Source organism: Panthera onca, chromosome A1 (genome assembly GCF_046562875.1).
Source record: "Panthera onca isolate mPanOnc1 chromosome A1, mPanOnc1 haplotype 2, whole genome shotgun sequence".
Lineage (NCBI taxonomy): Eukaryota > Metazoa > Chordata > Mammalia > Carnivora > Felidae > Panthera > Panthera onca.
In genome coordinates, this window is record NC_138339.1 from 127,867,868 (window position 1) to 128,438,713 (window position 570,846).

At 43.5% G+C, this 570,846-nt stretch overlaps 10 protein-coding genes and 2 long non-coding RNA genes across 41 annotated transcripts; 7 read left to right on the top strand and 5 right to left on the bottom strand.

Moving 5' to 3' along the window:
* Nucleotides 1-760: 760 nt before the first annotated feature.
* SEC24A (SEC24 homolog A, COPII component) lies at nt 761-69,809 on the bottom strand. 2 transcript variants are annotated; one of them, XM_078450920.1, is made up of 23 exons: nt 69,346-69,809; nt 48,429-48,917; nt 42,725-42,895; nt 40,990-41,067; nt 40,250-40,410; nt 39,769-39,941; nt 38,318-38,420; nt 36,957-37,083; nt 35,227-35,336; nt 31,025-31,137; nt 28,195-28,313; nt 23,037-23,092; nt 21,732-21,938; nt 20,298-20,418; nt 19,822-19,980; nt 17,220-17,393; nt 15,673-15,783; nt 11,698-11,873; nt 8,769-8,906; nt 5,792-5,896; nt 5,143-5,235; nt 1,669-1,772; nt 761-1,224 (listed from the first exon to the last, which is right to left on the bottom strand). In XM_078450920.1, the coding sequence occupies exons 1-23, from the start codon at nt 69,440-69,442 to the stop codon at nt 1,110-1,112; spliced, it is 3,300 nt and encodes a 1,099-aa protein (XP_078307046.1). In that variant the 5' UTR covers nt 69,443-69,809; the 3' UTR covers nt 761-1,109. The 2 variants fall into 2 exon arrangements, with proteins under 2 accessions (XP_078307046.1, XP_078307051.1); XM_078450925.1 differs by lacking the exon at nt 42,725-42,895.
* LOC144617128 (uncharacterized) lies at nt 69,805-78,062 on the top strand. The gene is made up of 2 exons (XM_078450935.1): nt 69,805-70,048; nt 77,898-78,062. The coding sequence occupies exons 1-2, from the start codon at nt 69,818-69,820 to the stop codon at nt 78,060-78,062; spliced, it is 396 nt and encodes a 131-aa protein (XP_078307061.1). The 5' UTR covers nt 69,805-69,817.
* Nucleotides 78,063-78,071: 9 nt separating this feature from the next.
* On the top strand, nt 78,072-101,854 carry SAR1B (secretion associated Ras related GTPase 1B). Its single transcript, XM_060636112.3, has 7 exons — nt 78,072-78,187; nt 88,822-88,898; nt 92,724-92,843; nt 97,116-97,181; nt 98,679-98,782; nt 99,971-100,102; nt 101,217-101,854. The coding sequence occupies exons 2-7, from the start codon at nt 88,841-88,843 to the stop codon at nt 101,331-101,333; spliced, it is 597 nt and encodes a 198-aa protein (XP_060492095.1). The 5' UTR covers nt 78,072-78,187; nt 88,822-88,840; the 3' UTR covers nt 101,334-101,854.
* Nucleotides 101,855-118,669: 16,815 nt separating this feature from the next.
* On the bottom strand, nt 118,670-172,662 carry JADE2 (jade family PHD finger 2). 9 transcript variants are annotated; one of them, XM_060636117.3, is made up of 13 exons: nt 172,558-172,662; nt 167,025-167,208; nt 162,096-162,153; nt 159,968-160,056; nt 147,043-147,200; nt 142,375-142,535; nt 141,503-141,714; nt 140,140-140,307; nt 138,606-138,722; nt 136,896-137,360; nt 128,270-128,387; nt 124,715-124,843; nt 118,670-123,406 (listed from the first exon to the last, which is right to left on the bottom strand). In XM_060636117.3, the coding sequence occupies exons 3-13, from the start codon at nt 162,151-162,153 to the stop codon at nt 122,598-122,600; spliced, it is 2,484 nt and encodes an 827-aa protein (XP_060492100.1). In that variant the 5' UTR covers nt 167,025-167,208; nt 172,558-172,662; the 3' UTR covers nt 118,670-122,597. The 9 variants fall into 9 exon arrangements, with proteins under 9 accessions (XP_060492100.1, XP_060492097.1, XP_060492098.1 ...); XM_060636114.3 differs by lacking the exon at nt 172,558-172,662 and adding an exon at nt 170,971-171,321; XM_060636115.3 differs by lacking the exon at nt 172,558-172,662 and adding an exon at nt 170,683-170,793.
* LOC132681544 (uncharacterized) lies at nt 171,465-225,047 on the top strand. 3 transcript variants are annotated; one of them, XR_013557202.1, is made up of 4 exons: nt 171,465-171,521; nt 175,635-175,720; nt 179,853-180,083; nt 224,773-225,047. It is a non-coding gene; the product is annotated as an uncharacterized LOC132681544 (long non-coding RNA). The 3 variants fall into 3 exon arrangements; XR_013557204.1 differs by lacking the exon at nt 179,853-180,083 and adding an exon at nt 202,288-202,355; XR_013557203.1 differs by lacking the exons at nt 179,853-180,083; nt 224,773-225,047 and adding exons at nt 202,288-202,355; nt 222,172-222,263.
* Nucleotides 172,957-252,872, bottom strand: LOC132681547 (uncharacterized). 4 transcript variants are annotated; one of them, XR_013557206.1, is made up of 3 exons: nt 252,704-252,871; nt 233,463-233,743; nt 172,957-173,063 (listed from the first exon to the last, which is right to left on the bottom strand). It is a non-coding gene; the product is annotated as an uncharacterized LOC132681547 (long non-coding RNA). The 4 variants fall into 4 exon arrangements; XR_009611112.2 differs by lacking the exon at nt 172,957-173,063 and adding an exon at nt 195,913-196,156 and having other exon boundaries at nt 252,704-252,872; XR_009611111.2 differs by lacking the exon at nt 172,957-173,063 and adding an exon at nt 199,341-200,232 and having other exon boundaries at nt 252,704-252,872.
* Nucleotides 252,873-252,896: 24 nt separating this feature from the next.
* Nucleotides 252,897-260,798, top strand: XTBD1 (XRN2 binding domain containing 1). Its single transcript, XM_060636125.2, has 3 exons — nt 252,897-253,197; nt 254,487-254,586; nt 260,095-260,798. The coding sequence occupies exons 1-3, from the start codon at nt 252,959-252,961 to the stop codon at nt 260,104-260,106; spliced, it is 351 nt and encodes a 116-aa protein (XP_060492108.1). The 5' UTR covers nt 252,897-252,958; the 3' UTR covers nt 260,107-260,798.
* Nucleotides 260,799-268,225: 7,427 nt separating this feature from the next.
* On the bottom strand, nt 268,226-283,399 carry UBE2B (ubiquitin conjugating enzyme E2 B). Its single transcript, XM_060636124.2, has 6 exons — nt 283,223-283,399; nt 281,066-281,146; nt 279,774-279,799; nt 274,526-274,615; nt 270,514-270,602; nt 268,226-269,557 (listed from the first exon to the last, which is right to left on the bottom strand). Exons 1-6 carry the CDS (start codon nt 283,264-283,266, stop codon nt 269,429-269,431), a joined length of 459 nt encoding a protein of 152 aa, XP_060492107.1. The 5' UTR covers nt 283,267-283,399; the 3' UTR covers nt 268,226-269,428.
* A 2,131-nt stretch (nt 283,400-285,530) lies between these two features.
* Nucleotides 285,531-384,812, top strand: CDKL3 (cyclin dependent kinase like 3). 10 transcript variants are annotated; one of them, XR_009611119.2, is made up of 13 exons: nt 286,309-286,406; nt 286,945-287,127; nt 291,435-291,629; nt 304,632-304,810; nt 311,971-312,083; nt 313,912-314,051; nt 319,840-319,928; nt 322,151-322,304; nt 322,419-322,742; nt 325,578-325,740; nt 329,692-329,746; nt 379,187-379,352; nt 384,681-384,812. XR_009611119.2 is itself a non-coding variant. In XM_060636128.2 (11 exons), exons 2-11 carry the CDS (start codon nt 286,963-286,965, stop codon nt 384,710-384,712), a joined length of 1,554 nt encoding a protein of 517 aa, XP_060492111.2. In that variant the 5' UTR covers nt 286,309-286,406; nt 286,945-286,962; the 3' UTR covers nt 384,713-384,812. The 10 variants fall into 10 exon arrangements, 2 of the variants coding, with proteins under 2 accessions (XP_060492111.2, XP_060492112.2); XR_009611118.2 differs by lacking the exon at nt 329,692-329,746 and adding an exon at nt 376,994-377,102; XR_009611115.3 differs by lacking the exons at nt 286,309-286,406; nt 329,692-329,746 and adding an exon at nt 285,531-286,196.
* Nucleotides 384,813-392,289: 7,477 nt separating this feature from the next.
* Nucleotides 392,290-416,900, top strand: PPP2CA (protein phosphatase 2 catalytic subunit alpha). 2 transcript variants are annotated; one of them, XM_060636130.2, is made up of 7 exons: nt 392,290-392,649; nt 407,701-407,910; nt 411,637-411,810; nt 412,614-412,703; nt 413,221-413,382; nt 414,449-414,567; nt 415,330-416,900. In XM_060636130.2, exons 1-7 carry the CDS (start codon nt 392,548-392,550, stop codon nt 415,400-415,402), a joined length of 930 nt encoding a protein of 309 aa, XP_060492113.1. In that variant the 5' UTR covers nt 392,290-392,547; the 3' UTR covers nt 415,403-416,900. The 2 variants fall into 2 exon arrangements, with proteins under 2 accessions (XP_060492113.1, XP_060492114.1); XM_060636131.2 differs by lacking the exon at nt 392,290-392,649 and adding an exon at nt 392,953-392,977.
* Nucleotides 416,901-429,783: 12,883 nt separating this feature from the next.
* SKP1 (S-phase kinase associated protein 1) lies at nt 429,784-445,857 on the top strand. Its single transcript, XM_060636139.2, has 6 exons — nt 429,784-429,947; nt 432,846-432,942; nt 438,623-438,696; nt 442,517-442,660; nt 444,133-444,273; nt 444,970-445,857. The coding sequence occupies exons 2-6, from the start codon at nt 432,846-432,848 to the stop codon at nt 445,003-445,005; spliced, it is 492 nt and encodes a 163-aa protein (XP_060492122.1). The 5' UTR covers nt 429,784-429,947; the 3' UTR covers nt 445,006-445,857.
* A 6,309-nt stretch (nt 445,858-452,166) lies between these two features.
* On the bottom strand, nt 452,167-484,397 carry TCF7 (transcription factor 7). 6 transcript variants are annotated; one of them, XM_060636132.3, is made up of 12 exons: nt 483,943-484,396; nt 483,702-483,768; nt 483,072-483,196; nt 461,254-461,365; nt 460,320-460,410; nt 458,789-458,881; nt 457,376-457,495; nt 456,608-456,770; nt 456,402-456,509; nt 455,828-455,876; nt 454,960-455,032; nt 452,167-453,851 (listed from the first exon to the last, which is right to left on the bottom strand). In XM_060636132.3, exons 1-12 carry the CDS (start codon nt 484,390-484,392, stop codon nt 453,401-453,403), a joined length of 1,902 nt encoding a protein of 633 aa, XP_060492115.1. In that variant the 5' UTR covers nt 484,393-484,396; the 3' UTR covers nt 452,167-453,400. The 6 variants fall into 6 exon arrangements, with proteins under 6 accessions (XP_060492115.1, XP_060492117.1, XP_060492118.1 ...); XM_060636136.2 differs by having other exon boundaries at nt 453,737-453,874; nt 483,943-484,397; XM_060636134.3 differs by lacking the exon at nt 458,789-458,881.
* Nucleotides 484,398-570,846: the final 86,449 nt, after the last annotated feature.

Here is a 570,846-nt window from a genome sequence, read left to right on the forward strand (position 1 = left end):
TACATCAGAGCAGAAATGTACCAAACAAAGCCTACTTAAAGGATCAAGACAACCAAAGTTTCTCATCTCCCTATTATCATTGTCAGTTTCAGTGTATTTATGAAGACAGCTGATTCTTTTCACTGCAGAATAGGATAGTGTGTCCACCCAAGTCTTCTGCAGTCAAATCGGAAAACCACTTAATTATAGATTTCACTTCAAAGTGACTTTGTTCTTCAAGCATAGAGAATACTGACAGATTTTAAAGCCTGACTGTATTATTTCATATTTTTTTCTCAAACTAGACTGGAGTTAGTTCACTCTAGTTTTACTTAACATGATGATCCTTTTTCTTCCTTTAAAAAAAAACAAAACAAAACAGGTGTGGGGATGGGTTCTAGTTCTATGTAGTATTTACTTCTGAAAAATTTTTTTGATGTTAAAAAGATCATTATCGGGGCGCCTGGGTGGCGCAGTCGGTTAAGCGTCCGACTTCAGCCAGGTCACGATCTCGCGGTCCGTGAGTTCGAGCCCAGCGTCAGGCTCTGGGCTGATGGCTCGGAGCCTGGAGCCTGTTTCCAATTCTGTGTCTCCCTCTCTCTCTGCCCCTCCCCCGTTCATGCTCTGTCTCTCTCTGTCCCAAAAATAAATAAAAAACGTTGAAAAAAAAAAAAAAATTTAAAAAGATCATTATCAATGGATTTATAATGTCCCTGCAACACTTAGTCTTGTGAAATTTTAAATGTAGCAGCCAAAATTTCAGGAAAAAATGAGAAAAATGTATTTGAAACACAGAAGTCTTTATTTTACAAAATTTACTTTACCTCTGCAATATTGTCTCATCTTATTTCAATCCACAACAACTCAAACATTATTGGCAGCAAAGGAAAAAAGTATCCAATCAAATATACGTAGATATATTTTGATTTGAAAAATACAGTATTTCAGAGTTGCATGTTTGATTCTCTGCTGTGGTCCTTTATTTTGCTATAGTTGGTTGAAATCACAGTGAGAACATATAATCATCACATTAGTCCACAAACCTAATAGAAAAGGAAGGTATTACACATTCTCAGGTGTTCGGCATTATCATGAATTTCCTTAAAAATAAGTCAAATATCTTCATTTGTTCATTTATTTACTTGTTGTTGTATATGCAAGAGGAATTCATAATATGATAATGCAGATTCTGTTCTGTCTTCTACCATGTTTTGAAGGAAGTTTGCTTTCATTGGACTCTCATCCCTTAGGAATAAAAGACAAAAATATATACGTTAGATAAAATGTAATAGTAAAATAAACAGTGGATTTGTCGTGAGGCTTTTAACATACTTTTTAAAAAATATATATTTATTTTAAAGAGTGAGAGCACGAGTGGGGGAGGGGCAGAGAGCCCAATGTGGGGCTCGAATGCACGAGCCTGAGCTCAGGATTCAGGTCCTAAGATCGTGACCTGAGCTGAAGTCAGACACTTAACCAACTTAACCAACTGAAACACCCAGGTGCCTCTTAACATACTTTTACTAGTAACTGGATATAAAGCATAATTTAGTAATATTTATTGAAAATTCTTTTTCTTTTCTAAAGGGTTTGCATAAGCAATAGGTCACATTTAACTATGATTCAAGACAGGTCCTTGCAAAGCTAAACACATTGTTTCACTATTAGTAAATGAAAAATTCAACTTACCTTATCACATAAAGTATGGGGAAAAATGGTCTCTGCTCTCTAAGCCAAGAGATGAATGCTATTATTCTGGCAGATTCTGGTGTATCAAGCTCCGGAAGGTCTGTCTATTAAACAAATATCAGCAATATACAGTTTACTTGAGTCATATATCTAATGCATCTCAAAGTTTATCATGTATATGAATCACCTGTGCTGAACGGCACATATTGATTTAGGAAGTCTCAGGGAAGGGGTCTGGGAGTGTGTATACCACAATTTTCTAGTAGGAGCTAGGCAAACTTCTTTTTTTTTTTTTGTATTCTCATTTATTTTTTTAAAATTTACATCCAAGTGAGTTAGCATATAGTGCAACAATGATTTCAGGAGTAGATTCCTTAATGCCCCTTATCCATTTAGCCCATCCCCCCTCCCACAACCCCTCCAGTAGCCCTCTGTTTGTTCTCCATATTTAAGAATCTTTTATGTTTTGTCCCCCTCCCTGTTTTTATATTATTTTTGCTTCCCTTCCCTTATGTTCATCTGTTTTGTCTCTTAAAGTCTTCATATGAGTGAAGTCATATGATAGTTGTCTTTCTCTAATTTTGCTTAGCATAATACCCTCTAGTTCCATCCACGTAGTTGCAAATGGCAAGATTTCATTCTTTTTGATTGCCGAGTAATACTCCATTGTATAGATATACCACATCTTCTTTATCCATTCATCCATCCATGGACATTTGGGCTCTTTCCATACTTTGGCTATTGTCGATAGTACTGCTATAAACCTTGGGGTGCATGTGCCCCTTCGAAACAGCATACCTGTATCTCTTGGATACATACCTAGTAGTGCAATTGCTAGGTTGTAGGGTAGTTCTAATTTTAATTTTTTGAGGAACCTCCATATTGTTTTCCAGAGTGGCTGCATCGGCTTGCATTGCCACCAACAATGCAAAGAGATCCTCTTTCTCCTCATCCTCGCCAACATCTGTTGTTGCCTGAGTTGTTGATGTTAGCCATTCTGACAGGTGTGAGGTGGTATCTCATTGTGGTTTTGATTTGTATTTCCCTGATGATGAGTGATGTTGAGCATTTTTTCACGTGTCAGTTGGCCATCTGGATGTCTTCTTTGGAGAAGTGTCTATTCATGTCTTTTGCCCATTTCTTCACTCGATTATTTGTTTTTTGGGTGTTGAGTTTGAGAAGTTCTTTACGGATGTTGGATACTAACCCTTTATCTAATAATGTTGTTTGCAAATATCTTTTCCCATTCCGTCGATTGCCTTTTCGTTTTGCTGATTGTTTCCTTTGTGGTGTAGGAGCTTTTTATTTTGATGAGGTCCCAATAGTTCATGTTTGCTTTTGTTTCCCTTGCCTCCAGAGATGTGTTGAGTAAGAAGTTGCTGAGGCCGAGGTCAAAGAGGTTTTTGCCTGCTTTCTCCTCGAGGATTTTGATGGCTTCCTGCCTTACATTTAGTTCTTTCATCCATTTTGAGTTTATTTTTGTGTATGGTGTAAGGAAATGGCCCAGGTTCATTTTTCTGCATGTCGCTGTCCAGTTTTCCCAGCACCACTTGCTGAAGAGACTGTCTTTATTCCATTGGATATTCTTTCCTGCTTTGTCAAAGATGAGTTGGCCATACGTTTGTGGGTCCATTTCTGGGTTCTCTATTCTGTTCCATTGATCTGAGGGTCTGTTTTTGTGCCAGTACCATACTGTCTTGATGATTACAGCTTTCTAATACAGCTTGAAGTCCGGGATTGTGATGCTTCCTGCTTTGGTTTTCTTTTCGAAGATTGCTGTTGCTATTTGGGGTCTTTTCTGATTCCGCAAACTTTTTTTAATGTTTGTTTATTTTTTGAGAGAGAGAGACAGAGTCTAAACTGGGGAGGGGCAGAGAGAGAGGTACACACAGAATCCAAAGCAGGCTCCAGGTTCTGAGCTGTCAGCACAGAGTCTGATGTGGGGCTTTAACTCACAAACCGTGAGATCATGACCTGAGCTGAATTGGATGCTTAACTGACTGAGCACCCAGGCTCCCCTAGGGGTACACAAACTTCTTAAAGGGTCAGACAATAAATACTTTTGGCTTGCAGGTCATTTGGTCTCTTTTGCAATACACAACCCTACCAATGTTCCACTAAGTAGCCACAGACCATACATAAGTGAATGGACATAGCTATGTTCCAGTAAAACAAGAACAGGTGGCAGGCCCTCTTCGGCACACTTTATTGAGCCCTGATCCAGAAGAACATCCTACCTCCTCTCTTCATTTTATTATGGCATCTAGAATTAATTGATTCATTCAGGAGTTATTACAAATATGAAAATTTCTTTTTTTGTCAATGTTTTTTCTTTTTTTTTTTAATTGTGCCACCCAGGTGCCCCAATTTCTTATCTCTTCATTACCTAAAATGCCTAATCAACCAGAACAGTAATTTTATTTAAAGCCTGAAAGCTAGAGCTTATCCCAGCATTAATTCTGAGAGATATTATCTTTTATTTTTTTTAATGTTTATTTATTTTTGAGAGAGAGTGCATCAGGGGAGGGGCAGAGAGAAAGGGGGGCAGAAGATTTGAAGCAGGCTCCGTGCTATCAGCACAGAACCCAATGTGGCGCTCAAATTCTCAAACCTCAAGATCATGACCTGAGCCGACGTCAGACACTTAACTGACTGAGCCACCTAGGCGCCCCAGATAGGTCTTTTAAAATACATGAATCTCCCGATGACTTCTGTGAATGGAGTTAAACCCATAAATATGAAAAAGCACTGACATAAAACACATATTCCAAAGTTGGGACAAACAGATAGTAGGGTCTGAAAAATATGACACTAAATAATACCATGTTATAATTAATTCTAACTTTAAAACTGAAACTTATCCAAATGCTTTATAGCTTAACAAATGCTGTCTCACGGATCATTTCAGTTACTCCTCTATAGGCAACAATATTCTTACTTTACAGATAAGGCTGTTAGTGACTTGTCCAAGGTGACAGAGCTATTGACAGAGTTTATTGTTATTTTCTTCAATAGTAAATATTAATCCAACTGACACTGATCACAAGTTATTTGCTTGTGTGGCAATTAGATCAGTTCTTACTCTAAAGCAGCAGTTAAAAGGACCTTGTCATAGATCAATGAAATCACTTGCCAAAAACACAAAAACACAAAAACTACAACATTAACACTAATTCTAGAAAACTATTTCTTTTTTTTTGGGGGGGGGGGGCATTAACTAAATTCATTACTTTCTTCCTAAAATAGTCTATTGTCATAGACACATAAGAACAACTAAGTCATTGATGCAAAATAATCCAAAGAATGCCTTTAAAACATAAAATGACTATTTTATGTTCCCAATTAGAAGGGAAACATAATCTGTGGCAGCATTTTATTTTCTGGAAAAACTTTGATTTAAAATGGGATGTTCATGATTTTGCCACATTTGAAATGCCCTTTAAGTCTACTATAATCACTCTAATAAATTCTTACCATAGTTTGTGGAATTAATGCATAGTTTTGAACTCCTAGAACTCGGCTGAGAAAATTTTGTCCACAATTTTTTCCAACCCAAAGCATCAATACCTGGGGACAGGAAGAAAATTATTTTGAGATGTGCATTTTAACAGTCTGCTGCTGACTAACCTTTACCACTGAGTATAATTTTGTGTTTTTTTTAAGTTTATTTATATATTTTGAGAGCAAGAGAGCATGAGCAGGGGAGGGACAGAGAGAGAGGGAGACAGAGAATCCTAAGCAGACTCTGTAGTCAGCACAGAGCCAGATGTGGGGCTGGAACTCAGGGAACTGTGAGATCATGACCTGAGCCAAAACCAAGCGTTGGAGGCTCAACCGACTGAGCCACCCAGGCACTCCCAGCACTGAGTATGATTTAAAAGATCAAAATAATAAATATGGTTAGTGAAATTGTACTGACTTCAAATGAACTAATAATAATCAGTTTTAAGCATGATGAGACATTTTATGCTTGGCATGAAAAGAGGCTATGAAGGGAGAATGTGGCTCACACAAAAATAGAGATTAAATAGCATATAATCTGCCCCCAAAAAGAAGATATTACAGGGAATGAATGTGTACTAGTACATGGAGGGAATGATCCAGATCAGTCAGACTAACTCACAGAGCCTGCATCCATGAGGAAAGCTCCATCCCTGCTCAGCTTCTCCACGGAAAGCTGAAGAATAGGCGGCTGAGGTATGGTGCGATCATTGATGTTGAGTGCTCCCTGAGAAATTAGACAGAAAAGTTAAAGCTTTTATTTTTTATTATTTAAAAGACTATTTTTTTACCATTTATTTATTTTTGAAAGAGAGAGAGAGAGAGAACGAGCAGAGGAGGGGCAGAGAAAGAGACACAGAATCCCAAGCAGGCTCCAGGCTCTGAGCTGGCAGCACAGAGCCCCATACGGGGCTTGAACTCTAGAGCCATGAGATCATGATCTGAGCCGAAGTCAGATGCTTAACCAAATGAGCACCCCAGGTGCCCCCAAAAGTTAAAGCTTTTACTAGATAATAATTGAGAACAAAATACCCCAATAATTAGACAACGGCTAACAGACAAGATGGGTTCCTTCATGTCAAAGGAGAATAGCTAAAATTTTATTTTGTTTTATTAAAGTTTATTTATTTTGAGGGAGAGAGAGCACACAAAACCAAGAATCAGACACTTAACCGAATGAGCCACCCAAGCATCCCAGAAAAGCTAAAATTTTTATCAGGCCAAATGATCATTGAGGAACAAAACTAGTCAACACAGCCTGAGTTGACAAGCCCACATAAAATTCAGGAAAATTTGCTGACCCTGCCACAAATCTTATCACACCCTCCAGCAGCTGCCATATCCTGAAGCTGCTACCAGAAACACTAAATTGTATCCTGCTTGTCAACCTGCTCCTGAAGTCGCAGTTTGGGACCTCAGTCTGACCAACTCCTAATAAGAACCCAGAACTTGCAGTTTGTGCCTACGTAACCCTGAGCTGAAATCCTTCCTCCTTCAGAGTGTACTTCTGTTTGGAAGGCTGCATCTCCTGGTTTGTAAAGTGTTTAACACTAAAGCTTTCCCTGGCCTCTGACCAAACCTTTGAATTCCAAAAATTTTTGTTGACATGGTAATCTGGAGTCACAATTAAAATTTTAATTCCAATGTTAATTCCAAGACTTTGAAACTTACTTAGGTAAATCAGTTATTCGTATTTAAATATGAAGAAGATGAAGAAATATTTATCACTTATCTAAAAAAACCCCATTGTGAATTCCAATAAAACCAAATTAACTTCTGATTTTAACTATTATAAAATACAATAAATGCAACTAATATCTATGTATAATTAGTTAATAATAATGGCTGATTGTGTGGCTTAAGTCATGTGTACATAATGAGGGAGGATTAAAAGCCCAATGCAAATGATATCTTAATGGTTCTTTTCAGTTTGACATATCTTTTATTTATTAAGGCCAGAAATGGAAGTTTCTCATTTCTAATAGACATACTGTTATCTGAAAACACAAACACACCTTTAAATATTCATAACTTAATTTTTGACCCAAAAATTTTTAACCATTTAATCTAGGTACTTGATTAAACCTTAGAAGGAGGAAGTAAATAAAATACTGACCTATCAAGAGGTATTTCCCCTCTAGCCATGAGGCTTTAATTCTAACAGGGACTATTAACCATATTACCTTAAGACTTCTTGCCTTAGGGCATGTGAAAAGCAGGAGAAAGACCATGCACTGCCTCAATACAGCTATTTAGAAATTTCTAGAGGTTTTCAAATATGAAAGAAAAAAATAATCTTGACTTTTTTCTGGTGGGAAAGAAAAGAAGCTATCAGTGGCTCTGTTTTCTAGTCTTCTAAGTAAAGGCCCATATGAAAGAATGAGGCAATGCAAAGACTCCTCAAATTTCATATGCAATTTGTCCTTTATATATGCAAGATCGTAAATTCTTTAAGCTTTGAAAGGTTTTTAACCAAAATATTGCTTCCTATACACACACACACACACATATACATATATATATACATATATATATACATGTATATACATATATATATGTGTGTGTGTGTGTGTACATATATATATCCTAACTTGATCACAATTTTATTTATTTTTTTTTTTTAATTTTTTTTTTCAACGTTTTTTATTTATTTTTGGGACAGAGAGAGACAGAGCATGAACGGGGGAGGGGCAGAGAGAGAGGGAGACACAGAATCGGAAACAGGCTCCAGGCTCCGAGCCATCAGCCCAGAGCCTGACGCGGGGCTCGAACTCACAGACCGCGAGATCGTGACCTGGCTGAAGTCGGACGCTTAACCGACTGCGCCACCCAGGCGCCCCTATCACAATTTTAGAAAGAAAGATTATGATTTGATATTTTCATGCATCTGACTTTAACTCAGGTAAATAATAATATCTCAGTGGGAACTTCAAAAGAAAGAAAGGGGAAAAAAAAGGACAAATAATGTTACAACTTAAATATTTTTTAAATCAATAATATTGCTGCACTAAACACTGACCTGGGGTTTTCAGATATAATTTCGCCCTCAGGACACTCCCTTCAGATCAATTTGTTTAAATAAGTAAATTAGATAGGCTTTACATTTAGGAGATTCGCTTTAGAGATTTGTCTTTTTTTTTTTTTTTTAATTTTTAATGTTTATTTATTTTTGAGAGATAGAGCGGGAGGTGGAGAGGGGGGAGGGGGAGACAGCGAACAGAGAGAGAGGGAGACACAGACACAGAATCTGAAGCACACTCCAGGCTTCAAACTGTCAGCACAGAGCCCGACATGGGACTCGAAGTAAGGAACCGCAAGATCCTGACCTGAGCTGAAGTTTGACACTTAACCGACTTGAGCCACCCTGATGCCCCTTTACAGATTTGTCTTAAACAAACTTAAGGAAATTTATTACTTCAATATCTTAAATAATAATTTAGTAAGAAAAGAGATACTATCTCATGAGCTTCCCCAAACCAAAATTTCCTTACAAAGACTTAGCGAAGGAATAAAAACTTTCCTCATTTCTACAATGGACTCAATATAATTAGGCTTATAAACCTCCAAGAAAAAGCCACTAAAAAAGCAATCAATCTTACCTCATCTGAAAGATTGTCAACTCTATACAAACTGGGATGAGTTGTGAGCATAAGGTAGACCAATGGCTGATTTTTCACTTGACACATGGCAAAAATGCGTTCATCTAGACGTGCGTTTGTCCCAGTCTGAAACGATTTCTATAACAAGAAACCACCCCCCATCCAAAAAATGGGTATTTAACAACAAATATAAACAAAGCTTTCCAACTCAGATGTTAAAAGAGTATCTTCAGACAGAATTAGCAAATTTACTGTTAATTATTCTTTTAAAAGTATCTTTTTTAATTTTTTTTTTTAACGTTTATTTATTTTTGAGACAGAGAGAGACAGAGTATGAACGGGGGAGGGGCAGAGAGAGCGGGAGACACAGAATCGGAAGCAGGCTCCAGGCTCTGAGCCATCAGCCCAGAGCCCAATGCGGGGCTCGAACTCACGGACTCACAGACCGTGAGATCGTGACCTGAGCTGAAGTCGGACGCTTAACCGACTGAGCCACCCTGTCGCCCCTAAAAGTATCTTTTAAGAAGTCACACAAATCTATTAAATTGTGGTTATAGCCCCACCTGGAAGAAATTAATTACCTGACCATGGCAAAGTCACTGGATCTCTCTGTTTCCTAATCAGTGAAATGGATCTAAACACTCTACCATAGAATGATGGTGACATAAAAATCTAAATAATACCATGAGAAGGGTAAGGTTATATTGCAGATGAAAAAATGAAAACACAAATGAAGGACCAAAGACCTGTGTTTTATAAATGCTGGGTGATGACTAATGGTGGTTAACTATCCTTGTTTCTCCTTCAGTTATATAAACAATACAATAAAGCTTACAAATCAGTTAGGAAAAATAATAATACAATAATGCAAATGAGGACAGTTACTTAGCAAAATAAAGTTAATAAGTAATGAGTTTTAACTGTTTTTTGTTTTTGTTTTTTCCCACAGGTGATTTTATTAAAGCACGGGGACATGATCCGTGGGCAGGAAGAACTGCTGAGTTGTAACTGGTTTTTACTGTAGTGAATTGTAACTGATCTATTAGCTTCATAGAGAATACTAAAAGTTTCGAGGTAAAGTTTTAAGCATTCCTGGGGTACCTGGCTGACTCAGTCAGTAGGAGCATGCAACTCTTGATCTCAGGATTCTAATTTCAAGCCCCAAATTGGGTGTAGCCATTACTTAAAAAAAATAAAATGTTTAAAAAAAAAAAAAGGTTTTAAGCATTCCTATTGATGGAAAGTAGTAGAAAGAGGCAGAGAGCTAGGAGCAATGAGATTATGCCTTAAAACAAGTGTACTAACTATAAACAAAGGAAGCTGAAGATCAGAAAGGCTCTTAAGGCTTTTTGTTGTTGTTGTTGTTTAAGTAATCTCTACACCCAAAGTGTGTCTTCAACTCACAACCCCAAGATCAAAAGTCACATGCTCTACTGATCGAGCCAGCCTAGGCACTCCAAGGCTCTTAAGATTTTTTAAAGTAAGCTCTGTGCCCACTGTGGGGCTCATATCCATGAGACCAAGAGTTGCATACTCCGCCAACTAAGCCAGCCAGGCGCCTCAAGATTTTTTAAATTAGTATGTTGATAGTCACTAAGAAAGAAAAAAGAATATTATGGGAAATGGAAGAAGGAAATTTCATTTATTGATTCAACAACTACTGAGAGCCTGTTATGTACTAAGAACTGTTGTTCTAAGTGCTGAAACAAAGTGGTAAACTTTTCAAAAAAGATAAAAATCCCTGTCCTTATAACTAAAAAATCCTAGTAAGAGAAGAGTAAATAATAAATAAGCAAAATACTGATATGTCAGTGTTAAATGCTTTAGAGGAAAAATAAGGGAGGGAAGACAGATAAAGAATGTAGGTTAGAATGGTAACAGAGTGTTGCACACTAAATGGGGAGGTAAGGGAAGGCAGGCCTCAGCGAAAGGACAGCATTAAGGAAAGACCTGAAGAGGGAAAAGCTCAGATTTTTAAATGTTAAAATTTAAGTATTTATGTAATTTCTATGTATTTACATTATATTCAGAAGTAGAAATGCATAATTTGAGTTAAAGAAACTAGAAGCTGATCCAAAAGCCATCCTATTAGGGTAAGTGGGTTACCCTTCTCACCTAAGAAGAGATGACATACACCAGACAGGTAGATCCTGGAGTTCAGAAAAGTATACAAATTGACAAGATCCAGAGTAGTTTTGATCAGTTTTGAAATCTGGGATGTAACCCTAAGTGATTTATTAACATGAGCTTTTTAATAAAACTTACAAGGGAAAGTTACAGGAAGTACATAAGCTTGGACATTGGATTTTGTACTCTGGAAAAATAAGTCTCCTCCACCAGCCCAGAGTTTCCTTTCTTTTTTGGAGAGCGGGGCAGGGGGAGCCGGTGGTATGGGTAAAGGGCAGGCAGGGGAGATCATTAAATAACAATATCAAATGAAAAACTCTACAGGACCATAGAAGGAAAGGCAACTGCTAGAGAGATAACATTTGAGCTCAAACACAGTAAGAGGAAAGTGCAATGCAGCCCATGGCACAGGTATGAGAAGGCATAGCTAAGATTTAGTAGTATGTGGCTGAGATACTGTAGGGAGCAAGAAAAAGCCAAAAGAAGAGTTTCATGTGTGACTTCTTGCTCTAGCAATAAAAGATTGTTTCGGAAAACTGATCATTACTTACATCACTTACATCTTTGATAACTTAAGTGAATACCTTGTGAACATCTCTTACAAATAAGGCACACCCTTTAAATCAGTATTTTTAAACTTTTTTGGGTTACAAATTTTTTCAAGGTTCCAATAAAAGCCAGGATCCCTGTGCTTAGAAAACTTAACTGGCTTAAAGTTATACATACAATGTTTAGTGGTTCACAGGATAAAAACTTGGGCTAATGACATTATTGTGTTAGTTTCTGGGTTTAACTCTCTTACCTGTTTAAGGAGAGCCAACACAAAGAGTGGGAAAAGCCGCAAAGAAAAAGGAACCATGAGTCCAGGCTGCTGGTTACTTAGGACTGAAGAACGATAAGCTGAAAGAGAGTCTATGACGGCATTCACTAGGGCATCCCGAGCATCACTCAGACTGGCAGTCACAGACCTGTCAACAGCTAACAGATGGAAGGCAGGAACAAACAAGAGAGAAGATAGAAGTTTAGCTATCCCACTTCTATCCCACTGTTACAGATAGAAGAGATGTTTTTTTTTTTATTATACAAATTCCCTCTCCAATGTATCACATACACAAGGAGACAAGCATAGTAGCTCAAAGCACATCGTCTGAAGAGTCAAATCAAAGTTGGCTGAAATGCTTCTCTATTTCCTAACTGTAAGACAAAATGGCAAAGAATCTAACCCTCATGAGTATGTTTCCTTACCTGTAAGATGGCAAAACTGTTCTTTGTTCAATCTAAGATGTTATTTTGAAATATTCTTTCTAAATAAGTTCTACTCCCAATGTGGGGCTTGAACTCATAACCTGGAGATCAAGGGTTACAAACTCAACCAAGTGAGCCACCCAGGTACCCCAAATCTAAGATGTTATTAGTAGTAATCCACCATTTTATTTACATACTACAGAAAAAGAAAAAAGTCTGCAACTAAAGCACATGCTTTCTTCACAGAGAATTTTACCCTATATTTATTGCAAGAGCTCTTAGCTACTTAGATGCCTCTCATCACCTGTCATGCCACTCTGTTTACATGCATTTCAGCATACTGGAAAAAAAATTTTTCCCCTGAAGGAAAATTTAAACACTAAAAGCACATAATTGTTTTAGAGAGTTCTTAAACTACAACTAAACTAAATTCATGGGGCACCTGGGTGGCTCAGTCAGTTAAATATCCGACTTCGGCTCAGGTCATGATCTCACGGCTGTGAGTTTGAGCCCTGCATCAGGCTCTGTGCTGACAGCTTGAAGTATGCTTCAGAATCTGGGCCTCCCTCTCTCTCTCTCTGCCCCTCCCCTGCTCATGTTCTGGCTCTCTCTCTCTCTCTCTGTCTCAAAAATAAACATTAAAAAAAGTTAAGGGGCATGTGGGTGGCTCAGTCGGTTGAGCGTCCAACTTCAGCTCAAGTCATGATCTTGTGGTCCCTGTGTCTGAAACCTGCATGAGGTTCTGTGCTGTTAGCTTGGGGCCTGGAGCCTGCTTTGGATTCTGTGTTTCCCTTTTTCTCTGCCCTTACCCTACTTACACTCTGTCTCTCTCAAAATTAAGTAAATAAACATTAAAAAATAATAAATTAATTAACTAACTAACTAAATTTATGTTGGGGCACCTGGGTGGATCAGTCGGTTAAGCATCTGACTCCTGATTTCGGCTTATGTCATGATCTCACGGTTCTTAAGATTGAGCCCTGCGTGGGGCTCTGTGCTGATGGCATGGAGCCTGCTTGGGATCCTCTCTTTCCCTCTCTCTCTCTCCCCCTACTCCTTGAGCTCTCTCTCCCTCAAAATAAATAAGCTTAAAAAAAAAAACACCTCAATTCATGTGATATCAAAAATACAATCAATACTGGGGTGTCTGGGTGGCTCAATTGGTTAAGCGTCCAACTTTGGCTCAGATCATGATCTCACGGTTCGTGGGTTCAAGCCCCACATCGGGCTCTGCCCTGACAGCAGAGAGCCTGCTTGGGATTCTTTCTCTACCTCTCTCTCTCTCTCTCTGCCCCTCCCCACTCCTGGCCTCTCTCCCTCTCTCTCAAAAATAAACATTAAAATACAATCAATAAAGTGATGTTATTAACTGCTATAACCAAATTTGTATATAGCCAAGAAAGAATAAAGACCACTGTCACCTGATCAACAGTTAACTCTTAAGACTTCAATTGAAGACATCCTGATTTTAAAGATTTTGATAAAATCTTTATCAAATGTGAAAAAAATTTATAAATTTTTTAAAAAAAATTTATAAAATGTGAAAAAATGTCCATAATGCTATCAACCAAATTTAGTAACAAAACCAATACTTTTTGTGAAGCAAACCATTGTGCAGATTTTTTCAAACCTACAAATACCACCTAATATATAGTTCTTGCTGATGATAATAAAGATAATATTGGTCATACTGTTAGTAAAAAGTATTAGTTGAACAAAATATAAAGGCAATGACCCTCAAATTTCTTAGGTCACAATCTTTTAACTTTTTTTTTTTTTTTTTTTTTAACGTTTATTTATTTTTGAGACAGAGAGAGACAGAGCATGAACGGGGGAGGGGCAGAGAGGGAGGGAGACACAGAATCGGAAGCAGGCTCCAGGCTCCGAGCCATCAGCCCAGAACCCGACGCGGGGCTCCAACTCATGGACCGCGAGATCATGACCTGAGCTGAAGTCGGACGCCCAAACCGAATGAGCCACCCAGGCGCCCCCACAATCTTTAACTTTCAACAGCATATGAGACTAACTAAAATGGGGTTGGCCTTCATCAGGCTTTGTTAAAGAAAAAATTTGCTGGGGCACCTGGGTGGCTCAATCAGTTAAGCATACAATTCTTGATTTTGGCTCAGGTCATGATCTCACGGTTCATGAGCTAGAACCGTAAGATGGGCTCCTTGATAATGGTGTGGAGCCTGCTTGGGATTCTCTCTCCCTCTCTCTCTGCCCTTCCCTTGCTCATGCGTGCTCACTCTCTCTCTCTCAAAATAAACTTAAAAAAAAAAAAAAAAAAAGAATTTACCAATAGGAAATTAAAAAAAAAAGTAATCACCCTTATCATAGACAGATTTGAGTTTGAAGTAAATGGACCAAACGACATCTTTCCTCAAGGAGAAAAAAAGCAAAAACAACAACAAAAAATCAAGGAGGCAACTAAACTATGTCTGAGACAGAAGTAAAGAACTGAAGGTATGAATAAATAAATTCTAGCTCAGGTGATCTGGCCAAGAATGCAAACTTATGTGTGAAAAGTAAACTGGTTTTCAATCTCAAATTCCATGACTCCAAGAATAATGATCTTTACATAACTTCACTGTCTCTTGCAATCCAAGTTACAGACCTCATAAGAAAGCTATTAACCTTTAGTATTGAACATTTAGTAAAATATGGTTATTTAAATTCACCACAAGCAGATTATAAAACAGGAAGCAGTTTAGTAGTTGCCTAAAGCTGGTGAGGGATAAAAAGAGGAAGTGGGCAGTTACTGCTGATGGGCATGAGGTTCTTTTTGGGATGATAAAAATGTTCTAAAATTAGATTGAGGTGATGGCCATACAATTCAGTAAATATATCATAGATAATAGAGTTGCAGACTTAAAATAGGTTAAGTGATATGGCACATAAATTATATCTTAATAAAGCTGCTTAAATAAAAGAAAAAAAAAGTTCCTTTCATTCAAGTAGTTACTTAGGAGGCATACACAGAATCCAAAACAATGAAACCTTTAAAGTTAAGTATTTATTTTTTAATGTTTATTTATTTTTGAGAGAGAGACAAAGAGCATGAGCAGGGAAGGGGCAGAAAGAGAGGGAGGCACAGAATCCCAAGCAGGCTCCAGACTCTAAGTTGTCAGCACAGAGCCTGACGCAGGGCTTGAAGTCACTAGGCAGGAGATCATGACCTGAGCCGAAGTCGGACACTTAACTGACTGAGCCACACAGATGCCCCTAAAGCTAATTATTTCAAGAAAAATAAGGGGTGCCTGGGTGGCTTAGTCGGTTCAGCATCTGAATGCTGATTTTGACTCAAGTCATGACCCCAGGGTCATGAGATGAGCGCTGCACAGGGCTCCCTGCTGACTGTGGGGCCTGCTTGGGATTCTCTCTCTCTCCCTCTGTCACTCTCCACCACTTACGCTCACTCTCTCTCTCTAAAGGTAAATTTAAGAAAAAATTTAAAGCAAAATAAAACTCTCCAGATTTTTCTAATGTTATTATCTGTGAAGTATTTACAATAGGTGATAACAATTCTTACCCATATTGGCCAATAACCCTGCAATTGCTTGAACATCAGCTCCAAGAAAGACTTCATTCAGAGTTGAAACTACAGGCAAACACAAAGTATGAACACGAATTCTTCTTTCACCTTTGGGGAAAACATATAAATGACAGTAAGGGACAACTTATATTTAAAAACTTGTATGCAAGTCTCTTGGAAAAATCACTTCTTTTCAATTTAGAACCAAAAAGATTATTTAATAAGCAGAAATAGTTTCAAAGCCTTAATGAGTAAAAACTCTATTAACTTTTATTTCTTTCATTTTTTGACTATAAAATTCTTTTTGTTCAAGTTATTACTGAAAAGGAACCATAAATTATGGTAACATGTTCGCTTCTTAAAAATTTCTTTTCTAAACCTTTTGGTTACTTTCTTTCTTTTTTTTTTTTTAAGTTTATTTATTTTGAGAGAGAGAGCACAAGTGGGGAAGGGGCAGAGAGAGAGAGAGAGAGAGAGAGAGAATCCCAAGCAGGTTCCTCTCTGCCAGTGCAGAGCCCACTTCAGATTCTCTGTCCCCCCTTCATTTTCGCTCATGCTCTCTCTCTCTCCCAAAAATAAACTTAAAAAACACTACCTTCCACATGTATTCTAGAGTCTGTTTTGATATTTAAAGCCTAGAGAAATCTTATACTTTCCTCTTTAACCACAGAAAAAAATTTAAAAGAAATCGACTAATATATTTTTTTTGGTAATTATTACCCACAATAATAAAAATCAATAAATACAGAAATAAAAATGAAAACCTTTTGGGAAGCATCAAATATCAAGCTAATTTTTAAAAATTTTCTAATCAGCAAGATCTGGAACACTAAAGTAAAAGAACAAATAAAAAAACTAGAGATGATATCCATATTACAACCTATATGGACACATGAAGACCAATGAACAGGTACATATAAGGAGCTCATACAAATTACTTTTAGAAAGAAGAACTATCTGCAATAAAGGGTAACACTGTTTAGATTTTCTATTCTAGACCAGAATAATGATAGCCAAAAGAAAACATATAATGTTTAGCCTATCATATCAGCAACAATAACTAAACACACACACACCACACACACACACAAAGGCTAAAATGAAAAGGGCACTTGGTAAGACCACAGATTGGTAACATCTTTCTGAAAAGCAACGTGGAAATACCAAGATTTTTTCTAAAGAGTAAGCCTTACACTAAGTAGACTCTCAATAAGTATCTGTTAAATACGATTGGTTAAGGAAAATAAAAATCACACATCTTGGCTTTACCAAGGATAGCAACAAATCTCTTAAGATCAGAAATATATTCTTTTGGTTTAAGAGAAATGAGTACCTCCAAAAGTAAGGGAGATTATTCTAAGCCAATGAATACGTGACCAAATTTTAAAAATTTCCCTTTGCTGTAACACATTGTATTTATAGTTAACAATACTGGATTGTAGACCTAAAAATCTCTTAAAACATAGATCTCATGTTATATGCCTTTGCCACAAAAACAACAACAACAATCCACACCTCCCCCCACTCAAAACACCCCACCTTACCTTTGCTGGATGTATACAAGAGTGCAGACTGAAAGGAAACCAACTGAGTGTCAGTAAGACTCTCTTCCACTGACATCTGTACTGCATACCCAGCATCTGGGTTTACATTAGGCAAAGACAGTAAGTCTGTTGACCGAACAAAGAAGTTCCCATGGAAGGTATGAATGGAAAGACCTAGAAGAGAAAACTTTATCAAAATCGTTTATATATTTTCATTTTATCCCTGTCACTTATCAGACTGGCAGAGAGTAAATCTAAAGGTTTAGATGTGATACTGTGATTTATGATAAGAATATATACTTGATCTTTACCCATTTCTGGCAGAGAGCTCCTAAACTCTTAGAATTTCCTAAGTGGTGAGAGTCACAAAGGTGTCTCTTGCTATGTTGATGGAGTGACTTTTGGCAAGAACCTAGGTAACCTAAGGATGGGGGCTGGTTACCAGAGGATCCAACCATGTGATTAGAAGGCTGGAACTTTAAGTTCAACCCCTACCCCACCAACATCCTTCAGGGAGGGGAGAGGACCTAAAGGACGATACAGTCACCAACCGCCAATAAGCTAAGCAATCATGACTATGTAAATAAGCCTTCATAAAAACTCAAAAGGATGGGGTCCTTCGGAGAGCATCTGGATTGGTGCCCACATGGAGATCTGGGAGGAGTGGAACACTCAGAACATGGAAGCTGCAGAAGCTTCATGCCCTTTGCCTTCTCCATACCTTGCCCTGCACATCTCTTCCATTTGGCTGTTCCTGAGTTATATCCTTTTATAAAAAACCAGCAATCAAGTAAATAAAATGTTTCTCTGAGTTCTGTAAGCTGCTCTGTAGCAAATAAATTGAACCCAAAGAGAGGGTTTTAGGAACCTCCAATCTATAGCCAGCCAATCAGAGCACAAAAATAAACAGAAACCCAAAGAAGCTACTGTGGTAACTAACTGGTTATGAGTGACACTAATAGCTGAGTTGTTTGAAGACGTGTCAGCCTTATACAAGTGTTATTTGATACTTTACTTAAGATGTTACATATGTTTTATTACCAGTTGTTTCACTCAATCATTTTTTCTTTTTATTACAATGATAATAGAGAACTCCATTTGGCAAATGGTTTGACCAACAGATTTCAGTATCTATCTAGTGGACAGGTTGTGGATCTTTATCTTTTGATATCTTTTTTTTTTTCTTTTTGGCTACATATTTCATATAATCTTTCCACTGCAAAAAAAAAAAAAAAAAAAAAAAAGATTGAGTCCAGGGTGACTCAGTCAGTTAAGCGTCTGACTCTGGTTCAGGTCATGATCAGGCTCTGTGCTGACAGCTCAGAGGCGGGAACCCGGTTTGGATTCTGTGTTTCTCTCTCTGCACCTCCCCCACTCACACTCTGTCTCTCTCTCTCAAAAATAAATAAACATTAAAAAAAATAAGTTAAAAAAATGATTGCTTCACACCTCTTAAAGAACAACATTATTTTAAAATTTGAATGAAAGATTAGAACCAGGTTGATAATGTGAAGGAATAAAATATCTGGAATTATTTCCCATTTTCCTAAGAGAATAGTTATTATCATTTAGCAGTCACAGGCATTTATCCTGAAAAATACACTGGATTAAAGCATTCTGAAACTTTCAGACTATTTCCAAAGCAACACTGAGGCAAGGTTAGTAGCAGTGCAGATAGAGAAGAGCACAAATAAAAAGATCTCCTATTTGTAAGATCAATGGTGGGGATGGTGGCACAATAATGAAAATGTACTTCAAAACAAAACAAAACAAAACAAAACAAAACAACAAAAAAAGAAAATGTACTTAATGCCATTCAACTGTATACTTTTAAATGGTTAAATAATAAATTTTGTTATGAATATTTACTGTAATTAAAAAAATAATTGTTTTATTAAAAAAAACACCTTTCACTACTACTGTTTCTGTTCAAGACATGGAATAAAAATCCATGCCTATTTTTGGTGGGGCGTGGGGGAGAGGAGGGATATGATTTTTAAAAATTAGATATAATTCACATACCATAAAAATTACACATAGGGGTGCCTGGATGGCTTAAGATGGTTAAACCTCTAACTTCAGCTCATGTCATGATCTCACGCATTGTGAGTTTGAGCCCCACCTTGGGCTCTGTGCTAACAGCTCAGAGCCTGGAGCATGCTTCAGATTCTGTGTCTCCCTCTCTCTCTGCCCCTCTCCTACTCACAATCTCTCCCTCTCTCTCTCCCTCCCTCCCTGTCTCTCTCTCTCTCAAACACAAACACTAAAAAATTTATAAAAATTACACATAAAGTGTACAATTCAGTGGCTTTTGGTATATTCAAAAGAGTCTCCATTTTATAATGTTTCTTCTCCATTCTTTTTTTTTTCACCTAGGCTCCACATCCAATGTTGGCTTGAATTCACAACCATGAGATCAAGAGTCCCATGGTCTACCAACTGAACAAGCAAGGCACCCCTTATCTGTTATTAACTGCATATTCCATCAGTGTAAGTAAAATATCTTAGAAGAGCAAACATGAAATAAGACTAGCTGAAAATGTGTATTTACTGGTATCAAAAGCAACATTTCTATGCATATGTTAAAAAATAAAAGTCCCACCTTTCGTGCACCGAATCCTCATGACTGCCTCAAAGCCAATCTTTCGAGTGAGGTATCTCTGTAGTTCCTTCTGTAATTTCTGTACTTGTACTGGGTTCTGCTGATGGTGGTAAGAGGGATAGTAATAGACACTACCTGCTGAATACCGAGAAATACAACCTGGAAGAGAACACACACTTTTAAAAAATCCTGCCATTAAGTGCTACGATTGCACCAAAAAAACTACTGGTATTTGAATCAATTCTTCCTTAGCCTTCCAAAGTATTATCAGAAAAGAAAATTTCATTCTTTTAAATAGTATAAAAACGTCTCTATTATAAATATTTAGAGTAGAAGACCAAAAGGTTTATAGTAGACTGATTAACTCTCCCAAAGGAATAAAAATCCCTTCACTTTGTCCTCTATTTGGAATATCATCATATAAATACCATTTTCACATTCATTTGAAAAAAAAATAGTCATGAGGAAGAACTTACCCAGAGAAGCCAAATCAGAATACTGTCCACTAAGAAGGAATAAGTCAACGGCTACCTGCTGACCAGAACAATCCAAGGCTAATTTCTTATAGAAGTCAGTGGATGGTGTCAAGTGAATTTCCTATTAATAATAAATTATATAAAGAAAAATTTTAAATTAAATTGTCATAAAATTTTTATGTTTTTTAAAACTTTATTTATTCATTTATTTTGAAAGGGAGAGCTCAAGGGAGCAGGGGAGGGGCAGAGAGAGAGGGACAGAGAATTCCAAGCAGGCTGCACAAGGTCAGCACAGAACCCAATGTGGGGCTTGAACCCACGCACAAACTGTGAGATCATGACCTAAGCTGAAATCAAGAGTAGGACACTTAACTGAATGAGCCACTCAGGTGCCTCTAAATTGTCATAAAATTTTAAAATCTATCTATATATACCAAGATGTTAACAGGTAGCCTTGGGGGTAGTCTAAAAAAATCCTTTATTTTTGTAATACTTTTTCACTTTTTCAGTAAAAAAACATATACTGCTTAACTATTTTCTATTTTGTTTTACCTTTATTTTTTATCTTTTGAGAGAGAGCAAGTAAGCGAGCGAAAGTGAGCTGGGGAGGGGCAGAAAGAGAGGAGAGAGAAGATGGAAGTGGGCTCTGTGCTGATAACGGAGAGCCCAACGCAGAGCTCGAACTCATAAACTATGAGATCATGACAGAGCTGAAGTCAGAAGCTTAACTGAGCCACCCAGGTGCCCCTATTTTGTTTTACTTTTAAAAAGAAATATACCTATTATGCTAATTTCGGTAATCGATTTAATGTTTACTATGCTGGAAACTGTTCTAAACAATTCATGTGTATTATCCATTCAGCCTTTTGAACTACTATAAGAAGCAGGTAACTACCATTATTTTCAATTTATAAATAAACATAAGGAAAGAGAAGGGCAAAGAAATTAACTACTCAAGTTCATACATCTAAAAAGCAGAATTTAGGGAGACAGACTCCAGGACTGACACCATAATTGTAGCACATGGCAACTCTCATCATCTTTTGAAAAATACTCATCTCAAATTAAGTTTATACATACAAGGTGTTAAAAGCAATTCTATGGCAATCAGTATACCAAACTATGACTACATTTTAGTGTTTATCCATGTTCTACTTTGTCCCTAGAAGGCATATTCCTTAGCTGCCAGACTTTCTCATCAAAGGCAGGCTGCATTGTGAGTAGCATGCTAAAGACCCAACAGTAAAGTAAGAGTCAATCAGGTAGAAAATGTAATAAAATGGAAATTATGACATAAAAGAGAAATGCTTTATCTATTTCCTTATACTCCCTACTCTCCACAACTGAAAAGTAAATGAGAAACAAGCTTTGTGGTCAAAGGGACAGAGCAGAACACCACCATGTACAGTAACATACATGTGATGACACCCTCACCTTAGCAGAAGACCTTTGGTTGGGCTCCTCTCGCGGTCTCAGGGCTCCCACTCCAAGAGTAGGAAGTTGTGTTTGAAAGACAGACATTCGACCACCAGTTGGGGACATCAGCTTAAAGGCAGCCTGAAGTGCAGGACCCAAGGCACTCTGCGTTTCCAGGGTCTTGGTGAACATTTGTGGCAAAGTTTTCAGTAAATCTTGAACAAGCTTGTAAAATAAAGCAAGAAAACTCAAAGGTGTTACAAGTAAAATTTTTTTTCACAAAAAATCAGTAACTAATACAGTAGACAAGACACCGAGTTGTGATGATGGTCAGAGAATCTACAGACAGTACAGTAAACAATGAAGTTGGTCAAATGACAAGAAAGCCATTTTAAGTCAACATTATAAATTGGCAAGCAAGACAAATCAAAATTGGGGCCTTACAGTTCTTGCACATGCAGTAGTCCAGCAAGACTATAAGTCCAAAATGTATCCAAAAGAACCATCACAGGTTAGAGATTTGTTTTATTTTAATGCCATGAAACATGGCCTTCTCAATCACCTCTACACACATTATTCTTTGCAGTTCCAAAGCAAGTTTAACTCTTCCCTATTGAAAAGTCTAAGATAGCCAGTAAATTTGCCAACTAGTAATACCACTACAAAAGAAAAACAAAATGAAAAACAACTACCTATTCAGGTTTATTGTACAAATAAGGAGAGTCAAAGGGAAAAAATGTACTTCACACTATGGTGAAGTCACTGTTGCCAACAGCTAAGACCATAGACTTGCTAGTTAAAATGTTACCCCTACGGCATATATGCATGTACAGGGTAGACAACATCCCCCCTTCAGACACATTCTGTTCACCTCTCACTGTATTATGTCATGGCAATTTCCAGGCAGGTAATAAGTTTCTTCTGAACTGACCCCAATGACACTCTGTGAATCAGAAAAGCAAAGGGCACTGAAAGCAGCCTAGCTAAAGTGCTTCTATGTAGTGACCAGAAGCTTATCTGAGCAACCCTCCCAATTTCCCAAATGGCTGGCAAGGCAGGTTTCCTTCAGGTTTTCCTCCTATATGCAATAGGCTTATCTTCTACCCTATTACAAGCATCTTGCTATATTAGACTTAAAAGCCATCAGTTCAAGGGTAAACTCAAGAGCTGTTCATCTGATGAATTTTAACTAACAGCAAATATAAAATGTTACACGTCTTAAAAATACCTCAGAAACAAACAAAACTTTACTTAAAGTTCATTTTGAAAATATAATCCTTCAATATTATAATTAAGTATGTCAGATAGGAAAATGTGCCTTACCTCTTTACTTTCATTTAAATTTACTAATAAGTTCTCTGGCATAGGTATAAAAACATCTGAAAAATAAATAAATATTTCTTTTAAACAAAACTTAATTGTTAAAGATGTTCCAAATACTTAACACTGATACAATTAACTGTCCCCATATTTAAAGAAAAGCCACCTTCTCTACTATTACATATACAGCAGTGTCTACCCATGTTCAAAAAGCCACCAAAGTAGCATTTATTTAGGTATTTACTGCAACTTATCTGTTACCATGTATAAGGTAAATAGCCTCCTAGAAAATATTAGATCATATTAGATCATATTAGAAAATATTGATCTATAAGCACTCAGTAAGGGTTTGCAGAAGTGCTCTGCTTCTTAGGTTAAAGACACAGTTTAGAATGCTACTTTACATTCTTGCTTAGACCTGGAAGCCAGCATTCTTATCATTAAAAAAAAAAAAAAATGTTGAATAAGATGACATACAAGAAAGCTGTCTTTACAAAGAAGTAACATAGCCCACCAACTGCTCTGTCATTCAAAAAGGAGATACTCTCATAAATGAGGCCCCCACCAGTGCCTATACTTCTGAAACTACAAAATCAATTACATCAGAAGATAGGCTAACTGACCACATCAGATGAGCTCCTCAGGATTGAAATTTATTGTTACTTAGGAATTAAATTCTCTTCCTTAAAAATGGAGCAAATGGGGAAGGGAAATGTCGGTGGTGGTGACGGATTATGAGAAGTCTCACTTTCTACATTTTGGTACTGTTTGTGATTTTTTAAAAAAAGGCTCATTACAATCTTTGTAAAAAGTAATACCAAAAAAATAATGTGAAACATTATTTACTTGACCTGTCACATAAAAATTCTGTTTAGATTTCTTCTTTTTTCTTTAGAACTAAAAAACGTTTAATAAAAATTTTACAGAGATACAATTCACAAAACATGGGGGCGCCTGGGTGGCTCTGTTGGTTGAGTGTGCAACTTTGGCTCAGGTCATGATCTCACAGTTCGTGAGTGTGAGCCCCGCGTCGGGCTCTGTGCTGACAGCTCAGAGCCTGGAGCCTTCTTCAGATTCTGTGTCTGCCTCTCTCTGCCCCTCCCCCCACTTGCGCTATGTCTCTCTCTGCCTCTCAAAAATAAAGAAATGTAATATAAAAAAAAAAAAACAATTCATAAAACATAGAATTCACCCTCGTAGAAGATACAATTCAGTAATTTTTTAATATGTTCACAAAATTACACAACCACCACCAGTAATTCTGGATCCTTCCCATCATCCCGAAAAGAAATGCCACATGAATTAGCCGCCATTCTTCATGAACCTGACAACTCTCACAGCACTAGGCAGCTGCCAGTCTGTCTCTGGATGTGCGTACGCTGGACACATCGTACTAACAAAGTCACACTATGAGGTCCTTTGTGACTGGCTTCTTACACAACAAAATGTTTTCAAGGCTCGCCCATGTGGTAGCATCTATCAGTACTTTATTCTCTTTCATTGACAAATATTTCATTGTATAGATACATTTTTTTGTTTACACATTCATCAACTAATGGGTATTAGGGTTGTTTCTCCTTTTTTGGCTATGTTGCTATGAACATTCACATGCACATAGTCTTAATTTTCTTGAGTATATAAATATTGAGTAGAATTGCTGGATCATATGGTAACTCTATGTTTAACTTCTGGAGGAAGTGACAGACTGTTTTCTGTAGTGGCTGCAACATTTTCCGTTCCAAACAGCAGTATATGAGAGTTGTAATTTCTCCACTTTCTTGAAAATACTTTGTTACTGTCTTTTTTTAAATCCCTGCTATGTGACATAGAGCAAGGGACATCCCATCTATCAGCTTATGTATAAAATTGAGAGGCTGGACCACATCACTGAATTCACAATTTGGCCCATCATCAGAATCACCTGTTCAGCGAACAATGAAGTAAGTATCTGGGTAAACAGGTTAGGAAATAAAGCTGATTTTTTGTGAGATTTAAAATAACCAAGACAGAAGGGAGCTCTCCTCAACTACTACCTTTTAAAGATGTACAGTGAATCCTCACTATTCGTGGATTCTATATTTGCCAATTTGCCTACTCAGTAAAATTTATTTGTAACCACAAAACCAATACTCATGATGCTTCTATGGACATTCATAGACATGCTAACAGCAGCAAAAAAAAATTGAGTTCTGAATGTCCTAGTCAGTGTAAGGTAGCATTTCATTGTGGTTTTCATTTGTATTTCCTTGATAATTTAGGATATGGAGCATCTTTTCAAGTGCTTATTGGCCATTGAACACTGTGTATTGAATAGAGACAGGTCTATTCAAATATTTTGCTCACTTTTTAATCAAGATGTCCTTTACAGGTTATGTTGTAGGGCTTCTTTACATAATCTCGATATAAATTCCTGATCAGACATACGATTTGCAAATATTTTCTCATATTGTGGACAGTCTTTTCACTTTCTTGATGGTATCCTTTGAAACACAAAGTTTCTGAAGAAATCAAATTTATCCTTTTCTCTCTTTTTTCAAACTAATCTCTACATCCAATGTGAGGCTCAAACTCATGACCCTGAGATCAAGAGTTGAATGCTCTACCGACTGAGCCAGCCAGCCTATTTTTTCTATTTTTCTATTTTTTGTTGTTTGTGCTTTTGGTGTTATATCTAGGAAATCAACCAATCCAAAGTCACAAAGATTTACTTCTGTTTTCTTCTATTTTAATCTCATACTCAAAGGGCGCCTAGGTGGCCCAGTCAGTTAAGCATCTGACTTCTGCTCAGGTCATGATCTCACAGTTCATGAGTTCAAGTCCCACGTCGGGCTCTGTGCTGACAGCTCAGAGCCTGGAGCCTGCTTCAGATTCTGTGTCTCCCTCTCTGTCTGCTCCTCCCCGCTCATGCCCTCTGTCTCTCAAAAATAAATAAACATTAAAAAAAAAATTTAATCTCACACTCCAGTCTATGAGTTTTGAGTTAATTTTTCTTAACTGTGGTTATGAAATATACACAATATGTGGGATCAAGAGTCACATGCCCTACCAAGTGAGCCGGCCAAGCATCCTTCACCTTAACCATGTTTAAGTGTACAATTTTTAAGTGTACATACATTCGCAATGTTGTATAGCCATCACCATTATGTATTTTCAGAATGTTTTCATCATCGCAAACTCTGTACTCACTGAATAGTAACTCCTTAACCCCTGGTAACCTGTATTCTACTTTCTATCTCCATGAATGTGCCTATTCTCAGTATCTCATATAAGCAGAATCATACGATCCTTGTGCTTTTGCATCTAACTTATTTTACTTCGCATGTTTTCAAAGTTCATCCGTGTTATAGCATGCAAAAGAATTTCATTCTTGAGTATATGTATATACCACACTGTTTATCCATTCATCTGTTGATGGATACTTGAATTCTTTACATATTTGGCTACTGTGAATAATGTTGCTATGAACCTTGGTATGAGTATTGGTTTGAGCCTGCTTTCAATTATTTTAGGTATATACTGGGAGTAGAACTGCTAGATCATAATGACAACTATGTGTTTAACTTTTTTGAGGAATTGCCAAACTGTTTTCCATAGCACTGTACCATTTTACATTCCCATCAGTAATGCATGACAGTTCCAGTGTTTCCACATCTTTGTCAAAACTTATCATGTCCTATTTTTTTGATAATAGCCACTGTAATGGATGTGAAATTGTATCTCACTGTGGTTGTGATTCGTGTTTTTTTTTTTCCTTTTGGTTTTGAGAGGTTTGTTTGTTTATTTATTTAATTTTACTTGGTTAACACAGTGCGATATTGGTTTTAGGAGAATTTATTGACTTGTCACTTTACATACAACACCTAGTGCTCATCACAACAGGTGCCCTCCTCAGTACCCATCACCCACCTAGCCAATCACCCACCCACTTCCCTCTGTCAACCCATAGTTTGTATTCTGTCATTAAGAGAAGGTTTGTCTCCCTCTCTTCTCTTCCCCCCATTCCCGTATGTTCATCTGTTTTGTTTCTAAATTCCCACGAGTGAAATCATAAGGTATTTGTCTTTCTCTGATTTATTTTGCTTAGCATCACACATTCTAGCTCCATTCATGTCATTGCAAATGGAAAGATTTCATTCTTTTTGATGGATAATAATATTCCACTGTATATACATTGCACATCTTCCTTATCCATTTAGCAGTCAATGGACATTTGGGCTCTCTGTAGTTTGGCTATTGCTGAGAAGCATATCTCTAATGACTAATGATGTTGAGTATTTTTCTTTTCATGTGCTTATTGACCATTCATGTATCTTCTTTGGGGAAATGTCCATTTAAGTCCTTTGCCCATTTTTGAATTGTGCCATTTTTTTTAATCATTGAGTTGAGGAGTTCTTTACATGTTCTAGATATTGATCCTGCATCATTCGTATGATCTGCATATATTTTTGCCAATTTTGTGAGTCATTTTTTCACTCTTTTGAAAATGTTCTTTGATGTACAAAAGGTCTTAGTGTTCATGAAGTCCAATTTATTGTTACCTCTGCTTTTGATGTATACCCAGGTAATCACTACCAAACCCAATGTTATAAAGATTTTCCTCTGTTTTCTTTTAAGGGTTTTATAGTTTTAGCCCTTGAGTTTAGATCTTTGATCCTTTTTTTTTATATGTTTTAAGTAAGGGTCCAACTTCATTCTTTTGCATGCTCATTTTCCTCCGAATCATTTGTTGAAAAGACAGTTTTTTCCCCATTGAATGGCCTTGGTTTCCATGTCAAAAATCGATTCACCATATATGTGAGGGTTTATTCCTGGGCCCTCTATTCTATTCCATCACTCTTATATGTTTATTCTCAAATACTTTTTGAATGAACGAATGAATGAATGAATGAGGGAAAAAGAAACCTACATTTAATCTGAGTTTGAACATTAACTTGTTTTTGTTGCCTTGTCCAGAATTCACTTTACCTCTATTACTGTTTCCTCTTCTGTAAATAAGGGATTAGACTGAAGGACTCTTACAATTCCAACAAGCTTATCATTTTATACTCCAGGTCTTTTCCCTCAATATAATAGAGTCATATCGTATACACTATATAACATGATATTTCTAAAACTGAAAATTCCTAAGACATTTCAATAATTTAAAGTGTATAATATATACCTTCAATATCTGAAACTATTAGCATCTGAGGTTGAGAGAGACCTTCTTGAAGACTGTAGAAGTGGATTGTACTATCAAACGTAATGAAGCCAATTTTTGTCCTAGTATTGCCAGGAAGCCTATAAACAAATTCAGAAGAGGATTTCATCAAGTTTTCCCATATAAATATATATATATATATATAATATCTGTGAAGAGTTAACATGCAAATAACTACTTTGGTATTATGGGAAGTGTCCCAACATAAATGTTCAACCCATTCAATGTTTAATTAGCATGAAAACATACCCTGCACAAAGTGAAAACACTGCAGAAGCCAAACAATCAACAAAACCAAGCAATAATAAAGCAATCCAAAACTCATTACACCTATATGAAGCTAAATAAGTCACACAGGAAATGGCAGATAAAAAATACTTGAAAGTGTATACAAAACTTTTCATGTTCCTGTAGTGAAAACTTTGTAGATGATTTTAATTTATCAAAAATAATTTTAAAAAATTACCATAAATGGTAATTCCAAAATATAAATTAAGTAGTGCACTTCTTTTAAAAGTTTACCCAAGGACTCTTGGGTGGCTCAGCTGGTTAAGCGTCCGACTTTAGCTCAGGTCATGATCTCACAGCTCATGAGTTCAAGCCCCACGTCAGGCTCTGGGCTGACAGCTCAGAGCCTGGACCCTGCTTCATATTCTGTGTCTCCCTCTCTCTCTGCCTGTCCCCCACTTGCACTCTGTCTCTCTCTCTCAAAAATAATAAAAACACTAAAAAAAATTTTTAAAGGTTACCTAAATCTCTTCTTATGTTGTTTGTCTTAAGAAGAGCAGTAAGGAGCACCTCACTAGCTCAGTCTGTTGAGTGTCTGACTTCAGCTAAGGTCATGATCTCACGGTTCTTGAGTTCAAGCCCTGCATCAGGCTTGCTGCTGTAGGCACCGAGCCCACTTCAGATTCTCTATCCCCTACTCTCTCTGTCCCTCCCCTGTTCACTCTCTCTCAAAAGTAAATAAACCTTGGGGCGCCTGGGTGGCTCAGTCGGTTAAGCGTCTGACTTCAGCTCAGGTCACGATCTCGTGGTCCGTGAGTTCGAGCCCCGCGTCGAGCCTGGAGCCTGCTTCCAATTCTGTGTCTCCCTCTCTCTCTGCCCCTCCCCCGTTCATGCTCTGTCTCTCTCTGTCTCAAAAATAAATAAAACCTTAAAAAAAATTAAAAAAAAAAAAAAAGTAAATAAACCTCAAAAAAAAAAAAGAGCAACAGGAGGATTTGTCTTAAAGAACTTAAATGTGTTGACCTATAGTTTCTTTTTTTTTTTTTTTTTTTTTTTTTTAATTTTTTTTTTTAACATTTATTTATTTTTGGGACAGAGAGAGACAGAGCATGAACGGGGGAGGGGCAGAGAGAGAGGGAGACACAGAATCAGAAGCAGGCTCCAGGCTCTGAGCCATCAGCCCAGAGCCTGACGCGGGGCTCGAACTCACGGGCTGTGAGATCGTGACCTGAGCTGAAGTCGGTCGCTCAACCGACTGAGCCACCCAGGTGCCCCTGACCTATAGTTTCTTAAGGAGAGGGACAAACTAGTTTTCATTCTTGTTGCTCATGCTTAGATGAGTCAGTGGAGTTTCACATCAACAGACAATCCCCATATACAATCTAAATTAAAAATATAAATACTGGGTATACGGGGTGGCTCAGTCAGTTAAGCATTCAACTCTCGATTTCAGCTCCAGTCATGATCCCAGGGTCATGGGATCAGGCCCCACATGGGGCTCTGGGCTGACAGCCAAGAGCCTGCTTGAGATTCTCTCGCTCCTTCTCTGTGTGCCCCTTCTGCACATGCTCCTGCACACACTCTCTCTCTCAAAACAAGTAAATAAACTTAAAAAAAAAAAAAAAATTCCAGAAAGAACAAGGAGGCTCCTTTCACCAAGGTGAAGGACTTACTAGTCCACTTCTGATATGATTTGGTACTTCACATTCTTCCACACAACACAAGAGCACTATGTTTCATTACACTGAAAAGTCATACTAGCTTTTATGGGTTACACTAAGTATCTAAGGAACCATTTAACATACAGATATTTTAAGAGACTTAAGAGATAGGATAATGAAATGCCACTTGTACACACTGTTTGTATTCTTATTTCAACAAACTTACAGTAAAAAGACATTTCTGAGACAACCAAAACCAAAACTAGAACCAGGTATTAAATCACATTATGGAACTATTGCTAATTTTGTGTAGTGTAATACTTGAATCTTAGGGTTAAAAATAATTCTAAGTACTTATAGTTAAAAGGATATGCTGACTATGGTTTGAGTAAAAATACTCAAGGGGAAAAAAGTGTTTATGTATGGGAGGAATTAGATGAAGCAACAACAGATGAACGCTAAAAATATTGAAGGTGAGGGATAAGTACCTGGAAGTTCACTACATTCTTTCTATTTACTACATGTTTGAAATTTTTTCATTTAAAAAAAGTAAGGGGCACCTGGGTGGCTCAGTCGGTTGAGGGTTTGACTTCAGCTCAGGTCGTGATCTCATGATTTGTGGGTTTCAGCCACACACCAGGCTTGCTGCTGTCAGCGCAGAACCAGCTTTGGGTCCTCTGTCCCCTCTCTCTCTCCCCCTCCCCCACTCACACTCTCTCTCAAAATGAATAAATTTTTTTTTTTAAGTTAAAATAAATTTATGTTTCTCAGAGAAAGTGAGATCTAAAGTTAACGAATCAATTTTATGGAGTTTTAGAACACAATTATATAGCATTTTTTCTATTTTCACACTACTTATTCATTTTGCTAGTTTCAAATTTAAGATGAATTAAGATACTTACAAATCCAGATTGTCTAACAAACTCTGGCAAACTGTATTCAAGTATCCAGTTTCAACGGCATTGTGAGATACATCAAACACAAAGAGATACACTGGAGGTTGAGGTGGTCGTAACTGAAGAAAAGAAAGATCTCAATAAATCATTTCAAAAGATTAAATCTAAACTTATCTGTCTGGCCCACTTACAGCAAAACAACAAACATTATCTATAGATTAAGACAATTATAAACAATAATGGATTGAGAAAACAATAAAAAAATAACAAGAATTTTAAAAACAGGCAAAACTTTATTTTTTTGAGACACATACTTAGAAAACACAAAATGAAGATGTGATTGCCCTTAGTCAGAAGAGTTTTTCTCTAGGACAGGAAGAAAAGAAAATGTGATCAAAAGGCATTCTGGGAGTACTGGCAATGCTCAATTCTGACTTAGGTGGTACTAACACAGGTGTTTATTATTTGGTAAACTACACACTTATGTTTTACAGACTTTTCCATATGTACACAATATTTCACAATATAGGGAAATTATAGCTGTGACTTGATTTCTCAAGGTAGCCTGAGCTGGTTCCTTAACCAATGCATTTCAGCTAAAATCCATAAAAAAGTAGAACTATATTTTGAAATTCCAAATTTAAGGGTGCCTGAGTGGCACAGTTGGTTAAACATCTGACTCTTGATTTTAGCTCAGGTCATGATCTCACAGTGAGATCAAGCACCGCTTGAAATTCTCTCTCTCCCTCTCTCTGTGCCCCTCTCCTGCTCGTGTGTGCCATCTCTCAAAAATAAACAAACATTTAAAATAGAATAGAATAGAATAAAATAAAAAATTCCAAAGTTAAAGATTTGTTTTCAATTCACTAAAAAGCATCAAAAAACCACAATGAGAACTGGGCATGTGGTATACTAACTTTTATATTTTTATGCAAAGATCACTTGCCAAATTCATATGCTAGCATCTCTCACCTATGAGATAAGTGACGAAGGAGCAAAACATCTTACAATAAGCAAGTTTACAAATTTAAAGGAAGCCACTTTTGTAAAACCTGGGAGATAAAAGAGCCCTAGGGAGGGCAATTCAAAAGAACAGAGGCTTCTGATTTTTTGGCTTTAATTCAACAGACACAGCTACACTACAGAAAACTATTACCATTTATTTTTTATTTCTTAATTTTTTTAGTGTTTATTTTATTTTTGAGAGAGAGACAGAGCATGAGCAGGGGAGGGGCAGAGACAGAGAGAGAGAGAGAGAGAGAGAGAGAGAGAGAATCTGAAGCAGGTTTCAGGCTCCTAGCTGTCAGCACAGAGCCCAAAGCAGGGCTCGAATTCACAAACCGCAAGATGATGACCTGAGCCAAAGTTGGTGTTCCACCAAGTGAGCCACCTAGGCACCCCATTACCGACCATTTAAATGTCACAAAACTGTCTTCTACACTGAACTTTTCTGTGATGAAAAGAAAATGCACCCTCATAATTTCTATACCAAAATGGCGTCCACTGCCCAAATAGAGGGAGATTACCCTACAAAAATATAACAAGGTAAAATAAAATACTAAAAGTTCATGTTAAGTCTTATCTTCATATTCCCTTTATTTAGAGAAAATTATGGCATGGTGAAATAGTAACCAAATCAAAGCCATGGATTTTTATGCAAGCTCTCCCACTTACTTAAATGATATTTAGCAAGTCACTTAACTGAACTTTGTTTTCCTACCTTACAGACAGCAACAACATTCACCTAGCTTATTTCAGACTGTTGTTTGTGATGATCAAAAATACCTAAGTGCTGGGGCGCCTGGGTGGCTCAGTTGGTTAAGCGACCGACTTTGGCTCAGGCCATGATCTCGCGGTTTGTGAATTCGGGCCCCGCATCAGGCTCTGCGCTGACAGCTCAGAGCCTGGAGCCTGCTTCAGATTCTGTGTCTCCCCCTCTCTCTACCCTTCCCCTGCTCACACTCTGTGTCTCTCTGTCTCTCAATAATAAATAAACGATAAAAAAATTTTTTTAAATGTGTAAGCGCTAAGGCGCCTGGATGGCTGAGTCCACTGGACGTCCAACTACGGCTCAGGTCATGATCTCACTGTTTGTGGGTTCGAGCCCTGCTTCAGGCTCTGTGCTGACAGCTCAGAGCCTGGAGCCAGCTTCAGATTCTGTTTCCCTTTCTTTCTGCCCCTCCCCTGCTAGCACTCTGTCTCTTTTAAAAATAAATAAAACACTAAAGAAATTGTTTTTAAATGTAAGTATTTTGTAAAATGTAAAGTGCTAATTTAACCTTGGGCATAATTATTATTTTAAAAATGCAAGACCTTAGATATTCATACAAATGTATAATAGTACTTGCGAAAGAGTGTTTATCATGGCATTATTAGAAAAAAGTTGGAAGTGACTTAAAAGTAAACACGATCCCAATATTATATTGTAAATTTCTGGATTGATGCACAAGAAATATAAGTGAAACTTTACACTTTTACTTTTCAAATTTACCCCTGTATACTTAACTACATTTATAATGAACAAGTATAACATATAAAATTTAAAAGCATACAATTTTGGTAAAAGATGACACAGTGTTTTATTTAAAATCTAGTACTAAGTAATATACTATATAAAAATATATTATTTATATAATTTTATACAATAACATATAAAAAATGAAAGCAGGGTTGGGAATGCAAGCTGGTGCAGCCACTCTGGAAAACAATATGGAGGTTCCTCAAAAAACTAAAAATAGAACTACTCTACGACCCAGTAATTGCACTACTAGGCATTTACCCAAGGGATACAGGTGTGCTGTTTCGAAGGGACACATGCCCCACAATGTTTACAGCAGCACTATCGACAATAGCCAAAGTATGGAAAGAGCCCCAAATGTCCATCGATGGATGAATGGGTAAAGAAGATGTGGTATGTATATATGTGTGTGTGTGTGTGTGTGTGTGGGTGTATATATATATGTTATATATATATATATATATATATATATATATAATATAATATATATATATAATATATATATATAATAGAGTATTACTTGGCAATCAAAAAGAATGAAATCTTGCCATTTGCAACTATATAGATGGAACTGGAGGGTATTATGCTAAGTGAAATTAGTCAGTCAGAGAAAGACAAAAATCATGACTTCACTCATATGAGGACTTTAAGAGACAAAACAGATGAACATAAGGGAAACAAAAACAATATAAAAAGAGGGAGGGGGACAAAACAGAAGAGACTCATAAATACAGAGAGGGGCGCCTGGGTGGCTCACTCGGTTAAGTATCCGACTTCGGCTCAGGTCATGATCTCACGGTCCGTGAGTTCAAGCCCCGTGTCAGGCTCTGTGCTGACAACTCAGAGCCTGGAGCCTGTTTCAGATTCTGTGTCTCCCTCTCTCTCTGACCCTCCCCCGTTCATGCTGTCTCTCCCTGTCTCAAAAATAAATAAACGTTAAAAAAAAAAAAAATTTTTTTTAAATACAGAAAACAGGGGCGCCTGGGTGGCTCAGTCGGTTAAGCGGCCGACTTCACCTCATGTCATGATCTCGCGCTCCGTGAGTTCGAGCCCCCATCGGGCTCTGTGCTGACAGCTCAGAGCCTGGAGCCTGTTTCAGATTCTGTGTCTCCCTCTCTCTGACCCTCCCCCGTTCATGCTCTGTCTCTCTCTGTCTCAAAAATAAATAAATGTTAAAAAATAATAATAATAATAAATAAATAAATAAATAAATAAATAAATAAATAAATAAATAAAATAAAATAAAATAAAATAAAATAAAATACAGAGAACAAACTGAGGGTTACTGTAGGGGTTGTGGGAGGGGGGATGGGCTAAATGGGTAAGAGGCACTAAGGAATCTACTCCTGAAATCATTGTTGCACTAGATGCTAACTAATTTGGATATAAATTTTAAAAAATAAAAAATAAAATTAAAAAAAAAACCCTGCAAAGTTAAAAAAAAAAAAAAATGAAAGCGGGGTGCCTGGGCGGCTCAGTTGGTTAAGCGTCCTACTCTTGGTTTTGGCTCAGGTCATGATCTCATGGTTTGTGAGATCAAGCCCCACGTTGGGCTCTGCACTGACAGTGTGGAGTCTGCTTGGGATTCTCTCTCCCTCTCTCTCTGTCCCTCCCACCGTGTGCGCAATAGCTTTCTCTCTCTCAAAAAATAAGAAAGGAAGGAAGCAAGCAAGCAAGCAAGCTAGCTTACCATGTATTCTGAAGGAGCCATAAACTCAATAGTAGCATTCTGAACTTCAGGTCTTCTGTGAGGTTCTCCATAGACTCTGGTCAAAGGGTTGTACATGAATTCTTCAGGAACTATGTAAGTTAACAACATACAATGATAGAACTGAAAGGATTAAGGTCAATTTACCTTGTATTTAGCTGTTTTCTTATTTTGAAGATTTATAAATAAGCCAATATGGACTAAAAATTAAAGGATAAATACACTTTGTTTTTGACTTCTATTCAAGTTTCCCCCATACTTAATAGTACTAAGTATGATTTTACAACTACTATCACTGTGATTTTTCTTTTCCTACCTTCTAATTTACACTTTGTCTCAATTCTCGCTAAAGCTGCTTTCCTAAAACAGCTTAAAAGAATGATAAAAATTCAATGAATACTAATTATTATCTTACATGTGAGACAAAATCTTGTGTTAAATTTCATAACCATATGCGAGTATTAACACTGACATGAAATGTACAGCCTCTGGCTGCCCCATAGCTTTCAGCTGCCCCTTGAAAACTATGGCACAAATACCTGAGAGGCTAAAGCTAAATGAAGGCTAACAGTTCGGTCATTTCCATTAATTAATGAGGCCTTTATGGAACATCAGTTGCCTATACACTAGGGCTCAAAGAATATTTTCTAAATTATCATTGCACCTGTCTTCCCATTAACTGTTTAGAAACTCAAATTCCTACATATGTTAAAGGGTAAGCCATAGTTCATGAAATGGTCTGGGCTGCATACTAAAGTAACTTCTACCGTTATTATAATTTTATTTCACATAATGAAGCCCATATACATAAGATTTTAAAGACATACTAAACACTATAAATACATTTTCTGAATTATTAGAGAATAAAAATAACGTTCTTACACTATCCTCCCTTTACTCTTAAATAATATAAACAATAAAAATGGTTTTAAAAAATCTCTTAAATTCTCCATTTGCCAATACTTAATGAAATTTCCTTCCAGAGACCTAATTTTCTTTTTTTTACTTTTAATTTTTTTTTTTTTTTTTGAGTAAGCTCTATGCCCAACATGGGGCTTGTACTCACGACTCTGAGATCAAGAGTCACATGCTCTACTGACTCAGCCAGCCAGGTACACCAGAGACCTAATTTTCAATGTGGATAGCAGCATACCCTTTTTCTTCTCTAATCCTAATAAAATGTTACTGGTTAGATGAAATTCCTTAAATATAAACTGTAAACAGCTTCTGAAAGAGATCTCCTCTTCCTCAATTACTGAAAAAACTACATTCAACTAACCTTCTAGCACTGCCCACCTCCCTCCTGACTGCAGTGAATGAAGCTAATGGCAGCTATTCTGTGGACTTATTTCTTTCACCCTAGAGAAAAGGCATGGGACAGTTTCTAAATAAAAATATTTCTTAAATTATAGGCTTAAAATACCATGAAATATGCCATTTATTATATACCCAATATAATAAATGTAAAAAAAAAAGGTATCAGAATATTATCACACTTTTTGTTCAAAAAGTATACAATTTTTTATATATAAGTATAAATGCACAGAAAAAAGTTAATGGAAGTTATCTCTGAGTGGAAGGATTACAGATAAGTAAGAAGGGTTTGGGGTTGTGTTTTTGGTTTTTTTTAACTTTACATTTGTCTTATTGGCTTTCCCTACAATGCAAGGAGAAATTTGAAAAAGTTTCAAAAAAAAAAAACCAGAACATACCATCATTGACTCGGTAACATAAGTTACACTTCCATCTCCTTTGATCAAGAAAGCTGACAAAAGGGTTGATGTACGTCCTGCATGAGCGGCATCTCACAATTGTACTGGAGGTAACCACAGGCAATTGCTAGAAAAACAAAACAAATTTTTTAAAGGGAGTGATCATTACGTCTAAAGGCCAAACATTAATCCATACCTTCCAGGTAACTTCTGGAATACTATAATTTTGGAGAAAAAAACAAAGGTAAAAAGAAGTATTCAAACTGCCACACAAAAATTATGTAGATGAAATGTACTAATTTTAAAAACTACTGTTTTGCTCCAGCAGCATTCTCATTAAATTCTGCCTTTAACAAGTATTTATTTTGGGGTGTCTGGATGGCTCAGTCAGTTAAGCATCATCAGGTCATAATGTCACAGGTGGTGAGTTTAAGCCCCATGTCAGGCTCTGTGCTGACAGCTCAGAGCCTGAAGTCTGGAGCCTGCATCAGATTCTGTGTCTCCTGTTCTCCCTCTGCCCCTCCCCTGCTCGCTCTCTGTCTCTCTCTCTCTCAAAAATATATAAACATTAAAAAAATTTTTAAGTATTTATTTTCTCATTAGGTATTTATATTATAAATCAAACATAGTAAATACCCAGTGTATTTTTCATATGGATGGTAAAGCAAGGATCAACATTCTAAGATCAATGAAATGACCAAGGAAATTATTAGGATTTCTTCATATTACATTAAGAGGCTTACCAAGTTCTCATAAAATTACTGTGACAAAGTAAGGTAAGAGTAAATTATATTTAAATACTCAAACTCTCCAATTATGCTCCTATTTAAAGTTTATCCTACATATTAAAAGTTCTAAAGCCTGAATATAAGTTTGTTTTGGGAAAGTTACTTCACTTATGTATTAATCCTCTGAAAAACGTCAAGGTCCATATGTCAAGGTCTCAGAGCCTTAGGATAAAAGTGGACATCTTCTTTGTTTTTCCCTTTTAGCAGAGGGAACAGCTTCCTCAAGTAACAAATTTACTCCCAGAATGGCAGAACTGAAAGACTGGGTAAAGTATTTTAAATGGGCAAATAATTTACAACTTTTTAAAATAGCATGGTTGATTTATTTATTTTCTTTTAGTACTTCTATTCAGTTCCTCTTGAATTTTTTTAAAATTCAACTTATTTTACCTCATTTTCAAGTGTTTGGTAATAAAAGTGCTGGTTGAATTACAAATAAAAGAACCTGTCAGTGGTCAAATTCCTAAAGATAGCTCAAATAAATTCTACAAGTGATTCTTGCATTACTGTAGAAAATTCCTCACCATCAAGTTAATTTCCCATAAAACATTTACTTTCACTAGTGAAACATACCACTAGGTCTTTGAAAGGATGAAGCAGCAGTCCCAAAGGAAGTTTGGCTTTATTCAATAAGGCCTGAGTCTGAGGAATGCTAGTCAGCGTGCATCGAAATAACCTGTATCAAAGTAAAAATCATGTCAGTTGTTGTTATGATTATTTTTGGACAAAAAAAAACAACTCCAAAAGGTACATTTAATACTGGATCAAATTACAAAAAACACTTCAATAGGTCCTCTCAAATGTTGTCCCATTTAAATATTTAAGTCCTATTCAGAAAGAGAGGGTAGAAAATTACAACTATTATATAACTAAAATAAAGTCTCTTTTTGGCTTGGCTTGTGCATAAGACAGTTCAGACTAACAGATGACTTATTTTCCTTTATATAAATCTATATTACACTGGAATTACAAGGTGATGACCCAAATATGCAAATGCAAACTTAAATTTATTACTGAAAAGACCTGTTTTGTTGAACGTTCTAAAAAGACTATTTAAAAATAACAAAATTTGGGGCGCCTGGGTGGCTCAGTCGGTTAAGCCTCTGACTTCAGCTGGGGTCATGATCTCTCGGTTCGTGGGTTCGAGCCCCGCATTGGGCTCTGTGCTCATAGCTCAGAGCCTGGAGCCTGCTTCGGATTCTGTGTCTCCCTCTCTCTCTGCCCCTCCCCCACTTGTGCTCTGTCTCTCAAACGTGAATAAATTAAAAAAAAAAAAAAAAATTCGTGGGGTGCCTGGGTGGCTCAGTCGATTACACGTCTAACTTCGCTCAGGTCGTGCTCTCACAGTCTGTGGATTTGAGCCCAGAACCAGGCTCTGTGCTGACAACTCAGGGCCTGGAGCCTGCTTTGGATTCTGTGTCTCCCTCTCTCTCTGCCCCTCCCGTGTGTGTGCACGCATGCACTCTCTTACTCTCTCTCAAAAATAAATACATTAAAAAAATTTTTTTAATATGACAAAATTCGGCAGCTCTTTCTATCCATGAGTCCCGGCCCTAGGCTTTAATAAAAACACCTTAAGTAAAAAAAATAATAGAAATAACAAAATTCAATTTATCAGAAAATTGTTACCATATACATTTAAACTAATGATCCATTTGAAGGGAGAAAAGAGTATCATAATTCTGTTTGCTATAAAAAAACAATTTAAGATGAGAGCAAATGAAGGATTATGTAGAATCAAATCCCCATACTTTGGACTTGTTCACCACAATGATAATGAGTATCAGAGTCCCAGTAGAGCAGATAAGAGCAGTAATCAGCTTGTAAGTTACAACTCCATTTCTTGAGTTAGAACATTTCAGATACCAATTAAAGTAAGCAATTTCCTAAGGTTTTTTCTGTATGCAAAACTATTTTCAAAAATTAACATTTATACAATGTTTATAATACATGAAACTCCAAAAAAATCTTAAACTTCTAGAATAAATGTCATATTTAATAAGAAATGCTATCTGAAGCCTTACTCTGGGTTACAATTGAGTTTCTGGATATCTTCATGCAAATTTGGAACAGGAGGCTGCAAAGGTGTTGATGGAAGCATGTTTCTTTCTTGAAGAAGATTGATAACTCTTAGCCCTTCTGGATGGAGACTTAATCCACTCATGCTTGTAGTTAAATGATTAGCACCTAAGGGAGTCTAAAGATAATATAATTTCAAAGTAAACAGCCTTTATAATGTCTTCAGTTGAAAACAGAAGTGTATAAGGACTTGGTTACTTAATTTCACTCTAAATAACAAAACTATAATCTAGATTTCCTGGTCAATATTTTGGTTCTGGAAATATATAATATAACATGAGTCTTATGAAATATCCATTATTCCAATTGGTTAAAATATTCATTACACCTTCCTAAAACTTTTTTATGTCTACACAATTTAAATCAAAAGATGGAAAAATGGTAAAAACAAAAACAAAAGCAAAAACAAAACACCAAAAAGTTTACCTGATTAAAGCCCTGTGGCCCACTTGGGTAATTCAAGGAAGAAGGTGGCATTGCAGTTGTACTAGGTGGTACTGTGTTCTGATAACCAGGTGGTAAGGAGGGATATGAATACCCAACACTTCGGTTCATTGTGGGATTCTTATTAGTATGCTGTGGTGTTGCTAGAAACAAGGTAACTTTTAAGTTCTGTTTTATATTCCAGAATACTTTAAATACACACATCCACCCACTGAATTATAACTCTAAAATCCACTGGGTAATTTAATACTTTCATCCATCAATTTTGCAAAGTAAGACAAATAAACATTGCTAACAAACACTGCTAACAAAGCAACTGCAATGATTAAAATCAAGTTAATGTAGACTATATAAGCTTGGTATGATTAATTTACTTCCGTATCATTTCCAAAACTTTATATTCAGACTAAAATTCTAATTCAAAACAATTTCAATGAAAAGATATTAAATGTTAAACTGGTTAAATACATTTGAGTAGATCTAATTGATACAAATACTCTATAGCTGTAACATAATAATAAAGCCCATGATCCCAATTCTGAAAGGAAAAAAAAAACTAACAAAAAATCTAAAGGTATGGAGACCAAAAATGCTAACATGAGGTACTGTTGTGTGACATGATTATCAAGTTTTCTCCACTGTTTCCTATAATGAACACATACTAAAATAAAAAAAACAAAGCAAAGGAAAACAAAACAAAAACAACTTTCATAGCATCTCACCTGAAAAGCCACCGCCTTCAATTTCATCATAACTATTGTGAACCACCATAGATCCATTATTGGTATTTGGTGTAATACCTAAAAAAGGAAGTTTATTAATAATATTCAAACTAGAACAATCATTACAATTTCTGAAAAATTTGAGCTGATATCTGAAATTTAAGGTAACTTTCCAAATACTTTAATCCACAGCCCAGGAAAAATGTCAAATGTTGAAATAAAAATTTCATATAATGCAAGTTTTTAAATATACAGAACACATCTAAGTTTCAAATACTTTTATGAACTTCTAAAATGAATGGTCCTTTGTGCACGTTATAAAATTATATACTATCTGAGATTTCAGAAGTCAAGAGCAGCATTAAAAACCTCTAAAGAGCAGTACACACGAAAAAAAAATCACCCAAATCAATACTATTTAAAGAAAATTTAAATTATGAGGATAAAAAACCTTTTTTTTTTCAAAGTATGGAACAAAATGGAATCTAGAATTAATTTCAAGGTGACATAAATTAATTTAAAGAATGAATGCTTTAGTCTAGAGAACAATCACTAAAATAAAATAAAAATCTTAGTTTGTCCCTCCCCGCCCCCCAGTTTAAAGACTTAAAAGATAAATGCCAGGGACATCTGCTTATGAAGAATTAAAATCTATTTCTAGGTGCCTCTGCTATTTATGAACTCTAACTCAGGTATAGAAGAAGCTAAAATTAATGAATAGTATCAACCTCTAGCTTCTAAGTACAAAGGTGCTAACTTTAATAATCATTTTAACACCAGATAGGTAAGTTTAATAGTTTCAATAAAATTAGTTAACTTCTTTCCAGTTCTGAAGGCCACCATGAGTTTAGCCATGAGTTGATACTGAAAACCTTGGGAAAAGTGTTTGTAAAAATAAACAAAAACATTTGGCATATTTTTAGTTGGTTAAAATTTTAAATATTTATTGTAGCTCAATTTTAAAAGTTATAATGAGGCAAACAGTGGGACATTATCATTTTGTTACTCATTGTTAACACTAGTCTTTTCAAAATATTCACAGGTCAGTCTTTTCCCTACCTATAGTAATAAAAAAGGAAATGCTACAAGAAAAAACAAAAATGATAACATTAATTGTATTCAGTAGTCGGGTATAGTCAACAATTATTCCCCTCTTCTTGTTTTCCCATTTCCACATGTTGCTATTAATGGTTAGGTTATTGCTAAAATCAATTTTCTTACTTGCCAAAATATATTGTTTAAACTAATAACTGAAAATAATGCTTTAAAACACTTTACTATTTATATAAAACTTCAAAATGCTTGCATATTTTACTTTTTATTTAGGTTCATAAATATTTGTTAATACTTAATAGCAGAAATCAAAATATTGCTTCCATGGAAAAAAGCCAATATATTAAAAGAATCATTCTAACACCATGCCCAGAAAAGTGAAAGTTCTCTTCTCGCCTTCCTCTTCCAAAAGGCACCTAACTTTTTAGCCATGATTATTAAAATCTGCATGGCAACAAAAAGGTTAACAGCAGTGGTTCTCAAATGCTAGGCAACAGCCCAGCACAGGGTAGTAGAATTCTAAGGAGCCCTTTTTAAACCCTAAATTCCTGAAGGCCGTCCCTAACCAAAACAACTAGATTTTCTGGAAAAAGTATTATCTGAATGCACAGAATTCAAAAAAACATTCACCCTTCCAACCTAAGTCAAAACTTTAGGACTTGACTTGGTTTGCCTTGCTTACCTTCTTGGGTGACAGCTGAATTAAATGAGGGCTGGGGTACACCTCTATGTGATGATTTCTGAGGAGTGAGCACCCTCAATGGAGGTGGTCCTCCAGTTGGAGGGGGCCCAAGAGGAGCTCCTGGTTGAAAAGTGGTAGGCAGAGGTGGATTCACTAAGGGGGGTGCAGAACCTATAGAAATATTGTTTTTCCACAAGTCACTTACGTACTTAAGACAAAGGGCAAAACAGCCTTTTACCAAATTTGAGTAACTTCTAAATTTACATTTTAATTAAAATCAGTACCAAATTACCAGAAATAGGTTACCTGCTCAGGCTTATGAATTCTTAATTTATATGCATGCTTTACACATTTCCAAGTCTCTTTCACATGCTTCTTAATTTATCAATTATTAAAGTAGTATAAATATAAAATAAGCATCAAATCACTTCAATGTCCTGTTTAATTTTTTATAACCTGGTCATAGAGCTTCAACAAGGTCATGTCAAACATTCTGATAGAAATTAACATGAATAAAATTTTATTAATAACCTATTAATATAGGCCATTCAGTTAATTCAATTAGGTTGACAGCTTTCTAAAACTATAAACTATTGTGGTTATTCTAAATTCTGCAAGTTTTATTTCATTTTGCTTCATTTTAATTGGGCCATAACCTTTCAGAATGGGATTACAAATTTGTACCTTGTTCAATGTTTAGCTAATAATAATAAAAAGTAGTTTGCTTTTGGGGCACCCGGGTGGCTCAGTCAGTTGAGCGTCTGACTCTTGATTCTGGCTAAGGTAATGATCTCACAGTTCACTCGGATCGAGTCCCACACTGACAGCATGGAGACTGCTTAGGATTCTCTCTTTCCTTCTCTCTAACTCTTCTCTGCTCTTTCTCTCCCTCTTTCTCTCAAAATAAATATATATTTTTAAAAAAGTAGTTTAGTTTCAATGATGGTTGAAATATACTGTATTAAGAACATTCCCTAGGCTTAAAAATCAGGAAACGATACAAAGTTTATGTATATGCTTTATAAAACACTAATATCCAAGAGGTTTAAAAGTACTCATCAAACTAGGGCCACCTGGGTGCCTCAGTCAGTTAAGTGTCCAGCTTCAGCTCAGGTCATGATCTCACAGTTTGTGAGTTCCAGCCCCATGTCAGGCTCTGTGCTGACAGCTTGGAGCCTGAAGCCTGCTTCGGATTCTGTGTCTCCCTCTCACTCTGTCCCTCACCCATCCAGGTTCTGTCTCTCTCTGTCTCAAAAATAAATAAAAACATTAAAAAAAAGAAAAAAAGTACTCATCAAACAAAACTAAGAATAACATGGTATTTGTTCTTGTATCTCCTTGTATCTCCCTGCCTTGATTTTACCAGTTTTCTATCAGGACAGTAAGTTTTGATAAGTGTAAAAACACTGTCAGTTACTTTTGGGGAAACTCTTCTCCATGATATCAAAACTTCCATGGGGCGCCTGGGTGGCTCAGTTGGTTAAGCGTCCAACTTCAGCTCAGGTCATGATCTCGCGGTCCGTGAGTTCGAGCCCCGGGTCAGGCTATGTTGCTGACAGCTCAGAGCCTGGAGCCTGTTTCAGATTCTGTGTCTCCCTCTCTCTCTGACCCTCCCCTGTTCATGTTCTGTCTCTCTCTGTCTCAAAAATAAATAAACGTTAAAAAAAATTTTGTTTTTAAAGTTCCAAAACTCATACCACCTGTTCATTCAAGTCAACAACATTGTTCCCACCTGCTCATTTACCAGAGGAGGAACAAAGTCTACAAAGAAGATGAAATATGGCTGGTAAGAATATGATTTAATTTTTTCATTCTAGGACTTTTTTTAATCCTCTGAATTTGTAAGTGAAATAGGTAATAAATTTTTGCTAATATTCTACCTGTATTTTGTAAAACCTTGTATTTTTTAACAAGAATAAAGATACCCAGATATGAAAATTTTCTTTGTATTCTTTTTTTTAATTATTTTGAACATGTATTCATTTTTGAGAAACAGAGACAGAGAGAGAGCACAAGCAGGGAAGGGGCAGAGAGAGAGAGAAAGACACAGAATCCGAAGCAGGCTCCAGGCTCTCAGCTGTCAGCACAGAGCCCAATGAGGGGCTTGAACCCACAAATGTGAGATCATGACCTGAGCCAAAGTCGGACACGTAACTGATTGAGCCACCCAGGCGCCCCCAAATATGAAAATTTTCAACGGTTCTTCAATATTGTTCAAATCTTCAGAGCCAAATGAAAAATGATCGTATTATTGAACCTTGTAGCCCCAACAAGATGAATCAGTGCCCTGCTGACAAGGGAAGACAAAGATTACTGCCATATAACTCCCTTATCAAAGCAACACTGACACATATCCAAGGCAATACAGACAAGTCAAAGGAACAAAAGGACAAGGTACACTACCAACTCAGCATGAGCAAGAATGTATGATATATCTGACCACAAAGAGGTAACAAACTAATGTTTAACAAAATACTAGTAAGCGTAGAGATTTTTCATACCTTTAAGGAAAAAAAATTGAAACCACAATATGCTACATTTCATAAAACAGATATTTTGTCAAGCTGAATAATTTTTTAAAGATTTTAAGCAATCTCTAAACCCAATATGGGGCTCAAACTCAGAAACCTGAGATAAGAGTTGCATACTCCACTGATTGAGCCAGCCAGGCGCCCTTAAAACTGAGTAATTATTTTTTTCTTTTAAAGTTTATTCATTTATTTTGACACTGGGGAGGGGAGAGGGAGACAGAACCCCAAGCAGGCCCCACACTGTGAGCACAAAGCCTAATGTGGTGCTTGAATCCACAAACCATGAGATCATGATCTGACCCAAAACCAAGGGTCGGACACTCAAATGACTGAGCTATCCAGGTGCCTGACAAACTGAATAATTCTTATTTGTAACACTAATAGCTAGAGTTTTAAAACCTGCCCTTTGAGATCCCTAAAGTTAATGTAAGGATGTTAAAACATAGCCTATTGGAAAAAAAAAAGTCAGAGAAATTTAGTATGTGGGCTAGAAACAATATAACCTAGCCAGAGTTTTGAGATCAGATAATCAGGCACCTATTGCCAATGATGTGTTGAAAAAACAAAGGTAAAAAATGAGGAATTCTTTAGAAATATCTTAAAAAAAAAAAAAAGAGTAGTAATACATTTAAGGTTAATATTCTTAGCTTATATATCCTTCTTTCATTTTATATATATATTTATTTAATTTTATGTTTATTTATCTATTATTACTGATTTTTTTAAGTTTATTTATTTTTGAGAGACAGAGACAGAGCATGAGCATGGGAGGAGGAGAGCGAGAGGGAGACAAAGAATCTCAGCACAGAGTCCAACATGGGGCTCGAACTCACGAGCCGTGAGATCATGACCTGAGCTAAAGCCGGATTATTAACCAAACTGAGCCACCCTGGCACCCCATAAAGTTTATTTATTATTTTGTGAGAAAGACAGCACATGGGAACAGGGAACACGGGCAGAGAGAACAGGGAAGGGGCAGAGAGAGAGAGAATTTCAAGCAGGCTCCAAGTTATCAGTGCAGAGCCCCATGCAGGGTTCGAATTCATGAACTGTAAGATCATGACCTGAGCCAAAATCAGAAGTCAGACATTTAACTGACTGAGCCACTCAGACACCCATTTTCCTTCTCTTATATGGGAACCTTCATAAGTTTTGACACTTGCTTATGTCTCCTTCACCACATCTGTGGTGTAGCCCCTCTACCTGAGGACTTCTGTTATAGACAAAAAAATTTCAGATTATTGATGATGTCCTTTTTAATGAAAAGCTACACGTACTCTTAAATAGTTATCTTTTTTTTTAATTTTTAAAAATGTATTTATTAATTTTGAGAGCAAGAGTGCAAGTGGGGAAGGGGCAAAGAGAGGAGAGAGAACCCCAAGCCGGCTCCACACAGTCAGTACAGAGCCTGACAGGGGTCTCAAACTCATGATCTGCAAGATCATGACCTGAGCCGAAGTCAGAAGGTTAACCGACTGAGCCACCCAGGTGCCCCTTTAACAGGTTTTAAACAATATCCCTTCCCAAACTATTTTCTTGTGGCTTTGGGCAAAGTATGCAAGCCTCACATTTCTTATCTGTAAAAGAGACTGTGTGAAGATTAAATAAGATACCACATATAAAAGTTTGGTAAAGTGCTGGAAAATAATAAATATTCAATAAATGTTTTTAGAATTACCAATAAGGTGAAAATTCATTAATTTCAAGTGACTGACCCTCACTTATGGTGCCAAATGAGTAAGAATAAAAGCAACCAGAAAGATTTGAGTTTTAACAGCAGATCAGATTTCTACAAAGAAACTAATTTCCTAGAAGCAGCTTTCACCTTGATAGGCCAAAATGCAAAATGAGTTCATTGGGGCTGATGACTGACGAGAGGCTAAGAAAAATATTTCCAGGAGCCTGATGAAATGTATGTAGTATACAGACCCAGAAATACATATACAAGGTAATTATTGATATCCCTATCAAAAATCCAGCTGTCTTTTTTGCAAAAATTGACAAGCTAATACTAAAACTCTTATGGAAATGCCAAGGGACGCAGAACAGCCAAAACAGTCTTTAAAAAAAAAAAAAAAAAAACAAAGTTAGAGGAGTCATACCTGCCAAATTCAAGGCTTACTATAAAACTATAGTAATCAAATTGATACTGGTATAAAGATAGACATAGATCAACAGAATAGAAATCAGAGTCTAGAAATAAATCTTTACATTTATGATCAATTGATTTTCAATAAGGGGGCCAACAACATTCATTGGAAGAAACAACATTCCTTCCATCAAATAGACCTGGGTTAAATGCAAACCCAGAGGCACAAGAATGAAGTTGAATCCCTACCTAACACCATACACAAAAATTAACTACCAAATTGATCAAAGACCTAAATATAAGGACTAAAACTATAAAACTTTTACAAGAAAACATAGATATAAATCTCTGCCCACTGATTTCTAAAACTGCAGTTCTGCTCAATAATACTCCTCACTAGAAAAGCTACTGTCTGTTCTCACCTACCCCTACAGGATACTACAGTTTCTGGGGACCAAAACTATCTAAGCTACAACAAAAAGATAATCCAAGCTTCTTCAGATCAAGACCAAAGACAGATCAGAGGGATTGAGCTTCCTACACTACAAGATGGAACCCAGTTAATAAAAGTAATGGCAATGGAGTGCCTGGGTGGCTCAGTCAGTTAAGTGTCCGACTTTGGCTCAGGTTATGATCTCACGGCTCGTGAGTTTCAAGTTCCACATTGGGCTCTGTGCTGACAGCTAAGAGCCTGGAGCCTGCTTCAAGCTCTGGGTCTCCCTCCTTCTCTCTCTCTGCCCCTTCCCTGCTCACACTCTGTCTCTCTCTCTCTCTCAAAAATAAATAAAAACATTTAAAAAAAAAGTAATGGCAAGTCCTTAAGAAAGTGGTTCTGTATGCATATCTGATTCCCTGAAATATCATGGCTGAAAGAAACACAGAGCATACTTTCAAAGGAAGGAAGCAAATCCATGATTTTAAGTTAACTCAAAGTTTAGAAAAGTAATTTCTTTAAAGATTAACAATGATTTAAAAAACCAATAGTTCTCCATATGGTTTCAGGGCTTGAAATGTTAATTAAAACATCTAAACAAGCAAAATTTTCCCATTTCTACATATGAAGCACTCCTATTAAGAACTTTACCTGATTTTATGAAGCTGTTTTGAAGTGAAGGATCCCCAGAAGAAACATATTGATGAGTTGTCAAATTTGTATTCCCAGACATAGATTGGGATGATGCACGAGGACAATGGTCTGTCTGGGATCCTGTGGATGGATAGTTATATTGCCAATTTGAAGGTGGTTGTACACTGGCTCCAGGAAGAAAGCTACCAGAAGGCATTGATGTAGCAGCTGCGTTCTGAGAAGTAGGTAGTGGCATTCGGGGAACAGAACCACTGTGGAGTGAAGTTGTCACTGGATTAGAAGCCACAAGTGGTCTATAAAGAGTCTGCCCAGGTCCCTGATAATTACTTAAGGGAGAAACAGTCTGAGAACCACCATAGTTAGACTGTCCAGAGACGGGATTCAGAGTCTTTGCTGGTATTAGATGAGGGTAGGATCCTGGAAGCTGAGAATTATATCCTTGGCTCACTGATACTTGTGAAGACATCAGTGTATTTTGGACAGGACCTTCCAATAAGAAGAGAAAAAAATTAGTTTTGCAAACAAAGCAATAAAAATACTTCTAAAAATACAGTGCAACATGTGGTACTCGTACAATTCAACAATAAAAAGACATACAACTCAATTAAAAATGAGCAAAGGATTTAGACATTCAAATATATTTCTAAAGAGATATACAAATGGCCAGTAAGTACATGCAAAAAACACTCAACATTATTAGTCACTAGCGAAATAGAAATCAAAACCACAACAGGATGGCACTGACACCAAGTAAGATGACTAAAATGAAAAGACAGTAAACATTTTAGTGTTAACAAGAATGCAGAGAAACTGGAAGCCTCATACATTGCTAGTGGAAGTGTAAAATGGTGCAACTACAGCAGAAAACATCTTGGCAGTTCCTCAAAGTATTAAACAGTTAATGTATAATCCAGCAATTCCACTCCTACCCTGCATAAAAACTCATACACAAATGTTCATAACACCATTATTCACAATTGCCAAAAAGTAGAAACAACCCAAATGTTCAGCAACTGATGAACAGATAAACAAAAGGGGTGTATCTATACAATGGAATATTATTTGATCATAAAAGGAATGAAATATTGATGACATTTTTTAACACAGATAAACCTTGAAAACATTAGCTAAGTGAAAGATGCTGGTCACAAAAGGGCTTACATACAATGTATGATTCATTTGCATGACATGTCCAGAATAGGAGAATTCACAGACACAGAGACAGATTTGCGGTTCCCCTGGCTGGGTGGAGGGGGGAATGGGGAATAACTGCTAATGGGAATAAAGTTTCTTTTGAGAATTATAAAATATATTATAAAACTGATAGTACTGATGGAAGCAAAACTCTGTGAATACACTAAAAACCATTGAACTGTACACTTTAAGGATGTTATATTAAAAAAAAATCCTGAGAATTATTTCTCCTACCCAGGAATAAACTGTTATTTCTATCCCTAAAATTAGACAATAAAAGGAAATAAGAAAGTTGGCTGCCATGCTGCTTTTCTGCCTGAGCTGTGGGAATGGGATGATCACGGAGGAGGGACAGCGCTGCTAGCACTTTGCCTGCAACACCTGCTGCTACATGTGCAACATCACTCACAAGGTAACAAATCCGAAGTTACTGAGTTCGAGTCCCTCATCGGGCTCTGTGCTGATAGCACGGAGCCTGTTTGGGTTTCTCCCTTTCTCTCTCTCTCTGCCCCTCCTTTGCTCACCTGCTCTCTCTCTCTCTCTCAAAATAAAGAAATAGACTTAAAAAAAAATTTAAGTTTAAAAAAGAATATTAAGAGAAAAAGGAAGTTATAAAAAAAAAGGTAAGATACCTTCTTATAAACCTTTTTATTATGAAAATTTTCAAACATACACAAAAATGTAACACCCTTTATGCAGATTCCTACAAATACAAAATAAAATGACTAGAATCACATTTGATGTATGTATTAGTTTTAGATAGCTTGATATTGTTATGATAGAAAGTTTTTCCATTTACAAACATGGTATATCTCTACATTTATTCAAACATGTATCTTCCAACTATATTTCATGTTTTTTTCATAAAGATGTTGTAACTTATTTAAACTAAACCTAGTTAGGGGCACCTGGGTGGTTCAGTTAGTTAAGCATTGGACTCTTGATTTCAGCTCATTCATGATCTCACTGTCATGAGATCGAGCCCTGCATCACCTCCACACTGAGCATGGAGCCTGCTTAAGAGTCTCTCTCTCTCCCTCTGTCCCTCCCCCATGTGCACACGCACGCACTCTATCTCCACTCCCAAAAAAAGAGGAAAAAAAAAGAAACTAAATTTAGCTAATTTGCTACTAAATATTTTTTACCTCGTAAATAGTTATGATAGAATATTTAATTTTCTTATTAGTTAAAATGCTATTGATTTTTCAAAGTACCATAAACACCCAATTATAAGGTGAGATTTTTCCTTAAAACTTATTTCTCAAAACAGAAGTCATCTTATATGAGTCTCTACAAAGGTTCTCATTGTACAAAAATGTTTTATCCTAATGGATTAATACTATTTATCAAACTGTGAGTAGCAATATATTAAATGACTTATAAAATCAAAGAGTTACAAACTATCCTTTTTGTCATCAAACAGAAGACATTAGTTAAGAATGGCAAATATAGGGGCGCCTGGGTGGCTTAGTCAGTTGAGCATCTGACTCTTGGTTTCAGCTCGGGTCATGATCTCACAGTTTCACGAGTTCAGACCCCATATCAAGCTCTGTGCTGGCAGCTGGGAGCCTGCTGGAATTCTCCCTTTCCCTTTCCCTCTCTCTCTGTCTCTCCCCCACTCACGCTGTCTCTGTCTCTCTCAAAATAAATAAATAAACTTAAAAAAAAAAAGAATGGCAAACATCACAGTACATTACATGTAATTAAAGACAAATATTGTGGTTTCATTTATATATATATATATATATATATATATATATATATACGTATATATATATATATATATATACACGTATATATATATGGTCACTACTTAAAATGTATTTTTTTATTGCAGATCACAGTTAAAGTCTGAAAAGCACTTGACCAACTGATACTTTTGCAGCAACGCTTATCCCTCTATAATTTATTCCCTGCACATCGTATTACCTTTTTAAAACATGGATCGTATCAACTTCCCTGCTCAAAACTTCCAAAGTCCTTATCTTAGCTTGTTGGACCTTCTATGTCCCTGGCTTCCTTTCTGGTCTCATTTCCTATTTCCTTTTTTAAAAAATACTGGAGATTGATTTTATTTTAATAAAACACTGCCAGGATAATACATATGTTCTTTCTGATCTGGAAGTAAAGTATCCTGTATCCCTTTGATTCTGTTTGTTTCTTACTTGCTCTCTAAGCAAATTTTAACATAAAGTTCAATTTTTCTGTAAGGTTAGGTTTAACATAAAGTATGCCAACTCAGACAAGAAAGTCTTGAGCCACAGACAAGTGGCTTGAGCCACAGATTCACTACATCCATATTTGTTATGTTAATCAAGTATGGTTCTTCTCTCATTAAGGCCCTTCCACTCCCAAATTGATTTTACTATTAGTTAATAATATTTGTTTATCTATATAGGCCAAGGAGTCTTTTTATCTGATATCTCTAACTCAGAAGAGGTGGCTATGTATGTTGTTCTTAACAACTTGGAGCAGATTAGCGGTTGCAAACATATGCCTTTACAATTCTACCTTGTAACAGTTTACCATACAATATAAAATGGCTTAATGAATAATTTTCAGTAAAGACTGAAAGTTCCTCTTTAAATATGCATTTACAATGAAAATCCTCATCTTTGAGTCTAATAAATGCATATGGTAAAGTCACTCTGTCAGCTGACTTCAATTAACACATTTAATAGCCAAAGACCATTAGTCTCAAAATAATAAATATTTTAAATAAATAAACAAACAAATAAACCGTACATATGCAGAGCACCCGGCTGGCTCAGTCAGTAGAGCATGTGACTCTTGATCTCAGGATCGTGAGTTTGTGTTCCACACTGGGCACAGAGATTATTTTAAAAATAAATAAATAAACTGTGCATATGTGTTTTATATAAAGTGTAAGTGTGTTTCACAATAAGCATTTTAAAATCAAAAAGTGCATTAAAGGGGTGCCTGGGTGACTCAGTTGGTTGAGCATCCAACACTTGATTTTGGCTCGGCTCATGATCCAAGGGTCATGTGATCAAGCCCCTCATTGAGCTCCGTGCTGAGCAGGGAGCGTGCTTGAGATTCTCTCTCTCTCTCTCTCTCTCTCTCTCTCTCTCTGCTCCTCTCACCCACTCATGCTCTCTTTCTAAAATAAACAAACAAAAAAAGCCTTTAAAAAAAGTGCATTAAAGATTTTAAATAAAATGATTTCATAAGTATAGAAGGAAAAAATCAATGTTTCTAATATATAGTATTTAAATTTTTTCCTTACATATATCTTTTTTTAATGTTTATTTACGAGAGTGCGCATGCACATGTGTGCAAGAGTGGGGGAGGGGCAGAGAGAGAGGGAGATAGAGGATCAGAGTCCCAATATGGGGCTTGAATCCACAAACCATGAAATCATGACCTGAGCCAAAGTCAGATAGATGCTGAACAGACTGAGCCACCCAGGTGCCCCTCCTTACATATACAGTAAAACCATAATTCATTCCAGAAACATGCTTGTAATCCAAAGCACTTGTATATCAAAGCAAATTTCCTCATAAGAAATCATGGAAACTCACATGAATTGTTCCACAACCCAAAAATATTCACATAAAAATGATTACAATACTGTAATATGATACAAAATAATAAATTCAAAATATAAAGAAAAATAAACAAATTAACCTGCACTTACCTTTGAAAACCTTCGTGGCTGGTGTGAGGGAGACAAGAGAGAGGAGGAGGGTTATTGTGTAGGATGACTTTCACTATCACTAATGGAATCACTGCTGTCTACTGGTAATTCAATGTAATCTTTTTCATTTTGTGCAACTTTAACAAGGAACCTATCCAATGACATTTGCTTTTGCCTCCTTTTGAGAATTTTATGGAAATGTGACATTGCATCGATGATCATCCACTCCCACAGCAAGAGAGATAGAGAGGGGGAACCATTGGCTCAGTTGTGATCATGTGACATTTGGTGTCTTGTACCACTAGTATTGCAAGACATCACTCGTTTATCAAGTTATAATTTATCAGAAATGTTTGCTCATCTTGTGGAACGCTCGCTCACAGAACAAGCTACTCGCAATCCAAGGTTTTACTGTATATCTTTTAAATACAAAGTTTAAAGATGCATATGTTAATAAAACACCAAATACCACAAATAGTCATTTGTTTATTTCATACATACCCCTAGAATTTCATACTTCAAAGTGAGCTGAAGAAAAATGAAGAGGGGAAAATTTTCTCATTGGGAAAATGGAGAATTGCCTTTTCGGAGGATCACTTTATATTTAAGCATATATATAACATTTCATACCATAGGATACCAAATAGATTAAATTTTATTGTCAAAATATCATCTTAACTTCTTTGAACACAAAACTAAATCTGTCACCCTGCACAGTGTGGCACCATTCTGACTCAAATATGTGATTTGGTTCCCTTTTACTTAACTGCTAAATTACAAGGTAGGGGATTTAGGAGATCAGAAAATCCAAAACCATCACAATCATAGTCATCTTTCCAAATAAGAAAACAAAACAAAAGAAACAAAAACACTGGGACCAGAAGGAACAGTTAAACCAATCCATTTAGTCCTGGCTCTTATCAGGGCACTGTCTCCAATAAGAACATTTCTGGTTAATTTCTGGACCTTTCTATTTACATTTAGGGTTTTTGTTTTGTTTTTTTTACTGATCTCTATATTAAGACCCCAAAGAAAGCAACAGATTTATAAATGTGCATATGCCATGGTAATCCAATGCAAAAGTACTTAAAGTATTCAAATGGTGACCTTTTAGGCCTGGAATCATTTTAAGATAAGACAAAAAAAAAAAATTGGCCATAGGGGAAAGGCCACGGTTCAATGGTACCACCAATGAGAAGTCACCAATGGGAATGCTAAATATATTCATGAAAAGCAGCTAAATATGTTACTTATCTGATTATTTACACAGGTTTTAAAAGGTTTCATTTTCCTGAATTTTATCCCCTTAATGTTTATAGAACCCATTTATATAGCCATCTTGAATGCTTCTTGAACAACACATGAGGTAAGGGAAGAGTGAAAAGTATAAATAAGCAACTTATCTCTGGCTGATCTCTGAAACATCAAAACAGAGAAATATGTTGTGGGAAATTAACTAGTTTGATTTCTAAGAATACTATGCTTATATATACATGATTTATCAAACACTAATAAATGAATTACAGAATGTACATATTCCATTTTAAAAATATTTACTTACTTACATATTTAATTATTTATTTACTTACTTACTTACTTATGTAATCTCTACACCCAACGTGGGACTGGAACTCATGATCCTGAGATCAAGAGTCACATGTTCTCCAGACTGAGCCAGCCCCTCCTTTTTAACTATTTATTTTAGGGGGCACCTGAGTGGCTCAGTTCAGCTGAATGTCTGACTCTTGATTTCAGCTCTGTTCATGATCCCAGGGTCCTGGGATCAAGTCCCACATTGGGCTCCGCACTGAGCATAGAGCCTGCTTAGGATTCTCTCTCTCTCTCTGCCTGCCTCTCCCCCACCTCAAATAATTAAATAAATAAAAGTTATTTATTTTAGAACGTGCATATTCCAAAGGACTCTCAAGATTCTGGACCCTGAAAAACTTCGGGCTAAGAGCAGCAAAGTAACCTGTCCCAAATCACACCAAAAGTCCACACAGTTCACTGAAGCCCTAGTCATTTTCTATATAGTCTAACTCCACAGTGTAGTGCATATTCAATCTCTAAGATATAAAAAACTATCTAAAAAAATGTTATAACTCCTACACAATCAACTTCCTGATAGTACAAGGTCACTCTATATGAAATGTATATGGAAAGAGGCATTATAAAGTAGTAATTAAGAGCACAAACTGGGAAAAAATGTCCAAGAGTAAATTCTGGCCTTGACTTTTACTAAGTGTCCTTGAGCAAGATATTTTTTTTTTTTAACGTTTATTTATTTTTGAGACAGAGAGAGACAGAGCATGAACAGGGGAGGAGCAGACAGAGAGGGAGACACAGGATCTGAAACAGGCTCCAGGCTCTGAGCTGTCAGCACAGAGCCCGACGCGGGGCTCGAACTCACAGACCGCATGATCATGACCTGAGCCAAAGTCGGACGCTTAACTGACCAAGCCACCCAGGCGCCCCGCAAGATATTTATTTAACCTTTCTAGACTTACTTTCCTCATCTATAAAACAGGAAGAGTAAAAGCAGCTAAATTATAGCATTCATGTGTATAGTAGGAAGAAAAATGACCCCCCAAATATGTCTATATCATAATCCCTAGGATGTGTAAATAGGTTACATGCCAAAAAACAATTTAAGATAGGAGACAGAATTAAGGTTGCTAAGCAGCGGCTGGGTGGCTCAGCTGGTGAAGCATCAGACTCTGGGTTTTACCTCAGGTCATCATGATCTCATGGTTCATGAGTTTGAACCCGGCATCTCGCTCTATGCTGACAGTGTGGAGACTGCTTGGGGTTCTCTCTCTCTCTCCCTTCCTCTCTGTCCCCCCCCTGCTCATGTGCTCCCCGTATCTCTCTCAAAATAAATAAATAAACTTTAAAGAAAAGAAAAGAACTAAGGCTGCTGATCAAGTGACCTTGAGATAGGAAGATTATTTGAGACTATTTGGGTGGCCCCAATGTAATCACAAGGGTGAAAGAGGAAGGCAGGAGTCAGGGTCAGAATGATACTATATGGAGAAAGACTTGACAGGGCATCAGTGGCTTTAAAGATGGTAGGGGGCATGAGTCAAGGATCAAGGACAGCCTCCAGAAGTTGGAAAAGACAAAACATTTTCTGATAAGGAATGCAGCCCTGATGTACTACTTCAGGTTTCTGACCTTCACAACTATGACAATTTTGTGTTGTTTTAAGCCACCAAATTTGTGGTAATGTTACAGCAACAATAAAATTTAATACAATGTAAGAATGAGATTTCTATGAAACATTTATGATGTTTCTCATACAATTAGTATAAAATAAATGCTTGCTCTTTTCATTTAAGAAACATGTATTTGTGTCCTTAACGCTGCAGCACTCACCTTAAGTCTGTTACCAATAAACCAAATAGTTTCATCTAAACTAATCTTGTTTTTCCAGTCTTTCATTTAAAGACTGATGCTATACTTAGGCTAATTATTCATTTTATGTCAAATGGTTAACAATATTCTATTAATTCCCTCATTGAAAAGACATATTTTACCAAATATCTTTGGAGGAAACAAAGGTAAGGTCCACTCCAACCCTGCCCTCAAGGAGCTCACCATCCACATTGGAAGACAAAGAACCAGGCAAGGGCAACAGAAAATGATGTGATAGTGGCAACTTCAGGACACTATGAGAGCACAAGGAAGCAGCGCTTGGGCTAAACTGAAGGCAGAAAGGTAACAAAGATGGTTTCCTGAGGAAGTCAAGTTTCAGCTAAGATCTTTTTTTTTTTTTTTTAATTTTTTTTAACATTTATTTATTATTGAGAGACAGAGAGAGAGCATGAGCATGGGAGGAGCAGAGAGGAGACACAGAATACAAAGCAGGCTCCAGGCTCTGAGCTGTCAGCACAGAGCCCGATGCAGGGCTTGAACTCACAAACTGTGAGATCATGACCTGAGTCTTAGTCGGACGTTTAACCAACTGAGCCACCCAGGCGCCCCTCAGCTAAGATCTTAAGAGATCATCGAAGTTAGTTCCAGGAAAAAGAGTGCCAAGAGTGTTTCCAGAGGGACTCCTGGGTGGCTCAGTAGGTGAAGCATCCAACTTTAGCTCAGGTCATGATCTCATGGTTCATGAGTTTGAGCCCTGTGTCAGGCTCTGCGCTGACACTGCAGAGCCTGCTAAGGATTCTTTCTCTCTCCCTCTCCCTGCCCCTCTCGTCACTCCTCCCCGCCCCCCGCCTTCTCAATAATTAATCAACTAAGTAAATAAATAAATAAAAAAAATAATTTTTAGAAAATAGTGTTTCCAGAAAAGGGAGCAACATGTGTAACAGCCTGTGGTCATGAAAGGGCATTGTGAAAGAAGTTCAGTCTGCCAGAACAAAAGTCAAGTGACTGAGTCAAATGTCTAAAGTGAAACAGGAGTTTAAACTACACCCTCAGAGAGTTTGGATTTGAGCCTAAAGGCAATGGGGAGCTTTGGAAAGGCTACCAGTGGGACAGTATAAATGTGCACATAAAAGAACCTCTTGGAGATTAGAGGAGAAATAAGAGATTGAAAGGAGTCTACAGCTGTAGTCCAGGCAAGAAATGATTGACTAAACAGCAGCAGTGGGAATACAGAGATGTTTGACTCAATAAAAAACATTTGTAAAAAGTTAATTCATAAGCACATTGTGGGTCATGCGAATAGAAACAGACATCTCACAGCCTAGTCTTATCACAAGATTTCATGGCCCACTTCATATTTTTATTTACTGTTTTATCATCGGCTAATGTTGAAAGGCCTTTAAGGCAAGTAAAAGCCATGCATCATCAAAATGCACAAAATAAGGGGGGCCTGGGTGGCTCAGTTAGAAGAGCATGTGACTTTTGATCTTGGGGTTGTGAGTTCAAGCCCCCCTCTGGGCCTAGAGCTTACTTAAAAGGATTTAAGCCAGTTAAGCATCTGACTTCCACTCAGGTCATGATCTCACGGGTTAGTGAGTTCAAGTCCCGCATCGAGTGAGCTCCTGCCCACTTAAGGTGAGCCCCACTTCTCTCTCTGCCTCTCATGAGATTCTCTCTCCATCCATGCTCACTTGTGCCCTCTCCTCAATTAAAAAAAAAAAGGATTTTAATATTTTAATTCTGAAGTCATTAATAAACTAAGTAACCCATCAAAATAATAGATTAGGGATTATGAATGGGTCCAGAACACCCCACTGTGGCATACAAGTTATTTTGAGCAAAGGGCATGAGTTGCTGAAATCTTTTTTTTAATGTTTTTAAAAAAATTTTTTTAATATTTGTTTTAGTTTTCAGAGAAAGAGCACAAGCGGGGGAGGGGCACAGAGAGAAGGAGACACAGAATCCAAAGCAGACTCCAGGCTCTATACTGTCAGCACAAAACCTGACACGGGGCTTAAACCCACAAACTCCGAAATCATGACCTGAAGTCAGATGCTCAACAGAGTCACCCAGGTGCCCCAATGTTTGCTTATTTTTGAGAAAGATAGAATATGAATGAGGAAGGGGCAGAGAGAGAGGGAGACAGAGATTCTGAACTGGGCTCTGTGCTGACAGCAGAGAGCCGGACTCAAGACTGGAACTTGCGGCAAGATCATGACCTGAGCTGAAGCTGGATGTTTAACCGAGTGAGCCACCCAGGCGCCCCTTCCTGAAATCTCTTATTCACCTAAATGCAGAGTCTCCCAAAAGAACTCTAAGGAATTCAATTATCATAAATCTCCAACCCAGGAACAACCAGAAATGATGGACTCTTATCACATGATGAGAAGTCTCCACACCACCCCTAAACATGCATTGTCACAGAACTACCAAATTTCCCATGTATTCTACTAAGGTCCCATTTATCTTTCCTAAAATCATTTGTTTTCCCATAAGCACCCTTCTCTCTCTCCCCTTCCCCTATTAAGATGATACATAAGTCCTAAAGTCTATTTATTTGCCTCCTTGAGTCACATTTTTGTAAACTCTCATGATACATATGAAAATTATGTCTCTTCTCTTGTTGATCTGTCTCTTGCCACTTCAATTCACAGGCCCCCAAACACCAAAACTAACAGGGTAGAAAGAAAATTCTTCCTCACTGACAAGTGAAAATAAGTCTCATCTTTAAAAAGAAAAAACAGGGGTGCCTGGGTGGCTCAGTCAGTTAAGTGTCTGACTTCAGCTCAGGTCATGATTTCATGGTTTGTGGGTTAGAAGTGCATGGGGCTCTGGGCTCACAGCTCAAAGCCTGGACCTTGCTTCGGATTGTGTCTCCCTCTCTCTCTGCCCCTTCCCCACTCGTGCTCTCTCTCTCTCAAAAATAAATAAACCTTAAAAACATTAAAAAACAAAAAGTAAATGAAAGAAAAGAGAAAAACAGTGACTATGATAATCATGCAAATGATGTTCCAACATGTTCAAAATAAAAACAATCCAATCAATTTTGGCTTCAGTCAAACATAACCCATCACATTACTTAATGTTTTAACTTTGAACTGTACTGCTTTTGTAGATGTTTTTATTTTAATTTGTTTAGGTTTTACATTGCACTCCAGCTATTAACATATGAAATTTATGGCTAGTTTTGTGTTTGCATATACATTTTATAAAAAATAATTTAACATTTGGGCTACAAAGAAATGTTTAATACCTGTACATTACTTAAGTTTTAAAAAACTGAAGAAATAGAACTGATAGGATTTGACGTGGAACTGAATATGTGAACTGATGTGAACTGAAAAGGGGAATTAATCAAGGTTAACTCTCCAGATTCTAACCTGAACAACTCCGTGGATGACAGTGCCATTCACTGGATAGAAGGAGAAGAAAAGAATTGGAGAAGGCAGAGAATAGCAAAAGGAAGAGGGGCTGGAAAATTAAACATACTTGCTGAGAATGCAAGCTGGTGCAGCCACTCTGGAAAACAATATGGAGGTTCCTCAAAAAATTAAAAATAGAAGTACCCTATGACCCAGCAATTGCACTACTAGGTATTTATCCAAGGGATACAGGTGTGCTGTTTCGAAGGGACACATGCACCCCAATGTTTATAGCAGCACTATCAACAATAGCCAAAGTATGGAAAGAACCCCAACTGTCCATTGATGGCTGAACGGATAAAGAAGATGTGGTGTATCTATACAATGGGGTATTACTCGGCAATAAAAAGGAATGAAATCTTGCCATTTGCAACTACGTGAATGGAACTGGAGGGTATTATGCTAAGTGAAATTAGTCAGAGAAAGACAAATATCAATGACTTCACTCATGAGCACTTTCAAAGACAAAACAAGTGAACACAAGGAAAGGGAAACAAAAATAATATAAAAACAGGGAGGGGGACAAAGCATAAGAGACTCTTAAATATGGAGAACAAACAGAGGGTTACTGGAGGGGGTTGGTATGGGGGATGGGCTAAATGGGTAAGGGGCATAATCCATGAAATCCATGAAATCATTGTTGCACTATATGCTAACTAATTTGGATATAAATTTAAAAAAAAAATTAAAAAAAATAATAAATAAATAAAAACATACTTTCAATTGGTACCAAGAAATCCAAGCACAGAGGTACAACAGAAAGACAGCTATTTGCAGCCAAAGAGATGGGTTTCAGCTTATGATATAACTTTGGTAATCACTGGCATATGCATAACATTTGATACCATGGGAATTAATGATATCCAGAGAGTATATATAGAGTAAGGAAAGAAGAAACCCAGTCACAGAAATTATGTGAAATAATATTTGTTATTTTCTTGAAGACTTTAAGTTCATTTATTTACTTTTTTAGCATAATCTCTACACTGAACGTAGGGCTCAAACTCAAAACTCTGAGATCAAAAGTCACATGCTGTACTGAATCACCCAGGCACCCTTATTGTTATATATTTTTAAAAAGCAAGAAAGAAAAAGAAGAGAATCAGGTCAGAACCCTGAGGAACACCAACATTTAAGAAAGAGAAGAGGGGCACCTGAGTGGTTCAGGTGGTTAGGCATCTGACTCCTGATTTTAGCTCAGATCATGCTCTCATGGTTCTTGAGATGAGCCCCTCAACAACTCGCTGACAGCACGGAGCCTACTTTGCATTCTCTCTCCTCTCTGCCCCTCCCCACCCACATGTGTGCTTTCTCTCTCTCAAAATATGTAAACTTAAAAAATTTAAAAAAAAAAGAGAGACCGAAGGAAAAGGCAATCAAAAAAGGTGGAAATATTGAGAATATTACTGTTAAAAAAGTAGCAAACAAACCAGAAGGGTCTGAAATGAAAACAAGTAGTGGTAAAGGTTATCAGTTGCTGCTTGAAAAATACAATGAGAATTGAAAAAACATTTTTTGTACTTAGTAACCAAAAAGTCCTTTGTGGCCTTGTTTAGGGTTGTTTTGGGATGCGTGTGGAAGTAGAAGCCAAATTCAGAGAGGGTAAACAGGCAAAGAACCAAACAAGAGATTAAAACAAAACCAGATGAGGGGCGCCTGGGTGGCTCAGTCGGTTAAGCGTCCAGCTTCAGCTCAGGTCATGATCTTGCAGTCCATGCGTTCGAGCCCCACGTCAGGCCCTGTGCTGACAGCTTGGAGCCTGAAGCCTGCTTCGGATTCTGTGTCTCCTCTCTCTGTCCCTCCCCCACTCAGGCTCTGTCTCTATCTCAAAAATAAATAAAAACATTAAAAAAAAAAGTACTCATCAAACAAAACTAAGAATAACATGGTATTTGTTCTTGTATCTCCCAGTATCTCCCTGCCCTGATTTTACCAGTTTTCTATCAGGACACTAAGTTTTGATAAGTGTAAAAACACTGTCAGTTACTTTTGGGGAAACTCTTCTCCATGATATCAAAAGTTCCATGGGGTGCCTGGGTGGCTCAGTTGGTTAAGCATCCAACTTCGGCTCAGGTTATGATCTCGCGGTCCGTGAGTTCGAGCCCCGTGTCGGGCTCTGTGGTGACAGATCAGAGCCTGAAGCCTGTTTCAGATTTTGTGTCTCCCTCTCTCTCTGTCCCTCCCCCACTCATGCTCTGTCTCTCTCACTCTCAAAAATGAATAAATGTTAAAAAAAAAAAAAAGAATAAAATAAAAGCAAATGACCACTTCTCAATTACCCAAACAGCAGCTTCAGAATCAAAGTGATCATAGGTTCCACCTTTATAAATTCCTAGTGTACTCAATGGGATCCCAGAATCTGCATTAGTAAAACTTCCATGTAGTCATGGTTCTCAGGTACTTCAGAATGAAACTTTATAAAGTTTAAAAACCACTGATTTGAAAAATTATTGATACATGATTATTCGTGAAATCTAGCATGCAAAAACTGAGATACTTCTGCATACTATCCCAATGAATGCTAAGCAAATTATGATTTTAAAAGTTTCTTCAAGAAAGCCTACTCAACAGTCACAAAAGCACACTGAATAAACTACCCCTTTCATGCAAATTTAATAGTAAGAGGAAGAGATGTAGTCCGGCATGGTTTCCCCTCAAATTTCAGGTAAGAAAAAGACTTACGATCTTTGTATTCTTAAGCAATTCATTCATTAATCCATTCAGTAAATACATATGGAGCTAATATTTACCAAGGACAGTTTATACTTTCCACCTATCATACATGAATCCAACTTAATGACCAATTCAAATTATTTCATGTAAGTATAAAAAAAAGAGAAAAGTAACCAAGTATTCAAAAATATCACATTTTAGTGGGGCCTGAATAGCTCAGTCAATTGAGCGTCCAACTCCTGATTTCAGCTCAGGTCATGATCCCAGGGTCGTGGAATTGAGCCTTGCCTTGGGCTCTGTACTGAGCATGGAGCCTTAAGATTCTCATTCTCTCTCCCTCTCTCTCTGTGTCCCGCTCCGGCACTCACTCTCACTTGCATCTCTAAAATTAAAAAAAAGAGGGGGTGTCTGAGTGGCTCAGTCGGTTAAGCGTCTGACTTTGGCTCAGGTCATGATCTCATGGTTTGTGGGTTCAAGCCCCGCATTGGGCTCTGTGCCGATAGCTTTGGATTCTGTGTCTCCCTCTCTCTCTGCCCCTCCCCCACTCACACTGTCTCTCTCTTGCTCTCTCTCTCTCAATGTTAAAAAAAAAAAAATTTAAACAAAAAATAAAACTAAATTTTAAAAATCATTAAAAAAATCACATTTTAGATAGCAATACATTTCTTAAACCTTGAAAAGTTCCTTTTTTGTGTGTATGTGTTTTTTTTTTTTAGACTATATTTATCTATTTTGAGAAAGAGAGTGCACAAGCAGGGGGAGGAACAGAGAAAGAGGGAGAGAGAATCACAAGCAGTCTCGGCCCTGTTGGCACAGAGTTTGATGCAGGGCTTGAACTCACGAATAGCGATATCACGACCCGAGCCATAATCAAGAGTCAAATGCTTAACTAAATGAGCCACCCAGGTGTCCCAGGTGTATATGCTTTTAAATACAACAGGTTTGAAGGGAAAATTTTTTTGATTCATCACGTCACCCCACACATCAGAATATATTCTGATCACTTAAAGAGCTGACCAACTGAAACTACAAGTGCAACAAATGGATGCCATTGAATGAATACAACTTGTGGGTCAGTCACTAAAAATAAGGGCTTTAAGGAAACAATGGAAAGAGAAAAGCAAATGCAAGGAATTTAAGCGGGGGGAGGCTCAATTTCAGGATCTAGAAGACATTTATGAAATGTGATGCTGAAATAGTCAAAGAAATTGACTATATACTAACAAAAGGTAAGGGTCAGGTCATATATTAATTATAATCCAAAAGAAAATAAACTAGGTGGAAGGTTTAAAAAATATCAGCAAATACTTACTACAATTATATGCATCCACCTACACCAAGAAATACAAGAAAATGTTCTGATCCTTGATTGAGAATCTAATTCAAGATGCTAGGTCCTGGGATTCAGAGATAACAAACCAGATAAACTGAGTAACAGTAATTAAATGAGACCTCCTAGGTTTGAAGCTAGGATCCACAATTTATTATCTGTGTGACTTTGAACTAGTTCCTTGCCCACTCATTACAGTTTCCTCGTCAGTACATAACAGTTCTTACTCCATAGGGCTGTTGTGAGGATTAAATGAGATGATGCAGATAATGCAACCTAGCACTGGGCATGGAGTAAGTAAACAATAAATGTTAATTCTTATGGTTACAATTGTCTTTCAGGAACTTCCAGTCCATCAGCAGAGAAAAACAAGAAGTTCAACACCTTAAGTTTTCATAGACATATACAAAGACTTTATGGAAGTCCAAAGTTACTGCCCCCCACTGAAAACATGAAAGGGCCACAACAATCATTGCTACAGACCACATACCAATTTTATTCATAGCATGGTTTAATCATGACTAAAGACTTCTTATATCAAGTACACAGGCATGAACATGGTTTACATCATAGTGAAACTAAAAAACATCTACATTTCCATCATGCCTACAATACAGATAGGAGCACAAGTCTTAGCATTTAAATTGATGACCAAACAATACCAGCCCCGCCCCAGCAAAATTCTATTATTTTAACTGCTAATGTTGTAAAAAAAAAAAAAAAAAAAAAAAAAAAAAAAAAAAAAAAAAAATCCATGGAAAAATTCACCAGAAAAGGAGTTGGAATTAAGCTCTAATCTTATACTAAGTGAATACGGATTTAGTGACTTAAATTGCAAAATACCCAATTCTAAAACTTTCATTCAATAAAACTGGTTAATTTCTAATATGCTAGACACCATGTGGAGAGCTAGAGAAAGGATGATGTGCAAAAGCAGATAAATATCCTTGTTATCACAGGATTCACAGTCTAGCAGGCAGACAGATGTTATTTTATAAAATAACAATACAACAGGAAAATCTGGGTGGGACAGAGAAGGGCAAATACCCTTCTCACCTTTAATCTACATGGGAAAAAGTGATTATTACATAAATATTGCAACACATAAAATTAATAAAACTGCATAAAATTAATAAAACTTGCTTGCCTTAGCAAGCTGACCCAAATAGTCAATTAAACTGCTAATTAAAAGTGGGAGTCAGGGGCGCCTAAGTGCATCAGTGAGTTAAGCGTTGGACTCTTGGTTTTGGCTCAGGTCATGATCTCACAGTTTGTGAGTTAGAGCCCCACATCCGGTTTCAAGCTGACAGTGCAGAGCCTGCTTGGGATTCTCTCCCCCATCTCTCTCCTCTTCCCCAGCTTGCACGCGTGCACACGCACTCTCTAAATAAATAAACAAACAAACAAACAAACTAAAAAAAAAGTGGGGGTGCCTGGGTGGCTCAGTCGGTTGAGCGTCCATGATCTCACAGTTCCTGAGTTCGAGCCCCACATAGGGCTTGCTGCTGTCAGCATGGAGCCTGCTTTAAATCCTGTCTACCTCCGTACCCCCCGCACCTCCCCAGCTAGTGCTGTCTCTCTCAAAAATAAACATTAAAAACAAAAAAAGTAGGAGTCATGAGGAGCACCTGTCTGCCTTAGTCCATGGAGCATGTAACCCTTGATCTCAGGGTTGCGAGTTCAAGCCTCACACTGGATACAGACATTACTTAAAAAAAATATATATATATATATATATTTTTTTTTAATTTTTTTAATGTTTATTTTTGAGAGACACAGAGACAGAGACAAAGACAAAGACAGAGACAGAGACAGAGCATGGATGGAGGAGGGGCAGACAGACAGAGGGAGACACAGAATCTGAAGCAGGCTCCAGGCTCTGAGCTGTCAACATAGAGCCTGAAACAGGGCTCGAACCCACGAAATGCAAGCTCATGACCTGGACCAAAGTTGGACACTTAACCGACTGAGCCACCCAGGTACCCCCAAAAATATTATCTTAAAAAAAAAAAAAAGGTGGGAGGCATGATTTGCCTTTAGCCTTATTACATACTAATGAGATGAAGATATGCCAGTTCAAATAGTCTTACAGTTTCACTGTCAATTTTTGCAAAGGAAATATGTGTACACAAATCTATACAGGCTCAAAAAACCTGTCTAGACAACCTTTAGATTCATGTAACAATCCACTACAGAAAAAAAATGTCTTGTGTGTGAGGAATTATGTAATATAATGACACCATAGGGGTGCCTGCATGGCTCAGTCAGTTAAGCATCTGACTCTTGATTTTGGCTCTTGATGGCACAGTTATGGGATCAAGCCCCAGGCAGGGCTCCATGCTGAGTGTGGGGCCTGCTTAAGATTCTCTCTCTCCCCCTGCCCCTCTCCCCCAAGTTTAATCTCTCTAAAATAAAAAATAATAATAATAATGGGGCACCTGGATGGCTCAGTTAAGCATCTGACTTCGGCTTAGGTCATGATCTCACAGCTCATGGGTTTGAGCCCCACACCAGGCTCTGTGCTGACAGATCAGCTTCAAGTTCTGTGTCTCAGTCTCTCTCTGCTCCTCCCCTACTAGCACTCTCTCACACTCTCTCTTTCAAAAATGAACATTTAAAAAAAAATTTAATAAAAAAATAATGACACTATAAAATATGATACGAAGTTACAGAAAAATGAAAAACTATTCAGTCTTTTGACTATCTAAAAAATATCTGAATATTCAACTGAACTGTAATATGTAATTTAAGAAAGCTACCTTAGGAGGTACAGGCTTTCATCTATGGAATAAGCTATGGTGATCAAAGGTACAGCATAGAAAATACAGTCAGTGGTGTTGTAATAGGGTTGTATGGTGAGAGATGGTAGCTATACTGGTGGTGAGAGCAGCCTGAGACATAGAAAAGTCCAATCAGAATGTTGCACACCTCAAACTAATGTAACATTATGTGTCAACCACGGTTTTAAAAAGTTACATTAAATCTAAAGCATAAAAATATTCAAAAGAGGGGCGCCTGGGTGGCTCAGTCGGTTGGGCGGCCGACTTCGGCTCAGGTCATGATCTCGCGGTCTGTGAGTTCGAGCCCCGCGACAGGCTCTGTGCTGACAGCTCTGAGCCTGGAGCCTGTTTCAGATTCTGTGTCTCCCTCTCTCTGACCCTCTCCCGTTCATGCTCTGTCTCTCTCTGTCTCAAAAAATAAATAAACGTTAAAAATATATATATATATTCAAAAGAATATTTAAGCACCAATAACTGCCTTGAAAGAGTTAACCAATAAAATTAGATTCCAGCACTGAACTTTTTTCTTTCACCTTCTAGAGAAAAGCCTTCTCCAATTCTCTATCACATCCCTACTGACTTTATTATTAGTGGGATGAACAAAGAAACCCAATACAGGTCATTAGCCACTTTACTAGATTAATTCTACAAAAAAATTTTAGAAATGGAGATTATAAAGGCTTTCAAAATTGTATCTTTAAAAAGTGTATGTATTTGCAGTCCTATGATTTCCTTTCCTAAGTGAATCCCTAATTGGTCCTGGGCAACCTGTGTACAGGGACTGTTTTCTTATTCTCTTTTATAGTCCCAAGGACAGAACTTAAGAGATGTGTAACAAATGTCCGTGGATAGGAATAAATCATCATAGTGACAACATCTTTTATACTACACATTGCAGTGGCTAAATTCCTTTAATGTTTCAAAATTATCACAATTACATATAAACTTACACGCATATTTGCAGGATTTGCCATTTAAAACTCATGTAAAATTGCAATTTATGGATTGTAAGAAAAAGCCACAGCCACAGGACATTTTGCTTAAGTTTTTTTTTTTTTACCTTAAAGTGAAAGTCTTAAAATGATTTCATCCCCACCGTAAATGTTACTAAGTAGCCTAGAATAAAACGTAGTTTACTTAATCTGTTACCACAAATATGAGAAAGAACAATTCATTCAATTTAACACCATTACAGTACTTATACTTATTCCTGCTTCTGCCTAAAAACCTGCCTACTCATAGACATTTTTAAAAGTCTTTTAGAGCCTTCTTTGTAAAGAAAACAGTAGTCTTCTCTAAACATAATGTAAATTAGCTAATATAATCACTGGCTATTTTCCAGAACTTCACAACAATCTTAGTTAACAATGAGCAATTTATTTTAGTTTTATTCTATTAGTTTTCTTTCCACAAGTCAAAGATTTATAAGTAAATCAGTAATTTGGCAAAATCAGATGTTGGCAAAAAAATCTTTCTTTCTCTACTATAATTATAGTAAGCTTAGCAAATCACAATGTAGGACAATGTAAAGAATCTCAGAAGAAGCATAAAACTATACAACTCTCACACCAAATGACAAATTGTAGTGCCACATTGTACGCTGTGGAAGGGAGGTTCAGAGGTGTATCTAACCACTTTTTTCAAGTGAGGTAAAGACCTCTGTAAATCAAACTAGAGATTTAATATTTCATTCCTCCAAAACTGGAAACTGAACACGTGGCCTATGTACAATTTGGGTAAAATTTTGGAAGAGATGAGCAGGCCTTAAAAGAGGACTCCCAAGGGGTGCCTGGGTGGCTCAGTCGGTTAAGCGTCCGACTTTGGCTCAGGTCATGATCTCACGGTTGATGAGTTCGAACCCCATGTCAGGCTCTGTGCTGACAGCTCAGAGCCCGGAGCCTGCTTCGGATTCTGTGTCTCCTTCTCTCTCTGCCCCTCCCCTGATCATGCTCTCTCTTTCTGTCTCAAAAATAAATAAAAACATTAATAGAGAGAGAGACAGGAATCCCCAAAACACCATCATTCATTCATCTCCTCCAATTCCGCCTAAGACCCCCACCCCACTGTAGGCACTGCGGAATTGAAAAGAATCAGCCCCCGATCTCTGCTCTCTGGAAGACAGGGTGAAGTGGCATGGAGGAAGAAAGCACATAAACAGGCACTATGAGTCTTGTATGCGAGTTCTGAGGTATGCATCGAATCTGTATTTTTCACCTATGTATACGCAGGGTGTTACATACAGCAAGTGGTCATTAATTGTTCAGCGAACGAATGAATAAACATGAAACATCAACAAGAGCCCCGGGTTGCGGCTGCATATTCACCGCCGTCTCCTTGGCCTAGCCGCCCACCATCACCCGCTCATTCCCCCGGCCGGGAGGTTACCCTCTCCTCCGGTTGCCACAGGCAGCTGCAGTAACCAAAGGTCAGCTTGAACTCGGACCCAGGCTGCGCCAGCCGCCCGCCCCAGGGCTGTACTTACCGTTGGTGTAGAGAGACCCCGAGGCCGAGGCGGCCCCGTTCTGGGCCTGGAGGCCGGCTGGGGCGCCGCCGGAAATCGGTATCCCTGGCTGGGACATGACGACGGTGCGTATCGGGGTTGGAAGGGGTTGGAAGGGGCTGGTCGGGGTCTGCGACAGCGCCAAACCAAAGAGGTGAAAGACCACTTCTGGAAGCGGAGGGAAGGCGCTAACGACTCGACTGTAGCGAGGAGGAGAAAGGGCGGTGCATCAAGTGTTTAGGTACAGCACGGCATTCTTCCCAGCCCGCCAGCGGCCACGGCTTGGCCTGGGAGCTGAGGCTTGGGAGTCAGACCGGAGAAGCCGAGAACACCCGGCTGAAAGGCGGCAGCCTAACGAGAAGAGGCCCCGGCCGGAAGTGGCTGTCAGCCGGGAGCCGCGCAGGCGCAATAGGGACACGTGGCACTTCCGGCTCCGGGCTCGCAGTTGCTGCTGATGTCGGTGCGCAGTCTTCTCCCCTCGGGGCTGCCCAGAAGCCACCTGACAGCTCCGGGTGTCCCAGTCCGAAGTACCGTGCTAGACTTCGCCAGCCACGTCACTGAGTCTCACCGTCGGCCGGAAGTGGCGTGTGTCACCTCTACGGAAATCCCCGCCGTGGTAAACGTCATCTCGCCCGCAGTGCCGGGATCTGAGAGCAGTCAGGGCTTCAGTAGCTGCTTTCCAGGGGTAGGACTGACACTGCCTCTCCTCTTGCTTTTGTGAAAATTACCAGAGACGACAGACGTCAAAGTCCTCTGTTGAGACAATACCTCTGGTACCGAACCGACTAATATTCATTGCAGTATTTCATTTCACATTTCATCATCATATTACAGGTGTAAATTTAAAGGAGTGTTTTTTTCTTAAGGGAGTAGCTAATTATGTACGTGTGTTAAAAATGTAATCAAATCGGTAGCAGGGGTAGCTGAGTGGGCTCAGGTCATGATCTCGCTGTCCTGAAATGGAGCCTGTAGGGGCCTCTGCACTGACAGTGTGTGGAGCCTGTTTGGGTTTCTCTCTTTCCCTTTCTCTCTGCCCCTCCCCCTGCTCTCGCTCGCTCGCGTTTTCTCTCTCTCTCTCTCAAAATAAAAAAAAAATAAAAAGATTTGTGTCCTTTAAAAAAAAAGTATAATCAGGGCGACTGGGTGGCTTGGCTCAAGTCATCATCATCTGCTGGTTTATGAGTTGCAGCGCTGCATCAGGCTCTGTGCTGACAGCTCAGAGCCTGGAGCCTGCTTCAGTTTCTGCCTCCCTCTCTCTCTGCCCCTCCCCCGCTCAAGCTCTGTCTCTTTCTCTCTCTCTCAAAAATAAACATTTAAAAAAGTGTAATCAAATCAAGGAGGAAGCCTTTGTTTTTTGACTAGAGGACACCAACTAATTTTAATTTTGAAACTGATTCATAGCAGAGTCATGCGAAAGTTCATTAACAGCACATTTAAATGGCAGTTTTATTTCCTCTTCTAGGAGTTTACAGTAAGGTAAAACATTCAAACTCCCTTTTGTGGCAAGTAGACTTTTTTTTTTTTTTTTTTTTTTTAACTTTTGAGGCCAAAGGGAGGTAGAAACCGGAGTGACTGGATAATACAGTTAATTGATGATCTTGGTAATCATTTTAGCTGCCTTCATTCTAGTTAGATTTTTCCTGCTCTGAGCTGATGATAAAGCTCTTCTTTAAATTATAGATTTGTACTGTTGATTAAAATGTCATGCCAAGGGTTTTGCAATCCGTGAAGGGAGAAGTACATCTTATTTAATTCATTTAATATTAAATGCCTGCTCTGAAATACACTTACATTGTATAATGTTAAATTACATACAAAATAAGCAAGAGTTAAACCACTGTGTCAGGCCTGGAAAGTAAACCGTAAGAATTCAAATAATAAAGCGTTAAATTTATCCTAACCCTGTTTTTATCATTTGCCTCAGTACCTGGCTAAAAATGTTACTTCCTATGTGTGAAATTAAACAAGATACAAACAAGTACAAAGATTTCTTTCAGATGAAGATGAAACTTTTGGTCAAACTGTATTGCTTTGTCTTCAAAGGGACAAATGCTTAGCCCTGGTCTCAAACTTGCAGTAGTTTGAGCCTGGTGGCTCAGTTGCTTAAGTGTCCGACTTCAGCTCAGGTCATGATCTCAGGGTTCGTGAGTTTGAGCTGCACATCAGGCCCTGTGCTGACAGCCTGGAGCCTGCCTCAGATTCTGTGCCTCCCTCTCTGCCCCTACACCATTCTGCCCCCCTGACATTCTGCTCCCCTCTCTCTCTCAAAAATAAGTAAACATTTAAAAAAACACTTGCAGTAGTTTAATTTTTTTCTTTTTTTTTTAATGCAACTTCTTAAATGGTTTATTGACCTTGGCACAGGAGTTTGATTTGGTTAAATCAAGCTTTCTTTGGACTTTGTTCTGTTTAAGCAATATCTTTGTGTTCAGAGGGGGGGCGGAAACGGTAGAGAGGATTAACCATTTTAAGATATAAATCATGGCTGGTTAAATCAGGTTAAACGCACATAATATGTTAGTGCGTTTTCTAAAATTTGTTCCACCTGTGTTGTTATTCTACAAAAAACTGGTTAAGTCTTTCAAATGTTTTTTACATGTTCAATGTAGTCAATTTTAAAATACTGAGAAGAAAAGCAACATTTGTCATCCGCCTACCCTCAGGGACAATAGGAAGTTAAGTTTAAGGAATTGAGGTAAGAGAGCATAACTTAAAAAGTTAAGTAAATCATCCACACATTGTCAGATCATTCTCTGTTTTTTTTCTCTCTGACTTCTTAAAGCGTAGGTACATAAACATGAAGCAAAAATTATTAGTGCTATTACCAGTTGTTAAGGTTATTGTTTTTATTTTGTTTTGGTCAACTACCTGTACCTACCCTACAGTACTGTATGTTTTTCTAAACTGATGTCAGTAACATATTCTACCTCTTTATCCTTGTTTTCCAGAACAACAGGACCCTTCTGCCACGTATATACCATTCATATGTATATGAATCAGATTTTCTGCACATAATTTTCAAAGCCTTCAACCCTACTTTAGATTATAAACAAAAAAATAAGTGACACTAAAGAGTCTCAGCAAGGAGACAGAACTATACAAAGAATATTCCATTAAAGTTGATTATTTATTTAGACCCAAAAGAGGTAGACAGCATTCCTAATAAAATTTGCAAGCATGCAGAAGTGGACTCCAGCTCACAAACTAGGGCCCCTTTGCCTGCCTGCTCATCACTGTTGAATTGTCAGCTGATAAATAGGAACAATTCTGTTTACTTTTCAGAATAGGGAGAATTCTTTTAGGTCCTTTAATTATTTAAAAATTGGTCCTATTTCAAACAAACAAAAAATGGTTTCAATTACAAACAACAGGTTTGTTCTGAAACTCTCTTGTGACTCCATTTTAAGAACAGTTCCTTTACCCTCATTTGCCTATGACAGGACATCTGTTTGTCTCTAAAGTCAGTAGCTCTGAAGCTACATCACAAGAACACTCATCTCATCCTATACCAAGCCAGCAAATCCCATTGATTTCTTTAAAAACTTTTCATCTTTATGTGGTTCTTGCCATTCTCACTGCCCACAGATTAATTTTCATCATCTTGCACTGGAACTATTAGGATAGCTTTTCCAGTTTCCCTCCCTGCAATCCATCCTACATGTTGAATTGAGCTCCTCAATACTGATTCTGTCTTTATTTTCCTGTACCCCAATGCCTGTAATGCTCCCTGTGCCTGTTCCATCAAGTTTCTCTGCATGGCTTTTCTCATCTTGCACTCAGTAAAATCCAAAGTCCGACTCAGCCTTCAGGGTCTCACATGACCTGGCCCTGCTAACTCTCTGTCTTCTTCCACATCCTCTCTCACTCACTCCATTGCAAACACCCTTGCTATTTCTCTAGCTACTCGAGCACAAGCCTTCCTTTTATACTTATTTCCATTACTTTGGGTGGTCTTGCCCAAGATACACATTGTGGCTCAACTTCTCACCCTTTCAGCCTTTATTCAAATGTTACCTTATTGTTCAGCCCTTCTCTGAGCACCTCAGCATACCCTTCCCGCTCACTCTATCCCACCCTACTTTTTTTTTTTTTTCATTGCACTTCTCTCCTCAGTGTTAAATACTTGGGTCTATGTTTGTCTTTCTTCAGTGGAATAAAACTCTGTACATATCTTGCCCATTCTAACGTAATTTTGATTTCATATCTGTCTTCTTGTTTAGAGTGTCAGAGGGACCAAAGACTGTGTCCTTTTCACCTCTGTATTCTCAGCACTTCGCTTGGGGCCTCACCCTAAACAGGTGTCCATTAAATGTTTTTGAATGAATAAATTTAAAGTGTCATTTTTTCCCATCTTATGACTGTTTTGCCCCTCATTAATTCAGTACAAGTTCATATTTCACATATTGCCTAAACCACATTACTAGCACTTGTTTCTAAATTATGTGGTCTTTAATTCTTTTAAGTTATAACTTAAATTCTTAAATTCTTTTTTAAAGAATATTTTTAAGTTCATTTATTTTGAGAGAGAGAGAACAAGCAGGGGAGAGGCAGAGAGATAGAAAGAGAGAGAGAGAGAGAGAGAGAGAGAGAGAGAGAGAGAGAGAATCCGAAGCAAGCTCCACACTGTCATCACGGAGTTCAATGTGGGCTTGAACTCATGAACTGCGAGATCATGACCTGAGCCGAGACCAAGAGTATGACTGTTAACTGACTGAGCCACTTAGGTACCCCTAATTCTTTTAGGTTCTTAACTATTATACTACATTGTGCCCCATCTAATACAGTCTTAATAGTATAACTGGTCAGGCCCCATCTTCCCAGGCAACACTGGAAGTACAATATCAAATCCCAATTTTTCCTTTTCTAACTCCAAATACATCCCTCTGTCCCTACACCCTCTACAATACCCTCACACCACAGTATCAGAGATCTGAAATGCAACTTGCCCTCTAAAACCGATCTTTTCATCATACTTTCTGCTAAATGACCTCACCAGCTCCTTCATTCATTGCTTAATTAATTCATTCAACAAATATTGATTAAATGTCTTCCATATGCCAGGCACTTGCTAAGCACCAAGCAAAAACAGAACAGGACAGACAAGGTCTCTTCCTACTGTAAATTTTACAATGGAGGAAACAGAAAAGAAAAATGTATATAAATATATGTTTTTAAGAGTACAATTTGGTGAGTGCTATTCAGATATCGATACTGAGACAGAGAATAACAACTAGAAGCCTGATTTGGATAGGAGGTGACATTTAAGATGTGATCTAAAGGATGAGAAATCTAGCTATGCAAAGAGAAAATGGGAAGAAGAAGGGCTCTGGCAAAAGGGAAGAGCACCTACAAAAGCACAGAGGCAGGAATGAGCTTGCTGTGGTGAGCAAGGCAGAATGGCAAGAGACAAGATTAGAGGAGTAGAAGGGGCCAGAGCCACAAGCAACTTATAAGGCATTGTAAGGAATTTATTGGCTTTGGGAAGCAGTTGAAGAATTGTAAACAGGGGAGTAATTTGATCCAATTCATGCTTTCAAAAGAATGCATTAAAAAGAAAATCCAGGGCACCTGGCTGGCTCATTTGGTGGAATATTGACTCTTGATCTGGAGGTGGTGAATTTGAGCCCCACATTGGACCTAAAGATTACTTTAAAAAAAATCCAGGGGTGCCTGGGTGGCTCAGTTAAGCATCTGACTTTGATTTTGGCTCAGGTCATGATCTCAGGATTTATGAGACGGAGCCCCACATCGGGCTCTGAGCTGAGCATGAAGCCTGCTTGGGATTCTCTCTCTCTCCTTCTCTTTCTGCCCCTCCCCTGCACATACACACATACTCTCCCTCTCTCTCTCTGAAATAAGTAAATATTTAAAAGTTAAAAAAAAATCCAACAGCTGTGATGATAATTGATTTTAGGGAAAAGAATGTAGTTTTTGCAGTAAATCAGGCCAGGGATGCTGGCTGTCTCAGTGAGGTAGTTATAGAGGAAAGAGAAGTAATCTATGTTAAAATTTTGGACTTTTATATCTCCGCACTTTTTGCTACTAACATGCAATCAATACCGAAATCTTATAGGTTCCAACCTTTACAGATTCTCACACACAATTCCCTATTTCTCTGTTCCCACTGACCAACCCAGGCTTTTGTTACCTTTCACCCGCATGATTGTAGCAATCTCATTACTGATCTCAGTTTTCAGTCAACCCGTTCCAATACAACACACACACTACTGCCAGAGCAAACTTTCAACAACAGCTCTGACCATGTTCCTTCTGTACTCAAAACCCTCAAAAGGCTCTATAGTTTGGGAGCCAAGGTCCCCAATAGTCCAGCCCAAATCTACCCAGTCAGATCAAAATACTTGCCTGATGCTTTTCCCATTTGTCTTCCTTTTTGTATGTTATTCTCTCTCATATCATCTCTTCTGGATATTAATCCCCATTTTATATATACATGAACTTTATTGGCTAGTGATGTTAGAAGCTAGAGGTTGTGCTCTTTTATACTCTATTATACTCTATTAAAATGCATCCATTGGGGTGCCTGGGTGGCTCAGTCGGTTGAGTGTCCAGTCTTGGTTTCAGCTCAGGTCATGATCTCACTGTCATGAGATGGAGCCCTGCGGGGGCTCTGCACTGACAGTGTGGAGCCTGCTTGGGATTCTCCCTTTCCCTCCATCTGTACCCCTCCCCCACTCACACTGTCTCTCTCAAAATACACTGTAAAAATGTTTTTTAATTAAAAAAAAATAAAGTCAATTATCCTACCAGAAAAAAAAGAAAAGATCGGGGCACCTAGGTGGCTCAGTCAGTTGAGCATCCAACTTCGGCTCAGGTCATGATCTCACTGTTCATGGATTCAAGCCCCACGTCGGGCTCTGTGCTGACAGCTCAGAGCCTGGGGCCTGCTTCAGATTCTGTGTCTCCCTCTCTTTCTGCCCCTCCCCCACTCATTCTCTGTCTCTCTCAGAAATACAACATTAAATAAAAGAAAGAAAGAAAAAAAGAATTTATTCTGGAATAGCAGAGAATTTCATTTCCAGACACAACCTAGGGCTTTGCAAGTCTAGAGAACAAAGGAGGACCCTTCTTTAGAGAAGAATGGCAAAGTCGAGAGGTGGCTGTTATAAACAAAAAGCCCATTGGAATAAACTGGGAGTTCTAACTGTAGTGGCTTTTCATTGGCTGAGTTGTGACAGTCTCTCATTGGCTGGACTATTGCTGAACAAAGAAAAATTCTTCCCCCCTCCAGCTGTGGTAGTAAAATATATGCTTTTTCCTGTTGGGAATGCAAGGTAAGTCTCTTCCTGCAACTGAGGAAAAGTGGTAGGGTATGAGAGCTCTCCCTTCTGGCCTCCTGATTCCATTTTAAATGGGGTTTCCTTTTCTTAATTTTCACAAATCAAACTGAATTCAAGAGTAGATAAGTGGAAAGGAGAGTAGCCTGGAACAACAGTTTTCTCTAGCTCACATCAATGGACTTTAGGGAAAATTTTCAATCTCTTGAGGATAAAAATGTACCTAGAATCCTTCATGTTATGAATGAATCACTAACTCATATGAATTGAGTACCTATTGTATGCCAGGCCCTGAAAATAGGTTCAAGAGAGGAAAAGGCAGATATGAGGAAAAGCTCAGGAAGCTTACAGAATGTCTGTTGGGGAGACTTTTCAAAAATAATCATGCATATTTACTTGTACAATTATAAGGTAACTTGAATGTAAGGCGAATTGTACAGTTGCTGGGGAAACCTGTTAAGAGAGAGATTAACCAAGTCTGTGAGGGAGGTTCTGACCAGAGAGGGCTAAAGATTGTAAATAACGCAGCTAGGTGGGAAGGAGAAGTTTGGACAATTTGTTCTGACAGAAGAAATGACAAATATGAAGGAAAAACACATGGGCTGAGCCATTTCCTGAGGCTGTATCAGAAAGGGGGACATCCAGTTATAGATTTTGTTGGGAATTTATCGAATAACCCATTCTTTAACCGCCATCTCCTGTTCCCCTCTCCTAGAATCCTGGCTCAAGAGCAATCTTGAGAGCATCACACTTCCGTTCAAGGCACGCAAGTATTTTTATTTAAACATATTTAAGGGTGGTAACGTTAACCCATTAGTGAAGAACAGCCGAGTCAAGACAGTCTTACTTAAAGCTCAATACCTAGCATCTAGCACATTATCTGATACATAATAAGCTTTGTAAATTACTTGTGAATTCAAGAAACTCGTGTACTTTTTTTTTTTTTTAATGTTTATTTTTGAGACAAAGCGCCCCCGCGAGAGCAGGGGAGGAGCAGAGAGAGAGAGAGAGAGAGAGAGAGAGAGAGAGAGGAGACAGAGAACCCCAAACTGGCTCCGAGCAGTCAGCGCACAGCCCTATGCGGGCTCCAACTCACAAACTGTGAGATCAGGACTTGAGCCACCCAGGCGCCCCTAAACAGGTATACTTTAAAAAGGTACTTTAAAAGTCTATTTTTGAAAAACGATTGTCATGGATAATTTTCCCAAGCTAGAGACTCGCGTTTCTTTCTCTGCCTAGGCCCTCAGGCCTCTGAAGCCCTTTCGGGCGGAAGTGGGGAGACCAGGTTGCGGGAAGGCTGGCCCCAACCACCAGGCTCGCTCAGCTTGGGGACTGGCGGCGGAACCGCGCGAAGGCGGAACTTTGGACGGGTGGAACTGCGGTCCTGCGGACCGTCGGGAGTGAAACACCCCCCGGCCCGGAAGGACCTGACGCGAGCTGGGACTTCGGCAGCCATCGCGCTTTGCAGTTCGAACTAGGAGGGTGTGGAATCGACGCCAAGCGAGGAATTGCGATCTCTCTAGTAGCAGGTGAGTGGCTGTCTCTTCTCTCGGTAGAACCGACAGGCGGCTGGCCGCTGTGGACCCCGGGGAAAGCGCACTTTTCGGGCCTGGGCCCACTGGGGCCCCTGCTTGTGGCCAGGCAAGAAAGGGTTGCCTGTTTTCCTCTCCGGGATCTGCCGGCACTGAGGCGGAGGGGTTCCTTTGCTGCTCCGCAGGGGCCGCCCTGATGGTCCGCTGCACAGCACACCTGCTGCTGTCAAACGGTGCGTTATTTCAGGAAAGAACGAGGGGACTCTGCCGTAGGCAAGCCCTTCTTTCCCCTCCGCCTCGGTGTCCTCACCTGGTAAGGTGAAGGCTGCAGGGATCACTGACAGCTCAAAACCCTGTGACGTCGTGTGTTTTCAGTTCTCCCAATTCGTGTGGGGGCAAAGTGAAAATCCTTACGAGTGCAAGTTAACGTTTGTTCATAGTCCAAGTCCCAGTTGCGTGGGGGGAAAGATACACAGTTGGGTGAAAACTGTAATGATTTATAGATTGTTCCAAGATTTTCCAACTTAGAAATTTGTTTTGACAACAGCTAAAACCGTGACCTCGTTGGCTGAAAGAACCAAACTCATTAGGAACGTAAGGTATTTGGTACATTGGGCAAAACGAGGTGAAGGAATACTTTTAACTTTATAAATTAAACCTAATATTATTTGCATATTCATCTATCAAGCTCACTATTACCACGTGTCCTACTCTGAAGAATATCCTATGTTCACTGTTAAAATACCGGTTAAGAGTATGCCGCCCTGAAGCAAATGAAAGAGAAGGAAACATTTACTGACTTTCCTATGAATGTGGCGCTAGTCACAACAATCCACTAAGGAAGGTAATGGTAGTATCTCTGGTTTACAGATGAGGAATAAAGGAAGATTTACAATTTGTTAAAAATTAGTGGTGCTGGTATGTCAAAGCAAACTGTGTATCTAATATTGCTTTAATGATTTACATTCATCACCAAAATACTTTGAACTTTAACAACTAAGCTTATAGTTCATTGGCATTTCCTGAGTTTGCAGAAAAGGAATGTTTTGCTTTTATTTTAGAACTGTTAGACAAGCATTGTTAGTAATTAGGAGGATTAGTATTTCAAAAAAAAGTACGCTTTAACTATCTTTCCTTTCACTTCAAGCAGGAATTGAGACAAAAGATTAGGCTATCAGAAATGAAAATCACTGCCACAGTATTTGAAACTTATAAATCAGAATTCTGTAGTAATGAGTCATTATTTCTTCACCCTTTTCTTTAAGCATACTTGGCTGATACTTTAATGATTTCTCTGCAGAACATTACTAAGCAAATACCTTTAAAATCACGCTGTTGAAAAAATTTTCTTGTGTTTAGCTTTTAGAACAGTTTCAGTTAAAAGTATTTTAAGAGGGTGCCTGGCTGGCTCAGTCGGTGGGGCATGAGACTCTTGATCTTGGGGTGGTGAATTCAAGCCCCATGTTGGGCCTAGAGCTTTCTTTAAAAAAAGGATTTTAAGGACTGAATTTGTCACTAGTATCAATTTTTACTTTCTTAATTCAGTATAGGCAAGTTCAGTACTCAGACTCACAAACTTTATTTGTAATACAGTGTTCTTTCCCCCTTTTAGCACTTAAAAAAAATCCTTTTCATATTTGATACAGGTTTAACCTTTCAGTGAGTGTCATTTTTCCCTAAAGGAGACTTGAGTTTATACTTACTGTTGATTACATGAATGAAAAAGCCTAATTCCATTATTATGATTGCTATCCATTTAATCCTAAATTTTTTTGAGTTTTCTATTTATATCACTGTTTCAAAACTTTAAAGGCTATGGAAAGAAAATCTAACAGTTTTAGGGGAAAGTATTTATAGGGCAACATTGTCTTGAAACATTCAATATTGTTCCTGTCCATCCTTAATAATGCACAGAGCCTTTCTGAAATTCTTTAAAACATAGTCAAGCAGAGTTTGGCCTTCTTTATATTTCTGCTACTATCTGAATTCAAAAGAGAAGGGTGCATAATTCCTAAATTAGCTTACAGATAGTTTACTGATCTTAAGGAATTTGTACACGTTTTCATCATAAACCCGATGGAGTTGGGTAGAAATTTATGATTAATTTTTTTCTAGTAAGTATCTTTACCTAGAATTGGAGGAAATTATTCTAGTACCTTTTCTGGTTACTGTCAGTGATGTTGTCATTAATATTTAAAGTAAAATCACGGGCACCTGGGTGGCTCAGTCGGTTAAGCGACCGACTTCGGCTCAGGTCATGATCTCGCAGTCCGTGAGTTCGAGCCCCGCGTCGGGCTCTGTGCTGACAGCTCAGAGCCTGGAGCCTGTTTCAGATTCTGTGTCTCCCTCTCTCTGACCCTCCCCTGTTCATGCTCTGTCTCTCCCTGTCTCAAAAATAAATAAAACATTAAAAAAAATAATAAAAAAAATAAAGTAAAATCAGTCATTAAAAATATTAAAACTTGGGGACCTAGGCTCAGTCAGTTGAGCCTCTGACTCCTGGTTTTGGCTCAGGTCATGATCTCAGAGTTAGTGAGTTCAAGCCTCTCATGGGGACACTGTCCATGCGGATCCCTCTTGGGATTCTCTCTGCCTCTTCCTCTATGCTCCCCCCCCCCCCAATAAATAAATAAACTTAAAAAAACTGTTGGGGTGCCTGAGTGGCTCAGTCAAGTGAGTGTCCAACTTGGGCTCAGGTCATGATCTCCCAGTTCGTGGGTTTAAGCCCCACACTGGGCTCTGCACTGACAGTTCAACAGTGGGGAAGAGCCTGCTTGGGATTCTCTCTCCTTTCTCTATGCCCTTCTCCCACTAGTGTGCACTTGCTTACTTGCACTCTCTCAAAATAAACTTTATAAAAATAAAAATTAATGAATTAAAACTTTTTCAAAGTTTGTACTTTGAAAGGGTACTTGGCTGGCTCGGTTGGTAGAAAATGTTTATCTCAGGGTTGTAAGTTTGAGCCCCATGCTGGTGTAGATTACTTAAAAAAAATAAAATCTTTAAAAATAAAGTTTGCGATTTGAATTTCAATTAATTTAGTCTGAATGAGTTAATACTACCTTATATTGTGTAGTTTTCAAAATGTTTTTTGGGTACATTATCATAATTAGTCATTCTTCAAACTCTTTGAGGCAGATGGCATTCCTGTTATATATAAGAAGAAACTGGAGCTCAGAAAGATTGGCTTTCCCAGAATGAAATAATAGTATTTCAGAAGATGCATATTAAATCCAGATTTTTTAAATTCTAAGATAGGTACTCACTCTAACCATAGCTCTACCATCCTTTGCTTCCCAAAGTTATTAATGTATTATCTCTATAATCCTACGCTGGTGTTATAGTTGTCTTTTTAGACTACAGGAGCTTTCATTTTTATTTCTTTATTTTTAAAAAACTAGCTTTATTGAAAGACCATTCACATACCATAAAATTTATCCTCTTAAAGTATGCAGTTCAATGTTTTTAGTATATTCACAAGGTTATGCAACCATCACTTTATTCCAGAACATTTTCGTCACCCAAAAAGAAACCAAGTACCAGTACCTATTAGCAGTCACTCCCAGTTTCCCCTTACCTCCCCTGTCTGACAACCACTAAACTGTTCTGAGAACTTACATGTTTAGGATGTTTCATATAAATGGAATCATCCATATACGTTTAATGGGACAAGGCTTAAGAAGTTATTTGTAACCTTGAGGTTCTGCTTCATTACACTCTTTGTACTGATTTTTATGTTACTGGAGTAGATCACTTTTCTAATCTGCACAGGCCTCTTTCCTGTTTGTTGTTCATGCAATAAATAAATCTGCTGACGTGTATATGTTTCCTTATTCTTGACCTTTGCTCTTCACATGTCTTAATAGTGTGTTCGTGGTGTTGTGTAACCTGTTCTCTGGGCTCAGGTATCTGTTTGTGGCTAAATAACTTTTATTCTTAGTTGGGCATTTTTACTTCTACTTTAAAATGACTGACTCTTAGCCTGTTTTAAAGTTCTTAGAAACCCACGACTTTATGCAAATATAAATATCTCATTATCTTCTAAAGCAGAGTTTCCCCATATATGTTATTAAATTATTTCTCTAGGGACAAATTTTACAATAGCAAATTTGGACCATCCTTATTGAAAAAATCGTTTTTCCCTCAAGGTTTACCTCATTCTCCCCTGCCCCCCCCCCCCATCAATCTCAGAGCTTTCACCTCACAACAGTCATCTTGGGTGAGCTGCCCCCCCCCTTTTTTTTTAGTAATCTCTACACCCATTGTGGGGCTTGAACTCAGGACCCTGAGATAAAGAGTCGTATGCTCTACTGGGGCGCCTGGGTGGCTCAGTCGGTTAAGCGTCCGACTTCGGCTCAGGTCATGATCTCTCAGTCTGTGAGTTCGAGCCCCGCGTCGGGCTCTGTGCTGTCAGCTCAGAGCCTGGAGCCTGTTTCAGATTCTGTGTCTCCCTCTCTCTGACCCTCCCCCATTCATGCTCTGTCTCTCTCTGTCTCAAAAATAAATAAACGTTAAAAAAAAAAAAAAAAAAGAGTCGTATGCTGTACCAACTGAGTCAGCCAGGCTCCCCTTCATTGAGGGCTTTGTCACTTGATTCACAGGCTTGCTCTCTATAGCCATTCTTCTAGGTGATTGGGCAGTCAGTGTGGACTGTAGACCATATAGCTCCAGCCTGGCTTCTCACAGCTTCCACTCAGTTCTTCGCTCAGGCTTTTCAGCTCTCTATGCCAGAGCCAGGCCTTGGAACTTAACCACCACGCAGACCTGATCCTCATGAGTTTTTGAACCTTGAGCTCTCCTCCACTTTGCTGACATAATTCTGGTCCACCTTTCACTTGTCTCATACTATGACTATGTCTACATTTGCTTTTCAACCAGATATTTTCCCCCATTCTCTCTTTTCTGTGAGAAGCCTGCCTTTGCTCCCCTACTTTATCCCCATATATTAGTTGCCTTTGTACCGTTAGCCACTCAGCCTGAACTTTTGATCACACCACTTCAACCTCTCACTAGTACTCTCAAATTCCAGTTCCCCTTGTCTTTTTTCACTTCTAAGCCCTATTCATTCCGTGTTCTCTAAAGCTGACAGTCACTGGGAAGGTAGGGTGGCAGGGAGAGGGGAAAATTAGAAATCCCTGCAGATGGGCAGTGCTGTGAATGTTTTTCAGCCCCAGCAAAGCACTTGGCTCTTGTTAGCACTCTTTTAATTTGATCTTTTCCCCACAGTAGGTAGCTATCTATTCTAATCCTCACTCTGCTCCTCAGAAAATTCTCTATCAGACTTCCTCACTTTTGGATTCAGATTCCTGCTACTTCCAGTGTACATTTTCTGGCCCTCCTTACTTCTACTCTTAGAGGAGGAGATGCACTCTCATCCCTGGCTCCTCTTGAGACTTTGCCCCTTTTGGTTAATTCGTTCCTTCTCTTTTTCTTTTATCTTTAATTTCTCCCTTTCTGCTAGCTCCTTCTTATCAACATACTCGAGCCTTACCCTCCTTAAGGCTTAAGAAGAAAGAAGACTTCTTAAGAAGAAACTCCCATTTCCCTCATTCCATTTCAAACTCTTTGAAAGAGGAATCTTTCCTTACTCCCTCCACCTATTGACCCTCTATCCAATTTGTTTCTCAGTAATAACAGCAACCAGGTATTAAGTACTTATTTTGTGCATTTTATCTCATTTGATCTTTACAACACTCAGAGATTTTGCAGAAGGAACTTGTCACACAGGTCATGACTCTAGAGACCAGCTCTGGTGCTTTAAGTACTGGCCACAGGCTCTCCTGTATTTTTGTTCCATGCAGGCTCCTCATGCTCTCAGCATTTGTCTCCTTGCCACAAAGCAAGCTGTGACATCTCTGCAGCTGGACTTCTTGGGGCTAACTCCTTTCCACTTGTGCCATCACCTCTTCTAATTCTTCTCCCCTTACTGGGTTCTGTCAGTTCTTCCACCCCCATCTGTCCCTTAAAGTCCATCTCAAGTGAAAACTCATTTCTTCTGTAGCATTTGGCTCATGCTTGAGGCAGGAGATCTTTAGGCAGAGCTGGTGGGGGAAATTCTGATGTTGGGAAGGAGAATGAGCAGAAGTTTTAAGATGGTTAAGTTCAGGTCACCAGCAGTGAGTGCGAAGTGGTTTACTTTGGTTCAGGGAAAGCTATAAATGGAGGATATGTATTAAGCTTGTAAAGGTGGCCAAAAGGTTTATAGTCGAAGTTCTGGAATACTGGACTAGGAGTTTGAATCATTTTTCATCTCACAGACCTCCAATGGCTCTCTATCCACAGGTATAGGGTGACCATATAAATTTCACACCTCATCAGGATGCTTTTGAGAATGAAAGGACGCACTATTGATAATTATACCGAGATAACTTTGCTGAGACTGTCCCCAGCAAACGAGGAGTTATAGTCACCCTGACTATGCAACAAGTCAAGTCTAAGATGACATTTTCATAAAGCCACTCTGGAGGGCATGTACAGATTGGTACAGACAAAATATGAGGTTAAGATGGTAGTTCAGGAATGTGATTTAAGGTTCATCACAAAGTAGCTCCTGTAGGAATCAAAAGAATGCTGAGACTACAGAAATTGATAGAGCTTGGAAATAAGCAACTGGATGGGGGATAAGAGGGAGAGAGAGGAATTACATGTCAGAGTCATAAGGTGGAGTGATTCAAAAAATGGTACATAATCATTTAAACAAATATAAACCTTTAAAATTTTGTTACAAAGCTACTGCAATGTAGGAGAAAGGGCGTGGACCTGGAAGTCAGAAAGACCCAGGTTTGGTACTTAGATGTGCCAATCATTAAGACTTGAGTTTTAGCTATTGCAACTTCAGTTTCTTCTTCTGTAAAGTGGGGACAATAATGTATTTATTTTGGGATGCCTGGCTGGCTCACTTTGGTAGAGCATGTGACTCTTGATCTCAGGGTTGAGTTCAAGCCCCACACTGGGCACAGAGCTTAAAAAAAAAAAAAACCAGTATTGGGGCGCCTGGGTGGTTCAGTTGGTTAAGTGTCAGACGTCAGCTCAGGTCATGATCTCATAGTTCGTGAGTTCAAGCCCCGCATTGGGTTCTGTGCTAACAGCTCAGAGCCTGGAGCCTGCTTTGGATTCTAGGTCTCCTTCTCTTTCTGCCCTTCCCCTGCTCGCTTGCTCTCTCTCTCCCCCAAAAGTAAGTAGGCATTTAAAAACAAACAGTATTTATTTTGAAAGGTTGTTGGGGTGCTTAGTGGTCACATAAAGTGCCCGGTATGTTAGGTCATATAAGTAGAAGAAATAATAGTAACAGCAGCTAACATTGAATGCTTAACTCTGTGCTATATACTTTGTGTGTCGTAATTGATTTAGTCTTCACAACCATCTCAGATAGCTACTATTACCCCCATTTTACAGGTAAGGATATTAAAGTAACTTGGCTAAGGTAAATGGTAAGTGGTAAAGTCCTGGCTCCATAGCTTCTGTTTTTAACCTCTTGACAAATCATAGTGCTCATAGGGATAACTGCTATTTTTTGTTTGCTTTGCTTTATTAAATTGAAAGACCGAATAAGTATTGTTTCTTATGTCTGTATGTTATAGGTAGCAAACATGGAAGACCAAATGCCTAAATTTAGTCTCATATTTCTTTCTCATTCTGACTCCTGCCTCCCTTGTTAGCATCTGTTGAGTGACTCAGTTTGTGGCCCCCTAACCAGTCACATCATCTCACAGTACCTGACTTTTTGCTGTTCCCACTTAGTTTCACACCACTGCACACAGTATAGCCCTCATAACCACTTAGCAAACTGTTATTTAATCTTCAAGATTCAGGCTGAACATCACCCAAGAAACCTTTCCTTACCTACAACTTGTGGCCGTTGTAGAAGTGTGCAAAGAAGACTGTTTTTCTCTTTTCTTATACAGAATACAAAGTATATTTGTGAGGGTACCATACCCTTTCCTGTTGTATTGCTTATTTTTATTCTGATTTTATGTTGTTATGATCATTAATCCCCTCAGAGCTTATGATTTACAGTATGGACATTTTTTTTCTTTGTGTTTATATAAGTCTTGAAATTCTATAGAGTAAGTTGTTACCATCCTAGGTACTATCCTATTCAGTTTTAACTTTTTTCAGTTAAATTACATTTGTATAGCTAACCTACCTCTCTAGAGTATAACCTTTTCAAGAGAAGAAGCCATGTTTATCACTAGTATTTGTATTCTCTGTGGTGTCTAGCTCAGGGCCTTGGACATAATATGAATTTAGTAATCATTATTGAATTAAAATATCTCAGTAAACCATTGCTTTGATTCTTTACAGTGAAAATTATGATATATCTTAAAAATCTTCAGAAAAGATAAACCACTTGTATATATTTTTTGTGACTACAAGTTTCAATTTCTGCATAACCTAGAATAATAATAGAACAAGATGTAATTTTCAGCTTCAGTAAAATAAGAACTTGTAACAATGGATTCTTGTGTGTATATATAAGTTGCTCTTCTAGTTTTTATTCTTGTGATACTGACACATGAAACTTCGTTATTTGTGAGTCACTCTCAGTCAGGAATGGACTGGTTTCAAGAGCAAAATTCTTCTCTTGCTAGTTCAAGTAAGGAATTGAAAGAGAGGAGAGGCTATTGCCTGGATCCAGGGAATCCCCTAGTAAATACTGGCAGGCATCCTATAAACTGGAGGTAGGTTGACTCTCACTCTCAAGGCAATCTAATCTCTTACACACCTTATCCTCAAGGAATTCTGAGTTTGGTGGGCCCGTCTGGGTCACAGTTGGCAGCCCACTGGACTGAGAGGTGGTTAAAGAAAGCAGTGCTGTGTGTCACACTTTGTCTAAAGAACGTCAAAGATAGCAGAATCCTTCAAATTGTTGGGACTTTGCCCAAATTTGGGGCCTGGATTTTGTTTACTTCTAGAAAATGAACTTTGTTGATCTGAAAGTATACTTTTGTATATTCTTTCATTTCTCAAGAAGTTTTTTTTCCCCTCTTCTTTCCATATTAACTTTATTAGTTATCAAGAACATGTCAAAGAAATGCTAAATTGAACTATACTCTGTATTTTCTACTGTGATTTAAAAAAATGTTTTTTAACATTTGGTAATATTAAAATTTGAAAAATGCACTAAGATTACAAGCCCAGAAATTGGCCACCTGATATCATTTGCTACAAAAGACCAAAAATAATGGAAAAGGGGGTTTTACTCCACATAGGTATAATCAGACTTTAAAACTTACTTCATTATCATAAATTTCCTTTCCTATCTTTCTCCTTGCTTTTTCTTCCTCCACTCCAAGGTTTCAGTAAGTATTTCATAGGCCATATATACCTTAACTTACTCTTGAATATAGATTATTTCCAAAAATTTTCTTACATAACACTTTGATGCACATCTTGATACATAAAGATTGTCTATATTTAGGACATTTTCTAAAAGTAGAATTCTTGGGTCAGATGGTATGACATACAGATTACTGCCAAATTAGTTGTTAAAAAGATTTGTAACAATTTATACTGCCACTAACTGCATCTTGTACCACATCTTTTCTAGTTCCAGCTATTACAGTTCATTTTCAGGTTTGCCACTGTGGTTGGTAAAGAATGGTCTCTAGTTCATATTTCTATTTTATTTTTTTTTTATTTTTTATTTTTTTTAAATTTTTTTTTTCAACGTTTTTTATTTATTTTTGGGACAGAGAGAGACAGAGCATGAACGGGGGAGGGGCAGAGAGAGAGGGAGACACAGAATCGGAAACAGGCTCCAGGCTCCGAGCCATCAGCCCAGAGCCTGACGCGGGGCTCGAACTCACGGACCGCGAGATCATGACCTGGCTGAAGTCGGACGCTTAACCGACTGCGCCACCCAGGCGCCCCACATATTTCTATTTTAATTAAAAAATTTTTTTGTTGTTTTTTAAAAATAGAGGCCTTTTTTCCCCTTTCTTTTTAAAGTAAGCTCTACACCCAGTATGGGGCTTGATCTCATAACCCTGAGATCAAGAGTCGCATGTTCTACCAGCTGAGCCCCACTAGTTTGTATTTTAATAGCATTTTGTGTTTTATGCATCAGTAGGTATCTGATTAGATCACCTTGGATAAGAATAGCTAACTCTTGGGGCACCTGGGTGGCTCCATCAGTTAAGTGTCTAACTTTGGCTCAGATCATGAGATCACGGTTAGTGAGTTTGAGCCCTGCATTAGGCTCTCTGCTGTCAGCACAGAGCTCGCTTCAGATCCTCTGTCCCCCTCTTTCTCTGCCCCTTCCCCACTTGTGCGTTCACTCTTACATACTTTCTCTCAAATAAACATTAAAAAAAGGGGGGGAGCACCTGGGTGGCTCAGTCACTTGAGCCTCCAACTTCGGCTCAGGTCATGATCTTGTGGTTCTGTGAGTTCGAGCCCCACATTGGGCTCTCCGCTGTCTGCATGAGCCCGTTTTGGATCTTCTATCTCCCTCTCTCTGCCTTTCACCTACTGTGTGCTCTCTTTCTCAAAAATAAATAAACAACAACAAAAAAGAATGGTTAAACTCTTTATAGGAAGGTTGTTATAGGATTGTTTACTCAGAGTTCATGTTTAATGTTGTTGGTGTTTAATGTCAACTACTGAATTCAAAACACTTTCTTTTCCAGACTCTTTAAGGATTTGGATATGTCCTTCATATTTGACTGGATTTACAGTGGTTTCAGCAGTGTGCTACAGTTTTTAGGTAATGTTGGCCCTTTGTTCTCTATTGTTATCCCATTTAATCCTACTTAAATAAAAGTGCTTATTTGTCTAGAGCCTCTTTATGTATAATCCACTAGTTGTGAATGTGAATTTTGAAATCATACTAATGTGTTCAAATTACTCATTGTATATCTCTTATAAATTATGTAATCTTGGGCAAATTACTTTCTTTACCTTAGCCTTAGTCTCCTTATCTGTAAATTAACAGTAATTCCTACCTCTTTTAAGGTTGTTGATAGGAATATTATTTACAGGAGTAGCTACCTGTGATTAGCCAGTTTACCTAAAAAGTTTCTGAGTGCTTTAGATACTTTATCTCATTTAATCCTCACAGAAACTCACTGCATTATTTTTGTTATTATAAATTTATGTTCCATCAAGTGCCTTGTAAATGGCAGCATAAAATCTGCTAAATGAGACTTGTATACCCAGAAATTCTGAATAGTGATTTTCCTCTCTTTATAGATATTAAAGAGGAAAAATCATAGCATCTCATTCTCTTACTGACATTCTTAACTTCTCACGTTTTCCAGTGAAACAAGCTTTTGATTGACTTTTATGTTACCATGTATACAACTTTATTATTGTAGTAATTAATGAAGATGTTCTGATCTCCTGTTTTCGAATCTTACCCTAAGTTTAGTCTCCATGTAATCATCATCTTGAACTGGCACAAAGAGAAGCATTTCATGTAATTACAGAGTTGTCAATGTAACTCCTAACTGGCCACAACTGTACTTATGAATTGTTATCTCCTATATAAATATTTTTTCTTCCACAAACATAATCTTAACCAAGGAAATAAATTTTGTTTGGAAAATACATATCTTGTTTGACACTATATATTAAAAGGATAAAAATTTAAGATCAAATTTTATCAGTCTATTTTTATTTCTTATATGGACCTCAATATTTGCAAATTTTTAAAAACCAGTTTTCTTTTTTTTTAATTTTTATTTATTTATTTTTGAGAGAGAAAGAGAGCATGAGTCGGGGAGAAGCAGAGAGAGGGGGAGAGAGAGGATCCCAAGCAGGCTTCTCACTGTCAGCACAGAGCCCAATGTGGGGCTCAAACTCACAAACCTTGAGACCATGACCTGAGCCAAAATCAAGAGTCGGTCACTTAACCGACTAAACCACCCAGGTGCTCCTTTTTTTTTCCTTTTTAAAATAAAATCTCTCACATTATCTTATACTGTCACTCTGCTACAGGTAAAATATCAGATCTTCCATACTACCTCCTCAAGAATTCTTACATATTTTTATCAGACTGAAATATTTTGTTACATATGTACAAAAACTGGGTCAAAAGTAAATGTTTTCAACTTCATTATATTGGGATAACCTGGGTTGTGATGGGTATCTATGTCTCAGTTGATAGAAAAATGATTTAATGCGGAACTACATTGTAAAGGCAAAATAGATTGACTCATAAGCAGGAGCAAGAGGTTAATAGGGCTAACAGTAGGAGGCAGTGTAGAGAAATGGAAATGAACCAAAGCTTTTGCATCAAAGATGGGTTCTATCTCAGATCTGACCTCAGCATTTGAGCAAGTTAACTTTGAGCCTTTGTTCCCCTCTGTAAGAAAGAGAATAATGTGTACTTCAAAGAGTATTTTGAAGATTAAATGAAGTAATGTGTAATGCTTAACAGTGCTTATCACAAAATAAGGATTTAGTCCAACCCACTTTCAAGATTAAAGTTTAAATGTCCTAGGTGTTCCCTTTTGGATTCTTACCCAGTGCACTGTTACTACTTAAAAGGTAGGAAAGATTGTGATTGCACTGATTAGAAACCACCTGTGTAGAAACATTTTAAGAAATAGAAGTGTTTAAAAAATTATTAGTCACAGTTCATGATTAAATGAGAAATATAGTATCTCAGCTCAAATAAATATGGAAGACAATCTTCCCCTTAGGATCAGAACTGTTGGGCACTGAGTGATCAAAACATTAGGACTTCAAACAATTTACTTTTTAAGCATCAATGTGGAGAAAGACTTAGGTATTATTTTGGCGTGGACTTATTAAAAAATGAGTAACCTGAATTAGCATTGCCTAATGTCTTCAAAAGTTCATTTTTTTGATTGAGTAAACATATTTTTGAGTTGCTACTATGTCCCCTGTCCTCATGTAATTCCATAGGTGTTAGACAATTAAATATGGAAAATAAAATTCATTATTGCTACATACCTATAAGAGTGTCCAAAATCTGGACAATGACAACACCAAATGCTGGTGAGGATGTGGAGCAGCAAGAACTTTCATTCACTGCTTGGAATGAAAAATGGTACAGCCACTTTGGAGGACAATTTGGTGGTTTCTTACAAACCTAGACATACTCTTACCATACAATCCAACACTTGTGCTCCTTGGCATTTACCCAAAAGAGCTGAAAACTTAGGGCCACATACGAACCTGCACAAAGATTTTATAGCAGCTTCATTTATAATTGCCAAAACTTAGAAGGAACCAAAATATCCTTCAGTAGGTGAATGGATAAATAAACTGGTTTATCCAGATAATGGAATACTACTAAGCACTAAGGAATTTTGCTTAATGGAATACTACTAAGCTCAAAGAAATGAGCTATCAAGGCATGAAAAGACATGGAGGAACTTTAAATGCATATTACTAAGTGAAAGTCGTCAATCTCAATTGACTGTATGATTACAATTATGTGTCATATGCAACTATATGACATTCTGGAAAGGCAAAAATACAGAGACAATAAAAAGAGCAGTGGTGGCAGGGCGGGTTGGGTGGATGAATAGGCAGAGCATATAGGATTTTTAGGGCAGCGAAAATACTTGTATATTGTAATCATGGATATATGTCCTTATATGTTTGTCAAAATACAGAATATACTCTACTAAGAGTAAGCCCTAAGGAAACTCTGGGTGACTATGATCGATCAATGTAGGTTCACTGTTGGTTAAAAATGTACCATTTTCGTGAGTGATGTTAATAATAGGAGAGGCTATATATATGTGTGGGGACAGGGAGTATATTGGAAATCTCTGTACCATCCTGTCAGTTTTGATGTAAACCTAAAGCTGAAAAAAAGCCTTTAGAAAAAAAAAAACTCAACATGGAATTTCTCAACAAATGCCAATCTATAAACTGGTCAATGCTGTCTTTTTTCTATTACTTCATCTATCAGTACTTGGTTGATACACTTAAAAAATTACGTGCTTGGTTTTTTTGTTGTTGCTTTAGTTTTATGCAATCCTGTGAATAGTTCAACCTTATTGTCTCAGGGAAATTTGACAATGACCTAAACTTTCTATTGCAAGAACTCACTATGATTTTTATTGTCAAAACTACTTAATTTATTTTCATCCATGGATATCTCTTTAATTTCTCTTTTTGTCTCGTTTCATAAATACATGATCTCAAGCATTTTTTGTTTCTCTAGTAGTGGACATAGATATTTATTCCCAAATTGTCAAGGGAATCAGCATTTTGGCACTGCAGATAAGTTTGGATAATACACATTCATTGATTGGGACAAAGTTTAGGTTTAAAATGATCTGAATTTGCAGATCATGATAGATTTAAAATAGCTCTTCAAAACTGAAATTAGACTAGAAATCCAACTTTATTCAAGCAAATTTATAAAATCTTACAAGTTCAAAAGGTTAATAGGTGTTTCTTTATAAAACATCTAGAGTAATTAGGGAAAGTATCCAAATAACTAAACTGTAAATAATTATATTTATATTATACTTTTATTTGAAGTCATTTTACTTGAATAATATGTCAGATAGCACTTTGACTAATCATAGGTCTCATTACTCTGCAGGATTATATAAGAAAACTGGTAAATTGGTATTTCTTGGATTGGATAATGCAGGAAAAACAACATTGCTACACATGCTAAAAGATGACAGACTTGGACAGCATGTCCCGACGTTACATCCCAGTAAGTATATTCCCCCATGCAACAAACTACTTTATTAAGTGATAATAATTCATAGGCACTAACCAAAAGTTTTTTGGGTTTTGGTGGATAATTGTGATCAGGTGATTTGACCTATTAAAATAATACAGTAAATAATAGCTGACCCACTCCCAGGGTGTATATTTAGATCTTGAAATAATACTCCTATCTTCTTACCAGTTTGTACACCCTTCTCCAGATAGAGGAATTAAGGTTACTTTCTCGGGGATTATAACATGATTGAGGTCTATCCAACCAGATACTGCTTAGGCTATAAATAGTCACCATTACCTTGTTTATTTATTTATTTTGAGTAGGCTTCATGCCCATTGCAGAGCCCAGCATGGGGCTTGAACTGAGGACCGTGAGATTAAGAGTCAGATACTTAACTGACTGAGCCACCCAGGCGCCCCCACCATTATCTTGTCTAGATAACCTAATTTCTTTCACATTTTAAAACTACTATTTTAATCCTTTTTCAGTGTGGACAGATTATAGTCATATTATACTTTGTTAGTTACTCTCAACTTATTACCCAGTTATTTTTCTAGTCTGAGAAACCTCAACAGTATCTAATATAAAGACCATAGAATTATTCCAAAAAACAGGGCACATATTGATACATTTATACAAAGTTTTAAAACAGTTTAAAAAAATAATTTACTGTGGTTTCTTTAAGACAGACTACCCTGAAAGACATTAACAATGATTCTGTAAATCACTTAATACATACCATCCTTTATATAATACATACTATCCTTTATATAAAGTAAACATTAAAGTGACAAAATTATTAGAACATATGCCTTATAAATATCTGTGACCTTGCTTTTACTGTTGAAAAGTCTATGAATCAAGTCGACATAGAGTAAAATGAATTTTAATAGTTTTATTGAGTGCCTGGGTGGCTCAATTGGTTAATAGTCCAACTCTTGGTTTTAGCTCTGGTCATGATCTCACAGTTCATGAGATCAAGCCCTGTACTGGGCTCTGCACTCACCGTGTGGAGCCTGCTTGGGATTCTCTCTCTCTCCCTCTCTCACTGCCCCTCCCTGCTTACTTTGACTCACTCACTATCAAAATAAATATACTTAAAAAAATAAAAATAAAAGGGATGCCTATGTAGCTCAGTCAGTTAAGCGTCCAACTTTGGCTCAGGTCATGATCTCAGAGTTTGTGAGTTCAAGACTCACATCAGGCTCTATGCTGACACCTTGGAGCCTGGAGCCTGCTTCAGATTTTGTCTCTACCTCTCTCTCTGCCCGTCCCCCACTCATGCTTTGTCTCTCAAAAATGAATAAATGTTAAAAAATTTTGTAATAAAAATGAGAATAGAATTGAGAACTGGGCCAAAAAGTGGATAATATGATAGTTATTTAATTCAGTAAATATTCAGAGAACAAGGACAGAGAACAATGACAAAAAGTACCATTTTATCGATGAAATTGATAGTGAAGTTGGAAAAGGAAAACTTCATAAAATTTTTTTATATTGGGAAAAGAGTGGGGCTAAGATCTTATTTTTAAGTTATCTCTATACCCAATGTGGGGCTCAGACATACAGTGTACGTTCTACTGACTGAACCAGCCAGGTGCCCCCATTTTTAAATTTTTTGATATTGCTCTCATTTATTCAACAAATATTTATTGAGTACCTACTTTATGTCACACATTATTCTAAGTACCAGGACTAAAAGCAGTGGCACAAAATAGTTGCCATCTCAACTTTCCTACAGCTCACATTCATTTTATCTTACATTTTGCATTAATCAAAAGCATATGTGAAAAGGTAACATGTATCTACCCTATGATCTGACAGTTCCATTGCTAAGTGTGTATCAAGGAGAAATGAAAACATATTTTTACCAAAATCTTTGTACAACAGTGTTTATGCCAGCATTATTTGTAATATCCCCCAACTGCCCCCAACAGCTCAAATAGCCATAAAAATAAAAAATAAAAAAAGAAAAAAGAAAAAAAAAAGGATAAACAGTGAAATTCTATTCAATAAGAAAGAGGAATAAACTGTTACATATGGTGCATATTCTGCATGGAAGAAACTGGTCACAAAAAGTTACATACGTTATGGTATCATTTATATGAAATTGTAGAATATGCACAACAAACCTGTGGTGCTGGAATTATTGCTTCTGGGAGTGGACATTGACTGGGAAGGGGAAGACTTCCTGAGATATTAAGAGTTTTCTGTGTCTTAATTAAACTGGGACTTTTTATAAAGTAGGGAGTCTATTAAGGATTGTAACCATAAAGGTGGTTTCCCAGCTACATCCAAGCATTATATTTTCCTTGTGGAAAGAAACACACTTTGAACACAAACTGTATTGATTATTCATTCACTTAGGAGTCTACATAAATAATTTTTTAACAAGAAAGTACCCTGGGGCCTCAGCAGGTGTAATGAAGAGTTAAAATTACACTGAGCCTTTCATTATGATCATAGGGACTTCTGCTTTTGGCTCTGATGGAGTAAGAGTGTCTGGCATTACCCTCCACTGTAAGCAGCTAGAAAACTGGACAAAAATATATACAAGTGTTTTCAGAACTGGACAATATCTAGCAGAGGACTATGGTTCCTTAGAGATGGAAAACCTTTCTGTATCCAAGCTTTATCACAGAGATCCTTTTCAGACCATGGTGCAGGGAGAGGAAACCCAAACAAAACACAGTAGTCTTGCTGAGTTGAGGAGACAGAGACCAGAATATGGGGATGCTGAGGTGATGAGAATTTGCTTGGCATAGTACCAGAGGAAGGAGCTCTGCAGAGAAAGAAGTCCAGCAATGTTTGTGGCTAAATACCAATTTGTGTGCACAGGGTAAAACTCCCCATGGCCAGTCACAGAAAAATTTCTGGAGAAAGAATAACTGTAGCAGGGCTGTTAACCAAATAATTCTCAGAGCTCATATGGGGCCAGGAATCACTCATGTTCCCACCAGCCAGAAGGCAGAAACCTGGTTGAATACACAGGGCATTCCAAAAGAGATTTCAGAAGAATCATACCTTAGTAATGGGGCTGAAGTAGCTGTAAAGTAAAGACTACTTTAACCTAACAAAACTTAAAAAGTGATCTGCAAGCAGTTTTCCTGCCAGAATAAAGTTCACATTGCTTCAAAAGAATACAACAATGTCTAGCATCCAATAAAAAATTGCTAGACATGCAAAGAAGCAGGAAAGTGAGATCCACAACCAAGAGAAAAATTAATCAGTAGAGACAGACCCAGAAGTGACTAAGATGATGGAATTAACAGATAAGGATGTTGAAACAGCTGCGAAGAATGTGCTTAAGGATTTAAGGAAAATGTGAACAGAATGAGGAAAGAAATGGAAGATATAAGACAGAACCAAGTAGAACTTCTAGAAATGAAAACTTAATACCTGAAATGAAATTTTTACTAGACAAGGCTAATAGTAAATTAGTGCCAGTACTGCAGAAGGAAAGACTTGTGAACTTAAGTCAACACCAAACAAACTATGTAAAATGAAGCACAGAGAGAAAAATGAAAAGAAAATGAACACTCAGTGACTTGTGGGACAATACCAAACAGTCTAGCAAACTTACACTTGAAGTCCCAGAAGAAGGGAGAGAACAGAAAACAGTTTGAAGAAATAATGGTGAGAATGTTTATTAAAGTTGTGTTTATCATTAAAGACTGTCACTTGCATAATATGAGAGCTACAAGGGAAAATTATTTCCCTGGTAGCATCTAAAATGAATTACAGGAAAAATTATTAGGTTGAAACAGTTACTTGAATTCACAGCAAATAATTATCTGAATAGTTAATATTTTCAGCAGGAAAAATAGAGAAGGAAAAAACAAGTGTTGGATTTGTGGTGGGTAGTGAATACTAGATTATTACCATTACTTGTATTAAACTGTCAATATAAATTGGAGTATATCTAATTACAACAAATTCTTTTTTTTTTTATGTTTTTTTTGAGAGAGATAAAGAGAATACAAGTTGGGGAGGAACAGAGAAAGGCTGGGAGAGAGAAATCCCAAGCAGGCTCAGCACAGAGCCTAATGTGGGGCTCGAGCCCACAAACCGTGAGACCATGACCTGAGCCGAAATTGAGACACTTAACTGACTGAGCCACCAAGGCGCCCCAACAAATTATTTTATCAATTCCTAAATGTTTGATTTGAACTTATTTGCAGTTAAAATAAACCAAAGTAGCAATATATACCATGAATGGAATCTGATTTTCTTGTAAAAATATTTTGTATTATTATTTAGCTTCAGAAGAACTAACTATTGCTGGCATGACCTTTACAACTTTTGATCTGGGTGGACATGTTCAAGGTAAGATTCTATGACTCTTATAAATAACTTTATTTTATTTTAACATAATAAAAATGTAGCCATTATTTTCCTGTGCATGAAATCTCATTCTATTCAAGAAAGGCCAGAGTAGACTTAAAATTTAAAAATTATTATCCCCAGATAAGCTTTAAAGCAAAGTGTGATTTTTATGATACCCCTGGTCAATTTAAATCTGAATTGCTTTTGGTGTAAAGTGTGTAAGCAAAATTGAGGTTCTGTTCTCTGTTCCAATCCATATCTCACTGATGGTCACAATTACATTATGATGATGTTACTGCTATGCATTAAAAACCTTCAATGGCTGACCTACAAATAAAACCAAACTCCTTGACCTGGCATTGAGGATCTCTGCAATCTGATCCCACTTTATTTTTTGTCTTTATTTTCCACTGTTCCCTTTCCTATTCTCTGTACTCTAACCAAACCAAACCCCTTGGTGTTCTCTCACCTTTGTGTTTTTAATTCATGCCACCCCCATCTGCACATGAGTAACCCACCTTCAGGGCCCAGTGTAATTGTGGCTACTGCCCCTGAGAAGCCACTCTCACCTATGAGTGCTCTCAACTGTACTTCTGTGGTGTTTAGTGCATCTGTGTAAACGTCTGCAAGTTTGGAAAAGACTGTGTTGTCTCTTCTACTAAACTTTCTGGAACTAGAATCCGTTTTTTATGTCCCTCAAAAGACATGGCAGTACCCAGCACATAGTAATTCATAAATAATGAATATTACAAAGTTTGTGGGCATTGTAAAAACCTCTTATGACAAACAGTTGAAAAGATTTTAAGAGGCTGTGGCTAGTGAATGCACATTTGGAGACATAATAATTGTTTGAAATATATATATGAAGTACTTTCCAGAATATAATGGTTAGAGAGAATTGGAACCTAAGGGAGTTTGTCTGAGACTTAATGTCTGTATTGTTTTTAAGATATGTCATAAAACTGAAGTCAGAAAAAAGTTGCTTACCCATAAGGCAGCCCTAAAACTTTCCTTTAAAAACCGTCATGGAAAATATTACCTGAATGGTTTCGTTGACTTTAGTTAATTTCTGTTACACAGTTAGCTTTTGTTTTAACAAATCTGTACCCAGTACTGACTTCCTTCTGTCACTGACTACAAATTTATCAGTGGCCAAAAAAACTGATAAACTAGAAATGTCAAAAAATGAGTACCGCATATAAAAAATAGCAGTCATCCAATGAACTTAATGTGCATCATTGTCCATTGGTAGCAAATATTAATTCCACTTCTAACATGGGAAAACTGGGACAGAGTGAAGTATTTGACTTGCTCACATCAAGGAAAGCCTTCCTTGTTCTTCTGGAAAGATTTAGCAACACCAGGTTAAAGATAAACTTGAGTGAAGTAGTAGCATCTAAGGGATAATTACAATTGAAATCTTGTTGGACTCTTCCATCAAACCATCTGCTAGGTTTGACCAGCAAATAAAATCTAACTCCTGATTGTTTTTGTTAGCTCGAAGAGTGTGGAAAAACTACCTTCCTGCTATCAATGGCATTGTATTTCTGGTGGATTGTGCAGACCATGAAAGGCTGTTAGAATCAAAAGAAGAACTTGATGTAAGTTAACTAAAACTAAACATAGTTGAATTGTTCTGGTAAGCTTGAGGAAATAGGTTGGAGATCTAAGTATCAGAGTGCAGCTTTTGTGCAGCCTCTGATATAACTCCTGGCAGTTTGTGGAGCTCAGTGATTATTCTGCTAGGAATGCAGAGACAGTAGCTTAGAATAATTGTAGCTATGGAGGAAGTGCTAACACAGACTTTCTTCCCGAAGACCTAAGCTCACTCTGTGCAGCGTGCCTTGTATTTTATTTCATGTCTGCAACATACCTGGAGTGGTTTGGTCTTGAGTCCCTCATCATCCTAGGATGCCATTTTCTTCGGGAGTTGTCTGGAACCTGGAAATGGTATAACATACTATCTTTGTCACCACTTCCAGGAGTGAGCAGGTCACGTGTAGACACTTCTCCCCTCTCCCAGGTCAGCTGCTTCGTAAAGGGATTCAGAACAGCAGGGAAGGCCAGGGCTAGATCTGGGACCACAGAGAAAGAAATTGCATGATTTGACCTGACCATGTGTCTTCCTATAGCAGGCAAGTAAATAATTGTTCATGTGGAAAAGTCCAGGTAGGTTCTATGGTCATGGAACAGGGTCAGGGAATTCCTGACTACTTACTTTGTGCCAGGCACGTGTATATTAACTCATTTAATTCTCAAATCAACTCCATAAGGTAGGTGCTACTATTCTAAATTCTCTTTGAACTTCAATGAGGCTTATTTATCCAAGATCTCACAATTCATAAGCAGCAGAACTAGAATTGAAACCAGTTCTGCCCACCTTCAAGGTGTTCATTTTAGTACCTTAGTGATTCAGAGTGAGTAGAGTTGAGCATTTATAGAAGGAACTTTAGGGAAACAGAAGAATTGAGCTAATGGTTTCATTGAGCTCACTTTATTTTTGTTATTTTTTATTTTTTAAGATTTTATTTTTTTTAAGTAATTTCCACACCCAAGGTGTGGCTCGAACTCAAAATCCCGAGATCAAGAGTCACATGCTCTACTGACTGAGCCAGCCAGTCGCCTCTGAGCTTACTCAAATGTGGGAAAAGTTTGCCAAAGATAGTTTGCAAAACTGACATGATATGATAGAGTATGAGTCTTTGATACTCATTTGGGGTCTTGTCATAATGAGCCTTTTAGATGGTTTCATATCAACATCTTGTCTTTCATTTTTTGTTTTATTTCAGTCACTAATGACAGATGAAACCATTGCTAATGTGCCTATATTGATTCTTGGGAATAAGATTGACAGACCTGAAGCCATCAGTGAAGAGAGGTTGCGAGAGATGTTTGGTTTATATGGTCAGACAACAGGAAAGGTAAATAATTTTTTTGGACAAGTGTGACTATTTCATTTGACAGTATAAGTGTCTTTTAATTTAATGTTTTATTTATGTTTATCTTCTGAAATACTGTATTCTAATACTAGTGCTAATAGTAATCATGGTTATGATTAGCCCAACTGGTGGTTTGCCTTTTTGTTGTTGTTGTTGTCGGGTATAATTGACCTGTAACATTAGTTTCAAGTGTACAACCAAATGTCTTTTAAAAATTAAAAAAAAAAAAAAAAAAAAAAATTTTTTTTTTTTCCCTTAAAAACTGTCCTTTCTACATTTTGGTCTTTTTTAATGTCCGCATGGGTTATATTTCTACCACTGAATGAAACCTTTTCTTGGTGATAACAAACATATCAAAGCTCATGCTTACGGGAAACTAAATTAAAGCTTCCAGAGTTTTATTCATCATAGATTTTCAGAATTAGCCACTAAAGAATGTACTTGAACGTTTAAGTATTCTGGTCGTGTATTTAGGCCCTGAGTTCATCAGAGATCAAAATAAAATGTAAAGTTGAACACAGGAGTGTTTGGGGGATTTTGTAAACATAATACTTTATAATAAGCTTCAAGACACATTATTTTTGCATGCATTTCTACTAGTATTTTTTGGGGGGAGGGACCTTAGTATTGGAAAATCTCAGAGTTCACAAAATTTCCTTGGTTATATTTATTCTTTCAGAGTAGAGACATACTACAGTCTTTGGAAGGAGACTCCTACGTTAGGGTAGACTTTGGTCTGTTTTCTGTGTCTTCTTTTCAGTAAGTCAACTCCCCATTTTTAGGAGATGGCCTTGTTTAGTCATAAACGTACTCAGAAAATGTTTGTCTTTAATATTAGCGAAGCCAGGTTGGGTCATTTTTTTTTTTTTTTTTTCAAGTCAAAGATTATTTTCATTCTTGTGTGCCTCACAAGCTCACCTCTTCCCCACTGAGAAGAGAGAGGTTTCCTGTGTGTCTAGGGGACTTGTATGCCCAACACCCATGGCTTAGCACAGTCACCCTTTGTTCTAAGATGTATAAGCTGCAATTCTGCTGTAAAGTGGAGCTTTTATTTCCTAAAGGAGTCATCCATCATAATGTCTGTCTTCCCTTCTAGGGCAGCGTATCACTGAAAGAACTGAATGCCCGACCCTTAGAAGTTTTCATGTGCAGTGTGCTGAAAAGGCAAGGTTACGGGGAAGGTTTCCGCTGGATGGCACAGTACATTGATTAACAACAACCTGCATCAGTTCCAGGTCTCACCATTCAGGCCTACTCAGAGATTTGATCACTCAACATGCATAACTTGAATTCAATAGACTTTTGTTGGTTAGAAAACAGATGTTTTTTAGATTAATATTATATCAACTTAATTTGAGTGCAAATTTAAAACTAATTCAATGTAAGTTTGAATATCACAATGTTAGCTTTCTAATTCCATAAAAATAATTAGTTTTTACAGTTTATAATCTGACATTACCCCCAGCGCCATTTGTAAAGAACAACTTTCCAGCAGTACATTTGAAGCACTTTTTAACAACGTGAAATTACAAATGTAAACCATATTTAAAAGCTCATCATGTTAAATTTTTATGTACTATTTTGGAAATAGTTTTTAAATTTTAGATTATATGCCCACCTATCTTAAGTGTACAGTTAATAATTAGCTTATTGATGATTGCATGATGCCTTACAGTTTTCAATATTTTTTCTTATGCAAACGTCATGCAATAAAACAAACCCTAATGTTTGGCATCTTTGTTGGGCAGATGTTTCATTTTAATGTGTCGTATCTAGCTAGTATGCTCTAAACTTTTGAGTAACATCATACGTATGAGGAGGTTGTGGGGAAAGGAGAAGGCTTCAGAATTTTTAGAATAATGTTTAAGTCCCTAGAGGCTTTTGCGTTTACCAGGAGACAAGTTGTGTTCAGTTGCAGCTTATACCACATTTATCTCTGAATCGTGTATTTTTAACAGTAATGCTACCGTTAGTAGTGCTGATGGGGTCCATGTCCTTGTTGCTGTGGGATCGGCCTTCTGAAGAAAAGCACATCTTTTGGTACAACACAAGGTTAATCTGGGGTATGATAGGTTCTAAAGCTCCATTCTAGTCTAATTCTGAAGCGTTCCAAACTTATTGGTGCCCAATTTGTTAATTTGTGCCTTTTGACCAAAAGTAGTGACAGGCACCAGGCTCCCCACGTTTAGAGGTACTCCCCACTCCCTTTTACATAATGGTACTCCCAGGGTGGGGGACAAGCAGGATCTTGTGCCTAGTTTCATTGTGGAGGCCTGTATGTGTGAGGAAAAAGAAAGCCTCTTCCGCTCCAGTTGTCAGAGATGGGTGAGGATTCTGGTCCTATCTATAGCTCTTCTGCATTGTTTGGCACATTTTATTTCTTGGTAGAAATAAATGAATACTTGTATTTCATTTTCTTTTTTCTTAATTGTTCTCAGCTCTTACTTTATAGTACAAAGGCTTTTTTTTTTTTAACTAATTTTATTATTTTTTAATTTACATCCAAATTAGTTAGCATATAGTGCAACATTGATTTCAGGAGTAGATCCTTAATGCCCCTTACCCATTTAGCCCATCCCCCCTCCCACAAAGGCTTTTTTGAAAAATTTTTTTAATGTTTTATTTATTTTTGACAGAGAGAGAGAGACAGAGCATGAGCGGGGGAGGGTCAGAGAGAGAGGGAGACACAGACTCTGAAGCAGGCTCCAGGCTCTGAGCCGTCAGCACAGAGCCCAACGCGGGGCTCAAACTCACAGACCGCGAGATCCTGACCTGAGCTGAAGTCGGACACTCAACCGACTGAGCCACCCAGGCGCCCCAAGGTTTTTGTTTTAGATGTAATGCCTGTGGTGTGATAGTGTCTGCAAGCCTGATAGACTTACTAACAAAATTTTAATTTTTTAAATCACTTCAATTTTCTAAGAAACTGAGGGTTTTTTTTTTTCCCATGTCAGAGATTCTCATAATTACTCAAATAAGCTGAAAGTGCCAAATATGTATTTTTAAAGACTCTCAAACTTAAGATAGTTCTTTCTTGGTTATAAACTAAGATTTTATAGTGTATGTAACCAATTCTTTGAGAATAGATTGCTCCACTTCCATCAAGAATAATTTTAACATCAGAATTAGTGTTTTCTGTAGCTGTTTTCCAAACCATGTATTAGAGTCCTTTCTGTCATCAATGAGGTAAGATACGAGGTAGATAGATAAGGATTGATGAATATGACTGGAAGGAATTACCAGTAAGTAGCCAAACCAATAAGGTCATTTCACATTTGGTTTTAGTAATTTGGCTCTTCTATTTCACTTTAAGCTTCCTTCCAAATGAAAAATATGAGCTTCCTCCCTGCTTAGAATCCTCAGTGGCACCGTGGGACAAGTACAAAATGATGTATCAACCTCCTGGCTTATTTTGCCACCTGTGCTTAAAGTACTTCTAGGGGCGCCTGGCTGGCTCATTCAGTAGAGCATGTGACTCTTGATCTCAGGGTTGTGGGTTCAAGCCCCGTATTGGGTATAGAGCTTACTTAAATAAAGTACTCATTTCAAGTGTCCTGGCTAAACAGAACTAGGCCTTATTAAAGGTACCTGCCTCTCATTTTTGGTATCTGTCTTCAGCACCAACAAGGACACACCTTTTCTTCAACTATTTCCTTATGTTGTGATATTGAAAAGTCAGTTACCTGTATCATAAACTGGTATAATGGAAAAAGCTTACTAGTTTGTCTAAAGAGGAAAAATGCTTTCTGGTACCAAATATCTTGCTCCAGAGTTCCCATTCTAGTTCTAACACTGGGATCAAAGAAACAAAGTCACTTTGTGGACCACAGCTAAACTGTGGATATTTTTCCAGTGATGTAAGATTCTTACAGTCTGAACATCCAGAAATGACGTTGCACTTAACAGCACCTGGCTTTCCCGCAGCTCGAGAGAGATGGGCCTGCAGAGTCCCCAAGCCATTGGGCTTACCATCTTGCTCTTCCAGCTCCTCAGAGTCCATACACTGAGTCACTGCTCCCCTTGAAGAGCAGCAAATTAAGAGAATGGCAAAAAACAGTAGAAGCACACGGGGAAAACATATACTGTGTATGTGTCTGTGCAAGTAGGTCCACCTGCAGAGTATTCTGGGGATAAATGGTAGCATTGGGTACATAGGTTAATTTTGTACCTTACACTGTAAGGTGTGAAATGTAGTTGTTAACACTGCTGTATCCATATATATCAGGCACTGCTCAAAAGATGTCTTAAAATCTTAAGTCTAAAACTCTAAAAGACTAAGTCTCAGCCCACTTTTTCATTTTTAATGAAATTCTTAACCCCATGCCTGTTTCAGGGACTGCTGTTAATTATGCTTTCGGATAATTTTTTAAATTGATTCCAGTTTGTCTTTATCTCAGTTAATTTTTAGAATGGAGATCACAGCATTTTTAAAAATTGGGGCAAGACATTTTGTAAAGTATATGAAAAAATACTCTTCACCATTGGCTTGGTTGACCCAGTATGTTTGAGTGCCAAAGATGTATGAATTCAGATATTGCCTACATAGATGTCAATTTTAGTTTTGTGTGCCTATGTATATGTACAAATTTAATGTTGTTTACAATGGTGTTTGTTAGTTTCCAGCGGGCTCACACTTTATAGTGTTTTCCAGAACACCATCTACTTGTAAGTCATTAAAATAGGGTAATAGCTGTGATAATAGTGTTTATTGCCTTCCGCAAAATGATTTTATCAGCCACATTCAAAACCCATCATTTTCACAAGTTCCATCATTAAAAGAAGTAGAATTCTAGTTGGCATGATTTGAGAGTTTCAGGAGAAAGGTTTATGTGTTCTGAAACTGTATTGGTTGTGACTCACTGTGGCATTTCAGTCGTTAGTCACATGATGAAAATATGCAAGGCTTCATTGCCAAATATATTTTGACCAGAGTACAGTGAGAATAGCTAATGTAAAGTGAACTCTTTCAAGGTGTCTTGTACTCATTTTATTTAGAATATACTGTTTGGATCATTTACACCTAGGTAAAAGTTGATGAAGCTTCAAAAAATCTCCAAGAAAGCATGAAAAAATAGAGATCAGTAAGTATAAATTCCTGAATGCACAATCAATAAGGAATTAAATGTTTTCTATAAACTAATTTTTTGGCTGTAAATGTAAGTGTTTGAAGAACAGTCTATCTTCATTTAAGGTCTGAATTCTCAAAACTACATGGTGATGCTTCCATCCCTGTTCTTTTGAAATGCAAATTAGTGCTTTTTAACAAAAAAAGAAAGAGCTAACAGGTCTTAGAATATGGGACTGTGTCTCTGTGTAAAGTGATTGGGATTCTGTTAAAACCATGTTTCCACTCCTGAATCCTGGAACCATCCTCCCTCACACACCCCCACACCATACCTCGATAAAAAAGTATGAAGGGAATCTACAGAATCTATCGAAGATGCAATTCTGAACGAACTAATTTGTTCTCATAATTTAGAACATTAAATAACTAGTGCATTTTAATACCACTGATATACTGTTCAGGGCTTTGACCACATTTTTAAATAGAATCAAAAGTAATTCGAGTAAGCAAATTTATCCAAAGTAAACTTTGTTTCAGGAGTGTCCCCAACCAAATGGATTTTAGTGCAGAATTTTGAGTGATTTCACACAGAATTATTTTAGAAAAGCTGCACGAGTGGATGAATTCTTCAGCATACATCTTAATGGGGAAGGGAGGATTCAATTTAATTTCAGTTTTAAATATTTTGGGGTACAGGGGGGTGATAATCCTACAGCTTTTGACATATAAGTTGCCTTTTGAATTGTGATCGTTATCAAGTGTGAAGATTCACATCAGAACGGCCAACTTCACATGGGTTTCTCTATTCCCTGGTGCTGCTCCTAAGCTGAACTTGCAGTCAGTTGCCATGCTGAGGCGAGAGCACTCAGGGTTAATGCAGTCATGTTCCTTAAAAGTGATCAAAGTGTTTTCCATGGTGAGGCCTTCAGTATTTGACTGAATGCAGAGTTTGTTGAAGTGGTAAGTCAGTGATAAGTTTTTCATCACTAACCTTGTTTGCACTTTTGTACACCACTGCTTGCACTAGCATCTCAGTGTGAATTTTAACAATGGTTTTATAGTGTATACAGATTGTTAAGTATAATTTATATAAAGATGTTTCTGTTTACCTTTATGTATTTTACAAAGAACAGCTACAGTAGATAGTTAAATGTTCTTGAATTGTGTTTGTATGTTGTTTTGATTATGTTCTATTATCATTCACCCCCTATGAATTTGAGTGTTGGGAATAGAAAAATAAAATGCCAGCCTGGTCTTTGAAAAACTCGAGTGTCAAGTTCCATTTTTATCATCCAGCTGTAATTTTCATTTTGCTCATTAGAAATTTCTTGGACTTGAAATTATGAAGATAATAGAACATTCCCTTTATACAAAGATTCTCAAGAATCTGCTTAAGTACCAAGGCCTAATTTGCCTGAAAACAACTTCTGGGCAAACTGGAGTAGGACTGTTACAATGTTGACCCCACTGAAGTGTGAAAAATAGGGCAATCAGTTGGTTTTATCAACATCAAGGTGCCCTAGTTTATTTATTTTTTTAAGTAAACTCTGCCCCCAATGTGAGGCTCAAACCCATGACCCCAAGATCAAGAGTTCCATGCTCGGGGTGCCTGGGTGGCTCAGTCGGTTAAGCCTCTGACTCTTTGGTTCAGGTCTCGATCCCATAGTGTGAACTAGCCCTGCGTTGGGCTCTGTGCTGACAGTGGGAAGCCTGCTTGGGATTCTCTCCACCTTCCTCTCTGTCCCTCCCCAGCTCGCATGCATGCATGCATTCTCAAGCTCTCTCAAATAAACTTAAAAAAAAAAAAAAAAAGGTAAGACATTGCTTAAAAACCTGGTAACTAAAAATAAGTCCTAAAGCTGTAAAACAAAGGTCCCAAGAAAAGGCCCTGTTTCTGTGGCATCCCTTATACCAGGTTCAACTGGAATTCAGTTCATTAACCATGGTCAGGGCCTATATTTACAAAGCCTCTTACCTCAATTTAACATTAGACATCAGAGATGCCTAGGTGGCTCAGTGGGTTCAGTGCCTGACTTTTGATTTCTGCTCAGGTCATGATCTCATGGTTTGTGAGATGGATCCCCGTGTGGAGCCTGCTTGAGATTCTCTCTGCCCCTTCCCTATGTATGCACACACATGCACACTCTCGCTCTCTAAATAAACTTAAAAAAAAAAATTAGGGGTGCCTGGGTGGCTCAGTCAGTTAAGCATCCGACTTTGGCTCAGGTCATGATCTCACGGTCCGTGAGTTGCAGCCCCGTGTTGGGCCTGGAGCCTGCTTCAGATTCTGTGTCTCCCTCTCTCTCTGACCCTCCCCAATTCATGCTCTGTCTCTGTCTCAAAAATAAATAAACATTAAAAAAAAGAATTAAAAAAAAATTAGACATGAAGGGGGCACCTGGCTGGTTCAAAGAGCATGTGGTTCTTGATCTCGAGGTTGTAAGTTCAAGCCCCATGTTGTGTACAGAGATTAAACTTTAAAAAAATAAATAAAGAGGGGCACCTAGGTGGCTCAGTCGGTTAAGCAACAGGCTCTTGGTTTTGGCTCAGGTCATGATCTCAAGGTTCATGGATTTGAGCCCCATGCCAGGCTGAGCATGAAGCATGCATGGGATTCTCTCTTCCTCTCTCTCAAAATAAGTAAATTAAAAAGAAAGAAAGAAAAAATTAGACCTCAGGGATCAATAATTTTCTGGCTGTTACTTGATAAACAAAGTAACCCTTGCTTTAGAATGTGGATTTCGATGTGGGGCATCATAACAAATAACTTAAAATGTTTATTAAAGTCACTGATTTCAATGATGGCAATATGCCACTAAAAACAAGCTCTTTACATTGCAAAAAAGGAAGTGAAGGGCTTTCCTTCTTGACTGTATTGCAAGGGCTTGGGTTAATGGGTGAAACATTCCTCTAGTCAAAAACATTTCATGGCTGTAAAAGTAAAAAAGAGGAAGAAATCATTAGAGGTGAAGTACAGGAGGACAGGGAGAGAGCAAAAAAGGAACTAAAGGTGAAATCAGTAGTGGAATTATAGTCCCATTTCATCTGGGATTAGCAAAATTTCAGAAACTCCAGAGATTACAAACATTACTAAGTGACAGAACCATTTTTAGGGTTCTCCTAGCCTTTGGGTTGGGGTTGAAGTCTGTCTAGACTTATATCTTGATTGGGAAGCCATCCCAGATTGACTGCAGTTTGGAGAAAAGCAAGGTGACTTTTGTCTATTCTAGGCACTTCACTTAAAAAAAAAAAAAAAAAATTGGGGGCACCTGGGTGGCTTAGTCGGTTTAGCCTCCTACTTCGGCTCAGGTCATGATCTCAATTTATGGGTTCAAGCCCCACATCGGGCTCGCTGCTGGCAGCAAACAGCCTGCTTCTGATCCTCTGTCCCCTCTTCCTGCCCCTCCCCCACTTGCACTCTCAAAAATAAACATTTAATGAACAAAATGGAAGTACAGTTGACACAGGATGTGATATTAGTTTCAGGTGTACAAGATACTGATTTGACAATTCTATACATTCATTATGAATTCTATACATTCATTCTATACATTCATTCTATACATTCATTACTTCATGCTCCCCACAGTTTAGTCACCATCTGTCACCATACATTATTATGATATTATTTACTATATTCTCCATGCTGTACTTTTCATCTCTGTGATTTAATTATTATATAATTGGAAGTTTGTACCTCTTAATCCACTTTATGCCCCACACCTGGCCTCCCTCCGGCCTACATTCCTTTCACTTGGAGTGACACACTTGACTTATCCCAATTCTTCACCTTCAAGACCCAAATAAAATTCTGTCACCTCTGAGACACGTCTGTGACACCTCTGTAAAAATAAATTCCTGGACTCGGAAGACATTGCCTCTAGCCACCCTGTTTTGTTATAAAGATTCTCTAGACTAAGTAAATTAGTGTAATTTATAAGAAGACAGAAAACATTTAACTTCAGCTGAGGAAGCACATTTTGTTAAGACAGTTTGCACAGGAAGGGGTTTAGACATCACAGGGTAACAGGACTAGTGCCTTACTTGTGAATAACTGCATGATGAACCACGGTTAGCTTTGGGAGTGGGTCCTATGCTTCGGATTGATTGATCGAGAATAGTTGATGCACAATGTTAGGTTAGTTTCAGGTGTACAACACACTGATTCAACAACTCTATACCCACAATAGTAGCTACCATCTGATATGCTTCAGTTGTGTTGCAACAGAAAGAGGAAAGTCAAACACTTCTCCTCTCTCAATATGGGAGGAATAGAGAAAGGCCTAAATTTTATTCCTGGGATCTGAATTTTAACACCATTAATTCTCTTTTTAGCATTAACAAATGACTTAACCTTTTTAATTCCAGGTGGAGATTACAATTCCCACCTCCAGAGATTGTTAGAAGGATAAATTAAGAAAATGTACTGCAAAAATGGAGCACCTGAGGGGTTAAGCATTTGCCTTTGGCTCAGGTATCTCATGGCTCATGAGTTCTCATGGTTTGTGAGTTTGAAGGCCACCTTAGGCTCTGTGCTGACAGCTCAGAGCCTGGAGCCTACTTCAGATTCTGTGTCTCCCTCTCTCTGCCACTCCTCTACTTGGGCACTGTCTCTCAAAAGTAAATATACATTTCAAAAAATTAAGAAAATGTACTGCAAAAATGTACTAAACACTCAACAAATGGTAGCCATATATTTAATAATGTACATTTACGTACAAAATATAGCCCCTGGCTTATGCCCAAAAAGGCAAAAGTGTTCGGGGCAGGCTAGGTCTTTTTATTTTTTGATTGAGAGAGAGAGAGAGAGAGAAAGAGAGAGAAAGAGAGAGAGAGAGAGAGAGAGAGAGAGAGAGAGAGAGAGAGAGAGAAAGGGGAGGCACAGAATCTAAAGCAGGCTCTAAGCTCTGAGAGAACCGACCCGGCTTTGAACTTACTGGGAAATCATGACCTGAGGTGCGGGGCTTGAACTCACTAACTGTGAAATTATGACCTGAGCCGAAGTTGGAGCTTAACCGACTGAGCCACCCAGGCGCCTCAAGTCCTAACATGGGGTTGCTGACTTACCAGAATGAGCTGAACCTCGTGCTGAATTGTGTGGGCATATTCTTCCGCGAAAACGATAGTTTGCATCAGGGTCTCAAATAAGTTCGTGAACCAAAATAGGCGAGGAACCACTAGGGCAGTTAAGGCTTTGATTTAGGGACAAGGAATTGGGGGATGTCCTAAGAAAAGGCGTCAGGCTACCTGAGGGGACGTACAAATCTGTTCTGTGTGGGTCTCGGCCTGCTGCCCTTCCCTCTGGAGGTCTCACCAGGGAGCACACGCACGTTGGCTCTTTTCTCTGTCGCCTGGGCCCGGCGAGGCGGCCAAAAGTCCCTCTACCTAAAGAAGTCCGCGCCGTGGGCGGAAACGAGCAGCTACGAAGCGTCGCACAAAACAAGCAAGGAGGGGACGGGTGGTGTGGGTGAAGACTCTTTAAATGGACGCAGGGGCGGGACCAGTGCGCGGAGCGGGACTGTGGGGAGAGCTCCGGCCTATGAGGGAGCCGCGTTCAGGCGGCGGGGGCCGGGCACCTCGGATAGCTCTGGCCTATGAGGGAGAGGCGTTCGAGCGGCAGGGGCGGGGCGGCGGGCAGCCCTCAGAGCCTAGGAGAGAGGGACATTGGGGTGGCGGGGAGCGCGTAGGATGCGGGGACTTCACTTTCGAGAACATCTGCTAGCACGACTGGGTAAGGGGCTGAGCTGGAGAGCTCTAGCGCCAGAGAAGCAAAGTAGGTAGGATCTTGTTTGTAGGATTTTTGCACAAGGACACAGCTCTGACAGCTCCTGCAGGAAACTGCAATGATGCTTTCTTTCCTGACTGCCTGGCAGCAGATGGCAGGAGCACGAAGCTATTTAGAGAACAGCCCGAGTTTTCCTCCACCTCAGTTTCTATATGGGGCCAGGCTCAGAATCATCAGTCTTGGGGCACCTTGATGACTCAGTCTGTAAAGCATCGGACTCTTGATCTCAGCCTAGGTCCTGATCTCGGAGTTCGTGAGTTCGTGTCCCAGTGTCTGGCTCTGTGCTGACGGAGCCTACTTGGGATTCTCTCTCCCCCTTCTCTGTGTCCCTATCCCACCTGTGCTCTGTCACTCAATCAATACATACATACATACATACATACACTAACTAAAAAAAAAAAAAAAAGTATCATCAGTCCTCTGGAAGTTGGGTGGCAGTGGGGCCCCTCTTGGATTCTCTAGGGCCTCATTTTGCCACCCTCCTTGGAGAAGCAATGCTCTGACCCTTTCGATTACCTGATGATTGGACAGCCTTTGCCTACCATTCCATGTGCCAGTGCTGGGCTGGGCAAAATAGGGAGGGTCCCTACTAGGGTTCTCTCACTCTTTTTTTTTTTTTTTTTTGTCCCTCTCACACACAAAGCTTTACATATGGGAAACCATTACTTATCACCAGGCACTTGCCAAGTATTGTGCTGGTGTTAGATTGGGTGCTTAGCCCCACTTCCTGTCTGCCTTTTCTTTAGTCAGCAGGCATTTCCTGAACACCTGCCTGCTGGCACCTGGCTTCACATACATACCCAAGACATGGTGGGAAGCCAAAGGAAAAGGCCCTCAAACATTACAAAGAAGGTTTCTAGAAAGCAGGCACCACCAGAAGGAGTACAAACTGGTTAGCCAGAGGAGTGAGAGAGGATGTGCCAAGTAGGTACCCAACAAATACAAGGGCATGGCAGTAAAGGCCACATTGTAATTTTGGGGACTGGTGACCCCTGAAGGGGACTGTGTGTAGAATGTATTAGGAGAAGGCAAGAGTGGAGGGAAAGACTGGAGAGCATGAAGCCTGACCTGAGGAGGAAGCAGGAAAATAGGGCTGCCTGTTTCCCATCTTCCGACCTGTTTCTCACCTGTAATGATAAGTATGTTATTTCTAACACCAGTTCCAAAACCCAATATTGTATGATGTATGACCATGTTTTCTAACCCACAGTAGGAGCTAGTGATCCACCAGGATAGCCTGCTCTTGGGGCCATCAAATCAGGATCAGGACATGCTATTTGAAGTTGGGACCAGCTGGATAGATGTGTCCTTCTTCAAATGCCACACTGATTGTTGAACACGTGTATGGGAGTGTGTGGCACTGACAACAGGGAAGATGCTGATTTGAGGTAAAACTGAAAAACAAGCTTGAAGCTGTTAAGACAGCAGAGATTGCCAGCCTATAAAACACCTGACTGAGCCCTGGTATCAATTGCTGAGGATACTGCTGGCAGTGGGTGGGGGTGGGGGTGGGGGTGGGGTGGGGGTGGAGCTGAGACAGGATTTGTCCCATCTGACCCTTCTCTCTGCAAACCTCTGACCCGGGACTGGTTTTGCTTGAAAAGTGTGGGGATCTGGTGGCTCCATCTATCAAGCAATACAACTGTCATTGTAGGGGTAAGGAGGAGCATACCCCCCATTCTAATCCCCTGGGAAAGTACTGAACTCAAAGAAGTGTCAGATGGGCATGATAACTTAATCAAATAGCCCAAAGGGCTATCTAGTGAACACTGGACTATACCTGATCTCTGTGGCTCCAGTGCTCAGGGGGACCTGTGAATTGGAACATCAAGTTTCAAGGAGAGAATTATAGTTGAATTTAAGGAAGACTTTCTTAGCACTGATGATTTAGCACTTGGTTGCTTTTATTTTATTATTTTATTTCATTTCATTTCATTTTATTTATGAGAGAGTGTGAGTGAGGGAGGGGCAGAGTGAGGGAGAATCCCAGAGTGGGGCTCGATCTCGCCCAATATGGGGCTCAAACTCATAAACAGTAAGATCATGACCTGACCCGAAGTCAGATGTTTAGCTGACTGAGCCACCCAGGTACCCCAGCACTGGGTTGCTTTTTAAAATGACAGTCTCTCTGTCATTAAAATTCAGAGGTTTTCTACACAAGTGGTTTGTAACATGAGGTTTCACATCGCACCACTCCCAAACTCTGAGGTCCTGTCACCCAGATGCAGACTTTCAGAAGAGGGCCAAGCAGGAGCCAGGATTAATGATGCAAGTTGGTGCCAGTCCCACACCCTTTCTTGACTAGAAGAAAGTGCTCCTATGGGGGTGGGGGCAGTCCCTGAGATTTGAACATCCTTCTGATTCCTGATGCTTCTACAGGACGCATTGCTCTTCCATTGATGTTAACTCATTGTTGAGACTTAACATTGGATGAGACAGTGATTAGGCCTGCCTGAGCTCTTTCCCAAGCCTCCTAGGTTTCCTTCTGTATGCTAAGGGCATGAATGTTATGGCTGGCATGGGAAGCAAGGCTATGGATTGAAGCACCTGCCACTGGAACCAGGCAGTCACCACCCATATCCCCAAAATGGGAGTTCGGAACACCCACGGGTAAAGGTTTATTTTGCTGAGTCACTTTTCTCCCTTGGCTTCTCTTGTAAACCCCAGCTGCTCTTACAAGTTTAATAAGTTGCTCACAACATTCCAGTCCCTAGCAATAGACCATTCCTTATTTGCACAAAGGGGTGGAGGTGGGGGACAGGAGGGATGTCCTATTCACTAGTTATTGGGTTACAAGGTTTCAGGTGTACAGGATGGCTGCCAAAGAACTCAGGCCCAGGCAGCTGACTGTCACAGGTGTCACATGGGCTGCTTTTCTGATGACCACCAGATGTTTTATAACCACCCCCTATTTCAGCCCCCACCCAAAGAGTGGCACTTGGTCAGTCCCTTCCCTGACCCCAGACCACAGTTGTCCTGGCTGGGGGGTAGGGAGGTCCAGGAGAACTTGTAAACAACCAGGCTTTGCCGGCTCAGATTCCCGGAAGTGAGAGTTAGTAAACAGATCCCTCTGGCATCCTCACTTCTGGTCAGTCTGCCAACGCTACATCGGTCAGACCTCCTCTTCTCTTCTCCTTACACCTTCAGTGACTTCTCATTTTGTCCACCTGATGCCTATGCTCACTTTCACTTTTCAGACACCTTGCATGGAGGGCCCAGCCGGAACTCTCATCCTCATTAAAAAAATGAAGAAATTGAGGCCCAGAAAGGACCAAAATACAGGTTCTTAATTCTCCACTATGCCAACCCCCCAGATTCCATTTCTTCATTTGAATGCAGCTGGGATCCCCCCCCCCCATAGTATTCTCTATTTTTTTTTTTAACTGGGGCAAAAAAACACATAGCATAAAATTTGCTCTTTTAGCAATTTCTAAGTGTAAAGTACACTACTGTCAACCATATGCACACTGCCATGCACCAGACCCCCAGAACCCCCTATCCTGCCTCCACACATGTAACTCAACTCGGGGTTTGCTGCTGGGGGAGCATTAATTTGAACACAACCCAAGGAAATGTCAAAGAATTTTTAAAACTTGTCACAAGTAAGGAGACAGGGAGATAGTTGTCAAAGCACTGTCTCCTCTTAGGGTTAGTACAGGAGACTTTTATTCAGTATGCTGCAGAACGAGGGCAGGGAGCTTGATACATTAAGGAACTTACGCATATTTTGTGACTTAGACACTTCGGTTCAACTGCACATGCTTAGTATTTCCCAACATTAGTGCAGACATAGTATGTTCAAAACTGGCTGAAAAGCCCTCCACCCATAGGAAATCTTCATATTAGAATGAGTAAATGGTAAGTTTAGGGCAACTTACTGGGCTTCTCTGCAAATCCTCAGCTCCAGTTCAGCTCAAACTTGCTCCTACAATGGAGTATCCTGCGGAACACCTGGTCCTCCCATCTCCTTGGTGGGAACTGCTTGTTCTCTAAAACAGACACAATCTTTCCCTGCTTTTGTTCCTCCCCCCTTTCCTTCCTACTGACAGCTTGCAGCCCTTTGATCCAAATAACTCCCCTTTGGGTCCTAGCTAACATACCCACTGAACAACCCCCACCTCTTCTGCCCCCAGCCCTGGTGCCCACCCCTCAGCTTCTTTAGGTACCTCACAGAAGTTCTATCATGTAGTATGTGTCTTTTTGCAATCACTTATTTCACCTGGCAAAATGTGTTTCAAATTCGTATGTCAGAATTTGCTTCCTTTTCAAGACCGGATATGTTTCAGTGCATAAATCTAACACAGTTTCTTTATCCATTATCTTTTGACAGGCACATGGGTTGCTGTAGCTCTTGGCTATAGCAAATAGTATAGCAAACAATATAAACGTTTTAGATGCTGACCTGAGTCAGCAAATAAATGGTCTGTGGGCCTCAAATCCTAGCGAGCAGGATCCCTTCCAGGACACCTTGAGGTTCTGTTCAGCCTTGGGTTGGCATGTGAGATGTAAAGGGGGCTGTAGCACAGTTAGACAGGTGCAGCATGGGTTCTGGATGTCCTTGCCCGTGGCTGCATCCCCCTTTCCATTGCTTTCGAACTTGAAGGGTGAGAATTTCAGGGCTGTGGGGACAGTCTTGGATCTGCTTCAGTGTATATACACAATGGCAAATCACTCACCACACTGCTCCTCTACCTGGGATCCAGTATAATTGGAGGACAAGAGGCTCACACTAGGATTGCCAGGTAAAATACAGGATGCAATATTTAGAACATACTTGTACTTGGGGTGCCTGAGTGGCTCATGTGGTTAAACATCCGACTTCGACTCAGGTCATGATCTCACAGCTCATGAGTTCGAGCCCCGCGTCAGGCTCTGCACTGACAGCTCAGAGCCTGGAGCCTGCTTCGGATTCTGTATTTCCCTCTCTCTCTGCCCCTCCCATGCTCATGTTCTCTCTCTCTCTCTCTCTCTGTCTCAAAAATAAATAAACATTAAACATTTTTTTTATAAAGAACATATTTGTACTAAAGAATTATTCAGTATTTGTCTGAAATTCTAATTTCACTGTGTGTCCAAAACTGTTATTTGTTAAATCTGGCAACTCTATATTCTAACCCACTGAAGGTCTCCCTCACAAACCAGGACGAGGGCTTTAGCATCCCAACCCAGTTGCCTTTAGAATGGATGGCAGGGATGCTTCTGAAATCCAGACCTGGCTTGGAGCACTGGGTGTTGAGCCCCACCCCAATATACTCAGCTTGGCCCAAGTTGCCTGCTTGACTGAGCCCACCTTTTCTCCCTTTTTGACTCTTGGCAGTAAGTCTGCCTGAACCCCAGAAGGCTGCCCTAAAATCCCTATTTCATGATCTTCTCTAGAAATTTGGTGAGAACAAGGGAAATTCAGAGACCACCCCCCCCCCCCCAACTTTACACTCACAATATGGTCTCAATGAGTAATTGCACACTGCTCTGGGGTTACATGATTAAAGTCTGTCTCCCACACTGGCCTGGTCTCTCCATAGGGACATATGGTCATCCTAATGTCCTCAGGGCCCAGTAGCAGGTGCTCAGTGAGTACAGAATCAATTCAGGCAAGATGGAAGGGTAGATAAATGCCATACCCTTCCTGGGAGATACTGGGAGAGTACTGGCCCTTCACGAGGGTGTGGACAGGTTGGTCCACACTCATCCTGTCCTGTCCTTGTAGGCAGGGACAGCAGAGGCAACAGGGGCAAAGGCCTAGGGTCACCAACCAGCTGTGGGACCCCTGCTATGAAGCAGTTGTATGGACTTGAATGGGTGAAGATAGGGAGCCCAGAGGGACCTGGCTGGGAATTAAGGCCAGGTCTACTCCTCTGCTTTCCCCCATAGAAGCAACCCAGGAGAAAGCCGATGGTCTGTAGGGCTACAGTGCCAGTGGAGTAGCTACTAGCTACATAGCTATTGAACTTGAAATGTAGCTAGTCCAAGTTGAGATTTGCTAGGGGGACCTCGGTGGCTCAGTTGGTTAACTGTCTGGCTTCGGCTCAGGTCATGATTTCATGGTTTGTGAGTTCAAGTCCTGTGTCAGGCTCTGTGCTGACAGCTCAGAGCCTGGAGCCTGCTTCAGATTCTGCCTCCCTCTCTCTCTTGCCCCTTCCCTGCTCACACTCTGTCTCTCTTCATCTCAAAAATAAACATTGAAAACATTTTTAAAAAATCTTAAACGCCCCCAAAACCCCAAATTGAGATGCACTACAAGTATGAAATACATACTGAATTGCAAATACTTAGCACAAGAAAGAATGTAAAATATCTCATTATAATGGTTTTATATTAATTACATGTTTAAGTGTACATGGATCTAATAGGTTAAATACAATTATTAATTAAAATGCATTTTACCTGTTTATTTTTACTTTTAAAAAGTGTGGCTACTAGAATTACATGTGTGCTTGCACTTGATTTCTATTGAACACTGCTGCTTTAGATGCACAGGTGTCTTGACCTCTCCTGCTCCACATTTATCAGCTAGGTCAGCTTTCAGGTGTGGGTCTTGCAGCAGGCCCCCTGCAGCACTCATCTGGACCATGGTGGCCCAGTGAGCCTGGCGTCATGCTGGCGGAGGGAGGAGGGGGAAGCTGGGGTGCCGAGCCCAGGGCAGCTGGCCCAGAGAGCAGACAGCTCCAAAGGCCAGCCAGTTGGGTTGGCTCCCATGTGTTCTGCTGTGTGGAGTCACAGAACCTTGGATCTGGAGGCACCCTTGGGGACCTACTGCCCATTGCACCAGTGACAAAACAGCAAACAACCAAGTCAGTGGTCCCAGAAGCTTGAGTCCCAATTCAACCCCCTTTCCAAACTGCCTCCCCTGGGGCTCTCAGGGGAGGTTCAAGACCCCTTCCTAGTTTGCAGTTTGATGCATCTTTGCACATGCCGAGCCCTTTCAGGAACTCTGTTGTCCCTTCCTTTAATCCAGCTGCCCTTGACCAAGCAACTGTTTATTCTTCAGGTCTCCACTGCCTGGAAGCTCTAGATGGCAGGACCCTAGTGGTATACAACCCACCATACTGGCAGAACGAGGTATATGGCCGATAGATTCATTGTTGAATGGCCAAATGAATGCATGGTGTCTCTTCCTTAGGGAAACTCTTCCTGAAGGCTCCCATCCCCCAGTCAGCCCAGGCCTCCATATCTCCCAGTTCCCTCATCATCTGCATCCCTGTTGGGTCTGTGAGCTGCCCTGGGAGGCAGGGATGGTAGCTACATTCCTAACACTTTCCAGAGCCTGGCATGGAGCAGGTGCTCAGGAAATAATGAATGGAAAACACACACCTGGGCCATCATCTCCCCTGATGTAGGGACAGATGCCCAAGGTTCCTGGCGAACCTACCAACTGTCCCAGGAAGGTGGCTCACGGGAGGTGGGAAGAGTACAGCAGTCTAGCCGGTGATACTGAATTTCCTCTCTTATCAGAGGTGTGGCTTTGGGTACCTCCCTCACCGGCTCTGAATTCCGGGGGATGCCAACATCGAGAAACAAATGAAATACTGCCCTGAAATACAGTATGGGTGTTGAGCGATATGCCCATCCCTATTAGCACTCTTTACGAGGTAGCAGTAGGTTCCGAGGGACGCGCTGAGAGCACTCGCTGACTCACTTAGCCGGCTGGTGGCTGTGGACCCCCTCCTCCACTGAATGTAACAGAGCCGCACACCAGCCAGCACAGAAAACATTGCTTTATTAACTGCGTTTGCCAACACACGAGGAGTGCAAAGGGCTCCTTGAGACACAGGCCCTGGTCGGGGCCAGGGTCTGGAAACCCTCATGAGTGAGTGGGACAGGATGGGACTAGGAGCTACGCAGCAGCGGCAACACAGAATCATGCAGGGCATGGCGGGCACTGGCCACGGCAAAGCGGCCATACATTCTATTGCTCGTTAAGGGTAGCGAACATGGACAATGTACAAAAAGGAGAAATAGGTCTTTGCGTTAATGAAAAATACATTTTTTCTCTACAAAGGAATCTTTTCTAATACAAGAAAATAAATATTGCAACATAAGCCAAAAATAATTTAAAATTGCTCTTTTCAATATATTTTCAATATTTCTCTTGTATATTAACAAATGGCACATCACTTTCTTTGAAACAAGGACAGAAGGTGTCTCCTCCTGTGACATTCATATCATCCCCCCACCCCGAGCCGTTTGTGGAGCACAGAGTGTTGTGCATCTGAGGGACAAGGTGGCAGGAAGTGCCTTAAAGAACAACCAAAAGTCCCAGACTCCAGCCCTGGCTCTTTGGCCAATGTGGCCAGCTGGGCCAGGGGCATGGGAAGTGGCCTCCCCAAGGGCCTTGGTACAGGCATCCAGACCATTCTGAAGAGCTTCAGGCATGGCCAGAGGTTGGCCACATCTGGCAGTGAGCAAGGAAATGCCAAGTTCAGCTGCTGCCAATGTCTGTTAGTATCATCGGGCAGTCGATGCTCTAGAAATTGCCCCAGCAGGTCCCACGGTATGCCCAAACGCAACATGCAGACAAGCACGTACGTGGACACACGAGACGTGCCCTGGCACATACATACCTACAGACTGGCACCCACGTCCGGAAACCCGGGTGGCTTCTCTAAGGAAACCGAGACCCTGACATAGCAAATGCTCATACACTGTCACAAAGTCAGAGCTCATTTAATAAAATAAACCCTTCTACCTTTCTTCTCCTTATTGACTTTAAAATACATTTGTGATCCATAAAAATACTTTCCTTGCACCTCATCCTTCCTGGCTGTGATGAGGAGGAGGACTGTGCAGCCAGGACCAGGAGAAGGGTGGATGGCAGCCAGGAGGAGTAATAGGAGCTTCTCCCTCCTGGGAGAGGGCCAGTGAGTATGGTGGGCAGAGGTGTTCAAGCAAAAGATCTGCCTCAGCCTCTGGCCTGCAAAAGGACTTCTGTCTCGTTCCCTGCTTCCCGCCTCAACCCCAGGGTTGGCAAAGCTGTCTACACTGTGGACAGGAGATGGGAAAAAGAGTGAAAAGGGCTGTGGCTAATGGTGGGAACTAGTATCCTTGTCCTCTGTGTGGTCTTGCTGGACTTCCCAGAGGTGGACAGCTGTGGGGCAAGAACAGCTCTAGGGCCAGGTCTGGGAGTTAAGGTTCTGCCACCTCCCCCACCAGCTAGCCTAACAGATCCCTGAGCCCTGCGCAGGACACAGCCCCAGGGATAATCCAGTCCAAGGCAAGAGCCAACACAGAAGGGAATCCAGAGGCCAACTTGGGTGGAGTACCCCTGAAGGGTGCTGGCTGCCCTTCCTGACCCCAGCCAGACACGCTGCAGTATATTCCCTTCCGCGTTCTCTCCTGCCCTAGCCTCTGCCCCCAGGGAGCCCAGACTTCGCCTCCGTATGCATGAAGCGGTGGGAGGGGGACAAGCGTGGAGTCTACTGGGCAGGAGCCATTCCTGGGACCCCACCTCTCCCCCTGGCAGAGTTTGGTTGTTCTTTAAGCTCCTCACTTGGTTCCCTGTGAGGTCAGACTGGGCAATCTGGCACAGACAAGATTGTGACCCAAAGCACGGGGAAGTTAGGAGGACTGTTCAAAGGCAGTAAACAGAGAACGGGGATGGGCCGCTGGTGCGGACACTGCACTGGCCGTTACTACCAAGACGGCAGGCAGACTAAATTCCACATGGTAGCTTGTGCCATTCCAATGCCCAGAATCCTTGAAGCCTGCCCCGAGTCCACTCCAACTGGACACATTTGCCTGATCTTCTGAACTGAGTCCTAGCTTTGTTTCCCGTTTTGCTAAAATTCACATGAAACCGTGCGTCGATGACAATGCCACTGTCGTACCTTGGAAGTTCTGGAGTCAGGGGTGGGTGGTCAAGCTGCTGCCCATCCCGCCGATTTGCACGTTGAGTGTTTGTGTGGGGAGAACCACATGGTGAAGACCTTTGCCATGCTGGTTTTGCTGTCACTGTTCTTCCCCTCTGTGAGTCTCAGAGTTTAGGAAAGCTCACAGTGGGCCCAGCCCAGGACCGGAATCCCAACACCTGGTTCCCGCGTCCCAATTCCAACGGTTCAGCAGCAGAACAACATCTTCTTCCAAGAGCCTGGGCTCCTCTCCTTGGGTGTGTACAATGAACATGTCTCTCTACACTTTGTTGCTAAAGAACTCGTCAAAAAAAAAAAAAAAAAGTCCAAGCGACAAGTTGTCAGGTCCAGGCTGTGCTGTATTATGGTCAAAATATTCTTTGGCATCCACAGAATGATTCGACTGATTCACTGGACTTATGCAAGATTTCTTGTCGGAGAAGTTCTGGCTTCACCAGTGGTGGAAGTGACCCAGGAGTAATTCATAAAACAAAAAAAAACATGTTTTCACTGAATTCCTTTTATTGTTTGTTCCCTGAGCTATCACCCTGGGGCCACTCCACTGACACTCATCAGAGCAACTACCTGGGACCTAGGGGATGGGACAGAAAAGGTGGGTGGGTGGTGGTGGGTAGGGAGGGCAGAACCAGGGAAGGGGGTAACGGCTCACAGGGACAGAGGAACCAGGAACATCCAGCAAGACTTGAAACAGCCACAGCAGGCCAACACGGCCTGCCCCGGGCCCCGGGATCCCACTTGCTTGTTGGAAGGAGGAGTTTCCAAAAGGAAACTGAGGAAGAAGCTCATCTCATAGCAGGATTGGAAAATTTGAAAAGGCAAACGGTCTGGTCTGGTCAGGTCAGCTGTCTGGGAGTGGCCAGACGTCAGCCGAGACTGGCCCCAAAGGAAGGAAGGAAGTTGGAGCCCCAGAGCAATTCTCTAAGTGGGGGGAGTCTGAGCCCCACGCCCCTGTCTGGGCACTGGCCCTCCCTTGCAGCCCTCCACCGGCACTGGCGGCTGGCTGGCTGTTTGGGAGTCCCCTGAGTAAATGGCACAGCTCAAGAAGGATTCTAGGAACCCCTTCTCAGAGCCGCCGGGCTGGGCACTGGCAGGGGTGGAGCAGCAAGGGAGTGGAGGGTCGCGGGGTGGGTGGGCAGGCCTCAGATGATGTGGGTTGATCAGGAACAGCGGTGGTTCCTCTGGAACCAACGGGCCCTCTGCACCCCCTCAGTGCTTTCTTGTATAAGCTCGTTGTGCTTGTGACAGTGAGTAGACTCTGGCTGGGGATCACTTAGTATACTTCCTTGGGGATCAGTGGAGTGCAGCAGGACCCCCCAAATGGACCCCAGTAGAATTTGGGGGCAAGGCGGGGCAGGCCCTGGGCTGGCCCATCTGCCATGAAATAATGCCCAAACGACGGTCTGTGTCACCCAGTGGCAGCGGGCTGGAGTCCTGAGCTCTTCTTCGCCTCGCCTACATCTAGCCAGGAGCCCAGCAATGCCGCGTGGGCTGGGGCGGGGTGCTGCCGCGGCGGGGGTGGGGCATAGGACCTGCTAGAGCCCCTGCGGCCAGAGCCGTGGAAGGAATTCTAATGTCCTAGGCCAGCACAGAGGAAAGACAACAGTGTGGAATTCAAACTCTCTCTATATTAAAAATAAAACCACAACAGAGTGGCAGTCTCAAGGATCTGAGACACTCAGCAGAGATTGGAAATGGCAGTTGTGACTGGGCTGAGGCCTCGTGGGAGGACCAGGGCAGGGCCTGGGACAGGGTGGGGGTGACTTAGGAGGCCAGTACCCCCATGCGGACCACCTCCTCAGCCCCTGCTTCCCGGGGAGCCCGCTGCACCCCACTGTCCTCAGCTTCCACATCTGAGTCGCTCATCTCTCCATCAGAGAAGTAGCCGTCAGTCTCAGTGTCAAAGTGTAGGCTGACCTTGGGCCTCTCGGCCACAGCAGAGGGCGGTCCTGTCCCAGCATCAGGCCTGGTACCTGGCGATCTCCGGGTTCCCTTGTTTTCTCGGGGCAGCCGGAGCCGGCCCAAGGGCTTGGGGCTCACTGTAGGGCCAGGCACTTGGACATTCGAGTCGGCAGCCATTGGGGCTGCCTCGTCCAGGGTCTCGGGGGCCAGAGGAGGGGGGCTGTCGGGGGCTGCTGGGATGGGACAGTCCCCAGCTGTGGGACTAGACGGCAGGTGGGAAGGTGTTCGCCGCGTTGGTTTCCGGGCCACTAGGCCCTGCCCACCCTTGCCGCTGGCTGCATCCTGGCCCCAGGGCTTCTTGGGGGATTTGTCCGGAGTCGTCCGTGAGCCAGGCCCGTCCTGCGGCAGCTTCTTCTTGGCAGGCAGGCGGGTGCGGCCACGGGCCTTCCTGGCAGGGTCCCCAGGTCGCAGTGAGGGGTCCCGCATGAAGCTCAGCAGTGTCTCCTCGTCTTGCAGCAGCTCCTCTGACAGTAGCCCCGGGGCGGGGTCTTCGCGGTGCCCATTGTTTAGTGACCACTCGCTCATGGCCATGTTCTCTGCTGTGATCTGCACTGACTGCGCCAGCCAGCTGTTGAAGAAGGTGCCATCGATGGGGAATGAGGTGGACAGGCCTGGCCAAGGGGAGAGAGGAAGCAAGTGAGACGCTCGTAGGTGTGTATCCCACCCTTTCAGGACGCCCTCCTGGACCCTCCCCAGCAGGCCACTGTGCACCTCCCTCCCTCTCTTCCTCTTGCCAGACCCAATTAAGCCATCTTGTTTGCTGATCCCTCCTGTCAACACCACCAAAGAGGGACCATATGGGTCCACACCATATACCCCTCTCCCCAGGACAACCTACTCCCAGAACTGGCTTCATGATTTGGAACCCAGAATGTAAAGTGAAAATGCGAGCTCCCTGTTCAAAAATTATTAAGGTATTTCAAGGTGACAACAGTAGAGCATTAAACCAAGCAAGAGCCCTTTGAGACTGCACAGGTACACACACCCATGAAGCCGGCTCTGCACCTCTCCCATCCCGGGGACGCAGAGGATGAAGGAATGAAGGAAAACGCCTCAGGCCACCAGGGGGCGCTGTTTTTTTGTGAGAATTATTTCTGAAGCAGAGAAGTTGGATAGGGTAGCCAAGTGCATCTGTGTAGAAGGTCCCTCTTGGATGTCAGGGCCAACAGGTGAAACTGGGCCTTCCTTGTGATACCCAAGTGGTCAAGTGGTCCCATTCTTGAGAATGAGGGACATACAAGATGACATGAGGCTTCCCTGCTGGAGACAGGTCTGGATAATTCCACTGTCATCCCTGAGGAAGTGTTCTAGGGGAAGCATGTGATACCCTGGGAGAGAAAGCCCAAAGCTGGGGGTGGGGGGTAGAGGGCTCAAGGGCTGTTCTGCTTAATGTAGGAGCACTAAGGAGTCTGTGACTGACCATGTACTGGGCCAATACCTGTGGCCACTCCTTTGGGTCTCTCTGGGTGGCTCCAGGAAGGTTCCCTAGTGCTGAAGGGAGGGCTCATTTGAGAAATTCCAGCAGAGCGGGACCAGGATGGAGAATTCTGGCTGACCCTCATTTCCCAGCATAGGGCTACACTTTGTAAGGGCACAGAGGGCCCACATGTCCCCTGGGGCCTCTAGGAGTCTGGCTAAGAGAATGTGAGGGCAGCTCCTGAGACCCTGGCCCAGCGTCCAGATGTACAAAAGGGGAATTTCTTGGGATGCCAGATGGGACAGAGACCCTATCCTACTTTCCTTTATGGTTAAAAGGTATGAGCACCTGGGCATGGAAGGGCCTGGCTAGCCCTCTTGGGCTTCCTACTCTGTGCAACAGAAGTGCTGGTGGACCTTGCTGGCCTTAGGTTCGGGGCTGCAAGTGGAGTGATGGTGTAAGCCTGGCCATGTCCGCCAGGCCAGTGTGGCCACTCACTCACCCAGCTGCCCCAGGACTGAGTCGGGCCCCGCCTTCACTTTCTCTTTCTTCTCGGGGCTGCCCTTCGGGCCCTCACGGCCTTTCCTTTTCGAGTCGCTCTTCTTGCCCTTTGCTCTCTTCCCAGACTCCTCTGCCAGGGAAAGAGAGAGCAGGAGGGAGGCGGTTAACCCGAGCAGCTCAGTCAAAACCAAGATCACTATGGGCCATCCATATGATAGTCCTCTATCATCTGTGCCTCAACTTCCAGGTCACTTTGCCCTGCTAATGTGTCCTAGGCTCAGAGCCCCAGGACCTGGGATAAATGGGGCTCCTGTGAGTCAGGGACAGCTGGTGGGGAACAGAAGGTAAGTGCCTACTTCTGCCCTTGAGTGGCTTGGGGAGGGCACAGGGCCACAAAGTGAGTGGAGGACCCTCCTCCAGGACCTGGAATGCAGTCTGACATCTACATGGCCTATAGATGTCGGGGCGGGGTGGGAGTCCTGGTGGGTGCAAAGGGTAACTACAGGTGAGTGGCCAGGTCAGGGCCTTCAATGCTAGGCCGAGCGGCCAGACATGGATGTGGAGAGAAGTCTGAGGACTATCTGAGGAGTCAAGAGATGTGGGTTCTAGTCCAGCCATAGTGGTCAGTCCCATGAGCAAGTCTCCTGCCTTGGCTTCTTGGTCTGCTCTCGAGGTCACACAGCAGATAGCAGACTCGGGGTGCACACCTGGCCCTTATATCCTTTCGGTCCGTGACCACATAGGTTTAGGGAGCCACAGAGAACACTGGAGCAGGAGAGGGACATCTGCAAGGGGAGGCCCAGCTGCCAGAAATCTTCTCCTAAGGTTTTCAGCAGGAGTCTGGAGCGCTTCTCAGATAAAGGTTTACAAGAAATTTGAGGGATATGGACTCTCCCTAGCTGTGCTGCTAATCCCCTGTGCAACCTCAGAATCCTCATCTCTGACATGACACTCCTGCCTACATGCTCTGGAGGGAGATTTCTAAGGTTTCCCAGTGCCCTCAGGAAAGTCTGAGCTCCTTCTGAGGCTACAAGACCTTGCACATCTGATCCTAGCAAGACCCCAACCTCACTTGAGATGTGGTCCTTTTGCCCAAGTTGCTGCTATGCCAGCCTCCTTCCAGTTTCTCTAAAAAGACAAGCTCCAGCCTCTAGGATTCCAAATTGTACTGCTCTTCAACTGGTTCATGGCCTAAGTATAACTGCCACAGGAAGGCTTCTCCAGTGCTCCGGCCAGACAGGCCTCGACGATATGCTTGTAGCCATATGCCCATCCCAGGGGTCATCAGTTTCGGGCAGAGGCAAACCAGTCTTCTCCCCACATGTCTCGCTCTGAACAAAAGGATGCCTGATGCTACCACTCAGCTCCAGGAGCTGCAAACGTCCCCAGATTCAGTGTGGGGATGCAGACCTGGCTCTTGACCTCATTTCTGGAATCCTGTGCCTGAGGGTACTACAGGCCTTGCCACGTTCTGTTACCCTGATTGTGGGCCTCTCCTTCTGCAGCTGGACCTCTCACCACAGTGAGGTCCTAAGAAGCCAGACACATAGCTCCAGGATCACCACTGCTGTGAAGCCATCTCTGGCACTTCTGCACCTGCACTGGTGCCAACTGCAGCCCCTTGGGCACCACTTTCCTTTATCTTTGCAGATGGTGAGCTCCACAAAGACAGGAAGCCTATCCGTTCCGCCCATGGCAGCGTGCCCTGCAGTACCCGGCACAGGGCCTGGCATCCTATCTACACTCAGTTTTAATACTCGCTGAAAAAATCAACAGAGGAGAAGGAGCCTGGAGAGCTCTGGCAGCCAGGAAGCTGCCAGTCTTGGGGATGCATGGTAAGCTCTGACCTTTGCATGGACACGACCCGGCCTCACCCAGGACTTGTTTTTGGCACGGCTGGTTTCTTGGGCCAGAGTAGGTGGTGATCCCAAAGTGCAAATGAGGCAGCTTGCCTCAGGCAAGGGTGGGGCGGTACCAGGTCCTCAGTCATTCGTTCTGGGGGTGGCCCAACAGCTCTGGTTCCTCTCCACTGCAGGCCTAGCCTGACCAGAGGCTGAACTAGCAGCGGCAGCTCCTGGCTCAAAATATCTTGCCACCAAGCTGCATGTAATTCTACATTAGAGGACCTTTTTTGAGTAAAGCATTGCTCTTCTGAACATGTAAACACTCTGGGAAGGGCCCTGTGTCTGGCAATATCCACACAACTAGCAGAAAACAGCGACACTGGAGCTTCTTTGGCCTTAGATTTGCAGATCTCTTAAATACATGTCACGGGAAGAGTTTAAGAAGAAAGCAGACAATCAACATCACTTATCATCAGGGAAATACAAATCAAAGCCACAATGAGATACTACCTAACACCTGTCAGAATGGCTAACGTTAACAACTCAGGCAACAACACACGTTGGCGAGGATGTGGAGAAAGAGGATCTCTTTTGCATTGTTGGTGGCAATGCGAGTTGGTGCAGCCACTCTGGAAAACAGTATGGAGTTCGTCAAAAAATTAAAAATAGGACTACCCTACGACCCAGTAATTGCACTACTAGGCATTTATCCACGGGATACAGGTGTGCTGTTTCAAAGGGACACATGCTCCCCCTTGTTTATAGCAGCACTAACAACAATAGTAAAAGTATGGAAAGAGCCCAAATGTCCATCGATGGATGAATGGATAAAGAAGATGTGGTATATCTATACAATGGAGTATTACTTGGTAATCAAAAGAAAGACATCTTGCCATTTGCAACTATGTGGAACTGGAGGGTATTATGTTAAGTGAAATTAGTCAGTCAGAGAAAGACAAAGATCATATGACTTCACTCATATGAGGACTTTAAGAGACAAAACAGATGAACATAAGGGAAGGGAAGCAAATATAGTATAAAAACAGGGAGGGAGACAAAACAGAAGAGACTCATAAATATGGAGAACAAACTGAGGGTTACTGGAGGGGTTGTGGGAGGGGGGATGGGCTAAATGGGTAAGGGGCACTAAGGAATCTACTTCTGAAATCACTGTTGTAAATGTTAAAAAATAAAAGATAAAATTAAAAAAAAAAGAAGAAAACAGACAAAAAGAACTGCTAGTAGGCATCCAAATTTTATCAGATGAGGTCAGAGAGAAAGAACACAGAGGTCCTCTTCCATCTCTGGAGCAGCTGCCTGATTCAGGATCAACATGAAGCCACACAGGGGTTCAGGGAAGCTCTCTAGCTTCTGGCCCCTTCCTGTCCCAACACCAGCTTAGAGCTACTGTGCACGTGCAATCTACTCCTGCACCACTATGGCCCTGGAACTACCTACGTATCCCCAGTGGACGAGAAAGCCTCCTCAGGAGAGGCCTGATGCCCACATTCCCATCTCTGGCTCCTTGCCAACCAACATACAACTGAGGCCCTAGTAGGTCCCATCTTGGCCTACTTAATTGGTTCTGGAAGGTCTGTGTATGGGCCAGTGGCCCCCACTAGGACCTGAATACACAAACCCTCCTTGGGACCTGGCCCATTGAGAGTGTGCATGCTGAGCGGTGGCTGGCGGGGGGCAGGGAAGATGCCTACCTCGACACAGGTCCTGTTCAATCAGTTTCATCTGCAGGTGGAATATCTGTTCCTGGAGTTTGCAGATGGTGTGTTTCGTTCTCTCACGCCTTGTTACCATGTAGCACAGATTTCTAACCTGAGGAGACAAGAGAGAGGTTTTCCACTTTACTCATGGGCAGCCACACCTGACCTCCCAGCCCTGGGGCGAGGGTTGGGGGGGGCACTGCTGCCTAACCTGCCTGGGACATCTAGGAATCAATTCCCAAGCCCTGAGTGTGTCCTCAGCCCTGAGCCACAGTTCTCTGGTCCAAAACACAGGCCAAGCACAGCCTTGATCCTGCGGCTCCCACTGGGCCTGGGCCAGAGCAGGCAGGGAGAGCATCCAGTTAGCTCAGGCTGGTGACTCTACCTGCCTTCTCTAGGCATGAACTTCCTGGCTCACTCTGCCATGCTGCCCCTGTGGCTGCCCTCCCCCTACCTACACAGTGCCCCAAGGCTCAGTGGGGCCTTGTAAGGTTACCAATTCCATCCCTCTGCCTCCTGTCCAAGGACTCTTGTCCATCAAAGATATTCCTCAGCCAAAAACACCATGACAAGGCAAACTTCTATCCTGAGACACAAATGGCCATGGTGCAGAGAAGAGAGAACTCCAGCAGAGCAGCTTTGAGTATTCAGGCAGTCTCTGACCCCTGGGGCTGAGTGTGCCATGTCCACTTGCTGCACTAAGACCTGAGCCAAGCCCATGTCTGCTCTGGCCAAGGCCCCTCCACATGGCTATGTTCACTCAGCCTGAGACAGAAGTTCTCAGGGGGAAAGGCAGGGGCCTCTCTGACTGCTTAAGGGCAGCTAGGAAGAGAGTCTAGTCCCTTGGAGACCGGTTTGCTTAAGCTCACTCTGCAGCTGTTCTGGAAGCACCTGAAGGATGGGTCATGTTGCTCCCCATCCACCTGGTGCCTTTCCCCAGTGTGCCATCCCCTCACAGCTGCTCTCAGAGTATATCACACTTCTGGGGCCCTCCCTCAAGACATTTCCTTGTTCCACCATGGTCTTTAGCTCAGGTTGAAGCCTCCAAAGCAGGGACAGATGGACAGAAGCTGTGCGCTGGAATTCTGGGTCCCACCAGGGTCTGTGCAGCTGAGGCCAGTACTTCCGTCTGCAGATGGGTTCCATCTTCAAAGCTGAGTTCAGGCTGCATGACCTTGAGTTGCCTGGGGGAGACCTATGGGTTCCAGAGCCTCTGCCTGTTATCATGACTTCCATTTCTCTTGGCCTGGGGGTAGCTGTGATCACACCTCTCTGTGGACATGGATGTCCTCCCTTCTTTCCTGAGCTCAGTGGTGAAGGATATCTCAGAATGTTGGCTCCAGGCTCTGTACGGACTCTAAGGAGCATTCCACCCTTAGAATGTGTGTACCCAGCCTAGACCATGGACATGGCCATTCAAGGCGAACACCTCCCCAAAGGGGCAGCTGCCTGGCCCCAGCCTAAGAGCCCTTGCTTCCTCTCAAATCCTGGACTTCCTCAGGAGGTCCTCATAATCACACATCTCTAAGCACCAGCTTCAGCTCTGGGAACTCACATGGTGTTCACCCTGGCTCAGCAGTGGGCAATGCCATCAGGTCCCTTTTTTCTGAGGGCTTGCTGCCCAGCAGGGCAGAGAGATGCAGAGCAAGTACTGACAGGAGCAGGCAGCCCTGACCCAGACCTGGGGGTGGCGAGAAGGCTTCCTGGACAAAGGGACAGGATGAGTGGATGTTGATCACACAGAAGTGCATCAGCTGGGGATGAAGATCCAGAGTAAGGCCAGGCAGGGGAGAGGCAGAGCAAGTCCCTGTGTCTACAATGCTAGGCCAAGGGCAGCTGGGGGTAAGGTGGGGTGAGGCAGAAATGCTGAGACCCTGGCATCACCCTTCAGGATCCAGCTCTTCCTCAATCACCCCCAGAGCCACCCCATCAGTCCCTGATGAACATAACTCTTTCCCATCAGCTCCCTCCATTTCCTGGTCACCTGCATTGGCTCCATCTGGACAAGTAGGCATTCTGGCCTCTCTGCTATCCCAGATCATCTTCTTGAAATGTAAATCCTCCCCCTGTTAACACTTCCACTGGTTTCCCTCCTGGGTTGAACAGTGCCTCCTGCCAAATTTTGTCTACCTGGAACCTCAGATATAATCAATTATGATGAGGTCATACCACATATTAATGAGCCCTAAATCCAATGACTGGTGTCCTCATAAAAGGCCATGTGAAGACACATATAGAGAGAATGGTATGTAACAACAGAGACAGAGATGGAATCATGGGTCTACAAGTCAAGAAATGCTAAGGGTTGCTGGCAATCAGAAGCCAGGAGAGAGGCTTGGAACAGATCCTCCCTCAGAGTCTCTAGACAGAATCAACATTGCCAACATCTTGATCTTGGATTTCTGGTCTCTAGAACTGTAAGAAAACATATTTTATGGCACCTGGGTGGCTCAGTAGGTTAAGCATCCGACTTCGGCTCAGGTCTGATCTCACCATTCGTGAGTTCAAGCCCTGTGTCAGGCTCTGTGCTGACAGCTCTGAGCCTGGAGCCTGCCTCAAATTCTGTGTCTGCCTCTCTCTCTGCCCCTCCCCTGCTAGCACTCTGTCTCTCTCTCTCTCTCTCTCTCTCTCTCTCCCCAAAAAAAATTAAAAAAAAAAAAAAGGAACCTCCAGAAGGCCTTCCCTGTCCACTGCATCCAAGCAGCTCAGCATTATTCTCCCTGAAACCTGGTCTGCTTCCCTCCTAGGAGTCACATGGCTTCGTGTGCATGGGGACCATGGAGGTGAAGAGAGGTAGACAGACTCATGACTTTGAAGGCCTCAAAACAAACCAGTCAATATATCAAACCTAAAAACAGTTCAAAGTCCAGCTTTTTTTTTTCAAAGTCCAGCTTTTAAAAAATTTCCCAAACATTCCACCATCGAACTTACTCTAACGTTAATCCTTAACAATGACATGAGCTTTAGAGGTGCAGACGTCCCCTTCAAAGAAACCACTACTTACTTCATCACTTTCTATTAAAATACAGATTTTTATTTTATTTATTTTTTGTTCTTTCATCTGAAACTTTACAAAAAGGTTTCTCACGGCAAACCCAAATGAATTACTGGCATCAAGATCCCTTGGGTGGCTGGTTAGAAACACAAATTTCCAGGCTTGGGGGAGTGTGAAAGTCTCTGGTGGTTGTGTCCTCAAACAGATTTTATACAGCACTATATAATCTGAGAATTACTGCCCTAGGCCAGGGGCCTCCAAAGCGAGCTGCATAGGCTACTGACTTAGATAGTTCATTACGGCACAGGAAGGAAATATTAAAGCAAGTACTGGTATATTTTTTGATCCAATTAGAAATTTTGACTATGTTTGTTTCATGATATACAGTTGTAGATATGAATGAGGCATGAAAAGTACAATATATTGCAGGTAAATGCTCCATGTTTTTCCTGATAAGATGCATGACACAATCAGTACCATCTGGAGATTCCTGCTAGGGAAGACAGGAATGCTTCTTTCTGTGAGAATCCCAACAATACCCACCTTCTGTGGTTGGTACACTGGTCATGATGTGACCCCTTGGTTCCAGGGTGAGGTGGGAACATCGATGACTTCTCTAATTTCTCTCAAGACTGTTGGTTACATAGCTACATGTTACTGAATGTTGTGGAGTTCCACTTCTGTGATGGCTTTTGGGGACGAAGTATTAATATCACCTTAGAAGTTCATCCAGGCTATTAGGTTCCTGACACTTGTCATTATTGTTTTTTCTGATTATAAACATAGGAAGTTCTCTTTAAAAAAATCAGAGTGGGGTGCCAGGGGGCTCAGTTGGTTGAGCGTCCGACTTCAGCTCAGGTCATGACCTCATGGTTTGTAGTTTGGGCCTCACATCCGGCTCTGTGCTAACAGCTCAGAGACCACTTGAGATCCTCTGTCCCTTTCTCTCTCTGCCCCCTCTTGCACATGTGCTCTCTGTCTCTCAAAAATAACTAAACATTAAAAAAAAATCAGAGTAAAAAAAGATGAATCAAGTAGCAAAGTCCCCCCAAACTACAGATTGGTAATAAAAGCAGGCTTTACATTTTGAGGAAATTGTTTTGTTATCAGTAAGTTTTACAGAGTGAGCCTGAATGTGGGTGAGGAGGGTGGAGGGCCAGGGAGTGCTCCCAGCCAGTTATCCTGAGCTAGACTGGACTAGTGTTGGGCATTTGTGGAGACTAGGGAGATTGTGGGGGGCAGGCTTGGACCTATGGGCCTGTTGGGCACGAGAGGCTGGAGTTCAGAAGGGAGTGTGGGCTGGACCAGCCTCCTGATGGGGAGCAGAGCTGTGGAGCAGACCACTGAGAGGTCAGACTGAGTGTGGTGAACTGATGATCACCGGGGACAGGGAGCACTCAGAGAGCAGAGAACGGGAGGGTATTAAGGGGGGTTCTGGTCAAAGCATCCACACAAAACATATTTCAATACCAAAGGCATGTCTGACTGTGGTAACCACTGCTGAGAAGGGAGAGGATGAGGATGGAGAAGTGGCCACTGGATGTAGGTGATGGGAAGCTGTTGGTGGCCCTAGTAGATGGTGGTGGCAGGAGCCTGGCCGGAGTGGGAAGCAGTGAGGGAAGACAGGAAGGGACAGATGGGGGTTAGGGCAGAGGGTCCCATGCCTGGAAGGACACATGAAAGGAGGATGTGCTTTTGGAGATGGCAGAAGGTGAAACAGATTCAAATCTGGGAGACTGAGCAGGCATGAAGGGAAGGCCGACTCCCTTGCTACAGGGTGTGTGTTGGGGGAAGGGGGAATGGGGGAAAAAGGGCAGAAAATCGATAGGGAGGGCTTTACAGGTGAGAAGCTGGAGGGGTCTGGTCTGATGAACAGGAGGTAAGACTGAGGGCCCAGAAGGGGGAGCCTTGAGGGAGGTGGAGCCAGGGTGCAGACAGGTGATAGGCTGGGGAGTCTAGAATGTCCCAGAACAAGGCTGGCTGACAGGAACCTTGGTGGGGTTTATCCACTCACCACTATAGGATTCCTACCAGGTAAGGCTCTGCCAGGTATGTGGTCTTCACACAGGGATAAGGGCACAGGCAGTGAGCTAATAATGCCACATGGGGTGGGGGTGAAGAAAACAGGGACAGTGAAGAGTGGGGAGCCTGGAGGTGGTACTGAGCAGGGAAACAGAAGGCTGAGTAGGAAGGGGGATTTGAGGATACAGGGTTACTGATGAGGGAGCACTCTGAGGTGGTGACTAGGTTTCAGTGAGATGCAGACACTAATGGGTTGGAAACATTCTAGATATGGGAGCTATGGGGGCTGAGGAGCCAGAATTCTGGAAGCCAAGGCTGCCTTGGACAAGGTAGGCTTTGGTGGGAGGCCAAGAAGAACATGATCTGGGCACTGAGGACAGAGTAAATGGGGTATGACCAACCTGACAAGGAAGCAGGTGGGTGGCAAGTATGGGGAGGGCAAGGTCTTCTCCTTGGTAGAAGAAATAGGGCCTTGAGAAGATCCCACATGTCCCTCCTCAGGGAGGGGGGCAGATGTCTGAGAGCTGCCCCCACCCTCCCAGGCCGGGTCATGCTCTTGAGTAAACTCCTAGTAACTGGATCCAGAGCCACAGGCACAGAGGCCCTGCACAGCCCGAACTGCCAGCACGGTTGCTAGGGGACACCAGTCGGCGTTTGACAGGCTGCTCATCGGCACCGCAATTTTTTTGTCAGCTGTGAATAACTCTGGGAGACAGCAGTGGCCATGCCTTCCTGAGCTGCCTGCTGGGGCCAAGGCCGGCGGCTGAAGTTTAAGGAAAACACATAAAGGCTGACCATAAAGTGGGACTTCAGGCTAGTGGCAGCAGAGTGGCCCTGCCTTCTGCTCTCTCAGCAAACCTCTTGCCTGGCCTCGGGGGGACACGTCGATCAGGGAAGATACCGTTTCATTCCCAGGTCCTAGCACTGGGCTCACGCTTTCAGTCCTCCACGGAGCCCCTCTATGCAAGCAGCCCACTCTTCTAAGAGCCAGAACAGCAACAATAACCACGATGAACAGCAGAGGTCACTGTGCTCCCACCACCATTGTGACTCCAAGGTCAGCTGGCTCCTTATTCCCATTTTACAGAAAGGAAACTGAAACTCAGAAGGCACAGAGCCGGGAAATGCTGGAACTGAATGCAAACCCACAACTGCCCAAGGCATCAGTCTCAACCCCGACTTTGACTCCCTGATGAATCCAGCCCAAGCTGGCCTGGTGCCCAGTCAGAGGCTGGATACTCTTGGCCGTTGGCACTGGGCCACGACCAGGCCACCAACAGTCATGGGTCTCTGCAGAAAGCCTCCCCTGTGGCAGAGCTCTCAGCCCTGTTCACTCAAGCAAGCCACCAACGCGGCTCTGAAAGGCCCTGAGGCTAGACCTGGAGGGGATCAAGCTGGCACAGGGCTCTCTGACTCTCCACAGCTTACCAGGGCTGCACACGCCCTTGCCTCACTCTCAGCTGGCACCCCTTCAAAGTCGGCCCTGTCTCCTCTTCCTGGAGGAAGAGTGGGTTGGTTCACACCTGACTGTGGAGAGTCCCACCAGAGGCCTCTCTGCATGTCAGCTCTGGTTGCCTGGGAAGTTGCTGGCATCCTAGCCCTTGACCTTGGCCCCTTAGCCACATTTGTACCAGCTGACAATGAAGGCAAGAGGGTGGGGGATGCTTTTGCTCAGGAAATGTACAGAATAGGAGGTTAAGCCAACATCTCTCCTGGTGACAAACCCCATCCCCCATCCAAGCCCAAATTCAACTCAAACCCTAGAAAACACACATTCCTCTAATATTTCTGTCATTCATTTTCGAGAGCCCTAGTTTCTTCATCTGCTCATTAGGGCCAGGAGAATCTACTTTGCCTCTACTTTCAAGATAATGATTAAATAAGTAACCCTGCCCCCTGGCCTCCCTGCATTGTCCAGGCGGAGCCAGTGGGCTGACCAGCAGGACCGGGTAGGTCAGACTTGAGGGGTCTTTTGGAGAACAGCAGGAGTAAAAGCAGGGTGTTTGCACTGGAGGCCTGGAGCCTGCAGACTCAGAGGTGCCCTGAGGACAACTCTGGATGCAGCTTTGGTCTCTGAAAGTACTCGATGTCCAAATGTACCTGATGCCACTGCCACATGACACAGGAGGCTGGGCTGCCCAGGAAGTAGAGGCTGCAATGTAGATGGCCTTGTTCTCTGCCCTGGCTGGAGCCAGGGACATCTGGTGTCCCCACTCTCCACCTCCCCCTTCTGATCTGGTGGCAGGCTGGCTGCCAGGCGGTAAGGTTCCCTCTCAGGCCATCGGGGTCACTTCCCCCTGACCAGGCCTCAGGGCAGAGGAGTAAGGCTGAAGGAGATTGGGGAAGCCAGGTCCAGTTTCAGAGGCTTCACCTCAGGTTCCCTTCAACACGGCACAACATCTGCGAAGTTGTTCTACCCATTTTACAGACTTGCCAACGAGATGGACATAAGAAAAACAGCTGCCTCGGGTCATACAAATCCCCCTCAAAGCTTTCACTCAGGATTGTTTCCTTACAAGGACTGGGGAAAGGACAGACATGTGTCTGTGCTCATGCATGAAAGACATTATGACATGATCCCATGTGCTCTCGAACCCCAGAACTGAATGTCCCTAAAACAGCACCTGGGGTTCAGAGAATATCTGGTTTCATCTTTAGATTGCCTCCAACTTGGTGGTAGTACTTTATGCGTTGGAGTAAACACAGTGGGAAAGTAAAGTCAAGTTCAAGCGTATTCTCCGTGGAAGGTGTAATCTCCTCATCTTTTCTTCTGGGGTAGTAGGAGGGAATGGAACCTTTTGGGGGCTCCCATGCTCCAGGCAGAAAGCAACTCTCACTATCCCTTAACCACCACAGCTCACCCCAAAGCCATGGGGTCTCCTCATCTTACTCTGCTCCCAGAACTACCACCTTGGACCAAGCCAAGACCACCGATCTCCTTAGTACACAGCTGGGGGTAGTTTCAGCCAACCCATCCACCGTAGACCCAGTGACTGGAAGTTGCAGCCAGAGGGACAGTCCCTGCTTAAAACATCCTGCAGCTTCCACACACACTTTGGTCCACCCACTCAGCTTCATCCTTCTACTCCACACAGGCTGACTGTGTCTCCAGCCCACCCATATGCCCCCACGCCCCACGTTAATACCTGTTTTCCTTGCCCTGGTCCAGAACATGCCTGGTGGGCTGATACAACTTGCTGCAATTCCCAGTTTCTCCCCTGCCTGATTCCAGGCTGAAGTTCATGTGTTGGGAACAGGCTACAAATGGGGACAGAGACCAACAGAAGCTCGAAGCCTGGGTTGTGCCCCAGGTCTGATGCCCTAGAGCCTCAGGAACACAGCAGGGCCCCTACCATTCAGGCCCATAAAAGGGTTGGGACAAGAAGGGCTCAGAGATCCAAGGGCTAGAGGCTTCCCTGTTCTGCATAGTATAAGTTACCCCCACCTTGTCAGGGAACTGGAAGCCCTCAGCCACTTGGCCAGACATCACCATTTGGAGTTGGAGAGCCATGGCTGCTGTAGGGCAGTGTACATGGGGTGGAAAGACCTCCTAGGATGCCCACCAGACAGGCCAGAAGGTGGAAAAGTGACAGGGGGACTCACCCTCTCCAAGTCCTGTCGTAGGTGTGTGAAGAGCTTCAGGCGGCGGTATAGGACGTCCTGCTCCTGCTGGGCCAGGTTGTCCACCTCGTCAGTCTTGGGGGTCAGCAGTGGCTGATTGGCGTTGGCTTTCCTCTTCAGTTTCCAGTACTGGTAGATAAAGTCAACCAGTGCCTCAGCTAGCTCCAGCCGCTCAGCCACCTCAGCGGGCTCCACCAGCTCGTAGAAGTCTTCCTCTAGCTGCTGCAGCCGCTGTTTGCGTAGGGTCACCTTCTCCAGGTCCTCACCAGCTGAGCTGGGCTCCGCGGGATCAGAAGTGGGCTCACCCCGAGGGCCCCCGTCACTGTGCTCCTGGCAGAATGACTTGAACTTGACCTCGTCATTGTCCGCTAATATAGTCCGCATTTCCAGGCCATGGTCAAAGGCGCATGTGACGTGAAATGCTGTGACACAGGAAGGCATGGAGCACTAGAGGGAGAGGAGGGGAAATGTCAGGCATGAGGGGAGCCCTGGTAGGAAGGAAGAAGGATGTAGGCCACTCTCCAGGGTTCCACTGAGAACCCAGGATGCTGGTGAGACCCTATATAAAATGGCATGGACCCCCAACATCCTGTGGGTATGGAAGGAGCTGTGGTATGTGGGAAGGGGGAACTCTGGGGGAGCTTGAGAGGAAATGGGTTTCAGCACCATATATCCTGGGGAAATGGTCAGGTGATTTGACAATCCTTTGGGGATTAAGCTGCATAACTATGTGGGCAAAATGACTTTGGAACAAGAGGCATCAAAAGAAAGGCTGGTGGCGGGTCACTGCCTCCTTTCTGCAACATCATCTAAGATGGGGAGTCATGTCCCTCCTTTGTCCTCTGGGAAGAGGTGCTGGACAGGAACCCCTTCCTTCTCTTGTCTAGGCAGCTAGGGCCGACTCAGGGACTGCTCCTCCCTCACAGCCTTGGATGATGGCTGTGATCAACTGATAAATGTTTCAGGAATACCCCACCCAACTATTAACGACCACTTATGTCGCACTCACAAGTCATTTTGAAGCACATCTAGTGTTTGCAATGACAACTGTTGCTAGAGAAAGAAGGACAAAAGATGACCCCCACTTTCCAATCTATAGACCAGCAGCATCGGGTCACCTGGGAACTTGCTGGAAAAGCAAATTCTCAGCCCATTCTTGATCTATTGAAACAGGACCTCTGGGGATAGGCCCAGAAATGCGTGTTTTAACAAGCTCTCCAGGTATTACTGACGCACACCAGAATGTGGGAACCAATGCTGTGGAAAGACTGGTGCAGCCCTGTCCTGTTTGGGGAGAGCCTATTAGCTCAGCTGGACGAAAAGTGTTTCCTACCCCTCCCACATGTTTGATGTCAGATGTGAGGTCATTGTATTTATTAACCCCAAAGACAGTCGCTCTTGGGGAAAGCCAGAATCCTTCGGCAATGCAGTGATGTGGTGAGCCTTTGCTTCTGCACTCTACCCCATGCCCAGAGGGACTGGGGATGGAGGAATGCCTCTCAGGTGAGGTTCTGAGTCTGGCTCCAGTCCCAGGCCTCCATGGCCTATCAGTGGTTCTGTCTATAGCACTATGGGAGTAGGGTGGGGGTGGTGGCAGCTGTGTGTTTTCCAGAGGGTCCCAGAAGCACCCCTCTACGCAGATGGTATATGCAGGAGACCTCCTGGGCGACAGCAGGTGAACGGGCCACGTACCTGGATGCAGGTGCCTGTGCACTCCTTGCAAAGGCTGCACGACAGAGCCCAGCGACTGGCTGGGATATGTGAGATCTTGGTGATGGGCTCCATCTTCTCAGGGCACCCGATGCTGACCTAGGCAGGACACAGGGAGCTCCATCAGGCCTCTCATCCCCAGCCTGCCTCTAGGGATCCCCCAAATGGGAGGTGTCTGCTGAAACCAGGGAGTGTGTGCACAGGGCAATGGGAGAGCCCCTGAATCACAAGACCTTCATGACTATCCCAGGCTGACCACTGAGTGTGTTGGTGTTTCCTCACCTGTGACTAGTCTTAAACTGTGACTGTGTATGAGAGTGCACAGCAGTCTGTGTAACTGTGTATGTGTGTGTGCGTGCACAAAGATTACTTATTATAACATGTATTTATTTAATTTATGTTTCTGGGCAACAAGTAAATACCCCAAAGCAGCATTTCTTCTTGGGGGCTTCCAGAGCTCTCCTGGCCAATAGGGATGTGCCTTTATTTAGCTCTTCCTATCCCTCCTATGGGGAGAAACCAACAACCACGCCTAAGTCTTCTGGGCACAGCCCACCTCTTAGACCCAGAGGGTGCATTGGCCTCCCTACTGCCCATGTCTGAAGATAGAGGAAGGGCTCCTGTCCAGAGGTCCTAAACCAAAGGGCCCCCACGGTGGGGAGAAATCCTTGTTGGTTCTGCCTGTCTCCGCTGTGCCCAGCCCAGGGTACACTCAGAGGTAGTCCCAGCTTTCAAGATGTTGATCTGGGAGAAAGATACCACTGTCAACACAACCACTATCACCACAGAAGCCCACAATGTGGGTCCCTGCAAGAACATTCAGACCAGAAGCCCGCGAAGGGGAGAGGCATCTGCTGACAGGGCCACCTGGCTTGCTTCCAGGCAAAGGCAGCATCAGAGTGGGGCTTCAGTCTGAGTCCGGGGACACAGCAGGGCTGGGTCAGAAACTCTGGTGAATGTCAGCATTTCATATTTCAAATAAAACAGCATGACCTTCCAGGAGCCCAGGGCTTCTAACTCAGAGTGGGCAAAGCCTGTTGCCCACAGTCCCCCTCCACCCAGACTCAGACCCAGGCTGACCCCTCCATCCCAGCCAGTTAGCTATCCACTTCTAATAAGCTCTCTGCCTGATTGCCTGATTTCCTTTTAGGTCAGCTGGCTTATTTTTGTTTTAAACAGGGGGTATGACACTGGTTGGAACCACTGCCTGGATTTGGAAGGACCCACAACATGCTTTCACCTCTACTCCGTGGTCCGGCATCTGCCCAGCTCTCAGACCTACCACCTGGATCCCCCAGTGTCCATAATCCCATTTACCCATAGAAACTACCACCTGAGTTCTGTCCAAGTCCACAGGCAAAGCTCTCTGTGGGTCGCTGCCCCAGTTCTTCTCAGGTGCCACGTGAGATATCCCTTTTTTATGCAAACCTGTGGCCTTCTTTCCCAGTGCTCTGCTACCAGAGTTCTGGTAGCAGACCCTCTTATCCAGGGCTGCCCCATCCCCCTGTCTGCTCACCTCAGGAATCCACAGAGCGCAGCTGACATGCACCCACTTGGTCCCGCTCCTGGTGGGCTTCAAGGCTCCTCCTCGCTTGGGGCAGAGCAGGCACTTTGGCTGGACACCCAGGGCACATGTCCGGCACAGCCAGCTGCCCGTGGGCACCTTGAGGATCCCGTAGCATGCCTGGGAAGAGAGCAGAGTGGTCACAAGTTAGATGCAATGGCCATCTGCGTCTGGTCAGGGTTCAGCTGCAAATGGTCTCAGCCCCAGCCCGAGCTAGAAGCTACAGGGCCACACTGCTAGTAGGCTCTGGTAAGGAGGCCTCCAGAAGGATTCTAAGGCAAAGATGCCAGTCCTCTGTGGAAGGGCTCAGCTCTGCCCTCTGTTGGGAGGAAAGTCACTTTGGCCAGAGATTCATAGTGAGTGATGGATTTCAGAAGTGTCTATGAACTCCTGCAAGTTGAACATACATTTGGGTATGTTATGATACCTGAGGACAAGGCCCAGAGCTTTCTACTTTTTTTCATAGAGATTTGTGAAGGGGGCTCCTCCTGGTCATGCCTAGGGCTTATGGATCTAAGAGCTACTGGGTATAAGGATAAGAATGAATGGGGGGTACACAGACAAGTGATGAAGCCCCTCTGAGCTCCCTAGGAAATATTTCAGAACCGGTGGATAAGGAGATGTGTGTGTGCGTGTGTGTGTGTACGTGTGTGTGCTAGAGTGGATCCACTGGGTTCCAGTCAAGTCTTCTATAAACAAAGCCCAGAAACACCCCACACCTGGGAGCTTTGGGGCCCAAGATCAAGAGGGGGGCATGTCAGGCAACTCCTGATTTATAACATCAATAATGATAAATACTTATAGCTCGTACTATACTGTTCTCAGCAAATAGCTCGTTAGAAGTATCTTAGTCATCACAAGAAATTACTTTTATCTGTAGCTGAGAAAATAGAGGTCCAGAGAGATTAAGAAATTACCCAAAGTCACATAGTTTGTAAAGGGCAGAGCCACAATTTGAAATCAGGAACCCTGGCTGCAGGCTTTGCTCTCCATCACTGCACGGTGCTGCCTGTTTAGAAGTTCAGGACGGTGAGGAGCAGAGGAAGAGGGGCACAGAGGCAGGGGGTAGGGTGTTCAGTGAGGGGATTTGATGGAGGCCCACAGGAAAAGGATGGAAAGAGAACCCAGTGGACATTCACTCCAGTCTGGCTGACAGGACTGAGCCATGGGGCACTCATTCCGTTCCCTTCTCCTCCCTTGCCCTTCTCAGGGGCCTACGCCCACAGTGCTACTGCATTCCTACAGCGAGAATGACCAGTTCCAGGCAGCAGCCTGGCCAAGCAGCATGGGGGAGAACGATTGAGAGGATGCCCACCTGGTGCACACAGACATTGCATTTGTCACAGAAGACCATCTCGTTGCCATCTTCGCCCTCAGGAGAACGGCACACATCACAGACGACGTCCTCATCATACTCAATGCCCAACCCCTCCTGTGTCTCAATGGCCCGTGCCATATTCTGGTGGCACTGGGTTTCCAACTCTTCCAGCACACGCTCTAGCGTCAGCTCATCCAGCTCTGGCCTCTCTGTGAGGACAGCAGGGGAGGGTGTTAGGAGCCTGGTCTATCAGGGCAGACGTGTGGATGGGTCTCCACCCACTTACTGTGTGACTTGGGAAAATGCACCCACTGTCGTGGGCTCCAACATCTGGAAACAGAATGGGCTGGACCATTCAATCTCAAAGACCCCTGGGGCTGGTTATGGTGTTCTGACTTTAGACACCCTGCTTGTGACCACATACACGTGTACATGCAGATAACACAGAAGTATCTCTGGGGTACAGCTGTGTGCATGCGGAATCCACTGCTTGAATTGTGTGTATGGCAGGGGGCTCAGGGAAACCTTCCTAGGAGATAGTAGTGGCCCATATCAAGTGTCCTCAGCCTCATTTATCATCCTAGACTCATTAATGTGTTCACTTACTCTTCGTATAATAGTCAGGCTTACTAACAATATTCTCAACAACTCTGGAAATTGCATGCTATTAGTGCACTCACCTGACAGCTACAGAAAATGAGGCACAGACACACCAAATAACTTCTCCAATCAGTAATACAGCGGGGACTTTCTCCTGTCTATGCAGTGCCAAAGCCCAGTTGTGCCCACTACCTTTCTGAGGGTGGCATTCAGAAGAAAACTCTGCCTGACCTGCCCCGATCCCACTCTTAGCCTGGCAGGTCACCTACCCATCTCCTTGAGCTCCGAGTTGATAAGCTCCAGCCAATAGGCATCAATCTCGTCCAGGTCATAGCGGCTGCCCCCAGGCCAATCAGGCTGGGAGCCCTCGCCAAGTTCAGAGCTGCTAGGGGACACCTGGGTAGGGGGGCCTTCCAGCGGCGGGAGAATCCTAGGAAATCAAGAGAGGGTATTATGAGGGGAGGGATCCTCAGCCTGCCAGCCTTACTGGGTCTGGCAGCCTCCAGTGAGTCGACCAGCCCAGATGAGGAGCTGCTGGACAAGTGTGATTTTTTGATGCTACTTCCTTATACTACCTCTTCTTGCCTGCCCACCCTGCAGAGACTCAAAGCACTACGGGTAAGCAGGAGAGCAGACCAAAGGGCAGAGTGTGGGTGGGGAGTGGGTGCTGACCTATTGTCCTGCACATCCCATAAACATCCATTCTGCCCAGAGCACTCTACTGGTCCTCTCATGAAGGCATCTGGGCCTTAGCTAAAGCTCCATAATCTAGATCTGCCCCGCCTGGGCCTATAGGAGTCAGCCTATGTGCTCTCACTGGGCAATGCCCAGTGCTGGCCACTGTGGGACAAGGGGTAAAGAGCGAGTGGGGCTTCAGGTCCTTCAGCATACCCCTCAAGGCTAGGGAGAGGCCAAGATTATCCCCATGTCCCCACAGGGGAAAGTGAGGCCGGGTCTCCTCTAGGGTGAGAAGGAGCCTTACCTGGGTACACTGCTGTAGCTCATGGTGGCCCTTTCCACATAAAGGGTCTACACTCCCAGAAGACAGTGTCTCCCACATACCTTATCATTCTCTCAAATATGACATAACCTGAGCAGTCAGTCTCTCACCATGGTATCCCCTCCCCCACTGCGAGATGGAGGCCTCCTCCCCTGGATATAAGTAAGGATGGGCCTACTACAGTCCCAGAATCATACTCCAGGGCAGCCCTCCCTTGGGTCATGGCTCTCCCTGAGGCAGCTACATTTGAAGGGTCCTGGCTGCAAAATGTGGACCCAAAGTCCTGATACACTATGTTTTTTAAGTAAACTCTACCCCCAACGTGGGGCTAGAACTCACAACCCTAAGATCAAGAGTCGCATGCTCTACCGACTGAGCCAGCCAGGAGCCCCCCGATCTACCACTTACTGTGTAATCTGGGCAAGCTGCCCAACCTGTCTGTGACCAGTGACCTCATCCAAAAAAATAAGCTAATAATAACAGTACTCTACTTTCTATGGTTGATAAGAACTAAATGGATGAATATGTGGAAAGCTCTTAAAACAGTGCCTGACACACAGTAAGCACTACAGGTGTGTGAGTGTGTATTTTAAGACCTCTAGATATCACTTTGCTCCTTCTGAGATGGAACTGGAGGGCTTTTTATCTGGGGAGGGCATAGTTCCCCCTCTTGGCTCAGCTGTGTGCTGCCCCTCAGTTCCTGATGCCAGTTCAAAATGCCAGCTCTTCCCACCCTCCACGGGTTGCCATGGTTATTGCTGTGGAGCCTGGCTTCCATCTGGCCAGCCCTCCCAGGGGCTGAGAGGCCCTTACTTGCCCAAGGAGCCTCCTGGGGTCGAAGGCAGGGCTGCCAGGGGTTGTACTCAGCGCAGACATGGGAAGGGAGGGCAGGATGGCACAGGGACATGGCTGAGCTATGGGGAGGATTCCTGGGCTCCAGGACATGCCCCAGGTGTCAGCCAGAGGGGCAGGAAGGATGAAGGAGACAGGCGAAAATGGCCTCCAGACCTGGAAGGAGGCTCAGAGAAGGTTGAGGGGAGTAAGGAGAAAGGGAAAGTGCTTGGTGCCACCTTTTCCCACACGAGAGGCCCATATTAAGGAAGGCCTCAGGTAATGACTAATGGTGACTCCATCCAGCCCCCCCTGTAAAATAGGTCATTCCAAATAGATGTAATACTGATACTCTTAGTACTATAAAATCCCGCTTTTCCTCACAAAGATCTTACTGGAATTAATACTTTTTAAAAACATAGACTAATTTTGTCTTGATGCTACTTTGTGTCCCCAGCGTATGCTCAATGAGGTTTTGGATATAACCTTAGAGTGCCCTACTACCTACTGGTGTAACTACCGACACCTGTGTTCTCAGTCAGAAAGTTCCTTTCTTTCTCTGAGAATCTAGGGTTAAGGGGCTCACACCAGAAAAGGCATTTCCTGTGTTTCCTGGGGATCTCATCCTCAAGTGTTACACCTCTTCTGGCTCTGGCTATGGAAGAAGCTATCTCTACCAGCTGGGGATCACCTGACCCTAAGCCAAGGTCTCAGTCTCGACTGTTAGCTAGCAGGACACAGATCAGCTGAAGAAGGCAGATGGCCTGGGCTGGAATCTGGGGGAGGGTCTCTACTTCAAAAGCCTATACCTACACCAGAGGCTGGTTTTGCCCTAGGTTGAATCTTCTGGACACAATGAGGGAGCAGCACAGGCCATCACTCAATTCATGATCAGGGGCTGAGACAGGTTCTCATTACCCACATAAATTTCAGACCATGAGGTAGGCAGACCTGCCAAAGGGCCAGGGAAGAATGGACAAAAAGGGAGACAGAGGGGGCTGGGGTAGCAGTGGGGAAAGAGCAATGAAAGCCAGCATGACAGCGTGATGGGGGCACAGCCTCTCTCTGGGCCTCACAGGGGCAACCCAGTGCTTGTTCCCTTGGCTTGTGACTTCCTGGCCCAGCCCACTAGGCCCTGGCGGTCATACAGGGAATTCCCCAGAATTTCCCAACTTCCTCATCTATTAAATGGGGACAGTAAGATGTACTTTATAGGGCTGATATGGTAATTAAATGAGAAGATGAACATAGCAGGCTCAGCACAGTGAATCCTCAGGAAGCACTGCTGTTAATAGTTCTGACCATGGTGGTTGCTGTGCTGGCTTCCAGATAAGGGCCTTGCAATGGGAGGTGCCCTGGAAGATGGCGGGACTGGGCTGGAGGGAGATAGGGAAGACTTTGCAAAGGAAACAGCCCCTCCCTACCTCTAGTCTATCCTCTCCAAAGAGCACAGACAGGAGGGGAGTGCCTGGCTCCTGTCAGCTTAGAGCAGCTGAGCATATGCAGGGAATGCACCTAGAAAAGCCAGAGCAGTCTGAACACGTGCTCTCCTCTTGATGTCAACAGATAAAGCACCATGCAGGCAGACAGAAGCCAAGCTACTGGTATGGAAGCATCTGCAATTAATTACCCAGGCCATTGGATGTTTCTGGAACCACCTGACATTGACATCGAGGAGGGAGGACAGACAGCTGGGCCAAGCCTAATCAGGAATCCCCTCTCGGCCCAGCTGGTGGCCTGCCCCTCCCCTTTACTGCCCTGGGCCCTTGCCATGTGTATTCTCATTTCATCCCTGCCACACCATTAGGCAGCTACTGTTATCGGGCCCATTTTACAGAGGAGAAAACTAGTTCAAATAGGTTAGTGGTAGTTCTTCAGTCTGCACAGTCTGCAGATGTAAAGGTGTCAAACTGGCTAGGAGCTTAATCCACATTTCTGGCCCTGGGGAGGGGATGTGGAGAATACATTTCCTCTCCAAATCCCACATATTCTCCCTTCCAGAGAATACTAGAGCTCCCCTGACTGTCAGAGGGCCCAGCACTCAGCCCTCAGCAGCCACAGGATGAGCCCTGCCCAGCCCCCAGTCCTCACAGAGCACATAAGCAGCGTTCAGAGTCTTATCTGCCTCTGTAATTCCATGTCCAGCACAGGTCTGGCACCAGGCTGGCACTCAGAGGTGTGGCTACTGGAAAGCAACAGTGCCAATGTCAAGGGAGGTCAGGGCTGGAATCTTTGCCCCAGGCCTGGTCAAAATGGGCCTAAGTGAGAGCCATGGGGCTGCCAAGGCCAAGAGTGCTGGTGGGCCGGGGAGGTCAGGACATCAGGTCCCTCTACCCAGAGACATGACTTAGAGGGTTTTGTAGCATGCAGAAAGCATCACTTGGCTGACCTCTGTTGCTGGAGGCAAGGCCACAGTCATGAGGCACCACAGGTCTCTGTGATCCACAGACCTGAAGGCTACAAAGCCTGGAGAGGATATACCCTGACCTAGCTCCTACCTTGCCCTGGCAGGGAATCCTCCTGGGATTCCGGAAGTAACTGCTTCCGGAGCATCTGCTGTGTGTCAGCATTCAACTCCCTCCCACTTAGAACTCTCAAAAAGGAGTTAACAAGTCAAGAGCATGGCTTATTCCTGACTTAAAGACTATTTAAAAGCCTGGAGATTTCCCAGATAAGACCTGCTTGTGGGACCCAGTTGGGACTGATGTGAAGACAACTCATGGCCTGTTTTTACTGAGTGCTTGTGTGAGCCAGGTCCCATGCCAAATGTCTTCCAGGTGTCGTTTCCCTATGTCATCTCAACCACCATAGGGGGTAGATGTACCATCGGCATTCCCATTTCACAGACAAGGAGACCAAGGCCCAGGGAGGTTATGTTTCTGTCCCAATGTCAGACTGAATGTGAGTGGCAATTTGAACCTAAGCCATCTGGCTCCAGAGCTGAGCCCAAGTCCGGGCCCTCAGCCTCAAAGGCAAACTTCCAGTATTTCTGGAAATTTTCAATGGTTTGTGGGACCAAAGAATCTAAGAACAGAGACAGGCTACAAAGGTCCCTTGTCCCAGCCTCCCCTGTCTAGGGTCTCCCAGCCTGGGCTGCCCAACTTACCTCACCACAGGCTCTGGAATGGCCTCTGCTCCAGCCGGCACCTGCACACCCTTCTCCCATTCTTGTCGCCATGGGTCGGCCAGGATGTAGTAGTCATCCGGGCTGAGCTGGCAGGAATCTGGAATCTTCATGGCTGTGATCAAGTCTGTCCGGAACACCTGTCAGGAGCAGGAGTGGAAAGAGTGCCTCAGGGTGGTCTGCTCCACAGCCAGGGCAGGAAAAGGCAAATGCAACTCCAGTGGGCTTTCTGTCCGCGCCGCACTGCCCCACTTTACTTCAAAGTAAGAAGCCAACACAAAAGCAATAATTACATTAACACACCTTCCCTGAACTCAGCACAGGGCTCTGCACAGAGATGTTCAATAAATGTGCTGAACGGAATTCACCTGTGTTCTGATCTGTTAAAGAACAGAGTTTGAATGATGGATGGGAGTGGAACTCAGGAAAGAGGAAAAACTTGCTGAGAAAGGCCAAAAACCTAAGGGAAAAATCAGATGGTAGGAAGGCTTCTGTGAATGCAATACTGCCATTAAGTGACTGCTTGGGGAATTTCTACTGGAGGTTTAAAATTACGCTCCATTGCTCATGTCCTCAATCTCTAAATAAATAAATAAATAAATGGGTGCCTGGGTGCCTCAGTTAAGCGGCCGACTTCAGCTCTGGTCATGATCTCATGATTTGTGAATTCAAACCCCGTGTCAGGCTCTGTGCTGACAGCTAGAGCCTGGAACCTGTTTGAGTTTCTGTGTCTCCCTTTCTCTCTGGCCCTCCCCTGCTCTGTCCCTCTCTCTCAAAAGTAATAAACATTAAAAAAAAATTTTTTTAATAAATAAATAAAAACTTAAAAAAGCTGGGGGTGGAGGCACGCCTGGGTGGCTCAGTCAGTTAGGTGTCTGACCATGATCTCATGGTACTGAGTACAAGACCCTGAACTGACGGCATGGAACCTGCTTGGGATTCTCTCTCTTTGCCCTTCCCCTGGTCATGTCCTCAATCTCTCTCTCTCTCTCTCTCTCAAAATCAATAAATAAAAACTTAAAATTATGTTAGTACTGCAACCACAGGCTCAAATGGAGGTGTGAAGAAGTACAGGGCACCAACCCCAGGCAAATATCAGAATCTTACATAAGTAGCTGAGGGAGAGGCCAATCCCCAGGGGCAGCTCAGAGAATAGCTTCCCATGAGCCAGGGACTCCAACGTCCCTCAAGAACAAGGACACTGCGTTTCCTGCTCAGCCGGGGCAACAAAGTACCATCCTCTGTGTGTGACAGAGTAAGAAGAAGAGAAGGTTGCATTCCTTCTTAGTCAAGCCCATCCAAAACTTCTCAGGACCAGGCCATGAATGTCTGCACCCTCATGCTCTGGTTTTCTTCTGGGCTACAGGGAACTCAGGGGGAATCCGCTTTTCCCAACGTTCTGTCTGTTGCCCACCCACCCAACTCCGATTCCCTGCCTTCCACCCTGGAACAATCTCCAAGCCCAGCCCCAGCTGACACCAGCAATGCCTCTCTTGTCCAGTTGCCTGACCTCACTGTGGCCTCCCACAAAGGGATATTGCAGGACCTGGTGGCAGCTCCAGACACTATGTGACTTGCTTAGGCACCAACTTTCCCAGTGATTATCAAATCAGAATCACAAATTGAGAAACCACTTCAATGAGTTTTCTAGGCCTCTGACCAAATTCCAAACCAAACACTCCCCAGAAAAACCAGCATCACTGGCCTTCCAGGGGTTCATGACCAACCCGTTCAGTGGCAACCTCTGCCTGCCAGGGGCCCAAATCACTTGGCTGTGTGTGTCTCATTTGAATCTAGGGCCACAACAGCAAGAAAACAACTGAAATGGGTGCACCAAGGGGGCTCGAGGCAACATCGTCCAGAAATCTAATTAACATTTGCATCTAGCTAGAGAGCGCCCTGGCTTGAAAAAGGTCAAGTTTCTTGAAGACTCTATTTGCCAATATAATTTAATTGTTAAGACTAACACCCTAACATTTAATTAGGGTGCCAGTGTGAAAAAATTAAAACGAGATTACGATTAAATGCTAATTAAGCAGAAGATGAAATGTGGGGAAGATTTCACAGCCCTGATAATTTGCATATCTTATTAGCAAGCAGTAAGGCAGCTGATACAAGAACACAAACTCAGGCAGTGGGTGCTTCTGTGCTGTCTGTCCTTCACAAGTCCCCCTTTGCTGGCTTGGGTCTTTCCCAGCTAAGGCCTCTTACGAGCCCAGCAGGGCTGGAGCTGGGCTATTCCCCTCTGGGCCCCAGGACAGGACCTGGTGGGGTGAATGGAATCCATAGTCAGCTCGTCACTGCCTCCAAATTCTCCTGATCCAGGTAAGCCAAGTGGTATAGGTCGAAGCCCTGTCACTCCAATGCCATGGGGAGCCTCCCACCCAGAGGGCGTATCACCTTGCTCCAGAAATCAACCCTTCACTACAGTCACTAAGTGCCCCTCCAAAAAGGCACGGGTAAGCCTGAAACCTTTTGCAGTTCTCTCATCCTGTGCTATAGTATAAGCATCATCTCTTTCAGGATTCCTTTCCCTGATAACCTTGACTCAGGGAGCACCAACTGCCCCACAGAGCCATGTTCCACCCTGTTATCCTGCCTCTTGTCCCAGCACTTAACACCCCCACAATTAACTGGTGTGCTCCTGTGGTTTGTTTGTTGCCATCTCCCCTGCCAAAGCAGTCCTGTGTTCTGCTATGTTCTCAGTGCCTGGCATAAAGACTGCCACCTAGCAGGTGTTTAGTAAATAGTGATGAAATGAATGAATGAAAGAATGAATGAATGGCCCTCTCTGGGGAATTATCTGAGGAGTCTGAGACCCCCAGCTGGCTCCTTGGCAGAGCTTTTTTTTTTTTTTTAACGTTTTTTATTTTTGAGACAGAGAGAGACAGAGCACGAACGGGGGAGGGGCAGAGAGAGAGAGGGAGACACAGAATCAGAAGCAGGCTCCAGGCTCTGAGCCATCAGCCCAGAGCCCTACGTGGGGCTCGAACTCACGGACCGCAAGATCGTGACCTGAGCTGAAGTCGGACGCATAACCGACTGAGCCACCCAGGCGCCCCTTGGCAGAGCTTTTTGAACACGCACTAACAGGGTGAGATACCTCACGGATATATGCAGAGTTGAAATCCCCAAGCAGGGCTCAAAGCCTAAGGACCAGCACACTACCCAAGCTGGAGTCTGGGAAGCCAGAATGTCAAGCCACACCAGCAGGGGAGAGGTGGCCCTGAGGTAGGAACAGGAGTGGCACTGGAACTCTGCAGGAAGGGATCCCAGGCTCGACTGGATCAGAGATTCAGGAGGGAGGGAGAAAGGGGGAGAGAGAGAGAGAGAGAGAGAAAGAGAGAGGGACTAGCCCCAAGACAGTTCCAAGTTTCATCCTAGGTCACTTAGGTAGCAGGTGGCAGACTGGACACAGTGGTCCTTTTGGGCAGGGGACTGATGGAAATTCAGGCAGGGGAGCAATATCCTAATAGTAGCAGCCAGCACTTAAGGAGCACTGGGTATTCAGCACCAGTCTAAAGGCAGTTCTTCAATTAATTTGAGTCCTTACACTAACTCTGTGAGGTAGATGCTACCATCATCCCTATTCTGAAACTAAAGTTAGTTAAATAACCTACACAAGGTCCTATATGCTGCAAGTGGCACAGGATCCTAGCCCATGAGCCACCCAACACTCCCCCCACAGCCCCTCTGCCCCTTCTGGCCACTTGCTCATTGCCTGCACAGAAGCCAAATCAGATAGCTTCCCCAAACGCTGGACTATGTAAATTAGATGGTGGCCTTTGCAAACTCCAAGCCCTTGAATGGCCTTCCACTGTTCCCTCAGGCTGAGCTGTAGGGCCTACCAGGCCCTGTGGCCACACAAATACACTTCAGTCTCCTGAGCACTTTTCACTCTTGGCACATGGGAGGACCCTGCTGGGACGCTCTTGTCTCTTGCCAAAGTGGGGCTGGCCTGTTTCATCTTGGAGGTCTCAGACGGGTCCACATGTGCTCTGGGAAACCTTCCCGGATCCCAGGCTGGGTTCTGGGCTTCCTGTGAACTCCCACAGGTCCTGTATTGGAATCCCCTGGTTTCCTACTCCATAGCCCCCACATGAAGGAAGTGAGTTCAGTGAGGTCCAGCTGGGTCACAGGCTGGGGCCCAACAGTGTACATAGGGCCTAGCACATGTGAGGTGCCAACAAAGGCTGAATGACTCAAAAGCCTTTCACGAATCTACCACCACTTTCTTGGGTTACTGCCCAAGGCTACATATAAGCTGGGCACCTTGGTACTCTGTACCTTCCAAAGGAGCCTCTGTGCATTTATATAAAACCTGCCCACAAATATGGCAACCCAACTATCACCCAAACATCCTTTTTGTTCTAAACAGGATTGAAAGAAGCTCAATTACTCTCCTAAAATGCCTTTGAATTATTTATGAAAACTAAATAAAGAATAAAATGGACGCTGATGAACTGGAGGCCTTGTCATGGCGAGAAAGTTGGAAGTTGGAAAACAGCAATTTTCCAAGAATGTGAATGTTTACTATTTTTTCTCTTATGGCAGAAAATGACAAATTGTCTTTAAAGGTCTGCTGCCTAGCAACCAAGTTCTGAGCTGCCTGGGAGATGTTAATTGTAGCTTCTTCAAACAGTATGAAGAATGGTTAAAGGTCTAAAACTTCAAACAGTATGAAGAATGTTTAATAACCAGTCTGAATGCCAAAGTGCCAACATGGCTCTGGAGGGAGCCGAAGACCGTGTTCTCCCCAGATCTTGCAACAATGCACATGGCCTTGAACTCCATTTCCTTTTCCTGAGACTGAAGACTACAGCCACTGAGCCATCTGTCTGGTTTTCCACACCTACTTCCCCAGGAAGAACCCCAAACAGACTCTGCCAGAAACCATCAGTGGAGTCTGGTACGACCTCCTGAAGCAAAGACAGTGACAACAGGCAACTTTCACTATGCTATGCACAGAGCTCTCGTATTTCGTATGTGATCACAAGACTTGTGGATGTTATTTGAATATTTCATCCTGGGACCTTGGCCTGTTTCCTTTTCTCAAGGGGGAATTATTGTATCAGAGAGTATTTCAGACCAAGAGACACCAAGAGGAAGTTCAGTTACTTAAGGAAAGGTTCCAGCACTTGTCATAATTATAATATATGATTATTTGTGTAATAATTTGTTTAATGTCCATCTCCTCTAGTAATTAAGCTGAGAAAAGCAGAGACTGCATGTGTCTGGTTTATCATGGTGCCTCTCTACGGCACAGTGCCTGGCATGCACCAGGTACTCAAGAAATGGGGTACAACAGGGCACCTGGATGGCTCAGCCAGTTAAGCATCTGACTTTGGCTCAGGACATGAAATCACAGTTTGCAAGCTCAAGCCCTGCACTGGGTGAGCCCCACTTCTCTCTCTCTCTCTCACTCCACCCTCACTCATTTGCCCCCTCTCTCTCTCAAAAAAAAAAAAACAAGAAAAAGAAAATGAAAAAGAAATGGTTTACAACAAATGAATGAATGAATGAATGAACCCCAGGATTTGTCTAAGTATGATTAAACTCTGAAGCTTCCTGTCCTGCCTAGTAGGGAGAGTGGAGGCAGGGGGCTGAACTGAAAGGTCCCTCCAGGTAGACTTTAGGAACTGGTCTTGGTCACTGTCCCAAAGCCAATGAAAACAGCTTTGGCCAAGAGTGCCTGCCTCTCCTTGACCTCTGCCCACATTAGGAGTAAAGGTAGGAGTGGCACCCTCCTCCTAATCTCCCCCAAAATGGAGGGTCTGTCTTGAAAAAGCCAAGTGAAATTACCACCAAATACCTCGTTTTGTCTGTTTATTTATTTAATGTTTGTTTATTTGAGGGGGAGAGAGAGAGAGAGAGAGAGAGAGAGAGAGAGAGAGAGAGAGAATGCAAGCAGGGGAAGGACAGAGAGAGAGGGAGACAGAATCCAAAGCAGGCTCCAGGCTCTGAACTGTCAGCACAGAGCCTGACACAGGGTTCAAACTCATGGACTGCGAGATCATGACCTGAGGTGAAGTTGGATGCTTAACTGACTGAGCCACCCAGGCACCCTCCAAATACCTCATTTTAAATCACAATTGCTTTTTCTGAGCACTTCATCTCTTTAGAAACAATAGCTTATGTTGAAAAGTCATTGTCCTGTTAAAACAAGGTGCATGCTAAATGCTTTTTGTACGTGATATATACATACACATACACACACACACACACACACACACACACACACACACACACACACACATGCTTAACCTCACCTAATTCATATTACCCCCATTTTACAGACAGAGAAAACTGAGACTCAAAGAAGTAAACCACTCATTTGAGGCCTGCATTGTACTTTAATCACTGCAATACTGCCAAGGAACCAGCCAGATATTTCTTCTTTTAAGAACTTTTTCTTTGGGAATGCAAGCTGGTGCAGCCACTCTGGAAAACAGTGTGGAGGTTCCTCAAAAAACTAAAAATAGAAGTACCCTATGACCCAGCAATTGCACTACTAGGCATTTATCCACGGGATACAGGTGTGCTGTGTCGAAGGGACACATGCACCCCCATGTTTATAGCAGCACTATCAACAATAGCCAAAGTATGGAAAGAGCCCAAATGTCCATCGATGCATGAATGGATAAAGAAGATGTGATATATATATACAATGGAGTATTACTCGGCAATCAAAAAGAACGACATCTTGCCATCTGCAACTACGTGGATGGAACTAGAGGGTATTATGCTAAGTGAAATTAGTCAGAGAAAGACAAAAATCATATGACTTCACTCATATGAGGACTTTAAGAGACAAAACAGATGAACATAAGGGAAGGGAAGCAAAAATAGTATAAAAACAGGGAGGGGGACAAAACAGAAGAGACTCATAAATATGGAGAACAAACTGAGGGTTACTGGTTGGGTTGTGGGAGGGGGGATGGGCTAAATGGGTAACAGGCATTAAGGAATCCACCCCTGAAATCATTGTTGCACTATATGCTAACTAATTTGGATGTAAATTTTAAAAAATAAAATTAAAAATAATTAATTAATTAAAAAAAAAAAAAGAAAATGCTCTAAGAAAAGAGAGGCCAGGGCCTAGAGTCAGAAAGAAGACCAGTTCATAGGCTGAGGGGATTGTTAAGACTCTTTGGGTCAGTTTATTTGATCAGAACCCTTTGCTTATAAACCTGAAGTTCCTAATAATACAGATAATACTTTGATATTGAAGAAGCATATGCATGTGTTTTGATCTTCAATAACTTTTCTTCTTGTGCTAGACTAGATGATATAAAATGTAGTCAAGTGGTAATTAGTGATAATACTGATAATAGTAGGTAACGTTATATGAGGTTTTTGCAATGAAAATTTTTTAGACTACTTTTACAGTGAAGTTTTGAGATTAATTGATGAGGGTATTTCCTTGGCCTTACTACTTTTTTGGGAATTTTTGTTTGAATTTTTATCAATTAAATATTTTTATTAGTGTGTAGTTTAATTCCTTTATAGTTGTCATTGAGATAAATAGGATACTTATATATGAGAAAAAAAAAGAACTCTTTCTTGGGCTGGAACACGATAAAAATATCTCAAGCCAAGAACAAACTTAAATTAGGCATAAAACATCAGAGAAGCACTCTGAGCGTAGCCACACTCTGCCCAGTCCCATCCAAGCTACCACTAGGTTAATTTGGTCAGACACTTCTCCCCCCTCCTCTCTCTCTGTCTCTGTCTCTCTCACACACACCCTCTTTCTCTTTCACAAGGATAACAGCACTTCCTGCTCTTTAAAGAATTTATTACACACATTTCTTTTGCAAGAGAAGCCCCAGAGGCCAGGAGGAATTTCCAGCTGGTGGGAGCAGTGGTGTTTCCAACTATACTAGCAGTGGATTCTGCCCCCCACCCCAGAGGAAGGCGGTGAGAGTCTCAGAAAGTAGGCACTTAACCCAGTGGAAGGGCTCCCCTTTATCGCCCGCCTGGCTGCCTTACTGCCTCATGGGGCGGCAGAGGAGCCGCTGGCTATAAACATAGCTTAAGACCACAGGGCAAACATGAAACCTTTTTCGATTTCTCCTGTTTGACCTCTCAAGATTATGGGCATTTTGTTACAATATATGCCATCACTGTTTTAATATAAAATCTGTCATTTCAAACACCTGCATAGCACCTGTACTCTAGGAAAACATCTTATTTATCCTGTGGTTTTGCATCTCAGCAACACATTCTGGCTACCCGTGCCTTCACCCAAGGTAGAAGGGTCCCATTTTTAGAAACAACAGGTCAAGCCAATAAGCTTCATCCTTGCTCTTCACTTGCTGCTTTTTCGGAAGGGGTGGGGGAGACTTCTATAGGAACTTTCACGGACGCTGGTTCTGGCAGACACCTCAGTGGTGACAGAAACTGTTCACAAGAATCACTTTTTTCTGGCATGCCCCTTCTTCCCCTAGGGCAAGAAGCTGAGCATTGGTGAAGGGCCCCTGTGGAACCCGCAGAGAGGCCCTATTCTCTCCTCTAGGGATATACTGATTTGTCACCAGGGCCTGCAAAGGAAGCTGACGGTCAGGTCCCAATTCCTACCTACCCTGTTCTGGGACCATCAAGGCTTTGACCCCAGGGAGGCCAGTTTTACCTCCAGTTATTTCTGGGATCTCCTCCACCTTCAGGCTTCAGAGGCCTCAGCAAAGGACAGTCCTATCTACTGAACAGAAACTCCATGACAGGGCTCTACAGATAACGACTTGCAGGCTCAGGGAGATAGAGTCACTTGCCCAAAGTCACAGAGCTCCTCAGTGGCAAAGTTGGCTGCACCTCCCATAACGGACACTTTCCTGTGTAGCACCTGCATCCTGCTGCCAGTCAAAGGACCAGTTCCCCGGGGACAGGGCCTGCATTTTCTGTACCCCTAGCACTCAGCTGGGCCTATCAGGCGTTCTCAAGTGCTTGCTGAGTTTAATCATTATCAGTAGCTCTTGGGTCCTGGAGACCCATGTCCCTGCCCACTGGCTGATTTCCGGGGACTCAGACTTCCTGAAAACCCTGTCTGGGGGGGAAACCCCACCACTCGGCCTGCCCTTCCTTCTACCTTTCTGCCCAGGCCTGAGGAAGACACAGCCTCAAACAGCAGCCTCCAACCCAGGGGGCTGGCCTCATTTCTCCTCCAGAACTCCTTCACAGCTCGGCCAGGGTGATGGAAACCTGTCTGTCCCCCTGGCCACTATGTGAGTAGGGGTCAGCTGGGGGCCTGCCCTCAACCACACTCCCTGCTTTTGCTTAGTTCACTGAAACAGGCTGGAAAGCCTCCTCTTCCTCCTTTAACCTCAGGGTCCTTCCAGGAAGGATCAAGCCAGGACCTCCTGTCTTAGTAAATTAAGGAGAAAGGTCTGTGGCAGTAGACCAACAAAAGGGCTTTAAAAAAGAACAGATACTTGGGACTACACTCCAGGCCATTTAAGTCAGAATTCCTGGGGGTGAGGTGGGATGGGGGCCCGGTATTAGTATTTAAAAGAATAATCTTTGGGATTCCATCAGATTCTCAGAAATAGGTCCCACAAAGTGTTAAGCACCAATAATGGTTATACCATCTGGTCAGACAAGCCAGGCCAGAAATCCAAGGCCTCAGCATGGTTTATACACTAGTACCACCTTCCCAGGGCAGGCTAATCCCTTCTACTCCTTCAGGACTTAAGCCTTAAGCGACAAATCTCAGCTTTGTTGGGATCCTATAGGCAGGCAGAACAGAGGAAGAGGGCAGCCTGTGTCCTTGGAGTCAACACTACCTTTTCCTTCTACTACCAAAGGGGCCAACTTCAGACTTGGTTCACTTTCACCAAAAATCCAGCCTCTCAAGAATCCCGGGGCCTGTCCCTTCAGCTCCAGTACTGAGACCTGTACTTCCCCCCCCCACCCCCCACTCTGGCTGAGGGAGGCCACCCACTGGTTACAGGCCAGAGGGGAAGCTGGGTCTCAAGGCCTCAGCCCTGTCCAGGGTCCTGACTCCTGATCCGAACACTTTTTTCTGCCCTACAGCACCTTACTCCAGTGTAGATGGGGCTCTGAGATTTATACCTTCGGGTGCACTGGGAAGTGCAGCCCCTGGAAGGTCATCACAGGGCCAGTCGTCCATCTGGCATAAACCCAAGCCCAGCCCTTTCTGTGGCTTTTGGCTTAACTAGGTGTTGGTACTGCTGCTATGCTATATACTCCTGGCCCTCAAATCCCCCATGCCATCACTGTCCACATTCAGAGATGAAGAGACAAAGGGAACCAAGGGTTCCCCACCAGGGAGGGGAATGTACCATGCACATCAATTTGCAAACACTGTAGCTGGGACCGTGGGCCAGACTGACAACTACGCCACAGGTGTCTTACTTTAGAGTACTGGAGAGTTGGGACTCCCAGATCCCCTTTCACCAGGGCAACCAAAGCCCTTGGTCCCCAGGCCCAGCAGACTCTAAGGCCCGCCTGTCCAACCCATTCACAGAAAGAGAGGGGAACAGCCCAGAGAGGAGATTTAGTGTTAACGTTATCTGCCGCCAAATCGTTGCTTTTCATCTCTGCCTTCTCATGAGCCAAATAATTTGGAAGCTTTCATTGATGGTTTCCTCTCGGCCCCACGATCACTTGGAATTTATGCCGGCTATGGCTCAGCCTCCTCACTTAGGGGACAAGGGAAACCTCACAGGCTGCACTCCAGCCTGCTGTGGGAGGAAAAGCTTGTCCTTGGCGACAGTTCAAGGCAGTGAGGACTTCCTCAGCCCTCCTGGAGCCCAGGACTTGAGGGCCTCCTGGAGCCCAGGACTTGAGGGCAGGTGATGCCAGTCAGGCCTCAGAGCTGCCTGCAGAGGCCCCTGGGCTCGAACCCAGAGCCATGCACAACCAGTAGCCAGCAAGGCCTGCTGGCATCAACGGCCTTTTGATGATTTAACTCTATTTTTAGGTGGAGAAAGGTTCAAAGGCTCTGTGCTGGAAAACCCAAGAGGGAGGGGAATTTTCAACCCCATGCAAATCACTCTTTCCCCTCGGCCTTTGCAGACACCTGTTTCCTCCCAGCCCCTGGCCTATCCAGGATAGAGATGGCAGTCCTGCCCCTGGGATTTCTACCCTGAGAAATGGCCCCACCTCCTCCTGGAGCTTGGAGGAAGCAGGGTAGGCAGAGTCTGGGGAACCAGCCAGCCCCAGGAGCTCCCCAGAACTGCCCATCTCTTCTCCAACATTGAAAGCAGGGGCAGGCAAAATCCTCATCTCCAAAATGGGAAGAGAATTCCTGTTTCCTAGGTACTTGGAAGGCACATATAGGTGGCTATTGTTTTACTAATTCAACCATAGCCACTGGGGAGCCCCTGTGGCTCTAAGAAGAGGGTGGGAGGACAGGTGGGGAATAAGGGTGGAGGAGCAGAAAGGCAGCCCCAGAGGCTCCCAGGGCTCTAGAGCACACTCTGCCTCTTATGTCCCAGTGCCCTTGAGCACATCCCATATAGCCACTGAGCAGGGCTAGTCCATGAGGGCACTAAGAATCTCAAAACAGCATCCTCCTGCCCACCTCTTGTTCCAGTCCTCACGGCATTCCTAGAGGTATCTCCTTCCATCTCCACCCCTCTCCCACAGGGCCAAAAGAAGACACTAAGTTAAAGGATGGGGATGGGAGACATCGGGTCTCAACTACCTGCCCTCCCCCGCCAAACATACAAAAGTCCTAGGCTAGGCCAGCTCCAGGACCTGGGGAGTTATTTTTCATATGCAAGGTTCTACAAAAGATGCCTCCACTGCATCCTAGGGGCTGGCTAACTACTGCTGCTCAGGATTGGCCCCCATAGTCATGAATGCCCCTGTGGTTAGTGGGGAGAGAGGACTCCAGACTCAGAACAAAGATACCCTCCCCCACTCCAAGTCAGGAGCTCTGCCTCAAGACTCTAGGCCCTTCTACCCTTGGCACTACTGGCCTCAAGAACGTCAAGTCCTGGCTATGCAGATCCTCAATTTCTTTACTGTAAGAGGAGGATTGAGAACCCTAAGTTACTTTTAAGGATTAAAAAAGTCAAGTGTTCAGCCCAGCTCCTGGCTACTCTGTAGGCTACAGAACAACGTCTCTCTTAAGGCCCAGATTCAAACCCCCTGCTTCTTGGGTGTTCAATGCTCTTTCAATTGCGTCTGGGCCAAGGGCATCTGCTGTCCCCAGTGCAATGCACTGAAGACCTGAAAGAGAGTGATGTGGCCCTAGGATGTGATTTGTCAGTGGCCACAAGAAGCAGGATCACGATGGCCCCGCGTGTCCAGCACTACCCACCCCTGACACACTTCTCCACAGTTCAAGAAGTCAAACACCTCTACCTGCCACAAGAAACATCCCAGGTCAGAGTAAGGAAGACTTAGAATGCAGGTGAAACAGGAAGAATAAGGAGCAGATGACCTAACTGGATAGGTGATCCCGAGGACCACAGCCGTCACCCCTGTATCAGCACATCCCATCACCCTTGGCTTAGCCACCAGAACTCCCAAATCCTACTGCTTCTTTCTCCACTGCTACTACTCAGCTCTCAGCCACCACTGCTTTTCTTCTGGACAAGTGCAAAAGAGTCCTCCTTTCTCCTCACAGCAGTCAGTGGGGCCTTTTATGAAAACATCAGGCTATGTCATTACCCTGCTTATGATCCTTGAAAGGCTTCTCTTCTTGCTCAGCTCACTTGGAACATTTTTACAACATCCTACAAAGCTTGGCATCCACACCCCCTCCTCCCATTCATTCCACTCAACCACTCTGGCCTCGCTCTGGTGACTGGACCCTCTGCCAGGAACGCTCTCTCCCATACATCTGCAGAGTTTTATTCCCTTAACCGTCCACAGGTCTCTTCTCCTGTGGCTTCTCCACCACTGCTTCATCTTTCTCTGGACACCTGTCACTACCCACCTCGGAGGGCTTCTTTTCGTTCTGCCGGGGCCAGCCCGACTTGGTGCTGCTGGGCAGTTTGGAGCATCTTGATGCAGATGTAGCGTGACCTGCAGAGAGAGCACAGCCCATTAGGGGCCCCTGGAAGGCAGGGAACACCACCCACCCACCCACATCCAAGGATAGGAAGCCTGTAAGGAAGGGTCTGGCTTGAATGTTCAGCAGGTGGAAACCTCTGTGAGCACCTGTCCCTGCTCTGGACTTCATCAATGATGAATGCGGACATGAATACTTCCTCCACTCACCAAGCATAAGGGACTTAGGAAATAAAAGGCAGTGGCCAGGACTCAGTATTAGTTTACTGTATGACCCGTGACAAGTTCCTTGCCCTCTTTGGTCCTCTGCTTCCTCCTTGGTGAAGGAGGACCAGAATAAGCCTTCTGTGGCCACTCTTCATTCCTGCCCCAGATTTAGATACTCTGGGATGATGCCCAGTGGATATAAAGAGGGACAAAAGGGAGGTGGGAAGAACGCTACGCTACAAGTAGACCCATTTCCTAACTTGTCACCCTGAGTAAATGACTTACCCTCTTGGAGTCTCAGTTTGCCCTTCTCTAAAATGGGGGCAAAAGGTTGTTGGGAGGATGAAATAGTATTATGCCTGTAAAGTGTCAGTACAGTCCCTGGCACAGACCACTGCCTCCATAAATATTAGCGATTATCATTAGGGTCTAAGACCCTTACTGGACTCAAAGACTGTGACCTCCACCCCAAGGGTCAAAGGAGCAACAGCCATGGGGGTGTACAGTGGTGGGGGCTGGTGGGAAGGGAGTACCCTTGCCCAACTGTGATGCAGCTGCCCAGACAGCCACTCTTGCAGGTGCCTGGCCTTCAAGAGTTCCTTCGTCTGCAATGGAGTTAGAAGCGGAGGATGCGGTTCTTCTTGGCTCTACTGAGACAAGCCACAGGCAATGTGGTTGTGGCCACAGAGGGCCGGATGCTGTGATCTCCTGCTGCAGGGAAGAAGGGCTGGCCAGGTTAGACACCAGAGCCAAGCTGAGCAAACAGACCCCAAAGGACAGTGAACGAGACCTGGAGGCAGGGAAGGGGCTGGGATGGACTGGCCATCTTGGGTGCATCTATCTTCAGGCTGTTGGGGGGCTGTGAAACTCCAGGAGCTCCAAGGGGCCTTGGAGATCTCCCAAATCCCAGTTGCTCACCACATATGAACAGACTGAGGTTTAGAGCTACAGGGCTCCGGGCCCAGCCTCCCTGGCAGTTAGTTCAGCCTCTTCCTCAGCCTGGGCTCCCACCAGCATGCACTGTTGGTGGGATCTGCCTGGCAGCGTACCTCTCCTACATAGGGCAGAACAGAACTCCTTACTTGGCTATTTCATGCAGGCCCAGGTTCCTGCAGCATCTGGGAAGAGCTGCCTTTTGGTACCAGAGAAAAGCTCTCTCCCTATACAAACCTCCCTTACCTCCCCCAAATTTGAGAAGAGGCTCCCTAAGCTCCCTTTTCTCTTTGACCCCTTTTTCTTTGAGGCTCCCTTGACCCCAGGACATCCAGCTTCCACACCCAGCCCATACACAAGTCTACCTCTGAGATTCTACTGCCAAGATGCCTCATTAACTCCCTCGAAAAGCATTTATTTAACACCTATTATGTGCTGGATCAAGCTGGGGATACAGCAGTGAGCCAAACATAACCCCTCTCATCAAGGAGCTTATGGCTCGTTAGGACATGATATTCATATCGGGTAATTATAATAAAAAGAAACAGGTTTTCTGTCCGTTGTGTAGAGACTTCCTACAGGGCCCTGATTTAACAGAAGGGCCAGAGGGAACGGGAAGTGTTCTGAGGAGCCAGGTGCAGCATATGCAAACACCCAGAGGGGATTTGATCTTTTCCAACCAGATCAAAACACATGGGACTGAGACCTAGGGGATAAAAGGGTACAGGGTGAATAGAACACCAGGCTCTGGAGGCCACAGGGTGTGGAGACTTTCGTAGGAGCACAAGGACCTGGCCTGATTTATGCTTTCGTCAACATGGAGACCATGGGGCAGCCTCCCCCAATCTGGGCCTGTGGGCCTGTTAATTATTTAAATGCTTTCCTTGTAGGAGCCCCAAGCAGGAAGGCCTTACTGTCAGTGGTGTCAGAGTTGTCGCTGCTGATGGAGTATTTTCGCCTCTTCTCTTCCATCTGCAACAAAAGGCAGGCCCCATTACATTTACAGGAGGCACAGGAAATCCTCAATCTCTCAGAAAATTGCCTGATCACCTACCTCCCCATACTCCCCCCTGCTGCAGTGAAGAATGAGAATAGGTGCTGCCGTAGCCTTCTCCCCAGCCATCCTCGCCCTCTCCCCACCCACCCACAGGACTCCTGGGGGTGGGGCAGGGGGCTGCATCTCCCACTTCCTGAGCTCAGAGCCTCAGATGAGCAGGAGTCTGGCCAAAGACGACAGAGGGAGGAGGGCAAGAGGGTCAGCAGCCCCAGAACAATGATTAGGGCCTGCCCAGCCCCAGCTTCCACTCAAGGCAACTCAGGCCTTCCAGAGAATCCACTCCCATCGAGTTATAACTGGTGTTCTGCAGGGTGCCGAGGAGGGGCAGGAAGAGGAAACAAGATTCTTCCAGAGGGACCATTGCCATGTGAGTTTAGAGACAAGCCAGCTCACACAGCACTAAGGGCACATCCTGAAAGTGGTGGCCAGAGGGGTGTGGAAAAGGGGTAGGGGCAGAATGGCTCCAAGTTGGGTCCCTGAGACACACCAGGCCCAGGGTGACTGGTCCTAGGCTGGGCTGCCCTCCCTCCCCCAATGTCCTTCTCCACATTAGAGTTCAAACCAACTTTATCTCAACTATAGTATTTGACTTCAAAGTAAGAAGGGAAGCTCTCCATACTGAGCTCTTTCCTCTACCAACACTACCTCAGCTCGTGTTCCTAACAACCCGGAAGTTGCGAGCTATTGGCTCCCCTTTCTGGAGTGGTGCAGGACCTTGTTGTGCTAGTAACTGGCTGAACTGGGATTTGAATCCACGTGGTCTGATCCCTGAGCCCACACTGAGCTGCCTTTGTGCCCTGTGAGCTCCTGCCTGTTGGGAGTGCTTTCCCACCCACCATTTCCTCGAATCCCGCAGAACCCAGAGTGGCAGAGCTTGCTTTTGACTCCTCTTGGAGGGGAGCACACCAAGTGGCTGGTTCACCTGCCTTGGGTCTCACAGCTAGTCAGTGGCTGGAGTCCTAATGTGAGAAGAGATCTGGGATTCAGGACCCAAAGCATTTTCCACCACATCCCTCTTAGTCTGGAACCTGGGCTGCCTCACTGCCCACAGTAAAGGGCAAGGAGCCAGTGTCAGTAGAGAGAAAACCCCTGCTGCCCAGCCCGGCTGCAGGCCAACCAGGTTCCCCACCTTCCCATGGGCTGCCTGCCACTGCCAACCCCTCCAAGTCTGTTCCTGCCGAGCCCTGGGTTTCCCTTTATCTTACTGTGGCCCTGCAGAGACAAGGGAACATTAGCTCTCCAGGGCAGGGGCATGACTGTCCAGACCTCCGAGCCAGCCAGGACGCTCCTGCCTCAGACCTGACCTTAGTCAGGAGCTTCTCCCCACTCCAGTGTCCAACAGTAGGATCAGGATGACAAAAACATTCACTGGGGCTGCTTGCTGCCAGCTCCAAAGGTGCAGGCAACATGCTCTCCAGAGGGTGCAGAGGTGCAGGGGGGAGGTCTGAGGACACGGGCGGCATGGGTGCCAGGGAGGTTAAATAGCTCAACACTCATTGTGGCAGAAAAAGGGGGATGCCCTGCTACACAGGGACCTCACGAAACCCTCAGAACAGCCCTTCTGTGCCAGTGGGCATGATGACTGCTTCCCTTTTGCAGATGAGGAAAAGGAAGCACAGAGGTTAAGTGACTTTCCTAAGACTGTAAAGCTTGTGAGCACGTGCCCTTGACCTTTAGACTTCAGCCCCATGGCCTGGGTCATGGACTGAATGGGGCAATAATGCTCTGCCACCCACAGCTGTCATCTTTACAGTCCTCCAGGTTCTGAGTGTGACAAGATGACTTCGATAGGGCCCTGACTCTAGCCTGCATCTTGCCAGCCCAGTGCTCTCACAGGTGGGGCAGGGCGAGGAGAAGTGCTATAAACGCAAGCCACCGGTTTTCTCCTGAAGTCTTGCCCATGTCTCTCCACTTCCAGTAAAGAGGGCACTTCCAAGACAGCGTTTCCCAAAGCAGAAAAGCAGAAGCTCTGGATTCAGGGGTGCTGAGTTCAAATCCTAGTTTTACCCCTCAAGAGACCAGAGACCTTGGAAAAGACATACCTCCCAAAGGATAAGGTTCTATCTGGATTTTTACAGAAGTCTCTTGAACTTCAAATGTTGGCAACTGATTCAGAATTTTTAAAAACACTTTGAGACGGCCAAACTAAACACATCCGTGGGCCAGAATCGGCTGGTGAGGATAAATGAGAGCAGCGTAAAACCTTAAGCACAGTGGCTGGCTCTCCATATAAGTGCTAGTCATATCGTGAGAACCCTGGGCCAGGTAAGGGGTCCTCCTACCAATGCCCTGAGGGGCTCCTGTACAGCAAGGAAGGACTCCTATAACAGGACTCTTCGATTGCCAACACCCTTCTCGTGATGCTGTTTCCTGTTGCCCAAGGACCAACAGGTAACCTGCCAGCTTTCAGACCTACACCCCACCCTCAGCCTGCTCCCAGTCCAACCTTCCCTCCATGAAAACACCCCAGAATTCTTCTGGGTAGGGTGTTATTAAGGGAGATTTTGTGTGGCTTAATTGGAATAATAACTAGGCTTCAGAGGGAAGCTACTTTTTTTGTTAGCGAAGTTCCTTTCCTTTGAACCAAGTCTGTTCCAAAGGCCTCCCTGCCTCAGGTGAACCTCCACTGTTAGTGGCTAATGAAGCTCCAAATGAGGCTTGGGTTTCCCTGTGGGACAGCCTTTTGTCCCTGACTCCCCACCCCCAACTCAGCTAGGAGACAGGGAGGACTCCTTCCCCAAAGCTGAAATCCAGGTGGGGTGTGTGGGGGGCTGCTGACACTTTGGTCTTGGCCTCTGGTTTTCTCTCTCCACTGGCCCCTCCCATCTTTCCCAAAGCAAGGTGGGCTCTGGAAAAACACCCCAGTGTCACAAGGCGTTTGCTTTGGGGGATAAAGGTGACCCCCAGAAAAGGGTCCCCTTTTCCTTCCCTTTGCACCTCCCACACCATCCCCAGCCTGGAGACAGAGAGCAGAAGCTCTCCTTCGGGAGCGTGGGTGTCCTAGAGTTTCCAGAGCCTCTCTGTGCAATCTCTGCCCCCACAGTAGTCCCCTGGCAAGTCCAGGGGGCTCTCTGTCCAGAACATACTGTGAATCCATCCACTTTTCCCCATCTCTGCTGCTACCACACTGGTCCAAACCAGTCTCATCTCTTGCCTGGACTCCTCATTCATCTCCCACCTTCCACTGTTGCTCCCCTCCACCCCTCAATCTAGAATCCACACAGCAGCCAAAATGACCTTTAAAGAAACATAAATCAGATCATGTCATACCCCTATTTAAAATCTTTCAAAGGCTTCCTGCTGATCAAAGGGCAAAATTCAAGCTCTTTACCACAATATCCTACATGATCTGGCCCCTCCCTACCTCAACAAGTTCACATGGACCACTATCCCCTTCCTCACCACTTTCTAGCCACACTGGTCTCCTTTCATTTCCTGAAACAAGCCAAATATTCCATGCTTCAGGACGAGTGCACAAGCTGCGCTCTCTGCTGTAAGGTTCTAGTAGTCTATGCATGTCTGACTTTCTATCCTTCACATTTCAACTTAAAGGTCAAGGAGGTTTATGCCAGTTACCTTATCTAAAGAAAATCCACAACCTGGTTATTCAACATCTTCAGAGCATCCACCATGATTAGTGTCTGTTGAGCTACTTGTTCAATGTCCTCTTTGGAGAAGAGAGGAAGGAGCATGTCTGTCTGGATCTCTGCTGGAGCTCCAGTGCCCGCTCGTGTTATGTCCAGCACACAATAGGGGTTTGATACACAGGGATGCTGAGTGCATTCTTGTCCCCTCCCTGTAGAAGTGTGGGGTGCACAGAGCCCAGCTGGCTGGCCTGCAGCTTGCAGGAACATACACCCCAGGCCAAGATTTCGTCCTGTTTTCACAGCCTGCCTTCCCCATCTTAACCTCACACATTTTCCAGGAGGCTTTATTTGGTTGGGCTCCTGGCTAATGATCAATGTCAACTCAGTAATAGGGCAGCAATTTGGTGGCAGATGTTTTCTTGGCAGCACTAGCCATTGGTCTTAGTGGGGGCCTCGGGTCTGGACTTGAAACACCAATGCCCAATGCCAGCCCCCTTTAAAGACCTCTCCACAAATAAACTCAAATAAACACCCTGGGCCTCCATTAACGCCCTTCCAGCTGACCCTGGGAACAGTGGGCCTTTCAGGCCTGCTAGTGCAGCCGCTCCCTGGGCAGTTAAAACACCCCAACCTGGCCTCCGGCCTCTCCTCTCTGGGGGCCACCAGGCCTGCCCTGCCCGCCACCACACACAGCAGGACTTCTTCTTCCTCCTTAAAAAGGGGGGGAAAACGGCTTTCAAGCAGGCAATTTACCATTCCAGACACAATCTTTCAAAGAGAAACAAAAAGTCTCCCTGTCTGAGGCAGACCGCTTAGGCGTGTGTGTAATAAGATGCTAATACAATTTAATGATATTTCGGCTGGAAAACCTGTCCTCAGAGCCTCCTTGTGTCGGGAAGGCCAGACATTCAGAAAACAAGAGCTGCACACTCTTAAACCAGCTTTAAACGGGGGTCAGAGCCCCAGTCTTTCCTATCTCTCATTAACTTTAATGCCTTCTGAGGGACAGTAATTGCCATTACAAAAAATGATTTTGTACACACAGATCCTCAAACTTGCTTCTCCAAGCAGAGGGGAGCCTGAACCCTCCTCCAACGCTCATCACTGCCCACTTGCAATTCCAAGTGTCCCTGAGGGCACCCAGCTCCCTGGAACACGCTGCCCACACCGACCCTCCAAACCCAGTTCTGGGGACATACCTAGGGGATCCTGGAAGAATGAAAAGGGGCTTTGTCTACTTTGTCCTTCGGCACCTTCTCACCCTACCCTCCACCTCAGAGGGCAATGCTCAGTCCACTTGCTCCCACAGATGGCTGCCCATTGGCAACTGCAGGGTCCTTCTCATCCCTTCTTCAGAGAAGGGAGCTGGCTCTCTGGCCTAGCCTAAAGGGGAGAGATCAAAGGTCAAAGCTGCATTTGGGCCCTCTCCAGATCATTAATAATAATAGTAAAAATGGCTAATGCTAATCAAGTGCTTACCACATGCCTGGCTTTGGGTTTAATCTTCTTTATGCAATATATTGCTTAATCCATACACCAATCATGGGATACAGACTGTTACTAACCCTACTTACAGATGAAGAAAGTGAGGCACAGAGCACTGTTACAGTTGGTGACTGCATAGCTAGCATTCGAACCCAGGCTTTCTGACTCCAGGTGGTATACCATGCGCCCCCCCCCCCCCCCCCCGGGGCTAACCTGCACAGGCCTACAACCCCAGAGTGTGGCTGACGTACTCCAGATTCCTATGGGTTATTTGAGAACCTTCCTGGGTTCCTAAACTTTAAGCCACACGGTCAGGATCCTATGTGGATCTGCACAAAGCAGGCCAGGAATACTTCCTCACAACCTGGTCTTTCCTTGGAGCACCTAAACACAGAACTAACTGTAAGGCCTACAAAGAGCCTGGTGGATGAGTTGTCAAGAATTTGGACTGGAAGTCACTGAACTGGGTCTTGGGTGTAAGACAACTACCTTCCTGTTACCTGGAACCCCGGTTAACTAGAGCACCCTGCTCCCCGCTGTCCCCCCACCCCCGCCCAGGATGTGGTAGTCAGTGTCGGAGGTCTACCCTCAAGACTCCAGGGTACATCTGGGGGCTGGGACCAGCAATCCCACCTCACCTGTCAATGAAAGGCAAGTGGAAGCTCTCTTGGAATAATGTTACTGGCCATTTAGCCATGAAATTTAGGGAAAGAAAAAGCACGTTGGATGGGAAATGTTCTGGAAACATTTGCTGCATCCTGAGTCCAAACAACTTTGTCCTTAAACACTTCATCTCCAAAAGTGCTGGAGAGACCTTTGGCCAAACAGTTTCAAAACCAATATTCACTGCAAGTCCTGCTGCCTGGGGCGAGGACTTCCCTCTGCGAGGCATTTGCTGTAGAACCAAATGCTTTTCCACTCCAAACAACAGCCAACAGCACTTGGGACAACTGAGAGGGCTCCAGATCAAACAAACATCCCTTTTTTTTCCCCTACCATGCAAACTTTCTCAATAAATTATTCGCCCACTTCGGATCAAAGCCTGTTTTGCAGCCTGTGACCTAAAAAGCAAATAGCATCTCTTAAACATGAAAGCCCTCCTCCCTGCCTGGGTCGGCTTTATTACTCATTCCTTCCCCTTACAGTTATTCTGTTGTTATTTTCCTCCTCTGCTTGTTAGATCGCTTTGCAAGTCCCAACCCGCCTGAGGAAGAAGAGATGGGAGGGATGGTGCGTTCACTTGGGGCCCTAAGGTGAGAGAGGAAGTCAGGGTAGGGGAGAAGCCAGCACCCTGGGAACCCAGGAAACAGGGCCAGGCCCGGTTGGCAGCTCCTTGCATGGCCCTTTTGCCAAATGTCCTACTGGGAATTTTACCAGTGAAGGGAGGGAGTCAATGCCACCGTGAGAGGAGGGACCAGGCGGCGGACCCGGGACCCTGATTCAGTTTGCAAACATAAACGTTAAGGGGACATCCTGACAGCTAGTTTAGGCTCAAAACTCAGGGCTCCTCCCCCTTCCAACAAAGGCAAGGCGGCAAGCCAGCCGTGCCCTCTTAGTCTCTCCCCAACTCCCTTTAGCGCCACTCTGAGCAAAAACAAGATGCCTCCTGATGACCCCTGCAAACTCAGCCTCTGGGTAAAACTTTATGTCCCGCAGTAGATGAGCGAGGGTTGCTAAAAGCGGGAGCAAGGTTTGGAAATCTGCAGAGACCACAGTCGCCGGGTGCACCGTGCCCTTGGCTCAGGGCAAGGGGAAACACTGCCCTTCCCGCCCCCACCAACCCTGGCATAAGACCTGCAGCCAAGGTGGTTTGAAAGAAAAAAAAAAAAAAAAAAAAAAAAAAAGCGTCCCGGCCCGCGGCGATGGCCACGGGGATTGGGAGGGGGTGGCGCGCGCCTCCAGCCTGCCCCTGGAGGCAGTCCGCGGGACAGCAGGCTGGAGGCGCGCCGGCGTGATTCCGACCGCGGGAGCCGGGAGGAGGAGCCGGAGGTGGCTGCGGGGGGCTCTGGCCCAGGCAAAGGAAGGGCAAGGGGCGGTTCGGGCCGGGGACTGCGGACTTGACGTCCAGGGCGGGGGAGAGGTCTTTAGGTGAAGCGGGTAAGAGGAGCCGAGCCTCTTAGGAAGTGTGCAGCTCTGGGGGGGGGGGGGGGGGGGGGGGGGAGACTGGGTGTGTGTGTCGGGGGGGGGGGTGTCCTGGGCCTCTGGAAGCCACCGCGAAGCCTTCCTCCCTGTTTCGCAGACATCCCCACCTTCTGATGTAACAGCTACGAATCGCGAGGCTGACCTCTCATCCTTTGGCCTGGAGATGAGAGTGTCTCAGGCCCAGTGATAGGCGGGAAGGGACCGGAGGAAGCCACAAGTCTGCACCCAGGCGGGGAGGAAGCGGGCGGGAGCCGCTCCGCAGGCGCAGGCGAGTGGGTGGGAAGGAGGGAGGGAGAGAGGGAGAGAGGGAGGAAGGAGGTGAGGCCGGGAAGATGCCACTGCCGGGGGCGGGGCGGGGCCCGGGATCCGGGAGAGGGACTGCAGCGGTGTTTGGTGGGGGCTGGGGCTGCAATGTCACTTATTTGAGGGTCAGGTGTGTATGTCCCAGGCTGGGACTGCCACTTGCTTACATCTTCCCAGTACCACCCAGGGCGCAGGGACCGAGGCGAAGGGCAGGGGACTGCAGTACCGTCCCCGAAGCGGGACGCGAACCGGCCGAGTTGGGAGAAGGTAAACAAGGGCCACGCCCCCTGCCGTCGCCCCGCGGGCGCGCACCCGCCGCTCCGGCCGCAGCCGGTACATTTCCACTCTCCCAGCGCTTCTCCCCCGCCGGACTCCCGCGCAGCCCCGGAGGGGGGACTGCCCCCGACCCCAGCCCGCGCCCCGTACGCCGGAACTGCACACCCGGCATACTCACCTGGAAAGGGTGTCCCCCGCCCCTCCAAAACACTGTTTAATTTGTGCAGAGCCTCCGCGCCGGGGAGCTGAGCATGCTGCCCCCGCGTGCAGCGCCCGCGTGCACCCAGCCCGGAGAGGGGGCGACAGGGCGGAGGCGGTGGCCCCCGGAAGGTGTCTGGGACCGGACCGGCTGCACGTGAGCCCAGCGCGGAGTCATGTGCACCGGCTCAGCCCGGTTCGGCGGCCGGACGTGCTGCGTATCAACAAAATGAAACTCAGGGCGACAGGAGGGCAGATAGCTCTGGGTCCTCCGAACCCCCGTCTCCGGCAGAACGACCTCCCCTCCGCTGCGGTCTCCCGCCGCAGCCCCTCCGCGCGGCCGGAGCCCGCGGGGCAAGTTGCAGCCCTGGCGCGCCCCCGCCCGCCCGCGCCCCCTCACCGGCCCGGGGGCGCTTTGCCGCAGTCATTAATAAAGAAGGTCGCCAAGCTCACCCTTCCAAAAGTTGTTGTTGCATGCGCCCCTCTCAGCCTCCCCGCAATGTACTCTTTAAAACACGACTGACCAACATGCGCAATCTCTCTCCCCGGTGCTGTGCATCCCCCCCCCACCCCCCCGCGCCCTGGCTTCCTAGAACAGGCAGCCAGCAGGAGAGAGAGGGAGCGAGCGAGCAAGAGACAGAGCGCGAGCGAGGGAGCGAGGAGCGCTGGCAGATCTGTTGCAAAAACATAAAATAACGCCGTGGAGATGTGCAGGGCCCATCGCTGGGGGCAGGATCTTACCTTCCTCCGCGGTGCCCTTCTGAGGGGCGCTGCCCTGGACTACGCGCCGCGGCGGGGGCCGGCGCTGGAAGGATGCTCCCGAAACCCGGAGCTCCTGGGGCCGGCGCGGGCGGGCGGGGGGCGCGCATCCATCCGGGGTCGCGGCGAGGGAGGCTGCCGGGCCCTCGGCGTCCCCGGCCCCGCACCCCTGCTGGGGACGGTCAGCCAGCTGGACGTAAGCCCTTGCCGCTAGGAATGGGCACAAAGTAACTCCATGGACGCTACTCACCCCCCTCCCCAAAAAATAGCCTCCAACTGCGATGGCCGCGGTCGGCACCATTCACCAATCCCCCTGTGTATGTTTCTGTTTCTTTTTAAACCAAGACTTCCTTGTGATCTCTTTAGAAAAAAAATGTGTTGGGGTGGGGGTGGGGGTGGGGGCGGGCGGGAGGAGCGAGGGAGGGGGAGTAGCCACTTTTTTCTTATTCACTCGGATCTCCACTCCTGACACCCCCCCCCCCATCGCCCGCCCCACCCCCCGCCCGGTTGTTTGGCTCCGGCAGCGGGTCCAGGTAGGGTTGCAGGCCTCGGGGGGGGAGGGGGGGGCGGGGAAGGTGCTCTGCCCGGCTGCCCGTCTGCCTGCACCTCGGGCCCAGACTCCCCATGGGCTCTGGGGCGCCCCCAGCCCGCCCTGTCCCCAGGGCCGGGCCCGAGCGGCGGCTGCGCCCGTGCAAGTCCCATCAGGTCTGCTCACACTTCACACACTCACACACATACCCCGCCCCTCCACTCTCTCACACTTTCTGCTCACACCCCGCCCCCTTCGAGCCCCAGACCCGGGCGGCGCCCCCCGCAACCTTAAAAAAAAAAAAAAAGCAAGCTTATACTTAAAAAAATCTTTTGGCGCCATATTAATGACGTACTTAAAATTTGCCATTTCTCCCTGCGTCAAAAAGACGTTTCTTTGCAAATAACAGCCTGAAGGCGACACTCGCGGAGGGAACGAGGTTTGCACCGAGCACCCCGCCTCCCGGGGCTCCAGCGCTGGAAGACCCTCGCCCTAGGCCCTGCTCCCGAATCGCTGGTTTAAAAATGCGAACCGAATAAATCGCGTGGCGCTCTGCAGCGCCAGAAGTGAGCAGAAAGTGCTGGCAGGAGCGGAGGGGAGGGGCACGCGCGCGAGTCTGGGGGAGGGGGCGCGTCCCTTCTCCCCCACCCACAGTAGATGGAAACTAACATCCCGGGCGGGGGAAACTTGAAATTGCCGGCGACCTCAGGAAGGAGGGGCCGTCCGTGGAGAGGGTCCCTCTCGGGTTCGTTGCCCCCCTCCCCCGTTCGGGTGCCTACAGTCTCCCAGCTCTGCCCCGCATTTCCGGGGGGTGGGGAACGCAGTGTTGGGTGGGTGGGTAGCTGCAAGTCTTGGCCCCAGTAGGAGTTTGCCCCGAGGTGTTCCCTTCCCCCCTAGCTCGTCCTTCCCATTCCCCCTAAAGGGTTAAAAACCGAGGGGGCTACTTCCAAGGGCTGGCACTTGGCGAGGAAGCGGGGCGCCCCTCTCCCCACCCTTCGCCTCCTCGCCCCTCCTCCTCCGGCTCCACTTCCCGACTTGACCTTGTGGTGCACAAACAGTGCGCTCGGATCCTCGCAGTTTCTGGAAGAAGCGCTTGCGCTCGCCAGGCAGGCGGGCTGTCGGGCGGCTCGCGGGCGGTGGCGGGGCCTTGGGTCGGTTCCCAGAGCCGCGGGCCACACCCACCCAACCCGCTGCGTCCGCGGTGCTCACCTTCTCTCGAGGAAGGAGCTGCGCTAGCCTCCTGGATGGGGAGGTGTCAGGGGCAAGCTGCAGCCTTCTCCCAATGCTCCCAATTGGGGAGAGGGTGGTCTGGTCTCAGGCGGGGTTTGTTGGGGAGACCTGGGAACCTGGTTCAACATCCCCAAAGCATCGTTGCCAACTTTTCCTTCCCCCTCCCTTTTGGCTGCCCCTCAAAGATGATCCAATAATTTTTGCAACTCACCTTTGGCTTTGAAGGCACATGGGTGAGTTGTGAACTGGGACAGGAACCGCCTTCCCTCTCCGAGACTGAAGGTTGTTTATCCTTCCTTTCTTTCCCTTCCACCCCCTTCTATGGAAAGACAAATACTCAATTTACATAAGATGACATTTATGTGACACTTAAAAAGATTCCCCCATGGAATGTTGTGAACACATTTGCTTATAGGAGAAATAAATCTAATAATAAACAAACTTCTAACAGCACAAATCCTCTGACGGGTTAAATGGTCTACACAACAAAGAGGAAGATAGTGAATGTGGAAATAAGCCCTTTCTGCAACTAGAAAGAAATATGAGCTCAAAGGGAGTCCCAGCAGCGTTTCTCTTCCTTGGCCTTCATTCACAAAGTCTGGGAAGGCTTGTTTGGCAAGACTGAGGAACTGGGGTACCACCTCCAGACCTGACTCTAGCTCTGAGTTGGTAGGATTTTCCCAAGCCTAAACTCAGTGCCAGAAAACAGATGTCACAAGCTGTTAGCATGTAACAAAAATGGTCAAATACCTGGATTCAAATCCTGGCTTTGCAGTTGAGAAGCTACTTGATGTGGGCAAGCGCATTCATCTCTCTGGGTCTCTTTCTTCTATAGAATAGGATGGTTGGAGGGTTCCTGAAGCCGTGTGTATATATACATATATGCATATATGTTTGCATACATTCTATATGTGTAAAGCAGGGGCCTGGCTCAGAGTGCACAGTGCACATTAGCACTTTCCCTGGTGTTTGTGTTTTGGAAAGGTGAATATGCTCCCTGAAAGCTCTTAACACTGGAAATACTGGAGAACAATGATTTCTATCTTGTCCTCTATGATGACATATACAAGATCTCCCAGTTAGGGCAAAAAGAGGTAGAAGAGAAAAAACTGTGCTAGATGGTAGGCTTCATGGTCAAGGTCCAGATGGCAGTCTTAACCACACATCTGAAGTGGGAATGGAGGCACCAATTTACAGTGGCACAGTCCAAAGGAAGCACTCTGGGTCTAGATATAGCGGGTTTACATACAGGAAAGGACTGGACAGGCTCCTCCTCTTAGCCATCAAGATCCTGTGAGCCTTGGCAGGCAGTTATAAAATGACCTAGAGAGATGGAAAAGGGCGAAGATGACCATCTCCTGTGCTGTGCACTATGCCAGCCATCCCATTTCATCCTCATAAAAATCCCATTTTATCTATTCAGAAAGGTTTCGTGACTCACCAACAATCACACGAGCTAGGAAGTGGTGGCAGAGTTGGCACCTGGTTTGGATGCCCCCAAGATTATGTGTTGTCCATTTTACCATGCTGCCAGAATTAAAAGGTATGAGAATTATTGGTTTGATTGGGGATGGGGGCCTGACTGCTGTAACAGCAAGAAAGAATTTTATGGGTAGCACTTTGCCTCTAAGGTGGTTCCCTGAATTTGGGTGAGACACAGGTCCCCTAAGGAGTCCTTGGAAGGTACTTCTTGTTTAGGACTGGAAGCTCCATCAGAATCCTTGCATTCCTGCTGCTCTCTGCTACTGTTTAAGGTTAACCTTGATAATGTTAACAGAATAATAGGAAAGGAGATAATTATAACTCTTTAATATTTAGTAAAAGTCTCACAAATCATGAACTTACTGCAGAAAAAAAAAGTTCTAGGAGATGTAATTATTCATTTTTTTTTCAACAAATATTTACTGAGTGCCACCTGTATACCAGGTACCATTCTTGGGGCTGAGGACACAGCACAAAAGTGGCAGACAAAAATGCCTACTCCCATGGAATTCACTTTCTAGTGGAAGGAGATGCACAATTTTTTTAAGTGAAATATTATATTTGAAGGTGAGTAAGTGCTGTTCAGAAAAATTAAGTAGGAAAGGGGGATAGGGAACGTGGGCATGCAATTTAAATAGAGTCCTCAGGGAAGAGCTGACTGAGAAGGTGGCTTTTGAATTAAAGGAGGTGAAGGAATGAGCTGTGAGGGCTTATGGGAGAAGACCATTCTAAGGCAGGGGTTCTTAACATGGAGTCTGCAGACACTCTCCTCCAGAGATCTGTGTATAGAATTCACAGAGTCTTGACTTCAGATAGGGAAAAAATGTTATCTTTATTTTCACGAATTAACATTTGGCATGTTCTTCAATTATGAATGCAGACAGCAAATCACAGTGCTATTAGCAGCACCTGTGATGTTGTTGCTAGTAGAAATCAGATATTTTCATAGCACATTATAGTTGCTGCAAATATCTTAAAATATCATTACAGTTATCACTACTTCATAATTATGCTGCTAGCTCTTGTAATTTAATGAATTAATAAGAAACACATATATTACTCTATTACACATTTTAAAAATATTTTGAGAGTTGTATTTCAGCATAATTGGTTTTCTTTAAAATTTATGAAACTTATTTTATGGATTTAAAGATACTGTACTCAGAAGGAATCCATGGGCATTACTAACTGCCACAGGGGTCCCTGGCACAAAGTAAAAGAAACCACTGTCTCCACCATTTGCAGTCTCCAGCAAATGCAGAGGTCCTGAGGTAGGAAGATGCTTATTGTGTACATGTAGAAGAAAGAAATGATATAGGCCGTTGTTAGGAATTTGGCTTTTGCTAGGAGTACTAAAGATGGTTTTGAGCTGAGGAGTCACATAATCTGACACTGGATTTTACAGGTTACTTTGCTGTCATATGGAGGACAGACTGAAAGCGGAAAGGCTGAAGCTGGAAGACAGGTGAGGAGGTCACTGAAATAAACCAGGTAAGAGATGATGTTAAAGTACACTAGAGTGGTAGCAGGGGAAGTGGTCAAAGTCAATATATTTTATGAAGATAGCTTTGGCAGGATTTGTTGACGAGGCATGAGAAAACAAGAATTCAAGGATGACTAGAGTTTTGTCTTGAACCAGTGGAAAAACAGAATTGCCATTAAAAGATATGTGAAGACTATGGAAGGAGTAGATTCGGGGGAGGATAAGGAGCTCAGCATTAAGACATAGTAAGCTTAAGATACCTATTAGATGTCCAAGTGCAGCCGTCCTGTAGGCAGTTAGAAATGGTAGCCTCAGCTCAGAGGTAAGTTCGGGGCTGAAGGTATCTTTTGAGAAGGGTCAGCAGGTTGCTGGTATTTAAAGCTATAAGACTGTTTGAAATCACTAAGGAATTGAGTGTAGAAAGAGAAGTCCAAGGACGATGTCCTTGGCCACTACAGGGTTAAGAGGTCTGGAAGATGAAAAGGAATCAGTAAGATGTTGTTAAAAAAGAAATATTCAGACATTTCTCCAAAGAAGAAATATAAATGGCCAATAAGCACATGAAAAGATGCTCAATGTTGCTCACCATTAGGGAAATACAGATCAAAGGTGCAGTACGGTACCACCTCACATCCAATAGGATGGGTACTATTTAAAAAAAAAAAAAAAACAAAATAACAAGGGTTGGCAAGGATGTGGAGAAATTAGAACACTTGTGCACTATCATTGAGAATATAAAATAGTACAGCTACTGTGGAAAACAGTATGGCCATTCCTCAGAAAATTAAAAATAGAATTACCATATGATCCAGCAATTCCATTTCTGGATATATATTCAAAAGAATTGAAAACAGGGTCTTGAAGAGATATTTGTGTACTTGTGTTCATAGTAGCATCATCCACGATAACTAAAATGTGGAAGCAACCCAAGTGTCTGTTAATGGATGAATGGGTAAAGCAAAATGTGGTATATACATAGAATAGAATATTATTCAGCCTTAAAAAGGAAGGAAATTCTGCAACATGCTACAACATGGATGCACCTTTAGGTCCTTATGCTAAGTGAAATAAGCCAGTCACAAAAAGACAAATACTGTATGATTCTACTTGTGCGAGATACCTAGAGTGATGAAATTCATAGAGACAGAAAGAACAGTGTTTGCCAGGGGCTGGAGCAAGGAGGGCAGATGGGGACTCATAGTTCAACAGGTACAGTTTCAGTTTTGCAAGATGAAAGAGTTCTGGAGATGGAGGGTGGTGACAGTTGCACAACAGTGTGAATGTACTTAATATCATTGAACTGTACACTTAAAAATGTTTAAGATAGTAAAATTTATGTTATGTGTATTTTATCACAATAAAAAAATTGGGGGAGGGGTGCCTGGCTGGCTCAGTCAGTGGAGCATGGGACTCTTGTGTGTTTGAGCTCTACTGTTGGGTGTAGAGATTCCTTAAAAATAAAATATTTAAAAATAATAAAAATGTATTTTTTTTAATTGGGGGAAAAAAGTAAAAAGAAAGCAGTGGCATCCAGAGAGATAGGAGGAATGTCTTAGAAGACAAGATAAGAGTATTTCAGGAGGGAGGAAAGCTCTATGTGCAAAGCTACCAAGAGGAATGAGGTTAGATACAGACTGACAATTGATCATTAGTTTCAGCCACGTTGAAGTCACTGGTGATACTGATAAGAGCCACATCAACACACTGGCATAAGTGAAAGTTTGACTGAGTGGGTTCAAGAGAGAGTGGGAAAGTCTATAGTTGTTATACCTTGTTCCAAGATTCTACTTGAAAATGAGAAGTCCTCTGTATATGTATGTTTATAGAAATAGATAATCATGTATCTGTAGGAGTTCAATTCAAATGATTTTTATTGAGGGTCTTCCAGGTACTAGGCATGTTTAATGGATTCTACAGATAAGTGAGAGAAAGAAAACACATTAACTGCCTTCCAGTATTTCACAAGAGTTCATAATCTAACAAACTTTGTGGACACAAAGTGATGTATATGGCTAAATATGCACAGTCAGACCCAGCATCAATTTTTTCAGTGTATGGCTAAAACTGTGGATTCCACATTCATATGGTCTTAGGATAGAGTCCTGTCCCCACCATTCACCAGCTCTGTGACTTTGTACAACCTCTGTGTGCCTAAGTTTCCTCCTCTGTAATTAGGGATGCAATAATTTCCAAACTTCAGTGTGCCTGGTATGCTTGTTAAAAATGGAGATTTCTGGGAGTGCCTGGCTGGCTCAGTCAGAAGAGTTTGTGACTCTGGATCTCAGGGTCATGAGTTCAAGTCCCATGTTGGGTGTAGAGATTACTTAAAGAAATAAAACTTAAATTTCTTTAAAGTTTTATTTATTTTATTTTTGAGACGGGCAGGGGGTGGGGCAGAGAGAGAGGGAGAGAGAGAATTCCAAGCAGGCTCTGTGGAACCTGACGCAGGGCTTCATCTCACAAACCATGAGATCATGACCTGAGCAGAAATCAAGAGTCTAACGCTCAACCGACTGAGCCACCCAGGAGCCACTCCCCGCCAACCCTCAAATTTTTTTTAAATGTGGATTTCCAGGCGCCTGGGTGTCTCAGTTGGTTAAGTGTCAGACTTTGGCTCAGGTCATGATCTCTCAGTTCATGAGTTTGAGCCCTGCATCTGGCTCTCCGCTGTCAGTGTGGAGCCTGCTTTGGATCTTCTGTCCCCCTCTCTCTCTGCCCCTCTCCTGCTTGTGCTGTCTCTCTCTCTCTCTCTCTCTCTCTCGGTCTCAAAAATAAATAAACATAAATAAATAAAATAAAATAAAATAAAATAAAATAAAATAAAATAAAATCTCTCTCTCTCGGTCTCAAAAATAAATAAACATAAACAAAATAAAATAAAATAAAATAAAATAAAATAACATAAAATAAAATAATAAAATAAAAATAAAACGTGGATTTCTAGGCTTTATCCCTAAAGGTTCTCAACGGGCAGGTCTGGGGCAAGACCCAAGGATATGCATTTTTTAATAAGTACCTGGTCATGCTTGATGCCCTTGGCCTTGAACCACACTTTGTAAGCATTGGCCTGGCACTCAGTAATTGCTCATCAGACAATAGCTGTTCTTCCAGGGGTCCCTACTGGGAACAAAAGTTCTAATCCCTTGTGATTTATATCCAGAACCAGAGGTCCAGCATACCCTAAGCACCCTAAATGTAGAAAAGAGCATGAGAATCATTCTACATTTATTTATTGAATGCTTACTCTGTTCTAACAGTGTTCAAGGGCTGGAGAGACAAACAATATATGACTCAATAATTTGTTTGAGTCATCAGGATAGGCAGAAGCCCCACATGAAGTTAGCCACACTCTCCAGCAGCCAAACTGTATCAGGTGAGAAGTCCTATGTTCACTCACTAGCTGCTTAAGGCAGTACTTGTACAACAATAACATGAACATGAATCACCTGGGTTCCTGTTTACATGAAGGTTCTGATTCATTAGGTTTGGGGCAGGGCCTGAGAATCTGCATTTCTAACGGGCTGCTAGATGATTTGGATGGTGCCAGTCCATAGATGATACTTGATGTAGTAGAGTTAGGAAAACTGGATCACAATACTTGTCCTAACATTAGAGTTCCTAGAGACTTTCTGCAAATCCTAAAGGGACAAAATGAAATCTGGGAAGATCACACATGTGAGCTTTGCTCACCCTTTCATCCATCTCCTCTGTTTCTGGAATCTGATCCTCACCCTCCCAAATATAGTCAGTGCTACTAGGTGACCTCCTCTAAGGGAGGGTGAACATTCATTCTCTTGGTCATTCAGTAAATATTTCCTGGCTGCCTACTCTGTGCCAAGCCCTATGCAAAGCGCATAATTTGGCATTCAAGAGAGGACAGATCCAGCAGCTCTGCCTCCTAGGCTCCAGGCAGGGGCTGCAGGTGGGGTTTGAGCAGATAGGAAAGCTGCCCAGGGCTGCATCTGCGGCTTAAGACACTGCCCTGGCAAGAGCCAGCCTTGCTACTTTCTGTGGTGCTACAAACACATGCCTGGGAGAAGCACCCCTCTGGAGCCTTTGCCAGCTGGTTTAGAGATGGTACTGACCAGCCGTAGGAGATGTCTGGATGATGTGCCAGCCTGGCCACCTGTCTCTTCTCAGACTCTCAGACTCAGCCCAGTGGCCACAGATGGCAGAAGGCAAAGAAGATCCCTGGGGCTTCTAAACACTTCCCCAGAAACTGGCAGCAGGCAGTAACTCCGGCCAAGTCAGGGGCCAGCTTGACCAGACACTCATCAAAGTGTGAGACGCCCCGCGTGGAGCTGAGGGACCCGGCTCTGTCCAAGAACCATCAAGAACCAAAGGTGCTGGCTCCAAGTCAAGTTGAACAGGGTAAGCAAAACCCTTTCCTTTTCCCCTAGGGTTTCTTTCTTTCTTTCTTTCTTTCTTTCTTTCTTTCTTTCTTTCTTTCTTTCTTTCTTTTTATGTTTATTTATTTTTGAGAGAGAGAGAGAGACAGACAGACAGCACAAGCTGGGGAGGAGCAGACAGAGAGGGAGACACAGAATCTGAAGCAGTTTCCAGGCTCTGAGGTGTCAGCACAGAGCCCGACATGGGGCTCAAACACACGAACTGCTAGATCATGACCTGAGCTGAAGTCTGACACTTAACCGACTAAACCACCCAGGTTCCCCTTCCATAGGGTTTCTGATAAATGAAGCAAGTCTCCCTTCATCTGGCAGTCTTACAAAGACCCTTCCCATGGATTTACTGATGAATTCGTAGCCATGCTGGAGGTAACCTGGTTTTATTAGAAATAGCATGCATTTAACAAGCACCTATACAAACAAGGCTTTATCTTAGGGCAGTGAGTTCCAGGTTCAGACCCTATTTTAGAGGGGTTTTGGCCCATTTAGGAAGACAAATCCTTAAGTATATGCAGGATGGGCAAGCTATCTGGGGAGCCTGTGGGGTGGAATAATACAGAAAGGTTGAGAAGGGTCTGGAGATGGACCTGCATATAGATAAAAATTTTGATGAGTTGGGGGGGCGGGGAGAATGATACAGAGAGATGAAATGTGTCTGTCTGGTGCACAGCAGTGCAGTGGGGGCATAGAACATGATGCTAATAACTGGTTCTAGGCAGAGAGAGAGAGAGAGAGAACTGCCTTCTGAGAGAGAACTGCCCTTTGTACAGGAAAATATACTAGTAAGCTGGTTGAAGATGAAAGGTGAGAACCACCAGTTGCCCCAAGTTAGAAGTAGGAGATGAGAACATGCAGTCTACTTCTAGGAATCTACCCCAGAGAGACCCTCTGATGTGGGCACAAGAAGATCTGTTTAAGATATCATTAGAGGGGTGCCTGGCTGGCTCCGTCAGTAGAGCATGAGACTCTTGATCTCAGGGTCATGATTTCAAGCCCCACATTGGGTGTAGAGGTTACTTAAAAAAAATAAATAAAATAAATCTTTGGGATGCCTGGGTGGCTCAGTCAGTTGGTCATCCGACTTCAGCTCATGTCATGATCTTATGGTTCATGGGTTCGAGCCCCGCGTCATGCTCTGTGCTGACAGCTCGGAGCCTGGAGCCTGCTTCGGATTCTGAGACTACCTCTTTCTCTGCCCCTCCCCCACTCACGCTCTGTCTCTCTCTCAAAAGTGAATAAACACTAAAAATTTTTTTTAATAAAATAAAATATAGTATTTATTTTATTATTATTTTTCTAATGTTTATTTATTTTTGAGAGACAGAGTATGAGCAGGGGAGGGGGAGAGAGGGAGAGGGAGACACAGAATCCAAAATAGGCCCCAGGCTCTGAGCTGTGAGCACAGAGCCCGACATGGGGCTCAAACCGATAAGCCATGAGATCGTGACCCGAGCTGAAGTTGGATGCCCAACCGACCAAGCCACCCAGGCGCCCCTAAAATACAATCTTTATAAAGAAAAAAGAAAAACTGGAAATGGCTTGAATGTCCATCACTAGAGCACTGGCTAAATAAACCACAGTCAAAAAGAAGGCAGTGGGGCACCTGGGTGGCTTAGCTGGTTAAGCATCTGACTCCTGATTTCTGCTCAGGTCATGATCTTGCAGTTCATGGGTTGGAGCTCTGAGTCAGCCTCTGCACTGATAGTGTGGATCCTGCTTGGGATTTCTCTCTCTGCCCTTCCCTGCTAGTGCACTCTCTCTCTCTCTCTCTCAAAAATAAATAAAAACATTAAAAAAAAAAAAAAGAAGGCAGCAAAGAAAGAAGCATTGTGTGGTTTTGTGTGTTTGATGTGGAAAAAGTTCTAATAAAAGTGTTAAGTGAAAAGCAAGTTTCAGGATATACAAATATCAGATCATTATGCTGTACACGTGAAAACAAAAAGCAAGTTTCGGGGTAATATGTATAATAAGATTTTATCTGTATTAAAAAACACCTTAAAAAGCCTACATTTTTATCTGAACATAGACACACAGATATACATAATTTCATAGAGAAAACAAAGCATCTGAAAGATACTCATCAAATTGTTGATGAGTTGCCTGTGTTGTAGTGTAAGAAGTGAAGTTGGGAAGAGGTGAAGGGTTAACGTAGGAGTTGTGAAGATGAAGAGGAAGAGTCAACCCCATGGTTGTTGAGGAAGCCCTAAGAAGCCCTTTGCATTTACCATAGGTGCTTAGAATTCTCCAGAGACAAAAGCATCATGGGGGTGGCAGGACATGTTTCCCCAGCCCAACCATGGACTGCATTGTCCAGGAAGCCTGCCCTCTGGTCTAGCCCTCTGGTCTAGCCCCAGTGCTGACTCCTGGTGGCCTGGGGCCTGTTTGGCCCCCTTTGGGCCCCAGCATTAGGGTCTCTCTGGGATTCTAAGTTCATTCCAGAGCCTTCTCATAGAGACTGAGCTCCAGCAGGGGCATGGAAAAGCTCCACTTGGCCTTTGGCCTGCTGGGACTTAAACATGGGCCAGGCTGCGACTGGGAATCAGTGTGAGAAAGGAGGTTTCTGAGCATCACGGCCTCCTGGAGGAGCTCCCTCCTCTGACAGATGGACTACCATTTCTTCCCAGAACATTTGGCTTGAGGATACCTGGCCCAGCTTGGTTCCTCAGGAAACAAATGTGGGGATTATTCATTACGTGTTGGGCTCTAAACAGTTAATGAAACCCACTGAGTGAGGGCTCTGGACTGGGAGGCAGAAGTGGAGACTGCTTCAGGCTAGGACTTGGGCTCTGGGCCCACAGGATGTTGGTGTGAGCTGTGCACAGGTGCAGATACAATTCCTACGGTTGGTCTAGGCTAGCTTCAGTTTACAGAGATGTGTTAGATGAAGTCCCTGTCCTGAGGATACCACAGGATGGAGGAGGGGCATTAATTGGATTTGGATGGGGTCAAGTATGTGGACAGAATCTAGCCTCAGCGTGGAACCAGAAGCAGCAAGGGCAGCTGGCCCTGAGATGCCTCACTCCAGTCAAGGCTTCGTTAATGGTGTCCTGGCCTTGACCAGCTTCCCACTGCTGGGAAGTGCTCCAGAGTCCAAGGTGGTTGCCTTGGGAGCCTCCTGCAGGCACTAGTGAGCAAGCTGTTCCTCCCTTATGGCTGTGGACAAAGTGACTTGTGAGCCTGGGGTGGCCTTAGCCACTGTAACTGGTGGACATCCAGGACCTGCAGCTCTGGCAGGTGGCAACCTCCTTCAAAATGTACTAGATCTCCAGCCAGGGCCCTGGGGAGAGACTTGGACAGGAATTGGCCCTGGATGCCTGTGCAATGGACATGCTTGGAAACAAGGGAATTCTTGTCAAGCTGATCCCCAGCTAGGCCAGCTCCAGGAAGATCATCCACCTAATACAGTTCCTCTAGGCTCTAGGAAAGTTCTACAGAAGAAGGAAAGCCTGTAGACACTGGCATCCAGCTGGGGCAAGAGAGGCAGATTCCTAAGGGGCAGAAGGGACTTCCCTGAAGACCCTCTGTCATTGGGCATCTAGCTGCTTACTTTTCTGATCCCCAGCTGCCCTTAGAATTCAAGGAAAGGCACACAGCTCTTAAGTGTCTAGTCTGCTGGCTGTCCAGGCTGGGAGGGCATGCCCAAGGAACGGCAAGTACCATTCTTGCTCTGGAAAACCTCACAGCTCAGGTGGGGAGGTGAGATTCCTAGATTGGAAACAAGATGGGTTAGGGCATGAATCAGTGTTCAAGTGTCCACTTTGGCCATGTGTGTGCACATACACACAAGGTGTGAATGAGCCAGGAAGGATTCACTATGTGGGAGCAGAAGAAAGACTGTGTGCATGTGTGCATTTGTGTGTACCCATGCTCATGTGTATGTGTGTGTTGCGTGTCTGCATGTGTCCAGATACACCTAATGTAGCCTGTCTAGAGTCCCCATCCTCTGTGCTATTTGCCTAGACAACCTAAAAATAATTTCCATTTAACTTTAGGATTTGTTATTCGAGGCATAAGATGCTTGCCCAGCAGATACAGTTTTCTACCTGCACTTTATCTGAGATCAAGTTAAAATGGGTCTGCATTATTTATACACAGGATGGCTAGTGAGCAAAAGGCAGACTAGAACAGCCTGGATTTGGCTGGTAAGTCCATATAAAAACGATCCCTACATGGATAACAAAACTGGACAGTGTGCATAGGTTGGCAGTGATGGCATCGACAGTGATGATGACAATGATGAAAAAGGGCCCAATATGGTTACCAGGGGTATGAACAACCCTGTATCTCACCCACACATGACATAGAATTGGGCACATGGCAAGCAGTCATGAATATTTATTCAATTTATTTGTAGGTGTTTAGAAGGAATGTCCACATATGTGACACATATAAAAATATGGAGCTAGATGACTGATAATTCATCACGTACAGAGGACTATCAAATGATAGATTGAGTTTAAAAATTAGTTTATTGGACCAATGGCTGGGGGATCATACAATTATCAGATTGAATGATGAAAGCCATGGAGGAATGATAGGTTGGTAAATAACTTGTTGATACTTGATAAAGGGGTAAGAAGGGAGATAATTTGTGGCCAGGTGACAAAGTTAGTAGATCCATGGTCAAATCCAAATAGGTAGATAGATAGGTGAACAGAAATGTAGCAATGGAGTGAGAGGCAGATAAGAGGATGAGCGAGATACTGCAGTGGGCAGAATAATGCCCTCCCAAAATGTTTATGGTGTGCTTTCCATAACCTGGAATATGTTACCTTACATGGCAAAAGGGACTTTGCAAACATGATTAAATCAAGGGCCTTGAGATGGAGACATTACCCTGTATTACCCAGATGACCTCAGTCTAATCATATGTCCTACCCATGACCTCTCTTTCAGCATGCCCCAGCCTCCTCTGCCTTCTTTTCAGTTCTTGATCACTCCTACCTCAGGGCCTTTGAACTCACTGTTGCCTCTGTCTGCTGCTTTTTGCCTCTCAGATCTCAGCTCAAATGAGTGTTGCCTCCCTGCTTCCAGATTTTTGTCCTGAAGCCTTGAGCACACTCCGTTCCTGGGGACTGGGCTGGTGCAATGGGATGTCCCAGCTCTTAGCCTGCCCTGGCTGGCACTATCCCCAGCCCTGGGTCCCGCCCAAGGCTGCGGGATGGAGCAGTGTGCATGAGTCATCGAGCCACAGACACAGTCCCCTTGTTGGAGGGACCTGAGAAGTTATGTTGTGGCAAACTCTTAGAGCCAATGGTCAGATTGAAAGGGAAGGTTAGGAATTTCCCCAAATTATTCAGGCTCACACAAGGCTGGGAGGGGGCTGGACGGTAGAAGAGCTGGGAGTGGCCTGTGGGGATGATGCTGTAACCTCTCTGTGGACTGCCCTGTTCCCACCCAAGCTAGAACAGGCTGTAGAGGAGTAGATGACATGCCCCAGTCTGAAAGGCACTCATTACCCCTCAACTATTCCTTCAGTCACCTCTCTGTGACTGAGCACCCACAGTGTACCAGGAACTGTGCTGCCCTACTCCAGGCCAGGCCCTGCCCTGAAGGAACTTACAGTCTAGTCGGGAAGGCAGGCTGGCATGCAGACCTTACCGATTGACTGGACAAGGGCTCGCTGTCAGGGCTCACAGAGAAGCCACCCTCGGCTGCCTGTATGACGGCAGTGACCAGACTAGCTAGAAGGGCATTCCAGGCAGTAGAATCAGCCTGGTGTGTTAGTTTTCTAGAGCTGCCATAACAAAGCAGCACATGCTGAATGGCTTAAAACAACAGAAAATTGTTCTTTCACAACTCTGGAGGCTGGAAGTCCAAAATGAGGGTGTTGACAGGGCCAGGCTCCCTCCCAAGCCTCAAGGGGGAGGATACTTCATTGCCTCTTCTAGCTTCTGGTAGCTCCAGGCATTCCTTGGCTTGTGGCTGCATCCTTCTGATCTCTGCCTTCATCTTTACATGGTCTCTTCCTTCTGTGTCTGTGTGTCTCCACATGTGCCTGTGACTGTGTCCCAATTCCCCTCTTCTTACAAGGACATCAGTCATATTGGCTTTGGGCCCACCCTAATGACTCATCTGAACTGGATTATATCTGCAAATAGCCTATTTCTAAATAAGGACATACTCACAGGTACTAGGGATTAGGACATTTTTGGTGGGACACAATTCAACCCGTAACAGTCAGTGAAGACTTGCAAGGGCCTGGAGCTCAGGACCAGAGCACTCTGCTGCTTGCTGTTTCATCACAAGCTTTGTACACGTTTCCCCCGGGGGCAGCTCACTGGTCCATACACCTGTTAGCATGTCTCCACCTACAGACTTGCTCCCAGCTCCCCCCATCTCGACAGCTTTTCCATCTCATGCGGCAGACTTGTCTCTGTAGGAAATCTTTCTCTGATTTCTGAGATTCTCAGTCTGTCCTCTTCAGCTTCCTCCCCACCCCATGCCAAGCCTAGCATCAGGAAGCCAGAGGCTTTGAGTGTAGCCCTTCGGCTATTTCCATATTCCCCTCAACACCATCTCTGCCCAGGCTTCTGACCGAGCCTGGGTGTCCCTGTGATGGGGGAGGCAGAGCTCTGACTTCTGCACCAATGGCCCTAGCTGTTGAATTGTCCCCTTTGCTCTGGCCACACTGCATCTGCTAGGAGCTCCCTGAGAGTTCTGAGGTGTCCCCACTTCCAACACTGGGGGACCTATGAAGGCCACTTGGCCCCTACAGTGAACAGGGCTGTAGCGGAGCACTGCCTAGCTGACTCAATTTGAGGGGCTCACAAAGGGCTCTCTGACCCAAAGATCTCTCTCACCTAACTGCCCAGGCTCAGAAATTCCACCATGGGCAAGTCTGACAGCATCCACCCCTAATGAGGACAAGTATCCCTTCCCGGGGAGTGGGGTGGGCAGAGCAGGGAGACTCTCTGATGGGAGTGGCTTAGGCAGGGACTTGCCTCCGGAACCTGGAAATCTGGTGATATTTCACTCAAGTCCTACAGGAGACTTGCCACCCAGGAGCAGGAGGGGCCAAAGAAGACAGGCTATGATGCAGAGCTTTGTCCAGAGCCTGCAGGCTGTACAGTGGGGGGCAGCTGAGGGCAGCTCCAAGCCCAGCCTGACCCAGGCAGAGATGCATTCAGGCCCTAGGATATGAACTAAGCCCAGCCTCTTCCTTCTCTCCTGCCCATCCTCCTTTGTCCTGAACCTCCCCGCCTGAAGACCCAGCCTCTTCGACATACTCCCAGCCACTGGGCTGTTAGTGGCCTTTGGACTGGAGAAGGATTGGGGCCTCCCTCTTGGGCTCCACACCCCTGCTGGCAATCATCAGGAGCAGGGAGAGGCCCAGAACTGTCACTCCCTGGGCACAGTCCCACAGTGTCCTCAACCGGCCAGTCCTATTCTGCCCTTTCTCCCATGGGGAGGAGCTGGGGGCAGGGCCCAGACCTGGACAGAGGCACTGTGTTGCCAGGGGCCCTTAGTCCCACGTGTGCCCATGGAGCCCACACTGTGTGCGAAAGCTCTGGATGAGGCCGGGCTGCCTGGACTGTTCTTCCTTACCTGCCAGAGGGACTGAAGGATAGGATGGTGTGGGCTGGGGGGTGGGCGGGGGGATGGGGGGTGTTTTGCTCACTACAAGACCCCAAGTCTTCCAGAAAGGTTTCTTTGGAAGGGTGAGCCAGCCATGTCTAATAATGAGCTATTTCAGTTTTGACACAATCAAGTCTAGCTTTAGGCTGCCTAAAATAGCCGGGTATAGAAGCCAAAAATCTGCAAGGATGGTTTGGCTCCTAAGGCCTGGGGTCCAGTGCAGGCCCAGGTTGGGGTCAGGAGGGTGGCCTCAACCCCTGCATCCAAATTCCAGGCCTCAATCTCCACCCCAAGGTACCAGTCCAAGCCTAGCCCATACCAGATCCTGAGCTAATGAATCCTCTCAAATTCCCACTCTTACCTGTCCAGTTAGTACCCACATGGCAAACATTAATAGAGCACTTTCTAGATTAAGAGCTGTGTGGAGAATTTCATGGTGCCCCAGAGAGGGTAAGGAATGGTCAAGTGTATAGCTGTCTGGCTTTGAACCTGCTGCTCATGGGAGAGAAGGCATCTCCAGGCCAGACCTGAGCCTATGTTGGGGGGTCCAGTCAGTAGCCTGGGCAGCTGGGCTGGCCTCTTTGCCCAGAATTATCTACCTGCTGGGTTACCAAGGACAGCCAAGTTGGGGAAACAGCCCCTGTCAATGGCCTTACTGGCCCCTCTTGGGCTTGCTGAATTCTTTGTTCCCTCTCTCACAGAGAAGGAGGGAAACCAAGCAGTGTGTGTTATGGGCCGCAAGGCTCTGAACCTTTAGCATAGCACCATGCTAAGACGGGGGACAGCATAGAGACACTCAGGGGGCACCTTTGGAGCAGAGCCGGCTGCCTTGGCTCAGGAAATAAATGCTCAGCTCCCTCTTAGCAGCAAAATCCTGCTGTGTGTCCTATTTCCTCACCAGGCCCTCAGAGACCATCTGGGGAATCCGTGAGAGCATGATCTGCCTCCGCCAGTGGTACAATCCCCAAGGTCATCAGCCACCAGACTTCTGTGTGTTCTCTGGAGGTCTTTGCGCAGCACCGGGAAGAATAGTTTCTCCCTCACCTGATCCTTGACTTCTCTGGGAAGCTCATCCCTCCCTAATGCCCCCTGTGGGCTTCCTGAGTCCCAGAACCTCAAAAGTACAGTCTAACAAAGCTGTTAATGGCCGTTCCACCACTTGGTAGCTATTTGTGAGCAAGATAATCTCTCTGAGCTTCATTTGCCTCACTTATAAAGTAGAAATAATGACAGTCTTTATCTGAAAGGGTCATTGTGAGGATCAAGTAAGATCATCTAGGGGCTGGCACATAGTGACTGTCTAATAAACAAGTGGTATGATTATCATCATTATCTGTGGGTAACCTTCTTTAATCTGCTTCTCTTCCTTTGCTCCTCCCCTTTAGCCCCCTAAATCCATAATTGTCACCTTCCTAGAAGCTTCTCCAGTTTGAAAGGGGTTAGCTGGTCAGGTCCTGCTCCCGGGTGAGTGGGAAACAGGGATGTGTGCCTGAGCATTCTGATTGTAGAGCCTAGAATGGGTTGTCCACTGACCCAGAACGCTCTCGCTTAGGTCACCATCCACATTCTTAATTCAAGGGGATTTCAAGAATGAGCATTTCTGTGGTAGAAGACAAAGCCAAGAAACGGAGAGGGTGAGGGAGTCACTGAAGGCTACACAGAAAGCTTAGGCCAGAGCTGGGCTAGAGCCCCAGGGGACCTGCCATCCAGCTCTCCTCACTGTCTGACTCAACAGCTCTCATTTCTTCAGAAGTCTCACTGGAAACCTTATTCTGGAGCTTTCCTGTTCAGAGAAAGCAGCAAAGTATAGAGCCAGCCCCCTGGGCCTAGAGCCCTGAACTCCCTGGGCAGACCCACAGGCTGACAGAGACGTTACCGGAGCTGATGATTCAACTTCCTGCCTTTTGAGAGCACCCAGACCACAGAGGTTTTCTTTCTTGGAGGAGGGGGGCATCTCCTTGCCTTGGGCCAGGCAGAGTGGGTCAAGTCTCCACCACAAACCACAGGGACTAGGTGGTGCGTGGGGCAGCCCCTAGGGGGCCATGCTAGAATCCTGGCTGGTGCTTCCTTAAGCCTGTCTCCTCTTTGGGTTAATGATTACCACGTAGGGTGACAAACTATCCTTTTTTTTTTTTTTTTTTTTTTAAATCTGCCCTGGTGTTAGCACCAAAAACTCCACATCCTGGGAAACCCCTCAGCCCTGGGCAAACCAGAACGGTTGGTTACTTTATTACTACCTGCATTTCAGGAGGACACGACTTCCCACCTCAGTGACGCTGGGAGCATGGGCCCCAGGACAGCACATTCTAGAACAGAGAATTAGCAAACTATGGTCTGAGGACCTGATCTGGCCCTATGCCTATTTTTGAACAGCCCATGAGCTAAGAATAGTTTTTATGTTTTTTAATGGTTGAAAACAAAATTAAAGAAGAATAATATTTCATGACACGTGGAAGTTACATGAAAGTCAAATTTCCATGTTCATAAATCAAGGAACACAGCCATGTCCATTCACTTATATATCGTCTCTGGTTGTTTTCTTATTACAAAGCAGAGTTGAAGAGCTGTGACATAGACTGTATGGACACACAGACCACCTCAAAGTCTCAAGTATTTACTGTTTGACCCTTGACACAAACAGTTTGTTGACCCCTGTTCCAGAGACAGACAGAAGGTGGGAATGCTTGAGGTGCACCAGGTGTAGGTGTGTGTTGAGGGGGCAGTGATGCTTCTGTGAAGAAACTCAGAGCTAGAGGAGAGAGAGAATAGAGGAGGCTTCATAGCACAGCACTAATCCAGGATTTATTGGGTTAGCTGTGAGGTGGGGACAAGGTACCGAGTTTCTCTAAGACTCAGTTTGCCCCTTTGCACTGTGGGGTGAAGGTAGGTAGGCTCTGCATCTCTCTGACTTCAGTGCCTAGTCCTCTAAGCTGACACAGTCCTCTCCAATGACTCAGGCACTCCAGGACTTCTGTGTGGCCTAGAGCAGAGCAGGTCCTGCTCCCTCTGGGCCAAGCCCACAGCCTATTTGGCTTTAAGCCACAAATAGCCCACAGCCTGTTTGGCTTTAAGGCAGACCCAGATCCTGTTCCCAGGACTGGAAACTCCATCCTAACTAACTAATGTTTCAACAAAGCTTAGGAAGCACCTACTATGTGAAAGGTACTTTTAGGGCCTCCTAATACTGGAATGGTCCAAGGAGCCTCTCTTTCCCTTTCTTCCAGTCATTTGAGGTGGGGAGCTCTCCTCCCCAAGAGAAGGTGCAATAGAGCAATTGACTCCACGACCCCTCTTCTTAGATGAACACACTAGAAACCTCTCAAGTGCCAGGTCATGTACTATGTGCTATTAAGCTGAGCCAGCAGGCAGTTGACAATCTGGGAGAGTTTGAACAATGTGGACTCGAGTGAAATTGGACCCAATGCCAAGTCTAAAGTGGGCACCAACTTGACCCCTCTGCCCCTTCCCTGCCTTAGCCCTACAACAAGATGTACTCCCTTTTTCTCTTTCAGAGGGCTGGGAAAGGAATTTATCTGGTTCATAGAAGGCTTGCGGGGGGCTGACCTCAGTGTGGACCTTCGTGAGCCCCGGCTAAGCACCTACAGTGGTCTGTCTGGTCTTTTCTGGAGACCTTTGTGCCCTCGGAGCACAAAGCCACCTTCTTCTTCTTTGCCCCTGTCCCCACAGCTCTGGTGGCTGACCTTAATGCATAGGACATCTGAGAACCCAAAAAACTAAGGATCAGAGGAAGGTACTACAGAAACAGATGCTCAATTTCCAGGCTCTCTGAAATTTCTGCTGGGATTGATTGGGTCAGAGGGGTTATTTATCTTTTTTAAATAAACATTTTAATTGAAATCTAATATTCTTGGAGAAAAGCGCTCAGCTCATAAGTTCACAGCTTCTGTGAACACACCTCTGTAACTATTACCTATGTGACCAAAAACAGCAATACCAGCCCCCCAAACCTCTAGTGCCCTCTGTAAGTTACTGACCCCAGGGATAACCACTATGGTATCCTCTGTCACCATAGATTAGTTTTGCCTATTTTTGAAAACTTATATAAATGGAATCATATAGTATGTGCTATTTTTATGTCTGGTTTCTCTTGCTCAGTGAGATTCACCCATGTTATTGACTATGAAATAGTTTGCTCAGTTTCATTGCTATTCTCTGTTTTATGAATGTACCACCACTGATTTGTTGATATCATTGTTGATGGAAATTTGGGTTGTTTCCAGCAATAGTACATGTCTTTTGGGACATGTATGTACCCTTGCTGAGTATATGTACTTAGAAGTGGAATTGTTGGGATATCAGACATGCTTATGTTTAGCTTTAAAACATACCTACTTGCTGATAGTTTTCAAAGGATTTTTTAAAAGCTCAGGCTAAAACTTCAGATAGATATTTCTAGAACTACTTACATTTCTGGGGACAGGTAATGTCCCAACCCATTTCTCAGGCTGCAAACACTTGCCAGCCCGATTCCAAAACTGGTTCACAAATGATGCCCATACACCCATGGGATGTACCCTCCGCCTGCTAACAATTGTGCTTCATGGGCTTATGGGGGACACTGGGGCCTGCAGGACACATGCAATACCAGATCCTTGGCCTATAGGTCACAGAGTCCTGTTTAGGCATCCATGGGACCTGTAGTTTCAGGACCTCAAATCAAAACTTGGGGTCTGACAACTAGGAGGCATATTTGAAGCTGGGACCATCTTATGAAACCCACTTTTCTGACCATGGACAAAAGCAGTAAGGATCCATGTAGGTTCAGGCATCCCAATGTTGTCACACAGTGCCATAAGTACAGCAGAGGCCCCATGTGCCTGAGCAGGTCTCTCCACTTGTACCAGGGCCAATCTACCTGTGTAACTGACTTAGCAGCTCAGGGCTGCAGCAGCACTGGCAGGCTGTTCCCAGAGCCTGGTACGGAAGGTCCTCATCTGATTCCTTTCTGAGCAGCTTCTAGTTCATGGGACCCTGATTCCTTCCCACTGGCAACACCTGCAAGGAGAGTTTCTCAGAGGTGGAATATGCCCTCATGTTGCTCTCCCTGGCCCAGATTTTCAATCCTTAGAAGGAACAGAGCTCATTGCATTGCATCTCTGCAAGAAACCTCCCTCCATGTCTTACTTGGGAAAGACAGTGGCTTCCTTAAGGCTTGAGCAATGCTCTCCATCACTTTGAAGGACTCATCATTAAGAGCAAACACCATGGTTAGCTTACTAAACATTGTAGGAAATAATGAAGGCAGTACTCACAGCTCCCTTGGGGGAGGCAGGTTGTGAGGAAGTGTGAGAGAGAGCCCTAGAGATATCCTGGAGAAGACCTGGGCCAGTTTGGTTATTACCCTGACGCCAGGAAGAATTTTGTCATGGACCTAGGCTGGGTTTGTTAGCTCTACATGGACAACGGGTGTGCTTGACTAAATATCCTACCAACTACTCCATCAGCCATGTGATCAGGTTGTTTCCAGGCCATACTTCCCATACTGACTTCTGTGGACTTATTGCTGAGATAAGGAGAGGTTGGAGATGGTACTAGAGTCCCCTCATTCAGAGACCTGGGCTCTAGGTCAATCCTGAGTCCCCCAGGCTGTTGCTCAGTTGTGCCCCTGTGTTCCCATATACAAAATGGGATAATTTTGTCCATTACGAGGGGGCTGTAAAGAACAATACCAGAGAGAAGGCCCCCTGGTGATTTCATCGTGGACATTCCACAGGAATTGGTTCCAGGCTGATGCTGAGGCAGGGTGTATGTGGGAGAACCAATTAGAATTCTTTCAGTTTCAAGTTATATGAAACTAATCCAAATTGGCTTAAGCAAAAGAGAACTATTTGTTTGTTTGGTTGGTTGTTTTACATAATGGAAAAATTCAGGGGCTTCAGGCACACCTTGACCCAGGGGCTCAACTATGTCATCCAGACCAGGGCATTCTTCATTTCTGCTTCCTTAAGGATTGGCCCTTTTCTTAAAGTGTGGTGACAAGACAGCTGCCAGCAGCTCCAAGCTGACACCCTCACATCTCTAAGTCCAGATGAAAGGACAACATCTTTTCCTAGAATACTCAAATACTTAGTATTGGCTCTGATTGGACCTCATGGCTCAGCTTACATCCCATGCTCAGCCCTAAACCAGCCATTGTGCAACCCTGCAAAGGGCCTAATGCACTATGCAACTCTGATTGTCCAGGCCTGATTCACTTGTGACTCTCAAGCCAGGGAGTTACTCCACCTGAAGCACATGAGCTGAAAATGATAAGAGGAGTACTTTCTTGGATGAAAATTGGTTTGCTATTTCCAGAAAAGGAGGGACAGTTACTAAGCAGGGAAACGACAACAGTTCTCAACAGGGGCGTCCCCTGCCTAGAACAGGAGTCCTTTGGCCCGTGCCTTTTACTCCCTGATTGTGCTGTGCTTTGAGGGCAGGAATCATAACTATCTTCCCTCTGTATCTGCAGAAATATTAATAGAATTAATAATAATCTTGGGTAGGTATGTTGAGCTTGATACCTTTTCAAACCTCTTTTAACATCTACCCTATTATTTGATTCTTTGTTCTTCTTTTTGGCTACCCAGGATCTGAACCCTCTTCCTGTGATGGGGAATTCCCCTCATTCTGAGGCAGAGCCCACTTCCCACTACAGAGGCTAAAAGTACCATGTGCATACTTTTCCCAGCCTCCCCGTGGCTGGGTGAAGGCCCATGACTGAGGCTCTGCCATTCAGGCACAAAGGCTCCAGACAGTGACCCAGGAACTAGTGACCCAAAGAAGCAGGGATCACAGAGGGTTCTCCTTGGTGGTTACTGTGGGTGCAGCCGGCCACCCACAGTGGTGGTGGAGATGGTGACAGCACAGAACCTGGGCAGGATACAGCAGCCCAGCCTATAGGGTCTAGTGCACGATGGTGGTGGCAACAGTGAGAACAATGAGGTCCTGACTGAGCCAGTTTTCAGTATGATTGTCTTTTCACGTCATCTGCAGGGCTGCTTTTCTGCTTTGCCAAGAGATTCTCTGAGCTGCTCAATATTATTTTTCTGCTTAAATCAATTTAGCTTAAGTCAGTTAAGTCAATTTGCCTAAGTTAAAGGTCAATTTCTGTTGCTTGTATTTAGAAACTCTGACTGTTACAATCCTGGAGACAAACCCATTGGATAATTTCCCTTTTTCGGATGGATAAAATAAGGCTTAGCAACCGGCCCAAGTTCATTCAATGTGACAGTCTGTGAGTTGAGACCAGAACCTTGGACTAGGTGGGACAGTCCTACAGCTGGCAGGTGGGAGCCCAGGCAAGGAAGAACTTTCTCACAAGTAGAGCTGCCTTACCAGATAAAAGCCCCTTGTTACTGGAGGTGTGCAAGCAGATCTCTGGAGACTTAAGGGAGAGACCAAGCAAGGGAACTCCAGTTCACTTCTTCCTCATGGATTGCACATGTTATCATCTGTCCAACCTAGAGTGAGTGCTCTTTGTGAACACAAGGGTGTTAAAGGGGAAAACACAGTTCCTGATGCTACAACTCCAAATGCCCACCCTCTCTTGTGAGTCAGCCTAGCCCTGGCCCAAAACATAACTGCCACTAGTCCTGTGTCCCAGAGCAAAGTCATGGTGTTTACTGGCCTCCGTCACTTTAATGAAAAAGCCCCTACACCAAACAAATACAAGCACAGACATTTGCAACTAATTACGGTAGTGCTGATCAGTCAAATTTCATTGCAAATTGCATGTTGAAATTGATAGTGGGCGAGTCAAGAATAAACTGGTTGTCTGGAAAAGTGACACGGGCACACAGGACTAGATTAATAATTCAATTTAGACGCAGTCAGACATTCTGAAGAAGAGGAAAAAGCAGATTAGCATTGCCCCAAGATTGCTTGTTTACCCAGTACTTCTTGCCAATGTGCCTGGCTTCTAAGGGAAGTTGATCCTCCTTTAGAGTCCTCCCACTTCGGGAGACCACAGGGCGTTGAGTATTCCAGCCTTTAATTCCTGGTTTGCAAAATTGCAGCCCTGAGTGGTATGGGGAGGGGTAAACTGCCCTTCATCCTAGCTGCTGCTGAGAAGCCTACTCAGGCAGCTTCTTGGGGGACAGACACCTCCTGCTGCAGTGAACCACACTCTTGGTCTCTCATTTGTGGGTACTGGGCTCGGGGGAGGTAATCCACCTTGAGAGTCCAGGTGGATTTCCCAGGTCAGGTATGGCTCGGGGGAGGTAATCCACCTTGAGAGTCCAGGTGGATTTCCCAGGTCAGGTATGGCTCCAGAGAAGTGAGCCCTGAGAAGGTGGGAAAGAAACCAGAAGGGCCTCACAGAGCTCCCCAGTTGGGTTGGTCCCCATGGGATCCCAGAGAGCTATGAAGTCCAGAGTCCCAGCTTGGATGGAGGCCATAAGATGGATGGGCAGTGTCCTCAGGATCGGGCCTTCTGGGAAGGTCACTGTGTCCTTGCACCTGGAGAGGAAGGTAGGAAGGAGACACAGAGCAGGCAAAATGTACAGGTGTGTGTGTGGGGGGGGAGTGGGGGTGGTTAGGTACCTGTATGCCCATGAGATGCCACCTTGAGTGGCCACCCTGAACTAGCCAGGAGTGCTTCACACTGAGCTGCTCACCAGCCCAAAATGGATTGAGAATCAAGCAGCCTGCAATGTGCACAGAGCCACTGGCCCCCACTCCAACTGCCCTCACTCCACAGGCCTGTGCAAAGGAAAGTCTTAATCTTCATCCTCTAGATCTGGGTTCAAAACTCAAAATCTACAGGGAAGTGGGCCAGCTATGGGATGGGGGAGAGCTAGTGAGCTTGAAACTGATTGGCGGGGGGCGGCCGTGATTCAGCTTCAGGAGTCTGCCTAGAGACAATATAAGTTGGAATTCAGAAAAAAGCTTAGGCCAGGGATATAAATTTGCAAGTTGTCAGCAACGGAATGTTATTTAAAGCCAGGACACTGGAGGAGATTATCAAGGGACTGCAAGAAGATAAGAGATTAAAAGAGGTCCAAGGACTGAGCCTTGGAGATGAGGAAGTGCCAGCAAAGGAGACAGAAGATGAGCGCCCAGAGAGGTAGGAGGGAAACCACGAGAGGGTGGTGATGATCCAGGTGCCAAGGAGGGAGAGATGAACTCTTACATGCTACTGAGAAGCAAGCAAGGTGAAGCCTGATATTTGAGAACATGGAGAGCCCTTGACAGAGGTAGCTTTGCTGTAGTGGTGGGGGCTAAAGCCTGATGGGAGAAAGGAAGCAGGGAGAGGACTTGAGACAGCAAGAAGAGTCCATTCCTTCTAGGAGTTGGGCCATAAAAAGGATCAGAGAAATTGGGTGAGAGTTTGAGGGGGATATAAGGCCAAGACATGATTTTTCTTTAAGATGGAAAAATCACAGTATTTTTGTGTACTGATGGGAATAATCCTGGAGAGAGGGAATTTTGATGATGTAGGTGAGAAAAGGGATAAATGTTGGAGTGAAGTCCTTGAGTAGACAGGTGGAGATAGCATCTGGTGTACAAAAAAGGGGACTGTCCTTAAATAGGAGCATGGACAGTTCACCCATATTAGCAAAATGAAAACCAGAGTTGATGAGCACAGATGCAAGTGGGTGGGGGAAGTAGTGGTGGAGCCCGTGGAACTTCTCTGGTGAGGGCTTCTATTTTCTTAGCAAGCTAGGAACAGGTTGTCAGCTGAGAGTGAGGTGGAAGAGGAGGTGTGAGGCAGTCGGCTGAGAGAGAGAGTGTAAGTGCCCTTGGAGGTGTAGTACGATTTCTGGGCAGCCTATAGGTCTCACTGAGGGAGGCTTGGGTTCATTAATTCAAAGTGAGACTGGTCAGCCCATTGTGGGTTTTTATTTGTCCCAGGCAGTCTGTGGATGCAGGTGTAGGGTAGATAGAGGGCTGAGTTTAACCAAGGCTGTGGTTTTGCCAGATGACCATTCTACAGGGAGGGGAGAGGGAGAGAGTATGGCATCAGACCATGGAATGTGAGCTGGGTAAGAAGGGAAGGGGGACTGAGGAGGCAAGGGAACATGAATATTTGCTTGGATCAGTAGGCTCCAAGACGAGCTGTTGGATTGGGGGCACAAGAAGGAGTGAGGTGGAGAGAGAGGTACTGTTTACTGAGAGGGGACACAGATCACCCAGTCAATGAAGGTACTGTACTGACAGATAACCACCAGTTGGAGGTCTGGCTGCTGGAGCAAGAGGCTGAGGTACTACGGAAGCCAAGATTGTGAAGAGGGGGCCAAGGGGCTGAAAGAGCTGGTTCATTTACATGAATGGAGAAACTAAAAACTAAGGCAGGAGTGCCCCTGGAGAGGAAAGGTGGGGAACTAGGATGGGCCAGGAGTTAAAATCTTCAAAGAACAAGGGGGAGAGACCAAGGGGGCCTGTCAATGGCTGTCAAAAGTGGAGGAATGGGTGGTCTTGTCTGATGACATGGCTTCCAGACATGGGTATTTCCAAGGAGGAGGGCAAACTGTGACACTGAGGAGCAAAATGGTCATTCCCGATCCCACCAGGGACACAAGGACCACAGTAGGGGAAAGAGCCACCACTTGAGAGGCTGAAGGGAAAGCGGAGTCCTTACAGGAGAGGCAGTTTTCCATTAGAGCAAGAAAGCAAAGATGACATTCTGAAATGAGGTTGAGGATATGGGGAAATTCACTGATGCCAGACCATGAGTTTCAGAGACCAGTGAAAGGATTTCTAGACATGGGGTAGGGTAGTCGATGAGGTCAGAAAAGGGTAATGCAGAGGCACATGGGGCTTAGAGTCCTGGAGTGAAGGATACCTTTGGAATTCTGGACTTCATGTGGGACTGGTATGAACAGGGATAAAGGGGCTGTTGAGAGCAGTCCCGAGGAGCCCAAGGCAGAGGGTGGTGGCCAGGCTGGGTTTGTTGGGAGGGGAGAGGAGAGAGCACCTGTCGGGAGCCCTCTTCACTCCTCTGATGGTGGTCTGGAGGTTTGAGGAAGAGCAGTATTCCCAGAGCAGGTAGAGGCCTGCGCTCCCTCTTTACTCCCACATAGAAATATTACTCAAAACTCTCTTCATAGAACCGAAAAATAAAACTACAGACACATCAATGAAAGAGAGTTATCCAGAAATAGAGTCTTACATATGGCATAATAAATCTCTATAAAATAAAGTTTGCCCTCAAAACAGTAGAGATAAAAAGCATGATTCCCCCTGCCCCAGGGACAAGTCACTATTTGAGAAAAAATAAATCCAGATCTTTACCTTAAATCTTACACTAAATGAATTCAAGTGATCTAAAAAGCTAGTGTAAAAAATGTAATATTAGTATAAAGATTGAAATAGACCCACACATACATGATCAACTGATTTTTAACAAATAGTACCAAGGTTGGGGCGCCTGGGTGGCTCAGTCATTTGAGCAACCGACTCTTGATCTCGACTCAGTTGATGATCTCACAGTTCATGAGTTCAAGGCTTGTGCCAGGCTCTGTGCTAATGGCACGGAGCCTGCTTGAGATCCTCTCTTTCTCTCTGCCCCTCCCCCCACTTGTGTTCTTTCTCTCTCTCTCCCTCTCAAAGTAAATAAATAAACTTAGGGGGAAAAAAACACAAAAAAACCAAAACAGTATCAAGGCAACTCAATGGGGAGCAAACAATCTTTCCAGCAAATGGTCCTGGGACTATTGGATAGGCATATGTCAAATTCATACCACATACATATATCATTTATACTATATATAAAAATTATATGATATGGATTAGAGGCCTATATGTATGACCCATATCCAAATTATATATACAAATTTTATACAAAAATTATATTCAACACAATTTAAAAACAGGCAAAAGACTTGAATTTTAGAAGACTTTACCAAAGAAGTTATTTAGGTAACAGATAAACAACATGAGATGCTCAACATCTTTTGTCATTAGGAAAATATAAATGAAAACTATGAACCCACTAGAAGGATCAGAATTTAACAAGACCGACCAAATCAAGTACTGGCAAGGATGGGAACTGTGGTTGCCCTGGGACGGATGGAACACAAAAGTGCCATGTGGAAACACGGGGAAATTATGGGTATGTTGTATGAGCAAAGCAGAGTTTAACCTTCATTTGCTCAGTTGATAGACATTTCAGTTGTTGCCGGTTTGGGCTTGTGGCTGACGCAAAGATGTGTCACCCAGATCCTTCCTCAAGGAAGGATTTGCTGTCCAGTTGCAGAGAGTGTGATAAGCAGAAACCTGCAGCTAGTAGTTTATTCAGGGTCTGCCTGAGCTGCAGAGGGCTGCCTTGCCCCTTTTCAGAGCAGCTGGCATCCAGTGACTGAACAAAGCAGGGATATAGAGGCTGGGCCATTTTAATCCAATCTGGGACAATCCAGATGCACAATATTTGCTCCAGAGTTCCCTGCCAACTTGGCTTAGACGTCAATGAATGTGCATCACAGTTGGACTTCTTCTGCTCAATCCTGCTTCCTCTCCCTTCCTTTCATTGATGTTGATTCCTAATGTCCATCATAAATATCTTGTGCTCCAAACTCCATCTCAGCATCTGTTTCCTGGGAACCAGATTTATGACAGGGCTATGACAAACCAAGCTCCTATGACCATTCTTGTCCATGTTTCCTGTCCTATTAACACTCTTTTCTGTAGGATATTTGCCTAGGAATTGAATTGCTGGCTCGTAGTGTATGTTACTTTCAGCTTACTTGGATAATGCTGAACTGTTTTCCAAAATGTTTGTACATCTTTATGTAAATTTATATAGATGAATGTTTTTGCTTATTCAATTTGGTAAGTATGTAGTGATATCTTACTGTGATTTTAATTGACATTTGCCTGATGACCAAAAAATTTGAACAGTTTTATGTTACTGGCCTTTGTGTTTCTTTTTTTCAAAGTGCCTATCTTTTGCCCATTTTTCTTTTTCCCAAGTTATTCTATTTTTTGTATTATTTACTCATTTATTTTAAAACCACTTTATTAAAGTATGATTGACATACAGAAACCTATACATATTTAATGTATATAGCTTGATGAATTTGGAATGCACATTCTTCTACTGGGTTGTCTTCTGTTATTATTTCTCATGAGTCCTGTATATATTCTGGATAAAAGCCTTTGATAGTTTAAAAAAAATTTTTTTTAATGTTTTATTTATTTTTGAAAGAGAGAAATAGCGCATGAGCAGGAGAAAGGCAGAGAGAGGGAGACACAGAATCGGAGGCAGGCTCCAGGCCTCGAGCTGTCAGCTCAGAGCCTGATGTGGGGCTTGAACTCACAAACCATGATATCATGACCCGAGCCGAAGTTGGACGCTTAACCGACTGAGCCACCCAGGCACCCCATAGCCTTTGATAGTTTTATCTGTTATTATTATCTTCTGCTACTCTGTAGATTGCCTTTTCACTCTCTTAATGTTGTCTTTTGATGAATATAAATTCTTCATTTTATCCGTCTTTCCTTTGTAATATTGCTTTTTGTGTTTTGTTTAAGACCATTTCCCTACCCAAGATCATGAAGATGTTCTTCTACATTGTTATTTTTCTACATTATTATTATTATTAATGTTTATTTATTTTGTGAGAGAGAGAGAGAGAGTGCATGCACACATGTGTGGGGGAGGGACAAAGGGAGAGAGAGGATCCCAAGCAGGGTCCATGATGTCAGTGCAGAGCCCAATGTGGGCCTTGATCTCAAAACGTGAAATCATGACCTGAGCCAAAATCAAGAGTTGGATGCTTAACCCACTGAGCCATGCAGGTGCCCCTCTACATTATTATTTTAAAACTTTACAATTTTGGCTTTTCTATTTAGGTCCATATACACATGAAGTTGATTTTGGTGTATGGTGTAAAGTAGGGGTTCAATTTCATTCTTTTCCTATATAGATCCTCAGTTGTTCCAGCCAAGTTTATTAAGAATCTTTCTGCCAATGCTGTACCATGCCACTTCTGTCAAAAACCAAGCATCTAGATATGTGCAGCTCTGTTTCTGTAATCTCATCTCTATTCTATTGAACTGCCTATCCCCCAAATCCAGGCCCTCTCCTAATTACTATAGCTTTATAGTAATCTGATACAGTAATAGCAATTCCTCTAACCTCGTTCTTCCTCTAGAGTGACTTAGCTATTCTTGGCCTTGTGCATGTCCACATAAATTTTGGAATCATCTTGTCCAGTCCCACAAAAAATCCTCATGAGACTTTATAGAAATAAAATTGAATCTATAGATCACTTTGGGAAGAACTGATGATCTTTGTAATATTTTAGTCTTCCAATCCATGAACACTATAGCTTCATTTATTAAGATCTTTAATTTCTGTCTATAATGCTGTAAATTTTTCTGCATTGGAGACTTATTCAAATTTTATTGCTTTATTCCTAGTGATTTGATATTTTAAAATGATATTCTAAGTGCTATCCTTTTAAAATATCATTTCCTTTTTGTTGCTGTTAAATACATTGATTTGTATATATTTACTTTTTTTAAATCCAAGAAAGTTGCTGGACTTTGTTAATAATTCTAATTACCTGTAGAGCATTTTAAAAATTTCCTCTGTATACTATCAAAACATCTATAAATAAAGGAAATTTTGTTTCTTCCTTTTCCAGTCCTTATTCCTCTTCTTTCTTCACTGTGTTGGCCAAGATCTCCAGTATGATGTTGAATAAAAGTGGTGGTAATGGATATCTTTGTTTTGTTCCAATTTTCAAAGGGAAAATTTCCAATGTTTTACCACTAAGTATGATGCTTGCATTAGTTATTTTTTAAAAGACAGCCTTTTTAAAATTAAGGAAGTTTCTTTCCAGTTCCAGTTTGGCTCAAGGTTGTTTTTTTCCCCCACTATTTATCCATTTGATTCAATGGATGTTGCATTTTATAAAATGCTTTTTCTGCATCCACTGAGGTAACTATAGGATTTTTCTTCTTTAATCTATTAATGTGATAAATTACATTGACTGGTTTTTGAAAGTTAAACAAAGCTTAAATTTCTAGGATAATTATAACTTGGTCATATGAACTATCTTTTTTATTATATGATGATAAATTTTGTTTATTTTATTATTTAAAAAATGTTTTTTTTTTAACATTTATTTATTGTTAAGAGACAGAGTGAGAGCAGGGAGGACTACAGAGAGAGGGAGACACAGAATGTGAAGCAGGCTCCAGGCTCTGAGCTGTCAGCACAGAGCCCAACATGGGACTCAAACCCACAAACTGAGATCATGACCTGAGCTGAAGTCAGATGCTCAACCGACTGAGCTAAATTTTGTTTAATTTAAAGTTTATTTATTGAGGGAGAGAGAGAGAGGGAGGGAGGGAGAGAGAATGAGTAGGGGAGGGGCAGAGACAGAGAATCCCAAGCAGGCTCCACACTGTCAGCACAGAGCCCAACAGGGGGCTCCAACTCACTAACCCCAAGATCATGACCTGAACTACAATCAAGAGTCTGATGCTTAACCAACCGAGCCACCCAGGTGCCCCAATAAATTTTAATAATACTTTGTTTAGGGTTTTTATATGCATGTTCATAAACAAGACTGGCCTTCAATTTTCCTATATTGACCCTGTTAGATTTGGGGGTCAGGGACATATTAGATCCATGAAATGAGTTAGAAGGATAACTTTAGTCTTTGGGAGTAGAAACTTCTAAACTTGTGGAAGTTTGTATATGAATGGTATTTTCTATCTGGGAAAAGAAATCTTTGTGGAAAGATTTTAAATTACTGATACAATCTCTTTAATAAAATATACAATACAAAATATTTAGGAATAAATAGAATCAAGTACAAATATAAAATATAAAACATAAAGTATAAAACATAAAATATTTAGGAATAAATATAATCAAGCAAATATAGGACTTATATACTGAAAATTATAATGCATTTTTGAGAGAAATTAAGGGGAAAAAAGAAATTAAAGAAGACCTAAATAAATGGAATAGATACCCTATGTTCATGAATCAAAAGACAGTATTGTTCAGATGGTAACCTACAGATTCAATGCAATCCCCATTCCAATGAGTTTCTTTGCAGAAACTACCAAGCTGATCCTATATCATGTAGAAAATGCAAGGGACTCAGGACAATGAAAACAATCTGGGTAAAAACCAAAAAGTTGGAGGACTCACATGTCCTGCTTTCAAAACTTACTGCAAAGCTACAGAAATCAAGACTATGTGATATTGGCATAACGAATAAACACACAGATAATAGAATAAAAGTGAAAATTCAGAAATAAACTCTTACATTCAAGGTCAACTGATTTTCAACAAGGGCACAAGACAATTTAATGGGCTAAAAGAAAAAACAGTGCTGGAACAACTGAATATTCACGTACAGAAGAATGCAGTTGGATCCCTACCTCACATCATACCTAAAAATTAACTCAAACCAAATCAAAGATCCAAATGTAAGAAATAAAACTCAAACCATTAAAAGAAAACATAGATGACAATCATTTCTTAGCCATGAAACCAAAAGCACAGGCAACCAAAGAAACATATAAACTTGGACTTCATCAAAATTAAAAATTTTATGCTACAGAGAGCAACATTAAGAAAGTATAAAGACAATCTAGATGATGGTAGAAAATTTTTACAAATCATATATCTGACAAAGGGCTTTTATCTAGAAAATATAAAGAACTCTTACAACTCAAAAGTAGAAAGACAAATGCTCAATTTAAAAATGGGCAGGGGTGCCTGGGTGGCTCAGTCGGTTAAGCGTCCGACTTCAGCTCAGGTCACGATCTTGCGGTCCGTGAGTTCGAGCCCCGCGTCAGGCTCTGGGCTGATGGCTCAGAGCCTGGAGCTTGCTCCCGATTCTGTGTCTCCCTCTCTCTCTGCCCCTCCCCTGTTCATGCTGTGTCTCTCTCTGTCTCAAAAATAAATAAACGTTAAAAAAAAAATAAAAATGGGCAAAGGATCTGAATATACATTGCTTCAAAGAATATATACAAATTGCCAATAAGCACATGAAAAAATACTCATTATTAGTCATCAGGGAAAAGCAAATGAAATCATACTCTGATACTACATCATACATACCACTAGAATGACTACAATTAAAAGAACAGATAATAACAAATGTTGGCAAGGATGTGGAGAAATTAGAACTCTCATACACTACTGGTAGAAATGTAAAATAGTGCAACTGCTTTGGAAAACAATCTGACAGTTCCCCTAAAGATTAAATATAGAGTTACCATATTATCCAGAAATTCTACTCCTAGGGATATAGGAAAGGAAAACATATATCTATAGAAAAACTTATACATAAATGTCCATAGCAGCATTATTCATAGTATTCCAAAAGTAGAAACAACCCAAGAGTCATGAACTGATAAACGGATAAACCAAATAAATGGAATATTATCCAGCCATAAAAAGGAAAGAAATTCTAATACATGCTACCACATGGATAAACCATGAAAACATTACATAAGTAAAGAAGCTAGTGACAAAAGACCACATATTGTGTGATTCCACTTAAATGAAATATCCAGAATAGGCAAATCCATAAAGAGAAAATAGGGGTACCTGGCTGGCTCAGTAGATGGAGCATGTGACTCTTGATCTTGGGGTTGTGAGTTCGAGCCCCATGTTGGGCGTAGAGTTTACTTAATAATAATAAAAAAAGGGCAGCAAGTAGATTAGTGGTTATCTAATGCCCTGGAGGTAGGGTATAGGGGGAAAAGTGAAATGACTCCTAATGGGTATGATTTTTTGAGGAGAAGGGTGATGAAATGCCCTAAAAGTGATTGCAGTGATCATTGCACATCTTTGTGAATATACTAAAAACTACTGAATTCTATACCTTAAATAGATGAATTGCATGGTATGTGAATTATATGTCAATCAAGTTATTTATTAAAAAAATATATATCAGAGGCACCTGGCTGGCTCAGTCGATGGGGCATGCAACTCTTGATCTCAGGGTTATGAGTTTGAGCCCCATGTTGGTTATAGAGATTACTTAAATAAAAAAATAAATACATTTTAATGGATCTGAGAATCAGGAGGACTCTGATGACCCTCAGCCAGCCAAAAGCATTCAGTGTCATGGTCAGGTATTGGAAATTGGCAGGATGGGGAGTGATGTGAACAAGGAAGAAAGGAAAATACAGGGGAAAGACTTGGAAGAGTTATCTGGCCATGAAGGCAGAAGTGAGACTTGATGGAAAAGAAGGCTCAGGAGTATGTATTCTTTAGAGTCACATTACATACCTCAACCTGCGATCTAGCTCATCAAAGAAGCTAGTGAAGCTGATTCTGTGGGCCTTTCCAGCCTTCTCTCCTGATGCTGGTCAGACCGGCCAGGCCAGTCCTCTCTTCCTATACCACTAAAACTTAGCCACCTGGAAAGGCTTACCACACCCCACCTCATCTTGGAGCCTTTCCCAAGAGGTGCCATCTCCCACTGACCTCTCCCTTCTCAGCCTGCTTTCACACTGCATACAAGATGTCATCACTATATTGTTATCTTACATGACCAGGTATTCCAGATTCACCAATGCTGTCCTGGTGACCTGATTTGGGGAGTAGGATATTGTCTAGAGCCTGGGACCCAGAACCTTCAGCCTGCCAAACTCATTAATAAAACATTCTCTTATGACCATCACCCATGCCTGGCTTCTATAGGCTGGCCCCTCTTTGAGGATATGGTCATTGAATGTGGGTTTCTAGGAAGCCATGGTTTCTAGGAAAGCCTACATGTGCCCACCCATTCCATGTGGGCCAGAGTCAGCAAGAAAGACATACTTATTAAGCCTTGGGCCCCAGTATTTTCAGAAGAGCACAAGCCCCATGAGGCTGGCCTTAAGGTGTGCGGAGGACTTCTCTATACCCTCCCCACTCTTGGAAAAGAAAAATGCTGTTAATTGTCATATGAAATAAAGGCTTTGATAAAGCCCAGTAAATGGTGCTTAGCTTTTTTGAACACAGTGTTTCCCAAAAATATTTGTCCTTGGGACCTTTTGTCCACCCCATCCACTATCATCCAGGAACACATCACCCCAACAAAAAAGTCTAGAACCTGTAACTGGCACTTGTGGGCCAGCCTACAAATTTCAATGGCCAACCTCTCCTCCTCCACCAGGACCCTTCTCTGTATCTTACATATTCTCCTCTAAGGCATAGCCCACAGCTATCTCCACCTGCTGGGGTGCCAGTATCTCTGAGTCACCTGTTCCCTTAAACACACAGAGACCCCTCTCCCCACCTCATACCCACAGCTGGCTATTGCTTCCAACATTGAATATCCTTGAGTATGCCTGTCCTTTCCCTATCCCCCTTTCCAGGTCATTCCTTACAGCTCTCTGGGTTGCCCCTGTGAGGCCATGGGCATGAGACACCACATTTGGCAACAAGCCAAGGCGGCAGCACTGGGCTTTGAAGTATTCTCAGAACCTGAGTCCCCTCTCTCAGCTTCTCTACCCCATAGGGATTCTGCCCCAGATAGCAGAAGAGCAGGGTATAGGGCAGGATCAGAGGTGGAAATGGGCATGGGGCCACAATCCAGTAGCAGCTTTTCCCATGGGCAGGGATCAGAGGACCGTCCCTATGCCTAAGTTTGGCATTTGGTGAATGATCATTGACAGTTCTTAGAAGCCCCCACTCCTCCAGACCCTAGTGGGGGCACATTCTCCACGAGGGAACTGGACACTTCCCAAAACTCGACACATCCTGGCTGGAGCTGGCTGTGGGCTGGGCACCCCCGGGCTAGCCGGGCAGGGCGGGGTGTCCTGGAGAGCCGCGGATGGGCCTCACACCCAGGCTGGGCCAGGACACCCCGTCCTTGGCCGAGGCCCAAACCGGCTCTGTTTACAGAATCTGTCAGCTCTGTTCCCCCTCCCCCACCCGGCACTTCCCCTAGAGTCCTGGGGGCTGGGAGAGGGGCAGGCGGAGCCTGAGGGAGACTAGGAGGCAGCCAAATCCCAGTCTGGTCCCTCAATCCTCCTCCCCTTCTTGGCGCCTAGGGTCTATCTCCGCCGGTTCTCCAATCTTCTGGTTTCCCTTTCAAAAGCATTGGGTGGGAATGCGCCTTTTAAAAGAGAAATCTGCAAAAGACAACGCTTACTCCCAAGGAAAGTTTAGCTAATGGTGGAAAGATAAGACACTGAGCCGGCAGGCGCAGGGAGAGTTTTCTAGGCAAGGGGTTCCTGGATACCTCCAGACAGCCCGGAAGGAGGCTCTCTCTTTCCTTGGGACCCCAAACTCATGGGCCCCTGGGAATTTTTCCAAGAACTACCAGAGGGACTTGGCGCAAATTAGATGTAACCCGTCGGGCAGGCTGGGGGCTTTCGGGGGGCAGCGACGTCTCGAGATAAGGCCAACGGCCGGACAGGCCACCGTGACTCAGCTGCCTTGGGCTGCAGGGAAGCTCCACGGGCGCCCCCAGGAGCCGGAGGGGGAAGGCGGGACCCGGACTGCGTTGCTCCGCCCCTACCCCGCCCCCTGGCTCCGGGAAAGCCTGCCCACCACCCCCAGCTTCCCAGAGGCGCCCGGATTTCCCACGGGTTTCCCCACCTGCTGCAAATAGTAACAAAGGCTGGCGTTTGCAGAGCGCTCACGCTGTGCTAGGTACTTAGCAGGAATCGTGTCTTTTGTGACCTTCAGCAAGGCTCTGAAGAGGGCACCACTTTTGCTGCTAGAGAAAGAAACCGAGGCTCAAAGAGGTCAAGCTACTTATTGAAGGTCACACAGCTACTGAGTGGTAGGGGCCAGAGTTTACAAAACCTGATACTTCTTACCCCTTAGGGTACCATGTCCTGACCTTCCTGTTGCTAGCGGGTCCTCTGGGCCTTTCTAAGGAACCAGGACATCCCCTGGGTTGGGGGCTAACACATTACAAATATTTATCTTGGGGCAAATTCAGTGATATTGATTACGTGTGTCCTGAACTCCCAGCCTGGTTTCACATGGTGGCAAAATTCCCCAGCCTTAAGTTTCCCTTTGACCCCCACTCTGACGGAAACTCCTGGGCACAGGGCTGGGCCCCCAGGGAACACTGCCACGCCAACGCTTAGCCCTGCCCTCTGGAGAGATGCAGTCTCCAGAAAGCCCCTATCTTGCTTACAGATTAGTCCCCCAACCCTGGGACCTTGCCAAGAGAGAAGCAGCAGGTGCACACCACCCCCCTGCTGCTGGCTGGGCCCTGACCATATGCGGTCAAGGACAGGACAGTGCCACAGAAAGCCAAGTCTGAGCCACAGAAGAGGTCAAGGAGCAAAGGGCAATCTGTACCCTAGGGCTGTCCTGGGAGCTAGTGAGCTCCATGTTATGTGGTGTGGAAGAAATGATTCAAAAATAGGGTGGGATGAGATGACCTCTGAAACCCCAAATTCCTCTCTCCTGTGAGTCAGGCAGTGTCCAAGTGAATAGCCTGTTGTGACAGCCACTCACATAGAAACTTTCCCAGACTCTCTCATTTTCTTCCCCTTTGGCCTTTTTCTTTGGGGACCTGGGACCTTTCTCCTGGAGACTCGGGAAGTATTGGGAAGGAGATCACTGCCACATGTCCCTGCCTCAGTTTGCTACTCTGTCTCAGCGGCCATTATGTAGGCTCTGGGAGGGCTCTGACTTGTGGGGAGTAAGGAAGGAAGCAAAGAAGGAAGGAAGGAAGGACCACGAGAGGGAGAAATCTTGAGACCAGGGACTGCTTCTGTGGCTGAGTTGGTTTGACCTTTGGCCCCAGTCATAGCTCCATCCTCTTCCCCTAGATATGAGATCTTGAGCACTGTCACTTTATCTCCCAGGGCCTCTGTGAAATGAAAGAACTCTAATATCAACCTCCCTTGTTGGGAGGGTTGTCGGTAGCAACAGTGAGTGACTGCTGGGGGTAAGGTCATCTGAAACACAATTCTGTGCCTGTGCCCAGTGGGCAGTCCAGCTCTACAAGCAGACATCATTCGTCATGGTTCTGTCTGAGGAAATAAGTCCCCAAAGACAGGCCAGTTTGGATGGGAGAGGAGGGAGAAAGGGACGTGACTAGGGGCTGCAGGGGATGGGTCTCCTGCAGCAGGAAGAGCTATGGTCTGGGGTCAGTGGACCTGTGTCCTAAAGATACTAAGTACTGCCTCTGTGGTCCAGCATGGTGCTAGGTGCTTCACAAACATTGTCATATTTAGTTCTATCTACAAGGCAGGTAGTGTTGCCATCCCCATTTTATAGTTAGCAAAAGCAAGGCTTAGAGAAGTTAGGTGAGCTGTCATCGGAGGGGCACGGAGTCATAGCCAGGCAAGCTGGCTCTGGAGCCCTGTCCTACCCAACTCCTGACTCAGGTCCCTCCTCAACTGCCCCCACAGTTGTCTTAGGGGCTGGTACCCGGTGGCCCAGCAGATTGTGCCCAGTTCCCCAAGGTCCGTGCCCTTGCCTGGCACCCTCTCTCTGCCAGTTGCCTTGTCCACCCAGAACAGTGCTGGTCAACCTGAGTCTGGCATCATGACAGTGTTATACCTTGTACCTTGTACCTTGTACAGAGAGACAGGGACTAGGATCAAAGCCCCAAATGACAGGAGACAGGGTATGGGGGAGAGGTCTTGCCTGGTGCTCAGCTTTGCACAGCAAAGGAAGAAAAGAAGACTGGGAGGCAAGGAGCCACCCCTACCCACCCTGAATTCAGAACTAAGAAGTGACCTTAGGCACCTTGTTACCAGACCAGCTATGGTTCCATAAGCGTTAGTTTTAGCGAAGGTTTTAGATGGTCATCAAGTGAAGGTTTTAGATGGTCATCAAGGAAGCTGTAAGACTGAGGCTGCCCTAACTAAGAGGTAATACTGGAGGACCTCAAGTCCCCCACACCTAATTTTCCTGTCAGAATCATGACCTAGCCTAGGGCATTCCCTGATCAAAGCCCTGTATCACCAGGAGGTCTGGAAAACCTCTGTCCAGTGGCTCTGAGCCCCACATGGGTTCCCTGCCTTTAGTTAGAAGAGCCCCCTCTTTGCCCTCACACCTCCACTCCCAAGGAACTCTTCCTCTGTCCTTGGAAACAAACTGCTCCCAACTTCAAAGCATTATAATCCCCCCCAAAGAGCAATCTTGAGAATGTCAAGGGGAAATTATTGAATTATCCTGGTTGGCAGAAAAATCTAATTTATAGCAAAGCACTTCTCCTGAAGTTTTAATAGATTTTTTTCCTCCGATGGATTTTAATGTGCAATTGTTTCCCGGGCTCGGAAATTTAGTTGGAAGCACTGACATCGCTTTTCAATGCTTGATTTATTGCCAGCTCTCTGCTTTTGAGCCTGATAGCAAACCCAACATTCTATTTTCCTAAACTGAGAGACTGCACTTTCTTTTTATCCTGCTAGACCAGACATCTGATGGCACTGCCATCTCATTAAGGGTGTAAGGAGGACTGGCGATCTGGCTGAAACTTTCATGCCCTCCCTACCTGGCTCCCAAGGACAAGTCCCCTCCTTGAGGACTTTGCTGGATGGAATCTTAGTACTATGTTATGAGGATACTGTTGATCTGTGGACACCACCGGGGGCAATGGCATGGCTAACCTTCCCCTCTGCCCACTCCCTGCCTCTCAGTCCGTCAAGGTGTGTGGCACAAAATAAGGGCTCAGCCAATAGGTGTTGATTCAAAGAGAGTGGGGCAAGAGGGTGGTGTGACTGAGTGTCAGAGTCCTGCTTGGGCCAATGACAGCTTAGGCCAAGGAACATTGTGTTGACATCTTTGCCCAAGCTCCAGTCCATTGGATTGCAATCATCTGGGCATAGCACAGGGGCAGCAGGTAAGAGTGCTGTCTAGAGATTTTAATTAATGGCAGCATGACCAACTCAGGAGAAAGGGGCACAAAGGCATCAAAAAAATACACTCTACCCCCAAAGATAAGAAGCTTAGTGAGCCCCCAGCCACCTTTCAAGAGTATCTGACTAGGGCAATGCTTAACCCAAACTTGGTAAGGAGAGTGGGGCTTTTGGAATGTACAACAGGCAGAGAAGGGAGTTATTTAGGAATAAAATAGACTTCCTTTGATCCCTTGGAATGATGATACCCATTTTACAGACACAGAAAATGAGGCTCAAAGAGGGGCAGAAACTCACAAAGCTTTGGCAAACAGCCAAAGTGACACTGAGATCCAGCTGTTTGACTCCCTGAGGTCTCTTTTCACAGCAGTGTGGGAGGCTGTACCAGGCTCTTGCTAGACTGACCCTGCAGGACTCAGCAAAGTTCAGGATCCTTTGAAAGAGTGGGCATCCCTCAGGCCCCCAAAAGAGGTTGCTGACCATCTAGTTTTAGAATAGGTTGACAGGCCCATGGGTATTCCTTCCTAGGTCACCCCTGTTTTCTGGGGGTTTCTCCTAGCAATCCTGCCATCTCTGACCCCATGTACCCAAATATCCAGACCCTGTCCCCCTCAGAGATTTCAGTCTCTTTCTTCCCAGAGATCCCTGCTGTCGTGCCAAGTGAAAGGATCATTTGGCCAGAGAGGGGTGTGCACAAGGAATGAGGAGGAAAGGGTCTGTACCCTTTTGATCACTCCTTCTCTCTATACTGTGTCCTCCCCCATTTCTCCCTGACTGCCTTATCTTTTATCCTTGGGAAATTTGGGGTTCCTATCACAGGGCAGTATCAGGAACAGAGTCAAACGGCCTGGCCTCTCGGAAGCCCCAGAGGAGGTCCCTGGGGCTAGAGGGGTCACCCTGGCCAGAGTCCCTATCTGGACATGGAAGTTGGGACTTCCATGGAAGTGGCAGGAAGTTGGGAAACACTCCCAGTGTGTAGGGCTGAAGCAGACCCTGCACACTTTGTGAGACTACTCCCATCACATCCAGCCCTCTGGAGCAAATCCAGGAGCCCAGCCAGGAGAGAGTGGTTTGGGGGGGCACACAGAATTGTGAAGAGGGGGATCATGGCAGGTGTTTCTCTCTAACTTCAGGGCAGAGACAGGCCTGGGGCTGAGGATCCTAGAGACTCCACTCCTATAAGGAAGGTATCCTCACCACTCAAGCTGCAAAAGCTCTGTCATGGGGACAGAGTACATTGTCACAGGGCTATTCCCCTGGCAACCTGCCTCTTAAGGTTCCACCAGACAAGCTTCTGCTCAGGAGTGAGGGAGAGCTACTACCCTCATTAATTCACCCTGCCCCTCCAGATTTAATGACTTCCCAAATGCTATCTCTGCTGGGACAAGTCCCCAGCTGTGTCCCAGCCAGCTGGAACCCAGGTGACCTGATTCCCTTCCTGGTACTCATCTCTGTACCCCCTGGCAGACTTGTGACTGCACCAGACATGGATGTGAGCCAGGCCCAAGAGAGCTGAGTGGCAGGTGGGGGGAAGAAGAAGGAAACTTGAGCAAGCTGGTTATGCAATTCTAGCTCCTGGGGATGGGGAGTTTATGACAGGCCAAGACTGGGACACTTTTCCTGAGGGTGTTGGGAAGCAGACTTCCAGAATGCTTCCAGAAGGACAAAATGGAGATCAGGGATGAGGAAGCTGCTGAGAGGACCCCAAATACATGTTAAGTCAGTCTTCAGTAGGTCTGGGAGCTTTGAGGGTCCCAACTGGTCAGCTAGAAAGGCAGGACCAAGGAGTGCTCAACATGGTGCCCCAGTCCCCCACCTGCAGTTTGGTAAGATGAGGTGTAGGGCAGCCCAGTTCTGGAAGGAGGTATGCATGAGCAGGGCTCTGGCCCCACCCATGAAAGCTCCCCAGTGCCACAGCCCCTGCTGACCAGCCATTCTGATCAGACCATGGGGCAGGGTCCCTTGCCTAGGTTTCTGAAACCTTACCCTCTGGTGAGTAATTTCTGGGAGTTTGTGCCTGGCATCAAGATCAGAGATTTTGCTCTCCACCTCCTACCTCTGAAGGATTCACGAAGAAGGGCTTTCTTGAGGGCCCTGGGGGATGCTTCTGACCTGAGAAGGCTCCAGAGGCAGGATGAGGGGCATGTGTGGACCTGAAGCACTTGGGGCAGGAGGTTTCTGGACCAGGTCCTCCATCCCACGCACCCTGGCACAGGCTCCCTGGGTCTGAGTCTGACAGGCACCAGAGGCTGGCATGCTTGATGGTGGTCATGCAACAGGCATGTCCACCACCCAAGCCCTTGGCCCCCAGCCCATGCCTCAGTCCCACTGCCTCTCAGTGCCAAGCAGACTCAACAAGGGCAGTAGAGAATGGCCTGAGCTCAAGTTGCAGCTGGAAGTCCGGGCTAGACTTAAAGAACTTTCTGAATATAGGAGCTGTGATGTGTAACCAGCAGAGGTGTGAGAAGGTAGACTAATCACTCAACTCTCAACAACCACATGCCAGCCTTGTCCCTTCAACTTGTTTTTTCCACTGGTCAGATCTCAGGAAATGGCAATGCCAGCCACCTATCCACCCAAGCCCCCTGGGAAGTGAGCCCTTCAGCCCCATGGCCAACCCAGCATCTTTTCCTTCCAAACATCTCCAGAAACAGTCCCTAGCCCTCCACCTCCACTGCTACTACTCAGGCCAAGCCACCACCACCCCTCTTGTAGATGCCTGTAGCAACCTCTCCCTGTCTGCCTGCTCCTATCCATGCCCTTGCTGTCCATTCTCCACCCAACAGCCAGAGTGAACTCAGAATTTAAGTCAAAGGGGTCTCTCTCCTGCTGCAGACCCTCCAGGGGACTATGATCCCCTTGGGTAAAGGTCCTGCCCAGTCTGGCTCCAGGACATCTCCTGCTACCTTGACTCAACATTCAGCCACACAGTGACCTCATTCTGCATGCCCCTAGCTTCACCATGACTCTCCCATCTTCCTGGACTTTAAACTGTCACTTACTCATTTTTTAAGACCAGGAAGACTTTCTGGTCTGCCAACCCGCTCCAAGGCTCTGAGAATTCTTGCTGAACCTGAATCCATCTCCCCAATACCTATCACCTCTTGCTGTCATCTTTACTCTGAAATCTACCTACTTAAGAGTGACAGCCACAATCAAGACAACAATAGAACAGACATGTGAAATGACCACAACCCATCATCAATGATATCATCATCATCACTGCTCACTGTTACTGAGCACATTGTAGGTGCCCAGTACTACTGTAAGCATTTTATGTGGATTAAGTCATTTAATCTTTGTGAAAATCCTATGAAGTCAGATTTGCCTTAAATTCCAAGATGCCCCATAGGGAGTCAGTGTGGCCTGAGGTGGATAGGAAGGTTTTGTGGTAGAAGTAGGAATGGAACTGGGGTTCAAGGGATGAGGAATAACTGGTAGACAGGCACAGGAGAAGTAGTCCAGGCAAGTATGAAGAATACTCCTAATAGTAATAATATATTGAGCACTTACTATGGACCCTTCACTGTGCTCAAGAGCTTTATATTTATTATCTTGTTGGACACTTACAACAACCATGAGAGGTAGATATCAAGAGTCCCATTGTGCAGACAAGGACACTGAGTAACTACTGCTGGTCTCCAGCCTTGGAGGGAAAGAAACAGCCTTGGCCCAAGAGGCTTCAGTCCCCTGAGGAAAGAGCCCAGGACAAGGAGAGCAGGACTGTTGGTATAGGAGGGAGTGGACACTCAATACTTGCTCTGAGGGGGAGCAGTGAGGGCTGGAGGTCCCATCTCAGAGGAAGTGGGAGAGGACCAGAGCTGGGCTTTGAAGGATGGGCAGGAGTTAGAGAGGCAGAAATAAGGGGAGGTTGGTGATGGAGGATGGGGGCCACATAGCCCCCTTCTTCTGGCCCTCGTCACCTTCCCCACTATCTCCCAGGATCCCAAGAGTAAGCTTCCAGAGGAGAATACTTACAAATTTAAGTGCCTCATACCCATGCAACTTTTTCTTTTTTTATTATCATAAAATACACCTAACCTAAAATGTACCACTTTAACTATTTTTAAATGTATGTTCAGGGGTATTAAGTACAACCTCATCACTGTGCAACCATTACCACCATCCATCCCCAGAACTTTTTCATCATTCCAAACTGATTAATAATTCTCCATTCCCCCCTCCCCCCAGTCCACAACCACCATTCTACTTTCTGTCTCTATGAATTTGACTACTCTAGGTACCTCATACAAGTGGAATCATGCAGTATTTGTCTTTTTGTGTCCAGCTTATTTCATTCAGCATAATGTCTTCAAGGTTCATCCTGTTGTAGCATGTGCCAGAATTTCCTCCCTTTTTAAAACTGAGTAATATTCCATTGTAAATCTAGACCTCATTTTGCTTATCCATGCATCCACTGATGAGCATTTGAATTGTTACTACTTTTTGCCTATTGTGAATAATGGTGCTATGCCCTTGAGGGTACAAACATCTGTTCAAGTCCCTGCTTTCAGTTCATTTAGGCACATATCCAGAAGTGGATTTGCTGGATCATATGGTAATTCTGTGTTTAATTTGTTGAGGTGTTGTTTTCCACAGCAGTGATGCCATTTTACATGCTCATTGGCAATGCACAAGGCTTCCAGTTTCTCCACATCCTTGCCAAAACGTGTTATTTTCTGTGTAGTTTTTTTTTTTAATGATAGTCATCCAAATGGATATGATGTGGCATCTCATAGGGATTTTGATTTTAATATTCTTAATAATTACTGACGTCGAGCACCTTTTTATGTGTTTATTGGCCATCTGTATATTTTCTTTGAAGAAAGTCCTTTGCCCACTTTCAAATCTGGCTATTTGGGTTTCTTTTGTTGTTGAGTTGTAGGGGTTCTTTAGATATTCTGCACATTAGCTCTTTATCAGGTATATGATTTGCAAATATTTCTCCCACTCCGTAGGGTTCCTTTTCACTGTTGGTAGTGTCCTTTAATGTACAAAAGTTTTTCATTTTGATAAAGCCAATTCATCTATTTTGCTTTTGTTGCCTGGGCTTTTGGTGTCATATTCAATTAATCACTGCCAAATCCAATGTCATGAAGATTTTCTTTTATTTTTTCTTCTACAAGTTTCATAGTTTAGTTCTCATGTTTAGGTCTTTGATCCATTTTGTCTTAATATTTGTTGATGGTGTGAGGTGAGGACCCATCTTCATCCTTTGTGCGCAGATACCCAGTTTTCCCAGTACCACTTGTTGAAAAGACTGTCCTTTCCTCAGTGGATGGTCTTGGCACCCTTGTCTAAGAGTATTGGACCATATATGTGAGGATTTATTTCTGCGCACTTCATTCTGCTTTATTTGTCTGTCTGTCTGTCTGTCTTTATGCCAGTACCACACTGTTTTGATTACTGTAGATTTGATTACTGAAGTTTTGTATTCAGGAGATATGAGACCTCTAACTTTTTTCTTTTTAAACATTGTTTTGGTTATTCGAGATTCTGTAAGATCCCATTTGATTTGTGGTTTTTTGTTTGTTTGTTTGTTTGTTTGTTTTAAGTAATCTCTACACCCAATGTGGGGCTCAAACTCATAGCTCCAAGATAAAGAGCCCCATGCTCCACCAAGTGAACCAGCCAGGTGCCCCTGAGAAATTCCATTTGAATTTCAGGATGGGTTTTTCTTCTCTATCTAAAAAACAAAACAAAACAAAACAAAACAAAACAAAAAACCCAGGAAACAAAAAAACAACAACAAAAGACACTGTTGTAATTTTGATAGTGATTTATGGACCCTTGGAACTTTAAGGAGGGCCTGGGCCAGCTAGGGTGTCCTAAAGTAACCAGGAACCAGCAAGCACAGTGAGAATCAATAGAAATCTGAGCAGAAGGGGAAAGCACAGATTGGCACATCAAAGAGTAAGGTCAAGAGGCTACCCTTCTTTAGAATAGTGAATACTTTGGCTCTTCCCAGGGTTCCATCAAAGACTGGTCTCTATGGGAAGGAGCTCACCTATCTGTGTAATGGGCATTGCATTCCTAAGCCAATGAAAAGTCTCTTCCAGAATGAAAAACATCCTCCTTTCCCTCATTGAGTTTTCTCAGGCTTTTGATGTCCTTGTTGGTTTGCTAGGAACTGGTATTCCCTATCGTGGCTTCTAAGAGCAGTAGTGCTATTTTTTATGTGGCTGGGACTCTGTCTCACTTCAGCCCTTGGACAGGTCACCCTTTTAGTCCAGCAAACTATCCCTTCTGGGAGGGGTATGTTTCTCAAGACTGGGGTAGGGGTGATAGGAATGAGCAGCTCCTGGCCCTTTGGGAGAGGATGGCTGGACAGAAGTCCTTGGTGAAGATTATAGAGATGGTCTCTCCTTATCCTGGTACAAGTTACAGGCAGACCCAGACCCCAGTAAGTGAGGTCCACCTGTAGCAGCAAAAGCAAAGGAGGGCACAGGCAGCCTTCTCGTGTAGCCTAGACTCTTGAGGGATGACTCATTGGGCCCTATGCCAGACCTCTGGCTCTGCCTCAGAAAAACTCCTGCACTCAGTCCATTACTGAAGACAGACAGATGGACAAACAAGCAGAGCACTCTGGTCTCTTCATGGGGCACAATTCCCAGTTCTGAGCTGTGACATTCACCTATCTTACCTGCCTGGCTGTGGGGACACAGAAGAGTCTATTGTCCTAACTCTAGGAGGTGTGGCTGGGGCTTCTAGAAACTCATCCTGCCCTGGAAGATGCCATCTAAGTCCAGCTCTGACAGTGAGGACTGGGATTTCAGGCACAGCCTGAATTTCTTTTTCTTTTTTTAATTTTTTTTTTAACGTTTATTCATTTTTGAGAGTGAGAGAGACACAGCATTAGCGGGATAGGGGCAGAGAGAGAGGGAGGCACAGAATCAGAAGCAGGCTCCAGGCTCCGAGCTGTCAGCACAGGGCCCAACACAGGGCTCGAACCCATGGACTGTGAGATCATGACCTGAGCCGAAGTCGGATGTTTAACCGACTGAGACACCCAGGTGCCCCACAGCCTGAATTTCTATTTCAAGTGTCACATAAATGTGACTGGGTGTCACAATAAGGTTCTTGAGCCAAACGGGAGCCTCTACCCAAGTTGTTTTTAAAGCATTTCAAGTTTTATGAGACTGATTGGGGTCACTTTAGATATAGAAGTGAAGCAGCAAGGAGGGAACATTCTTCCTATTTCAGAGATGAAACAATAAAGGCTTAGAAAATTATATCAGTACTGGAGACAATCCTATCCAATTGAGGCTTTCTGTTTTACCAGGTGAAATCTATCCATCTGTCCATCTTTTGGTTCATTCATTCATTCATTCATTCAGTGCTTACTCCTGGACAGGTCCCTAGCTATAGGCTAGGGATACAGCAGTGAGTCAGACAAGACAGAACCTCTCTCCCATGGAAGGCAAAGTCTTGTGGGGAAGACAGATGGTAGCAAAAAACAAACAACAACAACAACAACAACAACAACAACAACAACAACAACAAAACCCTAATGAAGGGAAAGACGTAATGGAACATGGGCCTATGGGAATATTTAAGTACAGAATCTGATCTGAACCAAGAAGTCATTGAGGTTTCCCTGAGACAGCAGAGACCAGCAGGATGAGCCAAACAAAGAAGAGTATTCCAGGCAGAAAGAGAAGCATTGTGCAAAGGCCTGGGGGCTGGAGAAGGGACAGGCCCAGAGAAGAAAGGATACCTGAGGAGTTAGAGAGCAGAACTGAGGCTTTGGAATTCCTACCTATATTCTTTCCCCCAAACCCCAGCCCAATGCCCCCAACCCTGCAAGCTTCCTGGCCTCACACAACACCCCTGGCTCCTGTTGGGCCATTCATTGCACTCCCAGGTACCCAGGAGAGCTCAAAGACGAAAGAGCTCAAAGAGTGAAGAATGTCAGAATTGTGCAAAGAACATATAGGGTATATTCAACTTTGTGGGAGCTGGTGGGAGCCTCTGGCTTGAGATAGGATAAGAGGCTAAAGATTGAGGGCTGAGTGGAAAAGTTTTACCACCAAACAGAGAAACTATTCCAGCAGAGAATCTAAGGCTCAGGGTTGGGGAGGGAGAAGAAATGGAATAATGAATTATCTGTGTTCTGTTTTCAAAAAGCAAAGTTTCTGAGTGTTGCTGATTGACTGGGGATATTGGGTTTGTAGGTCAGGTGAGCAGTGGGTTGGCCGGAAGTGGTCAGCTGTGTACCTGGAACATCTGCTTCAAGATTATGGTGTCTAGCAGCCTCTGTGTGTACCTGACATGCTTGAATCAAGATCTGGGTGACCAGTCAGGTCTGCACTGATTGACTAGTCCTCTCTAAGCATCTAGAAGGCCAGACTGGGAGTATTTATTGCCTTTGATTCTTTATCTATGAAAGATTGTAGGGACACCTAGGTCCTCACACTCTTAGTCCAATCCAGTTAACAACTGTTTGCTAAATGCAACTGTCAATCTGGAACCCATATCCACAACACCTGAGCTAGAGTTTGCTTCCTGCCCCTCACCCCCATCTGCTGTGTTGAATTCTCCCTCTTCTCATATTCCACTGTGTCTGCCCAAGTCCAAACCACCATTATTGTTCACTCAAAGGGATTCACTTCTTCCAAACTTATCACCTCCTGCTCATGGTCTGTGTCTAAAATGTTACTCTCCTTCTGCAAACTTTTTTCATTGATTCCCCTTGGCCACTGGACAAAGCTCTAGGGTTTGCACACCTAGGCAATTATACAACCACAGCCAGATTTCCAGTTCAGCTCCGCCCGGGCTTGTAGTAGAAGTAGTGCTAGGCCACGAGGATTTTACAGAGGCCTGGTTGCCTTTTGCACTTGAGTTTCTGGTTCTTAGAATAGAATGGATATTCCCATATGAACAGGAAATGCTTCTCTGGGGCACTGTTCTTTGAAAGAAATCAAGGGGTCTCACAGACTGACCTTGAAAATTTTCTTTCAAAGTCAACCTGGGGCACTGGTGGCTCAGTCGGTTAAGCGTCTGACTTCGGCTTAGGTTATGACATCACATTCCGTGAGTTTGAGCCCCACCTTGGGCTCTGTGCTGACAGTTCAGAGCTTGAAGCCTGCTTCGGATTCTGTGTCTCCCTCTCTCTCTGCCCCCCTTCCCCCACTCATGCTCTGTCTCTCTTGCTCTTAAAAATAAACATTAAGGGGCACCTGGGTGGCTCAGTCGTTTAAGCGTCCGACTTCAGCTCAGGTCACGATCTCGCGGTCCGTGGGTTCGAGCCCCGCGTCAGGCTCTGGGCTGATGGCTCAGAGCCTGGAGCCTGCTTCCGATTCTGTGTCTCCCTCTCTCTCTGCCCCTCCCCTGTTCATGCTCTGTCTCTCTCTCTCAAAAATAAATAAACGTTAAAAAAATTAAAAAAAAAAAAAATAAACATTAAAAAAATCAAAGTCAACCAAAATCACCACCTCTGAAACCTTCCCTCATTTACACTCATTTCTGCCCCCACCTGCCACCATCATGTCAAGCGGTTGTGGAAGGCCTCCAAAGGCCCCTCTCCTGTTGGGTAAAATGGGTACCCAAGGGCCTGCCTGACTGTTAACTGGGACCAGTTCTAGGGAAAGGAGAGTTGGGATGACACACTCATTTTAACATGTATGCGTCTGTAATGTGGGAATGTTTTTACAAGCATGTATCACTCCTGTAATTAAAGATGCAAATCTAGTAAAAAGCTCCATCCCTTAGGCCATGGGTTCAGAGGGCAGAGGGTAAAAAGGAACATTTGATAGGTGGCACGGCACTGGAGCTGGGCCTGGTCAGGAGGTCAGCAGCAACAAGGGGGCATCTGGACCAGATAACGGCAAGATCCAGGGTGAGGAGCAAGTTAGTACTGTAGTGGGTAGGGCCTTGAACGCCAGACCAAGGAGTTTATGTAATTAAGGTGTTTTTGAGCCAGAGGGATATGATCTGAGCTAGGTCTTGACGTTGGAGCTGGCAAAGGTGAGAGAAAGGCCAGGGTTGCCAGGAGCCTATTTGTGCATCCCAGTGAGAAGAGCAATAATCAGGGGAATGAATGAGCTGGTCTGGTCTGGACCTTTGTACTGAGGGCAGGGCCCACCCTCTCCTTGTATGGAGAATTCCAAAGCCTCACTAGGCAGTGGTAGTTCTGTGCCTCAGGTTCCTGGTCCACCTGGAGCTGGAGACAGGGTAGCTAGCATCTTAGCACGGGTGTGTTTCAGTTACACTTTCCCACCTTGACCCAGAGAGGGGGTGGTGCCCACTGAACCTCTTGGGGCATCCAGTTCTTTCTGTCTTCATAGAACAACTTCAGACTAGCTATTTGGTTTTGGGTCACCTGGTGATTTATCTGCATATCACATTTTCCTGGGTCCTGGAGGAAAAGCTAGCTTGTACGCCGCAAAATAAGTGGTGAGGATGTGCCAGCATAAGCCAGATGATGCTTCCCATAGTCCAGAGCCAATTGCAAGAGGCAGGATGGGTGATTTAGCAATGCTGGGGGTTCCAAAGGATCCCAGAGAGACCTAGACACTTTGAGAGACTGGGTCTGACACCAACGAGGGAAGCCCTGTGCACCTCCCAGTCCTGCCTCCTGCCCCATCAGAAGCTACTGGGGACAGCCATGCCTAAGGGGCCATCCAAAGTTACTTGGAGACCTAACATGCAGAAGGACTGGGTTTTGGACAGGTTCTCCAAGATCAGAAAAGCTTCCTTCTTAATTATGGTACCTCCACTCTCATGACCAGATACTGAGGACTCAAAGATGAAAGAAAACCCAACAAACTCTGAAGGGAAGAAGCATCTTCTCCTGTCTCTGACTCCTTTGAGCGGCTTAGTGGAAGAGATCAAGTCCCCACTGCATCCTGAAAGGGCCCAGAAGCTTCAGAGTACTGTAAACACATCAGGCAAGGAAATTCTCTTCCTCTGCTCTAGGCAGTTTCACAGCTCAGAGCTCTGGGGTCTGCTATTCCCTCTACCTGGATGCTTTTCCTCACCTGGCCCCACTATCAGCTGAGAAACTCCTGTTCTTTCTTGCAAGTATCACCTCTTCTGTGAAGCTTTTCTTTACTGCTGTACTAGCACACTCCCCTCCACCATTATTTCTGTATCTTGTACTTGTACCCATCACTGCACATTGCACCCTCTGCTATTTTGCTTTATTTATGTGTCTGGAGTGATGTCATATGAACCTTCCTCTGCGCTGTGTCCCCAGGGGGTAGCCTAATGTCTGCTCCATTGAGCAGATGCTCAGTGATCACTGGTGCGACAGAACCATGAAGAACAGTCCCAGATTTCCCAAGCCATTTCAAGTTCACTTCAAGATGGTTTTAGCCCTCTTGCCAGCCCACCCTTAGTCTCCAGGGACCTCCCGCTCTGCCTAAGGTTGGAGCCTGATGTTGGCCATTCCTGGAGGTTATGTCTCTTGAAATGGTCCTCAAATTAGGAGGCTGTAGTGGTCCCCCAGGTTCTTGGTGAACTTGGGACTCAGGCGAAAGCAGAGTGGGGAAGGCTGGAAACTTTGGTGATCCCCTCACTGCTCTGGAAATGGACTCTTTTATAGCAGCAATACAGTTATGATTGACAGCCCAGATGCAATACAGAGCCCAAGTATGCTGCCTGGGCAGGTGTCCTGCCAACCTCACCTGGAGATGGCCAGGTGGGCACTGAGGACCCAGTATGTCATTCAGCTTGGGCCATGGGCAGAGTATGTGAGACTAGCCAGGCAGGTAGGAAACCCTTAGCCACCCTCCATGAAACAAGTACTTCTGAGTCCTCAGTCTACCTCTTTCACCCTCACGATAAGGATCTGCTGCCCAGGCAAGCTGTGAAGCAAGGAGAAATCCAGCCCCCGTTAGAAGGGCCTTAGCAGTACTAGTTGTCCTCTTGGGTGCTTCGGCCCCAGGCTTCTTGCTTCAGACTTTGCATTCCTCTAGAACGACAGTGCCCCCTGTCCCTGGCCATTTGGCCAAGTCAGTGCCTTGCCCTACTTCTACCAGGGCAGCTTTTCTGTGGACCTCTCAAGCCTTAGAATTTGCTGGCTGGCTGATGGCTCATCTTCTGCTAAGCTAGGCTCTGATGCCCAGCACCACCCTCCCTACCCCCTCACCCCAGCTTGAGTCAGCACCCAGCTGATTGCTCAAGTCCTGGCTCTGGTCTCTAAGAGGTCTCTGGGCAAATCTGCAGCTCAGCTTTAAACACGTCTGCATTTGATCTCTTCGGTTCATTGATCAGGAATCATATGATCTTTTAAAAACACAGCTGGTAGAGTGGCCCATCTGTGCTTCTGCATTTGGATCAGTAAATTGAGCTGCCTAGAATTTATTTAAACCTACAGGTCTGAGTACAGAATGTGGCTGCCCTCACGATGCCTCCTGTGATGATCTTCTCATTTTCTCATTTTCTGGATCATCTTCATTCTTGGGACGATCCTTGGCTGGGCTTCTAGCACTAGGTCTGTTTTTAACACTCATTTGTCTCCTGAGCTCTTCTAAGGACTATTTTCTCTTTACACTGAGATTCACTAATTACAGGGTAAAGCACTAATCTGCACTCTTCCCCCATGGCTGAAACACACACACACACACACACACACACACACACACACACACACACTTATTTCCCAGCCAAGCAGACAAGATGGGTCATAAGTCCTTAGTCAGGCAGTAACCCAAAATAGTGATGGTCTCTATGGTCCCCTCCCCTCCCCCTATCCTTTGAAATAAATGTGGGAACATTGCTAATGTGGCAGAGACTACCAACTTGCCCCCAATATCTGAGCACATGACCATCAAAAATAAATACTCAGGGCACCTGGCCGGCTCAGTTGGTAGAGCATGCGACTCTTGATCTTGGGGTAATGAGTTCTAGTCCCACGTTGAGTACAGAGCCTACTTAACAAATAAATACATACATAGGTACTAAAATTCCTGGCCTCCTTTCCAGCTATGTGATTAATTTTTGATCAATGAGATATAAGTATGATGGTGTATACAACCTTTGGAAAGTATCCTTAAAGGGAAAAGGCATGCTTTCTTCCTTTCTCCCTTCTTTGTGCTAGTTAAAAAGCACCTTTGGTGATGTGATAGCTGGAGTTAGAGCAGCCATCTGGGAACATGAGGGTGAAGCCACACCTTGAGGATGGCAGATGTGGTAAACTAACTTCCAAGATGGCCTCCAATGATTCTCAACTTCTGGTATTCATGTCCTTATTTACTTCCCTCCCATATTAAATAGCGCTACCTGTGTAATCAATAGGATGTTGCAGAAATGATGGTGTGGCTTCTGAAACTACATCGTAAAAGACATTGCAGCTTCTGTCTTACTTCTTTTTGAATCACTTGCTCTAGGTGTGTAGAAGCTGGCTGCCATGTTGTAAGTACACTCAAGCAACCCTATGGAGGATGACAGGTGGTAAGAAACTAAGGCTTATTGTCAACAGCCAGAACCAACTTGCCAGGGGTGTTGCAGTCTCAGTCAAGCCTTCAAATGACCACAGCTCTGTCTGACATCCTGACTGCAATCTCATGAAACAGCTCCAGCCAGAACCATGCAGCTAAGTCACTTGTGAATTCCTGATATGTCACAGAAAGTGGGAGACAGTAAATGTTTATTGTTGTTTTAAGCCACTGAGTTTTGAAGTGATTTGTTACAGAGCAATAGAAAAGCCACAAAAGGGAAGGAGGCTTGGCCTCTGAAATTGTGGAGGGCTGTAGCAACCTTGACCCTTGATCTACTGAAGACTTTTTTTTTTAAAGAGACATAAACTACTCTTACTTTCTACTATTTTGAGTTTTCTGTCATTCCTATACTACTCCTGTTTTGGCACCACTCATTTAGAAACTCTTCTGGGAATTGCTACCTGGATGTGCCGTTGGAGACCATTTCAGCCATGCCTGTGCCAACGGTATGTTGCGGCCTAAATCTTCCTAAGATGAAGGGCAGTTAATGTGCAAAAATGTCTCTAAAAGGAATTTTATAATGAGAACCACAGGACAGTGATTAGGAGATCCTGGCTCTATACCCTCCTGAGGGATCTCACTTAATATTTTGGTGACCATACTTGGCACAGAGTGACATTGTCTTCATACGGGTATCCCTGGATGTCCATGAGGTTCAAAAAGATTTATAAATAAGCACTTTGGAGAGTGCCAAGATTCTCTACCAACTGAAGATAACACTCTTGCTATAAGTTGGGCTGATTCTAGATGGCGTGAGCCTACCCCAGCATTTATAGACGTTCTGTTCATGGTCCAGCTTTCAGGTGTACATCTCATGTAGCCTACTGAGCAATTCCTAAGCAGTGATGAGATGCCCTGCTCAGGTCCAGTCAGCCATGGCAGCTGACTGGACAGAATGATGGCAGTCCTGCTAGTCTTTTCTTTTTAAGAAAGCACTCCTTCCTGGTGCCCTGGTTGTAAGACAATGGCCAGCCCTCTGGGGTAGAGGCTTCCTCTCTACCCCACATCCTGCTTTATAACAGACTATGACATTCAAGTGGACCAACGAGCCATCATAATTCCTGACCCCCAGCATCACAATTCCTGGATCTGCTTAACGTTCTTCACCTTCTCCCACTTGGCTCTTGCCACACAGTGGGATGGATTCCCTCTGAAAGCTTAGCCTCCTGAATTCTACTAGAGGACTTGACCTCCTACTTGTTAGATTTTTCCAGAACTCTCTCTACTCCCGCTCTTGGACTTTAACAAAAACCTTCTGTACCCTTAGAGGCCTCAATTATTTCCCCATCCTGGTCCCATCATAGCCATCTGAACAACCAAAAATTTTCTTAAGCCCTATATTAATTAGGGTAATGCTAAATGCTATAACAAACAAATCCCAAAACGTGTATTGCCTCAGACAATGTAGTGAATTTCTTGCTCACATAAAACCCAAATGGGTATTTCTGATCAGTAGCATCTCTCCTGTAAGTGATAAGTCATGGACAAGGAACCTCCCACCTGTGGTTCTGCTCTCTCCAACATGTGGTTTCCAAGAGGATCTCAACATGGAGGAAGGAGAAAGGCAGGGTGGAGAAGGCCTATCTGCTGCTTAACTATCTTGGGCTGGAAATGACACATGTCATCCCTGATCAACATTCTATTGCCAAGAACAAGTCACTTGACTCCTCTCAGATGCAACGGATGTGAGCCGAAGGGTGTGTGTTGGGAAATGTAGTCTGTGCTGACTCTTTCCTATCCTCAACTTTATTCTATAGAAGGGCAGAGGATGACTGTGTTTGGTGAACAGTTAGCTGCCTCTGCTCCACACTTCTTTTTTTAATGTTTATTTATTTTTGAGGGAGAGAGAGAGAGAGAGAGAGAGAGAGAATGAGCAGGGAAGAGGCAGAGAGAGAGGGAGACACAGAATCTGAGCTGTCAGCACAGAGCCCAATGTGGGACTCAAACTCACAAACCGTGAGATCATGACCTGAGTCTGTGAGCCACCCAGGCACCCCTCGGCTCCACACCTTTTATTTCCTTCTGCCACAACCTCAGCAAGACTGCAGCCCAGGTACTATAGGCCAGCCTGACTTCTTGGCTTTTAGATCCTGGAGAAAACCTTGAGGGCGACAGATCAGTGTCAAAGCAGATTCATCACCTCCAAAGGCAGTACAGTGATGTATTGCCAGGTCTGGGTCAGATTCTTTCCTATTTCCCATAACAAGGGTTCCAAACACCTCCTCTTTGCCCTTATCCCCTCCTCTCACCCTCATTCTCAGCAGGAGAGCATTTTAGGGCCAAAGGGCATGGTGCCCCCTCCACTTGTCTTGCTCTCTCCTCCCCGCCACAGTCTTAGAAGCCTCTGTGCTTGCAGTCACCCTAGCTTCCCAGCCCAAACTGCTTCCTAGGCTTCAGACCTGTGTATCCATCTTCCTCCTGGATGCTCCCACCTGGATGTGCACAGGTCTTTCATACTCACCATGTCTCAAATTGAATCCTTATCGCTCAGCCCCCTACCCCCACCCAGACCTACTTCTCCTCCTGTGGTTTCTTTCTCCTATCATGGCACCACCCTAACCACACCTGAAGGTCATTGCTGTCTCTTTTCTCTGGTTAAATGCTGGCCCAAACATTTCTTGAGTCAGTTCCCTGCACTCCTTTTCTCAGGTCATTGCTTCTTGTTTGGATGCCTGTAATCATCTCTTAATAGGTCTTATGCCTCTAGAATGTTCCCCTCCAATGTGTGTTCCGTGGGCAGCCAGAAGGACTGTTCTACAATACAAATCTGACCATAACACTCACTTTCTCAAGCACAGAATTTCCTCTGAGGCCCCCAAGTCCCCACATGACTGGCCCCACTGCCCACTTCAGCCAGCCTCTCACCTCCCTTGGCACCCCAGCAAAGACTGACTTTACTCTGTACATGCTCTGAGGGTCCCTGAAGCCACTGGGGTTTTGGGTGGGTGCCCCTCCTTGGTACTGTTAGAACACCCTCTGCCTGTGCTTATTACTCTCCTTGGTAAATCTTTTTGTATGTTGGCCTCCCAGGACCATAAAGGGAGGAACTAACTCTTTATCTTGGTATGTTAGTGCCTGGGACAGTGCTTATCAGTAGTGCTTATCAGAGCACAGTAGGTGCTCAATACACAATAGGTGCTCAGTGAATGAATGAAGATTGTGAGAAGGTACCTGTTGAAGGTATGGAAAATCTTCATTTAGATATGCTTGCCTTACCCTGAATGAACATTTCTTTTTCAGGATAGCCAAGGTGTGTGTGTGTGTGTGTGTGTGTGCGTATATATATATATATATATATATATATATATATATATTTATGAAATCTGATCCTTTGCCTAAGAGCCTCCCCATCAATTAATCATGACTGCCCATTTGCACAAAACCACTTCTCCCAAAGCACTTTACACAGAGGGACCAAGCTCTCCCATCCTGCCAGAGCTGTGGGCTCAGTTCCCACCACATGACTGGCCTTGGCAGTAAGCTCATACCCATGCCTCTCACAGGAACCTTATAGCAGCCCTGGGAGGCAAGCCAGAAAGGAGCATTGTCTCCCATTTTTAAGATAAGAAAACTTGTTCATGGGGTGTCTGGGTGCCTCAGTCAGAAAAGCATGAGACTCTTGATCTCAGGGTCATTGAGTTCGAACCCCACATTGGATTTACAGATCACTAAATAAATAAATAAACTTAAAAAGAAAACTTGTTCTTAGGAGGTGAGGTGATTGTCCAAGGGTGCAAGGTGAGTTAGATATTTGTTCTTTTCCATCGTATGATGGACCACTCTGCCCCCCGCCCTTTGGGGCTGATACAATGCTCCATGGTGCCAACACAAATGGTGGGCTCTGTGGGAAACCCTCAGACACCACCCCACGCCCCTCAGTCATAATACAGCTTGCATGTCAGCTATTCTCTTAGATAGGAAATTATTGGAATAGACACCCACCCAAGTATAAAGGAGGATTCTCACAGAATCCAAATGCAGAAAATCATCCCAGGAACTCAATGGTCATTACACAAACACTTTGTCTTTTGTGCTGGACCATAGGTCTTTTCTCTCTGCATTTCTAATCTGATCTTTTTCCACAAAACCTTAACCATTTTTTAATGTGACTACCCACACTAGGCCCAATGTGACTACCAGCCCTGAGATGGCCTGGCTCACACCTCCAAGGCCCACCACCACAGAAGCAGAGTTGGAGCCTGGGGAACACTCAGCCAGCTCCACCCAGGTGATAGCTTGTTTTCCCAGGTTCATCACCTGGAACATGGGCAAAGCCATTGGGTGAGCTGATACAAACAGGGCAGCAGAGGTGATGAGCAGAGGAAATCCTAGGATGGATGTAGGTAGGGAGCCAATTGCAAGTGGAGGGAACAACTGTGAAAGATCTTGAAATTTAGTGGGCGTCCCGAGTAACTAACCCACCTAGGTTCTCTCTGCCTTCTGTTGTCTTTGAGTAGACAGTTCTCGTCTCTAAAGATGGAAGTGAAGTTGTAGAAGTTTGAGAGTAATGTAATTCCTGTTCTCAGAAACACAGAAACACAGACTGTGGCTGGCCAAGGACCACCAACTGTTGCCTTGTGGGCACTGACTAGTTTTGCACCCATTTCTAAAATCATTTCAGCATCCCTTATCTGACAACCATGAGTGATACTTTGAGTTCTCCTTTGAATTCGTTGTGATAGGAGCACCGGGGTGGTTCAGTCAAGATCTTGCGGTTTGTGAGTTCAAGTCCCGCATCAGGCTTTCTGCTGTCAGTGCAGAGGCTGCTTCCTATCCTCTCTCCCTGCCCGTCTCCTGCTTGTGCTCTCTCTCAAAAATAATAAATAAATGTTTGGATTAGTTGTGATATTTGAGTGCTTCTCTTATTAACTGATGAATTAAGTTAAATCTTCAACACACATTCATTTTATATTTGAGGAGAGGCATTACTGCATACTTTTTAAAAATTTATTGTGAAGGAGTGCCTGGCTGGCTCAGGTGGTTAGAACATGTGACTCTTGGTCTTAAGGTCCTGAGTTCCAGTCCCACATTAAAAGAATTTCACTGGAAGGGTGCCTAGGTGGCTCAGTCGGTTAAGCATCTGACTCTGGATCTTGCCTCAGGTCATGAGCTCACAGTTCATGAGATTGAGCCCCACGTCAGACTGACATCACGGAGCCTGCTTGGGATTCTTTCTCTCCCTTTCTCTCTGCCCCTCCTCTGCTCTCCCTCTCTCTCAAAATAGATTTAAAAAGAAGAAAAAGCAAACGAAATAGGGTAAAACTACATCTGGGCATATTGCTACAAGCCAGCCAAGGGTAGCCAGAGGTGGTTATGATGCGCTGCCTGCCATCAGGGAAGAGGATAAGGTTCAGGCTCCGCCCATAGGCAAACGGGTTCCAGGCACCCACCACCATAGCCACCTGTGTCAGGAGCTGCTCAGGTAAGGAGACTTCCTCACTGTTCCACACCTGCCACTTCTCCTCCCTCCTGCCTCCCTGGTAGCACAGTTCAGGGAACAAGGATGGAAGATCATGCCAGAATGGAATTTCTTCCTCCTGCCTTTCCTCCCCTGACAACCTGAGAGGCATCTTGCCCTCGCCAGCTTACAGCTGAAAGGCGAGAATCACTGCCAAACCCCTGCTTGCAAAACAATCCCCTTCTGAGAAGGGGACACAAAATTTCTGTCCCCTGAATCCTGTTTTCCTCTTGATTTACACGATGGTCCAGATATGCTCTGGCTTCCATCATCGTGGGTGGCTCACCCATTGGTCATGGTCCCAACGCTTCATATTTTTCTGTCTTCATGAAACCATCCTTTAAACTGGTATTTATTTAAGCACAAGAGAATAAAACCTTTCTTCTAGGAAGGGCTCCATCAACCAAACTTGGATATATATCTGCTGTTTTCTAAGTGTGTATGTACGATAGGGGAGACAATACCCACAGGCAGTGGAACCATCTCTCAGCCCCAGGAGGCTCCCCTGACCTTTGGCATAAGTGTCTGCAGTCTCTTGAATTTAGCACATCAGCACACAAGCGCTTCCTTAATGAACTCTGGCCTGGAAGGACTGAGGAAAAAGGACATGGCATGAGCCCTGTATGTCCCCTTACTGACTGCACACTTAACTGGCCTGACTAGGGCTGGCCTTTCCGACACTTACCCACTAAGCATGAAGTCACAGCCACCCCTGAATCCAGGAGCCAGTGCTCCAGGTACTCCAGAAACTTTCCCAAGCATACCTACGTTATACAGAGGGAGAGTCTTACCCTTATTGCTACTACTTAGGGGTGTTTGAGCCCAGACTCCCACTGTCGTCTGACTACATCACTCTCTGCCTTAAGTCCTTCAGTGGCTCCCTTTTGCCTGCTTGATAAAGTCCAACCTCCATGGCCTGGCCTTCAGGTCCCTTGCTTTCCAATCTGGCCCCAGCTATATCTCTGGCATCATCTCCCTAAACCATGGACCTCAGTGTTTTTTGTTTTTGTTTTTTAATGTTTATTTATTCTTGAGAGAGAGAGAGAGAGAGAGACAGAGTGTGAGCCAGGGAGGGGCAGAGAGAGAAGGAGACACAGAATCTGAAGCAAGCTCCAGGCTCTAAGCTGTCAGCACAGAGCCTGACGCGGGGCTGGAACCCACGAACCGTGAGATCATGACCTGAGCCGAAGTCGGACGCTTAACTGACTAAGCCACCCAGGCACCCCTGGACCTCAGTGTTTTAACCATTCATTCATCCCATGAACACTGGAGTCCAATTTGCATATACATCTAACAGTGTTTTCCAAGCTCTTACAGATGCTCAAAATGCCTCATTTCAATGGCAGTGTCTCTCTTATTAATTGATGTCATCAGAATTGCATTACTATAGCTGCAGATGAAAGCACGCCAGTGCCTGTTTAAATGCAGGGCCTTACTCTGGTGCTCACACTACCTTCATGGCTGCACCTGGGTGAACATCACACAGACCACTTTTCAGAACAGCTCTCTCCACAGGAGCAGCTGCAGATTCCTCCCACCTCCTAAAAGCTCACTGCTGTGGAGCAGAGGCAGTTGTATTAGGACACATCGCAGCATCTCACTGCCAAAGTGACAGCTACAATTATGTTTTGGCCGACAGCTGGAGATGAGAGAATGTACAAACAACCAAGGCCACATGAGCCTTCATGAATCAGCAGTTTGTAATACATGTCCAGCTGGTAGGTGAGGTGGGCAACCTGCTGGCTACAGATCTCAAGTTAGCACCTGGGACCCTCCGGTGAAGTCCTCCACGGGACGGCCCCAACAGCCACCCAGGATGCAGAAGGGCAGAAGAGTGGGGTGGTCAAGGCTGGGTAAGGTCCAAGCCCGAGATATAGGCACCTGATTCCTAGGCAAGGGCAGGGGCAGGCAACACAAAGGGCTGAACTACTCAGTGGTGGAGTCCATCTTGCTCAACAGCCTGGTGAGTGGTATATTCATATTGGATAGAGGGTTCCTGTTGAGACCCCAGGGCACCACCTCCATGAGGAGCCTGACTGCCATAGGCATGATGTCAGGATAGGGGCCAAGACACCATAGCAAAAACAATCACAGCAGCGGCCATGATAGCGGCAGCTTCCACTAATGGAGACTTCCATATGCCAGGCACCAGGCTTGACCCCTTTACATACGTTTCTTCCTTTTGTCTATAAGACAATCCACTGAGGCAGTTTCTGTTATCATCCCTTTTTACCAGCAAGAAAACTGAGTCTTAGGGAGGAATGTGATGGAGGCCCAGTAGCTGGCAATTATGGAGATGGAATTTGAGCTCAGACAATGTGGCTCCAGAGCCTGGTTGGTTTATGGCCTCATTATCCTGGTTTGGTCCTTTCAATCTGGTCTTGGTTGCAAGAAGCTAAGAGACCCTCAGCACGTTCCTCGCATAGGGTGAGTTGTGTTGGGGCCTCCAAGTAGACTTTGGTCTGAAAGCCAAGATGTTACCAAAAGAAAATAAACAACAGCTATTTCAGATGACAGGTGCTGGGCTAGGAAATTGGGGGAAAAATGAAAAAGCTACCAGGATTTCCTCATTGTACATTTTTTGCTTGTTCAACAGAACAAGCATCATCAGGAAGCTGCTCTATTACAAGTGTTGTCCCTGAAGACAGAGGGCAGCAGCAGGAACTGTCCTTTCTCTCTGACCCTGGGTCCCTCTGGGGCCCAGCACCAAGGGTGGCCTCCTGAGCCCAGGGCTTGGCTCTTACTCAGCCTGACCTGGGTTCTGGCCAAGGCCTCTGGGAGGGGCGGGCTCAGGCTCTTGGTGTTTTTCCGAGGAGTGCTGCTTCCTTTCTCATGCCCCTTTTTGGAGCAGAATCTGTCCATCCTCACTGTCTGCCCAAACGCAAGCAGACAAGAAGGTCATAGGCTAGCAAATCTGTTCCATATGCTTCCAAAGGGGGCATCTGAAAGGCCAGTGGGGCTGGGGCACAGGAATGTTTGGATTTCAAGTGGCTGCTGCCCATGAATCACCAATTGCATTTTGTGCTCTCAGCTCTGTGAAGGCATCATTTCCAGCAGCCTCACACGGAGCTGGCGGCCAGAGCCTCTTAGTGGGGCTATAAATAGCAGATCATCAACTCACCTCTTCTGAGCTCAGCACAGGCTTCTCAGTTCACTGTGAGTCTTCCTGCTGCCTGCGTGTCAACGTCACTCAGATTTCCCAGGTGAGGCCTGGCTGAGAGATCCAGGGCTTGCTCTGAGGGACTGCATGGTTTGGGTTCCCAGAGCTGTTCAGGGTGAGAGTGAGGGCAATGGCAGACTTTTGAAGAGCTTGACATTTCAGGCGTCATAATTATAATCTCCCGTATCTGAGCTCCTCTCCAATTAAATCAGTGCCAAGGGACTGTCATTTCTTTAGGAGTCCTAGAAATAAAAGGCAAAAGAGTCACCAAAAACACACCCAGAGAAAGCCACCTGGAGCGGGTAGCAACAAGTGAAAGGTTTCATGCCTTCCTGTGGACTTGTCCCCTAACACTGAATGAAATATTTTATGGCTCGCCAGCTGCAGAAGTGAGAGACACTGAATGAAATACTTTACGACTCCCTGGCTTGAGAAGTGAGCTCACATGTTTTAGTATTACTCACTGCTACCATTTATGGAGGGTTCCCTGTGTGCCAGGCTCTGTGCCCAGCCTTCACAGGCAGCATATCATTAAGTCATCCCAATAGCCATACTGGAGTCAACTCTACCATCACTGGCTTTCTGCAGGTGAGGAGGCAGTGGCTCCCACAGTCACAGGGACAGGGCTGCTGGATTCCAGAGCCCAATTTCTGAACCACCACACTTTCTGACTCCTGCAAAAGAGGAATGTTGGGGTGTCCACGTACTTGGGTGACCAGTGGGAAGTGAACTATAGTCTCCTTTCTTCAACTCTATGCACTTCATGACTCCCAGACTCCTTTAGTACACAGAACGTCCCCTGTCACCATCTTCTTCCAAATCTGACTTTCTCCTAGCTTTCCTGTGGGAAGGCACCAGCTTCCACTTGGCACTCCAAGCTCAGAGTAATGGTCTTCCTCATATCTTCCTCCCCTGAGGCCCTGAAATAGTCAAGGATCCGGTGGGACTCCTTCCCTCTCCCTCTCCTCCTTCCCTTCTCCAGGTGGCAGCCTCCCTGTAATCTCTTTCCTCCTCTGCCTCAAAAGTTTGAGGCCTGGTCCCCTTTATTGGTTTGTCACAATAGCTTTCCAGCTCAGTGCTGCACCTGGGGAATGTTTTAAGAACACAGATTCTTGGGGACCCTGGGTGGCTCAGTTGGTTAAGTGTCTGACTTCAGCTCAGGTCAATGATCTCACAGCTCATGAATTCGAGCCCTGTGCCTGGTTCTGTGCTGACAGCCCAGAGCCTGGGTTTGCTTCAGAATCTGTGTCTCTGTCTCTCTCTCTGCCCCTCCACCACTTGCTCTCTCTCTCAAAAATTATAAACATTAAAAAAAAAAAAAAAGAACACAGATTCTTGGTTGCCTCCCTCCTTTGGTCCAGACCACCTGAAGTCAAATCTCTCAAGGTAGAGGCCAGGATCAGGATGTTTTAAACAGCTCTTCCAGTGATCTATGAAGCCAGGATTAAGTCTAACTGCCTGCCTAGACTCCAGCATCTCTCTGTTCTCAACCCTCTCAACCACAGCTATCAGTTTGATTTTCTTAAAGCATAGTTTATCTTATGTCATTCTCCTGCTAAAAATCCTTGAGTAGATCATGCTGCCTGCAGGAAAGCACAAAATTCTTAGTGTGGCGTTCAAGGCCCTCTCCATCCTGGTCCACTCATTTTCCTGCCTACCCCATGCCCCACCCTATACAGCCACCTCTCCCTGAGTCAGTCTCCTGGCCCTGCTTTCTCTCCTTTGCTTATCTGGACTTTAGGTGTCAGCGGGGCACAGCAGAACACACTGAAACAACAGTGAACCCTCCTTAAGACGCTGAGTCCTCCAATAAAAGGAATGAGGAATTATTGCTAAAATGCCCCTCTTGATTCAAGTACCTTGTGTGCAATTTTAAGTGAAGAGAGTTTTGTGTGGCCTGCAGATGAAAGGAGATCAGCCAGCAGATACAACCCAATAAGTAGTAATGTGTAAACACAGGATAGCAGGAGAGGTGGGGCTTGTGATTGATTCCAAGGACATGGCATTTCAGCATTCTCCTTGCTTTTACTCAAGTCGGAGACAGAGCAGGTCTGGTAAGCACTGGGGCCAGGGCTATGTTTCAAAATGCCTCTCATGCTTTTTTGTCCCCCAGTCCCAGACAAAAGCAGAGGACCGCATTTGGATCTTGTTCAAAAGGTCAAGAGTGTTTTACTAAAACGATTAAACAATGTGTGTGTTTGGACTTTGAAATCCTTTCCCATAAAGAAATGCCTACCCCCAAATAAAATAAAAAGTGATTGTGTTGACTGACAGCAGGCATTCTTTCAGAACGGGGTCTGGAAATTGTTCCCCTCAAGAGCTTTCAGAGTGAAAATGAACCCTAAAAGAACTTCTGGGTAAATGTGGCAGAAGAGCCTCTCATGAATCTCCATCTGCTCCCTCCCAAAACTCTACTAAAAACAACTATAAAGGAGTAAAAAGAGTTACAAATCCACAAGGTCTATGAGAACAGGCAGGGAGACAGCAGCAGACAAAGGATGGAAGCACATTTTTGGAAGGTGGGAAGCACAGGAAGGAGTGGTGAGTCACACAGCAGCCCGGCAGCCCGGGGGAGGTTGAAGGCCTGATTCCTGCAAAGGGGCTCTGAGGGGAGAGGCAGGCCTAGCTGTTTAGCTGTCGGGGACAAGGAGGACAGAGCTGCAAATGGGAGGGCTAGTGGAGGCTGTGTGAGAGCACAGTCCCCAGGGGCAAAGGGGTTGTACACCTTGCCCATTCCTGTAGGGCACCTGTGGTGCTCACTGGGGAATTTGGATCAGCACATCAAGCAGTGTGGAGGATGTGAATAAAGTGCAGAGAATACAGACAACAGCAGAAGTCTAGATACCGAAAGGTAAAATCCCAGCCCCTTTTCCTCATGCAGCCAGACACAGCACTTACTCCCAGGATGGAGACTAAAGAACCCTCTTCTATAGAAGCTGAGCAAACTCAAGGGAAACACCTACAGATACAGACATGATATGGATACAACCCTTCAATGGAAGAGCCACCTCATGACCAACTACCTCTACAGGGAAGTTTGCTGTTTGACAAGTTCCATCTAAGCATGCTGATCAAAGCATAATTCTAAGATATTATCAGATAGCTGAGATCCTCAGACATTTAAGGAAAGCTTCAGACAAGAGAGACAGGTATGTGGGGAAGGGGAGGAGAGGAAGAATGCCTAAGTTCAGGGAGAAGAAAGCTTTAAAAATGCTATAAAATCCTCAGGGAGAGAAAATAAGGTTTCTACTTCAAGGTTCATTATCCATGAAATGTCAGAACACCAGGGATAATAAAGAAAAGACCCTGAAAGGACTCAGAGAGGAAAAACAGGTCAACTGAGAGGACTGAGGATCAGAATGGCACCAGACTACTCAACAGCAACACTGGAAGCTGGGAGATAATGGAGTCAGGCCTTTAGAACTCTGAAAGAGAATTAGTTATAGCTTAGACATCTAAACCCAAACCACTAATTACGGGAAATGGTAGAATAAGAGATGTTTGCAGACCCAAAAGACCACAAATAATGTGCCTCTCACACTCCCTTTCTCAGGAAGATCTCTACCCAAATAAAAGAATAGTCCAAGAATGAGGAAGACATGCCCAGGAAAGGGCAAAGGGATGCCCATAGTGATGCTGAAGGAGAGCCTGGATGACAGTAAGGCAGAAGGCCCAGGGGCAAGAGCTCCCCTCTGAGCCAGAGGATAGAGGACTTCAGGTGAGAGATGGCCAGATTACCTGACCAGTATGCCCAAGTGGAAAATTATATTGAGGGGCTATTAGACAGTTATGAGAGTTAGCAATATGTTTATAAAAAAACTGAGTAAATAAAAAACACAGAGCTATTGCGACCTATAACAAACAAACAAACAAACCCCATGACACATAAACTGTGAAAGCAAATAAATGCTACACCAAGAAAATTTACGTAGCCACAGTAATGTAAACACAGATTATTGATTTAACCAGAGATTGTAATAAACAGCGTTGAGAAGCTGGGGGAAAGGGAAGGAGGATGCAGGTGGCAGTGGATAAAAGAAGCAAAGCCTCATCTCCCATAATTGCAAGAAAATGGATAATGTCTAAAACTGACAAATCAACAAAATAACACTATAAGCATATTATTTAGAGAAATGGAGGAGGTGGTTAAAACTGGCAGAAACAGCTGAAAGAGATTATTTATTTATTTAACTGGGTACCTCTGGGTATCAGGCTGGGGTTGGGTTTATGTGGGACAGGGAACTGCGATTTTCTTCTCCCCCCCCAAAAAAAATTTTAATGCTTTATTTATTTGAGAGAGAGAGAGAGAGAGAGAGAGAGAGAGAGAGAGAGTATAAGCTGGGCAGGGGCAGAGAGAGAGGGAGACAGAATCCACAAAGCAGGCTCCAGGCTCTGAGCTGTCAGTATAGAGCCTGACGCAGGGCTTGAACCCATGAACCACGGGATCATGACCTGAGCCGAGGTCGGCCGCCCAACCCACTGAGCCACCCAGGCGCCCCGGGGAACTGCTATTTTCCACGATACGCCTTTTAGTCCTATTTGACTTTTTGTGTGTATACATTATTTTCACAAAAAATAAAAAGTTTTTAAGAGAGAAATCAAGGGGCGCCTGGGTGGCTCAGTTGGTTAAGCCGCCGACTTCGGCTCAGGTCATGATCTCGCGGTCCATGAGTTCAAGCCCCGCGTCGGGCTCTGTGCTGACAGCTCAGAGCCTAGAGCCTGGACCCTGTTTCGGATTCTGTGTCTCCCTCTCTCTGACCCTCCCCCGTTCATGCTCTGTCTCTCTCTGTCTCAAAAATAAATAAATGTTAAAAAAAGAGAGAAATCAAAAGCTGGGCACTCCATGAGTTCGAGCCCCGCGTTGGGCTCTGTGCTGACAGCTTGGAGCTTGGAGCCTGCTTCGGATTCTGGGTCTCCCTCTGTCTCTGCCCCTCCCCTGCTCATGCTCTGTCTCTCTCTGACTCAAAAATAAATAAAAACATTAAAAAAAAATTTTTTTAAGAAAAATCAAAAGAAAATATTTTCAATGGACAAAAACATGTCAGGTATTCATTAATTACATCTCTGTGATTTTTTCTGTCCTGTTGATCTTCCTCTTCATTCATCCATGCATTCATTTATTTTCTTTCAAAGTCTTAAATATGGATGGGAAAATGTGGTGGGGTGGCCAGCAGAAAATGCATTTGGGATATGCTTACACTAAAAAAATGATTTGTTGTTTATCTGAAATTCAAATTTAGTCAGGTGTTCAGTACTTTTATTTCACTAAATCTGTCATTCTAAAATGTGGCCTCTCCTTTTGCTTATCCCACAGGCTAGGCCTAGGGCTAGACAGCGGAATGAGAAAGTTCGTCTGCAATTAATATTCACAGTGCGGGAGACAGGTATAGAAACTAACAAAACTACCTGGTCAGATGCTGAGCAGTGATTTGTTACACAGTCAAGATGTGTATGGCATGGTGCCAACACAGAGTCTGTGAGTATATTAAAGAAGTATATTAAAGAAGTGCAGTTCTTGCCCTGTGACTGGCAGCTGGGTCCCCCATGGGCCCAAAGCCTGGAACTTCTCCCTCTATTTGTCCCTCATGGCTTGGGAGCTGGGCCTAGGGCTCCTGGCGGTGGTCATCATCCCTCCCGCAGCATTTTCTCACCAGAGAGGGGGTGGGCAGTATGAGAAGTGACTTCAATTTATCTAAATTCAGGAGTGGGACCACACACTTCATCCTTCTTCCTTTTTATTAAAAAACTAGCTCTTACGGCGCCTGGCTGGCTCAGCCTCTAAAGCATCGATCTTGATCTTGGGATTGTAAGTTCAAGTCCTATGTTGGGTGTAGAGACTTAAAAATAAAACCCCAAAACAAAAACTGTCTCTTAAGCAAATTCTTACACGGATGCCTAATCTTGTCTGTAGTGTGCTTACTTAAGAGTTTCTCTCAAAGGAGGATTTTTTTTCTTGAACCATGGGCAGAGTCTCCACCACCACTGACTAATGGTAGGAAGCTAATCATTTTCTCCCTTTTGTGCTGGGGAAAGTGTTCTTTGGGGTTAACAGAAGTAACACTAAGGATATGCGAGTCCTCCTGCAGCTAAAATCATCTCTGGAATATGAAAACATAAAATTTGGAAATACATAAATGTATATAAAGAAAATCAGCTATAATCTGAGGAAGAACACAAAACATAAAGCGTTTTTGTTTTGCTATTAATTATTCCTATGTGAGTAGAGGTCAAGGGCAGCCAGGCAGGCAGCAGTTTTCAGAAATTTGTCTGGGATTAAGATTATTAGCTATAGGGTCCTATTCTACAAAACTAGCAGTGAGAATGACAAAAGAGTTCGCCTTGCTTAAGCATTTTCAATGCTTTCTAAAAACAAATAGCTGTGGCCATATATTTTTTGTTAATGGTAAAATACTTAATTATGTATCTTGGTCAATCATGAATTTTTTGTAGATGTGAGATAACTGGGAGCTCAGTTCAACCCAAGCAAGTATTTTCTACTTTTCAGACAACTATAATTGTTTAAAGTTTTTCTATTTAAAGATGAAATCTGACTTCATATAGCTCTCTCAATCTTTGGCCCTATGCCTGCCTTGAAAAGCAAAGAATGAGCTATCTTCTACAAAATAGCCCTTCAAGGATCTGAAGGCAGTCCTCACAATTGTGTCCTCTGCTGCCATATGCCACCTGGTCTCCAGCTCCCCTCCTCCATCTCCTTCCTGGTGAGCACTAGTTCATCAATGTGTGCTTGAAATGAGGCATTCAGACTGAACTCCTGGTATGGCCTGAGGCATACAAAATAGCAAGAACTGTAACTTTCTGTGATCTGAATGCTGAAAATTCATTTGGTTAGGTAAAAGCAGCCGCTAGATCGCTGTTTTAAGAACATCAACTTTATGGTCTCTGGCAGAGAGACGAGTCTAATTCAATAGAAAAAAACCTTAAGCTTACACTTACAACAGATTAAAATATTCATGCATCTAGATACAGAAACACCATCTTATATGAATATAAATAATGGATTAACAGACAAACTTTTGCACAACAGAAGCTAACCTGATTTTAATGTTACTACCTCTCAGTTACCTTTGCACAGTAACTTCCTGCAGTAGGAAGCCTTTGGGGAATGTAATTTCCACTGCCTTGTGATGTTAATTTGAGGCAATTATCATAAGTAGACTAAAAAAAGTTTTGCATATTATTTGTTCTTGTGGAAGCCCTGGGCTGTTGGCGAGTCAGGATACTGGAGAGGCCATAGGAGAGGAATATTCAGAATTTAGAAACTTCTTTAATAGCCTCGAATCATAAGGTTTCAAAGCTTTTAATGTTTCCCAGCTTTTGGGCTGGTAAAACCTTCTTTTCTGCAGATGCTGGGAAGCCAGCTTGAAGAGCTCTGAGAGCTCTCTCCACTTGATATTTTAAATGCACCTACATTTTCAGGTTTTCCAAGGTAGGATAAGCAAGAGTAAAACTGCTTCTCCAGTCCATTTGGCTACTTTAAAACAGTTTTGTCAGGTATAGAGGGGAAAATAAGTAAGCTTTTCCCCTTGACACTTCCAGAACCACTGTAAACTTGGGTTACTTGCTGAGCTTACGTGTGGTGGGAAGAAATAGAAAACCCTGGTGTCTGTAGTTCAGTGCTCTCATCTGACCACCCTCAGGAGGCCTTTTTGAGCCATTTCCAGGAGTGTTTTAACCTGTTGCATTGGTCCCCCTCTTCAAGACCAAAATCAGAATCGAAGAGTTTAAAGTGTTCTTAATAGTAAGTAACTTGCTGTTTCTCCAGATATTTGTTCCTGTGCCGGGGCCCTAGGCTGGGGGTTTTCAGCACATCAGTCATAAAGTGGGAGGCTACACAAAAAGAAGAAAGATTTTGCTCAGGAGAGTATGGAAATTCAAGAATGTGAGAGCTGTGATTGCAATAACTACGCAATGGCTTTAAAGACGAAGGAAGCCCGTGGCTGGTACAAGTTTAGGCACAAACTTTCTACTATGTACTTTGGCAAAATACAGTAAATGCTTTAAAAGTGTGCGTGTTCAAGGGGCACCTGGGTGGCTCAGTAGGTTCGGCATCTGACTTCGGCTCAGGTCATGATCTCATAGTTCAAGCCCCACGTTGAGCTCCATGCTGACAACTTGGAGACTGGAGCCTGCTTCAAATTCTGTGTCTCCCTCTGTCTCTGCTCCTCCCCTCCTTGCACTCTGTCTCTCTGTCTCTCTCTCAAAAATAAACATTAAAAAAAAAATAAGAAAAAAAATTGTGCAGGCTCTTTTGAACCAGGAACCTCACTTCTAGAAGTTTATCAGAAGGAAACACAAACAAACCTGGATATCCACAGAAGTTCAGTTGAAAGGATAAGTCATGTTGGCATTGACTAAAATTTTTTATCATAACTTAAAAGTAGGGGAACGTCCCATTTCAGAAGGAACACAGAAGTGTTTTGGCTTTGAACTGTCACCCTCAACAAGGATAATAACAAATCTGCCAACTATGTATTTGGTGAAACCTGGAGAAAAATACAACCTCCAAAGTGTTGATAAGAGTTGCCAAAGACAGGGACACATGGGTGGCTTAGTTGGGGTTAAGCACCCGACTCTTGATCTCAGCTCAGGTCTTGGTACCAGGGTCGGGAGTTCAAGATCCTCGTTGGAACCTACTTACAAAAAAAAGAAAAATGTTGCTAAAGATGAAAAAAAGCAGAATGTCTGGTCAAACTTCTTGAGTGAGGAGGGAAAATAGAGCTTCTCCAGCAAGTATTCCCTTCCAGAAGGGGAGGATCCTACTCTGAAAGGGAACTACAAGGACAAGGCCTAAGTTAAACAAAACAAGATTGCTGGGGATGATAGAAACTCTTGGAAAGCACTATGGGGGAGAGAGGTACTTTTAAAAGTACTCTTAGAAACAAAGGCTGTAAAAAATTCTGGGAGACAAATGGACAGAGAAGCTCTCCTCAACCAAACTGAAATCTAGAGGAGGTGACTTCTCACAGAAGTCATGTTTGAGATCCATCACTGTGATAACAGAGAGAGCTTCCTTGGTCCCACCTCTCCACCCCTCCACCACATTTCTAGGGTAAAAACTGCTACCAGCAACAGTGGAACAACACCAGCAAGACACTCAAAGGAAGAAAAGTATGGGCCAAGAATTCTATCCACCAAACTGATCTTCAAGTATAAAGCTTACAGATATTTTTAAAAATAATTATATATTTTTTATTTTGAAAGAGAGAGAGAGCAAGCCGGGGGGAAGGGCAGAAAGAGAGGGAGAGAGAGAATCTTTAGCAGGCTCCACACCCAGCTTGGAGCCTGACTAGGGGCTCAACCGTGAGATCATGACCTGAACTGAAATCAAGAATCAGATGCTTAACCAACTGAGCCACCCAGGTGCCCCAAGGTTAGAGAAAAACATTTTAAAACATGTAAGAAATCAGGGAATATTATTTTCATGAGCCCTTTCTGAAGAACCCACTAGAACCATAAAACAGCAGTCTTAACATCACGTGGCAAGCCTGATGAAATCAGGGTAAAAGGACCTTCCTTGAGTATGGAATGCATCTAACTATAGACATAAGAGTAAAACAAATATAGAAATCAGGGTGACAGGTCAGAATTCAAATGTTACATGCCTTAATGTAGAAATTTCTGGAGAGAAGATAGGAATAAGAATGAGCTTACAAATTGCCTCGAGTCAAGGATTCACAGGATAGTATTTAAAGTTTCTAAATCAAGTAGAAGCTCAAGCATATTTAATACAAACACTAAAATTGATAATCCTATGATTATATGATGGGGGGGGAAGGATTGGATTACAAGATAATTTTATTTTGCTCATGGTAGGGAATCAAAAGATACAGTGCCAAAAGAAAATGGATGAAGGGTATTTTACATAGATAACTTCTAGAATAAAAATACAAAACTTCCTAATAGCAAAACTACATTAAGGAAAAGGGGAAATACAAAAATGCATTATGAAAACCAACATAAAATAATGACACAATTGAGAACAAATATATCTGTCATTTCAATAACTATAAATGAGTTTAATTCATCTTTTAATTTTTTATTTTATTTTTTTAAACGTTTATGTATTTATTTTTGAGAGAGAGCACATGAGCAGATTAGGAGCAGAGAGAGGGATACAGAGGATTCCAAGCAGCCTCTGCACTGTCAGCACAGAGCTTGATGTGGGGCTCGAGCTCACCAACTGTGAGATCACGACCTGAGCCGAAATCAAGAGTCAATCGCTTAACCAACTGAGCCACCCAGCCACCCCATAACTCATTTTTTAAAAATAGTTTTCAAAATAGAATTCAAAGTTCGATCCAACTCTAAACTGTACACATCTAAGATAAAATGATTCTGAAAGGCTAATAATAAATGGATGGGCAAAGAAAGGCATACCAAAAAATTATAAACATTAAAAATCTTAATATCTGACAACATAAAATTCAGGGCAAAAAGCTTTAAGCAAGATAAAGAGAAGTAATCTTTGTAGCTAAGGACTACAATTCACTATAAAAATTTAAGTTATGAATATTTATGCATTAAGTAATATAGCAAGAACTTTCATATAATAGAAACTATAGAGATATAAGGAGATTTAGACAGAGACACACTAATAACAGAAGAACTTTTTTTTTTCTTTAAAGTTTATTTTATGTATTTTGAGAGAGGGAGAGAGAGAGCAAGGGAGGGGAGAGAGAGGGAGGAAGAGAGAGAATCCCAAGCAGGCTCTGTGCTGTTAGCCTGGAAGTTCAACTTGGGGCTTGATCGTTAGGAACCATGAGATCATGGCCTGACCTGAAATCAAGAGTCAGTCCCTTAACAAACTGAGCCACACAGGTGCCCCTAAAAGACTTTGATTTACCTTTCCCAATCCAGAACAGATCAAGTGGTCACAATTAAATGATGATCTAGAAGTCCAAGCAACACAATCAACAAGGCAGATGTTATTGATAGGGATCAAACATTGTCCTCTGAGAATAGAAAACATACTATGTTTTCGAGTGCTCTGGAATATTCATACACATACACTTAGACACACACAAAAGATTATATATTAGGCCACAAACCAGACCTCATTACCATAGTGAAAATAATGCAGATAGCATTTTATAATAATGACACAAGAATCATTGACATTTATAACATGTTCAGAAAACAAAAATCGTGCTCTTTGGATATATATGGGGGTCTATATTAAATAACTCTATAATCAAAGGGAAAATATAAATTCAAAATTGCATAATTTCTAGAAAACAACAATAATGAACATACCATATAGAAGGATCTCTGAGTACAGTTAAAGTAGTACTCAAAGAAAAATTCATTTCATTAAATAATTATATCAACATAAATGAAAGAAAAAGAAATGGATTAAACTGGCTTAAAAAACTAGAAAAATATTTTTAAAATAAGCCAAAGGAAAGCAAAAGGAAAATATAATAAAGATAAATACAGAAATTAATCAGTTAAAATAACAAAACTATAGTGGAACTTATTAATAAATAAGCTTATTCTTAGAAAAAATTCAATCATGTTAACTAACTGGAATTTAAATAAAAGCTTGAAAAAAAGAAAAAAATTCGGGGCACCTGGGCGGCTCAGTCAGTTAAGCATTAAACTTTGGCTCAGGTCATGATCTCATGTTTCATGAGTTCAAGCCCCATGTTGGCCTCTCTGCTATCAGTGCAGAGCCCACTTTGGATCCTCTGTCTCCTCTCTTTGCCCTCCTCCAACTCTCTGTCTCTCAAAAATAAATTAACATAAAAAAAGAAAAAATTCAATAAATTAGTTAAGCCACAAACTAATCTCAAAAAAAAAAAAAAAAAAAGAGAGAGAGAGAGAGAGAATGTACAAACACCAAAAATAAAAAATTACAAGGGGGAGGGAAAGATTCACACAAACATTGGAAAGTAAAAAACAAATTTAAAAAAAGCATACAAAATACCATAAGAGAATATCTTATACAGTTTTATGCAAATAAATTTAAAACATGTATGAAATGTACAATTTTATCAGAATGCTAAAAGTAGAAAACCAAAAGGGACTAATGTGCATAAAATAATTTGAATAAAAATAATATTATGGATAAATATATACGGATGTAGTATTATACAAAATATAATAAATATTAATTTCAATATAGAATTTTGTCAAAGTAATTTGGCAGTGTGGAGTGTGGAGCCTGCTTTGGATTCTCTCTCCTTCTCTCTCTCTGCCCCTCCCCCTCTCATTCTCTCTCCCTTAAAAGAAAAAAACTTAAAAAAAAGAGAAAAAGAATAAAAACTTACAATTTCTTTTCATAAAGCAAATATAAGTACACTAAAACCAAAGTATAATAACAATGAAAAAAATAGGACAGTATCATTTTCAAATATCAGTGCAAAAATCCTAAATAAAATTTTAGTAAATAGAATCTAAAAGCACTTGGGAAGAGGGCACCTGGTTAGCTCAGTCAGTTGAGCATCAGACTCTTGGTTTTAGTGGGGGTCATGATCTCTCAGTTAGTGGGTTCTAGCCCTGCATTGGCAGCACTATCAGTGCAGAGCCTGCTTGGGATTCTCAACCTCTCCCTCACTCTCTGCCCCTCCCCAACTCTCACGCTCTCTTTTTCTCTCAAAATAAACTTAAAAAAAGCATATTGGAAGAATAATATATTGTGACCAAATGGAGTTTATTCTAGAAATGGAAATGAAGTTTAATGTTAGAAAATCCACTAATAAGAGTCATTATAAATCATATCAATAGTTCTAAATATAAAATTATATGACTTTATAAGTACTGAAAATGCATTTGATAAGACTAAATATTTACTCTCAATTAAAGACAAGACATTCAGTAAAATGGAAATTAATGGATACATCCTCAAAATGGAAAGCAACAGTTTACTTAACAGGGGAACACTAGAGACTCAGATATTTAGAATATGTTAGACTTAGTAACCAATGCAGTATGGACACAAGAAATAAATTAGTGGTAAAAGAAATTGAAAAGAAACATTCTAGATCATTTTCTAGAGTATCTTCTAGAATTCTCTTAAGGTTTTCAGGGCCACAATAAAAAGAATTGGTGAGGAAGGTTCTAGAAGATAATCTGAGGAGAAGAAGGAAAGAAGAGGAGCAGAAAAAGGAGGAAGAGGAAGAAGGTGAAGAAAGAAGAGGAAAAAAAGAAGAAAAAAGAAAAGAAAGTGTAGTGGCTTAAAATACATTCACAAATTCTTTGATCCTCCATTCAAAAGATGGAGCCTAATTCTTTTGTCCTCAATTGTGTACTATACTTAGTGACTTACATCTAGTGAACAGAGTTAAGTTCTAAGTGATGGTAGGTGACCTATGAGTCTATGTCATAAAGAATATTGTGGCTTCTGCCTTGCTTTTTCTTGGTTCATAAACTCTGAAGAAAGACCCCTGCCCTGTGAGGAAGGACACACAAGCAGCCCTGTAGAGAGGTAGGTCCATGTAGTGAGAAGCGACATCTATGGCCAACAGCATTCTTGGAGGTGGCTCCTCTAGCCCCTAAACAGGCCTTCACATAAATGAAGCCCCCACCAACAAATGTACTGAAACATCATCAGAGACCCTGAGCCAGAACCACACCGCTAAAGCTACTTGTGAATTTATAGAAATTGTGAGATAACAAATGTTTATTTTTTTTGCTATTAAGGTTCAGAGAAACTTGTTATGCAGCCATATAAGGAATACAGAAGGCAAAATAAAGTCATTTTCAGATTGACAAAAAGTGAGTTTGTCACCAACAGATCTGTACTAAAGGAAATAACAAATTTTTCAGGTAGAAGAAAAATGATACCATATGGGAAGTATAGATAGAGAAGGAATGAAGAACAAATAAAGTAGTGACTATATTTATTAATCAAATGTTTGATCAGGTTTTAAAATACATAACAACAAACATACCTAAATAAATGCAGAGATACACCCTGTTTACAGATTGTAAGATTTGATATTAAGATGTTAATTTTCCCCAAATTGATGTATAGATTCAGTACAACCCCAATTAAAAACCCAGTAGCCTAGGTGTGCCTGGGTGGTCAGTCTGTTGTGTCCAGCTCTTGGTTTCAGGTCAGTTCATGATCTCACAGTTTGTGAGTTCAAGCCCCGCACTGACACCACAGAACCTGCTTAGGATTCTTTCTTTCTGCCCCTCCCCTGCTCACTGTTGCTCTCTCAAAATAAATAAATAAACTTAAAAAAATCTTTTTAAATAACCCCCCAAACCAGCAGCCTGTTTTTGTAGAAATTGACAAGCTAATGCTAAAATCTGTATTAAAAAACAATAGACTAACATAGCCAAAAGGGGTGCCTGGCTGACTGGGGCGGTAGAGCATGGGACTCTGGATCTCAGGATTGTGAATTCAAGCACCATATAAATATATATATATATATATATATATATATATATATATATACACACACACACATATACACACACACACACACATATATATATATATACACACTCACATATATATACATATATATATGCATAATATAAAGTAGCCAAAACAATTTTGGAGAAGAACACAGTTGGAGAACTGAAACAATTTGATCTTAAGACTTACTATAAGGGGCGTCCAAGTGGCTCAGTCAGTTAAGTGTCTGACTTTGGCTCAGGTCATGATCTTGCGTTGGGCTCTGTGCTAACAGCTCAGAACCTGGAGCCTGCTTTGGATTCTGTGTCTCCCTCTCTCTCTGCCCCTCCCCCATGTGCACACTATCAAAAATGAATAAACATAAAAAAAATTTTAATAAAAAAAAAGACTTACTATAAAGCTATAGCAGGAGTTGGCACATTATTGCCCATGGGCACAATTTAGCCTGCAGTCTGTTTTTGTAAGGCCTACAAGCTAAAAATGCTTTTTACATTTTTAAATAGTTGGAAAAAGAAACAAAGTAAAGTATGCAACAGGAGTTATATGCAGCCCCCCTTTACAGAATAACTTTGCTAACTCTGAGTCACACTAATCAAGACCGTATAGTATTGGTAAAAAGACAGACATAGATCAATGACACAGAATAGAGTCCAGAAATAGACTCACATAAATATGGTCAATTGATTTTTGACAAGGATATCAAGGTAATTGAATGGAAAAAAGATAGTCTTTTCAACAAATTGTACTGGACCAATTAGGTGACCACACAGCCAAAAAAAAAAAAAAAATTCTCAACCTATGTTGGGAAACAATTTCTCAGTGGGTCTCTCATGTATCTGCACATTTTAAGAGTTAGACACTAACTGCCCTTTTGTTCTAGACTGTCTTTTCAAGGATGTTTGTCCATGAAACAGCTTAGAGATAGTGTCCACCTTCAGAGTAAAGGGCAAGTTTGTTTACTGTCCAGATAAAAAAAGATAATGTATTGTTCTGGGTCAAAGGTTGGGCAGGTTTGCTTGCAGTCCTTTATAAAAGATTGCTGTTCCCTAAGCTTAGGGTTCCTCAGCTGTGACACAAACCCACTGTGCGTAATTTGTACTTTCTCCACCCGGCCCCTTGGCATAGCCCACCGTGGGACTTATGGACAAGGGAACCAACATCAACTTGAAGCCCACGCTTCTCCCTATGCTGTGAGTCATCAAGTTCTTTGTCTCTATCATAGGAGTCTTAGATCTTTTTCCAGCAGCCATTGAAAATGGGCCACAGTAACTTGTTAGCTTCCAAGTGGGGTAAAATTTTATACCCTTTATCACTCTTGACAATCCATACCTTGCATCATATGCAAAAATTAATTTGAAATGAATCATATATCTAAATGTAAAACCATAAAACTTCCAGAAGAGAACAGAAAATCTTCATGTCATTGGGTGAGTCAAAGTTTTCTTAGAAAGGACCAAAAGTGTGACTCAGAAAAAAAAAATTATATTTCATCAAAATATAAAACTCTTGCTCTTCAAAAGCCAGGATTTTTAGGGCAGCAAAACTATTCTGTGTTACTATAATGGTGGATTCACATCATTACACATTCATCAAAATCTATAGAACGTACAACACCAAAAGTGAATCCTAATGTAAACTATGGACTTTGGATGATAACGACGTGTCAGTGTAACAAATGTACCACTCTGATGCTAGATGTTGATACTGCAGGAAGCTGGAGGGAGAGGAGAAAAGGAGATGGATACTGCACTTTCTGTTCAATTTTTCTGTAAATCTAAACATGTTCTAAAATACAGTCTCTGGGGCGCCTGTGTGGCTCACTTACACGGTTAAGCATCTGACTCGGTTTCCGCTCAGATCATGATTCTCATGGTTTGTGAGTTTGAGCCCTGGTTCATGAGTTCGAGTCCCACATTGGGCTTTGTGCTCACAGTGCGAAGCCTGCTTGGGATTCTCTATCTCCCTCTATTTATGCTTCACCCCTGCTCATGCTCACATGTGGGAGCTCTCTCTCTCTCAAAATAAATAAATAAACATTAAAAATAAATAAATAAAACAAAAACCAAAAAAAAGTATCTCTCTTTTCTAAAATGGCAAGGAATGTGAGTAGACATTTCTCCAAAGATATGCAAGTGGCCAATAAGCACATGAAAGATGCTCAACATAATTAGTTCTTAGGGAAATAAAAAACCACAATGAGATCCATCTTTGTACACACTGAGATGACTGTAATAAAAGAAAGGGAAAATAGTAAGTGAAGTCATACAATGCTGGTGAGTATGGAGAATGGTGCAGACATGGTGGAGAATAATCTGTCAGCTCTTCAAAAAGTTAGACACAGCAATCCACTATATCATCAAGAAAATTGAAAATGTATGTCCACACAAAAACTTGTACATGAATGTTCATAGCAGCATTATTCATAATAGCCAAAATGTAAGAATAACCCAGATGTCCATCAAATGATGAATGGATAAAGAGAATGAGGCATATCCATATGATGTAGTGGTTTTCAGCCATAAGAAGGAATGAAGAACTGATAACATGGTACAACATGGATGAGCCTTGAAAACATTATACAAGTGAAAGCTAGTCACAAAAAATCACATATTGCATGATTCCACTTATGTTACATGTCCAGAACAGGAAATCCATAGAGACAAAAAGTAGATTTGTGGTTGGCAGGTGCTGGAGGGAGTGGGGAACAAGTGCTAATGGATATGTGGTTTCTTTTAGGGTGACAAAAATGTTCTATGTTCAGTTTGTGTTGATTAGTTGCACAAATCTGTGAATATACTAAACCATTGGATTATATACTATAAATGGGTGAAATCTTCTGGTATGTGAAATATATCTTAATAAAGATTAAAAAAAAAAGATGACGTAGGAAAATTGATCCTTGTCTATATAAGTAAGTACTCCACTCTGAGGAAATCTGAATCATAAAAACAAGTTGGAAATAATAAACTGGGGGGAAAAAAGAAATAATAAACTTGGCAATAATTTACAAGACCAAAGGGTCCTATAAAATGTTAATACCAACATTTTTAGACTACTTCACATTTTGAAAGAGTAATGTAACAATATTATGTTATTTTTATAATACCTATTTGTATACTTTTGGGTTCTTCCGATTTGCATGCATGTATGAATATATTTGTATGTAGGTATATATACATATATGTATATGACTCATTATCAAAAACGATGCTAAATAAGCTAGTTGCTGGAGGACCCCTTAGCTTTTCCCCACCCCAGTGGCCAAGTTAGCTGTGGAGCTACAGCCGCTGATAACAAAACTTGGGTTCTAATTTTTGGGCCAGCCTCTCAACTATGTATCAGGTGACCAAGAAGTTGGTTCAGAGAAGTCTGATCAATGTTTTTCAAAGTTTGCTCAGCGCCAGATGGAATCAACTACCTGGAGCCTTGATTCTGAGCATCCAGCGAGAGGCCTGGGAATCTGCTATTTCACCAAGCCCCTCAGGAGATGTGATCTGCACTCAATTTTGAGAGCCCTGGCTGTGGGCACCTATTCCTGACTGCTGTGGAGAAGCTGAGACTGTCTTGGTTTTACACCCCTGTTCACATTCTCCCTGCTTGAGGGGGTGAGAGTACTATGTCTCCCTATTGTTAACCATAATGGGAGTTCACTGAGCCTGGTACTGGGTTTGTGAACACAATGTCCTCATTAGACTGCCTGGTATTTCCATTTTGTGTGGAGGTTTCTGCCTGCTGGGGTCCTAACATCCCATCAGAAACTGCAGAAGCAGCAGACATCACAGATGGCTCTGCCTTTGGACCCTACTCTGTAGCCCTGGATCCTGGATTCTCGGCCCAGCTCTGTACCTCTGTACCAAATGATAAGGGATGATGGGGAATCCTCTTAGGTCAATAATCTCTCAAGGCTGAAGGGGGCTCAAGTGATTTCCCAAGTGCTGTGCTTGAATGCTTCCAGGGATAGGAAATTCACTACTTACAAGTAAGCTCTTCTCTCAGTGGATCTGCTACCTGACGCCTGAACAAGACACCAGAGTTACGCTAGTTCACCTGCTCAGCTCCTGTGGACACATCCATTTCAATTCTTTCCAACATCTTTTGGAAACAGAGGTGTCACTGCTCTGGTTAAAATCCTTCAGAGGCTCCCCATTCCTCTTAGGAACTAGACCACAGTCCCTACCATGGCCAGCTATTTTTGCTGATCTTTGCTGCCTCATCTCCTTCACTGTCCCCCACTGTAGAACCCTGTCACACAGATCTTGGCTTGTTCTTACCAGGCCAGACTGGGTCTTACCATGGCCTATGTCTCTTTACGTGGTTAACTCCTGTTCATCTCTCTGCTCTCCTATATCACTTCCTGGATACTCACGTCTGGATCAGGTCCCTTGCTTATTCATGCTCCTAACACTCTGGGCCTTCTTATGAACATCTGCCAACGTTGAATATTTTCACTCAAGCAATTATTTCACTCACGTTTGCCTCCCCCAGCAGACAGCAAAGTTCATTAAAGCAGGGCTTTGAGTTTACTTTCTTGCATCCCCAGCATCTAGCAAAAGGCCTGGCAGGTATTTAATTGGCTGGCTGGCTGGCTCCGGGAAGGTGGGCCACAACCTGAATGGGTGTCGAGACCTTTGGGAATTAATCAAAGACCCTAAGTAGCTACACATAAAAGCCCTCAGAACTGAGCGCATCCATCTGAGGGCTGGGTGCCAGGGAAAGCCCCAGGGCAAGGACACAGCACAGCTGTGGCTGGTACCGAGCTGCCGAATGGGAGAGGGGCACTCCGTCTCTGTGCTTGGGGCCTCCATTTCCCTACCGGTTCCCCGCGGGTCGACTGAGAACGGCCCCTGCGACTCCTGGGTGGACGCACGCCAGGCGCCTGGGACTGCGGAGGTCTGAGGGGCCGGGGCCGGGGCCGGGGCCGGTGAGGCCGCCGCTCCCGGCGAGGGCGCTCCAGGCCGGTCGTCCCTAGCAGTCGCGCGCCGCTAGGGCCGCTCTAGCCGCCGGGAAGTGGCGCGGTGCGAGTCGGGAAGGCGGCGGGCGGGTGCGGCCCTCGGCGGCGGAGGGCGCCATGGTCGGTGGCGAGGCGGCTGCCGCGGTGGCGGAGCTGGTTTCGGGGGTGCGGCAGGCGGCTGACTTCGCGGAGCAGTTCCGCTCCTACTCGGAGAGCGAGAAGCAATGGAAGGCTCGCATGGAATTCATCCTGCGCCACTTGCCCGACTACCGCGACCCGCCAGATGGCGGTGGCCGCCTGGACCAGCTGCTGTCCCTCTCCATGGTGTGGGCCAACCACCTCTTCCTGGGTTGCAGGTGCGGACCCCTGCGGGCTGGCTGACCCTGTCCCCTGCCTTCAGACTTGCAGCCCTCCCCTCGGGCTGAGCCCCCCCTGCCAGTGCTGACCCCGCCCCCAACCTCCTGGCGCTCTAACCTGTGGCTGTTGACCACGTTAGTCCGCCCTTTTGGAAAGGTATTTAACCTCTGAGCCTCAGTTTTCTCATTTGGAAAGTGAGTTGTGATGACTGCAATGTTAAAGACTAAAAAAAAGCACCTAGCACAGGCTGCTATCTAGCAAGAGCTCAACCTTTGGTGGGCTCTAAAATGCCATTGTTATGTGTATTATTACTATTAATTTAAACTATCATCTTTGCCAAGTACTTTTTTAAGTGCCTTGGCTCCTTCCACCCACGTGGCAAACGTGCAGAGACAGAAACTGAGGTCTCCAATTTACATATGAAGTAGCTGAGAGAGGGCCGGATGGTTTTTGACAGGATTAGTGGATTTTACCAATTATGGCAGGATGTAATTTGTGGCCTTTGGCTTTTTCTCCCCACTCTCCCCTCTGTTGGACCTTTAGGAAGAGCCAGCCATTGCCTCTCTGCCTTTACAGATATAAAAGTAACAGATGCCTTCAAGAGACTGCTTTTGAAGTACCTGTACCCGCTCATTGAAGAAGGTGTCAAATCTTGAAGCTCCACATCCTTTTATTTTAGCGTCCTGAAATTGTTAGGATAATAAGAGGACTCGGCTTAGTCCTGCTTTCTGTGCACCTTATGGATGTCTGACTCTGGTCACATGGCCCCTCCAACCCCTAGCCACTTGGTTTTGCTTTTAGATGTTGGGGCTTATTAGAACAGGATTTGAAGAAGCAGTGCCAAAGGCTTTTTCTCTATTTTCTAGGTGCCCTGGGAAATCCTGGGTAATGGGTTCCAAGATTAGGTAAATGTCAGAAAATTGGACAAATGAACAAATAATGATTACATTAGACCAGAATTCCATGTGTTTAAAAAATAAAATTTGGTCCTCATACTGTATCCATGCATATGTACTGCCAGATGTATAGTGCATCTATTTTCGTAAATCCTTTTTTGGTTTGGAAGTCTTGAAAAGACTGCTCTATTGGCATTCCTAGAGCCACTTCTGAGTCCACAAGCTGGAAGAACTGTTTCCAAATTTACTGTTGAACATGTGTCCCTTTCCTGTAGTATCACATCAGAGCTCTAAGAGTCGAGTTCACAGTCCAGCTACTTGCAATTTCTTATTAGTCCACAGTGACAAGTAATTCCTCCAGGGTTTTTATCTTACTACTTTTTATTGTGCAGTTACAACAAAGACCTTTTAGACAAAGTGATGGAAATGGCTGATGGGATTGAAGTGGAAGACCTGCCACAGTTTACTACCAGAAGTGAATTAATGAAAAAGGTAAACAGGATTTCTCAGTGCATTTGAAATGGTATAGAGTTAATGGACCCTGCCTTTATGATGATATATGTTAGAGTATATTGTTTTCTGAATGTTCTTGTTTACTCCTCGAGGATTTAAGCCCTTTCATTAAAAAATTTTAAAAATTTGTTACTGAAGTATAATTGACTTACAATATCCTATTTGTTTCAGGTGTACATCATAATGTTTTTTTACATTATAAAATAATCTCCATGAGAAGTCTAGTTACCATCTATCACCACACAAAGCTTTTATAGTATTAATGACTGTATTCTCTGTGCTGTACATCACATCCTCATGACTTATTCATTTTATAAGTGGAAGTTTGTACTTCTTAATCCCTTTCACTTCAGTACCCACCTGCCATCTGGTAACCATCAGTTTGTTTCCTATGTCTGCGAATCTTTTTGTTTTATTTGTTCATTTTTTTTAGATTCCACATATAAGTAAAATCATTTGTCAGCATTTGTCTTCATCTGTCTGACTTATTTCACTTGGCAGAATAACTTCTAGGTTCACCTATGTTGTTGCAAATGTCAAGATCTTTTTTTATGGCTGAGTAGTATTCCATTTCTCTCTCTCTCACACACACACACACACACACACACACACACATATATAGCATGTAATCTTTATCCCTTCATTTATCCATGGACACTTATGTGCCTTTTCACTTTTATTTCTCTGTAATTGGTATAAACCTTTTCACAGCTAGATAACTAAATTACACATTTTTGGTGGAGTAATACATCAACTCAACCTCTAAACTTTTTTATTTTTTAAAACATTTTATCTTGGGGTGCCTGGGTGGCTCAGTTGGTTAAGCGTCCGACTTCGACTCAGGTCACGATCTTGCGGTCCGTGAGTTTGAGCCCTGTGTCGGGCTCTGTGCTGACAGCTCAGAGCCTGGAGCCTATTTCACATTCTGTGTCTCCCTCTCTCTCTGACCCTCCCCTGTTCATGCTCTGTCTCTCTCTGTCTCAAAAATAAATAAACGTTAAAAAAAAAAAAAAAAAAACCCAAAACATTTTATCTTTAGGTAATCTCTACACCCAACATGGGGCTGGAACTCACAACTCTGAGATCAGGAGTCACATGCACCACTGACTGAGCCAGCCAGGCACTCCTCCAAACTTCCTTTATGAACATTGTTTTGAGCTTTTTGCTTACTTTTTAAGAAAATGTTGGCTAGAGTGCTACTTTTTTACACTTATTGAAAAAATCTTTTTGGTAACATTTTTACCCCAGTGGGTGAGAGTCTAACCAGACTTGTTTGGCCCTTCTGACTTGCTGACGGGAATGTAGATGGAATAATGCTCACATATAGGTGTTCCCTGTTCTGTAGGGCTTAGTCTGATTTGAAGTTGTACACTTTATATGGTGAGCTGTTGCCTGTGGAGCCTTGTATCTGGGTCCTGGTGCTGGGGCCCTGGAGAGTGGCAGAAAGCAGCTCAGATGATGGGGCTGGGCATCCCGGTTGCTTTTCAAAATCCCCCCCAAACATGCTTTTTCTCATTTCCCTTGGCCTTTTTAGGCAGTAGAATTAATTGCTTCCTCTCCCAAAGTTTGTTTCCTTGGCACTTTACTCAGGCCTCTTTTAGAGGATTGTAAGCTTCTCAAGGGGAGAGATGGTGCCTAAAGTTTTAGTCCTTCTGTCTCTAAAACCTAGTATAGGCTTACCCTAGAGCAGCTCAGAAAAAGCTTACAAAATTGACCAAACCGATAGAGTGAAAGACTCATGCCCCCTGTTTTAGTCCTATCCTCAGAAACATAGGTAAGCTCTTGCCTTGCCCCAGTTGGGTCTTGTTTTGGGAGGCAGAGCATATAAAGAGGTTCCCTTCTATGTGGGTATCAAGGAACTAATCAAAACTTCAGCTTCCCAGAAAGTACTTCAGCCTCAAACATCATACCCCACTCAGATAGTTTTGCTAAAAAAAAAAAAAAAAAAAAAAAAAAATATATATATATATATATATATATATATATATATATATATATTCTTTTTTAATCTGAAGTTGGAAGTCAGGAATTGGAAGTTTTTGACTTTTTGGATCGTCTTCTGTAATACTTTAAAAAAAATCTCTAGTCAGTGCTTCAATGTCCCATAGTGGTGAGGTTCCTGGAGCTCAGTCACGGAGCAGCTAGATAGTTGCTGGCTACTTGAGTGCACCCCATGGGGAGGCGTAGGCAGGAGGAGTAGGATGAGCTTTTACTTCCTAACTGCTTGTGGCAGATTCTTTCCTTGCTTTTTGCTTCCAAGAGGTATTGTGCCCTCCCTAAAGACTTTTCACATCAGTTTTCTGTTACACTTCTCTGTCTTGTATGTAACTATACAATAGTGTAGTAGTGTAGTTAGTATACAATAGTGTACATAGTCTTTCCAGTCATGCTGGACTATGAGAGATCAGAACCATTCATGGAAGAGCACCTGGGTGGCTGAGTCAGTTAAGCATCTGACTTCGGCTTGGGTCATGATCTCATGGTTCATGGGTTTGAGCCCCACCCATATCAGGCTCTGCGCTAACAGTGTGGAGCTTGCTTGGGATTCTCTCTCTCTCCCTCTCTCTGCCCCTCCCCAACTTGCACTTTTTCTCTCTCAAAATAAATAAATAAACTTTAAAAAGACCAAAAAACAAAACAAAAAAGTACCCTTCGTGGTGTTTGGGTTGCAGATCAGGAGAGACTAAGGAGGTTTTGTAATTGATTGGTATGACCATAGACTGGTGTGCAGAAATTTGTGTGTGTGTGTTGTGCCAGGGTGTCTCTCGAAGCTGTTAATATTGTAAAGGGGTCTTGAACCTCAAAAATGTAGGGATCCTCTGCCCTGTGATATTCATTTTTGACAGTGTTATTTCATAGTGTCAACATCCAGAGAAGAGTCCTCAGGCATGAACCCAGTATCCCTGAAAGCAGCTCTGCCCGCAGACTAATTATTTTCATGTTGTCACCTGGAAGAGGCCTGCGGGGAGCCTATACTTCTAGAGTGTTTTTAAGAATATGTGTGTCTCAGCTTCCTTCAAATAAAATGTCAGTTGGTTAGGCGTCTGACTCTTGATTTTAGCTCAGGTCATGATCTCAGAGTTCGTGAAATGGAGCCCCATGTCAGGCTCCACGCTGACAGCACAGAGTCTGCTTGAGATTCTCTCCCCCTCTTCCCTGCTCATGCTTTCTCTCAAAATAAATAAATAAACTTAAAAAAAAAAAAAAGGACTCTTGTAGATACTTCAATCCTAAGAAGTCTTCTGATGTGTGTGCTATGACAGACTCGTGTGGTGTTGAAGGATATCCCGGAGAGGCTCCTGGAAAGTGTTGTGGGGACTTCGCCGTTCTTTTGTCTCTTGCCTGAGGTGTTTGCATGTGATAGAGGCTAGCAAACATTAAACAATAATGCCAGCCCAGAGACCGAAAAAGCTTGATATTGAGCCATGTACTGAAAATGTCTGTTGTAGTTCTGCCCAGAATAGATCTTAAGCTCTGAAATTAGAATTTAGGTGGGTTTTGAAGCTGGCTAGCAAAAAGAAATGAATCAACTGGAATTGTTGGTATCTTGAGACTGGACAGTGAAGATAATTTAGGACGTAATCTCTTTAAGATTTAAAAATATTTTGTAGTTATTCTGCACTTTTGAAGCAAATACATCTCTGTAGTCTATCCAGCTCTTAACTATTTTGGTCCCAGAGAAGAAATGAGCATTGGTATATCAAGTAGATGGAGGGTATGATTTTTCTTTTGACTCAAATACAAATATATTGAGCACACAATCTGTTATTTAACAGCCATCCCTGGCCACTTACTAGCAGCCTTTGTGGTTGACCAGCTTTATCCATTAGTGAGCAATACTTAACAAAGAGCAGCAGCTCACTCAGGAAAGGTGTTATTACTCTGACTGTCAGAGTTAATATTTCCAGACCATGGTCTTAAGAAGAAAGAGGAGTGATTAACTAGGAAGCTGTCATTATTGGCTCATAGAATTTGTCAACTGAATTTCTTGGCCCATTTTTCCTGAGAACATTTTTATCCAAGAAGGAACATGGCAGTATAGAAAGTGACTGTATATGAAATGTGAAAGAGAAAGTAGGAAAACAAGAGTGCTTGCATTTCAAGAAGTTCTTTCTGTGCATTGTGTCTAGTCTTGGCAAGCTCTAAGGTAATGGAACAGCCACTCCCTTGGTGAAAGGAGATGTGATTTTAAGGCAGCAGTTAATTGTGAGCGTTAAAACAAATGCAGGGGCACCTGAGTGGCTCAGTTGGTGAAGTGTCTAACTCTTGATTTCAGCTCAGGTCTTGATCTCCTAGCTCGTGAGTTTGAGTCCCATGTCGGGCTCTGTGTGGACAGTGCAGAGCCCGCTTGGGATTCTCTGTCTTGCTCTCTCTGCCCCTCCTGCACTCTCATTTGCACCTCTCCCTCTCTCAAAAATAAACATTAAAAAAAAAAAAAAATCTTTAAAAAATAATAATGTAAAACAAATGCAGCTTGTCAGATTAGTGGAGTTACATTTCCCCCTTTATCCACCAGAAATAGAAAAAGCAAGAAAAGCTTTATCTGACCCCACAGGTCAGTGTGTCGCCTGGTTGGTGCCCAGGATGAGAGAATCATGTGCTAACACCTTATGTCAAAGACCGTATTTGCAGCAGCCAAAGCTGTGGCAAGCTTGTGCTGCTATCGTCTTGGTCTGTCCTTTTGGAAATTTGAAAGATATCTTAGGGGGTTTTCTTTTCCTTCAGACTAAAGATGGTTTCTTTAAGTGATGTTGTATTCTTCTAACAGGAGGAAGACTTCTTATATTTTGCTTTTCCCAAGGAATTTTGCTTTTTCATTGCTCAGAAAGACTGAAGTGACAGTCTTAGCTAGGAAATAGGTCATACCTTGAAAACTCTGATTACTGAAAAGACTCTCAGATTGATTCACTCACATTGCTGAATGTTAAGGAAATCCGAATACAAGGTGACAGCCAAAATGGTTTCTTCACACCCAGCTTAAAAGTTGTCTAAAGCCAAGTTTAAATTTATCAAAGGTGCTAGAGAGCACCCAGAAAGAATATATTTGCTTCATTTTGCCACTATTTGAAGACATGCATTTACAGTTTTTAATAGTGCGAAATCCAGAAATACATAAATAACCTTCACATCTCCTAACTATCCTGAGTCAATGTGAAATCTTGTGAATTACTACCTGGATTCAACTGATTTTAATTTAGAACCCTTCACTGCAGAGCATGCCATGAAAAAAGTTATATTTCAAGTATTTCTCATCACTTTTCATTGTGACATTTATAGATCACGAGTGACAAGAGAAAAAATTAGGCTCTAGGTTCCAAATGGATGGTTATGTTCATTGTTTTGTTGAGTTTTCTATATGTAGTAAAATAATTTCTGAGTGTACTTTCCACGTAGGTAGTACATAGTGTATCACTGCTGTATTTTAATTTATGGATTTGATTGGCTGGACTACATAGTTCAATAACCTGTTCTTTTTTTTTCCCCCAGCATCAAAGCTAAGGCAGAAGATTCATCACATTTTCAACATCAGCTTAGGAAGGAGGCTGGGATGAATGTGACATTGACCACGGCAGCTCTCTTAAGATTCCTGGTATTTCAACCTGTAGGAAATCAAGAGGCAGTTGGAATGACAGATAGTCTTGTCTAGATTGGAGTTTTAAAAGGTCTCATTCTTCCAGTAGCTATCATTCTAAAAGTGTGCATGGATATTTGTGGATTTATAAATCATGCCTTTTTTTATTCTTACTTTTTGAATGTCAAACTTTTTGTTAAAAAATCCCTATTTTTTTTATGTTGATGTAATAATTGTAGGTAATGAATTTTACAATTTGGATTTTTCAACAATGTATCTTCAAGTCTGATTCTGTTTTATGGTGTTCCCTCCCACCCCACCCCCCCGCCCCCACTGAGGCAGACCAGCCTTTATTTCCTTATTTCTTTCTGAAGTTTATGCCATCTTTATGGCCATTGCTACACACACTTATCTTTTTTTAAGAGATGAGTGAGAATCAAATCGTAGGCCTCAAGTACCTGCCAACTCATGGGAAGAGGCAACTTCTGAAAGGGCATCTGGCCTTTAAAACTGATACCAGATGCCACAGCTTGGTCCAGGCAGCCAGTTGATTTATAGATTCTCTAGAAGGTCTCCTAGGCTGCTGAATAAAACCCACATTCTCTTTTTCTGGAGGGACCCTGAGGGTTTTGGTCTTGTATATTTGTGGATTGCCTTGCACATATCCCCTGAAGAAATACTTTAGTGCAATGTTGTTTTGCTCTGAAGTTCTCATATTAATTTCCCTCTTTTATTTAATATTATCTGCTCTTTATCCCCTCCCTCTTCCATTTTATTTATAATTTTATTTATGACTTATTTTTAAGTAACCTCTCCACCCAACATGGGGCTTGAACTTAGAACCCCAAGATGAAAGTTTGCATGCTCTACCAACTGAGCCAGACAGGTGCCCTCTCTTTCTTATTTAATACCCACAATTAAGTACTTACCTCCAGGCATAAATCCGACCCTTGATCTTAGCCAAAATGCCAAGAAGCAATATCCAGGCATAAATCCTGAGAGAGGGACTTCATTTGGGGTCAGCAATATAATAGAGCAGGATTCACTCATCACTGAGCTTGGTATTGAGGGTAATGGTGAAAACGACAGTGAACCCTGTCTTAGCTTAACCTACTAGTAAATTCAGGAAATTAAAAACCCAGAAATGCTGAAGAGAGCTGGCTGTGGGAGCATTTCTCTGGCAACAGAGAAGTGGGAAGGCTCTCACTGCTCAAGGCTAACCATCACATCTTGGATGGAACTCATCTCTGCGCATCCTGTGGCTCTAATCTGTAGTGATCACTAGGGTAGACCAAGTGAGCTCAAGACCTCCGATAGAACTTTGGATCAGCCATGTCTCTCCCTGGCCCCAGTAAAATAGCAATATCCTGTCAGGAATGTATCCATTGCATAAACCAAGCTTAATCTGTGCACAGATTCCATGCCTGCGCCCCGCTGCACCCCCCAACATTCTTCTTCAGTTTATTTTTGAAGACTTCTCTAGTTAACCAAAAGTAAATTTTCTGATAACCATTTTCTAATGGCTTATCTCATTATTTCCTCAGCTTAAGCTTTCTGTTTTTCTTCTCATCTAAAAAATGAACCAGTATTTTAGAATTTCATCCTTTATCTTTTTCTGGAATAGAAAGTAGCACAGAAATCTAAATTTTTGCACTGGAGCAGTCCTTGTAGTGTAGGTAAAACAGCCCACTCTTAGTGTTGAAACAGGAGTTTGCTGTAAGATACTTGCCTTGGTATGTGCATTCCTGTCTAACATGGGGTAAGGATCAAATGCGATTAAGAGGAAGGACATGGTAAACTGTCCTTATCATAACTAGAGAGTATCTTTTCTGTCAAAGACTTAAGTCTCAAGACCTTGTGAGAAGCAAGTAATAACAGTACTGTGTAGGGTGCTCACTTAACCATGACACCCTTTTATGTTACCCAGAAAATTCCTTTTTCCAATATTCCTTAGAGCCTATAGCCCAGCTGATGAAATTCTCTGCTTTGGCAGAGGCAAGGATTTTCCAAGATCCATGTGGACCTGTGGCTTACCTATTCCATGGGCACTGGGAGGAATCATTATCACTGCCCATCCTCTGATCCTTTGCTATTTGTAGTAAACAGCACTGAAAATACATTGTTGCATCTGAAATGAGATTTATATTATTCTAAATGTCAGATAACCTAAGTGTTTCCTTGCTGTCCAGCTGTAAAGTCTCTGTGAGGTACCCTTTTGTCTGGAAAGAGACTGTCAGCTAGGTATCCTGTCATCTAGTCACGACTCTCATTGTTGACTAGTTCAGGGACACCTTTTGTTTCTGTAGGAGTTAAGACTAAACAAATCTTAGAGGCAAGAGTTTAAGAACTTAAATAGGTTTGTGGTCATATGGAAATTGCTTCTTTCAATGAATACTGAATGCACACTAAAAAAATCTCTGCCCTCATGGAGATATATAGATACACACACATACATTGTTTGGGGAAAATAAAGAATCTCTCCTGCCTTGCTTGTCATTAAAATAGATGGCAACGAAGCGAAAGAGCCTGTTTATCCATTTATTTATTTAAGTGAAAAACAAACCAGAGGAGGTTGTTTCTTTCCCCAAGTTTACTCTGCTTCTTGCAAGTTGGGACTCCCAGGCCTAGTGGTGACAGTGTGTTGGCTGCCTTTCTCGTTTTGGTTTAGTTTTTCTCACAATGTCAGCAGTAGGGGCAGAGTCCTTTGCACATGTGCTCATCACAGAGGGAGGTGAGCCTGAAGCCTTGCCCACAGACAAGAGGACTAGCTGAGGAGGTGGAGGGAACAAGAATGTATTACCTGAACAGATTCCCTTGGGAATCAAAAAGAAAGTAAAAATTGCGACTGTTAAAATCCCATTAGATGGAAGCTAGAATTCTTAATCTATCCTAAACATGGGCATGTGAACCAGAGCTTTTTTCCTTGACAGCACTGTCAGTCAAGGGTGGCTCTTTAGAAATTACCCAAGTAGTCCCAGCCCAAGTCCCATCCTTCTTTCTCAGCCTAGGAAAAGTAGGCAGATGACCCCAAAATATCCTTGATTATGGCCCTCTGGCCTATTTGCCTGAGAGAAATGCTGTGAGGGCATGTGGAGGCAGGTCTTGGTCTTCCCCTGGTTTGGTGAAAGGGCAGTTAACAATAAGGTCGACCCTGAACTGTTTGAGCCTACTGACTAAAGCCCTTGCTTTGCTGTGAATGCTAGCACCACAATCTCACTGTTGGGCTGCATTTTCCTTTCCCTTTGACATTTTCTCATATTAAGAATATTTAATTGAGGGGTGCCTGTCTAGGTGGCTCAGTCAATTGAGCATCTAGCTCTTGATTTCGGCTCAGGTCATGAGCTCATGGTTTGTGGGATGGAGTCCTGCGTGGGCTCCCTGCCCACAGCACAGCACTGGGCCTGCTTGGGATTTTGTCTCTCCCTCTCCCTCAAAATAAACATTAAAAAAAAAGAATTTAATTGAACTTGTGAAGCAGTAGGGAATTCGTTCCTCCGGATTTATTTCACTCCTCAGTGTAGGGGTCTTCAAAGTGGGGGATGATTCTTGCTTTGATCTTGATTGGAGGATTCAGTGGAAAAATTTGTCTTTAAGTACCTGGCATTTAGTGAGTTCTCCCTGTTTCATTCCTACCCTACTCTTGCTTTGAGGACAAACTGGGAAAATATGAAATGTTTCAACTAACTTGTATTTACACAAAAGAAAAATTAGCACTCACAATGACCCCCACAAGGTCAGACTCCATCCCCAGGGCTGCAGAAGGGCAGAACACATCAGTTGAAGTTACAGAGTACGACCAAAGATGTGACTTAGCACACAGTAGGTACTCAGTAGCAATGCTGACAAACTCAATGGCAGCAGGCACTGAACCATGCAGCCCTAATTTAATGTCCGGCAAAGGCTATGGGTGTGCTCCTTTTGCCATGAATGTGGCCTTTGCTCTAGCACTGGCTGCATGGTAGGCTTGCCTGAGTCTCACCTGTAAGCTGTAGGAGATTCCTTAAAACTTGGTGTGAGTTACAGGCTCCACATGACAAACAGTTGGGCTTGGACCACCACCTACAGCCCCACTTCCCCTTGAGCCAGCTGTTTTCAACTTTACAGTGACTCGTGCTTCCTTCTACCTTTGTGTTTACCAAATTATTTTTTATGATTGTGTTCTACTTTTGTAACAAAACCCAGAAACCTGCTAATCAGTGTCTCCAGAGGATCTGGAGCTTGGAACCTGGAGGTCCTCTGCTGTTCTATTGGCCTCCTGCCCAGGCTTGTGCATGTACTGCCAGACGCTGTCTGGAAAGGAGTTCCTAGTATTTGATTTACATTCCAGTCTTTGGAACTGTACTTGTACTGTTGCTTTTATAGCCTGATCCCTCATAGTTGGTCTTGAGAGGGTGCCATGGTGACTGTGTTCTCAAGCTGCTCTGTGCAAAAGAATCGGCAGTCCATCAACTAACTGGTGTGTAAGGGCTAACAAAAGCCAGAGAAACTTTCTCCCTGAAAAAATGGGCCATCAACCTCACCGTCATCAGGCCCCAGTATTGCTCTCACTGATCTTTCTGGCTTGCAAAAGATCCCTTGTACCCATCCCTGGGATTGACAGTCTTCATTCTAAAGGCAACCTTCCAGCTGTTGTTCCAGGGAGTCTCCACCTGAAACCAAAGCCTTATGTGTTGTACAGGTACAGTTCTCTAACCAAAGCCCACTAAAACCCAGCAGGGTCACTAATCCAGCTTTCCTTTGGAGGTGATATTCCAAGCTTTTGCTGAAGTTGATGACATGGGCTGGACTCTGTGGATTCTTTTCCTATTCTCTGCCCAGGATGTTATCAGGACAAGTTTCCAGTTCTTATTGGTCTCTGTACTCACACCACCACAGTAACATAAAAATTTCCTAACTCAGTTTTGTAAAATGACTTTGTACAGAGGCCAAAGAGCTGCAAGTCTCTCTGCATTTGACATTCTCCAACTCAGGAGGGAAGCTAGTCTAATTCATTAGGTGGGCTGTGCTATTCTTGGCAAAAAGCCTTGTTTGTAAAGGGGGAAAGGAAAGGGCAACTTATACTTTGGGCTTCAGACAGGAAGCAGCATTAAGAGGTCTGCCTTAAGTGCTCTTATGTTTGCGTTTTGGCAGCCTTCAAGACACCACAGAATCTGTCCTGCATTCCAGGAAGAATGACAACTAAATGGTACAGGTTGATGGAGCCTGAGGAGATCCTTTCAGAGATAGGCTCTGGTTCCCTCTAGACAAGTACTCAACCCCGTGGCACTTTAAGGATCCCAGTCTTTCAGGTAAGAGTTTAGATAGCTAACCTCCCCCCAAAAGCCTGCAGAAGGCATCATACTTGTAACCAACACCATCACCATATAAAGACCTAACTAACTAAAAGGTTATTTGCTTTTTCTCAGCACAGTACACACTCTGGAGTCTTTTCAAAAGTATCACTGACATGTCACCGATAAACAAAAGCATTATGTGGCCAATCTTTAGCACTCAAATCACTGGCAGTTCCTGAAAGTCATTCCATTCGGGCTTTTTACCCAAGTCTGAATTCTCTATATGCCAAAGAGGAAGCTTGAAGCCCTTCCTTCCAGGATTCTTGATTTCAACCAGCAAGGAGCACTAATGTTGAGCCTGACATGAGTCATATACTCAAAAAGGTTTGCAAAAGGCACAGCTCATTTGTCTTTTTGGCCAACTAAAAAAAGCCCTAGCCCATGCTATGACAGGAAATGTACAAACCTCAAGACACTATTAACAAAACTGTTTTAAACCAATGCAGTTGATGGATAGGGGAGGTGGAGAAATGACTCAAAGAGGAATGGCACACGCACTTGTATCTTCTTTTTCAGAGGACAGAGAAAAAAGTAAATTCAACAGTAAAACTTTGTTTCTAATCTCTTTCCTCTAATATGTCATATACTTGAATAATTAAAGGTAACTAATCTTTACTCTTAGCTGACAACAGCTCAGTTTTTTCCTAACTAGATGGGAACTGAAGTAACAGGGCTACTGTCTTGGCACAAGGCCCTTGCCCTATGGACAATTTCATTTACCTTTAATAGCTGTGCAACCACTGACTTTTTAATTTACATAATAATCCTCACATAACTGAGATTCCTTTGGGACTTTGCATTGCTAAATGCAATAGAAAGGAATTGTAATAAATACCACCAAGACCTAAAAAGTTGATTGCTATCTTTTAAAACCTGGAATTGAGAGATCAAAATACCTTAAACAAAACTCTAAACTGCTATATAAACCCCAGGGGGTTCTTTCTTAAGAGTACTAAATGAATAAATTAAGTAGACTTTGTTTACTCAGCACAAAATACTGTTAACTAAGGCACCTTTAAAAGATTTCTTCTCCAGTACCTTCTACCTACAGGAGTCAGAATTTTTACATCAGTTTCAGAAGTTATTCATGGAACTTTTTTATTGGGTGGTTGGGGTTGGGGAGGGGAGAGTACTGACTCAAGAATAGTTCCACGAAGGGGTTAAAATGTGCTCTATTGTTAAGTCATAGTCTTTTATATCAGAGAGCAGAAAGTGTTCCTATATCCAGACTTTACTTGTTTACCAAAAAAGAAAAAAAAAAGGGGGAGGTAGAAAATAATGGTCAAGAAAACCTCTTCACTGGATAGATATAAATCTGTACATAATTCTAAATCAACTAAAGTATTATAGATTTTCTAAAACTGTGAACTTAATTCCTTAATATTTCCTAAGGGGCAGTACAGTTCTTGGGTAAAAGACCAGATAGGCCAGGTACAAATCCCAGCTCTATCACTTGCTAGTTGGTTGACCTAGACCAAGTCACTTTATCTCTGTGTACCTAATTCTTCATCTGTAACATAATGGTTAGCTACCCTCACAGGATTACTGTGAGTTTGAAAGTGATCATATGTTCAAGTGTTTTGAATAATGCCATCCATGTAGAGCATTCCATGTTACAGGGTGCTGGCACCTGGGTGACTCAGTCGGTTGAGCATCTGACTTCAGCTCGGGTCATGATCTCACATTTTGGGAGTTCAAGCCCCACATCGGGTTCACCACTGTCAGCACAGAGCCCGCTTCCGATCCTCTGTCCCCCTCTATCTGCCCCTCTCCCGCTGTGCTCTCCCCCAAAATAAATAAATATGGGCGAAAAAAAAGTACTTTTACAGAGGAAAATGCATCATAAATGGATTTAAACTTCAGCATGAATCCAACTTCATACCAAAATAAGTAACTTAGTTCTAGCCTCTTGCCATACATTTATAAAATTTACCTAGTTTACACATTTTTTTGTATGATCTAACCTTATAAATAGAGGGTTTTCATCTAGTACTCAACCAAAGAAATAGGACTCTGTTCCAAGGCTGAAGAAAATACCTGAGGAGTAATTGGGAGAGGAATATTCCTAAGAATTTTCTCTACTGGGAATGTTGAGTTTCATGGTAGGAGTTTTAGGTTGTGCTGAATTTAGGACTTGGAGCTCACAGACTCCCTGCAAAGTGAGATGTAACCCGCTTATAATTATCAATACCTGAAATGTTTCAATTTTAGATGGGAAGAGGAAAACAGATTAAGGTAAAAATAGATTTTGAAGCAGTAACCAAATAGCATTTAATGAAATAAGAGGGGAGACTCTCATACCTACTGTGTATTTAAAATAAGAGTCAGTCAGTCACTGGAGTAATGTCTACGGGAACTATAATTTGTCTGAGAGCTGAATATGAAAGCATCACACATTTGATGTGACCAAAAAGTACCTTGAAACTTTTTTTTTTTTTTTTTGGCCATTAATTCCAGTGAGTGGACTCTCATTTGTATGAAAAGCTTCCTAAGATCATACTTACTCCAAAATTTGCCAAGTAATAACTTTTAAAGGGAAACATCCTTCCAGTGTTAAACTTTGCTTAATAAATAGAAGCTGTACATATTGCTATCCTACAGTCTTCCAACAGAGAAGCAGCTACTAGCTTACTAAGCTGGTAAGAATAGGACAAGAAACTACTGGGGTTACTCAATAGCTGTTTTAACTGAACTAGAAAGACTACACAGGTGGTTCAACAGAATTTACTTGTATATTTTCCATTTTCTGTGCTATTTGAAGGCATAGGATAGCTTTGTATTAGCTTTCTACAATACTGTGTTTTAAATTTATCCAGTAAACTAAGATGCAGTACAACTTTTATACAACTTAGGAGATAAAAAAAAAAAAAAAAAATCTCCACAAGAGAATGCAACTCAGCAGGCCCTGGTATTAAAACAATTTTCCAGAATAAACAGATACGCAATTGCATTAAAAGGCAGTTTTCAAATATTTTAAGTTACACCAAGATTCCTTCCAAATATCTGCCTTGCTAAACCAATGCAATCAAATCTTATTCAGTGTTAATAGTGGGGCATGGGTTTTGATAAGTGTTTACAGTTTTACTTTATCAAAAAACTTTTAAAGTGCTATCAAGCAGCAAAATAAATTGCATTAGCTCTGTGCTCCAGGTAGAGGTGCCAATTCCTCACGTAGAGGTACAAACTGTGAAATTGCAAAAGGTACAGTTTAACAGTAAATAGTGCAGGAAGAAACAGTAACAAGTGGCCTAAATACAGAGTGGGACAGAATCAAACCAGTTATGTCTATGATTGCTCAAGTGAAACTGATATAGTTTCATTCATTCAAAATAAAGTGTGAAATTATAATTGGTGTTTAGAATCAAATTTGAAGAATTTCTTGATAAAATATCAATCTGTTCTTTTGAAATTGGAAATGAAACTATCAATTGATGGGAGAGCTAGAGACTTATTAACCCCTCCTACACAGATAAGGAAATAAGTGACAAAGTCTCTTGCACTGAAGTTATGTATTTTAACAGCTTTACATGTAATATTCATATATAAAAAACTTTAAGTGCTTTTCTCCAATTTAAAAATCTAAAGAATTCAAAAATAAGGCATTCAATATTTGAAAAAAGTACAGATTTACAAAATGTGTATTATTCTGTCATGAAAACTCCACACCAACATTATACACTTGGAAAAAAATACAAACAGGATATATTACAAATTTATGTAAGCAATAACTTAGTTCACACCATGCAATAAAAAGTACATTAATCAAGATACACAAGCTTTTGTAGGTTCTAAACTGAAGGACTTTTTTTTTCTGCAGAATCCTTAAAACCTGTGGCACTTAAAATGTGTTAGCCTTTCTACTGAGAGGTAAATTATACACAACAATGATGAAAAAAATTAACAGACCAGTTGTCTATTATGAATCATTCCAGCTTTGTTCAACAATGGCCGAAACTCTTTTCTCATATTCTCGTTTGTTTTCCTGATAAAGCTGTGCTGCCTGGCTATTGGCTGGACTGTTTGGATTCGGTTCATCCAGCAGAGACTAGATGGAAAGACAGAAAAGAAAAAAAAGATTTGCAAAGTTATTCTTTACATTAACGTGGGTTAGATATGAAGCACAGGAGTTGTACAAAACAACAAATTATTCACTAATGAAATGGCAGATAGATCTTCTGTATTTTTAGGTCTTAAATAGTTTCAGAAATGTAATCACTGTAATAACTTTCCTGATGCTAGAAAACTTAAACTTCCAAAACTCATAGTTCTCAATTGTCTTAAGACCTCTAATTTCAAGGAAATTGGAAAAGAATATTCTTCAACATACTGAAACCATTAGCCAAGAAATAGAAATAGCTGAAAACAATGTTTATAAAATGATCTGAATTAAAAAGAAATGTGATAGAAAAAGCTTTAAAAATGTCTCAAGCAAAAATTTAATTGTGATCCTATGAAATCCACATAAACTAAAATAACCCTCAGTCCACCTCTCTCCAAAACTTTCATTCAAGGTCAACTCTGAACCCACCAGAGTGTTTTGACAGATGGTTAACACTATCTTCTTCTTCTTTTTTTTTTTTAAACAATTTCTCAGATGGGATAACATATTCATACTCATGACTGCTTCTCTGCACTTGGCAGTTTCTTGAGGTCTCTATGGTTTTTATAAGCAATCCTCTTTCTCTATCTCCAAGAAGAGTTTTCTTCCTTCTCCACATCCTCTGGCTATGCTTCTTGGGCACAACTCATGCTTGACCTGTGAGAACACTTTATTTACACAAGGATCAGGAAAATGACCATGGATTTGGTCCAGTGTGGTCACTAACAAAAAAAGCAGACCAACTGTCTAAAAATCATGGGTTTTTATCCAAGCTGTGCCATTGGTTACCTGGGTGCTGGGAAGCTTAGTTTGCTCACTTGGGTCTTTAGAGTGCTCCAAAAGAAGCTGACTATATCCTGCACAATCTTGAAAAATCATGATGCATCCTAACACACACTTACCTGAATTGATGTTAAGATAGAAGATACGTCATATGTTGGACTCCATCGATTCTGAAGGATATCTAAACATATGCTGCCATCAGCATACACTGCAAAGACAACACTAAAACTGGTTACATATTAACTTTATCATACTTAACAGTTAAAGAGAAATCTTTACTACAAATAGAATGCCTGGCCCCATCAGAAGTTGTGAACATTAATTACTAAACCCTGTCTCACAGAAAAATCAGTGTTCTCCTATTTTGCACTCATCAGAAGAATTTCAGAGTTGAATCTGTTTAAATTCCCTATTTCTAAATTCCTTAAATAAAGCTCTTAAAAAAAAAAAAACTTATATATCCACCCTAAGGTAATGATATACAAAGACATACATGATATGTTAATAAGTTTCTATTTTTATTTATTATTTCTTAAAATATTTACTTATTTTGAAAGAGACAGAATCCCAAGCAGGCTCCACACTCAGCATGGAGCCTGACACAGGGCTCAATCTCATGTCTGTGAGATCATGACCTGAGCTGGTATCAATAGTCGAAGCTTAATCGACGAGGTCACCCAGATGCCCCAATAAGATTCCAAATGTGGTAAAAATTTACAATAAATTTTGTAAAGAATTTACAAAATATTTAAATTTTTTCATTTGCAATATGTGTAGTCACAAAAACATTTGTAAGACTAAATGTCAAAATGTAAGTACAGGCTATCTGTAAATCACAGGATTATAAAGGGTCTTGTTGTCTTTTACCTTTTCTTGTATTTTATGATTTATTTTTAAAACGAGTATGCATTCCTTTCATAAAAAATGAAAACCAAGTGATTAAAACGTTTTAAGTCTTTAACATTTGGGAGGTTTTTTTCCCCTCTTAAACTGTATGTGAATTAATGAACATAATTTTCTTTTTTTTTTTTTAATGTTGAGACTCCTAAGCAGGCTCCATGCCATCAGTGCAGAGCCCAACGCAGGGCTCTAACTCATGAAGTGTGAGATGAGGACCTGAGTCAAAATCAAGAGTAGGATGCTTAACCAACGGAGCCACCCAGGCACCCCAGTGAACACTTGTGAGACTACATGTCTACATGATAAACTTCCACAAGTGGAACTGCTGTCTTGATGAAGGGTAAATCCGTTTAAATGTTATACATACTGCCAAACTTTGGAAAACTTCATGGAACCAGCCAGATCACTCCACATAAAGATAAGAATAGTGAGGCTTTTTTGGGGAGAGGGGCAAATTATACATAAATGCTGTCATTTCTCAGGGTTCTAATCTCCATCCTCTTCCTTCTTGCCCTGTATACACCCTCTGGGCGATGTTATCCACTCTCATGGCGTCAATGACCATCCATGTGCTAGCTATGTCTACTTTTTAGCTTTAGATCAGATTTAACTCTCTGCTTTAAAGCAGCTTACAGTGGCTTACTATCTATCCTACAGGAACATCAAACTTGGCAAGTCTACACAACAAAACACTTAAGTATAGATTAAGTTTCAAAGGAGTAACTATTTAAAGTAATCCAAAAGTAAACTAGAAGCCACAAACATTCATCAAATGATAAATGGATAAACAAAATACAGTATATTCATAAAATGAAATCTCACTTGAAGCAATAAAAGGAAATGAAGTATGGTTAAAACATCAATGAACCCTGAAAACTATGCTAGCTGAAAGCTACAAAAAGCCCACGTGAATTATAGGATTTCATTTATATGAAATGTCCAGTACAGGCAAATACATAGAGACAGAAAATATGACTGCCTAGGGCTGGGGTGCTGGGACAAAGGAGAAGGACTGCTCGTTGTCATGGGATTTTTTTTGGGAGAGATAAAATGTTCTAAACGTGATTATGGTGATGGCTGCATAACTCAGTGAATATACTAAAATCCAATGAACTGTACAATTTAAATGAATGAATAGCATGATACATGAATGATACTTCAAATAAAGATGTTTAAAAAGTAGACCAGAAAGTTAATAAAATACTAAGGTGCCTGGGTGGTTCAGTTAAGCATCTGACTTTGGCTCAGGTCATGGTTGGGGAGTTTGAGCACACCGGGCTCCACGCTGCTGCTGTGGAGCGTGCTTGGGTCTCTCTCTCTCTCTCTCCTTCCCTCTCTGCCCCTTTCCTGCTCTATCAAAATAAATAAACTGAAAAAAAAATTCTGATAAAAGAAAAAAGGGAAACCATGTTATTAATACAAAGGGATGAGAAATAATCTAATACATGTTTCCTTAAGGTTGAAAATACTACACACCTTACACACATAGACCACCACCACCCCCTGCACATTATACAGTGTTTCCCACTTTGATTTACAGAGCCTTCTTACCACATTGTGAATTTGATTCGATAACAAGTCTAAGATAAAAGTGGAATAAATGTTAAGTGACTCCTTCTGGAATTAAGTGAACTGATGGAGAAGACCATATTTAAATGAACAAAGGTTATAAAAAAGAAAACTTAAATCTTTCATACTGTATTTATAATCCAGGAATATACATATATTTGAAATAAATAAGAGATCACAGAAGAGCAAATTTAATTATAAAGAGTCACTCAGCAATCATTTATGGAAAACAGTAATTTCTACAAGTGAAAATAGGAATAGAGAAAAAATGGAAAACTGTATTTAAAAAAGTCTTGAAAACATATGAATGTTTGACCCAATAATCCCACTTGTAAAAGCTTATATTCTATAACAATAGTATGGGTATTTGGGAAGGTTTTCAAGAATGTTCAAAGTGCTATTTAAGGGGCACCTGGGTGGCTGAGTCCCTTGAGCATCCTACTCTGGATTCTGGCTCAGGTCACAATCTCATGGTCAGGAGTTTGAGCCCCAAGTCAGGTTCTGCAATCACCAACTAGGGTGCCTGGGTGGCTCAGTTGGTTAAACATCTGACTCTTAATCTCGCTCGGTTCATTATCTCACAGTTCTTGAATTCAAGCCCTGCACTGGGCTCTGGGCTCACAGCGCAGAACCTGCTTGGGATTCTCTCACTCCCTCTTTCTCTGCCCCTCCCTCACTTTCTCTCTAAATAAATAAACTTTAAAAATAAATAAATTAAATTATAAACTGAAAATCACCAACTGGACACATTAAATAAATTATGACTCATAAAACATTCTACAGCCATTAAGAAGGATATAAAAGAAAACAGATGAACATAAGGGAAGGGAAACAAAAATAATATAAAAACAGGGAGGAGGACAAAACAGAAGAGACTCATAAATATGGAGAACAAACCGAGGGTTAATGGAGGGGTTGTGGCAGGGGGGATGGGCTAAATGGGTAAGGGGAATTAAAGGAATCCACTCCTGAAATCATTGTTGCACTATATGCTAATCTGGATGTAAATTAAAAAAATAAATAAAATTAAAAAAAAAAAGGATGTAAAAGAATAGTTAAGGTACTCACAGTACCTATATATCTATATAAAAAATTATATCACAGTATCTATAAAGAAATTATATAGAACAATCTCAGTTTTGAACAAGCACTTGCATTATTTAAAAGCTAAATTTTAAGCAACAAATTATTTTTGGTATCTTTCACATTTCTACAAATAAATAGGTATTATTTTAGGGGCACCTGGGTGGCTCAGTCAATTAAAGAGTCCAACTCTTGGTTTCAGCTCAGGTCATGATTTCACAGTTTGAAACTGGGCTCTGTGCTGACAATGCAGAGCCTGCTTGGGATTCCTTCTCTCCTGCCCCACTCCTCATGCTCTTTCTAAATATAAATAAATAAACTTAAAAAAAAAAAAAAGCACCTCTCTTAAAAAAGAATAAAAAGGATATTATTTTAAAATCAGAAGTATTAAAACAAAACAACTTTACTTGAAATTTGGAACCTTCTAAAGATTCCAGGATACAAAACCATAGCTAATACTGACATGGAAGCAACATCTAGAAGTGAGAAGTAGAAGGGAAGGCATAACAGGAAGGAAGCCACTGCCACTCTTTCCCCCCTCCCCTCATCATTTGTGAAGTGTAATAAAATGTTACTTACCATTTGGATGAAACATTTTGGATAAAAACCTAACAGTTGGTGGTTTATTTGGATACTCTTCAGAAAATTCTATTACTAGTTTAAAAGTACCTAGATAGAAAACAAACCAAAATAATTATAGTAAAGACAAGCAAAATTTTTAATCTCTTCATCAACGAATCCCCAACCCAATACTGGTGTTTTTGCACAACCACACAAAAATTAATGTCAATTTTGGCTTAGTACATAAAACACACTAAAAACACTTTGATTTACGTTAGACTGGTTACCACACAACATTGGCAAGCACTTGGGAACACACACTTTCAAGTGCTATCGGTGGGAATGTTAACTGCCATACTTTTGGAAGGCAATTTGGCCCTAGCTACCAAAGTTTAAAATGTACATTTGGGGAACTACAGCTAGTTTATTATAGCTTAGAGGGGTGTATGCCAAAGGATTGTGAGAGGGGGTAACTACCACACAACAAATGACTTAGACTGGAGGCACGGACACTAATCTGAAAGGTCTCTTCTGTCCCCATACGAATCTGTTCACTTAAATATGCCAAGAATCACTAGTGTTAGTGTAACTGCCTATTTTAGGTTACAGACCAAAGTGGTACACCTTGTAAAGCAGTATTTTATGGTAAGTACAAGCATAGGCTTTTAAAAAATTTATGCACTTCTAACAAAGTCAGTCTATTCACAGTGTACTAAGAACTCTCAATTCCAATTCCAAATTTATTATGCAGAAATAACCATTATTAGTGGTTTTGTCTTTCTAGACTTTTCTGTTTATATACTATCCAGTTTTTTATTTTGAGGAAATCTTCCCAAAGGTTGAAGAGGCATTCCAACTACAACCCTTGAGTATTTATAATACTCTGTAAATTGAGCTTTATTCCTAATGAGGTCAATAGAAGTTTAAACCATTCCAGATGTTTCTACAAGGTTCTTCCCTTAATTCATCAATGCAGTTTTAAAAAGCAAAACAAAAATCCTTTCTTCTATTTATTCTATCTTGTATTTTACCTTTACGTATTTAGTACATAACCTCTCTTTTACATTTTTTTTTTTTTTTTTTTTTGCCATTTGGACATTTGGGATTAGGTAGGTCAAAGATAAAAGCAAAATCAAATGTGTTATCTATTTCATATTCTGAATCGAGGTATTATGAAATGTACAGTTAAATGGTGAAGGCAGCCTTATATCTAATAATGTATTTTGAAAGTTTACAGTTTAATTAAAAAAAGTATAATGTAAAAATTTCAGGCTACACAAATACAGAACAGCTTTTTAAAAAAAAATTTTATGTTTATTTATTTTTGAGACAGAGAGAAACAGAGCATGAATGGGGGAGGGGCAGAGAGAGAGGGAGACACAGAATCCCAAGGAGGCTCCAGGCTCTGAGCTGTCAGCACAGAGCCCAACGCAAACCGTGAGATCATGACCTAAGCTGAAGTCGGATGCTTAACCGACTGAGCCACCCAGGTGCCCCTAGAAAACCTATTTTCAAGATTTTCCCCTACCTTATGGAGTCTCAGGACCCCTTTATACTCGTATTCCCAACCACAGCCATGTTTCCAATGGGAAGTCAACGGAATATTAAGATGGGGAGAGATACGTGTGATAGCATACCATTTTATATATTTCCACCAAAAATGAAAAATAACTTCATTTAAAAATATTGGCTCTTTAGTAACTAGCTTCCAACAATTCCCCAAGTTTTTAACATTCTGTTGTCATGAATCAGTTGGTACAAACTGCTTCCAGCATGCTACTGGATTTAACTATCAGTGTTTCTTTCTTTGTTTTTTTTTTTTTGTTAAATATTTTTTGCTTAAGCAATCTCTGTACCCAACATGTGCTCAAACTTACAACCCTGGATCAAGAGTTGCATGCTCTACTGATTGAGCCAGCCAGGTATCTCTAACTATCAGTATTTCTTATATTAGAGGATTGAACTAAAAAATTTTGGAAGTAATTTCTATGCCCAATATGGGGCTCTAACTGTTTTGACCTGGAGATCAAAAGTCACATGTTCTAATGACTGGGCCAGCCAGGCTCCCCCAACTCAGAAAAATTTTAAATATTAATTACTGTAAACTCACTACACATTAACCTAAGTATGAAACCTAAGTATGAAACCTAAGTATATGTGTAACCTACACATTAAATTAAAAATAATATTATCTCCCCCCCCCCCCCAAAGATAGTGAGAAGTATAGCACTGTTTTACAATTCTGCAAGTCTCCTTAATGATTGGCTTTAACAGAAGACAGCTGGATTTTCTTAGCTACTTCTGCAATCTGTTACAATATGCTGTTTTGGTTGAGGGATAGGAAGCAAATCAGGCTTCATAAAATCGGTAAATGAAAAAGTAGAGTATTTTCATTGTTTTTTTCAGACAGTTGTAGATATTCTTTTTTGATTACTAAAGAACTGGTAGGGTTTTAAAGGTTAATTGCAATGTAGAATCTGAAACCGTATCAATAAACGTTTTGCATCAGTTACACTAAAATCTGTTGCACAATGCATAAATCTTTTATTGATCCATAATTTTCTAGTATCATACATTAGTAACAAAAAAAATACAGACTTATACAAATGTAAATTCTGCCACATTTCATTATATACTATCAAAAAACAAATCACAATTAGGTAACCACCTACTGATCTTATCAGAGAAGTCTTGAAGTACAGTTCACTTCATCACTTTTAAGTATGTCTGCCATACAGTCAAATCTAAATTATGACAGTTCGTCTCTCAGTCATTCATTCAAGTAGAAATGCTCCATGAAGAAAAGCAGTTTATGTTGCAACTCTGACAACTGCACGTGCTTTTTTTCCAGACAATTGTCACAGAAGTGTTTTATGCATACTTCCCACCTAATCACACAGAAGATTTTAAAAATGTATACTAAAGGGTCAGAATTTTTTTTTGAGAGAGAGAGACAGAGTGGGGGGGGGTGCGGGGGAGGGGCTTAAAGGGAAGGAGGAGAAGGGAGAGGGAGACAGGAGGAGGGAGGGGGAGAGAGAAGGAAGAAGAGGAGGGGGTAGAGGAGGGGGGAGAGGAGGAGGGAGAGAGGAAGAGGGAGGCAGAGAATCTCAAGCAGGCTCCAAGCCCAGCACAGAATCCTACATGGGACTTGATCTCACAACCCTAAAATCAAGACCTGAGCCAAAATCAAGAACCGGATATGTAACAATGAGCCAGCCACTCAGGCACCCCAAGGTTCAAAATTCAATAGTATTAATATTTACTTTTTTACCAATATGTATCTTTTTTGTCATCAAGATGTTTTTAAGTGAAATTGGTAACTTTTAAAATCACAGAAGAAATTAACTTGAATTTAAATAAAGATTAAAAAAAATAATAAACAGCACATCTCTTTAAAAAAAGCCAAGAACAATGGGTTGCCTGGGTGGCTCAGTCAGTTAAGTGAATGACTCTTGATTTTGGCTCAGGTCATGATCTCAATGTTCCTGGGTTCGAGCCCCATTCTGTCAGCACAGAGCCTGCTTGGGATTCCCTCTCTGTCTCCTCCTCAATCAATAAATTACAAAGAATATGGGGTGTCTGGCTGGCTCAGCCGATGGAGCATTGCAACTCCTGATCTCAGAGTGGGGAGTTCCAGGCTCATTTTGGATGTAGAGATTACTTAAAAATTAAAATCTTTAAAATACATTTATTTCTTAAATAAATAAAAAGAATGCAATGACTGTTAGTACAGTATAGAGCCACCATCTTGATTTGTGCCAAGATGCTAAACTGCACAGGTCCACTTATAACTACTAAAGGTTTTGTACCATTAGTACTAATTTGAATAGAATAAACAAGGCAAATAGTGCCTCACTAGTGGTATGAAATTTTTTTAAATGTTTACTTATTTGAAGAATGAAAGTGAGTGAGTATGGTAAGGGCACAGAGAGAGGGAGAGAAAGAATCCCAATCTCTGTCAGCGCACAGCCCAATGCGGGGCTCAAATCTCATGAACTAAGAGATCATGAACCGAGCCGCAATTAAGAGCTGGACACTTAACTCTGGACACATACCAGACAGTTTTGATCACAAGGTATCCGTGACACAGTTTCAGGGACTTTAAGGGAGCCCTGAGAACCTCCTGATAAACTGTAAAAAGCTGAAGTCCTTAAGTCCTTTTCTTCAATTCTTTACCCCCACCCAGAGGTAACCACTGGTAAGTGTGGTATAAAACCCTTTAATACACACACACCTGCATGTATATATTTAGTAAAAATGTAATACAATATATGTTATTCTGAAACTTTTTTTGTGTCTTGAAATGTACGACCAGATCTACCTTATTCTTTAACGGGTACATAATATTCTAGAATCTAGATATATCATAATTTACTTAACCATTTCCCCTACTGGCATTCAGGTTCTCTCTTTAAAAACAGTACTGCAATCAGTGTATCTGTGCAAATTATCTTCAATGGCTTAATTCTGAAACCATTTTGATAATTAAAACAAACCTGTTCAACAATTCTTAATATCCATGCTATAATTAGGGAAAAATCTAAGGACCTGGGTCTTGGTGAAAATACTAAATTTAAGAGACAAATGATCATGCAGAATCCTATTTATGGATGTCAAATGCTAGCTAGGTGTGAAACTACTGGCAGCCATTTCTTAAAAGATTTCTTATTTTATTTTTATCAAGTCATCTCTACACCCAACATGGGGCTCAAATTTATAACCCCAAGATTGAGATTCGCATGCTTTACTGAATGAGCCAGCCAGGTGCCCCAGCTATGTGTGTTTAAGAGCAATTTCGGCTCAACACCCCATCAGCATAGATACCAATGTTAAAAAAGCACCAAGGGCGCCTGGGTGGCTCATCAGGTTAAGCATCTGACTCTTGATTTCGGCTCAGGTCACGATCTCAACAGTTCATGAGTTCGAGCCTGGCATCATGCTCCGCACTGACAGTGTGAAGCCTGCTTGGGATTCTCTCCCCCCCACCCCCGCCCCCGAAAAAAGTGCACAATTATCCTCCTTTAACCTACCAACTAGGCCTATAGTTCTACAGCCAAATACCAAAGTAACACAAAGAACTTGCAATGGATAGTGATCAAAGTGACTTGGAAAGAAAGTCCTCTGGAAACTATGACTTCTTAGCACTAGTTTTAGTATGACCTAATAATGACAGAAAATAGTTTTAAATTAGATATGCTGTTGTTACAACTTCCTGCTTAAAAAGCAGTGTCCTAATATTACAGAAAACATAATGAGAATGACTTACCATCTTCAAAGGGTGTCCCTTCTGGTCTGAAAACAAGAAGATTTCTGATTAAAAGATGTTTTCATTCTGCCTCTTCCTGATTTTTAAGAGTGAAAAGGATAAACTCAGAGAAGGAGGGGCTCATTCTAGTGATTTGTGAAGTTTTAAAGATAGTGTTGGTTCACTGTCATGTTAGCCCTAGATTTTTAGAGATATAGGCATACAGGGTAACTATTTTCAAAGTTTTCATTTTAGGCTGGTTTTAAATAAAAAAAAAAGGGGGGGTCACAACCTTAGTAGAAGAAGAATTAAGTTCATAAATACCAACCAGTGTCTTCTTAAGAGAAAAAGTCGTATTTTCAATTTACATCAGTAAGATGGAAATCACTTTTAAAGAAAACTGTAACACCAGTGTTCTGCTTCCCAGTAACGCTCTTGTTCCAAACAGCTAGACAGAACTGATGTAAACCAAGAAAGATACTTTTTTTTCTCAAATCTCTTCCCTGCCTCCATATGCCAATTTCATCTTTCATAAGCAGCACTATCAAGTTTAATTAGTTCTTTCTATTAATTAATCTAATTAATCTAATTAATTAATCTAATTAATTAATCTAATTAATTAGATTCAGGATCTCAAAGCATGTTAGTCTGAATTTAATCTCTTTCCTTTAAAAGAGCGAACTACACTCATTGTTTTCACTAGTTTTTAACATGAACTCTTACAACTCATTGCAACTCAATTGTTTATGAAGGTATTCCTTTTTAAAGTTTGAGTGTAAAACCCAAGTTTAAAAAGTATGCAAGAAAAAAGATCAAATCCAGGAAAACAAAAGAAAGCATAATAAAATTCTAAATTAAGAAGCATGTATGCAATACATATAATATATAAAACATAGACCACTTCTCAAAAGGCTCCAGTTATTTCACACCAAGGTGTGAGACATTTTTATTTAAATTCTTACCACACTCCAAGTTGTCAGTATTTTTTACTCCTAGCTTTTTTAGTTACCAAAGAATGCAACCATAAACACTTGTTGGTACACTTTGTACAAAATAATTTACCTTTGCTCATTTAGTTTCGAATGATATTTTTATCAGGTAAAACCCAAAGGGATTAGAAAGTCATAGACAGTAACACCAATGCAAATAAATTTTACATAACTACAAAAACACTTACTGGCAGGTTTTTTTTCTAATTTACTTTGCAGTTTCTGTAAGATTCCTCAGTTCCACTTCAGTCTCTTTCCCTAGCCGATACATTCGCTTTTTAAAAAGAATTATACACCTATCATTTGTTATACCTTTCCACTCACCCAAATATAACTGCATTCCACTGCATGATGTTGTTTTCAGATGGTGCGCCACTAACACCCACAGGTGGGTCCTCTTGCAATCTAGAAATCCAGAGTAGTAATTTCCAAAGTTGAACAGCTTTAAGTCACTAAGAATGCCAAACAGAACTCCTGTGGTCTGTACAATCTACTCTAATACAAACTAAATCCATCTCCTTGTTCTTGTGCCGAGGTGTAATAAACCATAGGACTTAAAAAAAAAACTTAACAGGTATATACCTATTAAATACGTCTTCAAATTATCTAAAATTCCAAAGGGCTTTGGAGTCATCCCTCCTCAAATATCAAGATTCAAAGTTAAGAAATATCTTCGAGAACTGATAAGTACAGACTGCCATCAACAACAAAAATTAAAAGCCCTGAATGCAAAAAATATTTTTACGCACCATCAATTTTGCTGCCATAAACATGCTGCGACTGTGTGAGTCCTAACCACAGCTACCTGTGCAACAGCACCCCCACCCCCCAAAAGGACCCTCAAGGCAAACACTAAATGGCTGAAAATATTTATATTCAATTTAATCAGGAAACTAGTGTTAGGCAGGAGAATAGCTATATCTCATTTGTTTCAATTAGCAACAGCCTTTAAAGAAATCAAGCTTCAATTAGATTTTTTCATCAATCCCTATTTTAAAGACCTGCAATATAGCTAAATCTATCTCTCATTATCAAGAGACTCAATACAAAGCTACCTTCCAACATGTCATAATCAAATTCTTGTAACATGAAGCCCTTGGAAAACTACCAAAGGTGCCATGTGTTCAACTCAGAATTAAACAGAAAAGTGCAGTAAGAAACCAGAGTAACAATGGAAAGGAGCTGAACTTTTATTATTTGGATTTCAATCACCGGAACGTGAAATTTGGTTTTAAGTTTCAGAAGACAACTTTTGCACCAAATAGAACACCTCCTTGTACAGACTGTCATTTCAGTAAAAAAATAAGCGAGACATTTTATATACAGACATAAATCTGTAGTGATTGTCAGGTAACATACTTTCAAATTAGTCTACATAAAAATAGTTCTTTTCAGTCAATCTGATTAAGCCACGATGACCAGAACCCTTAAAGGAATTATGCTGCTTCATGTCCACCAAAGGTAAACGGCTAAATTAGAATATATTCAATGATAAACTATCCAAAGCTCAAAACAATGGCTTCCAAATGCCTCACCTATGGCTTTCTAATGGCGAAGTTGAAAGGTTACTTCCTGAGCAGCTACTGGATATTTTGTCTCAACCAGGGCAGGTCTCCCCAGAAAATCACTTAAAAATATGCAGTGGATCTAGTGCAGTTTTCCGTTTTTTTTCCCCCGTACCTCCGAGTATCAAAGGTAAACAACTGAGAAAAAGGCACTTCTTCCTCACTAACCCAACACCTCTTAACAAAACCCTATTTTACAAAAGGAGACCCAGGGAGTATCAGGTTAGCGCCAGTCTCAAGGAAGGCATTTTTCCAGACTTTGGAGGGCTATAGATAGGGCTTTATACGCCAAGCCACAGAGCTGAGTTCCAGAAGGCACTGGCAGCCTGGGCTGCCAGCCCGAGTCCCAGGTCTCTAAGCCAGTTCTCAAGGTCCTTTCGGGCGGGCGAGGGGGAGTCGGGTTTCGGAGGATGGGTTACTAACCTCCGGACCTCGCGCTGCAGACCCCACCCTCACTGCAGAAAGAATGGGGGGGGGGGGCGCTTTTCGTCCCAACCCTGCCCCTCAGAGAAGACTGCAGGGCCATCCAGCAAAACTGATGCAACAAGCAGGGAAAAAGACTGCAAGGGTTCGCTTTTGGGGGACGAGGCACCGCAGGGTGCAGGGGCAGGGGGGGAATGAGGCTTGAGCTCTAGGGCCAGACGTCGGCAGCTGACCCAAGTGAGCAGCGGGGGCATCCTAGGATAGTCCATAGCCATCTTTTTACTTTTGGGGGAGGGGGTATCAAAATTTCTTCAATAGGAAGAGCGAGGAAGAAAGGATGGGGAGTGCGAACGGGGAATGGGCTTCCGTCGGTTCCACTGGGCCCATAGTCGGCCCTCTTAGGTTTAGGAGAGGAAGGTGTCCCGGATCCCCGCCCAGCAGCCCCACAGCCACGGGGAGGAGCCGTCCCCCAGGCCAAGGTGAGGGGCCTTACCGCTTGAAATCCCTCATGAGCCTCCTCCGCGCCGGAGTCGACATGCTCCCCAGCTGCCCCGCGGTCAGTCTGAAAGAAAAGAGTCCCGCGCAGCCCCCCCACCCCCCGGCGCGTCGGCCGAATCACTGTGGGTCACCACCGCTGCCGAGACTGCACAAACAACCCTGCAATGACGTCTCCCTCCGCCGCCTCCAGATCCCTCCGCCCTCCGCCACTACCACGGAGTGAGGGGTGTGGTAAAAGGGTACGGGGCGTATGAGAGCTCGTTGTGGGAATTTTTAGCAGGATTCTGTCCATTTTGGCTTCCTGATATAATAGATAAATTAGTTCTGTCTGATACAGAGATGTAAATTGTGGATTATGAGATCCCAAAACTGAAACGCCATTATGTTTCTCCCCCTTTCACTAGTTTAAACTGGACCGGGTGGGGACAGAAAGACGCATCCGGGGCCAGAGATTTCAGGGAAAGGAGGTGGGATGACGTAAGGTCACGTGACTGCCGGCAGCGTTGTCAACAATCCACCCCTGAGGGGGAGGGGACGAAGTATCTAGAACCACGTGTCCCTGTGACGCGATTAGAACGCATCACGTGGGAGTGTCGCCAGAATCGGAGGCTCGGTCAGATTTCTGGAGCCGGTAGTTAAATTTAAGGGGTTGAGGGCCGGGGGAGACTTTTACTAGTTTTCTCTAAGGTTTGTTTGAACAGGGACGGCGATTGTGGCCTAAGCAAAAGCTCGTTTTGCTTAACTCATTAAAACAAAGTCAGACATAATATGGATTTAAAATCCTTTGTGGTTAGTTCAACTGCTTATCAAATCTGATACATGGGGCAATGAGAGGACCTCCGCTTTTTATAATAAGTGCAGCATTGAATGCTGAGGCACACACCACGTAAAATCCCTTGGAATGCTTCCATTAGGCCACCAAATACCCTGGCACATGCATTACAATGGGGTTTCTAGGGTAGGAAATTCTGAGAACTAAAAAGTATGGTATACAGATTTTTTAAAAGTTTGCTGCACTCATTTGAGGATTTGTGTCAAACTGTGTAATAGTCCACGGATTTGGCTAAGATGGGGTACATGGAGAGGAGATCTCAAGAGAGCACTTCCAAGTGTGATTGGTTGTCAAGAAAGCCTAAAAATATGACTCAGATGTGAAGAAGAAATTTTGCAGACATGGGGGGGGGGGGGTTATAAATCTAACCTGGATAACTGGTTTCAGGTTTTGTACACCAGCAAATAAGGTGCAAATGGGCCTGAATTGTTGCCCATCGGGGAGCTCAGGAGGTGTTGATCCTTGGGGATTCTGACATTTCCCTCCCTCTAGTTCCTTTAATGCCTGGCCTCAGGGCCAATAAAGGTCTGCAGGACTCTCAGCACTGTATAACCCTTTGGGTTAATTGTTCAGCCCAAAGCAGAATGGAAGTATTGCATGAAGTTGCCAATAGTTCCATGGAACCAGAAAAGGTTAATTGCACCCACTTTCTTGCTACCTCCTTTTCTTGAAACAGTGAATTTTATCTTTTGTTTTTATAACTGCCTTGGTGATCAAGGCAGACAGGCCTAACTCTTGATAGGTTCTACTATGCATTCACACATGTGATTCTGTAAGTCAAAAGCTGAATATTGTTTGTCTTCCTGATATATAATTCTCCCCAAAGCTAAAGATGAAGACATATAGGTAGGATTACATGCAGGAAAATGCTCAGGATAAACTGCAAAAAAATCCCTGTTATGTCATTTATCTAGCAATGTATAACTGTTATGGAAATTGACAGTTTATGGAGGCTGGCAGGCCAGCAGAACCCAATGCCTAGTTCTTAAGCAATTAACGCTTATTTATTTTTGAGACAGAGAGAGACAGAGCATGAACGGGGGAGGGTCAGAGAGAGGGAGACACAGAATCTGAAACAGGCTCCAGGCTCTGAGCTGTCAGCACAGAGCCCGACGTGGGGCTCGAACTCACGGGCCGCGAGATCATGACCTGAGCCGAAGTCAGCTGCTTACCCGACTGAGCCACCCAGGCGCCCCAATTCTTAAGCAATTAAATAAGTTTTTTTTTCCTCTTTCTGTCCCCTTATATGTCAAGCAATTTTGGTATGTCTATCCAATTTTGAATTACTTGTTTTCCCAAAGAGAGCGTTTTTATTTTTTTTAACTTTTTTTTTTTTTTTAATTTATTTTTGAGACAGAGCATGAACGGGGGAGGGGAAGAGAGAGAGGGAGACACAGAATCGGAAGCAGGCTCCAGGCTCCAAGCCATCAGCCTAGAGCCCGAAGCGGGGCTCGAACCCACGGACCGCGAGATCGTGACCTAAGCCGAAGTCGGACGCTCAACCGACTGAGCCACCCAGGCGCCCCAAGAGGGCGTTTTTAAAAAGAAGGAGTACGAGTTCAAAAAAAATTCAAAAGGGGCGCTTGGGTGGCTCAGTCAGTTGGGCATCCGACTCGGCTCAGGTCATGATCTCGCAGTCCGTGAGTTTGAGCTCTGCATCAGGCTCTGTGCTGACAGCTCAGAGCCTGGAGCCTGCCTCAGATTCTCTATCTTCCTTTCTCTCTGCCCCTCTCCCTGCTCACGCTTGCTCTCCTTCAAAAATAAATTAACATTAAAAAAATTTTTTTAAGCATATGTGTTCAAGAAACGTTCTTGAACCATCTTAACTGCGTTTTAAGGATGTATGTCAATGGCTGAGGTCGAACTGAGGTCTACGCAATTTAACGTAACTAGGTAACTTAGACAACTGTAATTACACAAGACTTCCTTGGAAAGACTTGTTTTACAAGATGACTCCGCTTAATGACACCAGGTATCCTTTTAGGACCCAGCACCAGCGGCAGGTGTTCGTTGGCCCGGAGGCATCTAAGAGCTGGTCGGGCAAGCTGGCGCCTCTGTGGCCCTTCCTTAGAAGACGTGAAGACCCTGGGTGCTGTCAAAATGGGGGTCCTCCCGCTCTCAACTCAAAACCAACCTTGTGAGTTGGTCTCAATCCATAAACTTCCCACCCCACCCCACGCAAGCTTTCACTGAGCGCTTTCACCTCGCCTCATTTGCTCTTCCGGGTCGGGTGGGGGTCGGGCCGATGTTCCGGTCTTGCGCAGTAGAGCCCGGGGCGTGAGGCCAGCTGCATCGTTGCCATGGTAGTGGCCTGCCGGGATTTAGCTGGGCAGGCGAGATAAGTAGGGTCAGTGTCTAGTTGACCCGCTGGGTGTGCGCGGAACCTGGCTGGCGGCATTACAAAATGGGCTGAGACGTCGGTGGTTGACTGGATGAGGTCGACTTCGGGAAGAAGGGCGCGACACTGGTCCAGGTGTCTGGTTTGAGGAGCGGGTGGGGCTGAGGTTTTCTTGGGTCCGGTGTCTGACCTGTAGGCGACTGCAGTGTTTTGGGAACCCCCCTACCTGACGGGCGCATGACAGGAAGTGTGCGGACCCCACTCCTGATGGGTGACATGTAGTGAGGGAATCTTCAATCTTAGTGTTCATGGGAATGACCGAGAGAGCAGGAAGATCTCTAAGTTCTGGTGAGGCTGGAGCCCCACAAGGACACCCTACTGTCTGCAGGTGGCAGAGTCCCAAAGACAAACAAGAGTCTGTGGAAAAGATTAATATTTTTTTATGTTTAGGTATTTTAAAATACGGGTTTATTGTGGAAATGCATTGCGCAGCTTGAATAAATAAAAGTACAAATGCTTAACATTTTCTTTCTTTCTTTTTATGAAGAAGAATCCAGGTTTGAAAATGGAAATGTATGAAACTCTCGGAAAAGTGGGAGAGGGAAGTTATGGAACAGTCATGAAATGTAAACATAAGGATACTGGGCAGATAGTGGCCATTAAGGTATTTTATGAGAAACCAGAAAAATCTGTCAACAAAATTGCAACGAGAGAAATAAAGTTTTTAAAGGTTTGTTTCTTTTACCTTGGTTGCTTTAAGTCAAAGAGGAATTGTTATATAGTAAAAAATTATAAAAGGAATATTTTATTTAACACATATATTAAGACATATAGTAGGCATAAAATGTGGTACCCTACCTTATTGTGTGTATTCTGAAATTTTATAGCAATACAAGATATATATGCTTATGTATAATGTAACAAAAGTTATGCCAAATGTGGTGAAATGTTTGTTCAGAAATATGCAGGTATAATAATTAGTAAAAATATCTGCTTTGTGAAAGGCATTTTGCCAGATGCTGAGATTATAATGCAGTACCTCCTTTTCAGAACTTTTTACTGTTTAATCAGAAAGATGGGAGCGCACTTGAAAACCATACTGAATAGAAAGTGGCTTATAATAAAGGCCAGTTGGGTAGAGAAATTTTCTTGGAGGAAATAGAACATGAATTTGGCCTTAAAGCATGTACAGAATTTAGGCAGGGGAGAGAAACTAATTTATTCCACATTAGGAAACAACATAAACTCAGAGATGCCCAAGTAGTTCTGAGGAGAGACCAGAGACTTTTGCCTGTAGAGTTTTTTTGTAAAGAAGTAGAAAGAGGTGATATTAGAGAAGTAAACAGGAGTTAGGTTTTAAAGTCTTGTCTTTTTAAAAATTATTTAAATGTTTATTTATTTTGAGAGAGAGCGAGGGAAGGGCAGAGAGAGAGAGAGAGAGAGAGAGAATCCCAAGCAGGCTCCACACTCAGCACAGAGCCTGATGCAGGGCTCCATCTCACAACCATGAGATCATGACCTGGGCCAGTATCAAGAGTTGGACACTCAATCCACTGAGCCATCCAGGTGCCCCAAGTCTTTTCTTAAATGGACAAAACTTGGGGCGCCTGGGTGGCTCAGTCGGTTAAGTGTCCGACTTTGGCTCAGGTCATGATCTCGTGGTCCGTGAGTTCGAGCCCCACGTCGGGCTCTGTGCTGACAGCTCAGAGCCTGGAGTCTGCTTCAGATTCTGTCTCCCTCTCTCTGACCCTCTCCCGTGCATGCTCTGTCTCTCTCTGTCTCAAAACAAAACAAAACAAACCAAACAAAAAACCCCACCAAAACATTAAAAAAAAAAAAAACAACTGATGTCATTTCACACACACAAAAAAAGGACAAAACTTGATTTTGTAAGAGGTGGAATATTTTGAATTCAAAATAATTAATCTAGCACTATTTTTTAGAATAGATTGGAAGACTGAGTAAAAATAGCGAGATCTCATAAATTTAATTCAAGAATCCTGGTAAATATCATGAGAGCCCTTGCTGGATTGCAGCAATTTGAATTTAAAGTGAGAAAAGTAAAGTTAAAATAGAATACATTTCAAAAAGAAAAGACATGAAAGGATGTAGAAGGAAACAAAGGGAGGAGAAAAAAAGAATTGAAGTTCAGTGACTGTTATCATTGATGGAAATATGAAAGACCCAAAAAAGAAATGGTCTGGGAAGTAGTTCACTTTTAGAAATGTTGAATTTGAGGTGACAGGAATATATTTAAGTAAAAATGACTAGTGTGCTTTTAGAGATGGGGGCAGAAGATAGAATTTTGTGTGGGTATGACAGGTCAACCCAGGGGGAAGAACTCAGGAGTGTGAAGAAAGGAGGATTATCATTCTTTGGGGATTGGGTACAAAACTAGTGATTAAAAAAATTTTAAATCTACATATTTTATTTATTGGAATTTGTCTAGATGTTTTAAGGTTTATGACTTTCACAACATAGTCTATTGGCTTATTTTTTTTTCAAAAAATTTTTTATTCATTGGCTTATTTCTTACAGAAGTTTTTGTTTGATCTAATCCAACAAGAGAGAGTTCTTGGATTATTTCACATTTTTAGTCTAAAAAGATTGCCATAGTGATTTATTTATTTGAATTAAATTTTTATCTTCTAGAATTTTGTTGAATAAATTACAGTTAGAATAATTCGTGATAATATCTGTAGAAAAGTTATCTGATTATGAAGGAAGACAAAAGTAAACAATTTGAAAAGTGACATTGGAGCATTTATAGGAGTTTCATGGTTTATCTGAGAAAACACCTGATTCCTTACCCTGGGTGGATCTTCCATGGTGCTTATTAATTCACATTAACTCTTTGTTGCTTTTGCCTTTAAAATAAAGACTGGACAGGGAAACAGTAATTTTCCTTAGTTGAAGGGTTAGTAGAGTAGTGTCCAAAACTAGTCAATTGTTCTTGATACTGCCAGCATGCTGTCACTGCAGCATTTTGGCATCTTGCCAATCAGGGAAATTGGGAACAAAAATAGGAAGGGAATCTGGCATTATATTCTGGCATGTTTTTCTCTTGGTCATATTTTAAGGACTTAGGTCTTAGTACAGATAAGTCGAAAAATTGATATTGTGCCATTAGAATAAAGGCAAATATTTTTTCATAAAAGCATAGTTTTCTAATGAATCTAACATTGAAAATATACATCTCAATTAAATTTTTTTAAGTTTATTTATTTATTTTGAAAGAGAGCAAGCGTGAGCAGGGAAGGGCAGAGAGAGAGAGGGAGAGAGAGAATCAGAAGGAGTCTCCATGCACTGTCAGCACAGAGCACGATGTGGAACTAGATCTCATGAAACTGAGATCATGACCTGAGAAATCAAGAGTCTGCTCAGGAGCTCCTGTACCTCTCAGTTTTTAGCGAAATGAATAAATGTTTTTGGTAATTTGAAAATGTTAAATATTTGAGAATATTTGGTAATAATTCAGCATGTTAAAAACTAAAATAAGCAGCATAAAATATGGAGCCTGATTTGTTTTCTAGGCTGGTACATGCCATTTTTACTCTTTGGAAGTTATTTTAACAGTGTTACTAGTTTAAAAAGATGTTTTATTGCTTAGTAGAATACTACAGACAGTGAACAAAAAGGTATCCACAAACAATGGTATATTTTTATAAAGTTCCTATAGCTATAAATTGTTTTTTCACATATCTGAAAGGGTTCTAGATATTTTGATGCTCTTGTTATAGTATTATTAATTTATACTGTCCACTTGGAACTTATGTTTACTTTTGAGACTTTAGGATCAAACTAATAAAATAATTTCTTAAAATTCATATCATGTACTGAATGGCACTGAAATCCATGCTCGCTTGAAAATGTAAGAACATTTTATTAAAAAAAAATTTTTTTAGGGGCGCCTGGGTGGCTCAGTCGGTTAAGCGGCCGATTTCGGCTCAGGTCATGATCTCGCAGTCCGTGAGTTCGAGCCCCGTGTCGGGCTCTGTGCTGACAGCTCAGAGCCTGGAGCCTGTTTCAGATTCTGTGTCTCCCTCTCTCTGACCCTCCCCCGTTCATGCTCTGTCTCTCTCTGTCTCAAAAACAAATAAACGTTAAAAAAATTAAAAAAAAAAATTTTTTTTAATGTTTATTCTTGAGACACACACACACACACATACACACACACACACACATACACACACACACACACAGAGCAGGGGAGGGACAGAGAGAGAGGGAGACACAGAATCCGGAGCAGGCTCCAGGCTCTGAGCTGTCAGCACAGAGCCCAATGCAGGGTTCGAACTCACAAACTGTGAGATCATGACCTGAGCTGAAGTCATATGCTTAACCAACTGAGCCACCCAGGCGCCCAAAGATGTAAGAACATTTTAAATTTCAGATATTAAATTTAACTATAAACCAGGTTAAAGGATAATACCAAGTTGTATTATAGTACACTAACCAAGTGATTTTAGTAAGCAATCAAATGCCAACCTCAAGTAAGGCAGTACATTTCCCCTTGTTTTATATGTATTAATTATGAAATAGTTTAGAATTTTTTTTAAGTTTATTTTTTGAGTAATCTGTACACCTAACGTGGGGCTCAAACTCAAGACTGCGAGATCAAGAGTTGCATATTTTTCCAACTGAAGCAGACAGGTGCCCCAAGTTTAGCATTTTAGAAAATAGGAACGTAAGCAAATAAGTTGAAAATTTTCTATTGAAATGCATGGAGTAAAAGAAGCTAAGAATATTTTTGCTTTTTAAAATTACATAGATCTTGGGGCACCTGGGTAGCTCAGCTGTTTAAACATCTGACTCTTGATTTCAGCTATGGTCATGATTTCATAGTTTGTGGGATCAATCCCTGCTGACAGCACAGAGCCTGCTTGGGATTCTGTCTCTCCCTCCCTTTCTGCCCATCCCTTACATGTATGCATGTTCTTTCTCAAAATAAATAAACTTTAAAATTATATAAGTGTTATATGTACAAATTATTGTGCACATAATAATTTATTAAAAATCTGTTTCTTTTGTCAATAGCAATTTCATCATGAAAATCTGGTCAATCTGACTGAAGTTTTTAGACAGAAAAAGAAAATTCATTTGGTGTTTGAATTTATTGACCACACAGTATTAGATGAGTTACAACATTATTGTCACGGACTGGAGAGTAAACGACTTAGAAAATACCTGTTCCAGATCCTTCGGGCAATTGAATATCTTCACAATAATAATGTAAGTGCTTCAGAGTAAGCCAAACTATAGGCTGTATATGAATCATAAATGCCCTTTATGAAGATTTAAAATTTATTTTCCTGTACAATATTAATTGAATTGGGGTCACTACCTTAAAATTTAGTTACAGAATTGTAAAACATATTGACTACACAGTAAAAAAGCTATAACTATAACAATAGGGCAAACCAAGTTGGAATACTAAAGTATCAGTAATTTCATAAGGAAGAATCAACAGTCAATTGGGACACCTTTTATTGTGGAAAGTACGTTAAAATGTTGGGCTGGCTCAAATGAAGGGATGTTTGGAGATAGGAACTGGAAACTAGGACAGTGTAATGGCAAATGAATGTCAATACCTTTAGGGAAAGAAAGAAAAAATAAAGTGGCTAAGAGGTATGGAGCCTTGTTTAACATGAAAAAAGTAAGACAGGAAAGAAGATCAATTGTTCTGATTTAAAATTTTTTTTTAACTTTTATTTATTATTGAGAGAGAGAGACAGAGCATGAGTGGGGGAGGGGCAGAGAGAGAGGGAAACACAGAATCTGAAGCAGGCTCCAGGCTCTGAGCTGTCAGCACAGAGCCTGATGTGGCGCTCGAACTCACAGACCATGGGATCATAACCCGAGCTGAAGTAGGACGTTTAACTGACTGGGCCATCCAGGCACCCCTCACTTGTTCTGATTTTTAATGTTGCCTTTAGCATTGCCGAGTAAGTGTTTAGCTCAGCAGGTTTTGTTGTTGTTGATCTATTTATTTTGAGATAGACAGAGATAGCACAAGCAGGGGAAGGGCAGAGAGAGAGGGAGAGAGAGAGAATCCCAACTAGGCTCGACAAGTGTCAGCACAGAGCCCAATGTGGGATTGATCTCACAAACCCTGAGATCACAACCTGAGCCGAAACCAAGAGTCTGACACTCAACTGACTGAGCCACCCAGGAGCCCTGGGCTCAGCAGGTTTTTGTGGAGTTTTTTGTTCCCAACTTGAGCTCTACTTTCTGGAAAGTTAGATAGATATATTCAGTAAGAGTAGTTTCATTAGTAAATAGTTTTATTAGTAAATGATATAGCATCTATATATCCTAGGCTTTCTTGGATATCTTAATTTCTAATTATCTGTCTTGCTAATAGTGTATTTCACTTTATGGTTTTGAAAAATGTGGTTGTGGGGCGCCTGGGTGGCTCAGTCGGTTAAGCGTCCAACTTCAGCTCAGGTCACGATCTCGCGGTCCGTGAGTTCGAGCCCCGCATCGGGCTCTCGGCTGATGGCTCAGAGCCTGGAGCCTGCTTCCGATTCTGTGTCTCCCTCTCTCTTTGCCCCTCCCCCGTTCATGCTCTGTCTCTCTCTGTCTCAAAAATAAATAAATGTTAAAAAAAAATTAAAAAAAAGAAAAATGTGGTTGTGATAGCAACTAGAATTCAGATTGTAATTTCCTTGCCAGCTGGATCCTTGGGAAGGCAGTATAATGTAATAGTTAAGAGCATAGTCTGTGGAATCAGACTATCCTAGGTTTTTCTGCTATGGATAACAACACAACTTGTGCAGTTCACAACTCACTGCAGTAGTGCACAGTGACAGGTGGCAGCACCATTACTCTCTGGTCCCAGGAAAGTTATCTAACCTCTCTGAGTCTCATCCTCCTCATCTATAAAATGATACTGTAGGGGTGCCTGGGTGGCTCTGTCGGTTGAGTGTCCGGCTTCGGCTCAGGTCATGATCTCACAGTTCGTGGGTTCGGGCCCCACATCGGGCTCTGTGCTGACAGCTGGGAGCCTGGATCCTGCTTTGGATTCTGTGTCTCCCTCTCTCTCTACCTTTCCCCCATTCACACACTGTCTCTGTGTCTCTCAAAAATGAATAAACGTTAAAAAAAATTTAAAAAAAAAATAAAAAAATAAAAATAAAATGATACTATAGTAGTACATCACAGATTTTTTGTAAAGGTTGACATTAGGTAGTATGTATAAAGTATTGAGCACTGTGTCAAGCATACTTTAAGCGCTTAATAAGTACTGCTGGTAAGGAGTCAGGAATAGTTGTGTTATCTGTGTACCTATAGTGCCTTATCTATTTAAAATGTTTCTTGTGGGGCGCCTGGGTGGCTCAGTTGGTTAAGCGTCCAACTTCAACTCAGGTCACGATTTCACAGTCCGTGAGTTCGAGCCCCGTGTCGGGCTCTGGGCTGAGGGCTCAGAGCCTGGAGCCTGCTTCCGATTCTGTCTCCCTCTCTCTCTGCCCCTCCCCCGTTCATGCTCTGTTTCTCTCTGTCTCAAAAATAAATAAACGTTAAAAAAAATTTAAAAATAAATAAATAAATAAATAAATAAATAAAATGTTTCTTGAATTAAGGGAGAGACCACTATGTGCTATACTCTGTGTAGAGGACTTCAAAGAGGAAGTAAAACTAAAGTAAGTCGAACTTGGAATTGTAGCTAGGATTTCACTGGAATAGAAGAAAAAATAAATTCAGATGGGGTGTTACTGTGAGAATAGTGGCAGGCCTGAGCAGGGGACTCAGAGAGTGGTGATAAGTGAGCTTTGCATAGACTAGGTAAAGGGTGATAAGATTGCACAGGTGCCCTGCGGAGAGGTTTCCAGAGTCCTGAGATTCATCCTCAAAGAGTTTGGACTTTTTCCGGGGATACTGGGAAACTATGGAAGGTTTTTGAGCCTGGCTGTAACAGGATGAAAATAAAACCTAAGCTTATTTTGGCAAGTGTAGAGGATAAGTATGGGTAGAAGCAGATCAGGTGAGAGGCTGTTGTGATAATCCAGATATGAAATGGTAAGGGCTTGGAATAGGTAGAGGAGGGATGGCAAAGGGAGAGAATGGAGACTTCAGAAGAGAAATGAGGAGCGCCTGGGTGGCTTGGTTGGTTTAGCATCCTACCCTTGATTTTCAGCTCAGGTCATGATCCCAAAGGTTGTGAGATCAAGGCCTGCGTTGGGCTTTGCACTGTCAGTACTGACTCCTTTTGGGATTCTCTCTCTCCCTTTCTCTCTGCCCCTCCCCTGTGTGTACTTGCTCTCTCTCAAAAACAAAACAAAACAAAACAAAACAAAAAACAAAAAGAAATTATAAGATGTGGGGACTAAGTAGATATGAGAGGGATGTGAATAAAATGAGAAATCAAAGATAATTACAAGGTTTTTAATTTGAGAGCAGAAGAATTTTGGTACCATTGACAGTCACTGGTTTTATTTAGAAGAGGGAATTGCTTTTAGAAATATTGTATATTTTAAAAGACAGTGAGAATTTCTAAGTAAAAATAGTGGTTGACCAATTATTTAACATGGTCTTTCTAGGAAGTTGTCAGAACTGGGTATCTTTGGGATTTGGGAATCTTCCTCTTAGAGACTTTGGTTGAAGAGGTAAGGATGGATTATTCTCCAAGGAACAGAAAGAAAAAGTCCTCAGTACCAAGTATGGAAGAATACCCATAGAGTTGTTGGAGCAGCAGAGAAAAAGGCCTGGACAGAAGCACCTAAATTCTTTTATTCTCTTTGTCTTAGCTAGGACCTGAAGTAAAATTATGCATGTCTCTCACCTCACAGAATATTGTAAAATTAGTAACCCTTGAGAATTAAGGCAGCCATGAGTGAAGTGGCTCATTAGAATATTATTATGCTTATTATCTGGATATCTGGATTCTGGCCTTGATATAAGGTTATCTTCATGTTGACAAAAAGGAAAGGAAAACTTAAAGGAAAACTTTATTTTCCTAGTATCTCCAAATTTCAGTTGAGTGGTTTTTTATATAACTGAAATGTCTGAGATATTATCTACTGTGATACCCCATGTTACTTTTTTTTGTAACGTTTATTTATTTTGAGAGAGAGAAAGAGCACGGGCAGGGGCACGGAGAGACAGAGAGAGAGAATCCCAAGTAGGCTCTGCGCTGTCAGCACAGAAGCCTGACATGGGGCTCAATCTCACAAACTGTGAGGTCATGATCCGAGCCGAAATCAAGAGTAGGATGCTCAACTGACTGAGCCACGCAGGCATCCCCCATGTTAGTTTTAATAAGAATTTATGAAGTCAGATATAGTTCAGTACCAGTAAAGGCTTTTTATCTCCAGAAGTACTCGTTTACTTTCTTTTTATAGAATATAGAAAATATGCTTTCTATATTGGCTTTTAGGCAGCTTAAATAAAAATTTACTGTTCAGTTGCAGTAACTAGTTAATTATCTTTTTCATTCTGTTTGTTTTTATAATTTAAAATTTTGATCTGCTTAATAGTATAAGCCTCTTATACCTGAAACAAATGTAATACTGTGTGTCAATTTATATTTGAATAAAAATTTTTGAAAATATATTATAAAATACCCAAACAATGTAGCATGAGATTATGTGCTGTTCGTGGTGACATGCACCACTGGTCGCCCACTATCAAACACACAAATGAGAGTTGCCTGTGTCTGGCTTTAATGGAAGCGAGTGTGATGTCATATAATTTCAGCTAATTATTTTAGAGGAAATGGGTCTGACAGATTAAAACTGTAAACATTACATCTCACCATGCTAGTATTTCATTATAATAATTAAAAAAAACCCTCAAAGTTTTAGAATTCATGTGATAATTCAGACTGCTTATTATTTACTTGCAGGGAAAATACCATACTGTGCACAAAGTTGTAAACTTCATGCAAATCAAATAATTCCTCAAAGATAATCCATGTCCTACAAGCTTGTGAACAATATTAAGTGATATGTGAACAGCTTGTTAATTCTAAATGAATAAAGTTTTGTGACTCCTGAAAAAAAAAAAGTTTCTTTGAAACCATTTTGGAAGCAAAGTGTAAATGCAAATATTTGGCCCTTATGGGGAAGACATGGTTATTTGTCCCCTCATCCATTTATTCAATAAATATTTATTGAGCATCTTCCAGTAACAATCATTGATTGTAGTGGGAGTTGAGGATGGAACCTTGAGTAAAAGACTTAGCTCCTACCCATATGGAGCTTCTTAAATTTTATTCGTTTTTCAGTAACCTTTATGAATTATAAATAATTTTGACTAATACCTAAGCACTGTCAATCTTTCTTAGCCCCACCTCACCTCCTACTCCACAAAGTCCTGCTTTCCTAAATTTAGGCCACTTTTGCATAGTTTTTTTCTTTTTTTTAATTTTTAAGGATTGTTTTGTTTATTTTTTGAGAGAGAGAGCATAAGTTGGGGAGGGGCAGAGAGAAAGAGGGGGACAGAGGATTTGAAGCGGGCTCTGTGCTGACAGGCTGACAGCAGCAACTCTAATGGGGGGCTGGAACTCACAAACTGCGAGATCATGACCTGAGCCAAAGTCAGACACTTAACCCGACTGAGCCACTCAGGCGCCCCTGCATAGTTTTCTTAACTCTGCTTTGGATTTTAAACTCCTAGTCTTCCAAATAAGAAATTGTTATTATTTGAATAATGTTATTTTTAACATTTTAATATGTAATATGTTTTAACAATATTTTGCTACGTGAGCTTCATCTATTTTGTTTTCTGAAGTATTTTAAATTATTGGTACCCTGACATTTTATTTCTAAATACATCACTATCTATCTCTTTAAAAAAGCAAATTTTCCTGTGTAACTTCAGAATCATGATTACATCTACACAATTAAAAATAATTCCTTAACATCATCTAATACCAAATTTATATTAAAATGTAGCTAATTGTTCCTAAATGTCTTTTAAAGTGATTTATTAAGATCAGGATTCAGTCAAGGATTCCATTTGGTTTTTAGGGCATAAGGGAATTCCCAGTCTTTTGGTCTACCTCAGACATCCTATTCAGCCTTTTTCTGGAAACTACTAGCTTATTTTTTCATATGCACATTAGCATTTAATTGTATAACATCCAACTGGAAAGTTTATTTAATTGAAGTTCTGGGTGACTTAAAATCGGGTTTTCTGAGGCTGTTAGATGATAGGGAAATTAGAACTCTCTTTTCAGATGAGTGTTAACATTTAAGCACACACGACTGTATAAACAGAAGTATTATAATCAGATTTTTAGGGGTACCTGGGTGGCTCAGTTGGTTAAGCATCCAACTTCATCTCAGGTCATGATCTCATGGTTCATGGTTCAAGCCCGGTGTCAGGTTCTGTGCTGTCAGTTCAGAACCTTGAGCCTGCTTTGGATTCTGTCTCCCTCTCTCTGCCCTTCCTACACTCACACTCTGTCTCTCTCTCAAAAATAAATAAAACATTAAATAAATAAATAAATCAGGGGTACCTGAGTGGCTTAGTTGGTTAAGCGTCCAACTTCAGCTCAGGTCATGATCTCGCAGTTCGTGAGTTCAAGCCCTGCATCTGGCTCTGTGCTGACAGCCCAGAGCCTGGAGCCTGCTTCAGATTCTGTGTCTCCCTCTCTCTCTGTCTCTCCCCCACTCACTCTCTCTCTCTTTCTCTCAAAAATAAAGATTAAAAAAATGTTTTTAATAAAAAAACAATAAATAAACCAATCAGATTTTTAAAAATCTTTTTTGGAGGAGCGGGTGCCTGTGTAGCTCAGTCGGTTAAGCATCCAACTTCAGCTCAGTTCATGATCTCACAGTTCATGGGTTCAAGCCCCACACTGGGCTCCCTGCTGTTAGCTCAGAGCCTCTTTAGATCCTCTGTTTCCCCCCCCCCTTCCCCTCGCCCACTTGTTCTCTCTCCCAAAAATAGACATTGATGGGGCGCCTGGGTGGCTCAGTCGGTGAAGTGTCTGACTTCCGCTCAGGTCGCGATCTCACAGTTTGTGGGTTTGAGCCCTGCGTCGGGCTCTGTGCTGACAGCTCGGAGCCTGGAGCCTGCTTCGGATTCTGTGTCTCCCTCTCTCTCTGCCCCTCCCCTGCTCATGCTCTGTCTCTCTCTGTCTCAAAAATTAATAAAACATTTAAAAAAAATAGACATTGAAAAAAAAAGTTTCATTGGGGCGCCTGGGTGGCTCAGTCTTGTTTTTGGCTCAAGCCACAATCTCACAGTTCATGAGTTTGAGCCCCATGTTGGGCTCTGCACTGACAGAGCAGAGCCTCCTTGAGATTCTCTCCCTCCCTCTGTCTCTGCCCCTCCCCTGGTCAGTCTCTCAATCTCAAAATAAATAAATAAACACTTGAAAAAATATATAAATAAAAATCTTTACGTTTTAAAATTCTTTTTAAATTTCTTTAAATTCCATTTAGCATACAGGGTAATATTAGTTTCAGGTGATAAATCAGACTTCAGTATGGAATTTTATGTAGTTCTGGTACATTCCACCACAAAGTAAAGGAGAAGCAAACTCCTTGTTTGAATTCTAGGTCTGATAGTTCACACTATGTACAAAAACTAACTCAAAATTTATCAAAGACTTAAGTATAAGAGGTAAAACTATAAAAGTCTTACAAGAAAATGTAGGTGAAAATCTGTGTGACCATTTATTAGTCGATACTTTTTTTTTTTTAAGATTTATTATTAAGTAATCTCTCCATCCAATGTGATGTGTGAACCAAGAGCTGCATGCTCTGCCCTCTGAGCCAGCCAGGCGCCCCTAGGCAATAGTTCTTTACATATGACATCAAAAGTGAAAGCAATCGAAAAAATAATAAATTGGATTTCATCAAAATTAAAACCCTGGCGCATCAAAGGACACTATCAAGAAAATAAAAAGTTCAGGGGCTCGTGGGTGGCTCAGTCAGTTAAGCATTTGACTTGGGTTCAGATTATGATCTCACGGGTCATGAGTTCAAGCTCCACATTCAGCTCTGTGCTGTCAGCACAGAGCCCACTTCAGATCCCGTCCCCTCCTTGCATGTGCACATGCTCAAAAGTAAATAAACATTAAAAAAAAAAAAAAAAGAAAAGAAAGTAAAAAGTTCACAGGAAAGGGAGAAAATATTTGCGAATCATATATCTGATAAATATCCAGGATATGCAAAATACAACTCAAGTATAAAAAGATAACCCAATTTAACATTTTTCAAAGCTATATAAATGGCTGATAGCACATGAAATGTGCTCAATATCATTAGTCATTATGAAAATACAAATCGAAATTACAATGAGAAGTCACTTCACACCCACCAGGCTGGCTGTAATTTAAAAAGCAGACAATGACAAATTTTGGCGAGGAAGTAGAGAAATTGGAACCTTTATACGCTGCTGATGGTGGTATAAAATGGTGCAGATGGTATGGAAAACAGTTTGGCAATTCCTCCAAAGGTTAAATAAAGAACTACCATGTGACCTAACAATTCTCCTCCTAGGTATCTACACAATAGAATGGAAAACATGTGTTCACATAAAAACTTGCACAAGAATATTCATAGCAGCATTATTCATAATACCTAAAAAGTGGAAACAACTCAAATATGTATCAAGCTGATGAATGGATAAACAAACGAGGAATATCCATATGGTGAAATATATTCAGCCATAAAAAGGAATTAAGTACTGATATGTGCTACACCATGAAAGCTCCTTGAAACTTCACGTTAAATGAAGAAATTGAGATGTAAAAAACCACACAGCATAAATTCCATTAAAATGAAACATTCAGAACTGGCAAATTCTTATTTGCATATCTTCTTTGAAGAAATGTCTATTCGGGTCCTTTACTAATTTTTATTATTTTTTAAACATTTTTTTAATGTTTATTTTTGAGAGAGAGAGTACGAGCAGGGGAGGGACAGGGCGGGGGGGACAGAGAATCTGAGGTGGGCTCATCTGACAGCAGTGAGCCCAATGTGGGGTTTGAGCTCACGAATCATGAGATCACAACTGGAGCCAAAATCAGACACTCAACCGATTGGACCACCCAGGTGCCCGCTTTACTAGCTTATTTGTCTTTTTATTGTTGAGTTGTATTTTATATATTTTGGATACTAGGTGCTTATCAGAGATGGAATTTGCAAATATTTTCTATGTGTTGTCTTTTTGCTTTCTTGATAGTGTTCTAATTATGGTGTGCTAATTATTTCTGACCAAGGCCCCAGGAGAAAGGCTTTTTGCACTGGGCAAGCTCTACTTTCAATCAAATAGATGGAAGGCTTCTAGTGGGATTTTTCAGTGATTTGTCAGATCGAATAATGACAGCTACCTGGGAAAGGGGCTTTGGAGGAGATAAGACACTGTCCTTCTTTCTCTGGGAGCTGCTAGGCTTCTGGTTTTCCCCATGATTTGGGGGACTGTTGGTTTACCAAACTACCAGGAACTAGGGAGAAAGAAGTAAAATAAGTCAAGTTAAGAATACTATATGGGTAGAAGTGACTGGCTGGCTCCAACAGTAGAGCATGTGACTCTTGCTCTTGGGGGTAATGAGTTCAAGTCCCATGTTGGGTGTAGAGCTTACGTAAAAAAATACCACATGCGTCATAGGTTTTATGTTTTAACTTTTTAAAGAAACTCAAAAAAAAAAAAAAAAAGAAAGAAAGAAAGAAAGAAACTGCCATACTGTTTTCCAAAGTGGCTGTATCATTTTACATCCCCACCAACAATATACTTCCTCCCCAATACTTGTTTTTTGTCATTTTAATTGTGGCTATTCTAGTGGGTGTGAAATGGTGCCTTATTTTTTTGAGAAGTAAAATTGTCTTTATTTACAAGTGATATGATCATCTACATAGAAAACCCTATGGAATCTACAATAAAATTAACAGAACTAATTTGTAAATTTATCACAGTTATGGGATATAAGATTTATATACCAAAATTAATTGTATTTCTATATGTTGGCAATCAACAATCAGAAATTGAAATAAAGAATACCATTAAATAGGGGCACCTGGCTGGCTCAGTCAGTGGAGCCTGTGACTCTTGATCTTGGGGTTGTAAATTCAAGCCCCAGGTTGGGTGTAGAGATTACTTAAAAATAAAATCTTAAAAAAATGCCATTAAACAGCTTCAAAAATACGAAATACTTAGGGAGAGTCTGACAAAAGATGTATAAGAACTATAACCTGAAAATTACTAAACATTGAGAGAAATTAAAGAAGACCTAAACAAGTTGAAGGAAATACTGTGTTTATAGAGGTCACAGTGTGATGGTAGAAGGCCAAGGAGGATCTAGTCAAACACAGGTTTTACAAGTTGGGATTTAGAGTGTGCTTGGTTCTCAAGGATAACAAAATTCCACATGTTGTCATGGTTTTAGTTGTTGAATAGAATGAAAATACAAGCGTATCAACTGAGTGCATCTTTCTGCCTCGTTTTTAAAAGATTGAGGAGGAAAGTGATAGATATCTGGTGGGCAGAATAGTGAAGTGGTATCTTAATGTGCTTTTCCATGTCGGCTTTTGCTCATGTTATATCCTTAGATCTTGGCATAATGCCTAGCATATACTACTCATTCAATAAAAGTTGTAGAAATAAAAAAGGATTAATATAGGGGTGCCTGGGTGGCTCAGTCAGTTAAGCGTCTGACTCTTAATTTCAGTCAGGTCATGATCTTACAGTTGGTGAGACTGAGCCCCGTGTGGGGCTTTGCGCCGAGAGCATGGAGCCTGCTTTGGATTCTGTCTTTCCCTCTCTCTCTGTCCCCCCCCCCCCACTAATAAACAAACTTAAAAAAAGGATTAATATAGTTTTATATATGGTACATTTAAGGTGTCTCATTACCCCAAGTTAATGTTTTGGCCACTTATGGAGGGAAACTGAGTCAGAACAAGAGCCAATCCCAAACACTTATAGCAGTAAGTTGTATAAACAAGGAAAGATGCCAGATTTCTGTCACTGAGATATTTTCACTTGTGCTATGATACTTTGTTAGTGATGAGAATATGCTTCATTCATAAAATTTTTAAATGCTTCCTTTGTTTTAGGCACTGTACTGGTCACTGGGGATATAGCTTAAATAACAGAAATCTTGCCCTCATGGCGTTTATAGTCTAGTGGGAGTTACAAACAAGTAAACAGGCAATTAATAAATAGCATGACAAATAATGTAATGGGGGAAGTACAGAATGATGTGAGAACACATGTTGGCAATCAACAATCAGAAATTGAAATAAAGAATACCATTAAATAGGGGCACTTGGCTGGCTCCGTCAGTGGAGTCTGTGACTCTTAATCTCGGGGTTGTAAGTTCAAGCCCCAGGTTGGGTGTAGAGATTACTTAAATACTAACATAAATTTATATTACTAATATAAATATATAAGCTATGACCTAAGGAAATAGGTGGCCAGGCAAAGCGTTCTTGGCAATTGGAACAGCATCAGCAAGTGCATAGAGATGAGACAAACCTTGGAAACTTAGGAAACGAATATTGTATAGGCTAGGGAAGTGAGGGCCAAATTCTAGAAGGCATTATAAGCCATTTTAAGGAGTTTCAAATTTGTTCTATGGGATGGGAAATCCTTGTTGAATGTTAAGCAGAGAAGTGACATGATCACACATGTAATTTTTTTTAAGTTTATTTTTTTTAGTAATTACTACACCCAGCGTGGGGCTCGAACCCATGACCCTGAGATCAAGAATCACATGTTCTTCCAACTGAGCCAGCTTGGTGCCCACACATGTGATTTTAAAATAGTACTCTGAGGGCAGCTGGATGGCTTAGTTGGTTGAGTGTCTGACTCTTGATTTGGGCTCAGGTCATGTTCCCAGGGTCGTGGGTTCAAGCCCCACACAGCATAGAGCCTGCTTGAGATTCTCTCTCCCTCTCTCTCTCTCTCAATCTCCCTCTCTCTCTCTCCCTCTCTCCTTCCTTACCCCTCTGCTCCTCTCCCCTGCTCATGATCTCTCTCTCTAAAGTAAAATAAAATAAAATAAAATAAAATAAAATAAAATAGTACTGTGACAGTGGATTGGAGGGGATCAGAATGAATTCAGGGAGACCATTTGGCAATGTAGTAATTTTGGTGAGAGAGTCGAGGGGACTTGAACTAGCGACAAAAATATATATTGGAGCTGAAGGAGAAAAATATTTTGGTTTCTGGCTTGAGATATGGGGTCAATGTTTTTTCCATCCATGGAACTAAAGGACTGTTGAAAACATAGGTTTTGGGGAGAAAATGAAGCATTCAGTTTTGGATTTGCTAAGTTTGAGCTGTGTGTGGGTCAGCCTTGTCAGACTTCTTGTGGACTTCCAATCCTTGTGGAAATCAGGAGACATATCTTGGTTAGAGATAGAATTTGGAAATTATCAGTGTATTGTTACTAAAGCTAGAAGTGTAGATGAGATTGAGATGGAGCAGCCAAGAGGTGGGAAGAAAGCCAAGAGAATATGGTGTCTCCATGATAGGTGATGAAATTGGTAAAAAAACCAATGAGTAGATGTCATTGCCCAGGGAACAGGATGTGTGAGAAAAGAAAGCCTGAGACCAGAATCCTACATTTAAGAGACAAATAGAGAAAGAGGAACTGCCACCGAAATGGAAGGGACTGGGAGAATTTTAGGTCCCAGAAATCAGGAAGGGAGGATTAGTTGGCAACATTTTTACTCTAATATGTCAAGTAAGATACATATTGGGGCAGTCTGATAGAATGTGGGAACAAATGACATTAAGGAATATTTTATATTCCTTATATAAGGAATTATTACTTTAAGGAATATTATATTATTACTTTAAGGTTATATTACTTTAAGGTTATATTACTTTATATTATATTACTTTATATACTTTAAGGTTATATTACTTTAAGGAATAAATGAGTGATGAGAAAAAAAAAGACTTAGTAAAGATAATGTCTTCAAGAGGTTTAGCTGTGAAGGAATGAGAGAAGGGGCAGTTGTATCTAGAATGGCACAGTGTTAAAGGAAAGTTAACCTGTTTTTCATTATGTTCTTTTGATTACCTTTCTTTTTAAGAATGTGATTTTCCTTTTTAGTATTATATCTGTTTTCTTGGCTTCATTTCATTTTGAGATGACAAGAATTTAAAATATGTACTTATTTAGCTTTTGCATTGTGCAGTTAATCCTTTGCCTGCGGTAAGAAAATAGCTTTACTGTCTTAATTAGCTAGATTATCTCTGTATAATTTTTGAGTGATCCTCTAGATAATGAATTCTCATTTTAATGTATTGCATTTTCTGTTTGTTTTTTAGATCATTCATCGAGATATAAAACCTGAGAATATTTTAGTATCCCAGTCAGGAATTACTAAGCTCTGTGATTTTGGTTTTGCACGAACTCTAGCAGCTCCTGGGGACATTTATACGGACTATGTGGCCACACGCTGGTATAGAGCTCCAGAATCAGTATTAAAAGATACCTCTTATGGAAAGTACGTATATTTTGGGATCCTGTCTGGCCTTTCCTGGCCATCTCTTTTTTTCCCTTTGTGTGTCTGTCACCCCTACTATTGACACCCTCTGCTTTCTGCTTCTGGGTTGGAGATAAGAAAGGGATGCCTCTAAAAAGAACAGACAGACCCTGTAGGCACCTGCCCTGCTAGATAATGGTGTTACCACGCTTGCCCTCTGCTGCTGAGTGGCCCCAACCCCAGGTGACCTGTGCTGACATCCCTCAGGTTGTATCCGTGCTTACTTTAAGCTGTGCCCCCACCATGGCAGAGTGACGTCTGTTTCTCTTTAACCTCTACATTCTGCAAAGATTTCAAAATCATTTACCTTGCTCTGCTGGCATTACCATAGGAACTGCCAAGTTTCCTATTTTCCAGAATATGGCACCCTGTTTACAAAGTCTGGCAAACAATTTTTAGATTGTGCTGTTCTAGATACTTTAGAAAGTAGCATTATCTCAGTCTTTTATGAAACAGTAGAAGCAGTACATGAAATGGCAATCTAATATATAAATAACAAATCTTGATGTGCATAAAGGGACCAAGTAGTCCAACTTAATACAAGAACTGGCGGTGGGGTGGGGGGCATGGATAATTCTCAAACACCTTTTCTAGAAATCATTATTCTGTTTTTACAATAATATCTAACTTTAATGAGTATTTACTTCGTGGCCAGGAACTGTTCTAAATGCTTTACATGCATTAAACAATTTTATTTCCTCAATGACTCTGTGATAAGGTGCTACTGTTATCATCCCCATTTTGTTTTATTTTATTTTTTAAAATTTTTATAAATGATAATATGGGTATTTTATTTAAAATATTTTTTATTTGACTATAGTTGAAGGGTATCTGGCTAGCTCAGCCTGTGGACCATGTGACTTTTGATCCCAGGGTTGTGAGTTCAAGTCCCGTGTTGGGTGTAGACATTACTTAAAATAAAATCTTAAAAAAAAAAAAAAGAAAGAAAATAGTTGACACACAATACTACATTAGTTTGAGGTGTACAATACAACAATTCAATATCTGTTTACATTATGCTATGCTCAGTACAAATGTAACTACCATTTGTCACCTTAAAATACTATCATAATATCTATTGACTATATTCCTTATGCTGTGCCTTTTTTTTTTTTTTTTTTTTTTTTTTTTTAACGTTTATTTATTTTTGAGACAGAGAGAGACAGAGCATGAACGGGGGAGGGTCACAGAGAGAGGGAGACACAGAATCTGAAACAGGCTCCAGGCTCTGAGCTGTCGGCACAGAGCCCGACGCGGGGCTCGAACTCACGGACCACAAGATCGTGACCTGAGCTGAAGTCGGACGCTTAACCGACCAAGCCACCCAGGCGCCCCCTTATGCTGTGCCTTTTATTCCTGTGACTTAATCATTTTGTAACTGGAAGTCTGTATCTCCTACTACCCTTCACCCATTTTGCCCATCCTCCTCATCATCCCCATTTAAAATAAAAGGATATAAACCACAGGTAAACTAACTGGCCCAAGGTCATTCCTGAGTACCTTTTCTTTAAAAAAAATTTGTTTTAATGTTTATTTATTTTTGAGAGAGAGAGGGAGACAGAGCACAGCTGCGGAAGGGCAGAGAGAGAGGAAGACACAGAATCTGAAGCAGGCTCTAGGCTCTGAGCTGGCAGCACAGAGCCTGACGTGGGGCTCATACTCACAAACTGTGATATCATGACAAGAGCCGAAGTCGGACACTTAACCTGACTGAGCCACCCAGGCACCCCTAAGTACCTTTTCAACTATACTTCCCACTGATCCCTACGTACACCATCTCTGTGCCTCAGTTACTTTATCTGTATAATGGAAATAATAATAGGACAAGCTTCATAGGTTTGTGGTGAGAATCAAATGACTAAATGAATGAAAAAGATTAAAATATAATAAATACTCAATAAGCGTAGCCCCATAAGATTTGTGTCCCAGTTTTACCCTCTCTTCATGATATCTTAAATTCCTTTTCTCATGCACCTGCTATTCCTAACCCTTGCCCCCAAATCATATCCCCTTCTAAATCTTCTTGTTCATTGTGTGTAAATTTTGTGCCAGTTAATACTAATATGATCTAGTTCTAGCTTTTTAAAAAAAAAAATGCTTCCTGGGGCGCCTGGGTGGCTCAGTTGGTTAAGCGTCCGACTTCAACTCAGGTCACGATCTCGAGGTCCGTGAGTTCAAGCCCCGCGTCGGGCTCTGGGCTGATAGCTCAGAGCCTGGAGCCTGGTTCGGATTTTGTGCCTCCCTCTCTCTCTGCCCCTCCCCCATTCATGCTCTGTCTCTCTCTGTCTCAAAAATAAATAAACGTTAAAAAAATTAAAAAAAAAATGCTTCCTGCTGAAAGATAAGTTCCTTGAGAACAGGTATAATCTCTTGTATTCCACAGAGCCAAAATTGGTGACTTGTACATGGTAAATTTGGCTTCTATGGGACTTCACGTTATGTCTGAAATAAATTTACTAGTGCATCTTTAAAAAAAAAATCGTTTTATTGTGAAACAACACAGAGATACAAAAAATCCAGCACAACAAATGTACAGTCTTAGCAACAGATCAAAAAATAGAATTTTGGAGTTAAGGGTTGGTTGAAATAGGTGAAGGGGATTAAGAAACACTTATGATGAGCAGTGAGTAGTGTATAGTGTATAGGATTGTTGAATCACATTATACACTTGAAACTAATATATATTAATTACACTTGAATAAAAAAATAGAATTTTTCTGCCCCCCTGAAGGCCCTCCATGTTCCCTGTTCCAATTTTATCACTCTCCCTTATCCCAAAAGTAACCATCCTGTTGATTTTTTTTTTTTTTTTTTTATTTTTGGGACAGAGAGAGACAGAGCATGAACGGGGGAGGGGCAGAGAGAGAGGGAGACACAGAATCGGAAACAGGCTCCAGGCTCCGAGCCATCAGCCCAGAGCCTGACGCGGGGCTCGAACTCACGGACCGCGAGATCGTGACCTGGCTGAAGTCGGACGCTCAACCGACTGCGCCACCCAGGCGCCCCATCCTGTTGATTTTTATTATATTCAGTTCCTCGTATTTCTTTATAGTTTTATCTACTTCCATAAGTGCATCTACTTAGTTTAATCTACACTTTTGTTACAACAATTTTTTTGAGATATGAGTCACATACCATAAAATTCACCCATTTAAATTATACAGTTCAGGGGCACCTTGGGTGGCTCAGTTGGTTAAGCGTCTGACTTCAGATCAGGTCATGATCTCACAGTCCTGAGTTCAAGTTCCACATCGGGCTCTGTGCTGACAGCTTGGAGACTGGAGACTGCTTTGGATTCTGTGTCTCCCTCTCTCTTTGCCCCCCTCCCCCTCCCCCCCGGTCATGCTATATCTCTCTTTCTCAAAAATAATAAAAAACATTTAAAAAATCTTAAAAAAAAAACACTCATCACCTAACCCAAGATCATCTAGATTTTTTCCTATATTATTGTCTAGAAGTTTTATAGTTTTGTATATAATTTTTATATCTGTGATCCATTCTGAGTTAATTTTGTGAAAATGTTAAGATCTGTGTCTAGCTTCTTTTTTCCCCCCATATACGGATGCCTAGTTGTTCTAGTATCATTTGTTGAAGATTTTCCTTTCTCTACTGGATTGTCCTTTCTCCTTTGTCAGTTTAAATCGTCTTTTCTCCTCTGTCAAAGTTTAGTTATTCTTGTGAGTCTAGTTCTGGACTCTATTCTGTTCTATTCATCTGTTTATTCTTTCACCAATACCAGTGTTTTGATTATTGTAGCTTTATAATATGTCTTGAAGTTAAGGGGTATCTTTCCTCTGACTTTGTTCTTCTTCAACACTGTGTTGGCTCTTCTGGTCTATTGCCTTACCATATTGTTAAAAACCAAAATTCAGCTGAGTAAAAGTTAAAGATCTTAATGGCTCGGAGTGCCTGCGTGGCTCAGTCGGTTGAGCATCTGACTTTGGCTCAGGTCATGATATCACCGCTTGTGAGTTCAAGCCCTGCGTCAGGCTCTGTGCTAATAGCTCAGAGCCTGGAGCCTGCTTTGGATTCTGGGTCCCGCTGTCTCTGTGCCCCTCCCTCGCTCATGCTCTGTCTCTCTCTCTCTCTCTCAAGAATAAATTTCTTTTTTTTTTTTTTTTAATTTTTTTTAACGTTTATTTATTTTTGAGACAGAGAGAGACAGAGCATGAACGGGGGAGGGGCAGAGAGAGAGGGAGACACAGAATCGGAAGCAGGCTCCAGGCTCTGAGCCATCAGCCCAGAGCCCGACGCGGGGCTCGAACTCACAGACCTCGAGATCGTGACCTAAGCTGAAGTCGGACGCTTAACCGACTGCGCCACCCAGGCGCCCCAAGAATAAATTTAAAAAAACATAAAAAAATCTCAATGGCTCTATTCAACAATTTGTGAATCAGGCAGCATTCCATCTAGCAGATGGAAAGGCACACCAAAGGGCTGTACAAAATAGAAAGACTTACATAGGCAAAAGAGGGCAAGGCAAGGAAGTTACTAGTAAAGAACAGATTATTTTTCACCTTCCTTTAGAGAATGGCAGGGTTCTGTCTGGCAGAAACTCAGGCAACACTCAGGATTGCTGATCAGGTAATTCCAGACTGACTAGTTTAATATCCCATTTCTGGGATAAGTTGAAGCAAATTAAGTTAAGTATTAAGCTTCAGTTTGGTGATGTGGGCTTAGCACAAGTGACTCAATTTTGAGCATGGTGTCTCTTTTTAAACTATGTATAAACAATATAAATTTAAATATTACTTAAATTTTTTAAATATTTATTTATTTTTGAGAAAGAGAGAGAGAGACAGAGAACACGCATGCGTGAGTGGCAGAGGGGCAGAGAGAGAGGGAGACATAGAATCCAAAGCAGGCTTCAGTCTCTGAGCTGTCAGCACAGAGCCTAACATGGGGCTCGAACTCACGAACCACGAGATAATGACCTGAGCTGAAGTTGGAGGCTCAGCTGACTGAGCCACCCAAGTATCCCAACAATATAAACTTTAGAATCAGTTTGTTGGTATCCAAAATGGATTTTGACTGGGATTGTACCGAATCTATAGATCAAGTTGGGAAGAACTGACATTTTGACAATATTGAGTCTTCCTATTCATGAATATACAATATTTCTCCATTTATATAGATCTTCCAGGATTTCTTTACTGAATTTTGCTTTTTTCACTTGAGAGTTTATCTTGGAGATCACTTAAAATTTTTTTTTTAAATATTTATTTATTTAAGTAATCTGTTCACCCAGCATGGGGCTTGAAGTCATGACCCTGAGATGAAGAGTTGCATGCTCTTTCCCCTGAGCCACTCGGGGGCCCCTCCTGGAGATCACTTTATTTTTGTTTAATTTTTATAAAAATTTTTTTTAAATATTCATTTTGAGAGAGAGCGAGTGAGCAAGCATATGAGCAGGGGGAAGGGCAGAGAGAGGAGAGAGAATCCCAAGCAGTGGCTCAGGGGTTGATTCCATGAGTTGTGAGATCATGACCTAAGCTGAAATATATAGTCGGATGCTTAACTGACTGAGCCACCCAGGCACCCCAGAATCACTTTATATTATCACATACCTTATCTTTTTAAACAGGTGAATAATATTTTGTTGTGTATTATACAAAATTTTACATAGCCTTTCTTCTGTTGATGGATGTTTAGGTTGTTTCCATTTTTTTTTTCCTACCACAAATAGTGCTTATTATTTATCTTTTATCATTTATCTTTGTGTTCAAGGGTGGGCAGATCTTTGGATAAATTCCTAGGAATAAAGTTGGTCAAAAGTATGTACATTTTTTTTTCTTTTTTTGAGAAGGGGAGAGAGAGAGAGAATGAGCAGGAGTTGGGGGGGGGGGGGGCGGGTAGAAGGAGAATGAGAATCTCAAGTAGACTCCATGCCCAGTGCAGAGCTCAATGCAGGGCTTGATCTCACAACCATGCAATCAACACCTGAGCCAAAATTGAGAGTGAGTTGCTTAACCAGCTGAGCCACCCAGGTGCCCCAAAAGTATGTACATTTTTTATTTTGATAACTTTTGCCAATTTTCCCTTCAAATAAGTATAGTTTACACTCCCAAAACAGTACATGGGAGTATTCATTTTCCATAGCTTCACCAATACAGCAGTTACTGAATCTTATAATTTTTATCAATTGGGTTAGAGAAAGATATATCTTACTGTAGCGTTTTTTTAAAATTTTTATTATTATTTTTTTTTTAGTTTTGAGACAGAGAGAGAGAGACAGAGCATGAGTGGAGGAGGGGCAGAGCAAGAGAGGGAGACACAGAATCCAAAGCAGGCTCCAGGCTCTGAGCTGTCAGCACAGAGCCCGATGCAGGGCTCGAACTCACAGACCACGAGATCATGACCTGAGCTGAAGTAGGACACTTAGCCAACTGAGCCACCCAAGTACCTCCTCACTGTAGTGTTTACATTTCTTCTGAGTGTGAGATAGGGCTGCTTTTTATCTGTTTAAAAGTCTTAGTAATATAAACTATCTTTTAAAAACTGATTATGTCGGGGGCGCCTGGGTGGCTCAGTTGGTTAAATGTCCAACTCTTGATCTTAGCTCAGGTCATGACAGTTTGTGGGATGGAGCCCCTAGTCCCTGCTTGGGATTCTCTCTCTGTCTCTGTCCCATCCCCCTGCTTGCACTCACTTGCTCAAAATAAATAAGTAAACTTAAAAGAAAAACTGATTAATTGGGAAAATGTTGGAATTATGAATGACTCACAACACCTTAAGATAAGTAAATGTAAATGGTAAATATTTAAGATTTTTTATATTCCTTAAAAAACAAGATGATTTTGGTATTCAATTATTCTAATTAATAAACCATTTATCATAATGTCCTTATATAAGTATTTGAAACAATTTTAGAATTATAGTTACTTTTCATCTGGACTACTACATGGCTTCTCATGTGATTTAAATATAAGCTATTTAATATTATTAATAAAATGTGATAATGTTTATATATATCCTAAAGTTGGGTTATGATTCTAAGGTGAAAATTTATAAGTGATACCACTTAACTATTCTTTTTTCTTTGGCTGCAACTTTATTTAAAAATTTTTTTAGAAAAGGTATGTATTTCTCCATGAAAAAGCAATTTATTCTTGTTGTTTCAGACCTGTAGATATCTGGGCTTTAGGTTGTATGATCATTGAGATGGCCACTGGAAATCCCTATCTTCCTAGCAGCTCTGATTTGGATTTACTTCATAAAATTGTTTTAAAAGTAGGTAGGTACTACTGAAATATACTGTTAAATGCCTGAAATAGATATTGCCAGATCACATCTGCTTGATATTCACATTCAGTTTTTTCTTTATAAGAACAGGGAAGCATATTGTTTTGGTAGATGGCAGCAAGTGGATGCCTTGGGCTGATAAAGAAAGTAGAAAATTCTCTGTTTTTGTAAATAATATTTTCTTTGCTAGGATGTAAGTAGCTAAGACATTTGCTAATGATTGATAGTAAGAAAAATAGTACAGTAGGAAACTTCAAATTGTCTGAAAGTTGTTCTAAAGTTTTGGCTTCTATAAATATTTGCATCTCTGAAAGAGGACTTTTAAATAATAGAGTTGATTTAGATGTCTTTTTTTTTTTTTTTTAACGTTTATTTATTTTTGAGACAGAGAGAGACAGAGCATGAACAGGGGAGGTGCAGAGAGAGAGGGAGACACAGAATCCGAAACAGGCTCCAGGCTCTGAGCTGTCAGCACAGAGCCTGACGCGGGGCTCGAACTCATGGACCGTGAGGTCATAACCTGAGCCGAAGTCGGACGCTTAACCGACCAAGCCACCCAGGTGCCCCAATTTAGATAGATGTCTTTTAAAGTAGTTGGAGATAGAAAGTTACTGAGAATTTTTTTTTTTTTTTTTTTTTTAGCCACAATAAATAACCAGGTACCTAAATAACTTATTCAAAAATACATTTGCTGAGGGGTGCCTGGGTGGCTCAGTTGGTTAAGCATCCGACTTCAGCTCAGGTCATGATCTCACAATTTGTGAGTTCGAGCCCTGTGGTGGGCTCTGTGCCTGATGGCTCAGAACTTGGAGCCTGCTTCAGATTCTGTGTCTTTCTCTCTCTCTGTCCTTCCCCTGCTCGCACTCTGTCTCTGCCTCTCTCTCAAAAATAAATAAACATTAAATTAAAAAAAGAATTAAAAATACACTTGATGAGAGCTGAATTATGATGATCTGCCTTGACTATCCAAACATTTTGATGGTTAGCCTTGCTCATGGAGTTTCAATGATTTGTTTTTTTATATATTTCTGAATGAGGAGTTCGAGGAGCCCCTTTTGTGGTAGAGAGGCTATACATAAACATGTAATTACAGATCATGAAGAAGATACTGTGAGCAACCATAAAAATCATGAAATCTGGATAAATATTAATTAAAGATTTAGTTCAGAGTCTTAGAGCATCATACTTTTTTGGGTCATCTTTAAAGTTCTCATTATTAGATTAATGTTAGAAAAAAACCCTAGAGATGATAGGATTACTTTTGTCCTTTTACAGATAAGGAAACTGAAGCATAGAAAGGAAAGAGATTTGCCCAAGGTCACAGCCCTAGTTATAGCAAAACTGGCGCTAGAACTTAGCTTTCTCCACTGCTGTTTATAGTTCTTTCCATTCTACTACTACTCCATAGCCTTGTTTCTTCTTTGCAATATTGCTATTTCTAAATAATTTAGATATTTTAGCTGTTTTGAGTAAGGCTTTGCTGACGAACACTTGTTAGTTAAGCTATTTAGATGCCCATATGGAAATATGTAAAAGTTTGCGCTTTTCTTGATAGCATCATATATTATGTCTTATAATTTGGGAAATGAAAACGAACCTGGTGGTTTTAAATTTTCTACTGCTTACCTGCTATCAACAGATTACTGGGGAAACTTATGAACTTTTATGCTGTATTCAGATAGTGCCTTCTTCAACCTTAAAAAATTAACATAATTGTTATTCTCCCTTTTTAGTAATTTAATGCAAGTCACATAGCAATTTATTTTGATTTTAGATTAATTTCCTTGTTTTCTTATATTCATATTTTTTTTTCTTTCCAGGCAATTTGACACCTCATTTACAGAATATCTTTTCCAAGAGTCCCATTTTTGCTGGGGTGGTCCTTCCTCAAGTTCAACACCCCAAAAATGCAAGAAAAAAATACCCAAAGCTAAATGGATTGTTGGCAGATATAGTTCATGTAGGTTAAGAATTAAGGACATATTTTGGGGAAATTTGCATAAATTATAATACAGTTTTAGGATATTACTTTAATGAAATTCCAAAAGGATTCGTAATGTTAACTGTTAACAGTTATTATATTCCTCTGTCTTTATGTCTTTAGTCCAGAGAAATTAAAATTCATAGACTATAAAACTGAAAGCTCCCTAGGATAATCCTGTCCATTATTTTTAGTTTATCCCAATTTTAATGATAATTAGGGATAAACTGGAAAAATTCAAAGGACTTGCAGTGTTTATCACCACCTTTTAACAGCCAGTCTACCCAAGTTAGGGATCTGTTCCTTGTACACTGGTATTGTAAGATATCTACAAGGCATTGGCAGCTGCAGTTTTAATTTTATAAATTCACCCTGAATTTGAAGAAAACAAAAACATTATACTGTATAGCACTTTCTAATTATTTTAAAATTTAAATTTTATTTTAAACTCGGTAATAAATATGCCAATATACTCAGTACAAAATTCAAAAAGTTAGAGAATTTACTGTGGAAAGTTAAATCTGCTTCTGTTTATTTTTTCTATCCAGCCAATTTCCTTTCCCAGGTCAAGTGAGGTATCTTATTTCTGATGTATAGCCCTTTAAAAAAAGTGGTTACCTAAATTTCAAAGCAAATATGGTGTAGTGTTTATCAGAAGGGGCTCTGGAATCACATAGACTAAAACTCAGCTGTGTCACTAATTAGCTCTGTAACCTTGGGAAAGTCACTTAATCTCTGTGCCCCAGTTTACTGGGCTATAAAACAGCTTTAACAGTCTTCATTTTCTGGGGCTGGAGAATTAAATGAGGTAATGGTGAAAATGTTCTGAGCACAGGGCCTTTGATAAACTATCAACAAATGTTAATATTAATTGTTGCTTTTGCTATTTAGGTAAACTTACTAACCGTATGATATGTAACATCTAAAGACTATTCTTAAAGGAAAAAATGATTTCATTGGTATCTGGAGAGAACTAGAATTTCATAAGAATCAGATTTATTTACTACATTTTGAATTGAATTTATTTTATATATCATAGTTTTAATTCTACAAAGAATACATAATGATTATAGAAAAAGTAGAAAATACATGATAAACAAAAAGAAGTTAAGGTTTTCCCAAAATCTGGAAAAATTACTGTTGATATTTTGATTTATATACTTCTAGGCTTTTGTCAACCAAATACGTGCATAGAAATTTATGCTTTTTAAAAGATGTCATACTTCACACAGTGTTGTGTGACCTGTTTGTTATGTAACCATCTCAGTAAATATGGAACTATATCATAATTTTCAATGGTTACATGGTATTCCACTGTATGACTATAATATAGTTTGTTTAACTGATCCTACAATTTTGAACATTTGTTTTCAGGTTTTCTCTGTCACTATTGGTAAAGATGCTTTAGTGAATGTCTTTTATTGAATTAATTAATTAATTAATTTTGAAATATTTATTATTTTGAGAGCAAGAAAGTATGAGCAGGGGAGAGGCAGAGAGAGGGAGAGAGAGAAACCCAAGCGGGCTTCCCACTATCAGCACAGAGCCCAGTGTGGGGCTGGATTCCCCTGAAACCATGAGATCATAATTTGAGCCAAAATCAACAGTCAGATGCTCACGTGACTAAGCCACCCAGGCAGCCTAGTGAACATCTTTTAAATATGTCTTTTTGAACTTATTTTATTTTTTTATTTATTTATTTAAAAAAAATTTTTTTTAACATTTATTTATTTTTGCGACAGAGAGAGACAGAGCATGAACGGGGGAGGGTCAGAGAGAGGGAGACAAAGAATCTGAAACAGGCTCCAGGCTCTGAGCTGTCAGCACAGAGCCCGACGCGGGGCTCGAACCCATGGACTGTGAGATCATGACCTGAGCCGAAGTCGGCTGCTTAACCAACTGAGCCACCCAGGCGCCCCGTGAACTTATTTTATTATTTTTTTAGGATAAATTCCTAGAATTATGATTAGCGGGCCACAGGGTTTACACTTTTTCAGAATTAAAAAAAAAAGATTTTTTTTAATGTTTATTTTTGAGGGAGAGACTCAGTCAGAGACAGAGCATGAGTGGGGAGGGGGGGGACAGAGAGAGAAGGAGATACAGAATCCAAAGCAGGCTCCAGGCTCTGAGCTGTCAGCACAGAGCCTGATGTAGGGCTCGAAACCACGAAACACGAGATCATGACCCGAGCTGAGATCGGCTGCTTAACCGACTGAGCCACCCAAGCGCCCCATTTTTCAGAAGTTTTGATATATTGTTCTATATTTTCCCCCAGAAAGGTTTTACTGATTTATACTCAAGTACTCCCAAGCAGCATTGGATATAAATTCCCACTCTCAATCTAACATTGGATATTACAGTTTTTAAAATATTTGCCTATTTTTTATTGTTTAAAAAATGTTTATTATTATTTTAAGAGAGAGAGACCATGAGCAGGGGAGGGGCAAAGAGAGAATCTTAAGCAGGTTCCATACCCAGTGCGGAGCCTGACATGGGGATCAATCCCACAACCCTGGGATCATGACCTGAGCCAAAATCAAGACTCTGATGCTCGACTGACTGAGGCACCCACATGCTCCTATTTGCCTATTTTTCAAAAGTAACGCCTATACTCAATGTGGCGCTCAAACTCATAACCTCAAGATCAGGGGTCACATACTCCACTGACTGAGCCAGGCAGGCATTACAAAATATTTGCCGATTTAATAAGTTTAAAAGAGCATCTTTTTTTTAGTTGCAGTTATATGATTACAGGAAAGGTTGAATATTTTACCTATATTATTAATATAATACAATATAAATTGGTCATAATAATGAAAAATTATTAGTATATAATATATAATATAAATCTATAGAAATAATATAAACAATATTTAAGAATGATTAAACTATTTGTCAATTAGACCATCTTTTTTCATATAGATTTGTGAAGTAATAAGCATATTAGTCTTTATCATATATGTTGTAAATATTTTTCTTCAACTTGAATAATGCAGTGACTTGGTTTGCCACATTTATCATAGACAAAATACTTATACATGCTTGGGTCTATTTCTATTTCATTGATTTCTTTCTTTAATCTAGCGTAAGTACCAGTTTAATTGATTATTGTAACTTTATTTTTGTTTTTAATTACTCCTTCCCACTTTTATTTTATTTTATTTTATTTTAGGTTTTATTTTTAAGTAATCTCTATACTCAACATATGACTTTAACTCCTGAGATCAAGAGTAACATGCTCCACTGACTGAGCCAGTCAGGTGCCCCGACTATTGCAACTTTAAAATACATCTTAATATTTGGGCAAAGCATGTATCATTTCCTAGATTTAAATTTTGTAAGCAAGTTTATTGTGACATAATTTATATACAGTAAACTACACATGCTTAAAATTTGCAATTTGATGAGTTTTGATAGGTGTATACACCTATGAAACCACCACCACAATCAAGATATCTAACATTTCCATCACCCTACAAAATGTCCTTTTGTCCTTTTACAATCTATCTTTCCCATCATTTCAGTTCCCAGACAACCTCTGAGTTGCTTTCTGTCACTGTAGATTAGTTCACATTTTCTAGAATATATATACATGGAATTACATAGTATGTACTCTTCAACTCAGCATTATGGTTTAGAGATTCATTCATGGCTTTGTGTGTATCAGTAGTTGATTCCTTTTTATTGCTGAGTAGTAGTCCATTGTATGGATCTGTAACAATTATTAATCTATTCCCTTGTTTTGGGTTGTTTCCTATTTTTGGCTGTTACAAATAAAATTGCTATGAACATTCATGTATATGTCTTTGTGTAGATGTATAGTTTTATTCTCTTGAGTAAATATCTAAGACTGAAATGGTGGGTGGGTTTAAGGTATGTGTATGTTTGATTTTTAATGAAACTGCCAGTCTGTTTCTCAAAGTATCATATTTTACATTTTCCAAACTAGGGCATAGATTTAAATTTTCTGGTTATATTATTCAGAGAAGGACTAATTTAGTCTACCTCTAATAGGCTATGACTTGGGCAGACTTTTTAACATTTTTCTTAATAAATTTTATTGACAGATTACTGTTACACTCTAAAATAAGTATATATTTTTAACTAGTTGCAGTTTTAAGGGTATGGGTATTCCCGCATCATAAAGTGGATAATGAATTCAGTTTTGCTTTGTGACTCAATATATTTTTATTACAGTAAAAAATGCACAATATGAGATCTACCCTCTTACCAAATTTCAAAATGTATAGTATAGCTATACATTAGCTATATTCTTATTGTTGTATAGCAGATCTTTACAACTTTTTTTTGTGAATCACTTTAAACATACATATTTGGACATAAATGAAAAGGTAATATTATATTCAATTACCTTGGTTTTTCTGGATTTTAATTACACTTTTATTTATTAGATCTTAGACAAATTGATTTCTCTGGGCCTCAGTCTCTTTATCTGTGCAATGGGAGTAATAATATATACCTTGTAGGGTTGTTGCTGGGATCAAATAATAGGAAAAAGCTAGGTGGAGTGTTGTGTGGCACACAGTAAACATCAATAAAAGTTACCAATTATTATTATTCTTTGCCTTTTTTAAAAGGAAGAATGAAAATTATGATGCAAATGAATTTTATTCAAATTCTACCATTAATATTAATATTAATAAATTAATGTTAATTTATATTAATTAATTATTATATATAATTAATTATAAATATTATATATAAATAATTATATAATATATATATTAATTATTATATTATTATATTAAATATTATATTATATTATATTATTAAATAATAAATATATTATTTATTGATTATAAATATTATATATTAATAATTATATATAATAATATATTAATTAATTAATAATTAATTAATATTAATAAAATATCTTCTATTTACAACCATGTAAAGATTTATGTTCAACTTATTTTTAAATGATTAATTTTTAAAAAATATTTATTTATATTTGAGAGAGAGAGACACAGAGAGAGAGACAGAGTATGAGCAGGGGAGGGGCAGTGAGAGAGGGAGACACGGAATTTGAAGTAGGCTCCAGGCTCTGAGCTGTCAGCACAGAGCCCAATGAGGAACTCAAGCCCATGAGCCGTAAGATCATGACCTGAGCGAAGCTGGATGCTTAACCCACTGAGCTACCCAGGCTCCTTTCAATTTATTTTTAAAACTCTTACTTCTATCACCTGTTTTTGTTTTGTGGGTTTTTTTTTTAAATCTCTATTCAGTTGAAATATTCTCAAAATAGGGTAAGAGAAAAGAGCTGTTCTTATAATGGATTATTGAAAGATTTGAGTGCTTGAAGGTTTGTGAAGTTGTATTATAGGAAGAGCACTGGATTAGGATTCAGACAATGAGTTAAAATCCTCATATGGTAAATCACTAATTATGCTTCTAGTACTGTAAAAGGGAAATAATAATCCATGAACTTTTCACCTTATGGTGCTGATAAGAGGATCAAAAAGAACAAATTAATTTCTGCTAATTGCAGCTGAAACAAACCGACTTCTGTTTTGGCTAGAATCATAGGACGTTTAACCTGTAATAATGCTTTACAAGTACAAATTTCTTAGGGAAATAAATGGTCAGAACTCACTGTCAGAAATTTCTAAGGTCTAATTCCATCTTCTTAAGAATCTTTTTAGCTCTGGGTAATTAGTTAACTTCTACATAGGTCAATTTAATTTTTACCTTATAGAGCCCTGTTAGAAACTTATTAATGTTAGAATCTTTTTTTTTCATTTTCTAGGCTTGTTTACAAATTGATCCTGCTGAGAGGACATCGTCAACTGATCTTTTGCATCATGAGTATTTTACTAGAGATGGATTTATAGAAAAGTAAGCATGTTGAGTGATTATGGACTTTATAGTGTTTTATATTAGGAAGTTTTAGTAGCATGAGAATTGCTGCATAGGTTAATGTTACACACAGAGAAAATTCAATTTAACAAAAACTTTACTGAGTTCCTCGCTATTGACTAGGTGTATGGTAGGTTCACAGGTGTTATGATGAAAATTGTAATAAAAATAATTGTAGTTAACATTCATTACAGTTACTATTTCCTAGGCAGTATGCTAAGCTCTTTACACACATTTTCAATGGCAATCATAGGCCAGAAGATAGTAAATAAACAATCAGTACTGTTTAACTTTATTCCCATTTGGACCTCTGACTCAGAATAGTCTGGTTTTTCCTCTTCTGACAGCTTCTCTGATCTATATGTTATAGTTGGCATTTATTTCCCGAATGATTTTTTTCCCTCTGCTTTATTTATTCTCTATTGCAGTCCCTGTTGTCATATTGTCCCTACCAAAATGGAAATTTCTGGAACGTAGGGACCATGCCTCTAGTCCTTCTGTGTCCAACATTGTATATGAAACATATAATGACAGTGTATATTTATAAATCAGCTGTATTTCTTTAAAAGAAAACCCACCGTTTTCTATTTGGGCTTTGAAAGAAGAATTTTTTCTTTAATTGCAGAGTCATTCAGTTGGTCTTTGGATGTGAGGTCAGAAAATATGGACATCATTTGAAAATGTGATGAATTTAAGATTAGGCATGGAAAGTTCCAGGAACTTCCATGGAAGATACACTATAATAGAAAAAGGCAAAGAAGAGAGAATCCTTTAGAGTACTTAGAACTTTAAGCATTTTAAGAATTTTAATATAAAATAAAAAATGTAAAGAAGGTATATTGAAAATCCATTGATGAAAAAAGTGCCAGTTATTGAATTAAAAAGTTGCTTTATATCACTTCTCCATAGACCAAGTTGATTTCTCCTGGATACTTAGATACTAGGATTTTAGCATGATGGGGTGAAAGTTCTTGAATTCCAATGATCAAATTCTCAGAAAATGTTTGGAGAAGACCTTTTCCTTTGATAAGTGACCTCTCCCTTTCACAGAGCCTTCTGCAATGCAAAGGAGTTTTGGCAGAAGTATGACATTTTCTTATTCAGCCAAATGAATCACACTGTTTATTTTCTTCGTCTCTTCACACTCCCCTTTACTAGACATGTGCCCTGCACAGCCCTGTCAAGACTGGGTTGAACTAGGGAAGAATTTACTCATGGAATGGTATTTTAAAGTTTCCACAAACTAAGGGACACCTGGCTGGCTCAGTTGGTGGAGGATGTGACTTTTGAACTTGGGGGGTGAGTTCAAGACCCAATTGTGTGTAGAGCCACTTAAAAAAATAAATAAAATAAAATTTCTCCAAAGTGATAATAATAGCTGCTTCAGGGAGGGGAACTGTGCAACTCAGGGGCAGGGTAGGAAGGAGACTTTTCAATACAGCCTTTTACGTTCTGAGCCATGTGAATGGTTTTCTATTAAAAAATAAGTAACATAAAAAAATCAAACTAAAACCAAAATCATCTCCCTTTAATATTGATGTATTCTGTTACATTTTGTACTAAAAATATTTCTCTAGACTAAGATTTCAGAAACTAATTAGTTCATCTTTTTAAAAAAATTTTTTTTAAATAAAAAAATTTAACGTTTATTTATTTTTGAGACAGAGAGAGACAGAGCATGAACGGGGGAGGGTCAGAGAGAGGGAGACACAGAATCCGAAGCAGGCTCCAGGCTCTGAGCTGTCAGCACAGAGCCTGACGCGGGGCTCAAACTCACGGACCGCGAGATCGTGACCTGAGCCCCGAAGTCGGCCGCTCAACCGACTGAGCCACCCAGGCGCCCCTAATTAGTTCATCTTTTAAGTACTGTTACTTTGAAGAAACACAAAAAGGACAAAATGGTTTGGGTTTTCCTTGGAAAGAATAATACATTTATGAAAATTAAAAAAATAATTTTATTGAGTAAAGTTTTCTAAAATTTTATATAGTAAATTCCCATGCCAAAATTTTTGGAAGATTTATCTTTACCAGGAAGCAATTTGTATTAAATAAATATTGTACCATCTCTTGGCACACGTGCATTTTTAATAACTTATTTATGCTGTAGTTAGCACGTAAATTAATTGATTAACTGGTACATTAAAGATAAAATACTTTATATAAATAAAAGATTATTGGTTGATAATTGCTTGTTTTATCAGATTTATACCAGAACTGAGAGCTAAATTACTACAAGAAGCAAAAGTCAATTCATACATAAAGCCAAAAGAGAATTCTAAAGAAAATGAACTTAGGAAAGATGAAAGGAAAACAACTTCTACCAATACACTGTTAAGTACTACAATTTTGGGAAAGGTAAAGACTATTCTCTTTCTGGCCAATATAACTGTATTATAAGTAGCACTCTAATGATAAACATAACTGTTCTTCTGACTGAGATTTTGGATGTTTGGATATTTCCTATTCCAGGAAATGGAAAAAGAGAAAAGGCCCAAGGAGATCAAAGTCAGAGTTATTAAAGTCAAAGGAGGAAAAGGAGATATCTTAGAATCAAAAAAGACAGAGTGTGAAGGTGGACATTGTCAACAGGATGCAATTGAAAATGTTCATACTATATCTCAAGACACAAAATCTGTAATCAGTGAACTACCAAACCCTGTCAATCCTGGCACTAACTCTAATGGAATGAAAAATGATCCACATGCTGGAGGTAGTATGATGATGCCACCTATCAATCTAACTAGCAGTAATTTGGTGGCTTCAAATCCCGTGTCAAATCTTTCCCACTCCAAGGTGAGTTGTGACAAAAAAAGACAGAAGGAAATGAACCTAAGTGATACAACATTCCTATATAAAGGTGTTTCAAGGAATCAAGTTCATAGTGTCTGTATATAAACTGAATTTGAGGATATATTGAAATTATAATAATAGGACATTACTGAATGTTTCTTAAGAATGCCATAGAAGAAATTAACTTTTCTTACCTATATAGATGTCTAATTTTCCACTTATGCCTTTGGGAAAAACCTCACTTTTAAAAACAAGAGCCTCAGGATAATTTCTTCCCATTTGAAGAAGAAAAAGTTGATATGACCTAGGTTCTGGGACTGATGTGCCTTGGTATAACAAAGTAAGCATTTTTTTCTGTATCATAGCAGATTTTCTAAATGGAGGAGAATAGTTGAAAATAATCGTTTATAGTCAAATAGCCTTTGAAGATCAAGTATTTGGGGAGGAAAACAACATATTGGGCCAGTTATAGATTTAGGTACTGATACAGATTGAAAGACTGGTACCATGAGTCTGGTTAATCAAGGGCAGTGTGATGTATATAGCAAGGGTCTATTTAGTAAGGCATCAGGGATAGTTTTAAATTTAGGGAGAGGCGCCTGGGTGGCTCAGTTGATTGGGTGTCCAACTCTTGATTTCGGCTCAGGTCATGATCTCAGTGTCATGGGATGGAGCCCTGCACCAATCTCCACACTGAGTGTGGAGCCTGCTTAGGATTCTCTGTCTATCTGTCTGTCTGTCTGTCTCTCTCCCCCTCTGTCCTCTCCCATGCTCCTGTTCTTTCTTTCTCTCTAAAATAAAATAATAAAAAAAAAACCTTTAAACTTAGGGACACTACCATGAACCTGGGTTAGGAAGGAGACTACATTCAGCATCCCAAGCCCATACTAGCATTTGAGCTGTAAGTTGTAAAGCTCAATGGCTGCAGCAGTGGGCCAGTGGACGTTTCTGTGTCAGTCCAAAGGTACAACAGTCTACAGACAGCAAGAGCCCATTTGTTCTTGAGAGGACCCCAAAACCCTAGTTGCAATAACCATGGTTGTAAGCCAGCCTTGGAAACCAAGCTCAGAAATTCAGAAACCAGTAGTTAAGAGATCCAGATTTAGAACAAATACAAGAAACCAAGTAGGCCAGCTGGAGTGAGCCCACAACATGGTTGTTACCACTGATGTTAGCCATGAGCAAGTTGTTCTCTGCTCTGTTTTCACCTACTTCTATCAATTGGCATTTACACAATGTGATTGCATTTTGGCACTCAGTGTTCAAACTGTAGACTGCCATGATATCACTTCATTACTGAAGCTAAAACAGAAGTGCTTATGGGGAGTTCTAATAACTTTGCCTTCATTTTTAAATAATAGGTTGACTGAAAGAGTGAAAAAGAGACATACTTCTTCACAATCTATTGTACAGTTTATGTCTAATAGCAGGCAAGAGGATGTAGGTCCCACTCAAGTAAGGCAAGAACCTAGTCATTAAAACATGGCCTCTTTTAAACTTTATCCTTGACTCCCTCCCCATTCAATCCTTTTTTCTATCTTTAGGGCTCCAACATTTTAAAAAATGTGCTTTTAGCTTTTTTTTTTTCCCTCCTGAGATGAAAATAGGCCATCATTTCCTTAGTGCTTTCAGTTTTCGTTAATTTCTTATAATTTGATTTCTGTATGTGTGTGACTTGCACAAAAAAAGTTAAGATTTTCACCCTTAAAAGTCACAAGACTTGGGGTGCCTGGCTAGCTCAGTCAGAAGAGCATGTGACTCTTGATCCTCTGGTTCATAGGTTTGAGCCCTACGTAGTGTGTAGAGATTAGTTAAAAAAAAAATAGAATCTTAAAAAAAAAAGGCACAAGACTTTTTGGTCTTTTACTGCCCCCAAAGTGTTTTTAATATCTTATTTATAGATTAAAGGCAATTACCAAATAGACACATCAAACTTTTCACTAGAAAAATATAATCAGTGGGGCACCTGGGTGGGTCAGTAGGTTCGGCATCCAGCCTCAGCTCAGGTCATGATCTTGCGGTTCACGAGTTTGAGCCCCACATCAGGCTCTGTGTTGGCAGCTCAGAGCCTGGAGCCTGCTTCAGATTCTGTGTCTCCCTCTCTCTCTGCCCCTCCCCTGCTCACACACTCTCTCTCTCGCAAAAATAAATAAACATTAAAAAAAATTATTTTAAAGAAAAATGCAATCAGTGTAGTTCATTGCCTTACTGTTTTACATAGGGAAGTAGCTTATTAAAAATTGAAGCATAATGTTATTTATAATAATAAAAAATGAAAACAACACAAATCTATCTAAGAGCAAGCAAGTCATTAAGCACGTTAATATATATTTACACAGTGGCATACTACATATTACATTGTGGTAGAGTGTTCATTAACTTAGCAGATTTTTTGTCATCTGTTGCCAAATGAGTGAAAATAGGTAACACATTTCTAGAGTTCTGGGTTCTCAGGTTTTCAATATGTCCAGAGTACATCATTTTGTAAATGGAAAATAAATTATTAATAAAATGAACTGAAGCAGTTTGTCAAAGTCAGAGTACAATGAGCAGGATTATAAATTAAAAGTTAAGATTATGCTTCTCATCAACACTAGTATTCTCAGATTATCCAATATATCTTTAAAAGTTTGCTTCATGAAACTTTTATTGGAATTCGATCTGTTTATGTGTTTAATGGTATTCTATTCTACTTCTTAATTATTAAATAACCTTGCAAATGTAGACCTTTTATGACTATCCTATTACCTTCCAAATGGCTGGCAATTTTAGGCTTATGATTCAAAAAATAGTTACACATCTTTTTTTAAATTAACTCTTACTTATTTGTTTGTTTAGAGCCAAATGGAGAAGGGTATATTTAATGAGCGAACAGGTCAAAATGATCAAATAGGAAATGGAAACAAAAGAAAGCTGAATTTTTCCAGATCTGACAGGAAGGAATTCCATTTCCCAGAACTGCCTTTCACGATACAGCCCAAGGAGATGAAAGGAATGGAAGGTACATATCTGTTGCACAGCTTTACAAATTTCCAGATGTTATCTTATACAAGACCTTTTTTTTGTAAGATAGCTTACATTTATAATATAATTTAGATAGAAAATAGATTGCTTTGAAAAATATTTTCAGCTGATGAGAATTTCTTTTCTCATAGTCAAAGAAGAGGTAAGTCTTAAAGGAGATACTTTTAAAGAAGGATTAAGAAAACTTTAAAAGACAAATTTTTCAGTAGCTCAGTATTGTTGAAATGTTCGTACAGTATTTGAGGAAAGTGATTTTGGTTCCGTATATGACCTGGAGTAAATCAGTTTCCTTTGTTTCTCCATGATTTTTGCCCATACAATAGTAGGAATGATATATGTGCTTCTGACATCCGAAGATACAGTAGATTAAGATTTGTAACATGTATTGAGCTCTTAAAATGAAACACTTTTTTTTTTTACAGAGTAAATGTTTTGTTTCTTTGAAGAACAGTGACACCTTGTGAAAAGTTATTATAATAGCAAGAATATAGTACTTGAATGTAATTCAAGAGGAATTATCTGATCCACTTAATATGCAGAATTTAAAAAATAAATGTCTTCTTTTAATACCTGTAAGGCTATCTGTAAAGTGGTAAAACAAATCATTTATGATTGGCATGTTTTACCACTATAGCTGATGATTTATTAAGTTCCATTTTAATATATTGAGGAACTGACTCTAGTGGATATCACAATTTCTATTTGAAACTCTTAAAAAGGAAAGTAAAATTTCAAGGTAGGAATAACAAGTTGTCACTGTTGTATATATTTTTGCAAAAGTTAAACAGATAAAAGTGCTGAAAAGGGAATCAAAGAAAACAGATTCAACTAAAATACCAACTTTACATAATAAGGATCAAAAAAACCTTTTTTGTTTATAATTTTAGTAAGGAGTGCTGTTTGGAACCCTTGACTTGGTGTGTAAATTTAGTTATTACTAAAAGTTACATAAACATTCAAAATTCTGTAATCTTTGAACCTGAGAAACAGATTTATATTCTCTGAAAGTAACATATTAATAAAAGTTTTTAGAAGTTATTTTTTGGGGTAATTAATACTAACCCTCATTTGAACGTTGAGTGATTAGAATATACGGTACCCAGGGAAAATATTATGTATGCTGAGTGTATTATGTAATGCTGAGCCCCTTTCTTCCTGTTTTCTCTTCAGTTTATTCTGCCATCTTTGCTTTCCACCAATAGTTCTATTTTTACAAAGATTTGTTCTCAGCTAGCTATCAGATAATATTGTTGAAATATCCCAACCCCTATCTCCCAGAGAGAGTCTTGAATTTATTTGGAAATCTTCAAGATCCTCAGTATCCAAATGTATACTCTCTAAAGGTATTCTTTTAGAATGGGTATGAATTAAATCATAGAAATGGCCTTCTATGCTACACATTTGTAAGGTGAGAAACTTCATTAAATCAGTTTCTCATGTTATAAATAAAATTGATTATATTTTTAAATTCATGATGAAATTAGCACATACTTATTAAGGAAATTTGAAGAAATTAGCAAAATAGAGACACTTCGAAACCATGTAAGAAGGTGTTTTCACCAAGTCTGTTCAATCGCTACATCATTTGGATTAAAGAGTTATCAAATACTGTTAGATATATCTTCAAAGTGATGCTTAGGCCTTATTTTTAGCTTAGAACTTATTAAGAACTCCACAATCCACTTTGCAGAAAAGAGATGTTTTCTAGATAGAACAAGAAAGTCATTAAGGGTCACTTTTTAGTTCACCGTAGAAAGTAGTGAGGTGGCCTTAAAGTTTTAAACTTGGGTGACTTACTGATGTCGGAGCTTGTTGAGTAGCACACCCTTTGCACATTCTTCAAATGACTGACTAAATTAGTTCCCTGAGTTTGTGTATTAGGCTCCTGGTAACGTGCTGCATGTATTTATCCCACTGTCCCATGAGAGCCTCTGGAACTAAAATTATATTCCAATGCAGGAAGAAAGGAACTCTTAATTCTTTCATTTAAAGATTTCATTTAAATAAATAGGAAGGGGGGCGCCTGGGTGGCTCAGTCGGTTAAGCATCCGTCTTCGGCTCAGGTCACGATCTCGCGGTCCGTGAGTTCAAGCCCCGCATCGGGCTCTGTGCTGACAGCTCAGAGCCTGGAGCCTGTTTCAGATTCTGTGTCTCCCTCTCTCTCTGACCCTCCCCCATTCATGCTCTGTCTCTCTCTGTCTCAAAAATAAATAAACGTTAAAAAAAAAAATTAAAAAAAAATAGGAAGGGAAAATCCCTTCTTGCTCCTGTGGTGTAGAACGCTTAAAAGTTGACCTTCTCAAGAGTGACCTTGAAACAGTTATAGTTATTAGAGAAGTAATCAGTGATAGTTGTCGTTTATTTGTGCTGCCCATTCACAATATGTGCCCATTCATAATATGTTAATGTCAGAATTAAGAAACTAAACTTTGAATTGGTAGTTTATTATTTTAGGGCACAATAGAGTATGACATGGTTTTAAAAATGCAAGATAGGATATAGCAACTTTCTTGTTCTGTTCCTGGCTGTGCCACTGACTTGTTTTTGAATTATCTAGTCAGATCCATGTGCTTCCCAGTTGTACATTCAACTCCTTCAGGCATCTTAAATGTATGCTGAACTAGTGTACATATTGACACACACATATATCTATATATATATCTATATATATATATCAACATACATATATTGAATAGACAACATAATCTAAGAGAAACTCTAAATTACTGCTGATGAGTTAGGCAAGAGAGAAAAGAGTCCATACAAAAGCCACTTTCAGTTCTGTTTCATGATGATCATGAGGAATACTTTGCTAAAGAGTGTCCCGTATAAAACAAACCCCAGGTGCAAAGTATAAGTACTTATCTGTGGCTATATTTCCTTAGCCAAAGACTCACCATTTCTTCAATTAAGGTCCTGTTTCTATTTACTTTTTAGAATACAGGAAATGCACAAACTGAAAGGAAGAAGAACCTACCAGGTGTAGAGTAGAAAATGCAGCAGCTGAAAATTCAGGAAATCCCAGAATCATTGTATGGTTAAAAAAAAAAAAAAAAAATCCTGGGGCGCCTGGGTGGCGCAGTCGGTTAAGCCTCCGACTTCAGCCAGGTCACGATCTCGCGGTCCGTGAGTTCGAGCCCCGCGTCGGGCTCTGGGCTGATGGCTCAGAGCCTGGAGCCTGTTTCCGATTCTGTGTCTCCCTCTCTCTCTGCCCCTCCCCCTTTCATGCTCTGTCTCTCTCTGTCCCCAAAATAAATAAAAAACATTGAAAAAAAAAAATTAAAAAAAAAAAAAATCCTTTTTATTAATATTACACGCACAACGAATGCTGACTAGAGAATCCTACGGATACACCATAAATCCTGTGTAGTTATGTGTATATTCACTGAAATTTTTAAAAATTTATTAGTCTTTAAATTATTCATGTTTTCTTAATTTAAACACTAAGTTATAGAAATTGCCCAACTGGTACATTCTAATAAAACTGCAACTTACATTAAGTCAGATAATTTTATTTGATGTTGTGTTGTCTTAGTCATGTATAATCAATGGTCATTCTTAGCTTTGGTTCAGAACTTTATAATTATAGAAGGAAAAGTTTCTAATTGTGTATTAAAACGAGATCCCAATGTCTAATAGCACCAAACATTTCTGAGCAAACAATTACACTTGATAAGCGTGAAATAAGATTTGGTTCCACACTAAATATTCTGGAACAGCATTTAAACATATCATGAAGGTCATTTAAGAGGATTGAAATTGAGGACAGCACTGAAGCAAATCTTTTGGCTTGACCTGCATGTTTATCATTTAGTAGTTTATATAAAACATATTATTACATATAATTTAACGCTAATACAGTCAAGGTTTTGGCAGCATGTAATTAAGTTCTTATTTCTGGTCTTACTGGCTTGGTTTCTGATTTTAGGGTGGAGATGGCCATTTTAAGGGGAAGAATTGGAAGAGGAACAGATTTTTTTCTGGTAGTGTTCTTTCTTTTAAATCTTAAAAATACAAATTGGCAAGTCTCCTCTTATTTTATGTACAATAGAAATGTAACATGAGCTATTAAGACAGCCATGCATCTTGCATTAGCATCATCCAACTTTGTTTCGTTAGCAAACCATTCAGTGTTTTGTATTCTTCTAAGAATTCTGTTAGTTTAGAATTATGAAGTTCCCTCTCCGCCTGCTTCTTTACTTGCCATGGTTACTGAGTTACGTAACACATCCTGTCATACAACACATACTATACATACTCTGATATTTGCTCTTTGCTAATCACATAACCTGAAGTCTCTTTTATCTCCTAGAATGCTCAGGCTTCCTGAAGTGAGTTCTTAATGAAATATCTGACCCATTGTTTTAAAAGCTCTTCTTACCCTTACATGATTAAAAGTATGTTCTTGGGGCACCTGGGTGACTCAGTCAGTTAAGCGTCCAATTTAGGCTCAGGTCATGATTTCACGGCTCATGAGTTCCAGCTCCACGTCAGTCTCTGTGCTAACAGCTCAGAGCCTGGAGCCTGCTTCGGATTCTGTCTCCCTCTCTCTCTACCCCTCCTCCGCTCATGCTCTGTCTCTGTCTCTCAAAAATAAATAAACATTAAAAATTTTTTTTAAAAAGTATGTTCTTAGCTGTAAAAGCATTTAAAATATTTATAAAATATCTGAAGATTGTATGATATTCAAGTGTTATTTAAATTGTTTTATTCTTTTTTGTTTTGTTTTCACTTAAATTCCACTTAGTTAATAATCCTTTTATTCTTTTGAATGACTCCCAGCACTCTTCCAGTTTCCTTGTTCCATCTGATAGTGCCTTTTATTTGGTACAGACTTTTTCTATTCCATAAGATATGTACAACCTGGAAGAGGTACACCACTAAAATTCTTGATTGTCCTGTTCTTAAAACAACAACAACAATAATAAAGTGGCATTATCTGGTATTTTACCAGGGCTTTACCTGATTTGGTAGTTATTAAATAGACATGAGAAACAAAGGAAAACGTAATTTCTTTATTACAGTATTGTAATACTTTTTATCTTATTTTAATTATCTTTAAGTTTTTATTTTATTTTTAAGAGAGAGACAGAGAGAACGAGTGGGTGAGAGGCAAAGGGAGAGACAGAGAAAGAGAATCTCAAGCAGGTTCCATGAGCCGGCAGGGTTCGGACTCACGAACCATGGGATCATGACCTGAGCTGAAACCAAAAGTTGGACACTTGACTGACTGAGCCAACCAGGTGCCCCTCTTTTTATCTTAAGTTTGATTGGAATTAATACCTGAGATTATTATACATAATTTACTTTTCTAATAGAATTCCTGTTACTTTTAGCAACTCATCTCCTCCAGGGAAATTAAGAGTTGTTCCCTGTAGTAGGTTCAACAGTCTGCCTCTTACCTGTTGCATTTGGGTATTTGTTGATCCTACATCAATATCAAAGGATTCAACTTGTACAAAAAATGTCTACTTGGATTTTAATTGGGATTGTGTTAAATCTATATATCAGTTAGAGGAAAATTGATATCTTAATAATATTAAGTCTTTCTTTAAAAAAAATTTTTTTTTAAGTTTATTTATTTTTGAGACAGAAAGAGACAGAGCATGAACGGGGGAGGGTCAGAGAGAGAGGGAGACACAGAATCGGAAGCAGGCTGCAGGCTCTGAGCCATCAGCCCAGAGCCCGACGCGGGGCTCAAACTCACGGACCGCAAGATCGTGACCTGAGCCGAAGTCCGACGCTCAACCAACTGAGCCACCCAGGCACCCCAATATTAAGTCTTTCAATACATGAGGATAAACTCTCCATTTATTTAGATCTTCTTCAATTTCTGTCTGTAATATTTTATACCAGTATTACACGTCATTCATTAAATTTGTTTCTATGTATTTTGTTTTTTTGATGCATTATAAATAGTATTGTTTTTAAATATCATTTTCCAGTTGGTTTTGCTAATATACAGAAGTACAGTTTGTTTTTCTATCTTGATCTTGTATTCGGAGACTTTGCTAAATTCACTTAATTTATTCTAGTAGGTTTCCTAATTTCATTTGTTCCTTCTTTTCTTCCTTCTTTTTTTATATTCCTTAGGATTTCCCAGATAGGCAATCATAACATCTACAGATAAAGATAGTCTTACTTCTTCCTTTCCAATGTTTATGCCTTTTGTTATTTTTTCTTGCCTTATTGCACTGACTAGAACATGTGACAATGTTGAACAGAAGTAGTGAGAGTGAATGGACATCCTTGCTTTTTTTCCTGTACTGGAGGGAAAACATTCAGCTTTTTCCCATTATGATGTTAGTTACAGGTTTTATGTACATGACTTTTATTACACTGAGGAAGGTTTCTTCCCTTTCTCTTTGCTCAAGCAGATGTTAAATTTTGTTAAATGTTTTTCCCATAACAACTGAGATGTTCTTAGGATTTTCCTTCTTTATTATGTTAATGTGAATTATATTAACTGATGTTTGAATGTGAAATCAACCTTACATTCCTGAGATTAAATATCACTTGATCCTTTTTATGTTTTGTTTTGGATTTGGTTGGTTAATATTTTATTAAGGATTTTGACATTCATGTTAAGGAGGAATTTTAGTCCTTTTTTTTTTTCCTTATATTGTACTTGTTTGGTTTTGGTGTCAGTGTTACGTTGCTTTATAAATGAGTTGGGAAGTGTTCTCTCTTCGTTTATTTTCTGAAAGATTGATTTTCTTTTTTCCTTAAATGTTTGTTAGAAATTCCAGGGAGGGAGTGCCTGGGTGGCTTAGTTCGGTTAAGTGTTGGACTCTTGATTTCAGCTCAGGTCATGATCTCACAGTTCATGGGTTTGAGCTCTGCATAGGGCTCTGTGTTGGTAGTGTGGAGCCTGCTTGGGATTCTGTCTCCTTCTCTCTCTGCCCCTCTGCCACTTGCTCTCTGCATCTTTCTCAAAAATAAATTAAAATAAACTTAAAAAAAAAAGAAAGGACAATAAAGAAACGCCAGGGAAGCCAACAAGTCCTGGAATTTTCTTTGTGGAAATATTTTAATATACAAATTCAATTTCCTTCAATTTATTTAAGAGATATCCACATCCATTATTTCTCCTTGTGTCAATTTTGGTAATTTGCCTCCTTCAAATAATTTATTCATTTCATCAAAGTTGCTGATTTTATTGGGGTGCCTGGGTGACTCAGTTGGTTAAGCATCTGACTTCCATGATCTCACCACTCATGGGTCCGAGCCCCGCCTTGGGCTCTGTGTTGACAGCTCAGAGCCTGGAGCTTACTTCGGATTCTCTGCCTCCCTCTCTCTCTGCTCCTACGCTGCACACACTCTTTCTCTCTCAAAAATAAATAAACATTAAAAAATTTTTTTAATTAAAAAAATAAAATAAAAGATGTTTTAAAAGTTTATTTATTTTGAGAGAGAGAGAGAGAGAGTGTGTGTGTGTGTGTGTGTGTGCATGCAAGTGAGCATGGGAGGGGCAGAGAGAGAGAGGGAGAGAGAGAATCACAAGCAGGCTCTGTAAAAACATGGAGTTTGATGCAGGGCTTGAACTCATGAACTGTGAGATCATGACCTAAGCCAAAATCAAGAGTCAGACACTTAACCAACTGAGCTACCCAGGTGGCCCTAAAAGATTTTATTTTTAGATAATCCCTACACCCAACGTGTGGCTCACATTTACAACCACAAGATCAAGAGTTGCATGCTCTACTGACTGAGCCAGCCAGACACCCCCATACCTGAGTTTATGATAATGAAGCCCCCTTTCAACCACATCTGAGTTTTTGCTAATGAGATGCCTCTTAGAGTAAAAGGGCTGGTTCTGAGAGGAACTAACAATATGACAAGAGGATTAGAATTTTCAGCTCTGAGCTCTAGGGAGAGAAGGGCTAGAGATTGAGTTCATCACCAGTGGCCAATGATTTAATCGATTATGTCTATATACTGGCACCTCCATGAAAACCTAAACAAAGGGATTTGGAGAGCTTTCCAATTGGTAAATACATTGGGGTCCTGGGAGGATGATGCACCCAGAAAAGTCATGGAAACTCTGCACTCCTCCCCACATACTTTTTCCTATGCATCTTTTTCATTTGGCTCTTTATGAATTGTATCCTTTATAATAAATTGATAATAGCAAGTAAACCACTTTCCTGAGTTCTGTGAGCCATTCTAGCAAATTATTAGACCCAAGAAAGAGGTTGTGGCAATTCCTGATTTACAGCCAGTTGGTAAGAAGTAGAAGAGGCTCAGACTTGTGACTGGAGTCTGAAGTGAGGGACAGTCTTGCACTGAGCCCTTCAGCTGTGGCCTAACTCCAGGTAGTGTCAGAAGTGTTATGAGTAGAAGAAGCAGTTTTTCTATTAACTTTTATTTTTCTGGCTCCTGAAAGGTGGAGCTGAGGTCATGACTTGAGACTTCTCATCTCTTATTTTAAAAAAAATTTTTAATGTTTATTTATTTTTGAGAAAGAGAGAGAGAGCTTGTGTGTGAGCAGGGGAGGGGCAGAGAGAGAGAGAGAAGAGGGAGACACAGAATCCAGAGGGAGATAGATGTGGGGCTGGAACCCATGAACCATGAGATCATGACATGAGCCGAAATTGAACACTGAACCAACTAAGCCATCCTGGCATCCCTCCTCTTTTCTAATATGAACATTTAAAGCTTTAAATTTCCATGTTAACTGTATGCCACAAATTTAAATAGTATTATTTCAATCAGTTAAAAATATTTCCCAATTTCCTTTATGATTTCTTTTGTTGTTCAATCATCAACTATTTAGGTTGGTTCCAAATATCTTACTATTATCAATTTTTTATTTAATTTTCAGAGAATATATTATTTCGGTCCTAAATCCGCTGAGACCTGTTTTATGTCCCAGCATATGGTTTATCTTATTGAATGTTGAAAAAAACTTAAAATGAATGTGTATACTTGAAAATAAGTATTCTCGAAAAAAAATATCTTGGGGTGCCTGGGTGGCTCAGTTGGTTAAGCGTCTGACTTTGGCTCAGGTCATGATCTCGCAGTTTGTGAGTTCAAGCTCTGCGTGGGGCTCTGTGCTAACAGCTCAGAGTCTGGAGCCTGCTTCGGATTCTGTGTCTCCTCCTATCTCTGCCCCTCTTATGCTCACACTCTCTCTGTTTCTCTGTAATAAATAAAAATAAAAATAAAATAAATATTTTGTTGAAGTTGAATATAGTGTTCTATAAAAGACAATTAGATCAAGTTTGTTGATACTGTATTTAGGTTTCTTATCTTTCTGATTTTTAGTCTACTTCTTTTATCAGTTGCTGAGGGAGGAATATTGAAATCTTCAACTATAATTTTAGATTTGTCTTTTTCTCCTTTCTGTTTTGTTAGCAGTTACTTTATACATTTTGAAGCTCTGTTATTAAGTGCATGTATGTTTAGGGCCTTTTTATTTCTGATAAAATTGACCTGATCTGCTGTCCAGTATCTGAAACAGTTGTTTTATGTGTTTTGTCCAGTTTTATTGTTGTTTGAGGTAAGACCAGTACCTGTTACTCCATCATGGCTGGAACTAGAAGTTCAGTTTAAGAGTTCTGGTAGTGGAGATACAGTCACTATTTTAGGCAATGGAATTGTATTGAATAACATATGCTATTTATCTTAAGAATTAAAAAAAAAACTTTAGTCATTATCAAAAGTTATAGCTCTATAGTATATAAAATGTCCCTTTTTTCCTCTATTTTAGTTTCAGACCATCCCTAAGGATATGAATATGTGGACAGGAATTTGCTCCCTTATGTGTAAATAGGAGCCTATACCTTTTGTTTTTGTTGTTCTTATTCTGGTTATTGTAATGCTAATTTATTCTGTGAACTCTTTGCCAAAGTATAAATTAAAGGGCCCTAAATGGAAATTGGCCCATGTTAGTAAAACTACTAGCAGAAATGCATAAGGAAATGATCAAGAAATCTTTGGTGATGTAGGAAACTTATGTTACAAGATGACAACAAGAAATCATTCTTTTCATTTTAATAAAAAGCAAAAATATAGAAACAAGGAAAATGTCCTACTATCCTGCTAGTGTCCTAACTGCCTACATATTCTTCCTACACTGTTAGGAAACGATGATAACTGATGACTCTGTAAAGGCAAAGAATTATAATAACTTTTCTTCTTTTCTGAAAAAAGTAATCCTGAAGTCAGATAACCTGAAGTATGTACTTACAATGGGTGCGATGAAAGCCAAACTAAAAGAGAAGAGGGTAAAACTAGTTAAAGCTGTGGTGTATTCAAACTTGTCCAAAACAAAACAAAAAAACAAAGGAACAAAAAAACTTGTGTAAATATATTGTCATTCATCCTAGGATTGCTGAGAGATAGTTGCTATCGATTAGTTACAAGTGGTTATTTGGGAAACCTCTCAGAAGGCAGATAAATGTAGCACCCTTCTTTATTTTATTTTATTTTATTTTACTTTATTTTATTTTATTTTTTTAATGTTTGTTTAGTTTTTTTAAATTTTTTTTTAAATGTTTTTATTTTTGAGACAGAGAGAGACAGAGCATGAGTCAGGGGTGGGGGGGAGATAGAGAGAGAGAGAGAGAGAAAGAGATACAGAATCTGAAGCAGGCTCCAGGCTCTGAGCTGTCAGCACAGAGCTGGATGCGGGGCTTGAACCCACAAACTGCAAGATCATGACTTGAGCCAAAGTCAGACACTTAACTGACTGAGCCACCCTTCTTTAAAATCTTATGGGCAAAAAAAAAAGAAACAGATTAGGGCGCCTGGGTGGCTCAATCTGTTAAGTGTCTGACTTCAGCTCAGGTCATGATCTCATGGTCTGTGAGTTCGAGCCCCACATTGGGCTCTGTGCTGACAGCTTGGAGCCTGGAGCCTGCTTTGGATTCTGTGTCTCCTTCTCTCTCTACCCCTCCCCCCACTCATGCTCTGCCTTTCTCTGTTTCTCAAAAATGAATAAGTGTTTAAAAAAAAAAGGATTTATTTTTTTAAGTTTATTTATTTATTTTGAGAGAGACAGAGTGTGTGAGTGGGGGAGGGGCAAAGAAAGAGGGAGAATCATCTCAAGCTGGCTATATGCTATCAGTGCACAGCCAATGTATGGCTCAAACTCAGGAATCTGTGAGATCATGACATGAACAGGTATCAAACAGTCAGACGCTTAACCTGGGTGCCCCCAAAACAACAGTTTATTTACCTTAATTTTGAAACCTGAAGATGACCTAGGAAGAATCACTAGACAGTTGATTTATAGCTTTGTGGAAGAATAGTGGATGACAATCATTATGAATTTATTTTATCTGATTACTTTATCTTAATAATAGTTTAGTGAGCCCTGTAAACAAAGGGAAAGCAGGAGATATAATGATTTTGTGGTTTAAATAATCAAAAAACGTTTGGGCTCAGTTCTCAGACCTTCTCTTTTCTCTGTGTAGTCTTTTGGTGAGCTCATCCAGATTCATGGCCTTAAATACCATTTACATACTGATGACTCTCAGTTCTCTCTCTCCAGCCTGGACTTGACCCCTAAACTCCAGACTCAGATTCCAACTGTCCATTCAACAGCTCCACCAGAACACATAATAGGTATCTCAAACTTAACATGTCCAAAATTAAGATCCTGATCTCTTCCTCACTCCCTCCTGCTCCTCCATATTTTCCTCATCTTAGTTAAGGGCAACTCCATTCTTCCATTTGCTCAGCAGAAATATCTTGGAATAATCCTGGACATCTCCCTTTCTCTCATCCCCTACATTCTTTCAGCTATACCTTCAAAGAATTTCCAGGATTTGACTATTTTTTACTCTTCTACTACTATGCACAATATTTCTTACCAATTGTTCAAGACAACCTCCTTACCGATTTTTACTCATAAATGGCGACTTTACTTAAAATTATGACTTTTCCCATTCTTGTTCCCCTTTTTAACTATTTCATATAGCATTTCTCTACCTGGCAATCTACATATTTTACTTATTTGTTTTGTTTTTTAATGGTCTCCCTCCATTAAAATATGCCAGGCACCTTCCCAGTCATGGGGAATACAGCAATGAGTCAAACACTAAATCCCTGCTCCATGAGTTCCTGACTTACTTACCTAAATGTATGGATACACATGGCATTGAAAGAATTAATGATCCTGTGAAATGTATAACTCAAAGCAGTAAATAAAATGAGTTTTGCCTTAGATTGACTTTCACACTGTCTTTGGTTAAGGTTCTTTCTCTTCACAAGTAGCTTTCATCTAATAGATAGCAATATATAGATTACAGGTGTCCAGTGGCTTTACATAGTCTATATGTCCCTCTTGTCCAAGAGTAAAAATGATTATCAGGTTCTCTTTGAAGTCTGATAGTCCCAACCTCCTGCAGAGGGAGCTTAGGGTCCAGCATTTCCAGGATCTGGAGCCATTATGTGCCCTGGTTTAATAGAGGATAAGCTACTTGGTCCTCTGTTGGACTGAACTAGTGTATGGAGATGAAGATGGGGCACTAATACAGCAATGTTTTTTGCTCCACATCAATGGTTCTTGGTATTCTAGGAGAGAGCTACAATAAAAATGCATGCTAGGTATTGGGCTGTTTCACATGAATGACTCCAAAGTCTTAGGACATTACAAACTAAGCCATAGATAATTTATATACATTTCAGGCAGCATCTCTTGGGCTTCTCTGAATAATTTCTTTGTGGCTACTAATTATTACATTGAACAGTATTATTAAAATCTTTAAAGCATATGACGCCTTGTGAAAACCTTTAAAAACAAGATTTATTATGGATAATTCTGTCATCAATAATCTTCCTTGTTGTTTTTTGATAGATTTGAGTTCAGAAAATTGTTTTTTCCAAAAAGAGTATGTGGTGGTGTCAGAATATTTTCTGAAATTATATAAACTTCTGGGGCTTCTATCTTTTTAAAAATATTTATTGAATGAACATTCAATTTTTATTAAAAGCCATATGATATAATAGAGTCCAGATTAGTATCAGATTACCTGAATTAGAATGATGGTCTAAAGGCTGTGGTAAACCACTTCTTCACTGGTGATTTTGCGTGTGGTGCTTTGTTGCCTCAATTTTCCTACCTGGGAAATGGGAACAAGAGTAACTTATCTTAGACATATTGTAAGGACTTACTGGGATAAGATTTAAAATACACAGGGCATAGTGAGTTTTCATGATGAAATTTAATTGTTCATGGTACCTTTGGAGTCTCATTCAAAAATGCCGAATCATGGTCTTTAATTTTAGTTCTGTTGTCCTAGTTGTTTCAATGTATCCTGACTTCATTCCCTGGATAATACATTCAGTGTGGAGGTACTCTCTACTCTTGTTGCATACTGCCTGTGAAAATTCTGAGGGTATCTGTGCCTTGTTCTTCATTTGTTTAGGTAAGAAGTTGGCAGCAATACAACAAAGACCTGCTCTTCATGTATAAATGTTCCATTAAATACAAGAAAAAACATGGTGGGGCACCTGGGTGGCTTAGTCGGTTAAGCCTCCAACTTTGGCTCAGGTTTGTGAGTTTGAGTGCCTCATTGGGCTCTGCTGTCAGCACAGAGTTGACTTCAGATCCTCTGTCCCCTTCTCTCTCTGTCCCTATGCTGTTCATTCTTTCTCTCTGTCTCTCAAGTAAATAAAGACTTAAAAAAAAGAATAAACATGGCATTTAGAGCTTCAAAAGAGAACTGTATAACATATCTCTTTCTGTAGTTAAGAAAAAAATTAATCTCTGCAGATTTGGCAGCACTTTTTAAAGTTGTGCTATGTTAAATGAGAGATACTTGTATTGGAGCTCTTTTTATTTTTCAGAGAGAGAGAGAAAGCACAAGTAGGGGACAGGGGCAGAGAGAGAGAGAGAGAGAGAGAGGGAGAGAGAGAGAGAATCTTGCACAGAACCTGATGTGGGGCTTGATCCCACGACCCTGGAATCGACCTGAGCTGAAATCAAGAGTCAGATGCAACCAACTGAGCCACCCAGGCACCCCTGTATTGTAGTTCTGTTCCATCCTGGGGAAACGAAGTGTAGACTAGCAATTCCCAGCTTTCATCTTTTGAGGCTATATTGGACTTTCTCAAAGTCTGTACATTAGTGGAGCAGGTAAGGCGATGTTACAAACATGGCTATGTTAGGGTGTTGGAGAGGATGAGTTACTGGTTAATATAGGGAGATCCAGGTATTATGCAGCTTGATGCTTTCATATCTCAGGACCCTTTTTGGAGAAAAAGAACACAGAATTGCAATAAAAATATTGCTAGGGCTATTCTTATGGCCTTGGAGTGAGCCTATACAAGGCTGATGGGATTGCCATGACTTGGTTGCCTGTGGCTACCAAAAGTCACGGAAAGAAGTGGGTTATGGCAAAGACAGTGGCAGCTGAGTTGGCAATCAACTGAGTCAAGTTTTGAAATCTATTGGGTAGATATCCATGCGATAATTGGGACTCTTGGCTCCAGTCCTTTGACCAGGTGGAGTTGTTGTAAGTGGAAGGGGTTACAACTCATAGCTTAGAGGGTTGCTGCCATGTGGCACCTATTTTCTTTCATCTGGAGGAAGGAACAAAGAATATAGTCACAGTGATAGGGAAGCACCCTAACACCTTGAAGAATAAAATTAAAATTTGATTCATTACATATTGAGTCTGGCTTCTGTTTTTACCACAGCAATAAAACCTTGCTTTTGATGGACATCAATTATTTCCTAGTTGTCAGATTCAGTGGCTTTCTTTAAGTCCTTATTTTCCCTGATTTTCTGTCACATTTGATGCCATGAATCATCTTTTTCTTCTTGAAACACTCTCACCTTTTTGGTCACACCACTGTTTTCTTCTCGCCTCCAAACACTTTTCTGTTCTACTAATAATTTATCTTCCTACCTTTTTCCCTGTCAGCATCCTCTAAAGTTCATTTCTTAAGCCTTCTACTCTTCCCTGTTTTCCTGAGGAAAGTGTGCTGCTCTTCTATCTTGACTACCACCACAGAGGGTATTAGAGGATATTCTTCCAAAATATTTAGTTCTGAACTGACATTTTTCTGATCTCCACATTTTGCTAATATTTCCACTTTATTGTTTTGCTGTTTCTTCAAACTTACCATATCTGTATTGGATTCATTTCTCCCCAAACTATCTTTCTTTTCCCTCCTGGATTTTCTTGTTTCTAAAAGTGGTACCATGGTTTCCTCAGGTTTAAACTTGGCATCAACTTGATTTTTTTTTTTTTTGTTCATTTTCCATGTATCTGATAGCCATTAGGGTATCAGGAGTACTTGATTCTTTATAACTCATTTGATCCTTGTATATTGTATTAACTTTTCATGTTTAAGTTTATGAGCCTCTCTTGTATGATTGGGACTTTATTTTTCCTGTAGACTCCCATTTTTTTAATTGCTTATGCTATATATATCTAAACAAATATTATATGTTTCACATCCTGTTTTGTGATGCTAGTTATCTCTTAAATGATATCTTTGTAACTATCACTCCTCCCCAAGTGTCTTTATATAATTATGTACCTTAATATGTATGGAACAAATAAATTCAAAACAACCTGGGTAGTTTGGACACTTGCTGAAGAGTCAATGAATGATATTAAAAATGATTAGTAAGAATCTGAGGCATGGTTGTCACTGAGCAAGCTTGTTGGAAGAAATCTTGGGATTGGAGTTAGTGATGTCATGCTACAGTTCCTTTCCCAAACTTCAGAGCACTCACAATTCTGTTTGCCTTTACAAAGGTGCAGTTGAAGCTTTTCTGAAGTTTCAGCATTGTTAGATCAAAAACAAGTCTCCTTTTTCATTTCTGACAGTATGCATCCTAGCTATCTGACAACATGTGTGCTGGATATCCTAAAAAATTCCAATTATAGAAGCTCATGTCTAAACTGGTGGTTTAGAGTATGGTTTTAGCAGGTCATTCAAGTGAAAGGAGATAAAGTCTGGGCCTATGCAAAGTTGTATTGGAAACTTCACATAAAGCTGAGTCCTTGAAAAGTGATACCCTTAGTAAAGAGTGAATTAGACAAAGCCAACTCCTTGAAGAGGTTGTAGAGAAGTTTATCTGCCTTGTCCTTGGCTCTGGATGGCAAAAACAAAACAAAACAAAACAAAACAAAACAAAACAACAAACAACCTTTCCCTTGAGAACTCATAACCATCCTTTACACAGGTTTAGGGTTAGAATTCACACTGCCTGTATTATCCCAGAAACCCAAGGTGAGAATGTAGCTGAAAGTACTAATGGATAAGTGATGAAACCAGGTGACTGGTGGAAGCAAACGCAAATCCTTTCTTTCAACGTTTTTTTTTTTTTTTTTTTTTTTTTTTTTTTTATTTATTTTTGGGACAGAGAGAGACAGAGCATGAACGGGGGAGGGGCAGAGAGAGAGGGAGACACAGAATCGGAAACAGGCTCCAGGCTCCGAGCCATCAGCCCAGAGCCTGACGCGGGGCTCGAACTCACGGACCGCGAGATCGTGACCTGGCTGAAGTCGGACGCTTAACCGACTGCGCCACCCAGGCGCCCCCGCAAATCCTTTCTGGAGGAATGCAGTTTAAAGTAGGATGTTAAGGGCACCTGGGTGGCTCAGTCGGTTAGGTGTCTAACTTCGGCTGAGGTCATGACCTCATGGTTTGTGGGTTCAAGCCCCACGTCAGGCTCCGTGCTGACAGCTCAAACTTGTGAGTTTGAGCCCCATGTTGGGATTCACACTGAGAGTGCGGAGCCTGCTTTGGATTCTCTCTTTCCCTCCCTCTTTGCCCCTCCCTTGCTCATGTGCTCTGTCTCTGTCTCTGTCTCAAAGTGAATGAATAAATTTTAAAAAATAATTACAAGTAGGATCCTCATGGAGTTGTCAAATAGTAAATTAGAACTAAAGAGAGAATAAGTGAAATGAAAAATAGATCTAAAGAAATTACTCAGATAACGGCCTAGGGAAATAAGAAGTAGAAAAGATAAAGTGGAAGTTAAGAGACATGGATGAAGTGTGTGAAAGTCTGACATATGACTAAATACAATTCTGAAAGGAAAAAAAAAGAAAGAATGAGAGAGGGAAATGTTCAAAGAAATGATAGCTGATAATTTTGCAGAATTGATAAAAAACGAATGCTTACGACTCAGAAATCCCAGTGAATTCTAAGAATAAGGAAAATGAAATCCACTCTCTGACACATCACCCTGAAAGTACACAACACCAATGAAGTGAAAAAATGGAAAAGCAGTTAGAGAAAAAGACCAAGCCCTGTAAATGAATGATAGATAGAATTACAACTGACTTCTCAACAGCACAGTGGAGGTCAGAAAATAGTTGGAATGATACCTTCCATGGATCAAGAGAAAATAGCTATAACCCTGGAATACTGAAGTAGATTAATAGTCATCTCCCAATATCAGTTCTCTGCTTCTTCTTTTGTAATAAAAGTCTTGATTTGTGGGTTGCCTGGGTGGCTCATTCAGTTAAGTGTCAGACTTTGGCTCAGGTTATGATCTCACAGCTTGTGAGTTCAAGCCCTGTGTAGGGCTCTGTGCTGACAGCTCAGAGCCTGGAGCCTGCCTCGGATTCTGTGTCTCCCTCTCTCTCTGCCCCTCCCCCCCTCAAAAATAAATAATAAAACATTAACACATTAAAAAAAATTAATACAAGTCCTGATTTGTAACTGAACCATGAATGCCTGGAATAAAAACTACTTTTCCTAGCCTTCCTTACAGTTAGCATTATCAGAGAAGTAGTGAAAGTAGTAATTTATATTAAAGTCTAACAAGTCAAAAGTTTTGCTTTATTGTAGGCAATTGGTAAGATAATATTAAAAAATGAAACAGCTGTCTTTGATGTTGGGCAACAGGCAGCCCAGGACAATCATCCCTGAATGAATGATTTCCTTCCTTATGAATCATTTCCTTCATAGAAGGAAAATGAAGTGGTCACTATGATCACACAGGCTTTTTACAATTCCTGGATCACAGGATAAGGAGGTGGTGATCCAAGGAGAGCCTGTTAATTTTTCTGAGTTGATGAGGTAGGGAGATAAGCTCAGGGAGGCCAAGGTGGCTACAATTTACAAGGCAGCATACTAGAGAAGAGAAAGCTATGTAGAGAAGGAGCTTAGAAATCTGTATTGGTGGGAATGCAAGCTGGTGCAGCCACTCTGGAAAACAGTATGGAGGTTCCCCCAAAAATTAAAAATAGAACTATCCTACAACCCAGAAATTGCACTACTAGGTATCTATCCAAGGGATATAGGTGTGCTGTTTCGAAGGGACACATGCACCCCCATGTTTATAGGAGCACTATCAACAATAGCCAAAGTATGGAAAGAGCCCAAATGTCTATGGATGGCTGAATGGATAAAGAAGATGTGATATATCTATACAATGGAGTATTACTCGGCAATAAAAAAGAATGACATCTTGCCATCTGCAACTACGTGCATGGAACTAGAGGGTATTATGCTAAGTGAAATTAGTCAGAGAAAGACAAAAATCATATGACTTCACTCAGATGAGGACTTTAAGAGACAAAACAGATGAACATAAGGGAAGGGAAACAAAAATAATATAAAAACAGGGAGGGGGACAAAACAGAAGAGACTCATAAATATGGAGAACAAACATAGGGTTACTGGAGGTGTTGTGGGGGGGGGGGATGGGCTAAATGGGTAAGGGGCACTAAGGAATCTACTCCTGAAATCATTGTTGCACTATATGCTAACTAATTTGGATGTAAATTTTAAAAAATAAAAAATAAAATGAAAAAAAAGGAAAAAAAAAAAAGAAACAAAACTAATGAACAAAGAGAAAGAGAGGGAGACAAACCAGGAAAGAGACACTTAACTATAGAGAACAAAGGGATGGTTACCAGAAAGGAGGTGGGTATCGGGATGGGCAAAATATGTGAAAGGGATTAACAGTATGCTTATCATGATGAGCACTGAGTAATGTATAAAATCGTTGAACCACTACATTGTACACCTGAAACTAATATAGTACTAACTGTATAAAATTTTTTTAAGTAAAATAAAATCTTTAAAAGATAGTTACCTGTTTAGGGACAGTCCCTAGATTGTGGCCTAATTTTGCAGTCTGTGTTTTCAATACCTATTTAATTTTTAGAGCCTTTATGGAGCTATTTTAGTCTGCTTGGTTCATCTGGTGCTGCTGAAATAAAGCTGTATGTCCATACAAAAAAAAAAAAAAGAAATCTGTATTGGTTCCCTTCCAATATTTGTCTGGATAATAATCTTTGAGTGTGTGGTAGCCATGAAGATGCACCTCTCAGAGCTCCAAATGCAGAGAGTGTAATTGACCTTATGCCAGAAGAAGTTTAAGAATTAGCTAGCTTACCAAAAGGAGCCAGGGAAATACCTCTGGGATTTGATTTTTAGGGTATTTGATCAAGGGGACTGGAATATAAGTCCAGATAAGGAAGAATTCATTGACTTGGGCGCACCACCTCAGAACATGAGATATAACACCCTATGAGAACCTTAGGGGATGTAGCAAATTGACTATTAGAAGCCTGGAAAAAGCTATGGCCAGCACCCATGGAAATAGTAATGCCTGAGTTGCCCTTACAGGTGGATTAAAGAGGCTAAGTGAATGGGCTTGCTAGAATAAATTATGTAAGATCAAAAGACCAACCAAAGAATGATGTTACATGGTAGGGACCCAGGGTACACATCATTCACTAAGGTCCTAGAGAAAGGACAAGTAAGACTTGTATACTGAAAACTGCAGCAATAGAGGCTAATGTCAAGCTCCTGACATATGGTTATTCTTTGAGGAGACCAACTAGCTACTAGGTGGTAAGTCAAGTATATCAGGCTTTTTCCATCCTTGAAGGACTAGGGTTTCATTTTCACAGAGATGGATACCTATTGTGAATATATATATGCTTTCCTGCCTGAAGATTTTCAGTAGCCTGGGACTTCAGAATACCTGATTCACAAGCATGGAAATACACACAGTGTAGCATCCAACCACTTCACGACGAAGAAGATGTGGGAATGGTCTGATAGCCATGGAAATCAGTGTAGTATCCATCCAGTACCATTTCAAAGCAGCCAACCTCATAGAATAATGAACCAATATTTATAAGGTGCAACTGAAGTGACAGCTCAGAGGCAGTTTTATGAAAGGATGATGTGCTGTTCTTCAGGGTGTAGACTATATAGTAAATCAGAGATATTTATGAATGCTGTATCCCAACAGAAATAACTGGGTGCTGTATTTCCATGGATCCGGGAGCCAAGGCATGGAAGGAGGAAAGGCTCCACTTAGCATCACTTCCAATGACCTACTCTGGGATTTTGTATTTCTCACCCTTGCAGCTTTGGGGTTTGGTGAAACTGGAGTTCTTCGTTTTCAAAAGGAGCACGTTCTTGCTAGAGGCCACAGCAAGACTGCTGGTGAACTAAAAGTTATAGCTGCCACTATGGAATTTTGGATTCCTTGTGACCAGTGACTAGTGGTCAAAAAGAAGAATCCCCACATTGATAGAGGTAATTGGTCCTGATCAGCAGGAGGAAGTAGGACTGCTGTTACAGGAAGAGGGCAGGGATATGTTTTAAGCCCACTTATCCATTTGAGTGCCTCCTGGTACTTCCTTATACTTTCTAACCATGAGTGGACACATGTAGCCACTGTCTGACTGAGAATGGACACATGTATGATTTCCAAGGATTTAGACTTCCTAGGAGTGCTGGTTTGGGTCACACTCCCAGGTAATAGAGCACCAAGACCTGCCAAAATGATGGGTACAGGTGAGGAAAATTCAGAATGAATCATGGGAGAGCATGAGTACAATAGCAGCCCTGAGATCTATTACAGTTATGAGGGCTGTGATTTGTCTTATTATCCTCCAACTTCTGAGTTTCCTCTCACGAATAAAGGATAACAGGAATCATGGAGGAGTCTTTCTCTAATTGGTGAGGAGAAGTATATCTGTGTAGTGCAATGGGCAAATCTCTGGTGGCCACAAAAATGTACCTCTTAGATCTCTGACTGTGCGGAGCGTAATTGACTTGTGGCTTCAGCTGCTGCACTCTGAAATTTGGCTCCACATTTACAATAAAGCCACACTTCCCACGTGTTAATCCTAGCTAATGACTGAGTTCACCAGGGGTGTGAGGCAGGACTGCTCCTGAGAAATTCAGGACTTCTCTGATGGGCGACTTTGGTGTGAAGGTTCCCTGTTAGCTTTCCAAACTTCCTTAGAATAGTTTCCCACTCAATCTGACTTTCATTCCTCTCTCTTTCTGAAGGTCATATCTGCACTGCAATCTTATAATTCTCTTAGGAAACCCTGGCTCCTTATTTTTTCTTAAAGGCACTTACTTCAATAAATCTGCTACATGTCAAATCCCCTTCTTGGCATCTGGTTTTTGGAGTATCCAGTCTGACAAGGCATGCATAGAGTGAAACTTACATGGCCAAAGACAATCTACTAGGAAGCTATAAGCCAAATAATTCTTAGAGATCACATAGGGCTAGAAATGACTCAGGTTTCTGAGGTCCATTGTGGAAAGATCTTGCTGGATAGCTGGGGCATAGAGTTCCCAGAAGGATTATACTTTAGTACTCGGGTTAAACTAGCCTTAGAAAAAGGCCAATTTAAATCTTCTCTTGCAAGCTCAGAAACAAGCATTATTGGACCAAACTGATCTTCAAGTAAGTCAATTGCCTATCAAAACAAACTTAAAACTCTTTAAAGAACAACTAAAACAAAAAATCCTAACATTCAGTCATGCAATGGTCATAATACCTGCCATTCAAACTAAAATTACTAGATTTGAAAACAGCCCAGAAAAGTGTAAGCCATAATGAAAATTAAAAATCAGTCAATAAAAAGAGATAAAGAAATGATGATTATTAGCAGATAAGGACTTTAGGACAGCTATTATAAAATGCTCAAGTATTTAAAGGAAAACATGAAAATAAGGAAGAAAGAAATGGAATACAAAAAAAATCTAAATGGAACTTCTAGAGCTAAAATATACAATATCTGAAGTGAAGTGAAAATTCACGAATTGAGTCCAAAACAGATTAGATACTAAATGAAAATATCAGTGTCCTTAAGACATAACAATAGAAACCATCCAAATTGAAGCATAGAGGAAGATTGAAGTAAAATGAGACAAAATTGAAATAAAACCAAAATGATGACAGTGGGACAATCTTAATCATTCTGACACATGTAATTGTAGTTCCAGAAATAGAAGAGAGGGAAGAAAGGGCCAAAAAATTATTTTAAAAAAAGAGTGGCTGTGAAATGTTTTTTAAAAATGTGATAAAAACTATAAATCCTCAGATCCAGGTAGGTCAATGAATGCCAAACAGGATAAACACAAAATTCCAGCAAGGCACATAATAAATTGCCAGAACGCAGGATGTATTAAAACAAAGATTTATTACTATCCAGGTAGGGTGAGGCCAACAATTCAGGAGACTGCCATTGAAAACATAGTTTGTTATATTCTTAGATCTCAAGAGAAAGGGATCACTCTATGCCACAGGGGACCACCTGGGCATACACCTGGGAAAGCACCAGGGTTGGTCAGGAAGCAGAGGGAAGGGTGGGGGGAACCTGGGAAAGAGCCTTTATCTTGGTTTCTATGGGAAGAAATGTGCAAGTCAGGGTAAGCAGTCTTAGGATTGGCTAGTTTGAGTAATTTCAGCAGGCTCTGAGATTTGGGGACTGTCCTTATTTGTCTCATACCTGGCCTTGGGGTGATTAGAGCAGAGGAATAGCAACCTGCAGTGTAAGAGCCTGATAAAGGATATAGTTAGGATATTGCATATGAAAAGCATGCTGACAGGTGAGTTCTTTACTATCTCTAATAATTGACTAGCCTTAGGAAGGAGCATTCTCCTCAGGGTCAGTAAGATCTCAGAATGCCAAAGCATCAAAAATAAAGAAAATAAAAAGGTATGATTAATATGCAGGGATATGGAGAAAATTTTAAAGCAGAGGAAAACAAACCAAAGAATAGGAGAAAAATCACATATGTGATAAGGTACTAGTATCCAAGGTGTATCAAGAACTCTTAAAACTCAATAATACAAAGTCAGCCCAATTTTTTAGATGGACAAAGGACCTGCTGTAGACTGAATTGTGTTCCTTCACAGAATTCATATGTTGAAGTCCTAACCCCCCTTGCGACTGTATTGAAGATGAGGCCTTTATAGAAATAATTAAGGTTAATAAGATCATAAAGGTAGAGCCATGATCTAATAAGCTTAGTGTCCTTTTAAGAAGAGAACCCAGAGATCTTTCTCTCTCTTTCTCTTCCTACTTCTACCAACCCCCATGTGCATGCCCTGAAGAAAGGCCATGTAAGGGCACAGTGAGGAGGTGGTGTCTGTAAGCCACGAAGACAGACTTCACCACAGCCCAACCATGCTGGTGTCCTGATCTTGGACTTCCAGCCTCCAGAACTGTGAGAAAATAAATTTCTGCTGTTTAAGCCACCCCATCTATGGTATTTTGTTATAGTGGCCTGAGCTAACACAGGATCTGGACAGATATTGTTCCAAGGAATATAGAAAATGGCCAATAAGCACTTGAAAATATGCTCAACATCATTAATCATCAGGGATATGCAAATCAAACCCCCAGAGATTCAGTGCCACTCCACACCCACACATTAGGATGACTAGAATCCAAAAGTCAGACAATAGCAAATGTTGGAGAGGATGTAGAGAAATTGTAACCCTTATACTCTGCTGGTGGAAATATAAAATGGTGCAGATACTCTGGAAAAATAGTCTGGCAGTTCCTTAAATAATTAAACACATAGTTACCTTATGACCCAACAATACTACTCCTAGGTACATACCCAAGAGAAATGAAAACATATCTATATACACTGAAATTTGTACACAAATATTTATAATAACATTATTAGCAATAATTAAAAGTAGTAATGACCCAAATGTCCATCAGCTGATGAATGGATAAGCAAAATGTGGCATTTCCTTGCAATGGAACATTCTATGGCCTTAAAAAAGGAATAAAGTAGCAATGCATGGTACAACATGGATGAACCTTGAAAATATTTTGCTGAAAGAAGCCAGTCACAAAAAGACCATGTATTACATGACTCCACTCCTATGAAATGCCTGGAAGAGAGAAATCTATAGAGACAGACAGAAAATAGGTTGTTAAAAACTTTCTCATACTTTTGCATGTTGCCAAAATCAATTTGCTAGTATTTCACTTAGAACTTTCACATCTATGTCATGGGTGAGAATGAACTGTAATTTTCCTTTCTTACAATGTCCTTGTCAGACTTTCGATCAAATCATGCTGATTTAGTAAAATTGGTTGGGAACTGTGCAATCTATATAGCTATTCAGATATTCACTCCCCTTTTCTCTAAGAGATCATACATCCTTGCCTTTGTGATTTGTAGTAGCACCTATGAGGGAGGTACATTTCCTTGACCCACTGAGTAGAGATTGAACATCTGACTTGCTTTGGCAAATGACGTGTAAATGGACAAGCCATACACTATGTCTGAAAGGATCCATTATGTCTTTGTGCCATCTCTCTTGTTCTTTATCTTCTGACATTAGATGATAACAGTAAATCCCAAATAGTTCCTTCAGCTCGCATCACAGGGATGTGAGCCACAGCATACCCACAGCTTGGAGAAGAGCTGCAACAAATCTGTTGCATCTGAAGCGTAACATGAGAAAGAAATCCTCATTGTTTTGAATCACTGAGACTTAGAGATTATTTGTTTCCACAGAGTAAGATAGCAAAATTTCACTATTCTTCGAAAGATTTTATGTAAGATTAGTTTGTTTTTTTAAGTTTGTTTGTTTGTTTGTTTATTTATTTATTTATTTTGAAAGAAAGAGGGAGGGAGCGAGTGAGAGAGGAGCGGGGGCGGGGGGAGGGAGAGAGAGAGAGAGAGGGAGAATGCCAAGTAGGCTCCACACTCAGTGAGGAGCCTAACACTGTGGCTCTATCCCACGACCCTGGGATCATAACCTGAGCCGAAATCAAGAGTCAGATGCTCAACTGACAGAGCCATCCAGGTGCCCCAGATTATTTTCTTATTAAAATGATAAAATGTATCGGTGAAGCCATCTGGGCCTGGAGTTCTCTTTGTGGGAGTGTCTTCCGCACTTCCTTCCCTTTGACCTCTCTCTCCTTTCATTTAGTTTTCATGGTTTTGTTTCATAATGAAGTATTCATACATCTGAATAAATTAATATCTGGGCTGTGAATTAGATACTTTTTCCTTCTTCTTCTTCTTCTTCTTCTTCTTCTTCTTCTTCTTCTTCTTCTTCTTCTTTGGTTATTAAAGAAACTCAGCAGTAGATTTTTTTTTCAAGTAGTATCTATACCCAATATGGGGTTTGAACTCACAATCCTGAGATCAAGAGTCACATGCTCTACCAACTAAGCCTGCCAGCCAGGTGCCCCACTTGTCTATAATTTTTTTTAAGTCCATTATGTACTCTTTCTAAAGTTGTGCTACTACCACACAAACTAATGTCAGATAAAAAAAAACTATAATCCAAATATACTTATAACTCTTCAGTGGCAATAGCACAACATCACTGTTGCTACAAGCCCTACTTAATTGTGAATTTTGGAGTATCTAGGAGACTGATTTATATCAGGAAGAAGAGGGAAATAATGTGGTCACATGGGTGAGAGATCAGCTTTGAAATTGTAGAGGACAAACCTGAATGTGTGATTGGTGCAAAGCCAAGCATTAGTGATGTACTTCAATAAAAAGATGGGCTTGGGGCGCATGGGTGGCTCAGTTGGTTAGGCGACCGACTTTGGCTCAGGTCATGATCTCACAGTTTGTGAGTTCAAGCCTTGTGTCAGGCTCCAGCTCAGAGCCTGGAGCCTACTTCAGATTCGTGTCTCCCCCTCTCTGTACCTCTCCCCTGTTCATGCGCATGTCTCTCTGTCTCTCAATAATAAATAAATGTTAAAAAAAATAAAAAGATGGGCTTTACGTTGGCCTTGAGCTGAGGACATTATTACTTGATATAGGCTAGAGGTCTTGTGCTTTGGTACTATGCTAGATTTTCTGAACTGAATATCTAGTACACTTCTTCATGAGTTCATCATTCCCCAGGCAGGCACTTCTGTCCTCCCACTGGCAAAATGCATCAAAATATTTTGCATCTAGATGAGTTTGTTTTTATCAAACGCCTAATCGTAATTCTAATTTTTTTTAATGCTTTTATTTATTTTTGAGACAGAGAGAGACAGAGCATGAGAAGGGGGAAGGGCAGAGAGACAGGGAGATACAGAATCTGAAGCAGGCTCCAGGCTCTGAGCTGTCAGCACAGAGCCCGATGCGGGGCTTGAACTCATGGACTGTGAGATCATGACCTGAGCTGAAGTTGGACGCTAAACCGACTGAGCCACCCAGGCGCCCCTAATCCTAATTCTAGATAAGGCTGGATCCAAACTTCCCTCAAATTGGCTTGTCTCTCATTCTGCAGCATCACCTGACTTCATTAGAATCCAAGGATCCAAGGGACTCACATCGTGTTGGCAACAGCAGCAGTGTGTGGGAAAGTTTTTAATGACCAACTCCTTTTATTTGAAAGTTAGATCCTATTAATTAATTGATTTTTTTTTTTGCTGCTGCTGCTGCTACTTGTTTGTTGTTTTTCTACGAATTTGTCCATTTCACCTAAATTTCTAAATTTGTCAGGATAAAGTTGTTCATAATATTCTCTTATTATAAAAATCTGTAGGATTTATAGTGAAGTCCTCTTTTTGATTATTGACAGTGAAAATTTCTATTTTCTCTCATTTTTCCTTGGTAATTTTTTTTAATGTTTATTTTTGAGAGAGAGGGAAAGAGAACATGAGCAGGGGAGGGGCAGAGAGAGAGGGAAAGAGAACATGAGCAGGGGAGGGGCAGAGAGAGAGGGAGACACAGAATCCTAACCAGGCTCCAGGCTCCTAGCTGTCAGCACAGAGCCTGATGTGGGGCTCGAACTCACAGACCATGAGATCATGACCTGAGCCAAAGTCAGACGTTTAACCTACTGAGCCAGCCAGGCGCCCCTCCTTGGTAAGTTTTGACAGAGACTTATTAGTTTCTACGTCTTCAATGAAAATGATCCTTTCTCTGCTTGTTTTTTAGGTCATTAATGTTTGCTTTTATCCTTAATTTTTTCCCTCTACTTTCTTTAGCATAAATTTTGTGTTCATTTTCTAACTTAAATCGTTATCAGCCACTGTTCTTTTTATAATAAGCATTTTAAAGTGATATGTTTACCTCTAAGCACAAATTTTCACCTCTGTGTCACACAAATTTCTATATGTAGTATTTTCATTATTGTTCAGTAAAAGGTATTTTCTAATTTCTCTTGTGATATCTGCTTTGACCCATGAGTTACTGAGAAATGTAATTCTCAGTCTCCAAACATATGAGGATCTTTGAAATTACTATTTACCTTAATTAGAGTGTGGTCAGAGAACACAATCTGTATTAATTCAGCCCTTTGAAATTTATTGACTTGTTTTATGTACCAGCATATAGTAAATTTTTTAACTTTAAAATAATGTGTATTCTCTAGTCATTGGGTACAGTATTCTCCAGGTGTCAGTTCAAGACTGTTGTGTTATTCAGATCTTCAAATCATTTCTTATTCTTTGGCTGTGCCTATTCTTTTTTTTTTTTTTTTTTTTTTTTTTAAATTTATTTTTGGGACAGAGAGAGACAGAGCATGAATGGGGGAGGGGCAGAGAGAGAGGGAGACACAGAATCGGAAACAGGCTCCAGGCTCCGAGCCATCAGCCCAGAGCCTGACGCGGGGCTCGAACTCACGGACCGCGAGATCGTGACCTGGCTGAAGTCGGACGCTTAACCGACTGCGCCACCCAGGCGCCCCTGGCTGTGCCTATTCTAACAGGTATCGACCAGGTGTGTGTTAAAATTTCAAACTATGATTATGGAATTCTCTATTTCTCCTTTTAATTTTATTTTTTCTTTATGTACATTTAAGGGTATGTTTTTAGGTGCAAAAATATAGATTTATTACATTTTCCTGCTGAATTTTACCTTTTTTGGTTATGAAATATCTCTCATCTTTGTTCATTATGAAATATTTCTTGCCATAAAGTCTACTTGATCTGTTATCAATACAACTACACTAGCTTTGTCTGTTTAGAGTTTGTATGGTACATTTTTAATTTTGACTTTCAATATTCCTATGTATTTATATTTCATCTAAATGGTTCTTTTATAAGCAGCATAATTTTAATTTTTTTTAATCCAGTCTGACAATTCATGTCTTTTATTTGAAGGATTTTATTTAGAGCCGTTTATATTTAATTTAGTTATTGCTATCTTTGGTTTTAAATTTATCAGCTTACTGTTTATTTTCCATTTGTTCTACTTGTTCTGTTTTTTCCCCCTCCCTTTATTGCTTTCTTTGGATTTTTTGAGTATTTTTATTTTTCAATATTTCCCTTTTATTTGTTAATTATACTGTTTTACAATTCTCTGTAGACTATCACATGCATCTTTGACTTACTAGAGTTTAATAAAATTAGTACTTTTACTTGTTTTTGGACAATGAAAGGACCTGAGATTATCTTTACTCCTTATACTTCTCTCCTGACTTATGTGTTATTTTTGTCATGTATTTTAATTATGTATGTGTTAGTTCTACAATACACTATTATTGTTTTAGACAGTTAATATTTAACATTTTTGTTGCTGTGTATTTTCCTCCCAGAATTTCCAAGCTTACATCTGGGATCATTTTACTGAAATTTGCCTGAAAACTACCCTTTCATACTTCCTTTAATGTAGACCTGTTGTTGACAAAGCCACACATTTATGTTTTTCTGAAAATATCTTTATTTCATTTTCATTTTAGGGCTTTTGAAATGGATTTTAAGTCTTCAGTTGAATGAATTTTGACAATTGTATTCACCCATGCAATACTACCTGAAACAAGATCTAGAACATTTCCATTACCCTAGTCCTTTTTCCAGGCAATTTTCTACTCCCCCTTAATCCAAACACTTTCTGAGTTCTGACACCATAAATTAGTTTTGCCCATTTTCAGACTTTGAAATTTGAATCATATAAATAGAATACAGTGTGTATACTTTGGTGTGATGTTTTGAGATTCATCCATGGTTTGCAGGTGTCAGTTATTTGTTACTTTTTATGGCTATGTAGTGTTTTGTTGTATGAAAATCAAACAGTTTCCTTATCCATTCTCCTGTTGACACATATTTGGATTGTTTTAATTATTACGATTAAGGATACTATGAACTTTCTTGCACAAGCCTCTTTGTGGATATGAACCACTGTTTCTCTTGGGAAAATACTTAGAAGTAGAATTCCTGGGTCATAGGGTAGGTATATATTCAAATTTTTAAGAAACTACCAAGGAGTTCTCTAAAATGAGAGAACTCTTTGAACACCCATCAACAATAGATAAGAGTTCCAGTTGTACCATATCTTTATAAACATTTCATACTATAAGTTGTTTTCATTTTATCCATTTTAGTGGATGTATATTAGCATCTCATTGAGGTTTTAATTTGCATTTCCCTAGGGAATAATGATGTTAAGCATCTTTTCACATGCTTATTTGATATCCTCATATCTTTTTTGTTAACTGTTCATATATTTTGTACATTTTTTGCACATTGTAAATTGGAATGTTTGCTTCTTATGAGAGAGAGTGTGCACAAAGGGGAGTGGCAGAGAGATGGAGAGAGAGGATCTCAGGCAGGCTCCACTTTGTCAGCATAGAGCCCCACACAGGGCTTGATCCCACGAACCATGAGATCATGACCTGAGCAGATATCAAGAGTTAGACACTTAACCAGTTGAGCCACCCAACCAACCTGGAATGTTTGCTTTTTTGTTGCTAGTTTTTAGAGATTCTTGATATATTCTGGATAGAAGTCTTTTGTCACACATATGCATTATAAATATTATCTCCCAATGTGTGATATTATCCATTCACTTCCTTAAAGATATCTTCTTTTTATATAAAGAAATGGAAAGACATTCCCTGCTCATGGATTGGAAGAATAAATATTGTCAAAATGTCAATACTACCCAAAGCTATCTACACATTCAATGCAATCCCAATCAAAATTGCACCAGCATTCTTCTCGAAACTAGAACAAGCAACCCTAAAATTCATATGTAACCACAAAAGGCCCTGAATAGCCAAAGTAATTTTGAAGAAGAAGACCAAAGCAGGAGGCATCACAATCCCAGACTTTAGCCTCTACTACAAAGCTGTCATCATCAAGACAGCATGGTATTGGCACAAAAACAGACACATAGACCAATGGAATAGAATAGAAACCCCAGAACTAGACCCACAAATGTATGGCCAACTCATCTTTGACAAAGCAGGAAAGAACATCCAATGGAAAAAAGACAGTCTCTTTAACAAATGGTGCTGGGAGAACTGGACAGCAACATGCAGAAGGTTGAAACTAGACCACTTTCTCACACCATTCACAAAAATAAACTCAAAATGGATAAAGGACCTGAATGTGAGACAGGAAACCATTAAAACCCTAGAGGAGAAAGCAGGAAAAGACCTCTCTGACCTCAGCCGTAGCAATCTCTTACTCGACACATCCCCAAAGGCAAGGGAATTAAAAGCAAAAATGAATTACTGGGACCTTATGAAGATAAAAAGCTTCTGCACAGCAAAGGAAACAACCAACAAAACTAAAAGGCAACCCACGGAATGGGAAAAGATATTTGCAAATGACATATCGGACAAAGGGCTAGTATCCAAAATCTATAAAGAGCTCACCAAACTCCACACCCGAAAAACAAATAACCCAGTGAAGAAATGGGCAGAAAACATGAATAGACACTTCTCTAAAGAAGACATCCGGATGGCCAACAGGCACATGAAAAGATGCTCAACGTCGCTCCTTATCATGGAAATAGACATCAAAACCACACTCAGATATCACCTCACGCCAGTCAGAGTAGCCAAAATGAACAAATCAGGAGACTATAGATGCTGGAGAGGATGTGGAGAAACGGGAACCCTCTTGCACTGTTGGTGGGAATGCAAAGTGGTGCAGCTACTCTGGAAAACAGTGTGGAGGTTCCTCAGAAAATTAAAAATAGACCTACCCTATGACCCAGCAATAGCACTGCTAGGAATTTACCCAAGGGATACAGGAGTACTGATGCATAGGGGCACTTGTACCCCAATGTTTATAGCAGCACTCTCAACAATAGCCAAATTATGGAAAGAGCCTAAATGTCCATCAACTGATGAATGGATAAAGAAATTGTGGTTTATATACACAATGGAGTACTACACGGCAATGAGAAAGAACGAAATATGGCCCTTTGTAGCAATGTGGATGGAACTGGAGAGTGTGATGCTAAGTGAAATAAGCCATACAGAGAAAGACAGATACCATATGTTTTCACTCTTATGTGGATCCTGAGAAACTTGACAGAAACCCATGGGGGAAGGGAAGGAAAAAAAAAAAAAAGAGGTTAGAGTGGGAGAGAGCCAAAGCATGAGAGACTCTTAAAAACTGAGAACAGGGGCGCCTGGGTGGCGCCGTCGGTTAAGCGTCCGACTTCAGCCAGGTCACGATCTCGCGGTCCGTGAGTTCGAGCCCCGCGTCAGGCTCTGGGCTGATGGCTCGGAGCCTGGAGCCTGTTTCCGATTCTGTGTCTCCCTCTCTCTCTGCCCCTCCCCCGTTCATGCTCTGTCTCTCTCTGTCCCAAAAATAAATAAAAAACATTGAAAAAAAAATTAAAAAAACAAACAAACTGAGAACAAACTGAGGGTTGATGGGGGGTGGGAGGGAGGGGAGGGTGGGTGATAGGTATTGGGGAGGGCACCTTTTGGGATGAGCACTGGGTGTTGTATGGAAACCATTTTGACAATAAATTTCATATATTGAAAAAAAAAGATATCTTCTTTTTAAAGAAAAGAAAAGAAGAAGATGAAAAGCATGTGGTTAGGATTAGAATTCGCTTTTAAACAGTTACAAATTCATCCTCACTGATTATTAGAAAATGTATTTTTAAAGTATCTGGAGAGAAAACTGTTGAATTTAGCAAATTGTCACAAATCCAAGTTAGAAAACATTTTGTCGGGGAAGACTTTGGATAAAGTAGGTAATCTGATGCATTGCTAGTGGGAGTGTAATTGGTGCATGACTTTTGTAGCACTTTGAAAATACCTATCAGAAATAAAAATGTAGATACCTTTTGAACCAGAAAAAAAAAAAAGATATCTTCTTTTTAAGGTATAGTTTATGTAAAATAAAATGCACAGATTCTGTTTAGCTTCATATGTTGTGACAAATATACTTATGTAACAACCACCCAAAGCAAACTATAGAACAATTATATCAAAATATAGAACAGCCACCCAAAGCAAAATATATAACAAATAAACAATTATATATTTTTCAGTCAATATCTCCTACCAGAGGCAACCGCTTTCTGACTTCTGTTACCACAGATTAGTATTATTTGTATTTGAATATTATATAAATAGAATCATATAGTATATATGTAAATGAACCATATAGTAGATATTCTTTTGTACTTGGCTTCTTTTTTTCACAGTGTTTTTGAGATTCATCAATGTTGTATATGTATATTCAATTCATTCCTTTTTTTATAGCCTTCTTGAGATATGTCTAACAAACCATATAATCTATCCACTTAAAGTAGTTCATTCCTGGGGCACCTGGGTGGCTCAGTCGGTTAAGCCTCTGACTCTTGGTTTTGGCTCAGGTCATGATCTCACGATTTGTGGGTTCAAGCCCTGCATGGGCTCTGCGTTGACATTGCTACCAGCACAGAGACCAATGTGGGGCTCGATCCCACAAACCATGAGATCATGACTTGAGCTGAAATCAAGAGTTGGATGTTTAATCCACTGAGCCATCCAAGCACCCCTAGTCTTTGTTTTAAAGTCTATTTTGTCTGATATAAATATTGCTATCCTGGATTTTTTTTTTTTTGCTTCAATTTTCATGAGAAAAGTTTTTCCATCTCTTCACTTTCAGTTGCTGACATATTTTAATACTTTTTTAAAAATCAATTTATTTATTTTGAGAGAGAGAGTGAAGGGAAGAGAGAGAGAGAGAGAGAGAGAGAGAGAGAGAGAGAATCACAAGCAGGCTCTGCACTGTCAGCACGGAGCCCAGTGTGGGGCTTGAACTCACAAACTGTGAGATCATGACCTGAACCGAAATCAAGAGCCAAATGATTAATCAACTGAGCCACCCAGGCACCCAGATTTTAATACTTCTATGCATATGTTTATACAAATATTTTGTGGACATGTTTTCATTTTTCTCAGGCAAATACCTTTGAGTAGTATTGCTAGGTCATAGAGTAGATATGTACATTAAACTTTCTAGAAAAACTGCTAAAGAGTTTTCCAAAGCAGTGATCGAAGATTTAAGTTGTTACATATTCTTACCGATGTTGGGCTTATCATCTCTTCTTTTAACCATTTTAGGGGGGATGTTGTAGTATTTCATTGGGGTTTTAATTTGCATTTCTCTGATGAGTAATGACTGAGTCCCTTTTCATATGCTTTTTGGCTATTTGTAATGTGTTTTTGTTGCCCATTGAAGACTTCTGTTCATTTTTAATGTGTTCTTTGTCTTTTTTGTTAACTTATAGGGTTTTTTAATCTATTCTGAATACAGATCCTTTATTGATAGAGAACATTTTTCCAGTACATAAGTATGTAGCTTGCCTATTCATCTTTCTTTTTTTTTTAATTGTTTTTTTAATGTTTATTTTTGAGGGAGAGAGAAAGACAGATCATGAGCAGGGGAGGAGCAGAGAAAGAGGGAGACACAAAACCCAAAGCAGGCTCCAGGCTCTGAGCTGTCAGCACAGAGCCCGAAACAGGGCTCAAACCCACGAACTGTGAGATTATCACCTGAGCTGAAGTCAGATGCTTAACTGACTGAGCCACTCGGGCGCCCCCTTCTTTCTTTCTTTTTTTAAGTTTAATCATTTTCTTTCTTTCTTTCTTTCTTTCTTTCTTTCTTTCTTTCTTTCTCTATCTATCTATCTATTTATTTATGTTTGTTTATTTCTGAGATAGAGAGACAGAGCATGAGTGGGGGAGGGGCAGAGAGAAAGGGAGACACAGAACCCAAAGCAGGCTCCAGGCTCTGAGCTGTCAGCACAGAGCCCCACGTGGGACTTGAACTCACAAACCGTGAGATCATGACCTGAGCTGAAGTCAGTTGCTGAACCGACTGAGCCACCCAGGCACCCCTTTAATTATTTTTTTTTAGAGAGAGCATGAGCAGGGGAGGAGCAGAGAGAGAGGAGAGAGAGAACCTCAAGCAGACTTTGTGCTGCCAGTGCAGAGCCCACTGTGGGGCTGGAATGTGAGATCATGACCTGCGCTGAAATCAAAAGTCCGACGCTTAACCAGCTGAGCCACCCAGGCACCTCTGCCTATTCATCTTTCTAATGGTATCTTTTGATGAGTAGAAATGTTGAATTTTGATGAAGTCCAACTTATCAATGTTTTCTCTTATGGCTAGTGCTTTCTATGAGCTAAATAAATTTTACCTGCCCCAGAGTTGCAAAGATACTCTCCTATGTATTTTCTAGAAGTTTTACAGTAGTAATATTTGATGGATTTAGATCTAATCTTAAATTATTTTTGCATATGGAATATAATGGAGGTTGAAGCTCATTATTTCCCCAATCAGATATCCTATTATTCTATTACCATTCATTAAAAATACTTTTCCTTTTGGGGCACCTGGGTGGCTCAGTCGGTTGAGCGTCCGACTTCGGCTCAGGTCATGATCTCACGGTTTGTGGGTTTGAGCCCCACTTCGGGCTCTGTGCTCAGCGCCTGGAGCTCTGTGCTGACAGCTCAGAGCCTGGAGCCTGCTTTGGGTTCTGTGTCTCCCTCTCTCTCTGCCCCTCCCCTGCTCATGCTCTCTCTCCATGTCAAAAATAAATAAAACATTTAAAAAAATACTTTTCCTTCCTTCCATTTAATTGATTTGACACCAGGGTGTGTGTGTGTGTGTGTGTGTGTGTGTGTGTGTGTGTGTGTGTTGGGGGTGGGAACCAAAATTGAATACAAATCATAACAAATGAATAAAATAGCCACACTGGAGAGGGTAGTGAAGGAAAGAACTAACCTAAATAACTTTAGAAAAGAGTATTTTGGGGGCACCTGAGTGGCTTGGTCAGTTAAGCATCCAACTTCAGCTCAAGTCATGATCTCATGCTTCGTGAGTTCTAGCCCCGCATCGGGCTCTGTGCTGACAGCTCAGAGCCTGGAGCCTGCTTCAGATTCTGTCTCCCTCTCTTTCTTTGAAGAAATGGCTGACTCCAGGGCTGGGGTAGGGAAAGTAGATGATGAGCCTGCAACATCTTATTGTGCCAGAAAGTAAGGGAGTCCTTAAAAAAATTTTTTTTTAAAGGACACAGATTCCAACTGGAAGATGCTTTTAACAGTCAACTCTGAGACAATAGGAGCAACAAAACAAATAACAACAGCAATGGAGTATAACGTATAAATACAAATCACTATCTAGGAGTCCATATACATATAAATAAATACTTGAAAAAAATAAATAAGCCGGGGGAGAAGACACAGCTCTTTCTTATAGTAGAATTACATTTAATAAATGTAAAAGGAATGATGAAAAAAGAAAATCATCACTTGACATCACACTAATAATTATCACAGACAAGAATCATTCATGGATGCTAAAACTAAGATATTTGCATAGTGTCAAAATGTCTCCCACAAGATAACTTATTAATTACAAACAGAAGAGAGTAATTTTACAGAGGAGAAACTTGTTAGAAAACACCTTAGTAAATTGGTCAAAGTGAACATTCACAGTTATGGGACAAATTGACCTAATTTACCACCTGGCAGGATGCATTGAAAATAACAACATTATTTCCTTGATATTCCTACCAAAAATACATGACCTGGAATCTAAACATGAGGAAATGTCAGAAAAACTAAAATCTGGAGCACTATACAAAACAACTGGCCTGAAACATTCAAAAGAGTCAGTCCTTGAAAGTCAGGGAGGGTCTGAAGAACTCCTCCACATTGAAAGAGAAAGAGAGATGTGAAAACCAAATATAACATGTGATCCCTGAATGGAGGGTTTTGCTACAAAAGACATATGGGAGAATTGGAAGAACCTGAATGAGGTCTGTGGATTCAATGATAGTAGTATATTAATGTTAATTTCCTGCTTTTGATTATTGTATTCAGGTTAAGTAAGACAATACCCTTGTTCACAGGAGTTGCGTATAAATTCTAAGTTATTTGAGGCATCATACCAGCAATTTAGTCTCAAGTGGTTCAGGAAAAAACGTTCTTTGTACTTTTTTTGTAACTTTTTTACAAGTTTGAAATTATTTCGAAATGAAACAGTGTTCACATCAGCATTGTTTGTATTAGCTTCAAACTGGAAACCTCACAAATGTTCATCAAAAGTATGATGGATAAATGAACACTAGTGTGTTCATATAATGAAATATTATAAATAGCCACAAAGTGAACAAACTATACCCACATACAACAACTTAGATGTATCCCATAAATATAATATCAAAGAATTAAGCCAAATATAAGAAAGAATACATACTACATTATTCTGTTTTCATAAAGTTCAGAAACAGCTAAAACTGATCTGTGGTGACAGAGGTCATGATGGTGGTTACCTTCTGTAAAGCAGGAGACTGGACTGGGAGAGGCTAGTAATGTTCTCTTTCTTGACCTGCATGGGAGTCACCCATGTTCTGTTCACTTTGTGATAATTCGCTGAAGTGTTATGATTTGTGCATTTGTGTGTATGTGTGTTATGGTTTTTATAAAAGTTAAAGAAGACTTGTGACATTAAGAAGGAAATATGTTACTTTAAATATTTCTATAAGAAGAGAATAGATGAAAAATGAATGAATTAAACACCAACTGAAGAAATTTTTAAAAGAACAGAATAAAACCAAAATAAAAAGGGTGAAGTAATAACTAGAAGAACAGAAATTCATGAAGTGAAAAATGGAGATATAATAGAGAATATAATACAATAGAGAACAAAGCCACAAGTTAATTTTTTGATGAGACTAGTAAAATTGACAAGCCTGTTGTGAAATGGATCAAGAAAAATGGGGAAGAGGCAGCAGGCCAGGTAGGAAATGTGAAGGTGGCCATAAGTACTGACGCAGTTGAGATAAAAGCAAAACAAAACAAAAACTGTAAGAGAACATTGCCAGCAACCTCAGGCAAGTAAATTTCACATTTTAAATGAACTAGAAGAATTTCTACAAAATATTAGTTAAAACTGACTCAAAAATAGAAAACCTGAATGATGCTATAAACAAGAAAAAGAATCAATTGTTGGGGCACCTAAGTGGCTCAGCTGGTTAAGTGTCCAACTTCAGCCCAGGTCATGATCTCATGGTCTGTGAGTTCGAGCTCCACGTTGGGCTCTTGTGCAGACAGCTCAGAGCCTGGATCCTGCTTCAGATTCTGTGTCTCCCTCTCTCTCTGACCCTTCCCCCCTCACACTCTATCTCTCTCTCAAAAGTAAATAAACATTTTAAAAATTTAAAAAAAAAAAAAAAAGAATCAATTGTTAAAACACCAGGCCCAGAATGCTTAAAAAATATGTTCTTGTAAGGGCGCCTGGCTGGCTCAGTCAGTAGAGCATGTGACTCTTCATCCCAGGGTCATGAGTTCCAGCCCCACATTGCATGTAGAACTTACTTAAAAATTAAAAAGATAAACAAAAACGAAACAGTATGTTCTTTCTTTTTTTTTTAATTAAAAAAAATTTTTTTTTTAATTTTTTAATTAAAAAAAATTTTTTTTTAACAGGGGAGGGGCAGAGAGAGAGGGAAACACAGAATCTGAAACAGGCTCCAGGCTCTGAGCTGTCAGCACAGAGCCCGACGCGGGGCTCGAACTCACGGACTGTGAGATCATGACCTGAGCCAAAGTCTGACGCTTAACCGACCAAGCCACCCAGGCGCCCCGACAGTATGTTCTTTCAAACATTTAAGAGTGAGATAATTCCCAAGTCTTATAGCCCCTCCAGAAAGTAAAAAAAAAAAAAAAAAAAAAAAAAAAAAGGGAAACATACCCTAACTCATCATATGAGGCTAGAATGTAATGTCTACCAGAACAGAGATATTTTTCTCTTTTGTTCATGATGTGTCCAAATGCCTAGAATAGTGCCTTGTATACAGTAGGCATTCAAAAAAAATTTTGTTCAGTGAATGGATGTGTGGAATAGTCTTAAAACTTAAGTCAGTCAAGGTCAATAAAACAAAGACAGTAACAGCCCAATCTCACATACAGCTGCAAAATCCTAAACACGATATTAGCAAGCAAAATCCAGAATATAAAAAATGGTACTGTTTAATAACAAAGTTGGGTTTGTCCCAGAACACAAGGCTGGTAGGGAAGTCTAATGCTTTAGTCTACCACCCTAACAGATCAAACGGAGGAAACACATTTATTTTAGATAAGGCAGGTCACAATAGGGAAATTACATAATTTATATTATTATATCTAAAATATATAGTAAATTCCTTTAAAAATCAATAAGAAAAAGACAACATACCTACAAATGAGCAAAGGATGGAATCAGATATTTCACAAAAGCAGGAAGATGAGTGGGGAATAACATGACAAGAGACTCAGCTTCATTAATAAGCAGGGAAATGGAAATTAAAATCACAGATTCCAGTTCTCACCTCACTCAGTAGGCAAACTAATTGTCAATACCAAGTGTTGGTGAGGATACAGAGCACTGGAATCTCTCACACACTGCTGGTGGGAGTGCACACTGGGGCAACCACTGTGGAAAATCTGGCATTATCTAGGTAAAGTTGTAGATGGACTTACCCTATGCCCAACTGTTCCTTTCCTTGGTGTTTACTGTAGAGAAAGTCTTGCACATAGACTTCAGGAGATAAGTATAAGGATGTGTCCAGCAGTGTTGTTTATTATAGCAAAAACTGGAAACAACCCAAAAGTCCATCAGCAATAGACTGGATAAATAAATAATTTAGTACACACACAGTGAAAATGAATGAACTATAACACATGCATTGACATCAATACATTTCATAGTATCTCACATTAAAATAAGTCAAGGGGCATCTGGGTGGCTCAGTCAGTAAAGCATTCGACTCTTGATTTCGGCTTAGGTCGTGATCTCCCAGTCGTGAGATCAAACCCCACGTTGCGCTCCACACTGGGCGTGGAGCCTGCTTAAGATTCTCTGTGTCCCTCTTACTCTGACTCTCTCTCTCTCTCTCTCTCTCTCTCTCCTCAAAAAAAAAGCAAGTCAGAGTATAATTCCACATGCACAAGTTAAAAACATGTAAAACTATATCTTAAATACACAATATATGATTATATTACAGAGAAAGTCCAAGAAAGATAAACACAAAATTCAGGATAGCAGCTCCGTCTGCTGGGAATGTGAATAGAGACTGTACCAGGAACTTTATTGGTCCTAGTACTGTCAGATTTCTTGAGTCATGGTTCAAAGGAGTTCGTTTTATCATTATCATCATTATTATTTAAATATGCTAATTATATTTTTGTCAGTATGATTTTTTTATAATAAAAATATTTTAACAAAAAAAGAAGCAATTTTCCTAAGCTGAGGAATAGGGTGGCGATGGATATTGTTCTTGGAAGTCAATACAAGAAGTGCAGGACTCTTCCAGAACATCCCCACAAATGATTATCCAATTTCTGTTTCATTTTTTAATTTTAATTTTTATGTGTACTTCTATTGTTAAATATTTCAAAAAATACAAAAGTGAATAGAGAATAATATGATAATCACATATGTTTACTGCCTTATGTAAAAATAGTTGAAGCCCCTTGTGTAACCCTTCCCAATTACCTTCCCCTTCCTGCATCCCAATAACCATGGTTTTGAAATTTGTATCTGTCATTCCCATGCTTGTCTTTCTAGGTTTTTGCATGTAACCTTAGGAGTTTGTACTGTATCACTTGTATTGTTTGACATGTTTGGAATTTTATATAAATGACATTTTTCAGGATATATCCTTCTGCAACACATTTTCCCCCAGCATTTTTTAAAAGTGTTTATTCATTGGGGCGCCTGGGTGGCGCAGTCGGTTAAGCGTTCGACTTCAGCCAGGTCACGATCTCGCGGTTTGTGATTTCGAGCCCCGCGTCAGGCTCTGGGCTGATGGCTGGGAGCCTGCAGCCTGTTTCCGATTCTGTGTCTCCCTCTCTCTCTGCCCCTCCCCCGTTCGTGCTCTGTCTCTCTCTGTCCCAAAAATAAATAAAAAACGTTGAAAAAAAATTTTTTAAAAAGTGTTTATTCATTTTGACAGAGAGAGAGAGAGAGAGAGGACCCCAAGCAGGCTCTGCACTGCCAGCACAAAGCCCAACGCAGACCTCAATCTCATGAACCAAGAGATCACAACCTGAGGCAAAATCAAAAGTCCGACACTTAATGGAATAAGCACCCAGGCACCCCTCCCCAACATTTTTTTTAATGTTTATTCATGTTGATGTGGCAAGTTTTTTTTTCTTTTTGAGTTTATTTATTTAGGTAATCTCTATGCCCAATGTGGGGCTCAAAACCATGATTCTGAGATCAAGAGTCTCATGCTCTAACAACTGAGCCAGCCAGGCACCCCGGCAGGATTCTTTGCATCCAGTTTTAATTTATGTTTCTAATGCTCCAAAATTTAAAAAACTTTTTGTTGTGGGAAATTTCAAATATATACAAGAGTAGACAGGGTATCACAATGGCCCTCCATGTACTTATCACCCAGATTATCAATTATCAACACATGGTCAGTTTTGTTTCATGTATTTCCCCACTCATTTCTTCCCCTCCTTTATTATTTTGGAGCAAATCCCAGGCATCATTTAACCCTTCCCTACATATTTCAATATGTATCTCTAAAAGCTAAGACCTCTTCCTACAAAGACATAATTCTATGTCTTTATAACAGTTATTAACACTTTCTTAATACCATCAACTATTCAATCAGTGTTCAAATATATTTCTCATATTTTTACATTCTGTTTGAATCAAGCCTTTGTTTTAATTTTTTAAATTGTTGATCAGCTGCTCTGCACAAGGCATTGAGTGAAGTTCTGTTGAACATGTGTTGAGCTGAAGATCTCATTCTGAGTGGAGGGCAACTGGCTCACTCCATTGATGGGGTGAGAATATAAACTTCTTCAGGTGACTTGTGGAAACTGGCAGCCATTTCCACAGATACCTGTTTTCTACATGACTGGTAATTGTTTAACTCTGTGCTAAAGTTGGTTTTGGTCCCTTTATACACCTGTGTCAAGACCTCCTGTAACATACTTTTATTCTTAACACCCCATAAGATGGCTATGCAGTTACTCAATATTTACCATATCAAGGAAGATCTAAATATAATACTTCTTTGTTGACTAGTATTTCATGCTAAGCAAATACTGATTTTGTCATCTTACCATTCTTGTTCTTTCTTGAAACTGAAGAAGGGTGTGGGATGAGACGAAAGTGTGAGGTGATGACAGAATGAGGAAATGTACATGAAAGTAGACTATAACCCAGAAGATACTCTATAAAGGTATAGTTTTCATACAACTAGCCACCCTCATTTCTCACATGTTTTACTTCTGTATTCACTATACTTACAGCTTTTCCTTAGTCCACTTGTCCAACATTCAGACTCTCATCCATCAGTTGGACTAATGCAGTCTGTCCTCCTCTGCCAGGTCCATCATGCAGGCTTAAAAGTGGTGCTCTCATTGTTTGCATAGTGGTGCCTATGTGACAACTTGAATATTTTACTCTTTTTTTGTGTGTAAAAATAGAAATTATTTGGAGTAGAAACATGAGGTTACTGATGCTAGTGATTAGAAGCATCACTTTTCTGAATGTGACAACATTAAGACAAAGCCATTCCTGAGGGGTACTAAAAGCATGACCCTTTAGTCCCATCTGGACTCTTAGTCACATGCCAGATGACACGCTCAGTTGTGAAGAAAAGAAAAAAAGGAAAAACTGCAAATATTGGAAAATAAATTGTTCAATACTATGATTAAAATGCAAGATGTAATTAGGGATTTTATAATGATTTTAGCTTTCTGGGAATGAACTGTCCTTACATTGTTTGACCAAACGTCTGACTTTTGCATCTGTTTTCAGAAACACAAAACTGCCCCTAGTTGAATAATGCTTCCTCTCTCACAGTTCCCCACAGACCTAGAATCCTGGAGGTGTAGTGAGGAAACCAGCCTTGCCCCACCCCCACAAGGTTGTACTGCTCAGCCAGCCTGGAGTGGGGGACAGTGGGAGAAAGGGGGGCGTGGTCTGCTCTATCCAGGAGAATAAGCTACTCCTCTTTGCTTAGCTGCCCAGAGCAGTTACTTGAGGAGGAGCCATCTTGATGACACGTGCCCAGCCACGTGGTCAAAATATGCTGTCCAGCTGCATTGTTTCCTGTTGTAGCAGGTGTTGTGGGTGTCATCTTCAGTTGGGCGAGGCAGGAACCCTGGCAGTCTCACCTGAAGTCCTGTTGACATTGGGAACTTGGCCCTGACCTAAAACCTCGTTTAGTACAAGACAGATTAGATTCAGCAATTAGGACTGCTGGTTTTCTGCAGCTGAGATCGAGTTGTAGTCGTTAACCTCACAGTTTTGGTCTCTAGGCTGGCTGACGTGATGCAGCATTGAGGGGTTGTGTGGCCTTAACCATCTCTTCTGCCCTTGGATTACACATACACCAAGAATGCATATCATAATTCATCACCAGGGAAAGGAGGCTAGAAATGCTTCTAGCTCTGTGCCATATCTTAGGCCTAATACTTTGTGTATTTATTTTGGCAAAAGTTTTGGGAGCAGAGGAAGTCCTAGCTGGATTCTATCATTTCAATCTCTAAACATCACTGACAGTACCTTTCCCTGGATAGTTCCTCAAACTCAGCTGTGTTCAATTGCATTTTACTACATTTGTTCTCTAGAAGTAAATTCTGTTTAGTAGTAGGGGAAATGGTCCCTGTGTTAAAATGTAGCTCATACTTTGAGATTCTTCTGTAAGAGGACCTTAGGAAAACAATATCGTCATAATAATGATGAACCACATCTTTATTGAACAAACAATGGTGAGTTGTATTTGGGTTGCCAATGTCTGTTTGCTAACTAGATTCTGAGCACTACTTGCATGGCAAAGAACCAAGTTTTCTTCCTTTTTTTATTCCCTATGGCACTTAGTACATGGCAGGGATTCAACAGCATAGGACAGCAAAGATGTGTATCAGAATAATAAAAATAATACAAGATAGAAAGTTGTGCTGAGAAAGAGGTATGAATGGTCTGTAGGATCAGAGAGGCGAGATGACCTTCCACTGGGGAAACTCTAAAGGCTTCATGGGGTGGTGTCTCTTGACAGATAGAAAGACCTTAATCAACTGAAATAAAAGCTATAATATATTGGATATTTATTATGTACCAGGCACTGCTTAATCTAACCTAATCCTCCCAGCAACTCTACAAGAAAGGTGCTTTAATCATTCCTATTTTAGAGTTGAAGCAACTTGTGCCTCAGGCAGAGTAAGTGATTTTATCAAAGTCAGTCAGCTGGTAGGTGACAGAGCCAGGATCCCAACCAGTCTGACATGAAGGTTATGCTCTGAAACACTGGGCTATCCCATCCCTTACATTCAGATGTGAGTTCAGTGTTTCATTGTTTGATAAAACTTGGCTTATGTTCTAAAAACATTGACTAGCTGATGCGGCCAGAAAATAGAGTATGTGGAGAGTAGGAGAGTGAGGAGTAGGTTGTTCCAGTAAGTCAGAGACCAATCTCAGAACTTGGAATGCTATCCTAAAGACCTGGGGGTTTTTTGGAAGGTGATGGAAGCATTAAATGCCTATTAGTGAAGTGGCAGGACTAGATAAGTGCTTAAGAAGACAGCTCAGTGTGAAGGGGGAGGAGGAGAAGCATACAAACCAGTTAGGCGACTATTGCAGTAGTGGTGCAGGAGTGAAAAGGCATGCACAGCCCCAAGAATATGTGATTTCCTCCTGCGAGTCTAGTTGGGATTGTTTCATTTAAAGAAACTAAAACGTTCAAAGCTCTAGTCTCACAACATGAGAGAGAACATGAATTAGCTTTACAAAATGTGCTCTTTTGGAAACTTTAAAGATAGGATTTGATTTAAAGAATTTTTTTTCCACATAAATCTTTGGGAACTGCAGAAACTAACCTTTGTGTTTATGTATTATTCTTTTAAAAAATTTTTTTTAATGTTTATTTTTAAGAGAGAGACAGAGTGCGAGCGGGACAGCGGTGGGGGAGGTTAGAGAGAGAGGGTGACACAGAATCCAAAGCAGGTTCTAGGCTCTGAGCTGTCAGCATAGAGCCCAATGCAGGGCTCAAACTCATGAACTGCGAAATCATGACCGGAGCGGAAGTTGGACGTTCAACTGACTGAGCCACCCAGGCTCCCTTGTGTTTATGTAACATTCTCAAAGGAACATTTGTCAATCAGTACAAAGGAATATAGGGAGTATGTATATATCCCTCACAACCCCTCCCCCCTTTTTTGTACATGACTCTACTTTCTCTTCAATTCCTTGTGAACGACACTGAGGTTATTACAGGTCTGATAAATTCCTAAAATATTTCCAAAGAAACAGAAACCAGTAGAATCCGGCATTGGAAAACTCTCATAGACTGTTGCTTCTGGATTGGGCGCTGGATTTGCAAGCAATTTCCTCGCCCACGGTGCTCACTCACATTCCTGAGCTCTGTGTATAGGTCTGAGACAGTGTGTATGACACCATGACATTGGCTAATTACATGGAGCCTCCTCTTATCCAAGAGAATTGCTCATGAGGATGGAGGCTCTCTAATTTTCCTTTCGGGGGATTTCATCCATGATTCCCCACCCTGAAGTGCAGAATAAACAAATAATAAATATTAGGTTGACTATGAGATTCCATCACCCACTCTCTGAAGTTTTATCGGATAAGCTAGAAATAAGTCCCATTTCATTTTACAGTCTGTGGGAATGGCAGTATTTCACACCTCTCCACTGGTCAACATCTTTTTTTTTTCCTCAAAAATTTTTGATGTTTGTTTACTTATTTATTTTTTGAGAGAAAGAAAGACAGAGTGCGAGTGGGGCAGGGGCAGAGAGAGAGGGAAACACGGAATCTGAAACAGGCTCCAGGTTCTGAGCTGTCAGCACAGAGCCCAATGCAGGGCTAGAACTCATGAGCTGGGAGATCAGGAGCTGAGCCGAAGTCGGATGCCTAACTGATCAAAAGTCGTCCCCTCGTCAACACTTTTTATATTCTGACATGACTTATATATTCTATAAGTGACATTATAGTATCATTAGTTCCAAGTATGGGAGTGATTATGTTTAAAATGAGTTTTTATCTTTTAGAGATACATATTGAATATTTATACATGAAATTATATGATGTCTAAGATTTGCCTCAAAATAACACTGGATGGAGAAAGTCAGTGGGGATGCAGATAAAATAATGATAGGTATGGGCTGATGATTGTTGAAGCTGGATAATGTATGCATGGGGGATCGTTATATTATTCACTATATAAATTAGTGAACAATTATTAGCTTTGCAAAAGGTTTACTTGCATATGTTTGAAATTATACACAATTTTTAAATGATCACTATTTAGATTTTGGATCGAGTACTACAACGAAAAAGAAATATTGATGAATTGTTTCTAGAAACATGTGCATACATAGTCATTGCTCTTCTCAATGCATAGTGCACCAGTCTGTCCCCAGTCTCCAAGCCTACACTAACTCTGTATAGCTGTGATTATTTTCCTATGCATTTGCCTGTGCCTTTTATCTATATTCTTAGAGCTTTTTCTACTCTGCCTTGTCTCTTCCTTTAGATTAGTAATCTCATCATGGCATGACTTTCCATGTAACCAGCCCTTCATCCATCATAGTATGATTTCTCAAGAATGATAAAGTAAAATGTTAAAGAAAGGAGATCAAATAGTGTAAGCGAATATTTTTCAAAAGGCTTGCAAAGGGATGGTGATTATCTAAATGTTGGCCTATGTGTCATGAACATCTGAGTCCAATTCAGACACAACAGTGATTCTCCCTGAAGCTGGGAGGGAATACATCCTTCTTTTTCTTCTTGTAAATCAGAAGTAATTTGGTCTCAGGGTAGAGAAGGGAGGGAAAAGGGAAGGAAACAGAGATGAGAATGGCAGCTGTGTTCTCCAGTGAGCCAGTGATTATTCCAGAATCCATCCCCAAATGGTGGGGACCATGGACCTGCCCCCCAGAGGCTGTGCTTACAGCATTGGGTCTGGTCTTACTGGTGTGGCTCTAACACAGCTCTAATTCTTCTAGGTAGGTGAAATTGTCGCCAGTAGTCTTCTACAGCCCCTTTTCCTCTTTTAGCCTAGAGTTGTAGAAATTTTTATTGTGGAGAAAGGTTAAAGCATCATTTTAAAGGTTATCCAAAGGCCCTGAATGTGCACAGATTTGTTCCAGGTCATATAATTACCCCACAGGGCCCATGGTAGACACTAGTTCTCAACACTATTGGCCAAGTCCCCACCTCCTGGAAGTTTGTTTTGAAAATTTTAGTCCAGTAAGGAGTCAAGCAATATGTTAAGTGCCCTGTTTAAGAACTATGATCTCTAGCTTGGGCCTTCAGAAGGAAGTGTACGGCAGGTGGCTTACCTGCGGAGATGTCTGAGTGAAGGGAAGTGGTGATGTCTTCAGCCGTTTCTGGCCTCCACACTGAAACTGGAACTACATTCTTGGTTAGGAAATAAAGAAGGAAGTGAAGCAGATTCATCACTGCTTAAGTAGCCTGGTATGCGGAGCTGGGATTCTCGATTCTCTAGCTGTTGATTGAAGCAACAGGAGGAAACTTTCTCATGCACATGCTAGGCCCCAGCTGAGAAGGGCCGGGAACTGCCAGTTGTCAGAATGGACCCACTCACCGGCGTTCTCTGCGTGCTCCATTCCAAGGAGCTCCCTGGCAACTGCGGCGGGCTCGTGTCTTCTCCAGCATTGCTCAATTCCTCCAGGAAGTTTTCTTTAGGAGAAACCTTTTATACTAGTTCTGCGTGGATAATTGCCAAATGTAGCTCTGATACAACAGCTAAGATTTGTTTGATTATTTGAGTGTTTCAGCCGCCAAATGGACATTACCATTTAAGATTCCCCTTCCTCTTGAAGGAAAATTGGGGCGCCTGGGTGGCTCGGTCGGTTGGGCATCTGACTTCAGCTCAGGTCATGATCTCACGGTTTGTGGGTTCGAGCCCCGCGTCAGGCCCTGTGCTGACAGCTTGGAACCTGAAGCCTGCTTCGGATTCTCTTTCTCCCTCTCTCTCTGTCCATCCCCCACTCATGCTCTGTTTCTCTGTGTCTCTCAAAAATGAATAAACGTTAACAAAAAAAAAGTGGTTAAGAAAATCAACAGTGAACACATCCGTTCTCCGGGGGCTCAGGAGGGCAGATATAGCAGGTTTTCTGAGCTCTTGGAATCCTAGACAGGCTCTCAGCATTCATTTTTCCTCTAGGAATAGGTTCTTGTTCAGTTGTTAGGAATAAAAAATTCAGCTTGCAAGAACAACTAGTCATTCATCTGAAGTGTTACCTCAGGTATAAGGAACTTTGCTTGGCCTTTCCCTCCTTGAAGGCAGGCATGCCTTGAGTCTAGAATAGCACTGTGGAATGAAATGAAGTTCCCATCTTCCTGCCCATAGCCTAATCCAGCCTTAGTTTTCCTCTTTTGTCAAATACTTCGCCAGGAAGGAGCCAACCCAAATGTCCTTTGCCTTAATTTGGGCCAGTTTCTTCTTGATTAATTGTCTGGTGATACAATAATTTCTTGATCATTATACCCCGCCCTCCATCACTATTAGGTAGGTATTCCTTAAGTTTTTTAAAAAGGTTGTTTATTGGGGCGCCTGGGTGGCTCAGTCGGTTAAGCGTCCGACTTCAGCTCAGGTCACGATCTCACGGTCCGTGAGTTCAAGCCCCGCGTCGGGCTCTGGGCTGATGGCTCAGAGCCTGGAGCCTGCTTCCAGTTCTGTGTCTCCCTCTCTCTCTGCCCCTCCCCCGTTCATGCTCTGTCTCTCTCTGTTTCGAAAATAAATAAACGTTAAAAAATTAAAAAAAAAATAAAAGGTTGTTTATTATTTATCTTTTATTAAGGAATCTTTATGCCCAAAGTGGGGCTCAAACTCATGACTCCAAGATCAAGAGTCACATGCTTCACCGACTGGCCAGCCAGGCGTCCCTCTTAAAACTTTTCTTATGAGCTTGAGCTTCTCAGAAGAAAGATACTTTTATTTATTTTTTAAAGGCTTTATTTATTTATTTATTTATTTTTTAATGTTTATTTTTGAGAGAGAGAGAGCATGCATGAGTGTGGGAGAGGCAGAGAGGGCGGGAGACACAGAATCGGAAGCAGGCCCCAGGCTCTGAGCTGTCAGCACAGAGCCCACTGCAGGGCTCGAACTCATGGATCGTGATATCATGACCTGAGCTGAAGTAGGACATTTCACTGACTGAGCCATCCAGGAGCCCCTGGTCTCCATCATTCTTTTTTTTTTTTTTTAATTTTTTTTTAATCTTTATTTTTGAGAAAGAGAGAGACAGAGTGTGAGTGGGGGAGGAACAGAGAGAGGGAGACACAGAATCCGAAGCAGGCTTCAGGCTCCAAGCTGTCAGCACAGAGCCCGACGCGGGGCTCGAACCCACAAACTGTGAGAGTATGACCTGAGCCGAAGTCGGACGCTTAACTGACTGAGCCACTCAGGCACCCCTGTCCATCATTCTTAATGATAAAAGCAGGGGCCTGAGCTGACAGGGCAGGGAGGGATGCTGACTTCGAATTCACATTGTGTAGAAGGCACCCCAGACCTCCTAGGTCATTAAACATCAACAAGCCAATGATGTGATTTACTGACTCCATGATATAGGGATGGGGAGCTAACCAAGAGACACTGTGGGTACAGGTAAGCTCCAGGACCCCGATGAGGTCATGTATTTCTGGTGGGAGGGATGGAAAGGATGAAGTTATGCTGGAACCATTTGAGAAGGATGAGTCAGGTCTCAGTGGGTGGTGGATACCTTGTCCTATGTGAAGCAGCCAGGCCATTTGAGAATCTCTGTATCTTTCCTGACATTTGTCAGCCATCTCTAGGTTTTAACCAGTGCTCCTCTTTTTGTTGTTGTTTTTTAACGTTTATTTATTTATCTTGAGAGAGAGAGAATGTGCACACATGAGCAGGGAAGTGGGAGGGAGAGAGAATGAGAATCCCAACCAGGCTCCATGCTTAGCATGGAGTCTGACTTGGGGCTCAATCCCACAAACTGTGAGATCATGGCCTGAACCGAAATCAAGAGTCGGACGCTTAATTGACTGAGCCACCAAGGTGTCCCATGTGCTCCTCTTCCCAAATATGAAGCTTATGTTATGGTTTTTATGTCACAGGCCCACTTAGTGTTCCATATTTTCCAGACCCTCATGTTTGTTAATGCATACAACTGATTTGTACTTTTGTTCTGCATTGTTTCAAAGCCCACTGTTGCGTATTCACAAGGGCACACATTAACAGTAATCACTATGGTATACAGCGTGGCTCACATCCTTGCGTGATTGACTGTTATCCAGGCTTATTTTTGTTGTTGTTAATTTTTTTTAGTGTTTATTTTTGAGAGACAAAGACACAGCGCGAGAGGGGGAAGGGCAGAGAAAGGGAGAGACACAGAATTGGAAGCAGGCTCCAGGCTTTGAGCTGTCAGCACAGAGCTGGATGCGGAGCTCTAACTCACAAGCCATGAGATCATGACCTGAACCAAAGTTGGATGCTTAACTGACTGAGCCACCCAGGCACCCCTATCCAGGCTTATTATAAATACTGAAGTGTAGTTCTTAATTTGCAAGCATAATCCAGAAATGTAGTAATAGGTTGATTTCTGAGGTTGCCTTTCTTCCGGAAATCTGAAAATTCCAATGACTCTTTTCTGAAAAAAATTATGAATTAAGACTTCTGTCTTCTAGAAGTTCTCATCATGATTATCCTCATTGGACAGCTGAAAAAACATTGGCATGAAAGTAACAATTTTCTCTATAACTTAGGTGTTTCATTTACCTCCACAATGTTTATTTATTTTTGAGGGAAAGAGAGTGAGGGGGCAGGTGCAAAGAGAGAAGGGGACAGAGGATACCAAGCAGACTCTGCACTGACAGCAGCGAGCTCCATGTGGGGTTCAAACTCATGAACCATGAGGTCATGACCTGAGCTAAAGTCAGATGGTCAATCAACGGAGCCACCCAGGTGCCCCCTCCACAGAGGGTTATTTTAAGAGGGTTTAGATAGGAGCACCTGGGTGTCTCCATCAGTTAAGCGTCTGACTTTGGCTCAGGTCACAATCTCGTGGCTTGTGGGTTCGAGCTCTGCATCTGAACCCCGCATCTGAGCTCTGTGTCTGAGCCCTGCATCGGGCTCTGTGCTTACGGCTCAGAGCCTGGACCCTGCTTTGGATTCTGTGTCTCCCTCTCTCTCTGCTCCTCCCCTGCTTGCACTCTGTCTCCCTCTCTCAAAAATAAGCAAACAATAAAAAAATGTTGAAGTGAATTAAAAAAAAATTAAGAGGGTTAAGATATATCTGAATGGTCACTAAGAATTTCTGATGGATTTGAAACCTGACCTGCTTACAGGATTGAATAATCCTAGTTGAATTCTGACCTATCCAGGTGACCTTGAGAAAGAACTGACAGTTCTTATTTGTGTCAGCCCCGGGACGTTCACCAAGGGGCAAAGGCAAGATGGCTCAGGGCCCGATGTCCACTATTTGTGGCAAAGCCACTCACAGCTGCTGCCTTGCAGACACGAGGCCCGCCCCTTCACCTGTGTCCTGTGACAACAGCATTAAGAGAAAAGATGTTTCTCTCCCATCTCCAAGACAAAGTGAGGGATTGAATTACTCGGGCCCTTTGCCTTGGCCTCAGGCAGGTATATCTGCACTATCACCCGTGTACTGTAGCCATGTCTGACTCCCCATTTCCTGTGCAGGTCGTAAACTAGCCATGGCGCTCCCACATACTGCATCAGCCCAAGTATAAAGTGCCCAGGTACTGTAGCACTGCTTGATCAAATCAAGTAGACACAGATCCTATGATGAGATTTCTGTGGTCAGTTGACACCCTCCCTTTTCCTGTACCAACCAGGAGTGATGTTGCCAACAGCCGAAATCTGGTGGAAGTGAGAACTGGGGAATGTTTGTTGGCAGGGCCACTTCCTACAGTTGTACCCTGAACAAGACTCCCAACTGAGGGGGTGAGTTGGGGCTGAAACTCAGTCTGGGCTCCATCTTGCCCAACCTTACATTTAACCACTGGGCAGTTTTCTCCAAGATGAAGAGGCACCTTTTCTAATGCACTTAAAGACACCTTGTGGGCAAGAGGTTGTCTAAAGAAATTGCTACACAGGCCCAAAATGGGTCACCTATGAGGCTGCTCATGGCAGCATTGTTTTGGGTGCTAGAAAGTTATAGGCACTGGGGGTGCCCATTACTGGAGTATTCAGCAGTCAGGGATGATGGACTGGATGTGCACATAGCAATGTGGATAGGTCTTAAAAACAAAGTGTGGAGTGGAAACAATAAGACAGAGTGAGATCTGTAATACAATGTTATTGTGTAAATTAAAAGACATGCAAACCAGTCATCAACACACATCCACAAGAACACATACAAGCCAAAAAAATATAATTAAATGTATTAGAATGGTTCCTTGCAGGAAGGAAGGATAGGAGTGAGGAGTGGGAATAGGAGAAAATGTAGATACACATACCTAAAAGAGTGGACTTGTCTGGACCAATTAAGGTAATGTGCCATGAACTGAAAAGTGCAATTAATTTACCACTCTACACCTGAGGCCTAATAAGTTTTAAAAAATAAGATGCCCTGGGCCTTGCCATTTAATGCATTCCTCACCCCAGCTATTGACCACCAGCATGGCTAGATCATCATGATCACCGCTTTTTTTTTTTTTTTTTTTTAACGTTTTTTTATTTATTTTTGGGACAGAGAGAGACAGAGCATGAATGGGGGAGGGGCAGAGAGAGAAGGAGACACAGAATCGGAAAGAGGCTCCAGGCTCCGAGCTGTCAGCCCAGAGCCTGACGCGGGGCTCGAACTCACGGACCGCGAGATCATGACCTGGCTGAAGTCGGACGCTTAACCGACTGCGCCACCCAGGCGCCCCATGATCACCGCTTTTTAATAATCTCATTGACAGAGACTTATATCTGGACTTGTGTGAGCTTCATTATAACATAGCTGTCCTTATCAAACTCAGGTTTGAGTTTGCTATCTCCTGGTCCTTAAAAACCCTTTGGAAGTTAACTTGCCTTATCTGTATTATTTTATTTTTCTTGTAGTCATAAATAGAAATGAAAGCATTTACTTCCCTAGGGATTTTTTTTTTTTTTTAAAGTAGGCTTCTTGTCCAGCATGGCACCCAACAGGGGTCTTGAACTCACAACCCTGAGATCAAGGCCTGAACTGAGATCAAGTGTCAGATGCTTAACCAACTGAGCCACCCAGGCACCCGATTCCCTAGGAATTTAATCAATCTATAAAAGCTATGTTAATGAAGAATAGTAACTACAAAGAAGAAAAAAAAAACCCTGAATTCTGTTTGGCCTGGTTTCCACTTATTGCATTCAGCCAAGGCTTGCAGCAGATGGGTCAAAATGGGCCTATCGTCATTGTGACACAGTGTATAAGTTTCTTTCAAGATTCATCTGGAACATTCTAAATCAATGTAATCAAAAAGTACCTGATGGGGGCGCCTGGGTGGCTCAGTCAGTTAAGCATCTGACTTCTGCTCAGGACATAATCTCACAGCTTGTGGGTTTGAGCCCCACATCACTCACACTCTGTCTCTCTCTCTCTCTCAAAAAATAAACATTAAAAAACTTTTTTTAAAAAGTACCTGATGCGTAAAACTTGCACCATTTAACAAATATATGAGTAACTCCAGCACCATTTTTGAGATAGTTCTTGGTCCACTCTGTGTAGCTTAAACAAAAACAAACAAACAAACAAAAAAAAAAAGACCTAATATTCTTCAAAGTGGCATAAAGAAAGTTCCCTTTCAGTAGGTATCTGGTAAGTGTTAAGTTAGATTGAATGCCCTTTTGCTATCCATTAAGGGACATCTCTTGCCCCTGTGGTATCTTACATGTATAAGAGAAGGTACCTCTTCTTCCCAGCAACACATCCCCACAGTCAGGCACAGGTGTAGCAAGTGGATCTCAGCCTAGTAACCTCATTGGTTATTAAGGGTATAATTGACACAGCTGTAGGACGTGGCCCTGCACACAAGTAAGCTCCCTGCCTTTCTCTCTTGCACTAGGTTTCCATGATTTGCAACTTTATTCTGGTTGGTGTTGGAAAGGCAGGCTTGAATGACCATCCTAGTCCCAAGTAGAGCAACAGTATCTGCCATCCCACATGCTCTTCTGGAACTTTGCCTTTGCCTCTGTAAAGCTGGAGTCTGATTCTACTCTCTTTGAGTCTGGGTAAGCTTTGGACTTGCTTGCCACCAACACAACACAACACAACACAAAACAACATGAGTGACAATGTAATTTCTGAGGTTAGGTTATAAGAAGTGATATAGCATCCACCTTGTTGGCTGGAACACTTGAACTTGGAGCCCTAAGCTGCCATGCAAGAAATCTGACTATCCTGAGACTAGCAAGCTGCAAGAAAGCCATACCACATGGTGAGGCTGTATGTAGGGCCTGTGGTCACAAGTCCTAGTTTTTGAGTGCTCCAGACTCAGACACCAGACCTGTGAGTAAACAAACTTTAGATGCTTCTAGCTCCCAGTTTTGAAGTCATCACCACACTCTGAATCTCCTCAGCTCAGACCCCAGATACCTTGGAGCAAAGAGCAGCCATCTTTACTGTGCTGTTTCTGAATTTCTGACCCATGGAATCCACAAGCACCATAAATTGGTTTATTTTATTGTTTTATGTTACACAGCAATAGTAACTAAAATACCTATTATCTTTGATAACACCAAGAAGGAGAATAAAAAAAAGGAGAGGAAACTTATAAAATTTAAAATTAAAAATTTAAATACATTTAAATTTAAATTTAATTTAAATTTAAAATTAAAAAATTATAAACTACAGGATACAGACAAAATATATCAACAAATACAAGTGACAGATTAGAATAAACCATGACAGAAAGACACTTGTGAAAATCAGGGCAATTTGACCTCTGACTGGATACTAGATGATATTTAAAAAATTATTGTTAATTTTAAAGATGTGATAAAGTGGTTATTGAAAAACGAGTCCTTGGGGCACCTGGGTGGCGCAGTCGGTTAAGCGTCCGACTTCAGCCACGTCACGATCTCACGGTCCGTGAGTTCGAGCCCCGCGTCGGGCTCTGGGCTGATGGCTCGGAGCCTGGAGCCTGTTTCCGATTCTGTGTCTCCCTCTCTCTCTGTCCCTCCCCCGTTCATGCTCTGTCTCTCTCTGTCCCAAAAATAAAAAAATAAACGTTGAAAAAAAAAATTTAAAAAAAAAAAAAAAAGAAAAACGAGTCCTTATTTGTTATGGATACATACCGATGTATTTGCTTATGAAAATATTTGATTTGCTTTACATTGGATTTAAAATGGAAACGAGGGGAGGGGAGGGTACAGATAAAACAAGATTGCCATTTTTTAAAATTTAATTTTATTAAAAAAATTTTTTAACGTTTATGCATTTCTGACAGACAGAGACAGAGCATGAGTGGGGGAGGGGCACAGAGAGAGAGAAAGGGAGACACAGGATCTGAAGCAGGCTTTAGCTGTCTGCACAGAGCCTGACATGGGGCTCGAACTCACAAACCCCGAGATTACGACCTGAGCTAAAGTCGGCCACCCAACCAACTGAACCACCCAAGCACCCCTAAATTTAATTTAATTTTGGAGAGAGGGAAAGAGGGGGGGGGGAGAGAGAGAGAGAGAGAGAGTGAGAATTTTAAGCAGGCTCGACACAGGGCTTGATCCCACAACCCTGGGATCATGCATGACTGGAGCCGAAATTAAGAGTAGGATGCTTAACTGACTGAGCCACCCAGGTGCCCCAAGATTGCCATATATTAATAATTGTTGAAGCCAGGTGATAGGTACATGGAGGTTTATTATCTCTACCTTTGTGCATATTTGAAACTTCCCATAAGAAAAAGTTTGCCAGGGTGAGACTCAGGAGGAACTTATTTGTCCTCTGTCCTGTTCTCCCAGGCTGTAGTTATGTGCTAACAGGTGCCAATGATTTAAATAGATTGCCCCTCCTATAAGCAAGACCTCTGTGTACTCCTGGAGGCTTCTTGAGACCCGGGACCCTTCACCCATGTGGGATTTCAGGCAGATCTCAGGACTGAGGAAGAAAGCATATTCTCAGGCAAATAAATGTTTTAGGCACTCCTCAAATCAGTTGAACTTTGGGTGGCTGGAACTCCCCCTGAAGACAGTATTCTCTTCTCTGATAATACCCAGTCCAGCCCTAGGTATACAGGGGGACATCCATGAATTCCTGGCGAATTGATTGAAGAAAATTCATTGTTCAGGATGCATTCATTAGCTTACTCTGAAGGTTAAGGAGTGTTCGATTTTAAACTTTGAAATATATCTGTCACCAGAAAGACAGGCAAATAGGCTGCATGTTGCTGCACAGATGATGTACTTTGGAAGGTCCTTCTGTTTGCTTGCAGGTTCCCTCCCTTGAATAAAGAGTATTAACTCATGCTGCAGCCTGCTGCTCTCTGCTTGGCTTTGGTTATGTCACTAAGCCCAAAATAGAAAGTTCTTTTACTGCAGAGCAGGGAAAGAGGTTTAAATTTATCAATTCAAATAACAAAGGGAAGCATTATACTGGCTCTTCTCTGGGGCGGGGAGTGGGGGGGGGGGGTGGGAGGGGGGTGGGTAGGGAAGAGATAATGCCTGCTTCATCAAGAGAAGGAGTGATCTGACACTGGCAGGGGTTGAGACCAAGAGACAAGCTTACACTGTGGTGAGTTGGGCTTGTTTCCCATCCTGGCTCCCCTCATTCCCTCCTTCCAACCATGTCACCTCTTTTAGGACATGGGAAAGCAGCTGAGCCACTGAGGAACCAGTCCCAGAAATGTCACTGAAGTTATCAGACTGGAAACAATTCTCTGAGCCAAACCCCTTCTCTCTTAGCTTTGAGAGGAGTCAGTACCTTGCAACAAAGTTACCCAAAAGGGAGATGTATCAAATGGTCAAAAATTTTTGATGATCCCTAGGGTTAGAAAGAGTTTGTGGAAATTGGCATTCTTGTGTATTGCTGGAGGGAGGTAGACTGAGCCAACCACCTGGAGAGCAACCTGACAACATGGAACTGGGGTATACCAGAGGCTGTGGATCTGGAGGCTCTCTGTTTATAGCTGGTGGGAGTGTAAATTGGGTCTGTAGACAGACTCTTGTACATGTACAACAGGGAACATTTATAGTATAGCATTCATAGCAGCAGTGTGAACAAAAGCTAAACCCTAGAAACAATGCACGTACATGGATGAATTTTAGCAAAGTGAATGGAAAAAACAAATCCCAAAAGATGACATACAGCTTGATGTCTTTATAAAGCTAAGGACAGTTCTGAAAATTTACTCTTTAGGAATATATACACATAGAGCAAAACCACATCAAAAGAAAAGGAAATGAACTTACGATTCAGAATGGTTCCCTTGGGTGGGGAACACAGGAAGATGGTGTGGAAAGCCTTATGCTTCAGTATTGGTTATTGCCGAGGCCCTAGCTTTTGTTTTGGGTTGTGGATTGACAGGGACTGAATATGTTATTAAAATTAATGAATTGGGTGCCTGGGTAGCTGAGTTGGTTAAACACACAACTCTTGGTTTCGGCTCAGGTCATGATATCACAGTTCGAGAGTTCGAGCCCCTCACTGGGCTCCGCGCTGACAGTGTGTAGCCTGCTTGGGATTCTCTCTCTACCTCTTTTTCTGCCCCTTCCCTGTTTGTGCTCAATAAATAAATAAATAAATAAATAAATAAATAAATAAACAAACAAACAAACTTTAAAAATAAATTTTAAAAATTAATGAATTTACCACCAAAATTAACAAGATCAGGCCATCCAGTACCAATTATGGGAGTGTCAGAACAAAGGATTATGGTGAATCCAGTTATTTATGCCAGACATTAAAACAAAACAAAACAAAAACAGAGTATATATCCTTTGGCACAGTCACTCCACGTCTAAGCATTTATCTTAAGGAATAAATAAAGATGCACACAGACATTTGTAAACAGGACACTTACCATGGTACTTATAAAAATAGGAAACAATCTAATTACCAAACTAAGAGATTAGTTACATAAATCTTGATATGCTTGAAAACTAGGTAGTCTTTTAGAATCATTCTTTTCTGGAGTGTGTGGGTGGCTCAGTCAGTTAAGTGACTGACTTCAGCTCAGGTCATGATCTCGGTAGTGAGTTTGAGTCCCACATTGGGCTCTGTGCTGACAGCTGGAAGCCTAGAGCCCACTTCGGATTCTGTGTCTCCCTCTTTCTGCCCCTCCCTGACTTAAGAGAGAGAGTCTCTCTCTCTCTTTCTGAAAAATAAACATTAAGAAAACTTTTTTTAGAAATATTCTTTTCAAGGAGTATTTAACTATATGGGAAAACAGATACATACAGAACAGACACATGCAACATGAACTTTAGTTCACAGTTTTTAATTTCTGATAATATATATCTATGCACACCAAGAAAAGCTGAGAAGGCTATATATCAAAATGATTATAGCCCTCATTTCTGGATCTTATGATTGTTTCTTCCTGAAACTTGCCAGCAGTTCACAAATTTTCTGCAGTGATCATTAATTCTTTTACAGCCAGAAATAGTTTTATTATAAAAATAGTTAATAATAATAGCTAATGTTGATGGAGTACTTGTTATGTACTAGAGCGTTACATGGATTCATTTATTTAAGGCTTAAAATAACCCTATGGGGTTAGGACCCTATGGGGGTCCTATTATGATCCCCATCATATGAATGAAAATACTGATGTTTAGGGGGTTAAATAACTTTGAGGACACAGAAGCCCTAAGAAGTTGTGCCTTGAATCAGGCTTGTAGGAGGTTCTTCAAAGGGTGGGCCTGATTGTAGGCTATTGGTCTCCCTGGTGCAGGATGGCTGTACCAGAGACAATGATCTCCCCGCGAGCAACACTGGGAATTGAACAGGCTGATGTAGAACCTGCAATCCACACCCAGAAAGAGGCCCCCAAGGGGTTTCTGAGCCTGAGCCAACACAAGGCAGCCAACCATCAAATGTGGGTTGGGTGGGGGGCACACTTTGGAAAGCCAGGAAACCCAGCCTCTAAGGGTTTCTGAAGAGCCCCTGTGGGAGATCCCAGAGCAGAGATGTTTTTACTCATGGCTCTGACTAGCTCTCATCTCCAGCAGCCACTGTAGGATTGGCCTCTAGAGCTTTCGGTGGAGATGAGGGTGCTCTAGGGATGGGACAGAGCCAGGACTGAGCTGCGGTCTCTTTTCATCACTCATGCTTTAAATATAAGCTCTGATGTGATCAAGGCGCCAGAGATAAAATGCCTTTCTCAAGCTAAGCAGGCAGGATCTGGTATCCAATTTGGACAAGACAGTGGAAAATAGACTCAGGGGGAAAAAATCCCTTGGCCTCAACACCAACACACGGGAGCTGAAGAATTTGACACCTTGACATTGTAGAATAAACAAATGTAGGCATAGTTTCCTATGTTTTCTTAAAAGCATCTAAAATAGATATGATTTAAGAGGGAGTTCTTGTCTGACTTTAACAGCCAGTTCTTCTCTTCTCAGCTGAGGAATTCTGGATATCCTTTAAGATGTAGCTCAAGCATCAGCTTCTGTGGAAGTACTTCCCAAGCTGCCCCAAGTAACGATGCCGTTCCTCTTCTGTACATGTTTAATAAATACGTTTACCTGTAGGAATGTCCGTCTTCCACTGCTGGACCATGAGTTCAGTGGACTGTGTTTTATGCGTCTTTGGGTTTTCCCCACTATTCCTGTATTTCTTCCCATCACCTGTCCTCCACATGCATCTCTATGCCTGTCATGTGGTAAGTGCCAATTAAATGTTGCTTTTGGAACAGAGAGGTATAAAGGCTTGGGTGTGGTCTTCTAGAATTCTCAGAGCTGAGAATCAAACCCTTTTTTGCATCTACAATACTTGAGAGAATCTGATAAAAGCTAAGAACCTTTCTTTCCCCAGGGAAAAAAGCATATACAAAAGAAAACTCCCAGTTGTACAGCAGTAAGTGCTCTCTTTCTCTCTCTCTCTCTCTCTCTCTCTCTCTCTCTCTCTCTCTCTCTCACACACACACACACACACACACACACATGAGTGCATATAAAACTGGGGAAATATGAATGATAGGTAGGTTGTATCAATATCAATATCCCAGTTGTGATATTGTACTCTAGTACTGCAAGAGGTTACCAATGGGAAATCAGGATTTCTTTGTATTATTTCTTACAACCACATGAGAATCTAAAATTGTCTCAATAAAAATTTCAGTAAAAAAGAAAATTCCTATACATTATCCTCTGGGAGTTGGTAAGTCCCCATGAATCCACCTATGAATCCTGAACTAAGAGGTCTCCAGTATAGTCCAATCTCTACGTTGTTATATGGGGAAACTGATGGGTAAAGATGTGCTTAAAGTCATACAGATTGTTGATGGCAGAGGTGAGGATGAGCCCAGCACTCTTTTCCTTACACTGCAACTGGTTTCTGGGAGGAAGAGAGTGCTGTCCAGTTGGTATTGTTTACTAGACTAAAAGGCAAAGCTAACCTGGTATTTCCTGTTGTGGAGAGAAAGCAGGGCAATTCATTTTCAGAACTGTTTGGTCTCTTTTTTCTTCTCATGGCTTTCTAGGCTGCCTATGCTCAGCCTATGGATCGGGAAGGATCTCCTTTCCAAAGAAGGTGGCTCAGGGGCTGGCAGGCTTTTTGCTTCTGCATAATAAAGAGCCAAATCAAGCAGGCTGGACAAATGGAGGAGGAGGAGAGAAAGAGAAGAAAAATGATGAGGGTTCATCAGAGAAAAGAGAGCAGAAGGGCATGGTACAAGAAGACAATAGTGGAGGGGACGAGATGGATGTATTTAGGGAATAGGAGCGATGGGGTGGGCTGGATCACAGGCCACTCACTACTAAGCTGCAACCTGTAAGGACATGGATTATTGGTCTATCCTTGGAGATTGCTAGGCATTGAAAGTGTCAGATGGTTCAGTGGTCAAGATCTTCCATTCATGAAAATCATTTGAGTTTTGATGCTAAAGGCTCTCTAGTAGGACTTCGGATTTTAGGCACTGAAGCCAGACCTCAGCTCCTCTGCTTACTAGTTATTTTACCTTATACAAGTTACTCAGTCCCTTTGTGCCTCAGTTTCATCATCTGTAAAATGAGGATAATAATAGCACCTCACTCAGGAGTTGTGAGGGAGGAGGGATACAATATACGTAAAGTACTTGGAAGAGTACATAAGTGCTTAATAAATGCTGGCCTTATAACTGTTTAACTACTTGACAGAGACTCATTTCCTATTCCTTGTTCCTCCAAAGATGGAGAAAACTGATTAACATCCTTCCTTTAAAAACCATCCACCAACCTGTAGGCACTAAATTTCCCATGAGTTTTCTCTTTTCTGCACACAATGTCTGTTCCTTCTTTTGTTTGTGGACCTAATTCTATCACCATCCACCACAATTTAAAGATGAGCATATAAATACCTGGTCATTGTGTGTGTGGGGGGAGGTGGGGTGTCTCCCTGTCTGGTGTGCCTTCTAACAGCTTAGGGAATGAACACTCCTGTCAAGGGAGAGTGTTTCTTTCCATCAGACAGAAGAGCAGTATGGTCCTATCTTCCTATCTTTGAAAATTAATTTCAAAGTACTCCTTAGATGCTTTTGTACTTGCAAATTCATCTGCTTTGGAGAACCTTATTTCTTTTTTGGCGGCGGGGGGGGGGGGGTGTGATTTCTAAATCTTGCCTAGAGTCAAGCTAGAACACTGGTAAACTTGTTAATATGGAAAATATGAACACAATATAAACAGATTTTCCCTCTGGCTCCCTGCAAAATGCCCCCTCATCTTCTACAGCATCTCTGAGAGTCTTTAGGGAATATTCATATGGGCTCACGAACAAGTTCTCCATTCTTACCCCTCTGCTCTGACAGGTGCCAGGTCTCTGTGCTGTTCCACCAGACTCTGAGGTTTTCCTGTTGCTCTTGTAGGCACTCCCAATCAAGAGAGACCTACAGCCATCAGAGAAGACTCTTCAGAGAGTGTGGGGCTTGAACTGGTCTTGAATGCCAGAGTTCTTATAGATACAAGTGGCTGTCTGAGGAGAAGGGACATGTTGAGCAAAGGAGAAAGTAGGAATGGAGTGGATGAGTACAGTATTTGTCTGAGAGAGGAAGAGGGCCATCTGAGCTGAGGATAAGATCTTTTAATGAGAGGGAAGGTAGAAGAAAAGGCCATATTGAAATGCCGTGTGAGGAGGCCATGTAAGAGGTCCACAGGAAGGTGAGACTTCTTTTCACAAGAAAGTTGGGGCCCTTGAGTAATATTCCAGGGCATAGTGGAATATTTAACATAACTATTGGCTGCTTGTTGTTTGGGCCTGTGACTCCCCTAATCATGTTTACTCAGGATATCTGAAGATTTTTTCACAATTATGAGCAATATGTTTTCATTACAGAAGAATCAAGTACATAAAAAGAAAAAAAAGAAAAACTCCATTCACCAGAAGCAACTGCTATTAGTACCTCATTGTATAGATTTCTAAAGTCTCATAAACATATATTTAATAAAATTATGGTAATATCATATATGCTGTTTTATAAGGTATTTGTCACTTAATACTATATTGTGCATAATGTTCCATGTCAATAAACCTATTTCTATGATAAGATTTTTAATACCTGCAAAGTTGGTGACAGTATTTTTAAGGTTTACCCAGCCTTCTGGTAATAAACTTTGCCTTTCATTTCAGAGATTTTATTTTTCCTGTAACAGGGTAAAAAATATTTCCTCTGTAACTGAGAATAGTATCTAGATGTCAGGGACATTACCAAAGGATAATATGGTCATTTCTCTCTCTTTTTTCTTTAGCCAAACTGTAGTAGGTGAGGGAAAGAGCTGTATTATATCTGTGGCAAAATTCCTGGCCACAAAATTTTGGCCACATATATAAAATTCTAATTTCAGGTGAAATGTTAAGTTTAATTGTTCAGAAAACTGCAAAGGAGAAAAACAGGGATAGCTACCAATGAGTTGCAAGTATTTGTGTATCCCGAGTACCAAAATCTTCCAGTCGTTGGGCAGGCCCAGTTGGCCAGAACATGGCAGGCTTCTCATGGGCATAGGCACTAATGTTGACTAATTAGGTCTTTATGTTGGAATTTCTGGGGCATAAAAGGCCTTGGTGCAAAGTGCATGTTATCAGATATGGCACCCTTTTCAGATAAAAAATTCTGACACAACAGGAACATAAGACTAACCAACTGTATTATTTCTTGAATTTATTCCTCATTGACTTTTTCTCTACACAACAAGCCTTCTGAATGTTTGCACGGTGTCAAGGGAAGAGAGGGGATGTTCTTTTTGTTCCATCTCGACCCTCTTTTCTTGAATCCCCTCCCCCCTCCATCTTCACTTCATCCGATGGCTTTGTGTGTATATGATGTTTTTGATACTGTTATGTTCTGTCTCCATAGCAGGCAATGAAGTGCTCCAACTGGCATTAGGGGATATGTAGGACCAGAGACCACTTAGAACTATTAAAAGTAAGAATATCTCATACTTACTGGACATTTACTATATGCTGTGTTTTACATTCATAATTTCACTGAATTCTCATAAGAACCTTATTATTTGGCAGTTATAATTATCCCCACTTTATACATGAGATAATGGAGACTCAGAAAAGTTATGTAACTTGCCAAGCTTCTTAACCAGAATTCAAACCAGGTCCATCTGATTCCAGAGCCATTTCTTACCTATCTGGCTCTACTTTCTGTCTCAGTAAAGCTTAGAAATCAGGCAACTGGAAGGAATAACAACAAAATAAACCTAATGTGAGGCCAAGAGAATTGTTGACAAAACGATGTATCTCATTCTTCCTCCAAGATTTGATGTCAATTTTTATACTTTGGCTAAGAGTACCTATTATCAAGCTATTTGCTCAAGGTCATCTTCCTTCAACCCCAACCCCATCATCAGATGATTTTTTTTTATAGCTATGTTTAAACATCATGGGCAACACTTAGACTTGCTGTATACTGAATTTGCCATCTGAGCAAAGATTTCTTTCTCAAAGCATATTTATTTACTTTCTGGTTTCTGCCAAGCAATTAAAAGGACAATGTTTTTTTGGTTTGCTTTTACTTTTTTGGTCCAAGCATTCCTCAGCTCTAGAATTTAGACAGTCAGGCCCACTGAGTCAGGACCAGATCAATCAATCTGAAGTTTCAGATCCGTCGGTGAGTATGAGTTCTGCAGAGTAAGAAAACAATCTAGATTCCTTCTAAAGAAAAAGACATTCTGATTTAATTCTGTATTGTTTATAATCACATATGCTTTACTTCATGGCTTGAAAGCTAATAAGAGCTTCCTAGAATTCATTGCTTGAGAAGTTAAGTCATGGCATCTAATTATTTGGCAGGATGTTTTAAGTATATATAATTATATCTTCCCACCATTTTGTGGTGGTGGTGAGCCAAGTAATCTGCATCAAGAGAAAATAAGTAATACCTACATTAGGGCTACCAACTAGGAGCTCACAGCACTTTGGAAAAACCCATTCATTATAATCTTAATACATAGTAGGTGCTCAATACTTTTTTTTTTTAGGGTAGATAAAACTCATGAGGTTTTTATTGTTTGATTTTTTAATCACACAACTTCTGAGAATATATCATTTTGTAAATTTCCTTTTGAAAGGAATTTCTCATGGGAATCATGGTCCAAGGAAACTACTTTAGAAATGCTGCTGCAGATGCATAAAATCTTGATGTCCTCAGTACACATTTGCACCCATTCAGGAGCTTTGTCTGAAACATGAAAGAATGCAGCCCTTAGGGTGTTCAATATTCTTTAATGAACCAAACTAACATCACCCAACCTTTCTAGATAAGAGAACTCAGGCAAAGGGAAATCACATTGACCCTGTTCTGTATTTCAGTTCTTAGAGGTCAGTTGTGTGAGTGTGGCAGATGCCCTGCACTTGGGAGTATCAAATTTCAAATCCTGATTACTACCTTGGGCAAGTCCCTTCTCTTTTCTGTTTGTCTGCTTGTTGCCCTGTAAGACAGGACCAGTTCTCACACAGGTACAGGGCAACAGTGAAGAATAAGATGACAGCACACTAGGCATGACTTTATAGTCATGAGCACTAAGTGATGGTTTTTTCCTTATACATTCTACATGGTCTTAACTCCTTACTCCTCTATTATTGGGGGATGTTAACTATAAAACATGGTCAGAATTTGGGCTAAAAGGACTTTTTTCCGGTCTGGCAAATTAAGTATAAGCTTTTAGGGGAGAAGATCTGAGAGACTTTCCTCTAGGGATGCTGCTGGGAGGTATGAAAGAAAAGCAGAATTGCCATTTTCAGTCTGGGACCTCACTAAGCAAGTTCTCTTTGATGAAGGAGATTTTCAGACCCATCATTGGCTCATCCAGGCCTCTAGATCCTTCTTCAGGTTATTGGTTGGGACGATGCCCTCAGAGCTGCAGAGTGAGCCTGGATTTGGCAGGGTCAACTGCTATTGGGGATAGGAAATCCAGAAGACAAGTGACTAGGTTCAGCTCTTGACTTGCATTTTAAAATTTTTTTTTTTTTTTTTTTTTAACGTTTATTTATTTTTGAGACAGAGAGAGACAGAGCATGAACGGGGGAGGGGCAGAGAGAGAGGGAGACACAGAATCGGAAGCAGGCTCCAGGCTCTGAGCCATCAGCCCAGAGCCCGATGCGGGGCTCGAACTCACGGACCGCGAGATCGTGACCTGAGCCGAAGTCGGACACTCAACCGACTGAGCCACCCAGGCGCCCCTTGACTTGCATTTTAAAAGTCCTTTGGATGGGCTCCTGGGTGGCTCACTCTGTTGAGCATCTGACTTCCTCTAAGGTCATGATCTCAAGGCTCATGATTTCGAGGCCCCTGTCGGGCTCCCTGGTAACAGCTCAGAGCCTGAAGCCTCCAATTCTGTGTCTCCCTGTCTCTCTCTCAAAAATAAATAAACATTAAAAAAAATTCTAAACGTCCTTTGGAAAGTTTGTATCTCTCAGGTCCTGGGGACATGATAATCTCTCTTCCATCTAGTCCTACACTACTGGGAGAATACCAGCTTCCACCGAGGCAGGAAACCTTGTCTGTTTGGTTGACCCCTCTCTCTCCTAAGGATGGGATTCAGCACATAATTGATGCTCTACTGAGCCAAATATTTCTGTGAATGCAGAGATAATGGGATGTAAAAACATCTCGCAAACATCAAAGAGATTCATAGCCAGACCGAGGTCCGATACTCAGATATCCGAGCTTTCTTTAAAGCGCGGATTGTAGCCGCTTCTAACTTCGTCAGGCCAGAGAGGGCACGGGTGGGGGGCGAAGGGGTTCCTCATTCTCCGGAGGAACCCGAGTGGGAGGAAGGCGCACACCTGGAGAGAAGGCGACAATGGGCGAGGCTGCGCGAGGCTTGTGGAAGCTAGGATCGAGGTCCTAAGCTTAGAGAAAAGCCTAAGGCTCGGGCGCAGGCATCACGGCCGACAGGCACCTAGGCCCAAAGACAGGTGTGTGCCCAAGGAGTCAGGTGCACTGCGCCGCGCTCCCAGGGCAGACACACCCTCCTCCGCCCACGAGTGACCTAATTACAAGGTGCCTGCCGCGCCCAGAGGCGGAGGTGGCCACTCCAAAGAGGCTACCACTTGGCACCCGTTCCCGCCCTCAAAGATTTAGGAATCCCATACAATTCCAGCGCACCGTGAGGTCACAATTCTAGTTTCTGTAACCTGAGTACAAACGCGGGGCGAAGCGCAGAACCGTCTCACCTTAGAGAAAAAGCTCGGACTGGCAGGTTCTCCTCAACCTCGCAAGCCCCAGACTGCGCCTGCGCTAAACAGGCGCCCGCGCCGCGCAGGACTTTGTGCTCTGGAATTAGCCCAGTTTCCTGCTGCAGGCGTCGCGCTTGTTCGGACTCGGTCCTCCCTTCCCCGCCCCCCCTCCCTTCTGAACCACCACGCCCTAAAAGCGAAGGTGCCTCAGTTACCAGCCGACTACGTTGCGCCTGCGCCGTGGCCCCTGGTTGCCGCCCCCCCACTCTGGCCTGGCGGCGGACCGGGGTTGGCTCTGCAGTTGCGCAGCTCTTGTCCCGGCCCTTCTACCCCGCCGCACCCCGCCGCCTCCTGACGCCGCGCGTGATGTCACCACGCCGGTGGCCGCCATTACAGAGAGCCGAGCTCCAGGACTAGATCGAGCGGAGGAGGACAGCGGCCGGCGGCCGGGTACTTCTGGGAGAACTCGCGGGTTCGCGCTAGCGCCGAGCAGCCGCCAGTAGCCACACAAGTACCCCGGGAACCGGCGGCGGCGTGTGCGTGTGGCCCGTGTGCGGGCGGCGGCGCGGGAGTAGCGCGGAGCGGCAGCCGGTTCGGGCGGGTGGCATCATGGACGAGAAGGTGTTCACCAAGGAGCTGGACCAGTGGATCGAGCAGCTGAATGAGTGCAAGCAGCTGTCCGAGTCCCAGGTCAAGAGCCTCTGCGAGAAGGTGAGCTTCTCTCCGGTTGCAGGAGCCGCCGCGGGCCGAGCCCACTGAGGAGGCGGCGGCTGTGGGGAGAGTGCAACATGGCGGAGGCCGTCGGCCCGGGCCCCCCGAGCCTCCCAGACCGGCGCCCGGCGCGGCCCGGCGGCGGCTCCCGGGCGACCCGGCGCCCCCTGCCTCCTGCGCAGGGATTGGTTGTCGCCGCCACCGCCGCCTAAAATGGCGCCGTTCACCCGACTCCAGGGCTTCCGAGCCTCCAGCTTCGGTGCCGGGAAATGTGGCTGGGGGAGCAGAGACCCTGTGTGTTAGGGTCGGGCACGGTTTTGAGATGGATGTAAGAGGACTTGGGTTCTAAGGTCTGGGAAGGAGGTCTGTGACTCTACTGAGGTGGGTCAGAGGCTTTTTACTTGTACTCGGGCCTAACTCTTCGGTCCAGAGCTGTCCAGAGGATCCTCCAAAGGCAGGCTCGTAGGTTACATACCAAGACCTGTCTAAAGGTCACACAGCTTTAGTACTATTCTCGGCGGTTTGTGTTAAACTCATTGAGCAATCTTTGACAGAGACTTAAAACTGTGTGTTGTAAAAATTTTTAAATATACCTCTAACCTAATTTCTGCAAAGGTCGTGGTGGTAGATGGAGGGAGGAGTACAACTTATTTTTCATAGTTGGAACAAATGGAGAATTTGGTGAGTCATACTACATAAGGAGCTTTCGGATTGGAAATCAAGTGTCAATTTAATCTATGATTTATATGCTGACTCAAATTGGGTAACTGAAACCCTTCTGTAAACTGAACGTACTTGGCATTTTGCCATCTATTTTTAAAATGAACAGCGTAAATTTAAAGCAGCAAATTTTGTATCCCAGCTCTTTGTTTGAAAACTTACTTGTTGATATTTTTATGGGTTTAAGTAATGGTGGTAATAATAACGATAGCTGTACATTGAGCTTTTATTGTGTCCCATACATTGTGCTTAGCGTTTAAATATTTTTCAGATGTTGTAAATGGAATGCTGTAGTTGCTTTAGTAAGTCGATTTTAAATTACCTAATTCCGTTTTGGTTTTCCCTAGGGGTTGGGGAAACAGGTAGTCTATTTAACTATTGGCTGTGTCGTGTTTTTGAAGTCTTAGAAGTCAGCTTTCTAATGTATAGAAAATGCTTATCTCTCCTATAAATAGTTTCACTCTTGTCAAAATTAACTTTGCAGCATTTCATTTTAGTACAGAATTGCAGAATACCATATTCACATTTTGTGTTAGTGTAGAGAGTTATTAGAGAGCAATTATGCTGACTCGTTTGTGGTTTTGATGGGAAAATTGGGTTCATGAGTTTGATGTATTTACTTCTAAAGCAGGCTTTTTCAGAAATGCTGTAAATAAGTGCAATTTAAATGAGTGAAATTCAGATTTATTTATCCTAAGCCTGAACAACTCTCCTACTAGTTGATGAGGTGGCACATTACCTATTGGAGCTCAGTTTTACTGTTAGCAATGTATTGAGTCTTTTGTTCCTCTTTTACCCTTAATTTTCTTTCATCAAATGAGAATGGTGTATGTAGTAAGGATTTAGAAATAGGCTTCTGAAACTTAATGTATATTGTCGGGCCTTAATTTCTAGGTGCTGTAAGTGATGATTTTAATGATTTTTAAAGATCAGTACTTCATATAAAGACATTGAGTCAGCAGTTGGCTAGATGACTAGTCATTTGTGTAGAAAACATTGAAAGAGAGGTAATGATGTAATTGAAAGACCACTGGACTTCAAGTTAGACCTGGACACTAGTCCTCTTTCTGCCACAGAGTAATTGTGACTGACCTTGGGACAACCACTTAGTCCACATTTTCCTGTCTGTAAACTAAAGACTTAAAAACAGATGTTCCAGGGACCCTTCTACTATGAAATTATATAATCCAATTTAGATGCATACATTGTGTTTAAATATTAAATATCTAATGACTATTCAAGATTGCTTTTATGAAAGAAGTGAAAAGCAATGAAGTATAATCATGCTTATTCTCGGGGAGTCTAAATCTAGTTGGAAAACAGTAGTAGATGAATCAGGGAAGTAGTGGGTTTGTGTTAGAGACCAGAGGAGATAATACTGGGGGCTAATGTTGGTTATCAAAAGCTTGATAATTTGGTAAATGTTGATTCTTGTCCACAATTTTGTAAAACTAAGATATAGTGAGATTAAACAATTTATACTTAGATCCCCACTGGTTATCCAATGTGGCCAGGTATTTGTTCTTAGAGTCAAAAAGATGGAAATAATGTTTGAAGTTAAGTTTCCAAAAAATGGATCCTTTGAGGGGGAATATTATACAGTCTTAATACTCTTTTTAACTTGTAAATATTTCAACTTCTGGAAGTATATTAATTTTGCAAACTAAATTAACTTAAAGGCAGCTATTCAGGCATATGAAATGAGTTAGGATGCATGACTCGAAATGATTTTTTGTACTAGAAAAGTTAACACAAAAGTTCTCTTTTCACTATTAATTGACTAGCCAAAGCACATATAGTGAAAGCTACATATTTTGAAAATCGTAAGGGAAACATGTTTACATTAGTATACTAGTTTTTTATTTCCTTTTAAAGAAAAAATTCTTGTTGGAGACAGGTACTTGGTAGTAGTTGATCATTTCTTTCATTATAAGAAGGAAAAATAATTTAAAAGCCTTCCATCTTCCTGAGCATGCCTGATCTGAATGAAATATTTAAATGGTAAAGATAGACTATACCATTAGAGGTATGGTGATTAAAAAATTCAGAGACCATTATTGTAGTATCCTATCAGCAATTAACAGTGGATGTTCAAAATGCAGAGAATCCAGGTGTGTATTAATTAGACAAAGGTGAATATGGTTTTTATGCAATTGACTAGTTAAGGTTTTTTCCCCCCAAAATGTGATCAAGGCTTATATCAAAACCAAGATGATTGTGTGAAGTATACTTTGTCATTTTGGGAATCATAATTTTAGTTGATTGCTGAAAAATTTGTGGTGAGTGAATGCAGTGTTGTCTTAAGTACACTTCTATAGTCAGTAACATTACTACATTTGTATGACTGGACTGGTATGTTTCCATTTACAGATTGGAAGAAGTAAATAGTATCAACTTGCTTTTGCATTAACTACAGTAAACACTCTTTTATTATGTGGCTTCAGCAGTGGTTTAATTTAGGTATGATTTTTGGCTTTGTGTTGTCAGGTCTTACCAAACTTGTGGAGAATGTTGTTTGATAGCCAGTTTTTTTTTCCCCCCCCTCTTTCCCCAAAGGAGTTCTTTACCTAGGTATGCTATTTTCCATTGCTCTGCAAACACTATAAATAAAATGCAGTCATTAAGTCTTCACATTTGTTACATGAGTATGGGAAAAAGCAAACCCTTCTAAACTGGATGAGCTGCAAGATATTTGATCAAGGTTAAATTTCTATATGAAGTGGCTGATACATTTTTATGAGTCTGTATGTGTGCTTAATTTAAAAGGTTGTTTGGCTCATTTCCATAAAAGTAATTTGAATATTGGAAACAAATGGGGGGAAAACATGATGCAGAATATTATTTTCATCATATTTTCACATATACAGTTCTCTTAAGTTTATGAGACATTTATTATCTTCAGTTATAGATAGAAACCAGAGTCTCAAAGGTACAGTGATTTGACTTCAGGGGCTAAAGTGGGATTGCATAGGCTTATGGATTCTGTGCCCAGTGTTCTAGTCTTGCTTCACAGCCTTCCTCCCCTCTCTTTTCTTAGGGAGTGTTAATAATGAAAGATGGAGGTGAATTGGGGTCAAATTGTATTGTAGAATCAGCAGCTCTGTAAAATAAAACATTATTTTTATTCTGATTGCTCAAAGGCTTCCTATTCATGTCACACACTGTTGTCTCACTTTGTCCTGGAGGAAGAAACAGTAATAATTCTTGAATTTTGGATGTGGCTCACTGCGTTTTCCCCTCACATACCATTAGTGAGAAGAAAATGCCAGCTCATTTTCTGTGTATCCTCAGTGCAAATCATGATCTAGAAGGTGAAATCTAAAATATTCCAGGAAAGCATAAGTGACCTTTATATTGTACACTACGCTTGTAAAATCACTACAGCTTGTAAAATCCCTTTTTATCATAGCTTCCACAGTCAGACCTATTTGTGCCTTTTGTGTGTTTCGTGATCTCCCAGGCATGAAGCAGTAATGCACTTGGTTTTGGGTTGACTTACTGAGGAAACATTGAAAAGGTGAACAGTCCTACTATTCAGACACACAAGTCCCCTGACTCCCCTTTTATTTTCTCTGTCAGAGCCAAGAATTCTCTCTGCAAATATTGGCAGGTGAAACCCATGCTGTACAAAGCATGATAGGCACTGGAGGAGTGTATGTAATAATTGTAACATGGGTCAGGTGTCTCTCCACCACCCCCACCTCCACTTTGTATGGCAGCAGATATTGCTGGTGGTGGTGTAAGTCATTTGTCAGTTATTTGTGGAGTATGTGTTTAGTTTGGAGGAGATGTACAAGGAAAGCCAGGAGACATTAGGTTTGGATTGAGGTAATGGTAGGGGGAGGGTCTTTTTTAAAGGTACTGAGAAGGGAGGAAAAGTTAAGTGTGACAGACAATCCCTTGTTTTACTTTTTTGGCCCATCTCTCATTTCTTTTTTTCTTTACTTATTTCTCATTACCATCTTTGCCTGAAAAAACCTTAAACCTGCACTCTCCTACACAAGTGAGCTATGAATTGGACTAGAACTATTAAGGGGGAAGATTTTGTTTTTGTTGTTTTAAATACCTTTTCTTTCACCTTCTGGAGCAGAGGTGGTAGAGGAGGCTCAAGTAGAGAGAGGTCTGGCTGCCAGTAAATGGGGGATTGGTTCTGAAAGAATTGTAAAGAGCAATCTGGAATTAACTGATTAATTTCTTAATGTTACAAAGTTACTATTGCCTCCTTACATATTGGTGTAGCATTTAGAATGGATGAACAAGGCAGTGACAGAAATGTGTGTATCTGAATCTGGGTATTTTCAGGGTGCCTGGGTGGCTCAGTCGGTTGAGCATCCAACTCTTAATTTTGGCTCAGGTCATGATCCCAGGTTCTTGGGATCAAGCTCCTCAGCAGGCTGCTGCTCTGCTGCCCCCCTCCCTCACTCATGGGAACACTCTCTCTCAAATAAAAATGAATCTGTATATTCTAAAGTGTACGTGACCAGTTGGCCAGTCACTCTGGTACTCCCATGTCCTTACCTCTGCTTTAGTCATTTAGTTACTACAGATGGGAGTATGGCTGATGTTGAGGGGGCTGAAAGAAGACTGAGAACCTCTTTCTAGAGTGCTCCTGGGAAACATTTCATTTACTTAGCTAGAGATGTATAATAAGTGTAATTCACTAGACTGTCGCATGTCAGTGGTGCTATGTGACGGTGTACATTTGGTTTTGGAATTCATTCAGTCAAAATTTATTAAGCCTCCATTATGTGTGTTATTCATTTTCACTGTTTAGCTTTGTCTAAATAGCATTATTTTAGGGATGTTAGTTCATTGCTCTAATAGTACAGTTTCATGTTAGTCAGGAGGTTGAGTTTGTAGTAAATTCTATAGATAGGAAAGGTTTTAGAATGTGTTAATAGTGATCAAGTGAATTTTATTTCTTTGCCACCCATTGTTTGTCAGCTGAGAGTATTTCCCCACTACTTGTTTCTGTTGGGTGGCTCTGACTTAATGAAAAGGCTTAAGAATTGCTTTAATAAAATTTTAGTGATAGAAGGAACCTTAAAGACCATTTAGGCCAAGTCACCTGGTACAGATGAAGGAGCCCAGAGTGGCTGAATATTGTCCATATGGAGTGTTGTGGTGAGAATTTTTAAACAACTACATATATACCAACATTTCTCTGTTTAGTAGGTTGTATATATTTTTTCCCCTTTGCAGGCATGATTGGGAATTTTTAATTCGTGCATATGTGTAGGTTGGTTAGTAAAGACCTGGGCCAGTGTGTTGCATGGGAAACATAGGGTCTCTGAAGAAAATGAATGTCCATATTCTTCAGTGGTCATTGAAGAATATGGACATACATTTTCTTCAAAGATACAGATGATTATTTGACAGAGATGGAAAAACATCAGCCTATGTAGTATTTTCTTTTAATATAATTTTAGAATTTTCCCTAATCCCTGACCTTTTTCTTCTGGTTAGACACTAATCAAATAGTAACTACTGGTTCCTAGAACATTACATGGAGGGGTATAGTACTTTTCTAGTATAATCACACTGATAGTATGTATACAGTATAATCATACAGAAGACCAAAATGTTTCATACACTAGAGGCATCTCTTCAGAATAATTAAAGAAAAGGCAAATAATATGAAGAAAGATTATGATAATTAACTCAAAATTTGTTTGCTTCCACAGCTAGTAGTATGTCCTATATTATGTATCACACGAAAATAAAAATCTGTCCATATATACTAGTTTGTCATGAACCTTAATTTTTTTTTTTTGCAGTTATGAAAATCCGGGAAACCTTCCATTTATCTTTCATAAAAGCAGTATGAAGCAAAATAAAATTCTCTTAGAGTATTGAAAAAATTTATTTTTTCTTGTGAATTTACTTTTTAAAAAAGTCTTCAAATGGGGGTGCCTGGTGGCTCTCAGTTAAGAGTCTGACTCTATTTTTTTAATGTTTGTTTATTTTTGAGAGAGAGAGCATGCGCACACATGTCGGGGAGGGGCAGAGAGAGAGGGAGATGCAGAATCCCAAGGAGGCTCCGGGCTCTGAGCTATCTGCACAAAGCCAAATGCAGGGCTTGAACTCACAAACTGTGAGTGTGTGACCTGAACCGAAGTCAGATGCTTAACTGAGCCACCCAGGCTCTCAAAGCATCCACTCTTGATACTGGCTCAGGTCATGATCGCACTGTTGTAAAATCGAGCCCTGCGTTGAGCTCCCTGTGCTGGGCACAGAGCCTGCTTGAGATTCTCTCCCTCTCCCTCTGCCCCCTCCCCCACTCTTTCTCAAAATAAATAAACATTTTAAAAAAATAAACCTTCAGATGTTTTTAATTCTGAAACTAAAAAGTAAAATTCAAAAATTAATTACTGCATTTTTTTCAGCTTTGCTTCTCTTATGCCTTTATGGCTATATTGGTAGAAGAAATACTCAACTATGATTAAAGTATTGAATGTTTAATTTATGTGAAGTAGAGTTCCAGTGAACATTTGAATTAATAACCAGATTTTTAATAGAAAAATATCTAAGAACATTATCTAGCTCTCTGTCAATAGATATTCAGAGAATTTGTGTGGACAGTCTGTATAAGAGAAAAATAACTGGTAATAAATAAACATGGAATAAAAAGTTTGAATTCCAAAATGAAGAGTACTAGTTAAGTCACAATGTAGCATTTTATATTTTAAGTAGATGGGAATAGGTACATTCTTCCATTTATTATTGTATTCAAGTTGGGCATAATTGAGCTTTATATAGTACATACGTAACAAAAAATGTTAGTATATTTAACTCTGTAGTTCCATAATTGAAAATTTCCTGAAAGTAAATTAAATAAACAATACATGTATAGATCTGTTTGGGAAGATATTATACAGCAGTTTAAAGTGATCGCTATAATGCTATAGGACATTGGGTTCATGAATACGAACTTAAAATTTTTTTTTAATGTTTTTATTTTATTTTTGAGAGAGAGAGAGGCAGAGTGTGAGTAGGGCAGGGGCAGAGGGTGAGGGAGACACAGAATCTGAAGCAGGCTCCAGGCTCTGAGCTGTCCGGACAGAGCCTGACGTGGGGCTCGAACTCCAGGACTGTGAGATGATGACCCGAGCCAAAGTCAGACGCTCAACCCACTGAGCCACCCAGGTGCCCCATGAATATGAATTTTAGTACACAAATTGAGATGTTAGCCAATTTGAAGCATGAAGTCTGTTTGTGAGTAGTTTTTGGTGTGGTAGGATTAAGACTACCACAATCTATTAACATTTTAATGTTCTCAAGTCTTCTCATATAAAGAATTTTTACATAGTTGCAATCGTTCTGCATTTTTAAATGTTTGCTTGGTTTAATAAGAAAAATGAATTAATATAGTCCATGACTTTTTCGACAGTACATGTTAAATAGAAATTATACTGCTATTGTGTGCCCTTAAGGAAATTAATATATAAATGGTTGGCGAATCATTGTTGGTCCCTGTTTTTCTTTTTTCTTTTTACTTGTCTTCCTTGAAATATCTTGACTTGAATGATTTGTGGAGTCTAATTTAAATTTGCTTTGGGGTACCTGGGTAGTTTAGTCACTTGAATGTCCAACTCTTGATTTCAGCTCAGGTCATGGTCTTGTGGTTTGTGGAATCAAGCTTCGCTTCAGGCTCTGTGCTGGCATTGCAGAGCCTGCTCAGGATTCTCTCTCTTTTCTTCCTCCCCTACTTGCACACTTGATGCTCTCTCTCTCTCACAATAATAAATAAACATTTTTTTAAAAGACAGTATTTCTTATTTTAAAATTTTGGGGTTTTTTTTTTTTTTTTTTTGTAATTTCATGTTATTATGGTGGTTAGGGATAGCCCATATGCCAAGAAACCAGATTGTTTTTACAGTAATTTGAAAAATAAACTTTTAAGGTTTCTGAATCTGAGCTCAGAATACAGAGAGGACATTGATAATAAATTAATGCTCTAAAGATTTCTTTTCTTCAAGTGGATCTCCAAATTCTTTTAATTTAGGACAGTAGAACATTTTAACTTTTCACGGTTAAGTTCTTATTACTGGATTACCCTATTCTAGTTTTAATCTTGTTCTAGGAAGGTTTTGTTTATTTTTGTTTTTTTTAAGGTTTATTTATTTTGAGAGAGAAAGTAGGCCTGCTCAAATGGGGGAGAGGCAGAGAGAGGAGGAGAGAGAATCCCCTTCTCTGGGGTTTCACAGCAGGCTCAGCGCTGTCAAAATGGACCAGGAGATTATGACTTGAGCCAAAATCAAGAGTCTGATGCTTTAATCGACTGAGCCACCCACGCGCCCCATTCTAGGAAATTTAAGGTCACATCTTTTTTCCTTAAATTCACTGATTTCAGTCTTTGCCATTTGACTGAAATCCAGTAGGGTTCCAATAAATTAAAAAATCAATATGATGCTAATTAAACTATTTTTAAAAACTTTAATTTTCTTTCAGTTGTTTATTAGCTGAGCCTGTTGAAGCTTTGGAAAAGTGTTTTAGGGAAGCAAAAAAAGTTTGGGGTGTGTGTCTTTTTCTTTTGTTTCTGGGCCTAATTCAGGTGATATGAGGCTTTAAATTATAGGAATCAATATCAGAAAGTGAAAAGATAGTTATTAAATGTATAAATATTTCTAATGTTAATTAAGTTGCTTTGTAAATCTGGTTCTCCCATTTACTTTGAGTATAGGCTAGAGAGTTGAAGTTGTATAGCTACCTTTAGAAACTGATGGTTGGTTAAAAAAGAAAAAAAGAAAAGCAAAGAAAAACTGATGGTGAAGCCCTGCAGGTTCTAAAGGTGACTCATTAGAGGTCTCATTAGGTGATCCATAGAGGGGTTTGGTTAGGTGCTTCTGAAGGTAGAAAGGCCTGACTCCATGTGATAGCACAACTTCTCTTTTTTTTTTTTTTCTGTGATTAGTTTTTCCTGACTGCAAAATAATCCTCAGTGAGAACCACTGCAACCTTTATTGTTCTGGTGATAGTGTATTTTGGTGTAGTTATCATCTTAGAGGTGAGTTGAGGTTAAAACAAACAAACTATACTTAAATTCTTTGTAAGCTTGAATTTTTATTGTTAAAATATACTTAATAGTTGGCTTGATGGCATCTGATACATAATACTCTTTTCTGCAGGATTTAATTATAATTGTTCTAGTCTGAAATTTGGTAGGAAGGGAAGGAGTTTGGGCTTTCCCAGATTTAGAAGTTTAAAAGTTCACTTAATACAGTGTCCTTTCCCTTTTAGAGGATAAGTTGGTAACATCAACATAAAGAGAAGCTAACTGTTAAATATGTTAATAGGTCCACCTCATGGTATCTTTCAGGAAAAGTGTATATGTATACTAGGGAGCCAATACTAGGATATACATTGCACTGCTTCCCCCCACTCCCTGCTATCCGCCCCCCCCCCCCGCCCCGTATTATAATCCCTCAGGGAATACTCTACATCCAGCATGAGAAATTAACCAAATGAATATATATGCATTATGATCTCCAAGATAGATTGTTAGAAAAGCAGGCTGCTGAATAATACTTTTTTTTTTTAATGTTTATTTAATTTTTGAGAGAGACAGCGCAAAGGGGGGAGGAGCAGAGAGTGGGAGAAACAGAATCCAAAGCCCACTCCAGGCTCTGGTCTGTCAGCACAGAGCCTGATGCGGAGATGAGGAGGTGAACTGTGAGATCATGACCTGAGGCAAAGTCGGATGCTTAACTGACTGAGTCACCCAGATGCCCCAATACTCTTACTAGTTTAAAAATGCAAAGGAAAACGAGTATGTTTTTGTAGGCATATAATATGTATGTAAAATTTGTAAATAAGGTTTGAAAGGATGTACATCAGGATACTGTTGGTGGTTACTTTGCCCAAGGGGAGTGAGATTGTGGAGAGTGGTCAAAGGGGACATTTAGGTTTTTTTGTTTTTTGGGGTCTTTAAATTTTATTTTCTTGTTTATTTATTTTTAGAGCATGCACTCGCGAGGTAGGGGTGGAGAGAGAATCTTAAGCAGGCTGCATGCTCAGTGTGGGGGCTCGATCCCTCGACCCTGGGGTCCCTTTGACCCTGGGGTCGTGACCTGAACCGAAAGCAAGACTCAGAAGCTCAACCGAGTCACCCAAAGGGAACGTTCCCAAATTCCCAAAGGAACATTTAGTTTTATCTGCTCCAAAGTATTTTTTCCAAAGGTTGTCACTATAACCTTCACAGTTTTAAAAGTAAAAGTAAAGATACATTGTAGATGATTGTGATTTGCTGAAATTGAGATAAAAGGAACAAATAGCATTTAGGTTTAAATGTCATTTTAGGATTTGAATGGAAATTTTGAGTAGGTTGTTATAAGGACATGAGGCAGTCATGAGTGGCAACTTTTTATTTTTCATACAGGGAATAGCCTTGTGGGTAAGCAAGTGTCAAGGGATGTATTTTGGAATGTAACTTCTTACAGAATTGTAAGATTTGTACAGTTCTGACCATCTGTTTTATTATGTCATTGTCCTTTTAAAACTTCTGAATAACTCGCAAGTTTTTTTGAAGTAGGACCTATCATTTCATTTGCAGCTATTTTCCTTACCATGTGCCAGGTGCTAAAAACACTGGACATGGTATTAATCCCAGACTTATTCATGGAATATACCTAGTGAAATTCTGCCTTTTAGTAATAATAAGTCATGGGAGATTGGAATTACCCTAGCAATTTGGATTCTATATATTTTTTAAGAAATATGACTCTTTGAGACACAGTGGTCTAAGTTTTAAAATGTTAGGGGCAACTGGGTGGCTCATTCTGTTGAGCATCTGACTTCACTCTTGCCCTGTCTCTCTCTCAAAAATAAATAAACTTTAAAATAAGCTTTTTAAATAAAATGTTAGATCAAATGAATGATTAATTTTTGGATGTCAGTGGTTGGTCATTGTCTTGAAATAGGCTCCCCAAGTGTTTGAAAACTTGAAAATAAGGGTTCTTGAACTTTGTTGTACCTAAGAAAGCACTGGAATAGAGTGAGGAGGGGAGACTAAAAAATTATTGATGCTTGGATCCCACTCACAAAGATTCTGGCTTAATTGAAGGAGGAGTAGCCTTGGCACCTGGATTTTTATTTTATTTTTTTCAAAGAGCTTCTCAAGTGATTTTTTTTAATGTTTGTATACTTTTGAGAGAGCGAGAGTTGGGGAGGGGCAGAGAGAGAGAGAAAGACACAGAATCCGAAGCAGGCTCCAGGCTCTGAGCTGTCAGCACAGAGCCCAAAGCAGGGCTCAAACTCAAGAACCTCCAGATCATGACCTGAGCTGAAGTCAGACGTTTAACGGACAGACTGAGTCAACCAGGAGGGGGAGGGAGGAGAGAGAGAGAGGGAGAGAGTGTATCCTAAGCAGGCTCCTTGCTGTCAGCACAGAGTCCAATGAGGGCTTGATCTCATGAACTGAGATCATGACCTCAAGCTGAAATCTAGAGTTGGATGCTTAATCCGCTGAGCCACCCAGGTGCCCTCAGGTGTTAGTTAGTTAGCTAGTTAGTTATTTGTTTATTGTGTTTAATTTTTTTTTAATTTTTTTAACGTTTTATTTATTTTTGAGACAGAGAGAGTCAGAGCATGAACAGGGGAGGGTCAGCGAGAGGGAGACACAGAATCTGAAACAGGCTCCAGGCTCTGAGCTGTCAGCACAGAGCCCGACGCGGGGCTCGAACTCACCGCGAGATCATGACCTGAGCCGAAGTCGGCTGCTTAACCAACTGAGCCACCCAGGCGCCCCTATTGTGTTTATTTTTTGAGAGAGAGTGAGTGTGAGTGGGAGAGGTGGAGGGGGAGGACGGGGGACGCAGAATCTGAAGCAGGTTCCGGGTTCCAAGCTGTCAGCACAGAGCCTGACGCGGGGCTTGAACCCACAAAGCTGTGAGATCACGGCCTGAGCTGAAGTCAGCCACTTAACCGACTGAGCCACCCAGGCCCCCCTCCCCCTGCCCCCAGGTGATTTTTAAAGTGTGGCTAAGGTTGCATACCACTGCCTTAAAACCAGTCCTTGTTACCTTTGGTTGTCTCTCAAAATGTAATGAGCAATTAAGTTAGCAACAGTTCTCACCTTCATGTTCTCGTGTGTTGCCTTCCCTCACCCAGCCTCCCACTGTACATTCTGGAACATCATTCATAGTGCTAGCTGTACAGAGAAGAAAATGCTCAATAGATGTTGAGTGTCTGAGGTAAATACTTTAAATCCATTCTCAGAATAAATTTCTTTTACCTTCTTGGCTTAACTGAAACCTGGCTCTTCTCAGGAAATTATGTATTTCTCTAATAGCCTTCCCAGATAAATGGATGGATGCTGCTTTCCTCTAGCATAGAATTCCCTGTTTTTCAGGTTTCTGTTTTCTACCAAATACCCAAGCACCTTTCCTTACTACTGTTACCTATTATTTCTTCATTCTTCAGAGAACTTGGTACCAGTTTCTAGGCATGTACTTCTGATGTTGTTCTGAGAGACATCCATGTTTTTCCCTCAAGATGACCTCTCTAAGAGTACCCAGTTTAAGTTCTTGATTCATTCAAAAAATACACATTAAGTGCCTTTTACATCTCAGACATTGTTCTAGCAAGGTGCTGTGTACATGATGGTGAATTGAAGGAATCTAGTGAACATTTTAAACTCTTAACTTTGACAGTTGCCTGGAAAATAGATTACAGTCAGGAAACATGGAAGCAGGGAGTTCAGTATGGAGGCTAGCACAGTAATCCAGGTGAGGTAGGTAATGGTGGCTTGGACCAGGGTAGTGGCAAAAAAAGCATAAATAAAAGCTGATTGATTTGCCATATGTTGTGGAGGGAGACTAGACCAGACTTGTGATGGATTGGTCGCTGAATACTAGTAGCCTTTAAGCTCTACTCTGTCTCAGATATCCACATGTCTAGCCCTACCTCTGAAATCATAAATTCACTTATCAGGTTTTCTGACAGGGAATCTTTGTTCTAATACTACTTTAATTAGACTTGTTCTTCAGTCCATGTCCTATTTCCCCTCTTCATTTTGTACCTGGGGTGACCAACTGTCATGGTTTACCTGAGCACAACTGAGTCATCTCTTGGGATGCCAGACTTTGAGTGCTGAAACCAGCATAATTTGGTCATCCTACACCTACCTGTCTTCCCTCTTGTCTACTCTTGTCAGGTATGCTTCAGTCCTGTTAGCCTTTTCCTGAGAATTGATACACATGATTGCATCTTGTCTGTTTTGGACCTTGTCCCATTTCCTACTCCTATCCCCTTTCTATAACTAACTCCTGCCAATTCCTTGGACCTCAGGCAGTTTTCCTAGCTTTCCCAGTGTTTGTGATCCTGAAACACTCCTGCTTACTCTAGCATGTCTTAGCACTTGGCCTGATCATTTTGTCTGCCTCTCTTGCTCCACTGTGCTTTTATAGGCTGTCATGTTTGTTGTGATGTCTTACTTACCCACCATTTACTCTTTCCCTTTCTTTTCACCACTTAACACAGCCAGTACTTTGTTACTTGTTTACTTGTTTGTGGTCCTCTGCCCCCAGTGACCTATCTTGTACACTATGCCCCCAGTGGCTAGGACAGGGCCTGGCACGTAGTATCACTCAGATGGTTGAGCAAATGAACGAACGATTGACTCCCAGTGCGCTTTAGTTTTGGGGATATGATAAATGATTAATAATAAATGTGTGTTGAATGACTGATAGGATTTCTGTTGAGTGAAATGTTATGCTGCCCTTAAAAGTAATGTTTGAGTTTGTGATTACATGGGGGAATGCATATACTACCAAACAATTTTATAAAAACCACGTATATTGAATAGTTAACAATTATAAAACAGAAAGTTTATCTTTTGGTATAAAGAATATAAAAATACAGGCAAAATTTTCGTGTTTCAAAAAAAAAAAAAAGGTCAAGCGGAAATTAGAAACTTTTCCTCATAGCCTGGAATCTTGAAGTGCTGGCATATTTTAATTAGACATTAAAGCTAAGGAAATAGGTACCTGAATGTCTTGTTCCACTTTCATTAATCTTATATGGCTGCTAATAATAATCTGTTTAGCATGTAATTAGATAGTAACTGCTTGGCATAAAAACTGATAGTGATGAGAAGAATAGAACTGTGCATCTTGATACATGTTTTTTCCCCTAAGTGTCAGGAGTGAGATAGCAAATAGATGGAATCTGGCCATATCTTGCCCTTTTATGTTAATGGGATTACCAATGCCCACATTTTCATCTTCTACGGAGTCTGCCCCTTATGCTACATTAAGTGTAAATAACATATCTTTGATATCTTTGTTAATGTTTCATGCCAAATGTATTGGTTTCTTTTTTCTCCATCCGTAGGCTAAAGAAATCCTGACAAAAGAATCCAACGTGCAAGAGGTTCGATGTCCAGTCACCGTCTGTGGAGATGTGCATGGGCAATTTCATGATCTTATGGAACTGTTTAGAATTGGTGGCAAATCACCAGATACAAACTACTTGTTTATGGGAGATTATGTTGACAGAGGATATTACTCAGTTGAAACCGTTACTCTGCTTGTAGCTCTTAAGGTAATTTCTGTTTTGTTTTGGCATTTTGTACTGGGTGAGACAGTCTTGAATGTTCTTCTTTTCCTCAGTAATTTGTGATTTTCTTTGAATGTTCAGTTTTAGGATAAAACTCCATATTTAGGAATGCAAGTATTCAGGTTTGGGGCTTAAAAATCACAGGTCTGTCTTCATTCTGAATAAGGGGATGGTACAGAATAAAAGTAAAAAGGTTATTATGCAGGTTATTTGAAAAATGTTAGAGGGCTGGTCAAATAGAAACGTAACTTTAGTTAATCGGGATGTGGAGAAGTAACATAATTATCTTTCTAGATGCTTTTGAAATAAAATATACTAAATGTCAGAATGTTTACATCTTTTGACACAGTAATCCTATAATTAGACTTTTACTAAAGAAGAAATTCAAGAGGAAAAGAGCTTCATTTACTTGAAAACCTTAACGGTGACATTATTTTTAATACCAGAAAAAGAAGATCTAAAAAGCCAACAAAAGTGAATATCGAAATTAAGATTTATCTCAGTGGAATAGTTTGCAGCCATTAAAACTTGACAATCTAGAAAAGCAAGTTGCGTTATACCATTTGTAGCTTTGTGAAATATACAAAGATCTGAAAGTGAAAACAGTGGTAGAATGGTCGATAGCTTTTAGAATGGCAGGCTTCTGTCTTCCTCTAGGAAGTATGACTTTACTTTTAGGAGAGATTCTATTAAAGAACATTCACATTGGGAACTAGAATGTATTATCCTAAGGGAAATAGAGAAAGACAAGTATCGTATGATTTCACTCATGGGGAATCTAACAAACAGATGAACATGGGGAAGGGAAGGAAAAATAAGATAACCAAGAGGGAGGCAAACCATAAGAGACTTAAATATAGAGAACAAACCAAGGGTTGCTGGAAGAGCTGTGGGTGGTAGGGTGGGCTAAGTGGGTGATGGGCATTAAGGAGGGTACTTGTTGGGATGAGCATTGGGTATTATATGTAAATGATGAATTGCTAAATTCTGAAAAAGCTATACGTTAATTAACTTGGATTTAAATAAGGGGGAAAAAGAACATTCACAGTGATAAAATGGCTGCCAGAAACTTATAATATTGGGTAAGTGGTAAGATGTAGTTTTGGCAAGAGCTGAATTGTAGGCAATTAATACAATGTATGTGTTTATGTAGCTACTAGTCTGAATCATGTAATGTGCTACAAAACATTTTTGGAGGATAGTATGTTCCGCATCTGTAAAATGAAGCAGTTAGATTAAATGTTGGATTAAAAATTTATGATGACTCTAGATACTGTGAAAACAACCTTGCAAACTAATCTGTATGCAAAGCCCAGGATGAATCCCAGTGCTCAGAGGAGGAATGAATATGCTGCCTTTAAGAATTCATATTTGCGGGGCACCTGTCAGTGGGTTCAGTGTCCGAATTTGGCTCAGGTCATGATCTCACAGTTGTGAGTTCGAGCCCCGCATTGGGCCCTGCACTCATAGTGTGGAACCTGCTTGGGATTCTCCCTCCCCCTCTCTTTTTGCCTCCCTCCCACTCATGCTTTCTCTATTTCTCAAATTAATTAATTAAAAAAATAATTCATATTTGAAGGTTGTGGGACTGAATTGTGCTGCATGCCCTTCCCCCAGCCCCTTTCATACGTTGAAATCTTAACCCCCAGTACCTCAGAATGTGACTGTATTTGGTGATAGGACCTTAAAGAGGTAATTAAAGGAAAGTGAGGTCATTTGGGTGAGCCCTAATTCAGTATGACTAGTGTCCATGTAAGAAGACATTAGGACACAGATCCAAAGTGAAAATGATCAGACATGTGGAGAAGATGACCATTTGTTAGCCATGTAGACAGGCCTTCAGACTAATCACACTTTGATCTGGATTTCCAGCCTCCAAAACTGTGAGGAAATAAATTTCTGTTGTTTAAGCTGCCCATTTGCTGTACATTGCACACAAATCGGGGAGTCGGGGGAAGGAAACTTCAGCAGGTGATGCTTGGACAGTTGGATTATCCATATGCAAAAAAAAAAAAAAAAAAGACTTAGATACCTCATACCGTACAAATGAATCAAAATCAGACACCTAAATGTAAGAGCTAAAGCTTTGATGCTTCTAGAATAAAACACAGGATAAAATATTTGTAACCCTGGGTTAGGCAGTCATTTCCAAGATAGGATAAGAAAAGCATAGTCCATTAAAAAATTATTTTTTAATTTTTTAATGTTTGTTTATTTTTGAGAGAGAGAGAGACAGAGACAGAGTATGAGCCGAGGAGGGACAGAAAGAGGGAGACACAGAATCAGAAGCAGGCTCCAGGCCCTGAGCGGTCAGCACAGAGTCCGATGCGGGGCTCGAACCCACGAACTGTGAGATCATGGCCTTAGCTGAAGTTGGACACTTAACTGACTGAGCCACCCAGGCGCACCCCCCCCAAAGGAAATTATTAAATTGGACTTCATCAAAATTAAGAGTTTTTGTTTTTCAAAAGACATCAGTAAGAAAAAAAATTGCGTTCATATAATAAAAATGTATTTTAATTCAATAAGACGAAAAGGGACAAAACACTCAGATATTTCACCCGAGAAGATAAATAGTAGAAAAGCACATGAAAAGATGTTCAAAACCATTAATCATGGAAATGTAAATTAAAGTCATAATCACACTCATTAGAGTGACTATCATCAATAATCTGATAATATCAAGTCTTAGTTTATGGAGAGATTAGAACCTTCATACACCAACCATTTTGAAAAATAGTTTGACAGTTTCTCAAAAAATTAAGCATACTTGTACCCATAACACCAAGCAATTATAGTGAACTGGGAATATACCCAAGAGAAATGAAAGTATATTATAACTTTTTTTAAAGTTTTATTTATTTTGAGAGCAAGAGCCAGAGAATGAATCCCAAGCACTGTCAGTGCAGAGCCCAGCATGGGGTTTAAACCCACGAACCATGAGATCATGACCTGAGCCAAAACCAAGAGTGGGGTGCTCAACCAAATAAGCCACCCAGGTGCCCCAAGTAGATTGTAACTTTGTACAAAAACTTAATGGAAGATGATCATAGCAACATTTCCATAATACTCAAAAGCTGTAAACCATCCCAGTATTCATCCTATTGGTAAATAAATAAGCAAAATGTGGTATAATAGCCATACAAGGGAATAGTGTACAGCAATAAAAAAACAGAATAATCCACTGATTCATACACAGATGAGCCTCAGAGATATTCTGATGAGTGTATGAGGCCACACAAAAAAGTATTATTCCATTTTAAGAAATTTCCACAAAAAGCGAATCTCAAAAGACAAAGTTAAGTCAGTGGTTGGGAGTAGGAGTTGGACAGCCTATGGCTGATATTTTTGGACTGGTGGAAAGGTTCTAAAATGATTGTGATGGTTTTTGTATAACTGTAAATTTACCAAAAGTCATCTAACTGTAGACAGAAATTTCATGATTGGAATATTACAGCTGATGATTATGTTTTGTATAAAAGTTGGTAGTCGTAGGAGTTTGATTTTAATTGAGATAGGCTTTGCTGATACTCCATGGTCAAATAACTATAGATGTGGGATTTGGGATTTCATTTTACTGTGGTGTGGGGGCATGGGGTCCCCCCCACCACTACCAAAATTGGAACTCTGGATTTTCTTGTAGAGTTTGCTAAACTGTCATTTGGTTTTTGAAAGAGCCAGGTGTTCGTATGTTTTGTTTTCTCATTTTAGGTTCGTTACCGTGAGCGCATCACCATTCTTCGAGGAAATCATGAGAGCAGACAGATCACACAAGTATATGGTTTCTATGATGAGTGTTTAAGGAAATACGGAAATGCAAATGTTTGGAAATATTTCACAGATCTTTTTGACTATCTTCCTCTTACAGCCTTGGTGGATGGGCAGGTATGTAGGTCTTACTAAAAGTTACATTGCTGGTTATTTTCAAGAATCTGCTTTCTTTTTTTTTTTTTTTTTTAATTTTTTTTTTTTTTAACGTTTATTTTTGAGACAGAGACAGAGCATGAACGGGGGAGGGTCAGAGAGAGGGAGACACAGAATCTGAAACAGGTTCCAGGCTCTGAGCTGTCAGCACAGAGCCCGATGCGGGGCTTGAACTCACTGACCGTGAGATCATGACCTGAGCCGAAGTCGGCCACTTAACTGACTGAGCCACCCAGGCGCCCCAAGAATCTGCTTTCTTAATGTTTAGGGCCAGTCATTTTTCCACCCTCACATCCCTTTTAGACTTCTAAAGTACCTTCTCTGTATCAAGCATTGACTGAACTGTTAAGTTGGGACCACAAGGATAGAAGATGTAGCCCATCCATCCTCTCAAGTTGTTTCTGGACAAGTCTTGAAGATGTAACTAGCTATTTACTCACCAGGTAGAGAAGTGCACAGAAGAAATTGCAAGAAAATTCTATGAGAAGGAAGGTAGTCTGTGGTGAGGGTAAGGTCAGAAAAATGTTTCTTTGGAGGAGTTGATTGAAGTGGAGTCTAGGTGTAGTAGCAATGATTTATCAGGAAGAAAGGGAGTATGTTCAATAGTTGAGAGTGGGCTGGAAGAAAGACTGACCCTGCAGATACAAGCCTGGTTCTGGCAGAACACAGAAACCCTAGTGAGACCAAGTGATGTGGGCTGACCAAATCCAGAATGTGTGAATTTTCTTCTATATGAGGTTAACATTATAAACCACTCTTTTCAGATATTCTGTCTACATGGCGGCCTGTCACCATCCATAGATACACTGGATCACATCAGAGCACTTGATCGCCTACAAGAAGTTCCTCATGAGGTATTGACTCTTATTTGGTAGAGAGAGGGAAAATTTAATTGTAACTTAATTTCTTTTATGTATTCTCTACATTAATGCTTAAAAATGACCCCATGTGGTATGAACAGCAACCTCATTCTTCAGAAGAAGCTAATATTAAGAAGCCTGCCAAGATAACAGTGCCTTTGGGACTGGCCTTAGAATCTGGGTAGTTGTCTTCAGAGCTCTCCTTTCATTACTGGACTATACTGCCTAATGTTGAAATTTGCGTACTATAGGTAGGTTAGTAACTCGTTAGGGTTTGTTGCTCTTGGGGCTCATTGATGTAGGATGTACTTCTAAAAACATCTGGAAATAGTTTCTTACTTACTTGACACACATATTTGACTTTAAAGCAGACCTTAAGCTTTTTGAAGCAAATATCACTCAAAAAATGTGACTTTGTAGGGTGCCGCTTCTGATGAATTACTCAAATCGTTTTTGCAAGAGGCTGTTTAAAACTTAACTTGCAATAAACAAAACAAAACTTGCTTTTTAGGGTCCAATGTGTGACTTGCTGTGGTCAGATCCAGATGATCGTGGTGGTTGGGGTATATCTCCTCGAGGAGCTGGTTACACCTTTGGGCAAGACATTTCTGAAACATTTAATCATGCCAATGGCCTCACATTGGTGTCCAGAGCTCACCAGCTGGTGATGGAGGTATGTTCTCCTCTTTGAAACCTGATTTGCTTTTTATGTATTTTTTAAAAATGTTTATTTACTTATTTTGATAGAGGGCATGAGCATGGGATGGGCAGAGAGAGGAGGGGGGAGAGAGAAATCCCAAACAGGCTCTTTGCTCGAACTCATGAATTGTGAGATCATGACCTGAGCCTAAATCAAGAGTCTGACACTTAATGGACTGAGCCACCCAGGCGCCCCCTTATTTGTTTTTTTAAGTAAACTTAAGGAAGATCTTAGGGATGGATTTTGGGTTTGTTTTTTTTTTTTTTTTGGAAGGGGATAGATCAGTTAGTGATATTAATGATGAGAATATTCCATGTGTTCCTTCCAATAAATTTGCCTGAGCTTTTTCAGTAGATGCATACTAGAATTAAAATCTCAAGCTTTTGATCACAGTGAATTTCATAGTTGACATACTTTCAGAGATGTCTTTAATGACTGGGTAGTGCTTGGGATTTTAGAGTGGGAAAGTAAGATTCAGGGAACAGGAGAGGAGGGAATGTAGCATTTTATGGTTTCAATTCTGTTTATTTCATGTATTTAACAGGTAAATGTAAGGAGGGGAGATTGAGATGAAATAGAAAAATGTTCACTGGTCCTTTGGATGGTAGAATTATAGGTGATTTTAAAGAAGAAACCAAAGGGGAGATGGGCTAAGTTCTTAGTATAGAACATTGATTAGCATATTTATAATATTAGGGGCCTATTTAGATTAATACTAAGTGGTTGTTATAAAATTATGACTTTACTAGAGATATGGAAAGATACTTGTGTACAATACTTAAAACATAACTCATGTATTCAGATGGACTTCAACAAAATGAGGCTGGAGATCCTAGAGGCCTGTTTTCTTTGTACCTGGTCAGTGACCAACGTGGGGACCTTCACCTATGACTAAGAATTAATATGGTATTAAATTAGCCAGAAACAAAACATTAGTATTCTTCAAGCTTTGTGGGAAGGGGAGATCTTTTTTCTCTCTTGAGTCATATTTAATTGTAAATAAGGGAGTAAAATAGGTTTTTATCACTTTTCCTTGTAGGGGTATAACTGGTGCCATGATCGGAATGTAGTAACAATTTTCAGTGCTCCAAACTATTGTTATCGTTGTGGTAATCAAGCTGCAATCATGGAACTTGATGATACTCTAAAATACTCTTTGTAAGTATTTACACCTGAGTAGATGGCTGCCATTACAGTTGAGTCAAATTGTATAGTTTGAATGGGGGGGGTGGTGTGTAAGAATTGAAGGGTTCATGCTAAATTCAGATTCCAATTTGATTTTTGTTTCCTTTTTTTTAATGTTTATTTTTTATGGAGGGGGGAGGGGCAGAGAGACTCCCAAGCAGGCTCTGCACTGTCAGCACAGAGCCCGATGCGGAGTTTGATTGCACAAACCATGAGATCGTGACCTGAGCTGAAACCCAAGAGTCTGGAGTTTGACTTGAGTCCCTCAGGCCATCTTTATGTTTCCTTTTGAACAGACCTGTGATATGTTGAAACACATCAACAGAAACCTGGTACTGTATAGATTCTGATGTGTGAATTATTAGGATTTTAACTTTTAAACACTTGTTTTAAATGTGGAATTCATAAAATATATCCTGAGGTTAGATTACAAATACAGTACATTGGGCTCTTTAAATTTTATTTATTCAGTGGAACCCGCCTTTCATATAATCTTGGAAGGAACTCTGATATGTAAAAATTCTATCTGAAGTTGCATCAGCTCTTCGAGGAGGTGTGCCACTACAAGACTCTTATTAAATGCATGATTAGGCTGCAATTAAGGTTCTCTTCCATTAAGGCAAGCTTAAATCATACAGGAAAAATATTATAAAGTCTGAAAGAATAATGTTCTTGATTTTGATTGTCGGTACATTGGTAACGTGCCATATAAACAAAAATGTTTTGTTTTTTCAGCTTGCAGTTTGACCCAGCACCTCGCAGAGGCGAGCCACATGTTACTCGTCGTACCCCAGACTACTTCCTGTAATGAAATTTTAAACTTGTACAGTATTGCCATGAACCATATATTGACCTAATGGAAATGGGAAGAGCAACAGTAACTCCAAAGTGTCAGAGAATAGTTAACATTCAAAAAACTTGTTTTCACACGGACCAAAAGATGTGCCATATAAAAATACAGAGCCTCTTGTCATCAACAGCCGTGACCACTTTAGAATGAACCAGTTCATTGCATGCTGAAGCGACATTGTTGGTCAAGAAACCAGTTTCTGGCATAGCGCTATTTGTAGTTACTTTTGCTTTCTCTGAGAGACTGCAGATAATAAGATGTAAACATTAACACCTCGTGAATACAATTTAACTTCCATTTAGCTATAGCTTTACTCAGCATGACTGTAGATAAGGATAGCAGCAAACAATCATTGGAGCTTAATGAACATTTTTAAAATAAGTACCAAGGCCTCCCCTCTACTTGTGAGTTTTGAAATCGTTTTGTTTATTTTCAGGGATACCGTTTAATTTAATTGTATGATTTGTCTGCACTCAGTTTCTTTCCCTTCTCAAATCTCAGCCTCATGTCGTTCTTTGTTATTGTCAGAACCTGGTGAGTTGTTTTGAACAGAACTGTTTTCCCCCCCTCCTATAAGACGATGTTACTGCACAAGAGCACTGCAGTGTTTTTCATAATAAACTTGTGAACTAAGAACTGAGAAAGTCAAATTTTAATTGTATCAATGGGCAAGACTGGTGCTGTTTATTTAAAAGATACATCAATTGATAAATTTTAGAATTTGTAGAATTCTAGGTAAAGAAAAATAAAAACTAAGGTCACTATATAATCTCTCTGCTAACTCCTTGACATTCTTCAGATGATTTTCAGGACTTGTAATCCAGATAGTACAATTTGTCAGATAGCCATCGTGCTCTTCGTGCGTTCTTCCTGCATATTAACTGGCCTGCAAGAAGGGAAATCTGTGCAACTTCAGGAAGACCCAACTGTGTTTAATTGTTTGGTTTTTGTTTTAATAAAACATCATGTTTTCAGGTGGAGCTTAACAAACTAATGTGTCTACTTATCAGTCAGTGCAGTTTCTGATGGTAAATATCCTATTGCTATGTATGTTAGATGGACTCTAAAATGATTGACAGATTTTGTACATTGCTTGTCATGTGATCTTAGAGTTAATTTTGTCTCAGATAAAAAAGCTGTTAAAGCATTATCCTGTATTAAGCTCTTTAAGTGAAACTAGTTAAACCAAATAGAAAACTGTTGCTAGATCTTGGTTTAGTGTTATGTGCATTCACCCAAGGACTAAAATGGCATTTGAAATGAAGTGGCAGGGCTAAGCACTTAATGAGTTTTCCCCCACCCTTTTATCCTTTGAATAGGATTAGGAAGTTAAAACAGTTCTTCTGTGGAAACTACTATTTGGTCATCTAAAGCTATGAGGGTAAACTTCAGGGCACTTGATCATTATTTGTGTGAATGTAGTAATAAAAGTTCCTTTGCTTTGTATTGTGTTGAACTTGGAACTGACAAGGAAGTTTTCTCATATCTAAGAAGTGAGTAAAATACACATTCTGTTGTTTTATTTTATTTTATTTTTTATTTTTTAATGTTTATTTTTGAGAGAGAGACAGAGTGCAAGTGGGGAGGGACAGAGAGAGAAGGAGACACCGAATCCAAAGTAGGCTCCAGGCTCTGAGCTGTCAGCACAGATCCCAATGTGGGGCTTGGAACTCCTGAACCATGAGATCGTAACCTAAGCTGAAGTCAGATGCTCAACAGATTGAGCCACCCAGGCACCCCACACACATTCTGTTTTAAAAATGGTCTAGTTTCTTTTTTATCTGTCCTCTGATCTAATTGACAGTATTTTTGGTGGCTTGTGGAATTGATGGTCCAAAGCAAAAAGCCCTGTTTTTCTATATCTGCATTCCATTTTATTCTTTTCATGCTTTCACAAGAAATACATGTATCTTTTTTTTTTTTTTTTTTTTTTTTTTTTTTGCTTTGTCACTTTATGCCCTTTCTCTTTGAACAAATAATTTATTGTGTGCCATAGTTTTAACCCAGTGTCCAAGTAATTTAGATACCAGGCAGCTGGTTTTCAGGTACTGTGGTAACAGAATTGTCTTTAAAGGAATGCATATCTTCAAATTGACATGTGGTACTATCATTCAGGTGTACAAATTCTCTAATTGTTGTGGTTAGCAGAAAAGGGCTCGTGGCCAGAATGGCTTGGGTTTAGAATGATTGCCAGAATTTCAACTAATTTTCTAGTTGTACAGAAAGACTGGAGTTTAACCATCTTAACTGGGAAGTGTTAGTTACCTACCTATGAAATGAATTAAAAAAATGCATTGGTAAGTATAGTAATTTCCTTTAATAATAATAAGTAATTGCTGTTGCTGATTTGTCAATTAGTAACAGATTAAAAGAATTTTTATAATAAACTTTTTAGAAAACTTTTTTTTTTCCTTAAAGACTTGTCAACTAAAAATATGTATTTTGAGTATTCTGAACAGAGAACTTACAGGGGTTTGCTTTGGAACTCTTAAGGGTAAAATGAATGATAAAATGGTATGCTCATTTCTTAGGTTGAATATTCTAAGCAAACACACATGACTTTTTTCCTTTTCTTGGTTGCAGTAGATATGTTTTAAATGGAAGAATAGTTAAATTATTTTTCGGAAAGACTTAGCTTTAGATGAGTAGGATAAGGATGGTTATTTCTGTGGTTCTCAGCCTTGGTGCCCACAGAAAATCTGATTTAAATTGTTTGGAGGCATATGTAGGCATATTTTTTTAAGTTTCTCAAGTGATTTTAATTTACATTTAGATTTAAGAATCACTGCTCAGTTTTCCAGCTGCAAATTTCGGAAAATTGGTTTTTGTGGTGATTGGTGGTGGTTGTGGGTTTTGGTAAAATTAAAATATACTGTAGGACTCTGTTTCAATAGTGACTTTCGCCTGTCCTGTATAATAAGCATTCCCCTTACTTGTCAGCCTAATGTGTTCCTAGAAATGAACCTTAAAGTTTTATGATGGGCTTGTTTATTTTGGGGTGGATTCTATTCAAATGAGGTGCACCTATTTTTTTTTTTTTTTAAGTTTTTTCCCTTCGCAGTTGTACAATTTACCAAGGTTGTTGATGTATTATCTCAGGCTTTCCTGATGATCTCCGTATTTGTTTCAATCTTAGTTTAAGCCTGTGTCTTAGGACTATAAGTGTATTTTATTTCTGCTTTTTATTCTGTATATTTAATTACACAGGTACTGCCATGTAGACAAAAATGGGATGTTTGCTGAAATGGCATTGTTGCCGTCCTAGTGCTATCCTGTACATATGTTATGATGTTTTTAGCAGCTGGTATATAAATTTGAGGAAAAGAAAATAATTATGGATATTTATAATGTACAGATTTGTTTTAAAAGTTGAACACACAAAGGTCAGTGATGACCAAGTAAGTGGAATGAGCAAAAAATCCCAGATTTGTGATTCCTGTTACACCTGGACCAGAATTCCTCTCCCAGAGGTAAAAGAGATAGATAGTGATTAAATGCTGGAAAAAAGGCCATGTCTTTCTCTTTTTTATTTTTTTTAATTTTTAAAAAATATTTGTTTATTTTTGAGAGAGAGAGAGCGTGCGCAAGCAGGAGAGGGGCAGAGAGGGAGACACAGCATCCAAAGCAGGCTCTAGCCTGCTGTCCTGTCAGCACAGAGCCCTGCGCAGGGCTCAAACCCACAAACTGTGAGATCATGACCTGAGCTGATGTTGGATGCTTAACTGACTGAACCACCCAGGCACTCTTCTCTCTCTCTCTCTCTCTCTTTTTTTTTTAAAGCAAATCACAGATTCTCATGGCTGAAGGTTTTGTTTTGTTTTATTTTAATTCCAGTGTAGTTAACATACAGTGTTGTATTAGTTTCAGGAGTACAATACAGTGATTCAGCAGTTCTATACATTACTCAGGCTCATCAAGGTAGGTGTGCTTTCAATCCCCCTCACTTATTTCACACACCCCCCACCCGTCTCCCCTCTGGTAACCATCAATTCTCTGTATCTCGTAGCTGAAGTTTGTAAGTAGTTTGTATCCTCAACAGGTTTGGGATAAGTACATGGACTGTTGAGTTTTCTTTCCCTAAAATGCTACTAATAATGCAACATGTGGTTCCTATTGCTGTTTAGACCCCCTGGGAATCTCTCTGGAGATAGCCTTGAGCCATCCACAGTATTGTCATTGGTGAGGTCCATTTAGTCTTCCATGGACAGTACCCAGTGGTGTTCTTTCAAGAGATGATTAGCAGATGTTTCCTAATTCAGTGGTAAGCTATAGCTGCCAGGAAGTTAAGTGCCCATTTGTGGAAGTCAAAGACTAGAATTGTGATGGAAAAGGGAGTTAAGAGTGCTTGCTTTGAAGACCCGACCAGAGAGAAAGGTTCAATGAAAGTTACTGGAAATGTCAAACATTTAACAATGCACTGATCAGGCTAGTAATGAGGCTGGTGGTCTCTGAGGAAATGACACTGAGCTCAGACCCAAAGGATGAAAAGGAGCTATTTCTCACCAGGCTGTATTAGACACTATTTATCACAAGATCACCCTTATTTTCTTTTTTTAAAGTTATTTATTTTGAGAGAGAAAGAGCCAGGAGATGCAGGGAGAGAATCTCAAGCACGCTGCTCCTGGGCAGTGCAGACCCCCATGCCAGGCTCAAACTCACAAACCTGAGATCATGATGAGATCATGACCTGAGCCAAAACCAAGAATCAGATGCGTAAATGACTGAGCCACCAAGGAGCCTCATACCATGCTTCTTTTAAAAGAGAAAAGTAGAGGGGCGCCTGGGTGGCTCAGTCAGTTAAACGTCATACTTCAGCTCAGGTCATGATCTCGTGGTCTGTGAGTTTGAGCCCTATGTCGGGCTCTGTGCTGACAGCTCAGAGCCTGGAGTCTGCTTTGAATTCTGTGTCTCTCTTTCTTTGTTCCTCCCCACCCCCCTTCTCAAAGTAAATAAACATTAAAAAAAAATAGAAAACGAGTATAGTTTGTAGACCAAAACTGGTCATCACCTGACATCTCCAGAGATTTCTGCTTTCACCTGCAGGGGGGCAGGAGATCAAGAGCATCAAAAGGGAAGCTGCGAGATGGGAACCTGTTGTAGCCCAGGCTAGGATTTTATGTCCAGAGTCTGACACCTGTCCCTGAGCAACAGAACATGGCTAGAGAAATGGATGCAACTGTACTGGTAGGGACTCTATACAAATGTCAAAGTGATCGTAGTTAGTGCCAGACAATCCCCTCTGCTTCCTGAGATTCCTTCTCAGACTTCAAGAGGACTGATTCACATGGTCTCTTCTCAGATTGCCAGCATCTCCTCTCCTAAACTCCAGAACTCTGATGACCTTGCCAATTTATACTTTCTTCTTCCTGTCACCACCTCCACCAACCTTTCTGCAGCTGTATATGTAATGTTGACCTCAACTGGAATATTCCCAACAGCATACAAGCGTGGCTCCAGTATCTTCAATCCTGAAAACAAATTCTTTTGACCTCACAATCTCCCTTAAGTGTCTGCCCCTTTTCTGTGTTCCTCTTCTTAGTCAAACTTGAAAGAACTGTTAGGTATTCTCTATCTCCTCTTACATTGTCTTCCTGACACATCACTCCACTTAAATAACAGGCTTTATCAAGGTTATTTTTACATTGCCAAGTATAGTAGACATTTTTCTTTTTTATTTTAATGTTTATTTTTCAGAGAGAGAGGGGAGACACAGAATCCGAAGCAGGCTCCAGGCTCTGAACTGTGAGCACAGAGCCCGACGGGGCTCAAACCCACGAACTGCAGATCATGACCTGAGCTGAAGTTGGACACTTAACCGACTAAGCCACCCAGGCACCCTGACGTTTTTCTGACTATAATAAATTCCAGTTTTCAGGGGCACCTGGGTGGCTCAGTTGTACAGTATGCAGCTCTTGATCTTGGGGTCGGGAGTTCAAGCCCCATGCTGGGCATAAAGCCTACTTTAAAAAAAAAACACCAGTTTTTAGCATTGGAAGCAATTGACCAAAACAACTTCCTGGAAATAATTTCTTTTTTTTGTCTACCATGACACTAGATGTGCTTGTTGCCCTATGTTTTTGACTGCTACTTCCCAAGTTTTTTGATAAATAGGAGAGTGACCCAATGTTTAGGTCTCTATCTATCTTCTACCTAAGTGATCTCATCTAGTTCCACCTGTATGCTGAAGAATCCCAAGTTTATATCTTTAACCCATTTTCTCCCCTGAACTTCAGAGTTCTATATCCAGCTGCCACCTTGACATGACTCAGATATCTAACATGCATCTCAAACTGAATTCCTGATCTCTCACCCAAACTCCTGGGGCTCCCTGTCTTAGTAAATAAATGAATGCAGTTATTTTCCACAGGTAAGCCATTAGCTATACCTCCAAATATATCTTTCTGCTCACCTTCACTGCCACTACCCTGGTTCAAGCCTCCTGAAGGATCTTACTACTTCCCTTTTTCCCAGCAACTACGTTCTCCACACGGTCACAGAATACTTTTTTTTTTTTTTTTTTTAATGTTTATTTTTGAGAGAGAGAGAGAGAGAGAGGGAGACACAGAATCTGAAGGAGGTTCCAGGCTCTGAGCTGTCAGCACAGAGCCCAACATGGGGCTTGAACTCCTAGACTGCGAGATCATGACCTGACCCGAAGTTGGATGTTTAACTGACTGAGTCACCCAGGTGCCCCATGGAGTGATCTTTCTAAACTGTGGATCAGATCAGGTCACTTGATGTTTACCCTCTATCCCCTGAGGTTGCTAAATGCAAATAAAATAAAATCCAACTTGCTTATGATGTCTTCCCTGCAAAGCTCTTCATGCTTTGGTCCTTGCCTGTTCCTCTACCTTCACTGCCTTTCACTCTCCCCCCATTAAGCACTGACGATGCTGGCATTGCTGTTCCTGGAACATATGAAGGTCATTCTTATCTTAGAGCCTTTGTACTTAGGCTACTTGAATAGCTGTCCCACTTCTCCATGGCTGTGCCTTCTTCAGCAGGTTTCTGCTTACATGTATTGCTGCCCCTGCCTTCCCTCACTTCACTTTCTAGGTCAATTTTTATCTTCTTCACAATACTTATCTACATACCATTTTCTGTATGTGCTTCTCATCTCTTACCCCCTGATACTCAAGTCCTTTTTCTGTCTTGTTTATCGCTGCCTATGACATGGTGGGTGGAGAGGCTAATACTAGGTAAATATTCAATAATGGATTGACTGGCAGCTTTCTGGGCCAGTTAGTGGGTCATGGGTTGGGCCTGTACTCAAGAGATTCTCCTGGGGATGCCCTTGCCAATCAGTGGCCCCTTGGAAGACATGTCTTCCTAACTAGGCATTCAGCAGTCAGAAATTAGCACTTGATTTGTAAGAGATATTAAAGTCACACTTGCCTTCACCTCATTGATGTTGCCCAGAGTCTGGCTCTTGGAATGTTCAGCATCTCAGGTCCTGGCCTGGAGATCCCTGGGCAGTCAGCTGGCAGGGTGGGCTATGGACCGTTCAGACAGATTGCCGTCTCGTGGTCTTTGCTCCAGTGTGCTGCCTCCAGATGCCATACTGGCGCTGGTGTCCTTGGGTTCCCATAGGAGGATATAGTGGGAGATAGTAGGTCATGCCTGTCATGATTATGTCATCTATAAAAGAGCCCTTGATGGCCTGCGCTGCCCTACTTTTGAGTGAGCCTACCCGGCCCCTGTTGCCAGGACTTGTGCATGAATTTGATTTCACAGAGGGATGCTGTGGCCCACAGGGCTGAAGGCTACTTCCAAGGTCACACTGTGTGCATGTGGTCAAGCTGTACTGGCATTCAGTCTCTGATGGTCATACCAGGGATCTGGACAGAACTCTTGGTCCTGGTGAAGAGAGAAGGCAGCTTCTGAAGGCATCTCTGAGGGAGCAGGTTTAGTGAAATGCTCTTTGGACGGCTGTCTGGCCCTCTGGCACCATCTGCTGGCCAGAGCCAATCAGTGCTTGGGGATTGGCCAGAACTACACTGCAGAGCAACCCATCCCTGTCCCTGCCTTCTTTGGGCCCTGTGTAGCCACTCTGAGCCCACAGAGGGTACCCACGTATCACCATAGACTTTCTCTCTTGGAGAGGCTGGAATAGAGGGTAATCCATGGACTCACCTTGTGGTGAGTCAGACAGACCTAGGTTCAGTGCCCACCTCCCTGCCATGTGGCCTGGGGTGATAACCTTTCAATCCCCCCCTGTGTGATAACCTTTCAATCCAGCGTAGGCCCATGAGATCTGATGGTGTTGGGCACAGATAGGAGTCAGGAAGTTCTCTCCTCTTCCATTTAGGTGTGGATGGCACTTCTGCCTGGAGCTTCCACAGCAGCTTCCTCCTGAGGATGGGTCCATAGCCTTCCAGTGGAGGCACTGCACTGGCTGCCTGAGGGAGAAGCAAGGAAGCTGATGAGTGGCCTTTTCTTCAGCTTTGTTCAAGGACTCAGTTGGACTCTTGGGTCCTGGGCAGATAAGTCCTCCCTGGGCACAGGGGCCTTACAACTATCTCCCACCACCTTCCCAGCATCTTCCTTTACTCCTCCAACCTTGACTGTGAAGGGCAACCATGTGCAAGGAGAGGCTACAGTGGCTCAAAGATCTTTGGGGAATTGACAGTGGCACCATGCTAAGCATGCAACACACACTGTCACATTTTATACCCCTCCCCCCATTTTTTTAAAACTTGAGATATTACCTGTATGTAGTACACAAATATGATTATAGCTCAGTGAATTAAAAAAATTTTTTAATGTTTATTTATTCTTGAGAGAGAGAGCACGTGACAGAGCAGAGGAGGGGCAAAGAGAGAGGGAGACACAATATGAAGCAGGTTCCAGGCTCTGAGTTGTCAACACAGAGCCCGATGCAGGGCTCGAACCCATGAACTGTGAGATCATGACCTGAGCTGAAGTCAGACGCTTAACCAATTGAGCCACCCAGGTGCCCCAGCTCAGTGAATTTTTATATATGCACACACTCATGAAACTACCACCTGGATCAAGATAGAGAGTTTCTAGCATCCCAGAAGCTTCCCTTATCTGCTAAAGGTAACTATTATGTTGTCTTCTCTAAATTAGGGTGTTTTTGGCCTGTTTTGGTCTTCATTTCAGTGGACTCATACAGTACATACTCCCGTGTCTTGCTTCTTTTGCTCGTTATGTCTGTGAGATTCATCCATGCTGTTGTTGACATCGATAGTTTCTTTTTCATTGCTGTTTACGATCATTCCATTCTGTGAATATACGAGGTTGTTTTTTCATTTACATTTGGTGGGTTTGTTATTTTTTTGCTTTGTTCAAAGTTGTTGTGAACGTTCTTTTTTTTAAATTTTTAATGTTTATTTATTTTTGAGAGAAAGAGACAGAGAGAGTGTGAGCAGGGGAGGGGCAGAGAGAGAGGGAGACACAGAATCCAAAGCAGGTTCTAGGCTCTGAGCTGTCAGCACAGAGCCTGATACTGGCTCGAACTCACGAACGGTGAGATCAGACCTGAGCCGAAGTTGGACGCTTAACTGACTGAGCCACCCAAGTGCCCCCGCCATGAACATTCTTAAACATACTTTTTGGTGGACAGAATTTATTCCTGTTGGGTATTTGTCCATAATTGGAATTGCTGAGCCACTTGGTATATGTATGTTTAGCTTTAGTAGATCCTGCCAACTTCCTGGTGTACCAATTTGGACACTCACCAGCAACATGTGAGAGTTCCAATTGTTCCATGTCCTTGCTAACACTTGGTATTGTCACTGTATTCAGTTTGACCCCTCTGGTGACTCAAATAATTCATGACCACAAAAATCCTATGAGGTAGGTACCACTATAAACCCCATTCTATAGACAAGAAGACTGAGGCTAGAAAGGGGACACCACCTATCCTGCTCAGATAATACAGGATGTGAGCAGCAGGTGGGCAGCAGCAGGTGGGCAGCAGCAGATCTGCACGATCCTTGTGCACTGGTGGCCAGATGGGATTTAAAAGTCAGAAAACATGGGTGTGCCTAAATGATAGGTCTTTCATTTTCTTATTTTCTGTCTATTCCATTTTGTAGCAGAAATGTAATCTGGTCACTTCCTGGCACGGTAAGTCAAGTGAGTATATGGTCATTCAGTCATTTCAGGGGTACACACTCAGTCAAATGGAGGGGTCTGACCCTCTTCTGCTATCTAGGGTCAGAGCTTCATTCTGCAGAGTTGATGTGGTCATAGCACGGAGTGAGAGGTGAGGGGGCTGGAGGTTGTCTGGTCATTGGTCTTCATCTGTCTTCCTCTACTGCTCAAGGAGGCAGGCACATCCTACCCCCGCTGGTGGTGAGGTGTCATCCTTGATTTCTGCTGTGCCCACAGATGGCTGAATTTGTGCCATAGCTTCTGACTTGGTCGGTGTAGGTTCACCTAGGTTCATGTAGGTTCTCTTGATTACATCCCACAAGCCTCCTCCTGATCATCTATCCCTCTTCAAGCAACTTCCATGCTGCTTTAGGGCTTCAGGACATATTTAGATGCTCTCTGGGATCCACACACATGAACCTCAAGCGTGGGCACTTCCAGGCCCACGTGCCTAGGCACACCCACCTGCCATTTCTACTTGACTGATCCCATATTTTCTCTTCATGGAAGACTTGAGACCTTTCTCACAGACTGAGGCATAGATTCTCTCTACTTTCAGAGCCTGCAAACCTTTTTGCGGGTCCTAATCTCTCCCTATCCCTGCGCAGAGAGGATCAGGGGAAAGAGTGGGAGAGAGTCCTTTCTCAGACACCCACCCCAGTAGCTGACTGCAATGCTTCCTTTGCTTCAATTTTTTCCCCACACTTATCATTTTGGAAAATTGGTTCTGGCATCATCACATCTTATGTTTCCTAACTGTGCTGTTTCTAGTATAAAATTTAAGATTTCAGTCCTTCAGCCTCTTGGGCTTTCAGTGCTCAAAAAAATCTTGCGCTAAAAAGTCCATTTATTCTAAGGGTTCACTTTGCGAATCAAGATCCAAGAATTTGAGTTTTTTCTTTGCATTCAGCATTCTCTCTTCTGGAATAATAAGGTAGTCTGATTTTTAGACAGAAGACTTGGAGTTTGGAAAAAGATAGAAGGAAGGCCAGAGATCTCCTGGGGACTGGATTATTTCTTAGGTTACATGCTGTCCTATAGGCTGGAACACACATCCAGAGTTCAGAGTCTGTCCCATGGGTTGGTGCCTTACAAAGGGAGCGTGAACTGAATTCTGGGCAGCAGAGTCCCATTTTAGATGCACTGAGGGAGCTGGTCCTCATAGGAATTCTCCTATGAACACTTTATAGCCATGAAACTTGATTTACAAAGGGAGATCATCTCTGGAAATGAATTCACTATAAAAAGCAGCTTTTCAGGGGCGCCTGAGTGGCTCAGTCGGTTAAGTGTCTGACTCTTGATTTGGGCTGGGGTCATGATCTCATGGTTCTCAAGAGTTCAAGCCCCACCTCGCTGCTGTCAGCACTGGGCTGTCTTGGATTGTCTGTCCCCCTCTCTTTGCCCTTCCTCCACTTGCACGTGTGCATGCTTGCTCTCTCAAAAATAAATAAATAAATAAATAAATAAATAAATAAATAAATATTTAAAAAAAAAAAAGCAGCAGGGCCGCCTGGGTGGCTCAGTTGGTTAAGTGTCCGACTTTGGCTCAGGTCATGATCTTGGGGTTTGTGAGTTCCAGCCCACTACCGGCTTTACATTGACAACTGCTTCAGATTCTGTTTCCCTCTCTCTCTGCCCCTCCCCCGTCCTCTCAAAAATAAACATAAAAAAATTTTCTTTTAAAGGTACGTTTTCCTATCTGGACTTGAATGCGGGCCATTTAGCTTCCCTGTAACAGTAAATTAGCAAATATTCCTGGCATTTGAGGGATGTAGCTAAAATTCAATACCTGCGCTCTGGTGGCAGAAGCATAGCTGGGGCTGAAGCATCAACCTTGCTCTGCAGTGGCTGTATGACAGCAGAAAAGTCTCTTCTCTTTCATTTCCTTCATCTATAGAACAAGGAGCTTTGATTACGTGGTATGTGGAGTAACCGAACTTAGGACAAGACCACAGCTGTTTCAGGGCCAGCTTTGAAGCCAGAGGAATCTCCTTCTCCTCGCATTCTTACTTGCCAAAGGGAATATGTGGGGGCCAGTCCTTTCTGACCCGGGCTCGTGATTATGTGTACATGAGAGGGGATGAAGGATCACCAGCCTGGACCCCAAGGTCCTGCAGCTGCCCTGTCGATCCTGAGAGGACAGTTTGAAGGAGGGTAGGGTTGATTCAGAAAGTGTGGAGCTGAATGAGTCACCATTGACAGACACTGCTGGCCCCTTCTTAGCAGTCCTTCATCACTGAGACCCTACTACAGAGATTTCTCAACTTAGCCTGGGCTTAAGAATCACTTGGAAAACTTGTTTAAAAGGCAGAAAAACCTGCCGTCAGGGAATCGGAGTCATTAGATCAAGAGTGGACCCAGGAATCTTTGTTTTTCTTGACTTGATGCCAACTTATTTTTTGAGGTAAAACATTTTTGATATGTAACATATTTATATGAATTGAAATTCAAAAGATAGAGAAGGTTATAAAGTGAACAAATCACCCCAACCCCTGTCCCCCAGTCACCTAGTTCCCCTCCCAACAAGGCAATTTCTTGTGTATGTTTCCTGAGATAATCTATGAATATAATAGAGTATATGTGAATACATGAAAGCTAGGTTTTATTTTGTTTTTATTAATTTTTTAACGTTTATTTTTGAGAGAGAGAGAGGCAGAGCATGAGCAGGGGAGGGGCAGAGAGAGGGAGACACACAATATGAAGCAGGCCCCAGGCTCTGAGCTGTCAGCACAGAGCCAGACGCGGGGCTCGAACCCACGAACCAGGAGATCATGACCCGAGTGGAAGTTGGAAGCTTAACAGACTGAGCCACCAGGCACCACTGAAATCTGCGTTTTAAAAACAAGCATATCTTGATGATTCTAATATTGGGGGTCCCCAGACATATTTGGAAAAACATACACGTACTTCATGCAGGGTCCTCAGGCTAGATGTGTGACCCGGCATTGCTCAGTCCCGCTTAGGATGCTTAACAAGAGTTTACAAGGTTCCACCTTGTGTGCCATGGGCAAGGGGGCAAAGGAGCTCCAGTGGGACTCGCCTAGGGAACCTGAGGCTGGAGGTGCTGAGGGCAGGGCTGTGTTTCGGGAAAAAAGTATGAGGGCTGTAGGTCCTTTCATCTCCCTGCCATCAGTTGTGGCACCTGGCAGACACTGGATACCACAGCTTGTAGACAAAGGCCTGGTAACCCAAGAAGTTGCTTGGCCTCGCTGCCCAGTCCCATCCCAGAAGAACTGTAGGCCTCTGATTTCTTTAGGGGGCCCTGTTTGGAAGTTTCTTTTGTCTCCCTGGCGTCGGGAATCCCATCACATGCCTGGTGGTTAGGTGAGCCAGGCGCCTTAGTCTCCTAGGGAGGGGTGGCAAGGTTCACGAAGCAGCAAAAGGGTGGAGCCCAGAAAAGGCCCTGACTGGGTGGCATGGGGCTTGGGCGCAGTGCTTTGCCAAGCTCTAACCCCTTTCCTGTAGCGTTGGTTCCATCCTATGGACCCGGACAGAGTTCTGCGCAGGCTGCACCCTGACTGCCTGGTTCACCCCAGAATCCCCCAGCACCGCTTCATGCACATTTTGCTCAATACACGTTTGCGGGAGGGGCCTGGACTTGCGGTTTCCCTGCAACGATGGTTATTTTTGGCCTGGAGGCCTTTTCAGAAAACAAGTAGGAAACAACGCTTAGGAACACTAAACTGTGTCGTTCTGAATTTGTTCTCAGGTATACAGCAGGGGAAAAGGTAACAGAACTTCACTTCATGGGTTGTTATGGAGAGAGAACTAACGCATGCTGGGCACAGGGGATGACGCCGAGGCACCCAGCGGTATCTCAGGGCGGTGACTGCAACGCCCATCTGCCATTCTTCGCCTGAGCCTTCTTTCCCCTTCAGGAAAGGGAAGCCAGAAAGGCTCCCGAACACTAACCCTCCCCTCCCCCCCCTACACCCACTAGCAGTTTCTAGGTTTTTCAGGACTGGGGTCTTTAATTCGGCTTAGGCCAGCCCCTGCCTGAAGGACCCTGGCTGGCTGCGGAGTACCCCAGCCAGGCCCGCGCTCCTGCTTTCAGGACAGCGAGCCGCGCTCTCGGGGGTGGGGTGGGGTGGGGTGGGGTGGAGCGGGAGGGTAAGGACGAAACCCCGCCCCCGCGCCTCGCGCCCGCCGCCTCTCCGCCCCACCGTCCTCGGCCTGCGTCAGGCGATCTCGGCGGCCAGCCCCGCCGGCTCTGTGACGCCTCCGGCTCCGGGGTCCTCGGCGCCTGCGCCCGCTTCTATAAAGGCCGACGCCGCGCCGCGCCGCCGTAGTGGCCTTGTTCTCTGCCTTTCTCTTCTCGTAGCGGAGGCCCCCCTGCCCTGTTCTTGTCACCCTCCGGCCCGCAGTCTCCTTGAGACCGAGCACCGTGAGTAGACGCAGGCCGAGCGGAATGGGGCGGTAGCGCCGTGGATTTCGAGCTGGGTGTCCGCACCGCTGTGCTTTGGCCTGCCGGAGGCGGGAGGCACCTGGGCCTTACGTCCCTCAGGCCCAGTGGAACCTGTCGCTGGCTCCCGTTCTCCCGCCCCACCTCCCCCTCCCTCCCATCCCCCCCCGACGGCGAGGCCTCTCCTGGCCGCGCGTCCTCACGACGCCTCGTGGGCGCCCAGGCCGGCGGGCGGGAGAAGGTGCGAGCCGGGCCCGGGATTGGTCCTTCCTCGCACGGGGCGAGCGTCAGTCGGCGCAGAGCTCGGCTGCGAGGCCCAGGCTGCGGCCCTGGGTTTCTCTTGGGCGTGGGTGGCGGCGGGGCTTTCTGTGCAGATCTTTGGGCGGGCGTGGGCGTGGTGTGCGTGTTTGTTGTTTTGGTGTCCGGAGGGAGCGTGGCCGGTGGGAGTTTGGGAGCGCTGGATTTTTGGCTCGCGTTCCTTCTCTCCCTTGTATCTGCCCTCACTAGTCCCGGGTCCTGGCTGTGTTTGGGCCGCATGCTTGCAGATAGCCGCTTGCTCCTTCAGAATATTTCTCGCCATTTTTTTGCCACAGCTTGGAGTTGCTGAAACAACTGTTGAAATAGCAGATGCCCTCGTCATGGTGGTGTGACTTTTAGGGAGGCCTAACTCATTAAAAGCCAGACGCTTTGGGTCATGTTTTACAGGGTTAGAATGTTCACCTGGATAGGACCTCACGTTTGGGTTTTGGGATAGTGAATGTATCAGAGCGTCACAATAGAATGTATCTGTCACAGAGCAACGCAGACTTCGCTCTCCTCTCCAAAAGGAGGTGCCAGAATTCGGGTCCCTTAAAACAGCTTTTTCTTTATGTTGTTGACAGAACCTGCTTCATTCCAGTCATGGAGGGGGATTTAATTTTCAAGATGAGGAACTTAAAGAATTGCTTGAAAACCTGTCAAATCAAAATCTCGTCCATTATTATTGCAGTTTTGCACCGAATTCTAGCTCTAAGACATTAAAAAAAAGTTCTCTTTAAGTATTAAGTTTGGCATCACAAAGTGCATCCGATTACAGATTAACAGATTGCCTCCCTGCTTATTTAATAAGATCTCAACTCCCTTAAGAGTAACCTAATACAGGAATTTGACTATGACTAAGCAGATCTAATTATTTGCCAAGAGTTATTTGAGAGAAATACGAAATGGTCACCTTCCTTAAAACTAATTTTATCAACTGAAGTCCCAGACTTGTCATTCTTTAGTGTTCATTCCAGTACTATCGAATGTAAAAAGAATGTAGAATGTTATGTAAAAAAAAAAAAAAAAAAAAATTGAGTTCACGTTGAAGTATTTCCTTTGGGATTACCTTTTGTTACTGCCCTGTCACAGGGAAGGTTCTCTGCACTGGGCCCTTTTCTGTTGAACAGAACAACTGCATTATAGGCAAGCATTAAGCATCATGGGGGAACAGACATCTTTGTGAACTGAAAAGTGAAATGAGATTGTCTCTAACCATTGATGAGTGAGAGCAGGATATTTCAGTGGCTGGTTTTAAAACATTTTTGCTTCCTTTCTTTTGTTTATTTGGAGGAATGGAGATAATTGGGAAAAGGCGAATGAATATTTTAACTGATTTCATGGGTTTGAAGTCTTTGATCCTAAAATAGGTGCAGTGAATGGTTGAAATTTTTTTAGTGTTTGAGAGAGAGAGAGAATCCCAAGTAGATTCTCCATGTCAGCACAGAGCCCTATGTAGGGCTTGAACTTACAAACCATGAAATCATGACCTGAGCTGAAATCAGGAGTTGGGCGTTTAACCAGCTGAGCCACTCAGGCGCCCTGCAGTGAATGTTTTAAATGCCAAACTCTGCAATTTCAACTTAATAGTGACATTGCAGGATTATGAATACTCAGAAGCAGGGGCCTTTCAATTCTGTACTTGAAACTTGAAGAGATCGTGGATTAATCTTGAGAGTCCTCCCCCAAGTGCCTTTGCCAACAATCTGAAAATAAGAAATTGATTGCTTAGAACTTTTAATTTTAAAGAAGTGTTTGGTTGTTTTTTTGTCAGAACTCAAGTCCTTTGTAGTTAATTGCTTAATTAATTTTTATCTAAGAAGTGTCTTTTTCCCAATGACTCATAATTTATCTGAGGTAATAAATACATTTTTGGAGCAAGTAATGGGTTATTTCTTTGAGGATTTTAGCAGAACTCAAACTTGGAAACCTGGACAGTTGTAATGAAAGCTAAGAAGTACTGTTAAATTTAGGTACCTTATTTGGTTTTGTAAATTAGATTGATTATTTATCCTTAAATATTTCATTATCTTGCATATTTTACATTGATGCAAACATATGTAAGTATATTCTCATATACTCCTTGGATTTGAACTCATTTTTCACTTAAGTTTCACTATTGGAAAATGAGTACGTTATTAGCTTTGTTTGTTTAGGACTGACCACCCTCAGGTTTGCAGTTTTTTGTGGCAGTTAACTATTCAGATGAGAGTAATGAGTACTTAGTAAGAGCAGAAAAGCAGGCAAAGACAAAATAAACAAGTTTATTTGAAGTATATTTTGCATTAGAAGTGTAGAATGTAACTCTTAAATTTATTCCAGTAATAATTTCATTAGGGCAGGCCTTAAAAGCTTGTGTTCCTATGAGTTATAAAAAATTTGAAACTTTGAAAGAATTTTCTGTCTTCTATGCTAGCCTGTGAATAACCACTTGAAGTGTTTAACAGGGGTTTTACATAGTACGGGTCCTTAGGATTTTGTAGTTAGTAAGATAGAGGTCTTCTAACAGACTATAGTTGACCAAATGCATAGAACTAATATCTCTTAAATTTCAAGTTCAATATAATACCTTTTTTTTTTTAGATGCCTTCAATTAAGTTGCAGAGTTCTGATGGAGAGATATTTGAAGTTGATGTTGAAATTGCCAAACAGTCTGTGACTATCAAGACCATGTTGGAAGGTAAGTTTATTAGAAAACCTGGGTGAAGGAAAAGTAGAATATTTAGGTGGAGATAACCTGTGAACATTGAATTTATACAAGGCATGATTTGTCATTAAGTGCACAAGAGTATGAGGGGTAAAGTTTACATTTTTTAAATTAAAAACTACAGTTTTCTGATACAGGACATCCTTGCTGTATTGTCTGAATTAATGAGGTTTTTTTTTTTTTCCCCATTGCTAAATAGGTAAGGCCATAAACTAATACTGAAGTGATTTCCCAGCATCAGACAATAATGGCCCGCCCAATTCTCTTTGAAGTAAATTTGGGTTCGCTGTTTGTAATGAGAAAAATAAAAGCCTCCGGAAAAAGAGATACCTCCCTATATGGTAGCTAAATAGAGTACTTTGTTTCAGCAGGGGAGTAAGCTGAGTAGATGGTAAACTGAGATGTTGGTCTTTTTTTTTTTTTTTTTAACCACGTTTTCCTTTTTGTCTTTTTTGTCGTTCCTTTGAAACTGCTGCAAAGCATAGACCCCGCACGTTAAAGAAGTAAGGTTACAAAACAGGTCCTGAAACATTTTGAAACTTGTACTAGTTCACTTGAATCTTTTCTTACTATTCCAGTGGGTTGGTAGACATTAGTTAATAGTATATGGAGACAATGCAAATCAATTTCTTGCATTGGTGAAAAAAAATTAATAGTAAGAAGAATGTTGTTCTGTATTCAAATATCAAAGGTTTTTTATGTAGCTTATGCTTCAGCTAAGAGAAAAGTTACATGCCAAGCACTAGCTGTATGCTGGGGAAAGGAAGCTAAGTGAGAAACCGTCTTTGCCCTTGAAGGATTTATAAACTGGGAAGAGAGAAAGACACCAAACAAGACACACTGTCACATGGTATAATTAGTGCATTGATAAAATGTGCCAAGAGGTGCTGGGGAAATATCTTGGCTGATGTTATTTTTCAGGCTTGGGTAGAGACTATAGTGGGTGGTACTAGTGAGGCAATATTTCAAATTTAGTAAAATTAGGATGTTTTGGGAGGTTATTCTGAGGTAAAGGGGACAAGGTGTGTTAGAGAAAAGTAAAATTGAAGCTTTTAGTTGGGGTTTATTGGTGTGGGGTGAGCTTGTGATACTCTAGTTGGTAGAGCTGAAGAATGGGCTTGAGAGAAATGGAAAGAATGTGACTTTGGAGCTTGAACATGTTATGTATGTTTGGTCCCCTCCCCACCCCACGCCCAGAAGAGTTTTGTAACAGTCTACTAGACAGTTGACTGTGTGGATTGATCCCTGAGCTGTAGACTACTAGGGATACATAGACTTTGTGTGGTGGGTTATAGGAGTATGTATCTGTGGGAGTAAATTGAGGTTGGCAGTCAGCCATATTGGAATGGGAGACAGGTGGAGTTAAGAGAGTAGAAGTCAGAAGTGGAGAATGAGTGGAATAAGATTTGTGGAAGTCAAGGGAGGCATTTTGAGGTGACCAGAGTGATTATCACATTCATCTACAGACTGGTTATTTGGAATTTCGTAGTAAGAGGATTTCTTCCTGCACATATTAAGTTTGGTAGAGGCAAAAGCTAAATTACAGAGGGTGTGTCTTCTGTTTTCTAAGCTGGTAATTTCTGTTTGCTGATAAAAGCTGAACATGTAATTCTTTTTGGTAATTGGTACCAATCATGTGGCACTTACGGTCCTGTATCCTGGTACATACATACATAGATCACTTCTATTAAGTTGTAAACCCCTTGGTACATCCCACAGTCACTGTTCATCAAGTACCTGTTGAATGAAGAACTATGGTATGGTCACTAATAAAGAGTGTGAAAGCATTCCAAGTGTCCCTAAAGGCAGGTGAGTAAGGCTTTATCTAGAAGATGTAGAACTGATACCAAAACTGCTGCCTGAATACTTGCTTTGGCGATGAAAGTGTTCTTTATTTCATCTTAGTAGTGTCTGGCACACTAATCTGTCCTGTGCTGCTTCAAAAAGCATTTGCCCATATAAGAACATAGGGCTCCGTGAAGGTTATCCATGCCTCTTTTGATCACTGAAGCAAGTGGAGTGATAGCAACAGTTAAATGATTCTTTGCTTTCATAGCCTTTGGGCATCATAGGTGAATTGTTTTTATCTTAAGTACCAGTCGTTTATATAAAATTCTAGCTCATCAGGATTGGAGCCCATTGGATTTGGCAGCTTACTGCTTTCTTTGTTTTGCATCTGCAGTATCTCTGATTATGGGTTTTTTGTGACTTAGAAGACAAAAATAAAACCTAATCACAGTATAATCAGAACTGAAAATCTTGGCATGTGTGCACGTGGACTTACTGATTTGTTCAGGTTCAGGATGTGGTATCAGGATACAGGTGTCTTTCAGAAGTCCTTGAAACTAAATAGCTTAAAGGAATGACTGTTGCTACTTGTGAAGTCAGTCTAAAAGTGGAAAAGACATTGTACATCCTTAGTTTAAATGCTAGGGAGGTGATCCTTGATAACTGGTTTATTTATTTTGAGAGAGAGAGCGAGCAAGCACCTGTGCACGCACAAGATGGGGAGGAGCAGAGGGAGTGGGAGAGAGAATCCCAGGCGTGCTCCACACCTTCAACTCAGAGCCTGATGTGGGATTCAGTGCCACAAACCGATCTGTGAGATCATGACCTGAGCTGAAATCAAGAGCCAGAGGCCACTCAGGTGCCCCAATAAGGCCCTTGTTTTTAACAGGGCTTAAACCTTCTTCCAAATAACATTTGGATCTAAACAAGTTGGTGTTCTGTATTATGGTTCCTCAAGTATTTTATATATTGTAACTTCTTTTTCTCCCTTCTGATTAAAAATACTTCACACTAGGGGCACCTGGCTAGCTCATTCAGTAGAGTATGTGACTTTTGATCTCAGGGTCATGATTTCAAGCCTCACATTGGGCATGGAGCCTACTTTAAATAAATAAGTAAGTAACTAAGTAAGTAAGTAAATAAATTTTTAAAAAGGCATTAAGTTTCTTTCCTTTTTTTTTCCAATGTTTATTTTTGAGAGAGCCTGTGCCGGAGCACCTGGGGAGAGGCAGAGAGAGAGAGAGACACAGGATCCAGAGCAGGTTCTTCCTGATAGTAGAGAGCCTGATGCTGGACTTTAACTCTTGAACTATGAGATCATGATCTGAGCTGAAGTCTGACACTTAACAGACTGAGCCATCCAGGTGCCCCTAAATAAATTAATTTAAAAAATACTTCATACTAGAACAGGAAAAGCAAAAGTGGCTTAATGCAAATTGGGATAGTCATTTTTGTACTTTTACTCTAGGTCGAGATGGGATCAGGGAATGACATTGGTAGAAAGGAGGAGAGGGGACAGGATTGATCCATCTGTACAGGAAACTAAGATAATTTTTCAGTCTACTCTCATCTTTACCACTCCACTGGAACTGCTTGTTAAGCTCAGTGACTTCCATGTTGTCAAGTGTGTGATCTGTTTCATTTCTCATCTAGACCTGTTAACAGCATTTGATCATCCCCTTCTACATTTGACTTCCAGGATACTTTACTTAGTACTTACCTCACAGCTTTCTATCCTCTCATTTTTAAATATTGATTGATTGATTGATTGATTGATTGAGACAGCATAAGTGGGGGAGAGGGAGAGAGAATCCTAAGCAGGCTCCGCATGGTGACTGCACAGAGCCTGATGTGTGGGGCTCGAACTTAAGAAACTGAGATCATGACCTAAGCTGAAACCAAGAGTTGGATGCTTAACTAACTGAGCCACCTAGGCACCCTTCTGTCTTCCCATTTTTAAAGTCTGTAGTTCCTCAAGGCTGGCTTAATCATTGGATCTTTTCATAATATATGTACTCCTTGATTCCCTTGGTCATCTCATCTAGTCTCATAGTGTTATATGCTGTCTGTACACCAGTTCCCCAAACTACCTATGATTCTGATCTCTTTTAATTTTTACACTTGACATATTTAACTGGTTGGTCTACGCTTGGAGATCTAATTGGTACCTCAAAGTTAGGGAACTAGACTAACTTTGTCTAGTTAGTTAGACAACTAACTAGATTGATCTTATTCTTAATTCCCTGCCCTTCAGAATAACACTTCTCTGACATATCAGAGAACACTTCTCTGCTCATATCAGTTAATGGTAACTCCAGTGGCACTTTCATCCATCCAGTTCCTCATGTCATAAACTTTTGTCTTCCTTGACTCTTAACTCTACTTCCCATCTGTTGGCAAACCTTTTTGCCTCTACCATCAAAATACATACAGAATTGGGATCATTCTTCCATAGCTGTAAACCTGTACAAGCCACCAGCCTCATAGTTGTTTTCCTTCTTTCTCCTGGTCTCTGCCACCTATTCCCAATACAGTAGCCAAAATGCACAGTACCCAGTTACTATCCGGTCCTCTGTTGTTGGTCTCATCTGCTTTCACCCTTGCTAACCCTGCTCTAGTAATACTGGATCCCTTCTGTGTTATTAGAACATGCTAGACCTTCCTATCAGAAGACCTTTGCCTTTGCCATTTCCTCTGCTTAGGTGTTCTGTCTCCTTTAGGGTTTTACTCAGGTGTCATCTTTTAAATAAGACATGTTTGAGCAGTTCTATCTAAAATTGCAGCAATTCTTTGCATCCTCCTGTGTTCATTGCTGACTCTCCATTGCCTAGGACGCCTGTTAACTTATCAGGAACTGAAATGATTTGATTCACCACTGGCCATGTCAGCATAACTGATTCTTTGCTACAACCAGTATAGTGCTGAAGTAACTTTGGGACACTAATCTTGGTACTTGCTAACTAGTAAATAACTTTGGCCGTTCTTTTAGTCATGTAGAGACTGAAGGATGGACCCATTTGGCATGAAAAATACTCTTATTTAGAATCTTTAACGTAGGGATTTTATTTTTAAGGTTTTTCTGTGGAGTTCACCAACTACTTTGAGAATCTGAAAGTTAGGTGTTTTTACCAGGACAACCTGTAGATTCAAAATTGTAGGTAATATGTACGTGATGAATAACTCTTAACAGGTATACACTGAAACTGAGTCCCTCAACCCACATTCTTGTTAATTTCCCTACACAGAATATTGTTAATACTTCTGTATTCCTGTGAAGATATTTTAAATCTAAATATCTAAGTATATGCCCATTTTTATTCAGATAACACTTATTTTCTTACACCTGGCTTTTAAAAACTTTAATCCTGAGATCATACCAGTACATAAGGAGCTGCCTGCCTTATTTTTGTCAGTGGTTGCATGATTTGTGTGTGTATATATACATCTTTGGGCTTCAGATTTTAATAGATGGAGATTCTGTTACTTGAATACTTTTTCCTCTGTCTTTCTAAATGCAGCCCATCTAGAGAGTTTGGTATTAAGAGTAAGGCTAAGGGTCTGGCTTTAATTTTTTACTAAATGGCTGACCAGTCATCTCAGTCCCACTTATTAAGTGACTTTTCTTTCTCATTAAGGATCCTTTTTGTGTAATAATCCTAAAATTGTCTATTCCCGCAACTTTTTATAGTTTTGGGTGGTTTATGGACCTGTTGGGAACCACTAACTTTAAATGCTCATAAGAGAACTATTTTTAGTAGAGTAGTTTGCATAGTCATAGACAGCGTCTTACAACTTACTCATTTGAGACATAGCCTCCTTGGTATAAATAATGGGAATAATGTCAACTCTCTTCTGGTTTTCTTAGATTTGGGAATGGATGACGAAGGAGATGATGACCCAGTTCCTCTACCAAATGTTAATGCAGCAATATTAAAAAAGGTAACAAACTATATATTTGTATATATGCTTTTGTTTTTTCATTGAACATCCTTGTGATCTTATTGTACTGCTACATAGATCGCTTCCTTACATCGACTGATTATGACTCTGAATATTTGTTATGTTTATTTAACTAGGTCCTGTGATTATTTGTTAGATGCGCTGCAAGGGGAGCTTGAGAATAAATATACCCACACCATTGACCACCTTACCTTGTGTCTAAGCATAAAAGGCTCTTCACACTGAGTAGAATTTTAGCATTTCAGGGTACATGGCTCCTTAACAGAGCCAGCCATTTAATTGGATGCTCATCTGAAGAAATAGCACTGAATTTTATAAAGTGGAGGAAACTAGTTAGGCTTAGAGATGAGAATGGTTGGTTCCAGTTGGCCTTTTGCTCAGAGATTTTCAGAAGTCATTGGCTGTATGCAGTTTCATCTTAATGCTTTCTCTTGATCCTGGTGTGAGATACAGCTGTGCTGCGTATTTTTCCATATCCTACCACAATTAGTGATTAGCATTTCTTTTAATTGCCCTAGACTGGGTAAAAAGTGATTCTCTAAGCCTGAACATTTTTTGGCATGTATTATTGGCCATTTGTATTTTCTGCTTGGTCTGTTTTCCTTTGCGTGTCTTTCTGGTGGGCTTTTAAAAAATTGTTGTAGGAGCACCTCGGTGGCTCAGTTGGTTAAGTGTCTGACTTGATTTTGGCCCAGGTCATGATCTCATGGTTCATGGGATGTAGCCCTGTGTTGGGCTTTGTACTACCAGCACGGAGCCTGCTTGGGATTCTCTCTTCTCTGTCTCTCTGTCTTTCTGTCTCTCTCTCCCTCCCTCCCTCCCTCCCTCCCCTGCTAGCATACGTGCATGCGCTCTCCCTCTCTCAAAATAAACTTAAAAAAATTGTTATGAAATACACATAACAAAAATTACCCTTTTTGGATGCCTGGGTGGCTCAGTTGGTTAAGTGTCTGATTTTGGGTCAGGTCATAACCTCGCATTTGGTGAGTTTGAGCCCTGTGTTGGATTCTTTGCTGACAGGTCAGAGCCTGGAGCCTGCTTCAGATTCTGTTTCTCCCTCTCCCCCTGCCCCTCTCCCACTTGTTCTCTCTCAAGAATAAATAAATAGGGGCACCTGGGTGACTTAGTCGGTTAAGCGTCCAACTTCGGCTCAGGTCATAATCTCACGGTTCATGCATGAGTTTGAGCCCTGCGTCAGACTCTGTGCTGACAGCTCAGAGCCTGGAGCCTGCTTCGAATTTCGTGTCTTCCTCTCTTTGCCCCTCCCCCACTCATGCTTGCTTGCTCTCTCTCTTTCAAAAATAAACATTAAAATTTCTTTTTAAAAATTGCCATTTTAACTTTTTTAACTGTACAGCTCAGTGGCGTTAAGTACATTTGCACTGTTGTACAGCCACCGCGACTCACCATCTCTAGGAATTTTTCCTCATTCCAAACTGAAACTCAGTACTCCTTAAACAGTAACTCCTCAATAACCCCTTCCAGCCCGTTAACCACTGTTTTCTGTGTCTGTGAATTGGACTGTTGTGGGCACCTCATATAAATGGGATTATACAATATTTGTCTTTTTGTGTCTGGCTTTGCATAATGTTTTCAAGATTCATCCATTTTGTAATCTAGTGGACTTTTTATAGGAGTTGTTTATGTGGTGTTTCTATCACTTTGCATTGACTTAAGTCAGTTAATAGTGTTTTATGGTTTAGAAGCTTTATATTTTATCTAGTTAGATTTTTTTTTTCTGGGTATTGTCTTGCAATAAACATTCTGTTTTATCCTAATGTAAAATGCATCTAAAAGGACTTTATTCAAATGCCATTTTTTAGGTGTTGGAGTTATAGCAGTAACCAGAGACCAAATGTCTGCCCTTAGGGAATTAACATCCTAAAGGTGTGGGGGAAACATACAAGATAAATAAGTCAGATGAGAAAGTTGTGGAGCATAACTGGGTTGGTCGATGGAGAGTTAGCTATTTTTAAAATAAAGGTGGTTAGGAAATGCCTTACTGAGAAGTCGATCTTTGAACAAAGATATGATTATGTGGGGGAATAGAGTTCTGGGCATGGGGAGCAAGTGCAGTGACCCTAAGACAAGAGCATGTTCTACTATGAGGAAAGGTGGGAAGGCAGCAATTGTGATGACTAGAGCATAATGAACAAGGAAGGAGTTAGTACAGAAGATCAGAGTTAATGGTCTGGGTGATACGGGGCCACTTGAGAGAATAAGTTTTTTAAGCCTATTCTTAGGAATATTTGAACTTACATACTGAATAACTGCATGATCCAAAACTGCAAAAAAGTATATGGTAAAACCTCTCATCCTTGGCTCTGTCTAACCTGCAACCCCCTCAAGTAATACTAGTCAACATTAGTTTCTTACATATACTTACCAGTTTTTTTAATGCTTACGTAAGCAAATACTGCTGTTGTTTTCTTATACAACTGGAATACTTAAAAAACTATTGTTTCTTTCATTAAAACTCCATAGCTTGACTTTCCCTTCTAGAAATAGTTCTTTCCTTTTCTTACATCCTGGCAGTATAGTTTGTCAGTTCTGCCATTTTTTCTCAGCATTGCTTATTCCTCCAGTATTATACTGAATAAATTTTAATCATACAGAAAAGTGAAACTGTACAGCAAACACCCATTTACCACCTAGATTCTGTAGCCTATAACTCTTTCAGTGTTGATTTTGGTCTTTATGATGGTACATAGAGTCTAACCAACTCTCTGAAACTTTATATGTGTTTATTCCCCTTCTAAGGGAACATGTGGGTTTTTCTTGCTTTGTTCTTATGCCCAGTAGTCTTGTGCACATGTCACGGATGTTTAGAATTTCTTGGTGATAATGTGTGCACATCCTCATCCTCACTAGTATTTGATAGATTACTTTCCAAAGGATTTTTTTTTTAATTTTTTTTTTATGTTTATTTAGTTTTGAGAGACTGAGACAGAACACACGTGGGGGAGGGGCAGAGAGAGAGGGAGACAGAGAATCTGAAGCAGGCTCCAGGCTCTGAGCTGTCAGCACAGAGACAAGCGATGAGATCATGACCTGAGCCGAAGTCAGATGCTTAACTGACTGAGCCACCCAGGCACCCCTCAAAGGGGTTATTACCTCACTCTCCAGTATAAAGGTTCATGTTATCCTCACACTATTGCCAGAGATTAGTATCAAAATCCTGAGTTTTTTTTTTTTTTTTGTCAGCCTCAAGTAGTAACTGTAGTATTGGTTTTGCATCTAATAAGACTGAGCATTTTCTCCTGAGATTTCTTTTGTGAATAGCCTGTTCATATCTGTAGCTCATTTCTTTAGTGGTTTTTTTTTGTTTTTTTTGTTTTTTTTTTTTTTTTTCAAGTAAGCTCTATCCCCCGTGTGGGGCTCAAACTCACTATTCTGAGATCAAGAGAGAGACACATACTCTACTGACTGAGCTAGCCAGGTGCCCCACTTTGTAGTGATTTTTAAGATTTATATTCTAGAGGGTAATCCATTGCTGGTTGCTCATGTTGCTTGTATTTTTTAGTCATTGTCCTGTCTGACTTTATGTATTTTTTGCACAGGAACTTTTTAGTGTGGTCAAGTATAATTATCTACAAGTTTGCTTTTAAGATCGTCTAACCCCTAGGGTTATGAAGATTCCTCAAGCTTCGGTTTTGCTTTTCAAGTTTGACTACTAACTTGGTTATTCAAGTCAACTTCTAGCTAGTTCTTAGCCCAGTGTAAAAATAACTTTGCCCCAGTAGTGGAATGAGTACCTTGTGATGTAATGCCACAGAGGAATAAACTTTCATTGTTACAGGTCATTCAATGGTGCACCCACCACAAGGATGACCCCCCTCCTCCTGAGGATGATGAGAACAAAGAAAAGCGAACAGATGATATCCCTGTTTGGGACCAAGAATTCCTGAAAGTTGACCAAGGAACACTTTTTGAACTTATTCTGGTATGTTCTTAATACATTCTTTAAGATATTTCTAGCACTTCTAATAGTTAAATTTGTTAAATTCATTGACACTGAATTTTAATTCTCTATATACTCCAGTGCAGTGCTATATTTGAATTTATATATTAAGAACCATATTAAATAAGTGATCAAATGTAAATGCAACAGAGGGTGGAGATGGTCACATTGAATTTTTAAGAAGCAAAATTCAGCTATGCTGTGTCCAAAACACCCACTTTAAAGAGACAGATTTAAAGGGTGGAAAAAGATTAAATTATGATAACAGTAATCAAAAAAAAACTGCAGTGACTATATTAAAGTAGACTTCAGAGCAAAGAATATCAACCAGGATTAAAGAGGGTTGCTACATAATGATGAAGGGATCAGTTCATTATTAGGGCATTATAGTCCTAAGTGTTTATTGCCTAAAAGAATTTCCAAAAAGTGAAACAAAAACCAGTAGAACTCAAAGGATGGATAGACAAATCCACAATCCTAGTGATTTTAACACGTGTCTCTACTTCATTGATAAAACAAGTAGAATCAGTAAGGATGTAGAAGCCATGAACGACACTATTGACTGACTTATCCTGATGGACATTTCTAGTATGTTAAATATAATGACAGCAGAATACATATTCTTCTCGAAAGTATACTACTAAGATAGACCTGTTAATGGTAGGAAAAAAGTCCAAATTTTTGAAAGGAGTCAAGGCTTGAAAGGAGTCAAGGCACATACACTGTGTGATCTGATCACAGTGAAATTAAATGAGAAGTCTGTAACAAAGCTATCTGGAAAATCTAAATATTTGAAAACTTAACACTTCTTAGTAACCCATGAGTCAAAGAAGAAATCAAAAGAAAAATTAGAAAAGAATTAAAAATTGTATGCCAGAAAGTATTTTGATCTGAATGGAAATAAAACCCAACACACAAAAATCGCAGATGCAGCTAAAGTAGTATTCAGAGAAAAGTTGATAGCACTAAACCACCTGTATTGGAAAAGATCACTGATCTAAGCTTTTACCTTAAACTAATGAAAGATGAAATTAAAGCCAAAGAAAGGGAATATTGAAGGTAAGAGTAGAAAATAGAGAAAACCAGAGAAACCAAAGAAATTGTTTGAGATCAGTAAAATGTAATGCTATTACTGCTTTTGCCTCTTTAAATATTTTTGTCAAGATTTGACATATGCTTGTGCACCCATGAACACAAACATACACGCCCATAAGTAGCGGCTCTTCTCTAGCATTAGAGGTAGTGTAGTTCGCTTAAGGCAGCAGCAGGACTCCATATTATAGAAGGTATAACAGAAGAACTTACAAAAATATTTCACAAAAGAATCTGATTTATTTTCCCTTTAATTTCATAAAATTAGCATTTTAGTTAATTAGATATGGATTGGCAGTCACTACCTTTAGATTTAGGTTACAACCTCAAATAATTCTTTAATGAAAACAATCACTTTACAGGCTGCGAACTACTTAGACATTAAAGGTTTGCTTGATGTTACATGCAAGACTGTTGCCAATATGATCAAGGGGAAAACTCCTGAGGAGATTCGCAAGACCTTCAATATCAAAAATGATTTTACTGAAGAAGAGGAAGCCCAGGTAGGTTGCTCACAGCTTGTTCTTGATCACACACTTTTTTTAAAAAGAATGAAATGCAGACATGCTCAGAAAAGATGTGTGTCTATCAGGGAATCTTGACTTTTACTTGAGGGTTAGTAGGTACCTTCTGTGTTATAAAAATACTCGTTTTGAGAGTGGTCTGTTAAGTCTAAACACTTGCACAATACCACTCTTGCCTAAGCATAAGAACGATTAGTTTTCAATCATAGGTGCTCTTTGATATTTACTCCTTTGCAGTTACTAGTTTTGGCACCTGGGACCTTACATGTAAGCAAGCCATAAATATTTGACTTCAGAAAAGCAACCCCTGTGGATGGTGTTAGGCCAGGACACTTATGAGCATCTTAGTGAGTGGGGGAAGAAATGAATGAAAAGATCAGAATGTTGACACAGCTACAAACTGAAATAATGTGCATGAACTGTTTGAATTTGTTGTCATGTCTGGTGACTGAAGCTTTAATGCCCATTGCCTTTGCTTTTTTGATAATTTCAGCAGGGTAGAATAAAAACCTGGGGAGGCAAAGAAGGATAACCAGGAAGTGTACTTGCAACCTGGTATTTTTCCAGTTTTTTGTCTGTCTCTTTCTGACCCTCTTCATAGTCTGTTGATGAATAATTAGGTAGTAGTCTGAGGAAAGACTTCTTAAGGTTCTTCCTTATATCTGTCTCTTCTAGGTACGCAAAGAGAACCAGTGGTGTGAAGAGAAGTGAAATGTTATGCCTGACACTGTAACACTGTAAGGATTGTTCCAAATACTAGTTGCACTGCTCTGTTTATAATTGTTAATATTAGACGAACCGTAGACAAACGCAGCAGCAAATCAGTTGTTTTAGCAGAATATTGTCCTCCTTGCATGTGTAGTTTGAGTACAGATTCCAAACTTATGGCTGAGTTTCTTCCAGTATGATCAAAAGTTTTTGTTTCTTCACTCTGAATAAAACTCAACTGTGGGTTCGCTATAGAAGGTGGCATTTTGGGATTTCCCTCTCTGTAAAATGTTTTCCACCTAGTTTATTGTCAGTTAACGTTAGTTTAATAACCTTTTAAAAGTTGGCATTGTAAATAAAACAAGTTGCAAAAAGTTTTCTGAACTATAATTAACAACGTATTATCTTTATTCATGAGTTGGAAACTGGAAAAAGGCTACTTGAGGTAAATGTTTTGAGTGGGATTATTAGGATGTCTTCCAGCTTCCTGGAATCAAAGAGTGCCACTGGTATTGATGAGCCTGTATGTAGCAGGGCTCCTTTAATTGGATCTAAGGACTTGTTTTTGCATTTTTAATCCTCAGCTTTGACTATGTTGGCTAGAGAGTCAGTTACTCCTCAGTTTGTGGTTTTGGGGGAAATATAACTAGATGGTCTGTTAGCTTTTCAATTAAAAAGGACAAATAACCTGTGTGATATGTCATCTTTTTATAATCAGTGATCCCATGTGGGGGAAACGTCACACTACTTGCATGTAAAAATAATTTAACCTTTAACATTAAAATGTCTGGCAAAACCTAGAAGGTATCCATCATGAATGCAAGATACTTTCAATAAAAAGTAAGTTACATAGTAGATGGTAAATGGTTTGCTTTTGTGTACTTAACTGTGTCTCTTCACTTGTTATTAAATGAGTTAAATATACGAATGGTTTTGTAGCTGGAGACAGCTTATAGTCAGTTTGTGTCCTGACTCACTGGAGGCTGCTCACAAAACAATTGGGTTCTGGTAGGCTTGTGTCTTTTCTGATTGCCAATGACAGGGTTTGCTAGAGCCAATGCTTTATTTTTTATTTATTTTATTTTTTGCCAGTGCTTTAGTTCTTAATCTGTGTACATGGCCACACAGGACTGCATGTCCTGATCTTGTTGCCAGCCTCTGCCCTACAGTAGAATGTTTTCTTGATGGCTTGAGATGGCTCACAAATTGTTTTATCATCTTTTTTCTTTCTTCCCATGTGCTCCCTTTTTTCTTCCTTTCCCATTTAGCATCACCTGTATTCACATGTAATCTTCCTGCATTCTCTTCATGTTTACTGTGAGCTTTTTTGGCTCAGATTATTTGTTGACAGTAATTTGCCCTTATACTTCACCTCTCATTGCCCCAAGTCTGTCTTATTTAATAAAGTCCCATATGCTGTGTTACATGAATTCCTGTTCGTTGCCTGTACCAGAGATTGCAAGCTACAATCCATGTGTGGGTGAAATCCATCCCACAGCCTGTTTTTGCAGTCTTTGAGTTGAAAATGTTTTTTATGTTTTTAGAGTATTGTTAAAAAATCAATATAGGAGACTGTATTTGACCAAAAAGCCTAAAAAGTTTATTCTCTGGCCCTTGAGAGAAAAAGTTTGCCAACCTTTGTGACTACTTCTGGCTCCCTGGCTCCCTTCATTCCAGGGATCAAACTTGTTTTCCATTTGTCCTAGTTTTAATTGGGAAGGTGGCAGAATTGAACCCTAGCTGCAGTGTCTCCTCTGCTAATTCCTGCCTGTCAGTTCTTGTAAAAAGCTTAATCCCACCCCCCATTCTATCCCTAGCAAGATTATGAAAAACAAAACTCTTGAAAGTTCAGGATTGTTAGCACATGTGCCATGTTTAGTTTGGGAAGGAAACATACCTGCTTCTGGGAAACAAAACCTGTTCTCAGTCTGTATAACCCCCAAGAATTGTTGGAATTACAGGACTAAATAATACCACTACCCATATTTAAAGGACACTAGGATCTTTGTGAATAGGTAAGACTCGAGTAGACAATATAGTAAAGATTTTTGCCGCCTTCCTGATTTTGTGTAGATTATGGCCCTAGGCTTTAAACAAAATATCCTGAAAATGTTAAACTCTCAGGTTTAATAGAAGTCTGACAGCTCATCCAATAGAAAATAGGCCATTTGTGGACATTGCGTGCCCACAGAAGTCATAGGTATGGTGTTCAGAGGCACTTCAGGCTGGCTGCAGCACTCGGCCTACCTTACTCCTTCTAACCTGCTGTCCACTCAATAAATATTTCTTTAATATGCCTACTAAGAGTTTCTGTGCCCTTACCTTACGCAGGGAAAGTAAGTGGCCCTTTCTCCTTATCCACAGTAACCAAACCTATCTTCAGAGATACACTCTTTCCCACTCTCCCAGCTTTTCTAAACTAAAACTGTGGAATAAAGTCATACTGTGAGGCCGGACCCCGTTTCTGCCTCTTAGTGCCTACCTGTCCTTAGGTAAGTTCGAAATGGTAATTTCTTTGGCTTCTCAGCTTTTCATTGACCGTGTTACTTAGGATTGAGAGTAAACCAAACTACTTCTGAATGTTCGCTTACTCCTTTTTCCCTGACATAGCCATGGATTAAGGATATGCCTCCTCAAACAGATTCTAATAATTGTTGTATTGTAGAAGGAAGTTATGTCATTTGAAGTGCTGCTATATTTTATTAGCTTGCCTTCATAAATCTATCTTTAATACAAAAGGTAGGTGCTGCTTTGCAGTTTTTATGTTTTTCCAAAGATGCACAGAGACATCCTAACATTGTTACAGATTGAGTGGCATTATAGCTGTGATTTGTTTATTCTGCAACTGTTTGAACACATTAGCTCCTGGAATTAAGATTTATACTGTAATTTGGTGCACTGTTAGGACTGCAGCCCTGTAATATGAAGTTAATGGTAATGCTGAGCTTACACTGGAACTAGCTGGAGGAGGAGGAGAGTAACAATGAATTCCTATGAACATGTGACTCAGAGCGGGCAGATATTCCAAACCACATGGTCTCTTAGCTTACTTAAAAACTGGCCAGTCCTATAGCTGGCTGATCCAGGGTAAATTAAGAAATTAGGGGGTGCCTGGGTGGCTCAGTCGGTTAAGCATCCAACTCTTGGTTTTGATTCAGGTCATGGTCTCCTGGTTGTGGGATTGAGCCCCTCCACACCCAGTGTGGAGCCTGTTTGGGATATGTTCTCTCTCCCTCCCCCTCTCCCCCTCTCCCCCTCTCTCCCTCTCCCTCCAACTTAAAAAAGAATATATACCATATCTGAAAAAAAATGAAATGAGGTATAGGTTGCCTAGACTCTTACTAGGGCAGTTTATACAGGGATAGGAAGTGGCTTGCAAGAGGAAAGAACTGAGAGAACAGCAGTACCCTTTACCATATCCATGGCCTAAGAAGCTTTCATCTTTCCAAGCTTAACTTGTGCCACCACTTCCATTTGAAGATCTTTCTAGTCTTTGTTGTTCTAAAGCTCATTATACATTTAAATGGAATGGAATCAAACAAATGTTCTCCCTAGAAGTTACTTGAGCTTTATAAAGATGGTAATCTTCAGTTATCTGGTTTGTATGAAAACTGATTTCACGCTAGGACAGAAGAGAGTAAGGGAGAAGACTGCAAGTAAAGGGAAAACATATGAAATGATTGAATCCCTGAAGTGTAGCCTCTGGCTTCTCTTTTGTAGGAAGTGTAAGAGATGGTTGCCCTCTTGGGAGCTTTTGGCGTAGCTCATGAGGCAAGGCATAAATACTGCTAGGAGGGGATGAGTAACTATTAAAAATGTTCCTGTACAGAACAAGATTAATGAGTAAATGGGGGCCCCAGGGCTGGAAGAGTCTACGAAAGTGCTGTGAGAGAAACTAATTTGGTTTCAGAAGTTGTTTTGGTTGGGAGTGGAGTGATGCCAAGGTGAGGGGAAGGCAGTGTTCAGTGTGGAACTACCAGCAAAAGGTTGGGTGTCAGTAGGTCTGCTGGAGAATATAGGCTGAAAAGAGACATGAGGGCTGACAGAATTTTGTGATACTCTGGGAAGAGTAGTAATTAGTTAGACCCATGTCAGGCAGTGCAGTTCTTGAGTATTTGAACGAAAACATTTTTTTAGTATTGTACTAAAGGATTGTGAATTTGGGAGCTTGACAGTCCTACTTGATGCTTTGTTTACTGTTAAAAATGACTCTTTGCAAGGCAGAGTGAGAACGAGATGTGCATATCAAGACTGATGGTGTGGGAAGTTTAGAACATAATCCTTGGCCCAACATAGTGCCTTTTGGACATCTAAGCAGTATAGACTGAATGCTGTCCTTACTGTTGAGCTGTCAGTGGATATGAGCCTTATTGGTGGCATAAAAGAGTTGGTCAGGATGCTCTTATTGGATGGAATTCCAGTGTGGGACTTGATTTGAGTGATAGTTTATGTAACTCCTGGATGGTATACTTGTTGCCTTGTAGTATTTTACACCTTGGCTACATCTGATCTGTGTCCCAAAACCGAGAGGCATTTTGTGGGAAGCATATAGAATATAGTTGCTTACAACAGTATCTATTTCTACATTCTGTGGTTCCCATGAGTTTTTGACACTGCTTAACTTAAAAATTTCAGAAGTACTTACTGAGCACCTTTCTGTGCTGAGTGTGCTTTTCTACAACTTCTTTTACTTATTTCAATTGCTTTGCAGATAATTGTGTCCCAGGAGGCTGTTAGGATGGGTGGGAATACAGAGAGCTACACTGTCACAAAACTGTATTTAAGAGGAGTTTCCAGAGTGGCCTGCCTTTCCTTCTCTTCCTTCATTTCCTACTCTTTACTCCCCCTCCACATTTCTCCCTTTCCCTCACCCATACCCCAGAGATTGACTGTACATGCTCAAAAGAACAAGTCTTCAGATAAAGAAATGAAAGAACATCTGAATGGAGAAGAAAGACCTGGTCCTGAGCCCCAGGTGAACTTGAAAAATGTGTCAACTTGAACTAGTAACTATTTGCTATAGAATTCATAGCTGATGAGATACCTCTTACCTTGTATTGCCAGTGACTGAATTCTTGACAACTGCTAGTGATAGGATAGTTCCTACCCCTAGCACAGAATTTGCTTTTTCCAGTTACTTCTGTGCCTACACTAGCGTTAATTTCATAATCTGTCCTGCCTTGAGCTAGGCTTTTATTCTAGCAAACTGACTATGGGAATATCCCCTTCTAACGTCTCTCCACTGTCTTAATTACATCAGTTAGGGCTCCTCTCAGACCCCTCCTGCCCATTGTGTACAGGTAGACCAGTGAAGGTCCATTAGCTGCCCTGGGCCAGTAGAGAGCCCAAGAGCCTGAGTTAGAGATCTGGGGGAGTTCCTGGGAACCAGGGTCTCCTTGGGTGGTAAGCTCTGAGTAGACCTGAGAAAGTCCTGATAAAGTAGCCTTTCTAACTTGAAACAAAAGCCAGTCAGCTTTTTTTATTAAGGAATTAGTTTTTGGTCTCAAATCTTCCTTGATATATAGACCTGGCAGGTCTTTGTTACCTTTGCCCTTTCTATGCTTTTTTTTTTTTTTTTTTTTTTCCTAGAAATGCATGCAGGAACCAATTTTATTTCTTCTTTGGAATAATGCACAGAATCAGTCTGCTGCCCGGCACTTGTGGCTTTCCTAGCCAGACTTCCTGTACACTGCATAGAGCAGGGCAGTAGTGCTTTGGGGACATTCAAAACACACAGCTAGAAGAGTATGGCCACAGGGCTTTCTCTATAAAAAGGGGAAACATGTTCAAACTGAGAGACTTGGGCAGGTCTTGCCAGCTTGCTGAGCTGAGCCTTCACCGTATTATGAGCACAGGAGGGGCAGCTGAAACATGGGAAGGGTCAAGATCTGTATGCCAAGCCCGCTTGCTTGTTTTCTGGGAAATGTGTAAGGGAGGTTGAGGTATCTTGTCTGAGGTCTTAAAAATGACTAGTTCTTGGCTCGCAGTGAGATGGAACTGGTATGCTATTTGAAGTTGAATTTAGGGCTTCACTCTCAAGTCACCTGTGGCCTCAGGAATTTGCTGGTGTGATCTGGGAGGATTTGTTTCCTCTTTGAAATCACTTCTTTTAAAACGCTGGTTTGATTGTAACAAAGTTGCCAATGCCTCCCCTCTTCACCCTCACATACACAAAGGGTGCATTGTTCCTGTACCCAGTGTGCTCTAAATAAGACACCAAATCAGATGCAGCAACCCAGTCTTGCATAAGCCTTAAAATGTAGTTTTTGAAACAACTAGGCCATTAGCCAGAGTGGAATTCTTTAAATGGGACAGATGTCGAGAGAATGGTTTCTTCTAACTCTTTGGAGAAAAAAGCCCATCTGGGATTACAGCTTCCAGTGGCCTACTTTAAATAGACACTACTCTGGAAGATTACTTTATTTATAAATATTTTCAAACATAAAATCCCAAAAATAGAACTCAGTGAAAAGTACAATGCATGATCGTGGCCCAGTGGCTGGCTGTTGTGATGTTCTTGTCCAGCATTTGTATCTAACAGTTGATTGACCTATTGAGGTGGCTTTATGACACCTTTTACATTCATATTGGGTTTTAGGAGTTAGCTGTATTCTTAAACATGATGGAAACTGCTGTATAAAAGTCTGTAGATTTAGCAAACTGGAGAGGCTTTGTATAAAAATACCAAGATATCTCAAGCACCTTAATAGTTTTGGGGAAGAAAGGGTGCTGTTAAAATGCCCTTTTGAAATTTCTGATCCCAAATTATAGAAGACTCCTGTTCTGGTTTTCCTTGAAATAGGATGTATACTTGTGTTCAGTCTTTGTGTGGAAGGAAAATGGAGGGGAAGATGGAGCCTGGTGGTCATGTGGGTCCGTGGTGGCAGTTTCCAGCGCAATCTCTTGTGCAGGCTAGCCTGCACCTGCATCACTTGTGAGGTCCGAGGATTGGGGAGTTAGGACCAAGGCTTGGATTAGTTTACACCTAGAATGAGCTTAGCTCTTGGGGTTGCAGCAGGGAGGTGAGGTGGACTGAAAGTCTTTAGAATGTGTGTAGCATAATAGAGAATAAACCCCAAGTTTTATGGCTGTGGGGAAGAAAAGTAGTCTGTATGCTCTGTTACTGAAACAGCATATTCCTCAGGGTCAACTTTGAAAAAGAAACCCAGTAAAAAGTATCTTTATTCTCATGTTAAAAAAAGTTTTTGTATGATGATGCATTAACAATACAAAAATATTTTGAACACTACAATAGTCCTTTTCTTTTTCTCAAGACTTCTTGCAACACTATACTAGAATATATGATCTTTGGATTCTGAGAAGCCAGTGGCTAAAGTAGGAACTATGAAGGCTTTTGTTGAGGGGTGTGTGGGTATAGGAACAGCCCTTTTTCTTTGGGTTCAGGCTATATACAGTGAGGAGGAGACAAAAAAGTTAAATTAAAAGTTTGTTTTTTAAGGCTCAGGCTTGAAGCTTGGCTCAGAAATGGGTTAAACTAGGTGGTGGTGAAAACCCACTGACCACCACTAGAGGTTCTCTGGGCTCCTTGCTTGGATGCTGATGGTCCTCCTTCCTGCAGCCCCTTTGGGAAAGTGAAGCTGAAGCTATTTCAGTGCTGTAAGGTGAGCATTGGGGGTCATGAGGTTTGGTTTGCCCTCTTAAAACTGCCCAAGAGCTGGCTAGACTGACCTGGACAAGCAGGAGCTAGAACTGTGACAGAGGCTCTTGGTGTAAGGGAGGGATGCATGCTGGATTTGGGGCCATAATTTCTTTTGAGTTCAGTCACTAGTAACAGGCATGGGACCTTGGTATCTGAGCTTCTTGGGAGGTTGAGTTGCTCTTGGAAACATATCCAAGTAATACGAACTAGAGCCAGATACCTCTCACTGCCCATACTTGCCTGATAAGGTAGTGTCAGGTTATTCCTACTGCCTGTGGTAATAGGCCTAAACTTAACCTGTTCCATTTCCTCCTAGTCTTGTAAGCTCTTGAGGACAAAAGGCTTACTCTGGTCCAGTTTATGAATAACTCCTTTTCTGTCAACAGGGCTTCTCCAGGTTAAGAGAAGCATTATTGTCTTGAGCATGTGGTTGTGACCATGCTCACATGTGGTTTTGTAAACCAGCTCATTCTTGGTCCTTGAAGTGTGTGGTATGGGGAGGGCGTGGCAGTGATGGGACCAAGGAGGTGTAGGGTGGGGAAAGCAGCTGGGCTTAGTCCAGCCTATCTGTGACCTATAGTAGAAAAGCAAGGGAGGCAGGGGCATCTGGGCAGCAAGATAGAGGGTAAAAGGAACAGATGCAGGCTGCTGTAGGCACAAGGGATGCCCTTAATTAGATGACACAATGCAGATCTGATTCCCACCATTTGGCGTAGTTTGAACTGATGGCCCCGGGGTTCAGGCAGAAGTTGTGCAGCCTCGGAAGTCTCCTGGGCCCGGTCCCTGAGAGGGAGGTAACAGGGCCTCTGGCCAGTTCCCACGTGCTTTGGGGCTCTGTCGCTTCCTCTCAGAGGATGAGCCCCTGGTGGCGGCCACGTGTCCTGTACATGCTAGGCTGCCTGTCTCTGAGATTCCTGTCGTTGCAGCTGTGTACTCTGCAGGACGCTGTGGGGGGCCTGTTGGGGTCCAGGGGGCTGGGAGGCTGAGAGCAGCCGAGAGACCTGGTGATGTAGGCGCCGGCTCCGCAGGGCTAGCAAGCAGTTCTGTGGGAAAGTGGGGTAGCAGGAGGTATGAGGGCGAGTCCTGGGGGGCTGGGGACCCGGGGCAGCCTAGAGCACTGTCATCGGAAGGAACTGGGCTGGGGCAGCGGCCTTCTCCGGGTAAGTACCGAATGCATTTCTTTTTCCTCCTAGGAATAGTGAAGAGAGTTATCTGTAAACAGAGGGTGAATTCATAGTCATACACCACAACCAGAAAATGCTGTCTTTGCACAGGCCTGACCTCTTGTCCCCTCTCCCCAGGACTTGGGTGATGTGCCTGTGCCTTCACACCTAGTAGCACTGTGATTCTGCTGGGCCTGGCCCAAACCTGGAACAGGTGCAGTTCCCAGCGCAGCCACAAGGTGGCGCAGGAACCTTCTGTAGGCTAGCCCTGTGGGCTCCCTCCTGTTTTCCAGGGGAGCCATCTCCTAGTTTGGGCCTTTGAGCCCCTGCTTCACGTGTTTGTGGGGCTCATATCTGCATTAAGGCAAAGGACTGCAGTGCTCATAGTGGTGCTCAGGCAGAGCAACACAAATAGCCTCCCGACGTGTGTACATATACACACATACTCCCCAAATTCCTTTTTGCCCTTGGAGAGGAGCATGTAGGCACTTTGAGGGACTGGACAATATTTCTTAGAGTCCATGAGGAACTACCAGGCATGGCCTCAACCAGGCAAACTTTTGCCATGTGGTAAGCATACCTTCTTTTCACACAGGCATTTCTCTGTTGTATGGCAAAACACACATTTAGTGCCCCAGAGCCTGGTATGGCCCTTTTGATAGGACAGCCCAGGTGTACCCCTGTTCCTGTCTCCCTGCCTCTCCCATCCTTTGGTCTCAGTACAAGCCAGGTGGTTCTCTACTATAGTCACCTTGATTTTCTTAGATTTAAGCGTTCCGGATAATACAAGCAGGAATCCCAATTTGAAGAAGTGAGGGAACTGGTGGACCATGGTGAGTTCTAGGCCTGGTAGCAGGGGCTTAGGTCACCTGAATGAGGTGGATGATAAGGCCTGCTGTGGATATGCTAAGCTTAGCGTCAGACCATCATTAACAGAGGACTCCAGGCACTAGGCACCAGAACTACCTTCTTGAATCTGTCTCTCCACCTCATCCTCCGGAGGGCAGGTGCTCCCCAGTGTGTGGTATGCGATGGGATGGGGTACCAAATGAGGGCTACAGGCCTAGCAGAACATGTGCAGAATCGGGGAAGCAGCTTGAAGCAAAGGGAGGATGGTGGTGGGGACAAACCCACCTGCACGGACCACACCAATCCGTCTGCTGGTTGAGGCCAAAGCGAGCACGGCATTTCTTAGGCGAGCCAGGGTCTGCTCACAGCCATGCCAGAGGGGCAGAGCAGGGCAGAGGGCGAGCAGGCAGGCAGCAGGGCAGAGCAGGGCCCAGAAAGAAGAGGTAACATCAGTGTCAGCCAGTCACAGATACCCCATAGGTCCCATGGGCACAGGGCCTTGCCATGGCACAGCCAGCCCCGGTGGGAGCCCCGAGACCCAGAGCCAAGGTATCAGGAAAGGTGGACACCTAGCTAGGCGGTAGAGGCAGTGGGAAGAATGGTGGAGGTGGGGGAAGGAGGGGATCCTATCATGTTGGCTCCTCTCAGGTTGCAGCACAGGAGCAGTGGGAGAGGAGCCCAGGGAGGCCCACGGTGATCCAGCCTCTTCTGCCTCACTGCCCCCCTCCCCCAACTCCCTGCGCAATCTGCCTGACCCACATCCCCCTCCTGCTGTAGCTTAAACCTAGTCTACACACATTTTCAGATGGAAACTAAAGCTGTGTGACTTCTGGACCTAGACATGGCTGCACCTCCACCCATACAGACTGCTGCCCATTGTGGCAGAATCGTAGAGTCCATTTCTCCTAGCAGCGCTAGCAAAGGTAGGAGACGTGTGGCAAGGCAGTACACCAGTGTTAACTCTGGTCAAAGAACTCGGTACAGCTATTCTTCACAAGGGTATTTGACTTACGAGAAGTTGGCCTTGTTTCCAAAGGGCCCAGGCCTTTGAAGGTATGTGGCTCAGTACTCTGTCCCTCCCTCTGGGCCAGAGCAGGGTGCTCATGAAATGTGGGCCTGGAGGGGAGTGTGCACTGCTGAGGGAAAGCCTCACCTGTGTTGGACTCCTGGTGCTTTTCTCGTGACCGCCTCTTTTTCTTCCCCTGCAGGGAATAAAGGGAGGGATGCTTGGATCTGGAAGGTGGTCCCTTTATAACTCCATTGAGTGAGTGGTTGGAAGACCTGCAGCCTTACTTGCCTGTTGCTGAGATTCTGGGTACATGATCCCTTCTACATGGAAGGCCTAGTATTTGACTGCAATTTTTACCAGGGTACCATGGGAGTTAGAGACGACTCCTCCCTCTCCCATGCTGGTCTCCATTTTGAATGGAGAAGACTTACAGGGCCCCATACGCCCCTCCTGCCTTTGTGGCCAAATGCTGCGCAACAGCCCTGAGGGGGAGTATGTCCTAGGTGGAAAAGAGGGCATGGGCCTGCCTTTTAGGGCAGCTTCCCTTGTTTAGCTGGCTTTGGAGCTGGCCAGGTGAGGCCTTGAGCCCTATACTGTACCTGCCCTCTGTATCTGTGCTTTCAGGACAGTGGTCTGCCTTTCCCCGTTGAGACTGTGGCCCGGGGCATGGCACCTTGAAGGTTCCCCTACCCATCCCTGTCTGTCATCGGACACTCACATAGTTGTCCCGCGCCGACCAGCCTGGATAGAGCTGCATGTGCAGCTGCCTCTCTTTTCGGGCCAGCTCATAATACTTGGCCTGCTCTTCCCGAGACAGCGCGTGCCACTGCAGCGGGAAAGGAGGGGTAGAGATGGTGGTGCATCAGGGAGTCAACAGGCAGCACCAGGGGACAACCCTGCCAGCCCACCTGCCCGTGGCCTCACCCTGCGGCCCAGGATCTGGTTGATGGCAGCACTCTCCTTGAGTGTACACTCTGCAATGACCTTGGCTCTCATCTCCTTCATGTACAGCATGAAGGCGTTGAGTGGCTTCTTGATGGTTGGCTTCTTGGCCTCTTTCTCTGCCTTGGATTCTGCCTGTGTCTTCCTGAGAGGCACAAGTCCAGATCACACAGGAGCCCCCAGTATCCAGCTAAAGCTACTACCTTCTTCTAGCATGTGTCCAATGTGTGTGCCAGTGCATAGAAACTAGGGTTTTGTAAATGGTATCTTTGTTAGTTACTCCAAAATGGGTGATCAAAACTAAGTAACTTCCTTACAGAAATACTGCACCTAAGTGAGAAAAACCTGTTTAAGGACTTCACAACCCCTCCCCTGTTGGCTCAAACTAAATCTTTGTTCCACACCCCATCCATTCCCTCCTGCTTCTAAGGATCAAAAAACACTGGTCAGGGGCACCCGGTTGGCTCAGTCGGACGAGTGTGTGACTCTCGATCTCAGGGTTGTGAGTTCAAGCCCCACAATGGGTGTAGAGATGTTTAAATAAATAAACTGAAACAAAATAAAATTCTGGTCAGTGGCAAGAACAAGATGGCTTGACCAGAGGGCCTCTCTGGCAGTCCCTGGAGTTTCTAGGCAGCAGGCATGGAGCCTGGCAGGAGGAATGTTTTCCCTGGCAGATCAACAGATGGGAGCCTGAGATCTGCTCGCGTGTTCCCCTCCCTCTTCCACACTGTGGGCCTTTTCACTCACAGGCTACGGTCATATGGCTGCAGCTCCTGCTTGCCTGAGGGAGGTACGATAGCCGGGTGGGGGATGGCTGCAGGGTGACCAGGCACACCGGAGCCTAGCATCAGGGATGGGTGGGTGAACCTAAAGGCAGAAGGAGAGTTAAAATTGAGCCAGGAATGTAGAGTCCAGAGCTTTGGACACACGGAGCCGCCTGCACAGTACACGATGACAGATGAACAGACACCCCACCTCCAGTGGCTGGCACACGAGTACACAGATACACACCAACACAAACACCTGCTTCCAGAATGTTACAGACACCGCAGAAATCTGTATACATGTCATTCAGGTGGTTACTAAGTCCTAAATAGCTTTGAATCTGTTCCCTTACCTTGTGCTTTCACCAGCTCAACCTCCTGAACCTGTAGCTACCCCGTGAGCTTCCTTACTCTCCTGCTTGAGCCCTGCAGGCCTCCACACAACTCCCAGAGTGACCTTTTAAACACTTGAGTGCTCTTGGCCCCTCCTGCTGAAACTCCCCCCGTTGCTCACAGAATAAAACCCAGGCTCCTCCGAAGGACCTGCCCTGCCTTGAATGAACATCTCTGCTGACACTTCTTAGCTCCATCTTTTCCCCTGTTTTCCATCACTTTCCATTCCTAGCCATCCCCAACTAGTGCTGTTCCCTTTGTCCCCTGTGCTCAGATGTCATGAAGTTCTTCCAATCTGTGTCCCTGCCCTGGCTGGGGTCTGGTTAGGGTTTTCCCGTCTCCCAGATAGCCCATTCAGCTGTCAGTGCTAGGTCCATACCTCCCACCCTGGGCTGTAAATTCCAATAGGGCTGGAACTGTCTGCTGAGTTCCTTATTCCACACCAGGTCTGAGTCTGTTACTGAGGGAGTGTGCAAAGTGAAGGGACACAAACGTATACACACATACCTTTTACTTCACTTTTTTGTTGTTCTGTGGAAACCACCCTGCCCTTGCTCCTTTCTCTGAGCAGGCAGTCCCCAAGGGCCTACTGTCACAGACCCATGTAAAAGGTGATGCCTCAGCTTGGGCAGAGCTCACGGAATGCCCAGGAGAGTTGGCTTGTCCCGCCCTTCAGCAGGGATGCACAACACAGGTGAGTGCACACACACCTGCACATGGGCTGATTCACGTGTGCAGAGGCAGGAGCACAAGCACGGGTGTGCACTCACTGGCCCTGGCTGCTCTAGGGTGCTCGGCTGCATGGTCTGACCTGGGCTGAGGCCTCTGGCTCTCCCACCGGCTTCATTCTCAGGCACAGGGCAGCAGGGGGCTGCAGAATGACAGACGGACGGATGGACAGACAACTAGCACAGGGCAAACACGGGCCTGGGCACGGCCTCATGTGGGCTCTGAAGCCTGGGCAACAGGAAGCAGGAGCCTGGCTGCAAGGTATAGGACTCACCTGGGGTAGGGGGCGCCAGGGGCTGCAGTGGGGGCAGGGAAGTGCTGTCTATATCCGCAGGAAGGGGACAGGGGGTAGAGAGGAGGGCTGGGCCTGTGGTTGGGAGAGACAGCTGTTAGCAGTCTGGCTACTGGCCAGATGTAGGGAAAGACTTCCCCACCTTGCTTGACCCATAGGGTATGGCAATTTGGCCTCCACTAGGACTCCTCCAGCATGTATATGAAGCATCTGCCACTAGAGGGCAACCTGTGCTGCCCGTACTTCCCTCTACAGACTTGTACTGGTGCTTAAAGGGCAGAAATGGCAGTATTCTCCTGGGACCCAGCTCAGTAGACACCCCCCCACCCCCCCACCTCCCCTACCTCCAGCTCACCTCCAGCCTTACTTCCTAAAATTTCCTCATCAGCACAGCATTGATACCTGTCCTAGGGCTTTTGCAGTCACTGTTGACACTGACTGTTCTGCCCGCTTTGTTCCCTTTCAACTCCTGGTCTTTGTTCAGCTCTTGCTTGGCTAAATGACTTTTTTTCCTAAAAGCCCTGGAAATCCCAGGCTGGATGAGGCACCCCTCTGGGCTCTTACAGTCCCCAATAAAAGCACTGCTAATACTGCCCTGTAATTGTTGGGTCCCTGACCTGGGTAGTACACCCAAGGATTGGCAAACCCCAATCCTGGGAGTATCTGTGGGTATACTCCTGACTGGTACTGAGGATGGAGCACTGTCCAAGGAGAATCTGGGAATAGAAGAGTGAGCTGAATATGGATAAAGAGCAAGTGGAAAAGGGCAGGTGGGCCTCAGGTTGGACCTCTGGGCTTCCCTACCTTCCCGGGAAACCAAGATTTCCTGCTGTGGGGTGCTGCCCCACCCTGGAGAGGCTAGAGGCGCATCCAGAACACACTGTGGTTGATGAGCAAAGGACCAACCAGCCCGCCAAGACCTGGCTCCAGCTCCAGACCAGCCCTCTGGCCCACACCTAGGTCTACTGACTCGAGGTTCAGGCTGGCTTTTGCTGGCCCAGCCATCACTGACCCTCTAAGCAAGCTTTTCAAGGAGCCGGCCAGGGGCTTGGAATCAGGCAGGCACCAGAGGGGGCAAAGAACACTGTTCCTCAGGAAGCTCAGCCAAGGGACCAGTCCCCAGTAGGCACTGGGATGAGTGTTGTATCCCCCCTGCCCACCAGGTGGCTGAGAGGCAACAGCCTCTTGGGACCATTCATAATGCCCCTCCCTGCTCAGGTGGGCCTGCCTTTTCTTCCTTACATACTCTCCTAACCCTGAGTGGCTTGGTGCTCCCCACCCCTACCAAGTCTCTCAGACATTGAGGCAGATGTTGAATGCAGGAGGTCTCGACCAGGAGCCAAGGGCAGCGTGCTGGGCTACATGGGCAATGAACAGAGCTGCCGGGCAGCTCCTGGTACAGACGCAAGACCTGGCAGCGGGGTGCTGTGAGAAGGATGGAGAAGGAAAAGGAAACGGCAGGTACGGGTTTCCCCAGCGCAAGGTGCCCTCTTCCCACTGGGTTCACACTCACCAGCTCACAGTGTGGGGAAGCTGTCCCATGCTGCCTGAGGTCAGAGAGTAGAAGCCAGAGAGGTCAGGGGTCTGCAGAGGCCTGTGAACTCCTACAGTGGAGAGGGGCCGAGTAAATGATCTATCCTGACCTGGAAGCCACTTCTGCTAGTTACTGCCTCCTAGGCCTTCCTGTGGGGCCTCTCCCACCTCCCATTAGCTAGAGGACCAGACATACTGGTTTGTTGAGGACTGTTCCAGTGTGATAATGGTTCCCCGTTTATAGGCTAGGGAAGCAAGGGCAGAGTGGCAGGGTGACTAGCCTAAGGATACAGGCTGCCAGTGGGAGAGTGGGAGAGCTGGAGTCACTCAGGAGTGGGATGGCTGGGCCTCATCATGCCCCTGCCCGCTGCTGGTCTTCAGCTGGGGCCTCTAAGCTGGGGGCTCTGGCCTGGCTTTCTGGGCAGGAGGCAGGCCCCCTGGCCTGGACAGCCAGGGTTCCACTCGCCCCCTTTGGCTCCCCAGAGTTGAGTCAGCAGGTTTCCCACAGCCGACAATGGCTGATTTCAGAATGACTTTCCCTGAGGCTGAGGTGAATCAGCCATCACAACCACCACTTTCCATTTTCTCATTGAGGGGGGGGGTGGGCAGGGAGGGAAGGATACAGGTTTTACAGTCTTCAGTTTTACACAGATTCCTGCTCCCATATACTGGCACTGGGAGGTCATTCAGGATGTGGGCTCCTACCTCAACCCGAAACCTTCCAAGTTTGACCTAGTACCACCTGCTCTCAGGCTCCCAGGCCATCTTTCTGGCATTTTTCTTGGGGTTTTGAGTTTGCCCAGCCCCAGGCTTTCCAGTTGTTAAAAAGGGGCTAACCCCCCTGGACCCAGAAGCCTAGGACTTGGCCCCTAGGCTCTGGGACCGGCAGGCCCCTCCCCTTCCCAGATCCATACCTTGCTTCTGGCTGATGTCGGCTGGTGCAGGTGTAGGGTGTGGGCTGCTGAAATGTTCATAGAGAGGAGAGAGCTGTGGGACGCTGTGGGCTGGCTGACTGGCCTTGTTGTGCTGAAAAATGAGGAGGGAGGGTGTGAATGTGGGGAGACCCGAAGGAGGAAGGCACAGGGCTGGGGGCATACATATAAACAGAGCCCCTTTTAGCTGTGTGGGTAGCCCAAATGTCAAAGGAAAGTGGGGGTGGTTAAAACCACAGGCCTCAGGGGAAGGGGCACCACTCAAGACATCCTATGTCTAGTGGCCCTGCCCACAGCCCCCCAGACTTTGCTCAAGCAATCCCATCACCTACAGAGTCTCTTGGTTTCTGTATACTCAGTTCCAGGAGGTGCACCTCTCCTGTCCAGGAAATTTCCTGCCTCTAGGTCTGAGACCACCCCCCACCCCGCCACCATTTCTCTGAGGCCCTGTGGCTTGTATGGGGGCGCTTCTCATACCCTCCAGCCCCAGACACCAGGTAATGGTCTGAAGACCTGGCTTACCCCAAGACAGCCTGGAGTTCTTTTTCCTACTTCTCCACCCCCAGACTTGGGGGTCCTAAGTCTGACCCTCTGTTCCACCTCAAGCTTAACAGGATTTGTGGGCACAAGGAAGGTTCCCATTAGCACTCTAACTCAGAGCAGGTGGGTCAGGTGGGGCCAGGCTTCCTCCAGGGCCGACCCACCCAGCCCCCACACTTCCTGTCTCCTCAGCAATACAGGACTCTTACTTTTCTCACTAGTCACATGGATCTGTCAGGAGATGACTCATGCTGGGAAGGGGGCTCCCCGTATGACCCAGCCACAGGGAGGTGCTGCTTGGGGCCAAAGCACAGCTCTGCACATCCCCAGTGCACATCTGCACAGTCCAGGACCCTGGAAACATCATCTACAATTGAGGCTCAGCTTCCACTTGGAAAAGTTCACCTGGGGGGATTCTGCTGGCTAGGAGCACAGATAAGTGTCTTGACTCCTGGCACAGAAGAAACGGGACAGCTTTGGAGCACGACAGCCATGAGAGGTTGTGGCCTGGGCTCCTTCCCATCCTGTGGGTGAATTTAGCCAGACTCCTTAACATCTCTGGGCTTCAGTTTCCTCTCTTGTGTAATGGATGGGGTTCACGCTCCCTGCATCACTAGGTTTGGGGAAGCTTAGGGTAGCTTATGGTGAGGCACAGGTCCCTTGGGTTTGGCAGTCTGTGGTCCAGGGTGAGGTGAGAAAAGGCCAGGTATGAATTGTGACTCAGCCAAGGTGTGAGGCTTCAGGGGGATACAGGCTCCCACACTTCCTGGCAACTGCCCTGGCTGCCCTCTTCCCCACATTCCTGCCTCCAGGGGAGCTTGAGGCTGGGTTCCAAGCTGCAGCATCCCTCCCGGCAGGGCTTGGGGAAGTTACCAACACCGCCCACCTGTTCAATCCCGAGCTCGTTCATCTGCCCACTGAGAACCTTACATACCAGGACCTTCTGTCCTCAGACAGGGGTTGGTGTCCCAAAAGCAGTGGCAGCTTTGTGGTGGGCATGGATGTGTGGCACCACAACCCCTTCCTGAGCACCTCTCCCTGGAGCCTTCTCTTGGCTTCCTGGGGCAGCCTAGGAAGGAGTCCCCACTGTGAGCCTGAGGAGGAGTCAGCTGACCACGTTTAGATCCTGGTTCTAACGTGTGTGGCCTTTAAGAACTTACTGTAATACCGGAGCATCTGTTTTCTTGTCAAATGGAGATGATCATAGGGTTGTTGTAAGAGTAAAGCCACAGGATACCCAAGAGCTCTATTACCCAGGTGTAGAGTCATGAGGAAGGGACGTTCAGGAAGCCCCTTACCTGCACAAAGAAATGCTACTCACAGTCCTTCCCTGGCCCTGTGGTGCTAGCCTCACATGGGCCAGACGGTTTTGGTCTGAATCCACCGGAGGGGATTTGCCTGGGGACGGAAGACCCACCTGGTAGCCTACTTGGCAACATCACCCGGGGAGGCCATGGTGTCTCCAGGCCCTGGGTACTGGGACTTTACTGCTCCTGTTCTAAGGTTTCCTGAGCAAGCTGAGAGGCTCATGCCACACTCTGGCCTTCTTTATCCCCAGAAGTGACCGCAGAGTCAGAGTCAGAGTATGTGTAGGAATGGAAGGTAGAAAGTAGGATCCTCGGGCTGGCAAGAGTGGGTTCGAAAGGCTGTGGGGTATGTGGACACCTGTGGAATCCTTCACGTGTTGACTGCCTGCAACCTGTGAGGTACTGTGCCAAGCACTTTGCAAGCCCAGGCTCATTCCCACTAGGGTACCAACAGGCTGCCATTTCTCCCATCTGTAAATCTTCATCTTCCTCAGCCACCACCTCATGTCTTGCTGCCTTTTGTTGCAAACCTCAGGAGAGCCATCGCCATCCTCGGCTTCCTGTTCTTAGTCTTGTGCTCCTGTCAGCCTAGCCAATCCCCTACCCCATCACTTCACCAAATGGCGCTTGTCAAGGTCCCCAGTGACTGCCACGCTGCTGAACTCAATGGTCAGTTCTCAGTCTTCCTCCTACCTGACCTCTCAGCAGCACTGGACACAACCGATTTCTCCCTCCTCCTTGAAAGACTTCCTTTGCTTGGCTTCCAGAATGCCACACTGACCTATTTTCTTCCAAGCTCAGAGGCCATTCTTTCTTGGGCTAATTTCTGGCTCCTCATCTTCTTCCTGACCCCACCCAAGATGGGCCCTTGGCTTTCCATGTACCATCCTTTCCAGAGTGTTCTCATCCAGAGTGGTAGCTTTAAATGTCCTCATCTGATTACTGACATTTCTATCTCAGCCCCTACTTCCCCTAGGGAACACCCCTCCCCGAATGCATACTCACCAAGTCTACCCAAAAGTCAGAAATGCTGCCCAAACCCATTATGGCCAAAGCAGAGCCTCTGGTGTGCTGCACCAAATGCTCCTCTCCGTCTTCCCCAGTTACTGGCAATGCTCTCCTTCCAGATGCTCAGACATCTTGGAGTAATCCTGGACTCTCTTCTCTCACACACGTCTCCACAATTTGTCAGGCAATCCTAATGGCTCTACTTTCAAGATAATTGAGAGCCCACCACTTCTTCCTATCCCCAACTCAGTCCAAGCCCCAGTCGCTTCCCACTCAGACAACTCCAGTAGCCTCTTGCCCTTCGCCATTCTTCCATCCAGCAAACCCGTGCCTCAGATCACACCATTCCCCTGCCCAGAGCCAGAAACAGCCTTAGATGACCTACAAAACTGTGTGTGGTGAGGCCCACTCTCTCCCTAACCTGAATGCCTCCCTCTCTTCCCTGCTCACTATGCCCAGCATTTCCCATGTGTGCTTCAGCCTCCAGCCTCCAGCCTCCTTCTCCAGTTAGTGTAAGGATACGTATTTTTAATTTTTTTATTAGAGAACACATGCACATGCAAGTGGGGGGAGAGGGGCGGGGTGGGAGAGAAGGGAGGGAGGGTGACAGAGAGGGGGAGGGTGAGAGAGGAAGGGAGGCAGGGAGGGAGAGACAGAACGAGAATGAATTAATCTTAAGCAAGCTCTAGGCTCAGCATGGAGCCTGATGTGGGGCTCAATCCAACGACCCCGGGATCATGACCTGAGCCCAAACCAAGAGTCGGATGCTCAACGGAGCCACCCAGGCACCCCAGTCTAGTGATAATTTTTAAGTGAGCCACAATGAAGTGGGCTGGGAAGCCTAGCTCTAAGGCTCCCTGACCTTTACATCAACTTCTTCACTACAGAATCCTGGGTCGTTATGCCCCTTGAAAAGCGATGAGAAAATCAGCCCTGATTACCTCACTGATCACAGATGCAAAAACTATGTTAGAATTTTGGAGAGCAGCAGCCGAAGGCCTAGGAAGCTTCCTGGAAGCCTCTGGGACCAATTTATCCTGATAGGCAACCAGGACAGTAGTAGCCAGACAGCATCAGCCCTGACCAGGCCTTGGGACAGGGAGACAGGTCAGAGACCGTTCCCTCAAGAACCTGGGACTCTGGTAGAAGGCATTCCACCATTTGCCACGCCTGGAGCCCTGGCCCATTAGTTGAAATGAACTTCCTCCAAAGATCCCTCCGGCCTGGGGGCTTTTGAGTGTAAGTAAGCTCCTGCTTCAGAGAAGGCCTTGCCATCTAAGTCCCGGTTCTGGCTCTTTGGCCCCCAGGAATGTAAGCCTGGCTGGGGAGTGGGACCGTGGGAAGGAAGTCTTAGAACCAGAGCCTGGGGTCCAAGGTGCCAGCTACAGGAGGACAGTCCCACTCTGCCCAGGAAAAGGGTGGTGGGGGGGGGGGGGTGGAGGGAAGCCTGCTTCCAGGCAGGAGAGGGTACCTCCACAGTACGTTTCTCAGCAAACCACCCTTCTTGGGGAGGGCTAGCTTTGGCCAAGAAACCATGGAGAGCCCCCTCACCTGAGGGAGGACCAGAACTGACTCTCCTTGGCCAGGCTGGTTAAGCCCCAGGTTGCAGCACAGCCAGGCTTGGAAATCTCAGAATCCAGCTCAGCCTACGGTCTCTGGCCTGGGATGAAGGTGGACAACGGGTATGGAGGGGGTGGGAGGTAGGAGGCGTTGCCCGATGGTCAGAGGGCTTATCCTGTCCACCAGCCTTCCCTGGGAACTGGGGAAAAGCCTCTAATTAAACAGGAGTCTGCAGCCAAACCCCAGGAGAGATGCCAGGTAGGCAGGGGTGGGGCAGAGAACATGCCAGCAGCTAGAGGCCCTGAGGTGGCCAGGGATCCAGGGGAGGGCACTGGCTCGGCCAGTCCTTCCCACGTTTATGCATGCTGCTCCCCAGCCTCACACTCCCTGGCCCCCTGTGTCTGTGGTGGTAGCCAGGGGGAATGTCGGGCATAGGGCCCGGTGCCCCACACCCCCCTCAGCCAGTGGAACGTCCCGCTCCACGGCCTCAGCACAAGGCTGTCCCGGGGCCAGGCTGCCCAGACAAGGTGGGGTTGCCTGGGGACTAGCATGTGCATGAGGAACCTGATGACTGGAGCTCCTCTCCTGTCCTCCCTCTGATGATACCTGCCTGGCAGGCCTGGGTTGACTGTCCCCATGGGGCCCTGAGCATCTCGACTATACAACCTCACCTCTCTTATGTGAGGGTAGAGGGCCAAGGATAGACCTGGGCACTCAGGAAGTATTCGCAGCATGGTGGAATGCATCAGCAAATCAAAGACTCAACAGCAGCCCATACTCCTTGGTGAGGACACTCCAGGATCCCCTTCTTTGCCTGTGTCTGCACCCTGTCCCCCCCAAACACATAGCCAGACTGCAGCACTACAGAGCGGGGCCAGGACCCGGAGACCCTAGGGCTGGGAGGCTGTGTCTGCTATTCCTCCTGCTATTGCATTGCTTTGACTGCTCCTAGCCACTCCAACTCCCAATCTGTTGTCCCAAAGGTGACTCTCAGCCTTCCAGGACATTCTCATTAGCCCATGGCTAGAAATTCCTCTCGTTGAGTAGGCAGGAACCAGGAAAGGGGGGGGTCCAAAGGTAGGGTGGGACAGGAGGAGGGAGAAATAAGGGACTCCGGGATAGGTCTCTTCTGCTCTGAGGTTGAGCTTGGGCCCAGCTGGGCTGCCCTGCCTCACCCCCTCGCCCCCCTACTTCCTGCAGGCTCAGGTGAAAAATAAACACAGTCGGCATTTTCCCTGCAGACCGCAGCGGTCTGCTCACAGGCTGTGTGCACCCTGAGAGCCCTTGCCACCACCAGCAGAGAAACTCCCTCGCCTCTGACGGTTGACTCTGAAAACCCCCAAACGCTTGAGCCCCACAACACTTTCCCAGTGAAGAAAGTTGCTGCTTCCTCGGGCCTCACGCCTGGGGGTGGGGGAGTGTGTGAGACCTGAGTGCCCCCCCCCCCCCCCCACCGCGCTGGCCACCTCCAGCAAGCCTCCCTGTGGAAGAGATGGTGCCAGAAGTTCCCGCCCTCCTGTTCCCCCACCCACTGACTGACACACACACACACACACACACACACACCCAGATTCTCTGTTGATTACAACTGGCAGACACATTCAGTCCGCTTTCAGCACTGAGTGCCTGTGTGCCAGCCAAAAAAATGTTTCAGGCTGAGAGAAAAACATTTTCCAATGATAACTGAGTGGTTACCATGTCTCAGGCACAGTTCTGAACACCTTACAGAGTTTAACTCCTATGCTTTTAAACAAACCTAGGATATAGGTATATTACACCCATTTGGTAGATGAGGAAACTGAGGCACTAAGAGGTCACACAGCTTGCCCAAGATCACACAATAAGTGGCAGAGCTGGGATTCTACCTACTGTGCTACAAAGGCCTTATGGTTGGTCATGGACAAAACCTGGGGGTAGAGGGGACGGCGTGCCAGTCCTCACCCCAGTTTCCTTTCTCCAGCCTGGTTGGTCAGAGTTCCCTGAACCAGTGCCTCCCTCCCTGACCCTAAAAATGCTTCAGTGGGTTCCGGGACCCCTGGGATTGGGAGTTCTGGCCACACCACCTGCCTACCTACCTGCCAGGGCTGCTGGCAACCAAGAGCCCGCCTGGTGGCAATAGCTGGACATGGCTCCCCGGCCTTAGTGCACGTGCGCCCCACTCATCCTCGACCAGCCACCATCCAGCCACGCTGGCTTGCCCTTCTCCTGCCCTGGTGCCTAGCTCCTCTCTGCCTCAGCGCCTTTACCCACCCCTCCTCCTCCCCTCATGACTTTCCATGCTTCTTCCGGCTCCTTGCGAGCCTCACTGCTCATTCTGACCTCAGTCTAAGGGTCAGACTTGCAAACGACTGGCAGAGGATCCACAGCCCAGCAGGCAGAGGTGCCCACATGGTGCAGAGGTGGGCCTGGGGGTGCCGGAGGGCAGCACTGGCTTGTTAGTCATCTCCACCTGTCCAGGTTCCGTACTCGGCAGAGGGAAGGCCTCTGGAGTCCCTGGTGCTCCAGAACCTCTGCGTGCCCCACCCACTCATCCGCCACGGAGCCGACTGCAGTCACCCAGTTCCTGGCTCCTTGTTCCCTATGCCTGTGTTGGAGCTGGAGAGAGACCAGTGGGGACGAGCCCACAGGAGTGGCAGATCCACACCTCAAGCCTCATGCTCATTCCTGGGCAGAAGCTGACTGGACAGAAAGGTGGGCTACTGATACAGTATAGCCTGGGCTTCAGTTCCGTGGCCCAGCGGCCCTGCACAATTCCACACACTGGCCGTGCTCAGAGCCCCCTATAGCTCTCCCTTCTCTTCCTCACACTGTCAAGAGCCAGGCTCCAGCTAGGGCCTGGCCCTGAGCATACACTCTGACCTCGATCAGTTCCTCCTGGTTCCTCTCCCAGCTCTAGGGCCCACCAGGTAGCCCCACAGCTCCCTCAGACCTGTGTGTGGAGCTAGGGACCCACTGTCCAGCACCAGTGGTTGCTTAAGTCCCAAGGAGTCTGGCCAGTTGCTGGTGGGAAGCTCCCTCAAGGCCTGGGACCTGGAAGATGAGTGTCCCAGAAGAAAGCAAGCCCCCCAAGACTTTCCAGAGGAGACTTGTCTACGTATCAACTGAGCCCGGATTTGTGGATTCCTGCAGACCCTCCCTCTACAGATACACCCCAGCAGGGCTCATGCGGTTTTATCCCCAGCCCCCGCTCTGGGCCCTAATGCCCAGGACATGGTGCTCTCCAGAGGACGGCCCGCGAGCTCCCCGCCCACAGCGTGCCGGACGCCTTGTGCCAGACACCCGCCGCAGAGCACGGAGCCGTGGCCGTTTGGTCAGCTGAGCTGGAGGCCTGGGGGGTGGCTGGGCCACACCCTTGTGGACCAGGAGGCTTGGGTCCCACCTGCCAGCACGGTGCGTTGCCATGGTTGCACAGAGCCCTGCCAGGTGCGTGTGGCCAGTCTACCAGTCGCCCGGCCTCAACATCAGATAACAGGGCCTTGCCACAGCAGAGGTGGGGACCAGAGTCCCTGCATGAGGCCTTGGCAAACCACAGGCCTGCTCTAGACCTAGCCTGGCCCCAAGGCACCCTCAGAGCTAGCTGAACCTCACCGAGCTGAGTGGCCTGGCCCACAGCCTCCAGTGGTTTCTATGCATTCGTTTACTTGCGCTTTCCTTCTTCCTCTTTGAGGTGAACGCCCCTCAGGACAGGATGTTTTTAGAGGAAAATATAAGCTTCCGGGAGCTGCTGCAGCTGAGCTGCTAGTTGATGCTACTGACACACCGTATGTGGTGACTCTACAGCAGCCTTGGGGCTGGGCATCCCTGCCCCCTCAGCCCTCCCAGCCCCGGGGAGGTCTCTTAGCCAGCTCCTCTTCAGTGCCCAGCTGTTCAGGAGCCCACTGTGGGCCAAGGCAGGCCAGGACAATCTCAGAGCTCAGGCAGTAGGGAAAGCAAGGCTCTGCAGAAGGGGCACTAGAGGAGTTCAAGGATGTTTTTCCCCATAGGAGCAAAACCAACAGGCTGTGTAGGAAAGGTAGGAAGAAAAGAGCAGAGATGCTCATTTAGAGATGGCAGCCCTCACTAGGAACAGCCTGCTGTATGCCCAGCACACCGAGTTCTACTCCCTGACCAGAGTCTGACCAGTCTTCCCTTGTCACTTTAAGACACGTGCAGATCTTGCAGATGGGGAAAGGGAAGCCCAGAGAGGTTAAACAACTTGCCCGACGCCTCATGGCAAGTAGCGACAGATCTGGATTGGAATCCAGCCCTTTGGAATTCCTGGCCAGAGATCATCACCACTCTGCAAGAGGCCTCACAGTCCAGGGGTAGTGTGCCAGCATGGAGACCACACATGTGAACCCAGTGGTCCCCAGATTCCCTTTCCCCCACTCGGTCTCCCCACGCAGACGTCCAGCCCATAGGGGCCTGGGATCTTTGACTTTGCCAGTTAACACCCTGCCAAGAAACTTTCTTGGCACAAGCCGACTAGTGGTATGGCTGTGACCTCCACCTAGCCTGTATGAAGGATGTCTTCACCCTGTCCTCACAGGAGGTGACTCAGTTTCTCAGTCATCAATGACTAAAGGAAATGTGAGAGGTCATCTCTCCACAGGGTCTGGCCTGTGCTCATCCCTCCACATGTGAAAGCAGGGGGTAAGGATAGCTGCTGGCAACTGAGGTGGCTCTCACGAGGGCCTGGCACTGCCCAGGTGGGAGAGGCCGGAGAGCCTAGGCAGAGCCCAGAAAGGCGGAGGGCGATGGTACCTCCTAGGCAGGCGGGGGTGGAGACTTGGAGATCTTGTCCCCAGCCTCAGCCCTGCATTTCTGACTCTGATGAATTCAAACCAGCTTCTGAGGAGCAAAGACAAGATGAGGTCTCTGGTCTGTACTAGCTCTCTGTACCAGCCCCAGGAGGACAGTCCTGCCCTGGGGCCATGGTCAGGAAGCTCATTTGGGTCTAACTTTTACAGCTACTGCCAATTAAGACCCTTGGGGCTCTGCCTGGACCGAATCCAGCGGTTTATCCAAAGGGAAACAAGGCACAGAGCGGAAAGGAGCTCCTGCAGGCTTTGCTGCTCACACCCAAGCCCTGCAGGCCCAGGGTCCGCACAGGGAGGGAGGCAGGGCTGCTCCACCTGCCACAGCGGCCCTCTGAAGGCAGAGCCCCCTAATGAGATTAGTTAGGGGGTTCCAAAAACCACACCAAACAGTTCTTACAGATACTCACCTGGGTGTAACAGAATAAAAATACATGGGAGACAGGGAAATACCAAATTCCGAGGGGGTGAGGAGTGGGGAGGGAGGGGATAGGGGCAGCCAAGGGGACCCAGCTGGAGCTATAAAACCCATTTTTTTCAAAAAGGAGTGCACAGATATGTTGTCTAAGAGGCAAGGGAGCATGGAGGTAAGGGCAGGAAACACATGCCTGGGTTCAAATCACTCCACCAGCACTTCTAAGGTGCACGTCTCCCCATGCCTTGGCTCCCCATCTGTAGGCCGTCCACATCTCATGGGGTTGACGTTGGGATTAAATTAATAAGGAACAAAATAAAAGAAAAAAAGACCAAGGCTTTTCAGGAAAGCCAACTTTGTGCCAGGCTGGGGCCGCGGTCCTTGACTTCCTTTGGACTCCTGCCTGATTGCTATCAGGCCAGACTGCTGAGCTCCTGACCGGCCTTCAGTGACCAGAGCCAGGGGACTGGAGGCAAAGAAGGGCGGCGATCCAAGAAAAAACTGCTCTCAAAATGCCCCGGGAGGGCTTGCCCATGGTGCGGTGTGAGACGACACAATGACAACAGACACAACACACCCCCAGGGACACCTCAGCTTCCTCAGTCAGCCCATTCCCAGTGACTCAGGGCCTAGGACACCCTCCAGCCCAACCCCACGTCACAGAGAGGAGGGCACCTGATACAGACACACCCAACAGTGAGCTCCAACCTAAGCCAGGACCAGCAATGGAAGAGGGGGTCCACCAATGGACAGTTAAGCATCATCCTGCATCCTTTTGCCAGGCATCAAACCTGATCAATCTTAACTGTTATGTGGAAACATTTTCCAGGCCAATGTTTATTCTGGAAACCCTGGGCTCCTGCTTCCAACCAAGAAACACAACCCTTTTGGTCCTAAAAGCCCTGCCTTGTCAGACATCCAAGGAGGAAAGTATCCATCCCTGACCAGGCCCAGAGCTGTGATGTCATGCCCAGGAGGGGCACTGAGGGCCAAGTCTGTCCTTGGGGTCAGAGAATCCAGCTGGATTCAGCTCCTGAACACAACAGGAGTGGGAGTACCACTCAGCTTGGAGGCCTGCAGTGCCCCCATCACCACACACTTGAGAGCAAAGGAGCACAGCAATGGGGAACATGGGCTTTGAGGTAAAATAGACTAAGTCCAAGCCCTGATGCCAGGCACTAGCATGTTCTTAACCTCTCTGAGCCTCAAATCCCCCATCTGTAAAATGAGAGCAGTAATAGCATCTATTTTCTCAGCTTCTTGCAAGGACCTTGATACTGGGATTGAAAGCCCCAGGCACAGACCTGGCACTCGGGAAGTTCTCAACACATACACAATTGTCGCCGTTGTTATTCTCCCAACAACTATTTACTGAGCACCTACTCTGTGTCACACCCTGTGTGGGGCACTGAGATCCCCGCAGCGAGGAGGCCAGATATGGGCCTGGCCCAGTACATCTTCCCCAGCCCTTTCTGATCCAAACCACCATCCCTGAAACCCCATCTCAACATGGCCATCACCCCTTGTGGGCTCGGCAATCCCAGCGTCGTCTGTCCCTACACCCTGTGGACTACAGTCCCCCCCAAGCCCCACCCATGGGGCTGCCCACCACAGCTGGGCGGCTCCCACCCGCACAATGCTTAAAGCTGGCCAGCACGCTGTGGGGAGGCTGCCGCAGCCTGGCACACACGAAGCAGCCGCCCTGCCTGGACCCCGGCTGTACCCAACAGAGACCTCATTGCTGCTGGCACAAATCTCTCCACAGGCTGCCTCTCTGCATCCCTGAGGGCCCACCCACCCTCTGCCTGCCTGGCCACTGGGCCAGCCACAGAGCCATCTGATTTGAATGAAACTTCAAACTTAATGACTTTCATGCTGGTTATTTAAAACGCAATGTAATTTTCTTAAACACCCTATTATTTCCTTTGATAGCTACAAAGCTTCCCCCAATCCCATAAGCATGTTTATTTTTAGGGAAAAGAGTGGTTTGCAGTTGGTCATAGAGACCATAGGGAGAGGGAACCCACAGAAAGCAGGGCAAAGAGTCAACCATAGCAGCCTGGAGATCCACAGCCATCCTGCCTTCCTGCTGGGGTTGGCTCTCCACAGACACTACAGGGCCCTGGGTAGGCCCCTGACCTCCAAAATGCCAGCACATCAGCCAGCAGCCCTCCTGTCCACCACCTAACAGTGGCCAAGTCCGCCTTCCCGTGCTCCCCCTGCATGGGGCCCAGTGTTCTCATCTGTAAGACGGTTCTGCTGGCTTCCCAATGAGCCTCCCGCAGCCATTCCAGGCATGTGACAGGACTAGGAAAGGGGTCCCGGGGCCACCAACACAACCTCAGCTGCCTCCCTCCTGGCTCCTCCAGACATTCTGCCCCGGGTAAAGCCTCAGGGCCTAAAGCTTTGACCAGCTGGATCAGATCTGTGCCCAGATAAAGTGGCCCCAGGCAGTAGCTGCCCACACTGGGAGGGTGGGTGGGTGTGGCCCTGCCATTCGGGGCTCCCTGGCAAGGAAGACGGCCCGGTGGTGGGTGTGCGTGCAGAGGTCAGCTGAGCCCCACCAATGCGGGGCGTCCTCTGGGAGTGGCTATTTTTAGATCCTAGGCTTTCATGTGGCCAAATGATGTAGAGTTTACAAAGCATCGGTAATGCGTTTCAGATGGCGGCCCAGCAGATCGGGAGGCTGGGCCTCTGCCACCAGAGCCAGGTCAGAGTTAGTCAGAATGCCTTCAGCCTGAACTCCCAACACCTGTCCCTCTGTCCCTCCCAACCTTCTTGCCTGATGGGGAAGCTGGCCCTGGAGCAGTCCTGGCAATGCCCAGCAAGCCCCACCTGATGCCCACCTGAGCAGCAAGTGTCTCCAGCCAACACTTATCTGAATGTCAGCAATCCTTCATGGCCAGGGATCCCCACTCCTGACTGAGAGAAGGAAACTGAGACCTAGAGAGATTAACAGATTTGTTGGAGATCACACACCAAGGAGAAAAGTTGGGCCTGCCTTCTGGCTTCCCTGCCCATCACAGTTCCCTGCCCTCACGGGCTAACTGGGCTTTCTGGGAGGGGGGAATCTGTCAGCCCCATGTGGGCCAGCCCGGATATGGTGGGCTGGGGCAGCTTACCTACGCAAACCCCCAAAGCTCACTGTTCTTGGGGCAGGCCACGTCCTGCCTGTCCACGCCTCAGCCACACACTCGTCATTGAGAAGATAGTGTAGGGCCCAGACAACTTTCCTGTCTCTGGACAGAGAAACAACTGGTTGTTTTAATGGGAGGGGTGAGGGGTAAGGCAAGCTTACTTGGCAGAACGTCTGCTTCCTCTGCCCTGCAGGGAACTCTGGCTGTGGATCGGCCGTGATGCCCATCTTCCTCAGGACGGTAAAGCCGTGTGTACTGGCAAAGCCCAGGCAGTCGACCTCCGTGGGACAAACTCCCATGGGCAGCTTCCCCACAGGAGAGGGCCAGACTCACACCCATCTTGGCTCTGCACCTGGCCATGACCCCTACCCAGCAGGGACCATCCCTCACATATGAGGGGACTGTGCCAAGGGGAGCCCAAGGTTCTAGCAGCACCGGGAAACAACGCTATGACCAAGACAAACCCACCCAGGCTGCAGTTCAGAGACTTTGTGTATGCTAAGGCTGGTGTGGGCCACATTTTTTTAGGGAGGGAGGTGATGACAGGTCCAAACCCCAGGCTTCGTGGACCTGTAAACAGGCATCAAACTGCCTGAAGGAAGAAGCTAACAATGTCCTGGATTCTCAGAGACCCTCCCTAGACTGCTGGGGCCTCACAGTCTTGCTAAAGACGATGCTGGTCGGGGCGCGTGGGTGGCTTGGTCGGTTAAGCGTCCAACTTCGGCTCAGGTCATGATCTCACGGTCTGTGAGTTCGAGCCCCGCGTCGGGCTCTGTGCTGACAGCTCAGAGCCTGGAGCCTGTTTCAGATTCTGTGTCTCCCTCTCTCTCTGCCCCTCCCCTGTTCATGCTCTGTCTCTCTCTGTCTCAAAAATAAATAAACGTTAAAAAAAAAATTTTTTTAAGATGATGCTGGTAAGAGGCGCTCTCTACATTGTGGCTACATCACCAATGTGCTGAGGGACCTGACCTCTGGGGTTCAGTTCCTCTCAGTAAACAGGGGGCCAAGACCCTGGACCCACGACTCTAGAGAGAGACTGAAAGACAAATGAAATAACATGAAAATGGAAACTTCCACCCCTGAGTCTCTGTTGCCTTGCATGTGCCAGCATGCTGGGTCTCCCTTGCCCAAAGCCCACCCCCTGCCTTGGCCTTGCTCGCACTCCGCCTATCAGCTCTGGGCCTCCCAGCATCCACACTGCCCCAGCTGCTGGCTCTGCCTGCCTCCCCCTCCATGCCCAACTCAAACCATGCGCCAATGGTCACCACCTGGCTCTTCATTCTGCCAACACACGCATGTGCCTACCAGCCACTCCTAGGCTCTGGGACCAGAGCTGCCTGCATATCAAGGTCACCTGCTGGGTCCTCCCTGCTGGCTCTTCTCCAGCCTCACCTTGTAGTCTTCACAGACCCTGGGCTTTGGGCCACCCTTCCAATGACCAAGAACATACTGATTCCTGATCTGCTCTGCTCTGACCCTGCCCCGCAGAGTGTTCTCTCACTTCACCTATGCAGGTCCCGGCCAGCTGCAACCATGACCTCTCAAAAAGCCTTCCGGGTTGCCCACCACTGGCCTCTCCCTCCTCACTGCCCTTCATCCAACTTGGGCAGAACCTCAAAGCCAGCTGTGAATGCCCCGGAGGGCATCTCTACCTCATTGGGACTGAGATCCTCTGGGAGGGTAGAGACTGCCACCCCTCTTGCTAAGCCAAGGCCAAGCATGCAGGGGCCCAGAAACTCCAGTAGGGGTCTGGAACCAGGGTTCTAGATACAGCAGGCACTCTGTCACCAGCCAGCTGAGGCCATGAGGCCAGACAGGCTGGACAGCTGTGCTCCACATTGCTGCAGGGGGGCTGGCTGCTGAGTTGAGGAAAAGCAAACGTGGGGGCTTCAGAAGTGCTCCACCCACCCGGCACGGCACCCTCTGCAAGAGCTGTTCACTCCAGTGCTTGCACTGACAACATCTGCCACATAGCAGGAACCCATATACAGTGAGTGCCTCCTTCCATGCCCCAGGAACCCAAGGAGGTCAGAACCCTCATTCTCCTCATTTCTAGATGGGGAAACTCAGCCTCCCGGCGGTTAAGTAACTTACTCAGGGCCTCTCGGCCAAAGAGTGGCAGATACGGTGTTCGAGGGTGGAACTTCCAGACAATGCCCTCCCTCTCCATGTCTCTAATTGGCCTTGGATAGATCTCTTCCCTGACCTGGCCTTCCTGTCCCCACCAGTAGAAGGAGGGTAGTAACCCAAAGATCTGTGCACTATACTGTTGGGGAAGGGGGAGCCCTGTGACCTGATAAAACACCTGTTTCCTCCACCAGAGTCTTGTTTGTACACAGCGGCAGGAAGCAGCCAGTCACAAGGCATGAGAGAGTGTGACTATGGCTTCAGGATCACAGCTGCCTGAGGAGGCTCACAGGGAGGCGGTGGCATCCCCCTATCCCTTCATGCAGCTGTACCCACCCTAATCCAGCCTGACCTCTGCAGGCATTTGACTTGCAACCAGGGCCCCTGCAGCCCCTTCTCAGAGCTCAGCTAAACCGCTTTTTCTACACAGACAAGGGGTGGGGTATGGTCTTGTGAGACCAAGAGGCCACGAGCTGCTAGTCTCAGGGAAGGTACCACCAAGCCCTCCCCTCTTCAACCCCACTCACACCTGTCTTGGGGCACGTGGGGAGGTAGGCAGAGCTGGTAGGAACATCCCCATTTGTTGGCTATGGAAACTGGCGTGGTGAGACCCAGGTACAGTGGGATGAAGAATTCCTGGGCCTAGGTTGGTCACCTAGGGTTGGGTCAGTCCCTACGCCCCGCTGAGCTAGAGGAGTGGGCAGGCAGTCTTCTAACTCCAGCCCCTGGGGATAGAGTGGGGCGAGAGTCTCTGGGATGAGCCTCCTTGGTGCTGCTGTCTTGGACCTGAAAGGCAGCAAAAGGGCGCCCTGAAGGTAGTCGCACCTTGGGTGCGACTGCAGATTTTCCAAACACCACAGCCAATACCACACAGCCTTCCAAGTCAGGAAGGAATGCAAGTCAAAAGAACTCTGAAGTCCCACTGCCCACCATGAACCTATTAAACGAACAACAACAAAGAAGAAACTCCATGTTGGGGTTTGCACACTTAGGCACTGCAAGGAACAAGCTGCAAACTGGGGTACAGAGGAGCAAAATGCTATGGTTCTTGCTACATTTTTTTTTTTTAAGATTTTTTTTTATGTAATCTCTACCCCCAGGGTAGAGATTCGAACTCACAACCCTGAGATCAAGAGTTGCATGCTTTACCAACTGAGCCAGCCAGGTGCCCCTGATTCCTCCTCCTTTTTGACCCCATAACTCTCTTGAAATGTACTGCTCCAGGAAAAAAATCAAAAAATAACTAAGAAATGATTTGTACACATCATCGTTCCTGCTGTAATGAAGGCAAGCTCTGAGCAAACTAGAAGCTACAGGAGGGATGACACAGATGCTATATGTGGGCACCGTCTGAGGGCCTGCAAACATGCACCCCCACACCAGGGGAAAGGGAAACACTGGGTCAAGACATGAGGGGGTGCATGCAGGGCTGACCGTGTGAGAAAAGGTCTGAGCGAGGCATGGAGGCTAAGAAACAAATGGGTCTTTTCCCTATTTTTCTGACAAAACAGCTTAAGCCCCAGACATCTTACATAAAGGGCTTTCACATGGCTGTGGGAGGGGAGACCTCTTTCAGATAAATCTCTAGAGGTGGCAGGAGAGGATCTCAGGACAGAGTGAGTAGTGAGAGCTCCCATCCCGGCTCCAAGAATGGTACTTCCCCTCCCAAGAATCCCTAGATGAGGTAGGGCAGCAAGCAATGGGCCTGTATACCTAAGTCCCCGCCCCAGAGCCGGCCCCCAGGGTTCAGACTCCTGGAGCTTTGTGGCCCAAAGTAGAGATACGGCCCTCCAGACATGAGTCTATGTCCGGCCTACCAGTGAGCCACCACTAACCCAGAGGAGCCAGGAGAGCAAGAAGGGACCGCTCACAACCAAACCGCTACCTCTCAAGCCCAGGACACACTGGCACCTTCATGGGCACTTCCCTGGCACTGCTGCTTCCAGTCTACACTCCAACTCTGGGAAGAGGACTCGCCACCCCCATTGTGCAAATGAGGAAACTAAGGCTGAGAGATACTTTTGGCAGATGGGCTGCCTTTGGTCTAAGCATAACTAGCGAGTACATCATAAAGCAATGCCAACCACCACGGCCTGAAGACCTGCCAAGGTGGGCAAGGCAGCTGATGCCTGGGAGGATGAGAGAGGTCCCACCTGGATATTCACAGGGGGTGTCTCTGGTAAAGTGATATTTGAATTAGGCCCCAAATGAGGAATGAGAAGGTGGCAGCTACATGAGAGCTAGGGAAGAGAGTTCCAAGCTGAGGAAACAAGTGCAAAGGTCCTGAGGTGGGAAAGAACCTGACGGGTATAAAACAGGCCAGGACAGGGGCGCCTGGGTGGCTCAGTCGGTTAAGCGCCCGACTTCGGCTCAGGTCACGATCTCGCGGTATGTGAGTTCGAGCCCCGCGTCGGGCTCTGTGCTGACTGCTCAGAGCCTGGAGCCTGTTTCAGATTCTGTGTCTCCCTCTCTCTCTGACCCTCCCCCGTTCATGCTCTGTCTCTCTCTGTCTCAAAAATAAATAAACGTTAAAAAAAATTAAAAAAAAATAAAAAATAAAAAAAAATAAAACAGGCCAGGACACTAAAGCTATCTATGGAGATAGAGTATGGCGATGAGAAGGAGGGGCTGTCAGCAGAGGCCGACCACCCAGGCACTCAGGCTGTGGTGTGAGGTTTGGATTTTACTCCAAGAGCAATGGGAAGCCACTACAGGGTCTCATCAGGCAAGAAATGAGATCTGATTGATGCCTGGCTGCTATGTGGAACCTGGACTGGGGGTGAGGGCATGGGTTCAGGTGGGGGCCAAGGTCGAGGCAGAGAGAGGCTGGAAGCAGCCATTACTGCCTTCTGGGTGAGTGACGGCGACAGTATGGGCTTTAGGGTGGCAACTGAGGTAGAGAAGTGGGAGATCTGGCATGTTTGGAAGGGAGCCCAAGTACCCTGTCCTTATCTGGTGGCCAACTCTGCACCTTCAGAAAGCTGCCCGGCAGATCCTTCTCCACAGCCCACCGCCCACATCAGGGCCGGCTCCACCCAAGATGCCCCAGCAGGGCCTTCTGAGACAGCACTCCTCTGACCAGGGCCTGGTTCCAGTCTGTTCATCTGTCTCTTCTACTCAGCGAGGCATTCCCAGAGACAGAAAGGCTGGCTGTGACCTATGTGGTGCCCAGCCTGGTGCCAGACTCCTCCTAACAGGCTTCACTCCAATCAGGGCGGGTGATCAACCATCACTAACCCTCCCCAGCAAGGCCCACTGGCTCCCTCTCTCTGAGGCTATAGAGGGCTGGCTGAGTGTATCTCTGCAGAGCTTCACTGGACATAGTGGCCATGGGTCAGCAGCACTTCCTTCCCCTGCTCAAGTCTTGCTCAAACCTGCACCTCCTAATCCCCCCAGGGCTCATTAGCACAGCTTTCATCTAACCCCAAACCCTGGAGTCCAGAAATGTGAGCTCCACGGTCAGGAGTCCAAGCAAGAGTCCACTGCCTCCACTGGGCTCCCCAACATTGGAACGGATGCCTGACCCCTGGCTTGGGGCATGCACAGACACCAGGATGGCCGTGGAGGTCAGGCACAGGGGAACAGCCCCCAGTCCCTGCAAGAGCCAAAAGGCTCAGCTGTTTTTTTGTTTTTTCAATTGACATCCAATTTGTATATCATAAAATTCAGCGTTCTAAAGTATACAGTTCAGTGGCTTTTAGCATATTCACAAGGTTGTATAACTTGCACCACTATCTAATTCCAGAACACATTCATTACCTCAAAGAGAAACGCTATAGCCATTAGCGGCCACTCCCCATTCCCCCCTTTCCTCAGTCTCTAGCAACCACTCATCTATGTTCCATCTCTATACATTTGCCTATTCTGGACACTTCACCTAAATGGCAAAAGGCTCAGCAATCTTCCAGGCCCAAGACTCCAAGTGGAGCCATGGAAGGGGCCACAAGAACAACGGGGCTTCCTATCCTTTTTGAGAAGAGGATTTGCACCAGACTGGCAGTCACGCACATCCAAGAATCTGAGTTTCCCTAGGGAGCGAAGCCTTACTCATCCCAGAATTCCCTTAAAGCCAGGCCCAGAGTTGGCCCTCCCACTTCCCCCTCCCAATCTCAGAGCAGAACAAAGCCAACAAAACAAAAACAAGCCGTGGCTACTGGTCTAGGCCAGGATCTGTCTACAAGCCTACATTAGATGCCTGCCAAACATCAGCCATGAAATAAACTTTGACCAATTCTCCTTTCCCAAAAGGAGAATTCACAAGAATTCACAAGAAGCCATGTACTAAAAAGAAGCACCCTTTTAGGTAAAAGATCCCCCTCTCCCCACTGGCAGTTGGCTGTGAGGTGGTCATTTGGTCCATCGCTCCTGGCAAGGTTTGAGTCTGCATGCTTTGAGGCATCCCACATGGTAGCTACTCACTCATGCGCAGAGGACGACCCCGGCATGGGCTCTTCCCACTGTCTGGGGAGGTTAAGCAACTGGCCTTAAAAGCTCTTTGGCACAACTGGTGACCACCTGGATTCCCTCAGAGGGGGCAAAGCTGGGAGGGGGCCTAGTTCTAAGGCTCAAGGGCAGGGGCTGGGCAGCGTGTCATCTGTCCCATGGGCTCAGGAAAGCAGAGCTTGGGAAGAAACCTGCCAAGGCAGTTCTTCCTCAGGGGCCCTACAATGAACTCCTGCGCCACTGTAAGGGTATCTTTTCTGATAAATGTGTTCCCAAAACATGGAGTCAATCAATTTTGCTTTTAAAACCAGCCCTAATTTAAATGTCCAACAACTTTTTGGGTAACACCAACAATTACTTCTATTTGCTATTCATTTTTAACTATCAGGTTTGCTTAAAAGAGGCTCCTCCCTTGTATTCATGCACATCTTCCTCACCCAGTGTGACCCCAACTTAGGCCCATGCCTCTGTCCTTGTTCCCAGCCCCATGGAACAGCTGATACCAGCACAAAGAAAGTCATCTCCAGACCTTGTCTTCCTCCTCCCGTGTTCCCGGAAGCCAGGCAGTGGGAGGCTGAGCTGGGTGGGGAGGAGGACAAAGGGACTTACCTCTACACGAGAGGGTATAACACACAGAAAACCATCTGCTATAGCTAGAGAAAGATGCCGAGGTTGAAAAAACAAATGACCCAGGCTAGGGGAAGAGTGATGTGCCTGCTTCAGCAGCCCCCTCTCCCCGCCCCCCCCACCAAGAATCCTGATTGCTGGAGTTGGCCATCCGTCTGCCTACACTCTGACCAGTGTGAGCTAAAGGAGACCAAATGGTCCCATCACCACACCCTTACAGAGAAGGGGGCCCTCCCACTCTGGGGTCTCTTGCACTCACGCAGGCCATGAAAGGAACACAGAAATCCAACCGCCTTCCTGAAGCACTGTGGAATCACAAGAGGCTGGAGGGCAGCCTGCCCTCCTAGGACTGTTCTTGGTCTTAGGTCTTTTGTCTAGTCATGGTTGTCACAGTGACCACAGCGCCCTGTCCAAGCAATTCACCTGCCGGTGGTTTGGCAGTGCTGTGTTATGTCAAGTTGGCCCCAAAACCTAAGAGTTTACCTGTTGTAGGAGACCCAGAAAGAATCTATGTTAAGCATCTGCTGGTGCAGGGTGGAGGTCTCTAGGAAGAGGTGTTGCCTGAGATGGTGAGGTCAAAGGGCAACCGCCTCCCTCACAGACGTGAAGGAAGCAAACACCTCAGAGACGGAGCCACCCTAGAGCAGAGAGACCATTCAACCATCACGCTCCTTCTGCATTTGAGAAAATGGGGAGTCCAAGGGCCAAGGAGCTCATTTCTAGAGTCAACAGTTTACCAGGTTTTCCATTCTGGGTTTCTGGGGAGAAGAATCTGTCTTCTCACCTCCCACCGGCTCCGGCATCAAAACAGCTTTCAGAACCAACTCTCCTCACTTCTGATCTGAAATGGCCCAGCAGTCACCCTCCTCCCTCAGGGTGACCCCCACTAGCCATGTGAGCCTCCTACCTGCCGGCCCCTCCTGCACGAGGCCTCCACTTGCAGCCCCAAGCCCCCAAACATTTAGTGTACTGTAGGACCTCTAATCTCACCCCTGATTTAGGCCAGCTGAGGACAGTCTGAAACACTAATCTCAATTTTTTTTTTTTTTTTTAAGTGCAGCTGTACTGCTCCAATGCACTCAGAATAGGCTCTTCTACCTTTCAGGTCATCTGTACCAATGAGGCAGAAAAGCATGGTTTGTAACGATCATGGAATCTTTCAAAGCGCTTAAATATATTTAATTAGCAAAATCATTCAACAGGTCCCTTACCCACACCACTGATTTGAAACACCTCTGCAGGCCCTTCCTGGTGCATAGGAAAGCAAACCAGCCTCATAAAAACCTACTTTCTACACATTGCATTTGTGGTCTTTCTCTGGCAATAGTGCATTCATGGCAAGAAGGACAGAGCGAGTCGAGTCTGTTTGTCCTGCACAGCCGGGAGCTCTGAAGCACACCAGCATTTCTGCCCATTCCTCCAAACACCCAGGCTTGGGGCTCAGGCTCCGGGAAAAGGCCAACTGCAAAGCTCACAGTTCAGACCACACCAGAACACCAGCACCTCAGGAGGGGAGGGAATGGTGTCAGCTCAAAAATTCTCGGAAAAGACTCTACCCTGGCATTACCTAGCATCAGGACAGGGCCTGCACCTGCTTGTGAGCAAGCTGGGAGGACAAAGGCCAACAGCTGGAGGGAAGGGGGTGCCTAGGGCGGTCTCTCCTTCCTTCAGCAAAGTTCTCCTGCTTCCCATCCCACTGGGTGTATATGGGAAAAGACACCAGAAAAGAGTTCTCACTTATCTATTTTGTTCTAGGCACAAGACACTTGTTGCCCATGCCTCACCTACCTGGTCAAGGAGGTAGCAGGCACAAGGCCTGCAGGATGCCGGGGCCACTTACCAGTGGGGGCTGCGGCTGGGGGTGCTGCCCTGCTCCCGAAGGGGGTGGGTAGTGCATGAGCAGATTGAAGGCCGAGTAGACGGTGTCTTTGTACATGCCGCTGGCGCACTCCGGGGCCTTCAGGCCTGGAAAAACCACAGCTGGGTCAGACGCGCCCGCCGGGGCTGTCAGGGCTGGAGGGGTCTGCTCTCCAGAGTAAGAATTGCCGAGGGGTCCCGTTCAAGTGGGACTTGAGAAAAAAAGCGCCGGGAGTGCCTCGGTACCGAGTTCCGACGAAGGACCCCGCGTCCAGGCCTCCCCTGGGCGGCCCCTACTTGACCCCCAGCTCGCCCGCCGGCCAAGGAACCTGGGCCAACGCTTTCTCCTCAAGACTGGGGATTAGTCAGTCACCTGGGCAGGAGGGGAGGCGGAGATGGCGGGGGTCTGTTTACTCCTATAAAGGTCAGGGCACCGGAAGTGACTCGAGCCCGGCGGCGCCCGGGAAACCCGCCCCCACCCCACCCCCCGGTTTTGCCGCCTCCTTTAGTTGCCGTGCGGGGTGCACCCCCCCCCCCGCCACCCTCGTCCTCCGTGCCACCCCCTTTCCCACCGGGGCCTTAGCGGCTGGAGGGGAACCGAGCGGTAACTCACCGTCTTCCAGAGACTCTGGAAGTTTGTCGGGGAAAAGTCTCTGCGAAGCGTGTTCCCGCCCGAGAGCCTGCGGGGAGATCCAGAGGGGGCGTGAGGGGCGTGAGGGGCGCGGGGCTCGCGGCCCGGGTCAGGAGGGGTCTGAGGGATGGGTACCCCAGGGGACCGGGAGGGCGGGGCGGGGCCAGCAGGGCACGGGGGGCGGCTGGCGAGCGAGAGGCGCAGGGCGAGGGCCGGCGCTCACCTCGGCCCCGACCTCCGCCTCGCCGCGGGCCCCGGCACCGGCCCCAGGGACCCCCGCGCCGCCCGCCGCGCCCTCGGACTCATTGACCAGCGACGACTTGAGCTCGGCCAGGTCGCGCTCGGGGCCCGCGGCGCTGTCGCGGCTCTTGTCGTCCTGCTCCTCGCCCTCGTCCTGGAAGGCCAGCAGCTCGTCGGGCGCGCCGAGGTCGTCGCCCCCGCCCGCGCCGCCCCCGCCCGAGTCCAACTGCGGCATGGTGCGCTCCGCCCGCGGGGGCGCGGGGCGCGGGAGTGCGGGGCGCGGAGCCGGCCCGGCAGGCGGCGAGCCCGGAGTCGGGACCTCCGAGCCCGAAGCGCGGCGGGCGGAGCGCGGGCTGACTCCGCCTGGGCGGGCTGCGGGCGCGGGGCGCGGGCGCCAGGCTGAGCGGCTCCGGGAGCTGGCGGGTCCGAACATCAAAGGCGCCGCCGGCTCAGTGCGGGGGGCGGGGCGGGGACGCCGGGGGCGGGCCCGGCCGGGGGCGTGGCCAGCCGCCCCGCCCCTCCTTTCCTCGGAGAGGCCGGGACGCGACCGGCGCGCGCAATCTTAAAGGGCTAGCTCTCGCGGGCGTAGCTGTGAGGCGTCCGACAGGCTTCACCCTTCTGAAACGCGGGGACCCTGAACGAGACTCTTGACCTTGCTTCCTCACCTACAATATGGGATTCCCCGCTCTGCGCCCAGGTTTCTCCACCCAGGCCGTGGGGGTGACCTGGAACGCAAGCCAAGGTGTGAATTGCGTCGGCCAGTACGTCAAGGGCTTGAAAATGGGGACTTCTAGAGGTTGAAGGCTGTTCGAAGCTGTTCTCCAACACCGGCTGGCAGGGTTAAGGTTCCTCAAAGTCCCATTCTCTGCCCTATTCTGCAACCCTAAGCCAATCTGGCACTTCCTTCCAGGCTGCCCACATACAGTGCGAACACAAGCATTATGCCCCTCACACGTTTACTGAGCGCCTGTTGCATGCGGTGCTAATGCATTACACCCTGTGACGTGCTTCTCAGCCCTGTGGCATCTCTGAGGCGTGGAACAGCCAAGAGGACGAGGAGGAAGGATCCCCCAAACCCGGTGCCGATCTTTCAGCCCCCCACCCCTCCCTCCCTCCAAACTAAGTTCCACGCCTAGAATCTGCAGCGCAGGGATGCGAGGCATTGGGCAGCCACGTGGGCCGCGGGATTCCGACGAGGGGTGGGTCGTCCGAAGCAACTCAACACGGGAAGTCGTATTCCCATGGGGCCAATTGACCCCGAGCCTGACGCAGGCGGACTCTCGCAAGATCCAAGCAGCAGGCTCTATTAGAGCCAGAGGAGCGCGGGAACGTGTGCCGGCTTCCATCGCATCTACAAGGCACCCGGGGTCATGTCCACTCGGGCCTCCACAGGACGCTTTGCCTTGGCTCGGCCACTGTATCTGGTTAAAACATAGATCCTTTAGGATCGTTGTGCAGTGAACCGCAGCCCCCAGCAGGTTTCTGAGTTGGATTCAGTGTCGACTTTCCCACTCTCCCGAGGGCACAGGGGCAGAGAGTATTAGGGAGGGACGGTGTCTTGGACGCCTCTCCCGCTCAGAGCCCCACAAGACCCCTGGCAGCAGCGCAAAGCGGGGCCGGAAGAGGGCCGCCCCGCCCCTCCCGGTCCAGGCCCAGCCTGGCTGGCTGCGGATCAAAGAGCCAGGGCCGTCCTTCTCCGCGTTCAGATTCTATCTGCGCCCGCTCAGCGGGGCGGCTCGGCCTCCTACCTCACGACTGGAGTGCCCACTTTTCCTCCCTTCCGGGAGTTGGGGGCTGGGGGTTCCTAGTGCTCAGTTTGGCGACGGAGATGTGGAGAAGGTCCTGCCCATTATGTTCCCCCAGTCTCCGTTTCTGGATATGAGCTTGCTACTGTCTCACGTTGTCCCCATTGGGCGGTGGGGGTTGGGGGGAGGCTCCAGCAAGTCTTAGCCCAGTAGGGAGGGGAAAGGGTACAGGAGGAGGGGCCCATGCCCCCCCCCCCCCCCCACTTCAGCTTCTGAGGTTATAGGATCTGGCTTGGATGAGCCTCCTTTGGGAAAGCTGTATGGGAAGATGAATCTGCCCAACTCAAAGGCTTTGGGGGTCCTCTTGCGTTTGAGAGTGATCCCAGCTTAGCAGGAGCCTCCTCCAGGACAAAAAGGTCCCCAGACCCATGAGTGAACATAGAACAGTGGGGGTTGTTATCTCCAGTCCATGGAGAAAGGAGAGAAGTCAGGGCAACAGTGAGGTGGTTTGTTTTTCTCAATAAGGCTGAATTTTTTCAGCTTAAAGTATTAACTTTTAATCAGAGATTATGGATTTTCTGCTTTCTTGGTGTAAAAAACAGCTTTTCTTTGCTAAAATAATGGTGAAAATTGATTTTTTAAAATGTTCTTATTTGGCAAAAGAAATACTTGGCCGTTCTATTCGCTCCCCCACCCCAGATCTCTTTGGACATTTTATAGAGCTGTGAAATCCCAAAGTCTGGGAACCACTGCTGTACAAGGTCATGGCTTTAACCTCTTGCCCTGTGGTGTGGAACCAGGGGAGGAGGCAGGAGAGCGGGGAGAATAGGGAAGTGAGGAGGAGAAGTAAGGCAGGGACAAACCAGCTGAGTATCAGACATCTACAGCTACACTGAAATTAGGTTGAATGCCTTCTAGGGAGAATCGACTGTGTGTGTACCTAATCCGGACTCAAGCTGTGGAGAGGGGAGAGACAGTGGAGGGGGTCCTGTTCTCCAGGGGTCACTGCTTGAGAAGCTGAGAAGTTATTAGAGCCAAGCTTGTTGGTGATTCATCTACACAGACCATGGGCAGAAGGAGCTCAAATATGGTGAAATCAATGTGGCTGGGGTGGTGAGGTGGGCTTCCTGGAAGAGGCAGACTTCATCTGGACCTGGAAGGCTCTCTAGGGCTCAGAGCAGTAGAGAGTTAAAGGAGTTCAGGCTTGTCCACAAAGGGAAGAAGGCAGGTGTGGCCCTCAGCAGCCCCTTGTCTGGTTGGCACTGATTGCATCATCATCATCATTATTATCATCTTCTCAATGACTTCATCTTACTGAGTGATTGCTGTGTGTCAGGCATCATGTCAAGAGCTTCACACACATTATCTCATTTAATCATCATACAAATCCTATGACATAGGAGCTATTATCCTCATTCATGAACAAGGAAAGCAAAGCTCAGACAGGTTGAATAAGCCACCTAGGATCTCAGAGCTTGGAAGTGAGAGTATCAGAATTCCAAACCTTGACAGTGACAGGATCCTGAGCCCACACTCTAACTACCACACTCTAGTGTTCTGTCATGACCTCTAAAGTCCCGGGGGGGGGGGGGGGTGGTTCTTATCTGCTCTGTGGTTTCTGCAAATGCTGATGAATGAGCTGCTACTAATAGAGTCCTGGCTTTCTGGGTGGCTCATGGTGCATGAGGATTGGGGAATCTCCCTGCTTGGTCCATATAAGATGGCTCAAGCCCTTTGCTAGGTAGGAGGGCCCAGAGCATCTCCCTTGAATCACACTTCAGTCTGTACCATCTCTCCTCTGGGCCCACACACAGTGACTATGGGCTTCTTCCACAGAATGGGGGGTGAGCTCTGCTGCAGCTGCCCCTCTGGGGGTGACCAGGGAGTTTCCGGAGGAGGGCCAGAGTCTTCTGGAGGGAGGACCCAGACTCTTCTGGACTCATGATGTTCAGGTCAGAGCTGAAGATAGCATGAGTCTTCATCTTCATGCAATCAAACCAGGTGGACGTGTGCTCTCCTCAGAGGCTGGAGATAGGACAAAGTCAGAGCTCACAAGGGTTGAGGGTCTGAGTACAAGAGCGCCAGCTTGGATTTACGCAGGCCTATCTGAGTTTCCCTGCCCTACTCTTTACCAGCTGGGGGATTTCAGACAAATCACTGACCTTCTCTGGGCCTCAGCTTCCTCTTGGGTAAAATGAGTATCACATCCAAGGCTGCCGCGCACTGAGTGAGATTGAGATGATATCCGCACCCTGGAAAAGAGCTGAGTACAAGGCCGGGCACATTCCATGCACTCTAATAAATGGGTGCTCTTGAGCTAGACAGTTTTCGGAAGTTGTTAGGCTAATTGGCTCTTCATGTAACGTCATGTAAGTCATCTAAGTGTTCTCATGGCCTGGGCCCACCTCATCACAGCTAAGGCTAAAAATGTACTTTTCCTTTCCTTTTCTTTTAAGTTCCTTAACATGAAAGGCCTGTGTGAACTCTATGACCTTTTCTAACAGGGAGACCCTTGAAATGTGGTGTTTCCAGAAAACAACTCAAAGGAGCCCCAGATGGGTTTGGTCAATTACAACGGGGAGAGGTTCGGAGCAGTGTGTCTTCCTGCCTGCCAGCCCTCCTGGCATCCTGCTGGGGCTTACCGAGTGCAGCCTGGAGGCCTGGCTGCTGGCTCTGGGCGGGAACACTTTCCGTGCAAGCCTCCTCTCTCAGGGCAAAGCCTGGCCACACGTCCTAGAGGCAGACTGTGGTTTGTTACTAGAAACACAGTTTGCTCTCTGGAAACTGTGTAGTTTCACTGTATGTTTGTGTTTGTGTGTGTGTTTGTGTGTGTGTGTGTGTGTGTGTGTTCTTAGGTAGGTGGCTGTGGCCTGCAGAATGGCAAAAACACACAATTCTGTGGTGCGACTGCTCTGGATCAGGTACTAGGCAGCTGCCTTTAAAATGAAGCAAGGGGGTATCTTACTGGCTCAGTTGGTAGAGCCTGCAACTTTGGATCTCAGGGTTGTAAGTGGGAGCCCCACGTTGGGTGCAGAGGTTATGTAAAAATAAAATCTTAAAAAAAAAGAGAGAGAAAGAAAAAGAAAAGAAAATTAAGCAAGGGGGCACCCGGCTGCCTTAGTTGGTAGAGCATGCGACTCTTAATCTTGGGATCTTGAGTTCAAGCCCCACGTTGGGTGGAGAGATTACTTAAATAAATAAATTTTTAAAAATAAAATAAAAATCATTTTTAAAAATAAAATAAAATGAAGCAAGAAGGGTTTGGGGTCATTTCTTCCTTCTTTATAACCTTCCCTGGGTTCTCCCCCCACCCCAATCCCTAGACTTTATGCAATAACTGAGAATTGCTCTTAAAATAAAAATTTAATGAAAAAAATTTAATGATAAACCTGGATATTAGCTAATCCTGATGACACCCCAAGGAAGTTTGGTGAAATTGGCTTGAGGGGTGGTGGTGCGATTACAGAGAGCTGCCCCTCAGCTTTAGAGGGCTTGTTACGGCAGTTTCCTGCAGGCTAATGTCCTACAGTGTGCCAGCCACTGTTCCCAGCGAGTGGCGATGGTATTCACTCACCAGGAGGAATAAATCATCCTGGGTTTCCACGGGAAAGGGTCTGGACTCAGAGGCGCCAATGTGTCAGCAGCAAAGGCAAGCCAGGAGTGGCTGTCATATGCCAGGCTCTGTGCCATCAGTGAATGGGTCTTCAAAGAGCTTGGTAGTGGGAGGTCTGTGTCCTGGTCACTGTACCACCCCCTGACCTGCTGGGTGAACTCTGGTAAGTCCTCTGCCTTCTCTGGGCTCAGTGCCCCTTACCTAGTTTCAGGGATGCAGTGAGGAGCCCACAACAATGAGACCAGAGGCGAGAAAAGCAGCCTCACAAATGCAGCAGGAAGTGGGGGACACTGAGGCCCAGTGTCCATGTGGGAGTTGCCTGCAGTTTCACAGAGGAATGTATCCATATTAACTTGTGTTTGGATTGTAGGAACAGCCCTAGCCACAGTGACATAGGAATGTCTTACTAGGAAAATACCATTAGATATCTAGTTTTGAGACAGGGTTGTAAGGGCTTTGTTGCTTATTCCCTGGGCCTGTTACAGAGGTGACAAATTGCAGTGCTTGGAAACTTTTGGACTGGATGGATGGATGGATGGATGGATAGATGGTTGAATCATTCACAGCAACGATCACTTAAAATCCGGAGAGGAGGCACTAGGCTGAGTACCTGCTTTCAAGGAATTCTTGTGGGAGACATCAAGCCAGATAGAGTTTCTAGGAGCCAAGGGCTCAGAAATATGGCTATTGTGTATATGTCTTGCCACATACCTGGCACTCAGGGAGGGCTTCCTGGAGGAGGAAGGTCAAGCTAGGAGGCAAGTAGAATTAAAGAGAACAGGGCTAGGGTACCTGGCTGGTTCAGTTGGTGGAGCCTGTGACTCTTGATCTGGGGGTTGTAAATTCAGGCCCCATGTTGGGTGTAGAGCCTACTTAAAAAAAAAATAAAAGAGGACATAGCCTTGATAAAGCAAGGCGGTAGCATATGCTGGGTTATGATGGACTTTGACCCCATAGGGTCTCTGGAGCTTAGGTGAGCCAGGATTCTGGGGGAGAGTTTGGCCATCTATTGGCGCCTTACCCAGAATGTCACATCTTCATGTCCCAGGTCTCATAGTCTCCCCACCCCCGCCACCTGGGACAATTCCTCCCAAGTAGCCCCTCCCCAGACACTAGCTCTCCTTGGTTGTCCTCTCTTGTAGAACACACTCCTGGGAGCATAATCTGCCATCTTCCACTTGGAGAGTACCCCCTTTATTCCTAGAACCTGGGGTGTTGCTAGAAAGACCGAAGGGACACGGTGGGCATGGAGGACTTGAGGAGAGCCTACGCTAGATCCTCAGTCACTGCCAGTCCCAATGTGCACAGCCAGTAAAGATTCTGAGAGGCCATGCACCAGCAATGTCCTGCCTAGCCTCCTTTAGCCAAGTGTCTCCCAAACTGATTTAACCATAAAACTATTTTTTGATGTATAATTTTCCCAAGAACTTAATTCCTCTGGAAGTCTTTTCAAAAATGTATATATTTTAAGTTTTTAAATTTATTTTGAGAGTGGGGGGAGGGGCAGAGAGAGAATAGAGAGAATCCCAAGTAGGCTCCATGCTGTCAGCACAGAGCCCAATGTGGGGCTCAATTCCACGAACAGTGAGACTATGACCTGAGCCGAGATCAAGAGTGGGATGCTTAACCAACTGAGGCACCCATGTGCCCCCCTCCTCTGGAAGTCTTTTGGGGAATGCTGGTATCCCTGGTTTCAGAAGGCAGGGAAGAGCACTCCCTATCCAAAACAAACTCCAACTTGTGTCCCCGATATGGGAGAAATTAGCCATAGTGGAGTCCCACACTGGTCATCACACTCTAACCGGGCTTCACTCCTGCCCTACTGGGTTCATTCTCAGCTTCTTGAGATCATGAACCCTTCATCTGTGTCCTTGCTGAGGGCTCACATGGACCAAGCATACTATGGTGCTTAATAAATGCTTGCTGCTCATGAGGTGGAGCTGTTACGGAAAGGTCCAACCCAACTTGGTTCCTCAAGCTGGGGGGGGGGGCGGGTGGTGGGGAGGGGAGGCGGCTGGCAGGGGGAGGTGGCTATTCCTATTGGTTTGTTCTTTGGGAATTCCAAAGGGGCTGGATGCTTCATTTTTTCAGGGCTCGTTTCTGGTCTCTCCCTCATTTGGCAAACTTTCCCACCTGCTCCTGTCCACAGGGATCTCTATCCCTTCCAGAGTCCCATCATCTTTAGAATTGGAGTCTTTCAACTTCTCTTGAGTTTTTCCATCTCTGTTTCCTGGGAGTGAGTCTCCTGTTTTTCTACTGCTATCTGTCTTTGTCGTCTGGTAGTCAAGAGCTGGACTTGAGGCTCACAGCCTGTGTGTAAGCTTGGGATCCTCCACCTTCTCATTGTGGTTGGGAACTTGAGCCAGTCACCTCCCTCTTAGAGCCCTTGTTTGCTCATCTGTTCAGTGGGGGCAGTAATAATACTTGAGTCAAAGTGCCGGGAAGATGGGATGAGTTCTTGCTTGCAGACTACTCAGCACAGGATCTAGTGAAGAGTAGGTACTTGCTAAGTGGTGTGCAATGTCATTTATTATTATCGCTCCCACCCAGAAGTGCTGTGCTCAGGACCAGACCCTTAGAAGGGACTGTCCCTCAACCCTACAGTCTTGCTATGTGTGAGAAAGTGGGGACCAGGGTGGGGGAAGGCACCAGGAACCTTGCCTTCTGAGGCCAGCCTGAAGCTGCCTAGTGTTCAGCTCCAGAGGAGGCTCCTCCTGCCAAAAGATGGCCATCTCCAGATGTCTACAGGCTGGAGGGAGCCGGCTGGCCTGCGCGGCCTGAGGGCAGAGACAGGACTAATGGGAGGAAATTACATGGAGAGATTTCATCTCAGCTTGAGGAAACACGTCTACCAGTCACAGCTGGCCAACCGTGGCCTGCTCAGGCTGCCAACAGAGGCAGTGAGCTCCCCGTCACCAGAGGTGTGTGAGCAGAGGCTGGGAGTTCCCAAGGGAGAGAAGCTGCTGAGGAGGGTTTCTACCCTTGAGGCTCCTCCGAGGCTGTGGTCAGTCCCTTATACTTCCATGTAGCTTTGGTCCTCACTTGGCTCGGTGGAGCCCACAGCAGGCATCCAAGCTATGGCAGCCTCTGAGGTGAATGTGAGAGCAGAGCTTGGACATCTCCGGCTCCAAATTGGGGCTGGAGGCTGGAGGCTGGAGGCTGGAGGCTGCATGGGAGTGTTGTTGTAGGGGTCTGATCTCAAGGGAGGGTAATAACAACATCACCTTTTGCAGGAGGCAACTTAATGCTAGTGGCTGACAGCATGGAGCCTGAGCCCAATCTGTGCCCAGGCTCCCCCTAGGCCTACTGAGGTCTAGGAAGACAGAGATTGGTGATGAGGAGGGGGCTTGTTCTTAAATAAGTTTTCCCTCACTTGCTTCAACTTCTAAAACCATGGGCTGGAAGGAGAAAGATGGGAAGAAGCAGAGGAGAGGAGAGCCTGGGTTTTAGTTTCCGCTCTGCTACTAGCTAGCTCTGTGATTTTGGGCGAGTCACTTAACCTCTCTGTGCTTCAGTTTTCGTGTGTGTGCCTGTGCGCACACTTCAGTTTTCTTATCTGTAAGATGGAATGATAATAATACCTATCTCACTAGGTTCTTGTAAAGATTAAGCGAGTTATTGTTTGTAAAGTACTTGAAATAGTTTGTGGTCCATATTAAGTACCATGTAAATATTTGTTAAGCGGTAAAAATTAATCGAGCAACTCATGTATGCCTAGCCTAGTTATATGCACGGAGATTTACAGCAATCGTCTTGTTTAGCCTTTACAAAATGCTAATGAAGTTGAAAATACTATTATTAGGGAAAGTAAATCTGAGTAGGTCAAGTTCTTCGCCCAAGGTCACATAGCTAGTGAGAAGCAAAGCTAAGATTTAAAGTCAGGATGGTCTGACTCCTGGACCTGGGCTCTCAACCACTCACTCAGCTCAACTGCACCAAGGGTTTGTAGCCATTCTAAGGTAGGTTTAATGACCTCCGGAGCAGGTCAACATATCGGCTGGCAGGAGGGGGTCAGAGAAGCCCCCTGCCCCTTCTTAGGCGGGAAGTCCCCTCTCCTTGCTGCTGCCCAGGAGAGATTTCTCGGACTAATTTGTGGCAACATTGCTGGGTGACTCTAATTACAAATTGCAACCCTGCTTCCTCCAGCTGAGTAATCTCCATCATGGGGTTCTGGAAGCCGCTGGAGCTCCAGACTGGTGGTGTTTGCTTTGGCGATGATCTTGCTGAGGGGGGATGGACCACCCCAGACAGCCTTCAGACACAGGGACAGGAGCTGGGAGGCCTGGGTTCCCTATACAATCTCTCTGGGTGTGGGTGAGGCTATCGTTCTAGGGTATCCTGCTCATTCCCATTCTCTCTGCTGTATTAGTAGGACCCCTCTGTCTTACTCAAGACCACATCCCGTGGGCTGAGCCAGGATCTGGCAGAAAGCAGATGTCCAATAAATATGCGTTAGACCCAAGAATGTCTCCATACATTTGCATGGCACTCTACTGTTTACAGAACTCTTTCCTATCTGTTATCTCATCTGATCCTCACAACAGCCCTGAGAGGTAGGTCTTTTAACCCCATTTTACAGATGAGGAAACTGCGGCTCCCAGAGAGGAAGTGACTCGCCCAAGGTCACATAGCTCAAACCCTGGTCTCGGTCTCGGGGCTCCAAATTAACTTTAGCTCTGCAACGCACAGAGATGTCTTCCCCTTCCTTGTGTGAGGACAGTGATGGGACAGAAGGAACCCCAAGTTGGTGTTGGCTCCTTCAGAAGACTCTTCAGAAATGGGAAATGACTACCAAGGGGACAGAGTCACAGCCTCCAGGGCTTCAGGAGGGGGAGGGCGCTGCTCAGGTAGCCCGGGGTCATTTTCTCACGTACCACGGTCTTCCCCAGCCTCTCCTGGGTGCCAGGACAGACAGGTCCATGCCCTCGGGCTTTCTATCAGGGAGGTGGGTCCAAGTCACTGTCCCAAAGGTGGATCACCTGTCTCTCTGGAGACAGAGCACCAGAGAACCTTTTGGGATCCCCCTTCTCGTGCTTCCGGCCGCTGGAGCTGTGCTAGGACCTGGGGGTGGCTCCCGAAGTCAGTCTCCATTCTGCAGGGGTGAAAGTGCCTCTCTTCACCTTTGGGTCACTGGTGGGCCTCTGCTGACTGCTGCGGTTTTCCTTGTCAGCTTTGCTGTTTTTACTTTTTGTTTGACGCTCTATTATTACTGACATCTTTTAAAGGGTTTCCCCTTCTGGTCAAGCTTGGTCTTTGTTCTTACCATTTGAGAACTTCTCTCTTCTCCCTCTTTTCTTTCTCTTCTTAACCCATGGTTTTGGAAGATGCTGAAGCAGGAGGTAGGCAGGGGGCTGGGTTATTTTATTTATTTATTTTTAAAGATTTATTTTATTTTTTGAGAGACAGAGTGCAATGGTGTGTGTGTGGGGGGGGAGAGAGAGAGAGAGAGAGAGAGAGAGAGAGAGAGAGAGAGAGAATTTTAAGCAGGCTCTAAGCTCAGCACAGAGCCCAGCACAGGGCTAGATCCCACAGCCCTAAGATCATGACCCGAGCCAAAATTGAGTTGGATGCTCAACCGACTGAGCCCCCCAGGTACCCCAGGGCGTGCTGGTTCCAAAGCAACTTACTCTTATAGCCCTCATTTCCTTGCCCCTGCTACCAGCAGACCTAACGGGCCCCCAGGATGGACCCTCCTCTTTGAACTGGGGACTCTTTTTCCTTTTCTGAGTGGGAGTTCTGGTGCCTCTAGCCCACATTGTGCCCTGACCCATTCATTCTCTTTCCAACATTCTTCCCTCTCAGGGCTGCCCTCCCTGCTTGGAGAAGTTTCTGGCACAGCTGAGCCCGCTGACCAAAAACAAGTCACCTTGCTTCTTGGGGTCTATAGTGCCCTGGGAAAAAGGGCACATGACAAACTGGGGGATAAGAAAAGGCTTTCACGGGGCTCTTCTCATCCTGATTCAGAGTAGGACTAGGTCTGTGGCCAAAAACTCCCCTTCTGGAATTCACAGCCCCTCTGGTTTGAGTGGGGGTTTCTTCAGTTGCAGCAGGTTGGGCCACAGCAACAGACCTGATGCAATGGATTTCTAGGTATAGGCCCGGGGCTGAGACAGCTTTTCCCTCCTGACTGTGGGGCTAGTGCTTGGCAGTTGGTTTCTGGGAGTCCAGGCCTGCAGACCTGAGAACCACCAGTCTACGTTAGCCTTGGAGTCAAAGAAATGCTCCCTGCCTCCTGCTAAGCCCTGTACCCAGGACCCCAAAGTGTGGTCCCAAAGCTTTTTGATACTGCTCCTACACAATGGTAGGGGTGGGGCCTGGCTTGTCCCTGAACTACTCCAGCTAGGTTTGCTGGGGGAAAGCTCTTAAAACCCCTTTGGTTGCTGGGACTTGTACACGAGACAAAGCCACGGCATGCCTGCACCCCGGCATGGAAAATGCTGTCTTGGTCTTTCCTTTGCACCCGTAGAAAGTACCAAACGTACCCTGGGCGCCAGCTCGCAATGCTAGTCAGGGAGCTGGGCTCTGATGCCTGCGCAGGCGAGGCTAGACCTGTCTTGTTCACTTCTGGGGCCAGAACTCCCAGAGAATGAACAGGCATCTGTGGGAAGTTAGAGATTATACCGTATGGACAAGGTGCCCCGGATGACAGAGTCAAGGTCGTGCAGCCCCTCAGAGGGGAGGAGAACAGCACAGCCCAGAGTGGTCAGGAGGGTCCGCCAAGGAGGGGCCGGAACTGCACAATGAAGAGGAAGTGAGTTGGGAGGCAGATAGTTGGGGGCCCTGTAGAGAAAGGTTGAGGGGTGAGCCTCCCCTGTCCCACCTTCCCCAGACCAGCCCTGAACACTGAGGAAGGCCGGCCTGCTAGAGCTCAGAGAAATGTGAGCCAGCACCCCCAAACGTGCAGACAGGGGAAACTGAGGCCTAGAGGGGCCAGGGATCTGCCTGGGTCTCACAGGCCGCTGGAGCTCCCCTTCCTCTGCTTCATAGCCCAAGAATTTAGGAGCCATCTGCCCTAAGCTCAGGAAATCTTCAAACATGCAGCAACACAAGACAAAAATTCAAAACCCATTTAGCATGTTAAGCATTAGTTACTTTTATTGGAAACAAAAACAAAAACAAACAAAAAATGCCCAAAATACATAACGTTATTTAAAAATGCTGGTGGAAATTAAAACGTTAGGGGTAGGTTGGGGGCTTGGGACTCGTTCCATCACAAGCAGTTCACTTGCTCACTGCCTCAGCCCAGTGTTACCAGGTGGCTCCTTCCACAGCCTCTAGGGCTCTGGAACCCAGGGAGATTGTGATTCCGCTGGAGAGCACCCCCTGGTGGCTAGCTCTGAAGAGGCTGTGTCTGAACTGCAGGGCAGGAAAGTAAGGAGGCTGACAGTTGAACACGGGGCCCCTGCCTCCCCCACAGCTGTCACCACTGCACAGAGGATGGCACTGGACTGATTGGCAGAATTCATCTTCCTCATGAAGGAGCTGTGACAGGGTTCTCATCTGGGCTCTGGAGGAGGCCTGGTGACCAGATGTTCTGGTTCAAGTGAGTCGCCAAAGGGGGTCTTTATTTATTTTATTTAAAAAATGTTTTTAAGTTTATTTATTTATTTTGAGAGAGAGAGAGAAAGAGAACATCCCACGCAGGCTCCATGCCGTTGTCAGTGAAGAGCACTACTCGGGGCTCGAACTCACGAACTGGGAGACCATGACCTGAGCTAAAATTAAGTCAGATGCTGAAGCAACTGAGTCACCCAGGCTCCCCCTGAAGGGGGTCTTTTAGAACAGAGTTGCTCACACGGGGCATAGGGGGGTAACACCTCATGATTGAGCCCCGCCTTCAGTGTTGGTGACAGAGCCCTGGCACACAGCTGGTGAGGCTTCATAGTGACAGGCAGGGCGAGGTGTCATTGGGAGTGACGGGGTTCAGGAGCACTGACTGTACCCTGGCTCACCTTCTCAGGCTGGCAGGACAGTGACAAGGATAACGGTAGCCACAACGGTAGCTCACGTTTACTAGGTGCTTCCTGGGGCCGGCACCAGGGAGGCCTCACCACAGCTCCGTGAGGCAGGCGGTCTTTTTTTTGTTGTTAACGAAGAATCTCACAGGCAGAGAGAATAGATCCACATAAATCACATCATCCCAACTGCACAACTGTCAAGATTTTGCCACACATGTTTGGCTCATTTCTTTCTTTCTTTTAAATTAAGTATATTAAAGGGGCACCTGGGTGGCTCGGTCGGTTAAGCATCCAAGTTCAGCTCAGGTCATGATCTCGTAGTACCTGAGTTCAAACTCCGCATCGGGCTCTGTGCTGAAAGCTCAGAGCCTGGAGCCTACTGTGGATTCTGTGTCTCCCTCTCTCTGCCTCTCCCCTGCTCACTCACACTGTCTCTCAAAAATGAATGAACATTAAAAAAATTTTTTTTTAGTTAAATACATCAAAGCAAATCCCAGACATCATGTCATTTCACCCTTGTGTGCTTCAGTATATATTTCTAAAAATAAGAATACTTTCTTACATAACCACAAAGCCATTATCACTTCCTCAAAAAGTGAATGATAATTCCTTGGTGTTATTCTAATACGTGGCCCGTGATGTGGGCAGCCTTATTGCCCCATTTCTTGGAGGAGGAAACAGAGACTCTGGGGGGACAAGTACCTTGATCCAAGGTTACACAGCTTCATGGTGATGGGGATGAGATTTGAACCCAGGGAGCCTGACTTGGGAGCCCACCACTAACCCACTCTCTCTGGATCTTAGTTTCCCTCCCTGTGAAGTGGGGAATAATAAGGGCTGCTTTGCTACTTCACAGGATAATGCTTGAGAACACCATGTTGTTCTTGCTTCTAACGATAACAATGAAAATAATAATGAGAGGACACTATCAGAAAAATCACTAGTGGGGCACCTGGGTGGCTCAGTTGGTTGAGCGCCCAACTTTGGCTCAGGTCATGCTCTCACGGTTCGTGAGTTTGGGCCATGTGTCGGGCTCTGTGCTGACAGCTCAGAGCCTGGAACCTGCTTCGGGTTCTGTGTCTCTCTCTGTCTCTCTGCCCCTCCCCTGCTCCTACTCTGCCTCTCTCTCTCTCTCTCTCTCTCTCAAAAAGAAACATTACAAATTTTTTTAATAAAAAAAAAGAGATATGACATTTAAAGGAAATCAAATGCTGCGTTCCCACTGATATGTCAGCTATCATCTCATTTAATCTTCAGAGTTTCTTCATGACCAGCTTCCTTACAGGTGAGGGAACCAGGGACTTAGAGGGGGAGGAAGGGCCTCCCCAAGGTCCGGCCACTGTCCGCTGACAGGAGCAAGGTTTGGGCCAGGCTGGTCTACTGAGGGTGGCAGAAAAGCCTCAGGCATGTCAGGAGCTGAAGGTGGCCTTTGCTAACGGCTTTGGAGCATCCTGCATTCATGGGCCATGAGATGACTGCGCGCAAGCAACAGAAATCCCCTTCAGGGGTCTTAGCAGAAGTGCAGTTTACTGCAAGGATAAGGGGTGGCTCACAGAATGGATCATGAGGAGGAAGTCAGGCTGGGAACACGATGGAGCAGCCCTGCCTGGGACTTGCAAGGCACAACTGCTCAGGAGGGCCCATCTGGGCTCCCCCCTGGGGACCCATCCACTTCCCACTATTTCTCTGTTTCCACGTATTTCCCAAGACCTTAGAACCCTGGGGGAGAACATCGAGGAAGCCAGCCTGGATGGCATGGCCCCTGCCCAGTATGGCTGGGAGAATGTGGCACTTTCCTGGAGGGTTCGAGTGCTGGGCCATGCCAGGGTTTTTTTAAAGGAGTGAAATGGGGAGGAAACTTGAGGGGATTCCCCTGAGAAGACTCAGGCGGCTCTGGTTTTCACACGTCATTTTGCTTCTGGTCCTAGGGAGTGTGAGTCACATGTGAAAGTCTCTTGTTTTGTGAGGCCTGTGTCTGCTGCTGCCACCACCTTCACAGCAGCTGCCACCTCAAGGCAGGAGGCCCAGAGAACGGGCAGGACTCCCCATCTGCCAGCCAGTGCTGCAGCTATGGGAGGAAGGCATTAGGGACGATAATTTTCGGGCCCAGTGCTGAGGGGGATTTTCCATCCTATGCATTACATGAAAGCAGAATGCAAATGACATAGCAATGAGCCTATGCCCTAGAAGCCCTTCTGCTGGGTCAAATGTGAAGGGGATGTGAGTCTGGTTAGCCTGTGCCTTCCAGAAAACGCTCCGTCCACTTGGCTGCAGGGAGAGCCACAGCCTCTGGCCTATCCACTGCCACCTACTCCTCCTCCTGCAGGAAGCCTGCCTGGGTCTGTACCCCTGGGCACTCAGTACTCTCCAGGGGCCTCAAATCTTTATGAGAAGTAGGTAGGGCTTAAAGTCTAAATGACCAAATAAAAAGGATCCTGATGCTTCTGTTTTCTCCACTTGTGGCCTATGCACAGGGCTGGGCACACAGGGCCTACTGGATGGACAGGGCCAGCCAAAGGGCCAGGATGTCCCAGCAAAGCTTGGGAGATGTGGGATGGCCCTCTTCCCATGCAGCCTCAAACCCTGGACCGGACCCACAGATTCTGGTGAGACAAGGAAGGAGGGTGGGAAAAGCTGACTCCAGGGAGGGGGTATGGGGGCTGTTTAGCAACTGGCAGAGACCCAGCAAACTCCCCGCACATGATATCCTGCTCTACCAAGGCTGTCCCAGGCTGTTCAGACAGGGGTGGTGGGGTGGGCAGTGCAGGGAAGATAAGCCAATAGGGAATGTGGAGAAGAAGGGGGTGAAAAAGACCCCTGGGCCCTGGCCTCCTCACCATATATCTGAAGGGGACCTTCGGGGCCCAGAGAACCAGACAAGCTTTAACTTCTGGGAAGTTAAGGAGCAGGTCTCATCAAAGGGTAATTCTGTGGCAACCAAAGGGCAGGTCAAAATATAGTCTGTCCCCCAAACCAGGCCCAGCCAGATATTGGCTTTTTCTAGTGGCCCAAATTTTATTCCTCCAAACAGCTTTCCTTCTCAGAGTCTGGGCTCTACTTGAAGCACACTCAGCCCTGAGCTGGTGAGTTTCAAGGAGTTCTGTCTTTCCTGCCTGTCTGCTTCTCCCCTCCTCCTTTCTCTTCCTTCCCGCCATCTTCTCTCCACGAGGGTCTGTTTCTCCTGCCTCAGAGTTCCCCACCCTACCCCCACCCCCACCGCCACCCTGCCTTCCTGCTCCAACTCAGGCAGCCCCAGAGAGCCTGACCTTGTTTATTTATCAGGCTGCAGGATCAGAGCCTATGGTCCGGCCTGGCCTGCTCACTCCTGCTGCATAGACACCAACATCACAACTTTAAATCCAGGGCAGTTTTTACTTCCAACCTGGCTGGATTATTCTCCTGCCCCTTATGGACTAAAACATGCCCCGTTTGGACTTTGCCCCCTCCCCAGTGCCCCAGTCTTTCTATTTGAACTTCCAGGGGTTAGGGTGGGCACCGGGCTGGGCTGGCGCTGGTTATCATGACCTTAACCCGCTACTCGTGCTGGCTGCAGACAGCTCGGATGACACAGTCAGGCCAAGCTCATGCAGAAAGCTTCAGGAGCCTGGAGCCAAGGATCATTTTGTGACAAGGATGGGGCTCGTGGTCAGGCCCACACAGGGCATCACCATCTGTCCAGGCACAGAGGGCTGGAGGGTGAAAGGGGAGCGCTGGCAGAAGCTGGCAAAGGATTGGTCTAAGAGAAAAGAATGCTGGGGTTGGCCAGACCTGTCCTGTTCGGGTCCCCATGGGAAAGTCCCTAGGACCCTGGACCACAGTTGCAGGGAAAATGCAGCCATCGTCTCCAGAGGCTGTTGGCCTCATTCTGGACAAACACACTATTGCTCCTGTCCTCTCCCTCAGCCCTGAGGAGCGTCTTGAGGCCCAATCGCTGTCAGCCTCTCCACCATAGATGGGCGTGTAAAGAGCAGCCACTGGACTGACCTCTCCAGGGTGCACCTAGAGGGCTTCTAGGAAGAGGCGGCTTCCCTATGCCTGTGCCCAGCTGCAACTGGAAACACACCCTCACCATTTCATCATTTGAAGATTTATTTAAAAGAGTTTTGTGTTGTGGCTGCTCTGGGTGAAGTTCTTGGTGATCTGATTTTAAAAGCCTTCCTCTCCCCACCACCCCCCCCCACCCCCCCACCACCCCCACTCTCTGTGAGTTACCATAGAGATACTTTAGAGGCAAAGCAAAGTTAATGAGCTCGATTGGGCCTTTTTGTGTTCCTGAATGTTTTCCATTTCTGAGCCCTTAACATATAATTAGAGAGATTATTTAGCATGGACGTTTTCTTTTATTGTAAATTAATTTCAAAACCAAGTTCTGAGGTTAAATAATGATTGTATTTGTTAATCAATCCAACCTGGGTTTCCTTCCCAAAGAAAACAGGATGTCATTGTCAAAATGTTGGGAACAGGATGTTTGAGAACTTGGGGGTTTCATTGATTGCGATGATGTTAAGGGTCCTGGCAGTCAGTACTAATGTGTGGTGACATCTTTTTATTAGACAGGGATGAGCTCTGGGAGGAGGTGAAACTCGAGAGGCTTTGGGGAAGGGGTGCTGGGGGGCTGTGACCTTCCAGCTATGGGCGAGGCCCCAGGAGATTCACAGCTTCCTGACAGGGGGCTGCCAGCCCCTTTGCCAGGCCTCGGTTTGCCTGCTGGAGAGCCCATGAAACGTCTAACTAAACAAGGTGAGGTGGATGAGAAGCTGGCCGCTTAGGCAGTCGGATGGGCTAAATCACTTGAAGGCTTCTTGCCTCTCCAGCTCTGTTTGTCCGTCAGGGTAAGTTCTGCTGTTTTTCTCAGGGTTTCTCAATCTTGGCACTATTGACATTTTTGGCCAGATAATCCTTTGTTGTGGGGACAGGCCTGTGTGTTGTAGGATGTTTAGCAACATTACTGACCTCTACCCACTAGATGCCAGTAGCACACATGTACCCCTTCCCTCACTGTTGTGATACCCAAACTATCTCCACATGTTGTCAAATGTCCCTTTGGGGACAGATGTACCCCCCAGTTAAGAACCACTGAGTTAAAAAATGATACATATTTAGGGGCACCTGGGTGGATCAGTCGGTGAAACGTCCGACTTCAGCTCAGGTCATGAGCTCACGGTCCGTAGGTTTGAGCGCCGTGTTGGGCTCTGTGCCCACAGCTCACAGCCTAGAGCCTGCTCCCTCCCTCTCTCTGCTCCTCCCCTGCTCACGCTCTGCCTCTCTCTCTCTCAAAAATAAATAAGCTTAAAAAATAATAATAATATGTATTTATTGTCGAAACTAAGACGTAATCTGTAATTCCAGTATCCAGAGTTGACCACTGTTAAGATTTTGACGCACTTCTTTCCAGACTTTCTCTTCCACACATGTATGTGTTTTTGCCTTTTTGTGAAACTGAGGCCACAGAGTGTGCTGTTTTCTAACTTGCCAAGGCACAGGCTACGCGGTGGATAGCTCCCCTCATTGCCAGAGCTTCCTTGCTGCACCTTCTTTTCAAGCTCTGTTGAAAGCTCCCCTCTTCAGTAACGGCTGGCTGGGGGGCCTGGAAGGGTGGTACGGAGGTCAGTGGGATCTCATCGTAAGCTTTAAGGGTCCAAGGACCGGTGTGATCACCCAGAGCTGATCTGCGGGGAGTGACACATATACACACTAGTGCACTGCTTACAATCACATCACCCCAGCTCCGTTTCCACCTGGCCCAGAGCCCTGGCTGTGCTCTGCATGGCCTTGGGTTTTGCTGGTCAGGCCTGGCAGAGAGCCCACATCACAAGGAGGGGGTGCAGGGTGGGCCAAGGCAGCCAGGAGCTCTCAGGTGCCAGGTAGCAGGGGAAGGAGGGCTCTGACCATGCGATGGGTTGCGGGCCCTCTGAGTGTCTCAGGGAGGCAGGAGCCTTTCTCAGGGAAAACACCCACATCTGCCCAGCTGTGTGTTCAATTCCACAGACCCCAAGTTAGGAACTTCAGAGGGCAGGGATTTTTCTGGGGACTTGTGGTGACCTAGAGTCTTACCCTCTCTCTTCCAGGAATATCTGTCAAGACCCTGGGAAGGCTCTGACCTCACATAGGACAGTGCCTCCCTCACAATACAGCAACGTCAGTAGAGGATGGGTGCCAGATGCCTGCATCCTGAGAAGCGGGACTGAGAGCTGAGCTTCTAGCATGAGAATGCTGAACAAAGCCCGCCCTGGCTGGTCCTGTACTATGGGCTGGGCTACTCACCTACCGTGCTCTGCATCACCCAACCCGATGGAGAGAAAGGTACCATTATCTGAGCGAGTTGCCATTTTACTGGGCTGGAAACAGGCTGAGACTTGCCCAAGGACATACAGCCTTGTGAGTGGAAAGCCGGAATGTGCACACTCTCAACCCTGAAGCTATGCTGTCTCTAAAGGAGGGCAGGGTTGGTTTGCCTGTGTGTGAAGGACGGGTGCATACTCTGCGAGGACCCCCTAGGACCTTTGGTCCTGGGCCCATCTTCCCAGCTGGGATCGAGAGTGCTTCTGGCACAGAAGCCCAATGGAAGAAGGTGGATGCCAAGGGCTAGAGGAATGAGGAGGGGAATCAGTGTTTTGTGGGCATAGAGTTTCAGTGTGGAAAGATGAAAAAGCCTTAGAGATCTGTTGCACAATGATGTGAATATACCGAACACTTCTGACCTGTACAATTAAAATGCTTAATATAGTCAATTTTGTGTTATGTGGGGTTTTTTAAAGTTGTTTTTTTGTTTTATGTGTTTTGTTTTGTTTTGTTTTGTTTTGTTTTGTTTTTTTTTGAGAGAGAGTACACAAGCGAGGGAGGGGCAGAGAGAGGGGGTCAGAAGATCTGAAGCAGGCTCCATGCTGACAGCAGTGAGCCTGATGTGGGGTTCGAACTCATAGAACTCACGGACTGTGAGATCATGACCTGAACCAAAGTCAGACGCTCAACCGACTGAGCCACCTAAGCACCCCAGTATGCTATGCTTTTTTTTTTTTAACCACAATAAAAAAAATGTGAAGAGAAAACAGTCAATTATGGAGGTCTGAAAGGTGCAAGAGAAGAAAAAAGGATGCTTTTGGCTCTGGCCTGGTCTCTTTTTCCTGAAGTTGGGTAACACCACACACACTCCTCCACCTGACCCCCCACCCAGTGCCTTGCGGGGTGTCCAGGTGCTGTGGAAAGACCGATGTTCCAAGTCACTGGCAAGGGTCTTCCAGGGACCAGACAGAAACAGACAGCCTGGGGGGCACCTGGGTGGCTCATTTGGTTAAGCATCTGGCTTTGGCCCAGGTCATGATCTCATGGTTCCTGAGTTCGGGTCCCACGTCGGGCTCTGTGCTGACAACTCGGAGCCTGGAGCCTGCATCAGTCAGATTCTATGTCTCCCTCTCTCTCTGACCCTCCCTGCTCGCTCTCTCTCTCTCTCTCTCTCTCAAAAATAAATAAACATTAAAAAAAAAAACAAAAAATAAAATGAAAAGAAACAGTCTGGGGGAAATCTATGAGAGGGTGGAGCTTGGACCAGCCTGGGGGCTGGAAAATGGGAAATGTGTGCCTCAAAGGAGTTTTTCTTGCATTTTATTTCATTTATCTTACAAGAAGGCGACATAGGTAAGGGACAAACTTCAAAAGGTACAAAAAAGAAGGTACAAACAATTATGCAGTGAAAATTATTTCCTTTCTACCCCTTACCCCCGCCCCACCTCTTCCCTGAGGCTGCCGCTCTTTCTGCTTTCCTGTATATCTTTTCAGAGATAGTTCATGCACCTACAAGCATATGCGTTTGCATTGTGTGCAATCTTCTTTTCCTGCCACAAATAGCGTATTAAACATACTGTCCTGCACTTTGGTTTTTTTTCACTTAACACATCGTGGAAATCATGCCCTTATCAGTCTGCAGAGATGACAGTCGATCTGCTCCAGGAGTGGCGGATCATTCCATTGTGTCCGTGAACTTTCCGTTAATGACTCAGGACTCTTTGGATCATCATGTAGGTTGTTTCCATATTTGTGGTGACAAGCAGTGCTGGCCGTGGATCGTGTTGTCCACTCAGCACTTCCCACATATGCAAGTATATCTGGAGATGAATTCCCAGCTGTGGAAATGCCAGGTCACAGAGACTGTGTGCTTCGCCTCCTCCTCCTCCTTCTTCCTTTAAAAAAAAAAAATTTTTTTTTATGTTTATTTTTTTTGAGAGGAGACAGAGCACAAGCACAGGAGGGGCGGAGAGACGGAGACAATGTGAAGGAGGCTCCAGGCTCCATGCTGTCAGCCCAGAGGCCGACACGGGGCTCAAACCCACAAACCCTGAGATCATGACCTGAGCCGAAGTCGGACGCTTAACTGACTGAGCCACGCTGGCACCCCAGCAGTTGAGTGCTTCTGACTGTAATGGCAATGGTCAAGTTGCCTCCAGATGGGCAGTTCCCCCTTAGGATGGTCCCGGCTCCCCACTGCCTCACCAACGCTTACTTTTATAACATGTTTTGGTCATTTCGGTTCTGACAGTGGAAAGACAGCGTTGTGCTATATTTACATTTCTCTCATGTACCGAAGGTAAGAATCTTCTCGTATGTTTAAGAACCATTTTTTAATTCCTTATCTGTGAATCACCACCCCCCCCCCATATCCTTTGCCCATTTTTGGGGCGGTTGGCAGACTTCTTATGAGTTCGTAAGAGTGCTTATTGAAATACAGGAATATGCCTATGATTAAAATGCTTTTTTAGAGAAAGAGCCACAGGGCATGAGTTTCCAGGCCTGTGCCCTGCCCCTCATCCTCTACTGAAGGCCTCTGCTAAGGGCCAAATGAGGAACTGGGTGAGGCCCTGAGAGGAGGCCCTGGGACTGCCTGCTCTAGGGCTGGACTCTGGGTTGAAACAGCCACTCCTAGGGAGAAAAGTCAAACTAGCCATCGTGCAATACAGACAGCAAGCCTGGTTCCAAGCTGCTGTAAGAGGCACAATTCCAGGAGTGTCATTTACATAGACTGTAATGTGAATGGTGCCCCCTGGAGTTATGTGACACGGTGGCCCTATTGGGCCCAAGTGGAGCAAGCTATGGGCAGCTAGAACTGGTCTCTGCTTTCTTGTGACTGGGCAGGACATGTCACTTCCTGAGGACCTACTTCCAGCCAGGGTAAGTTCATATTCACGGGTGCCTTGACCTACATCTTGGCAGGACAAGACAGACACATGGGGTGTCTATGTTGTTGTGGGCTTGGCTTCCTGCAGAGATTAGCTTCCCAGCCTTGCCAGTTCACCTGGAAGGGAGTGCCCACGATCCTTTTTCCTGAGGCAGGACAGACGCCTTAGGGAAGCCTTGAGATCTGAGAACTGGCAGAAAGGGCGGTGGGGGGGGGGGGGGGCGGTAGGGGAGACCTCAGTAGATCTGATGGCTGCTCTGGGCCTTGTGTGTGGCCCAAGTCCACAGAGAGCTGACAAGTAGGGGCAGCTTGTCCAGTCCTGGGGTCCAGAGTATCCCTCAGCAGAAGCCCAATGGTGCCTGGACCTGTTGCCAGATGCGCAGAGAGAACAATGGGCAGGGGGTCTTTCGCTGCCTTGCTAGAGGCTAACCCCCAGACCTGCTCCCCATCCACCTGGCCTGCCAGTCTCAGAGCAGCACTGCCCTGGGCAGCAAAGGGTGTGGAACTCCCTAGGGAAGCCAAAACCCCTTTTCTATGTTCCCAAAAAAGCCAGCATGGGAGGGTGGGGTGGAAAGCCTGTGGCAATGAAAACAGAGTATCCTTGATTGCATGAATGGGAGACAAATGGCCCACAAACCCCTCCCACACTCCTTCCACACCCCTGCCCAGCCCCCAGACTAGGGATTTCATAATGCTGAGAGCCTTGGCAGAGATGGCTTCTGGAAACTGCCTCAAATCCCAAAGCTAATGCTGCTCAGTCAAGCTGTAGACCTGGGGCCTGGGCTGGAGGCAGAGGCAACATTTTAGGTGCCTTGTCATGGCAAGGCAGGCCATGGCAACTTTAGGTACCGGCATGAAGAGTGAGGGCACCCTGGGCCTGGCAGGGAAGGCCCTGAGAAGGAACCAGAGTCAGTGTGGGAGTCAGGCCCTCTCCAGAGAAAGCGTGCCCCTCACTGAAGTTCCAGTGACAAGCCTCTGTTCCATTTGGGTAGAGTCTGACTCGGTAACTAGTGTCCGATGGCTGCTTAGGGCTCAAGGGAGGGTGGTGGTCAGATTCCCTGGTCAGGGCAGAAGGCCAGAGCTGCTCTGGCTCTTTCTTGGAATTACTGTGTGGCTCTGGGCTTATATCTTGGGCTCTCTGAGACTCTCATCAGCACTGTCCGATAGAAATTTCTGCAGCGATGGAAATGTTCTCTGTGCCATCCAGTATGGTAGCCACCAGCCACATGTGCCTTCTGATCACTTAGAATGGGGCTGGTGTGACTGAGGGAGTGCGTTTTAAATTAGGTTTAATTTTAATGAATTGAAGTGAAAAGAGCTGCACAAGGCTAGTGGCTACTACTCAGAGAAGCACAGCTCTGGTCCCTGTGCCTCATCAGCCTCTCCCAGCACACTGGGGCCCTGGGAGAATGGGAGGGGATGGCCGCATTAGGTATAGAAGCAGGTCCCCTGGTGATTTCAATAAACCCCAGTCTTGTGAAAAACTCCATGAGATAAAGTTCAGAAGCAATCCAGGAAATACCTACTCCGACCTCTTAGATTTTTGAGATGCATATTAGCACATTAAATAAAAGCTCTGAGATATTCTGTTCAGAAGAAGCTCATTTGGTTTTATTTAAGCTCCAATTTTCCAAATGTATTTGACTATAGTATATATATATATATATTTTTTTTTTTTTTTCAACTGCACTACATTGTTATAAGGCACATCTGTTGAATACTTTTGAAATGCTGGGGAAGGGGTTAGACTCCAAGAGAAACTAGTGCTCCCAAATGGGGCTACCCCTGATTCCTGCACCTGTGTGTAGGAAATGCCAGAGGTCTTGGTTAAAATTGAAAACATTTCTCTGGGTTGTCACAGCCCTTCCCAGTCTGGCCAGAAACCCAGCAGTGGCCTTGAGAGGCCCCATCACTGTGCGCTCTGCCCTCGACATGGCAGCTATGGGGCCAGGGGCAGCTCCTTCCCACTCTGTTCACCCGCCTTAGAGTGTGGGGACATGGGTCTCTCTTGTGGGAAGCACAGAGGCAACCACCCCATCTCATGTCTTTTCAATCCTACGGCTTTGACCAAGGAGGTTGGACTAGGAGAAGCTCTATCGTTGTCCCAGTGTCTGCGCTGTTTGGACCACGATGAGAAAAGAGGAGAAGCAGGCAAGGCGTATGACAAGTGCTCACGCCTTTTGCCCAGGTAGGCAGTTTGGAGGTCGAGGCCCAGAACAGACTGGGACTTAAATCCGTGTGTCCCTGCAAGGAGGGTCCACGAGCTCCTGCTGGAGATGATTCGTTCTTGTTGGGACGAGGTGGTGCCCAGCCCTGTTGATTGTGCTTTAAACCAAGCAGCACGTCTCCGCTGGCCCCCGTGGTCTGGGATCACACAGCCCTCATCTATGGGACACCTCAGTGGGCCTGGAGCTTGGGACTACGGGAAAGTAACAGTTACTCTCAAATGAGGCAGGGGATTCCAGCTGGGGCACGATCAAAGGTTTCCCACAGTGTTTCCCAAAATAGGGAATGGCCAACAGGAGAGGGGCTGCTGTGGCCACTTTCTATCCCTCTCTGGAGGTTTCTATCCCCCTCTTGGCAGAGGTGAGAGTGCCGTCACCCCTACTCCACCTAGAACTGTGTGCGTGCAGGTCTCTGCCTTGCACGGAGACCTATTCTCTCCTGCCCACCCTACTACTCTGAGCCTGATATGAAGGACATTAGTGGGAACTCTGGAACGCTTCCTGTGGCTGACTTTGGAAAGTCTAAAGTCACATCCAGGAGACCTGGTCAGGCCCTCTGGGCAATTACAGGTCTGTAGGGCTTGGGACTAGATGGGATTCTCAGCTCTGCCTTGTGTAGCACCAACCTGGCCCAGCCTGGAGTCCCTCGGCCTGGCCTGTTTTCCTGTGGACACACTGTGCATACACGCAGGGCGATCGTGGCAGTTCTGTGGGTATTGCTCACAGGGGACACATGTGGCCGTGTAGGGGACACACACCCGTGCACATGTGTCAGTCTCGTCACGGTGTACACCTTCCTCAATCTACGTCAGTACTCCCGATATGTGGTAGTCCAGCCTGATGAAGACTAGGCAGTGATCTTACCCACAGGAGAAGTAAATGGCTTCCCTCAGGGCAGTTGAAGCAGGTTCCATTTACATCTAACTTTGCAGCTCGATCCAGTGAGGTGCACCTGTGCTCCGATGACTCACGTGCCTTCAGGTTTGCCAGGGGCCAGGGCAACTGCCATTCCCAAATACAGCAGTTCGCTAGCAGATTTATGACTCAGGACGGGGAATCCATAAATCACCTTTATCCCCTGGAAGGATGACTGCGCGGGAGCTAGAAAGAGGCCTTTGCTGCAGGTGTCTCTGGCAAACCCTGGTCAAATCTGTGAACCGTCCGACAGGGAAATTCCAGCAGTTCTGCTGGTCTCTGAGAAGAGGCAAAGGCTGCAACCAGGAAAGAAGGTTCGAATGAAAATCCCTGATAACCTGAGGCCCGGGAGTGAATGTACTGAAGCGTACGTCCATGCTATAGGTACAGCACCTCTGTTCTGTGGCAGGGGAGCAGTGGAGATGAGTGAGGGGAACAGGCATGAGCTGTGAGGTCTAGAGTCAGTGCCGGAGATCACCCCGAGAGACCTGCGCATCTTCTAGATGAGGACACGGAGCCGGAAAGCTCAAGACATTACCCCAGGACTGAACGGCATTTGAGGGGCAAATCCCAACGTTGGTTTTCTGAGCCTGGCCCCCCTGCTGGAGCTTCTACACACAGCTCCCTCTCCAAAACAGAGAGAAGCCCAAGACAGTGACTCAGAGGCCTCCGTGGCAGTTTTGCTGATAAATTCTTTGTTTTGAAGTGAGATGTTCGGCCTCCATTAAAGTCTTTAGGAAATTATAGTGATTTTGACTTTTTCAGACATGTTTGAATTACTCACAGTCTGGAACTCCCAGGCAGGGGGTGAAACCCAGAGAGGCTGCAGAGAAGTTGGGGGACACAGATTTTGGAGTCAGATGGATCTGAGTTCAAGGCTCCACTCTGTCTCTTGCTAACTGTGTGAGTAAACTTGTCTGAACCTCAGTTTCCTCACTTGGTTTTAGTAACTAACAGCTGCACTTAGTTCAAAGGTGGGTGGGGACAAAATAAAGTCAGAAGCAGAGAGCCAGTGGCCTCTAGGAGGCGTGAGTAAATGGGCACTGGGGTCATTCGCTGGCCACTTGATTGAGCAGGAAGGCCAGGGTCTTGCTCAGTAAGCAGAGAACCAGCCAGAATCACTGAGGCCTCAGGCAGAGTCTACTTGCCCTTATCAGTCAGGAGCTGGGCTGCCTGGCTTCAAATCCACCTTTGTTGCTGACCTGGGGCCAAAGGACTTTTCCTCCCTGGGGCTGTTTCCCTGAAGGAAAACTAAATGGGGATAATGACAGTACAGGTCTATTGCAGAGACCTCCGTGTTCAGAGCTCAGAACTGTGCCTGGCTTACAGTTGGTGCTCATAGATGACCCTTTTTGCCACTGTTCTTTGCTTTTATTCTCTTCTTTCTGCCTGTACCTCTGTTTTCTGCAGGGTGGCAACTGCTCATGTGACTACAGAGCTAGTGGAAGAGTTTGCATAACTCTGTTTCAGCCAAATATGGTGTGAATTTGCACTTTGCTTGTTCAACAGGTGGCCGAGCCTTTGCCCAGGCTGTTCTTAGCCAGGAAATCCTTACTTTTCCGTCTCTACCTATCAGCATCCTTCCAAGCCGCAGGGCGTAAGATCGGGAGAAGAGCTTTCCTGATCTCACCAGTCAGAAACATTCACTGGAAGTCTGACAAATATTTATTGAGTGCCTACTTCTTTCCGAGCACGGTGCTAGCATCAACCCCTCCATTCTTTTTTTTCTATCCCATGTCTGTACTTGAGCCCTTATTTATTCCACCCTGTCCTAGCATTAATTTTCTCTCCAGATTTTAGACAGTAAAGGGCCTTGTAAACTTGCATAAGGTTCCATGGCCAGTTTGTGCCCCGGCAACCTCTCTGTCCTGGACTTTCCTCCCTGAGCACAGACCCACCTAGGGGAACAGATGTGTTAGTCTCCCATCCCCCAGCCAAGGGCAGATGCATCTGAGCATGCTCAGAAGGGCCACGGGGTACCACCATGCAGTTGGGGGTTCAAAGCCCTTGAGAGGTAGCCCCCGAAGGAAGATGAAAGCTGGAAACTGTTATTGTAAGTGTGTCTTCTCCTCTGTGGGTTGCATGGGGATCAAAGTCTGAAGGAAGTGGAAGGTTGCTCTCTGACAAAAACACCGTATTTTTAGAAGTACTCAGTGGTTTAGGATGTTTGCCCCAGCGCTGCCTTTCAGTGGCAGGGGGTGTGGCTGGGAGTGGAGGCCCAGGGCTCCCACCTTGAGCTCCCACCTTGAGCTGAGGCTCGGTGGGAATGGGTCTCCTGGCGGAGGACCCGAGGATGGAGGCTGAGGGTGGCAGGCGTAGCTGTCCTGAAGACCAGAGCCCCCAGGCCATATAGTTGCAGGGGGTGGGGGGGAGGGGGGTGTGCCGGCTGGGGGCTGTGAGACCTCTGGTTCCATCTCTTCCCTTCAGAGTCTGGAACGCTGAGGCCCAGAGAGGAGCAGGGGCTTGGCCAATGTCCACCCCACCCCCACTCCCATCTGGGGGTTTAGGACGTGCACACACGGAACCGTTAGAGAACAATGCATGTATTCTGCAATCAGAGCTAATTGGTGCGGTTCAGGGAAGGGGGAGGAGTGATGCCAGGCATTTGGGAGCAGGACATCAGTGGCTCTCTGCACCAAGTGTCCAGGAATAGTCTGTGGAGAATGAGAATAGCTCCCGGGGCATGGGAAGGGTTAAACTTGGGTAGGTGGGAGGACTGCGTGGGCCAAGGCCGAGAGGTAGAAACCAGCTGGGCCTGAATGAGGGGTATTTGGGGAGGCAGGGCAGGAGACAGGAGGCGACCTGCCCATGCTCCCAGCACTTCAGAGCCAGCCTCACCAACTCCTACTGAACCTCATTTTCAAAGGCGCCTGGGAGAGGTGAACTGGCTAAGCCCTGCACTGAGAGGGGAACAGAGAAATGCACGCTGGGGGGCTGCCCGGCCCTCCCCACCCTCCCCAGTGCCTCTACCTTATAATCAGGGTGGCCCTTTCCTTAATGTTTATGCCAAACTCCCAAACAGCCAGGCTGGGATGGTGAGCTATAATTTATATCATTTTTCATATGGGTTCTGGGCTCCAAAGGCTCAGACTCCTTCAAATGGGAACCACATTGGAGAAGGGGTAAACCAAGAGGATGGAATGTTAAGCAATCTGGTCCCAGGAAGCCACCTGCTTCTCATTTGGGATGTGCTTTGGTTTATTGTTGGTTTCCCGTGCCCAGCTGGGTTTCAGAGGTGGCAGGCCAGCCGTGGATCACTGCCCTTGCCAGGCGTCTGTGCCGAGGCCGGGGCGGACCTCTGTTGTGAGTCTTCACAGCCTCCGGTGTGCCTCCATGTGAAGCTCTGCGGAGGAAGTGGGGAGCACACTGCTCTTTGTCCTTGCCTGTCCCCACAGAGCGAAGCCAGCTGGAGACGACCGAATCTGGGCAAACTCCCAATAGGCTGGCGCCACAGGCTAGTTCAAGGGAGCAATGACTCTGGGCTCCCCCATGCATTGCTTCTTGCAAATCGGGAGGCAGTGCACCAGAGCAGGCCAGGAGGCAGGCTGCAGCGATGATGAACCCAAGCTGCGTGCAACAACATGGATGGGTCTCAAACACGTGGTGTCGATCGAGACAAACTGAAAGAATACGTATGATTGATTCCATTCACATAAAGTTCAAAACCAGGCAAAATGAACTCTTCTCCAATGTTACAGGAGGTAAGCTCAGGGGATAAAAGTAAAGTTGGAAGGGTTTGCCCTAAAATCTGGGATAGAGTGGTGAGCTTTGCTGAGGAGAGAGGGGACGGGGTCGGGCGGGGCAAGGGGCGTGATTCCCAGGGCAGGCCACCTGGTAGTTCTTGATCCTAGAGGGGCTACTGGAGTGTTCACCCAAACTCCTTATGCTGTACATTTATGCTTTGTGTCCTTTTCTGAATGTGTTATCACAATAAAAAAGGTCAAGACAACAAAAGCAGAGCGAATGAAATGACGGAGCATAGCCCTCACTGCCTTCCCCAGGTTGCCTCTTCTCTCCAACACACTTTTCTCCAAGGGTCCCTGTGCCTCTGGTCAGCCCCCTCCGCAGTGTCCCACCCAGACTGGCTCAGGCCCAGACCTTCCTTGGCACCCCTGGGGTCTCAGGCCAGGGCGGCTCCCTGACCCTCAGAGAGCCCGGAAGCTCAGGAGTTGTGGGGCCCCTTCTGTGGGGTCCCCGGACCACTCTGGAAGTGCCTGCAGGCTGAGTAAATGGACCAGAGGACCTCTGGGGATGGCCATCCAGTAGCTTCTGGCAGCAATCCGCCCTGACAGTATCAGCTGTCTCTGAGGGACACCCTGGAGTACCTTCACTGTTAATGAAGGGCAGATCTATAGAGCATGCATGCTTGTTGAAAAACAAATCTCTGATCTTCAAAGTTCCGTTCACTCTGTTTATTTTCTTCAAGGAGAACTATTGATAGATGAAGGCAGGTATTGCCTTTCAAAGGTAAAAGGAATCCCTCAATGTTGGTGTTGAAGAAACCATGTAAGAAAATAAATTCTGTGTGTGGGGGGTGGTTCCTGGGAGGGAGGGGGCTGGGCTCTGGGAGCTGGCTTCCTCCTCTTCCTTGTTTCTGGGGGCAGATGATTCTCCCCAAAGCACCCAGGCCTCCGGGCTCTTCCTCGGACCTTTCAGGTGAGAAACTTTCCATTGTTGCCTTATCTAGCGGCAGTCCGCCTCGCCTTCTTGCAGCGACCACAGGTGCGCACAGATCTGAGGCCCTGATCTGTTCCACTCTCTTTGTGCCAAGCAGAGCTGGGGACGCGAACCCCAGCATGAAACGGCGCCCACAACCGCAAGGCCGGGTGTGCGCCCTCTGAAACTGTAGGTAAAGACAATTACCGGCAATTTCCATAGCATGGTTTGTTTTTTGTTCAAAGCCCATGGAGGTATTCTCAGCAGCAGGCCCAAAATATATAGTATTCCCACCGCATGCCGCCCTCGTAAATGTGCGATAAAAGCTGTGGTCGCTTTGTCCCGGCTCTTCCTTTTAACAGTCAAACCTTCAAGTTTGATGGTGAAACTGCTTTTTTTCTTAAAGTGTACTTTGATGGCTCAGATAACGCTCCATGATAAGGAGCTGCCTTCAAAACCACTCACTGTACCTCGTGCTCACCATTAGGATGCGCGTCACAAGGGAAAATCAGGTGCCTGAACTTATGAGAAGTGGGATAGGAATGTGCTGAGTATGAATTCTTCTCTCTGCTGCATGTATTGGAGATTATGCAGAAAGAAAGAAAGGAAAGAAAGAAAGAAGGAAAGATGGAAGGAGGGAAGAGAGGAAAGAAAAAAGAATCAGGCACTGATCAGAAGGGGGTTTTATGAAAGGAGAAATGGCGGGGGGCAAGTCCTAGAAAGAGCTATTTCCCTCTACAAAAGTTGCCAAGAATCTGGACATTCATGCCCATCAATTTTCCTTAATTGCAAAGATTCTGTGAGGCTGTGTTAAGTGGCCCAGAGGGTTTGGGAATGTCTGCATGCTCCTGGGGAGGTCCTGAGGTTCTGGATTCATCAGCCACGGCATCTCCTGCCATTCAATTTGACTTCTTCTGTTAGTTTATCAATATTTGGCATCTACCAAGGACTGCCCACACCTGGAGTCATTACATCACGATAGAAACAGACCCTTGTGTTGTGTAAGCCTTGGTTGGTTTTTCAAAGCAACTTCATATCCCTTATCTCCTCTCCTGGTGAAGAAGGTTGATATCAACATGGCAGCCAGCACAAACCACAATACTGTGCCCATTTTACAGATGAAGTAAGAGTGACTAGGGAGGCAAATGCAGAAAATACCCCAAGGCCAAAGGAGGGGCTTTTCAGTGGAGGTCTCATAATTGTGTCTGCAAAGAACAGGCATTTTCAAGACCTCTAAACTTTGTGAGGAATCAGTGGCTTCCCAAGTCTCTTAGGAGAGACCATCTTGGCTCTCAACTTCATTTTTGTTTTTATTTTTTTATGTTTATTTTTATTTGAGAAACAGAGAGAGAGAGAGAGCAGGGAAGGTGCAGAGAGAGGGTGACGGAGGATCCGAAGCGGGCCCAGTGCTAACAGCAGAGAGCCTGATGCCGGGCTTGAACTCACAAACTATAAGACCACGACCTGAGCTATAGTTGGACACTTAACCGACTGAGACACCCAGGTGCCCCGTCTCGATTTCATTTTTAGCTTTGCCTTGTGCCCAGGGATCCCAGAGATCACAGAGACACCTGGCTCGGGAGCCAGAGGGATTCAGCCTGGCTAGGATCAAACTGAGGCTCGAATCTGGCTTACCAGCCGTGTGACTTTAGGTGAGTTACTTTACTTCTCTGGGCCTCACTTTCCTGGTCAGGAAAGCACGGGTGTCCTAGGAAAAGCTCTCTAGGGTCCCTGCCCCACGGCATGGCAGTTGGCGTTGTGATTCTGTGACTTGCCCTGGATTTGCATAAGCACAGCATCTTCCCGGCTTCGAGGCACTTTCACATGTCTTTCAGCAACTCATTTGATCTCAGCCACAGCCCTGTGTGGTGGGCAGGTGGGCATGCCATATTTTTATATCACTGTTTGAGAGATGGAGAAATTGAGGTGCAGCACTTTGGTAAGGGATCCCTGGAGGAACTAAGAGGCAGGCCAGTGTGCTTCTGGATCTGCCTTTGAGTGCCTGGCCCTCTGTGTGTCCTTGCAATGTGCGTCTCTACTGCCAGACCCTCAGCCACCCACTGAACACCTGACAGCATTTCAGGCGATGCTCTCTGAGGCAGCTGGTAGGGTCTTTCCAAGGCAGAGGCAGAGGAATCCCTGCTCCAGCTGACTCTTCCCACCTCAGTCCTTTTCTTATGTGTCCACGTGCCCTGCCTTGGATCAAACAGGTTTCCCATCCGGGGATTGATTCCCTCATTTCTCTTTGTTCTTGAATTCCTAGCTATCCTTAAAGCCTAGACCAAAGAGCCCTCCTTTGAGCCAAACACTCTACATACACTTATTTAATCCTGTTTATTTATTTGTAAAAGGAATAGAAAGACCCATGGTCATATCATTTATCCCTCATTTTGCAGAGGAGGAAACTGAGGCACAGAAGGTTAAGCCGCATGCCTGAGGTCCACAGCTAGTAAGTGCTGGAGCCAGGAATTGAACCTTATGACTTAAAAGACCCATTCCGGACCCTAAGGTACCATACAACAATGATTTTATCCCATTCACAAGGCAGCTGGGGACCACCCCTCCATCTTAGCACTTTGAGCATCTGCACAGTATGTGTTCCGTGAATCTCTCTTGACTCCCTCTCTGGGCCCTGAGGCCTGCAGGTGCCATCTACTCTACACAGCTGCCTGGCACATGGTGAGTCTTGGTAACCCCTTGTCAGTTGAAGGCTCAGATGGTGAGGAATTGTGGTGCAGAGAGGCACCAAGGCCAGCCGGGGCCTACACCTGGGGGCTGCTTCTCTTTCCAGTGGGTCCCATGAGGCCAGGCCACTGACTGTCCCAGGGCTCTGGGGCCTAGCACTTACAGCATAGTAGTGCAGGGCATAACCCATTTTGCTTTTCTCACGTTGACCACTCACTTGGTCCTGATTCTTCTAACTGGGTAGAATAATGTGCTGTTTTAAAGCACAGGGTCAGGGTTAGAAATTCTGTCCCACATCCACTGTGTGACCCAGGGCGAGTGACTTCACGTATTTTATCAATCTAAGGCTCCATCTATCATAAGGTGCACCGTATTTTATGTCCTAACAATTAAGAAAAAATGTTCACCGCCAGTTAAAGGATAGTAAGCCATCAACTGTAAGATGCATCTCAGTTTCAAAGATGTTAAGATTTATAAAGGCCCTTCACAAAAGAAAATATACAAACGGCTGGTAAGCACATGAAAAAGTGCTCAGCATCATTAGTCACTAGGGAAATGCAAATTATAACCACAGTGAGATACCACTACCATATCCATCAGAAAGGTTGAAAAAAAAACACACACCCCAACACTAACCATGTCGGGTGTTGCTGGGGATGTGAATCAACTGTACTGTTGATGGGACTGTAAAACCACTTTTACAAGAGAAATGAAAGAGAAGTGAAAACGTATGCACACAATAACGTATACTCAAATGCTTATAGTGATTTATTTTGTAACAAATAGAAACTGGAAACAACCCGAATGTCCACCAATAAGTGAGTGGATAAACAAATTGTGGTACATCCATACAACGGAATCCTACTCAGCAAGTAAAATGTGTTAAGTAGGGCACCTGGGTGGCTCAGTCGTTAAGCGTCCGACTGCAGCTCAAGTCATGATCTCACAGTTTCGTCCATGAGCCTACCATCGGGCTCTGTGCTGACAGCTCAGAGCCTGGAGCTTGCTTTAAATTCTGTGTCTCTCTTTCTCTGTTCCTCCCCGAATCATGTTCTTCCTCTGTCTCTCTCAAAAATAAATTAACATTAAAAAAAAAAGGAGTTAAATGTTGATACAGGTAACAATGTGGCTAAATCTCACAACCTTTCTGTTGAATGAGAAAATGCAGACAAGAGAGTACATGCTCTATGACTGGATTTATAGAAAACTGTAGGAAATGTAAAGGAATCTATATTGTCAGCAAGCAGGACAGGTTGCCTGGGACTGGGTTGGAAGGAAGGAGGAATAGATTACAGACAGGCACGGGAAACTTGGAGGGAGATGGGACCGTTTGTTACGATGATTGTGGTAACGATTGCATGGGTGTAAACATGTCAGAACTTAATTGTATACTTTAAATATCTACAGTTTCGTATACTTCAGCTATACCTCATCAACACTGAAAAATATGTACATTTTAGAATAGAAAGATTTGCTTGTCTGTGACCCAGGAATGCTGTTGTGAGGCTCACATGAGATAAGGCATTAGCCCAGCATCTGGTATTTTACCTCTGTAGATGGCTTGCACATTTTACTTCCATATGAGGTCCCTGTACAGACAGGGGCCGGGGGTGGAAGAGGCCAAGGACTCTGCCCTAGGTCCTGCGGTGAGTTTGTGCAGTGGAGGCCAGCTTTCCTGGTCCAGAGTGAACCCCAGGCCCCATGGCATCTTGCACTGGTCTAACCTCAGGTGGGGCAAAGGGGCCCATCCCAGCCTCTAAGGACCTGGGAATGGTGTGTGGCCGGCAGGAACCAAGGCCACTGGGGACCGAGATGTGAGAAGCCCTCAGCATTTGGTGTTGGATCCTTATGGAGGACAACTGACCGTAGCAAGCAGTGCAAGTTGATGTTGCCTCCCTTGCGGCCTGCCCATGTGGATGCAGCAGTCCTGACACACCGCCTGCCTCGGCCGGGCCCCAGGTCTCCTGCAAGTGGGTGATTCAAAGCCACTCTACAGCAAGTGTGAGAAGCCCCCACCGCAGACCGCCTTCGGAGCAGGCCAAGATTCGACATTACTCACAGCTTCCAGTACCTGCCTGAGTTCAAACAGGAAGCCTGGTTTTTCCTCTCATGTCAACAACAGCCTTTATTTCTCTCTTTCTTTTCTGGCCTCTGGGCTCTCTTGTGGAGGTTTCTTGGGGTGAAAATCTGGGGTGTCAGTGGCTCTTGGGGCCCCAGCAGCAGATTCCTTGGCCAGGAGCTCCTCACCTGGGAAAGTCTGGGATAAAATGACCTAGTTCATGTATGGCTTTGTAAACAAAGGGAACGTCTGGTCAGGCACACAGTGGGCCTTCAGCTGATCTAGGTCCCCAAACAAATGCAGCTCCTTCTAGGTCCCTGACCCAGCAAATGCAACATCTCCCTGCTCACCTGGGCCAGACACACTGCAGGCAGCTTTCTGGCTTTCTGCCCCCTCGTTCCCCACCTCAGGTGGACACTAAGTCTGTCCTCCTTGTTGTTTCCAAACTCCGTCCCCTCCTCCCCATCCTTTCCGTGATGGTTTGAATCCAGATTCCTGGCCTCCTTTGCCTGTTGCTGTCACTCTCTTCTCACCTGGCCCCATTCCACCCACAGACCACACAGTGGCCAGAGCCATCCTTCCTAGATGCTTGACGGACCACATCACAAATGGACTTTCTTTGCTTACTATCCTTGCACACCCTGTGTGGTAAATCGCAAGTCCCTACTGTGGCCTGCAAGGCCCAAGGTGGCCTCCCATCTCTCAGGACTCATTTTTGCCCCCAGAGTGATCTCCGTGTGCTGAGGCTACCCTGCCACTTCATGTGGGGTTCCCTAAGCAAGCCTCAGTCTGCCTGGCCCCCCAGGCTTTGCATCATGCTCTGAGTAGGTCCCTGCCTGTCCTGGACGTTCCACTGCAAAAGCTGTCACCCCAGAGCCCTGCTCCACTCCCCTAGTCCTTTGCCTTTCCTGAGGGAGAGCAAGAGTTGATTTCCCTCCTGTACATGTGCATATGGCTCGGTTTTGCATGTGCTACCCATGTATATCTCCAGCCTCTGAGGGCAGGGCTCTGATTTAGCCCTGTGTCTGCAGGCCACCCAGCCCTGTCTCATCAAGGAGGGTGTAGCACAGACTGAGGGCTTGGCAGCTATGTGCTGGACTGCCACTTCTGTGCCTTTCATAACCTCAGGGGATCTGACAGGTCTGGAAACAGCTGGCATGTGACAGCGGCTCCCTATCTCTCCCTTGTTCCCCAGACTCCCTGATGCAGCTCGCTTTATAAGGAACACATCCTGTGGCATTGATAATTAGGGGCCAGGGCCAAAGGGGAAGGGTCTCTTTCCAGGGGACTTTCTGCAGACACTGAATGCCTTTTATGTCCTTCTCCAGCTTTAGCTGCACATCTGACCTGTGGCCAATGCTGGAACACTCAGACAACCCAAATTCCATTTTTGCCAAACTCCAAAGAAAGTATTTCTAGAGAAACCTGGAGAAACAGGTGCCCCCGTCCTCAGTTGTACGGGACCTGGGAAGGCAAAGGGGAGGCTTCTCTCTCCTCAGTTTTCTCATCTGTGCAATGGGGAGTATCTGCCTCACAAATGAGGGAATACGTGTAAGCTCTTAAGCAAAGGTGCACACACAGTAAATGCTTTTTGTTAGTGCTAGTTAGCATTAGTTAGTGCTAGTTAGCATTAGTTAGTTGGTTACTGCTGTATGTTGGTCTTGATGATGATGATGACGACGATGAAGGCAAAGGCCTATGGGCATTCCAGCACGGTAGGAGATGTACAGTCATGATGCGGGGAGGGCAGGACAGGGGGCTGAGCCGTAGATCCCTGTCTCATGAGGAATCAGCTCTGTGAGGGGGGTAAAGGCTGCATCTGGCACGTGGTAGATACTCAGTAAGAGTGTATTGAAAGAATTTAGAGTTTTTGATTTTTCGGACCAAGCTGAGGTTTTCCTCCTATGCCAGAGAAGGGAGGCTTTCCAGGGCAAATGGGAGACTAAGGAGGTTTAATCTCTTGAAAGAAGAAACACTTCAAGTGCTTATTTATAAGGGGAGTGCTAATCAGTAATAATTATTATCTGGCCATCAAGTCAGACCTCCCCCCAGAACAGTTAGGTAACCCCATAGGCCCCGATTGGGCTAAGAGTGGGCAGATTGCCATTTCTTTAAGACAACCTGATTCTCTTGTTGTCTCTCTTGCTTCTTCTTTAGCCTCCGGTACCTAATGGCCTTGTGTCCTTAGATGAGATGACGCCCCTAGAGGCTATTTGGTCCAGCCCTCTGCCACACAACTAGAGGCACACAGCCAACATGGAAGGAAGGGCATGTCGTGAGTCCTGCGAAGGCTGCCATAGTGTAAGAATTCTCAGCCTGGGCATGGAGTCCCTCCCATATACCATGGATCTTCCTTGGAGTGGAATCCACCAGGTAGCAGTCTGTTCTGGGTGCTGGGGAGAGAGCGATGAGCAAAGCTGATTCAGCCTTGCCTGCCCAAGGCTCAGGACCAAGTAGGGAAAATGGGGAAATGCACATAGAACAAATATGAGGCACACATAAGCGTATCATTGCAACATGTGCTACAAACAAAAGAGATTTCCAAGACTAAAATGAAGGCTGGGTGCCTGGCTGGCTTAGTCAGTAGAACATGAGGCTCTTGAGCTCGGGATCTTGAGTTTGAGCCCCACATTGGGCTTAGAGGTCACACACACACACACACACAAAGACTAAAGTAAGTGCTGACTTCAGCAGGAAATGCAATGACCTCGTCTTGGGGACTCAAGAAGGACTTCGCAAGAAGTGACCGTTCAGCAGAGATCTAAAGCCTGCAGAGGAGTTATCTTGGTGAATGGGAGTTTGGGGAGAAAGCATTGCAGGCCAAGGACACAGTGTGTGTAAAGGTTCTGAGGTCTGTTGAAAGGAAGGAAAGCTGGAGGAGTTGCACTGTCAATAGTGCAAGGTGACAGGTGATCTGGGGAAGAGGGCAAGGGCTTGGTCTGGCCTCTGGGGACAGTCACCACGACACCCATGACTGTTCTGTTTGCTCCATCTAGGTTTGCATGGAAAACAAGGCTTCCTGGTGGATGTTTTCACAGCTTATGTGAGAATGATCAAATACCAGATCTCCGCTTACCTGCTTGGAGTTCCCTCCATCAGCACATGATTCTTTGCAGGGTGGGGTAAGCATCCTTCTTCCCTAATTTCTTTTTTAGACTCCAAGTGCTCTTCAGAAAAGGGAACTAACAGTCTTCCCACCACGGAGTGATGGAGGTGGGTTTGGGGGAACCAGGAGCTGAAGGGGTAAGGCTGCTACAATCACCTTCTAGGTGAAACTGACTTGGCCTGACCAGCAGCCCCTCAGGCAACAAAACGTCCTGCCTTCCATTCACACTACTCAGCACTTCTCTCTTCTCAGAATGACCTGGCGTTCCTGAGCTGGCGTCAGAACTCTGGCACCTGACTCCCACCCAGGTTCTCTGCCTGACATCAGGTTGCAGGACACCCCCACCCCTGCATGCTTGCTTCTCGGTTTGACTTCCTTTTTCAAATCGGATTTAATTTCAAAGTTAAAAAAAAAATTTGTTTAAAGTAGCTCTATGCCCCAACATGGGGCTTGAACTCACAACCCCGAGATCAAGAGTCACATGCTATACCGATGGAGCCAGCCAGGTGCCCCTCAAAGTTTTTATTCATTCTTTAAAATTGACTTTTACTGATTTAAGTAATACAGACATTGAGGGCTGGGGGAAACATGGTTAAAGTGAAGGTTCTCCCATTCCAGTACCCGGCCTGCCAGTTACCCGCTGGGTGGGTCTTCTTCCAGTCTTTTCAACGCATTTTTCATTTATATGTATACAGATAATGAGGATAGATAGTTTGTTTGGTATACTGTTTTTTTTTAAACATGAATCTGAGTTCTGTGTATTATTTAGCAACTTCTTTTTCCACTTAACAGTACATCTTGAAGATCTTTCTAACAGCATCATTGCACATCATTGTATGTAAACCCACCTCATTCTTTTTTTCAAATAATTTTTTTGATGTTTATTTTATTTTTGAGAGAGAGAGAGAAAGAGAGAGAGACAGAGAGAGAGGGAGACACAGTATTGGAAGCAGGCTCCAAGCTCTGAGCTGTCAGCACAGAGCCTGACACAGAGCTGGAACTCACAAACCACGAGATCATGACCTGAGCCGAAGTCAGACCCTCAACCGACTGAGCCACCCAGGTGCCCCCCACCTCATTCTTTTATAATGACAGCACAGTCTTCCTAAGTGTGTACTCCCATAGGTTAATTAACTATTCTCTCACTGATGAACATTCATTTATACTGTTTCTGGATTGTCACCATCACAAGCAACACTGTGAAAAACATACTTGTATATGACTCTCAGCCTAGCTCAACTCGAGGATAGCTGTCTTGTTTGGTGATAAGATGTCTGTTAGGGGAGGTATTCAAGTAAAAGGTGAAATGACATGCCTTCCCCACCGCTTAACAGTGATGCTCAAAATTTATTGTACATGAGAATTACCTGGAAAGCTTTCTGAGCTACCAATTGCTGAGCCAGACCTCTGGAGTTTCTGGGTTAGGAGGTCTGGGCTGGCCTGCGAATATGCATTTCTAACTAGTTCCCAGGTGAGGCTGCTGGGTGATGGAACTTATTTTGAGAATCACTGCCTTCAAGGTGTTGGCTGCTTGGCTTCCACTTGCTTAAAGAGTCATATTACCCTAGGGAGACAATATTCAGGGAGAATTCACTCTGGGCTTCTCACTCTACTGAGAAGTGAGTGTTCCAACTGGCTTCCCTCTGGGTGGCAGGGCCCTTCAGGGTACTGGTAGTAGGTCCAGAGATCTGTCTAGCAAGGCTGTCCCCGCAGATGTTCTGGCTGGTTCTGGAAGCCTAGAGCCTCTTATCTCTAGATACAGCCTTCGAGGCCAGCCCTTTCTGGGCACCACCCCCCACCCCTGCACCTCACCCCATTCTCCCCTCTGGAACCTAAGGAAAGGCTGAGGCTGGTGAGGAAGTGCTCTGAAAGGACAGGAGACCTGAAAGGACAGGAGACCACATCTCCAGAGAGGGTCTTCTAAAGGCATTGAGGTTTCAGGACATCCAGGCACTCTTTGTTCCCTGCTGCACTGCATGAGGTCACCCTGGGGTTTGGGAGGAAGCATCACTGGGTGGGGGTGTGGGAACCTGGAACCCTGACCCTTGGAACTAACAACATCCCTTTTTCCTGGGCCTTCATGGTGACTTTGAGAGGGACACAACTGCACTTGAGGATGGTCAAGTTGTAGGCTGAAGGTCAGACCTCAGTGGGCATTTGGCCAATGCCTCTGGCTAGAGCTGAGTTTGGACACCCTGCAGCCCACCAGTCTCCTTACCCTTTGACCCCTGGGATATTGTTCATGAACATCAGCAACCTTGATCGTCAGAAAGAAGCTTCCTCTAGACTTCTGGCTTCTTTGTCTGTTGCAGTTACCAGAAGGCAGGAGAGAAGAAGCCCTAGCCACTGTGCCACACATCTGGTGGGAGGGATGGGAGCTCCTTTGGAGCTCAGGAGAGCTGCTCCGGGCCCCTCTCTGGTGGGGGCAAAGTTTGGATCCAACTCTAATCCAGTGCAGAAATGTTGTTTGAGGCAGGCTGGTATGCCTTTGTGCCTCTCTCTTGGGGGGAAAGAGAGACAGACAAAATGCGAGAGGGAGAGAGAGAGAGAGAGAGAGAGAGAGAGAGAGAGAGAGAATGAGTGGGTGAGGAGTAGAGAGAGAGGGGGAGAGAGAGAATCCCAAGCAGGCTCCACACAGTCAACACACAGCCTGACATGGCGCTTGATCTCACGACCCTGAGATCATGACCCTGAGATCATGACCTGAGCTGAAATCAAGAGTCAGATACTTAACCCTCTGAGCCACCCAGGTGTCCACGGGGGTGATGTCTAAAATCTTGAATACCTTCTCTGATGGGTTCATGGTTGTCTTCCCAGCACTTGGCACATAGTAAGTGCCTAACACAGTCTGTTGAATGCGTGAATAATGAACGTAAAATAATACTTAGAAGGTGTCTGCAGGATGGGCTCAGGCTGCTCAATCCCTGGATATGGGGGCTAGATGGTAGGGCCAGCTAGGAAGCTGTTTGAGGCCCTCTCTGCACCCCTGCAGCTGTTGGGGGTCTGAGTCCCACAGCAGGAACAACCACTGCACAACCTCAGATGTGAAAGGAGCCCTGGGCAAGCTCTGTGGCCTGTGCAGGGGTTACCCTGGAACAGGCCTAACCACAGGGGGAGTGGGAGAGAGGACACCACGGAGGGGGTAGAGTAGCTCTCAGCGGGAGCCCTATTCTGGCGGCGTGAGCTCCGGTCATGGCCATGCTCTGTCCAGTATCCCATCAGCCACCGGCCTTAACTTGCTAACTCTGCAGTAATACTGGAACTGGGGGGTTGGGAGGGAGAGAATTTTAATCCTTTCAGACTCAAATCTTAACTTCTGATTTCTTTCAAGACACCCGCTCCTAACCCAAAAAGCGAAAGCCGAGGCTGGGGGAATTCTGCACAGTGGAAAAGCTCAGAGTGTTACTTTTGTTCTGGGTCTGGCTGGTCCTGTGCAGCTCGGATCTCAGATCCGAGGCGCCCCGGGCGAACGGCGTTGAGAGTCTGCAGGTCGGGGTCCCGAGTGGGACTGGGTCGAGGACTTGGAGGGTGTCCCCCGAGGCTGGGAGAGCAGGATGTCCCCAACTGCGCGGAGCCTGCACGCCTGCTCGGCCACGCGCGCCCCTCGCCTGCTCGGTGGGGAAGGGGCAGCCCTAGGAGGCTTCCCTTTGTGGGCCTCCGAGTCCGGCCCCTTCCTCCGCCCGCCCCAAACGGAGCGCTTTGAAGTGGCCGCGCTCTCAGCCCCCTTCCCCCTCGCGGCGCCGCCCCCGCTGTGCCCGCACCTTGGCAGTGGCCGAGTGCTTTGCATGGAAATGCGCCCTTGGCACCCGCTGGGCACTCTTTGTAAATTCATCCCCGGGGAGGCCCAGCCCTGGGGCCGCTCCGGGGGGGGGGGGGGAGGGGGGATCGCCTGCGGGGTCCCGAGGTCGAGGTGTGTACAGTTAGCCCCCTCATGCTTCTTTCATGATTAAATACCTCCTCCCGACTTAGGGCGGGACTTTCGGAGTCCCTCAGTGGCTCCTCTGGAGGAAATGGGGCGGGCTGTGGGGTATGCGGGAACTAGTTTTCAACGGAAAATCCAACAGGCCCTTTTGGCAACATATTTGTACCAGTGCAGACCTTTGATCTAGCAAGTCCATTGCTATGAAAACAACCATAGATGTGTGCGAAGATGTTAGAACTGGGAAACCGTGGAAATATCTAGCAGTAGAGATTGGTTATATTCTCTAATTAGCTTACCACTGGTCATACACGGTTGGAAAAATCCACTTCAAATCATTAGCAGTGATGATATATTTACTACCCCAAAAATGCTCTTGATATTAAATAAAAGCAATAACACTATATCCCTGTATGGAAAAAAGACTGGAGAATATAGGATACCAGCTTATTAGTTTTCTCTGGATGCTGAGATACAGGATGACTATTACTGTTGTAGGCTTTCCTGAGATTCTTTATGCTTCATGCCATAATCATGTATTTTAAGATAATTTTTATTTAAATAAAACTCCTGTTTTAAGATTATAAAACAAAAATTTACCAGGCTTCTCAGTAATTTCTTTTCTCTTTAAAAATTTTTTTTAATGTTTATTTATTTCTGAGATAGAGACTGAGCATGAGTGGGGGAGGGGCAGAGAGACAGGAAGACACAGAATCAGAAGCAGGCTCCAGGCTCAGGGCTGTCAGCACAGAGCCTGACACCGGGCTCGAACTCACCAACCGTGAGATCATGACCTGAGCTGAAGTCAGTTGCTCACCAACTGAGCCACCCAGGCGCCCCATCTTTTCTTCTTCTTCTTCTTTTTTAATGTTTATTTACTTTTGAGAGAGAGAACATGAACAGGAGAAGGGCAGAGAGAGAGGGAACAGAGGATCTGAAGCAAGCTCTTTGTAGACAGCAGGCAGAGAGCCTGACATGGGGCTCAAACCCATAAACCGTGAGATCATGGCCTGAGCTGAAGTCAGATGCTTAACCAACTGAGCCACCTAGGCACCCCTATTTTTCTCTTTTCAAAACAGGCATTCAGTCTGTGGGATGGGTGGGCGATTATTATTCCCATTTCAAGGAAGGAAAGACTGGTGCCTTGGGAGGTAATGGGTAGCTTATAGGTATAGGGCAGCACAGGGCCAGACCTGGTGTTCTTCCACAGCACAAAACTCCTTCCAGCTGGCAGAGCACACGTGGAGTCATGGAGTGGAAATGGGGAGGGGTGGGGTGCAGACCAGAGCCACAGGCCAATGCCCCATCAGGGTATGGCCAGGACCCAAGCATTCTTGGCTTCCCTACCACCTTCAGCATGCAAACCACCCCACTGCAACGGAATCTGCAACAATGGTGAAATGAAGAGAATTATTAGATAGTGTTAAAGCAAAGGAACTTGAGTCCCAGACCACGGTCTAGTCTCTCAGATGTCCTGGGTCTGGTCCGACGCTACTCAGGGGACCTTAGGGTGATGGAGGGAGCTTCCACCAGACTGGGACTTGTCAAACATTCAGCTTTCTTCCTTTCCCCCCTCCCCTCTTTTTTTTTTTTTTTTTAGTCAGCTTTCTTCCTAAAAAATTAGCTAGCTATTGGGGTGCCTGGCTGGCTCAGTCCGTAGAGCATATGACTCTTGATCTCTGGTCATGAGTTCAAGCTCCACGTTGGATGTGGAGCTTGCTTAAAAAAAAAATTAGTTAGCTGTGGGAGAGTCCCTCCACTTCAGTGAGGTCATCATCCCCTCCCCCTCCCCCCATCCATTATGGCTGGTCTCTCTCATCCACTTTAAGAACAGGGGACGGCTGGTGGGGGGACAAGTGTGGAGGAGAGGTCTGTTGTCTTGGGATGTATTCAGAGGGTTTGAGCCCCAGTGAAATGGCTACAGGCATTGAAATGGGCCCCTCAGTCTTCATCATAAGGTTTAGAGAACACTAAAAAAAATTTCCCTTTTCTCTAGTTAGCTTTGGTGATCTTTTGATGTTCTTGTTTCTAACTTGGCAGTTTATAAGTCATTCTATGCCTCTGAGTTCTTTAACATTCATCTTTGCGTTCCTCTGAAAGCACAGTAAAACCTGGGGGGTGTCTGTGTGGGCAGGAGTTTTGCTGGGGCCCCCAGAGGGTACTGCTACTAAGTAAAATTCGCTTTTACTCAAACACACAAAATCACCTCCCGGAGAACTTTTCTGTGTTCTAAGTTCGCTTATATCTCAATCCTTAGATGGAAGAGGCACAAGGATTTCTGAGCAGAAAAAATGGAATCTCTCTATACTCAGCCACATTGTAGTGAAAGGTCATGACACCAGAGACCATGAGAAGATCCATAAAGAAGACCACAGAAAGACGAAACATTCCCTACAAAGAGATGATCGTGAAACAGACTTCTTATCAGCAATGAGAGACAAGAATACCATTTTCAAAGTGCTGAGGGAAATAAGTGCCCTTTTATGCTAAAATTTTATGCTAAACTACCTGTTATTCAAGAATGAGGGCAGGGGCCTGCCTTGGGTGGCTCAGCCGGCTAAGCATCTGACTCTCAATTTCAGTTCAGGTTATGATTTTGCAGGTTTGTGAGTTCGAGCCCTGCATCTGGGTCTGAGATGATGGCACGGAGCCTGCTTGAGATTTAATCTCTCCCTCTCTCTCTCTCTGCCTCTTCCCCACTCAAACTCTCTCTCAAAACTTAATAAATAAACATTTATAGAAAAAAAACAGAATGAGGGTAGTGGAGGAGGGTAGGAGGTGGGCTAGATGGGTATTAAGGAAGGCACTTGTTGGGACGAGCAACAGGTGTTGTACATAAGTGATGAATCACTAAATTCTACTCTTGAAACCAACACTATGCTATATGTTAAACTAACTTGAATTTGAATAAAATCTTGGATGGAAAAAAAAAGAATGAGGGCAAAATAAAGATATTTCAGACCAAAAAAACCCCCCAAAAACCAGTGATCTCTTACATGCCCTCATGGAAAGATCTGCTAAAGGATATTCCTCAGAAACAAATGAATTAATCCTTGAAGGAAGGAATTGAAGGGAAAAAGCAACACGGAGAAAAAGCATGCATGTGGATAAATTGAAGTAAGCCTGTATCTAAAAAGCAGCAATAATAAAACTGGCAACTAACTGTGGAGCATTTAAAAACAAGAAAGGATCAAGTACAAGGCAACAATAATGACGAGATGCAACAGGGCAGGTGCCTGTCCGGCTCCATCGGTGGAACCCGTGACTCTTATTTTTGAGTTCGAGCCTCACGTTGGGTATAGAGATTACTTGAAAATAAAATCTTCAAAAAAACCAAAAAGGATGGGACAGGGTCATTGGTGTAAAGCATTCTAAGATTCTTTGGTTGTTTTTGAAGAGGGTAGAATAGAAAGTGAATTTATCATGATGCTAAGAGAGCGTAAGCTGCAGGCCGATTCTTTGTACTCTTTTCTCTCTCTCTCTCTCTTTTTTTTTAAATTTTTTAATGTTTATTTTATTACTTTTGAGAGACAGAGAGAGACAGTGTAAGCAGGAGAGGGCAGAGAGAGAGAGAGAGAGACCCAGAATCTGAAGCAGGCTCCAGGCTCCGAGCTGTCAGCACAGAGTCTGACGCGGGGCTTGAACTCACGAGCCATGATGAGATCGTGACCTGAGCCGAAGTCGGCCGCCCAACCGACCGAGCCACCCAGGCGCCCTTTCTCTCTCTTTTTTAACGTTTATATATTTATTTTGAGAGGGCTGAGAGGCAGAGAGAGAGAGAGAGAGAGGGAGAGAAAGAGAATTCCAAGCAAGCTCCGTAAGGAGCCCAACATGGGGCTAGGACCCATGCCCACAAGATCATGACCTGAGCCCAAATCAGGAGTCAGATGCCTAACCCAGGTGCCTGTGTACTCTTTTTTCTTTTTCCTTTTTTTTTTTTTTTTTTTTTGCCTCTTTTTTCTTAAAGAAGTCTCCCAAGTTGAATAAGTCTCAGGTTCCATAAGACCTAGACCTGCCTCTGGGGTAGGGTTAATGTTCTCTTTTTCTTCTTTTTTTTTAATGTTTATTTTTTATTTTTATTTTTAAGAGAGAGAGAGAGGGAGACCAAGGATCTGAAGCAGACTCCAGGCTCTGTGCTGACAGCAGAAAGACCAATGTGGGGCTTGAACCCCATGAACTGTGAGATCATGACCTGAGCGGAAGTTAGACGCTTAACCAACTGAGCTACCCAGGCACCCCAGGGTTAATGTTTTCTATTTATGATTTTATTAGAAGAGTTGTATAAGTTTTTAAAAACATAAAGATGACCTCCTGAAAGTATAAGGAACAAAATGCATAACTTCTAACCTGGTAGAGAAAAAAAAAAGATTCCCCAATTGTCACTTGATAATAAAGTTTTTTTTATTGAGATGTAATTGGCATACAACCTTCTATTAGTTGCAGGTGTACAACATAATGATTCAGCGTATGTATATATTGCAAAATGCTGATCACAGTCTAGCTAACATCCATCACTACATATAGTTAAAAATAGTTTTTTTGCTAACAGAATTTTTAACCAAGCGAATTTAAAACCTACATCTCTCATCCTTCTTTAATTATAGACATGGCTGATGGCAAGTGACCAGAAGTGATGTTGCAACTTGTAGGTTGCCATTTGAAAGGAAGGGAGATTATGGGGCACCTGGGTGGCTTAGCTGGTTGAACATCCAACTTTGGCTCAGGTCATGATCTCAAAGTTTGTGAGTTCGAGCCCCGTGTCGGGCTCTGTGCTGACAGCTCAAAGCCTGGAACCTGCTTCAGATTCTGTGTCTCCCTCTCTCTCAGAGCTCACGCTCTGTCTCTCTCTCTCTCTCAAAAATAAAATAAACATTAAAAAAAGGTAAAAAGATTTCCATGTTGTTTAAGCCATTTTAAATTTGACACCTTAGCAAAAGCAGCTGAATCAGTTTACTAATTTACTAAGTGTAAATGCAGATATGTGAGAAAGTACAGTAAAAGTGAATGAATTAGACTCACCACTTAAAAGACAATGATTTTCAGGTCAGAATAAAACAAAACTGAAATAAATACAGCCACATTTGCTTGTTATGTATATTCACAGTGTATTACCAGGATTGAATAGTTGCAACAGAGACTGTACGGCCTGCAAAGTGAAAAATAATTACTACATTGTCCTTTACGGAAAAAGTTTGATGACCCTTGAACTAGGTCATGTAGAGGCTGCCCTTTAGGCAACAGGCTTGAGCAATGCCTGAGGAAGGAAAAAGGGCCCACGGTGACCCCCGGGCTGAATGCAAACAGGCTCATGATGAGACCCGTAGCCATAGGCTCTACCTACCCAATGGGCTACTTACAACCAGGCATAGTGACCAGAAAAAGGGAAAATTCGATACGTTCCCATACCTCCCCATTCTGCCCTATAACTGTGCCTGCCCCCACCTCCCTCCCCCATTCCTGCCCTGCCTCCTCGCAGGACAGTTTCTCCTTTGCTGTCCTGCCCGCTAAACCCTTGGGGGTGTATTCAATAAATTTCTATCTCTTTTGTTTTGCCTTGGGTGAATCCTTTCACCAGCACCACCCCCACCCCACTGGCCATCACCTGATTGGAGCACCCCACATCTGGTGCTTTCCCCCATTCCAGTTGAGCCCCACATGTCATAAGGCATATCAAAAAATAACGATCATACCACGTTCTCTGATCTTAACAAAATAAGATTAGAAATTAAAATAAAATAAATAGTCCAAATAACCCCATTACATTTGGAAACACGTCCAAATAATTCACATGGAAAAGAAGAAATCATAAAGGAAATTACAAAATATTTGGAAGTGGAGGATATGGAAACATCACATAAGAAAATTTGTGTTGTGGAATGTCAGCTAGAACAATGATTAGAGAGAAATTTGTATCCCTTAAAAATATATTTGAGAAAGACTAAAAAATTAATAAGCTCAGTACAATAAGTTCAACACAGGAACTAGAAAAAGAACAACAGAACAATCTGAAGAAAGTAGAGAAAGGGAAATAAGAATGGAAGCAAAATAAAAACAAAGAAGCAGCAGACAGATGAGAGCAAAAGTTAGTTCTTTGAAAAGATGAAGACAAACCTCCAGCAAGATGGACCAACCAAAAAAGAGAAAAGGAATAAGTAATACTAGATTGATTAATTTACTACATTAATTTACAAATTGAATTAATTTAAAATAATTAAAAAGTGAATGTAATAAAAGATCCTATGGAGATTAAAAATGTTTATTTATTTTTGAGAGAGAGAGAGAGAGAGCCTGCATGAGCATGTGCACATGGGGGAGGGGCAGAGAGGGAGGCACCCAGGCGCCCCAATCCTGTAGAGATGTTTTAAAAATGTTTATTTATTTTGAGCGAGAGAAAGAGTGAGAGCCCGGGCACAAATGCAGGCGGGGCAGAGACACAGGGAGAGAGAGAATCCCAAGCAGGCTCTGCACTGTCAGCACAGAGCCATACATGGGGCTCAGATCTCACAACCTTGAGATCATGACCTGAGCTTAAATCAAGAGTAGAGCGCTTAACCAACTGAGCCACCCAGGTGCCCCTCCTATGTACTATTAATATTAAGGGAAGCTAGGTGATAGATACCCTGTTAACAATCTTTGCACAATTTTACTGTAAATCAAAGTTATTTCAAAATTAAAAGTGTATTTTAAACAACTAGCAGTCCTGCAACATACTGGAAAAACAGCTGGGCAAATCGTTTTACAGGTGACTTTTGTCAAATAATTCAAGGAATAGATATTCCTCTTTTACTTAAATTGTTCTGGAGGCATCTGGGTGGCTCCGTTGGTTGAGCATCCAAATTTGGGTCAGGTTATCATCTCTTAGTGCCTGGGTTTGAGCCCCACATCAGGCTCTGGGCTGACAGTTCAAAGCCTGCAGCCTGTTTCAGATTCTGTGTCTCTCTCTCTCTCTCTCTGCCCCTCCCCCACTCACATTCTGTCTCTCTCAAAAATAAATTAACAATAAAAAAATTATAAAATTATTTTTAAAAAGAATTATGTTAAAAATTAAATAAATTGTTCTAGTGGTTCCTGGGTAGCTCAGTCAGTTAAGCAACCAACTCTTGGTTTTTGGCTCAGATCATGATCTCACGGTTTGTGAGTTTGAGCCCCAAATCAGGCTCTGCGCTGACAGTGCAGAGCCTGCTTGGGATTTTCTCTCTCTCTGCCCCTCCTACACTCACTCTCTCTCTTTCTCTCAAAAATAGATAAATAAACTTAAAAAAATAATAAATTGTTCTAGAAAATTGAAAAAGAAGTAATGCTTCCTAATTAACTTTATGAGGTTAATATAATCTTAATATGCAAGGTGGTCAAGGACAATATGAAAAAAGAATTATACACCAATCTCACTTACTTCATCCTAAATATTAGCAAACTGAATATATATATATAATTGATACAGCAGGGATACAAAAATAGTTTAAAATTAGAAAATCCCAAGTAACTTATCATATTAACATAGTAAAAAAGAAAACCCATATAATCATCTTAATAGATACAAACAGAAATAGCATGTGTTGAAAATTTAACATCACTCATTGTAAATACTCTTGACCAACTCAGAATTGAAGGAAACTGCCTGAACCTGAGACAAAATAGCCATCAAATACCTACAGCAATGGATATCCTTAATGGTACAATATCAGAAGTATTTCCTTCAACATACAGTATCAGCACTACCACAGTAACACAAGAAATGAAAAGAATACAAATTACAATGGAAGAAAAAAATTGCAATTTTATGTGCAGATGACATGATTACCTACATAAAATATTCAAGGAAATCTACAGGTGAACTGAACTAAGAAGCACTCAGTAATGGCTGCATATAAGGCTAATATAAAAAAAATGTGATATAAAACATTTAATTGTTTCCCAGAGGGAAGATAGGGAATGGGGTGAAGGATGGTCTTTAGCCAGATGTACAAAGTTTGTTTGTTTGTTTTAACGTTTATTTATTATAGAGAGAGAGATACAGAGCGTGAGCAGGGGAGGGGCAGAGAGAGGGGGAGACACAGAAGCAGGCTCCAGGCTCTGAGCTGTCAGACACAGAGCCTGACGCGGGACTTGAACTCACAAACTGTGAGATCACGACCTGAGCCGAAGTCAGATGCTCAACTGACTGAGCCACCTAGGAGCCCTGAGATGTATAAAGTTTGTTTCTTAAAAGAAAGAAAGATGGAGGAGATCCAAAACAAATAGTCTCGTTTGTTAAATCTGGATGATGGGTACAAGTATGTTACATTGTTTTCTTTTAAAAACCATTCTATGTAATATACATAACACACATTCAATGACTTATGCAACATATATGCTATTTATGAAGTATAACTTAAAAATGAGCCCTACCACACCTCCATCTAACTGAAAAACTAGAATTTTACCAACACCATTTTACTACCTGTGTCCTCCTTCCTTATTCCTTGTCTCTTAGTGCAAAAGTAAGCCCTATTCTGAATGTTGCATATATAAATTCTTTACTTTAAATTTTTTTAAGTTTATTTATTTATTTTGAGAGAGAGAGAGAGCAGAGGAAGGGCAGAAAAGAGAGAGGGGGAGAGAGAATCCTAAGTAGGCTCCATGCTGTCTGTGCAGAGCCTGATGCGGGGCTTGAACTCATAAACTGCGAGATCATGACCTGAGCCTAAATCAAGAGTCAGATGTTTAACTGACTGAGCCATCCAGGTGCCCCATAAATTCTTTACTTTTTTAAAATGGAGTTTGATCTATCATATTAGTTTTTATACTTTTCCATGTGTTTGAAATGCTTCAAAATTAAAAGGCAATTAATGTTGCCAAAGGTGTCTTGTGAAAATCTTCCAAAGAAAAGTGATTTTCAAAAATAATTCTTCAGAAGCATTTTTGGAAGGGCACCTGGCTGGCTCCGTTGGAAGACCATGTGACTCCTGATCTTGGGGTTGTGAGTTTGAGCCCCATGTTGGGTGTAGAGATTACTAAAAAACATGATGATGATGATGATGATGATGATGATGATGATAAAACTTAAATTTTTTTTTAATGTTTATTTTTGAGAGAGAGAGACAGAGACAGAGCTCGAGAGGGGAAGGGCCAGAGAGAGAGGGAGACACAGAACCTGAAGCAGGCTCCAGGCTACCAGCTCTGAGCTGTCAGCACAGAGCCAGATGCAGGGCTCGAACTCACCAACCACGAGATCATGACCTGAGCCGAAGTTGGACGCTTAACTGTCTGAGCCACCCAGGTGCCCCATAATAAAACTTTAAAAAAGGGGTTCTTTGGAAAGAGTACTGGGAAGAGCTTTCATTTCCTTATCTGTACCACTTAACTATTCATTGGACAATACTTCTGAGCGAGCACCTCCCTGGTGCTAGGCTTTGTACCGGATCTGGAGGATCAGACTCCTAGTGTCAGAGTGGGTAGGGGGGTGTTGGCTGGGATAATGTGTGTGAAGCATGGTGGCTGCAGGCACGGGTGACCATTATTATTCCTGGCTCTGAGAAATGGCACAAGGTTTTCAGCTTCCAAGATAAAGAGTCAGTCTCTCATTAGCTGCCTTTGGCTTATTGTTCCCAGCACGTGTTCATTAGAGTGTGTGTTGAACCTGTTCCACACGGCTCGGCGTGTAAATGAGTCACACCAGCAGAGGCTCTTAGTGGAGCAGCCCTGGCACCGGAGAGTATGTAGGGTACAGGGAGGCCCGTAGATTTCGTGGATCCAGGGATGAAGGATGGAGCCCTGGCAGGGGTGTGATTGCTCCTGAAGTAGACACAGAGTCCCCAGGGCCTCTGCCCAGGCCTGGCTTTGGCTCTCATTTCTTGCCGTTTGTGCTTCTCTGTGTCACCTTTAGCCACATAATCAAATATGGGTAACACAAGAAAATGAGCAAGACATCAAACCTGGGTGGCATTTAGGTTTGCTGTTGCTGAGAAACTGTTTTGGAACTAAAAGAATTTTGTGTGGGACAGGATTGGAGGGGGTGGTGGTGCGGGTGTGTCTGGCTTCATTGTTCGAGCACAAAAGAATCATCCGGTTCTCTGAAAGTTCTGGAAGCCCTTCCATGCTAAAATGGCCGGAGGATGTGCCAACACTCAGAAGGCTTGAGGTTGCAGCTCCCATTAGTGGGGAGCTTTTGAACCTAGCCTCCTGGCACTGTGTGCAAGGCTGCTCTAGGCTCTGGGTGTGGGGCCTGTCTTGGAGGGCAAGGCAGTGCCTGCCTCCTGGGACCCAATACCCACTGCACGGGGCAGGCGCCCTGGCATTAAATTCTCCCTTTCGGTTGGAAGATGCCGTCTTTGAAACTCCACCAGGCCTTGGTGCCAGCTGGTTTCCTCCTGGTCAAGAGCCAAGGAAGACCTGAGTCCAAGCATGCCCAAGCCTTCCACCCAGGCGTGCATCCCTGAAACAGCCTTGGCTCTGCGGCCCGAGAGCCCAAGAGCCTCATGTTGGCTGGCAGGTATGGAAGCCGTAAGACTGCTGGCCTCTCTTTCCCTGCTGCCCCAAGCCTAGAGCTCTGTTGCTCCCTGCCAGCATTGCCGCCTCACTGGCTGGCAAAGCCTGCTTGGGCAGAAGGCTGGTAATTTGTGACTCATGGCCCGTCTCTGACCACCGGCAGTGCTGAGTCACTGGGGCTTGCCTGTGCCCCAGTGCCGAGGAGTGCCAGGGGTGGGGCAGCCCCCTCCAAAGGCACCGGCAGGGGCACGGGAAGCCCACTCTTCACTGCTGGGTGGAGCTGGCCTCAGCTCATGGGGGGCAGAGCCCGCCTGCTGCGGCCACAGCCCTTTGAAGAAGTGTGAAGCCAGGCCAGTGCTGCTGTGTCATCTTGGGTCCACTCTGTCCCTGGGACTGTGCTCCCCATCAGCCCTGACTGGAACATACCCCCCATCATCAAGGCTGGTGCGCTGGGCCAGTCTGCCCAGGGTCCTAAGAGTCTGGATGCTGGGTCACACGGGGACAGCAAGGCTGCTGACCTGGGTCCCCCAGCCACTCCCTTGACCTTCCTTCATTATTCACTTAGAAAATAAGGACAGAAGTGAAAACAGTGAGGAGCACCTTTTAATTTTTTCTGCTCATCAGATTGGCAAAACATTTAAAAGGACTAATGATGCCCAGTGTTGGAAAGAATGTAGGGAAACAGGTGGTGTTGGTATATGAAAATGGCAGGGAGTGAGGAGCCTATTTCGGAAGGGCTACTTGGTAGTACCTGCTAATGTTTAAAAGACACATACACTTGGGGTGCCTGTGTGGCTCAGTCAGTTAAGCATCTGACTACGGTTCAGGTCATGATCTCATGGTTCATGAGTTCGAGCCCCACGTTGGGCTCTGTGCTGACAGCTCAGAGCCTGGAGCCTGCTTGTGATTCTGTGTCTCTCTTCCCCTCCCCCACTCACTCTGTGTCTCCTTCAAAAATAAAAACAAACATTTAAAAAAAAAAACTTAGAAAATGAGACAAAAACATTTTGCAATTCCAAGTAGCTCTGTAGGCGTGTATAACACAAGAGCTTATGTTCAAGAATGCTCACTGTATTCTTGCTTGCAATTGTAAAAAAAAAAAAAAGCAACAGTTAATGACCATTAATTGGGTAATTGAGTGATGTATGAATAAACTAGACTCTACTTTTGCATACTCACAGCTGTTAAAAAGAACAAGGTAGATTACTGACTGTTAAGAAAGGATGTTTATGATATAAAGTGAAAAACAACTCCCAAAACCATGTGTGGAATATGTTCCTGTAAAACAAGCAAAACCCATGTATGCACACGTGTGCGTGCGTGTGCATGGATTACAAATCCACATAGGAAAAGGTCTGGAAGGCTGCTAATGGTGGTTTTCCCTGGAACAGTTTGATGATTGAGATAATGGGAGACTTCCACTTGTAATCTTTATATTCCCCTATTGTGTTACATTTTTGCAACACAAAATAAAAAGAAAAATAAATTAAATAAAAAGAAAAAAATTGAATACAAAATGAACAGTTGTCCTTACACGCATGATGAGGACCCAAATGTGAGTGTAGGTATGTACATGTACACGCATGCAAGATAGGGGAAGGATTCCAGATTCCTCCTGCCTCCCCCAGGGCTGAAAACTCTTCCCAGAGCCCATCCTCCCTCAGGTCAGATCACCCAGTGGGTGCCACAACCAAGTGTAACTCCCATTCCTAAACAGCTTCCCGTCTCCACCTTCCAACGCTCCCTGTAGCTTCCTTGGTGGCGGGTGGGGGAGCGTACCCCCACCCTGTGTTCCCAGAACACCCTGCCTATCTCCTTTGTGGCCATTTCACACTGGTTACCCCCTACTGCACTCCCACACAGCACCAGCTAAGGTGGGATTCTGCCCCTCTTTGCTCTTCATTCATATGCACAGAGAGGGGCCTCAGTTAAGTGCGTGGTGAGTGATATAAGAATGAATAATAAAGCAGCCAGCAGAGGGATGCTGGGGGAAGGGACCCCTGCCATCACTCAGCCCACTTTCCCCTCTAATGCCCAGATGCCTCTGCCGACACCCACAGGGACGAGGCAGCCACTGCTGTCCAAGGCAGCTCACTGGCCCTTCCTATGCAGAGTAAGCGGCTGCCTGCGTTCATCATGGGGAGGGGCCGTGGCTCCAGCGTTTCCCAGGTAAATGTAAAGTCTGTGGTCAGTTCAGCAGGCAGTTGTGAAGCTTCACAGCCCGAAATGCAAGACCACCCTCTCTCCAGCCGGGAGAGCCCCTCCCCCCCGCCTGCTGCATATTATACCTGCCTGCGGGACCTCATCAGTCGGAGCGGGACAGCCCCGCCCTAACCACCACGTCGTCGGCTGGGTAAACGAAGCATTAAAAACAAACTAATTAGTACTTCAGGATACCTTCATTCACAAAATTACCTCACTGAGGACATGTCTCATTTATAACCGACTTAATTAAAAGAAACTTGGTAAATTCCTGTAATAGATGAGGACAGCACTTTCTAGAAACGCCGTCATTGAAATGTTTTACTGCATGTATCAAAAGGTTATTAAGTCTTTAATATCATAATTCCTGAAGAATGCCATTGTTAGTGACAAACAGGAACCCTGGCAACAAAGGAGCTAATTGTTCCCTTCTCTTGGCTCCGTAATGCACAGGAAGTCATAACTTCTCTGTTGTACTTCTTTTCTTTGCAGTTTTAATACGTATGAGTACATGCCAGCTCTGGGAGGAATCCACCATAAAGATTAAGAATGGGAAGAAGTCCTGTTTCTGACTGGTTGACTAGGAGTTTAGAAAAAACGCATCGTTCCCAGGTGAGGCTGTGGCAGGCATTGGTTGAGTATCTGCCGCTGTGGGTGGGCTGGGGCCTCAGGGTAGCACAGAGATGTTGAGTGACTCCCTCAAGTTGCCCAGCTAAGTGGATTTTGGAGAGAACCACCGTGCAGTGTTGGGTGGCCTGGGCAAGGCTCTCTGGGAATGTGCCCTGTGGCTGGCAGGATAAAGTACGCACGACCTGATCTCTTTCCCACCCACCCCGCCCCACAGCGCTTCCTCCCTACCCAGCTCCTGCGGAGTGACTCCGTGCAGGAACCCTGAGCCGGTCTTTGTACAGGATGGTTGCCAGGTCTTCTCCCCTGAGCACCTGGCCCTGGAATGGCTGGTGGGAGGAGCCTAGAGATTGGTGCAGGGCTGGGCAGCAGGTCTGTTGATCCAGAGGAAACTGACAAAACGTGGGAACCTCCCAGGCTTCGGAGGGGCATTGAAGGGTCTTATGGAGGGAAGTGAAGGTATCTTTTTTCTGGCCTGCTGCCTGAACTGGGGAAGGGGCACAGCCACTCCTTGCTTCTGTTTCCTTTAACTAGGAAAGCAGTTCAAGTGTTAGAAGGGCCTGTGTTTGGAGGCAGAGTGATTGAGTTTGAATCCTGCTTGGTTATATATTGTGGGATTTGGGGGCCTCTCTTCCTTAACCTTGCAGAATGGGGAGCGGGCCTCAGGGCACAGAGGTCAGGGCTTCCAGGAGCCGGCTCATAAAACAGCCAGCGCAGTGACTGGCACACGGGCAGTGCTCAGTAAACTGATTGGTATTCGTTGTCAATGATATTTCAACTGGGTTTAGAGGAAGGGGAAATAGAAATTGGAACAGATGGTGCCACATCCAGACGGTTAGCAAAGGGTACCCGCTGACTTTATCAATGAGTTCTCACAAATCATCAAACCCCTGAAAAGGAGCCCGACAGGAAAGGCAACGTGGGGAGCTCTGACCCCAGGCCCAAAATGCAAGTTACTTTGCAACAGTCTGTGCTGGAAAGTGTGGGTTGTCCTGGTCACCCTATCCTGTGGTAGCACACTTCGGGTCTTCCTTCTAGAGGCAGCTGAGCACACTCAAGAGCTGCTTACGGTCTCTTAGCATCAGAACTGTTGGGACCAGTGGAACTGGCTAGACAGTTGGGGAACCCAAGGCACAGAGTGGGTGATTCGGGCTCCCATCTGGAGAGCTATGGCCGAGTTGGAGTCAGGGCCCAGCCTCCTGGCTCCTGGTCCAGTGCTCCTTGTAGAGTTCACTGCTACAGCCCAGGCAGCCACTAGCCCCCTAGGCACCTTTGAGAGAACTGGAAGAAGGTGCCCTATCCTCCTAGCTGGAGGCTCTTGGCTGGATTTCAGCCTCACGACTCCCTTGACCATGTGCCCTCATGCAGGGCATCACCCAGAGACCATACATGTGGTATGATCTGCCCACTCTTCCTGAGCCAGGACTATACATCCCATCACAGGCCTTGTTCATGGAGGGATGTGGGTGGGTGTGGGTTGGCTTCCCTGATCCTTCAGATGTTCCCATGGAGTTTTTGCTTGGGGTGGGAGGAAGTCTTTATCCATCTGGGTCACAGCCTCCTTCCTTATCCTGACTGCACCACCCATATGCCCAAAGCCCATTCACCAAAATCAATATACCCAGCAACATCCCCACTCCCAATTTGACTTATTTCTAATATTCTATTGGAAGAAATTTTGCATCCTTTGAGTTTTTCCAGAGGATTCTTTTTTTTTTTTTAATTTTTTTTTTAACATTTATTTATTTTTGAGACAGAGAGAGAGAGAGTGCATGAACAGGGGAGAGTCAGAGAAAGAGGGAGACACAGAATCTGAAACAGGCTCCAGGTTCTGAGCTGTCAGCACAGAGCCTAACGCGGGGCTCGAGCCCACAGACTGCGAGATCATGACCTGAGCTGAAGTCAGACACTTAACCGACTGAGCCACCCAGGCGCCCCTCCAGAGGATTCTTAAGTCGGTTCTCATCAGGACAGTTCTGCCTAAGCTCCAGGTCAACCAAAAAAGCTTTTTAGAAGCTTCTAAGAAGAAATGGAAGACCTTGGGAGAAAGTCATTCATGTGTAGAAGAAGGGCAATCATTCCCCTGTAATTAGGAAAACAGCAGCCTCTGTATTTGACACTCTCCTTATTTCACATTCTTTTTTATCTCTGCCCCTGCCCAGAGGAATGGGGTGGGGGGGGGGGGGCTTGGAAGTGTAAATGGGGGTTTCTCTGCAGCGCATCCCCCAAAGGATGCCGGAAGAACTGAAGGGTTGAATAATTTAAAAGCAAACCGTATGATCACTAGAAAATAGAATTATTAACTTGTCTCGAAAGGGAAGGTGTATCAAAGCTGGAAACGGTGGATGACATTATAAAAGAGAAGGTATAGCAGATTTAATTCATCTAAATTTCCATGTGTAAAAACAAAACAAAACAAAACATAATTGAGGGAGAAACATGTCTCAAAAGCTTTAAAAACGTTTGCACTGTTTGAGCTAGTAGTTCAACTTACACTGAGTCTCTGCTAATGAATAGCGCTTAAATATGGAGTTGAGTTAGACATAAAGTTGTTTATTGTAGAATTATTTATGACAGCAGGGGGAAGAAAAACAGAAAATAGCCTACATATGCAGTGATGGAGGAATGGCTAGGTCCATTTAAAAGAATGTGATGAAGTCATTTTATTTTTGAATGTTTGCATTTTTTTTTTAAATTTTTAATGTTTATTTTTGAGAGAGAGAGAGCACGAGCAGGGGAGGAGCAGAGAAAGAGGGAGACACAGAATCTGAAGCAGGCTGTAGGCTCAGAGCTCTCAGCGCAGAGCCCGATGCGGGGCTCATACTCAAGAGATGCGAGATCATGACCTGAGCCGAAGTCTGGTGCTTAACCGACTAAGCCACCTCGGTGCCCCTGAATTTTTGAGTTTTTTAAAGATTTTATTTTAGCAATCTCCACACCCAACGTGGGGCTTGAACCCACGGCCCCGCGTTCAACAATCACATGTTCTACCAATTGAGCCAGCCAGGTGCCCCTGAAATCATTTCAAATGATGTTTCTAAACTGTTTGGGGCACCTGGCTAGCTTAGCCTGAAGCATGTGTGACTCTTAATCTTGGGGCTGTGCGTTCAAGCCCCACGTTGGGTGTAGAGATTTTTAAAAATAAATAAACTTAAAAAATAATAAAAATGTTCACTGAGAGGTAGTGACATATAGCAACAGAAATATAGGTTTGATCTAAGCCAGACATGGCATAGAAATCAGGGGCTACCTGTATAAATTTGGGACTTAATCTCTGTCTACATTTCAGTGTATATATCTACAAAATGGGGACAATAAGAGTACCTACTTCATAGGGATATTGTATGATATGAGATAATATATATATAAAGTAGTCAGCACTAAGGAAGCCCTCAGTTGTTACATGTCATGATTATTATTCTTTTGTATAAGGTAGACAATTATCCATGCTCATTCATTCACTCATTCATTCAGCAAATATTTATTGAGGTCATATTTGTGCCAAGTATGGAGCTACAATAGTAAATGAGTTAATGCTAAATGAAAGAAACAGAAAGTGTGCATGCATCTTGAGCACAGCTGTGTTAAAAATAAAAAGATGCCTGGGGAAAAAAAGACTAGAAGGAAATATACCAAGATATTAGTTCTAATTGTCTTTGGGTAGTGAGGCCATTGGGTGATTGGTCCTTACTACCCAATTTTCATTAATGAGTATGAATTTCTTTTATGAGTAGTAATGAAGTTCCTATGTATTGAAAAAAGAGGAAAATGCTGGTGTATGTTGATTAGCCTTTTATGGCCCAATATCATGCTGTGATGTGGATGTTGTGAAAGGCAGGGCACCATGCTGAGATGTGCCTCTGAGACCCGTCCCCCTCCCCCGCACACGTCCCCCAGCACTGTCAAGCCAGCCTTACTGCCCTGTGAGGGAACGACACCACTTGTGTTGATTTGCTTTGAATATATTTACATTGCACAAAAAGTGTGCAGAATCAAAACAGAAAACAGCAAGGCAAAAAGTAAACACTCCAAAGAATTGTAGCTGATGGCGGGGTCTGCCATGAGCTGATAAAATACTTCTTGGCCATATGACAGCCAGGAGGCAGCATCATGGGGCCATCAGGAGGCCCCGTAGCCCCTGCTGGCCCTGAGTTTCCCCCTGTGGGGGTGGAATGGAGACTCTGTGGAGACAGATGGGGAGCACATCTTTTCTCTCTCCTACAGGTATGGTCCTCAGAGGCCCTGCTCATGCCCCAGTCCTGGAAGCCTTGTCGGTTGGTCCCCCAGGAGAACCTCTCCTCACCCCATCCCGACCTCCTGTTTGGAGAGACCTTGGCCGCACCCCTGTCTGACCTTGCCTCTCCCTTCAAGCTGTGGGGACACCTACAAACCTCTGTTGCCTCTCAGTGGGTCCTGTCCCTGGGGCACCGCACGGACCTCCCGCCTGTGTGTCTGCAGTCACGCAACACTCCGCTCCTTTATTAACCAAGGTTTCTACCCTGCCCCAGCAGGTGGCTCTGCAGGCAAAAAGCATCCCTTTGTTCCCTTTCTATGACCTACTTAGGTATCAAAAGCTTCATTCCCTGGGGAGTTTTCAGGAAAGCAGCAGCCCCACTGCTCTGGGGAGGGGCAGGAGAAGGGCTTTAAGGGTCAAGGTCTTGGTTCCCAGCCCAGCTGGGTACACATGCGTGTGTCCCTTCCTTCTCAGGGCACTTACTTCCCTCATTTCCAAACGGGTGTGTTGGGGGAAGGGGTGGCTGAGGTCACTGACCCAGCCCTAACAGCGCAGCCACAACACAGGCTCAGTGCACCCTCAAATCAGGTAATGTGGCTCCTTATCATCATCCCCACTTCACAGATCAGAAAACCAAGGTTCAGAGACATTATGCTCCATCCCCAAGATCATCCAGTAGGAAGGTGGTGGAGCCGGGATGAAAAGAACAACTGGTGCTTCTGACCACTCTGCATAGCGTATTTTCGGAGACCAGCTTAGATTTTGGGAGAGGCCTCTTTTCCTCTAGTTCGAGGGGCTGCCCCAAAGGACACAGAACTGGGGAGCCTGTGGCTTGAGTTCTGGCCTTGCCTCACCCCCCTCAGACCTTGTGTAGGTCCTTCCATTTCTGGCTGTGGAAGGCAGAATAATGTTCCCCACCATCCTAAAATGTCTGTGTCCTAATCCCTAAAATCTGTGAATATGTTCCCTTACGTGGAAGAGACCTCACAGATGTGATGAGTTAAGGACCTTGAGCTGGTGAGAGCATCTTGGACTATCCAGGTGAGACCAGGGTAATCTCAAAGCTCCTTCAAAGGGGAGGTAGAGGGTCAGTCAGAAGAGATGGGACAAGAAAAGGAGAGGTTTAAGAGAGATGAGAACGTGCTGGCATTGCTGCAGGTGTTAGAGATGGTGGATGAGGTCACCAGCCAAGGAATGCAGTCAGCTTCTAGAAGCTGGAAAAGGCAAGGACATTATTCTCTCCTAGAGCCTCCAGAAGAAATGCAGGCCTGCTGACACCTGGATTTTAGGACTTCTGACCTCCAGATCTGTAAGATGATAAATTTGTGTTGTTTTGAATCACTAAGTTTGTGGTAATTAGTTACAGCAGTAACAGGAAATGAATATACTGGGCTTCAGCTGTCCCCTCTATAAACAAGTGGAGTGGCTGGCCAGATGGCCACGTACACACTGTGCTTTTTTCCATAGGCCTTGCAAGTCCCAGCCACAAGGCCTGGGGTTGTTTTGACGATTTTGTGGACTTTGTTTAGGAGTCTCGATCCCTGGCTGTTCTTTATCCTCTGTGGAAGGAACTGTTGTTTTGTGTCTTGTGGCCTGTGATTCAGGAGGCCAAACCCCACAGGGGAGGAAAACAGTATGGCTTTGCCGAGCAGGCGTGGTTGGGGGTTGCTGGGTCCTTGCGTTGGGCCTTGTCCTGAGACTCCCCCCCTCAAAAGGTCCCAACTGCCCTCTGGCTCCCGAGCAGAATTACAGCCTCTCTTCCCCAGAATGCCTGGGGTTGAGGGTGCCTCCATGAGGGCTCTGAGCTCCATGTGGTCCTCTTCTGTGTTCCCAGCACTGGCACAGCACCTTACACAGAGCAGGTGCTCAAGAAATGTCTGTTGAATGAATGAATGATTCAGAGACACACACGGCTCGGGCACATCAGAGTCATTTCTATACCCACACACAAACCTAGACCTGCACCTGCATACAAGCGCACACACAAATGCACGCTCAGACAGGAACGTGCACACAGCACAGAGGTGTGCACACACGTGGTGCTGAGCCCCCATCTGAAGGAAGACAGGACCCTGTCCCATGGAGGGAGTTGAAATGCCAGGCCGCTTAGCAGGGCCTTGGCAGTTTTAATACATCCATGGTCACTGGAGGCTTCCTTGTGGGGCCCAGCAGCTGAGGAGGACCCAGGCAGGAAGGATGGGGCAGATCCCCCACTGATAGAAGGTGGGTAGCCAGATGCTGGCTGCCGTTGGTGGGTACACACACCTGCATACAGTGGGAGCTAGGGATGGAGAGGGGACTGGGGGCCCTGCACAGATGTCTGAGTTTGCCTCCCTGCATGGGGAGACGAGCCTCTGAAGTTTAGATCCTGAATCACGGCTCATGTGGATCCTGGAGGAGGCCCAACTTTGGGGGCAATTATCCTAGAAAGGAGGAGGTGCAAGCTAAAATCCCACTTGTAAAGGGGTAGATAGGGAAGGGAGGCAGGTAGTGAACAGAAAAGACAGCTTCATCATCTCTGAAGTGGACTAATGAAAGTACCTACTTGTCAGGGCTGAGGGAGGATTAGGTGAGGGAATGAGAGTCAAGCAGCTCATTGCCAAGCAGCTAAAAAATGGTAGCTCAGGAAAATAGAGGCACTTGACCCAAGGGCACTCACCCCATCCTAGATCAGAATAACCAGGGCGTAGGTGAGGAGTCCTCTCCAGTCCTCTCCTGATTCCCCCAAGTCAGTCTCACAGTCTAGAATCCTGCTCTGAGAGGGTTGGTTCTGGGAGGGGTATAACCCATGTTGACCTGGTGAGGCTTGCTGGGTGACCTTGAGTAAATAGCTTTGCCTCTCTGAACCCCAGTTGCCTCATCATCTCCAGCCTGGGGAGTTGTGAAGCTCAAATGAGACTGTGTATCTGAAACTCTCAGGAGAAGCAAGGAATTCTCACTCAGCTGGGCACATCTCTGGCCATTCTTGGACATGAGATAATGATGATCCCACTCCGCTAGGTCAGCTGACCCACCGTTTGCCCCCTGAGTCTCTCTGTGACCATTGTTCTCCTGTCATCTCACACTGGCTCATAGGTGCTCATCGGGGCTCTTGACAGGATCTGACAGCACCAGCTGGGCCTCTGTGGGTCAGCCTTCTGAGACTCCCATTCCCTCATCCAAACTCAGAAAGAGGCCCAAGCAGAGTGCCTCCCTCCCTGCCCTAGGCCTGTCTCTCAGGGCCTGCACACGTCGGGTACCGAGACAGGAGAACCTCAGCTGCCTGGAGCAGCCTGGTTTCTGCCCTGTGGCGTGCTCCCTCCCGGAGATGGGGCCGGGGGGGGGGGGGGGAGTCCAGCTTCATCAGGAAACACAAGTTCAAGGCGGTGAGGCAGTGTCTGGCCATCCCCCTTTGAGTGCTGAGTGCTGGGTGGGCCCGTGCTGTCTCACCTGCTGGCCAGGAATTCCCACCCAGCAGGGCCTAGGTTCACTTCACCTGGTCCCGGGCACTCAGCACCAGCTCGTGGGCTGAAGGGATGCTAAGGTGGGGGCTGTGAGGCTCAGACTCACTGGGCTTGGTTTTCCTTGACATGCCCCATCTCCTTCCCTCTCGGTGCTAACAGGGCCTGGTCCCCTGCCAAGTCCACACCACTCAGGGTGAGCACAGGGTCGCTGTGGCCTTGGGCCCACTTTGGCAGCCATCTGACCCCGAGTCATTAGCGCTGGGCGGCCCTGTTTCCGAGCCTGCCACACCCTCTTTGATTCATTCTGAGACAGCATTGCCATGAGGGTTTCTGGCCTCTGAATTCACCTTTGGTTTGGTTTCTGCTTGGGCAGCTCAGAGCAGTTTTGTTTTTAAGTACAAACCCACAGAGCTGCTTTCCCCTTTCTCTGATCCCCCAAAACAAACAAAGGATGTTGGTCTGCATCTTGGTTTGTTTTGAAGCTGAGAGGAAAGTGAGGGAAATGGGTCACACCAGGAGCTTCGAGGGTGGCCAGGTCGGTCAGGGAATGTGGGGGTGTATAGGGAGGGGTGGGTGGTGGCTGGGGTGGTGTCCCCGTCCCTCGAAGGGCAGGCTGGCCAGCCCACCCCAGGTGGACTCTGCCCCATGGAGTTCCCCGATCAACAGGGATACTGGGAGCTGGAGATTCCCCCTGGGGCCAGCAGAAGGACCCCACATTGAAGGGAGGGGGACTAGGTCAGAGTCACGGCTCTGAGTTCCCTCACTGTGTGACATTAGGCAAGGCCTGCCCCTCTCTGAACTTCAGCTTCCTCCCTAGTAAAATGAGCCGCGAGGCTCTGTTCCACCCTGTGTCTGTCCTAGTGGGGGGCAGGGGAGGCACCACTGATTCGTACACACTCATGACACCAACTTCCAGGGTCCACCCGGAGTAGCTAGTCCTAGGCCTACTGGAAAGCACTTTACATCTGCTGGGACCTTGGCCATCAGATCTGCTCTCCTCCAGCCCAGGCTCCCTTTCACCATCTTCCCTCTGGTCTGGTAGAGGCCCCCACCCTGTCTGGGGTCTATGATCCGTGGATGTGCCCCACTAGGCCCGTGACCCCTCCAGTAGGGTGTGCAGTTTCCTGAAACAAAAGATTAGTCCAAGTTTCAGCCCACAGGCAGAGAAGTCTCTTTTCTGACATCTCCCAAGGAAAGAAGTCACCTGTGCAAAATGATCTCCATCATGTCTAGAGCCTGCAGGTGACCGGAGATGTTCAGAAGGGGGTCCTAGGCTGGCCAAATCCTTGAACCACTAAGGGAAGGGGTGTAGAGTTTCCCCTCCCATGGGGCCTGTGGCAATGAGATGAACAAAGTGAGCACATTTATTCCAGAATAAATTAACTGGATCCTAAGTGTTTTAAATTTCTGTGTTAAAATCCATCTGTTTGTAAAGTTCTTAATCTTTTGTGTTTTTCATCTTTCTTGTGAAACCTATAGGCTCTCTTTTTGGAGAAAAAAAACACACACATTGGGGCACCTGGGTGGCTCAGTTGGTTAAGCGTCCGACTTCAGCCCAGGTCATATTCTCACAGTTGGTGTGTTCGAGCCCAGCATTTGACTCTGCACTGACAGTGTGGAACCTTCTTGGGATTCTTTCTCTCTCCCTCTCTTTCTCTCTGCCTCTCCCCCTGCTCTCTCTCCATCTCAAAATAAAGAAATCAACTTAAAAAAAAAAGAAAGAAAAGGGGAAAAAAAAACCATGCACATAGAATATTGCACCAGATTTAAAGCGGTTCACACACCTTCAAGCTGAGCTTTTAGGAAGTTGAGGTAATTCAGGGAGAAATGACTTCCTCAGGTGCCCCTTTTCTCATTTGGGGTAATTGGGTTTTTTTTTCAAAGGGCATTTTAGAGAGATGTAGAACCAGTTGTTTCTTTTAAGATGTGCGGTGCCTGCTTAGAAGTCTCTCTCTTGGTTACCAAAAGGGGAGGTAACTTTCCTGTGGACCCAAGGAAAGGAGGCCCTGACCCCTAGACCCTGCGAGGGGTCTATTTTGGTGTTCCTTCACCAAGCTTTTTGTTTTTAAGTAACAAAGTTACTTGCTTTAAGTTTGCTTTTAAGTAATCTCTATACCCAACATGGGGCTCCAACTCATAACCTTGAAATCAAGAGTGGCATGCTCTATCCACGAAGCCAGCCAGGGACCCCGCCCCTTTTGTTTTCTTAGTTGACCAGATCCTAGATGATTGGGAATTTGCTATGCATGCACTGGGGGTACTGCTTCTGGGACCCCTTGCAGCCCCCACTGAGCCTCCACCAGGAACAGCTTAGAAATCTAGGGGAAACGCCTCTGGGCTGACATCCCACACTGTTAGGGTGAATAAAACCTCAATGGCCAGAGGCTAGTGCGGACGTCTCTAGTTCTGAAGATTCAGTCTCCTCCCAGAGACTCAGATGGGGGTGGGGGGGGGGGTGCAGGTGCTAACCCAATCAAACTTCTTTGGTCGGCTTCTAGCGCCACCTGGTGGCTTATTCTCTCATAGCAACCAGGTCTGCCCCTGGCTGCAGAGGGTTCTCAACCCTGACTGCTATGTGGAATCACCCAGAGGGAGCTTTTCACAATGTTCCTGTTGGGGGCATCCTAGGACAATTAAATCGTCATCTCTGGGGGTGGGGCCGGCATAAGTGTTTTTTAGAGCTCTCCAGATAATACCAAAGTGAAGCCCCGGTTAGGAATAATCGGTAGCACCAGTTGGTTGTTTCCCCGGTCCTGTGCTAACCTGTGAGGAAGGATGGGTAGGGTGGGAGAAATTCCAGAGATTTTCTGAAGAACGTGCTTCACTCCCTTTGTGCGGACCCGCTTCAGTGCTCTGAAAACTCCGAGACAGGAAGACCAGTGAGTCATGATCACCACAATGGCGAATGTTGTGAATAAAGAACTCTGTCTGTGATTGAGCCTTAGTGTCTGTGGACATTTCATTGAGGTCCACAGGGTTTCTATGATCATTTGCTCATTTTGTGTCTTATCTCGGTGAAAATTTTCAAAAGTCAACATAGACACATCTTGCATTACCTGGATGACGATTAACTCTCCCTCCCAAGGTTTTGGTATCCAAGGTCGATTTGGAACTTACTATCATGTTTATGCCAAGCAGAACTACTTTAGTTGTTGTGGGGTAATTAGCAAAGAGTGAAAGAACTTAATTGGTGCAGAGTGTGTTTGAATCAGGTGAAAGGTCAGAGAACATTCCAGAACATTCTGCAAATGAAAGTTTTATAGCAGTTTGAACCAAGAAAGGGCTTGGGAGAATTGAGATAGCTTTTCAAAAATCCTTTCATGTTTTCAGAACTACACTGTAGTTATTTTGAATTCATAATCACCTGCCCCATGCTGTCCTATATGTGTTCACATTGTGAATGTTGTGTGGGATGGGGAGGAGAAGTCACAGGCATTTGGACAAGAAATAAAGTGACTACTCCTGACCATGGCAGGCAAACCCCTGTAGGCTCTCACTTTGCCTTCCTTCAAATCTCCTTTCTTACCACTTCACCCTTCCTGGCTTCACTCTACATATACTCAACTTTTTGCTGCTTCTCAAACATGTCTGACTTGTTCCCACCTCAGGGTCTTTGCACCTGCTGTTTGTTTTGCTTGGACCACTCTTGTCCCAGATATTTACATGGTGTGTTCTCTGAGTCCTTTCAGAACTCATCTCTGGCCTTTCCTAACCATCCTAAGTAAATTAGGACCCTCGCCTAATTCTCCTCATTTTGTGTTCTCCACTGCACTCTTCACTATTCGAAATGTATCGTTTATTGGGGTTGTGAACCCCATGCATTGTAACTCCTTGAGGGTAGAGGCCATATCTAGCATTTACTACAATGCCTCCAATCTCTGGCACAGTCCCTGGCACATAGATATGATTTAATATTACTCTTTTTTTTGTTTAAAGGAAGTTCTATGCCCAACATGGGGCTCAAACTCACAACCCCAAGATCAAGAGTCATATGCTCTACCGACTGGGCCAGCCAGGGGCCCTTGGAAGTGGTGATTTTCTGTTTCCATGATTAACTTATTTTTGGAGATTCTAATGTAAGGAAGAGTTGTCCCTTCTCCCCCATGTATTTTTTAAAATATTTATTTATATCAGTATGGATTCATGGATATTTATTTTATTTTGTGGGTTATAATCTATTAATATCATTAAGTATTTTGTTGCTCTAATTGTTCCACGTTTGGCAGCCGGGTGCTGTTTCAGGCTGGTTCCGTGCACACCTATCCCCCGCTCCTTTTTTTTTCCTTTGCAAAATTGTAATTTCTGGAACTATAAAATATACCGGGCTCATCTTATAATTTCTCTGCCTCAGCCCTGGGGCCAGCCATTTTTTCAAGGAGCCCTGATTCGTCTATTGGAGCATGGTGTGTAGAAACCAAGATCTGGTTCCTAAGCGGACTCACTGTTACTGAAGCATCATTGCTTCTAGGTCCTATCCGTGGACAGAGCTGGGAAATACACGTCCATGTAGACTGCCCAATCCCTCCTTCCCTCTCTCCTTCCCTTCCTTCCTTCCTTTCTTCCTTCCTTCCTTCCTTCCTTCCTTCCTTCCTTCCTTCCTTCCTCTCTCTGTCTTTCTTTTTCTCTCTCTTTCTTAAAAAATCTTGAATTTATACTCATACCTCTGATCCCAGTTCAGTATCCATGGGCTTGTGTTAACGTTTCCCCTTTCCTTATTTGTAACTCTTTTCTTCAAAAGTGAGAAACCTGGCCCTCCTCATCCATATATATTAGCCCATGTGCTCAATCTCAGTGTATATACATTGTGTTTGTTTCCTAAGGTTATTGCAACAAATTGCCACAGGCTGGGTGGCTTAACACAGAATTGTGTTTTCTGGAGTTGTACAGTTCTGGAGGCCAGCAGTCCAAAGTCAAGGTGTCAGCAGAGTTGGTGATTGCTTCTAGAGGCTCTGAGGGAGAAACCTTCCTATGCCTCTCCTGGCTGCTGGTGACTGAAGCAACCCTTGGAATTCCTTGGAATGGACATGCACAACTCCAATCTCTGCCCTGTTTGCAGATGGTCTTCTCCCCGTGTGTCAAATATCCCTCTCCTTTGTCTTATTAGAACGCCAATCATTGGATTCAGGGCCCAATCTCATCTCAATATCTTTAACTTAATCACACCTGCAACGACCCCCCCTTTCCAAATAAAGCCACATTCATAGGCGCTGGGGATTAGGACTCAGATATATCCTTTTGGGGGACACAACTCAATATCCTACACACATAAAGTAGTTTTATTTTGTTTTAATTAAAAAATACTTTTTATTTGTTTGTTTGTTTGTTTGTTTATTTTTAAGTACACTCTGCCCCCAACATGGAGCTCAGACTCACTGCCTCAGAGATCAAGAGTCGCATGCTCTGCTTTTTCTTTTTTTTCTATTTATTTATTTTTAAAAATTTACATCCAAGTTAGTTAAATATAGTGCAACAATGATTTCAGGAGTAGATTCCTTAGTTCCCTTTACCCATTTAGCCTATCCCCCCTCCCACAACCCCTCCAGCAACCCTCTATTTGTTCTCCATATTTATGAGTCTTTTATGTTTTTGTCCCCCTCCCTGTTTTTTTTATTATTTTTGCTTCCCTTCTCTTATGTTCTTCTGTTTTGTATCTTAAATTCTTCATATGACTGAAGTCATATGATATTTGTCTTTCTCTGACTAACTTCACTTAGTATAATACCCTCTAGTTCCATCTACGTAGTTGCAAATGGCAAGATGTCATTCTTTTTGATTGCCGAGTAATACTCCATTGTATAGATATACCACATCTTCTTTATCCATTCATCCATCGATGGACATTTGGGCTCTTTCCATACTTTGGCTATTGTTGATAGTGCTGCTATAAACATGGGGATGCATGTGCCCCTTCGAAACAGCATGCCGTATCCCTTGGATTGCACCTAGTAGTGCAATTGCTGGGTGGTAGGGTAGTTCTATTTTTAATTTTTTGAGGAACATCCATACCGTTTTCCAGAGTGGCTGCACCAGTTTGCATTCCCACCAGCAGTGCAAAAGAGATCCTCTTTCTCTGCATCCTCGCCAACATCTGCTGTAAGAGTTGCATGCTCTTCTGACTGAGCCAACTAGGCACCCCACATATTAAATGGTTTTAGAATTGCACATAATATTCTGAAGAACAAATTCACTTACTAAAATATGGGTGCCTATTCTTTTTTGTCTTTGGTCTTACCATGTGTTATCACAATCATGCTTTCCAAAGTTACTTGGACCAGCTTTTTTCTTCCCCACTCCTCTGGTGTGGTTGGCTTTGTTATTTATTTCTAAAAGAATTAAATTCATTTCTTACTATCTTTATTCCATTTGGGGTTCCCCTGCATCCTGGTTGATGTGAATGATTATCACTATTATTTTTTGGTATGTGAAGTATTACCGTGGTTTTAAGACTTAGATCTAGACAGGGCCTCCTGGGTGGCTCAGTTGGTTGACTTTGGCTCTGGTCAAGATCTTGCAGTTCCTGAGTTTGAGCCCTACATTGGGGCTCACTGCTGTCAGCACAGAACCCACTTCAGATCTTTTGTTCTGCTTTCTCTGTCCCTCCCCTGCTCCTTCTCTCTCTCCCTCTCTCTCTCTCTCTCTCTCTCTCAAAAATAATAAATAAACACTAAAAAAAAAAAAAAAAAAAAAAAGAACTAGGCAAAAAGATTGGCTCAAAGAAGTAGCACTCCGCCATCTTTACTCCTGCCTGCTGTCATTCCCTCCCTATCACCACTGTTTCCACTCTCTCCCATAGGTTACCAGTCTCATGAATTGGCAGTTTCTCCTTCCTCAATTTCTCTTTGCACCATGAGCAGATGTTTTTACATATTTTCTTATACTCACTTCCCTTCTTTCTCACATGAAAAGTAGTATGCCATACGTACTCTTGCATTTTTCTTGTTTTCACTTAATATCTCTTGGGAATCTATTTGGATTACGTTCCTTATTTTTCTTTCTGGCTGCAAGCTGCTGCACTATGTGGTTCTACCATAGTTTATGCAGCCACTCTCCCGCTCATGGACGTTTAGGTGGTTTCCAGTATTGTGCCACTACAAATAATTCTGCAATGAATAGCCTCGTGCATGCATATTTGTGTTGTTGAAGCTTGGTCTTCAGAGTAAATTCCTGGAAGTTGGTTGTTGGGTCAAAAGGTGAGCGCAGATGTAGGTTTGTGAGGTAACCCATTAGTTTGTTAAGGCTGCTATATAACAAATCATCACAAATCTAGTGGCTTAAAATGGCACAAGTTGATTATCTTCTGGTGCTGGGGACCTGAACTCTGAAATGGTGTCACTGAGCCCAAACAAAGGTTGTCAAGGCCATGCTCCCTCCAAGACTCTAGGACAGAATCTGTTTCCTGGTCTTGTCCAGGGTCTGGAACTGTGTTCTTTGGCTTCAGGCTTCTTCCTTCATCAACAAAGCCAGCAGGCAGCGTGTTACTGTCACTGTCACATGGCCTCCTCCTGTAAAGAACCCCGCTCTGACTCTCTTTTATAAGAACACCTGCAATGGCCTTCAGGATCCATCTGGATAATCCAGGATAATCTTTTTATCTCAAGGTCCTTAATTGAAACACATCTGCAAAGTCCCTTTTGCTATATAAAAGGAATCTGTAAAATTCACAGATGGCAGGGATTGGATCCTCGATATCTTTGGGGACATTATTCAGTTCACCATAGGTAATGAATGCTTTTTGGAACTAGGTTGAATGTAATCCCTATAGATTTACTGCAAGTTTTCATTATTTTGAAGTTTGTTTGGGGCGCCTGGGTGGCTCAGTTGGTTAAACATTCGACTTTGGCTCAGGTCATGATCTGGTGGTCCATGAGTTTGAACCCTGGTTGGGCTCTGTGCTGGCAGCTTAGAGCCTGGAGCCTCCTTCAGATTCTGTGTCTCCCTCTTTGTCTGTTCCTCCCCTGCTCTCTCTCTCTCTCTCTCTCTCTCTCTCTCTCTCTTTTTCAAAGAGAGGGTTCTGGGTGCCCCTGGAGCATCTTCTTTTGGGTCCTTGGGCTCCCTAGGGAAGAGGTCCTGCTCCAGCAAATTTGGGCCTAATTCATGATTCCAGCACAAACAAAGAACTGAGGGGAAAACTTTTCTACCCTGAGACCTGCTAGTCTGAACGTTCTTATTATTAGAGCTGCCAACTAGAACCTTGTGAGGCAGTGAGTTTCCTGTCACAAGAAGTTCTGAACAGACGCTAAAGGACCAGGAGATACTTCTGGGGGAACCTGTACATTATTTAGGCCCTCACTGTCCGACATGGTGGGTACTAGCCACGTGCTAGCTGATGCTTTATACTTATGTCATTTTTACATTTTTAAAAACTTTTTATTGTGAATTAGTTGTAGATTATTGCAAAAATAGTACAGAGAAGTCTCATGTACCCTTCCCCCAGTTGCCCTCAATGGTTACATTTTATATTCCTGTAGTACAATATCAAAACCAGGAACTTTACATTGCTACAATGTGTGCATTGTCCTATGTGCTTTTCCTACATGTATAGACTTGGGTAACCACCACCATAATGGAGATATAGAACTACTCCATCACCACAGAGCGCTCCCACGTGCCACCCCTGTAGAGTCACCTACCGCCCTTTCTCCCACCACGCACCCTTAGTCCTGGTAACCACTACTGTTTCCCATCTCCATTATGTTATCATTTTGAGAATGTTACATTAGTGGAATCACACACATGTGCTACTTATGTATTAGTTTATATTTTTATTTTTATTAAAAAATTTTCAATGATTATTTATTTCTGAGAGAGAGAGAGGGAGACAGAGTGTGAGCAGGGGAGGGGCAGAGAGAGAGGGAGGCACAGAATCCAAATCAGGCTCAGGCTCTGAGCTGTTAGCCCAGAGCCTGACGTGAGACTCGAACTTAGGAACTGCAAGATCATGACCTGAGCTGAAGTTGGATGCTTAACTGACTGAGCCACCCAGGCACCTCTATTTTTTATTTTTATTTTAAAAATGTTTATTTATTTTGAGAGAGAGAGAGAAGTAGTGGGGGAGGGACACGGAGAGAGAGAATCCCAAGAAGGCTCCACAGAGTCACCGCAGAGCCCGACGTGGGGCTCTATCCCATGAACTGTGAGATCATGACTCGAGCCGATCCAGAGTCAGACGCTCAACCAGCTGAGCTACCCAGGAGACCCCACATGGGCTATTTAAAGTTTAATTCATTAAAATTAAATCAAAATTTAAATTCAGTTCCTTAGTCATACTAGCCACATTTCTAATGCTTAGTAGCCACAGGTAGCCAGTGACAGTCAGTGGACAGCACAGATATATGACTGTCCCAATATTGTAGAAAGTTCTATTGGAAAGCACTACTTTAGGGAATAAGACCAGATCCGTGATTCACAAATGCTGATTCATAGACAAATCACCCAGGAATGTGATGAAATAGAGTCCTGAGTATATTACTTACCTATTAGTACATAATAATAAACTATGCCTAAAGGTTGTGGCTTAAAACAACCTTTATGATGTTGCATACTTTCTATTGGTCAGGGTTCAGGAGTGATTCAGCTGTGTTATTGAGCTCAGAGTCTCTCATGAAGTAGCAGTACAGTGTTGGCTAGGGCAGGGGTGCCTGGGTGGCTCAGTTGGTTGTATTGGACTCTTGATTTCATCTCAGGTCTTGATCCCAGGGTCATGGGATCAAGCCCCACGTCGGGCTCTGTGCTGAGCATGAAGCCTGCTGCAGATTTTCTCTCCCTCTGCCCCTCTGCTTCTCTCTCCCATTTGCATGCATGCTCTCTCTCTCTAAAATAAAATAAAATAAAATAAAATAAAATAAAATAAAATAAAATAAAATAAAATGTTGGCTAGGGCTGTAGTCATCTGAAGGCATGGCTGGGCTGGAGGAGCGCCCCCTCCAAGGTGGTTCCTCACGTGGCTGGCAAATGGGTGCTGGCTGTTAGGGTTACCAGTTGTCTCCATTTACGCAGGACTAGACTAAGAGGTTGCCTGAATTGTGGGACTTGGCTGTGAAAAGTGGGGCTCTCTGAGACAAATGGGAACAGTTGTTGATGGGAGGACTCCCAACGTGGGCCTCTTACAGGGCTGTTCTAGTGGCCTGTCCTGTGACATGGCCGTCAGCTTCTCTCAGAGCCAGTAATCTTAGAGAGAACAAGGTAGAAGCTCCAGTGTCTTTTCAGACCTGCCTTGGAGGCCACACAGCATCACTTCTGCTGCGTTTTGTCATTAGAAGCAAGTCCCTGAAAACTCTGGTCCACATTGGAGGAGAGGGGGATTAGGATCCACCTTTTTAAAGGCAGGATTGTGAAGGGATAGGTGGACATATTGGAAACCCTCCACAATGGCCTACACCTGAGATCCTGGTGGGGCAAAGGGAGCAGCGCCTGGGAATCCGTACTTTATCAAGATTTCCTGATGACCCCTGGTGTGCCTATCACTGGCTTGCCTGGCTCAGCAGAACTGAGCATGATTCCTGAAGCTTTATTAGATTGTATGGATATCCCATACTGTGGTGTAAATGAACAACAACCGGGAACCATTTAGAAAATCCTCACTGCACTGCATCATTGAACCCTGTTACAAACGATCATTCCCAAACCATATAGCAAAATGGGGGAAGATATGCTACTACACACACACACACACACACACACACACACACACACACACGCACACACTTGAGGAATGGCTGAAATGCTGTAGCAATACATGGACAAAGTCTGGAGATGCATTTATTATACAAAAAAGAACACAACTACAGTTATGGCAGGTCGGTCGGGACTGGACAGTGAATAATTTAAAGAAATGCATATTACTGTCTATTCTGTTGTCTTTTCAATAAAAGAGGGTCATTCCTCCCTCAGACCTTAGCTCACCTGTCACCTTTTTTGAGACCTTTCCAAATTTCTTGGCTAAAGCTGGTCTTCTCTGTACTGTTTTTTAAATTTATTTATTTTGAGAGAGAGAGAGAGAGAGAGACAGAGAGAGGGAGAGGGCATGAAAGTGGGGAAGGGGCAAAGAGAGAGGAGAGAGAGAATCCCAAGCAGGTTCCTCTGTCAGTACAGAGCCAACTTGGGGCTCGATCTGATGAACCATGAGATCATGACCTGAGCTGAAATCAAGAGTGGAACACAACCGACTGAGCCACGACTGAGCCACTCAGGCACTCCTGGTCTCCTCTGAATTATTTGGTAGTTTAGTGCCTTGTTTGTGCCCATATAGCCCTTGTCACATTTGCAAATCTGTTTCTCCCTGCAGCTTGAGAGCTCCTTGAAGAGAGGAAGGGACTGTCTGCTTTTGTCCCCCATGGTCTCTCTAAGGCCAGCACAGTGCCTTGGACATGCTTGCTGCCCAGGAATTGTTGATTGAGGCCTGAGTGAGGTGAGATATGAAGGAAGGAGGAGGGAGATGCTGCAGGTGAAGGAGGCAAGGGGACATCTTGCAGCTCGTTGGGGGTGGGGAGGCTGGGATCAGCCTAGTTCAGTGGGCTCTGATCCAGGGATGTCTAAGTCTTCATGGGCCAGCACTTGAACATGTGATTACATCAGTGTTTCTCAACCTTGGCACTGTTGATGTTTTGGGCTAGATAATTCTTTGTTGTGGGGGGTTGTCTTGTGTAAGATGTGTAGCACCATCCCAGGCCTCTGTCCAGTAGAGGCCAATACCACATCCTCCCCTGTTGTGACAATTAAAAATATCTCCAAAGGCTGCCAAATGCGCCCTGGGGATTGCCCATGGAGTTGTGTCAGAAAACCTGTCCAGCATCTTAGTGGGCCTGAAATCTTTGCATGAAGATGAGCTGGGGATGTAAAAGAGGGACGCTAATGCCTGTCTTACGTGGGAACTGCACTCTGGAGAATTTGATTCAGAACCGGCTGGGTGACAGGCACAGCCTGTGCTGCCACCTATTGGTGGATTGTTGGGAGTGCACCCACGACAACACAAACTTGCCTGGCAGGTGGGGGCAGTGGGGCTGGCCATTAAGGGCCTCTCCTTAAGAATGGGCCAGGGAAGGGGCGCCTGGGTGGCGCAGTCGGTTAAGCGTCCGACTTCAGCCAGGTCACGATCTCGCGGTCTGTGAGTTCGAGCCCCGCGTCAGGCTCTGGGCTGATGGCTCAGAGCCTGGAGCCTGTTTCCGATTCTGTGTCTCCCTCTCTCTCTGCCCCTCCCCCGTTCATGCTCTGTCTCTCTCTGTCCCAAAAATAAATAAAAAAAAACGTTGAAAAAAAAAAGAATGGGCCAGGGAAGCCCCCAATAAGGCCAGCCAGGGTGTGCAGCAACCAGAATAGCCAGGTGGGAACAGGACATTTTCCTATCATTTAGTCAAATGTTTCATGATGTACTTGTTAAAAAAAAAATCAAGCCAACGTATTCTTTCTTTCTTCCTTTTTCCTTGAAGACACTATGATCCCTCCTCCTTTGAAATTCTCTGATTTGGGCCTGGCCCTCAAGGGTTTCAGTCAGGGCAGGGACACTTTGAGATGGAGTCATGCCCAGCTTCTTGCTCCTCAATCACTTCCCTTGGCCAGACTGCTAGTCATCCTAGAGATAGCCCATTCCCACAGGCTGCCCTTGTGGGGGTAGAAGGGACTGGGGGGGGATTAGGGGGTAGGGGTTGGTTGGGGGGAAGGCAGGAGTTTGGCATCTCCAATGGCCAAATCCAAACTTACCATCTTCTGCTACACCTGCCCCTTTCCTGTGCTCCCAGCTCAATAGGGACAGTACTAGCCCTAGTTACACAGCGAGAAACACCCCCTCCATCACTGACTCCTACAGGTTCCACTATCAGTCTACTTCACCCACTCTCCTGCCTCCCCACTGTTGTTCTTGTCATTGTCTGAGCCCCGCTCATCCCAGTGCAGTGGCTCAGCTGGACTGTTGTGATGCATCTAGTGTTGTCTGAGGTCACACTTGTGGCTGCATTTAGCTGGAAGCTTGGTCACGGCTGGGATGTTCTAAATGGCTACACTCACATATCTGGCACCTGGGCCTGAGGGTGGGTGTGGGAAAGCAGGCCAGTCTCCCTCTCCTGCAGGGTAGTTGAACTTCTTATTTGGGGGACTGGGGCTACAAAAGACAGAGAAGGGAAGCTGTTTGACCTCTGAAGTCTGGGCCTGGAACTCGCATAGTGTTCCTTCCACCACATCTTGTTGGTCAGAGCAGAGCCTGAAGGCCATCCAAGTTTTAATTTTTTTTTTAAGTTTACTTATTTATTTTGAGAGAGACAGAGACAGAGTGAGCTGGGGAGGGGCAGAGAGAGAGAAGGAGAATGCTAAGCAGGCTCCACACTGTCAGTGCAGAGCCCCATGCCGGGCTTGAACCCACGAAATTGTGAGATCATGACCTAAGCTGAAACCAAGAGTTGGGTGTTTAACCGACTGAGCCACTTAGGTGCCACCAAGTTTTAATTTTTAAATTATTATTTTTTTTTATGAGAGAGAGAGAGAAAGAGGGAAAGGGTACAAGCAGGGAGAGGGGCAGAGGGAGGGAGAGAGAGAGAGAGAGAGAGAGAGAGAGAGAGAGAGAGAGAGAATCTTAAGCAGGCTCCATGCTCAGCATAGAGCCAGTTGTGGGGCTTGATTCCATGATCCTGGGATTGTGATCTGAGCCAAAATCAAGAGTTGGATGCTCAACGAACTGAGTCACCCAGGTGCCCCCAGCCAAGTTTAAAAAGGTGGAGAAGACTCTAGCTCTTGATGAGAGAAGTGGTTGGGAGGAATTGGCCACCATCTTTGCAGACAACCTACCAAGCCCACCTCCCTCAGGTCAGGTCAGCCTCTCCATTGAAGATTCACTTTCTCACTTCATTCATTTCTGTTTAAAAGTCATCTCCTTGGAGAGGCCTTCCCGGACTGTCCTGTGTGGACACTCTCCCCATTGGTTTCTGTCCCTACACTGCCTTAATTTTCTACAGGACTTTCCAGCACTTGACATTATAGTTCATCTTTATTGACTAACTTTTAGTCTTGCCCACTCGACAATGAGCCCCAAGAGGGGAGGGATTGTGTCTGTTGAGTTCAGTGCTGAGCCCTCAACATCTAGAAGAATACCTGGCTCATTGTAGGAACTCAATACATGTTTGTCAGATGAATGAATGTTTCTTTTTATCTTTTTTTTAATTTTTAAAACATTTTTTTAATATTTATTTCTGAGAGAGAGAGACAGAGAGACAGAGAGACGGAGTACGAGTGGGGGAGGAGCAGAGAGAGAGGGAGACACAGAATCTGAAACAGGCTCCAGGCTCTGAGCTGTCAGCACAGAGCCTGATATGAGGCTGAAACTCACCTACAGCAAGATCATGACCTGAGCTGAAGTCAGACCCTTAATTGACTAAGCTGCCCACATGCCTCACGAATGAATGTTTCTAAGAAACTTTCTTCCATAGGAGTTACCAAAGTTCATCGTTGTGTGTTTATTTGTATAGAGATTTGAGCAAAGTCTGTCTTTTCCACAAAGAAAGGAACAGTGTATGTTTATATCCACCATTAGGTTAAATTGCCAGTTCTGGGGGCAGTGTCTGGAAACTAGCATCCTGCCATGAGCTTTGGCTGAATGAATGAACACTGAGTGGAGGGGTAGGATTCAGGGCAAAAAGTGAAGTGTCTTCCCATGGAGTCATTTTACAGCACATGGACCCTGGATCTTGAAGAAGAAAATAAAAATGTTCTGACTTGGGGCGCCTGGGTGGCTTGGTGGTTAAGCATCTGACTTCAGCTCAGGTCATGATCTCGCGGTTCATGGGTTCAAGTCCTGCGACGAGCTCTGTACAGACAGATTCTGTGTCTCCCTCTCTCTCTGCCCACCCCCCCCATTCTCTGTCTCTCTCTGTCTCTCAAAAACAAACATTAAAAAATGTTCCGACTTGAGGGGCTCCTGGGTGGCTCAGTCCGTTAAGGGTCTGACTTCAGCTTGGGTCATGATCTCACGGCTTGTGGGTTTGAGCACTGTGTCAGGCTCGGTGCTAACAGCTCAAAGCCCGGAGCCTGCTTCAGATTCTGTGTCTCCCTCTTTCTCTGCACCTCCCCTGCTCATGCTCTGTCTCTCTCTCTCAAAAATAAATAAACATTAAAAAAAAAACATTAAAAAAAATGTTCTGACTTGATATTCTTTAACCCCCTCAGGGTGTTGATGTTCAGAGCAGCCACACCTTGAATTTCTTTCTTTGAGGTTATGGAAGGTCACAGCATCTCTCTGATCCTGCTGTTCCAGGACAACTAGCGGTGCTTGGGAAAAATGCAGATGCTGGCTGCACCACAAAAATATTAATGGAGAGCCCTGAGTGGGGGAGGCCCCACCACCTGCATGTACCAGCAGCCCTCCAGGTGATTCTCATGTGTACCGTGTTTTCAGAAATACTGCTTTCCATTTCTGTTTTCGATGTTTGGGCTTTTTGGGGGCTGAGTTTTCTTGTAGACCACTTGTGTCTCTTGAGTCCTTGGTAGCTTTATTTATTTATTTCCCTCAGAAGGCTTTGTGAACAAGCAGTCTGTTCCCTAATCCCTGGAAAATGAGGCATGTTTGCTTACTTTTTGAGCAGGCTGATGCTTAGGGTCATGGAGAGGTCATATGGTCCAATCCCCTGTGGTTGGGCAGGATCATGCTTAAACTATAAGAAGCAGAAAGGAAGCTGAAAACTGGGTCTCTCCTTCTGTAGATTTACTCTATGTGAAATTATGAGGTTTGTGCCTGGTGCTTAGAGAGAGAAGGGGTGGGGTCCTTGATGTGGGGAGGTCCTTGGCACAGTTAATGGGAAGCCAGCATTTCCCCAGGGGTGAGGAGGAACTGGGGAGAGAAAGGGAGGGATAAAGGGCCTAATCTTCTTATGTAAGAGTCATGGAAGAACTTGTTTTGTAATCCCAGGGCAGCAGGGCTGCTAAGTTTAGATTTGAACCTGAAACTTCTAAACTTCGAGAGGCATCTGGGCTGCTGCTCCCTTGGGCTGTGTTGGCCCTGGCCAGAAGGGCTGTCTCTGGCCCCATGGTCTCCACCTGGGCAGCTGGGGGAGATGGTGGGCATTAGAAGAAGGAGACACCTAACTAGTTTTAGGAAAGCTGTGGCATTTCCAGAGAATACCCTGATGGTCAGCCCAACCCCCACAATGTCTCCTCCAGCAAAGACTACAGTAGGCGGTGGGGTGGAGGTGGGGCATGAAAGGCTGGGGTGGGGACAATGGCAGGGGCACTTGGGGTCAGTAGCCCACCTGGTTTGTTGCCTGCCTACCTACCGGTCACTGCCCACATCATCAGGGAAGTCCCCCCCAGCAGCTCGGACACAGGGGGAAGCGCTGCTGGTGGGGCTAGGGAGGAAACAACTATTGTCCTGGAGCACCTGGAGGACGCCTTTGGGAATAAGAGCAGTAGGCAGCGTGGTCTCAGTTGGGACAGATGCCTAGTCTGAGAGCAGACCTAAGTCAGCCAGGAGAAACCAGGATAAGCCAGTCCTCCTCCTTTAGAGTATATCTGTTTGTACATGTGTTTGTGAGTGGGGTGGGGGGTGGTTTAAGGGACAAGCAACATGAGAAGGAGCACAGTCCCCCAAACCATCCCCACTGACACTAGTTGCAAGTTTCAGGGTTTCCAAGGTCACCTTTACATGTAACGATTTACTAGAAAGACTCATAGAACTCACCGAGGACCATTGTACTCACAACTACGGTTATGGAATATTGCCAAGCCGGAAAGCTCACTCGAGCTTTGGTGACCAGAAATTTATTGGGGGCTCCGTGGTCAACTGTCCATGGAGCTGACATCAGTTTCCAGTCCCTCTGGAGGTCCAGCTGATACGGTGTGACTCAAAGCACCCACCCTAAATCACATTGTTACTTTATCTAGTAGCTGGTCCACACCCTAAATCACATTGTTACTTTATCCTGTGTGGCCAGCCCTCACCCTATCTGGCATGACTTTGCAAGGGCTCAGAGATTATTTTCCAGAAGCTAAGGACAAGTTCCAGATCTCTCTTTGGATGAGGTGTGGTTCAATTATTTTTCCTTTTTTCTTTTTTTTTTTTTTTTACGTTTATTTAGTTATTTATTTTGAGAAAGAGAGATAAAGCACAAGTAGGGGAGGGGCAGGGAGAAAGGGAGAGAGAGAATCCCAAGCAGAGATCCAGGGCTCTAACCCATGAACTGTGAGATCATAACCTGCTTAACTGCCTGAGCCACCCAGGCACCCCTGGTTAAATTCTTTATTACAAAGGCAGACTAAACAGCCCCCAGCCCACAACAAGGCTGTCATCCCATTCTTCCTGGATGATTGACATCTCACAGGGACGATTCCTAGCTGTCTGGACAGTAGGACTGAGAATAGCTGTCCCCGAAGTGTGCCCCCTGCATAGAGGTGAGAGTAAGCCACTTCAAGTCAGTTACCTCCTTTACGCTGTGTGCCACTCACCATCTATTTAGAAATTTGTTTACTCCCCATTTACTGAACGCCTGCTACGTGAACAGCATTCTAAGGAGGGAGACACAGAATAAAGAGCAAACCCATGGTTAAATAATTTTAAAGTGTGCTCATGCTATAAAATAAACAAAGGACTGATCTCAGAATACGGACAGAGAGGAGAAAAGAATCTGCTTTTTAACTGCAAAGCAGGAAAAGGCAGCTTTGAGAAGGTCCCATGTTAGCTGAGAATGAGAAAGGAACCAGCTGTGGGAAAAGCCAGCAGAAGGAGCATGTCTGGTGCAGGGCACGTGGGCCTCAGTTGCCAGCTGATGCCCCCACACAGATTGTGAAAGGCACCTGGAAGCAGAAACATAGTTGCTTCCTTGTGGCTGACAAGAGTGTTGTCAGGACCCCGGGCTTCATGAGCTGTGTGGAGACAGGACCTCAGTCCCACACATCCCCTTGGCCTGTGCTGGTGCAGTGTGTAGGCCACATGACTCAACATGGCAGCCTTGGACAGACAACATCTGGAAGCAACACCCCTGGGCAGTCCTACCAGGTTGGTACCAGGTACAGGCCATTTTAATTCCATCTGACTTCATCCACGTTTCAAATAATATTTTGCCTGTTAGCAGAGGCCATGGTGCAGAAATTGGGAAATTCTTCATCAGGTCCCAGATCCTTGAGCAGTGTGTGCGAGTTAAGGGCAAGAGGCATTTCTATTTCTGTCTTCAGGGCAAACTGCATGCATCCATTTACTGGTGGGCTCCAGAAAAGGGGTTCCCTGTTCCTTGCAATAAAAGGGGATCCTACATGATTTTTCTCCTGGCTTTCTTCATCTTTTGCAGGACCCAGTATACGCTGAGCACTGGGGAAACTCTTGCCTTCTTTTAGCTTAGCAGTCTCTGGTAGGATTCCAGCCCAAGTCAATTGTACTTAGCACAGTGAAACCCACCTACCCATACCCACACCCATGTGCACATGAGCACACATTGATGTCCCTTTCAGGGGTCTTTATAAGTACCAGAGTTGGACCTGGATTGAGGCCCAGGTTTGCCATACAATAATAGTAGATTCGGATTCCAAATCACGGGTAGTTTTGTACGGCAGGCAGGGTTCCCTGCCTCTTTTCATGATTGAGTTCAATTTGTTTACCACAGTGCTTAAAAGTCGGAATTTAGTGGGTGCCTGGATGGCTCAGTCAGTTGAGCATCTGACTTCAGCTCAGGTCATGGTCTCGCAGTTGCTGAATTCGAGCCCCATGTGGGGCTCGCTGCTGTCCGCCTGTCAGTCTGTCAGCACGGAGCCTGCTGCGGCTCTTCTGTCCCCGTCTCTCTGCCCCTTCCCCCATATGTGCTCTTTCAAAATTATAAACATTTAAAAAGAAAGCTATTTAAAAAAGATGGAACTTAGAGAAAATTAAAAAACAACAACAACAAAAAACAAACACCCACCACTTAGAAACTTGCCATTTATTGTGGACTGCATGCTTGTGTCTTCCCCCAAATTCAAATGCTGAAATCGTACCCCCGCCCCCCCTCCAACAGGATGGTGTTGGGGGCAGGGCCTTTGGGAGGTCATTAGGGTTAGATGGGGCCTCCATGTTGTGAATAATGCCCTTATAAAAGGAGGTGGGGTCTCCCTGCCTCTCCCTCTCTCTCTTTCCTCCTACAAAGGAAGGCCACGTGAGGACATAGCCCCGAGGCAGGGCTCTCACCAAGAGCCCGACCACGCTGGCACCCTGGTCTCAGACTTGTAGCCTCCAGACGGTGAGAAACTAATGCCTGTTGTTTAAGCCCCCCAGTCTGTGGTTTTCTGTTACAGCATTCTGAGCTAAGACACCGTTCTAACAAATCATTTATAGTATCGTCTCCTGCAGGTTTGTTCACTAGTTTCCTCAGGTATTATAAAAACCATAGACTTAGTGGCTTAAAACCATTTAGATTTATTATTTTACAGTTCGGGAGGTCAGAAGTCCAAAATTAGTCTCACTGGGCAAAAGTTCAGGTGTCAGCAAGGGCTGGTTCCTTCTAGAAGTTTTTGAGGGGAGAGTCTGTTTCCTTGTCTTTTTCAGCTTCTGGAGGCTTCCTGTATCACGTAGCTCATGGCCCATTCTGCCGCCTTCAAAGTCAGGAGTGAAGCATCTTCCAATCTTTCTCTCCAGTCTCTGCTTCTGTTGTTATATCACCTTCTCTTGCTCTGAGTCTCTTGCCTTCCTTCATAACACCCTTGTGATTACATTGGGCCCACCTGGACAGTCTAGGTTAATGTCTCCATTTCAAGACCCTTGACATAATCACATCTGTTAAGTTCCTTCTGACAAGCAAGGTAACATATTTATAGGTTCAGGTGATTAGGATGTGGACATCTTGGGGGGGGGGTCATTATTCTGATAATGAAATTCTGATAATGAAAAACAGTCTACCACTGTTTATCTCTACTTTTTTTTTTTTTTCTTAATGTTTACTAATTTTTTTTTTTTTTTCTTCTTTTTTTTTTTCAACTTTTTTTTTTACTTATTTTTGGGACAGAGAGAGACAGAGCATGAACCGGGGAGGGGCAGAGAGAGAGGGAGACACAGAATCGGAAACAGGCTCCAGGCTCCGAGCCATCAGCCCAGAGCCTGACGCGGGGCTCGAACTCACGGACTGCGAGATCGTGACCTGGCTGAAGTCGGACGCTTAACCGACTGCGCCACCCAGGCGCCCCAATGTTTACCAATTTTTGAGAGAGAAAGAGGAAGAACGAGCTGGGGAGGGGTAGAGAGAGAGGGAGACACAAAATCTGAAGCAGGCTCTGGGCTCCGAGCTGTCAGCACAGAGCCCAATGCAGGGCTCAAACCCACAAACTGTGAGATCATGACCTGAGCTGAAGTTGGATGCTTAACTGACTGAGCCACCCAGGTGCCCCTCTACATTTTTTAAAAAATGTTTATTTATTTCTGAGAGAGTGCATTTGGGGGAGAGGCAGAGGGATCTGAAATGGGCTCTGTGCTGACAGCAGCAAGCAGTCCGACGTGGGGCTCAAACCCATGAACCTCGAGATCACGACCTGAATTACCCAGGCTCCCCTGTTTCTACAGTTTTTAATGTTGTGGTTGCAGTAATAGTAATACATGATTGCCTTCAATTAGCATTGTAACAGAAATATTTCCCCACAGGAAGTCTTTGTAACCTTCTTTCCTCAAGGCTATGAATGATCCGTAGAGGGTATAAGCGTCAATTTGCTCAAGCTAGAAACCAGGCTGTATTCCATTCTGGGCTGCAACACATCTTCCTGAAGCTAGTATTCCCATTACTTGGGATTGCTTTAACATAGGTTCCTGGGAACAGATCAAAGGAGTGGGTTTATGATTCTTATTTCATATTGTCTAATTGCTTTCCAGGATTGTATCAGTTTATTCTACCTCTCCTAATCAACCTCATTTGGCCTATTTTTTTTTTTTAATTTTTAATTTTATTTATTTTGAGAGAGAGAGAGAGAGAGAGAGAGAGAGAGAGAGAAAGAGCCAGGAGGGGCATAGGGAGACAGGGAGAGAGAGAGAATCCCAAGCAGGCTCTGCACTGTCAGTACTGAGTCTGATGCAGGGCTTGAACTCACGAACTGGGAGATCATGACCTGAGCTGAAATCAAGAGTTGGACACTTAACCAACTGAGCCACAAGGGACCCTGTTTTTTTTGTTTGTTTGTTTATTTATTTTGAGAGGAAGTGTGCAAGTGGGGGAGGAGCAGAGAGAGAAGGAGAGAATCCCAAGCAGGCCCCTCGCTGACAGTGCAGAGTCTCATGAGGGTCTTGAACCCACGAGCCATGAGATCATGACCTGAGCCAAAACCAAGAGTTGGACGTTCAACCAATTAAGCCACCCAGGTGTCCTCTCATTTGGCTTTCTTATTTATTTATGAATTTACTTATTTATTTTTTTAATGCTTATTTTTGAGAAAGAGAGAGAGCAAGCGTGAGCGAGCAGAGGAGGGTCAGAGAAAGAAGGAGACACGGAATTCGAAGCAGGTTCCAGGCTCTGAGCTGTCAACACAGAGCCTGATGTGGGGCTCGAACCCACAAACTGTGAGATCATGACTTGAGCCGAAGTCCACTTAACTGACAGAGCCAACCAGGCGTCCTCCCTTCATTTGACTTTCTTAAGAAAAAGTTATCTCATTTTATAGTAAAGGTGTTATATCTCATTACAGAATATGTGGGAAATACAGAAAGGGGCAAAGGAAAAAAAAACACTCATAGTTCCATAAAATGACTTTTTTAAGTTTATTTATTTATTGTTAGTAATCTGTATACCCGACACAGGGCTTGAACTCACAACCCTGAGATCAAGAGTCACATAGTCCCATAAATTGAAACATAACTTTCACTAATGCTTAATAAATTTCTTTCCAATATTTCTCTCTCTGTGTATGTACATATAATTTTTAAAAACCATGGATGTTATGTTGGAACATCTTGGAACTGTTTTAGATCTAGGTCACCTTATGTTTCTGGATATGCAGGAGAAAAAAATTTTTATTGGGATGTTCTCAGAATCTAGTCTATGTCTGTCTTTTGTGGGCTGGCTTCATTCTTAGGGCAGGTCTGCCTTTCAAAAGGCCCAGGAAGTCTGACCAGGGTCTTTGGTCCATCCCTATGAGTGCAGTGCTTTGATTGATCCAAGAAACGCCCTGGAGTGGAGTCAGCTCCATCAAAGCTTATGGACTGACAGGAGGAGGGGAAAGTGGTTATTACCCCCAAAGAAAAACTGTTGGACCTGACCTGGGTGTATTTGTTCATAATTGCAAGAGAGGACCTGATTAGCCAATCAGTCTTGGGTCAGGTGCCCACCCCCAGCCCAAAGCCTTGGAAGACAGAGTGGAGGTGGGGCTGGAGGTGGGGGTGCTAAGCCTGGCATAACAGGCTGCCTTGTACAGCTCTTCTGTTGGGGCTATGGTGGGGAGGGTCAACAGTAGGGCCTGATTCCATGTCCCACCAGATTCCTTCACTGTTTCCTGAGTGCTTACTCCTTTTGCCTCCCATTTTAGACTTGCCACAACTCTCTGAAGTTGCAGCTGAGTGGTTAGGTCTGTTGCCCAGAGTCACACAGCCAGTGACTCAAATGGCACTCAGGTGATTAATCTGAAAGCAGCCCGGAGGAGAGCCCCAGAAGAGCCCCAGAGCAGGTGGGGGATGGGGGTTGAGGGTCCTGAAAGGGGGTTTGGCAAGGAGGTGCTGGAGGGGAGGGAGCACCTTGAACATTTGGGCCAAGCATCACATCTGGACTTCACTGACCCAGGGCAAGACTCCTAGCTCATGTGCGGTTTCTGGAGCCCCATCTTCCCGCAGAGCCATCTGGTTCTGCCCTGCCTCCCTGAGGATCTGCCCTCCCAAACTCTGCTTTACCGCACTCATGGATGACTCACTGGCTTTCCTTGCCCCACCCTCTCCCGGAGTGTGCTGAGGCCTTTGTGTGCAGAGTGGGAATGACCAGGTTGGAAAGCTCCGAGTTCCCAGTTGGCCATGGAGTAGCTCAGGGGGCCGGGGGAGAGTTCTAGCATCCGTCCTCCACGCTAAATGAGCTCAAGGGGTTTAGCTGTGCCTGCTCACGTGGCCAGTTAGACTAGGGACCTCTACAGAGCCCAGTGCGCCTTGTCTGCAACCCCCCCCCCCCCCAAGCTCCCCTCTTCCTCAACATCCCGCCCCCACTGGAACAGGTGCCCTTTCCTATTTAAGCTGCCATCTCTTTCCAGCAGCCTGTCCTGACTGCCTCTGCCCACGCCCCAGTTGCCTACTCCTTGAATTTGTGCTACGTCTGATTGGGAGCGAGTGTCCCGATTTTGTAGCCCTGCGCCTCCTCCACGGGGCCCCTAGACGCCTCACGTCTGTTGGCTGAGGCTAAAGAGGTGCAGAAGCTTCATCCAGCCACGAATTGTTTAATACTTGGGGACACTCAGTGGTAATTCTTGGTGAAGGAAACCACCCACTTAAGGCCTAACGCGGAGACGACACACGCTTTCACCGAGCTCCGCGGGGAGGCAGGCCCCGGGTTCCCCCAGGGGCCCTCCACTGGCCGGAACCTGCGTCATGTCTGCGCGCTGTCAGACCCAGCAGGGGACATTCTGGCAAAACGCAATTTACTTTTTTCACTTCTCAAATGCTCCGAAAATGGCTACTAGCAGCTTCGCTGCAGGGGAAAACTGCTAATGTGGAGCGCAAACTCCGCGCACAGGGGAGTTTTCCCAGCGCTTCGCCCACGGCGGCCGCAGGGTTCCGGCGAGCCTGGAGAGGCGCGAGGAAGTGTCGGGGGCGCGGGAAACACTGGGTTGGGAGCCCAGGGCCGGGAGCGGGAGCGGGGGCGGGGGGGGGGTGGCGACAGTCGTGGCTGCTCCTCCGTATCCGCGGCGCCTCCAGCGCCCAGTCCCTCCCACCTTCCGCTCCAGGGACCGCCCCCGGGGGCTCGGAGCCCGATTTA

Bases quoted from the DNA above. Each gene is read 5' to 3' on its own strand.
- SAR1B (XM_060636112.3), top strand. From the start codon at position 88,841: ATGTCCTTCATATTTGACTGGATTTACAGTGGTTTCAGCAGTGTGCTA. The intron at 92,844-97,115 runs GTAAGTATATTC...ATTATTATTTAG, and splicing joins TGTCCCGACGTTACATCCCA to CTTCAGAAGAACTAACTATT. The intron at 100,103-101,216 runs GTAAATAATTTT...CTTCCCTTCTAG, and splicing joins ATGGTCAGACAACAGGAAAG to GGCAGCGTATCACTGAAAGA.
- TCF7 (XM_060636132.3), bottom strand. From the start codon at position 484,392: ATGTTCGGACCCGCCAGCTCCCGGAGCCGCTCAGCCTGGCGCCCGCGC. The intron at 461,366-483,071 runs GTAAGTGGCCCC...CTCATTTTTCAG, and splicing joins CCCAGCCGCAGCCCCCACTG to CACAACAAGGCCAGTCAGCC. The intron at 455,033-455,827 runs GTGAGGCTTTCC...GGCTGTGAGCAG, and splicing joins GCACCAGGAGTCCAACACAG to ACCCTGGCTCGCCTAAGAAA.
- LOC144617128 (XM_078450935.1), top strand. From the start codon at position 69,818: ATGTCGGTGCGCAGTCTTCTCCCCTCGGGGCTGCCCAGAAGCCACCTG. The intron at 70,049-77,897 runs GTAGGACTGACA...TTCTCTGCCTAG, and splicing joins TCAGTAGCTGCTTTCCAGGG to GCCCTCAGGCCTCTGAAGCC.
- SKP1 (XM_060636139.2), top strand. From the start codon at position 432,846: ATGCCTTCAATTAAGTTGCAGAGTTCTGATGGAGAGATATTTGAAGTT. The intron at 438,697-442,516 runs GTAACAAACTAT...TCATTGTTACAG, and splicing joins ATGCAGCAATATTAAAAAAG to GTCATTCAATGGTGCACCCA. The intron at 442,661-444,132 runs GTATGTTCTTAA...ATCACTTTACAG, and splicing joins CACTTTTTGAACTTATTCTG to GCTGCGAACTACTTAGACAT.
- UBE2B (XM_060636124.2), bottom strand. From the start codon at position 283,266: ATGTCGACTCCGGCGCGGAGGAGGCTCATGAGGGATTTCAAGCG. The intron at 281,147-283,222 runs GTAAGGCCCCTC...CTGGATTTCTAG, and splicing joins CTCATGAGGGATTTCAAGCG to ATTGCAAGAGGACCCACCTG. The intron at 274,616-279,773 runs GTAAGTCATTCT...TTTTCTATCTAG, and splicing joins AGGGACACCCTTTGAAGATG to GTACTTTTAAACTAGTAATA.
- PPP2CA (XM_060636130.2), top strand. From the start codon at position 392,548: ATGGACGAGAAGGTGTTCACCAAGGAGCTGGACCAGTGGATCGAGCAG. The intron at 407,911-411,636 runs GTAATTTCTGTT...TTCTCATTTTAG, and splicing joins CTCTGCTTGTAGCTCTTAAG to GTTCGTTACCGTGAGCGCAT. The intron at 412,704-413,220 runs GTATTGACTCTT...CTTGCTTTTTAG, and splicing joins TACAAGAAGTTCCTCATGAG to GGTCCAATGTGTGACTTGCT.
- CDKL3 (XM_060636128.2), top strand. From the start codon at position 286,963: ATGGAAATGTATGAAACTCTCGGAAAAGTGGGAGAGGGAAGTTATGGA. The intron at 291,630-304,631 runs GTAAGTGCTTCA...TTTGTTTTTTAG, and splicing joins AATATCTTCACAATAATAAT to ATCATTCATCGAGATATAAA. The intron at 322,743-325,577 runs GTGAGTTGTGAC...TTGTTTGTTTAG, and splicing joins CAAATCTTTCCCACTCCAAG to AGCCAAATGGAGAAGGGTAT.
- JADE2 (XM_060636117.3), bottom strand. From the start codon at position 162,153: ATGGAAGAGAAGAGGCGAAAATACTCCATCAGCAGCGACAACTCTGAC. The intron at 141,715-142,374 runs GTAGGTGACCTG...CTGTCCTCACAG, and splicing joins CTCGGAGCTCAAGGAGATGG to AGAGGCCAGAGCTGGATGAG. The intron at 128,388-136,895 runs GTGAGTCCCCCT...TTGTCTCCTCAG, and splicing joins TACGACAGGACTTGGAGAGG to GTTAGAAATCTGTGCTACAT.
- XTBD1 (XM_060636125.2), top strand. From the start codon at position 252,959: ATGGTCGGTGGCGAGGCGGCTGCCGCGGTGGCGGAGCTGGTTTCGGGG. The intron at 253,198-254,486 runs GTGCGGACCCCT...TTTATTGTGCAG, and splicing joins CACCTCTTCCTGGGTTGCAG to TTACAACAAAGACCTTTTAG.
- SEC24A (XM_078450920.1), bottom strand. From the start codon at position 69,442: ATGTCCCAGCCAGGGATACCGATTTCCGGCGGCGCCCCAGCCGGCCTC. The intron at 35,337-36,956 runs GTATGTTCTGGT...TAACTTACATAG, and splicing joins ATGTTACCGAGTCAATGATG to TTCCTGAAGAATTCATGTAC. The intron at 21,939-23,036 runs GTAAGGCACATT...TTATTTTACAAG, and splicing joins ATTTAAATGAAAGTAAAGAG to CTTGTTCAAGATTTACTGAA.